At 40.7% G+C, this 576,716-nt stretch overlaps 2 protein-coding genes across 4 annotated transcripts; both read right to left on the reverse strand.

The window, feature by feature from the left end:
* Positions 1 to 17,689: 17,689 nt before the first annotated feature.
* Positions 17,690 to 36,129, reverse strand: LOC122465646. Of its 2 annotated transcripts, none has more exons than XM_043545785.1 (5): positions 35,688 to 36,129; positions 32,674 to 32,772; positions 27,924 to 28,053; positions 25,508 to 25,607; positions 17,690 to 18,376 (listed from the first exon to the last, which is right to left on the reverse strand). In XM_043545785.1, the coding sequence occupies exons 1-5, from the start codon at positions 35,886 to 35,888 to the stop codon at positions 18,247 to 18,249; spliced, it is 660 nt and encodes a 219-aa protein (XP_043401720.1). In that variant the 5' UTR covers positions 35,889 to 36,129; the 3' UTR covers positions 17,690 to 18,246. The 2 variants fall into 2 exon arrangements, with proteins under 2 accessions (XP_043401720.1, XP_043401721.1); XM_043545786.1 differs by lacking the exon at positions 17,690 to 18,376 and adding an exon at positions 19,569 to 20,067 and having other exon boundaries at positions 35,688 to 36,125.
* A 35,124-nt stretch (positions 36,130 to 71,253) lies between these two features.
* INPP4B (inositol polyphosphate-4-phosphatase type II B) lies at positions 71,254 to 363,408 on the reverse strand. Of its 2 annotated transcripts, XM_043545736.1 has the most exons (26): positions 363,292 to 363,408; positions 361,947 to 362,050; positions 354,483 to 354,707; positions 353,326 to 353,370; positions 346,215 to 346,313; positions 327,519 to 327,637; positions 325,303 to 325,419; positions 267,343 to 267,393; positions 261,018 to 261,097; positions 244,310 to 244,421; positions 241,933 to 242,005; positions 234,830 to 234,977; positions 219,569 to 219,699; positions 211,779 to 211,883; positions 202,793 to 202,901; positions 189,430 to 189,607; positions 174,677 to 174,889; positions 168,597 to 168,744; positions 150,875 to 151,047; positions 150,151 to 150,274; positions 147,052 to 147,169; positions 141,712 to 141,852; positions 125,593 to 125,690; positions 118,052 to 118,164; positions 108,861 to 109,015; positions 71,254 to 77,109 (listed from the first exon to the last, which is right to left on the reverse strand). In XM_043545736.1, exons 2-26 carry the CDS (start codon positions 361,957 to 361,959, stop codon positions 76,977 to 76,979), a joined length of 3,021 nt encoding a protein of 1,006 aa, XP_043401671.1. In that variant the 5' UTR covers positions 361,960 to 362,050; positions 363,292 to 363,408; the 3' UTR covers positions 71,254 to 76,976. The 2 variants fall into 2 exon arrangements, with proteins under 2 accessions (XP_043401671.1, XP_043401672.1); XM_043545737.1 differs by lacking the exons at positions 71,254 to 77,109; positions 346,215 to 346,313; positions 353,326 to 353,370; ... (1 more) ...; positions 361,947 to 362,050; positions 363,292 to 363,408 and adding an exon at positions 77,133 to 78,552 and having other exon boundaries at positions 327,519 to 327,780.
* Positions 363,409 to 576,716: the final 213,308 nt, after the last annotated feature.

Genomic DNA, 576,716 nt, shown 5'->3' on the forward strand with positions numbered 1-576,716 from the left:
TGGGGCATAATAAAGCAAAAACTTCCCCGCCACACCCGCAACTGGGCGTCCAGTGACAGTGGCAGTGCCCAGGGAGGCAGAGCCTCCTCTCACCTATTATACCGGCCACCCACGCGTCTGTGGCTCAAAGCCCGGATACCAGCAGCATGCTCACAATGGCTTCACCCTGGCTTCCAGCAGCCTGTTTACTCCTTGCATAGTGACATCAACACCCTCCCAGTCCCGAGTGCTCCCCAAAAGTCTCCCTCTGCAGTGGCCAGCCCCTCTGACTATAGCACTCACAAAACCTTATAAAGTTCGCTGTTCCCTTAAAGAGACAGTACACAGCATCAGCCTCTTAGTTTGGTTGAGGATTTTACTCTTCAGTTTGAAACATTGCACGGAGATGGCTGTGTTATAAAGCAAGATTAAGGTTATTATCAGTGAACAGATATTTAAGTGGTATCAAGCAGAAATCATTTGGATAGAAATGGTTACAAACAAAACAAAAAAATAAAAATACATTTTAATACTAATGTCTAACTTAAACTAGAGTCCTTTCTTAAAGCAGGTGTCTCACCTATATTCAATTTTCCAAAGTTCAAATTTCCTGGAGCTACCAGGAGTGGTAAGTGGCCATCCATCCCCAGGCTCATTTGCCTGAAGGTTTTGTCTACTTTGCACAGAAATGTAATCTCATTGTCTCTCCTTGCTCTACTTACACTGGAGACACATTCAAACAGGCAGAACCATATTCCTTTGTCTAAGACGGGATGACTTAAGCCCTGGCTGCCAAAGAGCTTTTAAGAACCTATTTCCAGCACATATTTATAAGTCTTATAATACCATACACGCAGCACACAGTAAAACTGATGACCAGCACATTACCAGTTCACCTGATACCTTACATTGACACCGTCTCACAACAGTGAGTTGAGGTACACCAAGCTGATCAGGCCAACTAAGATTCACTGCTAGATACCACAGAGTGCCCTCTGGCCTTGGAGTGTTCTTAGGGTCACAGTGTTACTGCAACAAAAAAGAATTTATAATAAAACTTCCACAACAATTGTTTCTAATCAACTCTCTTGCTGGTGGTATATGAAGAAACCAAAGAGTAAATGAGTGATGGAACCTAAATAACCCTTCCACCTATAGAGTTGGTCCCGCCAGGACCCACTAGATGTGTAGGTTTAAGGAGGAAGTTTCTACCTAATATGATGTAAATATGATTATGGTGTAACAAGGTTCACTCACTACTATGGTGCCATCTTGTGGCTGGGTCTGGGGATTAGCTCTTGCCCAATTTGGCATCCCCTTCTGTCAGTCACTCCATCACAGTGGTCGTCTCTCCTCCCATACTTCACAGCACCCCCCTCTTCATGACTCAGCCCTCTGGCTAGGTCACTATGTAGTCTTCCCCTCCTGGGGTATCAAAGTCCCTCTGGAGCAACTGTCTATACACCATCCCAGGCAGCCCTCTGTGCCAATTTCCAGCCTGTGCCACTTCCCAATGTCTGGTAGTGGAACCCAGGCCCACCTGCTACTCCAGGGTCCAGACCAGGGACTCTATCATCAGCAGCTAAGGGCTACACAGTCTAAACCCTGGCTGCTCTTGCCCTGGGTTTTTTCCTACTCTGCTTTCCACAAGCTTTCTTCCTCACAACTCTCTGGGTAAACCCCTTCTGTCAGGTATAGGATCCCAGTGTTTTTGCTCCACAGTGGGTTTCCTCCTACCCACCTCTCTGTGCCCAGAGAGCAAATGTAGACTCTTTCACTGTAGCCCCATTTCTGGTGAAAACTTCCTGGCTTTATACTACTTCTCCCCCCAGCTAGGCTTCATCAGCAATTAACCTTTATCAGGTCCTGGCTGTCCCCAAGGAACTGCCTATAAGGTGATCTGACCTCTTTTGAGTCACCTTAACCCCTTCAGTGCTGATGTTGGATGAACATCCCATCACATACGGTAGCACCACTGTATTATAATATCTCAAAGGATTTTAGACAGTAGAAAAGCTAACTCTTCCATTATTACCAAGCCACTTTTGTGTCCTGGACCATTTTAAAGAAAGTCTCTCTTCAAATAATTGGGACCCAGGAACATATTTTGTATACCTAGCCACAATGAATAACACATCTGCAAGGAAAATGTCTGACGTCGCTTCAAACATATGTTCTGTCAACACTGTTACTGTGAAACCAGCATACTCTAGGAGATACTGGAGACATAACCCTGCAATTTATTATACTTTAAGAGGTGCAAAAATCTATTTAGGAAAAATATTTGTGCTTCTTATTTTCTTTCTGCAATGTTCTTGATTTAATGTAGTTTGCAGAGTTTCAGGTCAAGTTATTTACTCTTGAAACCCGAGTTTATAATGGAAATACTTGAGATACCTTTAAGTGTAATTCTACAAATAATGATTTTTTTAACCTTGCAACAATTATGTAGTTATTGATTTCCCCTTCCAAAGGGAACAGCTATTGAAGAAAACATGAAGAGACTTTGCACTGAAATAGTTTGTGTCTTTCCTATGCTTTAGGATGACAGCAATTGTGGGTACTGTGCAGACATCATTGTAAATTCAGTTTAATCACTAGGGATATGAGTATTTGATTTATACCCCCCAAAATATTTATCTATTTTGTCCTGCTTCCCAAGAAGAATAATTGGAATCTTCCACTTTTATGGTCTAAAAAAGAATCAGGATAAAACCAATTCGAAATGCCACACTGGTAATTAGCTGAAGAAAGTTGTGTCTACATTAGGTACATCCAAAAAGAGCAAGCACTTTGCTTAAAAATATTCATTATAAACTAGAAAAACCATAAAGAATGTTTAATATAACCCACCATTCCTGAATTGGGTTTCAAGAATTGTTCAAACAATATCTGGTATGTGCTTCTGGCAATATTTATCCATACAGTTATGCAAGCTAGTTCATGTCTTAGAAAAAACAGTGCTGAAATAGGATTTTAAAGAGGTTTATAATCTTAGTTTAAAGATATTTATGATGGAAACAAACTTTTCTTTACTTGAGTTACCTTATATTTTTATTCAAATGAGGTGAAAATAGAAAAGTTGATGGTTTCTCTTATTTAAAACTGGTATGTTTTCCAAATTATTCCTAATGACTCAAGAATCCAGCTTCCTTTGTTACTAGTGTTGTCTAACACTAGTTGAAACTTTCTTAGATAATACTGTTTGCTGGTGTCAACTACAGAAAAAATGTATACTGAAGTGTTTTTTGCTTTATTCTCTTTCCTTCCTACCCATTAGCCCTTTATTATCAACCCCTCTACCACCAAAAACAACTGAAATCCTAGGAAAAGCCCCAAAACCCTAGCATGAGATTCATGTTAAAAAAATGATGAGAAAAAACTATCTAATCTGTCAAGTTTCAGAGTGGTAGCCATGTTAGTCTGTATCAGCAAAAAAAATGAAGAGTACTTGTGGCACCTTAGAGACTAACAAATTTATTTGGGCATAAGCTTTCGTGGGCTAAAACCCACTTCATCAGATGCATGCAGTGGAAAATACAGTAGGAAGATACATATACACAGAGAACATGAAAAAATGGGTGTTGCCATACCAACTGTAACAAGACCAATTAATTAAGGTGGGCTATTATCAGCAGGAGAAAAAAAACCTTTTGCAGTGATAATCAGGATGGCCCATTATAAATAGTTGAGAAGAAGGTGTGAGTAACAGTACAGGGAAAAAATTAGCATGGGGAAATAGTTTTACTTTGTGTAATGACCCATCCACTCCCAGTCTTTATTCAAGCCTAATTTAATGGTGTCCAGTTTGCAAATTAATTCCAATTCTGTAGTTTCTCGTTGGAGTCTGTGATTCACAGTATATTAATCACACTTCCTTCATGCACCCAATGTGGATCAGATGGCTATAATTTAATCTTATATCAGGACACCCTTGCATTCTTGATATCACTTTTAATCCCCATCCCTTATAATATTCTTTCTTTCGGCATTTTCTATAATTCTTTCTATCATTCCAGTTTTTAAGCCTTTAAAGAGGTGTTTCCATACTAAAATGATTCTGTAAAGTTACATGGTGAGGGCTAGACTGTGTCTTTGTAGGCACTGTATGAGTATGTTGTTTGACAGAATTATATTTTAGTTTACATAGCAGAGGAGATACAGACCAATGATGTGACAATTGTTCTGGGTTGAAAAGCAGAACTTACAGAACTCTGCAGTTCTCTGTTTTTTGCACTGATCACCCAATTGCACCTGGTGGGTACAGCAGAAATTAGGGCAGCATTTGGCAGACTTGATGTGCTGCTTTTCTTTCTATGTAGATACTTATTGAGCTTTATGAAAGCAAAAGAATACAAATAATTGTTTATTGAAGCTACAAGAAGCACTGATAAATACTGCTGAGCAGAGAGTTGTATCTCAGTGCAAGACAGACCACCAGGATGTTCCCAGTCTAGGAACCCATAGAGCAGAGGTGGAAGCTCCCCACGCCAAGTTCCTCTGAAGGCAGGTGGTGGGGAGAGAGCAGCAAGGACTGCAAAGGGACCAAGGAGGCCTTAGATCTTTTCAGTAACACAGGCACCCTCTGACTGGCTATTTTTTCCCATCCAGCCGTAGTCTGTCCATCCCTTCTCTGCCACCACACACACCCTGTCTATTTTTGTGGAGTTGGCAAACATCATCTGATTGTCTAATTCTTTTCTTCCTCTCCTCTTCCTCTCTCCATTACTGCTTCCCTCCACCACACACACTGACCCTGTTTCAGTTTCAGTGAAGTAGGTAGGGTGAAGAAAGGCAGGTATGGTCAATAACGGTGTAACATACTGGTTTAAGCACCTAGACAGAGTGATAGGGTAAGCAGGAAGTATAGTGGGGGAATGTACCTTTGACATTTGCTTATATACTGTCTTCTCTTTTCTATTTAGATTGTAATGTCTGATTCAGATTGCCTGAGGTCTAACAGAGTGGGGAACCAGTGTTGGCGGGCCCATGCTGAGGCTATTAATAAAATCCAGGCATGGTCTTGCTTGATCTTTAATAGCCCTCTGTGTAGGAGTGGGATTGGGGGAAAAACATATTAAAGTTGTCCCATCCAGGGTAGCAGGAAAGTGTCAGTGATAGGACCCGGACTGCAGCTTTGAAGGGAGCAGAATTGGTGACACTTTCTGTTGTACTTGTTCACAGACAGGTCTATTTGGAGAATCCCCCAATGTTGGAAAATGCCTCTGGCTACAGCTGGGTGAAGAAACCAGTCATGGTGACTTGGAAAAGACCTGCTCAGCCAACTCATTCTGTGCTCTCGGAAGGTAAGAGGCCTCAAGGTTGATTGAATGGGCTATACAAAATTCCCGTAGGTGAATTGCTTCCTGACAAAGGAGGGAAGAGAGAGCTCCTCCTTGCCTATTCAGATAAAACATAGCTACCGTGTTGTCTGTAAGAACAAAAACTTCTGTCCCCAATATGAAGCAGCAATGTCTGGCAGGCAAGATGAACCACTCTGAGTTCTCTGACATTGATATGATGAGAGAGCCCCACCCGAGACCAAAGGCCCTTAATTCTGAGGGGCCGCAGGGTGAGTTCCCCACCCTAGAACTGATATGTCTGAGACCAGAGTCACTGATGGTTGAGGACAGATGAAGGGAATTCCCACATAAATGTTGAGAGGATCCAATCACCAATACAGAGAGATAAAAACCTCTGAAGCTACCATGAGTACAGTGTCCAGATGGAGACGGCCTGATGAGTACACTGAGGCCAGCCATGTCTGGAGGGGTCTGAGCTGTAGTCCAGTGTGTTGTTCCAAATAAGGCCACGAGGACAGGTTTCGGGCTGTTGTGATTGGATGACCCTTGAGGGAATGGATTGAGAGGAATTGTAATTCTGTGAATTGCAATGCCCTGGCCTGGGTAGAGTCCAACACTGCTCTGATAAACTCTATCCTTTGTACCAGACAAAGGGCAAACTTGTCTGCATTTATTAGAAGGCCTAGACCCTTGAACATCAACTGGATGAGCCAAACACTGGACACCACCTGAACCCTGGACCGTCCCTCGACTAGCCAGTAGTTCAGATAAGGGTAGAACTGTACCCCTATTCTCCTCAGGAATGCTGCCACATGTTGTGAACACCTGAAGAGTTGCAGACAGGCTGAACAGGAGCACCATGAACTGGTAGTGTGAATGGTTTACTACGAACATGAGGGACCTTCTGTGCCATCATTATATTAATACATAGAAATAGGTGTCTCTTAAAGAGATGATGGTGTATCAATCTCCAGGATCAAGAGAGGGAATAATGGATGCCAGGTGACCATGCAGAACTTTATTTTTTTGAGATATTTGTTGAGTTGGCACAGGTGTAGAATAGCCTTAAACCTCCCTTCGCCTTTCGAATTAGGAAATAACAGGAGTAGAAACCCTTCCTCCTTAATTTCTGCAGTACCTCTTCTATGGCTCTCACCTGAAGGAGGGATTGAACCTCCTGGTGCAGAAGTTTTTCATGAGAGGAGTCCCTGAAGAGGGATGGGGAGGGAGGGTGGAATGGAGGGGTAGAAATGAGCTGAGGATGTATCCCACTTCTGCAGCACTCAATACTCAACAGTCCCTCATGATATGGGACCACTCCCTGAGGAATTGGGAAAGGTGGTTTGCAACTAAAGGAAAAATGGGGTCTGGCATCATGGGGACTGGTACGGCGTCCTCAAGCATTCCATCAAAATGCCTATTTAGAAACCGCTGGATGTCTGGGTGGGGCAGGCATTAATGCAGAGGTAAAAGGCAGAGTATCTACGCCTATCACCCTCATTTCTTTTTCCCAGCAGGTCCTGATGGGTAGCTGGGGCAGAGTACCGGATGGGTTGTTGAGGCCTGTAGTGATTCCTGGAAAGGGCCGTGGTGTTCAACCCAAGGGACTTTAGTGTTGCCCTTGAGTCCTTTAGCCCATGAAGTTCACATCCGTCTCCACTGAAGAGAACAAGGATCCCTCAAAGGGCAGATCCTGAATAATCTGTTGGACTTCCTGAGGGAGCCCAGAGGACTGTAACCAGGAATTCCTATGCCTGTCACTGCAAAAGCGATGGACCTGGCAGCTGAATCAGCCACATCCAGAGCAGCCTGTAAAGAGGCCCTCACCACTGATTTTGCCCTTGTGCAGTAGCGAGAAGAACTCCTGCCTAGCCTCTTGTGGCAGCAAGTCTTTGAATTTTTGCATGGAGTCCCGCAAATTGAAATCATACTTTCCCAGTAGTGCCTGCTGGTTTGCAATCCTGAGTTGTAACCCCCCAGAAAAGTAAACTTTCCAATGAAACTGGTCTAGGGTTTTGGTGGGTTTTTTTGAGTCCTTTGGTTTCGGAGCTGAGCCCTCTTGTCCCTGCCTTTCTCTCTCATTGGCAGCAGACACTATAAGGCACCCTGGGTGGGATGGGTGTACAGGAACTAATAACCTTGGGTGGGTACGTACTATTTTCATTCAGCCCTTTTTGAAGTGGGATGAAGGGATACAGCGGTCTTCCACAAACTTAACTGGGTCCATAATGATGAGGCCATTATGGACCTGCAGTAGCTAGAATATCTACCAGGCTGTGGGAGGACTCTTTTGCTACCTCCATCTGAATGCCCAGATTTAAGGCTACCCCCTTTAACAACTCTTGATGAGCCTTATAGTCATCTGGGGGAGGCGACATGCACCCTCCTGATACTGCCTTGTACAGGGAAGAGGAAGATGATGTCACTACTGGCTGTGGGTGCTCTTCTTCCCATTCTTCATCTGCAGGATCCTGTTGAGCTGGCTGTTGGGGCCCAATACTGGGTTTGGTACCAGAGTGCACAATGGGTACTGCGTCGTGAGAAGGTGGCACATGCCTTTCTGAGGCCACCAAATAGGAGCATCTAGAATATGTCCTGGAAACTAGGGGAAATCCCCATGGATTCCAAAAGGGCCACTGTACCCACACAGGTCCCCAGTTTCCTCCTGGCCAACCACTCAATGGTACTCCTGTGACCGGATCCATGGAAGAGTGAAAATGTCTGGAGGAGTAGCAAGAGCGGCTCCGAGGGTAGAAAGAGTAGGACCCAACCTCCAACTTGCAAGAGGACGAGTTTTCTTCTGCTGACCACAGGGGTGCCATTCCTGACAGTGCCAGCAATCAATGCCAAGGTGGCAAGGCAAGTATCACAAGTTTTCCCTTTGACAGTGCCAAAGGATGGACCGTCCTGGGTATGTGAGGCTGGCATGGTAACAAGCATTATAACAATCCAGCCAGTTCCTCCATACCTGCTGGCACCGATAATGGTGACTCTTGTGGTGCTGGTGATACTGGTACCCGACAATGAGAGGAGATCCCTGACAGCCGCAAATGCCTCTGGTGTAGTTAAGATAGTATAAGTATGGTGCAGTGCCACCAATGTGGAAGCCTCTTCTGGCTCCAGACTCATCAGTACCTACATAGGTGCCAGAGTAAATGCTGCCGGTTTCTGTGGTACCGAGGCAGAGGACTGCCTGGGTTTATATTGCACTCTACTCTGATCCCCATGCCTGGCAGATCTTGGTTGCCGGGAATCATCCCCGTTCAACAGCCTGTTTCTTATGCTTTTTTCTAGGCACTGGGGATGGTGATCAGGCTGGGACTCTGATACGATAGGAGGAGCATTCCTTACCGACACCATGGCACTTGGAGCCGTGTCTGACTGGCCTGGCCCAGATGGAGGTCTCAGTGCCACTTGCATGAGCAGAAATTTTAGCCTGGCCTCCCCATCTGTCTTCATGCAAGGCTTAAAGTCCTTGCAGAAGCCCCCAAATGAGCTTCCCCAGACACTTCAAGCAACTTGAGTGTGGGTCACTCAGGGGCATAGCAGGAGATGTAGGGCTTGAAGCCTGGTGACTGAGGCATCCCTTGGCACTGGAGATCAGACAAAAAACTGATAAATACCAAAAACTAACTATTTAACTAATAACTACACTAAAACTAAATATCTACAATATATAGAGAAAAGTGCACAGAGAACTTGGGAATGCAAGAAAAGCAGCTCCAGTGACTATCATGGGCAGTAAGAAGGGACTGAGGGGGCACAGGGTGAGCTGGGCACCACTTTATACTGGTGCTAGCAGAGCATGGCAGTAGAGGGAGCTTGAGCCATCCCAATGGGTAGCACTGAGGGAAAAATTTCTGGCAACTGTGTGCGGGGAGCACACGCACCAAGAGAGGAATGCACATGTGCAATCACTCAAAGAAGAACCTTTATACCACATCTCATGTGTTCTCTATAGCTCACTTATATTACAGAAAAACTATTTTGTGAATGTTTTAGAGAGTTTTTTCACATTTTTATTGAGACACTAGGCCAGTTTTACAGGGCTCAGAGGGAGAGAAAAAAATTAATTAAAAACCATTCACAACTGATCTCAACTATCTTTTCTATATGGAAAAATGTCATAGGTTTCTGACATCCACATGAATGCTAGATCCTCTGCAGCTGCCTTGAGGTCTGTGTGGCTGCCCTCTGGATCTTGGAATACCTGTGTGTTAGGAGAGTCATGTTCACCACTTACCCTACCCAATGGCAAATGCCGCAATTCTTCCCCAAAGTGTTAGTCTGGAGGAAAGTCTGCACACTGAATCCCAGACCTTCTGCAGGGAGGCGTTCTGATACCATTGTGATAAGCATGGCATACGTAATTAGACACAGATTTGCCAGGGGAGAGCACAATTTGGCCACTATTGTAAGCTGTAGATATAGAATCATTAGCAGCACACATCTGAACTCAAAAGCATGCTGGCTGCAGAGATCCCTGATCATATTTCATGGCACATAAATGACCTTTTTATTCATTATCCCAGCCCCAACATGCACTACTCAATATACTCTGTACACTAAATACATTTAGGAGTTGATCAGGATTAAAAATTGGCTGAGACAAAACTAAACTTTTCAAATTAAGTAACCAAGACGAAAATACCAATTAAGCAACATCCCAGTTCCATCAAAGACATAAGTATTCACATAAATAGCAACTTTGAAAAAATATTTGAACTAAATTAAGATACAGTTTTTTATAAAAATGGTTTACAATAATACAATGAGATCATTGGACAAAGCTACTTTATCCTTAATAAGCAATGTTTTAATACTTTATCCTTTGAAAATGACACTGGTCCTGAAATCCACAACCTATTTACAAATATTGTTGGATCATATTAAAGAAGTTCTGTATTAAAATCACAAATGAATTTGATTCCCCATAGTTTAAATTCCAGGGTATTACTAATGAAGAGGTCTCTTGGTTTTTGGTACTGTTTCTCTCCCTCTATGTGTGAAACTTGCAAGCTGCTAATTGCGTTAGTACATTCTAAGACAGAGTCTGTTCTCAAAACAATTCACAGAGAGAGAGAGACTCAAAGCAATACTCTAACAAGAGAAACAGCACCCAGAGACTCCCCGCCCTTTTGTTGTATTAACAATTGTGATTAAAATAGAGATAGAGGATGTATGTGGATGGATGCTTGGTGTGGGTAATAACTGAATGATCAGGGAGGTGCCAGCCTAAGAATCCAGTGTCCATCGGCTGAAGAAGGCGTCAAGTGGAAATAACTAGAGGACCCCCGGAGGGCAGACTGGAATCCACCCAACAGCCTCAAGAATGGGAGAACCAAAGAACAAGATAACATCTAGCAGCACGGAGCCGTCAGGAATGTGCCATCTGCTGATTGATTCAGCAACAGCATGATGAAGCAATTGCCATAGACTGGCATAGGAAGAAATTTCTATAAAAATGGACTCTAGAAAGTGAGAACTTTGGGGTCTGATTCTGCAAACCAACTCCCAGGAGCATATCGATGAGAATCTGACAAGGCCCTGCTCCCTCCTCATGTCCAGGCCACCTGGCCAGTGGCTTGGCATGAGCAACTCCAAGGCTGGTAACTATGATAACAACCTTGCAGAACCTGTGTGTGTGTGTTTGTATGAATGAATGTGTGAATAAATATGAGATTGAATGAAATGTTATAGCTATAACTAACTGCTTACTATGATTCTTTTTGTATTCACAATAAATGTGGTATTTTGCCTTTTTCCCTTTTAATAAGATCCTGCTGGTTTTTATTTTATTGGTATAACAATATATCTCAGATGACCTTCTTTAAGATGCTAGACTCAGTGATATCCCCATTCATCTGAATCAAATTACACTGCCAGAATTAATTTGTAGACACTACAACTAGTTTAGCAAACAGAGCAGTTGCCCTTCTGGGTCTCAAGTGCCTAGGATTATGCAGCCCAGTGAAGTTTATGTTAATATAGCTAGAGAATAGAACTTTCACCCCTGTGCTAATGAACAAACATGCGCAGACGATTCTGACTGAGAAAGCCATTATATAATGGAGAAAGGAGGCAACTAGACTATGCCCCTGAGTATCCCATGTGAAGACCAATGGACTGAATTTATTTAACACTACAGATGGCCAGAAGTGGCGGTATTCAGAGCTGGAACCAGGTTCGATTTAGGCCAGGGTTTCCTTAATATCTAATGCTAGAATTCTGCTTTAAGTTTTGAAGCCAAATCTAGTTTGAGGTTTTGGTTCAGATTCAACAACAGTTAATGGAAAATGGTAGGAATCATACAAGGTCAGCTGTCTTTTTGAGATTTCTGCCACCCTAGGCAAGATTTTGGCACTTTCAAACTAGATCTGGATAGAAGATTTCTTCCAGATTTGGGTTTGAGTTTTTGCCCATATCTATTTAATATTTTACGACAAAAGAAAACTTCCTGGTCACCAGTCTAGGTGCAGCCAGCAGCTCAAATAGTAATCCAGTGTAATAGTTAAAAAAACAAAAAAAACAAAGAAAGAAAGAAAGAAAGAAAGTTATCATTGTTAAAACATTTGTTGGAAGACAATGTTCCAGATCATAATCTTGTGTACACTGCAAAAATTCCAGGGAAACTTCAGTTAAGTCAATGGAGATAAGCCAGTTAGACTAATATAAATCAGATCAAAGTCTAGCCCAGTGAACTGAGATTATCTCCTATTGTAAGTGTACTATCAAGTGAATTCAAGCTTACTGACAAACACTGCTTCCAATATATGTTGTGTTTGAAACAGAAATGGAATTACTTTTTTCCACAGTGCTTTTATTATCAAATATTCATTGACCAGTAAGATTTTGTAAAACGCGTTGAAGATAAAAAGTGCTATACAAACTGCCCAAGAGAAAATACTAGGGAGAAGAAGATGCATATGTTGAGTGTAATGTTGAAGGAACACTTCACTGGAACCTAATAAACTACAGAAAGGACTAAAGAAGAGTTCATTCGTTTGAAAATATGCTAATGCCAGCAATCGATTAAGTTATCAGACAAAGTATTGATTGTTAGGTAGTTACATAACCTGTGGTAGATTTCTGAGGAGTCAGATATGTTAAGGATTAATTTTGAGTCCCACCTCAAATGTTACGGGGTTTGGTTTTGATGTAACACTAACTATTCTCTTTATAGTATCCAGGTTTGCTTAATTGCCCATGTTGGTAGCTAAATACTAATGAGAAACCACTCAACATTCAAGAAGGCCTTTGATTGCATCTGAGAATAATCTAGTATGCTATTAAGTAGAGAATTTCTCACTTATTCTTACATTTAAAATGTTATATTTTATCAAAATATTAATCCAGGTGTGACTATTAAAATATAAAACTCTTCATATCAGGTATTAGTGACCATCAAGCAGATGTCCTGGTTGCTTAGAATGCACAGGAGACAATATAATATCCATTAGAATCCTTTAAAATCATTCCTTGAGATTGATAGCATATAATCTTAGCATAATGCTTTAATCAGGCTGAATGCCGAGAACAAATGAGATAGAGTTCTGCTTCCTGGGTATTCTAGAAATAGATGTAGACTTTACAGAAAAGCCATAGCTAACTCAGCAATTTCCTGTCTTGCTCCTAGAGAGTTGTTCCTTCAACTTAATCCCTACAGAAGCAAACTATGGTGCCATCCACTGTCAGCTTCCAATGTTGCAAAGCAACAATTAAATGAAACAGTTGTTTATGCTACCACTACTACCTGCTTTTAAATGAAGAGGAGTGATATTAAGTTGCTATGTTTAGTTATAAGAATAAACCCTTCTAATTAATGTACATGCTGAGGAAAACAAGGTTCTTGATAACAGAGCACAGGGTTAAATGCTGTAAGATCTCTTTGCTGCAGTAATACAGATCAGTGGCTGTGTATGAAGATAGATTCACCCTACAGTTTAATAATAAAAATATTTTTTCATTTCTGAAGACGGCATGAGATGTGCATGTTCTTACATCTTAAGGCCCCGATCCTGCAAAGATTTATGTGTACACTTAAATTTGAGCACACAGGTAGTCCCAATGACTTCAGTGGGATTGCTCACATGCTTAAAGGGAAGAACATTTTACAGGGTCTGGGTCTAACTTCATGAGCTTTATAGCTGACAGTGACACTAACATTGTATACACAGCTGGAGATCCATTAAAATGAATATACGGCTGTTATCACTGTGACAATTACCAGTGATGAAAAGATCTGTTTCCAGGAGGTGAATAGTTGCAGATTAGTTACTTTATCAAGGCCATATACACTCCCAATTACATGACTCATACAACAGTAAATTACTGGAATTGAATTACAGGATGCAATTCCAATGACATTGATTGGCTGTTTGTTATTAAGAGGTCATCTGCCTGTATGATGAATGCAGGTGGTAAAACCTGAGCCTGATGACAACTGGCAAATACAAGTACAAACTATCTGAAATGAAAAAAGACTTTCAAACTTTGCATACACTGAATGTGGATTTCATTAAGATTCTATAATACTTTCCATTTGTATAGCGCCTTTCATTTTGGGGGATTTCAAAGTATTCTATGAAAGTTGGCATTACTTCCCCATATTTACAGAGGAGGGAAAATAAGGGAGAGAGAGACTCACGCAAGGTCACAAAGCAAGTACATGGCAGAAACAGAACTCCTTTTTCCCTGTCTTGTGAGCTAACCAATCAAAATTTTTCTTCCCTTATATGTTAGTATTAAGGAAAGTGAATATGAATTGTAATAGCATGGCTGGAGAAGTGCTCCCCTGGTGGATCTTCCAGGCACCCTGACATGATCACAGATCTCTCTGGGGGTGGGGGGTGTGTGGAAGAAGTCTCTGTCTCCATTGTCTCTTCAGGTCTTATCTCCTTTGGGGGACTAGGGGGAGAGTTAGAGGTCATAGTCCCAAAATCTTTTAAAACAAAAAGCAAACTCAATATTGGGTCACCCATCAGTCTTCCCATGAGGAGTAACTATCCTTTCTTTCAGACTTGGTTTCCAAACCATCTATTACTTTTGTGTCACCCACTCCTTGGGGATTTAACTGCTCCTAACCACTGGCTGCTCTTCCCAACTCTGCAGGCCAAGCTCCCTTCAGGCAGAGAAGCAGAGCTGCACCCTCCTTCCTGGACAGTCAGTCCTGAACTGAGATAGGCTCTATTCTTTTGTTCCCCTTCCAGGCTTTGCATTAGCTGTAGGTATAGTGGGGATGGGGCTATCTGGGCCCATGAGCTCTCCTTAGTCCCTTCTCTGCTGGTGTTGAACCTCTCTGCCCTATCAATCATATATAACATAAATAATAAACATTATTATGTGAGGAGATTGACAGTAAGGAAATACACAAAATCGCTCCTCTGGGACATCTAATACTATAAAGAGTTTGCTAATCTGGAGATTTTACTGAAATGGAATTCAGAAAAAAGAAAATGGCATAGTGCTTGAAAGTTAATAGATATATGCTTTACCCCACTTTTCAAGCTGTTTATTCACACTCAAAGCTCTGCAATTCAAGTCTCATGATCGCTGCCTCCTCCCCATTGCTTTTTTTATTAGGTAAAGGAGATTTCCATATGTTTTCATATGAAGGAAAAAAAACCAGGGTCAAGTCCCCTCTTATCCATTGAATAGTAGACTAGCTGCATTTTTTAGAGGTTTTCTTTATGTTGTTAAAGGATTACAACAACTAAACTATCAAGTTACATTTTTATGGAACTTACTTTACAAGAAAATTATGTATTATTAATGTCCCACTCTGAAAATGTGTAAATATAAATATATGGATTCAGATATCCAAAATGAACAGTCAGAATTGTGATTCTCTTGAGCCGTCCAATTCAATAATGACATCTCTTAGATGCACTTTCCTTACTAAATCCAGTTCTGTCTATTCCAGTGAGAATCAATCAATTGTCTCAAAGTACCTACAATTTACACTGAAAATAGAATGATTGCCTGTGGCCAATCCATGACACTTTGCAAAACACTTTGCATGATGCAGCATTAGTTGGGCCACAAGGCTTACCTAAAATCATGAACAAACAGCTGTGAACACAGAAATTACCTATTTGAATGCCTCATTGAACTCCCAAATATCAGGGTGATGAGATGAGGCTCCTGAGGAACTTAACAACCCTCTGATTCAGAGACAAGACTGAGCCATTGTCATAATTCAAAGGAATGACTGCTGCATGCTAGGAGACAGATTCTGGCTCTTGCTGCCGCTTGAAGAAATTCCCCCCCGTTAATCTTTGAGGGATACTATAGATGTTTTGGGGATCACTCCTGAGAAAGTATAGGGTAGATCATTTCTGTTTCGCTCTGAAAAGGTTCAGATTGTCTCTTCATTTGTAAACTGATGGGGTTTATAACTGATGTAGTATGCTTATAAAGTGTGGTTTTAAATCTGTACAGCTCATATGCCAAATTCACCTCTGAGGTTAATGGAGATCCACCAGAGATGAATTTGGTTCAGTGTGTTGTAATGAGGTTTCACTTTTGTTTGTAAGGAATCGCTTGAGAAACACACAAATCAAACCACACTCCATACATCTTCAGCATTCTGAATTCAAGCTCTGCTGTGAAAATGCATTCTGTTTAAGATACTTGCATTGTCTAAGTGCCTCACACTCATAGGCTGCTCTGTAACTGTTGAAATGAGTCTGTGACTGAACCCAACAAAGATGGCAACAATCGGTTCTGTATTTCTTAAACAGCAGATATGGAAAGAAGCCACAGGTCTAGAATCAAGAGTCACTGAAGCTTGATAAGAACAGAAGACTAGGTAGAGAATTGAAAAGAGAACAGAAAATGACTGTTCATTTGCATTTTAAATACATTCTTGAAAACAAAGATGTATCAGTGGCTCTGGAAATGGCTGAGCACAGTGACTGGTACATGAATTATGGATTCTTCAGCATACACGTTGAGATGATAAATAGGAAAGAAGAAGCAAAGAAAATTCTATATATTTCTGGCAAAACCATATCATTATTGCAGCTAAAGTATGATATTGCCATTACAAAACTATTTAATATTCAGTTGCTTCCTCAAAGAAAGGGAGAGAGAGAAAAATCAAAGTATCCTCTCCACATTACCCAAAACATTCCAGCTAAAATACTTTGATAATCTCCTTCTCTTGACATTGTCGCCATGCCCCACCCAAACCCACACCCCTTGAGTCGCCTCACTTATTTCCAATCTCTTTGTGTTGGACTCATAATGGAATGCTAGCATTATATTTATGAGCGCTCTGTCCCTTTAAGGCCATGCCATGAATTTTTAAGGATCTCGTGCTCTGTTGAAGAGGTTAAAGGGGAAGCTAGGTGTGGTCCCAGGGGAGTTTGGTGTGCACTGGTGAGACTGAGCAGGAGTGGGGCTTATTCTGCTCTTATTTCATCCTTCACCCTGTCCAGCTCCTTTGCAATCCTCTTCATCATCTTGGAGGATAGGTCCATCAAAGGCTGTTAGCCAGGATGGGCAGCGAATGGTTGACGGGGGATGGATCACTTCATGATTACCTGTTTTGTTCATTCCCTCTGAAGCACCTGTCATTGACCACTATTGGAAGACAGGATGCTGGGCTAGATGGACCACTCGTATGGCTATTTTTATCTTCCTAAATTGGAGAATTGGAGGGGAATCTTGGGGACTCTGGGGAATACTTAAAGAGAATTTAAGCCCTGTGTGCTCATATTAATTCTGGGCAAGTAGTGTGTTGGACTGTAATTTCTCCATGAGCCGCATTTTAACTGTAAAATCACATGCTGTGGTTTGGCCAGACCTGAAACAGGCAGAAAGAAACCTAGTTGCAGCAAGCCACTGGAGATCCCCTGTAATATGGATTTTTCTGTGTGCTATTTCTACTTCTTCTGATACTTTTATGGAGCACAATATAGGGGGAACCCCAAAAGTTTTAAAAGATCCACCATTCTCTATGTGACTTTACTGTATTTATTGATGGATTTGGCTTAATTCTCATTGCTTTCCTCAGACTGCTCTTTGATTTGAGTCCTACTCCATTTCCTCAATAGCTGCCCATTGAAATCTCTAGTCTCTGAGTACTCTTTGAAATACCCTTTTGAAGTGTTCATTACTTCAAATTTAGTCCAGTTTATTTTATTATTTGAGCTCTTACTGAATTTTCCTATTAATTGTAATATTTCAGGGATTATATCATACTTTGTGACAATACAAATTGAACTACACCGTCATCATATAGCATTTTCTTATATTCTTTATCTAATTGTCATTCTTTTGACATTGCAATATTCCCCCTCCCCTGCCACCATGGTACCGGTACAGACCATATTGCCGAGTTAAGTAATATGAGACATAACAGACAGACTTTGATGAGTCCTTTTATTTACCGAGAATGCTTGTGATGGAAAGTCATTAGTAAATACCAAAACACATACAGTATTTTAGAAAAAACTAATCTAACCACGTGGAGCCTTAACCAAAACAGAATTCACCTAAACATAAAATTCTGCATCACCGAAATTCCTTTTCTGTATCAAAAGGGTAATGTTAACACTTGGCTTTGCTTTTGGTGATTGGTATTGATAGTGGTTAAACATTCTTATCTGTTACTAAAATATCTGTTTGGAAGGGATTAGCAGAGGGAGAATATATTCTTTGTGAATAGTTATTAAAAGCTATAAGATGATAATGAATGCAACTTTCAGTAACTCTCTCTTCTCAGCTACAGTATATCTGAAATCAAACATTTCTTTGTAACTTTACATTCATGTATAATGTTTTGTTAACATATTATTCTTCAAGGCATTATACTGAATTAACAAGTCACTGGGTCAAAGTCTATTCCTATTTATATTGGTATAAATCCAAACTCTGGTGCAACAGAACGAAATGTGGCCTCTTTGTTCAAGAGTGAAAGAATAAAACAGCTCTGTGTCTGAAGAGTTCCTGTTCCATTTTACAGCATTCCAGGTAAGTCTGTCAATGTTTTCAGAGTGGATGAGGCAGCTGTTGTTGTCTGGCTGAGATTGCCACTCTTATATATAGGATTCCTTATGAGTTCCAATTCTGCAAGAGTGTCTTCAGATCTAGAAGATAATTTTTCAAGGACTGTAATTGGGTTTTATGATCCCTAGACATTTATTGTTAAAGTGCTTCAGGCTCTCAGCATATGGAGATTCTTTGCTTTGCTGTTAGTATTGCCAGCTTGCAGAAATCTGTCTTAATAAAAATCTAGTGTGACATATTCCCTAATACGTAGGCAGGATATTTTGGGGCATGGAGTAATTATTATTTAAATTATTTCAGAAATGTTTTAAAATTTGTCCTAGACACTGTTGGTTTGAGGGCACTCCTGGAAAACATGCATCTGTGTTCCCATGTGCATTTTACGCTTTGACAGTGGTGGGATGTGATTTGTACATGCAGCTAGTTTTCAGGAGATACATTTGTCGAACCAGATCCCCTGAAGCTGAAATGGGGAGGTTTACATTAATTCTCCCTGTGCCAGTGAGGCCCTGGCACGCTAAGGTAGATTCACAATGAAGGAGGGCAGGCGGCAGCATGATTTCCATGGGGGAGGACATCTCTAAATCCCACTGGTAGAGATTACCAAGGGGATAAGATGAGTCAGCACTTTCTTTTCTGTCATAGCCTTGGCTGCTTCCTCACCGGTGCCACCCTTTTTCTGAACAGCCCTTGTCTCCTAAGGGCTCTCGCTGATGTCCAGGCTGAAGGCAGTTTGCGGTAGCTTTCCATTGACGCAGACTTTCTAACACCAGAGTCTTGGACCAGAGTTTACACTGTAATACAAATCTAGCCAACTACAGATAGCACATTTTAAAGAAAGAGGAGTATTACAGAGCATCTGTCTCCTGTCAGTGCAGGATTGTTCCCCAGAGAATATTCTCCAGTGCTTGTCCATTACTGTTTTTATATCACCACAGGCACTGACTTATTTTTCCCAGTGGGTACTCCACCCCAAGGCCCTGCCCCCACTCCGCACCTTCCCCCGAGGCCCTGTCTTTGCTCCACCCTCTCCCCTGAGGCCCTGCCCTCATTCCACCTCTTCCCGCATCCACTCCACCCCTCCCCTAAGTTCCCTTGCCCTCCCGCTGCTTGCTGCTCTCCACCCTCCCCAAGTGCCTCCTGCCAGCTGCCAAACATAAGCACTGCAACTATTAGAGCCATGTGGGTATTTAAAAAACCCTCAGAGTTCACTTAAGAATGACACTCATAGATTTCATAAAATATAAAGGAACTTTATTCATGTTTGGGCAGAAATAAGTTGAAGACCGCCTGTATGTTAGAGTGTGAGGGGGGTTCAATTAGCATCACACCAAACAGTATTAAACATCAGAAAGACAGATAAGTATAATAGTCCAAGAATAAAAGTGTATATAATCCTTGGGTGCCATGGTCATCTGATTAGCCACCATAACTCCCACATCTTTTTCAGTTTTCTAAGTTTTGCAGAATAAAATGATGGTCACAAACATACCCAGCTTACAGAGTTGTTGGGGTTTTGTTAACAGCATTGAAACTTGTCCTCGAAATCAGTCTACAGTAGTACAGTGTGGAAAGATTCCAGTGCAGTATCCATTAAATTCTAGCTATCTTTAGATCTTGCTGCTTTTCAGATTTGATTCCTCATTGTCACTGTGCCATGCATTACAAGCATAGTCCTGGGGTCTGGAAATGTAACACCTTTTTTGTAGGGCATTCTTACCACAGTTAAATTGTATAAACTCTTCAGGGGTAAGAATCTCTGTAAAGCAAGCTGAAAAATAAGTTTCTATTTTCTTTGGTTTCCACTTGCTCATGAGCTAAAATAATTCATACATTTTGTATTTTGGTTTTGTATTTTGCAGTGATTCCACACTGTTCAGCAGAGCTTGATTTTGCTTCCAAATTTCATCAGAAATGACACTGTACCCCCAAACTGAACCTTTTAAACATCCCCTCAGTGTGCAAGTCATTTTGTTTCCCCTCTACCCCTTCAAAATGCTCTTTGCCGTGTCAAACCTCTTATTGAATGCATCTAACTCCTTGTTCCCACTGTTTAAAAAATTGTCTGAGTAGCTGCTGAAGCAAACGCTCAGCTATTGCGACTGTCACTAAGGAATGAGAGTGACTAGTCACCTTCCTATCTCCTTATGTCCAGAGGAACATAGCTCAAAATATTTCCTTTTCTAGTTTTGCCAGTTCATTTGCTGGGTAAGTCCATTAACAGAGAAGCTCCTCTTATGAGGGGGTTAATTCAGGAGACTTTGCATTTTGATACTTAAGTTTCCCAAAAGACCTTCTGTCCTCCTGATTCATGCATGAGCGCCCCCCCCCCCCCCCCACACACACACCTTCCTACCTTTGCAAACACTTTGGGCATGAAATCACAAGGTAACGGTCTCTACTCTGACCAAATAGGTGGTTTTGGAAAGGAGAAAATGTTGTTTTGATAAAGAAGGCTCTTAACAAATGAAAATCATGAGTTAAATAGGACTCTAATTGGGAGGCCAAGCAAATTCTTGATATCCAGCACTGAATACAGCATGTCACTGTAGGGGAAAAAGACAGATACCATTCTTTTTTGTCAGAATGAAAACATAATTAACAGTGATGCCTATATAGCACTTTGAATATCTACAATGATGTGTGCTATGGATTTATAAGGTTAACTGCGAAAAACATATGATATGCGTAGTGTTACAGCACTATGGTTCATGGTCAGATAATGAACCGGGGCGTCATGACAGCCCGAATACTAATCCCAGTTTTTCTACTAATGGCTGGGTGTCCTGGTCAATTTACTTTGTTTTTATCTCAGCTTCTCATTGTATAATCTAGGTATAAGAAGTATTTAGCTGCCTCACAGGTATATGAAGAAGACTAATTAAACACAGGAGTGTTTTAAAGGTCATAATAATTTATAATGGCATTCTAATTTATTATTTTTGACCATTGGTTTTGCTTCACAATTATTCAGTCAATCTTACTTCAAATGTTTCTGCCTCCAGTCTTCTGTAATTACTTACCAATCTTTAGTAGTAATAGTGTTACTGAGTTGGCACCTGATCCTTAACACACATAGGAGTAATTTTACTTAGCAAGGTAGGTCCATTGTTAAACCATTACTTTCCTCTATTTTTAATTTCCTGTAGAACGGTACTAAAATGTTACCCTGCCATGTTGTATATCAATACTTTAGACTTCTCAGAGGTCTGAAATTTGACTTTTATCTGTGGACCTACTTAGCACAAGAAAGGAGAGGGCTTCCAGTAGTTGCTGTTCCCTGGTTTAGATTTTGGCTGGGCCACTGATAGTTATAAAGTTTAGTTTCTGATATTGTGAACCATGGTAAAACTGATTATAAGAAGGAAATATGTTGGAATCATAATCAAAGTGTTATGTATGTCCTATGTTATTTATTATTTGTACTATGTATTATTATTTGTATTTATTATTTGTATTATTTAAATTTGTATTATATATGTATTTGTATATGTATTTATTATTTGTATTATTTGTATGGTAGTGCCTAGGAGTCAATTAAAAATAGGAATCCATTGTGCTAGGTAGGGTCAGAGTCATCCCTTGGGTATGGCGAATCGGAGCGACCGCTCCGGGCCCCGCACTTCAGTGTGCATCTGTCGTGCAGGGCCAGGCGTCGACTTTTCAAAGTGCCGGGAGATGCTCGACCCCCAGCTCTGTCCCAGGCCCTCCCCCAACTCCACCCCTTCCCCCAAGTCCCCACCCTGCCCCACCTCTTCCTGCCCCTGCTCCACCCATGCCCCGCCAAGGTCCACCCCCTCCCACGAGCACGCGGTGTCCCTGCTCCTCCCCGCTCCCTCCCAGACTCCCTGAATGCTGTGAAACAGCTGTTTGCTGTGGGTGGGAGGTACAGGGAGGGAGAGGGGGAAGGTGCTGATCCGCAGGGCCGCTGGTGGTCAGGAAGCGCCGGGAGCGGGGGGGGGGCTGGGTGGGAGCTGATGGGGGGGCTGCTGGTGAGTGCTCAGCACCCACCATTTTTTCTCCATGGGTGCTCCAGCAGTGGCCCATACAGGCTGATTTGTCCTGGGCCCCACACCCTCCTAGGGATTAATGATAAGTCATGAGTAATTAGTATTGAGTAATGTATTAATATAGGACAGCTGTATTCATCACATTTTAATTGGTGAACAAATATTTTAGAAAGACCATATGAAAGAAGGGACATTTGGTAACCCAACAAAGAATAATTGCCAAGTTTCAGTCTGCACAAGAAATTCTGTTCTCCTCACAGAACAATTACTGTACCTTTCAGTTTCCACTCAGTGGTAAATACCTGGAAGCTGTGCTTAAAGTGACTTGTCTACCACCCATCATTTACATTTCATGTTTTCCATGTTCACTAGACTAGAAGAGACCCATTATGCACAAATTCACTAGCTCATTTTACACTTCCCTGTCCAAAAAGAGACAGAATCAGGCCAGATAAATATTGCTGGGCCCATCAACCGATTTATGCTTGTAGAAAGACATTATTTTCAATCACTCCGGCTTTTTGGGAACGGCAAAGGCAACACTTTACCTCCACTGGCGTTAGCACCAGAAAAAACATTTGTTCTTTGGAGTGTATAATGTGAAAAGGTAAGGTATTCCCTACCAGGCGAATGTAATCCATGTCAGATAGGGGAAGTGAACTGACACTGAAACTGTCCCTCACACCGATTCTCTCTAATTAGGTTGTGTTTGAGGACCACAACTAACAATGATTTATCTGTTTGTTTTAATTTGTGAGAAAAACAGTCCTCATGAAAGTGTGCACATGGTTCTGCCAGTGCCCCTCCTTTCTGACCTTTGAATAATTCAGCCCCAGACCTGTCCTGAGTCAGAGATTCAAATACTATGAGATGGCTAAACTAGAATACAGTATATAGGACATTTTTCAGATTTTATGATACCATATGTTACTCTCTATTTTAAAAGAATTAATTATATTTCAGTGCACAGGAGTATTCCTGGAAAGTTTCACAATGGGGAACTCTGAGCAGTATGTGACTCCACATGTGGTGAAAACAGAGCCTTTTAAACTCAGGTAAACGATACCCCAGGGTTTCTTGTGCTTGAATGCTTGTGTGTGTGTGTGTGTGTGTGTGTGTGTGTGTGTGTGAGTGAATTATATAAACTCTTTGTCAATGCACATCTTCACTTGTATTCACTTGAGCCAGAACTGATTACACTAGCACTTAGTGGTATAAGTCTCAGAAATGTTGAATGAGACATTTACTTTAGTAATACAGCAATCACACGGACTATACTGGGACTATGTTTAGTGATAAATGATGCAAACAGCAAAATATCCCTATGTTCTAATGAAAACAATTTCTGATGGTTTTTTTTTTAAGTTTACAAAATAGGGGCAAATACTCAGTGTGCAATGTATGATGGTTAATTTCTCTATTTCCCTTAGTGTTAATCAGCCATGTGGCCTGTGACAGATATCTCCAATAGCTGGTGATGGGACACTAGATGGGAAGGACTCTAAGTTACTACAGAGGGGCTTGTCCACATGCGCACTGTCTAACTGATCACCATATTTGGGGTCAGGAAGGAATTTTCCCCCAGGGAAAATTGGCAGAGAGCATGGGGCATTTTCACCTTTCTCTGCAGCATGGGGCACGGGTCACTTGCAGGTTATACCATTGTAAATGGTGGATTCTCTGTAATGAGAAGTCTTTAAATCATGATTTGAGGACTTTAGTAACTCAGCCAGGGATTAGGGGTCTCTTACAGGAGTGGGTAGGTGAGGTTAATGTGCAGGAGGTCAAAGTAGAAGATCATGATGGTCCCTTCTGACCTTAAAGTCTATGAATCTATGAGATATTTCAACCACATGCAGTATCTTTGGGACCCTCTGGTATTAAGTGTATAAATGGTTTATGTATTACAGCAGGCAGGATTGTTTGTAGCTCTGGGGGAGAGGGGGTTGCCACAGCTCTGACAGAAACTAAAAACATTAGATGAATCACTTTAGGTTGTAAACACCTCCAGAGGTACCATCCCCTGGGGACACGTACAGATATTGGTTCAAACTAGATTTTTTAGAGACCAACAAATAACTTTTTATGTGAAAAAGCCGAGTTTAAACAGACTCAGTGCCTTCTTTCTGATCCAGGAAATGGATGAGACCTTCTGTTCAAAGTCCCCAACCCTTGTGGAAGGGTTGGAAAGATGTTGGCCTACAAGGACCCCAAAAACCTACAGGTGACCTCTGGAAAGCTTTTAGCATGTGCATAGGAACTTTTATTGTTGTTATATGTTTTCTCTGTAATGCTTTTACCTTAAGAAAAAAATGTGCTGGCTTAGAAAGAGCTATATGATAAAAGGTAACTGCTGGCAATCCATAGCCCGCAGAGAGAAAGCAAAGCACAAGCTTGCTGGGGATATCAGGGTAGTGCAGAGGGACTGCAAGCCTAAGCCCCCGGTCTGAAGGGAGTGAGAAAGGAGAGTCTCCGTCCCAAGAAAAGTGACGTCTGGAAAGCCGAAAACCTTAAGTGGGTTCACTCAAGAGACCATGGAAGAGGATCAAAGGTGCGGTTAACCTTGGCCTATACATGGCCTATATATCAACACCGAAACAGAATAATGCTAATTTCCAATGACAATAAGATCTTTTACTGAAAAAAGATTTCAGATGGACAAAGAGTGAAATCCTGGCTCCATTGAAACCAACAGAAGTTTTGCCTTTGACTTCAATGGGGCCAGGATTTCACCCTGACTCTTTAAATATATTATTCAGTCTTCAACCTAAAACACTGAATCCCCCTCTCCTGCCCCCTCCACCACATCCTCTCATGCAGCCCACAATTACTTCATTTCAATCTTATCCTCTAAAGAATTTTCTCTGGGTGGTGATACCCTTGCCCCATCTCTATTATTCCTCCTCACGCTTCCTCTTATGGTAGATTTCCTTAGAATTGAATTGGGTTTGAACCAATTGAAAATTTACTTTAAACACCTAATTTAACAGAAGATGATATTCTTTGGATAGACTTTAAATAGAAATCTATGGCAGGGATACAATTCTCTGTTAAATTTCTTTGTCAGCTGGTCTAAACCAAAGACTGGTCCTGAGTCCTCCCCTAACCTTTCATCCCCCTGACCTTCCCTCACAAGATTTTCTTCTACACATATCTGTGGCTGTGGTCCTCTTCCTCTGGCTGGGCATGTAAATGTCTTACCTTACTTCTCTTGAGCAGTACTTAAAGAGGTGGAGATGGGCAGAGCCATCAAGGAGGGCAGGAAGGCACAGAATGATGGGTGACTTCAGATTGGATGGACCTGAGAATGGAGAAAAGAAAAATGATTCTGGGGGTGGATGAACATTTTTCTTAGTGGAAAAGAGCCAGTTCCCGTGGAGTTTTAGTGAGGTGGGAAATTAGTGAGGCCAAGAATGAATGTGTGTGTGTTTGTATAAAATTAATTTTTCTGATGTGCAAAGTGTTCTCATTTAAAACCCCTGTCAGAGATTTAGTACACTCATTTTGCACCTTACTTACCCTTTTCTCTGTCTTTCACATTTTTTCCTATAGTTAATTTCCTTTCCTCCAACTCTAACCTCCTTTGATTAAACCAAATCCAACTTTGAGTCAAACAAATTATGTTTTGTCCCCAGTCCAGCAACCTGATCTACCCACGCAGAGTCCCTCTGAAGTCACTGGTGTTCTGCAAGAGTGCAGGGGCCTGCTTGCAAGGATTAAATTGCAGGATCTGGACTTCAGACCATAAAGTTTGAATACTTGCTAGAATTAAACTTTGGAAATGATCCCTACTTCAGTTCAGTTATGTCTCATAAGCAGTAATGGCTAGTGGAGAGGTTTGGGGGGAGGGGAGAAAACAATAGACAAACAAACAACCCTGCTTCTAATATCACTAAGACACACAGTGAGATCAGCTGACACAAATTTTGCTAGAAGTCCACCTTCCTTGTTTTTCTGCTTTCTTTTAGGACAAGGAGAATGAGGAAGGCTGCTTAAAATCACAAATTAGAGGCTAAAATGTAAACGATTTAAAGAAGAAAACAATACTTTGAGTAGTATAGGAAAACTCTACAGGGAGCTGTGCTGGAAATTCCACCCTTTAATATAAACAGGGAAAAATTATGATGAATATAAATGATTGCTTTACCATCAGGATAAACAGCTGCAAGAACAGATAAAATAACTTGCAAATTTTCAAAGGATAAAACCTAGAAAAAAATTCCAGCTGCAGCAGGCAGGCACACTCTTGAAGAATGGGCTTGTACTTCAACTCCCAGTGCTTTAGTCACAGTCTGAGAGGGCTAGGGAGAGGCAGCCTCAGTTCCAGCAGCAGCTGCTGCTCTCTACTTTAGTTAATTCTAGAAATGTGACTCATGATGCAAACTATTGCAATTATTTACGTTAGACACATTTCATGTGCATGTGCATCTCTCTGACTGATGCTTTTTAAAAATCATAGAATCATAGAAGATTAGGGTTAGAAGAGACCTCAGGAGGTCCTCTAGTCCAATCCCCTGCTCAAAGCAGGACCAACACCAATTAAATCATCCCAGCCAGGGCTTTGTCAAGCCTGACCTTAAGAACCTCCAAGGATGGAGATTCTACCACCTCCATAGATAACCCATTCCAGTGCTTCACCACCCTCCTAGTGAAATAGTTTTTTCTAATATCCAACCTAGACCTCCTCCACTGCAACTTGAGACCATTGCTCCTTGTTCTATCTGCCACCACTGAGAACAGCCTAGCTCCATCCTCTTTGGAGCCCCCCTTCAGATAGTTGAAGGCTGCTATCAAATCCCGACCCCACCCTCCACACACACACACACTCTTCTCTTCTGCAAACTAAATAAGCCCAGTTCCCTCAGTTTCACCTCATAAGTCATGTGCCCTAGACCCCTAATCATTTTCATTGCCCTCCACTGAACTCTCTACAATTTGTCCACATCCTTTCTGTAGTGGGGGGCCCAAAACTGGACACAATACTCCAGATGTGGCCTCACCAGTGCCGAATAGAGGGGAATAATCACTTCCCTCGATCTGCTGGCAACGCTCCTACTAATGCAGCCCAATATGCTGTTACATTGGCATTTATTATCAAAATGTCTTTCCTTTATCATGTGTGGTTTTGGAAATCAATTATTACAAGGATGAGTTTTAAAAATAAAATCACATAAATAAGCTTCCCCCCAAATTCTTTTTTTTTTCAAAATTCTTATTTTGAAAATTAAAAACAAACAATTTTGACTAAAATATTTCACAGAAAGAATTGTGAAAAAAATCATAAAATGAAATGAGACTGCCACAGGGTCCACTCGCTGCTAGGATTGTAAATCCAAGCTGAAACTAAAGCTCACTCAGTATTTGCTGTTCATTTTATTGAAATGAAATCAGAAGTAAGTAGAGATCCTCTATGCTGAATGGGAAAGGGAGCATTCTGTACCAACTGATAGTTTTGGTATTATGATCTCTTTTCAAATCTACAAATTGGTATTGTTGCATGTTTGAATTCAATCACACTTTGAGATTGTCAAATAACAGGATCAAATGGAATTATTTAATCAAAGATTAGCAATCAGAGATTAGTACAGCACTATACAGAAAAAAATAGATACGATACCTTTGGTGTGAAGCAAAGTACTGGCCTCTGTGTTGCTCTTCTTTGCAACTGGTGGGATGCTGGCAGTGCGCAGTCCCCACCTGCTTTCCAAAACCTCTGTCCTTTTATGGGGTATGAGACGAAGAACCCACTTTTTGGAAGGAAAAAATACTTTTCCGTGATTAATTTCACCTTGAGTTATGGTTTAACATTTTTGTATTACCTCATTACTTATGGAATTTCCTTTATCACATCTTTCGGTTACATGACGAATAAGTCAGAGGGAATTCTAATCTGGTCATTATTACTGATAGCCGGGACAACCGGCAGTTGCCACTGAGTTAAAAACATCATTTAATGGATTTCCCATTTTATCATTTCAGAAAACATCTGCAATATCAATTTTTCATCAATCATCCACTCCTGCTTATATTTCTGTAGTTTGGGGAGGTCTCTTTCATGGACATCTGTTTTCCCACAGTCATGGAAGTGCCAGCCATAATGAAATATAGTCCCGTACTCAACCATATGAAATTCCTAAATATAGGTCACTCACAGGTTATAAACCAAGAATCTAGCCTTACTATTCAAACATGCTCTTTGCTAATGTCATAAAGATTTTGGGAGAATAGTTAATATTGAATGAATTTAATATACAAAGAGGAAAAGAGAATTAAAAGGGTTAATATTTACTAACAGGAACTTACCATAAATTTGCATGAGTATATTTATTACAATGTATTTGGACCATTTCTAGGACTCATCTATTAGGTATGCGGCACTTCTTTGCCAGCCATCCTTAGAAACAGAGTGGATATCAGCCCTCTGTAGGCTCAAAGGACCATGATGCCCTGGTAAACACAGACTGGTGTAAAATGGTACTTACTACTTTTTAGTCCCACTGGCCACAACTGAATTTTTTTAACTGTCTTTTCTAGTATTAATTTTTGCTCATAAACATATTGTAAGAAAGACTCACAATGAGACATTCAGTCAAATTTTGGGTTCAGATTAATGGTTTAAATGGGGATGGTCTTAATTTTTGAACCATTCAAACTCCAGTTTATTTATCTTATAAAGTAATTCAAACATATACAGCCAGATCTTAGCTGTGGCTATGCTAGTCTACGCTTCCTCTTGTGTAGGGAGAATGGTGGGGGTGTTCTGGAAGTAGGAGGGTAGTGCATTCTGATTACTGGCTTGTATAAGTGTCCCCAGAGAAGCCAGAATAAATGACCAGACTTGAGGTTGCTCTAAATTATGCCAAGGCAGCCATGGAAATGAAGATAGAACAAACAAGCCTTACAGACAACTTCCCTCCCTTCCTAACCTGCTTTCTTGCCTGCTCTGAGCAGACCTCTCGTGGCACTGATTATCTGGTACATAATCTCTATTAGTAGGCTTTTTAAACTATGGGCCAGATCTCATAGAGAAGTCAATAGAGCCACACTGATTTTCACCAGCTGAGAATCAGTCCCAATATCTTGTAAAACAAATTCTGCCCATCCTTTCCAATTACAAATAAGTAGGGTGACCATATTTCCCATTGCTGAATACGGGACACCCGGTAAAATTACTCGTATTCAAGAGAGGTCAATGGCAATCAATCAGAACTATGCAGTACAAACGTTTAAATTAACACTAAGTTAATTGAGCCCCTGTTAAAAAGAAATACTGCGTAGTTGGATTCTTTTTATTTACCTTCTTATCTTTAAGGCTTTAGGATTCACATGGGAAGAGGTGACACACGCACTCCCATACACCACTCTCACATGGGGGTGGGGGGTGATTGACCAACCCAACCCTCCTTGCCCAGCGCTCTCTGCTCTCCATTCCTGGCTGGGCCCCCAAGATGGACCAGCCTCTCCTGGTAACTGGCGCCACACCTTCCCAAGGCAATACGTGGGGCGGGGCACACAAGGTCACCCCCCCCACCCAGATTTAGGCCAGGGTTCACACCAGAATGTGGCCAGCAGCAGCCATTGGCACTGTACAGGAGGGAAGGGACAGGAGCTGCTTCCAGATGCAGGGGAGGGAAGGGGGTGGATGGGGACAGGACAAGGGATGACCTGGCCCGTATCTTTGCAGAGCTCAGCTCTCCCCGCCACCCACCTCCTCTGTGGCTGGAAGCAGCTTGTCCCTTCCTGCCTGCACAATGTCGAAAGGCAGCTAACACCTCCAGGCTGCAGCTGGCCACCGACATAAACCAGCCACCTCCTGTCCTCTGGCTACAGCATGGGCAGGAATGGGTTAAACCCTAAGGATGCATTGTGCATCAGGGCCCAGGGAACCTGACTGCAGGGGCTTCAGCAAACTGGGCCAGAGAGGTGGCTCAGCAGGGCAGGGTGCCTAGGGGACGGAGCAGCCCCACGCTCCCTGGGGACAGGACCCAGGGTGGGGGGTGGGTGGGTGAAGCGGATGCTAATCCCCTGCCTGGGCGGCTGCTGTGAAGCCTGCAGGGTCTGGGCATGAACAGGCTGGAAATCGCTCTCCCCTCTCGAGCTTAGCTGAGGGGCAAAGAGGCTTCCCCATGCCAGCGCTGTGCAGGGCTTTGGTATGTGCAGGACTCGGCTCCTCCTGGCCAGCGCCCCGGGCCGGAGGGTCTTGGGCTTTCCCAGGGTGCCGACCCAGCCCGAGACAGTGGGGGAAGGAAGGAGCCTGCTGACCAGACTGTTGGTGAGCTGAGCGCTCTGACCAGGGGCTGGTTTTCCACACAGCACTGGGAGCAGGACGTGCTCCGCCGGGGGGGGGGGGGGGGCAGGGGGAGGTGGAGAAGCAGTGGGGCTGGGCAGGAGGGCAAAGCAGGGAGAGGACAGCGAGAGAGGGAGCACATAAAGAGCTGATGGGTGGGCAGCAGAGGCAACATGTAACTGGCTGCTGCCTGGCACTTGTTCGCATTCACCAGCCACTGCAGCTCGCAGCCAATCCTGGCCGGAAATGGGATGGGGAGCAGGTCCCTGCTGGCCAAGAGCCGGCATGCAGCGGTGGCTGTGCTGGTGGACCAGCAGGGGGAGCGGCCGGCCCCGCATGCTAGGGCTTTGCCCTGCCACCAGTTTGCACACACACCCCCATTGTCGGCCACTAGACCTCCCCACTCACTGCTGGTGAGCAGACGGATGGAGACAGGGATCCAGCCAGCAGCAGGATCCACCAGTACTGATGTTGGGGGGGGGGGAGGGGGTGGGAGAGGAGGGACAGAAAATATGGGACAATTTGCCCGTTTTTAAGAAAAAGTCAGGACACATGCAGGAGAGCTTAAATATGGGACTGTCCCTTTAAAAACGGGATGTCTGGTCACCCTACAATAAGTTATTTGTCAATCCAAATTAGTTATACCTCTCTCAGTGTTATTTGTTGGTATTAGATATTTCCATAGTAACTGATACATGTTTGCTGAGGGTTTTTGCTTCTTGTTTAACAGAATCCTTCCGAATAGGAAAACAACTATTCCCTCAAAGGAGATCAGAAAGCATTAGATATGAGGGTCAGAAGTTCATGAGTAAGTGCATTGATTTTATTTTTAAGAGAACACTTCTACTGTCTTTTAGAAAATTAATGCATTAGGAGGGAAAAATAAACATCTGAATAACAAATACTTTTTCTTTGCTGATTCACACAAAAGCTGATCCACTCAAAAACAGAAGTTAAGTTCGCTATATGGTCTACTGTACATGACAGTTATCTACTACGATTTGTACTTCTACAGTATGTTATGATGAAGACTGTTTAATCACAGCAGTTTTTTGGGTTGTCATGGTGAAAAGGGGTAATAGCAATGAAAATATAGAGTTGTGGTGTTTGTTTTTTTTTAAAGTCCAATGTTTCAGGGATTGTATATCCCAAATAATTTTCACATACCAACTCAGTGCAAATAGTGTAACTTAAATGCTGCAAGAAGTAACCTTTACCTCCAAAAATCTACCAAATTTTTTCTTCGTATGCATTCCCAGTGCATCTCATCTTCCTTGTGTCTTTCTTCTAATTGTAAAGTCTTACAGAAATGTGTGCCTTCCAAATAGCAAATTGTATTTTCAGAGCTTAATAATAATAGAATTGTGATAACAAGTGAATAGATCTGAACGTGGTAGATGTGGCCTTGGTAAACCTGATTTAACTCTTTCTAAAGGACTTTATTTCTTTAACTTTTAGAGCAGGGTGAACCTTAATACCCCTAGAGGAATTACAGTTTTCACTGGGGGCTCACTGTTCTGGTCCCCTAATGGTGTGCCTCAGCAATCGCTTCAAATTACCCTCTAACGTAGACCTGGGTCTGATTGAACACCTTAAGAGAAACTGGTTCTTTAACCACACACATGCATTCAAAAATCTTTCAAAACTGAGAAAAAGATACATTTTAAAAATGTAATGTGAAAATCTCAGAAGCCATGACACTTGTGAAAGCTGCAACAAAAAAAGACTGTTTTGATTATATTTGTTTCAAGTATGTGACTGTTGGTTCAGAAAGTTCTATTAACTCACTGGAGGGAGCAGCTGCTTAACCTATTAGCAAGGATTTCATTAAACATTTAAAAAAAAAACCCACTATAATAAGTGTAACACTGGATTCATCTGTCTTGCCAGCAGTTGCTGTTCTGGCCAGGAAACAATGAGAGACTAGAAATTAATACTGTTTTTCCCTTGTCCTGCTTAGCTGCTGGAAGCTATGTCTGAGTATTGCGACTGACATAGACAGCTGACATTAGCTACCATAGATCTGAGAAGCTCATCTGACAATGATAATGAACAGGAAAAGTACTTCAAGATTGCTTACCCCCCTGCCGGTTTCATTTTTCTTGCTCAGGATTACTTTCATGCTTTTCCATCTGTTCCCCAACCTGTTCTGTCTTGCACAAAAATAGTAGTCAAGGGCCTAAAACAAAACATAAATGAAATCCTGCCCCTGTTAAACACCACTGCAATTCAAGACACATTGCCTTCCTGTTATCAGTGCCCATTTCAGCTAACTGAGCCCCTCAGTTTTGCAACAGAGACTCCATAGTTAAGCTTGCACTGAAATTTGCACATAAAGCAGGGGTTATATATATCTGTTGCATATGAATCATATTTGTGTCCTCCCCAAATTTGCAGAACATACTTTGAGTACAGAATGAATTTTCTGAAAAACTTCAACTGAATCTGGAGCACCCATTTTGAAATAACCCCAAACATGTTTGGTTTAGTTTTTGATGATGCTATCCATACTTCAGATTCCCTTGGAAAATAGCTTCCTGATTTTTGAGATCTGAAAATGCTACTTTTTCAGGTATTATTTAATTTGCCCTTGTAGTGATGAATGTTTCTATCCACATCATGATCAAAAACATTTAAACAATTGATATGTCTAATCAAATAGATTTTAGAGCATCCCAGCTTTCACTTACACAGAAAAATAATTTATAGCCCTCATGGTGGTAAAGACTACCTTGATCTGAGTATGAACTAATGCAGTGTTGTTTTCCTACATGTGAAAATAACCTGAGATATAGAATCATAGAACTGGAAGGGACCTTGAGAGGTCATCTAGTCCAGTCCCCACCTGCATTCATGGCAGGACTAAGTATTATCTAGACCATTCCTGACAAGTGTTTGTCTGACCTGCTCTCAAAAATCTCCAATGATGGAGATTCCACAGCCTTCCTAGGCAATTTATTCCAGTGCTTAACCATCCTGACATACCCCATTCGTCTGAATTTTTACTGATTATGTATTTTTAAACAGAAATCTAAACACCATGGATGAAATCCTGACTCCATCAAAATCAATGCCCAAACTCCCATTGCTTTCAATTAGGCTAGGATTTCCCCCCAAACTCCTATTTCATTCTTTCTCTTGGGTTAAATTAAATTTCCTCTGGATGTTAATATTGTGTTTAGGTGAAATGGACTATGTCAAACTGAATATGATACCCCAGATATATCTGAAAATTAACAATCTGGAGAGAGACATTGCAACAAGTGAAGGATATTGTGAAACTGGCAGGAAAGCCTGATCCCCAAAGGAATGCGGAAATACACATTCAATATTATGATTAGTTAAAAAACAAGGAAACAATCTAGTGAGGTAACCACTCAAACATTTTGCAAGAGGGTTATTAATGACAATTCAACGTTTAATGCTCAGTCATTTCAACAATTTCCTTCTTATCAGTTCCCAAAGATTCGTCAAACTTAACTTTAGCCATGTTACTTTTGCCTTATGTTAAAAATGCCATCCCTGTGCCCCAGCATACACTTCTGGATCCCTCACTGAGAATAAAAATGTATTAAAAACCATTGGACAAGGTAATAATAGTTTCATTAGATATCAATGGCCTTGCTACCAGCCTCAATTTTGTGAAAAGATTATTGGCACCATGACACTGATTAGAAAAATCTCAGTAGGAATTACGTGCAAATAAATTGCACGTAGAGTTGGCACTGATAATGTTAAGGAAAACAAAGTGGTTTATTTTTTATTTTTCAGTCCTTTTATTTACAAATACAAGGATGAAGTAATTGAGTGTACTCATAAATATGATACCATAAGCCCCATTATTCAAATTTCATCAATCAATCCTCAGAAAGAGTTAATACACAATAGGTGAATGTAAATCTATTGTCAGGTTTTGTTATATGTGAAATTCTCTTCTTTTTGGATGGATTCAGCTCCTGATTTAATCTGTCAAACAATTTTCAATTTAAAATTCCAACTGGAATAGCCACATACACATTTCTGGCATGTAGCGATCAATGTAGCTAATAGAGCATTACTTGATGATCTATAAGGAAAGCCTATATAGTCCTACACTCACTACTGCATGCTTTGCGTTGTCAGTGTCAGCTCCTATAAAGGAATCTTACTATTAGACACTTCACATGGAGTTAGCATTTTGTAGAGACCAGGATATAGGCTCATGGACAACCTCCAGTCAGGGGGGCTGGAACAATTTGTATAGTGGGGATGCTGGGAGCCATTGAACCAAACTGTAAATCCCGTATACGATGGAAATCACTTCAAGCCAGGGGGCGCGGCAGCACCTCCAACACCTATGCCTCCACAATGATTTTTTATGCACCATTGTCAGCTAGTGCTAGAATCCCTGGCTTACTGCATAGTGACCTGTTGCCACCAACAGAGAAAAACAACACAGGGTGGGACCTAATCTCTTTTGAGATTCAGAGATGCTTAAAATCATAAGGGAACAGCAAAGCATCCATGACAGTAACACAAAATGAAAATAAAATCTTCAGTGAACCTTCTCTTTTCACTTTTTGACAGGGACACAACTTGAAGGGAATGCTAGTGTAGGCTATTCTCTTCCAGAGAAATTATTTGTGTGACATTCCTTTTCCGGTTGTCAGCTTCCCGTGCGTCAGATTTAGTCCTGCACATAGTGCTGTAGCATAGAGAAAACACAGACTGCACGTTGTTACCTGTGATAGGGAAAGCCTTGCTAACTTTAATGTCCCTTTGAAAGAGCCGTCACCAAATTTGGTGAAAATTTCTAAACTATTTAGCAGTCCCATTGACAAGGTGTTTACGTTAAAACATGCCCTTTTGTATGTATCCGCTGAACTCCCAACTTCTTACAGGGAAAAAAATTATTTAAAGAAAAAAAACCTGAACATTTTAAGCTGGACACTTATTTCCTTTCCTTTTATTGAATCTAAGTAGGACCCATTTTTGTTATAGCCTAGATATTATTCCTGATTCTGTGAGGCTGCATATCAGTGCTTGTGACATCACTAATGAAATTGTGCAAGGAAAAGAGGCTGGTTATTAAATGGGAATATTTTATTCACAAACCAAAGTCCCAGTCTTGCAATCTGATTTATGCAGGTAGACCTTAACACCAACACGGAATCCATTTGACATCAATGGGACTTCATACAGATGCAAGGGCTTGTTCATGTAGATTTGATAGCAGAAGGGATTCCCTGTGATAGAATGAAAAAAAAACAACCCAAACAACTTATTCCTGGGATTAAAACGCTGCTTGGTTTGCATCTTTGAATGAAAAAAATCTGGAAAATATTGTATTTAACCCTAATGAATAATAAAAGTTGAAATGAACTATTATTTATATTAGTAGAAATAGGATTCTATCTTTTGAATTGCTTTTTTTCTTTTAAATTAAGAGCTAAACCTTTTTTAAAATGAAAAATCCATGGATTTAACTGAATTCTTCTTTAGACTATACACTGTAGTTTGGTATGACTATTTCACTGAACTGAGGGTGAAAATAATGTTATTAAATTAGCGATAATCTACTTTGTCTGGGAAACATAGGACACCATAGTCCAGAAATGAAAGCAACTGGTACATGCCAGAGATAATTGCAATAGACTGTTCCAGTTTTCTTTATGTAATTAGTCATTTTGGAGCCTACATCAACATTTAAGTAGTATACACACACACTACGTCTTCAGTAATATATTTAGTTTTCATTGTAATTAGAAAAAAATAGCCCAGCCCACATAAACTTTAGAAGATTGGACCCTGGATATAATCAAATGTCTGAAGCACAAGTTGAAAGATCCTTCTGCCACTCTATCCCATTCCCAGGAGAACAGATTAGGAAGCAGAAGTTGAACACTTGTACACTAAATATGAAATGAAATAACATTGATATAGCTTGAAAACTGTCCTCATTGGTTTTTGAAACCCTGCATGGATTTGATTCAGGCTACCTTCCGAATCTTGTTCCTTTCAATTCTGCTTCCCACTCCTTCTGTTGGATACCACTGGCTGCTCCTGTTTCACTTACTACAATTTTACATAGTTGGAACAAGAACCTTCCCCTCTGCAGCTTCCGCCATCTGAACGGCTTTCCTAGATCAGTTCAGCTCAGTGGCCATTTTTTGTATCTCTGAAAACATATTTCTTTCATTTCCCACACCTTCATTTCCTTTTGTCTGTCATTATTCATGAGTATAGTAGAACCACAGAGTTATGAACACCAGAGTTACGAACTAACCAGTCAGCCACCTCATTTGGAACTGGAAGTACACAATCAGGCAGCAGCAGAGACCAAAAAAAAAAAAAAAAGCAAATACAGTTCACTACTGTGTTAAACGTAAACTACTAACAAAAATAAAGGGAAAACAGCATTTTTCTTCTGCATAGTAAAGTTTGCAAGCTGTATTAAGTAAATGTTCAGTCGTAAACTTTTGAAAGAACAACCGTAACATTTTGTTCAGAGTTACGAACAACCTCTAGTCCCAAGGCATTCGTAACTCGGAGGCTCTACTATAATTAATTCCACGGGGTGAAATCCCAGCCTCACTGAAGTCAACAGGAGTTTTGCCATTGACTTCAGTGGAGTCAAGATTTCACCCTGTAATCCTTATATAACAGTGTGTATTATTTTCGTATAGGTTTCAGAGTAGCAGTCGTGTTAGTCTGTATTCACAAAAGAAAAGGAGTACTTGTGGCACCTTAGAGACTAACAAATTTATTTGTTAGTCTCTAAGGTGCCACAAGTACTCCTTTTCTTTTTGTATATTGCATGAGACACCTCCATGTTTTGGAGAGGAGAATAAAGCAAAGAGTTTTGGATATCTACTTACCAAATATTAGTCCTAATCGTGATTAAATGTTTCCTAATAAGTCACCGAGGGAGAAAAAGGTGAAAAATTATTAATCTGACTGGAATTCTGTGAAGTATCTGAGAAGCTGAAATCCAGGGTCAGGCAGCTGTCTTCTAGAACAGGTTGGCTGATATTTTGTCACCCACATTACTAGACATCTCTATTGCACAAGTGTAATTTGTCAAGTCATGTGTGAAAAGCCAAAGAAGTCTGAGCACTTAAAAATTGGACAGTAACAGACAGCAAATCCCAGCGATGATTGAACCTGGTGATATTCTAAACAAAAAGGGCTCTCAGCTGTGCTTGTAGCTGTTTCCATCACAGACACTGTAGGCTTCAGAGCGACGTTGAGTTATTGTGTAAGCTGGTTGAGTTTTTGTGAGGATGGTTGTGTTGATTTGTGTGTAGGATGTGTCACGCTGTCTCGAGTGGCTCACAACTGTGAGTGCCAATCTCAGGTCAGACTGTCAGAAAACAGGGCAGAGACCCCAAACAGGGGGTGTACTCTATAGTTAGATTTCACCAAGTCAGTAATAAATGTTCACTCCTGGATCACTATACCGATCTTACCATGGAGTCACAGACAGTCCCCTTGGGCACTCCAGCCTATCTTGCCACCCAGACAAGATGAATTTAGTGATAATGGTCACATAAACCAAAAATCACATCAAATCAGGTTACTCCCAATCCCAAAGGTTCAGTCACTTACCCAAATCAATTGGTATTCAGGATCTCACATCAAAGACAATACTGGCAGACAGTTCTCTAGTAAACTAACTAAAGATTTATTAGCTAAGAAACAGAAATGAGAGTTATTGAGGGGTTAAAGGAGGTACAATACATTAGCAGGTGAGTCAAAAGCTGGTAAATCCAAAATAATAGCAGAGATGTAGTAATCTGCCAGTTTCCCAAAAGTCTTTTCAGGGCTACCTAGCATAACTCTGGGGATCTCTGGGGATAACTGTCTGTGTCCAATGTCACTTCTCAGCACAACCCTTGCTGCTGGGTTACTGGGATGGCTTTTGGAGTCCCTCTCTTCCACTGAGGAATCTCTCCCCACCAAAGCCCACCAAGTCTCCCTCTGTGGGGAACTGCTGGGGGTTGGGATACCAAGCTGAGCTCCCTTCAGACTCTTCTGGTTCCCTCCTCAGAGCTCTCCTAACCCTTGTTCAGTTAGCCCTGCTCTCCAGGCCAGTCTAGCCAGGCCTTCCGTCTGACGCCCTATGATGGCCCCGCCCCATGCCCAGATCTCCCTTTCTTGAGATCCATTCTCCAACTGTCAGTTGGATCATCCCTAGAGGCTCCACCCCCTCTGGCGATGTCACTGCTAGTGACATCACCAGCCTCAGCAGTTCCTTCACAGTGGTGACTGTGGGTATTTGGGTTAAGTATATGCTGGTTGGGTTGTTGTGTGGGTGGTAACTGTGGCGGTTGGGCCAAGTAATCAATTTCATTGATCTGATCAATCTCACTCATACACCCGATAAAACTGTTGCATACAAATTAGTTGCAGAGTAAGGGTGGTGATTAGTTGGAGTTCTCACAGTGGTGTAGGACTCTTGGCATGGCATAGATATATGTTGTGCTCTTGCGTGGGTGTAATTCATAAAATGAAAAGAGCTAAGAACTTAAAAATTGAATGGTAACAGACCTTGTGTCCCAGTGATGATTGAACCTGGTGATATTCTAAATGAAAGAACTCTCAACCATGCTTGTAGCTGTTTCCATCACTTCCCACTGGCTCAGACATTCTCGGTTTCAGACTGACCCAGACACAGTGACAATCCTGGAATCTTGTTATAGCACATTTACATCTTTAGCTCACAGAACCACAGTTTCCCTTCTCTTCCAAACAACAAAGACTGGAGGTTTTGTCTCTCTCTCAGCTCAACATATTGTAAACACAGACTTCTTAAAAACCCTAGTGAAAATAGGTGCTAAGAGATTTGAAAAGTAATCGGTCTATTAAGCCATTATAACCAAACTGGATTAATCTCTTCCAAGACGATACATGATAACATTCTCAGAGCAATTAATAAAATTGATTTTTGAAATCAATCAGATAATCCCAATGTCCATCACAGAGCTTGCTGTAGGAAAAGAAGAATGGATAAAGTTCATACGTGTGGTTTTACTTAAAATGAGCCTGGGGAGTGAATTTGTAAACTGGATTCAAACAATGTTGAAATACTCATAATCAATGAATAGGAGAAAGGGATTTTATCAAAATCTTTCTCCTTTTCGTTTGCTTCAACCCCTAAGGCTGTTGCTACTCAAACGCTTAATTTTTATGTTGTGATCAAAAGCAGTGCCTTGTAGGCCCACCACAGTATTCTGCACCTCTTGCTTCCAGATGATGTGTTGTTATATAGCAGGGATATTAACTGATACCTGCTTTTGTTAGCTACTGTTAATGGCTTTGGATTTAATCATAGAAAGAAGCAGCTTTGTTTCTCTAGCACATAGCAGTGTGTCAGTGTTTAAAACCTCTTTCCCCTTATTTATTAATCTCCTTGAATGATTTGTGGTAGAACCAAACCTGAAGTAGCATTGCTCCCTTGGAAACATCTCACAGACATTTCTGACCTAAAAGGCTGTGTCCCAGTGGTTCCAGGCCTCTATTTCCACCATGGCTAATAATGAGACTTTTAAAAGCTGTTCTTTCTCCAGAATTGCAAGATGTAATTTTACTTTTGTGTACACCAATTTATATTTAAATATTCACACACAAGACTTCGTTAACTTTCCTCTGTCCTGTACCTCAGCTTACCTCTCTGCTGGGGTACAGACCAAAGTTTCGCCTTTCCCGGATATACACATACACACAGATATTTATATTCCACAGAGTGAACTCTCAGAGAACAAAAGCGACAGCAAACCTCTAAAGAAAAATATTTACTAAATCTCTCTCTCTAACTGCGTAACAGTTTACTTATAACCCACGAAACAATGGTGAATATTGTCAACAACGACTTTTTAAAGATAACCCTTGGGGGTTTTCCCGCAAGTTACTACCATGAGTTCAAATGCAAATACAATTATCCACATACACATGCATACACTTCCCTAGGCCTTTTCTCTGGGATGATTTACCCTTCTCGTGAGGGCACGGCTACACTAGAGTTTCCAGCAGCTCAGCTGCACTGATGCAGCAGCACCACTGTAAGCTCTCTGACGTAGCCGCTCTAAGCCAAGAGGAGAGAGCTCTCCCATCAGCTTAACTATTCCAGGCCCCACAAGCAGCAGTAGCTATGTTGGCGGAAGACACTCTCTCACCCACATAGCGCTGTCCACACCAGTGCTTATGTCCATGTAACTTGTGTCACACAGGGAGGTGTTTTATTCACACCCCTGAGCGGCATTAGTTATGCCGATATAAGCTGTAATGTGGACATAGCCTCAGTCTCTGTGGAATGGTTTCCAAACCCTCTGTAGGGCAAGCCAGCCCCTTAAAGTTGGGAAACAAATGTTAGTTCCGCAGTCCCATTCAAACTCCCCTGGAGTCTTTGCAGCATCAGTTTGCAGCAAATTTTAGTGCACCCCTCCTTCTCTAGTGGGACAAGGCGACCTGCAGTCTGTTCCACTGCTGAGTTCTTCAGTCTGGCTCCCACTCCTTTTATTTATACACTCCTCCCCATCCCCCTGAGTTCCCATTGATTTTTCTCTGAGACAGTGGCTCGGGTGTTTCCTGACTGGCTGCTTGCCCACAATGGAAATTACCTAAGTAGTTTCAAACAGCTAATGAGCATGCCTAGTACCGACCATCCCAATTTCTGGAGGATTCTGGCCCATTTAGCAGAGTCATCACCCTGGTTCCAGGAAGTCTGCAGGCACACAAAGTACTCCAAAATGAAACAAATAAAATGATTTATCTTCACCGGTTTCTTCACTTATTTACCCTGCTAAATACACACTCCAAGCATGTGGCTTATACTTACACTTTACAAATAGAAAACAGGCTGGAATCTATCTACCATAGGTACTTACAAGACCACCATCACCGTAACATCTGTGCATTGATGGATTTATATTCACAACACACCTGTGAGGTAGGGAAGTATTATTATCATTCCCATTTTACAGATGGGAACTCAGGCACAGAGAAGCTAAATGATTTGTACAGGGTCACACAAGAAGTTTATGGTAGAGGAGGGAATTGAACCTGGGTCTCCCAAGTCCTAGGCTAACACCATCACCACTGGAAAAAGCAATGGCGTGGTGGTGGAAGGGGGCAACAGCAATGGAAGCACTGATTAATTGGACAATAGACAGTTAAGTGATTCCCAAGTTCGGCAAGAACTATGACCTGAGAAGGTATGTTAATGAGTGAAGGCTCTCCTCTGCAGACTTCAGGAAGCCTTTCTAAGGTAGGAGACAAGCTGTGGGAGCAGGTGTTTCCTAATAGCTCAGCTAGTGCAGCACTAAATCACTTACCTGAGTGAACTGTGAAACAGTCCTTTTGTCAACAGAATGCGTTCTCCATCAGATTGCCATAGGTGACTATTCTGCAAAAATACGTTGTACAACCCATATTTGATGCCAAATCAATTTTAAGCCAAGATATTTGTGGTAAAAAGACATTGTGACAAATCAACTTGACAAAATATTATTAAATGATAAACATTGTAGTGTAAATAGATGTGGTTGTGACTAATAGTGTTCACACAACAACAGACATAAAAAGGTTTTTCCACCTTCCTCCTGGCCAATGAGGTTTCCGCCAAGGCAATGCCCGGAGTAGCTGCCCTGATTTTCAACCCAGGATCAGATCAACAGATTCTGGTGCACAGGATTATGCAGCAAAGTAATGCAGCTGTCACTGTCCCTCCTGAAGTGGTTGTACTTCACATTTTTATAACACTTTATATATTGAAAGCAATATAAAGGAAATAACTAGTTAATCCTCAAACCACGCCTCTAAGTATTATCTTCCTTTTAGAGAGGGGGAAACTGACACAGAAAGATGTAGTGATTTGCACAGAGGCAGAGCCAGGATTAGAATTGGAGATCACCTGACTGCCTGTGCTTGTTCCTATAAACCACACTTTCATAGTTACACTGAACTTCCCTAGGGAGACAGGGTGGCTTTGTAAAATTGGGTCTATCTGCATAGCTGAATCAGCCCAGGGTCAAATTCTGTCAACTGTTTAATCTTCCGGTACAACACTCCCTATCAGCTCCAGTTCACATATGAGCTGTTTCTTAGGAGGGAGATACAGATAGTCCCAGCAGCATGGAATCTGTTAAATAAATAGAAAAAAAATAAAATTCAGGCCATTTTGAATGGCTCAGTTCCCCAAACAAGAAAAAATTGTAAAAAAAATAAAATAAAATAATCATCCAAATTAGAGATTAAAAGGGAGGAGTGTTTATAAAGTGATTGTGAACCTCAGTTTTGCAGAGATAAACTGAACAGGCTGTTGTCACTGCAATCAGTTATGTTTTAAAGCACAGGATACACGTTATATTGTATCTTTTAATTCCATTTCACAGCCAAATCTTAGTTTCTCAGTGAGGAAGAAACGTAGCATTAATCAGTCTATTTATTTTTTTCAATCAAATTTTAGACAACCTTTATTGCCTCCCTCCCCCCTTCAAACTTTGAAACAGCTTCCTACCCTCGGAAAAATTGCATAGGCTTTGTAGTAGTCAGCCTGAAGTTTCCAAAGTCCCTAGAACTAATTCTCTTCTGACTTACACCTATTTTACATCAGTGCAACTCTATTCACATCAGGTCTTGTGGGTTCATCTGATTTTAAACTTTCATTGTTGTTAATATTCATAGCTGAGAACTTTAAAACTAGTGTTTCTTCAAATGTGACCTTTTAAAAAATAGATCTTACAGAGACTTAAAAATCAAGCCGAAGCATGAAGACTCTCTCGATTTCATATATGGTCCATGTGTAATATATGCTATTTATTTGTCAGATAATCTATCAGATGTCCACATTGTAGGTCATGTATATAATTGACAGAGCTAAGGTTCAACTTTTAAGTCTGCATTTCCTAACTGTTGTGTGTTTTGAGCTCTGAACCTCAGTGTTGCAGTAATATTATTATTTTACACGTTTTTGAATTTGGTGCTATTTTTACGTTCCATTATTTTCTGTTATGCCTGTGGTTTGTATTCAACTCCTTATAATGAAAATTGACTATGCTACACTACTGTACAGTGTACAGAGATTCTTTTCTGGTGAATTCCTGGTTGCCGTGAAACAATTCAGAGGGGGATCATTTCCTGTGTCAGCAAAAGAAAACTTTTCCCCTGGCTTGGATGTGAAACATTAGAAACCCATAACAGATGCGACACTGCAGTGACTAAGCTCATACACACGCATTTTTTATCATGTCTTTTGTTTTTATGATGCAAGTATGAATTTTTTTCTGGATTAGTAATTGGAGGATGAAACAGATGTTGAAGGTTTAATTTAAAGTGATGTGTGCATTATAATGTGCAGTATGTTGCCTGGTGATATTTGACTAGCTCTAATAGGTTGTGAAGGGCATTTGCCCCACTGGCGTGCCATGAAAGAATTGTACTTTCCTAAGTGATTTCTGTATTGGGGCAGACCTTATAACAGGTTTTCAATATGCTTTTGGACTCTCTGAACACAGAGCATACACTCTTGAAGGCTGTTCATTAGTCTGAAATCTGTGGATTCTAATGTGCAAGGTACAAGCTACAATCCTATAAGAACCAAAGAAAACACTCTTCTATTTTGAGTGGACTGAGCGTAGAGAAACGCTCTTGGGTATATATGAATTCTCAGCACTAAAAGTCATAACTAGTATTGCCAATGCCAAGTCAGAAAAAATCATGAGTTAGGCCTCCAAAATCATGAGATTGGCTTAAAGATCATGTGATTTTAAAATTACTACTTCTGGGGTTCTTTTTAATACGCCTTCTGTTTATGGACGTTTAAGGTACATGTTTCAAGGTCTTCTTTGCGGCTAGAAACTTACTGTTCTCAATGAAAGCTGAGTGTCTTGTAGTCACATGACTCTAGGAACTGGGGCTTGAAGAAAAACAGCAATTATCACAAGACTTGTGATGAAAATGTGAGAACTGGCAGCACTGCAGAAACCACTGGAAAGAGATGGAGCTGGGGCCAAACTCATGCTCTTCATGGAAACAAAGAGTCTTAAGCATAGCAGAAACTGAAGCACTGACACCACTGCGGTGCTCTCTGACCCCTGTGTATGAAGGGTTCTGAAGTCTCAAACTCCTTATCCCTTGGTCTGGGTACCTGTTCCCTGTTTTAGGTCATGTTAAGGCTTGATTTAAAGTAGTTGGCTTGTAATTCCTGGCCTTTTCTTGTTTTTTCTTAAACTTCAAAAGAAAACCAAAGTAGCATAGTTCCAAGCTGTTGTTCAGTTTACAAAAGTTTCAGTCTCTTCCATGCCAATTTCCTGCTGAACCATTACTAAGTTGTAGAGCTGATAGCAGCCTCCCCAAAAGATTGAACTGTTGAAACTCCACCAGCAGCAATATGTCTGCCTTGGACAGTCTTGTACGCTGTTTTTGGTACATTGGGGACAACCTTTCCCCTCTCCCAGTGGCAGCTTCAACTTGAGGGCATTAAAAAAAATATTGGCACTTACTTCAGCTCCATGGCAGTGGAGCTCTTCACTTCAACATTTCTCTCTTGACATGGCTTCTAGGTTTGTGCCTAATCTGGAAGAAGAGTCCTATAATCTTTATTTGACTATTTCTCTTTAGACCCAATGGCTTTAAGTGTTGTTACACCTAGTCAGTCTCCAGGAGTGTAAACCTATGCTGTCAATACTTAAAAGGGGGGGGGGGAAAGGATACTTAAGGTACCATATAGAATAACAGATTCTTGAAAAAGAGCTGTGTATAAGCTCAAAAGCTCATCTCTCCCACCAACAGAAGTTGCTCCAACCAAAGATATTACCTCATTCACCTTCTCTCTCTAGTATAGAAGCATAGAAGATTAGGGTTGGAAGAGACCTCAGGAGGTCATCTAGTCCAATACCCTGCTCAAAGCAGGACCAACCCCAACTAAATCATTCCAGCCAGGGCTTTGTCAAGCTGGGCCTTAAAAACCTCTATGGATGGAGATTCCACCACCTCCCTAGGTAACCCATTTCAGTGCTTCACCACCCTCCTAGTGAAATAGTTTTTCCTAATATCCAATCTAGACCTCCCCCACTGAAACTTGAGACCATTGCTCCTTGTTCTGTCATCTGCCACCAGTAAGAACAGCCTAGCTCCATCCTCTTTGGAACCCCCCTTCAGGTAGTTGAAGGCTGCTATCAAATCTCCTCTCACTCTTCTCTTCTGCAGACTAAATAAGCCCAGTTCCCTCAGCCTCTTGTCATAAGTCATGTGCCCAAGCCCCCTAATCATTTTTGTTGCCCTCCACTTGGCTCTCTCCAATTTGTCCACATCCTTTCTGTAGAGGGGGGCCCAAAACTGGACGCAATACTCCAGATATGACCTCAGTAGTGCCCAATAGAGGGGAATAATAACTTCCCTTTATCTGCTGCCAATACTCCTGCTAATACAGCCCAATATGCCATTGGCCTTCTTGGCAACAAGGGCACACTGTTGACTAATATACAGCTTCTCATCCACTGTAATCCTCAGGTCCTTTTTTGCAGAACTGCCACTTAGCCAGTCAGTCCCCAGCCTGTAGCAGTGCATGGGATTCTTCCATCCTAAGTGCAGGACTCTGCACTTGTCCTTGTTGAACCTCATCACATTTCTTTTGGCCCAATCCTCCAATTTGTCTTGATCACTTTGGACCTATTCCTGCCCTCCAGTGTATCTACCTCTCCCCCCAGCTTAGTGACATCCGTGAACTTGCAGAGGGTGCAATCCATCCCCTCATCCAGATCATTAATGAAGATGTTGAACAAAACCGGCCCCAGGACCAATCCCTGAGGCACTCTGCTTGATACCTGCTTTCACCTAGACATCGAGCCATAGATTCCTGTCAATTGTCCCCATCCTTTGGAGATTTTGACTTGGTTTCCAAGTAAATGGAAAGAAACTAGGCTGAGGTCAGGGCCAAAACTCTCTATATAAACTTTGGAAACTAAATGTTTGGTTATGATGGACAACAGCTTTCCACAGGGCTCCAGCTTTCAGAGCCAAGAGAGTATATGTTTCTCAGAATGTGTATCGTGTTCTCAATCTACCTGAAGAATCACAGTTGACTGTACTTTCAAAACTTGTCAATTCAGTTCCACATTGTTTTCTTCTGTGGTTAAACACCAAGGTATAAGCCAGTGTCTCTCAACCTTTCCAGACTACTATATCCCTTTCAGGAGTCTGATTTGTCTTGCATACCCCCAAGTTTCACCTCACTTAAAAATACTTGCTTACAAAATCAGAGATAAAAATACAAAAGTGTCTCAGTACACTATTACTGAAAAATTGCTTACTTTCTCATTTTACCATATCATTATGAAATAAATCACTTGGAATGTAAATATTGTACTTACATTTCAGTGTATAGCATATAGAGCACTATAACCAAGTCATTGTCTGTATTAAATGTTAGTTTGTACTCACTTTGCTAGTGATTTTTATGTAGCCTGTTATCAAACTAGGCAAATATCTAGATGAGTTGATGTACCGCTGGTTGAGAACACTGGTATAGGTAGTAGAAAGAAAAGTCACTCCCAGTTTTGGATGTTCTTGACTTATGGGAGGCCAGGGATCTACTTAGAACCTGATCTTGTAACTCACATTGCTCATATATAGTGAATTGTACAATCAGGATCTTAGTTTCTTTGGGGCAGGAACTCCTTCTTCAATATGCATCTTTTAAAGTGCCAAGTACCATGGGGCTTGCAGTGCTTGATTGGGGTCTCTAGATGCTACTGCAATAAAAATAAACAACCACCACCCACAAATAGAAGTGATATTTTCCCTTTGGGTTCACACTGTGCTTTTATCATGTCTATATACTGGTGTTTAAGAGTAAAGGGTGAGCACAACACCCAGAGCAAAACATTCGGCACATGACTCATCTTGTAGTTGTCATAGGCAAAGATTCCAGTTTACCCTTCACCAACTTCTTTTAAAATTACTCACTTTGGAGCCAGTAACTGCTTTGGCATGGTTACAAAATAGAAATGGTGGTTTTTAAAGTCATTTTATAATACTTATTTTGTGGTCATTTTCGAGCATACTGTGCTTATCTGGATCCAACAGATATTTAGATCAGTAGCTGACTGTTATGTAGCCAGAATGACATTCATACTGCTCTAGGGGTTTCATAAGGCTAGAGCATTGTGCATTTTCAAAGCCTCTAGGTCTAGCTCTGGGAATTTTGGTTTGACTTTATATATAATGAAACAACAAATTATATACTTGAAATGAAAATTAAGCACTATAAATAAGAATAGAGTAATGGAAAAATCCTACCCTAAAGCAAAACAGTAGCTGATACAGACTACTTGGGAAGCAGGGAAACAAAGTGGAATAAAAGGACCCAGAGATAACATTGACAGTACAAAACATCAAACCTCAGCAGCTTCGCTGCCTAAAGACAGCAGTTGCTAAAATGAATAACTGTCACTTTTGTCGGGTGACTTCCCAAAGAACACATTAGCATCTCAGAATACCAGCTCTGACTTCCAGTCTCCTTCCTTTTCTTGTCTTCTTTGCCCCCCTCCACCCCCCCCCCATTCTAGCTAGGGAATTATTACACAGCTCAATCATCAGCCAGAGTGGGGAGGTTGGAAAAAAAACTAGACAGTTCAAGAGTATACCAGGAAGCATCCCTCAGACCTCTCAACTTTTTCTTTGTTCTTGGAGAAATTTTTTATATTTAAAATTAATTATATGTTGGGAGGGAAGTTTGCCTTTTGTTTGAAGGTAATGAATGCACAGCAGTAAAAGTACACAGTGGCTCTCCCTCTATCAACACAGAACAGTGACTTCTCATTGGAAGGTTCTGTCTGCTTAGAATTCTTCACCTACTTTTTCCTGTCTCCACCTGCTCTCATGTTGAACATGAAAAATCTTTGGTTGCCCAGGACAGCCACATAGAGCACCATCAAGTACTCATCCAGTTCAGCTCTTGAATTGTGCCAGAATGTTCTGGAACACAGTTCTGGCACTTTTGGGGGGAGCTGGAACAACATCTTGTGGTACTTCTGGCACTTGCATTTTTTCACTTCTCAAGTGCTGCACTCATCCCCTGGTGTGGTTACTCAATGAAAATCAGTATTTAATGACTTACACATTATTTCTGCTGGGTCAAATCCTGAAGTCCTTACTCAGTTTTTACTTGGCCCTTACACAAAGGACCTGTCCTCACACAAATTTGCACTGTTAAATTTGTAAAGTTAAACGAGGGCAAATCCTTGCATGGAAACTCTTATTTAGACTGACAGTGCAATTTAGCTTAAACCTGTTCTTTATCAACTTAAGCTAAACTGAAATAAGCCTGGTTTAAAGTGAAATGAGTGTTCCCACAGGTTTTTGTGGTTTAAAATCATACCTTTCGTTAAACGATGCAAACCTGCATTTAGACAAGCCCTAACACTCACTGACTTCAATCAAAGTTTGGCTAAGTATCAGCTGAGTAAAATCTGAGTCAGACTTCAAGATGTTCAGGATTTTTACAATTTGAGAGTGAATTTAGCACTTGGTGAACTGAAGGACTAACAGTGTTACTCGAGGGTGGATTAAAACTAACTGGGCCCAGGTCCATCAACATCTTAACCCTTTTCTGCTTCTCCAAATGGGGGCTCCTTCAGTCTGTCTCCTGCTCAGAAATCTTACTTTTCCTACAGTTTATTCTGGTCCTCAGTTAGTCAAGTGGTCTGTGTCAACCTAGCAGGTTGGTGCATGAGCCCCTACCACTGGCTTTCTGCACCAAAATGTGGAGCACGCTGAATGGAAGACAGGCTGCTGGCCACCTGCTGCCTGAAATGGGTTGTCTGACACTTGTATATGCCAGTATCAAATGGTGAGTAGGGATATATATTGAGGAACATGAATCATTTACTTTCTGACCACACATAGAGCTGGTCAAATAGTGCAAATAAATCTTTTAATATTATTTATTGCTGAAAAACTGACAGGGGAAACTCATGGATTATTTTGTTAATGAACATTGATCAACCAGTTCTAGTTCGCAGGGAGTATAAAGACAGTTAATACTGTCACGAGCAGCAGTAGCCTACATGGTATCATTTTGGGGGGGGGGCATCATTTATTCCACTTTTTGAAGGAAACATGGAGCATAGAGTATATGTTGCCAGACTCTGCCCCCACCCAAAAAACCACACATCTTTTTCAGCACAGACCCTCCCTTCTGCACACTTTGTGCACTGGACCCAGCGGGGGCTGAGGGGCAGCCCAGAATGTGACCATGTTGTTGTATTTCTTCTCCAAATAGCATTCCAGGTCATTTCTCACTATTAGGGGAGTGAGTGACTATGCCAGGAGTGCTCCTTAACAGAGAGAAACATATAGGCCTTACTGACTGAAGTATCACATATTGTTCCCTCAGAGTGAGAACCTGTTTTATTTTACTCAGGAAGTTCACATGCTAGTTATGAACAATTAAAATCAGCCCCAGCTGCAAAATTCAGATCCACCTCTTACATTTTGAAATCCACCCTCTCCCCAGAGTTTGGTTTGATTCAGGTCCAGGGATTTGGATCAGGTCCATCCCTAAAAAAATTAAACTGCACTGAAATATGAAGCCCAATAGATAGGAAATACAGTCTTCAGTGGCTTAAGATAGAAATGATGAATGAACTGTGCTAATTAAACCCTAACTGACAAGTGCAAATCAGGTTAATTAAAAAGAAACTTAGACACATCCCATTTTCTAATTCAAATATAAATGAATGGAGATGACAAATTTGATCTCTGTCTATTCACTGGGTTAATTAAAAGTCAGGCATTCAGTGCATTACTAACAAGAAACTTTTGATTCCTACAAAGGTTGTTGGGCATACAGAATTTTAACAAAAAAGACGACACTGTAAATTGAAAGAGAATGTCTGAACTCTATTAAGTTCAAAGGTTCTGTTGATCGGAAATGTTAAAAACCCAATGTGCATTAACATTTATGTGAAACAAGCTCATACTCTTTGCCTAAGGAACTTTGGCCAAACAATCAAGCTTTTTAATAGAAAGTACAGAATATTTCTATCAGTCTTTCTTCTGGGACTTTTCAGATTGACTTTGATGCAGGGCTAATGCAAAATTGCCGGCCTTTTCTCCTACCACTACACAGCGGCCTTTGCTGGAATGTCGCCAGCCTTGCATCTGTCTGTTGTCAGTCTCTTGTCTAAGAAGTCATCAGTATTGGATGCAAAAGGGCTGACCAGATTTGCGTCCAATTATCAAGTTAATCATGTTGGCATGATTTAAATACATTATCTCATTATGTCTTATCTTCCTAGCAATCCATTTTTTAACGACAAACTGACACATCCCTTAATGTGGTACGTGATCTCTTACTAACGGGTCTGTATGTCAGCAAAAATGTCAGGCAGACATCTTATGTTTGGAAGCTCATACAGCTCTCTGTTCAGCAAAAATTCAGATATAACTATTTCTTAGTCTGCTTTACAGAGACAGTTCAGTACACACGGACCCAACAGAAACAGAGATTTTACTAGAATACCTCTGCTGTCCTACTTCTTGCTCTCGCCTTCTCCTCCTACCTGCATGAAATAATCCAGATCCCCTGGATTATTAAACTCAATTTATGCAGCCAGGTCTTTTGCACCAACCTTTCCTCTATCACGGCCATATCTACTGTTGACACTTAAACAGTGCCAAAGCAGTGTACCTGAACAGTGTGGGAAAGGAAAGCAGATTTTGAAGTTGAAAGACAGATAAACTGTGCTATTGCATGAATGTCCTGGGAAATTATTAATTGCATCAAATAAATACTGCCCAATGTATCAGATAAATGGGCCAAAATACATTTCTAGTACTACTCCACATACTTGATATATCACTAGGGTGTCAACATTCCAGGGGACAAATGCAGCAATGAAGGAATAAAGAAGACACACGGAAAGTGGAAACGTATATGATATGTTCACAAGCTCCCAATGTGAGGGGAAAAAATGGCACCTGTGAACTTAAAATTTCATCAAATGAGCTACTCTACCAGACTGTGAACTATAGTGGAGGATGATAGAAATCTCTGTTCTGGAAATTGTACAAAATGTGTGTTGTTTTATTCACAAAGTTGAGCTTATTAAGCAATAATTCCTCTTATATTTCAGTCATTGCTTTGCTTGTCAATTTGGTTGTAATTTAAAACATTCTACAGTTCAGAATAGAGTTGCTCCCTTGAAGCCATATCCCTTCATTTAAAGGAAGGTTACTGTGTACTATAAAACTTGTTTTAATTCCTACCACTAAGTACAAAAGAAGAATAAATACAACTTAGTTAAATGTTGTAAATATGATAAAGAGTAATTAACAACCCACTGTCATGACGGCAGCTTCTGAAACTTAAGATGCTGAGTAGTGGTTGAGAGAATTAGAGTCTGTTTGACTGCATAGGAAAAAGGGGATTTTCAAAAAAATTGTAAATTCAAAGTCATCCTGCAAAATATGCAAACTACACAGAAATATGAAGCTTATCTGACACCAAGTAATTTTTAAAAAGCATTTAAAATTAATTATAAATGTAATCACTGTAAGGTTATGTTTTCTGTTTTTTTGTTTTTTTTTTTAGTTACTCTCTCTTACAACTGCTTTTTGAAGGTAGACAAAGTGCTTGGATCTGAGCTTTCTCAAAGCTGGGGGAAAGAATTGGATTTAGATTTCATGTTCAGCTCCCATCTATGGCGGAAAGTCCTGATGGGTCCTGCATTCTCTCAGCTCTACTTCATATCATCAGACTGCAGGAATACAGTGCTACATCACTACTACGGCAAAAGCCATTCAATATTGCTCCTATAGAGAATACAACAGGATAACAGGGATAGTGCTTTCTAAAAACTGTTCTGAAATTCATTTTCAATACATTTTAGGATTTGTAGCAGTGACAACTGCTGTTAAGAATGAGTTCTCGTTTCCATTTTTACTCCTCTTCTGGACTTGGGTGCATGTGTACCCCCCCTGGAATATAGATAGGGATCATACACCTCCAAGAACCTCCTGTTACAATAAGTAACCTCCATTTTTAAAATCGAGATTGGATGTCTTTGTCAAAGATATTCTCTAGGAATTATGTTGGGGAGTTTCTATGGCCTGGGTTATTCAGGAGGGCAGGCTTAATGATCACAATGGTCCCTTCTGGCCTTGGAATCTATATAATCTATGAAATCTATACTTAGGACATAGAAAAGAATCAACTACATACATAGTTACGTATCCGCAGCTTTCGTTTGAAAGAAGTATGTGCACCTAAAAGTAGTCTTATTAGCCTTGTTTTAGTTCACATTGTTTGCATTTGTCATGTTGTTTTTCTGCTTTGCCTGACTGTCCCACTCTTGTGAGAAGGAAGCGAAGACTTGTGAATTTCAGTACCCCATCTGCCTATGCCTGCAAAGAGGTGTGCGAGTGCAATGTAGAAAGTGTTGTGATCTCTCCATGAGCTAGATAATTTATAGCCCTCAGTACTTGAAGGAATGAGATATTATGACGAGGGGCTGTCAAGCGATTAAAAAAAATTAATCGTGATTAATTGTGCAATTAATTGCGCTGTTAAACAATAGAATACAATTTATTTTAAATATTTTTGGATGTTTACTACATTTTCAAATATATTAATTTCAATTACAACACAGATTACAAAGTGTACAGTGTTCACTTTATATTTATTTTTATTACAAATATTTGCACTGTAAAAAACAAAAAAATTGTATTTTTCATTCACCTCATACAAGGACTGTAGTGCAATCTCTTTATCATGAAAGTTGAACTTACAAATGTAGAATTATGTACAAAAAAATGCATTCAAAAATAAAACAATGTAAAACTTTAGAGCCTACAAGTCCACGCAGTACTACTTCTTGGTCAGCCAATCACTCAGACAAACAAGATTGGTTACAATTTGCAGGAGATAATGCTGCCTGCTTCTTGTTTACAATGTCACCTAAAAGTGAGAACAGGCATTAGCATGGCACTGTTGTAGCTGGCTTTGCAAGATATTTACATGCCAAATGCACTAAAGATTCATATGTCCCTTGATGCTTCAACCACCATTACAGAGGACATGCTTCCATGCTGATGATGGGTTCTGCTTGATAATGATTCAAAGCAGTGCGGACTGATGCATGCTCATTTTCATCATCTCAGTCAGATGCCACCAGCAGAAGGTTCATTTTCTTTTTTGGTGGTTTGGGTTATGTAGTTTCCGCATCAGAGTGTTGCTCTTTTAAGACTTCTAAAAACATGCTCCACAACTCGTCCCTCTCAGATTTTGGACAGCATTCAGATTCTTAAACCTTGGGTTGAGTGCTGTAGCTATTTTTAGAAATCTCACATCAGTAGCTTCTTTGAGTTTTGTCAAATCTGCTGTGAAAGTGTTCTTAAAACAAGCATGTGCTGGGTCATCATCCGAGACTGCTATAACATGAAATATATGCAGAATGTGGGTAAATCAGAGCAGGAGACATACAATTCTCCCCCCAAGGAGTACAGTCACAAATTTAATTGACACATTATTTTTTTAACGAGCATCATCAGCAAGGAAGCATGTCCTCTCGAATGGTGGCTGAAGCATGGAAGGGGCATACAAACGTTTAGCATATCTGGTATGTAAATACCTTGCTATGCTGGCTACAAAAGTGCCATGAGAACGTCTCACTTTCAGGTGACATTATAAATAAGAATCAGGCAGTAGTATCTCCTGTCAATGTAAACAAAACTTGTTTGTCTTAGCGATTGGCAGAATAAGAAGTAGGACTGAGTGGACTTGTAGGCTCTAAAGTTTTACATCGTTTTGTTTTTGAGTGCAGTTATGTAACCAAAAAAATTCTGCATTTGTAAGTTACACTTTCACGATAAAGAGATTGCACTACAGTACTAGTATGAGGTGAATTGCAAAATACTATTTCTTTTATTATTTTTGCAGTGCAAATATTTGTAATGAAAAATAATAATATAAAGTGAGCACTGTGCACTTTGTATTCTGTGTTGTAACTGAAATCAATACTGAAAATGTAGAAAAACATCCAAAAATATTGAATACATTTCAATTGGTATTCTATTGTTAGAAGTGCGATTACTTGTGATCAAAAAATTAATCATGATTAATTTTTTTTTAGTTAATCGTGAGTTAACTGTGATTAATTGACAACCCTAATTATGACTTATGCTCTTCACTACAGGCTTTACTCCAAGCAGGCAGTTGGGAACACCTCAGAGCAGAAGAACTTGGAACTGGAAGTTGGAACCACTTGGATCAATTTTGGGTCACCAGAATAGCGAAGTGCACACTATGAGTAAGGGATGCAAAAATGAGATGGAAAAGTGCTCTCAATGCCTGCCCTTACAAGCCTTAGCACACAGTTTAACCCTTAGTTAAATTAAAATTTACACTATTTTTACTATCGTACACTTGTGTGCAGTCATAGGTTTCTTTGTAGGCAAGCTGCTCAGCAGAGACACACCTCACCCAGACCTGTAGGATTATGGAGTCAGTCTCTACTGACCCAAGGGGACCATATAAAGAACTGGGGTAAAATCCTGACTCCACTGAAGTAAATGGCAAAACTCCCATTCAGTGCGGCCCAGTTTTTAAAATATAGGGATGTGCTTTTGGGGGTGGGGAGACTGGATGGAAGTGTGCAAAGAGGACAAAAATATCTGGAAAAAAATTACAAACCTTTCTAATACTCTTTAAAAAAATCAGCTGAGAGGGAGGGGCCACAGGTGAATAGTACTATACTGATCTGTCGGTTATAATTATGCCCACTCCTGCTTTGACACAGGATAAACGTGAAGCAAAGCACTGTCAGCCAGTCCCTCTATGTTCTGAAATATCAGTATGTAACTTTCATGAGGCTAGATAGCTTGGACAGTTTTAAAAATACACCAGGCAAGTTTTTCACATCTCTAATGAGGACTTCAGATAGAGCTACGCGGTCTTTATGAAGGCTTGAAGTAGAGGAGAATGCCAGGAGAGGCAAAGTAATTAGGTCCTTGGTGTGAAATTAGCTGCTAGACTATAGGCACGGAAGAAAATGAAAATGCAAGTTCTAGAGAAAATTAATTGCCTCTCATAAGCCACTGATCTGGGCATAAACTATACGTCATTAGGTGATAGGAAAGCTATAGTGAGTGGGAGCAAAACATATAATGCTGATAAGCACTAATAACAGGTCATCTATTATATATGAAACTTAAAACAGGACAATCACTACCAAAAATATAACCACGATAATAATGCGCTGTAGGGAAATATAAAATCTCCTAGCACTATCAACTGACTTTATGTGCCAATTTTGTGCTTGAGGCTCCTGTGTATATATATTTTAAGAATATCAACAAGCTTTTGGCCAGCTGTTTGCTTTGACAAACCAGGCTCTCTATGCTCGCTACAGGATTTTCTATTTTTCTGCACCACCGCACATGTTGAACTATGATGGAGTTCGATAAGTGACCGTCTTGACAGTCTTTTGATTTCTAAGAGCTGTGAGCAAAGAAATGTGGGAGGGAGCCCCTTTGGACACAAAACAGCTCAACTACTGTGCTATTCGGGAATTGCCCTACACAGCTGGGGAAGACAGGATGTTCTAACAGGACTCGTGCACCTCCAATTGTATGGCCTCGAGTATCCAGTATAACAGTTATTCTGTGTGCAGCCTGTTGAGCTCAGAGAACAGAAAAATGTTGATTATCATGTTTGCTATGCTAAGCGTATAGTATAATAAAAAAAGACAGGCAAAGCCTATTAGGTCATCCAGTGCACCTATGTCTATGATAAGGATATCAGACTCTGGGCCAGATCTTGGCACTACAGGTCCTTTGTACCAGTTTGGCAGCACAAAGGGGCCTTAATGTTAATTTAGTCAGCCAGCTGAGGATTCTCTTGGCATGGGGAATCCCAGGATTGCACAAAGCCCACGCTACTGGGACGCGTTGGGTGAGGCTGGAGTGTTGCTACATTCTGTGTGATCCTTGGTTGGCATACAGGGGCCACTGCTGCCAGCACAATTTCAAGCAGTCTCAGAACTGCACTAAGTTTGCCCGGGGTCAATTAGACCCCAGCTGGCTACCACAAAGGTGGTTGAGAGGTGGTTACTCCTCTCCTCATAAATTCCTCAGCCACGGTCTTCTATCTGCTTGTAGCCTAAATTAAGACAAGACTTCTCTACTCAGGCAGAATCAGCCAAAGATTTACAGCCATCTCAAGAAAGAAAGAAAATATGTAGAGCTATTTCTGGGAAAAATCCCAAGGATCAAAAGGTGAAAGAAGTTCCAGAAGATCCAAGCACTTAGGGATTGCTGAAAGGGCTTAAATCCAGACTGTCATGCTGTCATTCTCTCCTCAAACCAGGGGCTAGCTTTTTAGCAGGTCTCACGGTCTAGGACTCGGAAATCTTAACTCCACAAGGCGGCCCAAGGCTCTGATGGCAACTGCTGCCTAACCTCAGTGAAGTATTCACTTCTGCATGGTGATGACTTACCTCCTCTAAATATCAAAAATCAATAGTTAGCACAAGTGAGTTTCAATTCACTGTTGTATGTACTGTAATCCAAAACTCGATCCCAAGCTCTGGTAAAACTTCAGTTAATTGCATTGGAATGAGAATTTGGTTCTGTGTACTAGTCTCACAGTATGTGTCATACTGGTAGAGCTGGGTCATATACTGATTTAATATACTGCATAGGTGAGAGAAAAGGCACTGCTACATAGAGTTGAGCATTTTTTAATATTGATGCCTGAATAAGCATTTTATGTAGGTTTTACATTTGATTTGTCAGCTATGTATTCCCCTGAGGCATAGATCAAGCAAAAATGAAGGAATATGCGTAATGGTGTTCAAAATCCAAATTCCCTGTCAGGCATTGTTAACTCTGTAGCCTACCTTACAGAGAGTTGAGATCTGAGGACCACTGGTGCTATGAGAGCGAGAGGTAGCTGGTTTAATTAACGGAATAGAATAAAGAGCATTTTGGTTTTGTTGGAGGGGTTATATGAAAGGTTAGCAATAAAATAATATTTTAACCTATTGTGTTTGCTGAAAAATGATGCTACCTTTCTGAAGTCTAGATCAAAATTGTAACAGTCAGTAGCAGAAGAAACTACCCAACAGCCTGAGCCAGAAATCTTTGTGTAACCCCAAACTTCCTGGCAGTATCGGTTAGCAAGGAATGCAGGATCCCAAACTCAGTTCTATTACAACCTGGTTTATCCAATTACCACTTGTAATATGAACACGGTTGTGAGTATCCTTCTGGCTTTAGGGAACTCCAGAAAATGGAACCTAGTGAAGAAATAGACAAATAAATGTATATATTTTAAACACCAGTTAATGTTTAAAAATGGCTTCTTCTTCCAGTTTCCAAATATAGTGCTGTAGGTCTTGCATTCCCAGTATAATTATATTGGTTATAACTTTAGGAACTCTAGGTAAGATAGAAATATTTTCCATTTTTACTCTGATTCAGCAAGAAAATCCATTGGGTCTGGAACAATGAGCTGACAAGCCCTGCTGCTAAAGCCAGCAAAACTTGTTAGCTGCATGGGCTGAATTTTTAAAGTTCATTGAACTTACATATTGTGCTGCTGAAATCTGTAGAGCTTCTAAGCTGTACTGGCTAAATAGTTTGCAATTTTTTTTTTTTAGTCCATAAAAGGGTAGAAAAAAAGAGAAATTAAAAGGCACAAATTTAGCTTTAATCTATTGCCGAGGTTCCAAAATCAAGGATGAAAAGTCAGAAAATTCCTAAAGTTAAGATTTTTCCTGCAATGCAAACTTGACCACATTGCACATACTGGGCTGGGGAAGATTAATCTCAGACGGTGCAGAGAGGTAGTTCCTGCTTGCCGAATTGGCATGTCCTCTGCCAGCATGTCCTTCTGGATAGCACTGGCCCCTTGCAGTTGACTTTAGCGCAAAATAAGAGGCCTGGTTACAGCCCCTTTTAAGAGCTTGGCCCTAAAAGGAAGCTGCTGTGCGGTCTTGTTTGTTGTATGTTATTAATACATCTCCCAACACATATAGGCTGTGCAATGAGGCAATGTTAATGCTATGAGAGTGCCTTGCCTGTGGGGTTTTTCTGACTACTGAGTGTTTGAGTTTGCAGCCTTAATGTTGTGTTAGTGTAATAGATGATGAGTTCAGTGCTCATGCTGGTGATGCCTGGAGCTGAAGTTCTCTTTGGGATGACAGTGCTGCTTTGCCCTACTAGTTCATGTTCCCCTCTGGCCAATGCATAAAAGTAGTATTGATGAGCTACTGAAAAGGAGACATGCATTGTTGTCTTCACTTGAGGGAAGGTTACCACAATGTGGAGCAGGGAAAGGGTGAGAAAGAGACTAATGAAGTAAAAGGAGGATCCTGGAAGACAATACAAACTCACCACTAATATATACAGTGTACCTTCCTGGAAGCGGATTCAGTAGAGTGCTTATTTAATGGGAGTCAAACACTTAGTGGGTGATGGCCTTTCAGAGGAAGACTGTGATCTAGACACCAATAAGACAATCAGAACATTTTATTTTCCCTTCTGGGTATTTGATTAACTGTCTGAGTTAAGCACTAATTTGACTATCTGGAATATGCTAGTACTTTAAGTGTGAATAAAGTTACTCCTTGCCTGGATATGCTTTTGATGTTGGAACTTTTCATGAGACACTGACCTGATTGGCAATTAAAATACTTCTGGAACAATGATTTTCCTTTACTTTGCAGCTCAGCAGGCATTGAATCCAATGAGCTCTGCTCTGCTTAGCATTTGTAAAGATTGAACTCAGGGCTGCCTTTATTAGTGACTAAAGTTGAAATGTAATCTGGAAGGGCACTGGAAACACATAATTTTTAATCCTGAGATGCTTAACATTCCTTCAAGAGCATCGGTTTTGTTTTGTCTGGTTGTTAAAACGTACATTTAAAGAACTTGTTTGGTTTTAAGAGGTTAAATTACAGTGTGTGTGTGTTCATTAAGGGCTGGGTTTTCAGAAATGCTGAGGGCTGGGATTTCAGAAATGCTGAGCACCCCCAATTCTAACTGAAATCAGAGGGAACTGCAAGAGCTCAACCATTCCAAAAAATCAGATCCCAAGTATTTTTCCTCTTCCAAACCAAATGGAAGCCATTTTGAAAGCTGATGGAGGAATCCAGGTATGTAGGACACTCTAGGCAGCCAAGCTGTATTAAGATGTTCAGAGTCCATCATTTTTTCCTTCATTTGGAATTCAGACAAATAGTTGCGGTTGGTGTCAAGATGAATCCTTTTGCCAACACTCATCTATTCCATCATTTCAGTGATTCCAATACTCTATGATTCTAGACGGCTTCCTCAAAGCTGTAGAAGCATGACCCAGAGGTTAGAGGTGAGAAATTAAGTTTCTGGTATTCAAGCCTCTCTTCATTGGGCCCTAATCTCAAATTCTGGATGTTTATTTTTGTGTGACTGCTCATTTTCTCTCTTCAAGTGACGGCCTTGCATACTCTGTCACTGTCTTACTGAATCATAATGCTTCTACATGTTTGACTGGCCATCATACATACTGTGCTGTTCACAGAACTTAAAAAAAAACTGCTTTTTAGCCTTCAGTATGCATTACAACTTGGCATATGCTCCGATACTGGTCTAACATACTGGGCAACAAGTGGACCCTGTGAGAATACAGATCTTATATAGAATTGAAAGTCATATATTTTAAATGAATTTTCTCTTGAGAGACTTTAAAGTAATTTCCTTCTATCATGATGAAAAAATTCAGGAAGACAAGCTGTTTAACCTACAGCCCAGTTTCAGTATTACTGTAAATTGTCATTTGCAAGAGAAGTGAGGGCATCAAATTTATTTGTATTACATTTTTTTGTTGCTGGATGAATGATTGGATGAGTGACTGGTTTTGTTGCTAGGGTTATTTAATTTAATTTATTTATTTATTCCTGATCAATTATTTGTACAGGATTTTTGGTATTGAACTTTCTGTAACCTGGTGACATAATGTCTGGATGAAAGGTCTTATGATGACGAGACTATGCCTGCTTTCTTAAAAATGGTTTTATGTCTGGATTTTTGACTATTTTTTTTGGAGGGGGGAAGTGGACTTTCAGTCTGCTGTATGTAAAGCCCCTAATACTTTTAAAATTCCTGGTTTAAATGAGACTTTTATAGAACTGATGGTAGCTAAGGTTGACCTAATTCAAACCTGATTGGACCAAGCTGCATGGATTCAAGGTAGACCTTGCATCTGATTCGTCCAAAAATCTCAGAGGGAGGTGCTGCAAGGATGAATAAGTTTGCAATCAGGAGAAAGGCTGAGAAGCTTTACCTTTTGGGTCAACAAGCCATCTCAGGGAAGACTGGGGTTTATACCCAATGGACAGCCACCTTCTTAGAATCCTCTTTAGAACTTATAAGGACTAACTGTGTAACTAATTTGATGCTTTAACTCGCTTTATGATTTAAACTCCAATCCAGTGTTGGTTAATTTGGTTCTGATTTGATAGTTCTACAGCTTTATTTTTAGTTTAATATTAGTAATAATAGGTTAGCTTTGGTAATATGTTTTCTTGATTGTATTTTTGTTTACGAGTTTTAATACAATTTGTAAGATGACACTGAGTCACCTTTATTTCAACAGGAAACAGGAGTCCAGAACCTTTGAAGACCTGGGTAGATATCAGCAAATCAACTTAAAACCTAAGCAGCACATTTTCGTCCCTGGCAATGCACACAGTTAATCATTGGTCCTCACAATATCCAGCTTTAAAACCAGACATGTAACTGCAGAAGATGAGGCATTACCTCTTCCAGGGTATGGACACAGTGTGAGTCACAAAACATCAAGCGTATTTTTTTCTTCTGAGTCACTGGATACATGTTCAATATTAAGAAATTTGTCACACGTGCTCATATCTGTAATAATATTAATTGGCGGAACAGAGGAAACACACTAATTTTTTCCCCCTTCCATTATTTGAAACTCCCATTTGCAATCTTCATCATCGCTGTGGTAATTTTATTATAATCAGAAATCTGAACATCTTTGTAAAACAGCAAAATGGATGAGCAAGCTGTGAACTGTCTTCAAATGAAACAATGAGATACAGAACCAGAGTAAAAAAAATAATTAATTTTACATAAATTGTCCAATGAAATCCAAAAATGACTGTTCGACGTAGATAGCAATCTCAGGGGTATAGTGAGAATGGATTTGATTTGATATCATTTACCATATCTCCTTGCAATAAGCGCCTTGGAAGATGGTGTTATTTCTGTTGTTGTAGACTGCATCTTGGCCTCAAGAATATGCCATCAGTATTCTGGTATCTTGCTGTAGCACTAGTAGAGGTAGTGGTAGGGATAGAGGTGTGAATGTGTATTCTCACAAACACTCAATGTACACACCCAGATATGCATAATAAGTATATATTACTATACAATATTTTGATTGAGTGGTTCTTCTACTCTTTTGCTTTGTATCTTCTCTAGTCTGGAGGATGAACATTGTAAGCCAATAAAAAATGCAGCATATTAAGCAAAGCAAAAGAACACCAACATACAATCTAGACTTCTCAGGCTCCTTTCTTGTGATAGGGTTTACAATAAGAAAACAGAGTTCCACAAATATGACTCCCTAGTTGCCAAATTGGAAAATGCAACAAACATAACAGACTTGGGTCGGTCTCAATACTTGTCCACCTTGCGTGCTGAACTAGCAGTTGTACTTCATTGCTATTGGTCTTCATTTTGGCTTTTCAGTAATATATTACATGAGTAGAAGATATGATGACACATTTTCTTGTCATACAAAGTCCTGAACTGAGTTGTGCACCATGGTAAAAAATGATTGAGCAGATTGCTGAAGTGGAAAAAAGGCTGCATCTGTTTGCAGGAAGGCTGAGGCTGCTATTACATAACTATATTTCCTCTACTAGTTTTTAAGACCCGAGTATATTAATCCAAGTGCCAACACTCAGAATACTTAATGATTTCCTGTTAACTTTCTTAACTGTTCTTTTTTCCCTAATTGCTTTGAAATGAAATCAGAAGAAATCGGGCTTCACCCAAACAAGAGACTTGCTGTGGAATGCATTGACCTGTGACCTTTTTACATAAATGAAAATAATAATGTTTCCATAAAAAGACCATCCACAATAAAAATTCATCTGGAGAGAAGAAAGGAGTGATCTTCACTGTGCTAATAATTAATCATTACTTGATAAAAACTTCACTGCGTTTAGATTGTGCCTGACCACTGTATGAGTGAACAGTGTGTGTGTACATCCATGTGTTTGTCATTGCTTGGGTGTGTAAGGCATGTGTGTTGGTGTTTTGAAGAAATGGCACAATAAGATGGAGAGTTTACTCACCTTGTGCAGGCTCTGGAGTTCTTCAAAATGTGTCCCCCTGAGGGTGCTCCAGGAGGTGCACATGATCCCCTGCATCGTCAATCAGAGATTTTTGTTAGCAGTGCCTGTTCTGCCCATGCATGCTCGCTACACATCCTCATGCCCTTTACCAAGGCTTATATAGAGGCTGCATGGATGAACTGCTCTCAGTTCCTTCACGACTGCCCACAGAGGCAACTCTGAAGCAGAGGGGAGAAGACCAGGAAGTGGAATACCCACAGGGACAAGCCTCTTGAAAAACTCCAGTTACTGCACAAGGTAAGTAACCTCTGCATCTTCTTTGGGTAGTGTCCCTGTGGGTGTGCCATTTTAAGTGACTCCCAGCAACAATCCTTTAAGGAGGTGGGAGTTTTGGAACAGAGCCCATCACTGAAGAAAGAACTGCATTGTCTACTGCCACAGCTGATCTTGCAGTGTGAATTAGGGCATAGTGGTCACAAAATGTGTGCATCAAGGACTGAATATCTTTGAGTAGAGCTAGATCATAGACTGTAGTAGTGTGTGCAGTCCCTCTTGGGGAGGTGTAAGCTCAACAAAACCATAACAGGCAATATTACATCCAGAGATCCACTTAGCAAATCTCTGAGTGCCGATGGGCACTCCTTTATTTAAATCTGAAATAGGAACAAAGAGTCTAGAAGTTTTCATGAAAAGTCTAGTCCTGTCCAAGTAAAAGGCTTACACTCTCCTAATATCTAGTGTATGAAAAGCAGACTCTTGTGCAGATTGATGTGGCTTAGGGAAAAAAAGAAAGGCTAATAGTTTGGTTGATGTGAAATTCAGAGGATACCTTAGGTAAGAACTTTGGATGACGTGGTAAAGATAGGTTTCAGAGTAACAGCTGTGTTAGTCTGTATTTGCAAAAAGAAAAGGAGGACTATTACCAGCAGGAGAGTGGGGTGGGAGGAGGTATTGTTTCATGGTGTCTGTGTATATAATGTCTTCTGCAATTTCCACAGTATGCATCCGATGAAGTGAGCTGTAGCTCACGAAAGCTCATGCTCAAATAAATTGGTTAGTCTCTAAGGTGCCACAAGTCCTCCTTTTCTTTTTGTAGTAAAGATACCTTCTCCTTGGAGGACCAAGTAAAGGGAGGGTCTGCCATTAGAGCCCCCATCTCTCCAATCTTTTGAGCAGAAGTGACGGCTGTCAAAAAGAGTGTCTTCCGAGACAGATGTAGCAGTGAACAATATAGCTAATGGCTCACAAGTTGCTTCATGAGTTGGTTAAGAACCAGATTAAGATCACCAAGTGGTGTAGGGGCTCTCATCTGCAGAAAAATATTGATAAGCCTTTTTAGGAATGTCGCTGTGAGAAACTTCCTACTGGCACAGGAAAACTGTTATTGATGCTAAATGAAGCTTGATGGAACTCATAGGCCTAAATTTTTCAATTCTAACAGGTAATCCAAAATAGAGAGAAGAGATGCCTGGACAGGAGAAAGATGGCATTGGTTACACCAAAGGTTATATCTTCTCCATTTCTGAAGGTAAGTACATCTAGTAGATTCCTTTCTGCTATTTAACAGTATTTTTCTACTTCCAATGAGCATGTGGTCTCTAGTCCTGAGAACATTGAGGAACCAACCTTGTAGCCTCAGGAAGTTCAGACTGGGGTGCAGTGTCTGACTCACCTCCTGAGAAAACAGCTGAAGTTTGATTGGGAGCTGCCATGGAGGTCGAGAGGTGAGTTTGATGAGATAAGGAAACCAAACTTGTCTTGGCTTGGTCCTCACTGCTCTTGAGAAGGACCTTTAAGAGCAAGGAGTTGGAGAATAGGCATAGAAAAGACCCTTTCCCCATGTTATGAGGAAAATATCTCCTAGAGATTGGGGATTGAGTTCCACTCTGAAACAGAATTTCCTGCACTTTGTGTTTGCTGCTGTGGCAAAAAGGTCAATCTCTGGAAATACCCAAGCTAGGAATATTTTGTTGAGGACTCAAGAGTCCAACTCTCATTAGTAATTTAGGTAGAAGTGTCTGCTCAGGTCATCTGCAAAGGTGTTTTATATACCCAGGAGATAAGAAGCCAAGACAACTATCCAATTGGCTATCCACCAGTTCCAAAGCTTTATCACTTCAGTGCAGTGAGGAGGAATGTGTTCTACCCTGACGATTGTAACAATACATGAACCTATATTGTCTGTCATGATCTTGATGGACTTGTGTTTGAATAAGGGAAGAAAGAACAAGTAAGCATTTCTGACCACCATTAATTCCAACAGACTGATGTGCAAGTTCTGTTCCTGTTGTCACAATTTGCCTTGGACTGTGTGAGGACACAAATATGCACCCCATCCCAAGAAGGAAGTATCCAATGTTAATATGATATAGGGGGATTCAGGCTGCACGGGATTCCTGCATAAACTTTGGATGGCTTCATCTACCAAGTGAGTGACTGTAGGATCTGACTGGGTACAGACATCTACTTGTTGAGACTATTTGTTGGGTACATAAACAGTCCTGAGCCATCCATGAAGACACCGAAGATGCAACATGGCCTTCTGTGTCACAAAAACACAAGCTGCCGTATGCCACAGCAATTGCAGATACGTCCTTGCTGGAACTTGAGGGTGCGGCTGCACTCTTTGTATAAGGTTTTTTAGAGCAAGGAACCTGTGGTGACTGAAACAAGTTCTACCTGTTACTGAATCCAGAAGAGCTCCTATAAAGAGAATACATGGTGTAGAGGTCAAGGTCGATTTCCCAAGATTTATTGGCAAGTCTGGACTTCAGAATAGTGAAATAGTTGTTTGAACTGTCAACCATACCTCCTGATATGACCAGCGCTTGAGGAGCCAGTTGCTGAAGTAGGGAAAGATAGTTATTCCTACATGACGGAGGGAGGCAGTTATGACCAGCATGATTTTTGAGAACAACCTTGGGGTGGATGACAGGCCAAAGGGTAGGAGCTGGTACTGGCAATGATTGTGATTGAAAGTGAAACACAGAAATCCTTTGTGAGAAGGATGAATTGCTATGTGGAAGTAAAAAGAAAAGGAGGACTTGTGGCACCTTAGAGACTAACACATTTATTGAGCATAAGCTTTCGTGAGCTACAGCTCACTTCATCGGATGCATTCACATCTTTCAAGTTGAGGATTGCAAACCAGTCCCCTAATTCCAGGGAGGGAATGGTAGCTGCTAAGGACACCATCCTGAATTTCCATGGTTTCAGTGGTTTGAGGGCTTTATGCTGCCCTTTTGTCCCTTTTCACACCTTAATGTACCTTAAGTGCTGACTTGAAAACCCAAATGTAGAACTGGGTTCTGCAAATGGGGCACACACATGGGAAAATTTCTTCATATGGCAACCTCTCAATGTAGTACCAAAAACTGTGTTTTTTTCAATTTAAAAATCCACTCAGAAATGTATATTGCTACATGATCAGTCATGGAAAGGTTTCTCTAGCTTATAAACACTATTCCCAGAAATGTACAGCATTTGTACACTACATACTTAGGACAGTAACTGAACAAAGAATCCATAATCAGGGAAGTACTACCTTCAGGGCACTAATCATACTAATGGGCAAACAATAAGCATTTGTGTCACTGTAATTATAAGAAAAAATAAGTTGACTCAGTGAACAGTACTTCTTCCCCTATCAAAATCTGTCACTTCATAAGATGCTGTTTCTCCAGCCCCCTAATGGCCATGACAGTTTAGAGATATACTTTTGAGTGTGGAAATTAGTGGGAGCTTTTTGCAATGCTGGTTTTGAGAAAGTCAGTATCAAATGTGTGGTTTTCTTTGTATTTCCCTCTTAACAGCACAGGTCAGAGTTTTGTTAGCTCTGAAACTTTCTTTTGCTTATTTGTTTTTGAAGTTAAATAAACAGACAGGCAAGTCAGTGCCTTATTACTGCTAGAAGTTGTAATATTTTCTTTTTAATGATGTCCAAACAAATTAACTGTTAAAAATTAACTGCAGGGTAGCACAGTAGGAAGTGGAATTTAGCAAGCTGAAGATCAAAAGGAAGTAAGTGCCAGAGCTCTGGCCTAGATGCCAGTAAAAACTGATTGGACTTAGAAAGTTTAATGAAAAAGGGAGTTGTACTGTGTGTGAGATGGACCCCCGTTGATTTTTTAAAAAATATGGGAGCACATATTTCCCGCTGATGTCCATTCACTATGCCCATGAATACATAAATATAAATTGAGTGTTTCACTTTTCTTTTTTAAACCAACACTTATCTGCAATTTATAGTCAAGCATGCTAGCTGGAGTTACACACACAAAAATTGCTAGCAACTGCTATTTTTCACTCACCTGAAATGTTCACTCTTACCTTTTTTTCTCCACCGAGAAGAAAAAATGCCTTGAAAATTTTGTTGCAATAACTTCCAGTCTCAACAAAGTTTGGAAGCGGCTTTTAGGAACCCGATAACTCACCCCATATCTCTGTATATTTGTCAGATCTTTCTCCTATATGCTTTTTTGAAAAATCCCAGCTGTTAAATGCATTGGTGAATTGTTATTTACTGGTATTTCGTCAGGAGACTCTTGACTCTTCCCAAGGTATTGACAATTACCTTCCATTTTATCAAAAGTTCCCAAGAGGTGGCATAATACATTTATCTAAATATACAGAACAGCTTTTCTCTGTGCTACAGCTTTCAGACAAGCTGTTCCTTAGTTGGTCTTCTTTAAATGTTATACTGATTTGTTGTTTGGATTCCAAATACATCAAGGAGCAGTGTGTGCAATATTTTTTCTTATGGTGTCTAATAACTTGACCTGTACTATTTCCTATCCTTTTAATTGTTATACAAGTCCCTTCCCTTTCTGTCAAATATCAATTTAAAGAGATGGTGCTGACCATCCTTCTGTAAAATCACTCGTTCTCTGTGTGTTTGTATATGTAGCTGCTAGAGTGTTTCACGGTGATTAATGCAATCCAAAGTTTACGGTGTCAAAGCAGCTCAGGTAAAGGCAACCTCCTGCCGTCTCTGTCCCAAATCACTCAGATATCTCTTCACTCTCAGAGCCTATTTTATGATTATATCATTAGTGTATCTGTTCAGCTGCCTCAATGCTGCATTGTAATCTGTGTTTTATATCTCCCTGTTACTCCCCAAAAGACTGAAGTGTCATACATGTGATTGGTCAATAAAATAGGCTGAGATTTTCAAGGGAACCTAAGGGAATTAGGTACTTAACTGCCATTATAGAATGTTATGAGAGCTTGGCACTTTAGCTCCCTTTGGAAGTCCCAGCATAAACAAGTGTAAGCACACCTTTTGGGATTCTTGAGCCTTGCTTGATAGATATAATACAGTAACATTAAAACACTCCAGAGCAGTCACTAGAATCCAGCTGGGTGGTTTCTCGCCAGATACACGTTATACATCAATGTAAATCTGGCCTCTGTCACAAGACACAGATTCGTTTGATACAGTTCAGTCTTCGGAATAGAGCCCATGTCAGGTTACCTGACATGTTAGCATCCTTTTGACAGACATCATCACTTATCAACATCGCCTAAAGTTATGGTCTTGTTCTGGAAAATGTTAAGAGCCTTATTATAGTAATCTGTTGAACTTGGACCTCTCTGACCTCTCCCTTAACTCCGAACATCAGAACAGTATTAAACAGAGTGAACTCACATCCAAATTGAAAATTAGGAAAATTTAAGATTACATGACTCATCTAGTCCAGGTGATGAACCTGTAAAGCAGGGGCTTCAGTGACAGGTAGCTGCTGAGGGCCACATTCTATCCTTACACCATAATGGCTTCAATAGTACAACTGATGGCAGAATTCGGCCCTTAGTTGATACTGGTAAAAATTTCAAAGGTGCCTAAGTCCCACTGAAAGTCAATGGCTCCTAAGTAATTTTAGGTGCTTTTGAAAATTTTACCCTACACCTTCCTTTTAAAGTTACAACTCATGACAAAAGTCACTCACTCAAGGCAAATATTTTCTTGTGTGTGCAAATTCATTGTACATTAAAGTACACTATAATCCATTTATTATTATTTGTATTGCAGTAGTGCCTAGGGAACCCAATCATGGCTCAGGGCTCCATTAAACAAAAACAGAACAAAAAGATGTTTGATTTCACATTTTCGAAGCAAAGTCAGATAATGTGGATACTTTCTGACTCCTCTATAAAAGCCTGATCCTGCTGTTAAGGGTCACATTAAATTATCATTCTCCTGTGAGTAATGACATCAGGATCAGCCCTTAAACTTTTTTTTCCATTTTGAAACATTTTAAGCTTTTGATTGAACAAAAATCTCTAATGTGCAATACAATTTAAAGGGCAAATTCTTCTCTGCCAGTCAGGGCATATGTGTGAAATTTGTTTTAATTTTTATCCAGGTCAGCTATGTAAATTGCATTACCATGCAAATTACAATGACCACAAATTAGTCAGACAGGAAGAAAGTGCAAGTAGAAATCCCCAAGGACTGTGTTGAGAGAAAGCATTGGCAGGATGGATCACTAATGAAGGGGAAGGATATAACTGAAAATACTCACGTGAAGACAAAATACTCCTACACATTCTTACACAAGCATTGACCATCCAAAATCAACAGTATAAAATGGATGTCAAACAAGTTTCATTATTCACGTTGTATTTCAATCCTTAATTTTTGTAGCTAGCCTTGCCCCATCAATCCCCCTGTCCCCATATGGTAGCTTTAATACTGCCAAGAGCTAACAATTCTATAAAATATATAACTGCACTATCTTGGCTAGCCCTTAAACACCATTTCTTATCCTGATTTCCTTAGGGACAAGTTGTGTGTGCAAGGGCCAAAGGGCCCTCTTGTAGCAGAATCAGTGTGCAAGGGATTGGGCAGGGTTTGGAGAGCCCACACAGAAATCAATGGGTCTGCACACTTGTGTAATGTAAGCAGAATGTGGTGATTTAGCAAGGATATTGTGCACCAAGAGATACAACCTGTTCCCCTTACTCATGTTAATAGTCTCACTGAAGTCAATGGAACTACTTACACGAGTAGGACTACTCATGTGAGCAATCTGAGCAGGACAGAACCACAGATAAGGCTCAATAAGTTTCCTATTGAAAAGAGTGGCAAAACTCCCATTGACTTTACTGGGAGCAGGCCCATATTGTCTTCAATTAATGCATAACATTCCCAACAATATCAATGGGGATGCCACTACAGACTGGGTGCAGCTTTTGGTTCAAACAACTCAAATCACTTGTACTTTTACTTATATGCATTCAAAAAGAATTTACAAAAGAGAAGTGGCAAGAACAAACACACTTTAATTTTGTACTATCTTATTACAGCCTTTTAGAAAGATGAATTGTGCTCCCTTTTCTATATTTGTTACATTCTTTGTCATGAGAAACAACACATCATAATCTCAGTGGATGATAAAGTCTGTGCTGTGGCAAAGTAACATGAAAAATAAAGATACTCATGTTTATTAGTACTGCACAGAATTCCTAGACTTAACAACTGTTTTATAACGTATTACCCTAACAACCACTGTAAGTTTCTGACACTTTCAAAAGGCAGCTAAGAAACTTGCAGATAATGAATATCTCACTGGATTTTCCAGCGTATAGAAACTAAAAGCATTGCTAGCACAATGTATAAAGAAAATGGTTTTACTGGGAAACTAATCATACTATTTAGGAATGTGGAAGGCAATTTTTGTTAGCAGATAAAGCAACCACTTAATATCCTGTAATCAAACAGGATAAAACAAGATTTCCTATTACTTTTTAGCCAGCTAGAAGGACTTACCTTTCACTGTGAAAACAAACCACATAGCTTCAGTAATGGAGGAAGCAAATTAAGTATTAACTAAAGCAAACTTTATTTATTTCCTTGGATCTAGAGTCCAACAGGAGGCACTGAACCGATGGAGCTAAAATACCAATCACAGCACAGGTACTCAATTGCTTGAATTTTTGAGGTTCCTTATTGTGAAAGGAAGTTTGTTCCATGTCTATCTCATAGAATAATTCCCCCACAGGTCAGCAGTGATATAGATCTTTTTATTAATTATTATTAGCAGATACAAAATCTACCTTATTCTTGGGTGAAAACTGTGGATAGGTAAGAAATATTAATCCATCATCATTGGTGTTATTACTACTATATCCTGGACATCCTTGGATGCTACATGCTCTCTCGGAGCCTGATCTTGGAAAGTACTCAGCACTCTCAGCCCCCATTGACACATATGGGAGCTAAAACCCTCTTAGGAGGCATTCAACGCCTTACAGAATCTGTTACATTTATGAAAATGAAAAATGAAAATCAAACACAAAAAAGTCAAACATAAAAAATAAAAGTCACATTTATTTAAATAAAAATATACACACAGTGTACAATGGATATGGCTTACATACAGCAACCAAACAAAAATGGTAGTTCCTGAAGTACAAAGATAGAAGGAGCTGGGGCAGCCTACCTGTGCTTCAGTTTCTCTGAATAAATACACATTGTGGGCTAAAGCCTGTTAGTCTTGCTCGTACAAGTAGTCACACTGACTAAAGAGAGCAGGATTTGGCCATTACAGTTACACAGAAATAGCTACACAAAAGGAAAACAAGTACCACAGTGACCCTATGATTGTACAATTGACTTTCACAAAAATTTGAACGTCAGGCTCCTCTTCATCTAATTTTAAAGCACACAAGGTAAAACTATATGCATGCAAATTGGGAAAAGTACAAACACCACCACCCGGATGCTAATTCTCTCTCATGCTAAGGGAAGGCAATCTGAGCTGCACTGTCGCCCCCCACCCCACCCCCCACTGCATTACCTTGCCCTTGTCCCCATTCTTCCCTCCCTGCCCTCACACACTTCTGGTGTTTTGTGTGTGCTCTCTTTGGAATTTGGGTATGTGATTTCACAAACAGGGGTTTTTTAAGGTCCTGATTCTCAAGCTTGTGTGGGTGAATGCAATTTTTCAGTCTTGGATTTTTGGTAATATACTATAGCTTCCTTTTAATTTGCTACATTACTTATTCAGAAGATTGTGTTTGGCGAAAGGGAAAAATAAAGGAAGGTATTTTAGAATTTATGACCGTTTTAGAGCATATGCTGCATCGTCTAGGAACACAAAGCAAATAACAGTTGATGCATTAATCAGTGGTTCTCAAACGTTTGCATTAGTGACCCCTTTCGCACAGAAAGCCTCTGAATGTATCCTCCCTTCTGAATTAAAAACACTTCTTTATATTTAATGCTATTATAAATGCTGGAGGTGAAGCAGGTTTGGGGGTGGAGGCTGACAGCTCATGGCCCCCATGTAATAACTTCGTGACCTCCTGAGGGGTCACAACCCCCTGTTTGAGAATCTCTGTTATATGATTAAAGAAAAACAGAATACTAATCAATACTCTAGGCTACTGAAAAACCATTTCTCTTATATATGAAGAAGCAATTTTGCGATGATTTTTAAAATATTTGCTCTTCTAGATCCATTTGATTTTTCCCTTTTAAACAATAATAAATTATTTAAAGCTTCTTTTTTCTGCAATTGGAAACATCTGCTCGAACGCACAGCTCTTTTTAAAAACTACCAAGTAACAAAAGGCAAGATGCAATACATATCTGATGGCAAAGCCAATACCACATGCTCTCTCTTTACGGCAAGAAAGCATCAATATAGAAACTAATGGGTTTAAGTTCACAGCAGAGTCACCTGATGTGAAATAATTCTAAAATTGCCTCAGCCAAGTAACTTTTTTATATTGAATTTTTTCAGTGTAATCTTTAACAATTACACCGTATGATGTTAAATACGTTTACCACTTTGAAAGAACTGATCACAGAATTTCTCAAACCATCTCTTAAAACTGAAAATAAAAATCAACTTATTTCCTGAAGTATAAGAAGAGTCATACTATATGCCGACAAATGTAAACACATGATGTTCTGCACTTCTTCGCAGCCAGGCACCTAAAACATCAGTGGTGATTTAGAATATTGCCAGCCAGGCTTTAATTTGCTTAAAATAACAATTTTGATTTGGATTGATTTGTATGGATTTAAAGAGGGCCCAATATATATATAATATATATATATTATTGTTTCCTGCTTACAATTGAAGCCAAAAATCTGGACATTAAAATTCATAGTGCAAAGAACTTTTACTGATGCTCCTTTTGTTGGCGTCAGCCTGCTCTTTAGACTGCTGGTTCATTACAGTACATGTATTGCTAATGTTTCATCAACATACACAGCATCATAGAGACATAATGAGATAATGGAATTAGAAATGTTCTCTACGCTCTAATCATTTCATAAAAGCTAAACTATAAACAATAAATATTAAAAGTATGTTCTTACCAAACTCCCTGAAAGAAGATCGCAGAAGAAAAAACCTGCCTGTATGACAATATGTCAGTCCTACGCATATATTGAAGAATAGAAGTTTTACAGATATCACTGAGAAAATATTATATTAAGGTTGCATTTAGCTTTTCCCTTTTCTTACAGTTTAAACTGGTTTGCTACTTCCATGCTAACCTATGGTACAAAAATTACATAAGTAAATAACAGTGCGCTATGCAAACATTCAACGTGGGTAGCACTTTTGCTCAAGTTTCACTGAGTCAAATCCTGTTGATCTTATTCAAGCAAGGACTGTACTCCCAGTGACTTCAGCGGGACTATTCACATGAGTAAGGCAAGCAGAATTTGGCCTTAAATGCCAGATACACATTAAACATGGCTGTTTTCTATCCCTTGAAAGACTGGCTCTCAAAATAGAAGCTTTCATTCCTTACAAAAGTTTTTACAGTGCAAAGTCTGAACATTGTAGTGACTCTGCCATTAAGATAAGTCAGTTCTCTTCAATAATACATTAGCAAATGGTACAGTTTGCTCATGAAAATCAATTTGCTCAGAATTACTCCTCCAATATGCATTCGGAGCCCTCTGTTAACCCTTCAAGTGGTGTGCAGGGCTTTGGAAAGACCCTCCGTTCTGGGTTGGTATGTTATAGTTGGTAACAGCAGCAAAGGATATTTGCATTCATAAAAATCCAGGTTGAAGAATATTTAGTTTTGCATCCATGATTAGCTGACAACTCAGTTTTGGAGACAGATCCTCAGCTTTTGTAAATTGTCATAGGTCCATTGCACTCAATGAGCCTGTAACAATTCACACCAGGTCAGGATCTACCCTGTGGAATCTAAGTCAGAGGAAATATTTCAACAGAAAAGGGGTTTTCAGCACTGAAGTAGCAATGTGAATGCTGATATACTTGAAGTTGTGCCAGCATGTTTTCTGTGGGTCTTTGAATCTGTAAATATTTGTTCCAATCAAAAACTTGGCATCCAAAGCTTCTGCTTTGCCTAAAAAAACCAACATTTTTTAAAGACCCAAACACCACTGTGCCCAGTTCTGTTTCACTGTGGACTATTGCGTGGTTTTTAAAAAAATATTTGGGGAAGCAAACTGGTAACAATTTAAAAATAACAATTGTGGGTGATTTTCAAGGTTAAAAAGTATGTAAAAATGATGTTTATTACAGCAATTTAAGCCCTTGTTTGCACATGACTCATATAGCTTCACTGTTTAAAATTACGTAATTAAACACAATATGATCATGGTGCAGTAGTAATTCAGAGCCCAAATGTTTTTAAAAGGTCACAACATTATGATTTAAAATCTAGAGACAAAGATCTTGAAACATTCCTTTCCCTTTCTATCGAATTTATTATGGATTAAAGTCAGTGGGGTTTTATGTAAATTACTCTAAAACCTATAGAATTTAACAGAGAATGATACCCCTGCCATAGAAATTTGCAGATTGGTTTAAAAATACTATAAAAAGTTTATATTTTCTCGGAAGTTCTATAGGATTATTTTACAGAGAAATGCAGGCTCAAGCCCCTAATGTATATATTCAGTAACTTTTTTTTAAAACTGTAAACATGACCAAAAGAATGTTGAGATCACAGCAAATGTGGCAGCTAGACTGACAGGATAGATTGTAACATTCCTAGGAAGACTTTGGTTCAATAAATACGAATTAAGACTTTTTATGAGTCCGTTCTATAATGGTTAAAAATCCATATAAAAATACAGATTTATAAATTAGAATGCAATGGCTAACTCCATTAGTAAATTATATAGTATGGAAAGGAATGCAAGACCTTCAGTTCACATCTGTCTGATTTTATCTCCGTAGTGTATTTATGGAAGATGCTGTGACAACTGCAAAAGGCTCGTTGTGGTCTATTGGGTATTTAATATATAATAAAAGAAAAATCTAAATACATATCCAATGATCAAACAAGACAGTGCCAAAGAAGTCATATGTATGAGTAAATCATAAAAGTACCAAAATATTATTTAAATGTCAGTGTTACCTGCTTTGAACAAGCTGTTCTAAATTCATCAAGTACATTTATGGCATGGATGAAATCCTGGCCGCACTGAAGTCAATGGGAGTTGGGGCCAGGATTTCACCCCATATGTTTAATAATTATTCAGAGACCTCATCTTTCAAACATTTAGGAATACGTGTAAATTTTACGAACATGGCTGCTCATTTTCCTCATTACATGTGCATGTGTGCAGGATTACAGTCTTAAATATATATTTTATTAGTACAAATACAGATTTACACAACAGATCCCAATGGATTGAAAGGAGTATTTTACAATTCATTATGCCCCAGTACTTCTGTGACTCCTATACTACAGGGGCTGCAGATGTTAATCTCTCCGTCTTGGCCAAATTCTGAATTTGGTAATTACACTTTGCCTACGGTATCTTAAATTTCCTATGTCATTTTATTGGATAAAATTCTTATCTTCCTGCCCTAAATATTTTATCTCCAAAGTGAAGGTGCGATACAAATGTCAGTCATCACTGAGTGATTTTTTGTTTTGTTTTGTTTTTGGTTGGGGGGGAATATAATTAACTGATGTGATTAAAAACCCTGTGATGTCTAGAAGATAAATTTAGGAGTGACAAAAGCTGGCAACGGCACTAAAATTCAGTTAAGGCTGAAGAGTAGCCTTTGCCTACATATTGCATTACACATGTGACAGAAAATCAGCTAACTAGCCACAGTGTAGCAGATTAAGGAGTATTTACCCTCATTATTATGCTTGTGTTGGGCTTTGTGCTGTATAAAAATTTAGCAAAACTGTACATGTAAGTAATTCCATCCTAAAGAGCTACGTTGCCTCTGATACATAGGAATCACATCACCCAGCACTAAAATGAAGCACAGGAACGCCCAGTAAAGTCTAAGGGGCAAATGTGGGTCACTTTACTCACCTCAGTAACCCCTCTGACTCCACTGAGATGAACACATACATAAAATGAGTAGGATTTGACTCTAGCACAGAATGCCAAGAATAATACATCCAACCGGAACTGCAGAGAGGCAGAATGCAATTACCAAATTACAAACTGCAATTATATTATGTAATTACCAAACTTCAAATTACAAGCTGCAATTACCAAACTTCTATAGAGAAGCAGAATGTAATTACCAAATTTAAATATGGCCAACAGACCGAGATTAACGCGCCTTGGAAAGAATGCCATGGGGGTCTTTGACCACAGGGGACCTGGATCTCTGTTTTATGCCTGATGCAGAAGACATCACTTCCAGCAGGATGGTGCCACTTCACACAGTACTCAGGAATAGCACCAGTACAGACTCAGAGTGCCCCCTATGGAATCACTAACATCAATTCCTGCAGCAATCTGCATTTTCCTTTTTGGTCTTCCATGAAGCTACTTGAGACGCCCAATTCTACTACTTTATGAAATCTGGTTAAATTACAGCCTAGCATCGAGGTCTGTGTATACTTGGTTTTGAGAACACTCAAGCATTAATCAGACAATAACTGAGGTTTTCTTTCATAGTAACGGACTACAGTTATTTTAATTTAAAATAGATCCACTGATAGCTGACCAAGATAACTCCTGGTTTTGTTACACACTCCCAATTCATGACACACAAACAGCAATGTTTATATTATCTAATTAGGATAGATGTGTGTTTCTTATTACATTATAAACTTAGGTATCAGCTTTTCCATATGTCCCCTCTGGTGGTCTGTAGTACTTTGGGAAAGCCATCAGCTGTATCATGTTGAATGCATACTTTCTGCATTTGATATTCTTCAGTACATTCTCTATGCGGCATCCTTCTCTGGTGAAAGGGGAAAAAGTACAACTTCATGAAACACGGAATAAATAAATATGTTTTATTTCTTCATTGCAGAGTTTCAGCAACAGTTGAAGTAAAAATAACAAAAGATTCAACTCTACATTTTTGTTTTTCCACAAGTGATGATACATCTTACAAAATTAAATCCAAGGCCAGCCCCAATACAGTTATTGCCCTCAGAAATAGATGATGAGAATTTTATATTTGCCCTTAAGGTTTAATCAATGTTTAGTAAAAATTTTTAAATAATTTATTTAATGATACATTTCCATGCTAACTTTAGAAATATATCTGCCTTTTAAATCCTTTCACAATATTCCTTCATACTCTTTACTGTACATGTTAAAGTCCACATGTAGCCCTAAATATGCAGCTTCTAGGAGTAAGGCATTTTATTAAGTCTGGCCCTATAGATTTGTAAAGGAAATTTTACTATCTAGTTTATTTCAATATGTTTAGCTTTGCAATGAAAAAAAAAGAGAAAATGGCTTTCCAAACAGCCTAACCCAACTCTCTTCTTAACAAAGGAAGGATGCTTGTTCACATACAGTACAAAAGTCACAAGTGCCAAAGTGGGGCATCAAGACACAAACAAGACTTTGTTAAAAAGAATATAAAAGTGTCTTGAAAGCAAAAGCAACCAAAGCAACAGTTACAAACAGGTTAATTTAATTACAAAACAGAACTCATTCTACCTCCATATAGTTACTTGACAGAAAAGGGTTAGTTGAAGCAATGTAGTAACATAACCTATTTGTTAAACAAAACAGAAGATTCCATCAGCGAATAAACAACAATGAAAGCAGCACAATGAAAATTAATCCAACAAACCGCCCCATCCATTATTCTTGGCTCAGGGTTAGTTTGTATTATGCAAAATCACTTTTGACCTTTTAAACTGATAGACTGAATAGGAGTTTGGAAACGGGGGGGGTGGGGTTCAAGCTTTCAGGATCCTGTAATTTGTCTGATATAGAGACACTAATATATATACATATATATGATCTTTCTTTGAGCTAGTTGAAGAGGGAAAACTTTACCATGAACAAAAAGAGGAAATTAACTGACTTAATGCATAGTATACTTCTTAGATATCAGAAAAAATAAATGAAAACACTATACAGTTTAGACACTTGTATCCTATAGACAAATCCTGTGAGTCTGAAAATGTAGAAATATTACAGCATAATTCTTTTATTTTTAAGTTAGTTTGTTGCTGTTTGTAGAAAAGAAAGGAACACAAGTGAAGTTTATTGATATTTGGCTAATAGTAAAGCAAGACTTAAGATAAGCCACACAACCAGCAAGTGTGAGCTGACAAGCAGCAAGGCGACAGGATAGAAGTGACGAGAAGTTGGCTTGTTATCAGTTAGACAGCCTGTCTCAGGATCATCCGACTCATTCAGTGCTCCCTGGGTTTGTCTGCTGTTAAACAGGGGAAGTTAGGAACAAATAGAATAGCATTTAAATAGCAAAGAAAGCCAATACTTAGGTATTCTGACAACAAAGAGACACTAAACATGTCCAGTTGATGTAGCAGATTTATGCTAAATAATTCCAAACATTTTACTCTGTTCTGCACTCAAATGGGAAGCACAGTGAACTAGCTAACTAGCTGTCTATTATTTTTTAAAAGCTTTAACAGTGTGTTTAAGTGGCATTCACAGGTTAGAGGCTCTTAATAACAAAAATGAAATGAGCTGGACTGTGACTAAGACAAACACAAGAACTGATATGTAGTGAAATAAATGAATAAATGCATGGCTTAGGAAAGGAAAACAAGAACACTGTGGTGTCTCTGTGGTGCTTACATTTTTTTAGTCCACTCCAGCTTCACTATCTGCTTCTTGTACACGGGATCTTTTTGAAACAATTCAATTTTTTTTGGTGTGTTTTTGGCTCTTTAAAAAATAATTGGAACAAATTTAACCTTTTTTTGAACAAACTCAGCAGCACTGTTAACTCAACCTTATAAGCTAAATAAATGTTTCATTCAAAGGTCAAGGGCATTGTACCTTGTTCAGACAAATCAACTGTGGGTTAATCTGTACTACAGTGAGGTTCTTCTGAGTCTTTAAAAGTTGTGTTGTCTCTGTATTAGAGCAGTAAGGATACCATCAAATGACTTTTAAACTTTTCAGTTGTAAACTTGGTAGCTATTCCAGATATCATCTATGTAAGTGGAATATGCAATATGGACACTTTAGCTAAACCCTTCAACCCCATTAAAGTTATATTTGCATGTGCTCAGGACTCCCGGTAAGGGCTTTCCCTTGGGCAGGGATAACTGGTACAGTTAAAAATGAAATTAGCTCTTTTGCTATCACCAGAGAGTACAATTATTCTACCGCAGTTTCAAGGGAAATGAACGGATGGTCAAGAAAAGCCAGATGTGTCAGATTGCACTGGAGCATTTTTCTGACACACCTACCACTGGTATGTCGTTTATCATGAAAGAAGATACTGAAAAGAAAATACAGGACCATTATGGCACTACCCTGAGTGGGGTGAAAAGACTGCAGCTGTTGTACCACCCCTTAGAAAAATACAGCATGCACTGCCTTTTGCAGTTGGCTTGTGCAGGGGGATAGCAGAACCAAGTCCCTGTTTCCTTATTGCCTTATTAGAGAGAGACAAGGTGGGTCAGGTAATATCTTAGCTGGTCCAATACAAGATATTACTTCACCCACCTTGTCTCTCTGATACCCTGGGACAACACAGCTACAACTATAGTGCATCAAACAATTATTAGCGAGACTAATACTCCCAAAGGTGTTAGGCCCAGCACTAAAGGGAGGCAAAGATTGAAATTATGGCTGGGTACCACAAAGGGGCTAGCCAAAATTTGTCACAAAATAATTATGTTTGAAAAATCCAAAGAAATAATTAAATGCTCCATTTCCCCTTCCCTTTCAACTCTTTCCTTTACAGCAATGGGTAAAAAGGATTCCCAAAACTATTCTAAACAGCAAAAGGTAAAGGCCCGAACTCCCGATGACTTTAATGAGAGCAGGACAAGGCCCTTAATGCTATTAATCATTTCAGTATGAAATGCCCTAAATTATCTTCTTCCCTTGGTCTCGTGCTTTCAAGTGCCTATGAGTCTAAATTTATACAGAAACTATTAAGAAATTAAGCTGACACAGTAAATTATGCTGATTTAGGCTGTGCTGTGACTTAGATTTATTAGAGAATTCTACATCTGTCCAACCTGATGTCAATCTCTCTGTTTTCAGGATGGTAATTTCAATATCTCTCAATTGTGCAGGTCACAATGCATTTTGCTTTGCTTTAACATACTCTACATTCTTTTGGCGCATGCTGCCTTTTCATTTCTCTTCCCTTCGCAAAATCTCCATGGGAACCCCACAAACCTTCCTTGGCTCTCTCCTATCTCTGGGTGACTTCATCTGCTGGTGACCTGATGGTTTCAATTACCATCTTCGTGCTAGTGAATCACAGACCTACATTCTTACTTCTGACCAATGTCTCTCCATCCAAACTTACATCTCAGCCAGTCTCCTGGATATCTCACCACCATCTTCATAACTGGCTCTACTTTTCAATCTCAGCAGAAAGGCTAAAGACAGAGACTAGATGATGTTTTCCCTTGGAAATGGTCCAACCGGAACAGAGCTGAAATACACTGGTGGGTCAGTTTGCACTGCCTGCACTTTAGTTGTTCTATAGTAGAAGAACTTCATTCTCAATGGCAGCCAAACACCTCCTGCAGTAAAAGTACCACATTATTGTAATTTATTTTAAGTGGGTGTGGGTGAAGTGATTTGCATGTTATAATTCCAGAAATGTGACTCCTTTATTTATTTAGTATATTCTGCTCTGTTTTTTGCTCTGTGCCTCAGTGGTTGTGTTCTGTTCTTTCATCGAGGTCTGTATAGCTCCCATTAGCATGAATAGGATTTATGAGGGTGCATCAACAGGAATATATATAAAAGCCATTTGTTCTGTTGCTTAAAAGATATAGTGTCCCACTGTACATTTGTTCTTTGATATACTGAAAAGCACGATCAGTGGTTAATCTCTTCATATCAGGAGTCACTTCTCGCCCCAGTATCCACTATGAACTGCTGATGCTCTGGAACTTCTACTCCAAGAATTAGTGGTATCTCATAAATCTGCTCATCAGAAGATACATTTTCAAAGCTGAGGGCAGGAGGATAGTGCCCAAATACAGTATCAGATAAGTTGGCACCATACCAAGAGTATCAAAACACACCTTTAACTTAAAAAAATTTATCACAGGCAGCTATTTTCTCAGACAGATGCTATGGAGGTGATGTCAACACTACAGCTTATGTTGGCATAACTTACGTTGCTCAGCGCTGTGAATAAACCACCTCCCCATGGGACATAAGCGCTAGTGTGGACAGTGCTATGTCAGTGGGAGAGCTTCTCCCGCCAACATAGCTATTGCTTCTCGCAGGGGCTGGAGTCGTTAAGCTGATGGGAGAACTCTCTCCTATTGGCTTAGAGCAGCTACATAGAGAGCTTTCGGCGGTGGTGCTGCCACTGTAAACTCTCTAGGCCATGTCTATATGTACAGCGCTGCAGTGTGTCTGGTGAAGATGCTCTGTGCCAGCAGGAGAGAGGTCTCCTGTCGGCATAAAAGAAAAGAACTTCTGTGAACGGCAGAAGCTATGTCAGCGGGAAAAGCTCCCCTGCCAGCATAGCGCTGTGCACATGAGCACTTATGCAAATGCAGTTTATGTCGCTCGGGGAGCAGTGGGATATTCACATTCCTGAGCAACATAAGTTTTGTGGACATAGACTGTAGTGTAGACATAGCCCTACTGTAGCTGTGTCCTAAGGCTGTTTTAATGAAGTTGCCAGAAGAGATTGTCATTATATGGGAAGAATTCTCTAATGCAAATCTCTGAGTTGCTTTAATTTCATAGCAGAAAGTAACTGGGCAGACTGGAGAATCCAGCTCTAGATAATTAAAGATGCAATTTTAAACACTTAGTTTGTAGTTACCAGTCTGCTCTTGCATCACCAACTCCCAAGGAGAAGAGTATTACTCTCTACAATTGTCTTTCACAAACACACTGAAACCTAGAAAAGTTCCTCTGAGATGGAGTTGTGAACTTCAATGTACACTGACTGAAACACAATTCTTGAATGTATCTCTTGAATTTCACTGCCAGAAATGGAAATGATCAAACGGTCCCATTTTGGCCCTAGCTTACAGGAGAGAATTGTTTTGAGGTTTCAAATCTAAAATTTCTCCCTAACCCTTGATTCTCACTATGTCATCCGCACAACCACCCATGCTGTCTCAGAGCACTTCTGAATACATGCCAAAGAGCAGAGCAGAGGGTTTTAAAAAGCACAAATAAGATTTATTTCATAGCTGAGTCGAGATGCAATGTTATTTTTTAAGATGAAGAAGATGATGCTCATTAATCAAAGACACCTGGGGCTGCGAATACCTCTTCAACCCTTTAATTCTCTTTTATATGATTTTATTTCAGGTTGTTTTACTTGAGACTTACCACACTGAGGAGCCATCAAGCCATCCAATGGAGTTCTAAATCTAAAATCTATGCCTTATTCCCAATCGGAATTTCCAGCTTAATCTTCCAGCCATTGAATCACCTTTCTCGGCTCGCCTGAAGAGCCCATTATTTAATATTTGTTCCCAAGGTAAGTACTTACAGACTGTAATCAAGTCACCCCTTAATCTTCTCTTTGTTAAGATAAATGGATTGAACTCCTTGAATTAATCACTATTAGGCATGCTTTCTAATCCTTTAATCATTCTTGTGGCTCTTCTCTGAACCCTCTCCAATTTATCATCTTTCCTGAAGTGTGTACGCCAGAACTGGACACAGTATTCCTGCAGTGGGTCACATCAGTGACAAATACAAAGGTAAAATAACCTTTCTACTCCTACTTGAGGTTTCCTTGGCAACAATCAGGATCGAGACACCCCAAGGGGAGAACAGGGGATTGAACCCCAAAGAATAAACAATCAACTGTATACAACGTTACTGTGCTATACAATACATTGAGTAAGGTCTATTGTGAAAGATTGTAGTGTTCTAAACTTGATAATCATTATGACCTATGTATGCAGGCTATGGTTATGTATTTATGTATTTGTGAACTGGGCTCAGAAACTTTGTCTCCACGCACATCAGGACAGGGAGCAATCAGACAGGGAGGAGCACCTCCCAAGCCGAGTGTTTATATGCAACCAGCTCCAAGTAATGACCCATTGTCCAGCCAGGAAAAGACCAGGATGGGCCATTAGAGTTAAAGGAAAGACATGGAGACATTCCAAATGTGGAATCAAGAGGGAGTTCCACACACTGAATAAACCTGAGTCTCCATGTACAGGGGTATGGGGGAGGAGAAAAAAGCCTTTTAAAAGCAGGATTTTGACTGAAGTTTTTCATCCAGAAATTTAGAGGCAGGAAGCAGTCAGTGAAATGATGCATCCCCACTATAATTAGGGGAGAAACTGTTCAAAAGCAATAGTTACCTTGTATTAGAAAAGGGATTTTATCCAATATGGAAATATAAAGCCTGAAGTTGCATCTTTATGTTTATTTGCTGGGTAACTTGTATATGTTTGCTCTCCCTTAATCTGTGTTTTTTCTATTAAATGAACCCAAACAGATTGCTATTGTGCAAACTGTGTGGAGCGTGGGGGCCAAAGTAAGCTGGTATCTGGGGGACTGGTTTCACATTTTTGGGGGTGATGAACCAGAAGGGAAAAGTCCAAGTGTCTGACAGTTAAGAACTCAGGGAGGATGGATTTGTGGAGACTTGGGACAGGAAGGGCTGTTGGTGTCACCTTGCAACGGGTAACTAGGCTGGTGGAAGCCAGGGTGCTTGTGGGCAGGCTACTGAGTAGCACAGCATTAAGGCGCCCCGAGCTTATGGGGCACACACTCCTTATTGTTCTGGGTGATCCTCAAAATGTCACACCCCTGCTTATGCATCCACGGATCACATTAGCCCTTTTGGCCATAGTGCACACTAGGAACTCATGTTCAGCTGATTATCCACCATGACCCCCAAGTCTTTTTAAGAGTCACTGCTTTCCAGGATAGAGCCCCACATCATGGAAGTATGGCCTGTATTGGGGGTGGGCAGTAATTTTCGCAGGTGGGCCACTCCACGAATTTTGATAAGTCGTCATGGGGCCACACATTTCTACTACATTAATGGAAGGGGTGTGGAGTCTGGGAGGGAGTTTGGGTGCAGGAGGGTGCTCCGGGCTGGTGCAGTGTTGGAGTGCAGAAGAGTTGAGGGGTCTGGGAGGGAGTTTGGGTGCAGGAGGTTGGGGTGTGAGGTGCAGGCTCTGGCCGGGAGGTGCTTACCACAGGTGGCTCCCAGCCAGCGGTGCAGCAGGGCTCAGGCAGGTTGCTTGCCTGCGTGCATGCTGTGGCCCAATGCCACTCCCAGAAGTGGCTGCGGCCAGCTGCTGCTGGCACATCTCTGCGTGCCCCTTGCGGGGAAGGGGGCAGCAGGTTTCTGTGCACTGCCCGCACTTGCAAGCACCGCCCCTGCAGTTCCCGTTGGCCGGTTTCCAGCCAATGGGAGCTGTGAGGATGGTGCTGGGGGTGGGGGCAGTGCCCGGAGCCTCCTTCCCCCCGCCAGGGGCGCACAGAGACATACTAGCAGCAGCCAGACACTTCTGGGAGCGGTGTGGGACCACGGCAGGCAGGCAGCCTGCCTGAGTGCTCCGCGAGACTTCTAGCGGCCCGGACGCGGTGATCGCAAGGGGGCAAACGAGACCCGACAGAAATGTTAGACCGTATTGAAATGTTAGACCTGTGGGCCGTATGTTGCCTGATCTAGACCCAAGCAATGATCATTTGGTGGGGCTGGAATGGAGAATCTTTTAAGGGGTTAGTGAGTTTAATCAGTGATTCGGAGACAGTTTCCATTCCACAGATTGCCAGTGTACAGTCTAATCCATGTGTCAGAGTGCAGCACCAGGCACTCTTTCCTGCTCTCTCTCCTGCCTTATCTATCCTCCTGTTTTTCCTGTTCTTTTCTGTACTCCAGCCTCCTCTGTTTCCCATCTCCCTTCTTGTTTTCTCCTCTTTAGTCTTCTCTTTTTCTGTCATAAACCTATCTTATTTTTAACTGATACTGCCTACTGCTCTCCACCCGGCTTTCCCGCTTCCTTTTCCAGGTTAAGTGCTGCTTGTCCACTCAGCTGACTGAACTGAAATGTCAAGATGTGGTACTCATAGCGAGATATTCAAATCTTGGAAATTTCAGAAAAGGCCTGATCAAACAACATTCATGCACCATAAATGCCCATCAGTGCAATGAGGGTTTGGAATGTGGGATCAGGCCCAAAGAAGACACCCCTGTTTTTGAAGTGCTGTTTGATCACAGTGAAAGAGTGGCAGTTCTGTTGAAGTGGCAGGGCTGCAGACTTAAAATGCATTTAAATATGAACAAACCCTAACCTTCACGCTGTCATTAAAACACAGTACTGCTGTTGTGATGGGATAGGCCAAGAATGGGAACATTGATAGATGAAGCACACCATTCTGGCAGTATTTAATAACTGGAGAGGGACAACTGAAATGAGTTCCATTTACACAATCAGATAAAGCAAAACCATATTGTTTTCTGTGATTACACTGATAAGCTTGGGCTCCTTGGAAAGAATGCCACTGTCTAACAAAATGCAATTTACTGCAATGGTTTATGTATAGCTCTCTGAAATTACATAAATGTTTTACATAAAGAACAATGGCGCTGACTGCAGCAGTCCAGCTTTCCCACCAAGATTTGTCAACACACCTTGGCTGGGAATTTCAAAGGAGACTAAAGGAATTAGGTATCCAACTTCCACTGGCAATCAGTGAAACTGGATGCCTAACTCCCATTTATGCCTTTGAAAATCTCCTCCTGCAATCCTTTTCTTCAACACCCCTGCTATTCTCACCTTGCCAGTCTCCTACATCATGCACTATGATTGCCAATAGTGTCTGTATTCTGTGGTTTTTTCAGGATCCCCCCTGGGGATTAGGAGAAAACCTATAAACTCATTCCTGCTTGAAACCTGGGGAAAATTTGCACCCAAATATTCAAAAACTAAGTGACCTATGCTGTTTATATATTTGCTACTGTGTGATGACTAGAGCTTGGTGGGAAGTTATTTTCCCACTCAACAAATATTTTCACTGTTTCAAAAATGCTCCATTCTGCATTGGGATGAGCCTGAAACCTTTTGAAAAAAAGCATAGACCCATGCCAGAATAGGTGGGGCACTGACCTGGGATGTAGGAAACCCAGGTTTAAAGTCCATGCTTTGGCTGATTCAAATCACCCCAGGTGAGTGCTTTGACCACTAGGCTATTCTGGAAGGGTCTCCTCTCACCAGAAACTTGATCAAGAAATCTTTCTCAATTTAATTTTCCTTGAAACTGACACTTTCCCACAAAAAGTTTGACAAACTGTCATTTTCTGATGAAAAAATTGCCTTACCAACTCTAGTGAAGAAATAGCACCAAACCACTATTTATTCTCCCTACCTAATAGTTGAAACAATTTAAATTATAGCTTGGTAAAGACAAAAATAAATTATTCCTGAGCTAAGGATCTCTTAGTATTTTTTTAACAAAATAAGAAATTCTAATATACACTGAACTACTGTAAGAGCAGCTAGAAGAGCAACTTAAATACTTACATGGAGGACATGAACAATACAGATCTAGAAAATTACCAAAACAAAACTTCATGGGTGAAATCCCATCCCTGCTGAAGTCAGTGTGAGTTTTTTCATTGACTTCAACAGGTTATGCATTTCATTCCCGGTGTCTGAAGTAGAACATCTGCTAGATTTTTAACAACATATACTAATTATAAATATTAAATAATCCAAGGAAAATGGCAACTCTTTAAGATTTACTCTTTGCTACTTTCTTGGCCCCACAGAAGTCAACAAGAGTTTTGCCACTGACTTCAACAGAGTCAGGATTTCACCCTAGCTCCTCTGTAATAGCACTGTGGAAAGGCCTTAACCACGACCATTACACCAGCGGCTGGACTTTGTGGAGCCACGTATTCTATCTGAACGCTTAGCTATAGCAACAGTGTAAGACCTGTTCCAAAACCATAAAGCTAATTTATATTTCCTATGGTATTATACAGCCTACAGTGCTGTTCCAAGAGCAGATGACTGTCCATTTTATAATCCCCTTGTTTCTATCTCTGTACTAGAATCAATACCAAGACCAGTGAATCCTTTTCTATACATTGTGTTTTGTGTGTGTGTATCCCATGGACAACTTGGTTGTAGGGGCATCATTTTCATGATATTTCACTGGGCAGTTTTATCCCAGGGGCACGTCTCCTTTCCGGGACTCCTAAAATATTTTAGCAATATATGTAAGTCATACTCGACTGTGATTTGCTATTATTTACCAATGTGGTTGTTTACATTTAAAAATATCAATCTGAAAATGCTGTATAGGCAGGGAAGTAGCATGACCCTGTAGCTAAAGCCATGGAGCTAGGAAATGGGGGTTCTAATCCTAGTTTTGCAAATGTGGGCAAATCACCTAATTCCTCAGTTTTCCCATCTGTAGAATGGGGATAACTATTATCATTACTTGCCAGTCTCCTTGTTTTCACTGAAAAAATTACTCTGGCAGGGGTATGAAGATTCTCATGGAGAGTTAGGATTTCAGCTGTGCCTGGTTTGAGGTTTTATTACAAAATCTGAAATTCAGCTCAGCCTGTGGCCAATTTGGGAGCAAACTTGTTCTGATTTATGCTTTTGGGTGGAAGCTATGAAAATTTCTGGTTTCCCAGTGACCCCAAATCAGGTTCAATTCTTGGATATGCTCCCAAAATGAGAAAAGAACCTACAAAATTGGGATAATATTTTCCTTTCTTAATCGGATGAGAATTAGTTAGCTGGTTGGCCAAATTCACACCTCATGCAATTCCTGTCACTGCAATGAAGTTTTAGCAGGGATGTATTTGGCCCACTGTTCGTACAATGCATTGAAAATCCATAAAGCCATATGTAAATGCTAAATACATATTATTATTGTTACACTCTCACGATATGCTATGCATCCGATGAAGTGAGCTGTAGCTCACGAAAGCTCATGCTCAAATAAACTGGTTAGTCTCTAAGGTGCCACAAGTACTCCTTTTCTTTTTACGAATACAGACTAACACGGCTGTTACTCTGAAACAACTCTTTTTAATGCATTTGTAATGAGGTCTCACAGGCTTTGTGCTGATCATGAAAATTCTTTAAAAATAATTCCAGCCTCAAAGGTGTTTTTTAAGAGGGGCTTGTTGTTGTTTAGGAGGGTTAAGAAATGTGGAACATCATGCATTTTATAGCATCAGGCAGTCCCTGTCAACATTTTATTACAAAAACCGGGGACAAACCTCATAAAAATTAAGACAGAGAAATAAAATAAGGCAAAGTGTCATTAAAGAAGGGGAAAAGACTCCTGAACAATTAAATGGCTGTGAATTGTGCTTCAAAACTGCTATTACTTTCTGAATCTTTAAATCTCAGACCTAACTGAAGGATGACACACAATCAAGGACAGAGAGAACTTCTGATGCAAAAACTGGGCTTCTTGAGCAGTGAATCCACAGTACATTTGTAATTCAGCTCCTTTTAAATTAAACTGCTTAATGGTTTTTCATGGTTTTTAATAGAATATTGAGGCATACACAAGCAGAGAATTATAAACTGATATTATCTTGTCTCCTAAAAAACTTCAGTATAGATAGTTGACCATCAGCTCTTGTTTTGGTTGAAACAAATGCAGGGATTAAGTATTAACTCTTCACCTGCCAAAGCACAATAATATACTCAGTCTTAATAATGCCTTTCAGATACTTTTGAATTCAGGGATCCTGGTATCCAGGTGTTAGAAAGCTATCAGAAATCTGAAAATTGTAATTTAGGTTTCTTAAGTCTGAATCTGCAATTCAAGGTATACAAAACCAGGTATGTGACACTTAATGACATTGTTTTATATAAACAGTTTACAGGGCTGATAAAACATTTTTGAAGAGTGAGTCATGAAGGCAGAAACCATCCCATAAAGTTACCAACTATTTCAGTCTCAGAATGTAAATAATGCTCAAGTTATTTTTGACCAGCACATTGACATTACTTTCTTTTTAAATGTTATAAACTTCAGTATTTTGAATGTTGAGAACTGATCTTATCTGGTAGCAGTCTTTCTGTCAGCCTTAGCACCAAAGTTAGTGCACAAGTATGTTTATATAAGTGGAAAAAACGAACACACACTTACTTGATAACAGAACCAAACCTCTAAGCACTTCTGCACTATCTTCCTTCCTACCTACCCCACTCAACGACAACTGATAGGGTTGACTTGTTAGGGATTGAGATTCTCATAAGCTAAAAGTGTTTTTATTTGTCCTATCCTCTGTTAATATTCAGATAATGATTTTAAGGAACAGCATGTTTTATGGGAAATGAGAAGAATTGGTGTGCCTGTCTCCTTCTACTTATCTGTTACTAAGGAGGACAGTTGCCTGTACAAACATTGGGAGCTGATGCCAGTGTTCAGAAGGAAGAAAGTGTTTCTCCAAATAGCAACCAGAGTGTTTAAAAAGCTTCTGAACTTTTTATCAAGGTGTTTGCATGACTCATTTCTCATTTTTCCTGTCTATGGTCACCATCGTCCTTGCTCACATTTGTGGTCCCTTTGCCAGCTCTCAGGATGGTACACAGAATTTCAATGGGATTCCGCTGAGCAGGTTTCAAAAGAGGTTCCTCTCCCTCCCTCCACCTTCCTACTTCTCTACACTACAAAGTTAAGATTAGCTTAGTCAAAAGCATACAGTCCATCACATCATGAGCTCAAATAATGTGTGCTAACAGAAAAAAAGGTGGAACGCTATACTTTTGTTCTTCTGCAGCTCTCACAAGGTTATAAAGGAACAGCTGTAGCAACTGCAGATTTAAGACCCAGTGGCCAGCATCTTTTCTACATTCTTGTGTTTGCCAAAGACTTTGGAAACATTTGGAGTAAAGAAAGAAGCACAATATAACATTAAATTATCAAGTACTATATCCCACATTCACCTTATTGTGGATGATATTGCACTTTGGGGCTCTGCAAGATATGTCAGAATTCAGAACCCTCTCTGTTACCTGCTGCTGGTCAATAAGCTATGAAAACGTATATCCATCTGTTCTAGTCTGAGCGGATCACTTTTTCTTGTCTCCTTGTTTAATGCTCAGTTTTTGTGGGTATCATGGCACTAAAGCCTTCTCTTGGTATCAGTACACATTATGCACAGTTGGTCTTTTGCACTGTTTATGTATTATTAGATTAATTGTATCCTTTTAACTCCCCCACAACATGGGCAAAGCAAATGCCTAAATTAGACTAATACAATATTCTTGGCACAAATACATGGGTAAAGTGACTGTGCTAATTAAAACAAAGTTGGTGGCGTATGTTTGTAGTCCAACTATTCTGCTTGCCAGATAGCTACCTAAATTAATGTAGAAGGGACTTTTTTTGTGCTCGAAATGAAAAAATGACACTTTCCCAGGTACGTTCACATTAATGAAGTCTGCAATATACAATTAAAAAAACCCTAAAATAACAGCTAGGATAGACAGATTCTCAGCTGGTGTTAATTAGGGTAGCTCCATTGACTTCAATGGAACTACGCTCACTTGTACCAGCTGCGAATCTGGCTCCCTGTTTTTGAATTTAATAAAACAGAAGTATTAACTATGAAATAGGAAGCTACCAACTTGGAAGTAAGATAACAATTACCTACCACAAACTGTTTTCCTAAATAATAAAATTTATTTTCATTCATATGATTGGCTGTACTTTCTGTCTCCACTGTGAGACTGGATTTCCTACTAGGAAATATCAGGAAAATTGTATCTCTTATTAAGCGACCATTGTGTCTGTCACTTACAGAAATACTAAAAGAACGAGAAGTCTTCTTAAGAACTGAAAAGGGGGACTGAAAACTCTATATATACACACGTAATAATGCCTTGAGTATCCAGTGGATAATGCCTTGAGTATCTAAAAGACTTTAACTCAGAATTTTCAGCATTCAAGGTATCGCCTATAATACATTAAAGTTATATAAAAATTTTAGTATTGCAAATACTGAAGTAGCATGTGTTTATCTCAGGAAAGGCTGTCAAAGTTTTAAAATTACCCACTCTATAAATATACACATATACGGAGAATGTATAATTTGCAATAGCTATCTCAACAAGGGGGCCTTTTAAGTATGCATACTTATACTGTGGTAACCATTAAATGTGACCTTTACCCCTATGTAGAACACTGTGGTCTAGGTATTTTTCCACAGAAAGAAGAGGAAGCAACTGGAGCAACTGTTTTTGTTGACAAGGGAATAAATAAGTTTCTGTGATCTTAAGTTTACCAAAATATTGTGAGATTTCAGCGAGGGGCTCTCATCAAAATAAATCTTCATACAAGATTTTGAAGAAATAAAGAGAGTGAATTCTAAATAAGGAAAATAAGTTGGCTTTTTTTATTATATGCTTCAATTAAGGCAATCTAATATCTGCCCCTTTACAATAGCGGGTAAGTGGGAGGTAACGTGTACACCACTAATTTCATCACTAAGATATTAGAGGCAGTTAAGACCTATTAGATCATCCTCTTACCAATGCAAAATATAATTCCCAGGTAGCAAAAATCAACTTAGCAGATACTACATGAGCTTGACAAAAGGCTGAGAAATCTCCTTTTGGATTGCACATGACAAAGAGCCAAAGCTCCTGGACCGTACTTATTAGTGGTTTATGCTAGCATAAATTCAGCCAGAGGTCCCCAGCGGCACGACAGCTGCAGGGGAGCAGTTTGCAGCAATACGAAGTGTCACAATCAGGCAGAGGGCCAGAACAGGCCAGCTCATTGGACAAAAAGGAGACAGACAGAATCCCCATCTACTCTGGACAGGAGGGTCTCTCCTCCCAGGCACCACTGTTCTTCACAAGATGGGCTTTCCTTTAAGGAGCACAGCATTGCTGGCACGGGGCAGCATAATTTACAAGCTCTTGTCTACAGAATGTGCATTTGATTATTTGTGTGTGTCTATTATTCAAATCATACATTTCTGCCAATTACTGGAGCACATGTTTCATCTTACCTTCTTGATCTGTTATTACCTCATCAGAATTAAGCTGCAGCACTCTACTTGCCCCAGCCAAGCAAGCATTAAAAATCCTTTCTAGCACAATAAATATTGTAAAACAGGCTAGGTAACAGCACAGCCTTCCAAGCTTGCTTAACTAATGAATCACCAGCATATATTTTAAAAGAGCTAATTTGATCCCTCTCTGCAATAAAAACTAAAGGGGAAAAGAAGAATTAAGGAGCAAGCAATAGTCAGTTAAACCTGTGATCTGGACTGCTTTAATATGGTACAGTACATTAAACCTTGCAACAAGACTCAATGCCTTTCTACTTCTCTTTTGGCATTCCATGCCCAGCAAAGTGTATAGCGAGCTTAAAGTTTTTATTTTTGCCATAAATGATCATTTGACGCTGCTTCTCCACCATAGTATGCATTTCATTTAATAAACTTTATAATAAAAAACTACTAAAAACATTTCTCCATTCAAGGATTACAATACAGAGGAGCTTAATTTAGTTCCATTAGTTTTAGCATCTGTGTTTTAAGCAGTAGACAGCTTCAAAAGTAGGTACTGAGGTGACAATGAGCTTCAGTCATGTATTAATGTAGAAAACAAATTGGACACTTAATACATTTCATACTACAACAATAACAGGCTGGCAGTGTTTGCATACAACACTCCACCATGTTAGAAGGTGTTCAACCTGCTTGGAAAAGGTCAACTGAGTTCTGATAACTGGACATAAGCGAGGTAGCAGTGGTTATCTGATGAGAGGACAAGGGTGTGGGCTTGACTCGTGAGCAGTCCTTAGGGAAGAATCCTAGGAGGAGCCAAGCTTGGGAAGAAGGTTTGATTTGATTTTTTAAGCTCATTGGTTAATAATGCCAAACCAAAAGAAAGGCAATTAGTTTTAATTAAACAAATTATATGGACTGTGTTTGTAAAGCAGGTTGGGACAGACTTGGTTCAGTTGGCTGGTTGGCCCAGGTTCCAGTGTGAGTTAGAGCATTACATGCTAGTGTATTCCTGTTCCAATGACCTCCCTAATTTGAAATAATCCTTTGTCACACTAAAGAATGTAACAAGAGGCCAAATTTTCAAACAATGGTACCTAAACTGACCAACAAAATCTGCATGTTCAAACAGGTAATTTCACCTGAGGAACTGGTAAAGCTACTAGCAGCAAGAGAGAGTGGTGACTCCTCTTTTAGTGAGATCTTAAATCTCTCCAAGTAAGACATGTAAAACAAGTAGCTATCACAGTTGTAGGTGCTTAATAAATGTTGTAATAATAAAGATACACCATCATGTTGGCATCCTTGTACAAGCTGCACATTCAATTTTACTCCTGGGGGAATTCTGCACCACTGCGTGTACAGAATTCATGCCCCCCCCAATTTCTTTGCTTTCTGACAGGGAAGCTGCAAGAGTGGTCATGCACCCTCTCTAGCTGTGCAGGTACATCGTTTCAGGAACCTGAAGCAGTTGGCAGAGAGGTAAATCACTTCAGGGCTGGTGACACCCTAGCCGGTGGCTCCTATCCTGCACGGAGATCAGCTGCTAGTTCTGGCTGAGCTGGAGGTGGGAGAGGACGGGGCTTCCTCTTCCCCAGCAAGGAGCAGATGGGGCTGGGTCAGACCCACCCCCAGAAACCTCCCACCGGCTGCAGGAAGCTCAGCATCCTCCCCTGCTTCCTGCCCCTATCGCTCCTCAGCCATGGAGGGAGGGGTCACTGTACAAGGAGCTCCTCCCCCGTGCATCTGGGCCTCCCATACACGGACCCCCCCGCCAAACCTCACCCTGTATACCCAGACACATACCCCCAGCCCTCCATACCTGAACCCCACCCCACTGAACCTCAACTCCTGCATCTGGAGCCTCCCTGCCTCCAGACCCCACCTCTGTGCTCTCTGCACTCAAACCCCCACCATGATGAGCCCCACCCCCCTGCACCACCCTGAGGCCCCTCATCCAGACCCTCACCCCACTGACCCCCAACTAGCTGCACCCAGATGCCTACCCCCCAAAACCCCCTCCCACAGCACCCAGACCCCCCCGCTGAGACCCCCCACACCCAGACCCCCCTGCTGAGCCCCAACCACCTTCACCTGGAAGCCCCTGTAGAGTCCCATTGCCCCTGCACCTAGAATACCCCCAACGAGTCTCTGTGCATCCAGATCCCCCCACATCTAGGTCCCGCACTGAGCTCCCTGCACCCATATGGTTCCACACAGAACCCGCTCACCCCACACCCGGATTCCCCCCATACTGAGCCCCTTCACATTTGGATCCTGCCTGGTTGAGCCTGCTTGCCCCACACCTGGCACAGAGGAGCAGGGCCTCAGGGTATTTCTGGGGCAGGCCCAGCCCTTGTGCTGTGTCATGGTCAGGTGCAGCCTCACCACTGAGTCCATGTCAGGGGGCGTGGGGGCTGCAGGGTGATCTCCCACCTTCATGAAGTCAGTGGCCTGTGCTCCCACTGCCATGCTGGAGCCCCTGCATTTATTTATTGACAAATAAAACTTGCAGAATTTTAAAATATTGTGTGCAGGATTTTTAATATTTTTAATGCAGACATTTAATTTTTTGGTGCAGAACTCCCTCAGGAGTAATATTCAAATACATGTTCTTCACATACTGCTGCTTGTATGTGCAAATGTACACATTTTATGGGTTAAAACTTAGCCAGCTATTTTTGAAAGTTCATAATATCATATAATAAAACAGGGAAACCAATAAATTAATTTATCTTTTTTAGTAGCTGAAATGAAGACATTTTCTTTGGATTAGATGTTTATTTCTATGTGGATCTGTGACAATACTGCAGGAACCAAAATATTTAGGAGATTGAACCTTAACGTACACCCACCTTGCCTCATGCATATGCCACCATAACTGTGATTAATTCCTGATGCAACCTGAAAAATCCCTTTGGTAATTTTTTAATCTAATATGGCTGCACCTACAGCCACCAAGAAACAATAGTACTCTTGCTTAGCGCAGTATCCTCTCCACCATAGTATTGTACTGCCGTGTCAACATCAGGTCATATTCTAGTGAAGGGCTTGACGAAGCAATATAATTTTCACTCTGAGACAAGAATAATACCAACCAAGCTGCAATGACAATACAAGAGAATTTCTCACAGAGTGCAGCAACAGAGGGAAGTAGGACAAAAGCTAATTCACTGAATGTACAAAGTTAAGATAAATGCCCTCCCACTAGTAAGAGACCTCAGGCAGCAGCTCCAAGGGCCATTAATAATTGCTCTGGTCAGTGGATAGTTGCTATGAATTGATAACATTTTTTGTGGGGAAAATAAGCTATTTTAAAAATAAATAGTGGAGTCTCACACATACTAACTGATTTTTCAAGATGTTATGATGTAACTTCTGCCTGTGGCATACTGTGTTAATCTGTAAAACAGACGTGTCATTTTATATTTGAAAAAATTCTTACAAATTTGCTGAGTTATTCTAAGAGCAAATTCCTACAGAGAAAAAAAGTACAGTGAGTCCCTTCCTCCCCAGGGCAGCAACAAGGCAGGATTCCAAACTAACACCCTAGATAGCATTACATTGAAGGACTGGCTGACCATCCTCGCCAGTCTACCATACTCCACCATCTATTCAATGCACAGGAGGTAAGAGGGCTTAAACTGTGCAGCCATCATCCGATGATTCCAAATAGTATAATCAAAGGATTATGTGTACGTAAAATACTGCAGGTCAGTAAGAAGCTGGGCCTTTCCAAGGCATCTGTTGAGCATTCAAGGACAGCAGCAATTCCTTCCCACCCTCTGGAGATAGAGCAGATAGGAAGGACGGTCATATAATTAAGGCATAGAACTTTGATTCAGGAGATCTAGATTCAGTTCCTGGCTCAGCCACAGACTTTCTGTGTGATTATGAGTAAATCACACACTCTCAATTCTCCACTTTTTGTCTTGTCTATTTCTATCATAAGCTCTGGAGATAAGGAATGTTCTTACTGTGTGTTTTATAGTGTTTACCAGAATGGGGCCCAAATCCTGGCTGACGTCTCCTAGTGCTACACTAAAACAAATAATAAATAATAATGAATTGAAAGACACTTAGCATATCTCCCTGGCTAAGGGAAGTATAAGACATTGCAATTGCTAGTTGGATGGGAAGCTGGAGAATAAAGTGCAAAATACTGAAGATGAAAGATTAGGAAACCTCCAGTCTCCTCCAGAATGGACACCATGGTAGGAAAAATGTGCACAGCGGGTTACAGATTTTAGACTATAAGAGCTTCAATCCGGTTATGATGCCTTATTTTTATGTTCACAAAGCATCTAGCACCCTGCGGGTGGTACCAGAAAGAAACATCAAATTTCTTCAAAGGTACAAAGGGTAATTACAAGCCCAATTCCCACAGAAAGTCTCCACTGATGCTTTCTGAAAATGTCCCCCAACAACAACATATCACAATATAAAGGAATGCAATGAGCACATAATGCAGTATTATAATTATAAAGTCTTTTAATTTTTTTTAAATGATCATGAAAATAACCATGTTCTATAAACCAAAATATATCTAATCAGCCTGTTCTAATATTCTAGAATGATTAACAATCAATTCATACATTATTTAGACAGAGATGAAATTATCTCTGTTAATTGCTTGCAGTTTTCAACTCATTGTGGCACTATGTTGGTTATTACAAAAACAACCAACAATATTATTTATGCTTTTGATAAGCAACAAGAAGTTCAGTCGTTATTATTGATTTTTCCAAAGCACTCAATGTGATGGGCCATTTTATTAAATGGACTTGAAAAAAATAACGTTAGCTCTGACTCTTTGGGTGGGTACCAGAGCTGAAATAAACAGTGATAAACAGGGTGATTTTTATTTGTCAGATAAAGTCTATTACTAAAGAAGTCCCACAAGAGTCTATTTTAGGTTCCCTCATTCTCTTAACAGCAACAATATAGTACAGGCACCTGCAAGCTCCTCAGTTCATCTTTCTATTGATGATACTATTTTGTATTCTGTAGGTAGGCCATTATCGGCAGTTCTGAATGAGCTACCAGAGGATTTTAATACAATTCAGTCAACGTTTTTGGATCGTTGCAAATGTGATTTTTGAAAAATACAATAAATAATAATAAAAGATCAGCATCTGGCCTAATTGTACTTCATTAGGATAGCTCACATGAGTACTTGTCTACACTTACAGTGGTGCAGCTAAATCAGTGCAGCTGTGCTGCTGTAACCCTTACGCCAACGGGAGAGTTTCTCCTGTGACCATAGGTACTCCACTTCCCGAGAGGTGGTAGCTATGCTGATGGGAGAAGCCCTTCCGTTAACATAGCACTCTCTACACTGGGGGGTTAGATTGGTCTAACTACATTGCTCAAGGGTGTGGATTTTCCACACCCTTGAGTGACACAGTTATACCGACGTAAGTTTGTAGTTTAGTCCAGGGCTCAGTAAGGCAAGCCTGGCTTGGTGTTCCTGCATTATATCCAAGTTATTGATCTCTGTAATACTTAAGGAGGGGAGGAAGATGCCTTTTATAGAGGAAAAAAGAGGAAAACTGCAGATTAGGATGGTTTTAATAACCACTGATCATACAGTAAGTACTGGACAAGAAGAAACCATTTAAACTGATACACTGAAAGATTTAGCCAAATGATTTGGCAATGAATTTTTGGAGGATTTCAAACTTCTCACTGTAATTTCCTTATCACCTCATACTTCCTGGGGTACAGGATATAATATAAAATTTACATTATTAAAAGGATAGGCTCCCAAACTTATTTCCTGAGCCCTTCCAGGTGGTTCAGAAAGCTGGGCAGCAGTGTACTGCTGTTGGCTCTGCTTCCTTGCATGCAGCCACAGCCAAGATGTCTGCAAGCAGGATGGCTACCATGAGTGGATACTGCAGCCTAACAGGCATTGCGTCTGCCATCCAAGTGCCATGAGCAGCAAGAGACTGCTACCACAGGGAGCAATCAGGAACCACTGAGGAACCCACTGCTTCTGATGGGAGGCAAGAGCTGCTGCCAGAGCCACCACTGCCACTCTGGTGGGAGTGCACTCAGGAGACACTAGCCAGGGACCCACAGCTTCTGGAGCTGCCAGAAAGGGAGCTGTTGCTGCTGAAGGAATCACCAAGAGTCATAACAGACAATCATGATCAAGCCATTGAATGAGATAGCGGTGAGTAACCCAGCAAAGGAGGTATTTCAGGGGAGGAAGGGGTGGGAGAAGTCAGAATTGGGACACTGCATGGAGGGATTGGAGTGGGAGCCAGAATGGGGAAGACTGAAGTAAGGACCCTGCATGGGGAAGAAGGCTGGAGCAGGAAGGTCCTAGACAGGTAGAGCAAGAAGATTGTTCGACTGGAGGCCCTGCATGGACAAGAAGAGGCTAGAGTAGGAACACTGGATGGACAATAAATTGAGTTAGAAAAATAGGGCAAGATTAAGGAAGCATGAAATGAAAGGAAAAAAGAAAGCTTACAAAGTTTTCCCAAGCTCTAGGCTGCCCACGTGCAGCCAAAGAGTGTTCATAGAACCATAGAAGATTAGGATTGGAAGACACCTCAAAAGGTCATCTAGTCCAAACCCCTGCCCAAAGCAGGAGCAACCCCAACTTCCACATCATGGAAGTTGGGGTTCCATCAAGGAAGTTACATCATGACATTGCATCACCACACAGTAAACATTCCACCCTGATGGAGACTCAGACTTCGAGATCAGAAGGGACCATCATGATTACCTAGTCTGACATTCTGCACATTGCAGGCTACAGAACCTCGCCCACCTACTCCTCTAATAGACTCATAACCTCTGGCTGAGTTACTGAAGTCCTCATAGTTTAAAGACTTCTAGTTACAGAGAATCCACCATTTACACTAGTTTAAATCTGTAAGTGAGCCATTCCCCTGCTGCAGAAGAATGCAAAAAACCCTCAGGGTCTCTGCCAATCTCACCCAGGGAAAAATTCCTTCTCAACCTCAAATAAAAGAACATTAGAATGGCTATACTGGGTCAGACCAATGGCCACAGCAAACAGAGGTTAGGAACCCCCAAAGCATGGAGTTGCATTCCTGACTATCCTAGCTAATAGCCATTGATGGACCTATTTGCAGGTGTCCAGAACTACAGGAAGAAATTTACTAGGCACTCCTGCCCATGCAAAAATAATATAGTTGAAAATAACATAGTATTTGAAGGTAGATAATTTCATGCAGAGAATGAAATCATGATATTTTAAACTGGGCAATCGCTACTACAAATGTTTCCAGTAACAGTAAATCTGCACCTGCAGATTCCAGCCTTGTTTTGTTTCTTGCTTTCTATCTGAATTTTCTGATGGACAGTGCTGCTGCTGCTAAGAATGTTAGTTTGCTTTGCCTCATACTGTATACATTTAGCTTTAGATCAGGGCCTTATCCTATAGAATAAACATGCCGTGCAGTGCACCTCAGAAACAGTACCTCACAGTGCTTAATAACAGTAAACACAAAATGAAGAAAAAACCGATGCTACTGTGCACTTAAGAGTAAGATATACCACTTCCTAATTTTGAGTGAGAGTGCTCTATCAAAGAAATGCTGAATAAATGATGGAACTAGAATCCGCTCCTTTCTAATGATTCTAAGGAGCTGAGCTACAATATATGAATGAGGCAGTCGATGAAGTGTTGCAGTGGTGATGAACAGGATCTTAAAGTCGACACTACTGGAAGTTAAGTAAAGATTGTAGGAGAGGGGTAATATGCTGATGAACTCTGAAGTGATTACTGCCTATAGTTTATGTACAACTAAGTGTGATAAAGAACATTTATATTAGAAGGGCTTTTAAAAAGTGCAAATACAGTAAGCACTTTCCAACACTCTCCAATTAATCAGTATTCTGTATTTAAATTAACTGTACCATAAGTGATGAATCTTTTCAGATCCTGAACTCATGCACAGTATGGCATGAGAAGGCAAATTCATTTGGCAGGCATCCACACTGGAAACTGAATGATCATAGTGTTCACCTTGCAAGCAATTAATTATGTACCTTACCCATAGCACGCACTGAGTATTTTAGAAATTCACTGAGAGGGAAACTGTAGTTCAATTCCCTGTTCTCTCATTTGGATCAAAATATAGCAACACTGATATCTACCAGCAAGTTGCTGGATATTAATGTGCTAGATGAAACATCATTTATCATGTCAGTACCTCTGCGGGAGAGTAAAAAATCACAGCAGACAAAAATTACACATGTCAGTGGAACTTTGACTGGCAACAGCATGGCTCTTCTTTAGGGTAGCGTATCATATAACCTGACTAGTCAAGCGGCAAGAATCCCCTTTAGCTAGATGGCCAGAGGAAACCTAAGTCCTTTCTTGTAGCCACATGGCTAAGAATGCAGATGACAGTGGCCAAGTAGAATTTTGTAGTGGAGTGTGATGGGGTGTGTACCCCACACAGGACCTCATTGTGTTAATGTGGGCCTGAGGGTAAGAATAAATTATCAGTTTTCAAAGTAGAGAGAGGTAAATAGCAGGGTGCCCACACGATCTGTACTGAGACTGTTCAACATAATCATAAATGATGTGGAAAAAGGAGTAAAGAATGAGGTGGCAAAGCTTGCAGATGACTCAAAATTACTCAAGATAGTTAAGTCCAAAGGTGACTGTGAAGAGTTACAAAGGGACCTTACTAAATTGGGTGAATGGGAACAAAACGGCAGAAGAAATTAAGTGCTGATAAATGTAAAGTACTGCACACTGGAAACACAATCCCAATTATATGTACAAAATAGTGGGGGGTTTAAAGTAGCTGTTACCACTCAGGAAAGAGATCACTGTGACTAGTTCTCTGAAAACATCTGCTCAATGTGGAGCAGTAGTCAAAAAAAGCGATCAGAATGTAAGGAACCACTAGGAAAGTGATAGAAAATATGACAGAAAATATCTTAATGGCACTAAGGAACGCCCACCCCTTGAATACTGCACACAATTCTGGTCGTCCCATCTCAGAAAAGATATAGTAGAATTGGGAAAAGTACAGAGAAGGGGATGGAACAGCTTCCATATGAGGAGAGATTACAAAGACTGGGACTGTTCAGTTTAGTAAAGAGACGACTGAGGGGGGATACGATCAAGGTCTATAAAATCAGGACAGGTGTGGAAACAGTGAATAAGGGAAGTGTTATTTACCTCTTCACATAACACAACAACCAGGGGTCACCCAAAGGAATTAAGAGGCAGTAAATTTAAAACAAAGATAAGGAAGTACGACTTCACACAACTCACAATCAGCCTGTAGAACTCATTGCCAAAGGACGTTGTGAAGGTCAAAAGTATAACTGGATTAAAACAAATAATTTGATAAGTTAATGGAGGATATGTCCATCAATGGCTATTAGCCCAGGTGGTCAGGGATGCAACTCTATGCTCTGGGTGTCCCTAAACCTCTGACTGCCAGAAGCTGGGCCTGGATGACAGGGGATGGATCACTTAATAACTGCCCTGTTCTGTTCATTGTCTCTAAAGCATCTGGCACCAGTCACTGCTGGAAGACAGGATACTGGGCTAGGTGGACCATTGGTCTGAACCAGTATGGCCATTCTTATGTTCTTATGATATGGTCTTTAATTATACCATCACATACTATTTGTTCCACATTTTTCCCCTGACTTCTTTTTTCCCTCTCATGTGGGGGAAAATAGATTTTTGCCCCAGATCTAGATTTAAAAAATCACTTTTGTCCTTCACATCTTCTAGCACACTATTGCCTGTGCTGGAAACTCCCATCCTGAACTGGTTCACTACATCTCAACCATTTACTTATTCAAACCATTCCTTTAGATGAATTCTTTCCAAAAGATCTATAAAATCCTCGTCCTCCATACTGAGTATAAACAAAGATATTTAAAAAATCCAAATAAAAGTAATGAAAGCTAACAAGATGTACGCTACTCAGGTCAATCACACAGCTCTTCATTACACCCCATTCCCCTGTTTCATAGGCTTTCCTCTTGTCTGAAAGGCACCATGCACATAGCTGCTGCTACAGAAATAATAACTTCTTGTTTAAAAATAAAGTAGATGTCTATCACAATTAATACACAAAAATGGTCATTGCTGTTGCTAAATATTGAGGTCCCTTTTAGCACACGAATGGGACTAATGTTCACTTCTCTCTCCTCCTAACATTCCCCCTCTCAGATGACAAAAACGTTATGATTCTAGAGAATACCCAGATTACAGGCTCTTCCAGTAGGTTTAGTATACATTTATAAGCCTTGAACTAGGACTCTTAATAGAAGTGAGTGGGAGGTTTCACTGGTCTGCGCAGAGAGAGGAATACCAGAGTACAACTGCTTCCTCTTTGTGCAGTCAGCCATCAATAGCACAGTGCAACGGTTGCCAACAAGCTGAGAACAGGCAGGTCCAGAATTGTGAGATGATGGTAGGGCCAAAAAGTAGCTGCACAGTTCCAGTCCTAGGTGACAAATTCCAAGCCCAGAAGGGGCCATTGTGACCTTCCAGCTGGCCTTCCTGACAAAACAGCCCATAGAACTTTGCCAAAAAAATACCTAGAACATATACCAATACCTAGAACATATCTGACAATTACATTGCGAGACCTATCAGCCAGACAGCTTTTAATCCATTTAATGCACGCAAGGTTAATTTATATCCTTTTCATTTTTTAATCAGTTGTGTTATATGAAATCAAATATCTTACAGAAGTTGAAGTGTATGCCATCAACATTATTACCTTTAACAACCAAACTACTAATCTCATCAAAACTAGATATCAAGTTAGTTTGACAGGATCTATTTTTCATACATCCATGTTGATTGGCATTAATTATATTACCCTCATTCAATTCTTTATTAATAAAGTTCCATATCAGCTGCTCCATTATCTTCCCTGGGATTGATGTCAGACTGACAGGCCTATAATTATCATGGTCACCCTGTTTACCCTTTCTATATATCAATATAATATTAGCTTTCTTCCAGTCTCCTGGAACTTCCCCAGTGTTCCAAGACTTATAGGAAATGAACAGTAATGGTCCAGCGAGCTCTTTAGCCAACGCTTTTAAAACTTGGGTGCAAAAAATATGGACTTACTGACTAAAAATGTGTAACTTTATTAGCTCCTATTTAACTTCCTTCTGATGTACTAGTGAAATGGAAAATATGACCTTCATCATATGATATGACTACATCTGTTCTTCCCCGCCCATTCAGAACAGAAATATGTATTGAATACTTTTGCTTCTTCTTACTTATTATTGATAATTTTACTATTCATCTAGTGATGGACTAATATCAACGTTAAGATTCTTTTTCTTCCTAACATACCTAAACTCCTTATTAGCTCTGCTGGCCATAGATTTCTCTGTGTGTCTCTGTGCTTTCTTTAACAATTTTCTACAATTCCTAGCTTCTGATTTTTAAAATGTTATATATAGAACAGAAGAAAGGGAAAGCTGATAGTAAAGGAAAGTAACGGGATGAAAAAGGGAAATATGTATAATTTTATAGCTGCCTTTACTTCCCTTCTAAACCAGGTCAGTTTTCTAACCAATACAGCCTTCTTCCACAATTGTGGGACTGTGACTTTTTGGAAATTGAGTACAGTTTTGCTAAACAATTCCCAATGATCTTTCATGCTTTTCTATTAAATTCTTCCTCCCAGCTCTTCTGGCTCAATTGTTTTCTGCTTTGTGAAATGGGCTCTTTTAAAGTACCAAGTATATATATACATATATATATATATCTACCTACCTACCTACCTATATATATATACATATATACACACACACACACACACATATAAAACTGATCTGGACTTAATTTGTTTTCACATTATAGATGTGATCAAGTCATAATCACTTGTATGTAAGCTACCACTGATTTTTAGTTCTGTGATCAGTACCTCTTTCCTGTCAATATTTGCTTCTGCTTCTGAGTCTACATGGCAATCACAATGCTGTCCGGTCATGGGCTACCTTTGTAGGTCCAGGGTCCCTCTCAGTCTGGACCTATGGATCCTGCTTTAACCCATCGCTGTATTGAGGTTATAGGAAAGAGATATTGCAACTGTCTTTTCCTCTACTAAACATAAGGAGTCTTATCCCAGAACTCAAACATTTTTAATGAATTTATTTTGCCAGTGATCTCTGTGCAATGATGCTCTTCAAGAGCTCTCTGAAAAGGGCCATTTGCTTCACAACTGGGCCATAAAACACCCATACCTTGCTAGTCAGACCATTCACTGTGTGTTTCAATCAGCTTTTTGAAGACAGACAATTTATCTGAAATATCCTCAGTTGGTGTGTCAAGTGAAAACAACAAGTCCTTCATTGAATCAAATGTGTTCACTGGCTCAAACATCTGACAGGTACTGCTGCCTGTTAAGAATGATGATGGGGTTGACAGCCCCAAGGCTTTACTGAAGTGAGTGGATTTATCATATTGATATTTTATTTCTAAGCTTTACTGAAGACATTCTGAAAGTAAAGGATTCTCTGGTTATTTACTATTCAAGACTTTCAAAATGTATATGGACCAACTCACTGAAAAGCAACTTTTAATAGGCCAGAAGGAAAATGCAGTTCTGAAAAACTGCTTCCAACATCTGCGGCTTTCCAGGGTCCAGCTCCATCCAAGGAAAATGAACAGAATCATATGAGAGGTACCTGCAATTAATTATGTTACATCTGTTTGTCCCTTTAACTCTATACCACAAAGAGAGAATTCAAGATGGCAGGAGACCTCCATCCACTGGAGAATGGGAAATAAGAAAATCAGATTACATCATTTGAAAAAAGGTAATTGAGAAGTCAGAAGTGTGATTTCAGTAATATGTAAAATGAGACCACTTGATGCACAGGGAATAATATACTAGTTGTATTTGCCCCACCGTATGTATACACCTTTCACTAAGATCAATAGGAATCACATGCACAAATCAAGGGTAGAATATCACATATACTATAGTATTTATTAAACACACAGACACTCCTATTTCTATTTTCATTTCAATTGCAACAATTTAATGGCCTGAGATACACCAAGACAACAAAACGCTGCATTGGGTATTCATAGTGCAAAAGTCTGAATTCCTGTAGTCAATCTTTCATAAATTAAAAGGACAGTCAGTAAACCAATCTTTAAAGCACTACGTTTTACAAGTCCTAAATATCTGGTGTATCAGTTCAAGTCTCTTATTTTTCTTACTAATCCATAGTATAAAAACTATTTGCAGAACAACGTCTCACAGCGTAAACAAAAAACTAAACTATAATTTAAATGTGAGAGGTAGCCCTTGATGGATGCTAGATTGTGCTTAGCCCTGCAAGGAGATGGAGTGGGCAAAAGTGTTAATGGAGTCTAGTATTACCATAAAACTTTCCAAAGGAGCAAAGCAAGGATGGGGCAGTGGACATGTCCCTCCTCTCTATAATAGCAATCGCAGCCATGCCAGTATAGGCATGCGAGAAGGTAGCATTAAAGCCACCAAATTTTCTTGTGATTTTAGTACCTCTAAATCAGAGTTTCTGATAAAGGCTGTTCCCAAATCTCAATTTAGTTTTACAAATCAAATGCTTTCACCCCATTATATATCTCCTACTGTTAACTCTTAAAAGTAGCCTTTCAAAGTTCAATCCAGCCTGTTAGTGTTTTTATGTCAAGATCTGTTTTTTCTTGTCTACGGTTTCTTTTCAAAGACTTTACAAGTGTCTCATGGCAATCATCGCAAAAAAAGCCAGACTGACATGGAGCTTAACAAAGTGATCTACTGAGGATTCATCAGAGTAAAATTGCCCGAACTGTATAAATTAAGAAATGCACTGACGACGTGCCTCTCTCTCCCCATAAAACAAAACGTTATCTTCAGATGCAGAAACCATTTTGAAAGCTTCTGCATCTAGAGAATAAAGCATTCAGAAATGCACAGCATAACCTTTTACAACAACATCTTACAGTACTAATCACATAGAAAGGATAAATACATTTGTGTCACACTACTGTCAAGCCCATTAACCTTATTTAGCCAAACCTCAAAAGCATAGCTGCCAAGTCCCCTCAAATGAATAAGTGAGCTTTTGTTAGAAGGCCATTAGATTCCTCCATGGGGAAAACTGTGGGTTTGCTCTCCTTTCTATATTTACATCATTATAAATAAAAGCAAAATTCCCCTCAGCATTTCAAAATGATCTTCTATTAATAGTGGAACATATTCAATTCTCATTTACACAAATGTAAACCCAGTAAAACTCAGTTGGTTCCGCTGAATGGAGAGGGAGTATTGGCTCTTGGTTTTACATGCAACTCTTCTATATACCAGTGTGCAATGGTATCTGCCTTTTTATTATATTTCAAACTGAAAATTAATATTTAATGTTGAAAGAAACTATGGTGGATGCATGACAGCACGATCATCTGAGATGATCAAAGCTAGAACATTCAGCACTAGATGCACAAAGATGCAACTGCACAACCTATCACCTGAGCTAAAGGAATAACTCCATTAGCTAACAATAAGCAGTAGGCTGTTATAGTCTCTGGTGCCAGTCACTAAAGGGACACATGATCACACACACTAAGCCAATGCATTACACTATCATTCTATATAGTCTTCTGCATTGATGTGCCATTTGTTCAACATGCTTCCATTTTTTATTATTGTTTAGTAGTGTTCTTTCCTAATGTCCAGATCAATGGAAGCACTTAAGAAAATGAACTTCAAGCATGCATTTAAAGTTAGGGATAGGGATGCTTTCCTGAATTGGGGCCTACACTTTAACTGTGCCTCTTACTATATTAATATTATATTTTTATTAATTGCCCAGTACTCTCAATGTTCTCCAGGTCTATTTGAATTTTCTGCTATTATCTAACTCCAATTTTAGTACCATCTGCACATTTTATTGATGCATTACTCATTTAATTTTCCAGCTCAATTATAATGACATTAGACACTACTAGTTCCAATATAAGGAGAGTTTAGTCTGCAGAAACCTACAGTACTTCTGTACTAACAAGTTAGTTTGTACAATATACAAGGTCCTATTTAGAAAGTTTCTAATTGCTGAATTTTTCCATTCCCTGTTTGAGTCTTAATCTTCATAAGAATTTATTTTATATAGTTGAGATCCTTATGTCCAGCCATTTATAGTAGCTTTCAAACACTCACATTTATTGATAGCTTACAAAAGAAAAACAGGACAGTTGAAATACTAACAGAAAGAGTGTTTAATGTAAAAAACTCAGGAATTGCTCGTTAGTGGTAAAACATGACGGTATGAAAGATAGCGCATGCAAGTGTCACCCACCAGCTGAAACTCTACAATGGTCAACGGATTTAGGAAAGCTAATGATATATATGAAATGGTACGTTAGTACACCATCACAGTAAATGAGCAACTTGCAAGTGGGCTATGCTTCTGAATCCTCGCAGTGCTCTGCTGAATCATCCTTTCTAGCAATTAACTTGTTTCTTTTTAAATAACAGGTGTCCCTATTAAGGATATATTGCAAAAGCACTCCTAGTGCTTTTGCAATATATCCTTAATAAATTTAGATTTAACTACTTCTGAAATTAATCCATAAACACAATTTCTAGCATCAGGATATGAAATATATCTGTTTGGATCATTACTCTACTAAACTAAAACTTCAAAAAAACATTTAACTTAGGTATGAGTTGTACAAACCCAATTTAAACAAATTAGGAAAGAAATTCTAATCATATGTTGCACTGGAGTTGAGGACATACAATTTATTACCTCCTAGGAGGCTGCCCTGAAATTTATGGTCTTGCAGGGATTTTTGTTAAATATTCTTTAAACAGCTTAGATGCAAAATGTTAGTATTTACAAATCCTTTGTACACTATTCAGTATTCATAAAAAATAATTAACTATGAAATATTAGTTCTTCTCGGACTAATAGATAACACAATGTAGGAGCCAGATTCATTTTATGATCTAAACTTATTTACTTGAAATTCTTTCCTGTGACTAACATGCAGATATTCAAAATCCTATCACATCTCCTAATTACACATTCTTAATTACTTCTGTCTTAATGGTTGCATAGCTATACTTAACAATGCAATGTAAAGTTGTTTTTTTAAAAAAAAGATGATTTAATTAAATATAACCATCAGTCCAAACTTCCTTGGTCATTCTTTTTATTTTGGATAACATGAGCTAATGAGAACTACTCACTATAACAAATGTTTAATTCTGATTTAGTAATATTTTTCCAGCTCCATTTTATTTAAATGTTTTAATAAGAATTTAACAGCTTGAAAGTTTTTAAGAGAGTAAATATATTTTTCTTTTTTATAGGGTACAGGCATATTGCTAAAATTGTGTGTCTTATGAAAGCCTATGAAAAAGCATTAAAAATGAACTGCTAATTAACTAGATCCAAATCCTGGATTCCTTATTCCTCAATAAGGCAAGTTTTGGCCTGTAACACATTCACTACTGGCTAGTACTAAGGCGATATAGTACATGCATGTGTTTGAAACACAAGTAGCAGAAACACAAACAAACCAAAAACTAAAACCAGATATATACCTTCTCATACAATCCAGCGCCCGGATAAAGAAGTCCTTGTGCAGTTGATGTTCATCCCTCAAGATTGAGCACTGTTCTAGTGTCACTGACATGGATGTCCTGTCTTTGGCACTTTTGCAACAGGTGAAACGGATTCCATTTAGCTTGCGGCAAATCTATAAAACAGACAAATCAAATGATTACTGTTGTGCATCCTATCCACTGTAAAGGATAGCATAAAATGAACTCACATATTTTACAGTTATAGAGAATTTACATCGAGGCTTAACTTTCTCTTTTTTTTTTTTTTTTTTTTGGTTAAAACTAACCCAACTCAAATGGAATTCAATCATTATGCTTCTGCCATGTGATCCTAAGTAGTTTAGTCAATGATCATCAGACAAACTGGAAAAGGAGCCAATAAAGAAAACTATTTTTTCTTTTAATGTCACATGTACTACTGTAATTAATGTTCACCTACACTGCCAAATACCAAATTAACATTAGAAGTATTTCAGGTAAGCTTCATTTCTAAGAATGAAATTCACTCTGGCCTGGAGGACACACGCAAGGTCCTCTGCACCATTTAACCTCCAGGGTGGGGTTGCACCAAGGAGGCTGTTAGAATTGACCCACAGGCCACGTCCAGAAAGATATATCATGTTAGAAAATGTATTAACAAACATGTTTTAACTAACATGATGTTAAATATGATTTTTTTCTTTGTGTAGGCAGGGACAAGTCATGTTTAAAAATGTGTTAGCTGGTCACGATTAATCCTAGGGTCCTTCCTAAGGTTAACCATGACTCACTAACGTGCTTTTATAAACATGACTGTTGCCGTCTACACTAAGAAGAAAATCGTGTTTAACATGATAGTTAAAACTTGTTAATGAACACAATGTCTAAAGATGTATTTTCCCAATGCAGACAAGGCCACAGAGGATTTTTTATACCCAGTGTATGTTGTGGAAGGTGCTCGTGCCAGACCTTCACAGGATGGTACAGATATTGGCAATGGGGCCCTGAGGAGGGACCATGGAATCCATGTTTATTAGACATGTCTGTGTAAACAGTACAGGAGAGGTTGCAGCCTCTATTTTAGCCAATTTCATCCAAATTACATATCTTAAAAACCAAATCTTAAAGCCCTTCATTAGCACAGCAGGTCTATAAATATCTGCCATCTTGGGAAAAATGAGGCAGCTATCTAATAGATTTTAGCAGGGCAAGGTTTGCTCTCAGGCACTGCGCTGGAAAGCGATTGCAGCTGGTGAGTGTTTGAGATCACTGAGCATTTTTGAAATATTCAAGGCTACAATAATAAGTACATAACTCCAGCACATTTGATGCAACAATCCTCTGGCTTTGTGCCTTCAGCCATTTGAAGTGTGTATTAATAGCCTCAGAAAACACAATTTGGAGTGTCTTATGATTCCTTTTTTATTGTATATTTCATTTTTAAGTCTTGTTTTCCGTTTGATTGCTATTAACTGTAATGTATATAGTACCATTAGTTGTGCACCACTTTTTACAACTGGTTATGTATCAGACAAGGGAAAGGATCCCTGTGCAGAGTTGCTAAATACAGGTGAAAGACCTGAGAGGATACAATTAGAATACAAATATTTTTGTGAAGGGCAGCACAGACTGACTTGGAGGTCACAGAAGCACCATTTAATACTCTCAGGTTTATTTTTTGAAGTAAAATTAGAAATTAAATGTGGCCCAACAATCAGGGGTGCTGCTACTAAAAGTGACACTGACCAGGCTGCACTGTGTATTCCTGACCCTTCCGTTATCAATTACTTGCATCGGTGCCCTGGGCTGTCTCAGTTTTTGTTTAAAAATTTTCTGTAGGATTATTAACGAGATCCTGATTAAGCTTTTTAAATTAAAATATGAAACTGAAAAGAGGCCATGATTTGACAGAACAGATGTCGAAGGATGAGAGATTTGAAATAGAACAGGGATAGGGAAAGGGTTAAGAAATATTCAATAGCTAAAAAACCACCATGCCCTACAAAATGTATATTGTCCTTACTCTTAAGTATGAATAATAGTAGTCATTTAAATGACTATAATTACGAATTACCAACCTGTGGAATCTGAGACACTACAGTATTTCTTTATATTCAGAAGAGGAAGTGATTGTAGTGAAACGGATTTCCATTATTGGTAAAAGTTAAAAGGAAAAAAGGCTTTTACTGTCTTTTCCCACTCTCTGTGATGTCCACCTATTTCATTTATAGTTCAGGTGTATGAATGCTTAATATTTTAATGAAGTGATATGGTGAGGAGATACCTGATACCTAGGATTTTGATCCTGCAAACGCTTAGAGTAAGGCAGCTTTTACTCATGAGTAATGGTTTTCAGGATTCTGACCCCGTATTGAAACCATACTTACAAAGCCATTCGTAGTTTTCAACCTTCAAACTGTCCAAGGTGTACACAATGAAAATATGTGAAAAAGACTGAAATATGGAACATGTTTCTTGTCATGACAAAAATTTATCCTGGTTTCTAATTCTAACACCTGTTTAAGGATGATTTCTCCCTTTGTGAATTAAGAAAATCAATTTTTAAAAACAGAAAACCAGAGGGAAAATTCCATCATGTGAAAATCATAGAATATCAGGGTTGGAAAGGACCTCAGGAGGTCATCTAGTCCAACCGCCTGCTCAAAGCAGGACCAATCCCCAACTAAATCATCCCAGCCAGGGCTTTGTCAAGCCTGACTTTAAAAACCTCTAAGGAAGGAGATTCTACCACCTCCCTAGGTAACCCGTTCCAGTGCTTCACCACCCTCCTAGTGAAAAAGTTTTTCCTCATATCCAACCTAAACCTCCCCCACTGCAACTTGAGATCAGTACTCCTTATTCTGTCATCTGCTACCACTGAGAACAGTCTAGATCAGTGTTTCCCAAACTTGGGATGCCGCTTGTTCAGGGAAAGCCCTTGGCGGGCCGGCCTGTTTGTTTGCCTGCTGTGTCTGCAGGTTCGGCAGATCGCAGCTTCCACTGGCTGCGGTTCGCCGCTCCAGGCCAATGGGGGCTGCGGGAAGCGGTGGCCGGTACATCCCTCGGCCCGTGCCACTTCCCGCAGCCCCCATTGGCCTGGAGCGGCGAACCGCAGCCAGTGGGAGCCGCGATCGGCCAAAACTGCGGACGCGGAAGGTAAACAAACCAGCCTGGCCCACCAGGGGCTTTCCCTGAACAAGCAGAGTCTCTTTGGTAGTTGAAAGCAGCTATCAAATCCCCCCCTTATTCTTCTCTTCTGCAGACTAAATAATTCCAGTTCCCTCAGCCTCCCTTCATAAGTCATGTGCTCCAGCCCCCTAATCATTTTTGTTGCCCTCTGCTGGACTTTTTCCAATTTTTCCACATTCTTCTTGTAGCGTGGGGCCCAAAACTGGACACAGTACTTCAGATGAAGCCTCACCAATGCTGAATAGAGGGGAACGATCATGTCCCTCGATCTGCTAGCAATGCTCCTACCTATACAGCCCAAAATGCTGGTCTCCCAACATTATCAGTACCAAAGGATCATCAATAGAATTTGAACCTTTGACCTTCAAATACAGAGCTCTACCACCTGGACTAAGTGAGCAACTATTAACCGCTAAGTGGACCAGCCACTATGAGAGGATATGATCCATACACTCTGGGTAACACAACTGTTTACTACTAGACAGCAGTTGAAGGAGAATCTATCTTACCCTACTGTAGCGTTTCATATTATCACCCATTACTGTAGTATCTGAGCATGTTCTACCTAAAATCAATAGTGAATTCCATAATGGCTTTCTGGCTTTCTTCCCTTTTGGGGTTAAAACCTCTGCTTTTTGCAGGAGGGTGGGTTAGGTTGTATGATTTATTTTTATTAGGCTGTCAAGTGATTACAAAAATTAATCTCAATTAATCGTGCTGTTAAACAATAAAAAAATACCATTTATTTAAATATTTTGGATGATTTTCTACATTTTCAAATATATTGATTTCAGTTACAACACAGAATACAAAGTGCACAGCTCTCACTTTATATTTATTTTTATTACAAATATTTGCACTGTGAAAAGCTAAAGAAATAGTATTTTTCAATTCACCTAATACAAGTACTGTAGTGAAATCTCTTTATCATGAAAGTTGAACTTACAACTGTAGAATTATGTACAAAAAAACCTGCATTCAAAAATAAAACAATGACACAAGATATCACTGAATCCAAGATCTTAACAGGATACTAAAAGGGATTAGACATTTCTATGTATAATGAGAATACCCAAGGTTATATTAGGATAAGAGATAAAATCTCCCACACTTCAGGGCCTACGCCAATTGCTAAATGGAGTTAGGAAGAAAATTCCACTATAAGCAGGTTATTTCATAATTGTGCATTATGGGGGTTCTTGCACTTTCCTCTGAAGCATCTGGATTTAGCCAATGTTGGAAAAAGGATACTGCAGTAGACGGACCTCTAGTCTTATCCATTGTAATTATTTCTGTGTTCACAGAGCATAGAGCATAGTCTGGCTTCATGGGAGACACAACATCTGCCAACATTTGCCATGCAATGGTATCAGAGATAACCAGTTTCTCTCTGCCCCCAATATTTAAAATAAGAAATGTCTGTGGTAACAGTTGGCAAGTGTAGACTTTAAATGTACATTAAATGTAGTCCCATTATAATGAGCAATAATATATTTATTGCAATAATCTCATAAATCCTTTACAGCAAGAAATTGTGACTTCCCAGTACAAAGATGCTAACATACTATGGTATCAACATCAAGAGCTCCAGACTTGTCAATTCCAGGGGGGTAATTTGAAATAGGGAAGTATAAGGGCTATACATTTGAGTGAAGGGCAAACTTTTAAGTGGTTGTAAAGCAGCAAAACACTTTTTTCCTCCTTGAAAATATTTTAAAGATTCACTAAATGGATGACAAAAGAAACCTCTGGAGACATGAAGTGAAAATAAATCCTGTCCTGCTCTTGGTAGATTATTTTAGAGTCCCATGCTGATTTATCTTTTACTTCTTCTGAGAGTCATATTGCATGATAATTGCAGAATTCCTATTGGAAAAGGGCTTACCTTTTTACACACAGTGGATTTACGTTGTAATACATGTTGTTACATTTAGTACCTTACTACAAAATAGCATTAGCAATATATAAAACGGCAACAACTTCATTACTAAAAAGAGTCTTTGTGTGTCATTGGAATCTTGTTCCCACTGTTAATGAAAGATCAAATGGCTTTGCCCTGTATAGTTTGTGTATTTGCAAATGTACAGAAAGGGCTTGCGTTTAGACTACTGTGTGTGCTAAAGGCCAGATTTTCTCCTGGTGTAAACTTCCATAGCTCCATTGAAATCCATGACACTGTGCCTGTTTACACAGGCAGAGAATTTGGTTCAAACCTTTAGATTGCCAAGTTATAAATTACACCCCTTTGGATACCAATACTAAGCACCTCTGATTTCAAAAATCTACACAGTGTGAGGTAAAATCCTGACTTGTGTTTCGCAGCCTGCAAGAGGACCCTCTTGACAGCAACCTTGGAGATATACTCCATGGCCACCCAACCATGCACTTTCCCTCAGAGATGTGTTATGTATCAGGAAATTATGTTGGTGGTAGGGCTGTTCTTCTCCTTGATAGTCATACATGGTGGTCTCTCCCTAAATGAGAGAGAGTTGGAGAGGTAGAAGGGGGATTGAGCAACCCCCAACCTACATAGCTGGCTGACAGCTATAAAAGTGAGCTATCATTTGGGAAAGAGGGGGCCTTTTAAAACACTCCACCCTCTCCCCAACAGGCAATTGAAGGTAGAGAGAATACTGCGGACTTTTAGTCCCTTAGGCCTGTTTTTTCAAGGAGGATCTTTCTGAGATCCCTGCTTTATGAGGCCCCTCTCTCTTGTATACAGATTGCTATTCAGGAATTTACTATGTAGAAGCCCTTCAGTCCCGCCACAGGGGAGATGGAGCAGAATCTCTTCCCTCCGCAGGCTCTACTGATAGCAACGTAAGAGACCTGACACCAGTAACAGCTAGAATAGAGAGGAAATAGTTTGGACCATTGGGTATTAAACAGAGGGGAGCAGCAGTAAGAAGGTATCTTTAGAGTAAGAAAAGGCTTCTCCCTGATTTAATTCCCCAAACACTGGGCAAAGTTTGGCGGGGATATCACCTGGAAGGAAGAAAATTGGAGACATCACACCAGTATTTGGTTATTTCAGCATGAGGCAGGGAGTATATTCAGTACCGAGGAAGTCTGAGGAGGCTCAGTAAGGTTGAGGAGCAGGCTCAGTGCAGACAGAATGTTTGCTTTTTTTTTTTAAAGCACCAAGCCTGTATCAAACCCTATGGAGCATAACGTGAACTGCAAATAGTGATTTTAGATAGCTTGTAACTCTTTGAAACCTGAACAGATTTTCAGTAGCAAAGGACTCCAGGACCCGGTCTGACCTCAGGACAATCTCCCTTCCAAATTTCATGTCCCTGCTGCAAGAGCTCTTCAAAAAATATGGGTGTTTTATTTATTTATGAATTTGTTTTAATCATTAGAGGGTTTTTTTTGTTTGAATTACTTTTATGCTTTGTATTTCCTTAGTTTGTATTTCTTCAAATACCATATCTAGTTGTTTCATGTTCTATCATTGTTTCATGTTCTCTGTGTATATAAAATATCCCCACTGTATTTTCCACTGCGTGCATCCGATGAAGTGAGCTGTAGCTCACGAAAGCTTATGCTCAAATAAATTTGTTAGTCTCTAAGGTGCCACAAGTCCTCCTTTTCTTTTCGCGGATACAGACTAACACGGCTGCTACTCTGAAACATATCTAGTTGATTGGTGTTTTAATCACTGCAGTTGGAATGCCTAACTGCCATGGTGACAGAAGCTACGGGAATGACATATGTGTAATTTACGTAAAGGTGATTTGTAGAGTGCCTATAGCAGTAGCAGCTAGATATTCATTTACAAATTAAAGTACCTTCATTATATAAAACTATGAACAATAGATTTTGCGTATAGAAATATTCAACTAGAGCTAAAGCAAGTAATTATGTTTTGCAACAGGCCCCGAGGCTTGTTAGACTAAAGAATAAAAGTAGGATACTTATGAATAATTGCAGTTTGGTATGCGACAATAATAGATTTATTTTAAATTTGGAAAAAAGATTCACTGTAAAAACAGTAACTGGATACTGAAGGGAATATCTTACATGATTTAACATCCCTACGGGCATGTATTAGTAGGGACCCTATTAGACAGGACCCTGATACTGTAATAAATAGCACTTGGACGGGCCCCTGTGTTTACGTGCTTTACTGATTTCAACAGGGCTCTGCACAGGTTCAATAATCTGCTCAGGCAGAGCCAAGTGAAGGATTGGTGCCCACAAGTACATAGCCTATGGTGTCTTATTAAGTCCCATAAACTGTTCTTTGTAAGTTTCACGAGAAGCAGCTGTCTCAGATGTATACTACTTCTACATGGAAAGCTGCAGGGAACTCTGATAGCTCTCTTGCAGTGCGGGAGGTTGAACTTAGACCACTTTTTTTTTTGAACCGTGACCTGTGGAGGAGCCCTTACTAATGATGATACAACCATAATAATGTAGAGCTGGAAGGGACCTCGAAAGATCATCAAGTCCAGGACCCTGTGCCGAGATAGGTCCAAGTAAACCTACACCATTCCTGACAGGTGTTCGTCCAATCTGTTCTTAAAAACCTCCAATAATGGGGATTCTACAACTTCCATTAGAAGCTTACTCCAGAATTTAACCACACTTATAGTTCGAAAATTTTTCCTACTATCTAACCTAAATATCCCTTGCTGCAGATTAAGCCCATTACTTCTTGTCCTACCTTCAGTGAACATGGAGAAAAATTGATCACCTTCCTCTTTATAACAGCCCTTAATATATCTGAAGACTTATCAGGTCCCCCCTCCATCTTCTTTTCTCAAGACTAAACAAATCCAGCTTTTTTAACCTTTCCTCAAAGGTGAGGTTTTCTAAACATTTTATCATGTTTTATTCTCCCAGTAGTCAATCTGAGTCCACATCAGTGCTGAGGAGAGCATGACAATTGCCTCCTATGTTTTACCTATGACACTCCTGTTAATACACCCCAGAAAGATAAGCCTTTTTCATCATATTGTTGACTCATTCAATTTGTGATTCACTATAACCCCAGATCCTTTCAGAAGGACTACCACCTAGCCAGTTACTTTGTAGTTGTTCATTTGAACTCGTCTTTATTGAATTTCATCTTGTTGATTTCAGACCAATTCTCTAATTTGTCAAGGTCATTTTGAATTCTAATCCTGTTCTCCAAAGTGCTTGCAACCCCTCCCAGCGTGGTGTCATCTGCAAATTTTATGAGCATACTCTCCATTATTCAAGTCATTAATGAAAATATTGAATAGTACTGGATGCACAACAGATCCTTGTGCGACCCCACTGGATATGTCCTGCCAGTTTGATAACGAACCTTTGATAACTACTTTTTGAGTAAGTTTTGCGCCCACCTTATAATAATTTTATCTAGACCACATTTCCTAGTTTGCTTATGAGAATGTCACGTGAGACTGTCAAACCCCTTGCTAAAATCAAGATATATGAAGTCTACTGCTTCCCTTCTATCCACTAGACCAGTAATCCCTGTCAAACAAGGAAATTAGATTTCGCATGGTTTGTTTTTGACAAATACATGCTGGCTATTCCTTATAACCCAATTATCCTCTAGATACTTACAAACTGATTATTTAATAATTTGTTCCAGTATCTTTCCAGGTATCTATAATTCCTGGGTCCAATTTGTTCCCCTTTTTAAAGATAGGTACTATGATTGTCCTCCTCCAGTCCTCTGGAACTTCACCCTTCCTCCATGAGTTCTCTGTACCATGAATCTGTGATGATCTAGATGATCTACAGCATGAAAAATGTTAAGAATCAAGAAGCAGAGGATTCAGGTATTGGGAGGGGAGATGGATCCATGAGAGGGTCACTTTTTTACAATAGCTCAGCAGATGAAAATGATAGAAAACCACTGGTCTAGAAATATGTAGGTACTTCTATGACCCAAATCACTGTATTTTCTGAGTGCGTCCTTAAAAATTCCCTTGCAGCCCTCATATCAGCAAGTAATGGAAAATTAGTACACCATATATGAAAGTAATTGGAACAAAGCAGCTTACCGTTGCAGCCACCCACATGATTTCTACATTCTTTCTTTTTTTGGCCTGGATATTTTGGTGGAGATTTTCTAGTAATCCCTTTAGGTCATTCTGTTCTTGAAAATGTGGTAGCCCTGAAAAGAAATAAACAGTCAGTGACAATGGTTATGCTGACTTAAAGATTTCCTCACTAAAGAAAAGCTCCAACATTTAGAGTCTCATTTTGGATTCATGAGGATTTTGATAGAAAGTAGCAACTAACTATTTAATGAATAAGAAAAAAATATTTTCCCTGTAAACAGAAGGCTTTACTTTATATAGGTCATATTCTGAGAGCTGCTGAAAGTCCTCAACTTCCATCTTATCAACAACTCAGCACCTTGCAGGATTTGGCCTAGTTCTAGATTCTAGTTGTCAGTTTAAAATAGAACACAGAAAGGCTCTGGAAGTGAATGGAGAACTGTCTGAGAGGGTCTGGTTGTGTATTCCTTGCGCATCCAGATTTCCCACTGAAGACAAGTCAATGGGAAATATAAGTCACTAAGCAATCCAGGACTTGGTACTTGAATTTATTCTAGGGCTTCAAGGGCACAGACATAGCACATTACTTTTTTGATGTTACCTCTTTCCAAATTAGTACTGAAAATTATTAGACACAAGTTCTGTCAGTTTTTCTGGATTACTTCCTCTTACAGACGTGAACTAAAAGTGATTTATCAACTGTTAACATTTAAAAAAACATAACAATATCTTAGACCCATAGGAAGTGGTATGAAAACAATTCTATCCGGGTGCCTTTCTTTCCTTCAAGTTGACAAACTGAGTAATTTTGCCTCAGTAAAACCAGGCAGGGGGATCCTCCCACTACTAAAACCAAATCCTTCTGAAATAGAGAGATCCAAGATTTATTTCCAAATCAGACAGTCAAAACTAAAAAGAATATTACAATGCAGATCAGATAGCCATTCCCCTAACCTGATCATAGGCAGAATGACAACTGTTTGATTTACAAACTTTTATTTTCTATCTCGAATGAAGGTGATAGTTTCTCTCACTCATGATATGTAGTTGAGAAGTAATTTTAAAAATACACAAAAAGAAATATGTTAAAAAGCTCTCTGAATTGCCTGATCCACATGCAATATTGCCGTGCAAAAAGAACACAGAAGAAATAATACAGAACACTTTAAAAACTGGCTTTGTAATTCATTTTTGTAATTGTGTTATTGAAGATTATCTTACCTGCCTATATAAATATATATTATCTTATGTGCACATTGTGTCTACTTTTTAAAAAACACACAGCATACATACAGTGAATATGCAGAAAAGAGTTTCTAGATATTTTGAAGCTTTATCACACTACCATTAAGAAAATATATAAGTGCATCATAATATGGTCTTTCCCCAGTACATCCTAGCAAATCCTTAATTTGGGGCAGACACGCATTTTACCATGGGTAAATATTCTTTTAATGAACTGTATTGCTAAAATAACTCATGCCTTGGCTGGATGTGAAAGACTGTTCAAATCCTTAAATCATATAACAGTATTAAACTGTCAAATTATTTTTGTGGATTATAAAGAAATATGTCCTACAATTACTGTATCCTATCAAAGGGGTTGTACTTTGGAGAATGCATGCTCTGCAGATGTGATATGACACCAAAGCAGAAGTTCTTGATTTTCATGTGGTTCCAGAATGCTTTGCATGCAGCTCTCTTCTCAGGCTGGAGACGATCATCCCCAGCTTCCTGACATGGGTGTGGCTGTTGCCCAAATATCAAAATGGCAATTTAAAACAACAGAGGCATGGATTAATCTACATTTATGCTAGTAGCCTCTTAGGGTGAGTCCTAAACAATCATTCTTACCATATATTGTTACCTTTGTGTATGTTTTATTAAATTTACTTTTCAATAAGCATGCTACATTTTCATACTCTTCATATGTTCAGTTCTTCTGGGATATTGTAAAAGTGGTACTGTATTTTGGATGAATCGGGAGGATTATACAGAACTTTATTTGTATGCATTTTCAGTAGGAAACTATCCCAAAACACTTCACTATTATGTATGGTTTAATAGGAGTAGAGAGTCAAAGGGAATGAGAAATGAAGATGAATGGGCAAGTGAAAACTGTTTTCATCTGTGGTTTGAAAGAAGATGGAAAGTCAATGAAGCAAGAGGTATAGAATGGCGGCACCAGATGGCAAAAACTACGGAGGAATAAGTTTGCTAACCAAAGGTGGTGAGAAAGTAGAGAGGCACACAGAGGAGGCCAGATGAGCAGAGAGAGTGGGGACGAGAGAGACTAATAATGTGTGCTACAGTAGCTGCACAGAAAAGAAGTTTTAAAAAGAAGTTTGAAAGGAATCCAGAAATGAAAGGGCCGTCAGCTTGGTAAAAATGTCTATCTCCAGTTACGAATTCCATTTGGTTTTAAGAATGTTGCAACTGTCATTGTAAATTAGACTATCCACTTTGTAGCAGGGACTTGGCACACAGGAAGAAAACTCAGCCCGGAAAGGTCTGACAAATCAAGGGACAATCAGTACAGAATGGATCTCACCTGCTTGAACAATAGGCTCCTGCCAGCAGGGACTCTGCCTTTGAATGGGCTCTCTCTTCACAGAAATCTGTTTCAGGGAAAAGACCCTGGAGAGTGTGCCTGAGTGACCCAGTGGTAGGAACAGTGATCAGTCACAACTCAGCCCCATGATGATTAGCAGCAGGTGGGATTCAGCGCTCAGATCCTCTCACAGCAGAGTGCTATCTCTTCAGAGAGCAGGACTGGGCCAGGCTGTGACCGTGTAATGTGGATCTTTGTACAACATGTTTAAAATGGTGGAGTCTGAAGAGCTGGGATTTGGAGAGGCCACCGGGAAAACCAATAGTGAAGACAAGAGGAGAATTAGTAGTATAACAGACTGGGACTCAAATCAATGGCATACCTGGGCAATTTTGCAGAGGTGGAGATGGGCAGATCTACACATGAATGATGTGTAGAAGAATAGATAATGGTCAATGGTAAGCTCCACTTAGTCAAGAGAGGGATGTCTGTCTGTAAAACATTTAACTGAAGGCAGTTGAAATGAAGCTGAAAATTTACTTTGGGCTTATCTTCACGGTGAACTGCATCACAGCAAGCCAGGATGTGAATCTACAGTGCACCAGCTTGCGATGCAGTAACTCACCATGTGAACACTGCTACAGTACAGCAAAATCCCTGGAGTGCAGCTGAGCACTTACCCCTTAAAGCGTACTAAGCTAAAGCTCACAAAGTGTGCAGTAAAAGTGCTCATACAGGGAGTAACTGCAGTGTAGTTAGTGCGCTGTAAATTCAGACCTTATCTTGCTGAGCACTAACTTCCCTGTATAGACAAGCCTCAAGTCAAGAGAGCAGAGAGGGTGAATGGAGATGAACTATTAAAGATGTTGAATGATATATATACAGTTGAGTAACAGCATTATGGTAAACATAGTTAAAAGGTGGAGAGAAAATAACAAAGGGAAGAAAGTAAATAAAAAAGACAAGAAGAACAAGAACAAAACACTTTGAATCTCCATAGAACAAGGGCCCTTGGCTCGCCAGAAATGGAGAAACTGCAATAAGACAAGTACAAGTACATCAGCAGAAATGTGCAGTGAGGCTAGATAAGCATAGTTCTTGAAGGGAACCAGAGATGCCTGCATAGATTTGGAGGTAGTCCAGGAAGATGGAGTGGCACAGTGTGAATGACTACAATAAGATCAAGGAGACTGAAAAGACAGCAGCAACAGTAAAAATGAGGTGAAAGGAGGAAGACATATGGGAGAACAGTTACAAATTATTACCAGAATGAATCCCAGAATGAAACAGATCACAGTAGCATTTTATAAAAAAAACAGATAAAGTAGAAGTAGATTTGGGGAGATTGTTGACATGGGTAAAGGAGGAAAAAGTTGTTGACGGTGATAGGATATGTATGGAAGACAGGAATCAGGGGAGTAATGGTTGGTGTGAGATAACCAGTGGTGAGCTGGAGTCGGTTTGCACCGGTTCGCTGGAACCGGTTGTTAAATTTAGAAGCCCTTTTAGAACCGGTTGTCCCGAGAGGGCTTCTAAACTTAACAACCGGCCAAAAGTGACGCCATAGGCGTCAACTCCATGGGTGCTCTGGGGCTGAAGCACCCACGGGGAAAATTTGGTGGGTGGAGAGCACCCACCGGCAGCTCACCGCCTGGCCCCAGCTCACCTCACATCTGCTCCATCTCCTCCCCTGAACACACCACCCCGCTCTGCTTCTCTGCCCCCCCGCTCCGTTTCCCACGAATCAGCTGTTCACGTGGGAAGCCTGGGAGGGCTGAGAAGCAAGCGGTGGCTTCGTGCTCAGGCCCAGGGAGGCGGAGTGGAGGTGATCTGGGGCAGGGGGACGCGAGGAGGGCCACCCGCGGCGCAGCAGGTAACCCGGGGGGTGCACAGGGGAACCGCTCCCCGCCCCAGCTCACCTCCACCTCCCTGGGCCTGAGCACCAAGCGCCGCCTGCTTCTCAGCCATCCCAGGCTTCCCGCGCAAATAGCTGATTTGCAGGAAGCCAGGGTGTGTGTGTGGGGGGTGGGCGGAGAAGCAGAGCGGGGCAGCGCGTTCAGGGGAGGAGGCGGAGGTGAGCTGGGGCCGGGCACAGGGCGAGGCGGAAAGCTGTTGGTGGGTGCTCTCCACCAAATTTTCCCCATGAGTGCTCCAGCCCTGGAGCACCCCCAGAGTCGGTGCCTAAGGCACCACTTTTGATGTGATCAGCTAGGGGAGCGTCGGCTCCCCCTGCTCCCCACCTAGTTATGCTACCCTGCCCCTAGGAGCCAGAGGGACCTGCCGGATGCTTCCTGGGAGCTGCCCCAAGTAAGCACCGCTGGGACTCCCCATCTCGCTCCCTGGCAGGTCCCTCTGGCTCTTAGGGGCGGGGCAGGCCCACAAGACCCTCCTGCCTGGTTCTGGGGGCAGTCAGGGGACAGGGGAGGGAGGTGGATGGGGCAGGGGCCCCGGGGGGGTGGGGGGTTCAAGGAACGCGGAGGGTTGTATGAGGCAGGAGTCCCGGAGGGCGGGGGCGGAGTCCCGGGGGGCAGAGGCGGGCCACGACCCCCTCGTGGGGTGAGGAGGGAACCGGTTGTTAAGATTTTGGCGGCTCATCACTGGAGATAATCACTGCACATTATGCACATCACAGGGTACTTATAATACTTCAAGAGCTCCAATCTTTAATAAGTAATGTAAGATGAAATATATATATATATATATATTTTTTTAAACAAATTCTGGAAGGAAAAACTTTCCAGAACATAACTCTCTGTTGTGGAGATTAATAAGTGTAAGACCAGAAAACAGCGAAAAAGAATGAAGATTTTCCATCCCTTTTAAATTACTAACATGGCGTATAAATAACCACTTCAGGGTCAGCCTCAAAGGTGGGTACCCAGGTGATGAAAACTAGGGGTTGCCATTTGCATGAAAAAAATTTTTTTTAGTTAGTTAGGTCCAAGGGGGGTAGTAGGTGATCTGTTTTAGCAATGTGCATGTGTTTTTTCAGAAAAAAAGATGTTTTCAAAGAGAGAGAGTTGTAAAAACATGGTTTTGGTACCATTTACTATATCCTTTCATGGAAAGGCAGAACATTTTAGTACTGACAACTGTACAGGCTTAGAGAGGAAAACAACAAAAAATAACTATTTAGATTATAAGCTTCTTGGTGACTGACTCTTAGGATTACCTATTTACCACATTGGTCTGCAATTTATCACATGAATATCACCACCACAGGTGTGGTATAAATATACATATTCATAATCGTATATATATATACAGAAGCTGCTTTTGTTCAGTGGTAATCAAATGAAATAGAAGTATTCTACATTATGTCATACATTCAGTGCGCGGACAAATATTATAAAGCAACAATATGAATTAATTCTGTGTCCAGAAAGAATAATAAACTCTCAAAATCCCACCATCTTTCCTACAGAGCTGACACCTACCATCATCTCACCCCGATACTCACCCAGCCCCCTAGAAAAAAGCCAGAGAACACTTCAGCCTTGCAGATTGACTTGAAGGTCAACAGAATAAAATTGACTAACCAAGGCAGAAAGCAAATTCCACTATTCGATGACTCTTCATTGAAATCCCCTTGCCTTCAGCCCGTGGCAGTGAAACCAACTGCCTCTGACAATCCCAAATGCAGTAATAGGCAATTTTGGAGGTAACTGGGACCCAACTCATTTTATGCCCTATATGTTAAAAATAACACCTTAAATAACTCCGGGACACAAAATAAAAGCAAATCACAGAATAAAGGTGTTATATGCTTCCTGCAAGAAATATTTATTAGCCCAGAGGCTGCTGTAGTCTGCAGCAGAAATTTATGAGAAATAGACACATGATAACAATAATACACACTTATACTTTTCATCTATAGATCTCAAAGCCCTTTACAAAGGCGCATAAACATGGCCACCCACATTTTACAGATGGAAAAAGTGAGACACAGAGATGGTAAGTGACCTGACCAAGCTCGAGATGACAAAAAGTACGGATTATCATGATAAGGTCTGCATCACAAAGAAAAAGCCAGACATAAATGACAGATCCTAAACCAAGCCCTGATCCTTGTAACCCAGATCACACTAGATGAGTCAGATGAAATAGAAACATATTTTAGGATTATACATAGACAAGAAAGAAGAGAGACAAATTATTGAGGATGGTGCAAGTGTGTGAAAGTAATGTTTTGAAATTGAGCAAAGAAAAATGTAGGGTGAATATCACTAAAAACCCACCATACTCCTAATGGTGAGATCTTTAGATTGTGGAATAATTTCCCAAAGATGTGGTGGAAGCCCCATTGCTGAAGTTATTTAAAAATAGATACATTAGACAAAGCACTTGAGAACATAACCCAGCCTTGGCAGGACTAGATGACCTAATGGGTCTTTTCAGTGTTTTGAGTTCAGCAATTAAAGTAATAAAACAGTATTCCATCTACATATAGGGGCTAATCCAATATCCACTGAAGTCCATGAAAATCTTTCTGTTGACTTAATTGGACATTACAATGGGACCCATTGATAGGCTCTATATCTGCAATTCACTCCTTAGTTTTGTACATCGTTACGTATTCGGAAATGAATAAAAAGTTGAGTGAATGACTGGAGCTAATTGACTCAAACTTCTGAGAGGTATTTGAGCACGAATACCATAGGTGTCTAGTTACCTCTACTTATGTTACTATAAACGTTATGTTAATAAATATGCAAAACATGATATTTACCCCATTGTTACTGTTTCACCTTTCTACTACGGCCTGGATCTGGCAACTTGTGCCATGCAGATGGACCCCTATTGACTTCAGTGGTGCCCCATGTAGTCACAGGGGTCCACCTACTTGGAATAAATGCAGGATTGAGGTCTAAACGTAAAGAAGCTGCATATTAACACTTTTAAAGTTTCAGCATTACAAGCTGCCGTGGTCTATCACCTGTAACTCTTGTTAAAATCAGTTTGAATGCTACATTATTAATTTTATACTTACAATCAGGAGGCATTTTTTCAGTAAACAACTTGTAATATTCTTTAAGAAGTTCAAAATTTTCCTGGTTAACACTTTCTTGCAAAGTGGTATCTCCAAACCTAAAACAGCAAAGGACAGTGCTGGAAATAAAAATAAAACAAATTCTATAAACAACATCCCTCCCCCCCGCACTCTACCCCCTTCTCTAAAACCAAGAAACAAAACACATACCTAACTCAGCCGCAGCTATGGCTTCCTTATGTAAATAGAGAACTGTTTTTTCCCCTATTTGTTTTAATAGATTTATACAACAGAAAATAACTAACCTCAAATACACATTATACCATTAACAAATACTAGTTCAAACCACCCCTGAACACAAGCTAACAGCGAAAAACACAAGCTAACAGACAAAAATCCCTACTTTCATCTCATGACTATTCATTAAGTCCCAAATCCTGCTTCCCTGTAGACAGCCAGAGTAAATGCGCTTTGTGCCAGGATTTGCTGTGGAAGACTGAATGCCAGCGTGCCTTTCTACAGACACCACCAACTTTTGCATCTCATTCACTTTTCATGCTAATAATGCCTTTGCTTCAGCTGAAGTCAGCAGCTGAAATTGATCTCAGGCAAGACAGAGGTGATGTCAGCAGGAAAACATTTTGAACACCTAGCCACCACCACAGCAGCACCCTGTACTGAGGTCGTCTGCTGCAAATAATCAAGGTTCATATCCTTGGGTCCTTCTGGACTCCTCTCCTTGCTCCTGAACAGTCAGACTCAGCTTTCAGGGATTCCTTCTTGCATCAGCAACTAGCCAGTAAGCTATGTCCTTTGCGGTTAGATAGTGGCCTAACCACTGTGACCCACACCTTTGTGACCTCCAGGCCGGATTACTGCAACTGCGTTTAGGTGAAGCTGAAGTGCACACACTTTAAAAAAAGAAAAGGAGTACTTGTGGCACCTTAGAGACTAACCAATTTATTTGAACATAAGCTTTCGTGAGCTACATCTCACTTCATCGGATGCATACTGTGGAAACTGCAGAAGACATTATATACACAGAGACCATGAAACAATGCCTCCTCCCACCCCACTCTCCTGCTGGTAATAGCTTATCTAAAGTGATCACTCTCCTTACAATGTGTATGATAATCAAGTTGGGCCATTTCCAGCACAAATCCAGGTTTTCTCACCCCCCCCCCCACACACAAACTCACTCTCCTGCTGGTAATAGCTCATCCAAAGTGACCACTCTCCCTACAATGTGCATGATAATCAAGGTGGGCCATTTCCAGCACAAATCCAGGTTTTCTCACCACCACCCCCACACAAACTCACTCTCCTGCTGGTAATAGCTCATCCAAACTGACCACTCTCCTTACAATGTGTATGATAATCAAGGTGGGCCATTTCCAGCATAAATACAAGTTTAACCAGAACGTCTGGGGGGGGGGGGTAGGAAAAACCAAGGGGAAATAGGCTACCTTGCATAATGACTTAGCCACTCCCAGTCTCTATTTAAGCCTAAATTAATAGTATCCAATTTGTAAATGAATTCCAATTCAGCAGTTTCTCGCTGGAGTCTGGATTTGAAGTTTTTTTGTTGTAAGATAGCGACCTTCATGTCTGTAATTGCGTGACCAGAGAGATTGAAGTGTTTTCCGACTGGTTTATGGATGTTATAATTCTTGACATCTGATTTGTGTCCATTTATTCTTTTACGTAGAGACTGTCCAGTTTGACCAATGTACATGGCAGAGAGGCATTGCTGGCACATGATGGCATATATCACATTGGTGGACGTGCAGGTGAACGAGCCTCTGATAGTGTGGCTGATGTTATTAGGCCCTGTGATGGTGTCCCCTGAATAGATATGTGGGCACGGTTGACAACGGGCTTTGTTGCAAGGATAGGTTCCTGGGTTAGCGGTTCTGTTGTGTGGTATGTGGTTGTTGGTGAGTATTTGCTTCAGGTTGGGGGGCTGTCTGTAGGCAAGGACTGGCCTGTCTCCCAAGATTTGTGAAAGTGTTGGGTCATCCTTCAGGATAGGTTGTAGATCCTTAATAATGCGTTGGAGGGGTTTTAGTTGGGGGCTGAAGGTGACGGCTAGTGGCGTTCTGTTATTTTCTTTGTTAGGCCTGTCCTGTAGTAGGTGACTTCTGGGAACTCTTCTGGCTCTATCAATCTGTTTCTTCACTTCCGCAGGTGGGTACTGTAGTTGTAAGAATGCTTGATAGAGATCTTGTAGGTGTCTGTCTCTGTCTGAGGGGTTGGAGCAAATGCGGTTGTATCGCAGAGCTTGGCTGTAGATGATGGATCGTGTGGTGTGGTCAGGGTGAAAGCTGGAGGCATGTAGGTACGAATAGCGGTCAGTAGGTTTCCGGTATAGGGTGGTGTTTATGTGACCATTGTTTATTAGCACTGTAGTGTCCAGGAAGTGGATCTTTTGTGTGGACTGGACCAGGCTGAGGTTGATGGTGGGATGGAAATTGTTGAAATCATGGTGGAATTCCTCAAGGGCTTCTTTTCCATGGGTCCAGATTATGAAGATGTCATCAATATAGTGCAAGTAGAGTAGGGGCGTTAGGGGACGAGAGCTGAGGAAGCGGTGTTCTAAATCAGCCATAAAAATGTCGGCATACTGTGGGGCCATGCGGTACCCATAGCAGTGCCGCTGATCTGAAGGTATACATTGTCCCCAAATGTAAAATAGTTATGGGTAAGGACAAAGTCACAAAGTTCAGCCACCAGGTCAGCCGTGACATTAATCGTGGATAGTGTTCTTGACGGCTTGTAGTCCATCTTTGTGTGGAATGTTGGTGTAGAGGGCTTCTACATTCATAATGGCCAGGATGGTGTTATCAGGAAGATCACCGATGGATTGTAGTTTCCTCAGGAAGTCAGTGGTGTCTCGAAGGTAGCTGGGAGTGCTGGTAGCGTAGGGCCTGAGGAGGGAGTCTACATAGCCAGACAATCCTGCTGTCAGGGTGCCAATGCCTGAGGTGATGGGGTGCCCAGGATTTCCAGGTTTATGGATCTTGGATAGTAGATAGAATATCCCAGGTCAGGGTTCCAGGGGTGTGTCTGTGCGGATTTGATCTTGTGCTTTTTCAGGAAGTTTCTTGAGCAAATGCTGTAGTTGCTTTTGGTAACTCTCAGTGGGATCATAGGGTAATGGCTTGTAGAAAGTGGTGTTGGAGAGCTGCCGAGCAGCCTCTTGTTCATATTCCGACCTATTCATGATGACAACAGCACCTCCTTTGTCAGCCTTTTTGATTATGATGTCAGAGTTGTTTCTGAGGCTGTGGATAGCATTGTGTTCCACACGGCTGAGGTTATGGGGCAAGTGATGCTGCTTTTCCACAATTTCAGCCCCTGCACGTCGGCGGAAGCACTCTATGTAGAAGTCCAGTCTGCTGTTTCGACCTTCAGGAGGAGTCCACCTAGAATCCTTCTTTTTGTAATGTTGGTAGGGAGGCCTCTGTGGATAAGTATGTTGTTCAGAGGTATTTTGGAAATATTCCTTGAGTCGGAGACGTCGAAAATAGGATTCTAGGTCACCACAGAACTGTATCATGTTCGTGGGGGTGGAGGGGCAGAAGGAGAGGCCCCGAGATAGGACAGCTGCTTCTGCTGGGCTGAGAGTATAGTTGGATAGGTTAACAATATTGCTGGGTGGGTTGAGGGAACCATTGCTGTGGCCCCTTGTAGCATGTAGTAGTTTAGAAAGTTTAGTGTCCTTTTTAAAAAGGCTTTAAAAAGGCTTCAGTTGTTCCACTATGCTGCAGCTCACTTTTTCAGCAACAGAGGTTGCTGGGAATGTATCACCCAAATGCTCACTAGTCTGACTCCTCACAGGACACCCAGTCAAATTCAGGATGTCTGTGCTCATCTCTAAGGCTCTCCATGGCATTGGTGCAAGCTCCCTAAGAGAATTCTCTCTAAGACTATGATTTTCCATGACAATTAGATTTCACAGAAGATACTGTCCACACCTTTAGCGTGAAATGCTGAGAATGAAGAGTGTTCTTGGCAGCGGGCTCAAAACTATGGAACACTCTTTTGGAGAGCTGAGACTAGCTTCAGAGGTTACTGCCTCCAGAGTGACATGTAACTTTACTTCTTCAAGTCCAGCTTTCCCATAAACACCAAAGCAAAACGGAAAAGACAACAGAAGAACAAAGGGAGGGGCAATGAGAGCAGGAATGACATGGAGAGGGGAGAGAGAGAGGGAGATGAAGAAGTGGAAGAAAAGGAAGAAAAAATTCTAGTGATCCACCAGGAAGGAGAAAGGAAATCAGAAGGTCTTTACTGTGTTGTGATAGTCTGCAGAAGGTGTCCAAGTATTGTGGTGATAAGTGTGGTACAAAGATCCTGTTACGAGAGACCTGGATTTGACATAACCCACAGGTATCTTGTGCTTAGCCACCATAAGCTGGAAGTGAGGACACCACGTAGTGAGAAAGAATTTGGCCTTGCTTAGGCAGACAAAAACATCTGCACAGCCTCAGTGTTACTAACAAGGATAGCTGATCTTAGTCTGGGTGCCTGTGTCTCTATGTTTCTTGCTAGAGTTGCTTTACTGATAAGTAGAAATTATGAGTTCATTGCTGTTGCTAGGGAAACAGTCAGCCAATTATAACTTATTTGGAGATATGCTTTTGTCATAAATATAAAGCGAAGGGTAATCACCTTTAAAATCCCTCCTGGCCAGAGGAAAAATCCTTTCACCTGTAAAGGGTTAAGAAGCTAAAGGTAACCTCGCTGGCACCTGACCAAAATGACCAATGAGGAGACAAGATACTTTCAAAAGCTGGGAGGAGGGAGAAAAACAAAGGGTCTTTGTCTGTCTGTGTGATGCTTTTGCCAGGGACAGAACAGGTATGGAGTCTTAGAATTTAGTAAGTAATCTAGCTAGATATGTGTTAGATTATGATTTCTTTAAATGGCTGAGAAAATAGCTGTGCTGCATAGAATGACTATTCCTGTCTGTGTGTCTTTTTTGTTACTTAAGGTTTTGCCTATAGGGCTTCTCTGTGTTTTGAATCTAATTACCCTGTAAGGTATTTACCATCCTGATTTTACAGAGGTGATTCTTTTTTACTGTTTCTTCTATTAAAGTGTTTCTTTTCAAGAACTGAATGCTTTTTTCATTGTTCTAAGATCCAAGGGTTTGGGTCTGTGGTCACCTATGCAAATTGGTAAGGATTTTTACCAAACCTTCCCCAGGAAGTGGGGTGCAAGGGTTGGGAGGATTTTGGGGGGAAAGACGTTTCCAAACGACGCTTTCCTAATAAAAATAAACCCAGATAAAGTTTGGTGGTGCCAGTGGAAGTCCAAGGGCAAAGGGTAAAATAGTTTGTACCTTGGAGAAGTTTTAACCTAAGCTGGTAAAAGTGAGCTTAGGAGGTTTTCATGCAGGTCCCCACATCTGTACCCTAGAGTTCAGAGTGGGGAAGGAACCTTGACAGCTTTGTTTTTAATTACTTATAAAAAAGAAGATTAGTTAGAAAGTGTACTTTGGAGAAGTGTGGATTTTCTATGAGCAAGAAGACACTGACAATCTCCACAGCAGCTAGGAGGAAGGCAAGTTTTTGGAAAGCGCAGGGGACAATTTCCTGGTGCAAGTGCTAGACGAGCCAACTAGGGGGGGAGCTTTTCTTGACCTGCTGCTCACAAACAGGGAAGAATTAGTGGGGGAAGCAAAAGTGGATGGGAATCTGGGAGGCAGTGACCATGAGTTGGTTGAGTTCAGGATCCTGACACAGGGAAGAAAGGTAAGCAGCAGGATATGGACCCTGGACTTCAGAAAAGCAGACTTCGACTCCCTCAGGGAGCGGATGGGTAGGATCCCCTGGGGGACTAACATGAAGGGGAAAGGAGTCCAGGAGAGCTGGCTGTATTTCAAGGAATCCCTGTTGAGGTTACAGGGACAAACCATCCCGATGAGTCGAAAGAATAGTAAATATGGCAGGCGACCAGCTTGGCTTAACGGTGAAATCCTAGCGGATCTTAAACATAAAAAAGAAGCTTACAAGAAGTGGAAGGTTGGACATATGACCAGGGAAGAGTATAAAAATATTGCTCGGGCATGTAGGAATGAAATCAGGAGGGCCAAATCGCACCTGGAGCTGCAGCTAGCAAGAGATGTCAAGAGTAACAAGAAGGGTTTCTTCAGGTATGTTGGCAACAAGAAGAAAGCCAAGGAAAGTGTGGGCCCCTTACTGAATGAGGGAGGCAACCTAGTGACAGAGGATGTGGAAAAAGCTAATGTGCTCAATGCTTTTTTTGCCTCTGTCTTCACTAACAAGGACAGCTCCCAGACTGCTGCGCTGGGCATCGCAACATGGGGAGTAGATGGCCAGCCCTCTGTGGAGAAAGAGGTGGTTAGGGACTATTTAGAAAAGCTGGACGTGCACAAGTCCATGGGGCCGGACGAGTTGCATCCGAGAGTGCTAAAGGAATTGGCGGATGTGATTGCAGAGCCATTGGCCATTATCTCTGAAAACTCGTGGCGAACGGGGGAAGTCCCAGATGACTGGAAAAAGGCTAATGTAGTGCCAATCTTTAAAAAAGGGAAGAAGGAGGATCCTGGGAACTACAGGCCAGTCAGCCTCACCTCAGTCCCCGGAAAAATCATGGAGCAGGTCCTCAAGGAATCAATCCTGAAGCACTTACACGAGAGGAAAGTGATCAGGAACAGTCAGATGGATTCACCAAGGGTAGGTCATGCCTGACTAATCTAATCGCCTTCTATGATGAGATTACTGGTTCTGTGGATGAAGGGAAAGCAGTGGATGTATTGTTTCTAGACTTTAGCAAAGCTTTTGACACGGTCTCCCACAGTATTCTTGTCAGCAAGTTAAAGAAGTATGGGCTGGATGAATGCACTATAAGGTGGGTAGAAAGTTGGCTAGATTGTCGGGCTCAACGGGTAGTGATCAATGGCTCCATGTCTAGTTGGCAGCCGGTGTCAAGTGGAGTGCCCCAGGGGTCGGTCCTGGGGCCGGTTTTGTTCAATATCTTCATAAATGATCTGGAGGATGGTGTGGATTGCACTCTCAGCAAATTTGCGGATGATACTAAACTGGGAGGAGTGGTAGATACGCTGGAGGGCAGGGATAGGATACAGAGGGACCTAGACAAATTGGAGGATTGGGCCAAAAGAAACCTGATGAGGTTCAATAAGGATAAGTGCAGGGTCCTGCACTTAGGACGGAAGAACCCAATGCACAGCTACAGACTAGGGACCGAATGGCTAGGCAGCAGTTCTGCAGAAAAGGACCTAGGGGTTACAGTGGACGAGAAGCTGGACATGAGTCAGCAGTGTGCCCTTGTTGCCAAGAAGGCCAATGGCATTTTGGGATGTATAAGTAGGGGCATAGCAAGCAGATCGAGGGACGTGATCGTTCCCCTCTATTCGACATTGGTGAGGCCTCATCTGGAGTACTGTGTCCAGTTTTGGGCCCCACACTACAAGAAGGATGTGGAAAAATTGGAGAGAGTCCAGCGAAGGGCAACAAAAATGATTAGGGGTCTGGAACACATGACTTATGAGGAGAGGCTGACGGAACTGGGATTGTTTAGTCTGCAGAAGAGAAGAATGAGGCTGGATTTGATAGCTGCTTTCAACTACCTGAGAGGTGGTTCCAAAGAGGATGGTTCTAGACTATTCTCAGTGGTAGAAGAGGACAGGACAAGGAGTAATGGTCTCAAGTTGCAGTGGGGGAGGTTTAGGTTGGATATTAGGAAAAAACTTTTTCACTAGGAGGGTGGTGAAACACTGGAATGCGTTACCTAGGGAGATGGTAGAATCTCCTTCCTTGGAAGTTTTTAAGGTCAGGCTTGACAAAGCCCTGGCTGGGATGATTTAATTGGGGATTGGTCCTGCTTTGAGCAGGGGGTTGGACTAGATGACCTCCTGAGGTCCCTTCCAACCCTGATATTCTATGATTCTAAGGCTGGCCACTGGAAACCTGCTGCTGTCACTTGACACCACCTCAGATTTCGGGTAACTATATTTTGGGTAACTAGATTATTGCTAATTTTGAAGTGTTCTTTGTATTCAATAAAAACATGGATTATTGGGTGAAAGCACTCTTGTGTAAAACAATCATTTCTCAGATGGAGGTGCTGTTTCCCCCCACTGATTTCTCTCCTGACACTGCCTGGAAAACAGAGACTAGTTACCATCGCTTTGGGTTCAGATAACCCCAGGTAACCATCCAGATAAGTAAATAACGCAAAGAACATAGTTGTTCTACAGCCACTATTGCATCCACTGGCTGCAGTATCTTCAGCCACTACTGTGCCCTATTTAATCTATTTATCATATAAATATTTCTGAAGTGTCCATCACCACAATATCTAGGTGCTGTGAAAGGGGGGGGGGGTGTATCTTACATGGGCAGTTTGGCTAGCTTAGCAACATTGTCATGGATAAATTACTATGCCATCACCCTTCCTCTGCACCTTTGCACTGTCCACATCTGTCCCAGTTGAACTGTACTATGGAAGGTGCGTGTGTGCATGCGCACGCACATGCAGAATTTGGGGCTCAATTCTTTAGCTGTTGTGTGATACAGAGTGTTGTACATAACTCCTAAATGTAATGCTGTATTTTAACATTCTGTCATGATTTCTGTATGTTATATGCATAATTTCTTATAATGCAAACAAAGTAGATATTAACTATATCTGCTCTTCTGTTGAAGATTGCCTATCTTTTCCCCAGTGTTTCAGTGTTACTCTTAAATCAAATATATTCCCAGCTATGGCTCACCGAAACTGGAGATGTTCAGTTCTATTGAAATAACATAACATTAATCATCAAAAGATTATTTCTATTGTTATTAATGTTTCCTAGTATGATGATTATTTCTCCCTCCCCCAAATACTTATAGATAACTTTTTACTGAAAAACACATTCAGTGTTTCCATTCTTAATTTCATCTCTCTAGTACAAACATGAATCTCTAAAATTCAAGGGAGTCCAGTGAAGTCAGATAATATTGTAACTCAAAGTTTTATGTTTATACCTGAAATGGCAGAATAGTTATTTCTCCATAGATTAATCCAATTTGATTTGCTTGACAGACATGTTTTCTTATTTTTTCATTTTTATGGTATGATTTTCTTTTGTATGTGTGTACAGAAAAGAGCAGTATATTGATCACTGTGGAGAACAGCACCATCCTCCATGTCACTCAGGCCCATAATCTGGGCATCATCTTCAACTCAGCTCTCTCTCTAAATCCTCACATCCAGGCTATATCTAAATCTTGCTGATTCTTTCTAACATCTCTAAAATCCGGCCTTTCATATCCATCCACATAGCTAAAACTCTCTTCCACGCTCTCATCTCACATCTCAATTACTGCAATACCCTTGTCTCTGGCCTTGTCAAATACAATCTTGCCCTGCTCATATCCATTCCGAATGCTGGTGCAAACATAATTTTCTGAGCCTGTCACTTTGACCATGTCACCTCTTTCTTTGCCTCCCTCCACTTGCTTCCCTTTCTCTACTGCATCAAACATAAGCTACTTGTCTTCACTTTTAAGGCTATTCTCAGCCTATTCCCACCCTACGTATTATCTCTCACTCACTACTGAGATGTCAACTTCTGCCTCTGATTGGCCCATGCCAGCCTCCATCCCCAACTGGTTAAACTTCTCAAACAAGTCCCTTCATGCCTTCTCCCACGTTACCCCTCACATTTGGGAGGCTGCTCCCCATAAACATCCACAATGCTACCTCATTATTCTCCCTCTAATCCTTAAAACTCTCCTTTGCCTTGATGCCTACACAAAACTTGACAAAGATTAGGCCACTGATATCTCATTGTTTCCTTGTACTCCCCATCTATTCACCCATCTGTTGTCTTTTGCCTTATACAGTAACTCCTCACTGAAAGTCGTCCCGGTTAACATTGTTTTGTTGTTCTGTTGCTGATCTATTAGGGAACAAGCTCATTTAAAGTTCATAGAATCATAGACTTTAAGGTCAGAAGGGACTATTAGGATCGTCTAGTCTGACCTCCTGCACAACACAGGCCACGGAATCTCACCCACCAACTCCTGTAATAAACCCCTAACTTATGTCTGAGCTATTGAAGTCCTCAAATTGTGGTTTATAGACTTCAAGGTACAGAGAATCCTCCAGCAAGTGACCCGTGCCCCACGCTGCAGAGGTAGGCGAAAAACCCCCAGGCCCTCTGCCGATCTGCCCTGGGGGAAAATTCCTTCCTGACTCCAAAAAAGGTTATCAGCTAAACCCTGAGCACGTGGGCAAGACTCACCAGCCAGACACCCAGGAAAGAATTCTCTGGAGTAACTCAGATCCCACCCCATCTAACATCCCATCACAGGCCATTGGGCATATCTACCGCTAATAATCAAAGATCAATTAATTGCCAAAATTAGGCTATCCTATCATATCATCCCTTCCATAAACTTATCAAGATTAGTCTTGAAGCCAGATATGTCTTTTGCCCCCACTGCTTCCCTTGGAAGACTGTTCCAGAACTTCACTCCTCTGATGGTTAGAAACCTTTGTCTAATTTCGAGCCTACGCTTGTTGATGGCCAGTTTATATCCATTTGTTCTTGTGTCCACATTGGTACTGAGCTTAATTCTTCTTAATTCTTCTCCCTCCATGGTATTTATCCCTCTGATATATTTATAGATAGCAATCATATCTCCTCTCAGCCTTCTTTTAGTTAGGCTAAATAAGCCAAGCTCATTGAGTCTCCTTTCATAAGACAGGTTTTCCATTCCTCGGATCATCCTAGTAGCCCTTCTTTGTACCTGTTCCAGTTTGAATTCATCCTTCTTAAACATGGAAGACCAGAACTACACACAATATTCCAGATGAGGTCTCACCAGTGCCTTGTATAGTGGTACTAACACCTCCTTATCTCTACTGGAAATACCTCACCTGATGCATCCCAAGACCGCATTAGCTTTTTTCACGGCCATATCACATTAGCGGCTCATAGTCATCCTGTGACTAACCAATACTGTGAGGTCCTTTTCCTCTTCTGTTACTTCCAAGTAGTGCATCCCCAGTTTATAACAAAAATTCTTGTTATTAATCCCTAAATGCATGACCTTGCACTTTTCACTATTAAATTTCATTCTATTACTATTACTCCAGTTTACAAGGTCATCCAGATCTTCCTGTATGATATCCCGGTCCTTCTCTGTATTGGCAATTCCTCCCAGCTTTGTGTCAGCGGCAATCTTTATTAGCACATTCCCGCTTTTTGTGCCAAGGTCAGTAATAAAAAGATTAAATAAGATTGGTCCCAAAACTGATCCCTGAGGAACTCCACTGGTAACCTCCCTCCAGTCTGACAGTTCACCTATCAGTGTGACCCGCTGTAGTCTCCCCTTTAACAAGTTCCTTATTCACCTTTCAATTTTTATATTGACCCCCATCTTTTCCAATTTAGCTAACAATTCTCCATGTGGAACCGTATCAAATGCCTTACTGAAATTGAGGTAAATTAGATCCACTGCGTTCCCTTTGTCTAAAAAATCTGTTACCTTCTCAAAGAAGGAGATCAGGTTGATTTGACATGATCTACCTTTTGTAAAGCCATGTTGTATTTTGCCCCAATTACCTTGCATACTACAGATGTCAAACTAACAGGCCGGTAGTTACCTGGATCGCTTTTTTTTACCCTTCTTAAAAATACGAACTATGTTAGCAATTCTCCAGTCATACGGTACAACCCCTGAGTTTACAGATTGATTAAAAATTCTTGCTAATGGGCTTGCAATTTCATGTGCCAGTTCCTTTAATATTCTTGGATGAAGATTATCCAGGCCCCCTGATTTAGTCCCATTAAACTGTTCGAATCTGGCTTCTACCTCGGATGTGGAAATATCTACCTCCATATCCTCATTCCCATTTATTGTCCTACCATTATCCTAAGCTCCTCATTAGCCTCATTAAAGACTGAGGCAAAGTATTTGTTTAGATATTGGGCCATGTCTAGATTATCCTTAACCTCCACTCCATCCTCAGTGTTAAGTGGTCCCACTTCTTCTTTCTTCGTTTTCTTCTTATTTAGATGGCTATAGAACCTTTTACTATTGCTTTTAATTCCCTTTGCAAGGTCCAACTCTACTTGGCTTTTGGCCTTTCTCACTTTATCCCTACATGTTCTGACCTCAGTAAGGTAGCTTTCCTTGCTAATCCCTCCCATCTTCCACTCCTTTTAGGGTTTCTGCTTTTTCTTAATCACCACTCTGAGATGCTTGCTCATCCAGCTTGGCCTACTACTCCTGCCTATGAATTTTTTCCCCTTTCTTGAATGCAGGCTTCTGATAGTTTCTGCAACTTTGACTTGAAGTAATTCCAGGACTCTTCCGCCTTTAGATCCACAAGTTTTTCAGTCCAATCCACTTCCCTAACTAATTGCCTTAATTTTTTAAAGTTAGCCTTTTTGAAATCAAAAACCCTAGTCACAGATCTATTTTTGTTTATCCTTCCATTTAGTTTGAACTGAATTAGCTCATGATCACTCGAACCAAGGTTGTCCCCTACAATCATTTGTTCTATGAGGTCCTCACTGCTCACCAAAACCAAATCTAAAATGGCATCCTCTCTTGTCGGTTCAGCAACTACTTGGTGAAGGAATCCATCAGCTATTGTATCCAGGAAAATCCGAGCCCTATTATTATTACAAGCACTTGTCCTCCAGTCTATATCTGGGAAGTTAAAGTCTCCCATGATCACACAATTCCCATTAGTATTTACTTCTTTAAAAACATGAAAGAGGTCTCTAACCATATCCAGATCGGATCCTGGCGGTCTATAGCACACCCCAACCACTATCCCAAGGGAGGCTCTAGTAGCTTTCTTCCCCAATGTGATTTTTGCCCAGACGGACTCTGTCTTATCCATTCCATCACTTATTTCTTTACAGTCTACCTCATCATTGATATACAATGCTACTCCACCACCTTTGCCTTTATTTCTGTCTTTCCTAAACAGCACATACCCTTCAATACCCGTACTCCACTCATGACTACTATTCCACCATGTTTCTGTTATCCCTATAATATCTGGTTTCACTTCCTGCACCAGTAGCTCTAGTTCCTCCATTTTGTTACCTTGGCTCCTTGCATTAGTGTACAAACATCTTAATTTTTGCCATTTGGCTTCACTCACATTCTTTACCCGATTGGGCACAGACATTCTACCACCAATATTACCTATTAGATTGGTATGTACACTGCCCTTCCGCCTTATATCAATTCTCCTACCCACGGCTGTATCCCTTCTTACTTCGTTTTCTTCCCTCTCAAAGAGAACAACTGGCGTGGAGATTACCTGGACATCTCCCAACCATCTCCCCAGAATTCCTAGTTTAAAGCTCTCTTGATCCGTTGTGCCATCCTCCATCCTAGAAGTCTATTTCCTTCCTTACTCAGGTGAAGTCCATCCCGAGAGAACAGTCCTCTGTCCATGAATGCTTCCCAGTGGCCATACATCCCAAAGCCCTCCTTATAGCACCACTGCCTGAGCAATGCTCCCTTATAACGTTGTTTGGCAGCTGTCTGCTTTGTCCACAGCTTGCAGGATTCTCTGGAAGAGCAGCCCCTCCTTGTGGGGATTAGAACCGGGGGGGGGGGGGACAGGCAGCAGCCCACCCCCGCATCAGCTCCCCTAAATTCCCTCTAAGGGATGTGGCTCAGCAGCTGCCCAGCAGCAGTTCAGCTGTCTCTCCCCCCACTGCCCTGCTGCTCCTGCCCTGCCCTCTGCCTTGGAGCTGCTCCCGGGAGCTTCCTGCTTGCTGGGGCAGGGGAGAGAGGTGCTACAAAGCGGAGGAGGGGGACAGGGCTCAGGTTCAGAAAGAAGGGAGCTTGCTGGAAGCTGTTGCTTCCTGTCTGAACAGGCTGATCTGCTTAAAAGGGTAACATACCTGAAGTGGGGTCAGCGTACTTAAAGGGGCAATGTATGTCTCTCTCTCACTAATGCACGCACCCCCCAGCACCTGTGCAACTGTGCATGTGCTGTTAGGAGGAGGGAGTGGTGCGCTCCAGCTGGATAGCGTGCGCTCATCATCATGTTCAGTTTTTACAGGAAAGTGTTTGCAGCTACTGCCCTACATCTATTATGTTTCCTCCCTCCTGCCTCAGTCCATGCTGCCCTGTAGAGTGTGAGGCTACATTAACAACAGCGTATTAACCCTTGAGGGCTCAGCTGAGTTCTAGCAAGACATTCCCTGGGAAATATTCCACCACCTCACTCCACCACCTCAACCAAGCACCTCAACAATCATTCATTGCTGTGTGAAATATTAAACTGTTTGTTTAAAATTGTTTAAAACTTATACTGTATATGTATATAATGTCTTTTGTCTGGCGAAAAAAATTTCCCTGGAACCTAACCCCCGCCCCCATCTACATTAATTCTTATGGGGAAACTGAATTCGCTTAACATCATTTCACATAAAGTCGCATTTTTCAGGAACATAACTACAATGTTAAGTAAGGAGTTACTGTACTTAAAGTATGTCTTCACATAGAGCTGGGGGTCTAAATTCCAGCTTGAATAGAGACTGCCATCTCGGCTGAGCATGGACTCGGGGCAGCTAGCCCCTCCTGCTGCTGAGGTTACACTTTATTTTTAGCATGCCAGCTCAATCAAAGCTAGCGCAGGTATGTCTCCTTGAGCTGGAAAATAGACCTCCAGCTCCAAGTGCAGACATAACCTTAGATTGTGAACTCTTTGGGGCAAGCCCCATCTTTTGTTTTGTGTTTGTACAGCACATGGGAGTCCTGGTCCATGACTAGAGCACTACACACAATAATACAAATAATAAATACAAATAATATGTTTTGTCTAATTGTACAGTGCACCTAGTAATACTAGCAGTGTGTAACTCTGGAGGTTCTTCCTTGTAGTCACGTATTTTATTTAACATTACCCAGAGCTGTCCTTCACCTAGGAAGCAGGTGAATAGTTTGGTGAATCTTTGACAGGAACTGTACGATAGGATGACTAGCTTGATATATAGAACTGTCTTGAGGCTATAGCTAGGCATTCTGGGTGTGCAGGCACATTTATACATTAAAAGTTTAAGAAAATATAACCCCATCATTCCTGCCATTATAAGGCTATTAATAATATAACCCATTATTACTTTATTATCCATTACCTCTACTCATGAGCCCCATACTATCAATTTTAAAAATGTGAGGAAAGTATGCATCTCCCAATGCCTATTACCTGCCCAACATTTCAGCTTCACATGCTATGATAACAAATTAAGTAGTTTTAGGATTTTCCAAGAAATGTTTCAAAGGGCCAAAATCTGTTCTTTGAGAACACAGTGCTTCTGTCAGTGTGAACTACAGCTGAGTGTGTATTAAAGAACAAATCAGGCTTTAACTGTAGGAAATAGATTAATATAAAAAGAAAAGGAGGACTTGTGGCACCTTAGAGACTAACCAATTTATTTGAGCATGAGCTTTCGTGAGCTACAGCTCACTTCATCGGATGCATGCTGTGGAAATCGCACAAGACATTTTATACACAGACACCATGAAACAATGCCTCCTCCCACCCCACTCTCCTGCTGGTAATAGCTTATCTAAAGTGATCATCAAGTTGGGCCATTTCCAGCACAAATCCAGGTGGCCCAACTTGATGATCACTTTAGATAAGCTATTACCAGCAGGAGAGTGGGGTGGGAGGAGGCATTGTTTCATGGTGTCTGTGTATAAAATGTCTTGTGCGATTTCCACAGCATGCATCCGATGAAGTGAGCTGTAGCTCACGAAAGCTCATGCTCAAATAAATTGGTTAGTCTCTAAGGTGCCACAAGTCCTCCTTTTCTTTTTGCGAATACAGACTAACATGGCTGTTACTCTGAAACCTAGATTAATATACTTATTACATATCTTTTCCTGACTTTTTGCACTGTTTGTTTTAGTTCATCCCATCTGATTATTTCCCTAATGTGATTTATGTTTTTAATATGTACCAAAACAATCTGAGTTGGCCCAAGGGCAAGTAATAAGCAAGATTCCTATGTAATCCTGTGAGAGACCATCTGGACTAGCACAACATCCAGAAGCAGAAACTGAAACATGTTTCTTTCTAAAGGTGCTGCCTTACCTCTCTGCAAGTGTTTGCTGTTCATTGATTCCAACATTAAAGAGGACTGGGTACACATGCAGCTGCTTTCCTTCTTTGATCTCTTGTGGCAGCAACTCAAACATCTTTGCTGGAAGCTTGACCTCTATTACATAATGTTCACTAGGAAAATAAAAGGAAGTATAAGAGATGAGAATATCTAGCTGTTCAGTCTAAACTATCACCCTCCTAGGTCCCACAGCAAAGGATGTTTACACTTAGAAATCAATGTTTTTCCCCCTCCTGTTAATTGTGTCAAACCTTCATTTAAAATCTTTTTTATTTATTTTTGTTTTGAAACCAAAGCAAATCTATATGGAAATAGGATCAGTAATATAATTATAAACTAGGTCTAGATAATGACTTCTTCACTGAAGTGGAAAAAAAGGATTAAAAAGTGAGGACAGTAGAAAAATTAAGGAAGAGCCTTTTGTCTCATTATCACTTGCTATAGAAATATTAATGAAGGCACTTCAAATTTTAAAATGCCATATGCTGAGCTACACCACCATTTCTGTTTGGTTTGCACAAGAATTGACCTGAAGTACCCTCTAATACAAGTGCATAATTTCTTGTACCCAGTGAAAACCCTGGGTGAAATCCTGGCCCCACTGCAGTCAATGGTAAAATTTGCATTGAGTTCAGTGGGCCAGGACTTCACTCCTTGGATAGAAAGCATCCTCTGAAGCAAAAGTGGCACTATGAAAATACAGTTTAAAAGTACAGGATGGCTCATTACACAAATATGAATTCTGGTGTTTTAGAAGTGATATGATGTGACAGTTTGTGTGTTATATCTGTGTCCCCCGTCTGATTTTGTGAAAACCATGTTTCAGCCTCTATTTTTAATATAACCTTGATTGTGTCTTTTCTTGTATACTGTATCAATCATGTTGGATTGCATCATCATCAGATTGAAGTGGGGCTTGTGTCTAGGTCTCTAACCCTGAATGACAATGATAACAAATGTGCCTCTCCCCTCCAAGAACAATGGGTTCGATAAACAGAGGGACTAAGCTAAAGGAAGCTGGTTCTCCCAGTTTCTCTCCAGAGGGCTGGGACTTTAATTACCCAATGAAAGCTGTCAAGCCAGCCAGAGAGGACTGAACCCAAACATTGACAGGAAGCAGAGGGGGTGTCAAGAGGAAGAAGGCAAGGAGGGATTTACCCACCTTACACAGGGACAGGACCTAAGGACTCACAGAAGGGGTTAGTATAGACTCAGCGGGGAGAGCATACACGGTTTTTGCATAGGTCTTATATCCCTGTACTGATTTAAGAGTAATGTGTGGGTGGTGTTTAAGAAGTTCTTTTGTAAAGTCTCTGTGTTCCTTACGTGTCATGTGGTCCCAGAAGAGTTAAACTATAATCTGGCATGCCCACATGGGTGGAGCTCTGGCGAGAGTGTGCATAAGCTATGGGGGAAACTTGGAAGGGGTCTTGGAAGTCTGGGCAGCTGGACCATGGTGCCCCACCATCCAATGGGCTGTCAGATAGGAAATCTGCAACCTGGGCGTGTGTCTGAGAGGCTAGAGCTAGAGACACTGCCCAGACCTGGCTTGCTTGGAAGCATGCAGGATCCGAAGATTGGGTCCAATAAAGCAGATTGGTGACTACGCACAGGCAAGGACTCAGCCAGGGGTGTGACACATGCCCCCTGGCTCAGTTAGCACTAGCGCAAATCTGGTATTGTTAAGCAGCAAATGCTCTATAAAGTAGGAACTCTCATGGGCAGTACCATTAGTTACTAACTGAGTTACTACAGAGAATTCTTTCCTGGGTATCTGGCTGGTGAATCTTGCCCATATGCTCAGGGTTCAGCTGATCTCCATATTTGGGGTCGGGAAGGAATTTTCCTCCAGGGCAGATTGGAAGAGGCCCTGAAGGTTTTTCACCTTCCTCTGTAGCATGGGGCACAGGTCACTTGTTGGAGGATTCTTTGATCCTTGAAGTCTTTAAACCATGATCTGAGGACTTCAGTAGCTCAGACATAGGTGAGAGGTTTATCGCAGGAGTGGGTGGGTGAGATTCTGTGGCCTGCGTTGTGCAGGAGGTCAGACTAGATGATCATAATAGTCCCTTCTGACCTTAATATCTATGAATCTATTAGCTGTGGGCTAGTTATGCGAGTCTCAAAGCAAAAAAGTATCTATGCCCCAGATAAGACTAATTTATGTTTTCTGTATTTAATTCCCAAGTTTAAAGCAGTACAGAGTTTATGAAGTTTCTGCTTGTACAGAAAACTCTCTTCAGGTGACCTCTGCATAATGCCACTCATTCCAGGCCTATGGGTTGGAGTTCCTAATTGATGAATCTTGACTGTCAAATGCTATTGTACTACTAATATGGTATGCTTGCATGAGATTGAAAAGAAATGTTGATTTGGTCTAATTTTAAAAATATGTTCTGCTAAACATCAAGTCCAGAGGACCATCATAATCACTGCATTTCACATCCAAGAATCACTATGTCTTTTGGCTATAAAAAAATCATTGTAAGATGTCGCCTTTGGATATGACAAACTGAAACAGTGGTGTTTACATGTGGTGTTTTTTGTTTTTGTTTTTTGTATGCTTGGGACAGTGTATTCTCCACAGTGGTACCATCTTGTGTGACTTTTTCAATTTCTATTAAATTGCACAATGACAAAAGCTGCCTTTCAAATTATTTTGAGAAATACTACTGAGCTGGGATAATAGGATATCTTCACGGCCCAAGAGCAACACTGAAGTCAGGCAAGAAGACAACAATCATTGTAATCCAAAGCACTCATTTGAGACTAATTTACTATAGCTTTACCGGTTTGGTTTAAATAAGGTATAGTAATAAAACAAAATCTTTCTTTGCTATGTAATTTACTTTTTCCTTTATGGCTGGATTCAATGTAGACAGGCTTAGTGGATTTGATTTGGGTTATACAACTACATTTCCCAGTGAGTGGAAGGCTTAGCATAAAAATTAAAGGACAATTTTGGCAAGAGAACAAGTGTGTATAAACTGGTCATGAATAAATTTAGCTTTGAAATTAGGTTTCTAACCATCAGAGGAATGAGGTTCTGGAACAGCCTTTCAGAGGTTGTTTGCCCCTACTATTCCTAACTAGTTTAAAGATAGAGCTCCATAAACTAATGTACGGCATTATGTGCGGGGTTGCCTGTGATAGCAGGTGACTAGATTTAATGACCCAGGAGGTCACTTCCAGTCCTGTGTTCCTAAAAATCATTACAAAATTTTAGCATTTAATACAGTCTCTTGCAACAAAAAAACTAGGTTGTTCAAGAGAACAACAATAAATCACAACAGCACATTTAGGTATTAATGATTTAAATTTGGGGATTATCTATTTAATTTTACTAGTCTTGCACCTTAACCATGCAGCGATTACAAAAAAAACTAGTTGAAAGTTTTTATAATAAACTACCCTCTCATGCCTCAAATTTCATGTATATAATAAAAAAAAATTACCAAGGAATTTTTAAAAATACCACTTTTTTTTTTTAACTACTTTTGCTTATAACAACCCTTTAAGCATGTGAAACTGAACACTGTTTCCTGAAAGATGTTTTGGGGCTGCAGCACACATTGGATCTGTGATGTTTGGATTGACTTGTTTTCACACATAAAACTGAGTACCTAAGCATCTCCCTGCAAAGCAAATTACCAGATAATACTCTGACTTTGCAAGCTTTATAACAAAAAGAGGTAAATGAATTTTCTGTCTAGCAGCTCTGCATTGTCCCTGTAAGTTTCATTTTAGAGACCTCTATTATATAAGACTAACCAAAAAAAGGATAAAAGTTAGTCAGAAAATATTTTTTTTACAGTCATCAAAAAATTGTTAGATTTTGACCCTACTTTTGCTCTTTACATTTAACCTCCTATGCCTCTGATCAATACTGTGTCATCACATCTCTAACAGGAATGGGGCTCAGCAGAGGTAAAGCTTCCTTTTAATAAACTGATACCACCCATGTCATTCAGTGATTCACTCACCAGTAAGTGTAGTATAGTAATGATAGCCAGTAAGTCCTCTTCCTGACAGCTGTCTCTTCTATCCATCCATAATGCCACAGGCATCTTAAAGCCCATGTCTATTTCAAAACCTGGACCTCCTAGCATGACAGTTCAATCAGCAGCAGTAATGGTACCAAGCCAGTAACAGTGGCTGTTGGATTTTTCAAGACTTTTGATGGGAACGTTTACAAAGGACATATTTCTTCTGTTCAGGGTCTACTTTATATACCATAATTTTTCTTAATTATTCCTGATGTTTTCCCATCATGCTCTGACCTTCCTGGCTATTTATTTCAATCCCTTCTCAGAAAATGCACAGTATGAGAATGAATTGTCAGGAATAATAAAGAAAAATAGCAGTGAATGCCCACTCCTTCCCCCAACCGCGGCAATGCATCTTTTCTAAAAAGTTGCTGCTTTTAGCTGAATTTAATTTACTGTCATCTTAAGAATTATAGCACTCTTAAGGAAATCATTCCTGCACAAGTAACAACATTTGAAGTTTTAGACTAGGCTAACAACAAAGAAAAAAAGTTCATCACAGGCAAACTATCCTTTTCAATCCCTGTATGTCACAGACACTATTTCTGTATTTAATTTATGTACTAAATTTAAGTACTACTTCTTTGAGAAGCAAAGCGCACTAGTATTTAAAGCACAGGTAGGGATTAAAAATATCTGTTTTTACAACCAGCTCTGCCCCAAATGTCCTGTATGATCTTAGGCAAATCATGTAGGTTCAATTTTTCAGAATTTTGGGTCATCTTAATTTTGGGTTCCCAGTTGAGAGATGCTTCAGGTCAGATCTTCAGAGATGCAGCGCCACATCGCCACAGAAGTGAATGGAAATGGAGTGCTCAGCTCCCCTGAAGACAAGGCCTCCAGTGTTTCAAACTGGGCCCCTGTGTTGAGACAACCAAACTTAGATGCCACTTTTGAAAATTTTGGCCCTGACCTCTCTGTGCTTCAATTTCCGTGTATATAAAAATGGATAACACCAAGTACACAACTCACAGGGACACTGTGAGAATTAATATGTATTAACATTTGTAACTTTGAGATCCTCAGCTGAAAATACAAAGAAATTACACTAGAAAGTACAAAGCATTATTACCTTTTATAGGCTCTTTAGGACATTACTACCTTTACAGGCCCTCTATTCACTCTTCAGATAAGTTACATTTATAGCATTTCCCACATAAGGGAACACAGGAAAAAGAAAAACATTGAGTTTCCACTTGATTTTACTGGCACAAGTGAAAGCTACACGTCTCTGGGCTTGTGCTTCAAGAAATGGACAACACTTACCGCCTTCCAGTTATTACAGGCAAGAAGTCATTGGATTTGGCTTCAATTATTTTAAACATTACTTTCTGTAAATCTGAAATGCCCACAGCCATATCTTCTAGCATCCCAATTTCCTCACCTGTACAGAAAAATTACAAAAGATGTTAACAGATGCAGACATGACTGGCTAGCTAGTGTCTATTCCTGAAAAGGTGCTAGTATGATAATAAGTGTAATACATTTCAAAGCGGAGTGACTAAAGTTACTCTACTAAATTCACATTTAAGGCATCTAAATAAAAATAGTAGAGACCTTTCTGCCCCCTCTGACCTTACTAGTATTTGTGAGTGTTGGGTACTTTTGAAAATCAGGTCATTACATTCAAGGGACACAACTTTACGGCAGACAGGTTTCAAAATTTTGCCCATATTGACAAGCCCTTTAAAAACTTTTCTGCTCTTGGAGGGCAAAGATTTTGAGTATTATAATGGGTGCACCTCTGACAAACTTGACCCAGAGAGCCCCTTATACTGAGGTAGTTTTGTAGTGCGGGACAGACAGTAAAACTTGATTTTGGGAATGGCAAAGGGCTGCATTGATACCAACTGTCCCTACTTAAGTGGGATAGTTGCTATTTTCAGAAAAAACAACTCGGCCTGACTGAAAAAAATCCATCCTCTTCAGTGCACTTCAAAGTGTGTTGCAATTTTTCTCTCCATATGTCCCACTTAATAGCTATCAATGTTGGCATCTGTGATTCAGAAACCTCTTGGTGCCAAATGGCAGAGGGCCCGGGGTATGTAGGGTTACAGGGTTCACCTAAAGGGGTCATGTAAGGTCTCTACTGAAAGTCTGTGTCACCGTGGTCATCATAATCATTAGGAAATGTATATGCAGATAATATATAAAAAGACATGTGTGTGTGTATAAATATGGGAAATTATGTTCTTAAGACCTTGTAGTTAAAGGGAAGTCACTCAAAGGTACAATGCCTGGAGAAAAACTTCTCCATACAGGAGATGGGAGACACTCATCTCCCTAGCTAACTACTGAGTACTGAGTGTCTTGTGGTAAGGTCTTGCTAATGAAGACCCTGCAAGGACTTCAAAAGAAAATCATCAGGAAGAGGTAAACAGTGGGGTATGAGGGGGGAAGGGATTATCCTATTTTCAGTTGAAAATCAAAGGTATGGTCTGGTTATCTAGTGGTGAAAAAAGATGCTCTGGCATCCTTCACCAAGGAAATAAACTGACAGTGGGTTTGTTTCATGAAAAAGGGATCTCAGTCAGGCTTGGCTGAAATCACTGGGAAGAACTTTGGGTGAGATAAACTTCTTTATACAGGAGAACAACCTATTAGTTAAGTTTAGGCCACACAAAGCACATTACGATTTTGTTTCGTATGTAATCCTTTGTTTCTAACATTTCTGTTTGCTATCAAATGAATCTGCTATCCTTTGTTAAATAAACCTGTACCTGCTTTCTCTATAAATAAATCTAAGTACTGTGTGTTAAGCAAAGCTGTGTTCTAAGGTGAACTAGTAAGCTGTGGTGTACTCTGTCACAGCATCTATGAAGCCGTTGGGAATTTAAATAGTTTAGCGCTATCTTCACATCACAAAGACTGACATGTAATTTCCAGAAATACTGACTGGCTGTAGATTATAGATTTAGTAGGTACACCTCTACCCCGATATAACGCGACCCGATATAACACGAATTTGGATATAACGCGGTAACGCAGTGCTCCAGGGGGGCGGGGCTGTGCGCTCCGGTGGATCAAAGCAAGTTCGATATAACGCAGCTTCACCTATAACACGGTAAGATTTTTTGGTTGCCGAGGACAGCGTTATATTGGGGTAGAGGTGTATTTAAATTGGGTAGCTGGGTTATTTGTATAAACCAATTATTTGGGTCTGGCTAAACACTTGTGCTAGTATAGTTTACAGTACTAATATAGTTTACAGATTTGTGTCCATTTATTCTTTTACGTAGAGACTGTCCGGTTTGGCCAACGTACATGGCAGAGGGGCATTGCTGGCACATGATGGCATATATCACATTGGTAGATGTGCAGGTGAACGAGTCCCTGATGGCATGGCTAATGTGATTAGGTCCTATGATGGTGTCACTTGAAAAAATATGTGGACAGAGTTGGCATCAGGCTTTGCTGCAAGGATAGGTTCCTGGGTTAGTGTTTTTGTTGTGTGGTGTGTGGTTGCTGGAGAGTATTTGCTTCAGGTTGGGGGGCTGTCTGTAAGGGAGGACTGGTCTGTCTCCCACGATCTGTGAGAGTGAGGGATCATTTTTCAGAATAGGTTGTAGATCTCTGATGAATAAATGGACACAAATCTGACATCAGGAATCATAACATTCAAAAACCAGTAGAAGAACACTTCAACCTCTCTGGCCACTCAGTAAAAGATTTAAGGGTGGCAATTCTGCAACAGAAAAGCTTCAAAAACAGACTCCAATGAGAAATTGCTGAGCTTGAATTAATATGCAAACTAGATACCATTAACTTGGGTTTGAATAGAGACTGGGAGTGGCTGGGTCATTACACATATTGAATCTATTTCCACATGTTAAGTATCCTCACACCTTCTTGTCAACTGTCTAAATGGGCCATCTTGATTATCACTACAAAAGTTTTTTTCTCCTGCTGATAATAGCTTATTTTAATTAATTAGCCTCTTACAGTTTGTATGGCAAATTCCACCTTCTCTGTATGTATATATATATCTTCTTACTATATGTTCCATTCAGTGCATCTGATGAAGTGGCCTGTAGCCCACGAAAGCTTATGCCCAAATAAATTTGTTAGTCTCTAAGGTGCCACAAGTACTCCTGGGTTTTTTTTGTGGATACAGACTAACACGGCTGCTACTCTGAAACCTGAAAAAAATAGATTACTATAATTTATTATGCTGAATTGACATACAGTACTATATCAATGGCTTTAACTGTGCTATTGTATGGAAGCCTGCTGTTTTGTATTAGGGTTAATATTTGTTGATTCAATAAGCCAAATTACTGAATGAAAGATAAAATAAGAACCTACTGGATGAACTTCTTGGTTTGTAAAAAATACTAAGCAATGTTGTTGCAGGGCAATACTTACTATAAGTGCTGAGAAGTCCTTCATATTGAACAATTAACCCAACAATATGAAGCTGCTGTAGGAAGCCTTGATCATGTAAACTTGTGTGCAGTTTGATTATAAACCCACAGACCAATCCAGCAAGCTAAAAAACCAACAACAACAAAAACAGATTAATTAGTGTAATCTAAGAGTTTCATATCTATGTTTGCTATTTTTCTACAGGATACAGGTTGTACTTTGGTGACTGAGGAACAAGATGGAAATACCTGTTTGGTGAATATTTATCATCTCAATTGTATATTATGGTATTTTGTAGGGTAACATATACATAAAATATATGGATCTCATTCTGACCTTAAATTGGTTTTACACCCATGAAACTTCATTGACTTCAAGTTGGGTTATTTCTGATTTACACTGCTGTAACTGAGATCAGAAAGATGCCCTTAAGTCTATTAATATTTAAGGCTGAGGTTTTCAAAGGAGCCTAGGTAATTAGGCACCCAACTCCTATTTAAATTCAATGACATTTATTCATTTAAGTCCTTTGAAAACCCAACCTAAATCAATTAATTGTTCATCATAGTACAGAACATTAAATTGAATGAATTAACACAAATGAAGAAGTTGTGTTCCGTTAAAAGAAATGGCGAATACCTGCATGTATGCCATGATTAATTACAATCATGTAAATAATAAACAGTAATCACAAAAGAAAAACAGTGACTCAAGAAGCACCTACTGCTTGACTAAAGACGATGTCTCTTCTTAGGGTCAGCATCAAATGCTGTGGCAAGCCACATGCAAGTTCCTGAAGTAGAACAAAAGTCATTGATTGCTTTGCCCTTGTCACCACCTCTCCCATGCAGTCCTTGAGTGTAATTACGAGGGGATAAAGCTTCTCATACCAGTCACCTGGAACAATAAAGAACATGAAGACTAGTTATACTGTAGACAAATCTATAGATAAAAGCTTCTTCTCAGGGGACAGAGAAGTTGGCAGTGGCTGTGTAGATCCTCCAGTCCTTCCAACCCCATTTTAACCATTATGTTAGAGCAGGCTCCATGGAATGGTTATATTGGGAAAAAGATTAATCTCTCTTCCTTCCCCTTGTATACCTCCCCTGTGTCTAACCTACATACTCAGGGTGGGAGCTGGGACTAGATTTGACCCAAAGCAAATACTCCTGTATAAATCTAACTGCCATATTTACTTGTGTTCTTATTTCCATAGTACTATAGTTATTCATAGCTCTGTACAAAACATGTGGGAAGGCATGGGGCTAGATGTGTAAATTGTTATAGCTCACTTTAAGTTCATGGAACTATGACTGAAAAAACTTAAATATAGCACCAATCTATAAAAAGGGATATAAAGACAATCTGGAGAATTACAGACCAGTCAGTTTAACTTCAGTACCTGGAAAGATAATGGAGCAAATAATTAAGCAATCAATTTTCAAACACCTAGAAAATAATAAAGTGATAAGTAACAGTCAGCATGGATTTGTCAATAACAAATCATGTCAAACCAACCTAATAGCTTTCTTTGACAGGGTAACACGCCTTGTGGCTAGAGGGGAAGAGGTAGATGCGGTATATCTTGACTTGAGAAAGGCTTTTGATACTGTCTCAGATGACCTTCTCATAAACAAACTAGGGAAATACAACCTATGTGGAGATACTATAAAGTGGGTGCATAACTGGTTGGAAAACTGTTCCCAGAGAGTAGTTATCAATGATTCACAGTCAAGCTGGAAGGGTATATGGAAAGGGGACCCGCAGGAATCAGTTCTGGGTCTGGTTCTGTTCAATATCTTCATCAATAATTTAGATAATGGCATAGAGAGTACACTTATAAAGTTTGCAGACAGTACTAAGCTGGGAGGGATTGCAAGTGCATTGGAGGATAGGATTAAAATTCAAAATTATCTGGACAAACTGTGGAAATGGTCTGAAGTAAATAGGATGAAATTCAGTAAGGACAAATGCAAAGTACTCAGTTTAGGAAGAAACGATCAGTGGCACACATACAAAATGGGAAATGACTGCCCTCGAAGGAATACTGTGGAAAAGGATCTGGGGGTCATAGTGGATTACAAGCTAAATATGAATCAACAATGTAACACTGTTGCAAAAAAAAGTGAATATCATCCTGGGATGTATTAGCAGGAGTGTTGTAAGAAAGACACGGGAAGTCATTCTTCTGCTTTACTCCACACTGATTAGGCCTAATCTGGAGTATTATGTCCAGTTCTGGGTGCCACATTTCAGGAAAGATGTGGACAAATTGGAGCGAGTCCAGAGAAGAGCGACAAAAATGATTAAAGGTCTAGGAAACATGACCTATGAGGGAAGATTGAAAAAATTAGGTTTGTTTAGTCTGGAGAAGAGAAGACATGATAACAGTTTTCAAAAACATAAAAGGCTGTTACAAGGAGGAGGGAGAAAAATTGTTCTCCCTTAACCTCTGAGGAAAGGACAAGAAGCAATGGGCATAAATTGCAGTAAGGAAGGTTTAGGTCGGACATTAAGAAAAGAATCTTAACTGTCAGGGTGGTTAATCACTGGAATAAATTGCCCAGGGCGGTTATAGAATCTCCATCATTGGAGATTTTTAAGAGTAGGTTAGACAAACACCGTCAGGGATGGTTTAGATAACACTTAGTCCTGCCATGAGTGCAGGGGACTGAACTAGATGACCTCTTAAGGTCCCTTCCAGTCCTACGATTCTAGGATTCCTAACGATTCCTGAGCTGCTCATTCGTACCCTTAGGGAACTCTCCAGGTGGTCCAATAAACACTGGGATTGTCTTTTGACAATTCACACCAGCTGAGAATGTGCTCCTCATTCCTGCACTGAAGAGTTTATAATCCAAGTTATACAGAGCTGAACAAATACAGTTTAGTTGTGAGAGTGGGAGCTGCCCACATCTGACAGGAGATCAGCCTTGGAAGGCAAGGAAAAGAAGCAGCTGGGTGCAGTATTAGCATTAGTCATTCTTCTCTATCTTTTTTGAACTTCTCTCTATTTCTTTGTTTTGGATATTTAAGGATAATAAAATGACTTTTGGAATTATCTGAAGGACAGATGTTGGTGATGAAAATAACTATGTATCACAAATATTCTGAAATATATTATGATGTGTTATTAAAATGCATATTAAAAATAAATGATTTTCAAATAATGAAATACTTTTAAAAATGGAACGCTTGAGTGAAATAAAAAGGAATACAATGAACATATCTAGTGATGGATGAAAACTGGAATCATTTATCCAAACTGGGCCCATCACTACTCCACATTTGGACTTTGCAGGTTTTAATAAAATTTGATCTGCATCCAAACCACCCAGGGTTTGCCTAATCTCTAATATATCACACCAAGATTCACCCTCGTCAGGAATCTGTCCCATTTTCACCACCTTACCTTAAGAATTCAGATGTGTAGAAAACACCAAGATTATACAGCGTGTGACAGACTGAATAATGTACAGCAAGCCACCATATTTGCTGTGGATCGGTGTTATTAAGGATCACAGACTTAATGAAAATATGTTCCATTTAAATATTTAAATTAAGTTGGAGATAATGGCAAATTGTTTCAAGTAACATTCCAAGCCAGACCAGTGAAGGACTAATTAACACTGGAAAGGCACTTCAGGCAAGGGAAGACAGAGTTGTCCTGTGGGGAAGTTAATTTAGACTTTGATTTGAAAAGATATACACAGGAACTAAATTCTGACCAAAGTGTATGTTACAAGTAGGGAACTCTGAAGGATAAAATAACCTTTTGAAATGCTAGGTTGCAGGAGGTAGGAAATAATTATGAGGCCAGGGCAGTCATCTAGTGATCTGGATTTCTTGATAAACTGAGCCCATTCAAACAAAATGTGTTTTAATAAAACCAAATGAAAAGTTATACATCTGAGAAAAAGGAATGCAGGTCATACCTATTGAGCTTGTGACTGTATCCTGGAAAGCAGTGACTCTGAAAAGGATTTAAGGGTCACAGTGGACTAGGAACTGAACATGAGCACCCAGGGCAGTGCTGTGGCAAAAAGTCCAGTGTGATCGCTGGAGATATATACAGAGGAGTAGTTAGTAGGAGTAGGGAGGTGATTATATCTCTGCATATGACATTGGTGAGATGGAGACTGAAATGCTGTGTACAGTTCTGATGTCCACATTTTTACAAGGATGTTGAGAAATTGGAGAGGGTGCAGAGAAGACCCACAAAAATGATTGAAGGTCTAGAGAAAATGCCTTACAATGAGAGATTTAAAGAGCACAATCTGTTTAGCTTATCAAAAAGATTGAAAAGTGACTTGATTAGTGTGTAAGTACCTTCACAGGGAGAAAATACCAAGCGCTAACAAACTCAGCAATCCAATGGAGAAGGTCATAACAACTGACAGCTAGAATTCAGACTAGAAATTAAGCGTAGATTTAAACTATGATGGTAATTAACTATTGGAACAAACTGCTAAGGTAAGTAGTGATGGATTCCCCATCTCCAGATGTCTTCAAATCAAGACTGGATGCCTTTCTAGTTCAAACAGGAATAACTTAGGGGAAAGCTCTATGGTCTGTTTTATGCAGGAGGTCAGACTAGATTATCACAGTTGTCCCTTCTGGCCTTACATTCTATAACTCTATGAAGATATGATTTAGCCAAACGCTACATAAGTTATTGGGCTCAATACAGGGGTAACTGAAAGAAATGTAAAGACAAACAGTAAGTCATGCTAGATGATCTGGTCCCTTCTGGCCTTAAACTCTATGAATCTATGAAATAAAACTCAGAGTGGTAGCTGTGTTAGTCTATATCAGCAAAAAGAAGGAGGAGAACTTGTGGCACCTTAGAGACTAACAAATTTATTTGGGCATAAGCTTTTGTGGGCTACAGCCCACTTCATTAGCCCACGAAAGCTTATGCACAAATAAATTTGTTAGTCTCTAAGGTGCCACAAGTACTCCTCATTCTTTTTGCTGAAATAAAACTGTTTGCCCAGGAAAGCAAACACAATAATGAATGAGACTGGAACACACAGCACATACTGTGCCAGAGAAGTCATTCTGTATGTGATAAGAACTGAGTTTATTGTCATAGTATTAATATGAAGGATGCTTGAATGCCTGATATGATAATAAGCAAGGTCACACCTGGCCAGATTAAAGTAGCCTCAAAAGTATAATGGACATTCATCCTATTTCAAGAGATAAAAGATTGGTAATGTCTACACTGCAGCTGGGAGTGAGCCTGTCAACTTGGGCAGACAGACTCGCACTAGTGGGGCTTGAGCTAGCACACTAAAAATAGCAGCGTGGGCATTCTGGCTTGGGCTGGAGCTCAGGCTCTGAAGCCTAGAGGGTTGGGTGGGCTTGAGAGCCTGAGCCGCGACATCCACATTGTTATTTTTAGTGCTCTAGTTCAGTTCTGTCCATCTCCGCTGGGAGACTCACTTTCAGCTGTAGTGTAGACATACCCCAAGACAGTGGTTTTAAAACTTTTTTTCTGGGGACCCAGTGGAAGAAAATTGTTCATGCCCGTGACCCAACGGAGCTGGGGATGAGGGGCTTGGGGTGCAGGAGGGGGTTCCGGGTTTGGGGGAGCTCAGGCCTGGGGCAGGAGACTGGGGCTCGGGCAGTTCCTGGTCAGCGATGCAGTGGGGTCCTAAAGCAGGCTTCCTGCCTGTCCTGGCACTGCAGACAGCGCTGTGCCCCAGAAGCAGCCAGGAGCAGGTCCGGCTCCTAGGCAGAGGTACGCAAGCGGCTCTGCGCAGCTCTCGCCTTCAGGCACCACCCCCCACAGCTCCCATTGGCCGGTTCCCAGCCACTGGGAGTGTGGAGCCAGTGCTTGGGGCAGTGGTAGCTCGTGGATCCCCATGGCGCCCCTGCCTAGGAGCTGGACCTGCTGCTGGCTGCTTCCGGGGCAAGCACGGTCTCAGAACAGGTAGGAACTAGCCTACCTTAGCTGGGCTGTAGCTAGGGACTGTAGGCCTCTATCATCTGTGTTCAACGTACAGTAAGTAAAGAAAGGATATTACTTAATAGCATACTTTTCATCTCTTTACTTAATGAAAGGTCCCAAATACACTCTGCAAATACATACACATAGAAGAACCCTAATTTTGTGAATAATCCCAATACCTTCAGAAGTGTGAGTTTATATAATCAGATTTGCCCTGATTATAGCATAGAGTTGGCTCAGCAGAAAAGGAGAGGAGGGGCGAAGTCTTCCAGGGAGCTTCAGTCTTGCAAAACTCATAAATGCTGCAGGACTGACACTTGGCTCCTAGGGAGCTCACAAGCATCACACAACTGTATCTCCCACAAGCCTTAGGGACGTCACAAGAGTGGATCTTAACTCAGTGCAGCCCTATGGAAAATAACTACACTCCAGTCAACACAGACTTTTCAGCTGAAGAGACTTCAGACATGCACACGACATTTAACTTACCACCAAAACAAAGTCACTTCTGAGATTGACAGCAACAGTTGTTCAAGAGTACACAGCAACCTATACCCAACTGAAATTTCATTGTGAATAGACAGAATTCTAATTATTCAAACTGAACTTTATGCTGGACAACAGAATAAAACTCCTCACTCTTGTTAATGTTGGGAGTACTTTACGTTAATACCTACATCACTATACTAATTAATAAAGTACTTTTTAAGATCTAAAAGCATGGATTCTCCTCAATTATCAGAAGTGCTTAAAACCTTGGTTTTATATCTCATACAAAAGATGGCACCACACTCATGAATGTCATGATAATCATTGGAGATTCAGTAATTGGAACCTCTCTCTAGATCTAGTAATGAACCAAAACCACTTCTTGCAGCACGCACCTGGGCAGTCTCTGGACATCTCCCTACAACTGTGTTTGTCATGTCATCGCCCACACAGTGATGAAAACAGGACATGCCTGATTAATTAACTTGATCTCTGAGAGTTGACCTTGTATATTGAATAAACAAGGGATTCATAGGATCATTTTCTTTTTTTTTAAATCAAAAATTCTCACACTGAATATCTAAAAATGTCTCAATTCCTGTTGAATTTTTAAGTTCCACAAACACTATGAAATGCCAGCAAAATTACCCATCAAAATATTTATATCACTTACAATATACATCTGTTTAGTTATTTTTTAAAAAGCAGTTTTCCAAAATCTCTAGGCTCACTACATTTAGCCTGATGATCTAGGAGAAACACATTCAGTTTTGGACAATACTAGAATGTTATTCTAGAATATAAACAGAATTGCTTTTTTCCTGCAGGGTACAAGATAAAATTATTCAAACTGAACTAAATTACTTGTGCCAATCATCTGATTGATTGTTTACACTGAACTTTTTGTTCATTCACTCAACACAGAATATGTTTAATGTCCAGTAGGTGGAGCTAGAAAATAAGTCTGAAACAGGATTGCATTATCACTTATCATTCCCCATTATAAAATTAGAATAGCCCTTTACGTTTAGAAACTAGAGAATTTACCCATTGAAGAATAAAGTCTCATATTTATTTTTAGTTTTTTTAAAAACAAAGATTCGTTCTTGAATAAGTACCAGACTGCCTGGCCTGGAGACACCAAAGGTAACAGCAGTACAAGCGTCCCCCTTATGCCCTGTTAATATGCCTCTAAGGGCAGTCTCCATGATCATTCAACCCTTGGCATCTCTTAAAAACACCAAAAAAGGATGCCAGTTATGATGGTGGATTTTCAAGTGCAGAAATTTTTCACTAGAAACTGAACTGAGTTCACCAGCTAATTCCATATAGATTTCTGAACAGCCATCAGAAACAATTTTGGTAGCCACTGCATTGGGCCTGATTTGAATCAAGAGGTGAAAAACTCCGTATCCTATTACCAGTCTCAGGAGCCTTCCAGTCTCACGTACAACCGTATTTTAGTAGGATTTATATACACAGTTCATATCAATTTTAGCACAAGTTGTGCTTGTCAATACCCAGTGGACCAAGCTGTGTCACACACACACACCTCTGAGTGTAAACTGTACACGACCACAAGATATTAATCTCATTTATATTCTCAATTTTCAATCCAAACACACACACAAGGGCTAAAAGTGAAAGGTGAATTCAGCTTTTTAGCTCTAAATAGTACGTTAAGACCATTCACTCAGAAACAACTAGATATTTTTATTTTCAGTGTTTGTGTGCACTGGTAATGGCAGTACCTGGTAATGGCAGTTGCAGTCAGTGCTGTTGCTCCTTCAACCTCTGCTTTCACTTCATACTTTTTACGATACTTAAAAAGCGTTATTTTGGTTAGCTAACTGCTTAACAAGCTGAGGAAGTTGAGGGTAACTTGCCAGAAATTTAACCATTTTAAAAACTGACAAAGCTATGCTCAAATAATATTTTTAAATTCACCTATGAATTTTGTGCTTTTGCACAATGAGCTCTTTACTGCTGTTAGGCTGCTTTTGGGAACCAAGGTCTATATGATTTATATGAACACCCCTCCCGCCCCCACACTATACTTTGGAGTTTATTACAGAGTTCAGCACACTTGGCTAGAGTATAACTGTCTCATATCTGAGAGCATGTCTACGTTGCAATAAAACACATGTGGCTGGGCTGTGTCAACTGCCTTGGGCTCCTGGGGGCTCAGACTATGGGGCTATAACATTGCAGTGTAGATGTTCGGACTCCCTCAGCGCTCTCATGGGGCCCCAGAGTCCAGGCTGAGTCTGAGCATCTACACTTCAATTTTATAGCCCAGTGAGCCCGAGTCAGCGGACACAGGCCAGCAGCAGGTGTTTTATTGCAGGGTACACACACCCTGAGGGGCTTTACGGGAGTACTTTATGAAGAGAAAACACTTTTGTTTGAGAGCATGAGCCAGATTCAGCCTTACGTTCTGATGTCTTATGTAGTCATAAGTTAGGGTATTGGGAGAAGCCGTGAGAAGAATGCAGTGGTGGAAGGTCCCCACAGCTTCCCCTCTGTCACAGAGGCTGCAGTCAGACAGCACATTTTCAAACTGCGTGCTGCTGTCCTGGAGGGGGCATGGCCTGGAAAGCCAGAAGGCAGTCTTGACTGAGAACACCTCCGAGTCAGTCTGCAGCAGAGCAGTGTGGCTACTGTGGAATCCTGATTACAACTTAAAGCTGCACTTTCCTAGTGGAATTCCTAAGGGAACGAAGTGGTGGAAACTACCGCTTCCCAGACCAGTTGTGCGTACTAAGCACAAATACTGACCCTTCAGACTAATACAAGGAAGATATTCACAGCAAAAGTAAAGGCTTGATAGAAGTCAGGCACCTAGGGCCATGTAAAAAAAACAAAAACATGTCCACGATTGCGGGCCAAATTTGTTTGCGCAATTACCATGACTGTATGTGCAAATGGTCTGTCTGGCATTCAGCTGGGAATTTCTGCATCCCAATACCCAAGTTGCATGTGCACAGTGGTAATTTCTCATAGAAATTAGGCACACTACATCTGGATATATGCTTTTGGGTATGGTCATAGATTCGTGACCTTTTCAAAATCAGGCCCGCTGTGTGCACAGACTGACTGAGCCCTTTAATAAGAACTGAAATATACTAGCAGTGAGCTAGCAAAACCCCACACTTCTCTCTTACTTTTCCCAGCAACATACTTAGTGGATTCAGATGCGGCTAATGCTATCTTTGCTGTCAAAGACCATATACTCCTTTCTGTAAAGGGAGTGAAAATGCTACAGACTTCTGTGGCTTTCAACTGCCTCAAAATTAAAATGGTATGAAATTAAAAACCAGGAGAGTTGAATGACAACAGAAAGCAGAAGGAAGTGGGAGCTATGATAAAGAAAAGGTAACTGGGCTGTACACTATGAGTAATTTCACTATATGCTCTATCTAATCTCTTTCACTTTTATTTACATGAACTATGTAAATAAACGTCTCGGAGACAGGATATGAAATAGGTCAAAGGACATAATGAAGGAACAAAAAGTGCTGTCTTAATATCCAAAATTAAACAGGTTAGATATCATCCAGTGTCTCAAGGGAAGAAGCAGAAAAAACATGCTTCACATGCTACCAAATAATGAACCCTCTTCGACCAAAGTTTATTATGAACATGATACAAATAATTATTCTCAGGTAAACGTCTTAAAAAGAGAGTTCAGAAATCTTATTTATCATGGTTCAAATATTTTACATATTAGTACTATAAAATTACAGTTAATTTCTTCCTCTTTCCAATGAGGACTTTGAGCTAGGTTTAACTCAAAGACAGTACCTAAGCCCTTTGGAAAGGGGCCATGTCTTATCACATATTTGTGCAGCATTTAGCACAATGGGACCCAAATCCTGAGAAAGCCTCTGTGTATTACTGCAGTAAATATAATAAAATAATAACAGCTTCACCTCTTTGCTGTATGGAAAGCAGAAACTGCTGTAATGTTTATTTTAACTGCACAACTTTGATGCTGAAGTGGAACAATTTACAGTTTATGGAGATTGCTATTCTACTGCCAAAAACCTAAAATTTCCCATATAATCACAGTGATTAACAATGGATGCTGAAACCATCTGACAAAACACAAATATGAGTGTGCCCTCAGAAATCAGAAGCCATACAGAAAATAAATGAAGAAGGCTGATAACCAGAGATAGGAGGCGAGTCAAATCTAAAACACACAATAGAAAAGGGGGGTGAGTGGGGGGGGGGAGAAGGAATGAGAAAGACTAAAATAATGGATATGAGAGAGGAGTATATAAGGGCTGTGGAAATAGAAGAATAAAGGGGTTGCACAGGAAGACTACAGAAAAGGAGAGACAGGGAAGAGAAGACACACAGAAAAAGGAGAAACACAAGAGAAAAGTTTATGGAAATTTCCAAGCTCCTGCTCCTGAAAGTAGATGGTATCTGATGCTTGCAGAAAATACATTTTCACTGGGGAACTTTTATGCAGAAAACTATTTCCTTCAGGAAGAAAACTAAAAAGGGAACATGGCATGGTTTCAAACCCCCACCAGTTACTCTGTCACAGAGAAAGACACTGGTTCAGGTGCAGAAGCACCTGGTTCCCTAGAGCACATAATTACAAAAGTGCTCCAATCTAGAGCTGTGGGATCCCTCTCAATTTCAGTGATCTATCCTATCAGTCTGTCCACCTACAAACAGTAAGATCTACATAGGATGAATGTAGAATCCTGTGCTTGCATGAGAGCAAGCTACTGCATGGTACAGAGTGGTAACACTGAAATCCTTAAAAAAGGACTTTCACAGTTTGAGTACTATGAAATAAATGGGAAAATAAGAATTTAGTGTTATCAAGTAATTTTCCCTAGCAAAACACTGAAGCTTAAGAAACAATGTTCTCCCTTAAAATCCATCTTCTCTTTCTGCTTTATCCTGCAGTGAAATTATAATCCTGTGCTGATGACACCATAGTCTGTTACCTTGGAAACTGATATCTCAAATTCAGCCTTAAGAATATACTCAACAGTCAGACTGTAAGAAAAGATAGATTAAGGAGGGCATAAATCCTTGTTTGAAGGTAAGTATCTAGGAGAGGGAAAAAAACCAAAAGGCAAATGTATTCACATTTTAAAATTTAGGAAATTTCATACAATGGATATGTTATGCACCCTAAAATTCAGGAAATATATACTCAGAGGGTGCAAAGAAAGTGAAACCCTACCTTTTCACCCTTTGGGTATGTATTATGATGCAGTCCTTAATTACTGGAACACATCCTATTGCTCAGATAATCCAGTATATTATCATAATATTTTCTACAACCTTAGATACACAGGGGTAGAAGCCTGTAAGATTTTTTCCATTTTTAATACTTACACTAATGTTATGTCATAATAATCAAATATATCTTCATTGACTGTCCTTTTATATGATCAGTTCTCTTATCTATAAAGTACATATTTTAATAATCTGGTTATCACTTCACGTGGTATATAAATTTTCCTTTCCAGCGACAGCACAGCTTTTCTTATAGGGTCAATTTCAGGACTGAGCTAGTCGACTAGGAAGCTAACTGAGTTAACTGGGGACCTATGAATGCTGGTATTTTTACATTATTACTCAGTTTTGTTATGCTTAAGTTGTGGTACAACATGTAAGTAACATTCATTGAGAAATGTTCATATAAATGACTTTCATGGACTTTGTCTTGTATACACAAAATATACAGCACTCCAAGATATAAATGTATATTTATGGCTGTAAAATATCATGGTATTATGCTGGATTTCTTGAGAAATAGTATGACATCATGTAATGTAACCAAAGACTACACATACCCTAGGGAGCAGAATTAAAATTCAGTTTATCACCTTGACTGTGGCATTTCCTGACTTCTGCGTACATAACCATACATCTTTAATCTTCCACCTCACACTCAAAACAGAGAGAGAGAAAAAATCAGCTTTAGGCAGAGATCAGGCATGGAAAATTTTGGCCTCAAAAGGCAAAAGTTTCAGAACATTATCAGGAACTGAAAACAGGAAGGTATACTGGAGTCTATTACGCAACCTGAACTACACCAATTCTGTTCTCCAATACCTGAAAGCTTTCCACACTGTGGAGATAACTTTTTAAAGTAAGTTCTACAATAGGAAGCAACTTTCAAAACATTTCAGTTTCTAGGTCTACCCTCCCCAGCTCCATTTTAAGCCATCAAAATTTACTGCAGAAATGAAGCCACGCCTCCTGAAAAATAAAATATAACAAAATAAAGAACCTACAGTTTACAACAAAACAGATGTTGAAGAAATCAAAAAAAGGTCTTTAAAAGGCCACAATTCTGTTCTCACTGAAGTCAATTCATATGAACTTCACTGGGAGCATGGTCAGACCCTTAGTAAACATCTGAGAAGAAATAAGGGCAGAATTTAAAAAAAAAGAAGAATTTGCTTCATTGTCATAATTACTACAAGGTTTGTTTATTCGTGGCCTGTTTTTCAACTCTGGAAAAGATTTTATGAGCGGAACAAATTATGTCTCCTGTAATTTCCTCAGATTTAAAAAAAGTACTGTTGCTTAGCGTAGGACAATATCTTCATTTTGCTTGGGGAACATTTATCACATTTCTTAAATTCCTTTCAAGCTAAACATTTTTGGGGGAAGGTAATTCAAAGTAGTTTTGAATGTGAGAGATAAAGACTCTGATCAACTTTTCACATGTCTTTGTAAATTACGAGCCTGAATGTAAGCAAAGAGCACCTTTTGTCCCTTTGTTATAGCTAAAGGTACAATGTCACAGAAGAGACTAGTCAAATGCCTTTCAATCAGAGAGCACCACAGGGAAAATGTTCATGAGGCTTGAAAGAGCAAGGGAAAAATGGACTTTTAAAACTTATACTTCTCTAATTTCTTATTTTTGTGGACAGAGGACTTCCAAAACACATACACAAAGTTCTAAGTTTCTTTCAGTTAAGGTAAACAAAATTAAAGTAATGTAAAATCTTGCTCTACAGCCAAAATGATCCATGCCATGTGGAAAACAGATAGAGAACTGTACATATGTAACACACAGGTAGCATAACAGAGGCCTCATTTGCAAAACCAATCCAACATTCATTATTAAGAAATCTACTATTACTTCATGATGTTGAAGAAAACTAGTAAGAGTTAATTATCATCACAGGGGAGAGGGGAGAGAAAGAGGAACAGTTTGCCACAAGAACATCTAAGATTCAGTTTTGCTGTCTTTCTCAGACCCAGGACTGTTGAGTTTCCCCTCCTGAAGACAGTTTCAAACTGAAGACTATTTCTAGCTGATCTGTGAGATTTTGTACCTCACTCCAACGTACAAGGAACATTGTTCCGAATCCACATACTGTGCCCACACCCCACTCCCATAAATTATTACTGGAGAATAGACCAAAAAAGAATAGACCAAAGACTAAAAAATAGACCAAAAAATTGCCACCCATTCTCCTGACCTTGCAGCTGAGGTAGATTCTCACCTGCTATAGAGAGAAACTCACAGAAGCAAATGTAACAGGTAAGAAAATTTCCATCTCTTTACTGTAAAAAGTGACATACTTGAGAGTGACACATTTGATGCAGAAACTATGGATGCCAGTCTTGGCACAAATCTCTGGTATTGGTAAATAAGTTGGCCTTCCAGCAGAGCCAGCCCACAACATTTTGGCACCTGAGGTGGGGAGCTCAAATGACACCCCCATGCCCCCTCGCTTGGGCAAAAACTTTGAAAGGTCTCAATTCTGCCTTCTTCCTGTTCTACTCCTGTCATGGTACTGCTCTGCTACCTACCCCAATAAAGGAGAACTAACAACTTAAAATGCCTTGTTCAAAAATTTTAAGTAACACTTAACTTTCAAACACCTGAACAGCAAATGTAACTTTTCTTGTCTGCATAGTAAACACTGATATTTTTATCTGTTTGAATAATAAAAGTGGTGCTTTCTGTGCTTTCTTGGTTGCAAAAATTCGAACTGCTTCCTGCTGAAGGTACACAGTCTGGGTCAGCTCATGCTCTATTGAGATGGTTTCAAGGCCGACCAGCCTCTCCTGTGTCATTGTGGACCGTAGATGTGTTTTTATTAATTTCAGCTTGGAGAAGCTGCGTTCTCCACTGGCAACTGTTACAGGAAGCGTTGGAAGTATGCGCAGAGCAACAAAAGCATTTGGAAATATTCCAGAACAGCCTTTGGAGTTGATCCTGCTGAAATGCATCTTGAAAGGGCTTTCAGTTCATCACCTAAATCACTCGCATCAATATGGCGCATGTCATCACATGTCAACACTGTCTCTAGTGCCCTGCATTGCTGTGTAGGTCTTCTTCAGGTATAGTGAGGAGTTTTGGAATATCATACAACTTCCCAAATATACTGCTGTGTTCCTTGAGCTCCATGAAATGTTCTTCAGCTGACAGTATTGCACAATCTAGCACCTGGTTAAAGAATTCAACTTTGAATTGTTGTTTGGGGTCTCTTATGGGATTATCCTGTGCCTCGTAATAAAAATGTCTTCTTCGGTGACTCTTGTATTCTTGAATGGGTGGGAAAATAGGTTCAGTGTGAAGTTCTTCTGCCAACTTCTGTGCACACTTCAGAACGCTTTAAAATCCCTTAGCTGACCAGTAAGACTGTAGGTATGACTTTGCTTTGTCCAGTTGTTCCATTGCTCCAGATATATCAAGGTCAACACCTTGGAGTCTCTTGCTTACAACATTTATTTCAAACAGTATGTCATGCCACAACATTAAGTCACACAGAAATTTGAAGTTATGTATGTTTGTGGTGATTCCATTTCCCTCTGCCACTGTTCTCCCATGAACAGTTCCTGTCATAGCATTATCCTCCATAATGGCAACTATGGCATCATCTATCTTCCCAATTTGGTGTTTGATAGGCTTTATCGCCTCCACTCAACTTTCCTATCGTGTGGCACTCAGTGGTTTCAGTGTCAGAGAGGATGTTTCCAGATGTTGCTTCAAAACCTGCCATCGATGAGTTGATGCAGAGAAAAATACATAGATGCTTTGAATTACATTAAAAAATTCAGCAGCCTCACTAGAAGCTGATGCTGCATCACTGACCGCCAAGTTCAATGAATGAGACAAAAAAAGCTCTAGGGTTTAACTCTCGGATCCGTGTCTGCACTCCTCTTTTCTTTCCTCTCATGTTGGCACCATTACCGTAGCCCTGACCTCTCATGTCAGCTATTGCAATTCCCGTATCTTCCAGCTTTTTAAGAAGCACATTTGTCATACTAGTTCCTGTAGTATCATCAATGTCAATAAATTCTAGAAAATGGTCTCTGACAGTCACCATTGCAGGGACATTTTCACTAGGTTCTGTTGTTGTTACAAAATGCACCATTAAAGCCATTTGTTCCGTATGGCTGATATCAGGTGTGCAGTCCAGAATAACAGACTTCAGATCTTGCTGACTTCAGATCTGCCACAATCTTCCATTCGACTTTAGTTGCCAGTATCTGTACGATCTCATTTTGAATTGTTTTTCCAAGGTAGTGGCGTGTGTACATTTCTTGGGTGGTGACTCTTCTTAGATGCTCCTGGAGTACAGCATCAAACCCAGCCATCAGCTCCACAATTTTAAGGAAGTTTCCATTGTTTGGCACATACAGCTGATCTGAAGTGCCACACAGTGCTAGGTTTTGGGTAGCAAGCATTCTCACAACGGCAATGAGCCTTTTCAGAACATTTTGCCAGTGAAGAGACTCAGATGCAATCTTCTCTTGATGCTGATCATCTATGGTGGCCTTTAACCTTAGTCTCATCTCAAGCTCTTTCCACCTATGGAATGGTCTCTGGTGATTTGCTGCCTTCTCATGGCATGCCAGATTTCTAGCCAGATTTTTCCAGTCCTTTGTTCCTGTAGAACCCAATGTGGGTGGAACATTAGATTGGAAGAGTTTGCAACAAAAACGGTATGCCGCATTCTGGGGTTTTTGAGTACATAAGCCATGGCCTCTGCACTTTGTCACCATTGGGGATTTCACGCCAGTAATGTGTTGGATAGAAACTTCTATTTTCATTGCCTTTGGGGAACATGAAGTTTTTCACTTGCTGTGGCCCATGCAGTACAAGGAAGTCCCTCAGGCTACTGCTCAAGTAGGTCCACAATCCTGGATCATCTAGACTTAAGGAACTAAACTCAGCAGCAGCAGTTTCTTGCGCCTCGACCACACTCTTCTCTGATCTACACTTTTCTTCAGGAATGTGCATGGTTACATCCATTTGAGATCGAGATATGGATGCTGCAGTAGCTGCCAGGTCACCTGCCCTCTAACTGGGAAGATCAGGCATCTCCTCACCACTCACATCCTCACTGGGGCCGGAAGGCTCACCATGAACATTTGTATCTATGTATCTCAGGAGAGCTCCTTCCTGCTTAGATAGAAAAGCTTCCTTTGCTTTCTTTCTTTCTCTGAATGCTGCCCCAGAAGGGCGTTTTCTTCTTTCACTCATGACTGCTGTTCTGTGCCAGCTATAGTGGCTCTCAACACTCAATTGAAGGGGACAAATAAGCAGGCTGGTAGTAGGGCCTGAGTGAGGGAAGATATCAGTGTCTTAAGGGCCTAACTGGCTCCTACTACTTCAGTTGACTGCCTGTTCTTCTCAAGTGGGTTCAGGGAAGCAGCAAGAAACAGAAAGCTCCCTGAGAAGCTGGTGTTAATCAGTTAATCAGGCTCCTGGGGATGCTAGAGAGGTACAAAGAGGCTCCTCCTCCTCTCTCTCCCTGCAGCTCCTGCTGCTTTCTGTTATTCCCTCTCACCTTTTCTCCTGCCTGCCTGTTGTCTCTTGTGCCCTCCTTTCTCCGGCACAGCACTCCACCATCTCTGTGCATCTAGAGCAGAGAGAATACATGTGCACCAGCAGCAGACACAATTTTCTACACTCTGGGTCCTAGTGGCACCCCTTCAGAGTCTGGCACCTGAGCTGGCCGCCACAGTTCGCCTCATGGTAAGGCCAGCCCTTCCTTCCAGCTGCATTAAAATTAGGGCTACAGCTAAAATCCTAGCATCAGTACACAAATGGAATGGAATAATAGCTTTAACTAATTAAATGACCAAATCTTATAAAATTTCTAATAATTTAAATATCGTTGATCTAAAACCAAGTCATGAAAATGTGGGAAACACACAAAGAAGTAATTACAGGATAAAATAAAACACGGAGCCCAAATCATGCACTCTCCCACTAAATAAAAGGAAGAGTAGATTTTCTAGCAGCTTGCAGCACAGAATTTGGTTCTGCTTCCAAGACCCTTTCCTTCGGTCTTGGAATACCATACACCTTCAAAGAGGCACTTTTACGTTCATTGCACATACACAACACAAGATTCTCATCTCGGATTTATACAGCAGATCTTGACTTTAATATTTCACTCTCTCTGCAAATGAAAACAATTAGAAATCCAGGCATGTAGGAAGAGCAGAATAATGGAGCCAAGAATCACCATGTGGATCTGAGAGAATTTTCTCCACAGCATTTTGTTAAATCATCCTCTACCTAATACCTAGCTCTGCAGAAACTGCTGCATTCACAAAAGAGAAGCAACTTTATCTTTAAAAAAAGATTTGATTTTGGAACCAGCAAAGGATTTACGAGCAAAAGACATTTTGAAAGTGTGCGTTAAAATTTCCTTAAGGGTTAATGTATGCTCTTGAGTCTTTCTCTGAATGGTATTTTCAAGAAAAACCTAAAATAGATTAAATTATGTCAGAGACTTCAAAAGAAAACACTGTTCTTTCAAGGAGGCTTTTATGGAGCACAAAAACTTGAGCAGTGCAAGCAGTTCTTGAGTGCACAACTGAGATGCAATTTGATAAACAGCTTTCTGTCATTCAAGGCCAGGAATGTGCAAAACCATACTATCAACACTTTCATCAGAAACATTATTCACTCTTTCTATCTCATTTTTATTGTGACTTTTTCATTTTATTTACCCAGTCAATCATAAAAAAATAGGTTTCTTACCACTTGTATGAGATACCATGCAAGCTGCAGATGAAGGGTCATTTTCACTTTCCTTAATGCCACTGCTGCTGTCTTCTTTTTCAAGCAGTCTGTCCACCATTGCAATAATGCAGTTTAAACTCTTCCCCACATTGGTCCACACCCTATCCTGAAAAGAGCATCAGTATCACTACACATTATTGAAAGAAGCATAGCGAGAGATGTATTAGTAGACCACTAGCTTCTTAATACTGTCTACAGTAGAATTACTGAAGTGTAAAGACAGATTAAGTGTCTACCAATTATGTAACTTAACATCTTTACACAGCATATCATCATTTCAAGAAAATTTTTTCCACTGTCCGTGTTTCTTTGGTGTAAATAATTGAATTGGGAACTGATTTTTTTAAGGCACTGAAAACAATACATTTGTTATTCACTTCACACTGTCCAAAACCAAGGGCTAAAATCTCCTAAATATGCCCACATTGCATGTGCAGTTGCACGCAAAGTTGTCCACTATAGGTTCAATCCTGTGAGGTTCTGAGCATCCTCGCATCCGATTAACTGACTGCGATGGGAGGTGAGGGTGTTCATTAACTTGCAGGATCGGCTCTTTGTTTGCAACACCATGGTTTGCACGTGCAGCTTTTTACTGCCCATTTACTGAACCCTCCATTTGCTAAAATGAGTCCTATGCTGAATAAGCAAACGTAAAAATGAGAGATGGTACACCAATATTAGCAGCCTGCCTATATGCCACATTCAGCATCTAATGCAATTTCATTTTGTACATCATCTTCCATACAAACTGCAACCCATGACACTTTACAGAGTTAACCAGACATAACAAAAACATAATAGAGGGGGAGTGAAATCAAGAGGTATAAGCACAGATGAAAAGATAAGGTCAAGTCATTTGGAATGAGACAGACTAGAATCACTGTGCTGGAGAGCTACAGGAAGGCTCCTGCAGGTGTCAGGAGCTGCAGAAGAGAAGGCTCTTAGATCCACACTAGTGGGATTGTGTGGAAGGACAGAAAAGAGGCCAGAGCCAGATAAGGAGACAGAAATTGTGAGACAAGTCTAGTGATAGAGCTTGGAATGACTCCATTCACACTTTAAAATTAAAATGAGTCATTTGAACTGAAATAAATGGACAGCTAATGGAATTGTTTGAGGAGAAAAAGGGTGAGTGATGCGATCATTCTTCTATATATGTGTGATGTGGTGCCCAGAAGTGTACTGCATGTTTCTGTGGTGGGAGGCACGAGAAGGGAGTTTTACAAGACAAAGTGAAAGAAGAGGGTAAGCAGGAGGACTTAAGCAGAGACAATGAAAGCAACATCACATATGGGCAATGCTGTGGAGGTGCAGGATGGGAAGATTTAGACATGTGATGTGTGGGAGAAGGAGAATTTAGACTCAAAAACAATACTATGGTTACAGACAAATGTAAACAAATGGAAGCTGGATGGAGATAGAAGAGGCTGGATTTGTGCCAGAACTTCTACTGAGGCAAACGTCTTATTAATCTAATAACAATTCTGCATTGTGTATCACCATACTTTACAGCATATAATTCTGCTGTAGAATGTATCGCACTTTCAGAAGTTGCTACAGTATTTCAGTACTTATGTGTATAGTTCTTAATGGTTGGCAATTCCCTGGTTTTCCAGGGTCTTTTAATGAGACACTTACTATATAACAAAGAATTTGCTAGCCACTTCCAATCTGAACCCATGTTTGCCTTTTTTGCCAAGAGGGCTAAAGGCATTTTGGGCAGTATAAGTAGGAGTATTGCCAGCAGATTGAGGGACATGATCATTCCCCTCTATTCGACATTGGTGAGGCCTCGTCTGGAGTACTTGGGCCCCACACTACAAGAAGGATGTGGAAAAATTGGAAAGAGTCCAGCGAAGGGCAACAAAAATAATTAGGGGGTTGGAACACATGACTTATGAGGAGAGGCTGAGGGAACTGGGATTATGTAGTCTGCAGAAGAGAAGAATGAGGGGGGATTTGATAGCTGCTTTCAATTACCAGAAACGGGGTTCCAAAGAGGATGGATCTAGACTGTTCTCAGTGGTAGAAGATGACAGAATGAAGAGTAATGGTCTCAAGTTGCAGTGGGGGAGGTTTAGGTTGGATATTAGGAAAAACTTTTCACTAGGAGCGTGGTAAAGCACTGGAATGAGTTACCTATGGAGGTTGTGGAATCTCCTTCCTTGAGGTTTTTAAAGTCAGGCTTGACAAAGCCTTGGCTGGGATGATTTAGTTGGGGATTGGTCCTGCTATGAGCAGGGGGTTGGACTAGATGACCTCCCAAGGTCCCTTCCAACCCCGATAACCTATGATTCTATGAAATCTTAACCGATGTCCAATTAATCATAGATTGTATAACACATAGTGGGAAAGTTTACCTAATACTGTAAAATAATCCTGATTTATGTATAAGATTCTAAATTTAGAGATATGCAGAACATGAAGTAGATTTGTGATAAGTGAAGTATAGTACATGTGTTTAGTACTAGTACTGCATGTATTATATAGCATCCATTACATGTACATGAAAGTGGTGGCAGCTAAAAAGGAACACAAACGCTTCACTGAGAGATATGATTTCAAAGGAAACCAATGACACATTTGAATATGAGTTACATATAGGTTAATCAGTCAGTATAATCAGCTGTTAGTGCTTGTAACATAAAATCTGTTAATGTGATAAATCTGTTGTCATTATGATATAATGAGGTTTTATATTAATCATGAACACGTGCAGGTATATATATTTATATTGTTTTTTTACAAAACACACACCTACACTTTATTATTATAATAGCCCAGAGCCATCACCCTGTACCCCCTCCTGAACACCCAACACTGCCCCAGCCTGGAGCCCCCTCCTGCACCCAAACTCCCTCCCAGAGCTTGCACCCTTCGCCCCCTCCTGCACCCCAACCCCCTACCCTAGGCTCAGCCCAGAGCTCCCTTCCACACTCCAAACCCCTCAGCCCCATCCCAGAGCCTGCACCCCCTCCCGAACCGCAACCTCCTGCCCCAGCCCGGTGAAAGTGAGTGAGGGTGAAGGACAGCCAGCGACAGAGAAAGGGGGGGATGAAGTGAGCGGGGTGGGACTTCGGGGAAGGGGTGGGGTAGATCCTGGGTTGCACTTAAATTCAAAAAGTGATCTTGTGTATAAAAAGGTTGGAGACCACTGGGAAATAGGCTATTGAGGGTGGGAGAATATTTCACACAGGAATTACAGTATATTCAAATATTGCACAGCAGTATTAGCATACTGGTTAAAATACTATCAAAAATAAAATGATTATATACAAAATACTGATTACTTTCCACTGTCAACAGTCAATTGCATAATTTTTGGTATATTAATTTCTTTTATAAATATTTTGATATCTAATCTTCTAAAACTGCTGTTTTAACAGGGAAAAAAGTCAGCTTGTTCTAGCCATTGTATTTTTTTATTATTACTATACAAATAGCATTGTAACACCAACCATGTTAACTAGTCAGTCAGAAATGTAGAGCAGAAACACTTCCAAGTGGCAGTCTGCCCACCCACTCTTGCATTATGCATGACATGACATTTTTTTCCCCTCCCTGGAGGGAGGTTCTGGGATAGCAGAAGCAGCTGGCAAGCAGAGAAGGAAGTAACTATCCAGAGGCAATCTGTTAACTATCAGGTTAAATATTTTTCCTTAAGCAGTAATGCTTTGGTACTACCTAAGCATAGTGCTTATAATTACACCAGTATAAATAGCTCAATCAATACTGCTCTCAACCGTCTGGCATTAATGTTTGTATTTGACATCCAAACAGAAAGGTGTATTATAGCACTGCTTCTCAGGGCCCTGATCCTGCAACAGGATCAGCACAGCAAGATCCCTGCTTCACTACAGAACCCCAGTGGATCCACCAATTTGGATCCAGTTGCAGAAACAGAACCTGCATTAAGTTGATTAGAAATGTATACTCAAAAAGGCAAAGAAAAACCTCTTACCAGATATAAATAATCAACAAAGAACAGAAATACAAAAAGCTATTTTTCAAAGGGGTTTAGTTTGTACATTAACTTTTAGCCTAATGGCGTATGCGTCTCAAGGAATATAGGCAGTTTCATAAGTTACTAGAAATCTGCATTTGCATTCTTTTTAAATATAATTTTTTTGTACGACACACAGATTAGTTAAGAATAAGAATAATTCGGTTTCTCAGATATCCTTGCCTACTCAATGTGAAGAACAGAATATCAAAATAGAAAGTTGGAAACTACTCCTTATAAAGAAATTTTTTTTTGCCTTTTTTTAAAGTTGGGCCTAGAACTCATGATTCCAGATGCTCGTAAAAATAAATCATCAGTATTGTAAAAAAAATTAAAAAATTAATCCGTTATTTAAAGTAGCAAGACCTGGGTCAATTTTGTAGGACATCATTATTTTAGATTTCAGACGAACTAAACTTAGAATCCCAGCTGCAAGAAGCTTCTGGTTGCTTTGATATAGTGAAAGAAAAGCAGTATGTATCTTCACCAACACAAAGCTGAAGAATACTGCACATGGCAGAGAGAGTCACAGAAAGCACAATATTCCTTTGAGGTTTAATTGTTTTCTAATTTCCAAACAAATATTCAAAGAAATGTTATTGCATAACTAAATTGCAGATTAGACTAAGCATTTTTTTTTACACTTTCCAAGCACTTGCTCAGAGGTTTCTATTTCCACCATGTTGACAAGAGTTCAGTAATTAAAACTAAGATAATATATGCCATCAGCTTTCCATTAAAACAGAGAATGGAAAGCTAATGAGAGGATAATTTAGGCCCTGATCTCACAAAATACTTAAGCACGTGCTTAACTTTAAGAATGCAAGAAATCCTGTTTACTTTAATGGGAATACTTACATATTTCAAATTTAGCATGTGCTTCAGTGCTTCACTGGGCTGGGGATTTAGACAACTGTTAGGACACTGTAACTCATGTTATAAAGAAATAAAATAAAGCTTCAACAAGCAAATAAAACCAAGGTAGCATCTATGTAACTTCAAATGAATTAAAATGAACGAAGATTCAACTTGTACAAAATTATTAATCTTTTCAATGTCGTCAACATTCATGATTTTATCGCAAGTCTTGCAATATTATTTGTTCTCCTTAAAGCTCCAGCTCCCAGAGTCGTTATTACATGAAAATTTCAGCTTTCATTTAAAATAAAAAGCACAATTTTTGTCTTTTCTTTATCCGAAAAATATTCTTCTTTCCATATTCATGGTATAAGCAGAACTTTAGTTCAGGTATGAAGATACTGTAACTCACACAAGCAAAGATTAATTATTAATTATTGAAAGCAAAGATTAATATGTTGGAGTACTTGCATCCATGATACCACAGCGATGAATCGAAGAAACTGATGGGAAATAGAATGGAGGATGTGGGAGGAAGGTGTTGAGGGAGAAGATCAATCATAAAAGCATCCACTGAAATAATGGATTCACAAAATCTCAGCTGTATAAATTGTACAAATCATTGAAAGATCTGCCAAGAATGTTGATGTTTAAAAACCATGTTTGAGTCTTTTATGGCATTTCAGATATCCTCTAAGAACAGACTCAGAGAAAACAGTTCCCCTTCACTGATCGTTAGTTTATGCATTTTTAAACTGTTTATGTTCACTCTTGGCAAAAATTGCACTTTGATTTCATACTCCTTTTTTGTCTCCTTTATATCTACTTAAATGACAAAAAGGATTGAGGTAAACAAACAGCATGGCTTTTTCCCATCTGGTCATGAAGATGTTCGCGTCCAACATTGTTATATGCACAAACTAAGCAGTCACAAACAAGCAAATTATTCATCAGAAAATTCTTTCAAGTTACTTTTGACTTCATTAAAAAAGTATTCTTGGCATTCAAATGAATCAAAAAAATTGAATCTATGCATCTGTAAAATACAGTTGTATTTAAAGTTTTTAAATTCTCTTTTTCTAACAAGAGGAGACATGGAGATTAAGACTTGTGTTTGTCTACACTTAGCTGTGGATTTTTTGACAGAGTTTCAAGCAAGAACTTTGAGGCTACTTACCCACTCTTCTTCATCATATTCTGAATGGTGAGGTATAGAGTTCTGCCGTTTGATCTGAGATGGATGGTTCTGACCCTGTGGATCACCACATTCTTCCATACTGGTTCTGGGCACAGTTGGCTTCTTGAGGACACAACCTGGACGGGCTGTGTATAGAGCTAAAAGGGCACTTCTGACCAGCTGATCCTTGAAGGCATGCACAAATAACTCTGTCTAGAAAGAAATTAATGGGTGGTTAGACCTAAGTGTATAATGGTATAATGTATATGTAATTATTAAAATACATATTTTTGTTTAAGTAGAGTGAAAATTAATTGCTAAACAGTCCGAGACACAGAAAGGAACTTATGCCAAACATTGGGGAACAATGTCAAGTTCTGGAACATTGCCAGTCTCTGAAATTCCACTCTTCTAAAAGTTAATGCAAAGGTACAGTATCTGTTATAAAGACCATCTGTCTATACAGTCCTGTTTTATTGTAGTTCCAAATCCTCTCTGTAGAGACAGGTTTCTATGGAGATAACTGAACAGTATCAATCTGCTGCTCTTTTTAAGTATGACCCAACAAATGTCAAAAGAAAATATGATTAATTTCAGAATTTTCTTTCCAAAAAAGAAAAATAAATAAATAAATACAAGTAGAGTATAGCACAAGGAAGGCAATGCTTACAAGTGGGATTGAAGTATATGCACAAAGCATGAGCTTAGATAAGTGCTGGAATAAGTCATAGGCACTATAGGCTCATGCCTAGGGACCCAGCTTTTGGAGTTAGTTGTGCGATGGTGTCAGAATCTCAGCTTTCTTTAAAAAAAAAAAAAAAGCCTATCCCTTATTGTTGCAAAGACAAGTCTGAAAATGTGACTCAAGCATAACCAATGACGTGACATCTGCAGAGAAACCAGAACAATAGCTTTAGAATTACATAATGTCCATTCACCTAAGTGGGGTGTTAACTCAAATCCACAGCTCTGGAAGTCTTTCCCAATACTATCCCACCAGAAGACTCTGAGATGCAGGAGGATATGAGAGCAACAGGCCTGGCCTACTCACCCAAGCAGATATACTCCAGTTGCTGGCAGTACTGAGAGGCCTGCTGCCTGCCTTTTTGGGGAGAAGAGGGACCTTGACGCTCCTGAGGAAAAAGAGCCCTGGATGCCATTCCTAGAGTGATAACTGTGACTCAGAGGCCCATTTGTTGTTGACTACTCTGTGACAGAGGCTCATCAGGCCTAACATACTCACTACATCCAACACACTGTCGTCATAATCTGTATCTAAAAGGTGTCATTAAAATATCATTGGAAAACTAACAACTCACTAGTTATTATTATTCTTGCATTATGTAGGTAGAGGGTGTGTACAAAGTGTTACAAATATGTGCTAGAATTATGTTCTTAAAATGTGTTTGGCAAGCAGCGTAAAAGTCCATTCTGCCCTAAACAAAGGACTGCTCATTTGGTTGTCTGGCAGAGACAATGAAGGTCTGTTTACATATAAGATAAACAAATTGGTGGTGGTGGTGGTTGGGGGGAGACAGTATGGTGTCTATACCCCAACAACAGAGAGAAACCATTTGGCCTATAAAGTGCGGGGTCTGAACCTCAAATGATAAGTAACTGAATCAACTGATTGTATACAATATTATTGTATAGCAAATGTGTATTGAGTAAGGTCCTTTCTGTAAGCTAATGATCCACTGGTGATTAATATCATTGTAAAATCTATGTATTAACACTATATGAGGAAATATGGATAGTGCATGATATTATGCTTTAGAGTCTGTGACAAACACAGGGAGAAACAGGTTTTCCTCAGACAGAAGGGAAGGGACCTATCAACTTGTCTCCAATGAAATTAAACAAGGTGTGATCAAAAGCAAGGGAAGCCCCATTTACATATGAATCAGCGGGGGGATAGGAAGTCCACAAGAAGAGAAGAACAGCATGAGATCATCCTGAGTCTGAGGACAAAACAGTGAATTTGGGAAGCTAATATAAGGAGAGAAAAGAAGCCATTTTGGCATCCATCACTGGACAGACAGAAGAGGTCAGAGCTCTTGCAAGCTGAGAAAGATGGGTCTGTCATCTCAGTGGGTTGAAGTCTCTGGGAACAAAAGATTGGTAAGAAATTTTTTAAGTCTTAGCCATTACAAAGCATATTTTTACTTTTGTTTGTAACCCTTTCTAACTTCATTTCTTTTACTTGGTATCACTTAATCTATGTACTTTTGTTAATAAGCTTGTTTTACTTTTACAATAAACCAACTTAGTGCTGGGCTTGAAGGGAAGGGTGTGTTTACCCCAGTTAAGTTAATAAGCTGTAAAGGACCAAACAAACCTTATTATTTCTCTGAAATGTTCCAGAAGAGGGCTGGACACTTGAGGGCAGATGGATTTCGGGAAATTCAGGACTGGGAGGTGTTGGAGTCACCCCTGCATACACTAACTGTTGATAGTGAATAGAGGGGGGCTGTTCTTTTGTAGGCAGACTGCTGGGGTCTGAGCAGAGCGCTGAACCAGGGCTGCACAGCACACAGTCACTCAGGATACTTCATGCTTGCCTGCTGGCTGTTGGTATCCAGGCTGTGAGCCACAGCAGCAGAGCAGTTAAAACACCCAGGGTTACAGGGCAGGTGGTGACACAACCCCTTACTTGTTCTGGATCGCATCCCAGAACATGACAGTAACACTGCCCCATCCTGCTGCCACTGAATATGGGACGTGAGTAAGCCTTCTCCCCACCACCATGTCAAAGGGGTGGGGGGGGGGGGATGAAGCTACAGTGAGGAAGCAGGGCTCAAGGAGTGGAGCTATGGGGTGCCTTATGTTATGGTACTGCTTTGCCTTAAATCTAGCCCTGAAATATATTATCCTGTTAAGCTTTCTGTTAGGAATGTCATGGAAGGCCATAATTTTCTACAAACTATGCCAATACGTAGAATGAAATACATCTCTGACTTGCACGATTTATACAGAACCATCCAGTTTCTGTTCAATTCTTGCTCAGCTAAAGCTCCAATTGTCTTAGGTTGGAGTAATGTCAAACAAGGTCTGAATCAGAAATGAACAACAAGAAATAATGAATTAATAATGACTTCAGCATTTGGCCCAAAGCTTCTATAGCCACTGCATGGAATTTCAGGGTGCAAATATGGGGGGTAGATCTTCTATTTCCCCGCTCCATGCATGGAGGAGTTTTCTGCACATAGGCCTCTTCCCTTTCATGCAGAGGAGTGACTCAGCTATTTTTCAGCACTGTCTTCCCAACATCTGAACATACTGGAACATTCTCTGCATGGTTCATGAGCTATGCTGGGAGAAGGGTGGAGATAGAGCAGACCAAATGTAGTAAAACAACTCTTTTCCTCTCTGGTACCCCAGCCTTTAGTAGAAAAGATGATACATCTAACACAGGGGTGGGCAAACTTCTTGGCCTGAGGGCCGCATCTGGGTATGGAAATTGTATGGTGGGCCATGAATACCCAGTGGGGGAGGGGGATTCTATGGGGTGTAGCATGTGGGGGGCTCTACAGGGGCAGTACCAGGGACTCCTAGGAGCCCTGCTGGCAGTGACACCTAGGTGGCCATATCAGGCACTGCCACGGGCGAAGGCACCCTATCTGGGACAGGTTCAGCCCCTGGGTGGTTTCAAGGCTTTTGAGGGTGGGGCAATAGGACACTGGGAGGGGATTGAGCGTACTGCCATGGGGGCGGGCGGGGGGGGGGAGGGGGCTGCCACGGAGGGGCAGGGTTCTGATCCCGGAAACAGCACGGTGAAGTCATGCCTGTGCAGTGTGGCTCTGCATGCCGGAAGATGGTGCTCATCAAGGGAATTGTGAGTCAGGGGCTGGTGAGCGCCAGGCGGACAGAGCAGAGCAAGCTCCTGACCCTGCTCACTGTGGGAGCTCGAGGACCGGATAAAAATGTCTGATGGGCTGGAAGTGGCCCACGGGCTGTAGTTTGTCCACCCCTGATCTAATACCTTTTCCATATAGGAGCCTATATCATCTTTTTCCTTGGAATATCAAGATCTACTAGGGCCAGAGCCAGTGCAGTGGCACAAAGTCTTTTCACACAGAGGGGCTTGGCCTCCCGTGGATCCTGAGAGATCGGCTAATTTGAGGGAGGGCCCCCCGTACTTTTCCATGAGAAACAGAGTCATGCAGGGAAAAGCATCCCTGTCCAAAAGCCACCTCATGATTTATAACACCCAAGGTGTTGATCTGGCTCCTGCAAAATACTCTGTAAATAAGTGTCTTGTTTTAACATTGTTTCCTAGTAAGATAGTCAATAACCTTCCCACTAAAAACAGTGGTGTATGCTGCAGGTTATGTTATCCATGGTAAAGTTCCTCCTTAATACATATGGCCTTTACTGTCTGATTGGAATGCTGTAAACTGTCACTTTCAAAGTCATCCTCAGGTCACAACCAGGTAGCTGGCCCCGATGATTAAAGGTTTGTTAGCTATGAGAACTGTACATATAGCATGGAGGAGGGTAATTAAATGGTCCATTCCTTTCTCTTTCATTGCTATGGGAGATCATGACTATATAAAAGCAGCATGACTATTAATCTCCGGTATGGTGTTTTTTCTCAAGTGTGATATGTACATCTCACAAGGAGATGGGCTCCAAGGAAGCTAATATAAAATAGCATTGGACCTGCTCTACTGTACTTTTAAGAAGCAGCTGTGACCCTCATATTCAAAAACCATTAAAATACAGACATACAGAGGGGAGCTTACACCAAGTTCCCCTTGTGACAGTGTGCAGATAGCCCATGGAGCTAGGCTTTGCTGAAAGGAGGACGTGAAACCCCCGTACATCTCAATTCCTAAACCATCCTCAGTGTAACCAAAATACAACACATTCTTGTGCCTGGGACCCACAGGATTTGCTCCTTATCATTGCTCCTTGTCTCATCCTAGGTTTGTCTCACCACGTTCTAGAACTTTGCAGTAACTCAAATAGCCTCCAGCAACTCTCTCTTCCCTCCAGAAAAGTATGTTCCATACCAGTGAAGTCCATTCCAAGTCTCCATATTCAAGTGTGAAATAAATATGTTAATTTAGAACAATGTCAGGCCTCTTAAAAATACAATACAACATAATTCAGCTAATTGGCTGACCACAGCGTATAAAAAGGTTTACGTAATGGGAGCTACATGGGCATATTATATTTAAGGTAGAAGAGAAGGTTATCTGATCCACTGACATATGTCCAGTAAAATCTGACTTACGGGATTGTCAAACTTTTCAATGGATATATGGATTTTTTGTTATAAAAGGCTGAAGAATCCTCAACTATGTTGCCCATAATATGAAACTTTTTTTATCTGAATGAGTTGAGTAAAAGTAATTTCAGTAATTCAAGGCTTCGAATAAGCAGGATATTTTTCAATGCAACTGACACGTCACGTGGATCAGGACCTCAATTACTAGATGTTTTGTTTTTGGATAATCTAAGTTTGGAAAAATGAAGATTGATTAAACTTCATATATATAGATAAACCCCAAGAGCTGTTTCCCAGATACAATGCAGATGATTTAAATGCATGATCACTGCTAATTGCCAAATTTCTCTGGTGCTGTAGGCTGTTCCTGTGTTCTTACTTATGCCCTGATTGAAAGCACACTGAAGTCATTGGAAAGCCTCCTACTGGACATGTCTACATCACAAACTTTGGTCGACGCAAGTTACATTGGCAAAAAGCTGTTGCAATTAGTATATCACTCATGAGCGTTCATGCTTGGCTCCATTTGTAAGCATTGCTCGTACTCACCAGGAGCATTTGTATTGATGCACAGTGCAGTATACCATGGATAGGTAACCCAGTGTGCAACCAGCTACAGTCCAGAACACTGTCTTTTGAGATGTTTTGGCAATGCATGATGGGGTCGAAATGAGTCATGCAGGGGTGACTGGAAGCAAGGCGTCAACTTTTCAGTGTACAACTGTCTCCATCCTATAATGTCATCTATATCCCATAATTATCACACCTTTTTCAAAATCCCACAAACCTGCATGGCCCTCCTCACTGTTTGCCATCTCTGGCAGAAGCTTGGAGCCTGCACAGCTCTCCACTACTGCCATAAGCATTGCAAGCACAGGATGCATGATCCTCTGGTATTTGCAGATCTGCAAGAACTGAATCAGTGGGGAACATGACGATTTTTTGGAGGACAGATTGCTGCGGGTCATAGTGAGAACCAGTTGAAGGTTGTTGGTGTGTTCGTGGAGCTGGAGCATGTGAAGTGCCACTTCTGGGCCAGAGAAACAAGTACCGACTAGTAGGATCACATCGTAATGCAGGCTTAGGATGATGAGCAGAACTTTCAGATGTACAAGGCCCCATTCTGTGTGCTGAGCTTGCCCCAGCCCTCCAGCACAGAGATACCAAAATGAGAGCTGTACTGACAGTGAAGAAGCAATTGTCGATTGCACCACGGAAACTTGCAACGCCAGATTGCTTCCCGTCAGTGGGAAATCACTTTAGAGTTGGAAAATGCACCGTGGGGACTGGTGTCATGCAAGTGTGCAGGACCATTAATCGCCTCCTGTTAGGCAGGACTGTAACTCTTGGCAGTGTGCAGAACATAATGGATGGATTTGCAGCAATGAGATTCCTGAACTGCAGTGGAGCAATAGGCGGCACACATATCCCTATTTTGCCACCAGATCACCTTGCCCCAGAGTACCTCAACTGAAAGGCTACTTTTCTATCATTATGCAAGCATTGGTGGATCACCGGGAATGTTTCACTGACATCAAAGTGGGCTGATCCCGGAAGGCGCATGACACTCACATCTTAAGAATGCAGGACTTTTCAGAAAGCTGCAACCAGGGACTTTCTTTCCTGACTAGCAGATTACCATTGGGAATGTTGAAATGCCAATAGTGATCCTGGGAGACTCAGTCTACCCCTTGCTCATGAAACCATACACTGGCCACCTTGATAGCACCAGGCAGATTCAGCTACCGGCTCAGCAGATGAATGTGGTTTTGGTAGATTGAAGGGACACTGGTCGTGTTTACTCACAAGATTGGATCTCAGTGAGAAAAATATCCCAATGATTATAGCTGCCTGCTGTGTCCTGCATAATATCTGTGAAATATGTCCAGATGCATCTCCCTCTCCTTTTCCTGATGGGACTTTCTCCTCTTCACTCTTTCCTTCTCCAGGCTGTCTGCAATGATCACCCTCCAGGCCCTGTTCTCACAGTCTGATGCAGCACTGACTTGCAGGGTCTAATTGAAAATGTCATCCTGAGTCCTCTTCCTTCTCTTCCTTATCTGGCTCAGGCGTTCTACAGGTCTGGCGGGGGAATCCCTCAGGGCTGCCATAGCAGCAGCTGCAAATAAAACACACAGAGATGTCATAGTCAGGACAGTCACAATGGAAAGTGAAACTTAAGATTCAGAACTCCCCACCCTTGCTCCCCTAAAGTTTTAAAACAAGACCAGCTCATTGGCACGTCTGCTTGGAAGTGCCTGTGCATGGTGCCACTCACAGCACCAGCCATGGTGAGTATGGCCCACCAGGGTGAGGGAAATGAGGAAGGAATTGCTCATTTGCATGTAACTATGAGTATATGGCAATGGCACTGGATACCGGCATCATTTTCCACAGGTGCTGGTGATTTTAGCTGATATATCACTCCTGAGGGTAACAAATGCACAAAGAGCACAGCTGCTGCTGGTGTCCTGAAGCCGCCCGGACCCCTGTGCTCCTAGCCTGCGTACTGCAATGGTGCCTTCCAAAGTTGTTGCTAACTAGTGTGGGAAAGTGCCCTACCGCCATCCCTAGAAACCTCCAGGAGAGGATTGCAGAGTACCTCCACGAAAGTTTCATCGATATCTCTCAGAAGGATTCAAGGGACATCCCTGTGTACACAAACTAAGTGCTCTGCATGCCCTCCCATCCCGCCACCTTACTCTCCAGTGGAATAAAAAGTAGATAACTCTACCTCTCTTTGTTATACTACCTCTTCTAGTACCAGTAAATTAATGAAAAGGCAATCACTGAGTCCTGCTAAGTTGGGGAACCCACCACTCTAATAGGAAATACATTTACACACTTACCCAAGGATCCGTCCCCCAGCATCAGGCTTGTCGGTGTTCGACTGCCAGGACTGACTGGACTTTGGTGGTCTCACACAGGTCCTGGCCCATGGCATAGCTGGAATCCACCAGTCGCATGTCCCCCATCCTCCTTGTCCTTGGTATTTATGACAGGGGCCTGTGGTTTGGGCTTCTTGCTGATATTGACAGTGGTCTGCAGGGTGGTGGTGGGGTCTCTGCCAAGTATGGCATGCAGCTCTTTGTAAAAGTGGCAGGTCTGCAGCTAGGCAGCAGATTGACTGTTGATTTCTCTGGTCTTCTGGTATGTCTGCTGCAGTTACTTTGCTTTCACACAGCAGTGCTGCCTCTCCCTATCATACCCCTTCTTCTGTATCCACTGTGCACTCTGCTTGTAGATGTCTGTATTGCTGTGGCCGGTCCATAGCCGTGCTTGCACAGCCTCTCTTCCCACAGGCCCAAGAGAGCCAATATCTCCTTTCCACTTCAAGTTGGAGCGCATCTGGAGTGTGTAGCTGGCATGGCCAGCTGGGCAGTTGCACACAACAATAGAGAGCTGCCAGGTGTACTTTCCAATCAGGAAAAGGGTTTTACAGCTATTTGCTGACAGCAGAGGACTGTGGAGATTCAGGACTCCTGGGTTCAATTCCAGGTTCTGGAGGGGAGTGTGCTCTACTCTCACGATTTTATCATAAAACTTGAAATATGTGGTGTTTTTCTTAAAGCCCCTGCTGCTGGCATTAGGAACTTTTGAACCCTCATGGTTACAGAGAAACAGCTTGAAAACATAAAGCAAATGCACCCTAAAGGCTCAGAAACCAGAAGATAAATAAAAAGAACCCCAAATCTATTGTTAATTATTAATTATTATTATTTAAAAAAACTCAAGATTTTTATGCCAATCATGATTTTTCAGGTGTAACTCATGGTTGTGGGATTTTTTGTTTTTGTTTGCTTAGTTGGTTTTTTTTAACATTTGGGGTTGGCAATGCTGCTTCTGGCATTTGAGTCAGGCCTATTCCTCCTTCTCTTCCTTGCTGCCTGGACTCAAGCAGCGGGAGGGTATTGAAGACACAGGAGAGAGAAATTGTCCCTGTTCTCAGTGACTGCATCTGGTACAAGTGCAGAGAAAGTCCCACTCAGCCCCTGCAGCCACGGTATGGAGCGTGTTCAGTCCAGAGAGAATCTTTGGAAAATATTGTTGCCAAAGTCTAACAAAGTTTTACTGAGCATGCGTAAACTGAGATTATTCAGAGTTTCTAACCTGGGAAAATTTGGGCAGTATTTGACAGGGATGATGAATGGTACATCCCTGACACCAGGGCAACCCATCCCACGCCAAATTTAAGGACCCTGCCTGTAGCATTGAGGTTCTAGAACTTCTCTACTAAACTGCTGTAATAATTTTTAACACAGTCACAACAATGTATTTTTCCCAAATCTCCATCTCTGAATGGCTGAATCATTTTCGCTGAAGCTTTCTCAAAAAATTCAGCCTGAGGAGGACCCCTGGCATGGAAAATTTCAGCCCAGTTAAAACTTGGGAAAGTTATGAGTAACTGAAAAACAGGGTCTTGTAATGGAAAGTTTTGAACAACCTTAATTATAGGCAGCACTCTGCCTATAATATATATTTGGCTACCTATCCAGAAATCTGTAGTCCAGCAGACAGAGCACTGGATTAGCACTTCCCCTGGCCTGCTGGGTGACCTTGTGCAAGTCACTTTACCTCTCTGTGCCTCATTTTCCCAATTGGGAAAATTATATCTCCTTTGTATAGTGCTTTGAGGTCTACTGCTGAAAAGTACTACATAGGATCTAGGCATTATTATTAAATTGTTTAATTGAGGTGTAAATGTTTTTACAAAAAATAAACTGAAGAAACAAACTGGCATGGAAATGAGATGAGAGGTTCCATTTTTCCTCATAGAGGCTCAAAACTGCTTCTGTAATTAAACTTTGTTCAAGGGTTCCATTGGATTAACTACAGCAATGGTCCACTCAGAACATTTTCTTATGTGCAGCTAAAGTCACAGAACATCACTATTTATAAATTTGTGCTAATCCCTGCAAGACCAGTATGCACAAAGAAATGCAAACTTTGCAAATGCTTTTAGATACCAGACTAATGAATAATTCTGAGGCACAAAGAAAAATAGGCATAGCTGGAAAATACATTCAGCAAGCTCCAAGCAAGCTGCAAATGCTGATATATTTGTGGACAGACAAGGGCTTCTTTAATTAACACAAATGTTAATGAATGAATGCAAATAAAAAAAATATCAAAGAATCACTGCAGCAAATTGTGAATGATGTATGAATGGTAAAACCCTTCCCAATGCACAGAGAGAAAAAACAAACAGCACTCTGCAATCACTGCTGTGATGGGCTTTTTGCTGTAATTTTTGCCCGAGATGCACCCAATAAAGCTCTCTATGCCTAAAACAAAACCCAAATAAAAAGATTTACTTGCATTTATTGCAATATTTTCCCCATATTATTTTCCTTTTTCTCTGTCTCAGATACACTTATTTCTAGCTTTCTGCTAGCTAACATCTTTTAAAACATCATTTCTATATACACAGACTCACCCCAAGGTTTAAAGTGGACAGGGTCCTGCAGGGTTGTAATCCCAGTCCACCCAGAATGACCTCTGAGGTGGGCTGGCTGGTGGTAAAAGGGGTTATGACAGAACTGAGTCTGAAGCAGAGCTCTCTGACTGCTAAAAAGGGAGCATAGTGTCAACCTTCCTCATCCCAGGCTATTTTTACATTTTATGCTCTTTTCGAGACACGATGCTAATAGAAATAATGTCATATATGGGATGTATGGAGGTACATGCACCGGGAATGGGTTTCAGGTTAGAAATAAGTTGTATGGATTTCTTTTGGTTTGTCTTCCAATTTTAACTTTTAGGCATAGTAATACCACTATTTGCCACTCGAGGATCAGCACCACACCACTCCTAACTCCATGTCTATCTCCAGCTAGCCTTTAAGCAGGCTGATTAAGTTGTTAAATTAGACAATATCAGTCTGGATATCCACTCTGCTTCTGCTGCCTAGTATTAAAACCAATTTTTCTGCCACCCTCAAATGAAGCACTAATATTACATATTTTAATTAATGGCTCAAGCAGTGAACTTTTGTTACAAAATAAAGCAATCCCACTATTGGGCAGATCCCTGAACTCTGACCTATTCAAAAGAATTTCAAATTAGAAATAATTTAAATAATTTATGTAAAAGTGTATTAAAATATGCATTTGGTACACATGAAATTAAGGGACTAGTAGCATTTGCTAGAATAAAGAAAAGTACAGATTCATTATAAATGTTTCACCATGAAACTCTGTCAATGCACCTCAAACATGACAAGAAACATTCTCTTCGTTCTTGGTCGCAGTGCTGCCAACTGTATGGAAAGTTGCTAGGATGCTATAGTGACACTTGGGTTAGAGTATTAGCTTTTCAGTTCTGGGAACCTGAGTTCATACGCTAACTAGTGGTTTAATCCTAGTCCTTAAAGTCCATACACACAACTAACCCACCACCTAATCTATCTTTTATGAAGTTTCTAAAATATCCTGGGTGTGACCCAAGAACCCCATAGTGCCAACAGCAATGGAGGTCAAGCAATATCTTGATTCTGTTACGTACATTGTGGTTCACCAAAGAATGTCATATGAGGTCTTAATGGAAAACCAGGGGTCACAATGGTCATCAATATCTTTGTGAAAGGTATGTATAGGTATTATGTAAGCAGTCATGTATATATACTGACATTATTTTTTTAAAGTCTGTATCAAGATATTAGTCACTAGCAGAGGTGAGGAACGGGTTTTCTTCCAGACAGGAGATAAGAAATGTACAGCTCTCTGCTGGAATGTAAATTAAGCATTGTATGCACAGTGGATGCCCATTTACATATGAAGTCAGATGTTAAAGATGTGACATCAACAAGAAAGCAGTAGACACACAAAAAAAAAACAACAAGCCACAGGTGGTTATCCTGTCCCTGAGGACAGACCGTGAACTTTGGAGATATATGTAGGCAGGGAAACAGACACCTCTTCATCCTGTACCTACAAAATAAATGGACAGCCCGCTTACATTCATCAGAAGGGGATCTCAGCCAACCTTGGCTGAAAATGCTCTAAAAGACTTTGGGTGAGATAAAGCTTCTTTAGACAGGAGGTTAACCTGTTAGCTAAATTTAGTCTCTAGAAAGTGTGTTATAATTTTGTTTTATATGTAACCATTTGTTTCTAATATCCTTACTCATGATTGCTTGAATCTTTGATAATAACTTATTGTTTTCATTATAAACATACCTCAGTGTTGTGATATTAAACCAAAGTGCTGATCCTGAACTGAATCTCACAAGCTGGTGTGTTTTGTTCCTTTCAGAACAGCAGGCCTACTAGTTCTATGAGGAGCCAGTGTCAGTGGCTGAATAACCAAGAGAAATGCTTCAAAGGGACTGAGGGACTGGGGTGCACCTACTGTTAAACTTCAATGCAAAGTATGTGCTGGCACACCCCAGAGCAAAGGGCTTGAGTGACTGACAGGCTGGTGGTATTCAGGAGCTGCCACCCAGCCAAACACAATCAAGATTCCCTCATACTAGAGGTTGCGGTTACAAGGTGACTCTCAGCCCTGGATACCCAGAGAACCATCACACTGGGTTGTCTTTTCTGAAGGGATTTTCTTCCCAGCTCCTAAAATAGGGTGCCCTCCCAGTGCAACATTATTTATACAACTGTCCTCGGCTTCATTTCCCAGGGCTTCTCAATAAGGCAAAGAATTACAGGAGGTAGGAGGAAGAAGAGAGAACCTGGTTAGGACTGCAACTGTAGTTCCTAAGTAGTAAGGTGCTGAAATCTGCATCACAAAGTTCTTTTTATATTTTATCCCAGTACAACTTTCCTCCCCCTTCTTTGAATACTCCCATATCACAGCAGCTCTGCTCTTGCCAGGGGATCTTGACATGGCTCCCTCCAGAGTCCCATCAATATTATTGCTGAATAGTCATCAGTAATTGCTACTGAGCAAAATGAGGTTCCTCCCTTTTTTCAGGCCAAATTCTGCTTTCAGTTACTTCACTCAAATCCACCAGAACTGTATTGTTCTCAGTGGAGTTATTGTGGATTTGCACAACTGTAACTGAGAGCAACATTCAACTCCCCTTCTTCACCGAATGTGTACTTCCTATGCACTGCTTCCTTGTTGACTTCGCATCTCTTTGTTAACATCTGACTTCATAGGTAAATGGGCATGCATTGTGCTTACAATGCCCTCTTCACAGAACGAGACTGAGATCAATATTCAAATTTGAATCTCCCACATTGAAAGATGTATTGTTAGTGTATTCCTGCTCAACAGATCATAATGTTGCTCCAACAGTTGGAGACAACGTGAAATGATTACTCGCAGTGCCGTAAAGTCAGAGAGAGATCACATTACAGAGGGTATAGTCTACAAGGCAGTGGTCACAGTAATAATACTGGCAGAGGGCCGAGCTTCTCCCCAGCTTCTAAAGACTTGCCACCATGCCAGTCTCCTTTAAGAAGGTTTATTCTCTTAAAACAGGCAACTGAAAATACAGAAAAACAGTCTTTGAACTCACTCCTTTTCTCTCAGGCTTCAGGGCCACCCCACCCAGGATCCTGTGCAGTTTCCTTGCTCTAGCCAACTCTGTGCCCTTCTTGGAGCAGTAGCGCCAGGACTGCATTCCTCAACACCTGGCCTCTTGCTCCAGGGACCCACCAAAGGAGTTAGTCCACTCCACCATGACTTCCCTTCCCCAGGCACAGCCTGTCCCAATACTCCTTTCCACCTCCCATTTCCTGTCCACTGCATGCCCAGGTGTAGCACCGCCCTCTTTAATTGGCTGGATTTAGCTGACCTACTTTGACATAGAGGAGCTAGGCCTACTTCTACGCACAGGGACCAGTCACCCTGTGACAAATACTTAGTATTTGCATAGCATGTTATATTTTCAAAGTACTCTACAGACATGAATTAACTAACCCTACAATGACCCCATGCAGTTGCTGAGTAACTATTATCCCTATTTTTGAGTTAGGGAAACTAAGGCAGGAAAGTGAAGTGACATGCTCAAAGCCACTAAGTTAGTCAGTGTAAAAGCAGGATTAGACTCTAAGATCTCTTGACTTCCATTCCTGTTCTCATTCCTCCAGACCGCACTGCCTTCCATGGTCATCGTCATGCTATTGGTCCAGAACTGACTCACAAGAATGGCCTCCACTATAAGTGGTAGGTTCAGTAAGTAGTCAGAAGTTTCATGGAATGGGAACAAATAATAGCTTATCATCCCTCAAAATTCAAGACACTTTATCTTTGGTAAATTCCCAGTGTATGGCCACTAGAGGAAAGTAAAGACGTGAAATAAAAATTATACTTTCAAATAAAACCAACTCTTGCTCTATAAACTGCATTATTTCCAACATGGAAAGCCTAAAGAAATGCTCAATAATAATGCAAATGGAAATATGACTAGTGTATTCTTTTCCTATGGCAACATTTTGAAGCTGATTTTTACACAGCATATTTAACATTTCCTGATGCTCTGAAAGTCAATTTATGCAGAAAAAGACAGCAGCTAGGCATTTGCTTATTCCATTTTCCATTGCAGTAAAGATTTGTATCTTACTTTTTCTGAAAGCATCTTTAAAGAATTCTTCAAGCTGTCTGGAGAATGCTGGCTTGCAGAATTAAGCAGCAGGTCTGCATGGCTTGATACGAGGGGCTGTAGATGATTGATGTTGCTGAGAACTTCTTTTGCCTTGGCTGTGTTTTCAGGTGAATAGTAAATACACTGGTATCCAGTACTGTAATAACAAATGTGGAGACAGTTATAGGATGTCATAAATCGTTTCCACTGTAAATAGCCAGACGGTTAACTGTGCACAAGATACAAGTTCTCTCTATTTCTATCACAAGAATGGTAGGTATTTTAAGCTTTACTATACATCTTTATTGACACTATTTAAATCTGTCTTCCTGATAGGCTAAAAAGCCGTCCCTGCTGGAACAAGGACAGGAGACTATTCATCGATGAACCTCCAGATAGTGTTATTTAAACTAATTATTCCCATGGTGCTCTGAAGGATGATTATGCCAAGCGAGGGGTGGGGGAAAAGAAAATCCTGGAATTTTTATTTTTTAATTGTGGAGAAAAAAAGGTTTATATTACCATTAATGGCATGTTCAGAGATCCACACTGGTTGGGTAATAAGAACAAGCATTAGGCTCCCTAGATTTTCATCTTAACTCCTCTGGTAGGTTATTACCTATCTAGTGAAGTTCTCCAAAATGTGTCATTAACGCTTAATTGATCAAGGGCTCATAATAGGTTTTGAGCAGCAGCAGAGATCTGCCCACAAAATGATAAGGACAGGAGTTCTTTCCAGTGAAAATGGTCACATGTCTAATTTCACTAGACAAGTGAAGGCATAGAACCAGGGGAGAAAAGACTAAGGAAAAGGGAGGAAATTAATTGTTGCTAAAACACTCAAATGCCCCACCACAAACTCATTGATTTCCTTTTTCATTGTTTACAGACTAGGTGTATTGATGCCTTGAGTCTCCTGCTGAAATTGTATTCCATTTCCTTTCCTAACCAAGCACCATCCTCTTTCATTTCTTTATTGCCTCTTTCAGTCCTTCCAGAATTTCATGTCTTTATCATTTTAGCAATGTACATGTCTATTAGTTCTCTCCCCTACTTCCCCTTTGGTCTGTTGCCTCTTTCCCCTCACCCTCTTGTACAAGATCCTTCCTTTGCCACTCAGAACTGTGCTTGAAAGTAAAGCTACCCAAAATCTTTGGTAAGTTTCACACTGCAGCCTAACTTAACAAAAAGGGACAGAACGCAGCAGCTAGGTTCTCTACACTCTGCTCTGCTCCTTTGGGCTCTGTAGCAGAGTTCATTTCACTTTGCTATCCACTCAGCAGAGAGCACACTAGACAGTTGTGGCAAGAGCTAGAGAGTTTCAGGATGACAAGGACAGGGGAAAGCTTTGATTCAGGGTGGTTCTAGTAGACTGTAGCTGAACTGCACAGCAAGGTGAGAACTGTAAATATGTGAATAATTATCCACAAACAGATGCTATTTGAATTCACACAATATTTAACCCTCCTTCATGTAACTGGAACTACCAGTGTCCCAAGTGTGCAGGCTCTTGGTATGTTACTGATAACAAAACAGTGTGTACTCTATCTCCCTGGCTGCCACTGTTCATCCTTCTTCTGTATCTTCTCCTGTCTCTCTCTCTCTCTCTCTCTCTCTCTATGTAGCCTTTATTTCTTCCTTCATTTCACTGAACAGGATTTGAACCGTGATCCTCCTGTTTGTTTTTCTGACTCTTATTGCTTTCTCTCATTTCAATTTTCTCTCAGTCCTCTCTTTTTATTACTTTCCCTGTTAGTGCATCTTCTACTGCCTCTATTTCTTGCTGGTTTTCTCTCACTGTAGCCCTGATACAGCAAAGCACTTAAGCACATGTTTATGTCCCATTTAAATCATCCAGATTTAAGTATGCGTAAGTACTTTGCTGAATTGCAACTTGAAATACTGCTGTAATCTGTTCTTCATTTTCTATCTTCCACTGCTGCTTCCCCTCTCAGGTGTCTTCAGTGCAGAGTTAGCCAGGATGATTAGCACCTGGGTTAGCCTAGCCCAACCGTGAACAGCCACTCCACTGAGCCATACCCAAATTACTGTGTCCTTACTGGTGTTGCACTCAACCATGTGTGTGACTCACTAGGACTTTTGGAGGCACATCCCATGATTCTTTGTGCTGCAGTAGGCTGAGCTATTCTATGATTCTCTCTTACTTAATTGTGGGAAAACTGGTCTGTCCTTCTGGGCAAACAGCGGGAATTTTGGGAAGGCACTGGAGGTCGATCAGTTTGATTTGCCATACTTTGAAAGAAACCAAACAGCCAAAACTCTTTAGGCTTTCAGAATTTTAAGGTTAACTCTCAGTGACCATAAGAAGCTTTTGGTAAAATTTCAAAGAAATTCAGCAGTTAGTTTTCAGATTCAAAACAATTAAAATTACTCCTTTTGGAGATTTTTGAAGTTTCTAATTTTGTCTCCATATCTGATGAAAAGCCTTCTGTACTTCAAGATTCACCAGAGAAGTCATTTCCATAATTACCTTGTGCCCAGGATATTTTTCAGAATCCAATTTTCATATACAAATTTCACAAATAGTATTACAGAAAAACTATGCATGAGGCCCTGTCAATAAAGCTGCCGAAGAAACTTTTAAATGACAGGCACTTCAGTACAAAAGCTGAATGCAGGATGTTACAACTGAGACTAAACTTGTGCACCGGGGAAAGGAAATGTTGTGCATGTGAAATCAGATGCAATGTAAAAATATACCCTTGACATGTAAAGTATATAATTAGTGATGTATATATTGAAAGAGAGTATAATTATGTCTTCTGGGTTAGAGTAAAACTGTTTATTGGAATGTATAACATAACTTTCACATCATAGTATTGCTGATAATCAATTATATGCAGATTACCTTACGTGAACATTTCAATTTTAAGATTTTTTCTAATGGCAATGCAGTTGTGGCACAATTTGAACAAAGGTTATATTAATGATTTCAGCACTCTTAACTCTAAGTTAACATAGCTTGTTTGGCAAGAAGTACTGGAATATGCTAAATGTCTAGTTCTTAATGGCACTCCATGTAACTCCAACTCTACTCCTGCTGTTAATTGACTAATTTTTGTAATTGAGTGAAATTGCCACCATCTGCAAGGGGGTTAAAATCTTTTAATAATGAACATTTGACCCAGTGTTTCCCACAGTAATAATTGCTGATGTTAAAATCCAGAATTGATAAGGTGTATATTGCATGAAAAACATCCCTCACAAAATAAACGTGAACAAATACATATATGCATATATCACTCTGCCTACCTAGCCAGTGGATTAGTGTTTAAACATCACTTATAGTTTCATGGATACAATTTCTAAAATGAAAAGTTATGAGGAAAATTAAATTGATAAAAGTATGGCAAACTTATTGCATCTAGGAAATAAATCTGAATCTTCAAAAAACAACTAGATAAATTCATGGAGGATAGGTCCCTCAATGGCTATTAGCCAGGAGGGGGCAAGGAGAGTGTCCCTAGCCTATGTTTGCCAGAGGCTGGGAATGAGTGACAGGGAATGGATCACTTGATGATTACCTGTTCATTCTCTCTGGGGCACCTGGCATTGGCCACTGTCGGACTACAGGATACTGGGTTCGATGGTCAGACCCAGTATGGCCATTCTTATGTTCTTAATCCACTCATCTGGGATTTTCAATCAGACTTTTGGGAGTTGTGTACCCAGCTTCCCCAGTGAATTTCACAGGGAGCTGTGCAACTAAGTTCCTTAGGCCATTTTTAAAAACCCCAGTCCAGAATACTAAATCAAACTGAAGAAGAGCTCTCTGTAATCTCAAAAGCTTGTCTCTCTCACCAACCGAAGTTGGTCCAACAAAAGATACTACCTCCCTCACCTTCTCTCTCTAATATCCTGGGACCAACACAGCTATACCACTTCATAAATTAAAAAAAGGAAAATTCTATGTTATAGCTAATCTATCTGGATTTATGAAGTCATCATCATCATAGGCCATGATCCTCAGATACAGCCAAGGCCAGATTTTGTGGCTTGGAGATGGTAGGGTGCATAGCTTGCCTTTGTGTACCCTTCCATCCCAGTCCCCATCATCACTCAGGCCAGCTTGCTGGCTGTTCTAAGTGTCCTCAGCTGTCAATGGGCCTAATTGTGGCAGCCAATCATCAGCTAAGTGTAGGACCATTCTGGGTATACTCCCTTTCCCCAGCATTATGTAGCCACCTCAGTTGGGCTGCAGGGATAGTGGCACAGGAACTGCTTTGGTGGCTCTACATGACCATGGTTCTGCCTGTTGGGGAGATCCTCTCTCGTCCAGGTAATTCCACTTTAGGATTGCTGTGTGTTGGCTGAATGGTGCAAAATGCCCTAACACAGCGGAGAATCTGGTCCACAGTAACTAAGCACAGTTCTCAGGAGAAAAATATTGTGCTTCTATCTCAACCCAAAGCAGAGAGCTAAAGTGTGCCATTTTGGTAAAGTCCTTTATTGGAAAAGTGTGGAACTGCACTACTTTTAGGGGAAGCGTGCATGCTACACCTGTGTTTATAATGAATCAGTGATCTCGCCTCTCCCTGCCCGCTCTTTGTGCTGGCGCAGAAGAGAGGAAAGAGCCATAGCTTCACCTCCTCCATGCCACTCTCCTATCCCTTTGAGGGAATATGAACCGATAGGTCTGCCAAAGGCAGCAGTCCCTGTGCTCTCCCAAGCATAGAGGCTTTAACCATTCGTGGACCTTGTGTGGGAGTGTTATCCCTTGTTTGATACACACACCTGTAGAAGTGCCTGTGACAATCTGGCCCATAGAATCTAGTAAACATAAAAATATTTTGATAAGATTTTTACATACCAAATTAATGATTTGGCAAGCTGCTGAGGTTTTCTGGTAAAATTTCCAGCGAATCTGATGCACTAATTTTATAGTCACTGCAAAAATGTTCATCTCTCTGACTCAAGCACATAAACAAAGAGAGGGAAAGTGAACAAAGAGTAATGTCTCCCTGAAAAGTGCTATGTGTGACAGGTTGTGATTTCCCTTTGAAAATAAAGGCTACAATTAGATCAAACACAAGTCATTATTATTTCAACATGACTGGGAGTTTCTGTGAAACATTACCATTTCAGACTCCTTAGAGAGTGGAAATGGGTTGAAGGTTATGAGACACAGGTAATAGGAACCCTGAAGATTTTTGTTTTAATTACCCTGGTAATGAGTACATTATTGAAGAAACTCACCTCGATCAAAGATATGGACCCTGTTTAATAAAAAGGGTTCTGTTTAGATAATTTAAACCCATATCAAATAATTATAGCTCTTTTAAAAATCAGTTCAATGCTTTTTCAGCTTCAAGTTTATTTTAGTGAAGACTAGAAATATTTCAAGGTCCTTCTTAAAAGCTGTCAGAAAAAACCCCCTCCAAACAAATCGGAGAACCTAATGTAGCTTCTGGGGCACCTCCATTTTCCTTGATGGTTAGTACTGGAGCATTAAAAGTCTTATAATTACAAGCCTATGTGTTTTGGCTGAAGCACACAGCACCAAATTAGCTTTTAAATAAGACGAAAAAAAGTCCTTGGTGTATCTTGAAAATGATTTATGAACATTTAAAGCACTGAAGCATTACATCAATATCATGTATAGCACATCTAACTTCATGTTCCTGAACAATTTGATTCTAAAAATAATAGTTTACTCTGCCACCTAGCTTGGTGGAAAGACAGGTCTTTCCATTTACTGGAAGAGGAAGCAGCATGTATTAGCAGAACAACAGAAGATTGAGCAGAACAATTGATTTTCTTTCTCCTTCTGCTAGATACTACAGTTGCTTAAAAAAACAAACCCTGCACATAAAACATTTAAAATAAATAAATATACTATCTAGAGATTATTAATACAGCACGGCTGCCCACCCTATAGAAAGTAAAAAGATCCCTCCCCGAGTCAAGAATCATATGAAACTTCTGTATGTCTTACTTTTTAAGGTCTTGGAGACATCACAGCAAAACACTTCTATCATTAATACAGTAGATTTTGGAGTTAGTGCTTATTTGTCCATCTGGATTAAAAATTACTTCATAACAATTTTTCTAACTGGTGCTGAGATATTTACCATCTGTGCTGATCAGAGGTCATTCGGTTATGAGGGTTCGAGTGGATGTAAATCATATGTCTGATGTTTCTAGTGATAGGAGCTTTTTAAATGCCACTCAGTTTCAGGTAAAGGGATTTATAGATTGTTGAAATGCCAGCTTGAGCCAGTTAGAAGCTGACTAACTTGTCTTGGCATCAAATACCCACAAAAATCTTGCTTTCTCCTTACAAGATGAATTTTTGTTTTTTATTGTGTAAGTTCTTTATTTAGAAAATTCATTGTTTTAAGTATCTGGATGTACTGATCATTTGGTTATAATGATCACATAAGAGCTACAAAAATATATATATAACAGGACTCCACAGTACCTCTGATTCCCTCCTCATGGTGAAAATGAATTCCATGTGTTTCCAAGTTCCTTTAATCAGTCTTCCAAATGATATAGAACTATATATTTTTTTTGCCTTGATAAACTGTCTTGCAATGAATTTTATATTCCATTTGATTTGACAATTAAAAATGCAATTATGCCTCACAGACTGTAGTAGATGGAGCATAACCTTGATATCAGTTAACTCTACCTCTCGCCATTTCTACTGCAGGGGTGGATTTGAATCAAAGTCAAGACACCCAGTCGAAGTTTTGCATAATTGTTAGTACGCTGATATTGTTGGATATTTCAGCACGCTGTATTAATAATCAAATAGGGGTCAAAAACATACTAGGTACTCGTGTTGTATGCAGTGACAGTGTTGCCTAGAAGGTGACAGGGACCCTTCCCAGGGTGGCTTGGGAGGTAATCTTTTCCACGCCTCTTTCAGTCTTCAGCACAGTTAGCCTAGAGGAAACAGTTGCTATATCTGCATTTTTATCTGTTCACTTTCCATTCTGCCTGATATCGCCAGGTGTCACTTTTTCCCTCAACCAAGGCTTCAAAAAGGTGCTCCCTTTGTAAAACAGAAAATTTTAAGCTGCCCGTGGAAATGCTAAGTGTCATCACAGCATCTTCATGCAGTAAATAAACATGCAGACAAAATAAAGTCGTCTTCGCGACAGTAAAAGAATTTTATTCCTAGTAAGAATCAAAGGTTCTTTTAAATGTTTCCCTTTGCTTTCAAATGTTGCCTATCTAAAGTGTTTTTTTGCCTTGAATATTAAGATATGGGAGATTATTTTAGGACCATTTCATCGCTTCCCAGGGAAAAACCTGCAGGGGACCAAAGAAGGAGAAGGACAAAAATCAGTGAATGTCCCCTGGCAGAGTTTTCCCTGTACTATTTCTTCAAGTAGGTGCAGCTGGGGAGCTGCGGATTTTGGAGGCTTTGCCCCTTCCCAGTTGGGGACCCATGGGCAAAGGGCCTCTTTCATGTGGGGGAAGGAATTGTCCTTTCAGGGTTGGCTGCTGGTTCATTGCACCTTCATCCCGTCTAGCACCTGGGATCTACCGGAAGCCATACTGACAGTCTCTGTTACCTTGCAGCAGCTCACTAGCAAAAGGCAGTCAAAGCTCAAATCTGTATTACCTCACAGAGATATCTTGGCACATATCAAGGAACTGGCGCCACGGAGAGCAGCACATTCCCTGCTCCATCCTCTAAAGTCTACAGAAGCCCTGAGCCTACAGAGAGAACTGTGGGATCTGGCCCTTTGCAGTAAGAGAGTATGAAAGTAAGAGGTGGCTGCCAGTCCCCTTGCCGTTCTCAGTCTTTTGACACACACCTTACTATCAATTTCCAACTCCAAATACAAGCATGGAAGTTGCAAGAGGAGGCTCTCTTGAAAGGGCCAGGCACAATTACAGTCCTTGCGCTCTCTTGAGTACAGGCACTGCTCCCTCCCATCACCCAACCCAGGGGCACAAGACACCCCACAGAGGGTCCAGAGAGTGGAGAATGTGGGTCCATGGCTCCACTGACTCCTACTTCCCTACTACACCAGCCAAGCATGGAGTGGGAAGCACAGTGTCCCTTTCTAAGGGATGGTGCAGTATGTACCACTCTGGGAGCTCCAAGAGGGATCATGCATCTTCTTTACAGGGCACTTTTCCCTGAATCCTGAACAAACAGGATGTAAACCCTAGGTGCTAACCACTTATGGTCACTGATGATGTTATAGGGTTTTCCCACAAAAATGAGGCTGTTAGCCCCGCTATCCCACCCACTTCCAATTTGAGTAATTACTTTCTGCCTCCCTAAATTCACTCCACAATTTCAGGTGGATATATTGTTAATTTCCTGTCCTATATATTTGTGCAGTGCTATTGTGCATTGTTTAAAAGCTGCCGCATTCCCCCACAACGCTGGATAGAGTGCATCTAATTGATGGGTGATGAGGATCTTATAATTTGTATGCTCAGCCAACTTTTTGAAGGGTTTTAGGATCCATTTGGATGAAGGGTGTCATATTAATGTACATAGAAGTTATGGGGAGAGAAAAATAAATGAGAAAAACCCATTTCTGGGCTTCATCAATTCCATCCCAGATGGACTGAGGAGAAAATACAAAATATTTTCCCTGTGATTTTGCCCTTCAGCCACTTTGATCCGCTGAGAATAACTACTTCATGTCACCCTGCTCAGAACTGCATAGTGGGGTGCCAGTGAAGGGAAGGAGCAGGAGCGTTGCTGACCAGGGCCCTAGAGAGAGGAGAGAAGATGAATCGCTGCTGCAGCTCCCTTCCCTCAGGCCTGCAAGGGGAAAAAGCAGACTTTCCTGCCTAAGATCCCTGAAGGCAATTATTTTTTTGGAGCTTGTACTAGGGTAAAGGCACAATGAAAGGGGGGAAAGAGTGGAGGAAATGAGAAGTGTTTGTGAGGCTTAATAGGTGTTTGGAAAGAACAGATAGAAAAAGAAGAAGAAAGCATGGGAGTAGAGAAGAGAGACCAAAAAGGGGAATTGCTTTGAGATGCTTCTCAATGAAAGGTTTCAGAGTAGCAGCTGTGTAAGCCATCAGAAACAGTATCTCCGATAATGTCATGGCAAACCTGGTGGCTGACCTTTGTGACTTTGTCCTCACCCACAACTATTTCACATTTGGGGACAATATATACCTTCAAATCAGCAGCACTGCTACGGGTACCCGCATGGCCCCACAGTATGCCAACATTTTTATGGCTGACTTAGAACAACGCTTCCTAAGCTCTCGTCCCTAACATCCCTACTCTATTTGCGCTACATTGATGACATCTTCATCATCTGGATGCATGGAAAAGAAGCCCTTGAGAAATTCCACCATGATTTCAACAATTTCCATCCCACCATCAAACTCAGCCTAGACCAATCCACACAAGTGGTCCATTTCCTGGACACGACTGTGCTAATAAGCGATGGTCACATAACCACCACCCTATACCGGAAACCTACCGACCGCTATACTTACCTACATGCCTCCAGCTTCCATCCAGGACACACCAAACGATCCATTGTCTACAGCCAAGCTCTAAGATACAACCGCATTCGCTTCAATCCCTCAGACAGAGACAAACACCTACAAGATCTCTATCAAGCACTCTTAAAATGACAATACCCACCTGCTGAAGTGAAAAAACAGATTGACAGAGCCAGAAGAGTATCCAGAAGTCACCTACTACAGGACAGGCCCAACAAAGAAAATAACAGAACGCCACTAGCTGTCATCTTCAGCCCCCAACTAAAACTTCTCCAGCGCATCATCAAAGATCTACAATCTGTCCTGAAAAATGATCCCTCACTCTCACAGATCTTGGGAGACAGATCAGTCCTCACTTACAGACAGCCCCCCCAACCTGAAGCAAATACTCTCCAGCAACCACACACCGCATAACAAAAATACTAACCCAGGAACCTATCCTTGCAACAAAGCCCGATGCCAACTCTGTCCACATATTTATTCAAATGACACCCTCATAGGACCTAATCACATTAGCCACACCATCAGGAGCTCATTCACCTGCACATCTACCAATGTGATATATGCCATCATGTGCCAGCGATGTCCCTCTGCCATGTACATTGGCCAAACCGGACTCTACACAAAAGAATAAATGGACACAAATCTGACATCAGGAATCATAACATTCAAAAACCAGTAGGAGAAACCTTCAACCTCTCTGGTCACTCAGTAACAGACTTAAAGGTGGCAATTTTGCAACAGAAAAGCTTCAAAAACAGACTCCAACGAGAAACTGCTGAGCTTGAATTAATATGCAAACTAGATACCATTAACTTGGGTTTGAATAGAGACTGGGAGTGGCTGGGTCATTACACATATTGAATCTATCTCTCCATGTTAAGTACCCTCACACCTTCTTGTCAACTGTCTAAATGAGCCATCTTGATTATCACTACAAAAGTTTTTTTCTCCTGCTGATAATAGCTCATCTTAATTAATTAGCCTCTTACTCCACTTTTCATGTTCTCTGTATGTATATATATATATATCTCTTCTTACTATATGTTCCATTCTATGCATCCAATGAAGTGAGCTGTAGCCCACGAAAGCTTATGCTCAAATAAATGTGTTAGTCTCTAAGGTGCCACAAGTACTCCTGTTCTTTTCTCAATGAAAGTATCAATACAAATGCAAGTAATTCTAATGGGAAGTAATTTGAATAATTAAACTCAATTTATGAAATACACTAGCAAATGCAACGTACATACATTTTAAATTATTATTCAATCATTTACATATGTAAAAAAATTCAGTGTACTTGTTAAATAAATCAGACACAGAGAGCACTAAACATAACTGTCAATATCTGTCCCCACTCTCTATGGGACCCTGAAACTACTCTGAAGGTGAGCTAGTAAACTACTCCTGAAGCAAAGAGCGTCGTGTAATGGAAACTTCAATGTTGGAATAGTTTCTCGTATATTTCAACTAGCTTCAAGAAGCTATATTTCAACAAGGTCAAGCATGTGTAAAATAAATGTTAAAATTTAAACTCTTTGTAAGATGTGATTCTGATAGCTAAGGGCATACTGTGCATCTCAGGAACTTCCCACCATCCTCCTTAGCTTTGAAATCAGATGCAGGCGCAACACATGCACTGGGAAAAATAGGAGGGGGTGGTAAGAGGGAGAGTGTGGCAGCCCAGAGCAAATGTACTGGGCAAAGTCACATTCCTGTCAAACCAGCCATGATTCGGAAGGCAGAATCCTACTTGGGGAGGAGATATCTTCTTTAACAATGGCCAGAAAGAAAAACATCACTTATACTTCACTGTCTTTTGCCTTCACTACCACAAGGAAAAGCTTTCCCCGAAACATATTTATGTTAAAGGCCAAATTTTCAAAAGTGGACTTTAAAAATAGCATGCACTTTCATCTGTACATGTAATATCCACATTTGCACACTGGCATGTGAATGCACATAAGGGAAAGCAAAGGATTTGGATGGTCAAGAACTGGGCACTATTCCTGAATTTGACACACACTTTTGGTAAGACTTTGGTTAAAATTTTCAAACATGGCAGACTAAGTTAGGCAGCTAAATAACTGGCTGTTATCAAAGGTGCTCAGCACTAACCGTTCTTACTGAAATTAACATATGTAGGTAACTGTCTCCTTAGGTAACTTTAGGCTTCCAAGTTTGAAAACACTGGCCTTAATGTCTCTGTGCTTTAGTTTTTCTACCCATAAAACATGGATGAAAATACAAACAGATGTTGAAAGGGTTAATGCATTAATCTGTGTAAAGTCCTTTGAGACCCTCTGATAGAAGGCAGTATAATAGTGCAAAGTATTGTTTGCACACACAAGTTTTCACACAAACACAGGTTTTGCACACTTTTGCAAGTGTGCAAAAAGCACAAATTTTGAAGGCCTTTTTTGAAGAATTGCCTTATAAAATGTCATTATATGATTATTTGTTTTGTATTTGTGAATGCAAATTTCATTTGCCCCCCAACTCTTGGGAGAGAAGGGGGTCAGCCTTCTGTATGGATAGCCATTCACCAGCAACAGAACATGAAATTGCTCTCAGCACCAAGTCCACTTCATGAAAATCTCTAAAACTGAATGATATTTACATTGCATTTTCAAGCTTTCTTGTCTGTAAACAGTCCAGGGAAATTTTATCCTTAAAATTTTTATATCTATGCAACTTAAAATAGTAAAGAAATAATAGTTTTTGAAGTGTCAGATATGTTTGAGCTAGCCATTTTCTAGCACTACCCCTTGGTGCTGCTTTAGAACATTATGAACTAGCAGCTCCGTCATTCACTTGCCTTCAGAGCTAAATATATTGCATTTCATTTTGCTCCCTTAGCATCAGAGAGGTAGGTGTGAAGTTCCTGCTGACAGCTAAAAATGCATTCTGTACTGATGGACGACTAGAGAAAATACAAGCTGTGTGCATTGAGGGGTTAATGCAAAACCTTTTCTAAGTGACACTGAAATAAATAGTTTATCTGTATCATCTCCTGTTTTATTCTTTGTGATACTGTTAATAATAATAAACTTTGCTGAGCATTGGATTGAAGAGGTAATTTCTCTTCTACGGAGAATCATGGGGATCTAGAGTAATGAGCTTGCCAGTGGGAGTCAGTATGTTGAGTTCTAATCAAAGTGCCACTTATTGACTGTATAGGCTTGGCCTAGTCATTGGAGGCCTGAATTTCAAAAGCACAGAGAACTAACAACTAAAGTTGAATTCAGGGGGAGTTGCAATTGCTCAGAATTTCAGAAGGGCCCCAGTTCCACACAGCACATGCTTAGTCAACAAAATATTTAAATGTAATGTTGAATGTGCATAAGTGCTTTTGCAGAACTGGGGCTATAATAAAGCTTTTTTCCCCTCCCTCTGAATCTGCTTCCCATTTTGCAGAATGGGAATAATAATATTTTCTTACCTACTTCACAGGGGACTTGTGAAGATTATTTAACATTTCGATAGTGTTCTGAAAAATGGAAAGTGCTATCTATAGACATGATACATGTAACTATTAAAAGAAACTACATTGAAATGTAGCTACAATTACTCTCCACTTAGCACAAAGCACGTTCTTAGCTACATGTTTCCAATCTTAAATATTCCTTAGGCTCCCTGGAATAGAGAAAGAAAACATTATAAGATCTTTAATGTTGAGTCCAGAGTTAAAAAATAAATCTTGCCATAAATAAAATATCCCAAACAAATTTAAAGAAATCTATTGGAGAGGGGAAGATTAATGAACTGTTTCATGAAAGATGCCTTAACTAGTCCAAACAGACTATCTATTATGCATTTAATAAATAAGACTGTTTTATTATTTGATTAGCAGATCATCATTATTTATGGAAGTACTTACTTTCGCCTTTCTGCCTCAAATTTACTCAACAGTTTCCGAAGACCACCATTCTTAAATCCCTGAAAGTGTGCTGCAGGGGCTCCCACTGTGATGACATCATACAGAGCATCTGTAAAAGGAATAGACAAGTACTGAGATTTGCACACGCATACACATGTGCAGGGCATGGCTGCACTGCTGAATCCACTCTACAGGAGATGGAGGGACGGATTCTGAAAGGCAAAGAGAGCTAATCAATCTTTCCACAAAGCCACGTGCACACCTAACCAACTTAAAATTTTACCTGATTTATTGCTACCTTAATGATATGCCACAGTGTAGAACAATATGTCCTAGCTCTGTAGTTTACTAAGGTACAATTCAAATTGGCCTTTTGTGTATTTCACTTTATAGTGTCTTAGGTCGCTTAATTTGCAGTCAAGTTGAAATCCATAGATATTATAGCCAGAAGGATCATTATAATCAACTAGTTTGACTTCTCTCAGAAGACAGGGCACAGAATTTCACCCAGTGATTCCTGCATCAAGCCCATGACTTCTAGCTGAGCTAAAGTATATCCTTTAGAAAGACATCTAATCTTGATTTAAGGACTTCAAGTGACAGAGAATCCATCACATTCCTAGGTAAATTGCTCCAATGGCTAATCACCCTCACCATTTAAAATCTGCACCTTATTTCTAATTTGAATTTACTTAGCTTCAGCTTCCAGTCATTGGACTTTGGTAGGGGTATACCTTCCGCTTGCTAGATTAGAGAGCCTTCTCCTATCAAAAATCTTTTCATACAGGTACTTACAGACTGTAAGCATGTCATTCATTGCCATTTAATATTTTAAAATGAAAAGTTCTATGTATTTGCTTTCTTTTAAACTCTTGTGGAGTCCACAGGGATTTCTTCTCTGTCTTATGGGAAAAGGTGAAAACTTTTAAAACAGCCCCTTTCCTTGCGTACCAGCAGTGAACTGCAGGCACAATTATCTGCTGGCACAAACTGTAACAGACAGAAATCTGATTTCACCTTCATGTTAGAAATCTAACTGCTGTTGTTTACACATGCATTTAATAATGGCTGTAATTTTGTGCCCCCAGTTGACTATAGGTGTGAAAACTGAGGCCTTTTGTGCCTTTTAAAAAATCTGTCCCAAAGGAATCATAAGAGGATCTTTCTCCAGCTAAGACTAGTTGTATCCATTGATGGAGCCTGACATTTAAATTGAAATGGAATCCTCTCAGTCTCGAAAGCTATCTGTTTTTAAATATATTCAGTTTATGGCTCCAAAGCATGTCTTTTTTTTTTTTTTTTTTGCATTCTGATGACAAATGTCCCTATAAGCAAGAACACTGCATAAATGGACTGTATTTTATTTGTGGAGCTGAATTTCAAAGAAGATGCATTCAAACTGATTTTATACTGATGCGTGCTTGCTCTTCAGAACTCATTTAAAGCAGAAGTGAAATAATTTCATTAGCTTCCGGTGAGCTCCAGGATTTCTAAGTAGTCCATTCATTGCAGGCCCACCATAGTTTTATCTGTAACATATAATCTTGGGTTATTAGAGTTCTACTACTACACATGACAGTAAAATCCAGATCCTCAAAGGTCTCTAGGTGCGTAACTCCCACTGATTTCTATGGGAGTTAGTCACCTATATCTCTTTGAGGACCTGGAGCCAAGTTCTTATATTTCTTAGAACAATGGTGACTCAAACAGAATAGGATGAAACTGTGAGGTTAACTAGATAATGGCATCTGAATTTTTTTTATAGATAACTCATGAAGTATGTAAAAGGGAAGCATTCAAAAGTCAAACCCCAGTGGTTTTGCTTTATTTTATATTGAAATCAAGTCAACACCCATGGTGGTCACTAATGAGAGCGCACAACACTTTGTTTTACCATAAACCGTTTTGTAAATTCTCACCACAGTTATTTCAGAGTAAGTTGTGATAAAGGGTGGTAAGTCATCAAATAGTCTCTTGTGTATACCCCAAAACTGGTGAAGCATGGGGATATTTGAAAATACATCTTAAAATTATTATTTCTGAATGTGAGGGAAGGGAATGCAAAGGAGTAGGAAATAAAGAATGTTTTATTTAAATCCCATTACTTTCATAAAGCTATTTACACTTACAAAATATCCATCCATCTGAAAACTTATAACATTAAAACACTAACACCAAGTACAAATTAAGACCTTAATATCATCAAAAGAAAACTCCTCCTCAAGCAGAAATACAAAATGTTACACTCAATCACTTACTGTCAAGCCCAAACTTGGAATAAAAAGATGTTTTACAATCCGCGTGAAAGGTCAGCAAACAAGCTTTATAAGATCAGTTCCAGAGCTCAGGGCCTCCTCTCCCAAATCTAGTCCAACTACAGCAACTGCATCAGCAGTTCTCAACTGTTAGGATAATATGTAAATTCACGTATTGCTTCACAGAGTACAGTCAATACTTCATATTACAATCAGAAGAAAACTGGAAGCCTATTTGAATATACTTGCAGTCTCAGCTGGTTGAAATTTAAAAATAAAGTTCATGAAAAAAATGGAAACTTCCAAGTTGTTTTCATTTTTCAAGGTTCTAAATAGACCCACATAGTTTATTTTTTCATGAACATTATTGAAAACACTGACTAATGTTTTTGTTTCCCCAAAACAGATGTTGGTAAACAATGCTGATAATATCTTCCATACAAATTTCAATTAAAATATAACAAATTTTGCATAACAAAAAAAAATTAGAAAAGACAACTGTTTACAAACTTTTTCAATTCCAGGGGCCATTTTTCTACAAATCAATTAAGTGAGCAACTGCTTTTTGAAATACTGGAAACTTTCAGCTGGTTTTCTTGTAACGCTTACTGCAGTAGTGCAGCCTAGAGATCACAAAAAACATCAGTGTCTACAACATCTGTTCCACATCCAAAAAGAAAGGTCCCAATCTCATTGCCAAACTTAGAAAAAAAACACTCCTGACCATTACTGTGACCAGAACATCGCTTAGGGTTGGGGGAGACACTAAAGCAGCTAGTTACTAGAATCTGTGAATGAATACAAAGACACTATAAAGAAAATGCACAGCAATTCATTAGTGCAAGCCTTGATTCTCAGGAATGTGCATATTCCTGAACTGGGATAAAGGCTAACATCTTCCTCTTCATCTCTTTCGAAGGGAAAATATATTAAAATGTGGTGGCTCTATTTCATATGATTGATTTCCTGTGAATGCATGATACAGGTATTGGTGCCCTTTGGTGTATCCTGTTTTCCATTTCTGTGTTCCCAATGCTGTTGCTGGGTTACAGCACTGATAGGAAAGTAAATAAAAGCTGTGGCAACAGATAGACGCAACTCCTGCAGCATCATAATAAGAACAAAATATAGTGTTTACAAATAAATAACGTTGACAAAGAATGAAATATTTTCTGGCTTCAGTGTTTGTTTGTTAAATTGGAAATTTTAACATATATGTATAGTATATTAAATGGGAGTATTCATTAAAGGTCTAAACCAAAGTCCAGTGAAATCCAGCCCTAAATCATTATAAACGAGCACACACACGTCACATGGAAAGCTACATTTTCAGACATGAGTGATTAAATTGCATCTGTAATAATTGTGTATAAATAGGCATTTGGGGTGAAATTCGCCCCATAAAGGTAATCAGAACAAGACCTATGCAGCACTAAAATCCCACAAGCACTATTTTGAGTGTTTAAGTGTGACTTTAGTAATGCACAGGTTCTCTGCACAGGAGTGAGTTTTCACCTTTTGTTGCATGAAGATTAGATAATTGTGCAAATAAGCCACTCAAATGCCCAATAAACATACGCAAACATGGAGTATTTTAGTCGCTCATATTTGAAAATGTGGCTCTAAGAGTTTGCAAGGAGAGCTCATTTGTTATGTTGATATATACAATTTAAAAGTATGGTATAAAGTCACCAATTTTGCACAAATTTGCATTTGTAAGTGCCATCAAACATTCCTCCCACATAATCTCCAACCTCTCAAGAACTGACTTTGGGCATCTTAGGATGAAATACTAATAGATGGAATTAAAACCCGTCTTGTATCACAATATTAAAGAAGTCTGACAGTTTCAGGGTTAATGACAGATTTATGACTCATCAGCTTGTTTAATCACTATCTCTATTAATGTTTACATGCTAATTTTTTTCTGCAAACCTCTTAAGAACATCCTGGATGCCCTCTGAAACATGATAAGTGAAGCATAAGATGAGGAAAGATATACTGGAAGTCAAAGTGCAATTTAGCACAAAAAGATTAGCAGGTACTACATATTGCTCAGAGCATATATTTGACGCAAGCCATAAGTCTTTAGTGCTTGTCAAATAAAACCTGTTTCAATAAACATCATGCACTTTGACAGCTGAATATGATATATGTTCAGGAGGTATTATGCTTTTGCTAATCATTGTCCTGGGCCTGGCTGGGTACTTTGGAAAGTGCATGGTTCTGATTGTCCTGACATTTTATTGACTGCTTGGTAAATGTTTTATTTGCCCTCAAAGTCTTTTTTTTTTAAATCGGTAAGTAAAATAAATCCTGAGCTGCAATGTAACTCCATTGTGAAACTTTGGCACAGGAAAAAAGTGAGAAAGCACATAGATCTTCCTAGCTGGGGATTCCCTTATTGTCTTTTATAAGGCTCCTTTACATCACTCTGGCAGTGTAGGGGCCTTAAAATTTTCACAGGTTTTATGCTCTTGGGGGAATTGACTGAGAATGGGAACAGTTAACTAACAATAGGAACATTAACAATGTTACTACGTAGGCAGGCTGCTACATTTGTGTCTCAGACAATGAGATCAGGCAGGCGGCTACATTTCTGCCTCTAGCCTGCCATGTGCGTAATAAAAAGCCTTACCCTTCCATGCCAGCAAGCTGCAGTAGCAAGCAAGAGGGACAGAGTCATTCTTTCTCTCTCTCGTAGGCAAGTATGTACGACCAGCCCCCCCTCCCCCACCCGCCCGCAAGGTGATCAACCACATAGGTATGCATACCCAGCCCACCTCCCCCATCTCTGAGGCTGCTCCAGGCACGCTGGAACAGACGTGCTGCCTGGGCTGCCGGGGAAGAGGCGCATATCTCCTGGTAGATTTTTTTTTGCATTTTTCTGTGTGTGGGGGGCACAGAGAAATGCTGGCCATATGAATTCTGCCCCATCTCCGCAGTCAGCAGTGTCTCTCAGCCAGTGAGGTAAAACACAAGGGGTTATTAGTCGTTGGGAACACAGCATAGAACAGATCTTGTTAGCAGAGAAATTAGGAATATTCATCAAAGTCCATCTTGGGGGGATCCAGAACCCAGGGTTCCCCAGAACCCAGGGCTCCCCTCCCACCCCCAAGTCTCAACCAGGAGACTGACCAGCTTCCAGCAGTCCAGCCTCAGTCACGCCTAGCTGCCCTCCTCCTTCCTGTGTCTCTTTCCCAGGCAAACAGGTCACCTGGCCTCCACCTCTGACTTGGTCCTTGAACACCTCCGGCTGATTCTTGCAGATGATGGGCCCCGGCCATCAGTTGCCAGGATACAGAGTTGGCCATTGTCTGTGCCCAGGCAGCCATATGGCAGTCACATCTGCCCTCTAGGGGCCTCTGCAAGTATCACACACCTTTGTCCCACCGCCTAGATACTTGAGTAACACATAGGGGAAACTGAGGCACACACATATTATTCAGAGAAAACATTAACAACATTCCCACTTCGTCACACACTGTCAATGAAGCTAGAGTAATGAGACACAGCCTAAAAAGAAGCAAGGGAAAGAAAAGAGCCCAGAGAACATCTCACATCACATTGGAAATTAACACAAATTATCATAATCAGAGAAACCAACTCTTATTTAAAATCCCATCATCTCAGCCCTATATCCTGACTCTACCAAGCATCAATCTTTAACAAATCCCTTCATAACATACTATCTCAGCAAATCACTTCCCAATGCAAAAATGATCACACACATTTTCTGTAAAATAAGTCCCAAAACTAGTTCAATAATTAGTATGGAAACCCCATATAATACCAAACAACTCATTGGTAGTTCAAGGAAAACTCACAACAAAAATAAAAGTCCTACATCTGAAATCCTTGTTCACCGTAATTCCACAAACACTATCAAAGATTCCATTGTTTCGGAAGCTTGTCCCTTTAACTCAAATCTACCCTGCAGGACCTGATTTTTAGAGGGGCTAAGCATCCGCAACTCCCATTGACTTCAACTGTAGCTATGGGTGTTCAGCATTTCTAAAAATAAGACCCCGACTATCACTAATTATTAATCTCAGAAACAGACCCTTAATAAAACAGAATCCTTCCAATTTCTCTAAAGGAACTTAGTAGCAACTGCTTAATTTCTCAAAGCCTGTATTCAATGCCAGAAACTCACAGCTTCACCGTAGGTCACACTAAGTCGATAGCTGGCACTTAGTAAAGCCTTAAGACATTTCAGTGGAATTAGTTCTACATCCTTCATAAAGTTTTAACATTGGGCCAAATTCTGACATCTACTCAGGCAAAATACTTATTAACTTCAAAGGGCATTTTGTCTGAGTATGGCCTTCAGGATTTGGCAGATAATTTTGATGGAGAATAAAAGAAAAAACTGGCTGGCCACCTAGCTTCTTTTATTGTAATAACTTTCTCAGTTACTCAGCATACAAAAGATACTCTACAGAGGGTAAACAGTGCTCGTTCTCTCCGCAAACATCTCGTACAAGGATCACTACTGCTTAAATATCATTCTGCAAGCTTAAAAGAATGGACTCTAACCCCAAGGGCCCACAAACACTAGAGCAAAATGGAAAGTGAAACCGTTTACTGCCTCTGGAGCAGCAGGTATTTTTTCAGACTGAACTTTGAAGCTTCATTTTGGTTTTATAATAACAGTTGGTCATGTGATAAGCCTTCTGGATGAAACCATTCCCTGCAATCCTATTCCGTGCAAACTCATAAGGAACACATAGGACTTCACACAACTCATTGGCCTTGTTTAGAATTTTGCTTTTTCCATATTGTTGCCTGATCTTTTGATTGTTCATTGATTAGGTTATTGGCTTAGTTTGCCCAGTTAGGACTCTGAAATTTGGTAGGTTCTTGTCTCAAGATCAGGCCCACTATTTTCAGAATTACTCAAGGAGCCCTATGGGGCACAGCCATGACAGCAACACTCACACTCAGGGAAGACCTTGTGTAACTGTAAAAGTGTTATGATTACAATGATTAGTCCAATAAATAAAACAATGCAAACAAGTAAAGCGATTTAATGTAAAACTGTCAGAGCAACCGGCACCATTACCAGGTATATACTCACTCACTCTATCCTTGGGGAGAGCTCTAAAGGTTGAGGCAGATCCTTGTCTAACTCTGGCATGCAGATGACGAACTTAAACAGCTGTACCTGAGCTGAGACCAGATGTTTTATAGGCCTTGATAGTCTTCCTCATGCATATGTATGCATAGCTCTTCCCTCCTTTAACATATCTTAACTTCCTCACCCTCATAATACTGGGGTGCCCTTATCCTATAGGTTAGTATATTAATTAAGCAAAACGTATTAACATATACATCAGTTGGATTACTATGGTAATATTGCTTAGCTAATATTCCCCTCCAAAAATACTCAGATAGATAACTGCGAGAAGGCAGTTTGTACCAATCAGCAGTTTGCAACACTTGTGATTATGACAAAACAATGAATAAAGTCTTGTGACTTATCGTTACTGTTAGTTTACTTAAATATGCTAACTCTTTGAGCAATTACTCCTACCCAGGCTATAAGGCCTTACACTTATGCTAACTGCTTAAGCTATTCTTAGCTAGGCCTATAGGTCTCTTGCATTCTATCAATTCCACTCCTTTATCTTATAATTACTGCTATAATTATTACATGGCTACAATACTGGGTTCTAACAAACCACAACCATAAACCAAAATTCAAAGGGCACTAAATTACATACACTGAGACAGTTGCAAAAGTTAATTTAAACTAGAGCTGAACACCACACCATTTATTAAATGAATTCAATCCTTTTTCTTGTTCATTAACGCAACAACAACATACCCGTAATTGTTAGAAATTTGTACACTGTCTGAAATTGTTTATTGAATATTTTATGCAAACAAATTACAGCCTGTGGATTACTTGTTAATAGTTTGCTGCAAGTATTCCTTTGAATATTCAATATCCATAGCCGAATGCTTGAACTGTGTGACTGGTTACCCCAGGTACATGGTATTGTTTCTGTTCCCTGATCAGCTGACCTAAACTTCATAAACTATTTCTGCTTATGTTTTATGATTATATAAATCTCAGCTAAGGTTTAAGAATTCATTTTCCACAAACATTTTAACAAACAAATCTTTCCTTGGATGAATGTTGATCAAAAGCAAACAAAACTATTGCAAACAGAGCTTAAACAAGATTCTCTCTGGAAGTCACTATAATTTTTGTGAATAATTTTTCTCTCTAATCTCCCAGCCCTAAAATCAATGTGAATTCATGCCAGCCAGTTGCACACAAATCTACTGAAAAGCCTACTGTAATGAAAAGGAGTTAATGAAAAGGAAACTGAGCCATTTAACTACTTCCCTATCATACCACTTCATGGACCATGTTGACCAAGTTTAAACAGCATGTGCCAAATCTTGGTTCCACTGAAGTCAAAGCAAAAATCTCCCAATTACCTCAAAGTGACCAAGATTTGGCATTATATGAAAAAAGTGTTTTAGTACTATTGAAAATATAGTGCCTAACCTGAAGAGACACCTGTCTAAGCACCATTCTTCTTTGTCAAGTTACAGTGGTTTACTATCGAAGAAATTGCAGATTTTTGAACAGCACCACTATGAGTTAAAATGCATGGAGTTTATAAAGGGTTAAAAAGGAATACAAACTTTCTGATTATATATAAACCACATTGTAGTGTGACACAACTAGAACATTTCTCTGGAATATACTTTACCTTTCAACCGAGGACTGTGCACATGCATTCTTTGCAGATGGAGATTTATTGGAACAAATTCTAGTGTCTTTTCTCCTTTACTACAACTTGATTTGAAAGAAGATCCTAGAAAACAAAAGTTTAAAGAATCATTATCTCAAGCACCCAGCAGATGTTTTGTCTTTTTTTTAAAATGTTAGGACAATACTTGTACGTTAGTGGCATTCTTTAATTTACTTTCAATGTGTAATCGTGTATTAAGAAAAGAATGGTTTGCTAACTGCGTCTCAGCATGTATCTATATTCCAGTTAACAAAACAGCTTTTAATGCACAGAACAATCTAATTTGCTGAGAGACATTGTTCCTGCTTCCTAGAATTAGTCCACAGCATGCTGGAAATGATGCCACAGTTAACATATATTGAGTTTATATTGTGCTAAAAATACAGGGGCATAGAGATATGACACGACATATTTCCACTAGCAAGTGAGAACTTTCGATTTTTTTTTAAAGCAAAACAAATGTACTGACTAGAATATTATTTCCTGAAAGTGCAAACAAAAAACTTTGAATTGTTCACATTTCAGTAGAAGTCATTATAAATACGCCCTCTTTCTAAAATGACAACGTAATAATAAACTACTCACAATGTGCTGAAAAGATTTGACTATACACTTTATAATCATCACATCTAAAGTATGAGATTATGAGTAACTAAGTAAAGTTATTTTGAATGTTTAAAGGAACACTGTCAATACTGGCAGGCCAAAAAGCTAATTTACCAGCTGATTTTTGATGGTATATATACATGATGTAGTAGCTTGTAATTTGCCCTTTCTATGTCTGTCTGTTCTTATGATTAAGCACTGTATTGAAAATTATCATTATCTGTAGTGCTTGCAGAGAAATGCTATTCTGGCTTTGTTTTTCTAAGACCACACAGGAGTGTGGGCATTTTCATTTGCATTCAAAGTCATTTTGGGGGAAAAGAGATTCAGGAATTGTAGCAAAATTACATTTGTAATTTTAAAAGGTACCATAAGTAATATTTTGTGTTTGATAATCTTGAAAGTGTTCCTTTAATCCTACATTTTCCTCTAAACAATGAAAATGAAGTAATGAATAAACCAGCTTTGTATATATAGGACCACAGAGACTTCTGACCCTTATTTTTTTTACATGTTAATATCAAGCATCACACTCCTTTTCTTATTTCTCCCTCCCCCTCCTCCAATAAAGAAGAAAACCCAGGACAGGTTAAAATATGCATTTAATTTTATTCTGCATTATCATCTTATTTTACTGAAAAAGTCTAGGGACACATTTCTGAAAACAGCACGTGGAAAGATGAATCCCTTTGTGGGAGAGAAGAGTGCAATGTAGTCCATAGGGAAAATACTGAGGAAGAAAAAATTGTGATAAGAACAAATTAAAACAAATAATGGGTGGTGAGATTGTATACAGGAACCAATAAATACTTTGTTCTACAGAAACATATTAATATGTGACAAGAAAACATGAGAACTTAATTGACAATTTGTAAAAATGAAAGGAGGAAAGCTTATTATAAAACCAACACTTGGTTTACAGTGAAGAAAATGCCTGTACCGATTTGATTGTCAAGGGGATTGGGACACACACTAATGTTGTCAGTGGAAGACAGGAAAACAACGTGACTGACAATGTAGCTATAAATCAGCAGCACAGGCAGAAAGGTTTCCTCCTGATTCTGAGATGTCAAAGATTTGGTATTTTCACACTTTATCAATGAAAAACAGTTGGTGGTAATTCCGGCATACTGTACATGTCTAGCAATTATCATGGAAGAAATACCAAGAACTTTACAGGTTTCAGTTTTCAGACAAGGCTGTAAAGATTCAATTTGACAGCAATCAATGTCTCAAAGGAGGTGCTTAGCACCTCACAGTATCTGGCTGTAAGATATCAAAGAGTACTTTTGCATAAATAATTGATATGATGTAGAATGAAATGGAATTTTTTGGGGGGAGTGTGAAACAGAATGAAACAATGAAATGTGTGAAGATATATGTTAAAAAGAGATAAGGAGATAGTCAGTAAATCCAGAGGAAGGGTTACTCACAGAGCAGAACGTTAAGTGTGTGTATAAGTTTCTGAAGGATTGGGACCCAACTACACAACAGAGAATAGTGAAAGTATATTGTTATATGGGACACCTAACTTCACAGATAAATTAGATAAATCTTATCCCCTGAGTTATTACATTACACATAATGACATCTGTGATTTGGGTCAAAAGAAACTGTTTAGTATGTAAGTGCTGAGAAAACTTGCAATGTTTCTTGAAGAGATTTAAAAAACCTCTATCAATAAAGATGTACCTTTATGATAATGAAATTACAGTTTCAAAGAATAAAAAGTATATCTCAGGATGCATACAGGTGGTATGATGCTGTATTGTATTACTGAAGAAACAGTATGTGATGACAAGGAGGACCTGTGGCACCTTAGAGACTAACAAATTTATTTGAGCATAAGCTTTCATGAGCTACCGCTCACTTCATCAGATGCATTCAGTGGAAAATACAGTGGGGAGATTTATATACACAGAGACAATGAAACAATGGGTGTTACCATACACACTGTAAGGAAAGTGATCAGGTAAGGTGAGCTATTACCAGCAGGAGAGCAGGAGGGAAAAAACCTTTTATAGTGATAATCAAGGTGGGCCATTTCCAGCAGTTGACAAGAATGTCTGAGGAACAGCGGAGGGGGAAAGGGGGATATAAACACGGGGAAATAGTTTTACTTTGTGTAATGACCCATCCACTCCTAGTCTTTATTCAAGCCTAAGTTAATTGTATCCAGTTTGCAAATTAATTCCAATTCAGCAGTCTCTCGTTGGAGTCTATTTTTGAAGTCTTTTTGTTGAAGAATTGCCACTTTTAGGTCTATAATCGAGTGACCAAAGAGATTGAAGTGATCTCCGACTGGTTTTTGAATGTTATAATTCTTGACATCTGATTTGTGTCCATTTATTCTTTTACATAGAGACTGTCTGGTTTGGCCAAGGTACATGGCAGAGGGGCACTGCTGGCACATGATGGCATATATCACACTGGTAGATGTGCAGGTGAACGAGCCTCTGATAGTGTGGCTGATATGATTAGGCCCTATGATGGTGTCCCCTGAATAGATATGTGGACACAGTTGGCAACGGGCTTTGTTGCAAGGATAGGTTCCTGCGTTAGTGGTTCTGTTGCGTGGTGTGTGGTTGCTGGTGAGTATTTGCTTCAGGTTGGGGGGCTGTCTGTAAACAGGGACTGGCCTGTCTCCCAAGATCTGTAAGAGTGATGGGTCGTCCTTCAGGATAGGTTGTAGATCCTTGATGATGTGTTGGAGAGGTTTTAGTTGGGGGCTGAAGGTGATGGCTAATGGCGTTCTGTTATTTTCTTTGTTGGGCCTGTCCTGGAGTAGGTAACTTCTGGGTACTCTTCTGGCTCTGCCAGTCTGTTTCTTCACTTCAGCAGGTGGGTATTGTAGTTGTAAGAACGCTTGATAGAGATCTTGTAGGTGTTTGTCTCTGTCTGAGGGGTTGGAGCAAATGCGGTTGTATCGTAGAGCTTGGCTGTAGACGATGGATCATGTGATGTGGTCTGGATGAAAGCTGGAGGCATGTAGGTAGGCATAGCGGTCGGTAGGTTTCCCGTATAGGGTGGTGTTTATGTGACCATCGCTTATTAGCACCGTAGTGTCCAGGCAGTGGATCTCTTGTGTGGACTGGTCCAGGCTGAGGTTGATGGTGGGATGGAAATTGTTGAAATCATGGTGGAGTTCCTCAAGGGCTTCTTTAAAATGCGTCCAGATGATGAAGATGTCATCAATGTAGCGCAAGCAGAGTAGGGGAATTAGGGGACAAGAGCTGAGGAAGTGTTGATCTAAGTTAGCCATAAAAATGTTGGCATACTGCGGGGCCATGGCAGTGCCCATGATTTGAAGGTATATATTGTTCCCAAATGTGAAATAGTTATGGGTGAGGACAAAGTCACAAAGTTCAGCCACCAGGTTTGCCATGACATTATTGGGGATACTGTTCCTGACAGCTTGTAGTCCATCTTTGTGTGGAATGTTGGTGTAGAGGGCTTCTACATCCACAGTGGCTGGGATGTAATTAAAGGCTGCATCATATACTCAAGGGGTCAATGTCAAGGGGTGAGTTCCTCACCCTCATTCTAGCCACTTTACACCGTATAATAGGGCTGGAGAATCACAAACGGGACCTAAAAGCTCTATATCTGGGTAGAGGAGGATTCCCTTGGGATAGGAACTATAGACAGCTGCCTCTTCAGGGGCACCTTGCAAGCACTGGCACAGGGGTGTGCCAGTAGATTCCAGGCAGGCCTGCAGCCCAGGAAACTGTCAGAACTCAGACAGCCCTGGGGGCCTAAGTTACACCAGGGGCCTCTCCAGTCCCTAGACAAGCCCAGGATCAGAGAGGCACAAAGGTGGCTTAAAGCCACCTTAGCACTCCCCCACCCCCAGGCTGAAGTTCTGTGCTATGCCTCTAAAGGGTATGTCTTGACTGCAGAATTTATTTGGACTGTGCCCCTAAGCCCCCTCCTCTTCACATACCCAAGGCACTTGAGTTAAGTGGTACTTCCAAATGGGGCTAGCTAACATGGCTAAACATCTGGGTTAAAGCCCTGGTTCCTCTTTCACACAGATTGGTAATCCAACCACTTTGCAGTGAGGATGCACGCTAAATCACTTGAATGCATGATAGTCCTCTATTGTAGCCTTCCCACAGTTCCCCATGTGGGCCAGACAAGTTCCTTTAAAATTCCCTGGGACAGAAACATAGAGTGGTTCACCTTACTGCAGCACATATGAACCATGGGAGATGCCCCCAGAAGTCCCAGTGACACACGCTGGGGAGTGCAGCACGAGTGAGGACACAGTAACTAGGGTACGGCTCTGCAGTATGGCTGCTCAAACTCAGGCTAGGCTAACCTGCAAATCACCCAGGCTAACTCCAAAGTGGAGACATACCCTTAGAGGCACAATACTGAATCTCAGCAAAGGCTTCATGGGCAAGCATTCCCTGACTTTTGGAGCCATAAGTGGGCAACACATACATCTAAACATACATTTTTGGAGCTTGATCCCGCACTGCTCTCAGAGAGTAGAATGCAGGTGTGGGGTCTCGGTGTGAAATATTAAATATTTATGACTTATGCAGTGCGCAAAAGTGTGCAAGGACTTTCAGAGCAAATACACAGGTATGATCCCTAACCTGACAAGTTTATAATATAATTTTACATGTAACTCAGTAAGTGAAAATAAAAAAATAACAAGGAAGATGAGGTGAAGAAATGCAAAGGTCACAGCAAAACATTATACAGTTACTTGACTATGGTATGTAAGTTTTAAGGAGGGATTTGAGTGTTAGCCTTCTACTTATTATCTGTTCATATTTTATTTACCATCTTCATATTATTAGTTTTCTTTTGGTATCTTTGTTGCGTATGCTTCTTTTGTTCTCATAAATAACCTTAGACTCTATGATCTGTTTCTGTAATCTCAGAACACAGTTAAAACAGATTAATAAGCTTCATCAATGTGCTCAAAGAAAGTTGGCGTCTTACCAGTTTTTCAAGATTTATGTTTAATATACTATATTGTCTTTTTTTATCTTGAAAGGTTATTCGAACGTTTTCTTAGAAGTGCTGGTTTTTTTATTGACTTCATAAAAATTCTGTGTTTGTTGCTTTGTGTATGATGATATATGGGACACCTTCAAAATATAATACATTAACAAAATATTTCAAAAACTCTGTCTCGGTTCAAAGAAAGGAACATAGGAATTGCCATAATGGATCAGACCAGTGGTTCATCTATTGCAGTATCCTGCCTACAGTAATGGCCAGTACAAAATACTTCAGAGGATGGCAGATGAACCCTTTGTCTAATGCAACCTCTTAACCATATACTTGCAGACAAGTGACTCTCTGATGTTTATATAGCATCTAGTCCAATGGAAAGCTATTCTGAACAGATCTTCTTTGGGGGTGGGAGTGTAAGAATGAGTGTGTGAGAGAGAGAGTGTAAAAAGAAAAGGAGTACTTGTGGCACCTTAGAGACTAACAAATTTATTTGAGCAAAAGCTTTCGTGTGTGTGTGTGTGTGTGTGTGTGTGTGTGTGTGTGTGTGTGTCAGGGCCATCCCTACCCATACACAAACTATGCAGCTGCATAGGGCACCAGGAAATTTGGGGCACCAAATGGGACCAAATTTCCTGGTGCCCCACGCAGCTGCATGCTGCTTTAGCGGCCAGCCCAATCCCCCGGACAGCTGAGCCAGCCGCTCGTGGGCTGTGCACAGCAGGTCCCAGGAAAGCTGCCCCCGCCCCTGCCCCACCCCTTCCCCTCGGCCCCATCCCTGCTCTGCCTCCGCCCTGCCTCTTCCCACCTCTGCTCTGCCCCAGCCCTACCCCCACTCCCCCCCAAACCCTGTCCCCTGAGCTATGCATCCCAGGGGACTGCAGCAGGGGCCGGGGTCGGGCCCGCCCTGCACTCACTGGGCGGCTGGAAGTAGAGCGACCCAGACCCAGCCCGTTCCACTCCGCCGGCTCCCAGCTGTGCCACCGGTGAGCCCTTCCCACCTTCCCCCAAGCCTGGGAGCCGGGGGAGCACAGCGGAAAAGGCTGGGGCCGGGTCGTTCCACTTCCCACCTACCCATGAGTGCGGGGGCAGGCCCGACCCCTGCTGCCTTCCTGCATTGGCTGCTCCTGCCTCCCAAAGCCCTTGGGCGCAGCCCCCCACCCTGTGGAAGCCTGGGATGCCCACTCCTCCCCCGGAAGCCTGGGGCCGCCCCCGCCCCCCTCTTCCCCGCAGGGGGGCTGCATAGCACACCGCAATCTCTAGGGACGGCCCTGGTGTGTGTGTAGGTAAATGAAATCCACCCTCAGGTGTTATAGTATGCTCAGTATTGAACGGGAAGAAGGAAGAATGATAAAAGTGATTTTTTCAACGATTAATATTTTGGAGAAGAAAGACTTGTCTCTGAAATATTTTACACAAGGTGGCAATTATGGCATAATTACTTGTGTCCAGTTCAGCATACAGATGGAGATTACTCTGCTGTGGATTGTTTGAGGTAAACATTCACTTTAAAACTGTGATTACTCCATTTTTCTCAGGTTTCAGAGTAGCAGCCGTGTTAGTCTGTATTCGCAAAAAGAAAAGGAGTACTTGTGGCATCTTAGAGACTAACCACTTTATTTGAGCATAAGCTTTCGTGAGCTACAGCTTATGCACAAATAAATGGGTTAGTCTCTAAGGTGCCACTGAAGGAGTTAATTATTATGCATTAATTGCTCAGCTCTTGTTTGGTGTGTGTCTTGCTGGTGGAGAAACTAGCCAACTTCCCATGCATATAGTGCACAGTAAATTTGTCACAGATGTTATACTGGGTTTGCAGGCACATGGACAAACTCCCCTCTTTATGCATTGCAGTCTATAGGCAGAGTGGTGCATAGTATATTTACAGAGCCAGCACCAAGGCAATTATCGTTTGCACTTCACACCAGCACATAATACCTCTTGTATGGCAAAAGTAGAGTTGCAAATAGCTGCACTTTTGGACCCCGGTGGTAATTTACAGCAAAGGTCTGATGATAGGTTGCCAGTCCTACAAGTTCAATCTCTCCTCTTTCCCCACCAACTACTCCCATTGTGAATTGTGTTTAATTCTCTTTTAATACACTCGAGTGAAATGTCCATTATACAAGATACTCATTACCTTTGATGGAGGATAGAAACTATTTCCATACCTGTATGTTTCCCGAGATCTGCAAGAGTGTCCTGGTACATGTTGAGCATCTGTTCAGAGTGTGCAATAACATTTTTACGCATATTGTCCCAATGTGGAGCAAGGTCCCCAAGCTCTTTTAGGTCCTGATTCCTGCATCAAAAGGAAAAAAAGATGGCATGAGCCCAAATACAGTATGTTAAGTAGGGCTGTGAAGCGATTAAAAAAAATAATCGCGATTAATCGCACTGTTAATAATATAATCCCATTTATTTAAATATTTTTAAATGTTTTCTACATTTTCAAATATTTTTATTTCAATTACAACACAGAATACAAAGTGTACAGTGCTCACTTTATATTTATTTTTTATTACAAGTATTTGCACTGTAAAAAAACAAACGAAATAGTATTTTTCAAGTCACCTAATACAAGTACTGTAGTGCAATCTCTTTATCATGAATGTTGAACTTACAAATGTAGAATTATGTACAAAAAAACCTGCATTCAAAAATAAAACAGTGTAAAATTTTAGAGCCCTCAAGTCCACTCAGTCCTACAGGCGCTCGCATGGAACTGTTGTAGCGGCTTTGCAAGATATTTGTGTGTCAGAAGCGCTAAAGATTCATATGTCCCTTCATGGTTCAACCACCATTCCAAGGGACATGCTTCCATTCTCCGACAATGTCCAATATCAGCTGCTTCAGGAAGAAGCCCTGCAGTAGGCTGTTAGGAGGACACTTTGAGGTGTCCTCTTAACCCTCAGTAATGAGAGATTGGCTCATGCTCTGAAGCTGAAGAGTTTATATCACTTCCAAAGTGCTTGACTTTTGGTACTGATTATTATTTATGTAAATATACTCCCCGTAAATGTCAATTTTTTTTTTTGCATCCTGGTAAACACTTGGCCTCTGATATGTTGTGACGATGGGTTCCATAGGCTAATTATTTTTGTATGAAAGAATATTTCCTTTTACAGGGTTTGGATTTACCACCTTTCAGTTGCATAGGATGTCCCCTTGTTCTTGGATTATCATTGTCCCATTCATTATTGTGTGTACTTTTTATCATATCTCCTCACATTTATCTCTTCTATAATCCCAATCTTTTCAAGTTCTCTTCATATGAGAGTTTTTCCTTGCCCCAATCCTTCTCATCTCCAGTCTTTGTCTCTATTTCTACTATAATCTTTTTTAAGATGGAGTGATCAAACCAGAGCACAGTATTCCAGATGAGGGTGTGCCACTGACTTCTAAAAGAGCATAATATTTTCCATTTTATTCTTATGCATCCTAATATTTGGTTTGGTGTTTTTAACGATCACTGAGCATTGTATGGAGGTCTTCATTGAGCTCCCCACAATGATAGCCGGGGTGAAAGTCTGTCCTGACTGAAGTCAGGGTTATGTTCGACGTTGACTTTATTGAGGTTAAAATTTCATCCTAGGCTTTTTCATGACTTGATCCAGTTAATTGTAATGTGTATGAATAGTTCAAAATATTCCCTTCAGATGTCATTATTTTGTATGGTCAGTGCTGAATACGTTTCCTCTAGAGAACTTTAGGCTTCTAAGCAATTCTCCCTTTGTCATAGCCATGGGAATAAGAAAGTGACTTTTGCTATTATTATGGTCATTACAGTGGTAGCACACTCTAGACACTATACAAATAGCAAATACATTCATAATAAAGGATATTCTCCATAACTATTTCAGCTACCTTTACTAGTCCCCTAAAACCTTGCACCCACACTAGTAATCATGCATGCATATTTGAAAGTTAAAATTCAGAGTATTAGTCTGGACATGACTTTTGAGCCATGTGGAACAGGGATGATCAGAGTTTACCTAACCAAGAGCCAAACTGGAAACTTGTCACAAGAGCAAGGGCTACATACTGTTTTACACTGTGGATCAGATTGCAGTCACTCTAATGCAGTCATATTCATGGATTGCACTATTAAAATGAGCATAGCCATGTGATTCTTATAAAACTCTGAAAAGTACACTTTAGCCACCTTTGGTGCAGGAGTTCAGAAGGAGAAATGGAGATGTTTGTATGTAGGCACAAAGACGACAGTTCCAAACTAACTTGCATGTAAAGGTGAGGGGCCACTTGAAAAGTCTGCACCTTCTGTCAGGGTGGAAAGGCAGGAAAACCTGCAGTTGAGTTGGAGTCTTGTACACCAGTAACTCTCTCAGGCAATGGTGTCAGCACACCAGTGGCCTAGCCTTTGTTCGGGGTTTTTTTTTTTTTAAGGCATCACAGTGAGGGAGAATTTTGAAGGAAGATTCTGAGGTAGCTTTGTGGATGTTTACAAGGAGCTCCTCCAAGAGTAAGGGACAGTATGGGAGAAAGCACAAAAGTGGTTGTTTTGAAAATTTAACAAGTGGGCAATGGAAAATGGCATCATGGGCCTATCAGAGGCAGGAGTTATCATCTGGACAGTGAACGGGAGATGATAGGGTGCAGCTAGGCAGTGAAGGGCCATGAAAGTGAAGACAAGTATTTTATATTTGCTGTGATTAAGAAGGGGGAGCCAGTAGAGCGATGTGAACAAAGGGGTAACAGTCAAAGAAATGGACTAGAAGAATAATCTTTGCAGGAGCATTCTGCATGGATGTGAGCCGGGCAAGACTGCATTTGTCAGAACTAGAGAGAAGGATGTTGCTGTAACTGAGACATGACGATCAGAGCCTCGATGGGAATTTTAGCTGTGTGGATAGATATGAAAGGTCTTATCTTAGACCTGGTCTACACTACCCCTGCTGGTTGATCTAAGCTACGCAATTTGAGTTACATTAGTAGCATAACTCAAGTCGACATAGCTTAGATCTATTTACCGTGGGATCCACACTACGCTATGTTGACGGGAGATGCTCTCCTGCCAACATTGCTTCTGCCTCTCATTGAGATGGAGTACAGAAATCAACGGGAGAGCACTCTCCCATCGATTAAGCATGTCTTCACTAGACCCGCTAAATTGATGCCGCTGCATCGATTGCAGCAGTGTCAATTTAGCTCCGTGGTGAAGATAAGTCCTTAGAGATGTTATCCAGAAAGGATAAGAGAGGTTTGGATGTAGCCTGGATGTGAGGACCTAGAGAGAGCTCAAAGTCAAAGATGATGCCCAACTTATGGGCCTGAGTGTCAGAAGGATGGTGGTGATGCCCACAGTGATTGAGAAAGGATATGAGGACGATGACTTGGGTGGAAGGGAAGAGTAAGAGCTCTGTTTTAGCCGTGCAGAGCCTGAGTTGATCCAACTACTCTGTAGAGCAGATTCTCACTGTTGTAAATTGGTGTAGCTCTATTGACTTTATTGGAGCTACAGCAGTTTACACCACTTGAGAATCTGAACTAATAACTCCACTAGTCATTCTATAAAAAGGGTTTACTGATGCCGTTTGCCTCTCTCTCATAGTGTTATTTGGCTTAACTAATATTTGTAACATGATTTGGGACCTTCAGATAAAATATGCTATGGAAGGATAAAGTTCTATTATTAAAGGAATAGAAAGACATTTTTAAAGATCGAATGCTACAAATCTTAGCTTATTCTTCTTTGGTTATAAACCATAGTACTTACAGTCAGTGTCTCTCTCACGTTCTCTCTTTTGTTACTTGAGTCTATTGTCTTGCACCCTCATATGTATTTCTCAGCTAATAATGATAAAGGTGATATTTACAGGTATTTTACCTTCATGAACTATTAGTGATGAGGTTTACAATCCAAATAGACTAGATATAACAAACAGTATTTTCAACCATAACTCAAAAAGAGAATTGTAATGACTTACCGTCATTGAGCTAGATGGTAGGAGTACAGATGAGAAAAGTTGTAATAAAATCCTAAACATCCAAATACTACTTACTTTATTTTGTGGGTTTTTTTATTGCTTTCGTTTATGGTTAAGGGAAGGAATACTGGCAAAAGCCACTAATATTTAATACTTCCATGCTAAACTCTAGATGTGCATCAGGCTTCAGATTTAATTTGATAAGATATCATGAGTCCTGTAGGCCCTATTAGGGGACTTTTTTGCCTTGTACTTATATTCCTCAAAGTTCATTGTCTGTACTTAGACACATTATAAACATCCATGACTTGTTTTTCCTATGTGCTGCTTCCCTGCTGACTTCACATCTCACCAATAATTCCGTATGCAAATACTCATCCTTTGTATTAGCTTACAACCGTAATTTACATCTGAGAGAGAGAGGAGAATAAACATATCTTGTCTGACAGAAAATTTTTTTTTTTATTTCTGTTGGTGACTCATACCTTGATACAGAATGTATTTTTAGTATATATACTTAACTCCTTACACAGTTCCTCTACATACATTTCACAATGATATTACTAACCAGCATGACTCTGGTTTTCATTTAAGACCTCGCACGACATTCTTTGGTGAACTAGAATGTACAGACCAGAATCAGGAGATTCCTGTAACCAGCCGCCTTCCAGCTGGCATTCAGAGGCTCTCAGATCATGTTCAACTATCCACTCATCACAGTCATTTTAGGGTCCCTGCAGTCAGACATGAGTTACAGCAGTTTTGAAACAGATCTTACTTGCAATAGCAACTGAATAAACCTTCAGGCAACTCTAGCATTGGGGAAGGGGTACGAGAGGAGAAAAGAAAGGTGGTGGAGTTGAGTCAGACCCAAGGATTGGACCCATAACCTTTAACAAAATGTAGGTTTTGTAAAATAAAGAAGTTCTTCATAACTTCTCAAGCTAAATCCTATAGCCCTTATTTAGAAAAAAAGTTAAAAAAAAACAAAACAAAACAAGGATTTGGCCCAACATTAATAGACATGTTTATTTTAAGTGCAGTTGAAAACAGCTTTTTTTTTTAATTTTTATTTTTTTTAAATGCTGACAACCAAAGCACTGCAGTGTTCTGTCAATATATGTGACCCAGCAAGTGAAACTGGCTAGAACCTGACCAGTGTAGTTTCACCATTCAGGTTGAGTAAAAAAGTAAATAGTATAATTAGATAAATGTAAATGAGATAATTTATCTTCATTTTCAAGATCTAAGATGTGATAGGTAACACTCGTAATGAAATTATTTTTTAAAAAGGAACCCAATCCTACTTCCACTGACATCAATGTGAGTTTTGCTGTTGACTTCAGATTTATACCTGTATAAATTTAGACACTTTAAATCAAATATAAAAAAATAATTATAGCAAGAAATTAGTTATTTTTAAAAAAGTGTTATGAATCAATGGCAAGTGGTCAATGTTCTCTGGGGGCTGCTAAAACCATTCTGATGTTTTGTTTTGTTTGTTTCTTTTTAAGTATTTCCACTTCAGAAAAAAAAAAGTGGTTCCCTGGGAGCCCTCATTGAATTAGTCTCTCCACTTCTAAGGACTGTACAGTAGCAATTCACATAAGGCATTGGTGGGGAGTGAGCAAAACTGTTTCAGCAAATCAAGCAAGTTTTCTTCTGAACAACTCAATCTAGTGCAGAGCCAAGATCTTTAACTTTCTGTGCTATTGAAAGTCGTGCATTTCTTCTGTTGAGCAGTGTCCCCAAAAGTAAAACATTAATGATAACTGTGGGATAAACTCAAGTGGCAGGAGGGGAAAAACTACCAAAACCCCAATACACTGTAGCTATGCTTGTTTGTGTAGGATCGTAAAATGATCTTAACTTCATTCAAGTCAGCCCTCAAAAGAACATACAGGAAAACAGATAATTTGCCAAAGGATTTCCTTTTGGATTTTTAGTGACATGTATGGTTTCCGCAAACTGCTGTTTTGACCTAGTGAATGTAGCTGCATGGCTGAAGATTAAGCAGTAGAGGAATGCATCCTGATTCAACAGTTGATATCTGTGGGGGAAAAGGGGAAGGATGGTTGTCAGTTAAGCTGTTTGGTTTTTGAACATGCATTATGTGTGTATGAATACATGTATATTTTTTTCAGAATGTAGTTATGATAATAGTTGGGCTGACACCACTGGAAACTAAAGTACTTGCTATTTCCTGATCTTTGTCCATTACTTTGGCAGTTAACATATTTTCACAAAGTACTGCTAGCTGCCAGTGAGCTCCTCCTCACCTGTATTAAGGGAGAGAGAATAGCTCAGTTCTCATCTTGATGTATTTATGCCAGATGAACACTTAACAAAAACACCAAAGTAAGCAGCGCCCTTATTCACACAGCTGGTATTAGTGTTCTTTATTAAGCGTGCATTAGCAACTGGACTGAAACCAGCTCATTCCACATAGACTATGAAATGGAAATGACTTTTGTTATCTAGTAATCATTAAATACCTAATTGAAATACTATATAAAGAATAGGTTAGTAGTTTATAAACATTAAATATTAAAAATTTCTAAATTAGGCCTTTTTCTTAAAATTAGGGCAGTCGATTAATCGCGATTAACTCAAAAAAATTAATCGTGATTAATCGCACTGTTAAACAATAGAATACAGACTGAAATGTACAGTATTAAATTTTTGGAATGTTTTTCTACATTTTCAAATATATTGATTTCTGTAAAACACAGACTACAAAGTGTACAGTGCTCACTTTATGGTATTATTTTTATTACAAATATTTGCACTATAAAAATGATAAACAAAACAAATAGTATTTTTAATTCACCTCATACAAGTACTACAGCGCAATCTCTTTATTGTAAAAGTGTAACTTACAAATGTAGATTTTTTTTGTTACATAACTGCACTCAAAACAAAACAATGTAAAACTTTAGAGCCTACAAGTCCACTCAGTCCTACTTCTTGTTCAGCCAATCGCTAGGACAAATAAGTTTGTTTACATTTACTGGAGATAATGCTGTCATCTTCTTATTTACAATGTCACCAGAAAATGAGAACAGGCATTTGCATGGCACTTTTGCAAGGTATTTACATGCCAGATATGCTAAATATTTGTATGCCCCTTCATGCTTCGGCCACCATTCCAGAGGACATGCTTCCATGCTGATGATACTCGTTAAAAAAATAATGCATTAAATAAAGTTGTGACTGAACTCCTTGGGGAAGGAGTGAATGTCTCCTGTTCTGTTTTACCCACATTTTGCCATATAGTTCATGTTATAGCAGTCTCGAATGATGACCCAGCACATGTTGTTCATTTTAAGAACACTTTCACTGCAGATTTGACAAAATGCAAAGAAGGTACCAATGTGAGATTTCTAAAGATAGCCACAGCACTCGACCCAAGGTTTAAGAATCTGAAGTGCCTTCCAAAATCTGAGAGGGACGAGGTGTGGAGCATGCTTTCAGAATCTTAAAAGAGCAGCACTCCGATGCAGAAACTACAGAACCCGAACCACCAAAAAAGAAAATCAACCTTTTGCTGGTGCCATCTGACTCATGATGATGAAAATGAACATGCGTTGGTCCGCACTGCTTTGGATTATTATCGAGCAGAATACATCAACAAGTGTTGCAGTGACACCTCTGATTGCAGTGTAGACATACCCTCTGTTACAAGTAGTGTTGGAAGGATTAGATTTTTTATCAGTAAATATTGGTAATATCAATTTCATCATACTCAAACCAATGAAAAAAATATCTCCATCAATAATAATCAAAATTCACAGACAGGCAAAGTAAGGAATATGCTGTTTGAGAACCTATTACAGTTTGACCTAAGGAATTTACTTTGTACCTTTTGACATGTGATGGTGATAATTTGTGCTTTAAAGGTTATAAAGCTTTAACTTTTTTAATCTTAATGCTTAGTATCATTACATAATTATTGTCTGCCTCTGCAGAATTTCCTGCAACTGTGAACATTTAAATCAATAACAAATTTTAAAAAAATGTTTAAACAAACATCATTATCCATCAAAATTATAAAATATAAAAATTCAATTCCACCAAGCTTAATTATATGGAAAAATCAGAGTTCCCCTACCACATTGTTTCTAGATCACATATATCATCTTTTATGGATAGGTGCATATACCTTTTTCTTTTAGTGTTAGAAAATGAGTAACATTCTATAATTGGATAGTAGATGTCAGTGGGAACTGGATGTATATATCCAAGGATAGAATTTGACCCTTATTTTCTTTACATTAATAGCTGCAAAAAGTGCACATAGAGAGGAACATATGCCCCTCCTGGTGTAAAATTCTGTGTATTAAAGTGAAATACATCACTGTATCTTGCATTTAAAAAGTGTTCTATTAGAGATCTTTGAGTTCCCCCGTTTTCAGACTTCTCCAATGGTGACTCGCATTCAATCTCTGCTACTTCAACAATTAAAACAGGGAACTCTGCTTCTCTATCCTCTTCTCAGAAATCCTCCACGAATCAACATGCTTTGAAGGGAAACTACGTATTTCTTTCGCCCACCCTATTTTCTCTCTCTAGATTGGCAGCAAAGAATGTGTTTAGCATTTCATGCCCTCCTGTATTGCTGTATAGTAAAAGTAAGCTTATCTGCAGATAACACTATCATACAACAAATCACAGCATTAGAGACCATTTTAATGCACTGTAACTTTTTTTTGCAGCAAATATGTGCTGCTTTCTGGTGTGATTTTTTTTAAGGCAGCTCTGAAAATTCCTCCTTGCTTTTTTACAGCATTAACCTTTGCTCCAAAGCTAATTATGAGCAAGAGGACAAAGAGCTACATAATTGTGGTAAAATTAGTATCTTGTGTCCTTTAGACTCTAGTAAAAGGGGTTGTCTAAAGACCAGAGGTGCTATTCATTGAAAGCAATCAGTTTAATTTACACAGGACTATTTTTATTCTCTTCTGCCATTTCTCAATAGATAGGTAGAAGACAGGGTTTTCTCCAACCCACTGTTTATCAGAAAAGACATGCATATACATGTGCACTAACATCTTTTCAATGACTGCACATTTTGATGCTTTAAAAAATGGACAGAGAAAGTCATTGTCATTATGTTATAGAATTACCTAGAATAAGGTTTTTAAAAGTCCTTAAGTGGGCACACACAGAAATCATGCACAGTACTAAAAAATCATGAAAAATGTCCTCAATGCAGCCTTTTCATTCTACGCCTTCCACTGTGGCTTCAATCTCTTCTGTTCTGAGTGCAATGGCTCAAGTCCCACAGTCTAAATCATCACATGCCAAATTCAAGAACATTAATACCAATTCCCAAAAGATTGAAGAGATGCTTAGGATCTCCAAAAAACAAAAACAAAAAAGAAGAAGAAAAAGACAAATTATCAGTTTCTCTATCACACTTGAATATTAAAAAGGGAACATAGAAAAATACATGGTTTCAGAACAGGGTCTGAACTTCACCAGTATTCTGTGACATTCGAAGAAAGAATTAAGATAACAGAGAAATGGATTATGAAATATTTATTTTATTGGCTACTATACACATTTGTACAAGAAAAGTGTACTGAAGGTAGAAGAGAACAGATGTGCCTAATGCAGAAGGACAGCCTGATTGTGCTATCTTTGTACACTGGAAAGAGGGCTCAAGAAAAGTTCAGCACTTCATTCTTGTAATTTGCTTATGGACTGTGACCATAAACACTAAGGGCCAAATTTATCCCTGGCATAAGTGGGTGCAACTCCCTTTCAGTCAAGGTTAAATTTGGTTCCCAGGGATTAACAGAGATCCTAGTGGTAAACTTGTGAAACGTATGCTGAAAAAAGCTTCTATTGTAGTATCCTCATTCTCTCGCCATTCTGATTTACTACCAGCACAAGCTATGTTTCACTTTTGCAGAATTGTACCGTGTACCTGCTGAAATCTTTTGCAGAATTTACCATACTTAACTGAACTTATCTGCAATCAAGTTTGAAAAAACTTATTTGCTTTTTTTACAGGAAAAATGGACATAAGCAGAAACAAACATCAATTTCCTTCATACCCTAGCCAAAATCTGCCAAAAAACACCACCACAAAGCAGAACAAACACACACCACAAACTGGAAACCCACCATAAAACCATACAAAAAATATGAAACTGAAGTCATTTCCTGGTGTACAACACAGAAACACATTCTTAATAATCATCACCACAGAGCTTCAAACAGGAAAGCAGATGATCAGGGATGAATCCCCTAAAGTTATTAAAAAAAAAAATAAAAGGTCTCTGTTGGCAGGGCCTGTTGAACCCTCCTTGCTGAGTGACTTGAGTAGAATCATCCTCCAACCTCAGAACCGGACTGGACTTCAGAGCGATAGCAAAGATCTGACCTTAAGCCCCTGAGAGCAACTCCCTTCCCCTCCAGATTTAAGGTACCTGAAGCCCCATAAAGGGATTAACACTTGAGGGAGGGGAGGATAAGTTAAGTGAAAGGTTAGGTTGAAGTGGGAAGATCTAGGTTAAGAGATAACAGTTAAAGTGAAGCCAGTTTTGAAGAAAATATTATTTAAAATTTTCAGAAGTCCCCACATATTTTGACTGGTTTGATGTGAGCAGCAATGACGGCAAAACATTCTACCAATGATTTTGCCACCAGTGCTTTTGATGTCAATATCAATCTAAAGTTTTCATTTTTTTCAAAGTAATTTTCTAGGCGCTTTCCTTTTAGAGAAATACTTCAAAACATAAACCACTGTTATGGCTGAAAGTTTGTCCGGGTGATTTACCCTAGAAATCAGTTATTCATCCATTTACAGTGTGGCCACGCCCCCCAGCTGCTATCCCACCACCATCATAGATAGGGCCTTACCAAATTCAGGGCCCTACCAAATTCAGGGCCATTTTGGTCAATTTCACTGTCATAGGATTTTAAAAAATAGTAAATTTCATGGTTTCAGATATTTAAATCTGAAATTTCACAGTATTGTTAACCGTGGGGTTCCCAACCAAAATGCGGTAGTGGGGGGTTCACTATTGTAGGGGGCTCTCGGTATTGCCACCCTTACTTCTGTGCTGCTGCTTTCAGAGCTGAGCAGCCAGAGGGCAGCTGCTGGCCAGGCACCCAGCTCCGAAGGCAGCACCACCGCCAGCAGCAGTGCAGAAGTAAGGATGCAATACCAAACCGTGCCATGCCACACTCACTTCTGCGCTGTTGCTGGCAACAGTGCTGACTTCAGAGCTGGACTCCCAGCCAGCAGCTGCAGAGCTTCCTGCAGTCAGGGGAGAGTCCTGCAGATGGTGGATGTGACCGGGCCTTGGGAGTGGCCCATGCAAAGGAAGGGGAAGTCTTGTCCCTCCCCAGCCTGTCCAGGACTAACAGCTGGAGCCTGGTGCTTGGGAGCCAAAGGGGCCTTGAACTGGCTGTGTGTGTGTGGAGGGGAGTGGTGGCCAGGGCACCTCACTGACCACAGGGCCCCGGGCAGTTGCTCACTCGCCCACCTGTAAGGCCAGCCCGAAAGGGACACCCCCTCCCATACCATGCCATCTCACTTCTACGCTGCTGTTGGCAGTGCCACTGCTTTCAAAGCTGGGCTCCTGGCCAGCAGCTGCCACTCTCTGGCCACTCAACTCTGTGAACTCTGGTTTCCCCTTCAACAGCCAGATTTCACAGGGGAGATTAGATTTCATGGTCTGTGATGCATTTTTCACAGTCATGAATTTGGTAGGGCCCTAATCATGGAAGCCAGTGGCTGCCAGTATTCCTCCCCCAGGTTGCCGCTCTTTTTGCCCCCCATTCTGCCAAAGCATAGTGAATTTTACACACACACACACACACACACACACACACACACACACACTTTCTACTAAGTTTCAACAGCTACCCTAATAACAACACTGAAACTGTCAGTACCTGCCCCAGCCCCGGAGCAACTGCAACTTCTGTAAATTTGTCACTGGGAAGCTGATGAACAGGAGAGGGAAGCAGAGGCATGGATATCTCCTATATGTGCTTCTGGGGAGATGTGCCACTCAGAGAGAAGACTGGGGCAGCAGATTTCTTCTACCTCTACGCTCCTGGGTCCAGCAGGTGTGGACTAGAATTCTTCTTCTTCCGAGGAAGGCTGATGAAATTTATTTATTCAGCTTTGGCAGGCACACAGATGCCATGCTGATGGGCGCCAGATAAGACAGACATACTTCTATTATTTACTCTTCCAATGTCACTTTCTTATTTTAATAAGAGTACTAAATTATAGTTAAAATGTAAACACCTGTTATTTTATGTTGTTACAGCCTCACCCAAGAAGCTCATTATTACAATACAATACTTCCTACTTCTGTAATGGTTTGGTAATGTTAATGCACAAGAAACAATATAGGTGAAATAATCCCTTACTATTTTGACCAATGAAAATTAGGAAAGCAATTGAACTGTACAGCCAGAGTAACTTGATTTCAACACTTTATGTAAAAAACAAAAAACCAAACCAAACCCAGAACACTTGTATTCCCAAACAGGGACAGGCTATCCATTTTATAAATGCATAAACAATATTAAAGAGTAGAATCAAATACTATAATAATTCATCTAAGCTTTATATCACACCCTCATCATTGTATCTGAAGAAAATCATAGAAATGTTGGACTGAAAGGGATATCTAGTTCAATTCTCTGCCTAGATATTGTCTAACCTCTTCTTAAAAACCTTCAATGATGAGATTCCACAACCTCCCTGGTAACGTGTTCCAGTGCTTAACTACCCTTACAGTAAGGAAGTTTGTTCTCATGTATAACCTAAATCACCCTTGCTGCATTTTAAGCCCTTTATTTCTTGTCCTATTCTCAGTGGCTAGGGAGAACAATGTATCACCCTCCTCTTTATAACAACCTTTTACTAACTGAAGACTTATGTCCCCCTTAAGTCTTCTCTTTGCCAAACTAAACAAACAATTTTTTCAATCTTTCCTCATACGTCATGTCTTCTAGACCTTTCATTATTTTTGTTTCTCTCCCTCTGGACTTTCCCCAATTTCTCCTCATCTTTCCTGAAGTGTGGTGCCCAGAATTGGACACAGTACACCAGCTGAGGCCTTATGACTGCTGAGTAGACTGCTGCTAATACAGCCCAGAATGTTGTTTGCTTTTTTTGCAATGGTGTTACATTGTTGACTCTCATTTAGTTTGTGATCCACTATAACCCCCAGATCCTCTTCTGCAGTATCCCTCCTAGGCAATCATTTACCATTTTGTATGTGTGCAACTGATTATTCCTTCCAAAGTGTAGTACGTTGCATTTGCCCTTATTGAATTTCATCCTGTTTATTTGAGACCATTTCTCCAGTTTGTCAAGATCGGTTTGACTTCTAGGACAGGAATGCTGTCCTCCAAAATGTTTGCAACCCCTCCTAGCTTGGTATTGTCCAAAAACTTTATAAATGTATACACTAAGTCATTATCCAAAGCATTTGTGAAGATATTGAATAGAACTGGACCAAGGATAGATCCCTGCAGGACCCCACTCAATATCCTCTTCCAGCTTGACTATTGATAACCACTGTCTGAGTTGGCTTTTCCAGCCAGTTGTGCATCCACCTTATAGTAGGTTCATCTAGGCTATATTTCTCTAGTTTGTTTATGAGATGATCATGTGAGATAATATCAAAAGCTTTCCTAAAGTCAAGATATATCACATCTATTGCTTCCCTCCCTATTTACAAGACTTGTTACCATGTCAAAGGAGGATACTAGGCTGGTCTGACATGATTTGTTCTTGACAAATCCACCGTATCACTTAATTTTCTTCTACCTACTGATTATTTGTTCCATTGTTTTTCTGGGTATCAAAGTTAAGATGACTTGTCTATAATTCCCTGGTTGTCCTCATTCGTCTTTTTTATAGATGGGTACTATATTTGACCTTTTCCAGTCCTCTAGGATCTCTCCTGTCTTCCCCAAGTTCTCAACGATAATTGCTAAAGGCTCAGAGATCTCTTCAGCCAGTTCCTTAAGTATTCTATGGTCCTATCCACTTGAAAACCCGTCTAAGTAATGCTTGTTCTTTTCCCTTTTTTAGCCTCAGATCCTATCCCAGTTACACTCATGTTTCACTATATTAATCATCCAATCACTACTAACCTTTCTGGTGAAAACTGAAACAAAAAAGACATTTAACACTTTGTTCATTGCTGTATTTTCCATTATTGTCTTTGCCACCTTATTGTGTAATGGGTTGATCCTGTCCTTGGTCTTCCTCTTGCTTCTCTTGTATTTATAAAATGTTCTTCATGTCCTTAGGTAGTCTAATCTAATTTTTTGCCTTGACCTTTCTCATTTGTCCATACAAGCTTGTGTTGTTTTATTTATGTTCATAATTTGACCTAGTTTCCACTTTTTCTATGACTCTTTTTTTGAGTTTCAGGTTTGTTGAAGATCTCCTGATTAAGCCAGGGTGAATACCTTTAGTATGACTAAGGGCTGGATCCACCACTGCTGACAACAAGAGGAGTTTTGCCATTGACTTCAAGAGGTATTGTAGGATGATTCTGGCCCTCACATGCTGCTCCAGTAGCACATAGGGGGTGCAGTGGAGTTCCAAAAGACCATGGTGAAAATTCTTCCACTGCAGGAGCTGCATAGAACCTATGTATGTAGCCCGAGATCCCCCCACCTTGGAAGCCCCACTGAAGTCATGCTAGGGAGCGACGAGGATGGATTGTGGCTATGGTGTTGTTACTTAGCATCTATGGAAATTCTGTGCAGCAGTGCAGCCCATGGGCATCCACGGGCAGGCAGCTGTCTCAGCCCTGACAGCAGCCAAGAATCTGGGTGCCACAAAAGTGGATTAATGCCACCTTTGGCTCCTGCCCACCTTTCCCTGCATTGTGTTTTCTGTTATGCTCCTGGGAGGTCCTTTTTGATTAGATAGGTACATTAATATAAGAAGATTGTACAAAGCACCACATTTGAAACCTGGCACACTTTTAACTAACAAATATAAATTAATTATAGGAAAGTGATGTATATATTCGCTACTCCTACACTTAATTCCAACTGCGTTGCATCTTATTGCTTGTGTTGTAGTAATCTGCACCACTGATGCTGCTAGGCATAAAGCCAAGCTCTCTAAGGAGCAGTTCACACCATGTCATGTGTTATTGTGATTATAAAATGTTAATTATTCAAAATATTTGTATTATTAATCAGATGTTGATTCTCAGAAGATCAGAGCCATGACTGTATTTGGCACAATTCACTGCTCAGAAATTTATAGTCACTAGCCTCTTACAATTTCTGTGAAACGAATTGTGTTGATTACTGTCATAGCTATGAATTATCAGCCAATGAGATCATCATATTTCCTTACTCATTTCATAAAATATTTTAGTTTACCTTCACCAATAATCATGTATATTACCTCAACTAAGAAATAATGCCTAAGAAAAGATATTAACAGTCTTTATTTTGTAATTTTGTTACCCTTACCTTCTCATATCCTCCTTTATGTGCAGATTGATCAATTCCTTGGGAACATGGAAAGAAAGAGTGCTCTCAGACATCTGTTCTCGGATATGCAGCCACTTGTTGTCAGAAGTGGGAAATCTATATAACTTACAGATTGGGTTTTTTAACACTGTAGAAAAGAAGAAATGATGGCACTGCTTAATTGTGGCTATATGTTTCTTTCAGAAGCGACTACAATGGTTTAGTCCACAAAGGTAAAGTTATTTCTCTGTCCTCCTGTATTTCCAAACTTAAGTCCAAAGATAAATGTATTATTCATTAAAAGCATAGCACTGAAGGCTGCACTACTCACTGCAGTAGATAATTAAATTCTACCTAGTACAGTAGGTATCTGGTACATTTATCATTACCGCTGCAGTAAGAATGCAAGCTCAAGCTCTCTAGCACATATTCATGGGACAAAAGTAAAAGAGCAACTTAACTGATGTGAAATCTCATGCTAAGAGCTGGTAACATTATCTGTAACCATGTGCAAGGTGTGTTATTGAACTCTCAGGCTTCCATACAGTTGAAACCATATAGGGCAGATGCAGCATATCCCAAAATGATTTAGATATTATGGTATATCCTTCCCTAGATACACATACACAAAGGTCATTAACACAAACAGGTGTTGCATATGCATTTTAAGAGGAAAATATGCCTCCCTGATATGTCACTGCAGTCTAGCACCCTGCAGAACTGTATGTAACAATCTGGGCTCAATCCTGCAAGGCGCTGAGCACTCTGTCCCTAATCCAGAAAAGGTATTACTCTTGTGCTTAAATTCTTTGTCATGGAGTGCCAAGGTCTCAGCACCTTGCACGTTTAAGCCTAAGAACAGCTTGTTTTTTCTCTCAGATCTGCTGCACAGTCATATTTTCATCAAAATTGCACAATGATGCTCTGTAATGAGCCTGTGCAATTCCTGTGCTCTTCTTATCTCTGCCCTTGAGCCCTTTTCCTGTGCTCTACTGATTCTCCAGAAGAAGTACACAGGGGAAACCTAGAAAAGATACCTTTTCTTTTACTTCCTAGATAAGCTTACTGGGAGATAAATGTTTGTCATTAAAACACACACACACACACATCAGCTGCTTTTTAATTCAGAATGACTTTAGACTGCAATCTGAACCCTCCAACAATATCTCTCCATCAAGTTACTAATCTTTTCACATTACTGGTAAAAGCTGCCTTGGACCAGCCTCTCATCGATCCTGACACTCACTATTGTATAATTCAAAGAAATGCATTACCTGTGATCACTTTGAAGAAACTGTTGCTCTTAAAAGCACATCAACAAGTGGAACTTTCAACCTACATTACAACTCACTACTGTGAGAAGCGCTCTCTCCCATCATTGCCTATGTACACTGATTCGTGCAACATGAATAACACAGCTATAATTAACAAAGGCCAAACCATCAATGATTCACAAATGCACTTTAAAAAAAATCAGACTTGTTATGAAAATTAAAAAAAAAAACACTCCAGAAAAGGACTGAGATAAAAACAATAAAACTAGAGGATTTACATAAACGAGATGATTACTGGTAGGCAAAGTTACAACTCACTTCATAAAGAACCAATATTGCACATGCTCATTTTTAAACAGCTCTTGTTTATTTCCAGGAACTGTCCTTTTTCTCTGGTTTTGAAGAAATTTCATGAAACTACTCTTCTTCCATGTAAAACTTAAGACCTCCAAGGTATCAACCTCTTTTTTATTAATAAGAAATTTACTTCTAAACTAAATTATTTAATATTAACAAAGAATAATTTTTAAAAGCAAACATAATAATTCTTAATGATGTTTAGCACAGATGAACAGCAGCATTTTTTGTCTACAGATCTCAAAGTACCTATACAAAAGTGATCAGGCATTATTGTTTTCATTTTACAGTTGAAGGAAACTGAGACATGGAGGTTAAATGACTTGTCCAAGGTCACAAAGTATTTTTTTTCTAGTGCCTTATCCACTGTGATAGACGCCTGGGATTCAGAAGGATATATTCAAAATATCACTTGGTTCAAACACAATGAAACATTTCCTATTTTTTCTCTTTTGTTGTGACTTTAAGTTCATGAAAGATGTTTTATTGACAGCACTGAAGTCCTGTCTTAATCCATAGAACTGGCACTGCACAGCAGTGTAAGATATCCCAATGTTCCTTAACCAAGACATGGAGTGACAAGCTTCAGACTTGAAAGGATAGTTCATATGTGTGGCTGATTCTGTTTTTTGCCAATGAGCAGAAAGCTGCCAACATGTGTGTCAACTCTAGTGCTTACTGTAATGTAGGAATCTGTTCACTATGAGTACATTTCAGATGCTAAACTAGACATGAAAAGCTCTATACCATATTTAGCTTTATGGGGCATCCCATCCCTGTGTAACTTTTTGAATATTTGAAACATTTTCAAGAAAGAACCTGTAAATTTGCACTCACAACATGTAATAACTCACATTTGCCTGTGCAAACACAATGCACACTTAACTGCTATATCTGTGCATACAAATACTGTTTGTGTTTGCGAACACAGGAATCTGTATGTGCAATAATGCCAAAAAACTTTATAAAAGGGCCACCTTGAAAATTTGGCTCTAGAGTTTTTCTTTTTGCATTTAACCAGAGTATAGGCAACACAAAAACTAGTGAACAATTGTTGCTGTTGTATTGTCATCCTAGCAGTGTCTCCAGTGCTGACAAATGGCCAAAACTGCTATCCGCAAGCAGGGCCATACTTCCCCATATGCAAAGCACGCAGTTGCGTAGGGCACCAGGAAATTTGGGTCACCTGTTGCTCCAACCCCTGGTCCGGCTCTTCCGCAGGCCCCCCACCCCTGCTCTGTCCCAGCCCCGTCCCTTTCCCACCCCCACTCCCCTGAAGATTGCAGCCATGCCCGACCTGCACTCACCGCATGGTAAGTGGAGTGACCTGGGCCCAGCCTGCTCTGCTCCCCTGGCTCCCAGCCGTGCCGCCGGCGAGTGCTGGGTGGCGGTTACCCCTCCCCCCAAGCCTGGGAGCTAGGGAAACAGAGTAGGCTGGGGCCAGGTCACTCCACTTCCCACAGGAAGTGGCCAGCCCCCATCCCCCATGGAGGCCTGGGCCAGCCCCTGCCACTCCTCCCCGTGGAGGCCTGGGGCCCCATACCCCCCCCCCCATGGGGGGGCTGCATAGGGCACCAAAAACAGGGACGGCCCTGTCCGCAAGCTCAAGAGAAGCATTTCAATTGAAAACTCTGGATCATATCTTGCAAACCTTTGCTCAATACAGGAGTCAAGTAGTCTTATTTGCAGCTTTGTCAACTCTTGTGATTTCCTTGAGAATTTTCAGATATTTGGAATTTTTCTTAAAGCCCCAGCTCTTGGAGTCAGGTGATTATGTAACAATCTTGCTTTTTTTTTTTTTTTTTGGTTGCTTTGTTTTTTTAAGTTTCTAGACCTCATGGTTAGGGAGAAAAGCTTAGAAAACTTTAAAGGCTGAAAGCCAGAAGACAAATTAAAAAGCACCCCAAATTTATTATTGTTTAAATCTCATTATTTTTAAGACAGTCTCATGATTTTGAGGGGGTGTGCCTCATGACTTTTGAACGTTTGGCCTTGGCAGCAATGCATTTAGCTTTTCTAACATATGGAGTAAAGGCTTGCCCAATCCAAAACTCCCTACATTTATAAAACTGTGAAATTTATGTAAAGAGAGACTTGCTTATGTACGAACTTTCAAAACATTTCACTAAGCAAAATGGAAAAAGTTCTCTTTTCAAAGTGCATCTACATGTGGAAGCCAGGAAATCACTGCTATGTATTTAACAACCTGCATTTTCCGACATTCTCACTGTAAATGTAAAGACCTCAGTATTTTCTGTTCCTTGGAAATCATTTACTTCTCCACATGCTATTCTTCACCCCTCACTTCAAATAAAACTTAAAAAACAAAAAGTGAACATTATTTCTTGTTTGAACTTCTGTTCACTGTCTAATGAAGGTCAAAGCAAACTACTGTCATGTTGTAAATTCTAATACTGTTGCTATTTATGGATTTTTCCCTCTAGAATAAAAGCAAGTATACATATTATTTCAGAAAAAATAACTTCAGTTTTGTTCATTTTTATTAGATTTCAGTTACTTTTCTCCTCTTTCACACCTTTACTTGAAAAACGTGGGAGAAAATTATTTTAATTTCCAGTATTATAAATGGATAAGTGAATTTCTAATAGTATAAATGAAGTCTTCAGGTAAAAATGGAATAATGATGAGGCTCTATGAGATATGACATTTATTCACATCACTCAATAAGTGCTTCACAGCTCACTTGAGGTCTGTGAGTTTCATGTATTAAGATCCAGTCTTGAGATGAATGCCAATGTCCTACTATGCCTACTACTACTTTTTTAAGTTTCATAGTTTCCCTGGCATCATAAACAACTCAAGCCAGAGTCTCAAAAATTGATACTGTAATACACATATATAAGTACACACACAGTATATTACTCCTGGGGGAATTTCGTGCCACTGTGCAATGCAGAACTTGCGCAGAATTAATGTTCTGCACAGAATTTCATATTTTTCCCCGCAGAATTGGAGCTGCAGAGCTGCTGGTGTCCATTACGGGTCACTAGACTCTGCAGAACCCAGCTCTCCAGCTCAAAGTGAGCAGAGCGCCCAGCCCAGCAGGGATGGAGGCTCTGCAGCTCTGGCTGCCTGGCTTGATCCTCATGAGCCCAGGGACAGGACAGGGCCTGGGAGACCCAGCTCTGGCAAAGGGTGAGGAAGGGCAGGGCCACACCGCTTCCCCTGGTGGGACAGTAAAGAAGCTGAGGGGAGTAAATGTGCTGAGGGGAGGGAGGCTGCAGGTGTCTGGGACGGGGTGGGGGGGGGAGGTTCCCCACAGCTGGGCTCTGGGGGGAGAGGAGTGAGGGTGTCTGGGCTCTGGGAGTGCCCCACGGCTGGGCTGTGGGAAGAGAGGGGGTGAGTGTCTGGGTTCTGGGGGGGCACACGTAGCCCCCTCCAGCACCTCCCAGCTGGAACTGGGTTGTCGTAGGGGTTTCTTTAACTCTGTACTCCTGGGGGAATCTTTTTTGTTGTTGTCTGTATTGTTGACATACATTTTGAAATAAATTTCCAAAGTAACTGAAACTGGAGTGTTATTTTGACAAATAAAATATGTGGAATTTAAAAATATTGTGCACAGAATTTTTAATTTTTGTGGTGCAGAATTCCCCAAGGAGTAAGTATATACAGTGTAGTATACACACACCAGAAAGAGAGACACTGTTATACACATTTACACATACAGAAAGAGAGGGAAAGCGTGAGGTATATAGAGAACATACATATGGGGAGAGAGACAGAGAGAGATTCATATAAACCCAGATTTGCCGAGGTGATATCTATGTAATAAATTATAGAGCCATGTGATAAACTAATTTATCATGCATCTCTGATTCATAGGTAAAGTTCAGGTCACGTTACGAATCTCTCCCAACCCCTAATCTCCCCCAAGTAGCTTCAATTAAAAAAAAAAAATAAAAAAATTAAAATCAAGCAACCAGAAAAATATTTTCCATTTTCCCCCAATATGTGGGTTTTTCCGCCTCCCCCTCAAAACAAAACAAAACAAAAAAAAACCACCAGAGGCCCAGGATGGGCAAGACTCCTTACTGGATCTGTAACAGGTTTTTTATACATAAAAATGTCAGTTTTAAAATCCTATATCTCAGAGTCATGCAGAACTAAAAATAGCAGCTTTACAGGGTTACAGAGAGGCTTCCCATAATGGTTTCAAATATAAGAAGAAATATATTGTGATATTTTAAATATAAGGAAAAGTTATTTCAAGTCATTTTTAGAGGTTTCTATGATGCCCTCTGAGACCTGAGCACTTGGACTCATGGTAAATAAGGCTTTACAGGTTTTTAAAAAACATATTTCTATCTGTAATGTATGTGGTGCAAAAAGAATACATGCTGGTGTGGTGTGTTTTGGGTGACCTGCATAGCTTTTTCTGTGGCTTTGTTACTGCTGAGGGATGTAAACTCCTACATTCAGGCTGATAACACTTTTAGAGCACTCCACTGCATCATGTAATCTCTCTTGGTATAATGAGAGAGAGAGCGAAATGGGCTGAGCATATAGACACTTCAAACCAAAGTCTGAAGTGAGCTCCGGAGCAGTTTCTGAACTCAAAATGCCCTGCCAGCAGCCCCTTCCTTTTAAAATCACAGAACTTTCAAGACAATCTCAGATAACATTGTATAAACAGTGGGAGAGGCGTACTCAGGAGTCAAATAATGTGTGTGCAACTATAACTACTTTATAGTCATTAACACAACACCATACGTTGCAAAAAATGGTGGGCCTCATCCAATGCTCACTGAAGTCAGTTGATGAAGTGAGCTGAAGCTCACGAAAGCTTATGCACAAATAAATTTGTTAGTCTCTAAGGTGCCACAAGTCCTCCTTTTCTTTTTGCGGATACAGACTAACACGGCTGATACTCTGAAACCTGAAGTCAACTGGAGTCTTTCCACTGACTTCAATAGGCATTGGATTGGGCTCCAAATGTGAGAGTAATTCAGCAGAGAACCACTAAGTCTTACTTTTCAGGGCCAGTTTCTGCAAATCCTTCCTCACGCAAGTAGTCAACTGGACTCTACTCCAGTGAGTGAAGAAAGCTTCCAGGAGCAGGGGTTTCAGGAAAACACTTTAAATCTCTAGTAGTTCTGAAACTCTTAAAAACTGGTATTGTTGTATAGCAGCACTTTGTCTTGGAATCAAATAGAAATCTACTCAAAATGCATTACAATATATACATAAAAGAATTAAAAACATCTTGTTGTTTGAACTGCTAAAATGCCCTTTGAACATCTTTTGTAGTTTGCTTTTATTAAACATTCATTGGCTGGTGCTTATATAGATGCAAATGTTAAACTTCAAATGAACATTAAATGGGGCACAACATTTTAAAAGTGCTCTGTTCAAAATCCTTGTATGCATGAGACTTCGGTGGTTTACCCTAAGTTCTCGCACTAAAAAAGATAACCTAATTATTTAAAGAATTGTTGATGTTATAACACATACCTGCATTTAATAGAGGTACGCTGTCTTTACCACTTATGCCTTCAGGTGCTGTACATTCACACACCAATGCACACTACAAAAGAAAAGATGTCACACTTTGAAAGGAAACATAACCACAAATGGAATTTTTCAGAAGTTGCTGCAAAGAAACAGCTAAAACAGCTAAATGTGAATGGCTTTGGGCAAAATATTTGTGATAAGCTATATTTCCAAACCTACCTGTTTTGTACAGCAATTTTATTTTTAATTACTAATTTTCTTTTTCCCTCTACAACTCAGTTGTAATATTTAATAATAGGTCGTAACACTGGAGTCTCTGTACAGAAGACAGCAAAACATGAAGGATTGTCCCAAAATGCTGTAGACAGAACTTTCCAACAAGACAATAGCAGAGTATAAAACAATTTTTGACAAGTTATATAATTTCAAAGGAATTTCTTTCACGGGCTGCTCTCAAAATCACAGCAGGCAGGCAGCATTATTTAGTACAAAAGCTATTTTAAATGAGGGTTGGGGGGAAAGGGTGGGAATTTTTTTTTTTACTGTCCTCTTTCCTCACTTGATGATTTCATCTCTTAGCACTACTTACTTTTACATAATCTTCTAAACCATTTTTAATGGTTCCTCTTCTGGCTTCACACTCATGTATAATTCTGAGCTCTAATGTTTTAAGAAAGCTGTATTTTTAAATATTGTCAACTGTTTTTTTTTCCCTTTCAAAGGCAGCACACCAACTTCTGTTGTGTTCTTGTATTTCTTTTAGGTCTAAATCCTAAACAACATACAGACAGACAAAGCATATAGCTATGCTTTGCATCATTCTGTTTAGTGCAGAATAAGATAGAAGGAATCTTTCCTTCATGTTTTGGAAAGGCTGACAAAGTACTTTTTAGCTTCTACTGCAACAGTAAGGCAGCCATAACCTCTGGTGGCTGCTGCCATGCCCCCTTTCCACAGGGAGGTGTGAGAGAGGGAAAACAGATTTATATAGCAGCAGATATTCTGCTCTCATCTCTGCCTCTTCCATAGCCTTCTCAGCCTTGGCCCTACCTGCCCCCCCATGCTCTCTAGTGCAAGGGGAACCCCTATGAATCAAAGCTCTGTACCATGCAAGGAATTCTGTCCTTCTGCACAGCAGAACCACATGGGTTACACTGGCAGGAGACGGTCTGCAGCCAAGGAATCAGTGATTAGTATAATAAATTCTTGTTCAAGGTGACTTTTAGTATTTCCCCCCTCTATTTTGGGCTGACCTTGCACTTAGTAAAATGTTCAGGGCTTACTAGCATCAGGACAGAAATCTCTACTAATACTAGTAATTCCTCACCCTGCTCTGAATTCTGAATGGTATTAACAGCCAGATCCTCGAGTAAACATCTGGTCACAGGAGAGTTGTGAGTGTACCGTGAAAGGGTTTGTAAGCAAAGGGGAGACGTTGCCCTTTGGAGGTGGTCTGTTTTGTACCAATCAACTTCCCAGATCTGGGGTTGGCTACCAGTTTCCTTCTGCCTGAATGTGCAGACTTTCAGCATGCTGAATAGTATACCCAGTTCAAAACTAATTGGTTGGGGGTATTTCAATATACTGATGAGGAAGTAGTGTGACTTCCTCAAAAGTTGTCTCTGGAATTGCACTCTCACCTGTTTGCGCACACAAACACGAAACTGGGTAACTGTGTCTCACTTAATTTACACATGAAAATACCCATTTACACACATTAACAAATGCATTCAAAGACCACTGAAACTATGGCTGTAACAAGTTTGCTGTGTTCTTCTGTCAACCCACCCCATCAACAAGTATTGGAACACAGCAGGGAGATTTAATTAATTAATTCTTGCAGACTCACTATGGTAGCTATAGCTCATTAACTGCCTCTACTAAATAACAGGGCTTGGGCACGAGGGGAGTGGTCCTCTCACAGGAGAGGAACCTAGATTGGAGGGCTGAGCTGCATCAAGAGAGGAATAGCCTGGGAAGGCAGCTTGGCTTATAATTCATCTTATGTATTTTGTGCTTATTAATAAAGCCAAACCCAAGTTCTGACCTTTCACAACATTAGTGCCTCATACTACATTCTGACAGCTCTCAAGTAGTGGTTAATTATGGTTGATTGAGATTTAAATGAATACCTTTGTTCTAAGAAAACAGAGGGGGAAAGTTTGAGAATAGAGTATCACTTGGCACAGCTCTATGCAAATGTATTTTGAATACAGAGAGCTGAGCAAACATATTGTACTTCATTCCAGCGCTGATTTCTCATTTAGCTTTTTTGAATAATGAGAACTTAAACCCCAGTGTGGTATTAGTAATATAGGCATCTGGCACCACTGATCATTCTAATTTAATTTGTTCAATGAGCTGACTGATTTCATACCTTTTGTCCCTGCACATCTGTTATGATGTGGTCTACTTCCCCCTCCTCTATCTCCCCCATCTTCACAAGGCTGACGTCTATGGTACCAACTGTCTTTCCACCATCAGGAGTCCTGAAACCAAAAATAATTAAAATTAAAAAGTTTATTCTTCAGCAGCCTTTCGTCACTTCAATACAAATATTTATGTCAGTACACATTTGCTCTTCCATTCATTTTGTAGCCGCTTTCATATGTATTAAAGTCATTTTCTACTACCATAAAGTAAATGGTAACAATAGGACAGGAATATATTTGTCCAACACTGCTTATAACAAGGAGAACTTTGACTATATTAGTTAAAACTCTAGATGGGCAAGTGCTCCCTAAAAGAAGATGGAACTCTTCCACAAATACTATGAATGTTCTAAATATTCTTCTGACTACACTTAAAAAGCTACAGCAGTTCTGCACGCCACCATAGCACTTTAGTAGCTTTAAAGATGCTACTTTCTTATGACTAGTGTAATTAATCCACCTCCACAAGAAGCAGTAGCTATGTCAATGGGAGAAGATCTCCCATTGACATAACGCTGTCTACACCAGGGATTAGGTCAGTATAACTACATTGCTCGGGGGCATGGATTTTTCTGCAGTTATGTCAATGTGAGTTTGTAATGCAGACCTGGCCTAGGGTACTACTAAGAAAACTCCATTACACACTGTGCCAATGCCCCATTTTATAATCTGCCAATTTACTGCACACATCAATTACTTTGGTTTATAACACTATCTGTCAGGAAAGGATATACAATGTGTATCACTAAACCTGCTGCTAAACCAAAATAGTGAAACAAGTTTGAACACTTTCTGGCACTCCTCTCTATAGCTAACTAAGGACCAATACCATTCCTCAGCTACTGGGAAGATATTTCTAATCTACCACACAAATAAGCAGGGAAGAAACATTCCTGTATTCCTGAGTTTGTTGTCAATGAGTCAAAGATATAAAGTTCAAATTTGGATCTCTTTATTTATGGTGGGATAAACGTTATCTGTAGCATGTAAGGTGCAGGGTGTCTCCTCAACTCCCACTGACTGCAAAACAGGACTAGGAGAGGGAGGTTTGGGGGATTATGAATGGTGAGAAGAACAGAGGACGGAGCTGGGTTTTAAGGAGAGGAAAGGAACTTGGAGGATGAAAAGTGGAAGACTATTCCAGGTGTAGGAGGCAGCATGATAAGAGGCATAAAATTGCAAGCAGTTAAAAGAGAGACGGGGAGTTCCATAGTCAGATGAGCAGATTCGGAAGAGTAGAGGGAATGAGGGACGGAAACGACTGCAGAGATGTATTTGAAGGCAATATGAAGGCTACGATTTAGTCAGGGGTATTTTTAGTAAAAGTCATGGACAGATCATGGACGATAAACAAAATTCATGACCCGTGACCTTTCCATGACTTTTACTAGAAATACCCCTGACTAAATCTTGGGGCAGCTGCCGCTGCTGTGGTGGTGGTATCGGGGTGGGAGAGGGGCCCCAGGGAGCTGCTGCAGGGAGTGGGGGTGGTGTGCTAGTGGCACCAGCTGCCAAGAGCCACCAGACCAGCAGCCGTTCTGGCCAACCCGGGGACTGATGCCCGTGCAGTCCCCAGGGCCGGCTGCCCGGGAACCACTCGAGCAGCAGCCAGTGTGGCTGGCCCCAAGCCACTCCAGCAGCGGCCAGGGGGCCACCTGAGCAGCTTCCCCCTGAGCCAGCTGCTTGGAAGCCCTGGGGTCAGCCAAACTGGCCGCTGCAGAAGTCTCAAAAAGTCACGGAATCTGTGACTTCCGCAACCTCCATGACAGACATGGAGCTCTATGACCATACAAATGAAAATGAGGAGCTTGAATCCGTTATGGTATGATAAGAAACAGGAAGGCACTGGAGAAAGGGCTATATGGTTGGCATGTTAGGAGCGAATAACTTTCAGAAGCTGAGTAATGTTAAGAAACATAGTTTCACTTTTTTATTTAATTTATTTATTTATAAAGTATACCGTATTCTTGGGAGAATACTCAGAGAAAACACTGCGCCTCCTCCTCATCAACATCAACCTTTTTATGGTTCCTTACAAAACCTATTTAACCAGTCCAAACATAGGAAGTAGGAAATAAGTATTATTTTTGACATTTTACTGGGGAAACAGACAGGGAGATTAAGTGACTTCCCCAAGGTAATATGGGCCCTGATCCTGCAATGAGAACCCTATGAGCTTTTCCTTGCACCTGTGCAGAGCCTCACTGACTTCAGTGGGACTTTGTGCTGTTCTCACATGTGTTCTTAATTTTACACACTATGAAGAGTCACAAAATAAGTCAATGGGCCTACTCAGAGTGTGGAAAGTTAAGCACACGTGTAGGTCTTTGCATGATCATGGCCGTGTTCACCATAGTTATTTGGGATATTTTCCTGTTCCAACAATACATTCTTAAAATGTAGTGACCTCTGTGGTTTAAGATAAATGTTTACTTAGTGGTACTAGCCACTGTTCTCTAAAATTGAAGACATTTAAATGTATGTACTCTGACAATACAGAAATACAATTTTTTCTTACATAAGCTTTGTAAAATTTTATATAAAGCTTTTGTGTGTTATGTATGTGGGGTTTTGTTTGCTACAAACCAAGTGCACCAAGCAATAATAAAAAACAACACACAAACACACACACAAACAACCCTACATTAAGTGACCAATAAACATGCAACGGGGTGGAAATTAGTAGTAAAGAATCAGGATTTCAGGTTGCCTTGGGTATTTATCAACAATACATAAACAATTTTAAAATTTATGAAAAATAATTTGCTAGTGTCCTTTTAAAAAACAAAACAAAAGGTAACGCTAGTTTAATGGATTCATGGCAGTTCACTCTGTCCTTTGAATGACTACAGACTACAGCTTTGACCTAATTTTTCATCTCTTTTCTCTTTCTTGTGTCACAATTGGCACAGGTAGACCAAGCTCCAGTACTAAATAGATAAATCAATCTATGAGGAGAAAGAGGGTATGCAATACAAACTGCTGTAGCCAGGTCAAACATACCCTTTAAAACTTATGTATCATGTCAGGTGCAACTGGTAAAAGACTATAAAGAATGAGGAGTACTTGTGGCACCTTAGAGACTAACACATTTATTTGAGCATAAGCTTTTATGGGTTAAAACCCACTTCATCAGATGCATGCGGTTGAAAATATAGTAGGAAGATATATATATACACAGAGAACATGAAAAAATGGGTGTTGCCATACAGACTATAATGAAAGTGATCAATTAAGGTGAGCTATTATCAGCAGGAGAAAAAAACCTTCTGTAGTGATAATTAGGATGGCCCATTTCCAACAGTTGACAAGAAGGTCTGAATAACAGTGGAGGGGGGGAGGATAAGCATGGGGAAATAGTTTTACTTTGTGTAATGACCCATCCACTCCCAGTCTTTATTCAAGCCTAATCACCCGTTTTTTCATTTGTCTGTGTGTGTGTATATATATCTTCCTACTGTATTTTCCACTGCATGCATCCGATGAAGTGGGTTTTAGCCCATGAAAGCTTATGCTCAGATAAATTTGTTAGTCTCTAAGGTGCCACAAGTACTCCTGCCATAAACCGCTTACAATCCAAATGACAGAAACATAGAAGATGAGATGCACCAGAAACCTACAGGAATAATCTGAGTTTCATGCATGCACGCACACATGCAAACACTTCTCTAAAGAGAGTGAAGGTCTAGCAAACCAGAATGGGGAATGCATTCCATGCTTATGGGAAAAAGGCACAGAAACGGGAATGGAAGAAGGAGATGAACAAGACTTAGAGACTGACAATCCTGGCTAAGTGGAGGGGACATAAAGGCAAGTTGTATGAGATGAGATCAGAGATGGACACTTGCCTTGAACATAGGTAACAAGAAGTTTAAAATCCATGTTGGGGAGCATGGGATGTGAGTGGAGGCAGAGGACAAAGTGGTCTGATCAAAGGGCAAAAAAGATAAGTTTAGTGTCTGCCTTTGGATGGACAAGTGAAATGATAGATGTGTCAGGGACTCCAGAGATGAGGGGGAAAAAAGGGGGGGTGGGAAATCAAGATGGGAAATAATCAGCGCATGGATGAGTGTTTTCACTTTGGGGGCAGAAAGGAAAGATTTGGATACGTCTTTAATGTTTCCTGTTTGGTGACATAACTCAAGAAGAGTTATTCTTATGGGCCTGGTTAGACTAGGATTTAAAGACATGATGTCAGCATGTGCTAACTAACACTTGTAAAAGTCTAGTGGAGACAAGGAGAAAGAAACCAGCTCAGAATGTGCTAAAGGTCTTGTCTACATCAGACTCTTACCATGTAACACATGCTAACATCACACTATTAAATTCTGGTCTTGACAAAATCTTGGTATTGTGGCCTAGCTAAAACCAGGATGTAGTATAGATCTCACAAGAACTGCTGGACATCTGAGAGATATTTGGAAGTTGGGCTATGTAAGAAACAAGGGTATATATTGATAAGCATCTGCACTTCTGTATACTTATTCAAATTGAAACACAGAACTTACATGTAATCTCTGTAACCCCCTCGTAGCGGGGTGGTTACCCCACTCCGGCCCTGAAGGGCTTAAAATAGCACGGGGAAAAAGCCCACGGAAAAAGCTGGGCTGATTGGGAAAGGAGCCACAGCTATAGCCAGTGCAATCAGGGCCCAGCTGGCCCTTATAACGGGGCAGAGGGCCAGAAGCAGAGACACACTCTCTCTGCCTTTAGAGGGAGAAGGGCCTGGCGGCTGCGTAGCGTACCTGGGTACCTAGGGCTGGGCAGGGCAGGGGGAAGGCCAGAGGAGCTGGGGAGCTCCAGCCTGGAAACCCCCCAGGCTGCAGGCCTAGTGTAAGGCCAAAAAGGGTAGTGAGGTTGCAGGGGGCAGCCCATGGGTAGGCAGAGGCAGCAGGTCCAAACCCCCCTTGCCGGTGATGAGTGGCACTTACATTGAAGTCTGCCCCAGGGAATGGGGGCTAGTTGATGACTGGCAGTGGCCAAAGACTGAGGCGAGGTGGGGATAGAGGGTGGGGGGGTCCCCCAGGGAAGGGAGACCCAGATCTGTGGGGGTACTGCAGGTGGCAGCACCCCAGCGTGAAAGGGGACACCAGGGTCCAGGAGGGACTCGGCCCAGTAGCAAGTGGGACACCAGCCTGCAGAGGGCGCTCCGGAAGCTGGAAGAACTAATTCCCTGGATGACCAGCAGGAGGCGCCGCACCAGTGAGTTGCCGCCCGGTTACACCCCTGGTAAAAAAAGTGATAATTTTACAGACAACCACCATAACACAGAATGATAAATAACCAAGGATTTTCAGAAATGACTAGTGATTTGGGTTGCCTCAGTTTTAGGGTGTCCAGATTGAGACACCTTAAGGGGGCCTTATTTTCAGAAAGTGCTGAGTATCCATCCTCTGATATTCAGGCCCTTTTAAGCTGTGTTATATCGAGCACCCAAGGTATGCAAAAGCAATGGTCAACTTTCAATATCGTGAGCAACTAAATAACTTGCATGTGTACTGTGCCTGTCATGTTGTAGAATGAAACTTTACAAAATGAGGGTCCAAAAAAGAATAGACATAAAGAATCCCTTCACGTCTAGCTCCCTCTAGGATGAAAAATGTTAACTATATAACAGCACACAGCAGTCCTAAACAAGGAGACAGAAACAGAAGTAAAACAAAAAGCTGTATCCGTGTGTGTGTGTGTGTGTGTATGTATATAGATAGATATATTTAAAAAAAAAAGAAAAGAAAAAGCAGCAATTTTAATAGGCTATATGTGATTACCTGACTTTAAATTTTGCAAAGACCGCATTAACACCCCAATTCTTGTGTAAGTTATGGTGAGATCTTTGTCTCTTCTAACAGGTAATGCCTAACAGCGTTCCTTACCACAAGGCTGGGGCTTGTCTTCAACTGCTCATTCACAAAGAAGTGTCACTTTGGACTTGTCTAAGAGAGGTTGCTGTTTTAATGATACCAGTATGGTTAAGCAGCAAAACCAGTTTGGGAAGCCAAATAAGCTATACTGATTTAAAAAAAAATAACCCACATTCCAAACCAATATAGCTATACTGGTATAATTTTTCTCGTGCAAACCAGACCTTAATGAGAACCAGCACCACTTCCCTCTGAGTGGTGCAGAGGCCTTTAGCTATAGAAATATTCACAAAAAAACGTGAAAATATCAGAATGTGTGCTCTATTTTGTGATATTGTCAGACTTTTCACTCAAATATTCTGGAGCAAAGCATTCTGAAAGCTTCAACATTCACTTAGGATGAAGGTCACTGAACTTGTGAATTCTGTGATTCATCAGCTGCAGATATCCAGATAGACCCAGTGCTGGGCTACACTATGAAGTCAGGTCAGCTTAACTACATTGCTCAGGGCTGCGAAAATTTCAACCCCCGGTGCATTGATTGGCCCAGCGTTGATCCCCGGTAAGTGTCGACATACCCTAATTCTCTGCTCATGCCACCCTTGGCTCGATAGTAAGTCAGAGTGCCAGCTAGCGATAACCAGAACACAGTGTGCTATTGTGGCAGGATGGGGCAGCAGGGAAACCAGCTATGCTGACTGTACACCTGCTAGGGAGTTTCTCCTCATTTGTGCTGTCAGGGCAGTGAATTTGTCCCCATAACTTTTGGAGTTGGATTTTAAATTACATTTTGGTCCCGAAAACTATATCTCACCTAGGGCACTACAGAGTGCTAGACAGGCCAAAAAAATGTAGCAAGACTTTTGAAATTACATCAGCATATAACCACAGTAGAATAGAGAAAATGAGGCCCCCAATACAATGAATATGTTCAGATTCCCTGAATAACGTGTATTTCCCCATACATACTGCTTTCATTTGTGCTCTTCATAAAGTACTATAAACCTGAGTTAACCACAGTGTCCCTTTTTAATCTGAAGGAATACATCTATCATTGCTAGCAGACATGGTGTTGCCTATTTAACTATTGAGTGCTCTCCAAGAGATCTTTGAGGATTATTTGAAAACAAGTCAAATAAGGTTTTAAAACAATTGCTCTTCTGTGCTTTTAATGTAACACAGTATGATGGTGTTATATACATAGGAGATGCCAACCAAGAAAAGTATATTTTACTATCTCTTGAAGGATTGAAAACTTCAATCCATTTTGCTCCTCTACAGCTTTATTGATTAATAAATATTTTGAATATGAAAACTCAGAACTGATGATTGGTTCCCATGGCCGTAACTTCACTAATAAAAATGGCTTATGAACACAAAGCAAAAGAGAAGCAGACTGTGTATTTGCATAGCCTTGTAAATGAGAAATGAGCGATTGCCTGAAAAGGAAAATGTCTGACTTTCAGTTGTTCCAATCTCAAGGCAAGTAGTGCAGACTAATACATAGTTCAACACAAATTCTTTTCCCATCAAAATAATGCATTTTGAAAGACAGGAGCTCATTTTCTTATGACAAATGTATTAATTATTGTCATTATGAACATTGTCGTCTTTGTTTGACATGGGCTTTGTGCTTCATATGACAATCAGCTTTCTGTTTTCAAACTGTTCCACTGATAAATAAAATGTTAAAATAGAGGATAAACGAATGACACTTTTTAGAGTTAAATGTATTCACTCCTGTCACTGCTTCACTATAAGGTTATGTTTTGTTTTGTTTTTTATCAAAACAAGTTATTCTTAGCTCTTCTGGAGTCCTGCCTAGTGTTTAAAGGCAAGCTGCTGTCCATCTGCCTCCTGTGGCCGATCATGACAAGAAGCAGCCAGGAAATAATTTCAGAACGCAGACTAAGTAAAACTTAGCTAGTTGAGCACAGACTCAAATTGCTCATGAAAGGGCAACAATAGTTCAAATACATTGCTTTCTGTACTAATTACTAGTTCCAGAAGTTACACACACAAATTCCTTTTCTTTCATTAAATATGTTAAATGTTGCTCAGATTCAATGCTTTCTTCATCCTCTAGCCCCCTGAACCCCAGCCTTTCAATTTCACTTCATATGTCAGAAAATAGCTGTTTTATCTCCTCTTTGGGAAATTTTTTTTTGCCTTTGTCCTGGTTGAATGTCAAGGGAAAAAATATAACCCAGAAGGACAAAGCAACATTGAAATCCAAGAACATCAATAAACGAATTAACATTTAACTACACCGTAAACCCAACTGCTACCATACAACCATCAGCAGAGCTTCCTGGGGAGCATGACAAGGTATCAATACTATGACTAGACTATCCTGGAAAATCTGAAGTCTGTGTACTGTTCCCACTAGTAGAGGAGAACGCAACATTATGGTTACATCTACACTACAGCTGGGATCGAAGCTCTGAGACTGATTTACCGGTGGTCAATTTAGTGGGTCTAGTGAAGACCCACCAAATCGACAGCAGATTGCTCTCCAGTCGACCCCTACTCTACCCCCGACGAGAAGAGTAAGGTAAGTCGATGAGAGAGTTTCTCCCGTCAACCCCCTGCGGTGTAGACCTCACAGTAACTGGACCTAAGGTATGTCGACTCCAGCTACGATACTGACGTAGCCGGAGTTGCACAGCGTAGCTCGACTTACATTTAAATAGGGAATAGCAGAACACTCAGACACCTTCTGGTTAGGAATCAGGTTGTACATCCAATCCAACAAAGATATAGGTTGTGCTGCACTGGTCCATCAAAAGATTGATACTGGTGTAAACTGACCCCTTAAACAGGCACAAAGGGAAGCAGCACTATAAGCCATTGCAGACATGGTTCAGAAAGGCATAACGTACCCTTCCATCAGCCCTTGGGCCTCATCCAAACTTCGGGTTAAGACAAAGGAAGGCCGTACCAGATTCTGTGTGGACTATCGAAAATTAAATGAAGTCACTTTAAAGGATTCTTATCGATTAATATGAATAGATGATACTCTGAACTCTGTAACTAGCTCAATCTGGCTTTCCAGATTAAAAGCGAATATCAGCAAGTAGAAGTATGTCCAAAAGACAGGGGAAAAAAACTGCTTTCACAGCAGGACAAGGTTTGTGGGAATTTAAAGTGATAGATTTTTGGCTTGTGCAATGCACCAGCCATATGTGAAAGGCTAATGGAGACATGGCATACCACCTTCATCTTATCCGTTATAGCTAGATGATATCTTGGTGCATGCTAAAAGATTTGAGCAGGAACTAAAATATTTATATAAATAGTCTGTGATAAACTGAAGGTGGTCAATTTGCAACAGAACCCAAAGAAATGTGAGTTGTTCCAAAACGTAGTAGTCTGCCTTGGGCACACAATAAGTGAGGAAGAAATTTCCGCTACCAATAAGAAAATTGAGGGTGTACTAAGCTGGCCAACTCCCCTGACATTTATAGGCTGGCCATATATCCAGTTTTAAACTGGACAGTCCTGCTTTTCGAATGTTTGTTCCCCAACTCATACTGAGACAAAATCGGATGTGGGGCAGTGTGCTCTTCAAAATGGCACCCCCTCATGACAGTGCTTATAAGGCCACACCCAGGGGCCTTGGATCACGCCAGCAGGAACAGGTCCACACTCTTCCTGGAAGTACCAGAATATCTGGTACTCTGGGAATGTGAGAGTGGCCTACTTACTGATTTGCAGAATTTTACAGGACTCTGCTCCTATTATAGAGGTTCATTTGTGGATTTATCTATATTGAAAAATCACTGCAAGTTGGGTGAGAAGGCAAAACCATTTCAGTGGTCAGCAGAAAGTAATGTAGCATTTTCAGCGTTAAAAATGCTCTGCTGACTGCTCTTGTATTGTCCTATCCATGTTTCAAAACTCCATTCATATTGGACACAGATGCTAGTGCTTGGGGACAGTATTAACACATGAACACAAAGAACTTGAGAGGGTGGTAGCTTATTAAACTTTTACTGTAAATTCTCCCAAGAGAAATGATTGCACCATCTGAAAAGAACTCCTAGCAGTAGTTAAATCTATAGAACAGTTTCATCACTACTTGTATGTGGGGGAAGATTACGATCAGGACAGACCATGCTTTCCCACAATGGTTCTTCAGATTCAGAAATCCAGAGGGCCAGCTTGCCAGGTGGATGGAGAAGTGGCAGTACTATGATTTCCCAGTCACAGATAGGTCTGGCCATAAGTGTGGTAATGCTTTTCCAGATGGTCTTGTTGGGAAGCTATTTGCAAACAATGCCCCAAGCAGCAGAGCAAGGAATTCATTACTAAAAGGGATGGGTGTGTCTCTCTCTTCCTCTAATTTACAGAGGTGCCCATGTTCATGGTTCATCCACTGGAAGAATGGGAATGGGGACGAGGCATGGACCTCAGAGCAACTAAAAACTTCACAATGAGAGGATCTTGATATCTAGATGACTATCTAGACTCTGTAGAAATCTTACAATACAAAATTGAAAGAGTTTACATCCTTGCAAGGGAAAATCTGAGGACACTCTCTGACAAAATGAAAAGGCTATATGATGTAAGGTCGTATAGGGAAACTTTTAAAATAGGGGACCTGGTCTGGATCCACAAGTCTAGAAGGAAGAAGGGAGGAACTCTCAACTAGATAAACCTTGGGAGGGACCCTATAGAGCAGGGGTGGCCAACCTGTGGCTCCGGAGCCACATGCGGCTCTTCAGAAGTTAATATGCGGCTCCTTGTATCGGCACCGACTCTGGGGCTGGAGCTACAGGCAGCAACTTTCCAATGTGCCGGGGGGGGAGCGGGGGGCTCCATGCTCAACCCCTGGCTCTGCCCCAGGCCCTGCCCCCACTCCACCCCTTCCTGCCCCCTCCCCCGAGCCTGCCGTGCCCTCATTTCTTCCTCTCCCCCCCAAGCCTCCTGCATGCCACGAAACAGCTGATCGGGACGTGCAGGGAGGGAGGGAAGGGGAGCTGCTGACTGGCGGAGCTGCTGGTGGGCAGGAGGCGCTGGGAGCCGGCGTTGGGGCGGGGGAGCTGATGGGGGGCTGCTGACATATCACTGTGGCTCTTCGGCAATGTACATTGGTAAGTTCTGGCTCCTTCTCAGGCTCAGGTTGGCCACCCTGGCTATAGAGTACTGACCCAAATAAATGAAGTTGTGTATAGGGTTTAGCTGGGTCCCAGGACTAAACCCAAAGTTATCCATAAGAATCGTCTGAAAGGGTATCAGGGGGACAGAATTTTAGCTTGGCTGCACCCTGAATCTGAGAATATGGAAGTCGAGGATGGAAAAGTTGTTACAGAAGTTAATTCCCAAGTAGGAAAGAATGGTCAGGATGTACCTCAGCCAACAAATTCCACAGAAACAACAGGCATTCTTTGGGGGGGCTGATTGTAAGAAAATCCAGGTCGAAAAAAAGACACAGATTTAGGTAGGAATAAAATTCTTGTGAGTTGGTGATATGAAAACAGGAAGACACTGTTCAAATGTAAATAGTTAACCTTGTATCATTTTAAATTTCTTTTCTTTCTGTTTGGGATGGATTGTTGGGTGTCACTGTTTTGGGCTTCATTGGGATGACGGGTAAAGCTGAGATGGTGGCTGGTGTTATAAATTGGATGAAACCTTGTTGTGGGATTGAGGTTGATAGGTGGAAACTCACCTTTCGATTAACACAGCTGTAAGCATAAACTCTACCCCTGACAAAAGTAGTGTGTGAACCTGCCCTGGAGCTTCGCTGAGTGTTGTTTTGGGTGCTGCAGCTGTGGGGGAAGGCAGAACATAGACAGTGAAGGTATGTCTACGCTACAAATGCTACAGCAGCACAGCTATGGCATGCAGCTGGGCCACTATCGCACCGTAGTATAGATGCTCCCTGTATTGACAGAAGGGTTTTTCCCATCAAAGTTGTTAATCTGCTTCTCAGAGACAGTAGCTAGGTCTACAGAAGAATTCTTCCTCAACATACACAAGTCCACACTGGGGGTTAGTTTGACCTCACTATGGTGCTCAGGGCATTAAATTTTTTGCAGCTTCGAAAGATGCAGCTAGGTCAATCTAATTTTTAAACGCGGACACGAGAGAGAGAGAGAGAGAGAGAGAGAGAGACTGCACATGAACACGTGCAAGAAAGAGCAGCTGAAAGCATGTCTGACCTTGGCAGAAACCTGTGGAGAGGTTCCTGAGTCAGGGGTGCAGGCTGCCAAGAGTGCTCTGGTGCTGTTTCTTGCTATTTGATTCTTTTTACATTCAGAGAGACAGGACTGAATGTACATTCGTTGTAAATAAACAAATCTGCAAAAAAATACATGACTACCACCAATTTTTACTCCCTACTGAACATCCACAGGGCCCCAAACTTTGACTATCCGCTTGGGTCAAAAGGGGCAACATAGTAAAGAGGAAAGATCACTGTATTATTAAAAATCTACATGACAAATATACCTACCCTCTATCCTTGAATAGAAGTTCAGATGATATTGAAATGCTTAGAACATTGAGAAACAAGTACAGGACAAAATGAATTGCTGAAATTTAAGTACAACCTTATGTTCATAAAGTAGTACAGTACAGTATAGACCACAGGGAGACACTTTCACATATATTTTCTTCAGGAAAAGGTAAATCTATAAAGACTGGTATGTCTATCCTGAATCTTTGTGAATTCCCTTGTTTTTGTAAGGTTAGTTCCCCTTGTCATAGAGTTCTGATGTGGGGGTGGTCTTCAGAGGTACCTTCAGGACTCAAATTAGAGCAGTATATACCAGCACCTCTCCCGGGCTGCCTTCTTGTTTTCTAGAATCTCAAATGTTGGTTTTTTTTTTAAAAAAAGTACATTTCTAGCTGTTACATTTGCACAGAAACACTCACTTCTGGTTTTGAAGGTTAACTGATGCGGTGATGTCTGCCTGAATTTCCAGACCGCCTGAAATGATAGCTCTGAGAGGCATGAACTGCCCCAGGTGTCACTATGGGACACTAACTCAGATGCTACTGTAAGTGTGAAACTTGTTAAATATTTTATTGCCCATGTCAGAAAGGAGGGGAAGGATCACACTATGAAATTCTGCACAATCTACTCTGACTGACATCGTGTTTTGTCACCACAATTAACTAGGCCTGGAAGAGTATCACCTCTTATTCTCTTCTCCAGTGAAGACGAAACCAAGCTCAAGGGTGCCACCCATGCCCCACAGAGGGGAAGCCAAACCTGAGGAGTTCAGTGGAGCTCAGACAGCATGTATGATCCTGTGTGGAATATCCATACAATCTACGGAGAGCAGCATCACAGATGGATAGAGCTTAATTTTGTGGGGAGAGATTAGAAGAGCACCATTATTTTTTGTTCTCTTTTACCCCCATGTAGCTCAGTGGAAATCACACTACAATAACGAAGTACAGATGTGACAAAGGATGGCACATCTTCCTATCTCACCTAGTGACGTCACATACACATTGAACAGGAGGGGTAACGGAGCACAAGCCTGTGGCAATATTCATAATGAGAGTAATACACTTGAAATGAAAGGATCTTCCAGAGAATGGGGAATGCCATCATCATTGCAGACTGGCTGATGAAGGGATTTATATTTCAGGTTAGAATTACCATAAAGCCTAAAGGCCCCAACCTTACTGTGCATGTGCATGGTACGTGCCGCACAAACACATACTAGGAGAGAGTCCCTGTCTTGAAGTGCTTACAATCTAAAACTAATGAACTAAACCAGTCTAAATTACTTGAAGCAGCCATCAGTGCTCCTAACTCAGGTTTGCTGACAACAGCACAGGAGTGGGTGAATCTGCATCTCCAGTGAACATATATTGCCAAATTGATATTCAGAAATATCTAGCCTGCTGAAGATGACTTTTTTTAATATATTTGGCAAATTTATTATTTATTCATCAAACCTTGTTATTTGGCACATCACCACCACCCACTGACAATTTTTTAGATGAGCCATAATTTAGCCCTTTGGAATTTTCAGAATGGAAACTATGCTCCAAAATCTCTAAAAGGTTAAATTCCTTCAGAAGAGACAGGTTTTGCACCTTGCCAAAACCAAAGCAATACCTCAAATTGACCTGTTCAGGCAGGTTTTGATAATTATATATAGACACACACATTCCCCTAAAACACTCATTTGGTGGACAGTCTAGAAAATATCAGTCTTTAAACATTAAGGGCTGTAACAAAGAAAACAAAAATGAAAACCCAAAATGAAAGGACAGATTAAAAACCCTATTGGTGTCTCAAAAGAAAGTTCCTTGGCTTGTATCCTTAGTCACTGCCAAGAAGAAAGGAGGGGAAAGGGCAGAGAAAGAGTACACCTTTGGTGAAGAACTGAATGTTATCAGAAACCTAAATCACTGAGGGTATGTCAATGCTGCAATAAAAGACATGCACCATCGAGTATCAGGGCCTGGGTCAACTGACTTGGGCTCATGGGACTCAAGCTGTGGGGCTAAAAATAGCAGCGTAGAGGCTTGGGCTTGGGGTGGTGCCTGGGATCTGAAACCCCGAGGAGGGGGAAGCCCTGAGACCCTCCCCATTCGCAGGGTTTCAGAACCCAGGCTCCAGCCCAAGCTCAAACGTCTACACTGTTAGCGTCAGCCGCACAACCTGACCTACTCGCAAGCCCAAGTCAATTGACCTGCGCTCAGACTCAGCATCACAGATTTTTTTTTTGCAGCAGAGACATATCCTGACCCTCCCTCAACCTCAACACCCCTGTCTTTTACCACGACCACCCCCACAAAAAAACCTCCCACCCGTAGAACTACAGAGGAACAAGGCAACTCTTTCAAAATCCATCGTTACATGGTTTAGTTTGTGTTTTTCCTGAGCAAGAAAATGCTAAAATGTCAGTAAAAAGAAAGTATGGGCCAGATTATATGATGAGACCAATATCTACCTGGTATCACAGAGACCTAGTTTCAGCTCCCTGATTCTCCGCTTTGCTTTGTCCCAGACCTAGCATAGGTTACAGCAGCCCTGGGGCTACTCTAACTTACACCAGTTTGCAAAGGTCCTCCCAAGCAACTGTACATCAGCTAGAAATAGATGGAGCACAGTTTGCCTGGCAATGCCCTCAACAGGCCTGTCCCTCATCCCTGACACTTCCCCTGCAACAGCGATGCTGCAGGAAGGGGATTGCCAAGAAGCCAGATTTTACTGCCACTGAGGAGGAATGGGCAGTATTGTCTCCTTCTGCACTGCCTGGTGACATAATGAGAGAAGAGTAATTCTGTGAATCTGGCCCACAGCCATACTCAAGAAACAATTCAACATTCATAAGTTTTTTTGAAAATGTCTTTTAAATTTCAACCCACTAACAATTTAGTGTTCTGGAGTTCAACTGGAATTGTTTCAAACAGCTGTCTTTTACTATTAGATGTACAAAAAATGTATGAGACAAAAACAAAACTTGACAAAAAGCAAACCTACAAAGGTCCAATTCAGACCCAGTACCCTCTGGGAACCCAGTAAGGCTAATGCTGTAAACTAATATTTTGTTATATTGTGATTTTATGCAATATGAGAATGAAAATCAACACACTCTGTCAATACATCATGGTCTCTAAATCAAATAGTATATACCTCCCCATCTGCCCCCATGTCTACATGCAACTCCCATTACTTTTAATAGGGAGTTGCATCTACATAAAAGTTGCATGTACATAATAGGGAGTGCAGGTACATAAAAACCAGACTTATGCCCTCTCCAAAAAGGGTGTTGAAGGCCCTTGGCACAATGAAACCACTGCTGTTCTGATGAATGCATTTGAGTTTGGGCTATCTGCACCAAGACAGGGTGTGCAGCCCACGTGCCACCAAATCTAGTTCTATGTGGACTTCTGGTGCATCTATACGCAGCATCTCCTAGGAGAACAGGAAGAGGAGGAAGGGATATATAATATAACAAGAGCCTGATATGTACAAATGTTGAGCACCTTAAATTCCAGATGAAGTCAATAGTAGCTGTGGGTGTTCAACATCTCTGAAAATCAAGTCCTAAGGGCCTGATCCAAAGCCTTTAAAGTAAATAGGAGTTTTTCTATTGGCTTCAAACCGATATAGATTATGCCCTGAAAAATTTGCCTAAGGTCATAAACATAAGTCTGTGTCAGAGCTGGAAATTGAACTCTCCTGATTCCCAGCCCATTGTTTTAAACACAAACCCATCCATTCCATCCTTTCTTCCTGTTAACACAGGGCCACATCTAAAACACTGGGCCTCATTCTCCACAGCCTTGTACCTTGTGTAGTCATATACATTTGTGCAGAGCTCTGCATTGCAATTCTGATTTGGTAGCGTTTCATACCTACTTTACACAGATGTAAGTGATTACAGAAGGTGCAAGGCAGTGGTGAATCAGGCCCAGTGTACTTAAACATGCCAAATATTCAAATCCTGGTCACTTCATGATAGTAACATTTAGATTCTACAAAAATATAATCTACTAATTAAGTGAGAATAAGATTTATATTCCCTGTTGTAGCAATCTTTGAAAGGACTTTTCCAAATATAACTGCTCTGCAATTTTTCTGTAGGGGATCATATCAAAGAGCGAGTAACCTTTCCTAACCTGACACATGGGAAGCTCTGACTTAAATAATTGGTATTTCTCTTTAGCTTTGTGCATAGTAGAAACAGAGGCACTTGAGGTTAACATCTAATATACCTGAAGTAATTCTGAGTTTCAAACACAGCCAAGCCGCAATCATTAAATGTCACGGGTTATTAGTCTGAAATGGTTTACAACAGACAAAAAGACCTACCTCAGGGTAAGGGTCAACTGTTGTTCCTTTGACTTCACCAAGTCTCCTACTTTAAAAGTAGTCAAGCCCAGAAAGTTTCGCTACAAAACACAGGGGAAAAGAGAGAGAAAGGAGGACATCATCATTAATTTCTGAAGTTTTAATCATTTCATTTTCAGCCCCATGCCTGCAAATCTGTCTTTTGTAGCAAGAGAGAAATTTTAAATTGGAACCCACTAGCTTGATGTATTATCCCGTAGAATACTTTCATACATCAGTGACACCATTATCAATAATTTGTAAAGCTCAGATTTTACAGACAGGAACCCATCTTTTTCATTAAAAACAATCAGTCTGACAATCTGACAAATAGCGGGCTGTAAAATGTACACTCGCAGGAAAAGTTTCATTTACTTTGAAGGTTTTTTTTCCTATTCAAGTGATTTCTGTATCACAGCAAATGTTAAATCTTCAGTGTTTTACCAATGTTGTTCTTGCTACAGTAATTCCTCAAACCCTTAGGCATTATCTTCTTTGAACTCGAGATATTAATGTATTTGCTTGCTGGAGTTATTTTTATGTTGGGCTCAATACAAGTTATTAATAGAAATGCTGTATTTTCTGAGTATATAGCAATGTTTGTAAGCATGTTTCCTTGGGTATTTCCAACCGAGGGTGGACCAATTTTATTCCAGTACAAATAAAGAGAAATATACTCATCCAGCTACATTTTCTAAATTTCTGTTGACCTACTATGCTATATGTTGTCTTTCTACCAGTGTCAGCCTTTTGCATCCTCAAGGAAATTATGCAAACTTTTTTGTTTTTCTCAAGAGAACTTTTTACCCTCTCTCAATACCTCTGCTGCTCAGCACTAAAACTTCACTTTACCAGTTGTACAAGAGTTCTTCTTACTCTAGGGACAACGAGCATGGAAAGAAAATAACCTAAAACTTTCTTCTATGAAGATTTTTTTTGAAAAATATACTGCAACTCACTGGAAGTTGATGTGAAGAAATTACAGATATTTTCATTAAGTCACATCAAGTATGCAAACATCATCAACAAATAAGCAGGGTTTTTGCATCATAATTTTATTTTTTATTCCTTTTGTGAGGCTAACAAAAATGAAAGGTCTAACAGCAAATGCAATGTGCTTGCAGATGACAAAATCCAGGTATAGGTCTCGAGCACACTCACATGCTCTCAGGGTCAGCCCAGACCATATGGAGGTAGCACATTCAATCCTTGGAAAATGGAGAGCAACATGTGTTTCAGCTGAGCTGCTCAGCAGCAGTATGACACCATCTGGCAAGAGTTGTATCCTGCCTTCCTTTGGTAAGGCCAGTCTGAATCAGGGCCTTGGAATTTTCGAATGTGGGCTCCAAAGTTTAGTACTCAGACAGGCTTTTAGGCACATAAAATGCATAGCTGGGAACCTATATGCCAATTTAAATGCCCAGATGTAGAGCCCTACAATTGGCTTCCGAATTTAAAAGCTGGGTCCTCAGCATGGCCAAGCTGAAAGCCTCCTGCAGGCTTATGTTGATGTCCATGTTATGATTCAGTTTCCATCCCTGGCTGCACAGTTAGGCAGGAAGGGAACGAAGATGGTATAAAACATACAAGCCGAGAGAAAGAGAAAAGGTGCCAAAGAGGCAAGCTGTGGGGAGGGGTGGACCAAAAGGAGGAAGTAAAGAAGAGGAAGACTGGAGACATGAGACAGACACAGAGTGGGTAAAATAGTATGATTATGTAATTAAAGACTGTGCTGTGTCTTCACTGCCAAAAAGGTGCGTTTTTAAGTGAGATAGCTAACTCGACCCACCTATCTCACTGTAAAATCCTAGCAGAGACAAGAGAGAGGTAGTTTTTACTTCAGTGAAACTAGTTGAGGTTAACACTATACCTCCCACAATGCCTTGTTTCTGCTAAGATTTTACAGCAAGACAGCAAACATATTCGCTATCTCACTGTAAAAACACACCTTTTGGCACAGAAGACACAGCCTGTATCATAATGTGTACACATAAGGGAGAACAATTAAGGTTGCTCATACAACCTTAATTCTGGCATTTCCTAACTTTTGAGTCCTTGACTTCGCAATCTTAACATTCCTTTGCATTTTTAATATGCAATTTGGATGGTAAACTTTGTGTTCTTGTAGAGTGCCAATTACAACAGGGCTTTGATCTCAGTTGGGGCCTCTAGGTGCTACTGCAATACAAATTAATAGTGGTAATTCCTTATATGAATGGAATGGGGAGAAACAAACATTTTGCCCATTTGTGGTGGCCCCTCACAAGCCAAGGTCCTACAGCGCGGCAAGGTCTCATAGCCTCTGCAATTAGCCTTGTGTCATCAGATGTTTGGCTGTGTGTGTGTGTGTTTTTTGTGTGCTGTCCCAGCTCTGTGCAGATAGTTGGCACAGCAGACCTCAATTAAACTGCCCAATGACCACAAGATCTGTTAAGGTACAAAGGCGCCTGGCCAGGTTTGTCGTTGAAGAAGCATGGTAATAGCACCTGCCAGACTCTACGAGGATACTAAGACATGTATGCCCATGACAATGGATGCAGCTCAGTGAATGGCGGGATTTTCCATTCCTCCCTAGGTTGGCCAAAGGGTTAAAGCAAGGTATCCCAACATCTATAGACTGAGACAAAATCTGGGATAAACAACTTGTGTAACACCTTACATGTTTCATGATGTTTGTTACCTCCCCTTGTACTTTCCTTCTGATGTTTCAGACAAAACATTCCTATTCACCACCTGTCTTTGTACTTTTACTCCTGATGTTTCAGACAAAATATCACTATTCATCATTTTTGTCAAACCGTTTTATTTATGCTAGGATGGGGTGTTCTTGTGCTGGCCTGCTGGAAAGTGTTTACATATTCAGTGTGTTGCAACAATGCTAGCAATAGTTCATGTACCGGTCACTGACTTGCAGGCAATCAGCTGCTTTTGACAGGACCTGACTGCTGCTCATAGCATAACTCACAGACTTTTGTTCAGGCCTCAGGGTTTGAACCAGGCCCATGCTTCAGGCTCTCTCTTTCTACTACACCTGGGTTCTCAGATCTCACAGGACACTGCTTAATACAATATAATTGTCCAGATTCCAAAACATTTTTTTCTGTTTCATCTTCTTAAATTCATTTAAAAATACCTTCAAAATAATAATAAAAAAATGTTGTATGGCCCAGTGATCCGATGGAAATGGGTTACCTGGCCTTGCAATGGGCCTAGAATCTGAAAGGGTGCCTTGTGGCTAGCTATGGCACCGACTGGTGGTTAGGTCAGCATACCTACGTCACTCAGAAATGTGGATTTTTCACACCCATGACCAACGTAGCTATGTTGACCAGGCCTTGGACTCCTTTTTTTTGTGCTTTACCCAACTTTACCCTGGGCCCTGAATTGCCATGGCAATTTACAAACTAATCCAACTTTGCGTGTGTGGTTTAGAGAGGTTTGAAAATTGAGCTTTAAACAACCTTAATTATAGAATAGCTAGGGCTCCTTCATAATTTTGCTAGTGCTGGTGAGACATTTGTGATAATAAATTATAAGAGACTTGTGTTGAATTGTTTGATTAATAAACTTAATCCACTTACCTAGCCAAAGAAAAAAGGAAGAAAGAAAAACATGTCTGCAATGGCCCCATGAAAGGCTGAAATACAGTTTGCTCACTGAGATTTAACTCTGCTGCCATATTGTACATTTTTCAAATGCATCCTGTTGGAACTATGCCCGGAATGATCCCTGGCAGTTCAAGGAGGAGAATTAGCACCTCAGAATAAAAATCAACTTAAAATCTTTCCCATCCATAGTCTGCTGTCTGCCCCAGCTCTTGTTTTGCCATCAGTCAGAAACGGGCATGTTTTATACATGTTTTGACTCCAGGCAGTAAGAGCAGAAAGTAGCCAAATCAGGCACTACTGCACTTGGGGGAAGGGGGTAAAATGGTGTTCAGCCAGAGCTACCCCTCCCTCCAGCACGCCACTGGACCCAGAATTGTGCAGAGAAGACAGCTGCCACTATGGGATCACTGGGACTCAAGCATTGACTCTCTTCCCCCCAGCTATGCGGCCTTGGGCGCAGAGAGGAGCCAGACAGAGACTCCAGCAGGAGGGAGCAGAAACTGCCAAAGCTGAGTTCTTTGGAGAACGTTCAATAGTTTTGACTAGAGATTCTCTGTCTTGCGCTGATTGGCTGTTTGCTCCAACCCTCTCCCTCCCTCACAGTCTCTTCATCTCAGCTTCACTCACACTGGCCACTCTTACTCTCCTTTCCGCTGCCTTGTCCTCCTCACTCCCTTTCCCTTTCTTTCTATTTAGCTTATCCACACGCTAAGTAAACTCACCCCCTCAAACGTATCATGCAACTAAAATGACATTTGGTGCTATCACATTGTTCACTCTGCTTGTGCGTTATACCTATCCTCTCTCCCTACTGTGTCTGTCTTGTCTAATTATATTGTAAGCTCTTAGGGGCAGGAACCATCTACTACTCTTGATTTGTACAGAGCCTAGCACAACGGGGCCCCATTTTTGGTTGCCTATTAGACACTACTGTAATAAACATGATTAATTTATACTAGAAGTGGGTATGGTCACATGATGGAAGATCAGACAAAAAGAAAAGGGTAGCCACTCCCCCCCCCCCCCCCGCAACTTCTGAATTCCAGTGCTGGATAGAGCAGGAAACAAACCAGAACCAACATAATTTGCTACCATGGATTTATTATTATATACACACATCACCATCACAGATGAATTTGGTACTGTATATGTCCCAATCTAAATTGTTTGCAAGGTTTTTTGATTTAAGGATTTTGATTTAGTGCCAATTCCCCACTCCTAATTCTATATTTCTTCTCTGTGGCTGGGAAAAGGGAGCGTCTATGTGCCCGTGCATGCTGCCAAAATGCAAGAGTGATTCTGGATACTTTAGAATGCAATCTGGGAAATCACTGGGTTATTATTAAACCTTAACAGAGATGTGTGGCAGGGTGGACTAGGTCCGGAAGCCCCCTGTGGGAGGCCTCATGGTCCTGCATCACCCTGCCCCAGAACAGATCAGAGAGAAATCCAACAGACAGCCTAGAGTGGCTACAAAGGAGCAGCCAATCCGGGGCCAGAAGGGCCCTATATAAGACAAGCAGCAGAGCAAAGAAGTTCAGTTTCTGTGTGGAGCTTGATGAGGGAGGACTGGGGGCCTAGCTGGCTGGTTTAACAGCAGGGCTGCAGATAGCTCAGTGCAGAGAGCTCACCAGATACAACTGAGCCCAGCGGATGCTGCCAAAGACCAGGTGCCTGGCTGGACAGAATAGTAACAGAGCTGTCTAAAGGTCAGTGTGGGCAGGCTGAGCCCGGGGGACTGAGCATAAAACCTGGCCGGACCAGATGAGAGTACCGAGATGGGCCCTGCTTGTCTGGTACCAGACTGAGCCCAGGGAGGGCTGCTTAAAAGGACCCCCGTTGAGGGTACCAAGATGGGCTCCAGCTAGGTGTCTGAAAAAGGCAGCGCCTCTGGGAAGAAGCCTAAGAACTACAGCCCCATACCAGGGCAGTAATAAGAACTCAGGACTCTATACCAGAAGTGAGGGGACAGCACGTGTGGCTTGGCCAGAGGGCTGAGCTGCCAAAGACCAGGCAAGAGAACCAGCAGCTGTGGGGTGCTCAGAAGAAGCAGGTGCCTCCCTGATGTAAGACCAAAAAAGAAAAAGCAGGCTCACACCTGAGAGAAAGGAGGCCATCCATGAGAGGGGGGTACTGCCTCTCCCTCCCATGAAAAGACTGTTTGCAGGCACTATTGGACAGAGAAAAGGGGGCACGCTTGAGAGGTAGGTGCTGACGCCGTTACAGGATGCCATTTCTCCTCAAGCCTGTGGAATTTCAATTTTATCGGATATACACATTGCTAGCCCTAACCCAGGAGGAACACTCTCTTCCTCCCCCAAAATTAGGTCAGTACCACAATGGGCTCTTTAAATATTATGTCACTTCTTATTCAGACACCAAATACAGCTGCTATGGCAGTGCTGATTGACCTTATTCCTGAAACCCAAAGACCATGCTGGTTAAGGGAGTGTGAGCACAAGCTCTGTATCTAACCCAGACTGCTTGCAAGGCACTAGCAGAGACTCTAGAAAACTGGACTGGCCTCCGGATAAAAATCCTCCTTAAGGAAAAAGCCTGAAGTTTAGAGTCAAGAAGTAAATGCACTAGAATCCATCAATCTCTGAGTGTATTACTCCTGTCATGATCCTCTATTAATTTAATCCAACTTCTAATGCAAAGTACATTTATAAGCTCCCTAGCTAACAAAAATCACTTACCCCAACATCTGTTCTTGACTCCTTGTGTTCAGACAGGACACGGATGCGGACCTGGGAAAAACAAATCAGTTGTGGGTTTGGTATTTCTTGAAATGGAAATCAGAGAGAGACTTGCTTCTGGATTTATTTCCATTGCTTTCTACCCTTTTTTTTTTTTTTTTTTTGGGGGGGGGGCAGGTACTGGGGGACTGGTGCCAATCCGGTCAGTTTCTAAACACTAATTTTCTTTTAATAATTTACCACTTCAATTTTTTTGGCATCCTGCTAAAGTCCTATTTCTGAGAAACTCATTTATCATTCGGAAACTTCCTGATTCTCCGCAGCAGAGAGGACTATACTCAACTGCTCCTTTCATAACTTCAGACCTTTACCGAAATGACTGTTAGGTTATAAAATACCTCACAGCCTCTTTACCTAGAGTGATTCTCAGGAACCAACATTCTTCAGACAGTAGAACGACTTATGGATATAACAGGGTGGATTATATTGCAGTTTCTCCTACAAAAGTCCACGCTTTTATGCATACACACTTATAAACACTTCACCCACGTATGTATGTATCCTGGGAGTTTTCTACACCCTAACTTGGACTTGTTTAACTAAGGGTATTTTTTTAAACCAGTTTAGTTAAACCAGTACAAGTCTGTGTGTAGATACTCTTACTTCAGTTTAAAAGTAGCTTATTTGATTGTTCCAAAGTGGGTAAAGACTTGAATAGACATTGGGCCTGAGAGAGAGTGAGAGAGAAAATGACTTTGTAGTCCAGTGTTTAAGGCACCCAGGCAGAAGGTGGGAGACCCAGGGTCCAGTTCCCTCCTCTAATCATTATTTCATTGTTCACAATTGAACAACTTTAACAGGAGAGACTGAGGGAGTCTCACATCAGAATATCCCATAGTTCAATGGTTAGAGCACTCTCCTGAGAAGCGGGAGATCACTGTTCAAATCTCTTTCTCCCCTCTCCCCCGGTACAGAGGAGGGAATGGAACCTGGCGAGTGCTCTAACCACTGGGCTCATAGTTACTGCGTAATGTGGGCACCAGCAACACTACCTCCTTCTGCTGCGAGATTCTGAATGAGACATGATCTGGTAGGTGGCCTCTGAGCATACCTACTGGATCAGGCAACTCAGGCAGACAAATATCTATCTTCCCCCTCAGGCAGACGAATATCTATCTATCTTTCATGAATTGCTCTGGGGCTTAGGCAAGAGGTAGGCATCCAGATGCCTAGAGGAAGGCAACAGAGCGCAGATGCAGAAACGTAGGCACGGAGAAAATTTTGACCATGAAAAATTAGGCATCAAGTGAGTTTAAGTGCCTACGGAGTTCACAGTGGAGCCAAAACTGGGACTTAGGTGCCTAACTCTGGGGTTTAGATGCCTTAGTATTTTTGTGATACCCTGTACTTGTCTCCTTTCCACAAGCCCTTCAAGGTCATCTGTGTACCTAGGCATTCATGGAAGGCACAGTCCCTGCACTCCTTCTAAGAGTAAGGCCTCAAGTTGTCCCTGGCCTTTTACAGGATGCAGCTTCCTTGTATGCATGACTACCCTTCATTTCCCCAGCAAAGACCAAGGAAAATCTGGCCTAATATTCATTTTAATAATCTGTTTTCTAAACACTGATAATTGTAGGTATTTTTAGTATGTATATAATTTTCTTATGCGGAACCTTAGAATGAAGTTGAAACTCTGTACAGTCTTTCTAAACATTTCTTATGTTGGCATTTGTCATAAAACAGAACCCACTCATCCTTTAACACCCCCCCACACACCCCTCCCCCACACATCTGTTAGTTTAAATATGAGATGAGAGTTAAGGAGCTCTTTCATAGAATCATAGAATATTAGGGTTGGAAGGGACCTCAGGAGGTCATCTAGTTCAACCCCCTGCTCAAAGCAGGACCAATCCCCAATTAAATCATTCCAGCCAGGGCTTTGTCAAGCCTGACCTTAAAAACTTCTAAGGAAGGAGATTTTACCACCTCCCTAGGTAACGCATTCCAGTGTTTCACCACCCTCCTAGTGAAAAAGTTTTTCCTAATATCCAACCTAAACTTCCCCCACTGCAACTTGAGACCATTACTCCTTGTCCTGTCATCTTCTACCACACTGAGAATAGTCTAGAACCATCCTCTTTGGAACCAACTCTCAAGTAGTTGAAAGCAGCTATCAAATCCCCCCTCATTCTTCTCTTCTGCAGACTAAACAATCCCAGCTCCCTCAGCCTCTCCTCATAAGTCATGTGTTCCAGACCCCTAATCATTTTTGTTGCCCTTCGCTGGACTCTCTCCAATTTATCCACATCCTTCTTGTGGTGCGGGGCCCAAAACTGGACACAGTACTCCAGATGAGGCCTCACCAATGTCGAATAGAGGGGAACGATCACGTCCCTCGATCTGCTGGCTATGCCCCTACTTATACATCCCAAAATGCCATTGGCCTTCTTGGCAACAAGGGCACACTGTTGACTCATATCCAGCTTCTCGTCCACTGTCACCCCTAGGTCCTTTTCCGCAGAACTGCTGCGAAAGAACCTTTCTTTAAAGGTACCCAGAGTTTGGAGTGAGGAAACATTTCTCTTCTCAGGCAGTTGCTGTGCTATGATTTTCACAGTAAGAAGAATATTTCTTTCACAAAAGCCTGGAGACAGCAAGGAAATGTTACATTTCACCCACTGAAGGACCAATCATCTGGTCCACATTAAAAATGTATGGGAATCCTCATTTGGCTATTATTAGATATTCCTGTGTATTCCTCCAGTTAAACTGGCAGGTCAGAGGAATATTGCTTTTATGCAGACCACTTATTCCTACTTTTCACATAAAGTTAATATTTAAAATTTAGAGTAGTTATAAACACATGTTTTACAAGTGAAAATAGGTAATGGAGTGGCTACAGTTAGTATGCATTTTTAACAAAATAAATCTGTGAAAGCTGATAACTAAAAAGTAACATCTGGCCCAGAGTTGCAGTGATGTAATCCCCTTTTCTTATTAAAATGATTATAAACTATTTTTTATATAATATGAGCAAACAATTTGTTTAAGAACTACTGTACAAACTATCTGTACTTCAGTGATTTCTATGGAGCTGTTTGCATCCAGACTCCTATTCAGCAAAACTTTCAAGTCATGTTTAATTTTAAGCATATGCGTGAGTCCTGTTAAAACTGAAGTCCAACTGATTTGTTGAACTGAAGTCCTTGGGCACCGATGAAAAAACTAACTAGATGGTAAATTCTGCAGAATACTGAGTGTCCTCTACTTTCACAGAAGTCAATACAAATGGAGAGGTCTCACACCTCACAGGAGGTACTCAGAACTTTGCAAGACTCGTCCCGTACTCTATTGTATATTGCCCCAATTTTGGAGAGCAAGCATTCTTCTGCATAGAGAATCTTTCTTGAATCAGGACCTATATGAGGCAGGGATGGAGGAAATGTATAAAACAGCAAACCTAGAGTGCAGATTTCTGTGTGGTAAAAATATCCACATTAATATACAAATTAATTAATTAATTAATCAATCAATCAAATGAGGGAAACAATGTCTGTTAAGATGAAGAACTGCAAAAGAACAACTTTAATTTAAATAACCACTGAGGGATTAGTTAGAAAAATTATTTACAAACGTTGTCACTTTGAGTTGCTTTCTGATTCAGCCATATTCACACACCTTTTTCTGACCACTTTAGAGTCAATTTTTATGCAAACAAATTTTTGTTAGGATTAATGCCAGAGAACAGCTGCCTTTTGTGTAAGTGGCTGTAGTAATAAGATTACATGTGAAAACAGGTATTTATTAGGGCTGCTCAAAAATTTTTTTAAACTGTTCTTCAATGAAAAACAGTTTTCAGCTGAATGAATTTTACTGTGAAAAGTTTTTTTCTGTGGAAATTTTCAGTTTTTTGTCAAACTGGACACCCAAAAACTGAAATATTTTGATTCAGATATTCCACAATGCCACATGGGAGTCATAGTTGGGTTGCCTACCGTACCAATGCCCCTGTCTGGGCTGTGCTCCCCACCTAGATATCATCTCCCATGAGACTCCCATGATGCACTGCCTCCCCTTGAGAAGAGGGCAGACCAGGACGCCTCAGAGATGTAGTCCAACCAGGAGGCCAGACTACTGAGAAAAATGGGAGTATGAGGCATCTTAATTACAGCTTCGATGAGACACCGTAAAGGCATTTTTCAGTTCAACGATTCTGGGTTTTGGTCGAAGTATTGTGTGATTTGTTTGATTTTTTCTTCATCAAAAAGTCAAAATGTTCCACCAAAAACAGGACCCATTTTCCAACCTGCTCTTTTATTTATGGCTTGTGCTGGAATGGCTCAAACTCTTCTTTTTTTTTTCCTTTTTTTTTTTTAAATGAAGTTTTGGACAACAGGAAATAGAAATAACAACATGTGACCTATTAAACTTCACAAACAACAACAGTAAATAGCAAAGAAACAGTCAAAACAAAATGGTGATTTTCAAACAACTCACAGGCTGAAATATATTTACATAAAGTGTTCAGAAAATAATTATAAATAACTAACACATTCGTCAAAGTCTCTGGATAATATACAAAAGGAAGAAAAGGTAATTCATCAGATAAACTGTTCACTATGAATAGTTCACCCAGCTCTAGACCGAAGTCATGATGAAAAATGAAACACAGAATTAAAAAGAATTTTGAAAAGCAAATAATCTCTCAGTACATTTTGTAACTAAACAAACTACTGCTACTTTTTGGCATCTCGTTATAAATAGGAAATCCTCAGCTTCACAAGGGGATAATTAGGGCAATTCTAACCCATTTTCCACAACTAAAGATAAACTTGAATCTCAGATACACAATACACTATCAGAGGGTGTTTTCTTTCCCCTAAGTTGCTCTATGCTTTTGAGAGTAAAATCTGACCCATCAAGGAGTTTGTTTGCTCTGGTCTGGAACAAGATGAAGCAAACCTTAACAAATTACTTTCTTACGCTCAGAGACAATATGTTTTTTGAAGACAGCAGAAAAGGTAAACATGCAGCGCAGTTCTCTGACTTGTACTTGCCCAATAGATGAACAGAAGGCATTGCAACTATCACTATTACAAATTAGAAAAACCAGGCGGGTGAGGTAATATCTTTTATTAGATAAGGCTCATCCTGGGACCAACTTGGCTACAACAACACTGCAAACTAGTACAAATATTCATTAGAAATTTTAATCTCTTTACCACACATTCACAGCACAAAGAATCATTATTAACATTAGAACACAATCCATTTTTAGTGCACGTACCACCAAATTATCTAAGTGCCAAATTTCTCCATGCATAAAAAGTTACATTGAGTTTCAGCTATCCTTCTTGTAGTCCTTTACCAAAATGTAAAAGACAGTATTGTATTATTAAACAGGGCATCTATTTTGGTCATTCATGGCAGACTACTTCACATCTACACTATGTTGGAGATCAGTTGACTGAGCCATTATCATTACCAACACCTCCTCAGTGCTATAAAATAATTAGCATAATTAAAAACGAAGACACTTTTTATTCTTACACCTTTTAACATGTCATAGGCAATTAATTCAAAGTGGAAGTGAAAGAGCATTTCTTTTCTTTTTTGAATATTTCATGCCTGACCTAAGTTCAAGCCTCTCTTCATGTCAGTTTATAACTGAAGGCTTGGTTTGTATATAATATATTTCTCTCTTATGATGATGATTTAAAGTTATATTAACAGGCTAGATTCAGCTCTGTTACATCAGTGTAAATCTTGAGTAACTCCACTGGCTTCTGAAGTGGCTCATAGTACTTATTACTCTGAATTGCACATGTATTATACAGTTCATACCTTCAATTAAGTGCTCCAGCCATCTCATAGTAAGCAGATTTTTGCCACATGTAGTTATTATGAGAATACATCACGAGGCGAGACAAAGTAAGATTGACCACTGTAGTACTCCTTGGTCAGGTGATCTACGGTCCTGGCTATGCTAGCCTTTTCCAGGAAGTATTCCACTGATGGTAGCAATGGTCAAAGTCCTAGTGCAGATAAGGCAGTCATGTTCATTGACAGTTCTACTCCCATTTTATCTGGACCTGCTCTGAGAAAGCACCTTTTCTGTGCAGGCACCCTTTCTGCACAAGTAATTGCCTCTACTGACATTTTGTCTGGGGAGCACGGGCACTGAACACAGAGCCAGCAGCACTAGCCTCTACAGAAGGTGCAGGTGGGGGTACGACCATAATCATGCCACCCTAACCACTGCAGAACTTGCCAGTGATGGAGGGGAGTGCAAGCTGCACTCTCCTTAGGGTGTCAGAGCTGATGCTTCAGCAGAGTCAACCAGAATCCCACTTCAAGTTCTTGCTGCAGTGCAGGAACTCTACATACCCCTTTCCTCAGTCTAGCTACATCTCTAAAACACCATGCAAGCCAATTGTGGCATATAAATAAGTAATACTACTGCTGTCATGAATAGAACAAAATGTAATTACCATAATAAATGGGGTAGAAAGAGTAAGATTGCTGGAGGGTGTAGAGTTGGCTCAGGTATCAAACGCCAAGAAATCTTCACTTGTACATGGAAGGGGTCTGGCATTAATAAAGGTGAATGGTCAAGTGCCATAAACATCAGTATTAGAGATGTTAGCTCTTATGACCAGGAAGAGATGCAACATGGTGGAGAAGTTTGGTGACAACACAAAAATGGAAGAGGTGGTCAGCAACACTATGTTTCGTGTTGGTCAGTTTTGTAAGACTTTAGTATTCCTGGTTCAAGGTTGCTAACTGAAATCCAAGTCTTGAAACTATAGATAATGATATCACACTTTTTTAGAAAAACAAAAAAGGACTATTCTGGAGATACTGGTTTTCCCGAAAATTATGGTAAGATTTTGGAGGTTGTAACTTACTGCATGACTGCTGGCAGTGCCTGGCACAACTGAAAGTTTTCAGATTTTTACATTAATTATGCAGCATTTGCCAGCTCCTTAACTTTTACAGAATAGGCCTCCTTCTCCTATGTTTTGTAGATTTATTTTTAAAAGAAGGTATTTATGAAACAACGAACAACTACAGATCCAACGGTATTTCCTCTTTAGTTAGAAGATTAACCCTTTACTAGACAGTTTAAATGACATAACTTCAGGCAGCAAAGACATACATTGTATTTAAACAGTCTTTGTCACACAATTGTTTATAGAACAGGAGACATGGTTCTAATATCAAATTTAATACCGGACAAATGGGAAACAAGAAAACAGAATTTAAAGGATTTCCACCCTACCACAGTGCCCTGGCACAAGGTGGAATATGTGCCCGCTCTTGTTTGGATTGGGTTACATCAAGGGCTACAATTTCAAAAAAAGATAAATTTATGTACCTGAAGTGCCCAAATGAAAGGACAAGCATACCTGCATACAGCTGAACACTTTTACTAGGTGGTGTTTAAAGCTCAGGTTGTAGCTCCCCTTATGGAGTAGGGGTAGCGTAAGCAACTTTCCTCCCTACTTGTGCCCACCATCCCCATCCACTGCATTAGCCTGCTAAATCGTGGACAGAATTGCTCCTCCCCTAAGGAGCAATTTCCAAGAGAGGATGGGGTGAGCGAAGAGGACAGGGAATTTAAAGAGGTGTCATAGAGTGCTCTTCTCCCCAGCTCTCATGCAACTGAAGAGTCTCTGGAGACATTCCACTTCTCCGAGGCAGAATGCCTCCCAATGCTCCCCCAAGGACAGTGTGTGTCTGCACCACTCCCAGATCCAGCGCAGTGGCTAAAGAGTGCAAAGACTATGAAAAACACTGGGAGATTTCCCTGAGTGAGGACTGAGGTCAGCAGGATTTGGACCAATAGTATGTGGAACTTGATGTATAAATAAAGGAGAGGACAAAAGTAAATTGGCAGTCATGGATAAAGGGTCTTCTGTATGTCAGACAAATACATTTTCAACAGTTAGGGTGGCAAACTGCACTCCGATGCTTACAAAACTAATTCCATGCTTCCTCAATTATAAAGCAACATCCTTTCTGTAATGATTTGCTTATCTTTTCCCATAAATAAAAAAATGATAGATTTGAGTGTAAACATATTTAGAAATTGTTTCCCCCCATTTTGTTTTTATTAGTCTTAAATTAAGAAGTCAGCCATAACACCTCCCCCAAATCCATACAACAATATAAAATAACAAATGAAGAGACCAAAAATAAAATTTCAGGGACTAGGAAAATCATACCTTTTACACAGTTATAACACCATCACTGTATCTGTGTCTGATTCTCTGTCACACAGCTATTCATATGACAGATAACTTACTCTTGAAGACAGAGCCCAAGTTCAATCTATATCTCACCGTCAAAGTAAATATGAAAAGGCTGCCAAATCTGTCTGTGTAAATCCAAATAATTTAATGTGTGTTCAGTATATGTAATGAAAAAAATGAAAGAAGGGGAAAGGCCTATTTATTTAACTTGCTAATAAAGTACACAGTATGAGCAATATGTTCATTTTTTAACTACTTGAAAGAACAATTTTTCCAGCGATAAAGATCTGACAAACTATAATTAATATATGGGAGGGAATAAAAGTAATTTGAAGAAAAATGGTCTTTATAAATTAAAGATAATTAACAATTGAGCCTCAGCATTATTAAAAATAGATGTTCACCTACTGCTATTCATTAATTTCTTCTTTACAGAGACTCAGAGTACAGATCCTCTGTGGGTGTAAATGGCTGTCACTTTGTTAACTTCAGTGGAGGTGGAAAGGTCACACATTGTTGGCCCTAGCAAAACTACAACAAAATACAGGTCCACACTGTAATAGCTTCCCCACAACTTCCTTTGCACAGTGGAAACACCTTCATTGGGTTCTGGGAGCAGGTGCAGGCAAAGGAAGACCTTGCCATGTGACTTCAATGCACGTATCAGACACCCATAAAAGAAAATAGCTACCAGAGGTAGATCAATCACTGGGGGCCTGAGACACTGGCCTAGTCAGAAAAATGAAAAGTGAAAGTAAAGTAAAGGCACCATTCACAGCTGTTAATTTAACTGCATGGTAGTAAAGGCACCATTCACCGCTGTTAACTTAACTGCATGGTAGTATTTCCATCTCTTGGAAAAAGAATCCAAAAGGAGACAGATGCTCAAATGCCCCACAAACTGCTTAGTGCATTTTATAATGAAGGGCTCTGTGGTGCTCAGTGATCGCATAGTGCTTAATGTGCTTACAAGAGCTATGCTGTATTCTGAGTCCGGTTCCAATTGGCTGCACATAACAAGAGTTTCACAGCATCCTGCCCAGACTCTGTCTGGGAAGATCGGCCCCTAAAGGCATAGCTACGAATACCACAAGCTCCAAGGCAGCAGCAGCATCATAACTTCATGGAAGGTGCCCACAGTTCAGTGAACAGCCTGGCTTGATGTACTCTTTTGAGGGTCTTTAATTACTAAGCACAGAAGACCTTAAAGCAAGTGACTGTGACCCAACTAAAATTTTGACCTGCAGCAGCCACTGGCAATCACACAAGAACTCTCAGACCACACATATATATCCCCACAAAAATGAAGTGACATTGAACATAGTGAATCATCCAGAGTTCATCACAGTGATAAGCAACAATTGATACCGTCAACACTGATCTTAGGTAGCTACATCATTAACTGAAATGTACATGCTTCTGTTTCACTTAGCAGTTGGTTGCCAGTCACAAGTTTTTATGGCTCAGGAAAGCACTAACTTCAATTTTTTTTGTCCTTATATTGCCTGATTTTCTAAGAGTAGCAAAATATGTGAATGGTTTTCCACCTGTCTCCAGTTACTGTTGAACAAAATGCAGGCAGGTTAAAATACTGCACAAACAATTAGATATTCTACACACCACCTCAATTTCTAAATTGTACATAGTATAGCACCATGCCTCGTAGGTTTTGTATTCATGAGAAAGTAGTATTTTGTCTTATGTTGCTAATTTTCTTCACACAAATGTATGACCCATAATGCAAATTAGAATAAGGGATAAGTAAGTTAATGAGCAAGAGGATGCTGTAAGACAAAATTCTGAGTACAAAACCTTCTTCCTGAATTGTTTAAAATTTGATGAATGGTGCACTATTACTCAGGGCATCTCACAAGCTGCTGAAATGAGTTAGCTCAAGTTTCTTATTCCTAAATGTAATAAGCATTTCAACGGCACTTTTGAAAAAATAAAATCTGTTTCTCTGTGTGTGTTCCATTTTGCATGTCAAAGCCCATAGCTATTTGTTTAAAATACATTCAAATTCTAGCCTCAGAAATCTTACTACAAATCAAAGCATCCTAACACCCTAATGAAATGCAAGCTACAAGCAAGATAGGCACTTTATACCTGTGTTAACTGTATGTATTCCCAACATTCCTAGTTCTTGAAAGCATACACCAACATTCAATTAAACAATTCAAATAAATTATACAAATACAATTCAAACATTAAACACAAAAACATTCTTCCTTCCCTAAGCAACCCAAGACCTTTCAATATTTTATATATGGTTTCCTGGCTTGGGGGAGCACTTGAAAGCTAGAATCTTAAAATTCTAAATTCTTTGCATCTGGAACAGTCCTATTCCTGCTATACACATTCTATCTAATCTTCCTTTAAAAGTTGGTATTCTTGCTTTGTGGGTGCCTAGAGAGTCAGACTATAGAAGGACTCCTAACTTCAGAAGCACAGTGAGTTAGCTTAATTATGTAATAAAGCAACGGGGCTGTCCAGTTCTCACTCCCTGAGATGGAAGAAGCAAAGAGAACTGCCAATACAATTTCCCAGTCAAAAAGCTAAATGTTTTTGGATTTCCTTTATTTAAAGTGAATTGCACTGCAAGCTTTTTACAGTAATTCTGTGCCAATACACCTGAACTCTGCTATGGATGAGCCACCTGTAGAGCTGTGTCTACACTAAGGAATTTCAGCAAGAGAATTCCACCAGTTAGTACCTGTTCAGCTGTACCACTGAGAGCCCTTGTATAGAAGGGACTCTGGCTGCTTAAAATGGCTCTACCATCACATCAGTTAATCTGATCAGTGTTTGTAGGCAGTGTCCAACACAAAGGTTAATGTGTTTCCAATGGAAAGCATGTTCTAAAGATAAGAGACATGCTGTATCTTTGCTTCATCTTAGAATATAAAGTACAGTATATGAACATTTTCTATCAAATGACCCCAAGCAAAAAAAAAAAAAACAGAACAAGTCTGCTGGTCAGAAAACAAGAAAAGTAATAACCAAAAAATGCCACTTATACTATACATCTCCTTTTGTTTGGGAGCCCAAATTAGAATCAGAAAAAAAAATTATTTGGGGATTTTATTCACCTATACAAGTCAGAATGCTCTGCAAGATCAAGACACGAGTTCAGTCTAATTGGAAAGAAACTCCATGCTACGTGTACACATATGCACATATTTTACTTCTATGTCTAAATCTAGTAGCACAGTCTCAAATATGTGAGTTGCCAGATTATGATAGTTTTTGTTCCGTTTTAAAACATAGAGAAGCTTATAAAAGTTACCCTTTTGCATTTGCTTTTTAAAGCAGAAGCTCAGCAGTCATCAGATGCAGAGGAGCTCAGACAGGTGGGAAAGGAGAAAAAGCACAAGGGTAATCACCTGGAATGTGCTTAATTTCTTTACATTTAAGATGATGTTGGGAGACAGGGAAAGCATCTGAAAACCTTATAAAAGTGGTTTATTACTTTTATCTTAAATACTGCTGACAGAGGGCTAATTTCTGACTGCCCCCTCCTCAGGAAAAACTTAGACTGACTTCCTGGGACTTAAACTGATAGAATATTAGCTACTGTATAGCATTGCTAGGTAGTTATCCTAAAATTAATATAATAATAAACCTAAGAGCTTGATCCCACAAAAAGACCTGCAAGCCAGGAAAGGTCACAGGTCTCAGCACTGCAGGAAGTCTTAAGCTATTCAACACAAATTGAAGCCTGCCCAAGGAACTCCTCCTCCCCAAAATAACAGCTCCTCATCTGCAAGCAGCAGAGCTTCCTAGGAGGCAGAAAACATACATATCAGATCTCCAACACCCACAGTCCTTACTTCCATCAAAATCCCAGGCACCCCCACACAAACACCAGTTCGGTAAGGGGAAGTTAATGGACAACTCTAATTGGCAGAAACTTTTGTATAGGTTCACAGATAGGAGGCAGCAGCAGTGCTAGAGGCATAGTCGCAGAAAGTCAGGGGAAGATTTTTTTTGTTTGTTTTATTTATTTTTTAAAGAAAACCCTTTCATTTTGGGAAGGGCTGCTGATTGTTGGTGGGTTGTGTTGTTTAAAGGGGCCCAATTCTCCTCCAGTTGGAACTCAGAGAAAACAATTCCCTCTGGATCATCATGGTGATGACGGAGATATAAGGTTAGACATACAGACAGATGTGGGGGTACATTTTAAAGTTTCTCATGATTTCTTGCTTTCTTTTCCTTAATATACGTGTTCATGTCTGTCAGAGAGCCCACTTAGGCCAAGCCCACAGTGATACCTCCTCAGATAATGGTCCTTCCAATATGACAGAAATAGAGCTGCCAGGCAACCCAGCACTGCTTAGGATCATGGTCCCTTTCGCCTTCTTTTGCAATTCACTGATATTCAGCCATTTCACATGCTTTTTAGGACAGCGGGGAATTTTCTCCCTGGAGTTCCTGCATCCTGTATCTAGGAGTTCGAAGTATATAGAAATCTCGTTGGGCCAGAGACACACAGTTTTGTGGAAGGAAGTATTACTTGACCATAGGAAGGGGGCAAGTTCCTTATCAGAATGAGGATTAACCTTCCTGAACATGCAGGCTGGGATGCTTCCAGAGCTTCGGTGTGCCAGCATCTGAGGAAGGGAAGGCATTTCTGTTGATGTAGGCCCTATCAGTATAATGTAAAATAAAACCACATCCAATGTTTAATAAAGTGGTTTCAAAGTCAATGCTGGTCAAAGGCTCCCTTAGGTGTTGTGCAGGACTCTTATATTGCTAGGGACACGTAATAGAATAAAAACAGACAGGTGCTCAGCTATTATTTGTAGTTCACAAAAACAAGAGGGGTTCACTGAGCAAAAAGAGGAAAGAAATTACATTTACTAACAAATTGCTAAATTACTAACGAAAACGGTCTCTGTGCACATCACGAAAAGTCAGACTTTACTCACATTAAGCACCACCACTGAAGTCCATAGAACTATATGCTAGGGTAAAGGCTGCAGCATCAGACCCAAACACCACAAAGCTCACCAGCATACTATAGATCCCGGTCACAAGATGATGTGGCAAGACCAAAGTGATCACCATAATATTACCAATAGCTTTTTACAAACTTGAACATTTCTGAAGGAGAAAGTGTTTTGGAGCAATAAAGATTTGGACAAACCCCAAACAAGGCAGCTTTTGTTCATGCTGCACCCTAAAAGTTTAAAATATATATGTGTGCGTGTGTGTATATATACATACACCACCAAGAAATGTGCACTACAGTCACACTATGAAGAGTTTTGTGTTAATATGTAAAAACTAACCACTGGTAACATGAATCTATTCTCTCCTTTGAGAATCTATTTTATGTCCTTAGGTTAAAAAACAAACAAAAAAAACAACCAACCTTAAAACCTTCATACTTGAAATTAGGCACCTAAATGGATACATATAGGTATCCAAATAACAGGCCTGATTTTCAGAAGTACTGAACACCACAAGCTTCCATTGAGTGCAACCCTCCTTCTGTACAAGTTGCCATTCTGTAGTGAGATAAGAAACTTTAAAAAAAAAGTCACAGCTGACATCAAAAGGGGTTCTGGAGTAATGGAGGCTCCCTGGTAACTCAGATAGAAGGCCAGAGTCTGAACCTGGACCTAACAGCTGATCCCCCTCCATGTGTTACTGGCACATAGTGTACCTCACTATGTTTAATCCCTGTTTGTTACCTATCCCTCTACTTAGTTACCTGAATTTTCCTCTCCTAATACCAATCTCTCACCACCACATAGGTTACAAAATTCCATTCAGGGTCTAAAGCAGAACTATACGTCTGTACATGGGCAGCCGCTATTATGTGGACTCACATTATTGGTACAGCAAGCTGAGTGAACTGCTGTATGTGGGAATTCTAAAAAAACCTGATGTGTCTCTCTTTTCCCCACTGCTCATTATAAAGTAATAACAAGGAACCCAACATATGGTACCACTGTTTTTTTGTTTTTTTAGTATCAGAGAAGTTGTTATTTGTAAACATTTGTATACTGAGTATTAATTATCTCGATCTCAAAAACATTTCATAGAATAATGGGATTTCCTTATTTGAGAATTTGAGTCACTGGAGCATATATTTTCATAGTGAAGTGAAGCTCTTTACTTTTTCTATATTGTCAACTTTCTTTTTAAGCTTAGCTGTGTTATGCAACATGAGAGTGCTTTTACATATGCAATATTAAGTTCTTGCAGAGCCCCTGGTTAAAAATGAATAAATTATGAGCATTCTACTTTGAGGCTGACAAGTAGGATCAGGAGGGGGATAGTCATGGCTGACAGTAGTAAGCAATTACTTTATATTCTCATTCTCATCGTTCACAAAATCTGAATATAGTATTATGTTAACATTTTGTTTCAGAATCCACATTTTTCTCATGCAAATGTTTGAGATGCAGATTAAGTGTCAAATACTTAAAAATATTTAGCTGTGCTTTTTCTAATTTCACAATTGTATTTATTAATTTAATTCCTATACCCTTCAGCAGTAATTTTTGGTTTGGCTCAAGACACTTCAGGTCCAGATTTCGGTGAAATACATTATAATTGAATTCCCCAAATAATTAAGAAGCATCTCTTGGCAAGTAGTTTAGGTTTTAAATTTGACTGAACTTACATTTGTTGGAATTGAAAGGTAGACATCTCCTTGCTTCTACCTTGTGAAATGAGACTTAGAAATGCAGTCACTGAGAAATTAAGGAAAAAATAAACCCTGTTTATGCATGACCCTGAAATATTATACTTGTTCAGCTACTCCACCTAGCCATATAAATGATGGGGTGTCTGAAGGAGTGTCATTATGGGTACTCCAATTTATTAACAACAATAATTATGAGATTGAGAAAGTACAATGTGAAACCCTGCTGCTGCTTTTCCTCTCCTATCTCTCCTTCCCCTTCAAATTCTGCTCTCCCTCTCTGCTGACTAATAGAAATTTTTGCTAACACATCCTTCATTCCCTCCAGCAGCGCTTTGCTACTTGCACTAAGAAGAGAATGCTCTCTCACTCACTCAGTGCTTCCTCCACCACAGACAGGAAGTGCTGAGTGATAGAGATTTCATTCAGCTTCACACATACAAACTGACCCCAGGGATGGGAACCAAGAACTTCAGCACCCACCCACCGACCCCCCCCAACCTCCCCCTCTCCACTGTTTCAATACCATTGAACAAAAAGTGAGATTCTGAGTAGGAAATACTGCTCGTACGTATTCTTAGCTGGCTTTATTCTAACAACACTGCTCATGCTGTTTAAAAGCTGCTAAATAGCAATTCTGTAGGGGAGAATATACCTGTGAAGCCCATATTTTGTTTAGGACCTGGACTAGCCCTCATGTAGATCTTTGCTCAAGCTGCATTGCGGACTGCATTTCCATCTGGATCTCACATTATTTTCAGCCATATAGAAAGGCACATGAAAAACTTGCATTTCAGATTCACCAGAAGTTCACCATAAAATGTTGATTCATGAATGGCAAAAATAGCAAAAAAGTGCATTTGAACTATATTCCATTAGGTATTATAGTTTTGAGGATAAAGGCTTAGTTTTGGCTTGGAGTCTAATTCAAGGAGAGTGAAAAGTGTGGGATGAAAAGGCAAATCAAAGGAACAGATTCATTTCATTTTCATGCCACAGGAAATACTGGATTTGAGGTATTTATTATGGCAATGTCAAGACATAGCAACATTCTGGGAGGGAGTTTTGCCTGGAAATTTGTGAGATGCTATTTAATAAATAGTTTGAATGAAAATTAATCGCTATCAGTTGAGGAGCGGACATCATGTACTACACTAGATTGTATGTGATCCCTGTTTGCTGACAATGTTGCTGGCAATTCTTCTCAGAAATTCATTTTTTTTTAATTTCCACAACTTGATCATCAGCCTATATGTAGAGGAGAATACATCAGAAACAGTGGGAGCAACTGGTGTATTCCTATTTAATGGAAAATAATGATAATGAATTACATTTAAACAACATCATCCAACTCACTCAACAAACATTACAAAATGATTATAAACTCTGTGGGCACAGTAGTCATTAAGTCTGTTGCTGAAAAGCCGCCATCTTACAGGTGAAAGGTGGCGGCTTTTAAATACCTCACTGCACCAATGCACAACCTTTTTGAACAAAGCGAATATCCTTTATCTAGTTGAAATCATGGGTGAACTTCAGGAGAGACTAATTACTCCACTCAATTTATCAAGAATATCAGGGCTAACACTCCTACTTTTCTAATAAATGCCATGTGATCTGCAATGCCAACATGAAAAACAGTCTCTCTCACAGCACAGTGGTTCCACAACCTAACTCAGGCACATCAGTACAGAACTGGTGCAGAAGATGCTTTACCAACTCCTGGATTATTAACATTGCTTCCGATAACATATAAAATTTTATTGGAGGTCTCACATCCAAAAAATAGGGAGACAACTGAAAAACCTTGTATGACCTCTCTTTCTCATGGTGAAGCGAACCTGAGACAAGACATTTGTTTAGACAAACACCAAGAGAATTAATCATATAAGTACTATCGCAGTCCCAAAAGAAATAAACTACTTTCTGTCAGCATCTGAAGATTTGGAAGGTGACCACCAGACATCCTTCACAAGTCGTATGTACATCAAAGATAACACAACAATGTAACTAGAGCTGTCAATATCAGAGAGATTTGGATCAGCTCTCCATAATATTGATACTTTTCTCATCTAAAGTGAAAATGGGAAAAATTAGACAAAGAGGAAGTTGACAATGAAAAAGAAAGAACAAGTTCCATGTAAGATTGAAGGAAGTGGGAAACACGGAAAGCCAATAACCGGTTTCAAATCCAAATTTGATTAAAAAACAATAGTTATTTCTAAATATAAAGTTATATGTATTAAAAAATTCTAAAAAAGTGTTTTCACTCTGGCAGGTTGGGTCACAGAGACTCCCTTGGGACTGCCATCTGATGTGCTGAGACTACTTCTGAGCCCATTTTCCCTGGCAACTTGGGACTTCAGTACCCTGCCTTGTTGAGGCAGACACACTAGCCTGCTGCAAACACAGACCCAGGTCTGAACCATGTCCCCCAAAAGCTGCAGACTTAACAGAAAACGGCTTTGAAAGTGCAACTGTCTCTAGCACCCAGACACCCAGTTCCCAATGGGGTCCAAACCCCAAATAAATCTGTTTTACTCTGTATAAAGCTTATACAGAGTAAACTCATAAATTGTTCATCTTCTATAATACTGATGGAGAGATATGCACAGCTATTTGCTCCCTCGGGTATTAATTACTTGCTCTGGGTTAATTAATAAGTAAAAAGTGATTTTATTAAGCATAAAAAGTAGGATGTAAGTGGTTCCAAGTAATAACAGACAGAACGAAGTAAACTACCAAGCAAGATAAAACAAAAACACGCAAGACTAAGCCTAATACAGTAGGAAACTAAATGCAGGTAAATCTCACACTCAGAGATGTTCCAATAAGCTTCTTTCACAGACTAGACTCCTTTCTAGTCTGGGCCCAATCCCTTCCCTGGTACAGTCCTTGTTACAACTCAGGTGGTAGCTAGGATATTTCTCATGACTGCTGCCCCTCTGTTCTGTTCCACCCCTTATATAGCTTTGGCACAAGGCGGGAATCTCGTGTCTCTTTGGGACCCCACCCCTCCTTCTAAATGGAAAAACACCAGGTTTAAGATGGATTCCACTACCAGGTGACATGGTCACATGTCCTGTGAGACCCCAGCCTCCATTCTTCCCAGCCTGACTCACAAGAAGGCTTGCAAGTAAACAGAGCCACCTACGGTCAATTGTCCTGGTTAATGGGAGCCATCAAGATTCCAAACCACCATTAATGGCCCACACTTTGCATAATTACAATAGGACCTCAGAGTTTCATATTTCTAGTTTCAGATACAAGAATGATACATACATACAAATAGGATGACCACACTCAGTAGATTATAAGCTTTGTAATGATACCTTACAAGAGACCTTTTTCATGAAGCATATTCCAGTTACATTATATTCACACTCATTAGCATATTTTCATAAAATCATATGGAGTGCAACGTCACACACTCCCTTTTATGATTCTTATAGTTCAAAAACATATTTTGTAAATGTTAGATCAAACAGGCAATTAATCCAATATGTAAGCTTATTCTAAAACAAGGTACTAAGTTATTAATTATCGTGCACTGTTTATTTAAAATAAAATGCTTTACAATAATTAAAGAGTTTTAAAGTGTCACATAGCATAATAAAAGATTGAAATATTTAGTGCATTTGCCATAATAATACCAACTGTATGTACAATCAATCATGCAGACGTAATTAAAACTTTACAAGAATTATGATTACTAATATAAATATACCACTGAATGATGTATTTTGTGCTGAACTAATAGCATTTATAATGCTATAAATGGAATTCCACAACCAATTATTATAAAAACACAAAGCTATTAACCAAACAGAAATATTTAAAATTAATATTAAAGTTGGAGTTTCATACCAGGACAAACTTCCAAAAAACATCCAGACTTAAATATAAATTTCACATTTTCTCTAAGCTGTCTTATACTGTTTTCCAGTTCCAAAGCTAATTAAGTTTAAAAAAGGGGCTGTTCGCTCATAAACCCATCTGGCAGGTAAAGTCACAGGGCCAGATTCACCCTTGTGTTTCATATTTTACAATCTTTTTTATATTCGCGATGCTGGCAGACCAGGTGCCAGCGCATGCCAAGGGCCAGGACCACACTGAACACTGACAAATGTATAGTTGGAAACCAGTCTGGTTTACCTGTGGGCTAGTATATCAGTAATATTTATTTTAATTCTAAGAATGTCTTTCGTGTTTAGACTTTATGGAATGCTTGCAGGATGTTGTATGTATTAATCCTACTTATAATATCTGTATCCCACCGTATAAAGTCAGATTGAGTGTTTGCATTGCAAACCTCTGTAATTCTGTAACTCACCAAAACAGGAAAAGCAGCATTACTTAAGGTTAAGTGCTTGTCCTGAACAAAAGACTGTAAGCATGTTGACTGCATTCCTAACTCCCTCCAGAATGGGAAACCTGCCCATGAACTCATCCCATCATCTTGGCATCTGGGGTGAGGGAATAAAAAAAATCCCTGATAAGGAGAAACTTGGATTCTTAAATATAAGCAAGAGATCCCCATGCTGCTTGGCATGGGTCAGCTCTAAAAAACATACAGAGCTGCTTATTATAGAAGCTTTTATTGCCTTTTTACATTTAAAACTAACTCTTGTGTGTGTGTCTGTTTGCTGTTTTAAGCTTGGAAACATTTAATCTTGTAAACATTTTTTTCTAAAATCTGATTTCTTTCCTTATTTAATAAATCTTTAGTTAGTTTATGACAGGATTGCTACAGGCGTTGTCTTTGGTTTGAGATCTGAGTACAATTGACCTGGGGTAGATGACTGGTCCTTTGGGACCAAAGGTGCTGGAACTAGGGGTGCTGCAGGTGCTGTCACAGCCCCTGGCTTGATGGTTTCCATTATATCCAGGGCTTACAGTTTGGTTCAATGTCTCTCAGCACCCCCACTATACAAATAGTTCCCGCACCTTTGTTTGGGCCTGGGAGTAATCTGAATCTTTTGTGATTTCTGGTGAAAAGTGACCACCTGTCACATAGTCCCTTTTGCCTGGGTGGCAAGACCGACTGGAATGCTCAAGGGGGACTGTCTATGACCTCATGGTAAGACTGTTATAGTGCTTTAGGAGTTCACACTTGTCAATTGGGTTGGTGAAATCTAATTATAGAATATGCAGCCAGTGTGGGGCTTTTCCCTGCTTTTTGACAATCTGCCCTGAGGCTGGCACACATGGTCGTGATCCACTCCAGATAGTGTGACAATACTCTTAGCCAAATCCTGAAGGCCTTGGTCAATCGTGACTTAAGCAAAACTCTTATTAGAGAAAAGCTTGATTTTGATCCTTCAGTGCTACCAGCTCACAGCCCAGCTGAAGTACTGCAGCTCAGAATAGCTCTACCCCAAGGGCACATTAACCAGGTCCTGACAGACTAATGCGTCCCTCCGAAGTGACTGCAGAGATGATTTAGGGCCCACCCAACCTAGAGCTTGAAGACAGAATTTGTGAGGTGGATCCTTAGCTGGTGTAAACTGCCATGGCTTTACTGAAGTCAAGAGAGCTATGATAATTTACATGAGCCGAGAAGCTCCCTCAGAGACTCTGCTCCCTAATGCCCAAAATGGCAACAAGTTGATGCACAGATGTCAGAAGAAGTACGACCTCCACCCCCTTGACATCTTGGAGGAAGGGCTGGGTTTTCCCAATGAATGGCAGCTGTGGGGACTCTGAGGTGGCCAAGTGGACTCTAGCTTAACAGAACTAACTGAGAGCTCCAAAATGGAATTACCCACCAGAGAGAACAGAGCCACTTGGGTAGAATGAATGAATAATAAAGGTGTGTGCGTGGAAAGCCAGGAGGGTGGTTGGGGTGTGTTAAAAAAAGCAGGTCAGTACAGTCCCCTGCAAATGCCCATCCCTACTAACGCACAGTAGGCTAATTGGCTTGGGCCCTTCCCCCCCCCCCCCCCAACTCTTTTGGTAGCTTCGTGGTCCCAGCCACAGAGAAGCTGAGGAGCGTCTTCATCATTTCTTCTATGCTAGCCTGACCATCCTCAGAATTGATCAGGATAGTGCAAGTTCCCCTACACATGGGCAAGGGACCTTAATGCCCTTTACATACAAGAGGATGAGGATTTGGTTCAATGGCTTCAACGTGTACGTGTGTGTGTGTGTATAAAAATACACATGTGAATATAATTAAACACATATATAATTAAATACAGAATTATTCACATTTACAGGATAAACAAGCTTAAATCACAGTCGGTATGTGTGATTAGTTTAGTATTACCAGTCAAGATAGTTTGAAATACTACTCTAATATTGTTGGAAATTAGTCTAGTATTGTTTGGAATATTTACATCTGAGCTTTATTTATTATTCTCAGTCTGATTTCAGATCACTTTAATTACCAATAAAAAACAAGTACCAACAGCAAATAGGTTACTACCTTGTATGGATTGCTTTAAAAACTGTGATAGTGGCTTCATTCCAACAGTTCTATAAACTATTTTTATAACTGAATGCTACATTAAAAGATCTGGATAAAATATGTTATTACTGTGGAACAGCACTGCAAAAAGCTATTCACCCTGTAAAAGTTTCAGACCAATATTGACTTAATTACCTTTTTTAAAAAAGGTAAGAGTTCATTTGCATTTGTATGGCCAAGGTATAATTAATCCCTTGAATATATATGTGAGGGACTCCCAAACATACTTTAAGTAAAATAATGCTACAGATTAAATAAAATATTAAACTAGTCCAACATCTTATTCAGCAATTTTTGGATAACTAATGTACAGCCTTCCCCCATTTTAACTGAACTTTACTGTCAAAATGTATTAGTAATCTGACAGTATAAGGGTTAACATAGCTAAAACAACCCGTTTGCTATTATCACTCCAGGTTTTTATTCATATCATACTGTTTGGTTTGCCTTTTTCAAAAACCATCAATAGAAATGTTGAAGCTCATTATTTCAGTTGCTGTGACAGGTATAAAAATTTAGGAGAAGAAGAAAACACCATTTTCTTTACTTTATAAGAAGCTACAGTAGTTGTCTCCAGGGACTGCTATAACTTCAATTGTAAACTGAGTTTAACATCCTGAAGGTTGCATAGATTTGTGTTCAAGAATTCTTCAGCCATATCATTACTTTCCAGTGAATTTTGTGTTCACAACAGGTTCCAGACTAACATCCTTGTAGACTGAAATCCTTGATCCATAGACAGGTACAGTGGACAATGGCAGCGAAAGCAACTTGCAGTGCCCCACTCCATTGTTCCTTAACCCTCATATGGAAGGGCTACGTCTTAGGTGAGAGGGTTGTTCACTTTCTTTGACATTCAGTACCTGAGCTTTCCAGTCAAGCTGGTAATTAGTGTTAATTGCAGTGTTGGAGAAGGACACCTGTGCTTTAGGAACTGGGACCAATACCAACAACCCTTCTCACATAGGCCACTAAACAACCAATTGATTGAAAACAACTTTTGGTCAGTATCGACATGGGCTAGGCTCAACTACTGGACTCTGCAAAGTTTAGGAAGCCTTGCTGTCAGGGAACCGGGAATAAATTGGATGATGGTAATGGGGAACTCACAGGAGGTTCCAGGAGTATATGGAGGAGCTTGGCAAAGAGAGAGGTGAAGTGAGCTGCGAGTCTTTCTAAAGTGACTGTAGGAAATTAAATACTTTTCCTTAGTGACCCTCTAACACAAGCCTAAGGGCAAACACACAATATTTTTTTAAAAAGTCAAATGGCCACAGTCTATATTTTTGGACAGATTCTCTGTTTTGTTCAGCTCAGGCAGTGCAAAGAGTGGAAACCAACCACAAGTCCTCTGCTGGCAATATCCCCAACATGAGGGAAACTTCAGCAGGCACAAGCTGGCAAAAAGAGAGCTCCTATGCTACTTCACAACAACCCCTGGTGCTGGGTGCACATCTGGGGGCAGGAGGGAGGGAGACTGGTTAGAGCATTGTCCTCTAGCTATCTCTAATTGGTATATGGTCTTTTTGGAAAACTTCTCTGCCACGCTTTGCCTTGGGTGGGTCTGGGATGGACAATCGGAGAATTTCTCTTAATTTTCCCCAGGGTGACTGTGTGCAGGAGAGCAGTCACTCCTCTAGGCTCAGGCACAGCTATTCAAGCTCCTGTCTTGCTCTCCCTGCCTGCTCCACAGCTTGGCAGGAGAAGCAGGCAATGTAGCAGCCATAGTTACGCTATTCTCCCTTCCTTGTTACGGTGTAAACAAGGTCTGAATGAGGTCTCCCCTGACAGCTAGTGATGAGCGGGGGAGAAAAGGCTTCAGGATCACACTGTATTTACACGAACACACCTACTCTGCCTAGGTATCCAGCAGACAGAACTGTGTTGCCAAAGTGATCAATTTTGGTTGGTGTTGGGTTACAAATCACATTAGCATTGAATGCAGGGGTAATGAAATGTTGTTACCTTTATTGTACAGTAAAGGGCAGCAGAACTGTGCCTAGCCTGTCCTGATTGAGGGGTACACCCTCAACTGAACTGAACTTGCTAAGCAGGGGGTTCAGATGCCAGAGCCCAGTGGAGAGGAGAGAGGCTGGGGACAGGTGTTTCTGCCTGGTTGTGTGTGGGCTCTGCCTAAGAGTCATGGGCACCATTTGACCTGCCCCTCTCCACTGTTTAAAGACAGAGCTGATTAGGCTCAATTGAAAGTCTTTTGTTTCGTTAACTGATCACTAGAGCTGAAATCACTAATATTCAGGTCTAAGTGCTAAGCCTTAGTGCTGCAGACAGCGCTTCTGCAGAAGAGACTGCCCAGCTTGCATTTGCAGTGAAGTTCCCCTACTGAGAGCTGAAATCACTGAGAGCTGGCTGGAACCTCAAGAGACTGACTCGCAGTCCACTGCCTCATCATCCCACTCCCAGTCTAATGGGTAAATTCATAATGACCCACATTTTTCTGTGGGAGAACACTGAGGGAAGCAGCATTGAGGGAGCCACTGGCACCTTAGAGACTAACACATTTAAGGTGCCACAAGTACTCCTCATTCTTTTTGCTGATACCACGGCTACCTCTCTGAAACTGGCAAAACAGTGGCCCAGGACAGTCTGGGAACTCATGTGGAGGCACAAGGTCTCCTCACTGACAGCCCTGTGCTTCTACAGACCTGCTTCCCTCCCGCCCACCGCCCTCCACCCCGCACCCTGCACAGATCTCAGGGGTTCCACCATTGGTTTTTATTGGCAAGCTCCCTGCTACATCCATAGGAGGACAGACAGAGCTCTCTTGACTAAAGCCAGTATTTCAGAAGAGTAAGAAGGTAGCTACACAAGCACAAATTTGATAAACTTTCTGCCTATTTATGGGAGTGACCCACTCATAGGATGAAGTGACAAATACTTTAAATCTAATGGTCTTTTACATATTAATATATCAAAGTCTTCTCTATTCCACCTTCTTTTGGGTCAGGTCAGTCACATCTCTGATTGAGCTTTGACAATCCGTGCATTTCTCCCTATAACCAATTTTAATCCCAAGAGAGAGACCCTCATGACTCTGCATCACTGTCACTATTTTTTTTTTAACCTTTCAGGAACTAAATACCTATGCCACTGGTTCTAGGATTTTCTTTGCCATTGCCTTGAGAATTCTTGGGTATTGGCAGAGTGGTCTCAATATTCTTTCATTTTTGTCACTATCGTGACTGTAGCGGGGCGGGTCACCCCGCTCCGGCTCAGAAGGGGTTAAAAGCCAGCCCTTGGAGAGGGCTGAGGCTGAGAGACAAGGCTAGGCTGATTGGGGAAGCAGCCACAGCTGGGGTCACGCCCCAATCAGGCCACAGCTAGCCCTATAAAAGGTCTGTGAGCCAGGAGCTGAGTCACTCTCTCTCTAGCTCTTTAGAGAGAAGGACTGGCTGCCTGGGAGAAAAGGGTACCTGGAGTGGAGCAGGGCTGGGGGAAGGCCAGAGGAGCTGGGGAGCTCCAACCTGGAAAATCCCCAGGCTGCAGGCCTTGCTAAAGGCCAGGAAAGGTACTGGGGCTACAGAGATGTAGCCTGGGAATAGGCGGAGGCAGTTGGTCCAACTCCCCTTGCCAATGATGAGTGGTTTACAGACTGAAGTCTGCCCCAGTGAGCGGGGGCTAGATGGTGACTTGCAGTAGCCACTGAGGCAAGGAGGGGATAGAGGGTTGGGGGTTCCCCTGGGAGGGGAGACCCAGAGTGTGGGGGCACTTCCGGGGGCAGCACCCCAAGGTAAAGAGGCACCAGGGTCTGGGAGGGACATGGGGGCCAGCGGCAGGCAAGACATCGGCCTGCAGAGGGCGCTCTAGGCTGGAAGAGCTAATTCCCAAGACTACCAGGAGGAGGTGCCGCACCAATGAATTGTCGCTTCACTACAGTGACCCTTCCATCTCTTATTTCAGTAGTCAGTCATGCTTTGCCATATAAGTTCAGGAATTGCCAGTCTCCATCATTTGCCTGCCCTAACATCTTTCTCTCACTAAATCATACCCACACACACAGAGATAATGACATTCATCTTCTTCTTAAGAGAATCAATGCAACTTTAGACAGTATCCAAAACCAGGCCCTGTTTTTATTCAGAATTCAAAAATGTCAACCACAAATGAACCAACTCCCCAGAGTTTCTTCTGCTAGTGGAGAGAATGATTTTGCTCTTCTCAATTGCCAGACCAACGTACAGAATGGCAAGACTCTGCAGAGAGAAGCTGATATTTACATCTCAGCCTTGCTAGTACCAATGAGGCTCACAAACAGATGTTATTTTTTCAGTGTTTATACACTCCTGTGAACAGAGAGCTTTCCTGGCTGGTCTGCCAAATTTCTACCACACTAGACTGTTTGCTAGTTAGTTTAAAACTGCATCCTGTAGGAAAGTTATTTCTTTCACATCTCCTGATATATGCAGTATGACTTGAACCTCAGTTCATAGGACACTAGATAAACAGTCAATGACAGAGGTTTTAGACAACCTTACTAGACCGTTTGATTTGATAGAATGTTAGCGTGTATAGGAGACATTTATTGCAGAAGTTGGAGAAAGCAACTAAGAGAGGTTGTTCTAGATTTGGTTCTGGCAAATAGGTAGGAACGGGTTGAGAATCTGAAGGCAGCTTAGGTGAAAGGGATTATGAAATGATAGAGTTCATGATTCTTAGAAATGGTAAGAAGGAAAACAGCAGATGTAGAGCTCTAGTGTAAACTTGTCCTTAAAGAGTAGTTATCAATAGTTCACAGTCAAACTGGAAGGGCGTATTGAGCGTGGTCCTGCAAGGAACTGTCCTGGGTCTGGTTATATTCAATATATTCATAAATTAGTTGGATAATGGCTTAGAGAGCTAAGCCATGGCTAAGATCCAAATGATCTTAAAGCAGAGAAATGGTCTGAAATAAATAGGATGAAATTCAATAAGGACAAATGCAAAGTACTACACTTTGGAAGGAATAATCAATTGCAGAAATACAAAATGGGAAATGACTGCCCAGGAAGGAGTACTGCAGAAAAGAATGGGGGGAGGGGGCAATAGCAGATCACAAATTAAATATAGGTTAACAATGTAATGCTGTCCCCAAAAATGTGAAGATTATTCTCAGATGCATCATCAGGAGTGTTGTAAGCAAGCCACAAGAAGTAATTCTTCCACCCTACTCAGCACTGATAAGGCCTTAATTGGAATACCATGTCCAGTTCTGGGCACTGCACTTTGAGAAAGATGTGGACAAACTGGAGAAAGTCCAGAGAAGAGCGACAAAAATGATTAAAGGTCTAGAAAACAGGACCTACAGGGGCAGTTTGAAAAAAACTGTCTGGAGAGGGGGGCAAACTAGTCTTCACAAGTAAAAGCTTGTTATAAAAAGGAGAGTGATAAATTGTTCTCCTTAACCATGGAGGATAGGACAAAAAGTAATGGGCTTAAATTGTGGCAAGAGAGATTTAGGTTAGACATTAGGAAAAACTTCTTCACTGTAAGGTAGTTAAGCATTGGAACAAGTTATCTACAGAGATTGTTGAATCTCCATCATTGGAGGATTTTAAGAACAGATAGACAAACATCTCACGAGGATTGTCTAGATAATACTTATTTCTGTCTCAGTGCAAGGGACTGGACTAGATGACCTAGCGAGGTCCCTTCCAGTCCTTTATTTCTATGATTTCATCCCTGACATTTTGGTATAAGTGGTTGCATAATTTCCTAGAGAACTATTATAACTAATATGGAGGATATAAAATGCATTAATTCCTTTTACATTATAACTAAATAAGATTATATATATATATATATATATATATATATATATATACACACACACACACACCTACCTATTAATAACTAATACATTTTAAAAAAAGATTTTAGCCATTCACCTTTGAGGCTGATAAAATTTAGCCATTCTATTTGTGAATGTGGCAGGTACTACAGTTAAAAAAAGGAAGAAATATTAAGCAAGCACATCTGACTGTAACGTATAATGGCAAATTTTTGGTTTTTGTTGCATTGCTTCTTCGCTTTCACAGACTATCCCAGTGACCTTTAGCCACAGACTGTCAAGTTACCTTTTACTTCAGCTTTAATTAAATATAAGAACTAATAAGTTTATATTTTATTAAGTCCAGCTCTTCCTGCTGTTATTTGAAGAACATCGACACCACTAACATGACCACAGGTCACCTATTAAACCCCTCGAATTTTTGGCTAGATTTCAGGTCTTTTTATAGTCATGCATTTCAGTTTACAAGTGCCCAGACTCAAGAGACTGACTGCCAGTACTATTACTACTGACACTACTAGATAAAGTAAGTTTCTGAGGGAAATGGTTCTGAAGTCATAAGCCTGGCAGATTCTTTTCCCCCGTTAAGAACTGCTCTTTAAAAATTACACTGAATTATTCATGTTTTTAACCTTTCTGCAATCTGCAGTGTTACAGATGCTAAGATATCTCAAGAGCATACATATCGTTCTTGTTTTATTTAATGAAAGTAATAAAGACAGTGTCATCTCAGTAATCTCTTCTTTCCAAGAATTGCAGTCCACAGCCTGACAATCATTTCACCTTCAAAACCTATGACTTTAAAGATAAGCAACTGTACATAATGCATGCCATCTAGCATCCCATTCTCATTGATCTTTGTTTAGTGTGTTTCCAACAGTTGCCTGTGTATAAAATACCAAAACCTGCTTCTAACTACACAGCATAAATCCCCCCAGGAAATAAAACTTTCTTTTGCTTCTTTCTGTCTTACCTTCCTGCATCCTCCCTTGATAATGAAAGGCACCAGCACATTCTTTACTAGCCCTGTGTCTTTGGTAACCTATGAATCATCCAACAAAGTAAGTAATTCCTCTCATGTACACAAAATAGGTAAAGGCAGTCCAGTAGCACACAGCCAGTAAGAAAGGGTCTAAACCAGACACACAAAGGCTAAGCTCTGTTACACTTGTAGTAAATTCTCAGAGAATAGACACAGCTCTCTATGTATTATTTTTCTAGGTAAAAGTAGAAACTAAATTAGCCAATATATGGTAATCTATTTCTTATCATGTTTGATATCCAGCATCTATATACCGTGTTCACTCCATAAACGAACATATGTTTTCCACTCATACAGAATGACATTTTCCATTTTTAACTAAAAGTTTTGTGTACTGTATATGTACAATGTAAAAGTTGAAACTGATAAAAGTTTGCAGAACAGGCCTTTTATTTCACACAATCTCTCTTAATATTAGCTACAGCATATGATGAAACACACACAGAATATAAGCAATATTAAATTGATGACCAAATGACAATGTACACTTAAACTGCTTGTTATGCACACATAAATGCTATAATATTCTGAATGCTATAGAGAAAAAAAAATCTATATTCTTGGAAACCCTATGCACCAATATCTGATTACTAATTGTTCTATAAGCCAACACTGACTTCCCTGCTTTTCTAATGACAAGGAATGTGTTCTATTCTCCTGCGTGTATAGAAAACATTTTCTCACAGATTGCTTTGTGCTCTGGTAAATTACAGGAATTCCTGAACTATACATCTGGAGGTCCTGACAGCCATGCCTAGTGACTGCAAGATTTAAATTTTTTTTCCCAGATGTTTGTGTATTAAAGAGAGCCATAATAATGTAAAAAGAAAGTGAAAACAGAGACTGCAGCAAATATTGGGGAAAAAGTAAAAATACTACAGAAATGGTTGCATATAGTATAGACAGTATGCAACAGTGATATTCAAATTAATCACCACTATTGCATAACCCAAGGACAGCTCAAGTCTTGTTTCTCCTCTCCGCATCAAGAGCAATTACTAGTACAGATTCCCAGCACTAATATATCTAACTTCCCTGGAATGAAGGGTTAAAAAAATCCAGCAGTTACACCAGTTACTCTCTCGGTAAAGATTTTAGTTCTCTGCCAATAGAGGATGAACTCTGATGATAATAATAAAATAAATAATAATAATAATTAATAATAAAATCTTACCTCTGCTATTCTTATTACTATGTGCTATTGTACTGGAATACCCGGGAATGAGACAGACACTTTAGGATTCAAGTTATTTGGATTAACTGGTGAGAAACTTTTTTTAAATTATAGCACTCTTGGTTCCCTCTGGTCATTGGGGTGGGCAGAGACAAGAGTCCTCAGTACTGTAGGGGTTGGGTGCTTTGCTAGAGAAATTAAAATAGCCATTACAGCACTCATCATAGGTCACTGTGGCCTGGCAGTCTCCCTCTGGCAGTGGCATATACCCGATGTTTCACAGAGAAGTGAAAAAAACGTCGAGACACCTACAAAAAGTTATATTTTCAGCAAAGTAATTCAGTTCCAATCCTCACAATCAACATATGTCTTAAAGTAGGAAGACAGACACACCTTGTAACTTTTTCATCTAATTAGTGCACTTTAACTTAAAAGTTAGTTTTGGACTAGTTATCGTTATACCAAAAGAAAAGCATGTAAAATTAATCTAGCAAACGATAGTAAAGCTATGCTTGTCCCATCAACCTGCAAAATGCACAACTAGAGCTGCACAAATAATTGATTTTTCAGTTTGCTGGCAGTTTTGAAAAATTAGGGGGAAAAAAATCAGTTCAGGTTGAACTGAACCCTAATTTTTCTTTTAATATTAAGCAAATCAAAAAAGTCAGAAAAAATGGTTTCAGATCAAACAAAATGTTTCACTGAAGTGGGTGACTACCCTAACCCGACGAGGCTGTAAGGTCATTCTCATTCTCTCTGATGAACAGTTTCAATAGGATGGATTGGGAGAGACCTGCCCCAGAATAACCTATTGCTTGGTGATTAGGACCACTCATCTGCAAGAGGGGAGACCTGGGCTCAAGTACCTGCGGGGGTGCCGCCATCACCTCTCCGTCCGTGACTAGTGCCTACAACCCCTTGTAAATCCAGCCAAAAAATCTAAACGTTTCATTTTGATAATATCAGCGCTGATGATGTCTGAAATGTTTTCTTTTTCCGAAGCCAAACCAATTAACCAAAATGTAACAAATTCAAAAATAACGAGGAGTCCTTGTGGCACTTTAGAAACTAACAAATTTATTTGGGCATAAGCTTTCGTGGGCTAAAACCCATTTCATCAGATGCATGGAGTGGAACATACAGTAGGGAGGTATAAATACACAGCATATGAAAAGATAGGAGTTGCCTTAACAAGTGGGGGGTCAGTGCTAATGAGACAATTCAATTTAAGTTGGAAGTAGGCAATTCTCAACAGTTGGCAAGAAGGAGTGGAAATCACTTTTGTAGTGTTAATGAGGCCAGTGTAAACAAGGTGTCCCATTTGAAACAGTTGACAAGAAGGTGTGAGTATTTAGTAAGGGGAAATTAGTTTTTGTAAAAACAACGAGGAGTACTTGTGGCACCTTAGAGACTAACAAATTGATTTAGTTTCTGTAGTGACCCATCCACTCCTAGAAGTAGAAGTCACCTAGTACAAGACAGGCCCAACAAAGAAAGTACAGAACGCCACTAGCCGTCACCTACAGCCCCCAACTAAAACCTCTCCAGCGCATCATCAAGGATCTACAACCTATCCTGAAGGAGGATCCCTCGGTCTCACAGACCTTGGGAAACAGGCCAGCCCTCACTTACAGACAGCCCCGCAACCTGAAGCAAATACTCACCAGCAACTACACACCACACAACAAAAACACTAACCCAGGAACCAAACCCTGCAACAAACCCTGGTGCCAACTATGTCCGCATATCTATTCAAGGGACACCATCATAGGACCTAACCACATCAGCCACACCATCAGGGGCTCATTCACCTGCACATCTACCAACATGATATATGCCATCTTATGCCAGCAATACCCCTCTGCCATGTATACTGGCCAAACCGGACAGTCTCTACGCAAAAGAATAAATGGACACAAATCTGACATCAGGAATTGTAAGTCTCTAAAGTGCCACAAGGACTCCTTGTTGTTTTTGCTGATACAGACTAACATGGCTACCACTCTGAAATTCAAAAATGTTTCAGTCAATTCAAATCTACATTTTTCTGGTGGTGGGGATGGGGAATTTCAGCTTAAAATATTCACCCAGCTATATGCACAACTAACAAACCACAAAAGGTGTAGCACATGATGCGTCAACATCATGTTGAAAGGTTTATTGTTGAAATAAATGGCTCTAAATTTTTGTTTTAAAACTGCTACTGACATTTAATAAAAATGCCCATTTTATATTAAACTACCTCAATTTTCTTGCAATAGGTATTTTTTTGGAAGAGAGAAGGGATGTGTTCCATTAGCGGATTTCAAAGGGCTTTGAAAAAGGATGCAAATAATAAACTTGTGAAATAATTAAGTATTTTTATTCTCATTTTATGTGTAGCTCAGTGGCAACAGGGGGTGTTCAGGATCTCTGAAAATTAGGCTTTGGGGTCTAAGGCCCTGATCTTGTGAAGATTCATGCAAATACTTCATTTTATGCACTGCAAGTAGTCCGACTGAGGTTAAAGTAGCTGCTTCTGAAAATTTTGTACTAAATGCTTATGATAACACAAGAAGCCTGTAGCTGAATCATGAATAGAGACCCAGATCTCCTGGTTCCTAGTCTCATGGTCTTAATCACAAGACCATCCTTTCTTCCAACACACACTATTTTTTTGTATTCCTAACCATTGTTTTAATAAAATGTCTGCAGAGTCCAAGACCTAATCAAAGCTGTCCAAAGAGAAAGTCTTAGAGCCTTAACTAAATAAAGTCATAGAGCTGGGCAAAGATGCAGAGAAATCTGAAATATAACTTCCCCACTGTCTCAAATCCAACATACTGTATCTGTGCAATTGGCTTCCTGAGTGAATTAAGATAATATGGTCATTAAAAGAAGTCTGACTTGCACAGACCTATGGACATACACTTGTTATAAAATAAGAACCTGGATTTTCAAATAAGTTTAATTTAAGACAGGTTAATTATTTTTGTTACTCTGATAGTTATATTTGATTAATCACATTTTTTTCCAGCATCTCAGATGACTCTAGTCTACTAAAATAATTGGTGATTCAGCTTTTTTTAAAAGAAGCCACTATTTTTAGCTTACTTTGAAGAATTGTTATCATGAATCTCTGCAAAGTAATTATTACAATTTACAGAGTACTTTACAAAAGTTTTTGCTTAACCAGGCTTTGAGCATAATTGTTTTTCAGCAGGGGGGTCAGGTGTGTGTGTGGAGAGGTGATTCTCTTGTTATTTTGCACTTGTAATCCAAAACCTGTGGAATCTTGATGCCTAGCATTGCCAACCCTCCAGGATTGTCCTGGAGTCTCCAGGAATTATGGATTAATCTTTCATTAAAGTTTATGTCGTGTGATGAAACCTCCAGGAATACATCCAACCAAAACTGCAACCTATTGAGGCCTGATCCAACACCAATTAAGTCAATGGGACTCTTTCTAATTACTTCAGTAAATGCTGGATCAAAGCCATGGTGCTCAGGTAAAGAAAATACAAAACTATTGGTCTAAAAAATAAATAAATGCTTTACATTTCATTGACTGCAATGCATTCCAAACCTACATATATATCACACATTTGTGAAGCTCCTCTACAGTAGATTAATAGTAAAATGCCATCTCAATTGACACAAAATTAATATCAAGGACCATTGGCCTGTATTTTCACCCTTAACTTTGAACAATGTAGTTTTGTAAGCTCAGCTTGTAACACTGTTACCAACATTATGTGAGAGGGCAGGTTCCTTTGTTTTAATAAATATTGGAGGAGAGAGGGAACGATCCACTTTGTGTACCCAGAGTGGGAAGAGAATGTAAGAGTCCATTGTTTTGTATTTACAAAGAGCTTTCTTCATCTTTAAATGTAACTGACCCTTTACTTCTTTTAAATTAATTCAAAAATACAAAAAAATTAAAGATCAAGTTGAAGAGTCACCTGTCCTACAGTGCTCAAAATGCATGGAGGAAAAGATCATCATAACAGGAATCCAAGAGGAAGATAGCTATGCTTGCAAGGCAAACACACTTGTGCTCTTTTTAAAAAAATAAGGTTATTTAGTGGGTAGAGGGAGGAATGGGCATATAGCTGGTTAGATCCCTGGTGGCATGTGCACATTTCTATAGAAATTGAGAAGTTCTAGAAGTTATGAGAGAGAATATCCACAGTCTGCGATCATCATCACTATTGGCCAAGAACTAGCTGTCAAGCATTATCCTCCTCATGTGCAAAAAGCATGATACGTCTTGAAATCACCTGGAAAACTGTGGCCACTACAACCAGTAAACTGACAGAGTTAGGGGGCATGGATCCAGGTTGCACTCCGCATCGGAACCAAGCCCAGGCTGGGGAAGCTAACCATCAGAGGAGCTAACCAACAGCCTTCCAAGGGAAGCAGTGGGGGCAAAAGACATATCTGGCTTCAAGACAAAGCTTGATAAGTTTATGGAGGAGATGATATGATGGGTTAGCCTAATTTTGGCAATTAATTGATCTTTGACTACTAGTGGTAGATATGCCCAATGGCCTGTGATGGGATGTTAGATGGGGTGGTATCCTAGTTACTACAGAGAATTCTTTCCTGGGTGTTTGGCTGGGGAATCTTGCCCACATGCTCAGGGTTTAGCTGATCACCGTATTTGGAGTCAGGAAGGAATTTTCCCCCAGGGCAGATTGGCAGAGGCCCTGGGGGTTTTTCGCCTTCCTCTGCAGCGTGGGGCACGGGTCACTTGCTGGAAGATTCTCTGCACCTTGAAGTCTTTAAACCACGATTTGAGGACTTCAATAGCTCAGACATAAGTTAGGGGTTTGTTACAGGAGTTGGTGGGTGAGATTCCATGGCCTGCATTGTGTAGGAGGTCAAACTAGACGATCATAATGGTCCTTTCTGACCTTAAAGTCTATGATTCTAATGATCCAACCAGTCGACCAAATTCAGTGATGAATACTGGTCATGTGCCACCTGAGGCACGTTAAGCATACGCTAAGAAGAAGAACTGACAGGGTAAAGACCTGGACCCATTGAAGTCAATGGGAGTTTTGCAAATGACTTCAATGCAGCCAGAATTTCACCCACAACGTTGCATAGGTTTAACTAAAATCAGTTTAAAAATATAGCTGGTAGGGAATTTTTTGATAAAAATTTTTTTCATTGAAAAATACCAATTTGTCCGAACTGAAATGGTTCACAAAACAGATTCAGATTCAATTGATCTCCTGACTTGAAGCAACATTGAAAAAGAATTCAAAATCATCAAAACATTTCAACATTTTTCAATGAAAATTCTGGTTTTCCAATTTAAAACAACTTTTTGTTCAGAAATTTAAGCTAAGTAGTTGAAAAGGGTAAAAAAAGGTTTAAATCAAAATGAAATGATTCAAAATTATGGAGAAACAGTCAAGTACATGAAAGGCTGAAGGGAGAAAAAGTGTTGTTCTTCGCCTCTGAGGATAGGACAAGAAGCAATGGGCTTAAATTGCAGCAAAGGAGGTTTAGGTTGGACATTAGGAAAAAGTTCCTAACTGTCAGAGTGGTTAATCACTGGAATAAATTGCCTGGGGAGGTTGTGGAATCTTCATCATTGGAGATTTTTAAGAGAAGTTTGGACAAACACCTGTCAGGGATGGTCTAGATAATACTTAGTCCTGCCTTGAGTGCAAGGGACTGGACTAGATGACCTCTCGAGGTCCCTTCCAGTCCTATGATTCAATTGACTCCAACTGATTTTTTTTCTCCAGTGTTTGATTCAACAATATTTTCAAGATTTCAACTTTTTATCCCAATTCCAGACAGGAAATTTTTTTTTTTAACTCTCGACAGTATTTGAGGGATGACTGTTTCCTGCCCAGCTCTGTCTGAAACTCCTGTGTGGCCAAAACCCATAAATCAATGTATACTTGATTTATATTGATTTATCTTAAGTCAATTCCTTACCCAATTAAGCAAAATTGATATAAAACAAGTTTAAATAAAATTAAGAGGGTCACCATAGGGGTTTGCAGTGGTTTAAAAAAATCATTTTTCAAACACAACTTTAAATTGGTATCATTGTGTGTTTAGACAAGGCAAATGTTATTTTCTCACAAGGCCAGCTCCAATTCAATTTTGCTAACAACGTGCAAAAGTGTGTAAAACTTAAAATAAAAAATAAAGCTTGAAAGACAGAGACATGAAGAGATGCTAAATGTCATTGATTAGCTGCCCGCCACCTAAGCCATCTGCTGCTATTTGGTACATGCAGAGATGTTGACAGCCAAGCTATTATAAAGTTACAGTAGAAATCATTTTGTAAATAAGAGTGATATACAGGAGAGAGAAACATAGGCTATGCTGCACATCTCAAAAACTTCTGAATAATGTATTTACCTTGAAAAAAGCTGTCACTTGAGAAGTTAGGGCGCAGCTAAATTAAACAAACAAACCAGCCAAACCTGCATGTCAGGATTCTGGGCTAAAAAAGCCCATCCCCTGACTACAAAAGTGCCTAAAAGCTGATCTTTAAAGCTTCTAAAACATTCAGTGGCACAAAATCTGTATTCAGGCCCTTAACCAACAAATCATTTGGACTGAATTTCAAGATTCCCATTTTATCAGCCCCTTGTCTAGACCTCTATACCAAAATGCTCTCACGCTCCCAGTAGCTAGACTGCTCATGGGGTACTCAGCTGCCAGCAGTTAGCAAGAAGAAACTTGCAGTGGTCAGTCTAGTGAGCACCTTATTGACACAAATTAGTCTGGGGTCTTCCTAAAACTTGAATGATCTGTGGTTATGTATTTCCCAGACTCCAAAGACCCAGTTCTGGGTGGCTGCAGCAATACTACCAACCTATTGAGAGTCAAGCCCCCAAAATCAGGAGATATTTTTAAAAACTGCATGATTTTATAAACAAATAAATTATAGCTTCTTTCAATTTGATTTCTGGTTGATTTTCAAATTTTTCTTCACAATCATGAGGGCTGGCAACTTTTCATAAACAAATTAAAGCCAAGGGTTTTAAGGAAAAATATCAAATACTGCAAGACTAATAATAATGACAGCTGGCAAAACCTAGAATGGACCTTGAATAATATCTTCAAGAATGATCTTGATTGTTCATAAAAAACTTTCATCCCTAATGATTATTTTACATTTTCAAGGAAAAGAATTATCAATTTACCACTTGGTTCTCCTCTCATATAATTGTAAATTGGGCATAAATCCTTTGATTTGAGTGGAATTACTCCCAATTTACTTAAGAGAGTTAGGAGTAGAATCAGGCCCAAAGTTTCTTTACAGAGCTGCTGAAAAATACCTGAAGCACCAGAATGGAACGAGTAAGAGGTCGATGCTAATTGTTGGTAGAAAGTAGTTGGGTTTGCATGGGGTAAAACAAGGCACCTTGAGAATTCTGTAGCACTGTAAATAGCACTATTTCTGAAGAAAACAAGTCACCTAGACTGGTCTCTGTTTTTCCTTTGCCCATTGATTTACCTGAATCCACAACTTATGGTTTCCATGCTACACTATATTTATGTGATAGTCACTATTAAGTACTTCAGCCTTCTTCTTGTCATCTATTATTTGTTCCCCTTCCATGTTAAGTAACACTTTTCTTTGCCACAGTCTCACTTTTTATGTACTTTTCTTGTTCTTTTCTACATCCTTTGCCTGTAGCACCTCATGTAGTGCTTTTACCTGTCTAACATTCCCTTCCTTGTCATTATTAGCCCTCTATATTCACCTTCTTCACTTCTCTTAGAGCCTGAGTTAAGGGTGACAACACATACTTTAGGCAAACACATGCTATGCTTTAATCAAAGGAAGTTATTGGGCTCTATATGGGGGGTAAATGGATGAATTTCATGGCCTCTGATGTACAGAAGGTCAGACTAGATGACCTAATGGTGCCTTCCTGTCTTAGACTCTCTGAACCTCAGAATAGTAGACCTCAGTATTTCTATACAGAGCCTTCGAACCTATCAACTTCGATCTTCAACACTTGAGGTAACTAAACATTTATTTTTCTTAACAGTGAATTGTTAGCAGTGGTGTCCTGGTCCAACTCAGGTAATTATATTCCACCTTGCAATGGGGGCCCTCACCTCTTGAGCACCTCCAAGTGCCTGGGTGTCGTACCACAGTCCTTATCTCACCACAGTGTTCCCTGCTGACTGCTGGCTGACCTTGATGGGTCTTCAGTGGCTTGGGCCTCTGGCCAAGTCACTAAGTCCAAATGAATCCCTTCTGAGGTAATAAAGAGTCCAATAAATCTTCAGCCCTGGTTCTGGGCCCTTTAAATTCAGTCCTTTGTTCAGGGTCTCATATAAGCCCTGTCCTCATCTTGGGGCTTATGCCACTGTGGCCAATGGAGGAACCCAGGCCTGTCCACTATTCCAGGTTCCAAGCCAGGGACTCTATAAAACAGCAGCCATGCCCTGCTCGAATTCAATTTGTTGCTGCTTCTTCCCTTGGCCTCTTCCTATCTGGCCTCCTTTTTGCTTCATCCTTAGCTCAGGGCTAAGGTTTGTAAGTCCTCTCTCTCCCTGTAAACCCAGCTTAATCAAATGCAGCCAGAAACAAACTCTGGCTATCCCTCAAGCTCCTTTGGCCAGAGCAGAGCACCCTTCCTTGCCCCTCAGGTCCCAGCCAGGAACTGACCTGCTAAGGCCCGGCAGCTTCTTTTATCTGAGCCTGCTGGGCTCTGATTGGCTGCTTCCATGAGGCCTCTTTAGGCAGGCTTTGATGTCCCACCTTTGCTGCTCCTTTCCTGCCACTTCGTTGTTCCTGGGCAGGATGTAGTAGGACCACAGAGCTTTCTGGAGCTGCAAAGGTCAGGTACACTCCATCGCTTACCTAAATTCTTCTTGCAGTTTCAACTGGATATGATTTTCTTCTTTATTTCATGCCTAAACTGTTGTGCAATGTTGCCATATGCTCTTAAAATGCATTTCACCCTAGCAGTAATGGATCATATTTATCCTTCCCTCACTAACTGTCAGTCTATTCATCACTCTGCATCACAGCAGGTGGGAGAAAATGTCTAATGCATTGGAGGAAGCCAGGAGGAGATCACAGCAGCTGCTGACATTCTTTATTTGCAACTCTGCTCATAGCTCCCGTACCTCCCAAGCCTATGTCAGATCCAATAGTAAGGGACCAAATTAGAGACAATACGTCAAATTTTATTCTAGCATAACTCTATTGCCAATGATTGAGCATACTGTGGACATAAATGCAATATAGAGTGAAATCCTGCATGACACCAACTGTATGGTTAATAAGGAATAATTAATACTCTGTTTTCTCTATGGGCTGCATTTTTTCTGTTCTTTCTGGCACTAGGCCTGCTTCCAGAGGTAACGCTCTGACTAGCTAATTAATTGTTTTCCTCTCTAAAGACAGACTTGTTGATTAGCTAATTGAACCTTGGGTAGGGATCCTTCCTCTTTTTCAGATCTTTGATTTTTAAAATAATCTCCAATATTTTTTTAAGCAAAGTAGCAAAGTTAATTTCACATATCTCAAGAAACTAATTGTGCGCACTTCCCGGGCTACAACAAAAGCCCAATGAAGTATGGTTTCCCCTGAAACTTCCTCTCTGCAGGGAACTGGAGACCACAAAGTGAAGGCATCTTTCTCACAAAGCTAGCTGCATAAACTACTGTCGTATATTTGATTGAGGAAGCTCTAGAACAGTGCTTCTCAAGCTATCTGATGTGGGGGACCGGCAATTTTTTTCTTCCAATGTGCGCGCAGACCGGCAGCTGATGGCTCGCGGACTGGCACTGGTGCGCGGACCACCACTTTGAGTAGCACTGCTCTAGATGACTAGTAACTAACTTGCAGTTTCTCTTTTACAGCAGTATTATTATTGTAAGGAGTGCATACCTCAACCCTGTATTTTGTTGATTTACCAACAAATGTTGAAACATTAACTAAATATTTGGGAGTAATTGCTAATTCTTTATGAAGGTTTCTCTAGAATTTATTCTCAAACTCTGCATTCCAAAGTTGTAGGGTTTTGTACCAATAATGCTTGCCCTGTTCAACTTAGTTCCAGAATTTTAGCCTAATTATGAACACCCTTCCAAGAGGAGAAAGCTTATATACCTATATCGCCTATCAATATCAAAGACTTTTACAGCAAAAGACTGGCACAAACCAATTTATATTCTGTAGAAAAGAAATTCTTGGCGTACTCAGATAAAAATGCGTAAAAATCAATATCTGGATATTACAGGATGATAAATTCATTGAAAGAGAGGTAGTTTTTGGACTGAATTTATCTCCCATGGAAATTAATCCAACAGATTTCAGAAAGAAAGAAGTTGGTCCAATAAAAGATATTACCTCATCTACCTTGTCTCTCTAATATCCTGGGACTGACACGACTAAAACTACACAACATACAAGTTCACATAATGACACCGATCACCTGCAAGATTTTGTCTTAAAACATATACACCACACATGTTCAGCCATTCCAGGTCAAATTGTGCCCAACCTTGTGCAGGAAAGAAGGGAAGCGTACAACGACCTATCCCCCACACTTACGTGGACTGCAGTGACAACTGTATTCTTTTCACTCTAGGGAATTTCAGGACCACACTTTGCCAGTGGGCCCCTGAAGGAAGGTTGATAGACAGTGGCAGGGCCATGACCCTGTTCCATCCTCACTGGACCATGGAACGGGCTGTCTGAACCACAGTGAGCAGATAGCACCAATCTTTAGGATGGTGCAGTCCATGCAGACTCAATGTGCAATGAGATGCTTGGTGACGTGCCATGCTACCTTCTGCTCAAGCGACTTCCAAATACCACAGTTTGGCCCTACGATCTAAGAACATGTATGAACTATGCTTTCATGCTTGTAAATATGTAATGAGCACTACTACATACCATATTACTATCATGATAAAGGAGGGATGAGTCAGAGGTCAATATTATCTTCCCTACACTGTATTCTTCATTTTCTCCTTACAATTTTTTCTCCCTACCAAAATTATTTAAATGGAAAGGTAAAAGAATAAAAGGAACTAAAAATGACTGGATATTTATTTTTCAAATTTTAAAAAATATCTAACATTACTCCAAAAGAGAGAGAGAGATTGTCATCTCCACAATCAGATATTTATCCATCAAAATCCCTGTGCACTGGTAAAAGAATTTAGCTTTAATTCTCCAACATTCAGCCTGGAGCCAGTTTTTATGCCCAAGTTATAAAATCCTGGCAATGAGAGTGTATCAAGGAAATGTTGACAGAAGCTTAACTTTAGAAAGTCTGCTCTCATTGCTTTAACAAACACTTCATTAATTTTTAATTTCCTTTATCCAGTGCTCCTATACAACAAAAATTTAGGAGCAAAAGATTACATAATTTACAAAGAGACTGTCACTTGGATTCAGCAATGGACATAAATGAAAACATATTTCATACATCATTTAAAAACATTTTAACATTAATAAAAAGTTTGTCAATAAGTAGAAATTAGAGTGCTGATATGAGCCAACAGACCTGCGTTGATCTTTGCCTTAATCCTTTTATTTATTAAAATGCTCTGGATATAAATACACTTCCTTTGCTAAATATTTATTATTGCTTCACCTGTCTCAAAATGAGAATGGCTAGTATGTTGAAAAGTGCATTGAAAGGTTGTCCAGATTCACTGAACCTCCTATCAGTGGCCCTGTATGCTCTGTTGAGTTTAATTTAAACACCAATAAACAAATAAATATAAATATCCAGCACAAAAAGTATATCAATAGTATGAAGGGGTAATTGGGTATATAGTTCTACACTATATAATAACAATGGAACCTTACCATTCTTGTACTGAATTGTTAATTACACAACAACTTAGTAATACAATTGCCAAGTTGGACCAGAAGAATTCCATACTGAACTTCTCTACCACTGAGAAGACATGACAGTGAGTTACAATATACATGAAGAACACAGAAATGTGAATATAATCTCAAAAGGACAGAGTACAAACACAGATACCCAACAATAAATACCATTTTATCACACTCAGATATATATTGCAGACAATAGCAATGTGAGGGAAACTCCATACTTACATTAGTGACCTTCTGGAATATAGGAATGGTCTAGTGTCAGCTGAAATATTATTGTGACACACTTATGGCAACACTATTGACAACAAGAAAAGGAGTACTTGTGGCACCTTAGAGACTAACCGATTTATCTGAGCATAAGCTTTCGTGAGCTACAGCTCACTTCATCGGATGCATACTGTGGAAAGTGTAGAAGATCTTTTTATACACACAAAGCATGAAAAAATACCTCCCCCCACCCCACGCTCCCGCTGGCAATAGCCCATCTAAAGTGATCACTCTCCTTACAATGTGTATGATAATCAAGTTGGGCCATTTCCAGCACAAATCCAGGTTTTCTGCCCCCCCCCCACAAACCCACTCTCCTGTTGGTAATAGCTTATCTAAAGTGACCACTCTCCTTACAATGTGTATGAATACTGCACTTTCCACAGTATGCATCCGGATGAAGTGAGCTGTAGCTCATGAAAGCTTATGCTCAAATAAATTGGTTAGTCTCTAAGGTGCCACAAGTACTCCTTTTCTTTTTGCGAATACAGACTAACACGGCTGCTACTCTGAAACTATTGACAACTGTAGCTCTCCCTATGCGATTGGACAGGCTAACTATTAACCCAAGAGATCCAAACTTCAATCCCCATACAAAGGTTTTCCTGGCTGACCAATGAATCTTCTAATTTTGCAGGGTTGTTGAGCCCAATTACATTAAAAACAGGTTTTTGTCCTGGTTTCAAAAGCCATCAGCCAGGTGGCTGAACTCTCTCAGCAAAAACGCCTCCATACAGTATCTTAAAAGACCTTGAGACTTGCTGCCTCTGTGCTGGGACCAGCATCTAGACATTCTGTACCCCACAAGAGCAGTCAGACTGGGAGCCCAGCACACAGGCCCTTAAGCCCAGATTCTTGAAGGTATTAGAGTGCTGGTGATATTGGCATCTACAATGATCAATAGCTGCTGTTATGGTAAATCCAATCTGATTCAATATTTTAATGATTTTCTAATGTTTCCTGAATTGTGGATACAGCAGCTCTAGGGAGCCAAAAAACAAATACAAAAACATGTACCTATTTTTGCATTTACTTGAGTATTCAGCAGTTTCCATGAAGTTGGTCCTCTCTTTTTTAAAAGCAAATTTCTATTCACTTTCAATTAAGGATAAATTGCTGACTCACTGTCCAGCTACTTTTCTAAGTACTAGATACAAATTATATTTTTTAAATTGACATTCTCTGAATGTTCTTATATTCACCATACACAGCCTTTCACTTAAATAGGGTAAACACATGTCCCATTTTGGCTGGGACAGTCCCTTTTTTTAAGCCCTATCCTGGCTATCCCAACTTTTTTGGCAAAAGTGGGCATTTGTCCTGTTTGCTCTTGCCGACTTGATCTGTTGACAACAGCATCCGGGACAAATGCCAACCTTTGTCAAAAAAAGTGGGGTGCGGTGTGGAGGAATGTGCAGTGGGGTGAATGGTGATGCCAGCACCTTGCGGGGGGTGGGAGACAGGGTTCCAGAGATTCCAGCCTAGCAAGGGGGGCAGGGTTCCAGCAACCCCAGTCATGTGGGGGGGGGGGGGGGGGGGGGGGGGGGGCTCAGACCAGCCCCGAGCTATGTCCCATTTTCTCTTTGGGAAACCTACACATAAAGAACTTTTCAGAGTTAAGCTATACATAGATTCACAATTCTTCCCTTGTAGAAATGCCACCAACTCTTGGAGAAAATACAGCTACTGCTAGAGTACAGGAAAACTTATCACTTTCTGTTGTAATGCCATTTTGAAGAATGCTAAATATATTTATAACTGCCAGAAGCATTGCATTCAGCAGAATATAATTGCTCAGTTTAGAATTTGGTCACACCTTCAAAGCGATCAGGACCTCAGCTTTACATTTTACCTGGAACATAAATAACTCATAGAATTTATTTGGCGTTTGAATTAGACATAAAAACATTCTCCTGAGCGCTTACTCTGATGTAAAGTGCCAGCAGGTCCAAGAGACAGATCGTCAGCTAGTAGATCAGGATAGCACCACTGAAGCCAAGACATAAACCAAAGGAGAAAGTCAACAGAGCTACGCCAATTTACATAGGCTAAGGATTTGCCCATCAGGCCCCATGGCATTTTACTTAAGAATAAAAGCATTTATCCCAATGTTTTAGCCAAATTCTTAACTGACTGCCTATATTCTGTCAGACAAAAATTCCCCCTGTCTCTTCAACAAGGTATTTCTTCAGTTTGTACCTTACACCGCTGTGCATTTTTGCTGTGTGTCCATCAAACAATTGCTGCACTTACCACCAGGAGTGGCAGCATTTTAGTGCCAACTGAGCAATTCCTATATACAATATGTAGGACCAAGTGCGCTGTCAGTGTAAACCGGTGCACCTGCATTGCCTTCAAGGGAGTTGTGCCAATTTACACCAACAGGAGATTGTCTCAGAGTTTGCAAAGTGCTTTAGCATATATGTTGATAATAGCACTGTACACAGGTGTAATGTACTGAGGACGATACAGGCATGCAAACAGGCTATTTCCCATAGAGCACCTGCACACTGATTTAGTAGTCAAACTTACCATCCTCCTGAGGTCTGCTTTGTTGTTAACTTATATAAAAATAATACATAAAATTTCATCTCAATTTTCTTCTAAGTTTAGCTTGTTCCTAGGGTTTCTACTTTAAGGCCCCTCTAGTCCTGCCCTCAGAAAGGCATTCTGGGCCTGATTCTTTATTGCCTTACACTTTGTGTAGTCATTTGTGCAAAAGCTTGTGAAAAATGGGTACAAAGAACTTACCACTGATGTGAGTGAGTGGAGATTCCTGATTTGTGGAACTTTACATCTACTTTGCACAGTGTAAATAACAACACAAGGTGCAAGGCAGTAGAGAATAACAGTCATAATTCAACTGGCCTTCAGATCACCAAAACTTAATTATGTCCTCCAGCCTCAGTAAGAACTATGCACTGCTCCCATGCTTATATTAAATTTCTAAAGACATTTTATGAATCATTAACCCTTCAGACATACAGGACAGTAGTGTATTGTGTGCCTCAGTTTGTCCCTCAATAAAATAGGAAAAAATTATGAGGGTTATTTTATTAATACATACTGATAAAGCCTTTCAAGATCCTCAGATGAAAAGGCATTACAGAAACGCAAAATATTAACATTACTGCTCTGAGGCAGCTGCGGCAGAGGAGCTCCTCATGTAGCTTTACCCACAAAAAGGGACTCCACGAGTGGCCACACATGCTACATGTGCAAACATGCTTAGGGCGTATTTCCAGGAGTTCAGTGACATTCCATCCATTGTATCTGTTATCAAAACTCCAGGGATGTTTTATTTCTTAAATTTTAAAGGAGATTTTGTTTCCCAAACATTTTATGGAAGGCATGCAAAGGGCCTAAGTAAATATAATAAGCACCAAATGTTGCTCTTCCACTCAAGCAACTAGTCCCAATGAATTTAATAGTATTTGCTTAAGCAGAGTGAGTAAGATTTGCCTTTCAACTTTAACACAGGCTAATCTGAGGGAACTATCAACCTCAAAATCCATTTAAAAATAATATGGAAAGCGACTAAACCAGACTATTCCTTGCACAATTAAATGGGGGCATTAGAGCAACAATGTTCCACTGTTAATATCTCAGATAACTGTCAGAAAACTTAGGGCATTTCTATTAGGACCTAGCAATAGAACTGGAATCTTGCTGCTACTAGAGAGTATCAAGGCATCTGTCAACATCAGAGTACAGACTGAAATCAACTGAGAGTCTAAATGAAGACAGGGAGAAATTATACACAAAAATATAGTTGTGTTTATGTATGTCTGGGGAGATGATTAATGATAATAAAATGTCTATATATAGCTAATGACCTGAGAAAATTCAGCAAAATAAAAACAGTGGCAGTCTTAGCTTTTAGAAAACCCAGCAAGTTTTAGATTACAATCTTTACACTAAGAGTTAAAAGTATGAACCTTCACACAATTTGTACAGGATTACACTTGAAACTACATGGAACATTTATTTCAGATGTGAGGATTCACCAATTAAATGCAATATGCATTCACTATTTTAATCGTTTCCTACAGCAACTCAGTACAATGCATGTGCACAGCAAATGCAGCAAGGTTCACTGATACATAGTACCACACACTTAACTGTATATCATACATTTATTTACTGAATATTTTTTTATTTTAAAAGTTATCCTTAAAACATTTGATAATGGATGTCTTCTCCATATTAATGTTAACAAAAGCAATCCATTTTTTCCAGTTACTCAGTGTGATTTCTCTGACCTTGCTTCCTGATTATACAAATTATACAATATTATTACATTACATTCAACAGTAATAAAAAATGTCATTCCTCTCCTCCCTCCCCCAAATGAGAGATAACTTTACATTTTTGGTGAAATATTAAAGGCTAAATGGCTCTAATAAAATGTTATAGGCAGGCTTTCATAGTTCCTCGGACTCATTAATTAGGAATGTGCACCAGACAAGATATAAATCACATGAATGAGCAACCACAAATAAAGTGCAGTACAATTACCTGAAATTACTACACTGGTGTTAGATGGGCAAAATGTAATTCATCATTGTATGGATAGCTAAGTATTATTTGTTTAGAGTGTCACAGGCAAGAAAAGAAATTATTTGCACAATTCAGCACATTGTGCATATCAATAATATTGGTATATCCCTGTCTGCTTTCTGCAAGGAAAACAGAAACACACGGCAAATTGTGCAGAACATTAGCAATCACCATAATAATCCCAGGTTCAGTGTTTTGTATAGAATGATATTGAGTTTGTTTTTTTCTGGCACCTTCACACTTAAAGTATCCCGCAAGGCTTTATACAAAGTATTGAATTCAACCTTGGTAGTGCAGTAACTATGGGAGCAAATGGAGTTCCACAACAGCTAACACAGCCTCGGGCAGTGGGTGGGTCTACAGAAGGTATAATCATTAATCCACTCTGGATTAATACAGAAATTTAAGAGAAAAGACCTGTCTTGTTCATTTTATCTGAGCTGTATCACTCCAGTTCTTGATGCTTCTCTTTGTACCTCTACTTCTGCACTCAAGCTAGAACTGCCTGTTTTACTGTAAATTCAAGGCAAAATATCTGATCTGATAAGACTCGTGGGTTCTAATCCCTGTTCTGACAATGACTTCTTCAGTTGCCTTAGATAAGTCATTTATTTTGTCTGCCATCTATTCATAGAGGTGTTGGGATTTATAACACACACTGAAGATATAAGGGCCTATACAAGTGCTAAGTATACTGTTATTCTCACTACCATTAACTGGAGAGGCAGCAGAGGATTGCAGGACTGGGAAGTAGGAGACCTGGGTCCTATTTCCAACAGCCTTGCTACATGACCTGGGCAAGTGAGTTAGGACCTGATTTTCAAAGCAGACCTCAATTTTTGTAGGCTCATATTTCTGTACACTATGAATTGTTAGCAGAAAGCATCAATATATTGTTAATTTATGGAATAATGCATTGTAGATGAAAAGCTGCTTTCAAAAATGTATTTATTTTGCTTTATAAAAGGCATTCAATCTATCCTCTGTGCATTAGTACAGTTTTAGTTAAGAAAGCACATACAAAGCATACAGATTGAACTGAAATTGATAATTAAATCCTCCATCTTTCCAACGCATCTCTAAACATCTCATTAACTCACTCCCTTTGCTAACACCTGAAAAATAATTAAATGTTACAACATTGTCTGAATGTCAACAATCTCTGTATCTGTGTTAGCGATCAGAGAAGCTAGTTCCAAACTAAGGACTCATTCCAGAAAATACAGTGCCACCAGCACCTTCCTATTTGAGCAATGAAAGCTGTTAGCTCAAGCTAGTTCATCATTTAGCAGTAAGACATTCCCTGGGAAATATCCCACCTTCTTCCACCCTCTGACTTCACCACCTCAACCAAGCTTCACAATCATCATTGCTGTGTACAGTATTAAATTGTTTGTTTAAAACTTATAGTGTGTGTGTGTGTGTGTATATATATATATATATATAAATAAAAGACTATTATATTTTATATAAAATATAATATAGTCTTTTGTCTGGTGAAAAAAATTTCCCTGGAACCTAACCCCCCCATTTACATTAATTCCCATTTACATTAATTACATTAATTAATCCACTTCCTGGACATTAATTCTTATGGGGAAATTGGATTTGCTTAACATCATTTCGCTTAAAGTCGCATTTTTCAGGAACATAACCACAACATTTAGCGAGGAGTTACTGTATAGCCAAAACACAGAGCAATGTAGGCAGCTGCACGTAACTGGATCCCATGAGGTGCATGAAATACAAGAGAAATACAGCCCTAACAGGATATAATGCCACAGGTCAAGCCAACTCAATATGCTACAGGTTCCTTTTTTTTTTTTTAAACCTCCTTTCTGCAGAAGGCACTTGCTCACTAGAACTGCCAGTTTCCCCTTGCTTGCTAGATTTTGGGCTAACTACACCTCTGCGGTCATGCTGCATGGTCTTGCTCCATTGAGGTCAATACAAGTTTTGCCTTTCAACAGGAACGGTCTCAAATACATGTTTTATGGTGAAACAGTTAGTCTTCTGCAATAAAAAAAAAAGTCTGTAGCTCTCCAAAAGCACAGCTAAAATGTTTTGCCTGATGTTTTGCACTAATGCAGTTTATTGACCCAACAGGGATATTACAATAAACACTACAGTAGAACTTTGATTTTACAAACACCAATCTTTTGAATGACCAGTTATTCAAACCATTTTTCCTGGTGGTGGGGATGGAGGGGGACATACAAGTGAGTCTGCAGATCGGACCCCAAAATTTAAGTGTAATTCAGTACATTACAGAAATACATATCAACAGATAAATAGCATCATAAAAATCCTTGTATATGCCTACTATGAGATCCCTATGGAAAACTAGGAGTGTGATGAACCAAAGTCAGTAGAAAAAGCACAAGTCCCAAGGCACAATAAAACAAATGCCAAAAAAGACTAAATATAAACACACTTATGCAATGCATAATGAACTAGTATAATTTCATTCTGTTTGGAGGATTCCTTCAAACTCAGAAGGGATGAAATGTTGATGTTTTGTTTTGTTTCCTCTGTTCAAACAGAATAAAATATGCTAATACCTGAGTAAAGTAAATTTTATTTAGCATTTTTTGGCATTTCAAGTTTCATGTGGCCCGGGAGATTGCTGGGGGTTGAGGAATTCCTCTCTAAATCAGACATTTATTCATGACAACTTTCCTCTAGTAACTTTAACATTTAACCACCTTTTGTGTATTTTGGACTCCTTATATCACCTGAAATGAATTCAGCACAAGCATCTGGTTGTACCAATGGTTATCTGAATAAAAAAATCCACTGTAGGGAAATATTTGTCCCCCTCAGATCAACTATACGCTTCTGCACTTTGGAGTTAGGGATTGCTTTAATAAATATGTCGTCTTTCTCTGCTCAGGTTCAAAAAGGGTATAATTAAATACAGTTTAATAGGGATTCTCATGGACCAGGAAAGACAAGGATATCAGCAACATTTAGCCTATTCCCAGCAAAAAAAAAAACTTCCTCAAGATAGAAGTGTGATTATAAATACATATTTGTCATTTGAGAATGTTAATAGATATTTAAATATTGACTTTTCACTGTGTATCCCCTATACAGATAAAGATACACATGCCACCTCTTTTATATTTAAATTATAAGCCATTTGATCCCAACTATCCCACATTTTATTCACTGAACTATGTATCACTTCCTAGTCACCGTGCATGTGCCACCTGAAAATAGAGCCTACTCCAGTACATGAAATATATGTACAGCTAACATTACATACATCTCACCCGCAATTTTCCTATGTATTTGGGGGATATAATACAGAAATTGGTAGAATACAGTGGGTTGGACTGAGAGCTACTCTTATTATCAACATTGAGCTGTTAATAGCTAGGGTTAATAGCTAGCTTTACGTATATTAACATAAAATATTGTTTTGATCATTCTAATGTTGTAAAATCACCAAAGGTAAATTATCCAGAGCACCTGATTAACTTAGGAGCCCTAAGTCCCACTGACTTTCAGTCAGGCTTAGACTCCTAAGCACTTATCTACATGGGGGAAAAAAAACATGGAATAACTAGTGCGAAATAGGTAGTGCTGATTAGTTATTCTGCATTAGATCCCCAAGTGGATACTCTTACTCTGCACTACGAGTGCGACTTTGGAAGTGGATTAATCTAAACGGCACAAAGGCATGCTCAGGGCTTGTCTAGGTGAATACTTAGTGCACAGCAAGCTGCAGTGTAAATCTACAGCATTCCAGCATGCCGCACACCAAATGTCCAAGTGGAACCTGCTGTTATGCACTAAATGTTCCCTTGTGTTCTTTAATTTGCTCCACTTTGAAACAGGAGTAAGTCAGTATGCACTAGGGAACATTTAGTGTGCACCATCAGGGTCCGCATGGACACTAAGTGCACTGTAGATTTACACCCCACCTTGCCACACACTAACAGTTTGTCTAGACAAGCCCTTAATAAGAGTGTCCGCATGGGAAACTGATGTTGAATAGTTATTGAACTTTAAATTCTGACCCCTACGTATTTTACACTAACTTCCTCGGGACTTACATGTAGTCAAGTCCTCAGACACTTTTGAAAGTGAGAGTTAGGCTCCTAAGTCACTTAAGATAATATTTTCAAAATTACCTAAGTATTTACATCAGATAGATGCTATAAAAACTGAAATAAATGCATATATATTAGACTCTGCATACAGGCCATAGACATGTTCTTCTTTGCACCTACCACTGCTTTATGGTCATCACCGCAGCGTGCTTGTGTCTTACCCTCCACAAACAGTTCATAAAACATCACACTAAAAAGTGAAAGTTTTTTTCACTTCTGGCTTCCAGGATCCATTCTATTCATAGTCAGAAAACAAAACAAAAAGATCAGCTCCATAATCAGAGCAAGCTTAGAGGATTTCAGCCAAGAGCGGTTTACTGGATGCTTCTTCTCAGGAAGAGAAAACCCTATATTATACCACAATTATCATTTGCTGGCTTGAATTTTTAACAACTATTCACCCAGCTTTACAGTACTGGTATACAATTTCAGATGCAAATGTATCTGTGGTTATAAAAAATGTAATTATTTCTGAGAGACACATAGTGGGGGAAAGAACTGCATACTAGTTTATTTTAATTTACTCTGTTTTCTACCTTAAGAAATTTATAATCCAATACTTTAGAAGACAACTAGCCTACATGTTCAAAATGGTCCCAGCTTCTTACTTTTACAAGAAAAAAGCAACAGCTGAATTCCAGACTGTTCCAGCCATTCAAAATATGATTGTCTTTATCCTTTCAAAGTTTGTGTCTAAAAATAATTTATATTAGATTGTAAATTTTTGGCTGTTCTAACTGAAGAGCTGAGTTCTGAATATATAAATTCTATTTTTGCCTCTATATTTTGTGGATTGATGCCCTTTTGTAAAAGCAGGAGATGTTTGAGAAGATAAATACAAAAACAACATTTGACCTTTCACGGTGCTAAAGAATTCAGATCATAAATCTCAAAGTAATGGAACAAAATATTTAGTAGGAAAATTGTTAAAATTATTTCCTTTAGTCTAGAATTGGTTTTTGGGGGGAAAATGGAAATACCCTTTTGAAGAATAAAAGATAACACATGATGCTAGAACAAAAAGTAGCATTTAACTGGATACCTGCCATTGCTTTTTTCTGGTTTCACACACATGCTTTGGCTGTGAATACAGAAGGTACTAGCAACACATTTTCTCTGTAAACAAGAGGCCATTTTTGAAAGAGAAGTTGTATGTCTTAACTCCTCAGGGACCTGTTGCGATTTGACAAATATACAAAATATCAAGAATGAACTGGACGCGATCCAAGGCCTGGACCCTTCAAAGGAGCTGAGGGCCACAACGATCACTGGGAATTTGAAGCATTCAGCATATCAACAAGGGAGCTCAGCAACTTGAAGGACTGAACTCCAGGTAATTACACTCCCATCAAAAGAGTTCAAAAGACAAAAATAGAATTTTCTTTAGGAAAAACCATTTTTTAACCCTTTTCTCCTTTCACCAATGGATGTTGTCCCTCATTATCACTGCCCGTGGCCTGGGCCCATTTGGGGCCTGATCCAAAGTTCACTGAAGTCAATAGAAATACTCTGATCCAAACCCATTGACATCAGGTCATTGGCCAACATGTAAATATGGTTCTGATTTTAGCTATAATCACTACAGATTGAAACACTTAATTATGAAGACATCAATAATGATTTCCTCATGCGTCAGCTCCTTCTGGTTACTTTTTACATTTCTAGCCAATTTCTATAAGATTTTCCTATAATTTACTCAGGAACAAGTGTAAGGTATCAGCAATTCATGATGCCGTTTTTAATTAGTACGCATATCAATCTCCCAAATGTCTGCAATGTCTAGACCTGTTTGAACAGAGCTGCGTAGAACTGGGTCAAATCCAAACAAGATCCAGGAGAGAGTGTTACACTCTTTTGGGAGCCTCGGCGTGAGATTTATCTGCCTTAGTCTTTTACAGATAGTTAAGATGAAGCTGTTTAAAAAAACTAATATTCTTCTTTAAAAGAACACAAACTTTTGTGCCCATCAGCTTCAATACTTCTTGCAGTTTAAAAAAAAAATTATTCTGTGAATGTGATGTTCACAAAAGTGAGGAACAAACAGGAATTGCTAGAGGCAGGCATAGTTCAGGCAGGTGATGTGCAAGCTTTCACATACATCTCTGCTAATGCATTTCAAATCCTGATCTGCAGCATCTCTGGTATTCCAGCCTTGGGCCTCTTTAGCAGAGACAGCAAATTGTGCCCAAGTGTGTGGTGGTTTTGTGATATAGATCAAAGCCCACTAGGGAACATGGAACACTATCAGTTTGGATTTGGCTCCAAAACTGACTTATCTTAAAATGCCTCTTATACCATAGAAGTTCTTCATTTCCAATTACCCCAATGCCATTCATTATTAAAAGGGATATTTGCAATGGCAAGAAAATAAAAAAGCTGATACTGCCCTTTTAAAACATGCATTACAATCAGAAACATATTTTTCCCGGTTTCCATTTAAGTTGTTTAACAATTTGATTTATTTTTATTTGTTGCTGTTAATAATAAATAGAGATGTTGAGATAAAAGAAATGAGAAACCAAAGGCAGGTGGAATGTGCTATGTCCTATTTGCCTTGTATGCCTCCTGTTTCTTATTGCTCTAGGAATGCAACCTTAGGATGGCTGTTTCTATTTCAGAAGCCCCTCATTAATTCCAGTTGTTGAGTCTATCCAAAAAGGGTTATTTCAGCATGCCAGCATTTAATTTCTGCACAAAAATCATAGGTTCACTTAGATTTAATCCCAGAATACACAAAGTTCCTCCTTTTAAGTTTTACATCGATTTTATACTTCCAAATGTTTTTTTAAAAATGAGAAGAGTGTGACCTCACCACATATACATTTTATAAATAAATGAATATGGGACTTGGAAACAAGGCTACATAAATATTGACAACTGTGGGCTAGAATATTCTATTCCTCCCGTTCTCTGGGCCTGGAACTCTCCACAAAAATTCCTTGCAGAGATTCCCAGAGCATCCTGTTGAATGATCAGAGTAAACACCATTGGATCTCCTCCATTGCGGGTAGATCCTTTGGATCCCGAGAAGGCCAAGCCTAGTATACATGTGTACACTGGCTTCCAATGAGCCCCCAGAAGTATGGCTCCAGTTCAGACATGCTGTCAGGGTCTACCTGTTGAATTGCAGTCCCCAAGTTCCTTGACTTTGTATTACTTTTTCCAGGTAACTTCTGCAGTACCAGAGATGGGATGAGAGGCATCCTTTCCAGCCTCAGACCTCCTTCTCTCTATCTCCTCCTGCACACAGACCTCTGCAGAGGCCGGAGACTGGAGCACCATGCTGAAGAAGCTCCTGAGCCTCCCATTCATGGGGAGAAGTTCAGATCCATGTGTTGAAGGTCCCTCCCCATGCAGGTCAGGAGGATATCGCCTGGCCCCATAACATGTCATACTTATTCTCCATAACATTCTTCCTTCCAAGTCTCTTGTAGCATTTTAAAAACAAGGTAAGTAGATGTGATTTTACCCATTGCACAGATGGGAAGTTTGAGGAAATGAAATCACACCAGTGAAGCAAGTCAGCAGCAGAGCTAGGAACAGAAGAACCCCCTTATAAAAACGATATACAGTATTTTACAGTAATTGCCTAAAACAGTGCACTCACACTGTAGTAAGCGGTAGTGTTTGGGACAATAACTACAGAATCAATGCAGTATTTTTAATTTTGATACGAGTAGGAGTCCTGACTCTTAGTCTAATAACTAGACATGCTCTCTTCCCAGCTGTAATTTACATTAATCTGTTTCACACCTTCTATTTTCTGCAGCTCTGCTGCGCATATATGATAGTATTATCTGACTAGTGCTATACAGTATTTCTGAAAAGAATGAATCCCTTTCAGCATTAAAATTTGCTAGACCAACTTGTGCAAACATGGGCATGCTATCCTGAAATCCATTTAAAAACCTTTGCTAAAGTTAAGAATTGTATGCCTATATTAAAAGGGAAACCCCAGCATTTAAAACACTGCATATTATGCCTTTCTAGTACTATGATCTATAGAACAGCTGGAATCCAAACATTAAGACAAAACTCAATGATCAAATCTTAAAGGCAGTCTGACTTAAGTCAGTGAAACATAAATAAACTGGCTTATGGCAATATGGAAAGAAAATCTTTGTGATGTGGAAACATATGTCACTGTACATTTTTCAGAATGTGGCAGCAGCCAGTGCCTTGTATGCATGGCTTCGCTTGTTAAATTTAAAATTACAGCTTTTGAATTTCAGAGTTAACCTGAACACATTGAATTAACTTCTTTATTCCAGCTACATCTTCAAAGTAAAGTAGAAATAGCCTTATTTTTATTGAGATTTCCATTTGTATGAAAACCTTCATTAACAAAACATTCTTCCTAACCTACGCCTTTTAAATAATAAATGTTCTGTTTCATTATATTAAAAAGTTATGATTATAGAAAATGTCACACAGCCAAGATGCAATTGTGGCCAACATAATAGACAGATGCACAAAAAAAATGTGAAAAAGTGTGGCTAGAACTCCCAGCGCGTCAAGTACAATAAATGTGGTACCAGCTGCACAGTACTTAAATATAATTAAATTGCACTTGTTATATATATGCAAGTTAAATGGCAGGCCAGAGAGAAGTTAACTGTCTGCTTTCTGATTCAGGAATACAGACTTTGCAGAGATAATCTCAGATCTTTTTGAGTCAACTGTTCAAAAAGGGCAACTATAACAGCACGCTCCCAGGGCCAAAACATTCTGATATTCTCACTATGGGTGTACCCTCTGTCTTCAGTGTGACTACTTATGTGAACAAAATTTGACCAACAGTTTTTGAATTATGCTAGGAACCCAGTAGGTTTGAAAATGAGAGTCAACATCCATTGATAGAATGGGGGGTTGGGCAAAATAAATGAAAATTCTTCCATACATTTAGCTCTGACAGTTAAATCCCAACACTCAACAAACTTTAATACATGCCAAATTTATCTTATTTTAACTATTTCAGCCTCAACTGAAGTAAAGGAGAAACAATAAAAAAATAACTAAGATGGTGGAGGATAGCAGCTTTGGTTTTTGTTCTTCCAAATCAACTTTGTTCATTGATGGATGCAAACATGATCACCTCTGCTTTGTGCCAGTACAGACAAATCACTAATTTTTTTTCTAGCTTATTTACCAGCATGTATGTATGTTTCCAGTCATTCTGGGACCTTAAGATACATTGTGGGTGGTCCACACTGTGAGGATTCAGATATGATACATCTCACAACTTACTTAATTTTTGTAACGTTGAACCCCAGTTGTAATAATGTACGTTACAACTGCTACAAATATTCGTAACATATAAAGTTTTTAAAATAGCAATTTAGTAGGAATGAAATGTGGTTCTACAGGAATGTCATATGGTCTATGGAATTTAAGAAAGAGAAAGAATTTCTCTGAACTATCCTGTAGAATTCCACAGCACAGAGAAGTCCTGAATTCTATGGCCTCATTTTAAAAAACATGGACAAGTTATCAAGTGATGTTAATTATACGGGCTAGATTGTGCACTCTGCCCTGCATAAGGGGTAGCATATAGGTGTGTCACCCAAGGAGCAGTGCAGGGAAAGCACTGTGCCTTAGGGCTATCCCCTTGCTCATATCATACTGCCCATTCCAGCAGCAGATTACTACTACCCACCATATTGACTCAGCCGCTCTGTCTAGTGCGCTGATGATGAGGAGGCATAGTCAAGGCTTTACCACCCAATCCGCATCCCTCCCTGTCCACGTCTCACCCACGTCTTCAGAGAGGATGACTGGGAAATAGCAGGAACACCATTTATTCCCCTTTATGCAGTGCTTAATCTGCAATGAAAGAGGAGCCGGAGCTCAAGCTATTTTTTTTTTTTAACATAACTTGCATCACAAGCCCAGATTTCTGTGCCCAATCTGTAAAAAAAACCCTGTAACTGTTTTTATGTTAAATTAATACTTCAATTTTATCAATCATTATATCGGTTGAATATCTTTAATATATTAGAAATAACTTTAGAACACAAGAACGGCCATACTGGGACAGACCAAAGGTCCATATAGCCCAGTATCCTGTCTTCCAACAGGGGCCAACACCAGGTGCTTCAGAGGGAGTGAACAGAACAGGTAATCATAGAATCATAGAATATCAGGGTTGGAAGGGACCTCAGAAGGTCATCTAGTCCAACCCCCTGCTCGAAGCAGGACCAAGTCCCAGTTAAATCATCCCAGCCAGGGCTTTGTCAAGCCTGACCTTAAAAACCTCTAAGGAAGGAGATTCTACCACCTCCCTAGGTAACGCATTCCAGTGTTTCACCACCCTCTTAGTGAAAAAGTTTTTCCTAATATCCAATCTAAACCTCCCCCACTGCAACTTGAGACCATTACTCCTCGTTCTGTCATCTGCTACCACTGAGAACAGTCTAGAGCCATCCTCTTTGGAACCCCCTTTCAGGTAGTTGAAAGCAGCTATCAAATCCCCCCTCATTCTTCTCTTCTGTAGACTAAACAATCCCAGCTCCCTCAGCCTCTCCTCATAAGTCATGTGTTCTAGACCCCTAATCATTTTTGTTGCCCTTCGCTGGACTCTCTCCAATTTATCCACATCCTTCTTGTAGTGATCCATCCCCTGTTGTCCATTCCAAGCTTCTGGCAAACAGAGGCTAGGGACACCATCCCTGCCCATCCTGGCTAATAGCCATTGATGGACCTATCCTTCATACACTTATCTAGTTCTTTTTTGAACCCTGTTATCCCTGAACCTTGATCCAGGAAATCTATACAGACACAAAAAATTCCAAACTCCATTCTTAAAATACATCCCACGTTCAAAAGAAAACAGATCTCTAGGGGCCAAAACTCTTCCCAGATATATTGTTGGCTCTCCACTGGCCTAACTGAATTTACATATATACAAAGAACAAACATCACTCCCTTTCTTTTTAAGGAAACACCTATGCAAATGAGTACTTCATTCATGTGAGTAACTCCTGTGGCATCATCAGGACATAGTTAAGTTGCATTTTTATTTTCTACCTGAGGACTCTAGATAATGAGCTTGGGTACTGTTGTTACTATACATCAGCTTGTACAACCCTTACTCATATTAGTGATTAATTACTCACATAAGCAGTTCCACTGATTTCAATAGTCTATTCATGCAAGTAACTGCTCACTGCATTAGAGCTTCTCAATCTGGTACTATAGGGTTTAAATTTTGATTTTCCTGTGTCATACAGTATGTCTTGTACCCTTCACTATTGATCACAATGGTAGTGCTGAGGGAGATACAGATATCGATATGCAAAACATTTAACCAAAATGCGATTAACCATTACCTTTCTTAAACCTCAAATAACAGGCTTTAATATTGTTTTACATGACTCATATTACTTGATCAGTAACATATTTCTGGAAAGATTATTTACAGTCTTATCTCAATCTATTCCATATGTTCTCTGCCAGCAATAAAAAAGGCATATAATAGTAACCTTTTCTTCCCCAGAAATACCTACACAATTTCATAGAACAAGTTAAATAACAGTACATGGTCCATCTGAAGGGGGGGGGGGGGGGGGGGGGAAGAGGAACATTCCTGTCAATAATTTCTCTCCACTTTTCTAACCATCATGAAAAATATTTAAGTATATTTTTAGAAATAAAGCAAAAGCAACTCTGAGTAATCAATATATATAGTCTTCAGTTTCCAAAGTTACTAAAAGGGGAGGGGGCGAGAGAGGAAGCAAACATTATGAGAAAAAGTCTGACTAATATTTATGAAAGAAAAGGAGCTAGATACTTACCGTGTCCTGAGATTTATCTTTGACATCATAGACTGTTAGTTTTATTTTAGTCTCCTCATAGATAGGATATTCCGGTGGGAATGTCACACCAGTCAAAAACAGTGGGTCTCTTGTTCCCTGTATTGCACAAGTAAACAGCTCAGATTCAGTAAGGTAGCAGCTGTGTACTGTGAAGTATGTAATTATAGACGAGTGTGCAGAAACTATGGAGTTCTAAAGAAATATATCTGCTACAGTAAAGAGAAACCTGAACTGCCAAATGCTACCAAAGTCAGCAACACAAAACTTAATGGCATAAAAACTTAATCATACTGAAAAGAGGTTCTTCTGAGATACGCAAGAGTCTAGCAAATGATGACAAATGCCCTCAAGTGGCCCTGTCACCATACATCAGTACTCTTATTAATGTTCAGTGATAAACAATTCATTTTAAAGTAAGACGTTTTATAAAAGCGTTTCCTTGAGGCTAACAGTTACTACTGTGGACATAGACATAATTTGTGCAAACAACTGAAGATGTTGGTTGATTAAATCACCAAAAGAAAGGTCTCACAATAATATCAACACAATTTTTTAAAAATTGATCAGCTTAAGTATCATGCTGACAATTAACTCAATTTCTTAACCAATGATTACCTTCTAATGTTAAAAATGTAAGCACTGATTTTTGCACGCTCAACTCCAAACTTACCTCAGACTGACTTATAAAATAACTCTATACCTATATAAGTAGACCTTCTGTTGCTAAATATCTGGTTCAAAATATCTAGTACAAAATTTGCAATCCCCTAAACATTATTTTTACGCTACAGACTTTGGATATTACATTATCTTCTTTTAAAAAATAATACAACAGTGGTGTGTGATGGAATCCAGAAAACTGGTAGTTTTCTGATTAGCTCTAACAATTTCAAATAGCGCTACACTGGCAATTATAGTAAGTTCTAAGATATGAAAACTTTGAAACATACCATATGAAGCCATTGTTGTCATTTCTTTGGCATAAACATATATAGAAAGTTTTTTATTAAAACCAACTTTAAATGTATTTTAAAAATTATTGTAAAGATATCTTTAAATTTCCTAATAATTGAGAGGAAGTTTTTAGCATAACTCACATAACGTTTGTCTGGTGTACCTTCCATTTTTAACGAAATCCACCAACTACTAAAAAGGAAGTGTCCTAACCACAGACACCCAGAGCGTGAATATGACAAATTCAGAGCTCTGTTCAGAATCTGGGTCATACTCATAATAGAAAATGAGTCTACTTCTGTCTGAATCATTTATTCCACCTACAACAGTACATCAAGCTAGACAGTCTGCACTGAACCATTCTGATCTGTTGCAGGCTATTTGAGTGATGCAGTTTCAGGATGGCTGACGGTTCAAATCATGACAACTGAATTAGCAGTCAGCTGGAATCAGAAGATCACACAAAGTGCTTATGAAATGTTCCTATGGCTTAGATTTATCAAACAGCTCACTTTATCTGTTAAAGTAATTTTGAATTTGTATTTGGGGGAACACTTTCCTGCTTTTAATAACCTTCTCCAATATTTTGTACATGAAAAGTTAAGTTTATGCTACATAGTTTCACTTATGTAATTATCATAGTAAATAAAAACTTTACTGTTTATGAAAATGAAATTTCAGGGGGAAAATACAAGGGCTAGCAAAGCAACCATGCAACTTTTGCTACAAAACGTAAAGCAGGTTATTAAATCTATACATACCTCTCCTTTTCTGATCAAAAAACAAATAAACACTTTTAAAACCTCCAAAAATGTCAAGTTTCCAATTGAGGGGAGAATAAAACAAAAATGAAAAGATAACACACTATATAATGTGTAGTACTTTCTTCTGTGATTAAAATGTTTGCACTCATATTTTAGCTTATTTTTACATAGCTTTGTTTCTTAAAGAGAGTAAATATTCTCTAGCTCATTCTAAAGCTATGTCTGAAGAGCCAGACTATTCTTTATGTCTCCTGTTAGAAAAATAGACCTTTCATGAACAGGCAAGTTCATTTCCGACTGTTTATCCTGGTTACATGCCAAGAACTGCAGAACGTTCTCAGGTATGCTTTGCTAATAGCTACAGTGAAGCTTGCCTACTAAAGACCATGCACTAACTTGTTTCAGCTGTTCATTTACTTTCTAAGGAAATAATATGAAATTTAGTAATGAATGGTAATGTAATAAAAGAAAGCTCACCTCCACAATTTCAGTGCTTGAATATCTCGTCAAAGTCTGTTCTGCTGGATGTACTACTGAGATCTGTACAAATGTATTCAGCTTCCGATCACGGGCAGTAGCCACTAGATCCTTGCAGGCTGGAAATGGCACAGGAGAAAAAAAAAATCTCTAAAAACAAATCAGAGAAAACTCTGACATGGGACAAAGCAGACTAAACTATAGCTCTGGATTAAATCTCTGAAAGACTTGAGCTGATTTAGCAGAGGAAGTCCCTTGGAAATAGTTTACAGAAATAGGAAGTCACATGCTGCAGAGCTGAACTGAGATTTCATTTCTACTAACCACATTTGCAGCTCCTGCAGGACTTCCCTGCCGGAGGCTCATCAGCTCTTTTATACGAACACATGCGCACGCACAGGCACACTCTGTGACACTGGATAACTTCAAAGTTAAAAAATCAGCTTATTTGCCATGAAATCTCTCTCAGGCAGCCTTACTTGGTCATCTTTTGTCTGACAAACTTTATGGTATTTCACTGTTTCTGGAAAATTCTAAACCAATTAAAATTTGTCATTGATTACACTGGTTTAGATGTTCTAACACCACATTATCAGTTTCTTGATTAGTATTAATCACAGGGTAAAAATCTACATTTTTAAAAGCACCAACAAAAATCAACTGTTCTGTCAGCGACTGACAGATATAAATGGGAAGACTAATTGCACTCTGGCTATAACACATCATTATTAAAACTCATTTTACTGGATAAATATGGAGGAATTCAGTTTTTAATTAATAATGAGCTTTCAGTCTGGGCTGAAAAATACGCAGTTAGTGCTTCACATAGCCATGCAAGTGAGTGAGTTTACTTTCCAGACCCAGTCTCTCATGTCTTCTAACAGAAAGAGCAGAAAGGGCTGCAAAAGCAGTGCCCCTCACTTCCTTCAGCGGTGAGGAGCAGGAGCACAGCTGAGCTGCTCTGCAGTAACCAGCGTTGCCACTGGGGACATGAATTGGCTCCAGAGCTGAATGGAACCCATCCAGCTCTCTTCAGTTACAAAAAGTTCCTACAATGTGGGGTGTAATGGGATTTATAGATTTTTCAGTCCCCACAGCGGTACCCTAGAAACCCTGCCAAGCCAGGCAGAAGTTAATTCCAACCAAAGGTTCGGGCTGATCTCAGGGAGTTACTGCCAGCTCGGAACTCATTTAAATGCCTCTGACCTTCAGGCTCAGCACCTTAAAGATGAGCTGGGTTACTCAAAGAGCAGGCAAACAAGCTAGCTACCTGGCTCTGATAAGGAGGCAAGATGGGGAGTTCTGAAGAAACAAACACATACCTAATTTGGTTTGTATTTTTTTGCTGTGTGTTTGGAGTTTATTGTGTTTGGAATGCCTTATAGACAACATAAAAGGAAAGCAGCCAGAAACTTTCATCATTTTTGTATTATGGTTAAATCAGAACCTGGAAATAATAAAACATAAGCCCCAGACAGTATTTTGAGGTTTCTTTTTAAATCTGGATTGCCAGTGAAATCTATTGCTAGACACTCTAACACTGGTCCTACCACATCTTAGTACTGAAAGTAAGAATATGGACAACCTCTCTACATGAAGACCACCTCATGAAATGGATGATGTAATGGCAACAAAGCCAAAGAGCTCCTCAGCAGCAATTTCTGGAGCCACTGCTTTAAAAGATCCCCAACTCACTGACATGTCTATAACTACCAGCACCACCCTATCTGATTTGGAGGCCTACTTCATTATGTTTGAAAGAGTGATTATCGCATCCCAGTGGGCCAGATAGACACAGCCTACCTGAATTGCACCCTTCTTGAAGGATGACGTAAAGCAGTTTACAAGGCCCTGAACAACAAGGAGTATGAGTAGCTGAATTTGGCAATGCAAATTCCAGTCACAATTATTCCTCGCAAGGTCCTGATCTCAAGCCATCACCCAACCCCTACAGGGCAAGTCTATCCTGTGATACCAGACTGTGAATAGCTCAGGGAATCTACTGTTCTAGGAAAATACCTGTACATCCTTGCAGGGAATGTGCAAGACTGGGTCATCAGCATAAGCTGGCACTGTGTCAGAAGCATTCCAGGCAATGAACAACATGCTTTGACTTGAACTTACAAGTCACTTCAACCCAGATACCAATCCTGAAAGGAGGGTCCAGTCCCCTGGAAATATGATGAGCCATCAGAGATGATGGGGGAAAAAACCACTAGGCTATCAGAGGAGACAGGTGAAAACAGACAGATACTCAGAGCGATTTCCGAGTCCTACCAGGGAACCTTCCACTGGCCAATTACAAAAGTAACTGTTAGATTACAGAGACCAAAGAGATCCATTTGACTAACTGTTTTAGTTGTGGGATTGTATGGAATAGTGGACAGAGGCTTTTGTGAGCTGATCAGTTGGGCAGGGGGAAAAGAAAAGGATAACATCAAGTCTATGTAGACCCAGTGAAGATTTGGTAGTCTCAGAAGTAACTCATGTCTGAGTTAGACTCTGGCTGTGCCCAAAACACCAACCTGGTATAGATCCTGTGCAGATCACCTGTGTCCATGTAGTCTTATCTCTACGAGCATCCTGATCAAAGCAGTGAAGGTTGGGATTGAGATTGCTAGCAAGGTACCTTGGATCATCATTAGGATGGTTTCAAACACTGATGAGGCTGAACCAGATGATAGCAAGGCTGGGAAATAGTGATTGAAGATTTGAGGTAACATTTTCAAAAGTGCCTAAGTCTCACTGTAAGTTAGTGGATTTGGGGCTCTTAAGTACCTAAGTCACGTGAAAATGGGATGTAGACCCCTAAGTCACTTAGGCACGGTTGAAAATTTTACACTTGACAAGACTCCCTCAAAATTTACGACACCCATTCTTGATCCCAGAAAAGTCAGAGAGGAAAGTAGGCAGTTTTATTTTCAGGTCAGTTTGTGAAATCCCCCAAGAATGCTGAAACTAGCCATGGTGTTATATCTTTACCAAACCTCACCTCAGAACTCTTGTCAGGATCTTATGATCTGATGTAGTAACTACATGAAAAAGAGGTCTATCCACAGCTAACTATAATGGGTCCATCACCTGGAAGTCCCAAATTTTGCAATTTCCCCACTTCGAAACAAAGGCATTTGCTCTGTTAGGTAGAGTCAGACTGCAGACAAGCTAGTATACCACCAGCTCTCAGCACCAACAGATATCCAACCAGAGACCTTCCATAGCTCATGCGCTGTCTTGTTCAGACTACTTAGAAAGAGACAACACATAGTAACATGCACAAGCCAAATCTTATTGTCTTGGGGTTCACAAGACAATCAGTTTCTGCGCCTCCTGTTCAGAATGCCAACATGTGGCAGCAAAAGGAAATTTCGGGATTCCCCTAGTGCCCTTTGAGCACATAGAGATAAACATTATTAGACTCTTAGGGGACACCAATTCACCCCAGTGGTGGTCAGTTACACCATTCGCTATCCTAAGGCCATACCACTGAGGTGAGCGCCTGCCCAGATCATTGCCAAAGAACTCTATAGAGGACTTCTCTTAAGATCTGCTATCCCATGAAGATCTCACTGACGGCACTAACCTATGCTTTGTCTAATACTAGAAGCCTGGGATCTCATTCAGATGTATCACTTTGAACCTTAGCATATCACCCAATCACCCACACAAATGGTCTGGTTAAAAAAACAAACAAACAAACAAACAAACAACACCTCTCGGAAGGCATGTTGTGAAACTTTGTGGAGTCAAAACAAGAGACTGGGAACAGCTGACTTCATCCTGTTTACAACATGGAAAATTCCACAGATGTCCACTGCTTTCCTGCCCTTAGAATTGTTGTATTGGCTCTATCCCTGGGAAATCCAATATCTTGTTGGCTGCTCTCTCTAAGATTCTTTAACATTCTTTTGATATACAAAAATACAGTATGGTTCAGGAAACTAACATTCTACTGCATAGAATGCAAATGTTTGCATAAATGCAGCCATTTAATAGAACTGAAATATTCTATAGAAAATAGTTTGTATAAAACAACCCTGACATGTCCTGTAGGAGTGTATTCTTAACCAGATGTGTAACATACAACGTGGGAAGGGGTAGACAAGATGAACATAGTTCCCCCTTATCCTTGATGCCCAAGGCCAGCCACACATGCACACACACAGGCAGAGGTTTAGATTACTTTTCAACACTACCCTATACTTAATTCTGGAAATGACGGAAAACTTAGTGAACTGAGAAGCAGCAGCCTGGAATTGCATGCCAAAAGTATATGAATCTATTCATTGTGACCATTGACTCATCATTCAAAAGCCTGAGTCATTCATCCCCACAATGGCCTCATTTCTGCTAAGTCCACCCATGCACAATGAAAGCTTAATGAAGAAGGTTGATTAGGAATTAAAAAAAAAAAAAACCACCTAAAACATATACAGAGAAAATGGTCTGATACATATTAAGCCAAGAAAAAATGCATATACGCTATGTGTAAAAGATACCCAGGGATGTTCAAAGTGACTGATGTGAAGGGGGCAGGGGGTGATGAATGGCTGAAAAGAGGCATTGCTCTAAAATATGATTATGTCTATACATTTTACAAAATATTGTGGTCCATATATGAAACTGGTTTACAGTACAAACTGTCATCAAACACACATTTCACTGATTTTATTCTTCAACATTTAAACTTCATTTTCAAAGAAATAAAAATACAGAGGGAGTACATAAAATGTTGTTTTGTTTCCATGACTAACAATTTCTATTCCACTAACACTGTAAAATTATCCTTCCACAATATGCAGTATAAACTAAACAAACAAAAGAAATGCTTTTCTTTGTCAATCAATTCTCTGGTATTCTGCTGGTGTGCTCCAAGTAGTAGCACTATTCCGCATTGTCTCTTTCAAGATGCATGTATACTTCTAGATTACCATGCGTTAGACTCTTGAGCTCTGTCATCACTCAATATTATACTGCTCACTATACTGCACTAACATATTGTTCTGCGTGTGAGTGCTTAGAAAACAAAGAGGCAGGATATTTAAATCAAAGCTGTTAATAAAGTCTCATCATAACAATAGATAAATGGATAAACCCTCACATTTCCCCCATACAACGCAAGGTTGTGGGCACACAAGGCATTCCTTACTTCCCTTGCTGTCCTGGCCCCAGTGATCAGAGGGGCATTTTTGGGCTGCCTGTACCAGGCCTGTAAAACCAACATTTTCTTCAACCCACTCCTAGTGAAAGATCTCCCCTTTTTCCTCCCACATGTTGTGCAATGCATAGCCTACCCACACTGGCATCCAAATGGGCTACTACACAACACAATTGTGCCTTCAGTTGGCCAAATGTACATCCCTCCATCATCCAGCAACTGCTCGGCAGGCTAAATGCTCTCACACCAGAGGAGGGCTTTCTGAGTCAGGACAGCAGAAGATAGGCTGGGTCTCCTAAAATATCAGTGGGCACAGAAACCCCATTGATATCTGTGTTGTCTGGAGGAAATAAATTCTCTTTTGTTCAAACAGATAAATGCCAAGCCTTCTAAGCACCTGGCATCATGCAATTGCTAGTGTGTCCCATGTTGGTGTCCATGAACCTCCTGCCATGGCTGGGACAAAGGCTTGAATAATGAGCAAGTAGTACCCTTCTGGTATCTCCCTGGGGGAGGAGCAGACACGTCTACCACCTGTGGGTAAACCACAGCAATAATTGCCTCACAAGCCTCCATCACCACATCACCAAGTGTTTGCTTGCCAATACCGAACTGGTTAGCCAAGATCCGGTAGCAGTCAGGGGTAGCCAGCTTCCAGATGGTAATAGCAACCAGTTTCTGGATTGGTATATCCTCCCACAGCTGCATGTCCTCGTACTGAAGGGTCAGGGAAAGCTCCTCATACCGCTTCATGGAGGTGGCCTTCCTCATGAGGCAGTTCTGGAGCTATTGCTGGCCATCCCAGTTCTGCATGATGATGTAGTCCCACTACTCTTCACTTGGCCTTATTCCAGATCTACTAGTCAGCTGTCTCCACTCTGCCATGTCTGCATGTGGCTGGTATGATCTCCTCACCAAGGAGGGTGACAAACGACTGCCAAAATGCCTTATACCATGTGTCATGCCCTCTCTCTGCTGCCAGTTGTGGAAACAGGCATTGCACTAACAGTGCTAACAGCTGGAACAGGTCACTTTCCTGGGCTGGATCAATGCCTTGATACCAGCTGAAATTGAGGACATGGACAGAAGTGCGGAATAGGAAGAACCAGAAGTGCTTTACTTATGGTGTTGGTGGGCTAAGTACCGCTCTGCACAGGGGCCTGGGAAGGACAGACATGTTTCACAGTGTTTTCTGGGAGAACAATTCACAGAACAACGCAGCTTAGTGCAGCACTAAGAACCCTGGGATATGCCACCGGGACTCCTAGCCTGGGTTAATGCAGTGCCAGTGTGGACGCAGCTTCATGAGTATGACTTGACAGTGTAGATGTTCACAGCTGCGCTTCGCTTGACCTGGGTAAACTCTGCAGTGAAGACATACCCTGTGCAGCTGGACCATCCACCCAATCAGATACACTTTTTTCTCTTTGAGTAACAGGCACCATACAGCTGCCCCATCCCTCTGGGGGGAAGTAAGTGTGTGAGAGTGCACGCGCGCACGTGTGTGTGAGAGAGAGAGAGAGAATACAGACATACATGGCTTCTTCCTGCCAGTCACAACTGGATACTACAGTAACCTAGTTCAGCAGAAATGCATAGTATATAAAACAGCTACCATTTTAAAGGGTGATGCCTGTAGTTAGCAGTGGGAGCACGGCCCCCATCTATAGTTCATGTAAAAAAGTAGCAGAAAGTGCGGTTGTATCAGTTTGGCTCGGGGACATTAAGAGCAATCCTTGTGATTTGTGCAATGGAGAAACAATGTTTTAAACTATGATCACCTTAAGTAGTAAGCTGGTATGTTAATCAGAAAGTCACCATCATTCATAGAACTTTGGAACTAATATAAACCTTACAATCTTAAGAAACAGTTAAGTATCACTGTAGAGTCTAACATTAAAGCCAGGCAAGCATATGCCAGAAAACAAAGGCTGCTTTGGAGAAATGCTATAAATTTGTGGTGAAGGGAAGGGGGGAATGAGCGTGAGAGAGATGTGATGCCTGCTGTTTCCATACACTTTTACATGGGAAAAGAACAAAGTCAGTTCAAATTACCATTCTCAATACCACAAAATTTTTATCCCAGAACACACACTGCTCACTTTGGTTGGCATTTGCAATACTTCAGAAAATTATATTTTGTAACGTCTTTTCATCTGTTATGGGCAATAGTGGGTGCCTAAAACTTTATCAGATCACAAACTATTCCATTTCCAAAGGCTAGATTTCTGCTATCTGAAAAAATACCATGAATAAAAGGGCAAGACCATAATCTAACATTGCAGCTGTCACCAACAGCCATGGAGGCCCCTGCCTACATTGTAGCTCAGCAGTAGGCACCACGTGTGTAAGGAGGAGGCAGGTCTTCCCTAGCTCAGGAATTAACACAGACATATTTAGTATTGTGACTTGCCAAGTGCTACACTACCTCTTACTGTTGCCTGCTGCTGCTGCTACATTGGAATCTTGGGTTGAGCAGTGTGCCACACAGTTCAATCTTGGAAGCCATGCTTATTTATGGTGCCAAGCTGTGTTAGTAGCAAGGGAATATCTGGGGTCCAGTGACTGAGGCACCCCTCTCTGGTCATTGTGTTCCAGCTGCAATGCTGCATGCACAGTGACTTGCTCCAGCTGTCCAGCCAGTGCAGTTTACAACTGGGGTGCTGCACCATCTAGTACATGCTGGTGCTGCATGTTCTGCTGCTTTTTGTTTTTTGTTTTGTTTTTGGGAGAGGAGATGTCATTTATAAGACCAGACCCTTCTGGCATGGATCTCTGCCTCTATTTGCATATTGCATCTGGCTCTGTCATTGGCCTGCTGTTCAGCCTCTGCAGTACTGAGCACAATGCGCAATTCCTTCCGTGCACAGTGTGTACACAAGTCTACTTCCTACCTGCAGGTGTGCCGCTTATCCTCTTATGCTCTCTAACATGCTGATGTAAGCTAGGCCATAATTTTGCTCAAAATAAGGCTGTCACTTCAAACTGTAAAATGGAGAATATGGCGCACTAGATAAATGCTCTAAATTCAGTCCACTTAGAAAACTACTGGTGTGTGTTTATGCTAATCGCTTTAGTAGAGCCATATGTTCTGTAAACAAAATAAAATAAACAAAACAATAATTTCATTCTTATAAAGAAAATATCTCCACACTCCTGTTGGGCACCTGAAGAGAACGTGTGTATCAGCATGAGGAAATCTATAATGGCCTAGATCATGACTTAAATAGCGATAGTAAAGCAGAACTTAAGTGGTAGGTTTAGATTTTTTTAATTATCTTCACTTCCTGTCCCTACACTGTAAAGTGGCTGGCATCACTAATAATGACACTCCTGTTCTGCCCTGGAGGGGATTCATTTCACTGGGAACAACAACTGGGAGAGGAGAAGGATTATGTAAAGTGATTACAGGCTTATGAAATCACTGTATACATTAACATAAAAATGGATTTACACACAAATATTCCAAAGTTGTAACTGATTTGGCACATGTTGATACTTTAGTGCAGAAGTAATTTTTTTTCCCTCAAGGGCCAAATTTCTTGGTTAAGGTAAACTCAAGGTCCACATTTCAGAGAAAATACTTTTAAAAAATAGCAATAATGATAATAAGTTAAAAAAAGATTTCAAGATCCATTCAAAAGCATCTGGCAGTCTGGATTTGGCCTGCAGTCCACCTATTGACTGCCCCAGCTTTAGTGATCTCATAATATAGCAGTTGTTTTCAACATGCGGTCTGCAGTTCCCTAGGGGTCCACAAACTATGTCTAAGATTTCCAAAGGAATCCACAACCCTCATTTGAAATTTTTTAGGGGTCCACAAATGAAAAAATGTTGAAAACCACTCTACTAGAGTAAGAGAACGCAGAAGTTAAGGTATCATTGCCCCTTCACTTGTTTTTAATATATCTCCAGCAATCATCACAGGATTACTGTAGTGAAGGCCCAATCTCACAAGAATGCTGTTCACAGATTTGCCATTGCATTGAAAACAGAGTGATTGCAGGATCTAGTGTTAAATGAGAAGGAGAGAAAAAGCAGATAGGACACTCATAGTAAACTTTCACCTTTTACTTCATTGCTTTTTATACCACAGGCTTCTGTGGTCATTTATTTTAGGTTCTCCAAATATAAAGTATTCTACTGGTTCTTAAAGGCACAATCATTTAGTCTGAAAGCAAGAACTGAAAGGAGGTTGACCACCACTGCCAAAAGAGGAAATAAACTGTATATTAAAATAAGAGCTCCAACTGATTTCCAGGCTGGAAACTTTTTAGCTGGGTGCACTGTCCACAATATCCAACTTTGGAAGAATAGCATCATTCTTCTGCATAAACGCTTATATTCTGGTAGCAATCAACTAAGGAGGTGGTATTTCATTTCACTATGAATGCACAATACATTATAACAACATAAGCACTGTTGAAAGAAGTTCTGAGGAAGCCACTAGTCTGAATTTCTTGGATGGAAAGAAAATTATTTCTTGAGAGCAATTCTCTAATAAGGAAAGAAATAGTTTATACGAAGTTCTTCTCTTCCCTCGTCCCCATGTCTGTGTCATCACACACACATACCATCATCATATATTTTAGGTTTGCCAAAGAAAGTAAATTCTTTCCCAAAATAAAGCAACCAGAAATAAACAATACATAACCTAAGTAGTATATTAAATTATTCTCCTTTGGAAGGCACAGGCACCTTTCTTCAGGAAGATGAGATGTTCTATTTGATATCTTTTAGATTGTGAGCTCTTCAGCATAGGGACTGTACGTTTGTACAGCACCTCACACAGTGGGCTCAGACCTGGTTGGCCTATAGGTGCTACTACAATATAGATGTTGTTAAAAATTACAACAATAGTATTACAAAGGTGACTACAATGAGGAAGTCATGCACCTAAGAGCTAATCACAATTAAGATTTCTCTTTAGCAGCTTCCTAATAAATATTTTGGCAATGACGTTGCAGATTGCTGTATACTCTTACAGACCTCTGTGTACCCTGTATGTAGCAACTGTAGCAAGTGTCAGAGAGGGGACAAAGATGTGATGATTCATAGATATTAAGGTCAGAAGGGACCATTATGATCATCTAGTCTGACCTCCTGCACAACGCAGGCCACAGAATCTCACCCACCCACTCCTGAGAAAAACCACTCACCTATGTCTGAGCTATTGAAATCCTCAAATCATGGTTTAAAGACTTCAAGGAGCAGAGAATCCTCCAGCACGTGACCCGTGCCCCATGCTACAGATGAAGGCAAAAAACCTCCAGTGCCTCTTCCAATCTGCCCTGCAGGAAAATTCCTTCCCTACCCCAGATATGGCAATCAGCTAAACCCTGATGAGATGCTGGTAATATATTAAAATAGCATCTAAAAATGAAAAGGCAGACCAACACTGGACCAACTAAATTATTATAACAAATGCTGATATTCGAGCATATACCCAAAAACCCTTTAAGATCAATCTTACTGAATAGATTCATGTTTCTTTTCTTATAAGCTTTAATTTACACAAATCAGAGCTTGACAAAGGGTAAACCAACTGACTCAGTTTTGATCAGTTCCACAAACAATACTTGAAAGATTTTTCAAGATAAATTAATGGGGGAAAACTTTAACATTACAGTTAGCCTCCTCTCCACTCCTCTCCTTTGTGTGTGAAGTAATCAGAAAAGGTCAGATTACTTTCAAAGAGGGTATTATTATTATTTATTTAATATCTATTTATTATTTGTACTGAAGTGACACCCTCAGGCCCCCAATCAGGATTAGGGACCAGCTGTGTTAGGAGCCATGAAAACATCAAAGATAAATGAGTTGTAGATCTAAAAACAAGACCAAGTGTAGATGCCGAAACCAAGGTGTGAGGAAAGTAAAATATCAGTGCTGCCACTATGTCAGAGCTCACTCCTTTGCTAAAAGAGCTCTTTGACATGCCTAAAGCAGGGTAGAATGGAGAACACCTCCAGGTCAGAGAAAATTAGAGAAAGATATACTTTTAATCAAGAGAGAAAATGGAATTCTGCAATCCAGGTCAATCACTTTTAGCCATTTGATAATTACATTTCCTAACCAGCACACACTTGATAGGAAACTGCTGAGTAATCTGCATGCAGATGATGGTTAAAGGAGAAGAGAGCCCACCTGGAACACTTATCAGAGAGATGGGTGTTCTGGATCAACAGCTAAATGAGCGATTGAAGTAAGAGCTGCTGTTAGAGATTAAGCCATTTTGGATATTAAAAAAAATAGAAATGTAATAGCCCAGGAGCTGCAAAAGGTAACGAAGTTTAATCTCGTCATTAGGAGAAAGAGGGGATCAGATTATGAGGGGGAAGGGAAAGACTGTGCGTCATTAACACCAACAAACTACAGAGATCCCAGAAAGGTAAAATAAAGAGTTTTAGGAAAGGTGCAATCAAAGAGTGGTGGGGTAAGAGCTCTAGCGGATCCACTCATTTTACTGGAACGGTTTTTGTGCAACACCAGTAATTCACTCTGCAGGACCCATATTCCAAACATCCTTAAGAAGTGAGCTATATCCCCTATCCTCTTTAACTGAGGGAGTACCTCTCAAATGACAGAACTCTCTGGCTACAGACCAGCCAGAGGATTAAGCAAGAACCAACACCTATTGCATGACAAATGGCATACTGGTGGCGCCCTGCTGATAGCTCTAGCAAAACTGTGTAAAGGTAATTTTGAAATAACCCTGTTTAAAATAGTTTATATTCTTGAACTTTCAGGACCTTCTAGGTCAACAATCTGTTCATCTCCTCAAAACTAATGAAGCTGTCAGAAAGGGTACTAAATTGTCATCTCATTTTAAACATGACATTTTAAAACTGATCAAAAAGAGAGAGACACTAATCACCTTTCACAGACCAAAAGACACTGAGCTTTAATGTGACACATAAACAACATAGTTTGATGCTGGTAACCTTCGTGGAATGTCATTTCCAGCTGAAGTCCCTTAAAAGGTCAAAGAAAACACAGTTCATGCTGGAATACTGACCATGCTTAAAATTGCTTCATTACTATAGTGTTTGTTATCATATGTAACTAAACAATGGCCCTTTTTCTTTTCAAAAGAAATCACTGAAATAATATTTAATTGACCTGAACTCACTAGAACAATAAAATTAATTAGCTAAGGATAAAAAAAGTCTTTCATTTATTTCCTTGTACAGGGATTTACTTCCAGGTTTTGAGATAGTTTACCTATGATGCATCTCCTCCTAATGAAGTTAATAGCAAAGGATGTATTGATCTGAATGGGTGTGAATTCAGACCTCCACGTAGCCAACATTGCTAATATGTTACTGTAGAGATCTCATATTCTAGTGCTTGAAGGCTTTGAAAACAATTCTGCTGCAACCTCTGACAACTAAAATAGTTAGTTACGTGTATGTGAAGCTCCAAGACCCACCATTATACTAGAAATTTCAAAATAGTGCCTTCTGATAACGCCAAGCGGGTTTACTTTTTAAAGCAAGCTCTGTCTAAGCATCTCAGATGAGACCACTGCATATTTCCGCCCGACCATTAGGTCACACTTGGAGCAATCAGGAAGAGCAAATGGTTTCTAACCAGTGGATAGATAAACCTGACTACAAAAGCATAGCCTGCCGTCTTAGAAACAATGTTAGCTGGGATTTTGTAATCATCTGAAAATTCCAAATCTTCCAGGCCCTGAAGGGGAACCTCACTTTTCAGATCAGAGCTCACAATGCAGGACTCACATTTCAAATCCAACATAAGTACATATTTAACCAAAGTGGTGAAAAGAAAAAATCTAAATAATGGAAGGCTAAAGTCATCTTCCCCCTTTTGATTTGACTTTTATGCCCATATACAAAGATTTCAAGTCAGTCTTTTGAGAAGTATCTTAATGCACTATTGCAATCCGTTCAGTAGGCATATTTAGAGATGTATGTTAACAGTTACATTTGACAGGAAAATCTTCAGTTAACAAGGTACACTGCTGTTAACTCCAAATAAATAATCACAATCTATCATGCCACAGCTTACTTTAAAATGGTTTCATTAATATATTACTGACTCATCAAAACCTAATGATTCCGTGGGTCAACATCATACTGTGCACTCACTGCAAGAACCATGACCCAAAATATTACTATGATCTGAAAATAACTCAGTTACTTTAAAATTTTCTCCCCAAACAAGCTGCAACCACTTAAGTTGAAGCTAATGGCAGTTACCATGTTAACTGAAGTTTCATGTGTCTATTTATCTGGGAGTGTGAAAGTGGCAATTTGAATTTCATACTGTTGAGTAGTTATGCAGTTTGAAATCTGCTTCCTGTAAATGTTGAAATTAAAATTCTTTTTGTAAGGATTCACAATAATAAATCTTATTTGCTAGAATATATGTAGAAAATAAATACAAAAAAGAAACAAGCACATGTGGCACCATGGCACTCCAATATTCACCACTGTCATGTAATTAGGATATGTTTTGTACAAAGTATGCCTTGTGAGGTATCATTCTAAAAGTCTTGATCTGCTAGGCAGTAATATCTTGTTGAATTGTACATACTATCGTCATATGTGAAGTTATGACGTTTGGTTATGTGTGTGTTACTGAAACATGTGAGGTTGAAAACACCCACAAGCAGCCTTTCAGGTACAACAGTAAAAAGGCCAAACAATGTTAATGGCTTACTGAGGAAATGCACACAAGCACAAGGATTACCCCAGGAACTGTGTACAACAGAAACCTCTCTGAGATAGCACAACACAATGGGAACTGTTTAACCCAGGTCACAGAAAAGAGCTTTCCAGCAAGTGGGAAGATGATATAAAAAGGGGACAATGACATCATGAGGGGACCTTACTCTCCCGACAAGAAGACACCTGGAAAACCTGAGGAACGAAGAACTGAACTGTGGGAAGTGATGGTCCCAAGCGAGAGGGATTTTTAGCCTGTGTATGAAAACCTTGGAAAGTCAAGATCGTTTGTGCCTTAAGAATCTGGCAGCCTGTTTATCACTCAGGGTGGGAATTTGCTAATTCATATCTTACCTATCTAGAGTGTTAAACTCAGTTTGTGGTTTTGTTATTTACAAAGGTAATCTCCTGTTTGCTATCACTTAAACTCTCTCTTTTGTAGTAATAAACTTGTTTTGTTTGGTCTAAAACCAGTGTGTGTGGAAATAACAACTTGGGGCAGAAGGCTGTTGCATATCTCTCTCTCCACAGTGAGGGAAGGGGCAAATTTTAATGGGCTTACACTGTACACTTCTCTAGGCAGTGCAACACGGTATAATTTTGGGTTTACACTCTAAAGGGTGGTGTGTAGTTGAGTATTGGGCAGTCCCTTAGCTGAGTCTTCCCATGCAGAGCTGATCTCAGCATCTGTGTGTCCAGCTGCAAGTGGGCGTGTCCCTTCCTGTATGTGTGCTGGTTAAGTGCAGTCTGAAGCCTGAGGGAGGGCTTGGCTGGCTTGCTTTATCAATACAGTGTAAAGGGAGCCCAGGTTGGTGGGTCAGGCGGGCTCAGTGGTACCTGGTACACCAGTTCCAAGTCGCACCCTGGTGGAACCCCATCATAGCACACACAAAACCATGTCAGTCAGAAATTCTCAAAAGGAATTCTCAGAATTTATTTCCTATTTGTTCAGCTCTACTCCAGCCTACGGAAGCCTAACTTGTTCATACTACTTCAACTGGCAAATTAAATCAACACATTCTGACATCCTTTAGAGAGAGACATTAAAAATATCTGAATGCATTCACTCAGAGTGAGAATGGAATTCCCTAATACTCCTACACTCATAGATGTCTTAGTCTCAGAAAGCTGTGAAAACTATTGCTCTCAGACCCTCCGATTTCTCAAAGCACTTTAAAAACTGTAATAGCTTAGTAGTACTGAATCCCCTGTCCAGCCAGCCATCCCCTGTCCATTCCAGCCAATTGAACCACCATTTTAACGTTGCATTCAGCTATATGGTAACACATTTTTAAAACAGTTACATTTGTAACAATTATGCGGCTTGAGAGACCCCAGAATTACTGGAACATGGCAGCAGCTGCCCTATTAATAATGTATGAGACAAAGCATCTGAAAGCCTATTAGGTAAAAACATCCTGCAAATAGCAGAGTCCAGGAGACTCTGAGATGCCAAATAGCACATTGTGATGAGAGGCCCTCACTGGCCTGAAAGACCATCATTAACTAATGAGGGGAAAGATGTAACAGGTATAGCGTGCTGGAAAGAGTAGAAAGTCAAAGGCAGCAGGAACTGAGGGAAGTGCTGAAAGAAGTTTGAGCATCTTCGTCTACCTGTTTCCCTCAACTGCCCACCTGAAGAGGAGGCATTGTAAATATCCCTGTGGCAGGGAGAGAAAGATCTTCTTTTGGCTTCCTGCATGGCTTACGCCCGGCTGCTCTGCAGCTTCAAAATACTATACATTTCTTCTGTCTAGTGAGAACAGCCAGGACTGCAGGGGCATGAGCCAGCAGCAAAGGAGAAAACTGTAAGAGATTTCAGTCAACTGTGCCACAGAAACCAGAATACTTCAACTCTAAAGCAGTCTTAGTGTAACTATAACTGCTTTTTAAATATTCAAACAAAACCAGCTTGATATTGTAGTACTACTAACTCTAGTGTATTGTGATTCAGAAAGTGGAGCTTTCAGGGTTTTAAAGGCCAGCAGCAGTGGGACTTAGCAATGGGTTTCCAGTTCTTATAGCTGTAGGATGAGAGTAGGCAGAAAAACTGCTCCCCCTGCAGATATTTATCAGGAGAATGATGAAGGTGGGAGTAGGCTTGCCTTGCCCCTGATTCCGAAAAGGTGGGCCAACCAGTCACTTCCTGAAGTGTCTGGGTGGTAGCCAAAAAAGAATATTGGGGGAAAGGAAAGGTTGGCAGGGTAAAGAAGTGCCAGCCCTCCCATCCAAAAGATCGTTGAAGGTAGGAGGTTTTGAAGCTTCCTGTGAATAGTGTGGGAGTAGCTCATGCCGGTTTGGCTGGCTTCTACTTCTTTCACATGTATGAGGGTCAGGAGTACTGATAAGGATCTTTATATTCTTCTAATGGAGAAGAGCCCGGGGGCCATCTTAAGAGAGCATGCTTAAAACTGCTTACAGGAGTGTGTGTGTAAGATAAAAGTTGGTAGAGTACAGAGTTAGGAAATGGGGATCACAAGAGAGGGAGGGGGGAGGAGGATTCAAAATTTAGGGTAGGTAGGAAAAGAAAGAGGAAAGGAAAAAAAGCTGGGTGAAGTGGAAGAGGAATACAACAAACGTAAGAGGAACTGAGTAAATATATAAAAAATGTTAATTAACAGAAAGGGTACATGCAAAATAATTTAATGAATAACCAAATTTTAAAAGATTATTTTGAAAATGTGCTTTGGGGACAGAAATCTGCATAGATCTAGCTCTGTGTATCTGTCATGTCCCTCACCTAACTGTTTTTCGTTTGATTAAGCTGAACAAAATTATACACCCTGGTTCTTTCCAATTATTGTTCTGAGGTTGCACCTATGGCAGGGTGTCTGGAGTTACTTCTGATTTATATTCATGGACGTGCAATCAGAATTATCAGAACGGTTATCATTTTCACAACTTAAAGTGGCTGTTTCATACCTGAACTGAGCCCACTGGCTGTGTTCTTACATATTATTTTTTATACCAAGCATTAACTTTGAATTTTTATATTTAGCTGAAATAATCATCTTAAACCTACATATATTCATACTGTAGAATCACAAAAATTTTACCCAAAGTGACTTAAGAGCCTAAGCCTCATTTCCAAATGAATGGAAATCTCTTAGGCACTTAAGAGATTACGGGTAAAATTTTCAAAACTGCCGTACACAGCAAGCAGAAACCCATGGCAGCAAGTCTCAGAGCTTGGGTTTACAGACATGGGCTCACACCTCAGCACTAAAGCTACGTAGACATTGTGGCACAGGCTGGAGCTTGGGCTCAGAAGCCAGGGGACGGAGGTGGCCTGAGTCACAATATCTTACAGCTATTTTTATCGCTGTAGCACCAGCTGAAGTCTGTAGATCCAGACTCAGACTCAAAGCTGCGGGTTTCTGTTTACGGTATAGATGTACCCTAAGGGTCAGATTTATACAGGTATTTAGGCACCGATGGATGCAGATAGGCAACTAGTGGAATTTTAAAAATATGCATCTAAGCATGAAATCAGTAGGAGTTAGGCACCTAACCTGCTATTAGGCACTTTTGAAAATTCCACTAGACACCTATCTGCATCTCTAGGTACCTAAATACGTTTGTAAAGCTATCCCTAAGTAACTTAGGTGATTAAATCCCATTGACTTTTAAAAATATTTAGGCTCCTAAGTGCCTAAACCATTTTTGAAAATGGGACTTGAGTGCTTCTGAAAATTTTACTTAACATTTATATTTAAGGATTATGGGGAACATGTAAAGCAGCAAAAAAAAATACATAAAAGAAAGAGAAGCTGGTTTTACTGGAAAAGTGTAACAATTCTTTTTTGTACAAGACAAAAAAGAAAAGCTCTTTCCCACCCTCCTCCGCACTTTTCCGTTTACGTGAAGTGGAAGCAATCCATCATCTGCAACCAGAAATCCAACATTTGCACAGTTCTGTCAGCATTTATTCCTATTATCTGCTGCATCACTCCAGAACAATGATGATAAACCCCCATCTCTTAAAATGGTTAAATCCCAGCAGAGCCCTTGCAACTGTTATAGTTTTTCAAGTTCAGATATCCACAAACTTGTCTCTGAACAGATTATCTTTAGCTATTCAAAATGTATCTTTATGTATGAATTTATTCCAAAACATGTAAGCAAATCTATGTAGTAAAGACTTTATGCTACTGGGTTTAGGATAAAAGTTTTCCTCATTCACAGCTCTGTTTTATACACATTTGTATTTACAAAGCTGTCACATACTGTATGCCTGGACTGCACAAATTAGTTCAGGGGGAAATTATTCATAAAAGAAGCAACAGCTTTTGGCAAAGCAGTGGAAAACAGGTTGAGTTTATAGCACAAATGGAAGATAAGTGCTTCAAAACAGTCTGCTCTTGCTTCTGCTACTGCTGTTGCCCAAAAAGGCAGCTGCCCTCTCAGATCCTCTGCTGTTGGTACCAGTCTATCTGTCATTTCTCTCTTTCCCTTCTCTCTTTCCCGCACACAGGTTCACCACATGCTATGACCCACTGCAGAGCACATGAGCATTCTTGTGCTCAATAAGAAGCCTGTGTTGACAAACACCAATTACACAGAAAGGTGCGGTGTGGGATTTTTGTCTCTATAACCTACATGGAATCTGAATTTACACAAATTATAACAATGCAATGAACAGAGCACCAAGGTAGTTCCCATTTTCCAAATATCTTTAAGTAAAACAGACATCATACAAGGTGAAGACATTTTCTGTGAGCAGCTCTATCAACAATTAGACATGCTTACTGAGATGAAAGCTAATTAGCTAAAAAGGAACAAGCAGGAGTAGTGCTACATTGGATAGAAGATGGGATGTCGACAAAGGAACAATTCTTTCTTACTTACATTTCAAATCTGTTCCTGGAGGTGATGTTTCAGCACCTCCAATACTCCAGACTAGGACTCTTGGGTAAGTTTTTCTTACCACAAGTGACAGGCAGAAGCCTTAATCAGACAGAATGAAAAAGAACAAACAGGGCATCTAGGCTGATGTAGTTAGGAGAGTGCAGGAGACGCACAAGAGGTGGGGTGGGGCAATTTGTAAAGAAGTGAGATGTGTAGGCCAGAGAAGTGTTATGCAGAGCCTTAAAGATGAAAGCAAAATATGTAAAAGCCAATTCATTGATACAACTCCAACTGCTCACACAACTCCAGTGATGGATGACAACTAATTTGTAGCATTGGAGTGGTGCAAAGCAGTCAAAATATCTGGTGTGGTCCAGCTGATTTTAACCATGCCATAGATGGAGAGCAAGCATAATAATCCTCTACTCTGGGACAGTATGTGGCATACGAAATTCAGGAAGACTGATTTCCTTTTGCAGAAATTTAGGAGGAAGGAGGTGTAGAGCTTAACTGTGTTTATAACGGGAAACAAGCTTTGACCTTAGCTATGGAGAGGCTAACATTACTCAAGAAAAATCTCTTATCCACCCACCCCATATGCCTCAACTCATTCTATTACAAAAAAAAAGGCTGCTGGAGAAGAGAGAATGCCCTGAAGGTCAGCAAGAGTGGGGTATGCTCCGAAGCTAATGACCTTTTTTTTTGTTTTAATAGAAAATGTCCTATCATTAGTCTCTTACTTTTAATCCAGGTGGGTGTTAGCTCAGGCACCTCTGCTCATCACAAATGTAACAACACATGGGGGGGAGAGGTGACTTCCCAAGTAGCTACAGCTAAAAACATTTAGGACTTTTTAAATCAAAATCAACCTCTTTACAAAAGATATAGGTTGGGTTTAGGGTTTCCTACACATTCTACACAGGCTTCTCTGTTCTCAGACAGGTTTACCAGAGCAGTTGGCTACTAAGCGTCTCAAAAGAACATGTAGTTCCAAGATCTCCCACTCTAAGGTTCAGAGAAGGGTTGCCAGCCTTCTAATTGCTGGTAACCAGACAACCAAGGCCTTGCCTCCTCCCTGTCTCTTCTCCCAAGGCCTCCCCGTGCCCCCCCCCCCCCCCCCCCGCGCACCACCTCTTCCTCCAAGGCCCTGCCCCTATTGCTCACTCCCCTCCCCCTGTCGCTCGCTGGATTGTCTCAAGGTGCTTGCCTGTAGGTAGGAGATGGCCCCAGCTGAGCAGAGGCTGGCATGGGTTAATGACTCAGCATCTCCCCCAACTGCCTGGTAACAGGACTTTTGGTTCAGGTGCCATTTAGGATTGCCAGGTCCCTTTTTCGACCAGACTTCTCCAGTCAAAAACCGGGCACCCGGCAACCCTAAATGGCACCCAGACGCAGAAGCAAAAACCCAGACAGGAAACAACCCTAGTTCAGAGTCCTGAGACCAATAGAGCCAAATGCATCCAGCAGTAGTGGGTTAGCATAGCTCTCTGATAAATAAATGTTTTTTGCCAGGGCCCACTTCACCTTTTGTTTTCATTGATCTGCTTTGGACTAATTAACACTTATGTGACAAGAGCTGCTGCCTAAAGAACTACAGATGGTGCATCGGAGTTAAAGAAAACATTTAATCAGACTACTTGAGCAGTGTAACATTTGGGTTTGGAATGCAGTGTTAAAATCAGCTTCATGACCTTCTACAATTAAGCACTATCACAATATTATTCAGGGAGAAATGTTATGACAGAAAGAACGAAACCTTTTACTTGTACAGGTAGACAGCTCCACTTTCAAACCCCTCTGGGGGAAAAAAATACAAGTGCCCTATAGATTTCAATTTCATCTTTAACCCACTGAATACCACACTCCCTCTGAATCCTGTGAAAGATTCTATTCCATTAGATTTTTACATCAGTGACTACACCTATACCATTATTATTATGCTGGAAATAAGCTAAAGCTACACAAGAAACAAATATTAAACAGTCCTTCAAAACTCACTCCTCAGAAACATTTCAGGACATATTGCAAAATTTCAGGGATGTCCTATAAATTGAATACTGTCCCAAAGTTATTCTCTTATGTGACAGCATAAAATCTATACAAAGCTGACGCAATCCTTACCAACTATCTATCTGGATTCTTATACCACATCAATCATTGTGATATCTAAGCACCATCACCATGGTACCTAATGGTCTGCTATGGCAGGAACATATAAAATGCATTTCCACTGGCCATTGCAGGATGGATAAATAATATGTCCAAATTAGAGTTTGTTAATTCCTTCTAAGTTTTTATACCATGCTCATTGCAGTAGTATTTGAGCACTTTATTAACTAACTGTCTTGTCTGCTTTTCTTATCCACTTCCTCCTCTGCTTTGTTCCTTCCTTCCTTGTTGTGTTTTCTCTTTTGCTCTAAAAGTAAATGCCAACAGCACTAGATAGTCAAACTTCTAAAGACTGCAGTGGGGATCCCCAAAATCACCAATTCCTTCGACCACACATCTTAGTAATTCAATGAAATTTTAACACTGGAAAGAATTAGTAAGAGCTCACGTTTTAAAAAAAGCAATTGAAAAGGAAACTCTAGAAGAGGCCAATCCCTATTAGGCCTGATCCAGTGTTTATTGATGTCCATGGAAAGATTCTCACTGAATTCAAGGGGTATTGGATCAGTCACATACATATTTCCTCCCTTCCTGCTCTTCCTTTGCTCTGTCCTTGTCCTCCCCCCTCCACTCAGTTCTCTGCACTGAATTTCATGTGCTTCTTCTTGCATTGCTTATAGGACTTCAGAAAACAGGATTTTATTACATTTCATTCCAATGCCAGCAAATAGAACAGAGCAACATGACTAGGAAAGCCAAACCACAAAGTGAGTTTGAAAAGTAAAGACTCAAGAGACCTACACTGCAAAAAAATGGACATATCGGAAACGATGTTCAAGAACCTAAAGACCAGAGACACTTATTTAATGGAAGCTCTGATAAACTGCAGATCCCAAAATAACGAACATGAGAGAATCATGCAATCTTAATGCAATATTCGATTTATTTGTGTTAGGCTATTATAAATCACAGTCAAAGTCAATCACTCCCAAATGTTCTGAATTGTGAAGGGTTTTAGCCTCATGACTCCAATTAATAACAGTTTTAGCAGGGCTAAGACACTTAGTGGAAATCTTTGAAAATTTAAAGTGATTGTTTAACCCTGATCAATATAACTACGTTTACATTATGTTTAATTTACAGTCTGCAACCCTTTGCTGCTGGACAGGAGTGCAATGCTTGTGCAGCACTGATGTTCAGTGTCACTATTTTAAAGGGCAGTGAGCCACTGGAACTCTTAGGGGCACAAGCCAAGTACCTGGAAAAGCCCTGGATGTGTATTAGGCAATACTCAAATAGCATAAAACAGATATTTTATATTTTTATATTTTAATTGCAAGTGACAATCATTTGTGAAAGTTATTTACTGTACAACTCACCACTAATGACAGAAGACCTGCAAAGTTGCCCCTAAATGATAGTAACTGTACCATTTATTTACATTTGCCCCTAAATGATAGTAACAATATCATTTATTTACATTTTAGAATTTTAAAAAGTGTATTTATTAACAAATATAAACTAACCTACTCATACACAATCTATAATACTTATAAATTTTCTTTAGAGTTTAGATCCTAGGTGACTGATATCTTACATATAAAATAGATTCGATTAGTTTCGGCCCAAACTAACAAATTTTACAGTTATGATCTGTTGGAGTTTCTCTTCTAGATTCAAGTGCCAAATTCAGAGACAAGTCTAAGCAAGTCTATGAAAGTTTACAGGGACTTAAGTGGATATAACATAATTTCTTCCAGTTTCCTCATTATGTTGATTACATCAACTTACGCTCCCTTAGAGTTAATGAGTTACACTTCTTTAGAGTCACAGGGCTAAACTGGGAAGTAATGTACACATTAGACCCCTTATACTAATAGACTCATTACACTAACTTAGACTTCCTTAGACATTGATAGTGGGTATAAGTAGCTCAAAGAGAGTCAGTCTAACTGAGCATGAGGGAATCTAATCTGGAGTGTGTGTGTGGGGGGGGGGCGGGGGGTTAACTTAAATAACTAAAACAAAAAAATCAGTTGTCAATAAAGACCCAATCCTGAAAGAGTCTTTGTGTTGTCAACTCTCATTGGCTAGGTAAGATCATCCTAAACAACACAGGGCTTTGCACTTTTGTGTGCCATTGTTGGTTGAGCAGCAGCAGTTAACTAATAAAATTTATTCCTAGAGCTGCAGTGATATAATTCATAATGCTGCTAAATGAACCAGGAAATCTCAGTCACCATTAGAAACCACATAGCGGAGCTCTGCTCAACGTGGAACCCAAAGGAGGGGTGTCAGCGACGATGGGTCTTAAACGCTGGTTCCCAGGGCTCTTTAGAGGCCAGCATGTTCCAACCTGCAACCCCGGGGACCTGCTAACTGTTGTCAGAAGGAGCTGAACTGAGACAGAGGACCCCAGTCCCGAGAGCTGACTGGCAGAACACTGGGGGTCCTGATTGGTCCACAGCTCTTATTTAAATCCAGCACAGGAACAGGAAGTTGTCCATGCAATGGGATCCAGCTTGCTCTGGACTGTGTGCCTTGTGCTTCCTGCTTCCACTCCCCTGGCTTGACTTCCTGGTATCCCAACCAGGCCTGAGTCAGGTTCCTGACCTGTGGTTCTGCTCTCAAGTTGTCTCCTGCTTCTGATCTCCTGGTAACCTGACCCAGCCTGCCTCCTCACACTTGACTCTCAGTTTGCCCTCTTGCCAGTCTCTGATTCTGACCTCTTGGTATCTGACACAGCCTGACTTGCAACTCCTGCTTTGACCACTAGGTCAGATCACCCACGTTCTGGTGGTGACAAGAGACAGAAAAAATAGGTTTTACACTACTTTTATGCCTCCACCCACTGATCCTCAAGCCAGATGGGGGACAATTCACCTTCTGTAGCAACGCCTGCTCTAATCTGCACCCACCTCCAATAGCTACCCAAGAGTTGTTCTGGGACGTGGGTATCACTGGAGCACAGCAATACTCTGGCCATGCCTCATTTTCCATTGTCATGTCCCCTATAATATGAGCTGCGAGGCTGAATAGCACAGGGAAATCTCCAACCATTCTTTATTATCATCATAATCATGTTATCAGTTATGGTTGCGCCAAAGGGCCAAACAAGAAAACAGTTTCATTTTCCTAGGCACTGTATAAACATCAAGAAAAAAACAGTCCCTGCACTCAAGAGGTTAAAATCTAAATAGGCATAATTGGCCAATGACTGGTCTACATACAGTTTTTGTTCCACTTCAGCTATAACAGTTTAGAAACCAGGGTACTTGAAGCAATGCAATCCACCAGCATACCTGCATCCACACTAGGGAATCCTATCACTTTAACTGTACCAGTTTCAAAATTGCTATGGGTATAGCACTACAAAAAATGTATGTAAACAAGCCCAAAGGGTAGGGCAAAGGGACATCAGGTATAAGCAGAGTGAGCAGAACAACGGTCAGTACGCATCACGGCAGCACCACAATTTTCTCATTGTTGTTTTTTGTTATTTAAACCCTTTGGGTGGGGTTTACCAAGGAAGTGATGAACTCAACAGAAAGACAAAGGCAGAGAGCCGGGCAAGAGGGATCGGGCAGTGGAGGAGAGCGGGAGGGAAGGAAGGTGATGATCGTGGAGGACAAGTGGAGTGAGGCTCTATGCCACCAGAGGGTTTTTTTATGCAAGGGGAAATTATTAGTCATCTAAAGTGGGACAAGGTAGATTTAGCAGAACCGAGGATCTGGCAGTAGAAAAAACTGGTTTCCATTTTCTGCATAGGGTACTATATAAACCAGAAAGGAAAACGTATAATTAAAATACATGATAATATTATTTCATACATGTATATTTACTGTGATGGATCACATTGACTAGTATTTATCACTGTTCAGGTTTCCTCACTATATATCTACACTATGTCAAATGCATTTTGTCTGATTATATCAATAAAAAACTACAACAATAAGGTAGTTGATTAGTTTTAATTATTTCAGAAAATACTATATATTGTCTTTGGATTGCACAATTTCAAAGTTTTATTGTTATATCCTTGTGTCTTTCCTGTACACATCAGTATGGAGAAAAATGAAGGCCTAAAATTAGGAATTATTTAGATTCCAGAGATGTCGTATGTTCCAGTTACACTCAGTACACTGCATAACTATTTCTCTTAATCTTTTGAAAAACAACAATAAAAAGTGTCTTGCACAGATATAAAAGTGTCTTCCGCTTTCTAAATGACACTTTTGTTAATGCTACAAATATTGTGCAATTTTATGAAACCATGAGAAGATAGTTTTTTCTGTTTGTAATGATCTTCTATATGGGAAAATTGAGAAAGATAACGAAAAATATGAAAAAAAAGAGAGAAACTGAAGAGATTGAAAAATCTATCAGACTTCATAGTGGGAAATAATCTATTTTAAATGCCTTCTGCTAACAAACATCAAGTTAACAATGAGGAGACATGTTCAGCCAATTAGTCTGCTTGACCGACTGAACTCTCCTAACCATATTATATATATCTGAATAGAGTGGGTGGTGTGTACTAACAGAACACCTTCTGAAACAGACTGCTCCCCTGTAAATCACTAGAGTAAAGAGAAATATAGTAAAAAGACAGACTGATATTAACCTTTCCCCACAAAAGAATAGTTGTGCTTTTAGATAAATGTATGCATTATTCAAAAGGTACGGTATTATAGCCACATAAAATATAGAGCTGCCCATAGTTTAAACATAGGGATTTTCAATTCCTTAGCCCAGAATATGTAATGTTTTATAAAACATTATGGGCCAGATCATACAGCTGATATAAAATAAGTAGGTCTACTTAAGTCAATGGCACTACAGCAATTTACACCAGCTGAGAATCTAGCCCCAAATTTTCCAATATAGACACACAATATCTACTAAACAAGGGTGTCAATTTTTTAAAACTAGTATGTAATATTATAGACACAGAATATGCCCATACAGACCATTCTGTACAGAAATCAAAACTATGTCTTACCAAGGACAAACTCCAACTTTGACTCATTCGCAATCCTCTGGATACCTTTTAATATTAAAAAAAACAAGTTAGAAAATATGTAAATTCTAGTTTCATATACTGTAATCTTAACTTGCTTTACTTGTAATCAATATCTTATTACCATTGTTGGAGTCATCTACCATTTTTTTATGTTTTTAAACGAAATTATATTGTAGGAGAGACCTTTTCACAAAGTGCCAATATAGAAACAAAAACCCATACTTTGTCTTATTTACAAATGCAAATGTAAATGTAAGTTTGCAAATACAACACTGCCCAGTTGCCTAAATATCTCTGAAAAATATGGTATATAATTGTTCATTTTAAATGCATAAGCCATAACACTGTAAACTGCAACAAAAATATCCACATTTCCTCAAAGCATATAAATCAGGTTAATAAAAGTAGAACACTTTACCATATATTATTTTATCAAGAAACTACAGTACAGCAAAAATGCCCGTAAGTTTATATATAAAAGAAGGGAAATTAATTCTCTCTTTCTTATACGGAGTATGAGTATACTATAATCCCTTGTATTTTAGAAGTGTGCTTTAATATTGCACGTCATTTATTTTAAATGGCAACATGTTCCTAATTCATCAGGGTGTGAGAGGGACCATTAAGTTGCAAAGCTGACCAATGGGGATAATGAGGGAAACAGCTCAAGTAACCGTGCGTTGCTCAACCTCCACAGAAGGTAACTGGAAAATGGCTGCAATATTGATGCCTTCTGTTGCCACTTAGCATTACTAAAGAAAGGCTCAAACAGAAGGGGCTATGATCACATAAAGAGGAACCTGCATGGAAGTCAACAGAGAAGAAGTTTTTGGCTATGAAATGAAAAAGGGTATATAAAAGAATAAAAATCTTATAAAAAAATAAATAAAAATCGGAGTGTAGTTATCACACCCTTTGTTCCCCCCAGGAAGGTTATTTGCATAAATCTAAAACAGTAATAATGTTTAAATAAAATATTCATCAGTTTATTTCCTCTGGTACAGCAAACTGTTAGTCAACAATTTAAATTGTACTATAATTCCAACATGTCCATTGATTTGTGCAATTACAGAATTTGGGGCATTTTTAAAGTAGTATTTACTGCGTAACATGAAATAAAGAGTATACACGCTAACTTGTAAACTGAGGCTCCCTAAGGTTGTCTGCCTGTGTTGCAGGAAGAAAGTGCTGTGCTTCATCTGATGTTCTCTCCTCTTTGATTTCCATGATCAACCTCCGGAGCTTCTGAATTTTATTCTGCAAACTTTCTGAATTTGCTTCTCCAAGTGCCACAGGCCACGATTCACAGTCTGGTTTAGATGTAGCTTCACAGTGAAGATCTGATTCTCTGCTCTGAAACGCTGCATTCAGAAAATATTAAGACACTTTTTAGGAATGCAAATATTAAGGGATGGGTTGGAGATCATGGCAGGATTGATACTACGTAGAATACACTCTATTATACATTATTATTTCTGTCACAGTACCTCACACCTCTTGAATCAGACCCCTGTTGTTTCCCATTCAGTGAACCACTAAGTCCATGCTACACAGCAGTTCCCAAAGCAGTTAATGTACTGGAAAACTAGGTGACAGAATCATCAAATTGAAATGGGAAATCCTTTTTCAGTGTGGATTCTACTGCTCAGCAGTAGCTTTCAGGGCAGACAACTTAAACAAGAATTCCATTTAGCTGAGGAAGCAAACAGCTTTCTGACAAAGGGACTGGTGGGATTCACTAGGGTCAATGACAGGTTTCAGAGTAGCAGCCGTGTTAGTCTGTATCCGCAAAAATAAAAGGAGGACTTGGGGCACCTTAGAGACTAACAAAATAAATTTGTTAGTCTTTAAGGTGCCACAAGTCCTCCTTTTCTTTTTACTAGGGCGAATGTGTCCATTTCTTCTATTAGAACTGTACTTTACACTCAGCCTCTCACCCATTCTTGCCAGAGTATGTGGAGATAATTTAGGATGACACAGCTCCTCCATGAGGAGACAACAGGTTGTATGTGGGAACTTCCAACCTCATGACTATGCACAAGTCTGTTGCTGTTCTGCCTGAAAAAATTGTAAATTATTTAATGATCACACTTTTAGAAGAGGGAAGAAAAACTATTTAGGCTCCCAAGGAAATACAGGTAATAGCACGTGCCACTCATTTAATTAGAATTAGCAAAGAACAGAGGAGGCGGGTGGTGGTGGTCGGGGACTCCCTCAGGGGGACTGAGTCATCTATCTGCCACCCTGATCAGGAAAACCGAAAAGTCTGCTGCTTGCCAGGAGCTACGATTCACAATGTGACAGAGAGACTGTCGAGACTCAACAAGCTCTCGGATTGCTACCCCTTCCTACTTCTCCACTTGGGCACCAATGATACTGCCAAGAATTACCTTGATCACTGCAGACTACGTGGCTCTGGGAAGAAGGATAAAGGAGTCTGAGGCGCAAGTGGTGTTCTCGTCCATCCTCCCTGTGGAAGGAAAAGGCCTGGGTAGAGACCGTCGAATCGTGGAAGTCAATGAATGGCTACACAGGTGGTGTCTGAGAGAAGGCTTTGGATTCTTTGACCACGGGATGGTGTTCCAAGAAGAAGGATTGCTATGCAGAGACGGGCTCCACCTAACGAAGAGAGGGAAGAGTATCTTCGCAAGCAGGCTGGCTAACCTAGTAAGGAGGACTTTAAACTAGGTTTACCAGGGGAAGAAGACCAAAGCTCTGAGGTAAGTGGGGAAGTGGGATACCAGGAGGAAGCACGAGCAGGAGAGCACAAGAGGGGAGGGCTCCTGCCTCATACTGAGAAAGCAGGACAATCAGCAAGTTATCTTAAGTGCCTGTACACAAATGCAAGAAGCCTGGGAAACAACAGGGAGAACTGGAAGTCCTGGCACAGTCAAGGAATTATGATGTGATTGGAATAACAGAGACTTGGTGGGATAACTCACATGACTGGAGTACTGTCATGGATGGATATAAACTGTTCAGGAAGAACAGACAGGGCAGAAAAGGTGAGTGAGTTGCACTGTATGTAAGAGAGCAGTATAACTGCTCAGAGCTCCGTATGAAACTGCAGAAAAACCTGAGAGTCTCTGGATTAAGTTTAGAAGTGTGAGCAACAAGGGTGATGTAGTGATGGGAGTCTGCTATAGACCACCAGAACAGGGGGATGAGGTGGACAAGGCTTTCTTCCGGCAACTAACAGAAGTTACTAGATTGCAGGCTCTGGTTCTCATGGGAGACTTCAATCACCCTGATATCTGCTGGGAGAGCAATACAGCAGTGCACAGACAATCCAGGAAGTTTTTGGAAAGTGTAGGGGACAAATTCCTGGTGCAAGTGCTGGAGGAACCAACTGCGCAGAACTCTTCTTGACCTGCTGCTCACAAACCAGGAAGAATTAGTAGGGGAAGCAAAAGTGGATGGGAACCTGGGAGGCAGTGACCATGAGATGGTCAAGTTCAGGATTCTGACACAAGGAAGAAAGGAGAGTAGCAGAATACAGACCCTGGACTTCAGAAAAGCAGACTGACTCCCTCAGGGAACTGATGGGCAGGATCCCTTGGGAGAACAACATGAGGGGGAAAGGAGTCCAGGAGAGCTGGCTGTATTTTGAAGAATCCTTATTGAGGTTACAGGAACAAACCATCCCAATGTGTAGAAAGAATAGTAAATATGGCAGGCGACCAGCTTGGCTTAACAGCGAAATCCTTGCTGATCTTAAACACAAAAAAGCAGCTTACAAGAAGTGGAAGATTGGACAAATGAGCAGGGAGGACTACAAAAATATTGCTCAGGCATGCAGGAGTGAAATCAGGAAGGCCAAATCACACTTGGAGTTGCAGCTAGCAAGAGATGTTAAGAGTAACAAGAAGGGTTTCTTCAGGTATGTTAGCAACAGGAAGAAAGTCAAGGAAAGTGTGTGCTTCTTACTGAATGAAGGAGGCAACCTACTCACAGAGGATGTGGAAAAAGCTAATGTACTCAATACTTTTTTTTGCCTCTGTCTTCACGAACAAGGTCAGCTCCCAGACTACTACACTGGGCAGCACAGCATGGGGAGGAGGTGACCAGCCCTCTGTGGAGAAAGAAGTGGTTCGGGACTATTTAGAAAAGCTGGACGAGCACAAGTCCATGGGGCCGGATGCGCTGCATCCGAGAGTGCTAAAGGAGTTGGCGGATGTGATCGCAGAGCCATTGGCTATTATCTTTGAAAACTCATGGCGATGGGGGAGGTCCCGGATGACTGGAAAAAAGCTAATGTAGTGCCCATCTTTTAAAAAGGGAAGAAGGAGGATCCTGGGACTACAGGCCAGTCAGCCTCACCTCAGTCCCTGGAAAAATCATGGAGCAGGTCCTCAAGGAATCAATTCTGAAGCACGGAGAGGAGAAGAAAGTGATCAGGAACAGTCAGCATGGATTCAGCAAGGGCAAGTCATGCCTGACTAATCTAATTGCCTTCTATGATGAGATAACTGACTCTGTGGATGAGGAGAAAGCAGTGGACGTGTTATTCCTTGACTTTAGCAAAGCTTTTGATACGGTCTCCCACAGTATTCTTGCCAGCAAGTTAAAGAAGTATGGGCTGGATGAATGGACTATAAGGTAGATAGAAAGCTGGCTAGATCATCGCGCTCAACAGGTAGTGATCAATGGCTCCATGTCTAGTTGGCAGCCGGTATTAAGCGGAATGCCGCAAGAGTTGGTCCTGGGGCCGGTTTTGTTCAATATCTGCATTAATGATCTGGAGGATGGTGTGGACTGCACCCTCAGCAAGTTTGCAAATTATACTAAACTGGGAGGAGTGGTTGATACACTGGAGGGTAGGGATAGGATACAGAGGGCCCTAGACAAATTAGAGGATTGGGCCAAAAGAAATCTGATGAGGTTCAACAAGCACAAGTGCAAAGTCCTGCACTTAGGACGGAAGAATCCCATGCACCACTACAGACTAGGGACCGAATGGCTAGACAGCAGTTCTGCAGAAAAGAACCTAGGGATTACAGTGGACAAGAAGCTGAATATGAGTCAACAGTGTGCCCTTGTTGCCAAGAAGGCTAATGGCATTTTGGGCTGCATAAGTAGAAGCATTGCCAGCAGATCGAGGGATGTGATCGTTCCCCTCTATTCGACATTGGTGAGGCCACATCTGGAGTACTGTGTCCAGTTTTGGGCCCCACATTACAAGAAGGATGTGGAAAAATTGGAAAGCGTCCAGTGGAGGGCAACAAAAATGATTAGAGGACTGGAACGCATGACTTCTGAGGAGAGGCTGAGGGAACTGGAATTGTTTAGTCTGCAGAAGAGAAGAATGAGGGGGGATTTGATAGCTGCTTTCAACTACCTGAGAGGTGGTTCCAAAGAGGATGGTTCTAGACTATTCTCAGTGGTAGCAGATGACAGAACAAGGAGTAATGGTCTCAAGTTGCAGTGGGGGAGGTTTAGATTGGATATTAGGAAAAACTTTTTCACGAGGAGGGTGGTGAAGCACTGGAATGCGTTACCTAGGGAGGTGGTGGAATCTCCTTCCTTTGAGGTTTTTAAGGTCAGGCTTGAGAAAGCCCTGGCTGGGAGGATTTAGTTGGGGATTGGTCCTGCTTCGAGCAGGGGGTTGGACTAGATGACCTTCTGAGGTCCCTTCCAACCCTGATATTCTATGATTCTATGATCTAGGTGTTTAAAAAACTGACTATTTTAGAGTCACATGTAGAAAAGAGATGAAAGGGGTTAAGTCATTTGATTTAGGCAAATATTGGTAACACTGGTATAACAATGGACAAATTGTTACAAGTGGACAATATAGTTAGGGAAAACACAATTAATGTTCTAACAACAGGTCTATAGAGGCACAGAAATGATCATTAAGGCAGGTTGGATAGCCGAGATAGCCTTCTTGAGAAAAGGTTGCCAAAAAAACAAATACAACAAGTTTTATAACTAAAATGCAAACCTATTAAAATATACTTATTTTGAACATAAACAGGAACAGTGATTTTAGCATACAAGCATTCTGCTACCAGCCAGAAAGAAAACATCTGCTTTCAGAGGAAATGCATCTTTTGGGATTGGAACCACCCTACTTATACTTACCCCTTAACTCTGGCAGTCAGAATTGCTGTATGCTAAGCACTTAAGGCATACTGTATCATTGAATATACACGAACCTAATATGGACACCATGAAATGGATGCATGCGTTTGAAGGATGGGGAAGGAGGATGTTATTCAATGTAGTCTGGCCAGATATGAAGCAATTTTGAGGCCTCGAACTTCATTCCAAACTACATTTCACAAAGATTACGATTAACTTGTACCAAGGATTTTGCAATTCTAAAATCATTGACCATAACAACTGCATCTGTCAGATAAGCTTGGGTGCAATTATCAATTGTCATGACAGCCTACAAAGGTTCCATGTCAATGCAAATATGAAGACATTTTAGTTTGCAGATCAAACACTTGATAGACTATGTATTCTGTCGACTGCGTCAATGTATACAATGTATACATGCAAAAAATTCATATACAAAAAAAACACTAATTATACATGTACTGAAAACTATTTTCAAAAGAGAAAAAGTCATGGGTTCTCTTTTTCAATACCAAAAACTGAATAATTCACACTAGAGGCAAAAAAATAATTGAGTAGAGTTGTATTAATATAATAATCATTTCTAGTTTTTCTTTGCTCTTGTATCTCAAATTGCCAAGCAATTTTTCCCCCCAAATGTAAGTAGTAAAATACCTCTCAGCCTTATATCTTTAATGCCAAGTTTCAGTCCAGAGATCACATTTAGTTGAATTGAAACCTCCTGAAAATAAGGATTTATTGTGGAAAACAGTCAAATTTCGTTAAATCCATAGCGTGGTGCAAGTGGCAGGGTTATTATATTCACATTGAAATATATTCCACACAGAAAGTATACCATGTGTGGACAACAAAATACTTTATATTCTTCAACTAAAGAATAACTGTAGAAAACAGAAGTGGCAGAGCCACACTATATTAGGTACAATGCTGTTTACCCTAGCATCTTACAATACGGCACACACTTGGGATGAACTCCTGGACTCTACTGAAGTCAATGAAACTTTCGCCATTGATTTCAATGGAGCCAGGACTCACCCTTTGTGTGTTATAACTGTTTTAAAGTCATGCCATTATTTTCTTATCAGGGTCTATATACAAATATAAAGGGTTATGGTCCCTTCGGACTCCTGTAATTCAAACGAAGAATTCAAACAACCTGACAACAGAACTGCAGTCAAATAAAGGAGTGTCACAGAGAAAAGTGAAGATACCCCCTTAGGCACAGGGACAGCCTTCCTGCATCCCCTCTGTCTACAATATACCGGACTCTTTTGGTGCTGGCTATGTCTCCCTTCAAGTAAAAACAAGTTTATTGAAAAATCATTAGCCCCATCTCCTCAACCCCTGTTTAACAACAGGAGCTAGCACTTTCTTCTTGGTTCCTAAAGATTAAAAAGTGATACTGCAAAGTAGTTTAAAGCCCAGAATTGCATTTTCATTTTTAAATATGTATCTGAGATTAATCTTGACAATGTCCCTTTAGGTAGATATTTCTGCAAATTCCTACGTTGTGTGTGTTATCTGGATGATTTTTAACTTTATCAGTAAATTATATTCATGACGTGAAATAGGTAATCAGAATAAAGCATTGAAAGCTCCAGGATGTCCCTGGAATAGATACTGCCATTGAAAAGGCTGAAGTTCAACAATGCAAATTTTAAGCTTCCAAGAAAAGTTGCTGTTTTTTTTTTTAAATTCTTCGCTTCGTATTAATTGTCAATCCAATTTTTAAACAAAGCTTTATTACGCTAACCATACAGAAGTGACAGGAAGAATGGCAAACTGTGCCAAGCATTAGCCTGCTTTATTTCCATTAATGAGAGTTATGAATATAAATCCTTGTGCATCAATATAAAAAATTCCTTGGAGTATTTATTGGACAGCTATGTACAGAACACATGCTCAGTGTCTATACTGTCAAGTGATAGCTACTCTTTTCTAGAGCATATTTTAAAACAATTTTTTTAAAGTATTTGGCATAAAAAACATGAGTTCAAAACGTGTAAAGGTTTTTCTCTCTTTTCACACTTACTGGCAAAGAGTAATTCTGAATTTCTACCTCAGCAGTGGAAAATGGTTGGGAATATCAATGAGCCACTGTCATTCTAAAATATAAAGCACCATCACAGCTAACCACCATATGCTGTAACAAAAGTAGAATAGAAGCTTTGATACATAAATTATATCTGCAGGATATTTCTAATACAGACATCAGAAGCTCTTAATTCACAAAGCTGACTGAATTCTATATGCTGATGCATTTCAGGTTCAAATTAGCAGTGATGAAATCATCCCATGGTTACTGATGATGCTGTGTTAATCTTCCTTTGAAAGTTAAATTTTCAATCAAAGATAAAGAATTTAATTAAAAATTTTATCTTCTTTTTTTGGCAGGGAAGGCAATGCTGAGAATAAACATATATAAATTGTCATTATAATCTCCATTTAGATCCCTCATGAAGAGCGCCCGAAGATATTTGAAATGAATGTAACAGTACATAACTTAGTTTTCTCACATTGCTGAAGCATAACAATTTTCTTCTTTTAACACCAGCAGGTTCTCTCTCACACTGCACCATATCCTTTTCACACACATCATTAAATCAATACCACACCTATTCTGGAAACAAGGGAGACCAGAGAATTATTTATACAACACCGTGAATACCAATAATCAAAATACTGAACATAAATATTGCAAGATTCACAGAACATACTAAATATAGCCTTTTCACAAGAGTAGACTGCTCTTCTAGCTGGGAATAATACCCACTCCCACCAGAAACATCAGCCTACTCAGGAGGCAGTGTGGTTTAGAGAACAGAGACTAGAGTGTGACATCAGGAGATCTAGGTTCAATTCCCAGCTCTGCCTTTTGTCTGCTCGATGACTTTGAGCAGTCACTTCACTGCTTTGGGCCTCAGTTTCCCTTTCTGTAAAATGGGGTTAATGATACTGGCCTTCCTTGTAAAGCACTTTGAGGTCTATTGACTGAAAAGTGCTACATAAGTGCTAGGTGATATTATTACTCTAAAATGACAGGAACAAATACAAATGTATGTGATAGAAGAGCTGACACTCCCCAAAGCATCTTCCTTTTCTGACACATTCTGGCAGTCACCGGTATACCCAAACCGATTCCCACCTCTCCCAAATTTATCATACGACTTGAGACTACTGATAGTTCTGGGCACTCAATAAAAGTCAAAAGGCAACTGCCAGTGTTCAACACCTCAGGATTATGCCCACACTTGTCAGTACTATCGAGAATCATCATTATTTTTGTCCTTGGTGAATTCCCAACTATGATAGGTAAGGCCAGCAAACATTAGTAGGTCTTGTTCCCCACACTTGCATTACTCCAACCAAACTATGACAGTCATAAACATAACAACTATTGTCTCTTTCACTTTCAGCTCTAGAGCACTGAAAGTTTGCACTAATACTCAAACATTTTCTCACAAATTCCTGCTACTCTTGAATTAATACCACCTGCTGGTGGTAATCTTAATGGATATCATGCATGATGAAATCCTGACCCTATTGAAGTCTATGGGCAGGGATATCAGCCACAATATTTAATAGTAAGTGTGACATATATTACATTTCCCACTGTATATGGCCTTATTAGAGTTTGCATGTGATGGCAGTTTGCAGAGTGTCCCCTCTTCAGTGTGTAGTCATCTTGTCCCAATGTTTTACTGGATACCTAGCTAAATGTCAGATGAATTGCTTATCATTGTTCAACTCTGAATTATACCTACAAGAAATACTTCTTATTTATAATAATTTATTTGTAACACAAGAAATTCACTTTTTCATATCCAAGCATGCTTCAGGATATTTCAAGGTATCTTCTACCTCTAATCACATTTGTTTGTATGTATACTCCTTTCAGATGAGCATGCAAATATGTCCAGTTGGAAATTATTCTTGATAATTGTGCTTAGCAGAGCTATTTTTGCTGCATGTGTACCAGTAAAACTTCCGTTCTTATTTCCTTCTTCCCCTGGAAAAAACAGGAAAACATTTAGTATTCCTTTGCTAAATTTTATTCTATACTTCAAAAGGGATGTTGAAAAACTGGGAAGAACTTGCTAGAGCTACAAGCAAGATTCAAAGTCTGGGAAACATGCCCCATAGTGTGAAACTTCACAAACTCAATCTGTTTAGTTTATCGAAGGTGGTCACAGGCTACAAGTATCGATTTGGGAAACAGTTCCCTGATGGAAGGTAGTACTAACCTAGCAGAAAAAGAACGAATTCTTCAATCTCATTGGCAGCTGAAGCTAGATAAATTGAGACCACAGATATGGTGCAAATGTTTAACAGAGTGTAATTAACCACTGGAACAACTTACCTAGGGATGTAGGGCAATCTCCATCAGTTGAAGTCTCTAAATCAAGGCTGTCTCTCTCTCTAAAAAGCTCTGGTTTAACTAGAAGCAAAGGAACTAATGCAGAGCTTGCAGGGGGAGAAGTTTTGCCCTGTGTTAAACAGGAGGCTAGACTAAATGATTATAATGGTATCTTCTGGCCCTAAAATCTATCAATCTATGGAAATTTTCCTTCAGGGAGTGGAGAGCAGTTTCTATCTAACAAGCAGATGCAAACTATTCCTAGAGATTGCCCTTACAAGTAGTAAATATTGTCACCAAGTACCTTTCTTGTAAGCATTCATGACATTTGCTATGGCCAGTGGTAATCAACATTTTCAAAGGGAGAGTGGAGCACTCAGAATCATAGAAGATTAGGGTTAGAAGAGACCTCAGGATGTCATCTAGTCCAATCCCCTGCTCAAAGCAAGACCAACCCCAACTAAATCATCCCAGCCAGGGCTTTGTCAAGCCAGGACTTAAAAACTTCTAAGGATGGAGATTCCACCACCTCCCTAGGGAACCCATTCCAGTGCTTCCACACCCTCCTAGTGAAATAGTGTTTCCTAATATCCAACCTAGACCTCCCGCACTGCAACTTGAGACCATTGCTCCTTGTTCTGTCATCCGCCACCACTGAGAACAGCTGAGCTCCATCCTCTTTGGAATCCCTCTTCAGGTAGTTGAAGGCTTCTATCATATCCCCCCTCACTCTTCTCTTCTGCAGACTAAACAAGCCTAGTTCCCTGAGCCTCTCCTTTTAAGTCATGTGCACCAGGCCCCTGATCATTTCCATTGCCCGCCGTTGGAGTCTTTCCAATTTGTCCACATCCTTTCTGTAGAGGGGGGCCCAAAACTGGACACAGTACTCCAGATGTGGCCTCACCATTGCCGAATAGAGGGGAATAATCACTTCCCTCGATCTACTGGCAGTGCTCCAACTAATGCAGCCCAATATTCCGTTAGCCTTCTTGGCAACAAGGGCACACTACTGACTCATATCCAACTTCTCATCCACTGTAATCCCCAGGTCCTTTTCTGCAGAACTGCTGCTTAGCCAGTCAGTCCCCAGCCTGGAGCGGTGCATGGGATTCTTCCGTCCTACGTGCACTTGTCTTTGTTGAACCTCATCAGATTTCTTTTGGCCCAATCCTCCAATTTGTCTAGGTCCCTCTGAACCCTATCCCTACCCTCCAGCGTATCTACCTCTCCCCCCAGCTTAGTGTCATCTGAAAACTTGCTGAGGGTGTAATCCATCCCATCATCCAGATCATTAATGCAGATATTGAACAAAACCGGCCCCAGGACCGACCCCTGGGGTACTCCACTTCATACCAGCTGCCAACTAGACATGGAGCCATTGATCACTACCTGTTGAGCGCGATGATCTAGCCAGCTTTCTGTCTACCTTATAGTCCATTCATCCAGCCCATACTTCTTTAACTTGCTGGCAAGAATACTGTGGGAGACCGTATCAAAAGCTTTGCTAAAGTCAAGGAATAACACGTCCACTGCTTTCTCCTCATCCACAGAGTCAGTTATCTCATCACAGAAGGCAATCAGTTTGGTCAGGCATGACTTGCCCTTGCTGAATCCATGCTGACTGTTCCTAATCACCTTCCTCTCCTCCAAGTGCTTCAAAATGGTTTCCTTGAGGACCTGCTCCATAATTTTTCCAGGGACTGAGGTGAGACTGACTGGTCTGTAGTTCCCTGGGTTCTCCTTCTTCCCTTTTTTGAAGTTGAGCACTGTATTGAATCATGTCTCTTGAATCATGTCTCTTTATCTGGGTCTGCCATAATAGGCCAGGCAATAAAATGTGCCACAAAAATCAGACAAAGAAAAAACAACAAAAATGTTTTTAAAATATGTATCCTTGTACTATCCTACTATTATAAATAGCTTTTGGCAGCTACTTGCAGAAAAGACCAAATTATTCCATGCAAAAGGGAGATAGTAAGGCTGGCAGACAGGGAGGAACCCTGGATAAGTTAGCAGCGAGATGTCACAATCTGGTCCAGTACCACTTTGTGGATGGACAACAGTCTATTGCGGTTAGATCTAACTGCTGATTCCCAACTGCTTCTAAGCCTGTAGGTTGGGAAAGTGACTAGTTACTCTCTGGGTCCCTCAAATGAACTTCTATGTGCAGATCCCAGGCCAGACATCCTCCTCAGGCAATGTGACCTCGCAGTGCAGCCACTTAGATCCTGGAACCAGTGACTCAGCCCTCCTAAGTCCTCAGTTGCTTTGACACGCTCGCCACACAAGAGTCCACCTAGTTATGGGAGCACTCGTTTTCCCAGTTACACCATGCAAGGATCACTGGCAGAAAAGCAAGGGTACAGATGCTTAACAAAGGAATTTCTTAGCTGCAAACACTTTACTTTTAAAACAAAAAACAAAAAAGAGAGAGTTACCGGTCTATGGACAGCAACAAGCTCCTGAACACAAGCCCTCCTGTTGGGTATTATCATTATTCCTGAGAGTTCTGAGCTTGCTCCTAGTTCTTTGACTCATAAGCTTGGCTGATCTTCTTGCTTCTGGTATTGGTTAGCCTCCAATTGCTTAGTGAACCACTCCTTTTAAAACTGACTCCCTGTACCCTTTCCCCCCCATATGCTGCAAGCTGGGGGTAAGGATTTAGCTCCAGCCCCTAAGGCAGTTTCTGCGTAGAGTGTCATTTAATGGCCCGTTGTTTCAGTAACAAAGAGACATTCAATGTTGGTAGCCCTAGATTGCTCTGACAGCTTCTTAGACAGTCTGTCCACTAGGTGTCAAGTCTTCACTACAAAATGGATGCTTTACTCTACAACAAAGGTTACAATCACAAATGGGGTTCACAAAATGAAATATGATTGGCATTTTGATGGGCGCATCCCCAAACTGTCACACAAGGGATGAATACCCTCACTAGATAGAAGGGTTGGACTCATGTCACCTGGCAGTACAGTTCAAAGAAGGTTTTGTGGCCACAAGGTCAGGCTAGCAGCTTGCACAGAGCAACTCTGTGAAGGCAACAGCCTAAAGAGGAAAATTCCCTTCTCATCACGAGGTATGTGTATCTCAAGTGAATGCAGTCCCTGTAGTTCTGTGTGAATAGCACTCTTTGCTGCTAGCGGGGAACTACTGGCACTGTCACAGCACCTTTGCTGGGACAAGATTATTAGCATTCCCTAGGGAGATAGAGGCTAGAGCACGAGGGGAGGGATGAGCATATACAGAGCACTGTGTTGGCAGGTTCAATTCCCATATAAACTAGCGTTCTTAACTTTTTTTTTTAAGTAATTATTCAGGGCCAGAGGAGGTTTCTCTCTCTTTTCCGCAAAGATACAGGAGTAGGCAGGAGCTGGACACACCCAATGCCAATGCATGGGGAAGGACTGGGCACACCTCCATGATGCAGGACATAAGGAGATGGGGAAAATCAAGTTTCTCTGATGAGGGGAATAGGAAATTATGACCAGGAGAGAAGGGGGCCCAGCATCATTATCAAAGTCCTGGCATCAAAGGAGTTTTGTGCTAGAAGTATGAGGACCTACTAACACAGAACTACCATGGCTATAGTTATAGCCAATAAATATACAATTGGAAAAGTCAAGTAATTCAGAGAGTTACATTAATCCTCTAGCTCCTACTGTTAAAATAAGTGAAAACAAGTAGCCTAAGAGTCCTTTTTGACTGATTCCTTCACACATGGTGCATGATACACAGTTTAATTCCAATCCTGAAGAGCCAGAATTAAACAGATCTTCAGAAAAATAACCATAAAAGGACAGAAACCTTAATGAATCAGTTTTAAATTATTGACTTCTCAACTGCAACTGAACATTGAGAGTCATCTGAGAGAGCTATAGCAAAAAATAATCTGTTAATGTTTTTCTTGGAGTGGGTGGAAGGGAATTTGGTGCTTGTAAAAACCAGGGAACAATAGTAACAAGATTGCTAATATTAAATCGTAGATAGTGCCAGGAACTGAGCAGTCAAATGGTATTCAAGTTTCCTCCCATAGATTTGCTAATATTCCACCATCCCAACTTTCTACACTCCCGCCAAACCAGTTCTGTGCTTTTCCTGAGAAGTGACTATCACTCATGCCCAATTGTGCCAGATGCTTTGTGGGATACATGTTATAGACAGGTTTCAGAGTAGCAGCTGTGTTAGTCTGTATCTGCAAAAAGAAAAGGAGGCCTTGTGGTACCTTAGAAACTAACAAATTTATTTGAGCATAAGCTTTCATGAGCTACAGCTCATTTCATCGGATGCACTCAGTGGAAAATACAGACAGACATCCACCAAAGATCACAATAATCATTACACTTGTGACACAACATAGATTTAAAATTTTGAGTCGATACACCCCCAGATAAAAGGCTTGTGAACGAATTCCATTCCATCACCTGAGTTTCAGTACCCATCTTAAAATGGTTAGTGCTGTGGAAAAAATTGTTTGGTACTCACAAAAAATAAGAAATAATCCTAATGCATCGATCCAGTTAAGTACAGTCAACTTTCTTGCAGAACTCAGGGTCCATTAGAGCTAAATTAACACAGCAAATTGATATAAGGGGCTTTGAAACTTGGTTGTGATATCAGGCAAACTCCAAAACAAATAATTTCAAACACAATCATAGCTGATTGACAGCAATCCTGTAAGCCATTTCTACAGAAGGAAGGTTTATATTTTAGCATTTACAATAAAAAATGCTGTCCATATCAGATCCAAATGAAAAATCTTTACATTCAAACTCTTATTTAGATTTGCATGAAATAACTCATGTATATTTAGTTATTGTCCTTAACATCGATTCACTAAATAAATTAGCAGTACAGGGCAGAAGACAAAAGTGTAAAGGAAAAAACATACTACATGAAAAATGGTCGTGATTAAGCACAGATGATAGGGGGAGAGGGGAAATTGGAATGGCCGTGGACCAACTCTAGAACCATACCGTACATTATATTTAATGAACCAAAACATCAAACCCATATTTACTGTCAGAGGAGCTATACTACATATGACTTTTCATCTAATTTTAGAAAAAGCAACTGCAGCCTTTTGAGATACTCTTTTCAGTCAACAGAATAAAGGCAGGGGAGGTTTAGCTGTATGTTTCTTTATCAGACAACAGGATACATTCAGTCTAAATATTTAGCAATGTTTCAAGGATTTTTTAAATATTGATATAGTCACACAACGTGAATGTTAAATATGTTGTGTTGTGTTTTACTTACTGAGAACTACTGAAACATCCGTTTTATTTCTGAATTCCACAACACAGCCTCACTCCAGAATAACGTCAGAGACTTCAGAACTCTGTAAGGGACAAAGATGACAAAATGTTAGGATTTGCAACATTTGGGAAGTCCTTCTGTTAATATGTTCACAGCCAACATATCTGGCACATTGATGCAGCCTACAGCTACAAAAGAAACAAAGCCTAACAGTCTCTAGGCAAATGTATATGGCCATCCTTTAGTTACTGTTCTTAGTCATTCTGCTTCAGTTCAATGAACTAGAATGGGCAAAAATCACTAAAAAAGATCATACTAGAAAAAAAAGAAAAGAAAATGGAGTAGTCAGATTTCTCTTCTATGTGAATATAGCCAATATTTATGTGCCAACTAATTTGTAAACTGTCAGTTGATCCGTTTCCTTCCAACTTCTACCCCTAACTAATGCTATTTAATCACAACTTGTTAATCAGCTGAATAGATTGAAACTTGGAATTCGATTAAAACCAGTAAACTGTTCAAGTGAGCAGCATTTAGCAGCAACACAATACATGATCTTGCAATAGAAATCTCCATTTAACCTCCTTTTGTAAAGGATTTCTTTGAGATCACTTGAAACCTTAGATTCTAACACTATATTCCATAACATATAACTCATGTAATAGTAAGTGATTTAGACCATTGTAGGGCACAAAACTGAAGTTACTGGGGTCATGTTCTTTTTTACCAGCTGCCTCCTTATAAGGATACAGACATCCTCTTTCGGCTTAATAACGAGATTCATATTCAGAAAAGTACGGCTATTATCTCCCTCACATTTTATCTCCTCTTTTCTTGAAGTTCTTATCATCCATTCTTTATCCTCAACATCTGATAATATATAATCATTAGAGTACTGCTCTCTTATACATTTCCTTGTTACTATGATCCTGGCGTTTCACAGAGCCACTCCTCTCTTTCACTGAGCTTCAGAAGTGCATAAGTTAAATTTTCCATATATTCCAGTTACTTCTTTATCCAAGGAGATCCCAAGGACTGGAACATGCCTCATTTTCTGCTAGTTTTCCCCAAAACGACAACTTTTAATTCCACATATTCACTATTTTACGAGATAACCTTGTACAATGCTTTTATATCCGTTAACAGCTGATTCAAAACACAGGAGCTCTCTTTGCTGCTTCATTTTCTGGATTTATATTATGAGATTTGGCCTGTCAGGCTGATACTCAAACTGTCACTTCTTTTGCAGACAGATTCATATTTATCCTTAAACGTTCGGCCTGGTCCTGCATTTCTACACAAGATGAGCCTTTTTCCACATAACAGTGCCACTGACTTGCATGGAACTACATGCCTGAGTGAGGATTCTTTGTGGGAGAAAGGTTAGTAGAGTAAGGCCGAGTCTATACAATCTGCTTTTGAATGTAAGGCTTTAAACAGCTCCTGCCGACGTCCAGTAAATTCTTAGTCTGAAGAGGAACAAGATAGAAACTTTCATTAAGTCTTAAGAGGTACTTTTAGTGGAAGACAACTATTTAGACATCTTGGACTTTTTTTTTTAAATATAGCAAATGTGGTAGTCAATTTGACACCTTTTATGACAACACTAGAAAAAAAATGAAACCCACTAGATTTACTGTAGGTGATAGAACATTAGAATAAAGTGAACTTGATACAGATCTTTATTAAAAAATGTGACAGATAAATTAGCTCTCTCTTTTTGGGTCAAAATTCAAAATTAATGGATCAAGAGAATGCAGTTGGTGTGATATATCTATATACAGAAAGCATTCAGTACAGTGTATTGTTTGGAAAATTATTCCATTTGGCCTAGACAGGAGCCCTGTCACTTGGATTGAAAACCAGTTAATGGACTGTAAAAAATAAAATTAATAGCAATATATTGAGTGAGGGGAGTGCTACAGTAGGTGCTTCAGAAATTGTGTTAGGCATGTTTTTTTTTTTTAATTAATGAGGTGGAAGCCAGGGATAAACCAAATATTAATCAAATTCAGAGTTCTTGGAAGCCTCCTGTAAATCAAAGAAAAATGTAAAAGGATCTATGACTCAATCCAACTCTCACTGAGAGCAATGGGAAACTGTGAGAGCCAGCCTGGAAAAATGCACACTTACACATTTTTGAGGAAAGCAATAGAATAAACAAAGAGATTTAGTTAAAGAAACTAAGGGTATGGCTACACTGCAGCAAAAAAAAAAAAAAAAAAAACCACCACACCACAAAACACACCACACAGTGGCAGCAAGTCTCAGAGTCCCTGGTCAGCAGACTCTGGCTCCCATTCTGGTGCTAAAAATACCAATAGACATTCCTTCTTGGGCTGGAGTCTGGGCTCTGAGCTCCACTCCTTTTGCTAAGTTTTAGAGCCTGAGCAGAACATCTCTACTGCTGTTTTAAGTCCCGTAGCGTGAGCCCAGCAAGCTTGAGTTGGTGGATCCCTGTTCTAAGACTCTGCCATGAGTTTGTTTAGGTTTTTTTGTTTCTGTTTTTTTGTTGTTTTTTTTTGAAGTGTAGATATATCATTAGAGCTGTAATATTGATGTCTGATCCAACTATTTGGATTCTGATGTGGGCTGTGGACAATAGTCAACTTTTCCAGGCAATGCTCATTCCAGAAATGTGGAGGCAGATGCATTCTCAACAGATGCTATCACTTGGGAAGACACAAAACTGCAAGAGTTTTGTTTCACAAAATAGTGGAAGCGTGAGACAATTTAGAGGAAGACATATCTGTGAATAAGGGAAATCACTAGCTGTCAAAAATTGTGACCAGATTTCTGTGTCAAGAAGCATATAATTTGGCCTTTGAAGATTTGTATACACACTGCAAAATGCTCTGAGACGCTATTCATTCTTGAAATATGAAGAGACAAGTTTAGCATTTTGCAGCTCTAACCTATGGTATGAGCAAATGCTAGAGAGAAAGAAAAATTCAATTCAACCCAAAGACATATATACACAATTCCACAGGACTACTGCATGGAAAAGTAAACATTCTCAGAAACTAGAGAAGCTCTTGAAAAAGTAAAACTGTACAAGTTCAAATTTTTAAAGTAAAAAAAAATACAAAAATATATAACATAGTAATAAGTCTCTGGACAGAAAGTTAAAGGAAAACTAAATAAGAAAAAAGAAATCAAAAATAGAGACAGCACTTGGTGGTGGTGGTGCAGGGAGATGCCCTTGAGGCATTTCATACCCATCAGTAGTTGCGACCAAAACTAGAAAGGATGAGGACCTAGAACCTCGGCTTTGGGTCTCAACTACGTTGCACCTTGTGCAAACATTTACACTTGTGCAAAGTGGGTGTAAAATGCTATCACTTGTGTGAATAGATGAAGAATTCTGATTTGGTTGCTTTATACCCACAGAACACACGTGTAAATGACTGCACAAATTGCAAGTTACTGGAAAAAACTGGACCTTTGTTTACAGGCTGTACTAATCCTTTTAGCACTAATGATTTGATTAGTGGTGAAGGTAGACAAGCAGCTTGAGGTGAGATTTAAGCACAGGATGGCAACTGAAACCAACACTAATGTTAAAGGGAGAAAGGGCTTTCTGTCTACTGAAAAAGATTTTGCAGCAGATAAGAAAAAACAGTTCTACAACACAAAGTTTCAAGTTTATAAATCACATAAACCAAGCAGCTTTGGTTATGCTTTCTGCTTTCAGAAGTGTAACTGAACACTGAGATCTTTGTTTCAATTCCATTTCTAAAGCAGTTATTATTACTGAACATTTCTATTGCAGTACAACTTCTAGGCCTCAATCACACTGGGTCACCACTGTGCGGAGCACTGTACACGTTTACAGTAAATAAATAACAGTCCCCGAAAAGCTTTAGATTCATAGATTTTAAGGCCAGTAGGGATCATCATGACCTCCTGCACATTGCAGGTCACAGAACCTCATCCACCCACTCTTATAATAGACCCATAACCTTTGGCTGAATTACTTAAGCCCTCAAATCGTGATTTAAAGACTTCAAGTTACAGAGAATCCACCGTTTACGCTTGTTTACTGCTATGGTGATGACATATGATTAAACAATGGAGAAAAAACAATGAATCAGGACTCGTATTTGTGAGAAACATAACTAACTTTCATAAATACCATAGTAATTTGTTGATACTGCCCATTTTTTGTGACGGTTTTGCAGAGGTTTCTTTCTCCTCACTTACGTGTTAGGCTCCACAAGCTTAACATGGTTACTACTTAACCCATGAACTGCCCACGTAGGTGCCTGATTAATCCAGAATTAAGGCAGTGAGGAATCAGTCCCATATGTGCTTAGTGTCCCCCACATTATGGGTCTCTAATCCAAAATGGGCTTTTCAGTCTATTATTAACAGACATTATATAATAGTAACCATGATTAGACTAAGTAAGGAACACCTTTCTGACCCATTGTTCTTAATTGTGACTGTTACAAATACAAAATAAACATAACTCAACATTGCAATATACCTGAACATGACAAAATTCTGTAGAAGCAATTTCCGTTCTAACATGTTCTCTCAACAAATATGTTCTTTAAAAATTACATCACATGAATAATATAGGCTCCAGATTACATCTGTCACTGATGATAATGTAAGATTTATGCATCCTTAATCTATTTATATGGTAGGTTTATAAGCCCCAATTCCTCCAGGTACTTAAAAAAAATACATATGATGCCTCTGAGTGTTCAGTTTTACATTTCAACAGGACTAAGCTCAAATGCATTTAAAAACACACATTGCCCAACAACATCCTACCAGCTGAAAAATCTGTGGAGGTTCAAGCATGCAAGCTATTCCATCTAAGACTGGTTGCTTTTTATCCAACTTGGGTCCAGAAACATTTGGCTAGCATTCAGTTAACTGTGATCATTTTTTGCTTATCTTCCCCCCTACAAAATACCAATGGGAAACATGGAAAACTTGTAGATCTGACAATTCACTGGACTTGAGCCTACTCCCCGAACCCTAGATCTGCACAAAGTGGGACCCCTCCATATGGAAGCAGGGAACAGAAGTATCTCATGTCCCTTACCTTCTGGGGATCCATGAATTTGGAAAACCCCGGACTGAGGAATGGTGCACTATGCACACCATTCCTCCTTCCTCCTACCCCAACATCTCCCAGAGAATCCAATGAAAAGGTAATACAGCAGCTGGAGGCTGTATAATTTCCAGAGCAACTCTGTGCTGTGGAAACATCAAGCTGTATACCTTTTCAGTATCAGCTTATGGGGATGATTGGGGATAGATAACCCATCTTTAGAGGCAGCAGCCAGTGGGAGATGCCATATACTCATGCCCCCTCAGAGATAAGTCAGGTCAGAACCACAGAACCCTAGCTTCCAGTGGATCTGGGATGATCACATACTATGGGGGGAAAAAAACACTGATTGTTCCCATATTATGGAGGACAAATATTCCTCCTCTCCTCCCATTGCCATATCATTCACTTTGGGGAAATCCTACCCCCATAAGGCTCCATGTATCGTCTTCCTGCCCTGGGTGTCCACATATATGGACCAACAACAATCTAGCCCTTAATAAAACACATACACTGACCAAATTCTCTTCTTTGCTGTTGTCCATTTGTGCTGCTCTAGAAGCAATAAAGGGTCTAGAAAGTCAGCAGATCTCCCCAGCTGAGAATTCCCTTGGAAGACTGTAAAAATGGTGGAAGATCACCAAGAATCAGGCCTATTATATAGAAAAGGTATAATTTATTAGCCTAACTGGCAATCAGTAATAGTTCGTACCAGTATAATCAATATGAGCAACTTACCTTTTTTTGTTTCTAACTCAACTTTATGTATTTAAAAATGTCAATTGTACTGCTGGGCCCTACTTACTAAGATTCATGGCCTTGATATTTAGATTTGTATAGGAAAAGAAGTATACATCAATCAGGACTGAAGAGGTATGAAATAATTATACAACAAAAACTTCCCGTCAGTCAGGTTTGTTTTAAAAAGCAGCACAGGCTGAAAGTTCAGTTGGTGTATGGGATGAACTATAAACCCAGGAAACCAAGGTTCAAGATAATTCAAGCATTTTTTAGGAAAGTGAGGGCTGTAGCATTGTAAAAGTTCTATTCTCAGTCTCCTTGGAGATATTAATGAAATTTGCATCACTCTAACACCCTAGAAGCCGGCATGAAACAACATTGCCACCGCAAAGGAGTATGCTTGGCCTTCAAAGCTTCAAGATTAAGCATAGTGGATGATCCGAGAATACGCAGTTACTGTTTGTATACAGGTATATGGAGAGAGGAGGAGGAGAAAGGGAGGCAGGAAAAGAGTCTAGAGAGAAGGGAAGGCTGTATGGGTAGACACATACTTTTTCTGGCATTACCCTATGCCATCTTAGTTACCATAATAATAAGACGACTTATGCCCGGCCCTCAGATGCCCTGTTGGAAAACTGAAGACAAAGACAGAGCTTCAGGACCACCATTACTGCATGACTTCTGTAATTCAGATGAGATTCTCTATCTGGTACATAAAAAGAATGATCAATTTATTTACAAATGACAAAAATTGTAATTAAGAGACACATTATGCATGTCTGATAGAGACCAAGTTCCTTTATGAGTGTTGGAAGGGGCCCACAAGTATTATCTTGGTTTAATTACATAACCAGTTTGTTTGATGAGAGTTCTTTTATTTATGTTTTTATTTCTTTGTGCTTGATTGTGATTTCACACCAGGGTAACTCCATAGACTTCACTAGAGTTGCATATGATTTACGCCAGTTTAAATAAGATCAGAATCAGGCTTACAGAAGGTGTTGGCATCCAAAATGATACTATTTGTACCCTAATGTAACTACTCTGGAAACTGATCAGCGGTTCATTGTATCAACACAGATCCCATACAACCGGTTGGTCTTGTTCTACTTTATTATGTTGGAAGGAAGCAATCCTAAGAAGGGTAAATCCTGATGGTAGCTGAAAAGTCAGGCTTGCAGAGTCAGGAAATATTTTTAAAATGCTGTTTTGGAGACTGAATTAAATGATTTGTATGTCTGAATTATGATACTATTCTGGCAGCTGATGGGATTAACAAAATTGCGTATGCAGGTTAGGTGCCTAACTACCATGAAAGTCAATGAGAAGTAGGCATCTAAATCACTTAGCTGCTCCTGAAAATCCTAACAGGTGTCTATCTGCATCTTTAGGCACCTTTGCAAATCTGACCCAGAGATCACAATCCTTTCCAAACCATTCCCCCAGAAGCGAACTTCCAAAAAGAGGGATAGGACACCTTGTAGTGATGAAATTGCTGCTGCTCATCAGACTGTGTCTATAAATAGAAAAGTTCAGTCTACGGGGTTGTCAGGCTGGCCCCTTTCACAAGCACAAAATTTGCTTTAAAAAAAATCCTGTAAAAACTGGACTGAATCCATCCATTCAAAAATGAATATGCCTAAATGTTGTATCAACCAGGCAAGGTTCTAACAAGCTTCAACAGGACTTTATTTTCAAAGTGGAAACCTCTTTACCAAGCTGCTGCTGCACCCTCTGTAGCTTTCTCCCAGCCTCTCAACTCCTCACCCCTCCTTCCTGTTTCCTGTCCTTTCAGACTCCCAACAGCTGGTGCTCCCAAATCTAATAATTACAAGCAACATCTAAACACCACTCTAAAATAATAAAGAGCAAAACAGATTGTTCTGATTTTTAAAATGTTATGCAATCATTTGTTTGTACTATAAGAAAGCATGTAAATTGTTTCAGAGTAGCAGCCGTGTTAGTCTATATCCGCAAAAAGAACAGGAGTACTTGTGGTACCTTAGAGACTAACAAATTTATGAGAGCATAAACTTTCATGGGCTACAGCCCACTTCATCAGATGCATAGAATGGAACATATAGTAAGAAGATATATATATATACACACATATAGAGAAGGTGGAAGTTGCCATACAAACTGTAAAAATCTCTACCTAATCTTCTGTGAACAGCATTCAATGTATCAAAGACACATTTCACTCTTTAACAAACTGGTGGTCTTTAGTACCTTATATCCTTGTGTTAACCCATCCACACTTTGAGTTGGTATCCTGAGTATTTTACACCTTTTTGACCCAAACTATATGGCAAGGGAGAGTATCCTATCAGAGGATCTGATGAAGTGGTTTAATTAATCTAGAGGGGGAGTGAACTGCTAGTTTGCTACAATCTCCTTTACAGACTGTCAGCTCACTGAAGGATACTCAGTCATTTTATTCAGACAATGCCCTAACCACTATGATTAATCCATCACATAATGCCACCAGATACCAATATCATGCTGACAACATAATATTGGTCATCTACATCCATTTTAGAAGACATTGTTGAATTGCAATGTCACCGAAGAAATCTTGCAAAACAGACAAGTACCCTTTTATAGACTATTACCTTTAACAAATGTGAATATTTTGCATTAGTAATTCTCCTTTCATTTACAAAAAGCAGTAGTAATAAAAAATAATCTACAAACATCAAGTCTGTTAATTCATACCTCATATTTTCTCATTGTATTATACATAAGCATAATTAAAGGGAAAACTAAACTCGTTCTATATTTTACACGTAGTTTGAAAAGCCATCTCAAATTACAATACCTACCTACAGATAATTATATACAGTTCAAATGCAAATTAGTTCACTTTTAATTAGTTCTATTTTGGTGCGAGTCTCTAGTATCCTATCATAAAATATACCTTGAATAACATACTATTAAAACCATGGCTTATCTTAAGTCTCTTCCTCCACTTCTTGGATGTCATTTAAAAAAAAAAAAGGGTCTTATTTATTCCTGGCATAGTGCCTGACATATCACAGTTTCCTTCAGAGACTGATTTAAAAACCAAGAATTAAATATTAAAGTTATATTTTAAATAAAGTGTTAAGACCTTAATTACAGCTATTATGAGATTAAGCCATACTAGATAAGCGTAGGACGTTCATTACCTGAAAAATGTTGCTATGAGTCATTGTGCCTTTTGAATAGGACTGTCAAGCGATTAAAAAATTAATTGCGATTAATCGCACTGCTAAAGAATAATAGAATACCATTTATTTAAATATTTTTGGATGTTTTCTACACTTTCAAATATATTGATTTCAATTACAACACAGAATACAAAGTATACGTGCTCACTTTATATTATTTTTATTACAAATATATGCAAAGTAAAACACAAAAGAAATAGTATTTTTCAATTCACCTAATGCAAATAATGTAGTGCAATCTTTTTATCATGAAAGTTGAACTTACAAATGTGGAATTATGTACAAAAACTAACCGCACTCAAAAATAAAACAATGTAAAACTTTAGAGCCTACAGGTCCACTCAGCCCTACCTCTTGTTCAGCCAATCACTCAAACAAGTTTGTTTATATTTGCAGGAGACAATGCTGCCCACTTCTTGTTTACAATGTCACCTGAAAGTGAGAACTGGCGTTTTCATGGCACCGTTGTAGTAGCTGATGTCACAAGATATTTATGTGCCAGGTGCACTAAAGATTCATATGTCCCTTCATGCTTCAACCCGCATCTCAGAGGACATGCATCCATGCTGATGATGGGTTCTGCTCAATAATGATCCAAAGCAGTGTGGACCGACGCATGTTCATTTTCATCGTCTGAGTCAGATGCCACCAGCAGAAGGTTGATTTTCGTTTTTGGTGGTTTGGTTCTGTAGTTTCCACATCGCAGTATTGCTCTTTTAAGACTTCTGAAAGCATGCGCCACACCTCGTCCCTCTCAGATTTTGGAAGGCAAAACAGATTCTTAAACCTTGGGTCAAGTGCTGTGGCTATCTTTATAAATCTCACATTGGTACCTTCTTAACATTTGTAAAATCTGCAGTGAAAGTGTTCTTAAAATGAACATATGTTGGGTCGTCATCCGAGATTGCTATAACATGAAATATGTGGCAGAATGCGGGTACAACAGAACAGGAGGCATACAATTCTCCCCCAAGGAGTTCAGTCACAAATTTAATTAACACTTTTTTTGTTTTTTACATGTCGTCAGCATGGAAGCATGTCCTCTGGAATGATGGGTGAAGCATGAAGGGGCATACGAATGTTTAGCATATTTAGCACGTAAATACTTTGCAATGCTGGCTACAAAAGTGCCATGAAAATACCTGTTCTCACTTTCAGCTGACATTGTAAATAAGAAGTGGGCATTATGTCCCATAAATGTAAACAAACTTGTTTGTCTTAGCAATTGGCTGAACAAGAAGTAAGACTGAGTGGACTTTTAAGCTCTAAAGTTTTACATTGTTTTGTTTTTTGAGTGCAGTTATGTAACAAAAAAACCTACATCTGTAAGTTGCACTTTCACGATGAAGAGATTGCACTACAGTACTCATATGAGGTGAATTGTAAAATACTATTTCTTTTGTTTATCATTTTTACAGTGCAAATATTTGTAATAAAAATAATATAAAGTGAGTACTGTACTCTGTATTCTGTAACTGAAATCAACATATTTGAAAATGTAGAAAAATATCCAAAAATATTTAATACATTTCATTTGGTATTCTATTGTTTAACAGTGCAATTAATCGTGATTAATTTTTTTGAGTTAACCGTGTGAGTTAACTGCGATTAATCGACAGCCCTACTTTTGAACCAACACATATCATCTTTGGAGTCCTGGGGAGCAGGCTGCAAGGAATGCTTTTCACTCCGTCTGCAGCATTGCCAACTCTTGATATTTTATTGCAAGTTGTATGATATCTGGCTTTTTCCTTAAAGTCCCGGATGCTGGAGTCACATTATTTCATGACAGGTTTCAGAGCTGTAGCTCACAAAAGCTCATGCTCAAATAAATTGGTTAGTGTCTAAGGTGCCACAAGTCCTCCTTTTCTTTTGTATTATTTCATGAGACTCTCAGCTTTTCTTTTCTTTTTTTTCCCCTTTTTCTTTTTACCCATGTTTCCAGCTTTCCTGGGTGCAGAGAAAAGACTCAATCATAAAAGCCCCACAAATAGTGTTTTTTTTAATCCTCATGGTTTTAAGCCACTCTCTTTATTTGGGCGGGGAGGGAAGGGACACAGGACTTTTGAATGCTTGAGGTTTTCATAACTGCATCTGTTTAACAGATGATGATATAGCCAGGTTGGTCCCAGAAGAGACAAGGTGGGTGAGGTAAAGTCTTCTATTGGACCAATTTCTGTGGGTGAGAGAGACAAGCTTTTGAGTTCCGTGTAAGCCTACAGAAGTTGATCCAATAAACACATCCACCTTGTCTTTTTGTTTAACAGATGCAGCCAAAACTCTCACAGCACAACTAATCCAACACAGCCTGAATTTCCAATGATGGCTAAACCTACCCATTTTTTGAGGGGGAAAACCCCAAGGACAAAAATGGTAGAAACACCACTGGCCAATCCCTGGGGACAAACTCTCCCCAGAGTGCAGTATGCCTCACTGATGCAAGGAGGTGCATGTTTTTCAACAGGGTTTAATCAAGCCTATCATGGGGTGGGGAGAGGGGTGTTTTATTTCCCTTTAGGAAAACATATTATTGTTTTAACAAGACATTTGGAACAGATTAAGGTTTAACTGTTTCATTGGTACAATTGGCTGCAGAAGAAATGGTGATGTGTTTTCACATGCCTACATTCAGTTGCACACTATGAACACTAATGGGACACTATCTTGACATTTTACACTTCTAGAAGGTAACATTTACTACCAGCACATGTTCCTTTAAATATTATTCACTCCAGCTTTGAATAAACAAAACATGAGGCATTTATTGTGATTCCCCCAACTAAACTAAGCCTGACACGACATAGCTCACACTCCTACCACAGGTGAATGGCTAAATATCAACTATAGCAAGTCTCAGAGTAGCAGCCGTGTTAGGATTTGCCCCACCTGGGTGGAGTACGGGAACGGCCCCATCTCTGGGGGCTCCGGGACCTGCCTCTCCACTGGGGGCTCCGGGATCGGGACCGGCCCCGTCTCGGTGGCGTGCGGGAACGGGCCCCCCGGCGGGGTGGGGTGCGGGAACGCCCCCTGCGGGAAGGGGGCGTCCGCGAGCGTGACTTGGCGTCTCTCTTTGAGAGGGAGCGGGTTTTGGCGCTCTTCGCTGGAGTGCCAGATCGCTCACGCCGGGACGAGGGAGCAAGTCTGTAAACTGAATATTTAGCATTAGGAGCTTAATTGGGCCTGGATGGCTGAACAAAGTGGGATCTATCATTCAGCTCCCTGGAATTTCTCTAATGTGATAATGTTTGAACCCCACATCCAACCAATCACAAGATTTAAGGAAATGTTTTAGGCATTAGCGGCCAGAACCATATTGATTTTGGCAAAATTCAGACAAAAATGAAAGGGGGAGACCGGAGGGAGAGGGACAGAGCCCCTGGCATGAGTTAGGGAGTGAGGGGATTGCAGGGAGTCCCTGGAATAGAGGAGGATGGGAGGGTGGCATACAAGAAGCTTGTAGGGGGAATGGAGAATGCTGGGAGCCCCTAATATGTGCCATGCACTCAGGCTCTAGAAGGAACAAAATGTATGATTCTCTAGTAGGCACAGCCTGAGTTAGAGTAGTACTGAGTCATTGCTTCCAGAACTGCTTGGTGCACAAGGGAAGGGTACCTGCCACTACACACCTTAAGGGTGCAAAATGCACTCTCCTCCACAGCTGGCCATTGCTGCATGGTGTGGAGGGGAGAAGGGCCAGAGCCTTGATTATGACACTGACTCACTCCTTTTGGGGTGTGAACCCCATGCTATTTGTGGCCATTTTCCACACTGGGGAGCAAGGAGGTTCTACCTCTTCTCTTCCCACTTTAGGCTTGAAAACCTGTGCATAATTTCCCCAAGATTTTGAATTCCACCACAAGTTACTTTTAGGCAGGAAAGTGGTTCCATAGAAAAAAATAAGTGATCTTTCAAGTAGACAGCAAAACAAAGAACAACGGTCTGGACATAGAGAGCAAGGGAGTGGAGGTAAAGTAAAAGTCCAATGGCTGCATGATGAATTTTTTCAGGTAAATATTCTTCAGTGCAAAGCACTGTGATTTAATTAAAGATTAACCTATTCATCTCACTCATTTCCACTCATTCAGCAAAAGTTGTCTCTTATTGCTTCATTACATGTTCAACATTTTGAATGGTAATCACGTAGAGGGATTACATGTAACGAGTTTTTTTAAAAAATAATCACCACTTCTTTATGTTCAAGTGCATCCAAAATGTGTAACTTCAATGTCCCCAGAAATGCATCCTTTTATGAGAAATACACGTTATAGAAGTCAGAGTTTTGGACTAAGTAAGGCTTCAGGATTTGGTCCAAGATTCTTCTCTTTCTGCCAGCCATTGACAGCAATCTAATACAACAAACCAAAAATAAACCATCTAGAATTTTATGAGGATATAACATCATAAGTGGCTCCAGCTGTCAATAGTTTTTCAGATGAGTGACTTAGTGATTCCATATAATGTGTCACCAATGCACAATAAACATAAATCTTCTTTTTGAATAAACCAGGTGGTACCACCTTCATTTCTTTATATTAACAGACAGATGCCAAAAAAAGTCTCCTAGCTACATATTTATCATAACTTTTTTAAAGTCAGTTATTTTCCTTTACAATGCTTCTTGGTCACATACTTATCCCAATCACAAGACTGAATTATAATACTCAAACTGACCATATCCTAAATGTAGACAGATATAAGGCATTACTGCAGGCTCCATGTTATTAAAATCTTGTAATATAATCTGGTGGTTTAGATGACGTTATAACCTGCATGAGTATTACGATCTCATACACCCACCAGTAACTGACTATTGTAAGCAACACAGAGCTAGTAGCTGCTCTGTATGTATATAGAATTTTTATTTTTTACTACAGCACTTTGTAGTGTTTATAATATTTTTTCAAAAAACTATTATAGGTAATATTATGAGATCATTGTATTAGCTAAGTAGTCATTAATAGTGAGTTAATATCCCAGCTGTATCATATTACAACAGCTGGCTACTGAATGTAAGTTAACTAGCTGTCAAACTCCCCCAGCCTCTGCTTGCTACAATGCTACGGTAGTACTGTCTATTTCTTGAATATTATATTGAGTTTCCTCAAAATGGATCATGATAACATTATACATTCCTGTGTTTGAGACTCTAATTAACAGTACAAACAACAACATGCAAGATTTCTTTCTTTAAAGATCATCATCCTTACCGAAGCTCTAGTTTACATAAAAGATACACCGATAAAGGACTGTGGAAGGATAAAATACCACATTTTACATAATGAAACAGAGGAGAAGATACAGCTATACAAATTCACTACAGTGTCAAAGATTTGCTTTGTAAACTGTTTTAAGGTGCCTTAAAAGGGACACCATCAGCTTGAAATCAGACAATTTTTAAAAATGAGTTAAAAGTAGCTTAAGATACTACACATGCTTCTGACAATATCTGTGTTTTTATAAACACATTTTCCTATTCTTTATTTTTCTCCTATACTGCTATGTAAAATCCACAGAAACAGGGGAAACTGATTACACAGGGGAAACAATGAAATAACTGTGCATGAAGTGCTGTCGCATGCTCACAGTAAACAAATTGAAAAATACATAAAAGTATCGTTTTGCCACTCACCTCTTTCAGTTATAGTAATCTATGCAAAAAAATTCAAATTGACAGTGTCCCTTTAAGTATGAAAGGCTCTAAGGTAAACAGAATCAGTTACATAATCATCTACAATGTAGGCTTGAAACTGAAAGAATTCTGTTTTCAGGGATGATGTGGATTATTCATTTGCTTAAATGGTGTACATAGCCACTACTGACGAAGTACAAATTGTCATTCAAGTGCATTTTGAATATGAACATTTTGATTGTCCAAATACCAACAATGCAGCAAAAACAAAATATTAAAAATAAAATATATTAAAGTATTAAAAATGGAATATTTCAAGTAAAGGGCAGAACCAAATGAATTCCTCTTATTGTTCACACAAGTAGTGGGAAGATGCACAAAGTACCTTCATGGAAGTATGGCCTCTATTCTAATTATACGGAGTACTTGTGGCACCTTAGAGACTAACCAACTTATTTGAGCATAAGCTTTCGTGAGCTACAGCTCACGAAAGCTTATGCTCAGATAAATTGGTTAGTCTCTAAGGTGCCACAAGTACTCCTTTTCTTTTTGCGAATACAGACTAACACGGCTGCTACTCTGAAACCTATTCTAATTATGATTTTATGGACCATACACCCTTTTGTGCAACACACTGCGAGGATCAGCAGGAGCCTTTGCCCTCTTAATACTGTAACACTACTGTGTTTACATAACTATAGCCAAAGATATGTCAGTTTCAATGCTATACCTGTTTTTTCAGAGGTTTATAAATCAATCATAAAAATTCACTGAAGACAGAAACTTGACAAAGACAGAAACAGAAAGCCTCAGACAAAAACAATTTAAACAAAAACAAGTGCAAAAAGAAAATCATGTGGCCATTTTAAATTAGAAACTAAAACAGAATACATATGCAATATAACTGAAAATGGACCCAATCCCGGTCACTACAGTCATGGGAGTGGCCCCATAAACTTCAGCTGGGTTATTACTGTGATGCTGGCAGACCACGTCATGCTAGAGCAGGGGCGGACAATCTTTTTTGCCTGACATCCACCCTCCCCCCGTTCTTGCCCCCTGACGGCCCCCCCGGGACTCCTGACCCATCCAACCACCCCTGTTCCCTGTCCCCTGATGGCCCCCCCAGGACCCCTGCCCCATCCATCCCTCCCTGTCCCCTGACTGACCCCCATCCAACCCCTCCTCTCATTCCTGATTGCCTCCCCAGGACCCCTGTCCCATCCAACCACCCCTTCTCCCTGACTGCCCCCCGCCACCCCATCCAACCCCCCCTCCCCTTCCTGACTGCCCCCCACGGGACCTCTGCCCCATTCAACCCCTCTGTTCCCCGCCCTCTAACTGCCCCGACCCCTATCCACACCCTTGCCCCCTGACCATCACCCCAAACTCCCCTGCCCTCTATCCAACCCACCCTGCTCCCTGCCCCCTTACTAGGACAGGCAGCCACACTGCCCGGCTGGAGCCAGCCACGCCACCATGCAGCACAGAGCATCGGGTCAGGCTGCGGCTCTACAGCTACACTGCCTGGCAAGAGCTCACAGCGCTGCCGCCCGGACCATTGCACAAGCGGCGCAGTGAGCTGAGGCTGTGGGGGAGGGGGAACAGCAGGGGACGGGCCAGGGGCGAGCCTCCCGGGCCAGGAACTCAGGGGCCAGACAGGAGGGTCCTGTGGGCCGCATGTGGCCCGCAAGCCGTAGTTTGCTCACCTCTGTGCTAGAGTGTATTCTGATCAATTCACCTGTGTATTAGTATAGATCGAAATGAGTGTAAATGTGAGTGTATTCAGGTGTGTCAACTTCATGAAAACTAGTGGAATGTTCCTGGAATTGTTTTAACTTATCTGTTCCTGTTATAACGTAATAGCAAACATTTATGTTGTGTATACCCCTATAACAAAGAAATCTTTTGAAGTGCCAATGAAGGACTTTAACAGAAAATGCTAATTTCAAAGCAAGTGGTGATTGTGTGTGATGATGGAGGTCAAAGATTCTAAGTGCATTTCTCACTCACTGTCCTCAAAGGAAAAAACCACATGGGTAGAGACACTGTCAGCTTGATTCTGTCAGAAGATGATATAAGAATGGATTAAAAGAAAGATCCTTCATCTCTGAACTGTTTGGACTCTTAGAGGGCAGTGTACCAGATGCAAAGCAGAGATCCCTGAAGAGACAATCTGCATACCCTGAAAGACTTTTGGGAAACTGGCAGTCTATAGCATCATTGCCACCATTTGGAGTTACAAACTGCGATTCACCTGTACATATATTTTACTTGCTTTAGCCTCTCAATAACTCTCATTTCCTTTTCTTAGCTAATAAACCTTTAGTTAGTTTACTATAGAATTGGCAGCCAGTTTTGCCTTTGGTGTAAGATCTGGAGTATCAGCTGATCTGGGGTAAGTGACTGGTCTCTTGGGACTGGGAGAAACCTGATGTGGAGTGATTTTTTATTTAACTGACCTTTTATCACAAAGTTCAATTTACCTGGATGGCAAGATAGACTGGAGTGTCTAAGGGGACTGTCCGTGACTCCATGGTAAGACTGGTACAGTGATCAATGAGTTCACATTTGTTACTGGCTTGGTGAAATTAATAATAGAACATGCCACCAGTTTGGAGTTTCTGCCCTTCTTTTCTGATATTCTGCCCTGAGGTATGTACTCACAGTAGTGAGACACACCAGACAGTACAACAATTACCATGAGTAAGGGCACCAGGATTTTCCCTTGCAATTACAGTGGGCAATTCATACATGAATATCATTGAATCCGTTTGGGTAATATTTTGGGAGGAAATGGGGGAATCATTTAAAATTCTCCAGATGCACATCTTTAAAAAGATAGCTACTAATCATATGCACTAGCTTTTTTTCCCCTTGAGAGTTGTGAAGATTTTACTTTACTTATCAATACATTTCAAATATTGCCTCTAATTAGCCCAATAAACTCCAACAACTTTTCATCAGGAGGCAAAATGAGACAAGTTATGGTAAGAGGATCTTCAACTTAAAACCTTCCTTGTTTTATTTCCTTCCTTGTCTCCCAACCTAAATCAAGGTTTCCCAACCTGGCAAACAATGAACAAAATGGGGACCACTACAGCCAGAACCAGGGGGCCCAGGGCTCATGGCCGGCCCACTTTTTAACAAAAGAAACATAAGCGCAGAATTCATGTTCCCCGCAGAAAAATAGGTTCTGCTGGGGAGGCACTGCAATTATACCTTTCGCCCACCAGGGGCTGCTGTGGCTTGACCCATCGCCGGAGCAGCCAGCCACAGAAAGGGCGAGGGCACTTTGGCTTTGCTCCCCCGTCCCAAAAGGTTCCAGTGCCTTTGGTGTGGACACACCAATGGAGGCTGGGAGTACTTGCCAGTCCCCTGCATTGCCACCCTTGCCTGCCTGTAATGGGGAGTGCGTACTGCACCTTTTGAAAGGAGATATAATGAACATTGTATATTGCGCCCCAATGTTGCCAGATAGCAAATGGTGCAATATTTAACTTTTTCTTAAAGCCCCATCTCTTGAAGTCAAGCAGTTATGAGAGAATCTCAGTTTTCATTTTTAAAATATCCTATGTTTCTAAGTTTCATGGTTGTTGAGAGAAGCTTGAAAACATAACCCAAGTTACCTATAAAGGCTCAAAAACCAGAAGGCAAAGAAAGAGTAATATTTATTATTTTTAAAATGTAAAATTTTAAGCAGATTCCTGGATTCTGGGGGGCCTGATGCATGATTTTTCTAAACTTGGGATTGGTAATATTCAATCCCTAACTCCTCCCCTCACTGCTCCCTCCCTGTGTCCATCCTGTGCAAGTAGAATACCTAAGTTTCACTATTTCATTTACTTACTTTCCCTTATCACCAATATGGTTCTTGTGCTTCAAGATACAAAATTAGCAATGCACACACACAAACACCCTCCACCACAAAAGAGATGTTTTGACCACCAACATAACGCATTCAACTACAGAATGGAATGCAGGAACTGTTTACCAATGCACAGCAACTATTAAAAAAAAAAGAGCTCTAGACAGAAGTCTAATTAAACTAGAGAGCAGGATTTAGTCCCATATAAATTCTTATTCATTAATAAAGTATTTATATTATCATAGAAATCTAGAGCTGGAAGGGACATTGGGAGGTCATCTAGTCCAGCCCCCCCATGCTGAGGCGGGACCAGGTAAATCTAGACCATCCCTGACAGTTGTTTGTCTAAGCTGTTCTTAAAAACCTCCTATGGCACAGATTCTACAACCTCCCTTAACTTTCCTTAGAGTTAGAAAGACCTTCCTAATATCAAACCTAAAACTTCCTTGCTGCAGATTAACTGTTACTCCTTGTCCTACCTTCGGTGGACATGGGGAACAACTGATCACCATCTTCCTTATAATAGCCTTTAACATACTCGAAGACTTATCAGGTCTCCCCTCAGTCTTCTTTTCCTGAAGTTACACATACCCAGGGTGTTTTTGTTTTGTTTTTTAAAACACCTTTCCTCACTGATCAGGTTTTTTAAATCTTTTATCATTTTTGTTGCTCTCCTCTGAACTCTCCAATTTGTTCACATCTTTCTTAATGTGTAGCACCAAGAACTGGACACAATATTCTAGCTGAGGCCTCAGCAGTGCCAAGTACAGCAGAACAATTACCTCCAGTATCTTACATATCAGAAGCCTGTTAATATACTGCAGAATGATATTAGCGTTTTTTGCAACTGCATCACATTGTTGCATTAATTTGTGATCCATTAGAATCCCCAGATCTTTTTTAGCAGTACTACTGCCTAGCCAATTATTCTGCATGTTGTAGTCATGCATTTGATTTTTCCTTTTTAAATGTAGCACTTTGCACTTGTCTTCAATGTATTTCATCTTCTTGATTTTAGACCAATTGTCCAATTTATCAAGGTTATTTTGAATTCTAATCCTGTCCTTCACAGTGCTTGCAACCCCTCCGACCTTGCTGTTACCTCCAAATTTTATAAGCATATTCTCCACTCCATTATCCAAGTCATTACTGAGAATATTGAATAGTACCAGACCCAGAACTGAGCCAAGGCCCCCAACTACATACATCTTCCCAGTTTGACACCAATCCACTGGTAATTACTCTTTGAGCACGGTTTTTCAACTAGTTGTACACCCATCTAACAGTAATTTGATCTAGACCACATTTTCTTCGTTTGCTTATGAGACTGTCAGGTGGGACTATGTCAAAAGCCTTACTAAATTCAAGATATATCACATCTACTGCTTCCCCCATCATCCACTAGGCCAATAACCCTGTCACAGAAAGAAATTAGGTTGGTTTGGCATGATTTGTTCTTGACAAATCTATGTTGGCTATTACTTATCATCCTATTACTCTCAAGGGGCTTACAACTGGTGATTTGATAATTTGTTCTGGTATTTTCCAGGTAACAAAGTTAGGCTGACTGGCCAATAATTCACCACGGTCCTCTGTTTCCTTTTTTAAAGAAAGGTACTATTTTGGAATGAAGTACTGAAATGCAATTAGAAACTAAACCAGAATACATATACAATAAATCTGTAAATGTTTTCAAGCCACACTTCTGAGGGCAGATTCTCTGAAATCCTCCAGGTTCCTTTTATTAAATGCTCCTTGTTACAGTAACCCTTTCTCTGTCTGAGGAGGGCTGGATATGACTCTAAGCCACAGGTCATTCCCTTATGTACTCCAGGGACCATGCTGCTGCCTCTTACTATGGGTTATCACTGTAACAAATTATTAGCAATTTTTTAATTTGCTACATCCCTCCATAACTAAAGCTGCTGGAGAGGACAAAAAGCAGGCAGAGAGAGAATATATTCTCCATTGATCTTGTCATGGAAGTTTTTTTTAACAACCAAAGCACAGATATTGGAGTGATGTATTATTGTTACACAGTGCATTCTTACCAACAAGTGCTTTCCTTGATCATTACAAGCTCATTGAAATGAAGCATAGCACATAGAAAGTGTATTTACTCTGACAGATTCTTTCCACAACAGTTTAAAAGCTATTAAGTAATATGGATGTTAGTTTTCTGCTATTATTAGACCAGCTACCTCAGCTCATTTATTTAATAATTTAGTGACCCAATATTTCATTTATTTAACCTTTTAAAATGTATATCTCTATTTACTTGCATAAAATAAAAACTGAAGAACATTAAAAATCCTGAGAAATTTTTTAAAAGATATGGCAGCCCAGATTCTCTGCTGAGCTGAATTTCCACTTAGCGCATCAGAGACAGGGGGCCCTCAGAGACTTGGTTGCAGTGCCTTGATTCTCTGGCCAATATTAGTACCTGCTATGGTCCCAGTGGAGTTCACAACAGCCGGGAGAAGGGGGGTTGTGGTAAACTGGTGGTAGTCTCCAAAACACAAGCCGTTAACGGGAGATTGTTGGAGTGCAAAATGCTCCAGCCAGGCCTCCTCTCCACCCTTCCCATGCCCCCTATATCTAGAGTTATGGGGAGGTAGCATAGAAATTGGCTAAATTGGCTCTATACTTGCTGGGATTTAACCTTCAACAGCTAGAGAGTTGTGGTCAGTTTCCATTCCTGTTGTACCTTTCAGAAAGAGTAGAGCAAATACAGTCGGTCAGAAAACCTAGCCCCTTTATTTTTTTAAAAAAAGGTAAGGTTGCTGTCTGCAACAAAGTACTTACCCAATTTTCAAAACCCAAGAACTAAGAAGGAAATGCATAGTAATGACATATCAAATCTTATCTTGTGAATGTTACCTTTTTGTAAAGAAGCATACCCAGCCAGGTTGGAATAGTTATCATAGCCCTGCATTCCCATCTTTGCTTACATGAAAAGGGTAGCATATACGTCACCTATTAAAAGGAGATATAATAGACACTGGATATTGCACACTTAGTGTTGCCAGTTCTCGTGATTTAATATTTTAATATCAAACAAAGCATTTACAAACTAAGCTTTTTGTTTTTGGAATCAAATTATGATCAATACTTGCTGGCTGGAAAAAAAGTCTACTGACAAAGAATTAAGATGGATATATTATATTTAAGGTCTGATTTTAATTTAAAATGTACAACCAAATCAAGTCCAGTTAATAACAGAGTTTTTATTATTGTGACATAATTTTTATTATTGTGACATAATTTTCAGTTTTCTGTTTTAGCAAAATAATTGTAATATGGTGCTTTCAACTAATCACTGAACAAGTGTGTTCATGATTCTCCCAACCCCTTTTTATTACACTTTTGTATTGCCTTTCCTAAACTATGTGCTCTGCCAAAAGAGGCATGTAACTTAATATTATATTGCACAAAATTGTTTGCAAGAGAAAGTACATTCATTCATTTTGCATACTGTGCTTGTATGTAAAAAGCCACAAAAAGGCCACACTGAACAGACAGCTAGATCATTAGTACATTTATTTCCAACAGACATACTTATAGTTTGTGGTGTCACAAATGACTGTTTCCAAGGAGTAAAACAGTTCTTATGGAAGGTTACCAAGCAGTACTTTTTATATGCCATAGACAAAATTAAGTGTCAGATTGCACAGTATGTGCTACCACATACTTTCTAAACTAAAACTGAGATAGCGTATGAAGTATTATTGAGAAAATAAATTAGTACTCCCATAAAACTAAAATCCTACATTTCAGGATGTGTTTCTTAATCAAAAATAAAATATTGAAGGGAGGGATCTTCTAAAAAATTCATTAGAACAACCATTTCTACAACTCAGAGTTGTCCTTGGTCTTCAGCCAGAATAATTAATCTTATTTGCAGTCTGGTTTTCTGAAGTAAAAACTTCAAAAGGTTTTGGACAGGTTCCCAAAGGATTATATATTAAAACAAAATCACACACACACAAAAAACCCCAAACCATGTCACACGTTGCTGCCTGCACATTTGTGAAGCTCTGGCTGGATAATTTCTCTTTTATAACTGCTAAATTGATGGTTTTACTCTGAAAATTACTACAACATGATTTAGAGTAGTCTATTCGGCTCTTGAGTAAAAAAAGTACTTATTTTTTTAATGAGAATTTTCTTTTTAAGATTCAGTCCTGTATGAAGGTAAGTTTTTGTGGGGATTCTTAAACAACAACAACAGGGACGAAAAGAAGAAAAAAATAGGAAACAGATAAAGAGTCAGGGAGATTAAGGCTAAAAACACACACAAAAATCAAGATACATATGCTTTGACTGAAAGAGGTGCTGGTCTTTAAATGTAAATTTGTCTTTTAAAGACAATTAGGTGTAACATTTGTTGTATTTGATCATCATTTATTTGGAACAGAGAAAAGTCAGGATTTCCCAATGTATTAACATATTTTGCATTACCGCCTTATAGAAAGAATTGCAGATTCCACGGGCTCAAGAAAGATGATTATGGTAATTTGTTTCTTTCTTTAATTTTTTTATATGTGGCAAAATGTTTTACCACTAAAAATAACAGGCAAAGATTAAAATATCTATCAATCTGAATTGTCTTCAGGCAACACAATATTACTCATATCACCAAAACTTGCTAACTAATCACAAAAGTTCAAATTGTAATTTCCTATCTGGATTACTGTAATAGAAAAGAAATAACATAGCATGGGAATTAGAAAATTATACAGATAAAATAAACTTCTGTTTTAAAAAAAACCTGACAAGCCCATCCCTGCCCTCAAGGAAACAGAAGCAACACACTAAGAAATCTGTAAAGCACAGAAGTGGAGAGTAGGAAATATACCAGATGACAAAAGAAGTTTGCTGACCTTACTGACTGACTAAAGCGTGACCTCAATGGAGCTAAATAGATTGGATGTTCGCGTTTACGTTCCGAAGTTAGATATATTTTGTGTACTAACCACAAAGCTGACTAGTAAAATAATCTTAACATAATTTATAGTGAATGCTTAAACATATGACAAACACACCAAATGATCTGACACATATCTCACTCTCAGTAGAAAGCCTAGTTCTGACACAAAACTGGAATGTTTAGGCCCCAAGCCTGAAAAGGATTACTTGCTTAACTTTGTAGACAACAAGTAGACCCGACAAAGCACACAAGCTGTCCTACGGATAAGTTTTTGCAGGTTTAGGAGCCAGTTTGCTAAGAAGATTGTATAATGGCTATTTGCTTCCACCTAATTCTAAAGAGTAGGACTGATCATTCAATTTGGTTAAAAAATTAGCTTCCCCCCCTTTGCGTCATTTTCTGGAATAGTCAAGCATCATATCTGCTTCCTAATATGAATGAAACAAGTAGAGCCAAATAGAAGTCAGCAGACAACTCCTGCAGTGTTTCCAGGACTGCATGGTTTCCGAGAATATGACTTTGAAATTAGGACCAATGTTTGTTTGGTCATTCCTATCAACCTCTGATAGCAACCAAACACACAGTTTTTGGAAACCAAGTGACTTCAAGGGGCTTCCAGACACACAGTAGGATCTACAAACAACAAAAACACCTTCCCTGGTTGGTTCAATGTTTTCTTATTTTGGAAAGTTTAAATCTGCCAGTCATAAGGTTGTTTGGTTGGTTGTTTTTTTATTGGACAGAGCTAGTGGACCCATATTTATATATTTCTCTACCTCTGAATGCTAAAGATGGTCACCAGAACCAGATAATGTAAATAAAACATTCCTTGAGCATGAAGCAGATGAAGAAGGCTAACACAAAGTTCAGCCTGCTAGAATTCCAACAGGATTTTGAGCACCTACCAATTTTGTGACCCAACAGAATGTCTTTTCTTGATAACATAACTAAAAGGTGAGCAACAGTGCAGTCATGATTGGATATTCTGGTCCCAAGCCAGAATATTTACTAGTTTGTCTTTCTTTGCCACTCAAACAGAATCAGTCAAAGATTGTCTAAAAAGAACCTATCAATACACTCATCTAAAATACTGAGAATGATGGCTCCACCCTTGAATGTAACCGTTTCTCAAATACTTAGTTTTACACTTAGAACTGGACAAAATTTTCAGAAGCAACCATTGTTCTTATGAGCCTCTGGTTTTGGGTCAGCTTGAGACACCCAAGTAAGATTAAGCAAGTCCAATAAACAATCATCCTTGATTAGTACCATACTAGCTGAGGAGGGCTTGGTATTTGGATCTACAATACTGAGATTTTTCTAGAGACAGTAAATTCAGCTTCCATGTAAAAAAGGACATGTCTCAATGCCCTATTATGCACTACAATGCAAGTCATCTTTCTTCATAGGTTTGGCTTGAGAGAGAAGAACGTTAAAGGAAATGGTGTATCCAAGCAAGAAGAAAGCACCTCAGAATACAGACAGTCTTCTCCTATTGGTGCATCTCTGTCAAACTACTGGCTAGCAAGTCATGTTTTCCCATCATTCTACATGTCTTCCAGTATGGGTTTGCTAAGACTAGGCTGTCTCTCCGTTTCCTGATCATTCAAGTTTCAGTTCTTTTTCAGGCACATTTGGGGACAATATATATCTTCAAGTCAGCGGCACTGCTATGGGTACCCGCATGGCCCCACAGTATGCCAACATTTTTATGGCGGACTTAGAATAACGCTTCCTTAGCTCTCATCCTCTAATGCCCCTACTCTACTTGCGCTACACTGATGACATCTTCATCATCTGGATGCATTTTAAAGAAGCCCTTGAGGAATTCCACCATGATTTCAACAATTTCCATCCCACCATCAACATCAGCCTAGACCAATCCACACAAGCGGTCCATTTCCTGGACACTACTGTGCTAATAAGCGATGGTCACATAAATACCACCCTATACCGGAAACCTACAGACTGCTATACTTACCTACATGCCTCCAGCTTCCATCCAGGACACACCACACGATCCATTGTCTACAGCCAAGCTCTAAGATACAACCGCATTCGCTCCAATCCCTCAGACAGAGACAAACACCTACAAGATCTCTATCAAGCACTCTTAAAATGACAATACCCACCTGCTGAAGTGAAAAAACAGATTGACAGAGCCAGAAGAGTATCCAGAAGTCACCTACTCCAGGACAGGCCCAACAAAGAAAATAACAGAATGCCACTAGCTGTCATCTTCAGCCCCCAACTAAAACTTCTCCAGCGCATCATCAAAGATCTACAATCTATCCTGAAAAATGATCCCTCACTCTCACAGATCTTGGGAGACAGATCAGTCCTCGCTTACAGACAGGCCCCCAACCCGAGGCAAATACCCTTCAGCAACCACACACTATGCAACAGAAACTCTAACCCAGGAACCTATCCTTGCAACAAAGCCAACTCTGTCCACATATTTATTCAAGTGACACCCTCATAGGACCTAATCACACTGGCCACTACATCAGGGGCTCGTTCACCTGCACATCTACCAATGTAATATATGCCATCATGTGCCAGCAATGCCCCTCTGCCATGTACATTGGCCAAACCAGACAATCTCTACACAAAAGAATAGACAGACACAAATCTGACATCAGGAATCATAACATTCAAAAACCAGTAGGAGAACACTTCAACTTCTCTGGTCACTCAGTAACAGACTTAAAGGTGGCAATTTTGCAACAGAAAAGCTTCAAAAACAGACTCCAAAGAGAAACTGCTGAGCTTGAATTAATATGCAAACTAGATACCATTAACTTGGGTTTGAATAGAGACTGGGAGTGGCTGGGTCATTACACATATTGAATCTATTTCCACATGTTAAGTATCCTCACACCTTCTTGTCAACTGTCTAAATGGGCCATCTTGATTATCACTACAAAAGTTTTTTTCTCCTGCTGATAATAGCTCATCTTAATTAATTAGCCTCTTACAATTGGTATGGCTACTTCCACCTTTTCATGTTCTCATATCTTCTTACTGTATGTTCCATTCTATGCATCCGATGAAGTGGGCTGTAGGCCACGAAAGCTTATGCTCAAGTAAATTTGTTAGTCTCTAAGGTGCCACAAGTACTCCTGTTCTTTTTTGCGGATACAGACTAACCTGGCTGCTACTCTGAAACCAATTTTTCAGGCAAAGTATCCGTTTAGTGTCCTATCTTTGCTTCCCTGGAAAATCTCTTCTCCATGGAGATGTAAGCCCGCAATCAAATTTCTCAGCCATTCTCCCACAGACATATAAAGCAGCCTTCGTGTATTGAAGAATCAGGCCTAAAATCTAAAACTTGCTGAGACAAAGATTGAGCTAACAAACATATATGCCAGAGAATGAATTACAATAGCTGGCTAAAGTTTCCTCCACATAGCAAGCCAAAGGGAAGAAGACTGAAGTGGAATGGAGAAAAATGGGTGGAGTCACAGTCCAAAGCTAAACTTCCTGATGACTGTCTTCCTGTCTGAATTACATATAGGAAGAGATATCCATTAGTCCACCCAGTGGAGTCAGAACCCAGAATTAAAAAAAAATCTCAAAAAATAAACTGCTTTGATGTGACTGTTTTAATTTTGATTCTCTCTAATAAAACATACACTAGCAAACTCATTCCATCTGAAATTAAATATAGTCGTTTCCATTGTGGTAGATTTAGGAAGGACAGGAAGTTCAGCTTTTTATACTGTACTTTCATGTGTTTATTTGAAGTATTTTAAGAGTTCACTGGCATCCCACAATGACTTTACTTCATGCTCATTGAGCAGACATATGCTACTATAACCTTTATCTTGCCCTTTTGCATTTCATTTTTCTTTAGTTACAGAAACTCAAAACTCTCTTTTTGTGACACTTGATTATTTCAAACCTTTGATCACAGATAATAGTAATTAACTTTCACAAAATTATTTCCAGAACAAAATTATAATATATCCTGTGGCTGTTATTAAAAGGAAGGACTATCATAAAATATTGGCTGAAATGTGATAAAAGTTTACGATCTTCTGGAAATGTCAATGCTTATTTTGTCACAACAGCCAGGAAACATTATTCAGAACTAAGTTCAGGCTTAATCTCATCTTTACTGTCTAGCAATTACATGTCTAAGTCTCAAAAATGTGAAAATATTCCTCAAATGTCTTATACTTTTAACATTAAAAGTCCTGATACAGACCTCAATCAGCAATTCAATACATTTAAGCATACCTTATACATCAAAAAAGAGAATTTCAGCCAGTCACAGCCCTGAAAAATCTAATATTTTCTCAGAAATGACAATGAAATTATTAGTAATCCTCTGGGCAATATTTTCAGAAATAGGTGAAGGGATCCGTGCACAATAAATATGGAGCTGCACACGCAATTACTTGTTTGCAAACGGGCGTGTGCGCAACGTTAGAACCTAATGTTACACATTTGACCTTTGTTTATTAAATCGCATCACATTTTTTTTTAACACATTGGCAAATCCTTCTGTAGCGGGGTGGCTACCCCGCTCCGAAAACAGAAGGGGTTAAAAGTGGCCCTGGAGAGGGCTGTGGCTGGCTGATTGGGGAAGCAGCCGCAGCTGGACCATGCCCCAATCAGGCCCCCAGCTGGCCTGTATAAAAAGGCTGTGAGCCAGAGGCTCAAGGAGTCTCTCTCCAGATTGGGAAAGAGCAGGGCCTGGCTGCCTGCCTGATAGGGTACTGAGGGCTGTGCAGTGCTGGGGAAGGAGCAGGCTGAGCGGGGGCACTCCAGGTTGGCAACTCCCCAGGCTGTAGGGCCTGTTCCAAGGCCCATAGAGGTACTGGGAGGCAGAGGAAGGCAACAAGTCCAAACCCCCTTGCCTATGATGAGTGGCCTTTACACTGCAGTCTGCCCCAGGGAGCGGGGGCTTGGTGATGACTGGCAGTAGCCCAGACTGAGGCAAGGTAGGGATAGTGGGTTGGGGGTTCCCCAGGAAGGGGAGACCCAGAGGCAGAGTGTGGGGGTACTGCCAGGGGGCAGAACCCCAGAGAAAGGGGCATCGGAGTCTGTGAGGGACATAGGGGCTAGAGCTGTGCAGATCACCAGCGTGCAGAGGGCGCTCCAGGCTGAAAAAGAGCTAGTTCCCAATGACCAGCAGGAGGCACCACAGGGGTGAGTCCGCTCCTTTACACCTTCAAACAGATTTTGATCAACAGTCCACCTGCAAATTGGAAAGACAGGGAGCAGAAACAGCAAACCCTGAAAACCTTTTTTAAAAGACTGAGACTTGTTGAATCTCCTTTTGTTTTGTCTGCTAGTAAGAAAAGTGTTGAAATATTCTCTCTCTCTCTCTCTCAGAAAAAAAGCCTTTTCAGCTATCAGACACCTCACCTTCTCTTTGACATTTAATCACCTGCAAAAGCCATTTACTGCCTCGCATACTATTCCGCTATGAATATCATCCCTTAAACTTTTAACATATTATTAGACACTCAGCACAGAATTGATCAAAACTCCATGACATAAAGGGCACCCAACAATCTAGATTGTAATAAAAATGGTAGCACATTAAAGAAATAGTACATGGTTAATCCTCAGTTACAATGGAAACCCTGTAAAAGTACTTATGACATTCAATTTAGTACCTAATGAGCTTATCACAATTAATATTATTACAATAAATATCAAATGAATAAATTGTGACGGGACCAACCTTCTGAAGCGTTATAGTAGAGAAGTGTTGCTGAATGAAAATACTGAACGCTCTGCCTCCAACTGTGCATGTGTATCTATGCAATATTTACGTTTATTCCTATGTAATGAACAACAGTAATGACACACACCGAAGTGTGGGGGGCAGGGAATTGAGAGTATATAGTGGAGTCTCAGCTGCCGCACTACATAAATAAAGCTGTGCTGAAGGATGTACCAGTTCCTCATTTGCTCCTCACAGAAGAGAACACAAGTAACTAATATAACTGGTTGCGACATACTAGCCTAAATAAATCTGGGACACTACTCAACTAGTATACTTGAAAGAACCTGGGATCTAGGGCAACATTCCTATGTGAGCATTTTTTCTTCTTTTGGCAGAGTAAGGGTGTTTCCTGTATCCATGGCCAGTTCGGACAATGCCGTGCAACCTGCAACCACAGTGGATTCTTGCTTACAGGGGTCCCACTGATGCTAGTGCTCATCCTCCACTAGCTCCACATGTTGATTACTAGGTACCTCATGCTGGTTGAGAACTCTGCGGGGAAAACAACAGAAACACCCTGTGAAATCAGGGCATCTCCCCCTTTAAGAGCCAATGCAGGTTCTCCCATCCTCCTATTTATGAGAAAACCTCCATCTATCAGCTCCCTAACTCTCCACAAACATGGCAGTTCTGGACACATTCTTTCCCATCTTCGGGGCCCGTGGGACTCAGTCACCTGTAGTCTCCATGGCACCATAGTTCAGGGGAAAAGAAAGGTGAAAGTCACACCCAATTTTGGGTCTTTCCAACGCGGCCCCCAATCCAATGATTTGACAGGGAGCACCAGATTTGTTTAAACCCTTACATAACCCAAACAAATATTTTATTCTTTAGTTCATCAAAACATTAACCAACAAGCATAGAGTTTGCACTGTTGGGACAACTTTTGGAAGAAATTGAGATAATTTATGCACACAGTTACAATTATCTATTTCTAAGAGCTCTTATGCCTGGTTCTTGTTACTATCATATATCAATTCATCTTGTAATAGACAAGAGGGCCCAAATCCTGAGGGGCACAGGAGTCCCTTGTATTAGTACAGAGGGAGTTTAGCACCATATTGATCAAAGCTGAGTAGAGTCTAGTCAACACAGTGAGAAGTGGCTGCTCAGCTGATCTGCTTCCAGAGAGGTAAGCAGGTCATGCAAATGAGCTCTTGAGTCCTGCCCTGTGGACTCGTCTTCCATGGATTCTCACTCTCCTCACCCCAACAGGGGCTGGCTGCAGATGACACCATAGTCCTGGAGCTGCAGTCACCTTCATGCCGTGACCTACATCAGGGGAAGGAATAGAGGAGAAAGAGGGGAAAAAGGAGGCGCAATCAGAAGACTCCAAAGCTAAGAACTTTTAGCATACCAGGAGCTTGGAGAAAGAGAGAAGGACATTTTGCTCAATATTAACTAATTTATACCATTTACATAGTTTAAACAGAAATGAAAAAGAACATCAAGCATGACCATGTGAAGCAACATGTGAACAGAGATTATCAAAGAATGTAGAATCAAAGAATGTGTAGAACAGAAGAGAGAAAATAAAATAAATTTTAAATGAATATTTAAATCTTAATATATTAATAAAGGAATCCTTTGTACAATAGTTAATTATACAGAGCAAAAACAAATGATGAAAAGTTCTGTTTTAACCTGTCATTACCTAAATTGATACGGCTAAGTATTCCCTAGTCTACAATCTCTCCAGTATTACTGAGACTATATTTAAGGTCAACAAACTAAAGGAGGAAACCTAAATTTAGAATTTTAAGTATCTTTTTTGAAGTTTGTAGCTATAATCAATCTAGTCTAAGGATTCCACTTGCTTGTCTTTTCTAAGAGAAAGAAAGTTCAACTGGACTAATTTCACCTATTATCTCTCACAACCACTGTCATTGATTCATATGATCACTCTTAGTTCACTCTTCTTCAGAGAACAACTATTGAGAGAATTGTCATGATCATACCCAATGTAATATTAAAGAGAGGTGCAGCTAATTTCAAATAATCTCTTGTACCAGTTTTAAATGACCTTCAGTGAGCAATTTCTTAAGACAAATCTGAAGTCTAACCCAAGTGAATGGTATGGAATATTAAACAGCAATATTATATTAAGCAATTTTTACTTTCTGTATGAAAAATTATTTTGATTTTCATGGCTATAAGCTCTTGTCCACTGTCTTTAATGAGTGTGGAGCTAATTTCCCTGTGAAACAATTAAAGAATAGGGAAAAAACCACTCAATTCTCTTGCAGAGCATCAATAAAACTAGAATTTTCACCACACTTCTGAAAGCAGAGAAGTTACTTTCAGATAAAATAAAATGTGTGCTCATAAAAAGCTCAGTTTTTTTTAATTATTCTGTACAGTGTAAATTCCCATAGTCCAAAATGAGCAACACTGACTGCAAAATGCAGAAGTGGCACTTTTATTTGTGGGAATTAAATTTTACAAATAAATTATTTTTCTACTAAGATATTTCACAAGCACCTCAAATGAAAATGAATGCCTATACAACAATTGCAAAGTATAGCTTGAGTTATAAAAGACTCAGTCCCTATTACATTGTCCCTATTACATTGTAAACAAACTAAGTTAAACTTTGTATTAAGTTTGTGTTACTGAAAACAAAAACAAAAAAGGAAAAAAAACAAAAAAAACTGATCGCCATATTTGGGGTTGGGAAGGAATTTTCCACCAGGGCAGATTGGAAGAGGCCCTGGAGGTTTTTCACCTTCCTCTGTAGCATGGGGCACGGGTCACTTGCTGGAGGATTGAAGTCTTTAAACCTTGAAGTCTTTAAACCACAATTTGAGGACTTCAATAGCTCAGACATAGGCGAGAGGTTTTTCGCAGGTGTGGGTGGGTGAGATTCTGTGGCCTGCGTTGTGCAGGAGGTCAGACTAGATGATCATAATGGTCCCTTCTGACCTTAGTATCTATGAATCTATAAAACAGAAGTTGTTTAAGTTGCATCCCACAGACCAAAGACACCAGAAAATATCAGTAAGCATCAAGAAAAGAAAAATATGATGGATAGAATTGTTTTGTTCGAACCAACATGTACAAGGTGAGAGGCAGCACCTCGCTACGTAGAGCGGTTGCACCTCAATATGTCAGGAGTGATGTGTAACATGTTTGTACCTGTGTACATCCCTGGGGCAGTGTCTTTGTCTGGCCTAGGGGGCAGTGGAGTGTCCTGCCACTGACTGAGCAGTGTCCATCGTCAGGGAGCACATATGTACTAGCAGAACTGTAGACATCTGATCTGGGGAGCTAAAGACTGTGTTTCATTTGACAATAAACCTGGCCAGATGCCTTCATACCTTATTGGAGTCTGTGGTCATTGGGGGTTCTCTTGAGGTCTGCTGTGTCAGCTATCTGTGCAGAGCCAGGGCAGCATACAGAGGGAACACACACACGCAGCCGACTGTTATCAACATTGGATAGAGCAGAGCACCACACCGGTGGCGTCTGACAACAGTTTTCATGTAATGAAGTTATATAAAACACCAAAATATTGTCACATAGTTATTCCTTTCAGGCATTACAATCCATTAAATGTTCAGGCAGATCTGATTCTCCAAGTTCTCTCTGCCCCAGAGTCCAATGAGCACACCTGGTGCACAGATGGTGTTAATAGATGGCTTGCAGGACTGGATCCTCAGGTCACAGGCTGAAAATACAAACCTACGCTTACACCTGTGATAGTTCTTATGCCATTTTACTTAATTATTCATAAAATTTAAAAAATATATTTTTAAACTATTTCTAATAATGTCAAGTATCAATATCTTAAGCAAACCTAATGTGCCTATTAGTCTTTATGTAGTTCTTTGACCATGTACACAACAAATTAAGTATTTTTATTGTATTCAGCTAATGCACACATCTCATTTTCCTATCCTCTTCTGTTTCCTTCTTGTTTACAACCTGCAGAACACAGAGACTACCTCCCATAGGAATACAATCTCCATTTATTCCAACACTACTGTATTCTAATGAACATCTAAGCCTTCAAGACTAAAGTGACTGGAGATGTGTGAAGACATACAACAACTAATCACTGCACCTTCAGTACACATAATGCAATTTGCATATTTATTCTTTTCTATATAGAAAACATTCATATGTTCAGGGTGGATAAAAATCAATAAAAAAAATTTAAAAAATCTGATTTTTTTTATTTAAATCAGATTTTTTTGATAAAATCCTAGCCAAAGATCGTTTTAATTAAGACACATTACAGCTCAAAGATATCTCATCATGGAATAGAGATTATAAATTCTAATTCTATAGTATGAGACAATATATTCACGTAATGTTTAAGAAAAGTTTTGTAAATGAGTTCCAATAGTTCATGGATTAGAAACCAAATCTTATGGGGTTCCAGGGGCTTCTGTATAGATTATTTAGGTTAATCTTTCAATCGACCCAGTAGGACTCAGTGCTCAGTCTAGATGATACCATCAGAGAGCTTAGTTTTGCAGTTCTCAAACTGTGGATTTGTCTCTCCAGAGATAACATGCTTGTTAACAGCAAAAAATGTTTTTAAATAAATAATAAATAGAGAAGTGAGAAATAACAGATCTCAACCCTATTGCCCTCTGCAAATTTGTGTACACAGAGTCAATCCCTTACCTCTCTCTAAAAGTGCAAAGTTTCAAAAAGTACAGTGAATAGAAATAAATGTTAGAAGGGAGGGACAGGCAGTAGAAACAAAAGCGAAACTGTTTGAGCAGCATATTCCAGAAGTCTTGAGGTCTTTCTGAGTGTAGCGTTCATTGATTTGAGATTGACCATACCATACCATTTTCTCACTAGAAGGGAAAACCTATAATGGCTGCAGGCTGTAAGAGAGATCCAGTTTGGGAATATTTTAATGAAGTTCCTCTACCTGTGGGTAAGACAGGCATGCGTGAAAAATGCAAACAGTGCAACAAAGAAATGCAAGGCCTGGTTTTCCAAATGAAACAACATCATGAGAAGTGTTTCTTCTCAGGAGGAAGCTGCATTGAAGATGATGAAAGGAACGTGCCTGAATATGTAGGATCTTCAGGTTGGTAAACTTCTTTATTTCAGGTTTCAGAGTAGCAGCTGTGTTAGTCTGTATTCGCAAAAAGAAAAGGAGTACTTGTGGCACCTTAGAGACTAACCAGTTTATTTGAGCATAAGCTTTTGTGAGCTACAGCTCACTTCATCGGATGCATTCAGTGGAAAATACAGTGGGGAGATTTATATATACACAGAGAACATGAAACAATGGGTGTTATCATACACACTGTAAGGAGAGTGATCACTTAAGACGAGCTAATACCAGCAGGAGAGCGGGGGAGGTGAGGAGGGGGAGGAAGAAAACCTTTTGTAGTAATAATCTAGGTGGGCCATTTCCAGCAGTTGACAAGAACGTCTGAGGAACAGGGAGAGGGGTGGGGGAAATAAACATGGGGAAATAGTTTTACTTTGTGTAATGACCCATCCACTCCCAGTCTCTATTCAAGCCTAAGTTAATTGTATCCAGTTTGCAAATTAATTCCAATTCAGCAGTCTCTCGTTGGAGTCTGTTTTTGAAGTCTTTTTGTTGTAATATTGCGACTTTTAGGTCTGTAATCGAGTGACCAGAGAGACTGAAGTGTTCTCCAACTGGTTTTTGAATGTTATAATTCTTGATGTCTGATTTGTGTCCATTTATTCTTTTACGTAGAGACTGTCCAGTTTCACCAATGTACATGGCAGAGGGGCATTGCTGGCACATGATGGCATATATCACATTGGTAGATGTGCAGGTGAACGAGCCTCTGATAGTGTGGCTGATGTGATTAGGCCCTCTGATGGTATCCCCTGAATAGATATGTGGACACAGTTGGCAACGGGCTTTGTTGCAAGGATAGGTTCCTGGGTTAGTGGTTCTGTTGTGTGGTATATGGTTGCTGGTGAGTAACAAAGAAAATAACAGAACGCCACTAGCTGCCACCTTCAGCCCCCAACTAAAACCTCTCCAACGCATCATCAAGGATCTACAACCTACCCTGAAGGACGACCCGTCACTCTCACAGATCTTGGGAGACAGGCCAGTCCTTGCTTACCGACAGCCCCCCAACCTGAAGCAAATACTCAACTATTTCCCCATGTTTATTCCCTCCCCCCCCCACCACCACTGTTCCTCAGACGTTCTTGTCAACTGCTGGAAATGGCCCACCTTGATTATCACTACAAAAGGTTTTCTTCCCCGCCCCTCCCCCGCTCTCCTGCTGGTAATAGCTCACCTTAAGTGATCACTCTCCTTACAGTGTGTATGGTAACACCCATTGTTTCATGTTCTCTGTGTATATAAATCTCCCCACTGTATTTTCCACTGAATGCATCCCATGAAGTGAGCTGTAGCTCACGAAAGCTTATGCTCAAATAAATTGGTTAGTCTTTAAGGTGCCACAACTACTCCTTTTCTTTATTTCATACTTCTTTCTTAAGGACTGCCTGTCTTCCTTCTGGACTATTCTTGAATTCTCATGTTTGAGCAAAAAATATAGTTGTTACTATGGTACTATCATTTTAGATGCAGTTGTGATAAAAAAAATAAATAGCTGAAATAGGCCAATCTTCCTTTTACAATTTCACCTTTAAAGTAGTACTGAGTGCCAGTGAATGCAATGAGTAATACTAAATGAACAATATGGTAGTAATAATTAAATAACTGCATTGACTTATTTTGTTTAGGAGAATCCATCCTCAACATACAGGATTCTGAAGACTATCCATCTTCAAGATCACCATCATTTTCTCTAGTTTCACAGTTATCTGCTAATGATAGTTTTTCAGTCACATCATGTATGTCACACAGCCACAGTATATCACCTGTAGCAAAAAGAAAAAAAATCTCCATCATCCAGAAACAACCACAAATAAATCTGTGATAAGAACCAGTAGATTACAAAAAGAGGTAATTGATGAAAAAATTGCACAGTTTGTTTATGCAACAAACTCTCCTTTCCGTATGATTGAGAACCCACACTTCATTAACATGATTCGGTCATTAAGACCAGGATACAGTCCACCCAACAGATCAGATGTTGCAGGAAATTGCTGGATAAAGTGTATGAAAGAGAAACTGAGCAGTGTGCAAAAGGTCTAGAGGGTAAAATTGTTAACCTGAGTCTTGATGGGTGGAGCAATGTGCACAATGATCCTGTTTTATGTGCTTGTGTGACAAGAGAAGAAGGGAATGTCTTCTTTACAGAAACAACTGATACATCGGGAAATGCACACGCAGCAGAATACTTACAAGAAGTAGCAGTAAAAGCTATAACAAACTGTGAAAAAAAATTCAAATGTCTATTACGCTGCTTGGCCTCAGACAATGCTGCAAATGTATCCAGGATGAGAACAAATTATTTAGCATAGAGTATCAAGCTAATAGCATTATGTCTGGCCCTTGCATGACTGTACATGGTGGAAGGTCCAAGAATTCTCCCCCATGTTTGCAATTTCCACATACCAGCCTGGCACAACTGCAGCTTTGGCCTGGTCTACACTACAGGCAGCTTATGTCGACCTAACTATATAAGTGTCTACACTAGAATGGTGCTTTCACCAGTGCAAGTTGCCCACTACATTGACCTAATAACTTTACCTCTGCAAGAGGCATAGCGCTTAGATCGATGTAATTAGGGCAACGTAGTGTCTGTGTAGACACTGTGTTACTGATATCACCTGGTGGCTGTCCGCCCCACTGGAAGCCCGGAGCCCCACCACCACCTTCCAATGAGGGATTGTGGTGGGGGGAAGACAGCCAGAGCCCGGCTGCCATCCAGGGTTCTCTCTCCCCCCACCCTCTGATCCCTCATCAGAAGATGGCAGTGGGGCTCCTGGCTGTCAGCCCTAGTGAGGGCCTCACAGCAGGAGCCCTTCCTACCCCCAGGGCTAACAGCCCAAAGCTGTGAGCTGGGCCTGAGGCTCAATTTCACAGCAGGGAGCCTACCAGGAGTGAGACTGACATTTTTGTCAATTTCATAGCTACTATTATTTCACATTTAGTCTCCAGTTCTGGCTGTCAGCCCCAGAGATGGGAGGCTCCAGCTGTGAGCCCCTGCATAGGATTGAGAGTTGTGGCTGTCTGCCCTAGGGCAGGAGTGGGCTCCAGCTGTGAGCCCCATGCAGGCTGACAGCTGGAGTGGGAGAGAAATGTGAAATAACAGCAGCCATGAAACTGACAAAACATCAATTTCACTGCTGGTAGGCTCCCAATGCCCCACTTCAGTCAGTGCAAGCACTCCTGATGAGGACGCATGCTACTGGCAGAACGAGGGTAGTGTGGACAGATGATTTAATTACTGCAGTGGCTGTAGGTTGACCTAACTTAAGACAATCTAATTTTGTAGTGTAGATAAACCCTTTGTGCAAGTGAAAACCACCCCAACAGGAACAGGGTTCCAGTCAAGGGACAGCCCTCCCCATACACCAGCCACAGAGCTGACTAGCTATGCAGATAGTACTCACTACTTTTCCTAAGAGGTGGCGCAGTATGTGTGCTTCCTCTCAGCGCTGAGGAACAGAAGCAGGCAGCATAGTTACTCTGTGATGCATGCAGAAAACCTCCCGGAGCTGTCCCTGGACAGAAGCAGCTCAACACTGCCCTCACTTAAGCCTGAGCCGTAATGACACAATCTGCTCCATAGTCTTTATGTACATTTCAAAGCATCAAATTAACAAAAATTACTTATTCACACAAGATAATTAGTTCATTGTTTCCTTTATTAGCTAGTATTCATTAACTATTCCAATCATATGGGATACTTATAATAAATGTTTAAAGCAAGTTGTAAATCTTCTTACCTTGCCCTTTCTGAAGGTAAGAAAAAGTTACTAGAAAAATTAGCTCACTAAAATAATACACAGTAGATTTTATAAAATGCCAGTTCCACAAAGTTAATCAAGATAACACACACTCAACATGCAAGATTAAGTCATCAGTTTAAAAATATGACAGCTGGAAGCTAGTGTTTTACATCCAAACTGTTTTAGGAGACCTTCTTATCATTGCTGACTAATTCTGGTAACAGACAGTTTGGACATATGCTGACAGATTTTGTGACAGGACGCATTACTTCATGACACTATTTGCAACGAAACAACTGTAACAGCGATGTACAACACTATAACATTACTACCAGACAACAGTGCCACTCTAAGGACTTGATTCACAATGGGGATGTAGGTGCCTAACTGCCTTTTCAGGAGGCAAAGTCCAACATTTAAGTAGCACTGGCATTCACAAACCCCCTACTCCGCCGCTGTCTAACCCTGTAGGCTCCTAAGTTTCAACCAATGAAGTTCCCAAGGCACCAAAATTTCAGTGGCTGGGCATGCACAAAGCCACCTAATTCCTGACTCCACCAAGCTGTTTGGTACCCTAACTCATGCCTAAACCCTTAACTAGGCACTCCCCCGCTATCTCACCTGCAGACCCCAATCCAAGAGACATGCTCTGAGTATGCCTAACCTGCACAAAAGATGGTAATAGTGGTGCCCCATTCCAGGTCTCTTACCTCTCAGGTGAGTGCCCTAATCACAAGACTATTGCATATTCTGGATCAAGTCTCTCTCTAGCTCTCACATTGAAACTGTTGCACTTTATATTAAATACTTAAATATTCCTTGGGCCAGACAGAGAGTGATAATAACTCTATAGCATAATGGTTAGGGCACTCACCTACATGTACAAACTTAAGCCAAAATTCAGGAAAGCACTTAAGCACTGTGCCTTCTAGCTGTATTTCCGCTCACTAAGATTCTATTCTATTTACCGTTTACCACTATTTGGTGCTAGTACTTTGCTGCATTATGAATCAGGGAGTGTGTGACCCTAAATGCCAACTGCAAGGGAGTTACAAGAATATCCTGATCCTTCTATGTACGTGCCAGTTCACCAAATATCATGTGAGGGCTTAAATGAAATCTAAAGTCACACTGGTTATTAATATAGTTGTGACATGTATGTACAGATACTATGTAAGGAGTTACATATGTATATTGATTGAAAATGTATTCCTAAAGTTTGTATCAAGGCAGAGTTGACAAACAGATGTTCTGCCAGACAAAAGATGTTTAATTCACCTGTCTCTCCATCAGCCGACAAATTAGGTATTGTAGGCCAACACAAAGGAAGTCTTATTTACATATCAAGTCAATGGGGGAGGGGGACGTGGTGTGAAGTCAATAGGGGGGCAGCACACCAGAGAATAAGGTACGGAAAATTATCCTGACTCTGGTTACAAACAATGAACTTTGGGGGATATAACGAACAGGAAAGAAAGATGCCCCATTACTCTGCACCTAAGAAGTAATCGGACAATGCGATGACATTCATGAAAACTGGATCTCAACCAGGTTTGGTTGAAATGCTGCAAAGGACATTTGGGGTGAGATAAATATCTTTAAGCAGAAGGTTAACCTGTTAAGTTTAGTCTCTAGAAATCATGTTATGATTTTATTTTCTCAGTAACACTTTTGTTCCCATTGCCTCCTCTCATTATTTCTTGAATCTTTGATAATAAACTTATTGTTTTTTACTCTAAATATATCTTGGTGCTGTGGTATTATACAAAGAGCTGATCCTGAGTTGAAACAAACATTGTGTGTTAGTTAAATTTGTTAGTCTCTAAGGTGCCACAAGTCCTCCTTTTCTTTTTGCAGATACAGACTAACACGGCTGCTACTCTGAAACCTGTGTGAACTCTGTTCCCTTGGGGACAGCAGACCTGGTATTCTGCGAGCGTTCAGTAGATAAGGAGCTGGGCACTACAGGGGAACACTTCAAGGGGGCTCAGGGACCGGGGTCCACTTATTGTTAACCAGCAAGGCAAAGTATGGGCTGACATAGCTCAGAGGAGAGTGGTTAGGAGGCTACCAGGCTGGTGATGTCAGGAAGGTGACCCACAGTTAAGCACAAGCAAGTCTCCTTCTTGCTAGAGGCAGGGAAATAACAAGGTGACTCCCAGTCCTGGGTAACCCAAGAACTTACGGCTTAAGTAATTTTTTGTATTTTTAACCATTTTGAAAATGTATAAATAAAATTAAGAAAATACACGTTGACTTATGATTTTTAGTTACATAGATGACATGCCTGTGGCACTTAAATACTGCATATATGAACCTCACACAATTAAGTTATTTTGATCTGTTAAGCCATAATGTTGCTGTGAGGCTATAAAGTATATTTGTTTTCTCTTTCTGTATCTCTTTCAAGCCCACACTTGAAACAAATCATGTAGCGGTCATTGAAAAAGCCCAAAATTCAGGTGATCTATTACTATGTTCCAAATGAGCACAGATCAGCAATTGGTGCTCCACTGAAGAGCAGTTACATGGTGATACTCATGGTGACACTCATTAAGGACTAAATACATCACCTCCAGTGTCCAGTGAGAGCTGATGGGCTAATCATTGGGAAATACCTGGGGTCAGGGCAAGGTCAAAGAAAACCCCTTCCTACCAGGGCAGGGTGAGACTACAGAGCTACCCCACAGACACTACTTTAGCCTAAAGTCTGGAGTAGGCTTATGTGGTCCTTGGTGCATTTTTCCTCTGAAGGAGGATTCACACCTGCCCTTTGCCCCATCCAAGCCCTGCTTCCACTCATCCCCTTGTGGCCACTTGGAACCACTGCCAGTTGGGGATAAATTCACAGACTTAGGTGTAGCAATGCCAAACCCTTAGGTGCCCAGCTGTGTAGTGGAATTCACAACCACGAGTTAGGTGCCTGTTCAAGTTACCAGATGCAGAACATAAGACTTTACCCCACACACACACAATGTACACAGAAATTATACTACAGATCATAATTGGTCTAAAAAAGTTATATTGTGGGTTTTTTTCAGTTTTTCTCTTTCTGTGCACGTGTAGTGGTATTGATGAAGTCTCTCATAAATGGTGCTGAACTATATTTAAACCTTAGAGATGACTAAGAATTAAAATGGTCAATGAAGGGAAAAGGTATATGTTCCAAGAAGATGGATAAAGTTCTGATAAACCTTCATCAGTCAACCTCATTTATGTAGGTCCAGGAACCCACTGGTTTGGAAGAGAGAATTTAGTTTGTGAACTCTTCAGGGAATGGACCACGTTTTCTTCTGAATTTGTAAAGTACCCAGCACAAAGGGATCCCAATCCTAACAAGAGGCTCTTTTCCAAATACAGAGCACCTTACCTCAGTCCACTACAATCTCTGTAGGATATTGCAGTCTAACATCCTGTGGGGACTGAGACATCTGCATTAGTCACCAATGCACAGCAAAACAGTGAGCAATGCCAACTTTGATAACAAGCTAAATTTTGTTAATCTTTCAATAAGCACTGGTTCTCACTGAGAACTAAATGCATTAGAAGTAGAAAATCAAGGGTAAGATTATCTTTAAGGCACAGCACAGAACTTGCAGCTCACGGGGCAGGGGGTGATTTTATGCCTCCTGAAGTGGGGCTCCTCTAGAGGCTGGAGAGGTACACAGGGACTTTAGGGAACCCTCGGGACCTGCCTAAAATTATGGCAGCCTTCCTAGGGCTGCCCTATGGGCCACAGCACTGCCCACAGTCTCCTCACTATTGTGATGCTGCCCTCAACAAAATCTCAACACACTGTGATGCTGCCCTATCCCAGACACAGCCCTGACTCAGCAAACACCCAACCTCAGCACTTAGTGTGGGAGTTGGGGAGAGACGAAGGTCCTCAGAAAGCACCCTGATGGGGTGTCTCACTTCCTGCACTGGGGATACCCTCCCGCACCTGGATACAGGGATTTTAGGGCCCCATTAAGCTGCTCCAGCCCTTTTACTGGGCATAATGGGATCATAGTGGAGATGAGGCCCTCACCCCAGAAACATGTAAAATTTTCACTACGCTAATATTCAAAAACAGCACAGCTGATCTGCTACAAATTTGAAAGGCAAAATTAGATTCTTTCCTGACATTTATACATAAGCACAGAAAGGACACTGGAGGGGAGGTATGTTTGAGGGAGGCAGAAGTGGGTCACAATTAACATTCAAAATGGAAGAGTCTTGCAACCTTAATTATGTAATCACTACCCAGTGACTCCAAAATAGAGTGATGTTAATATGACAGCAGGTTTTGCTATGCTTGCCAAGTCACATCAGAGTGCATAACAATTGCTACATATATAAAATCCAGTCTTTCACACACACAAAATCCTTCCAAATGTTTTGCATAACTAATCTGTGATCGCTATTTAAAAAGAAAAATCTTTCTTCCACCACACATCACTCTTATCCTTTATAATTTTTTCTTTTTGTATGTAAAACTTTCATAAAGAAAGAATCCCCAAAAAAATAAATTTCAGAGTCTGTATCCCTTCTGTTGTTTAATAACAGAGTACTGCCTAAAATAAAAAGACATTTTAATCATTTTTCACGGTTACTCTATCTTGTTGTAGCCCTTAAAAATGATCAAGTTCACAATAAAAAAGTTTCAAAACTGCAGCTATGACTGTGACAGAGATTGAGTATGATATATTAAATGTCTGCTTCAGGCAACAATTATATACAAAGCAAAAAATATTTTCACAATCCTGTTACACTATAAAACTTGTCAAAGTTTATTTGCATAAGAAAACATTTTAATATATTTACATCTACTGGGTGTTTTTGGCACCCATCACCATAGTATCTGAGCAGAACAACAATATATATGCGGTGTGCACATCACCAGCTGGTGTAAATCAGTACATCTCCATTTAAACCTAAGAATCTGGCACACAGAATTTACACGAAGTTAAAACTCTTGTACATTTCTTGAACTTTTAAAATTACAACAAGCCTTCTTACTGCCAATATAAAAGCAGAATGCCTGTTCTAATTGACCATAGTGAAGATGCCCCAAGAAAGGTGCATTATTCATTATTCTTAGGTACATCTTCTCAGCAGAATAGGTTAAATTCTCATTGTTCAAAATATCAGGAAGGGTAGAGATGGGTTTCAATCCTCCGCATTTCTTCTAAACCACTGTTTTCTTCCCAATGGACATACTATGTTTCAACTACAATTTCATGCATACTGTTATCAACAGAATAATTTATTTTAAGTAACTGGCACACCCACTCGTTTCCCTTCAGCAACTACGGAGAAATAATTCTATATAAAAATGTTATTCTTGCTTTCTATTGTTTACATTACTGTAACATCCCAAGTGATTATTTCCTTAGCAGATGCATCCAGTTAATGTGCTTCTTGCATAGCCACAAACATCACATGCCTCTTCAAGTGCCAAAAGCCCTCTCTTTCCTTTACCCACTGCCAAAACTCCAAATTCCTCTGACATCTATGATGCAATTATACGTCATTCGTACAAAGAAAAGGCAGCATACTGAATACTGAAAAAGTAGCTAAATTGTATTTAACAACAAGATAAATAAAATGGGCTGCTCTACTGACTGTATTATCCATTTCATATTTAAATATTTTAAAAACCTTCAATATAAAAGCGTAAAGCCATGGCACAACTCCCAGTCTGTTGCATTACAGTGCCATAAATCAAGAGACCCAGCTGCAGAATTTAGGTCCAGGTTGCCACAGAGCGCTAGGGCATTTAGGATACAGGGTTAACTCACTGAGATGACTGGGCCAGACGATCCCTAAGAGCTATAGTTTCAAGCTGTCTGTAGGCTCAGAAGACAACACACTGATTTACATTCACCTCACATTTTCATCATTCTCTCTCATCCATTAGAGCTAGAATATATTTTTCTACAAATTAAAGCTTAGATTCAGGAACTGAATTTTGCAGCCAGTGATGAGTGAAGGGTACATTCCTTAAATTGCACAGCCACAGAGCATATAGAGCCCTGAAGGTAAGGCAGACACAAAGCTGAAGTGAGAACTTTAATTCTCAATTTCCTTACTTTCTTGCTATTACAATTTCAATTTATCATTGTAAGAGCATAGGTATTTTTTAAATTTAGATATTATAGGGTTTTAAGGATTTACATTTTAAATACTATAATTATTAAGAATATTAATAAAGTATCCTATTAAAACAGGACCTCAATCAAGTCTCTGCCACTCTGTCAGCAGTTTTATCAAACTCTTGAGGGCTAGTAGAGTTTAAAAAAATAAAGCTGTACACTCGCAACAAATGTCTTGTTGTGCACATGACTGGAATAGCGACAACCTCGGTGTTCCAATCACAGCTGCCAGCAGTTACTAAAGTCCTATACATGCAATGCAGTCAGCGGCTTCCGTGGCATTTGAGGCTCTGCAAAAACACTTCTTAATCCTGATTGCTGTGAGATGTCATTGTATATCCAAAAAACATCTGCCTCACAGCTACTTGATCAGATATAAGCTTTCATTTTGGTGTAAAATGATGTGAGCTTGCAATCTGCTTTCAACTTCACCTGTTTTTCTTCAGGAAATAATTATGGTATTAGCATTATAAATTGCAAAAACATTTGCATAAAACAACAATTAACTTTAACAAAACAGACATGCTAGAGCTAAACTCAGTAATTCTGTGGATTCACTATGTTGCAGTGGATAAGACTAATCAAAATGTCCAAAAAATTCAGACACAACACGATTAAAGATATAGGTTGCAGAGGTCCCCTCAGTTCTATGACTCTTCTAAACCAAATATACTGGATTAAACTATTAAATCATAGATGGCAAAGCAGTATAACGTTGCTTTGAGAATTATAGACTTGAATCAGTAGACATATCTATGGTTTTCAATTGAAGCCCCAGAATATCAGAGATCCTGGATCCACAAATCATTTTTAAAATTTCTTTGTCCAGATGACATCTTATATAAAAAGCTCCCCTACAAGATAGAGCCTGCAATTACTTGATCATTCTAGGCAAAAAGACTGCCCCTAGGAATAAAAATCTTTAAAATTATTATAAAAGTCAGGATCCTTATTGAAAACTTTTATAAGGGGTTTTGAATGATGGAAGAGCATTCCAATCCAGATTCAGAAACGAGGGATGAATTAGTAACCTGACCACCGGTGTCAATTTGATGACTGTCGTCAGAAAATGTACCACCATATCCAGATGATGTCTTAAAAGAAAATGACAGACTGTACCTAACTGTAACAAACCTGGTTACAGTATTACACTTTAGTGAGCTGGCACTCAAACCTTAACCAAAATGGCTTGGAGAGAATTCAGGATGTCTTTGCTCCCTATAAGGACTCTTATCAGGTTGTAAAGCTGGGTTCCCAGATTCTAAATGAGACAAGTAGATGCCTTCTCTGAGCATGGAACTCCAGTCTCTACCTCACCAGAGTAATTAACTGACTAGAGGTATTCATTAGTTGCCATGTTTCCTTGCTTACCCATGAGGCTTACCCATGCTTACCCAGAGTGCTTAAAGGCCTCAGCCATGATGGGTCCTTCACAGTAGGTCTTATCGCACCGGAGTGGAAGCTCACAGGCTGCTGGTATCTTCTACTGCAGGTGTAGCTGTGGAAGCAGCTGCACCAAAGATGCTTTACCTTTGCCAACTAAGCGGTGATTGTGTAGAGGAAGTCTTCTTTATTTGCTGTCCCTACTGTATATTGTCTTAGTAGCCATGCCTCAGCATCCTAACCAGCCAACGTGCAATAAGATAGGGACAAAACATCCAGAATGAGTAATATTACATCAGCCTGCCAGATTTCATGGCCACGTAAGTACCTCTAGGAAGTCAGAGATGCCCCTGCCTAACAGGGTTCAACACAGACACACAGGTTTCACCCAGCCCGTCATGCCTCACCTCCTAACTTTTTCCCAGCCAACCCTCAAGGCATTCCCCAAATAGACAAGTTCCTTTACACTTCCTAAGGCCTCCTTACTTCTTCCAGCCAGACTCACATCTCAGCCTTGAAGGAACTCTGTGCAAGGCTTTCTGCTTCCACTGTTGCTGGGTGTAAGGATCCTTGGGATTAGAACCCGGCACAGCTGACTTTCCCACGTTGCCACTAGAAGGCCGTCCAGTGCCACATCCATGGAGCACTGTGGAGATTAGGCACCGCAAGAAGTACAGCCCAAAAGGGCCAGAGCGACAGTATCTTGCAGTCCCCTGATTGGCCCAGGGTTACTATTAAACCTCGGAGGGTGCCCGGGAAGTTGTTCAACTACCTTAAAGGGGGTTCCAAAGAGGATGGATCTAGACTGTTCTCAGTGGTAGCTGATGACAGAACAAGGAGTAATGGTCTCAAGTTGCAGTGGGGGAGGTTTATGTTGGATATTAGGAAAAACTTTTTCACTAGGAGGGTGGTGAAACACTGGACTGCGTTACCTAGGGAATCTCCTTCCTTAGATATTTTTAAGGTCAGGCTCGACAAAGCCCTGGTTGGGATGATTTAGTTGGGGATTGGTCCTGCTTTGAGCAGGGGGTTGGATTAGATGACCTCCTGAGGTCCCTTCCAACCCTGATATTCTATGATTTTAACCACGCAGACTTCCGTTTTGCTACGGCTCCATACCTGGTCTTGCTTTCTGATCTTCAATCTCCAAGCTCGGCCTGACTCTGACCCTGACTCTTGCCCATGGACGTCAGCTCTCACACCTCCTCTGAACCCTGCTCATCGACCACCACCTCGTGGCCCTTGACTCCTGGTTCCAGCCCAGCAGTAAGCACTAGGCCTGATTGCTTATGCTCCGCTCCCTTATATTGAGCTCTTCTCCTCCCTCTGCCTAAACCAGCATTTCTCCCTGCTCTGTAACTTTCAACAATGCTGCTGCCTAGAAGAAGTGCCTGCAGCACTACTTAGGGGGAAAGGGAATGGGAGCAACACTGGTCAGTGAGTTTGGCCAATCTGAGGAGCTGAAAACTAAGTGATAGATCTTCCAACAGGCTGGATATAGACACTGCAGAAAAACCATTAAATACAGAATCTATGCAGAAATTTGGAAGCTGCCTTTAAAAATAGCTAAAAACCCAGGGCACCGGGAAAATCTGGAATTTGAGAAGCATGTTGGTAAGTGTTCCACCTGCTGGAGTCAAAATGAACTGAGGACTCAGGGCCCAATCCAACTCCCACTGAAGTCAACAGAAAGATTTCCACTGGGCCTTCACAGAGCAATACGCTTAGACAGTTAGGAATCATCTTACCTACTTTGGGCTCCCTGCAAGGGATGACGTGAGTAATACAAGTGCTGGGCATTCTACACTGGCTCTATGTCCTCTGCTATATTACAATGTTTGTTGTTTTGCTAATAAAAGGTATAACATTACTAGTCAGAGAACACACAGACTGTCTTATGTGCCCCTCAGGGTCCTCAGTCTAATGACAACTTCACTGCTGTAGCTGATCTTGAGGCAGAACCCTAACATGGTAGATAGAATCAAAATCCCACGGCAGATTAGGCTACATCTCTCTCTACCATCTGGCAGAAAGGGACTATACCAGAAAATTTGAATGGGTAAAGGAGAACAACAAAATAAATACAGTATTTTGAAGGTACTGCACACTGCAATGATTCTAATCTATCGATTCACTATAGTTTCTTAACACTACTCAACTGCCTGATATTACTGAATATATTTGAAATGGGTGATGGCGTTGTGTGGTATAGAGATAGTCTGTGTAGTGTGTTACAGAAAAATATTGAACACTGTTTTAGGATGGTTTGAAGGAAATTTTTTTTCGTGTATTGGACTAATTTTTTTAACCCTCCACTTGTAAACTACCATGAATCCAATGGTACAAAGGGCTTAAGCTCAGGCCTTATGGTGCCTTTTGGACCACAAGAGCAGTGTAAAGGGGCCATCAGGCAATGCACATTTGATCCTTATTATCATTATGAGGACAGATTCACAAAAAGTGACATTTTTCATGTACAACTCTAGTAAGTTTATTAGTTGAGAGCACTAATTTGAGAAACAATGTCTTCTGTTAAACATATCTTAAGGCTTAATAAGATTAAGCTTTTATTCAGTTTCCAGCCACATCAAATCTTCTTTACAAAACAACTAAATCCACTCTCTCCATAAACTGGAATGCATTTCCAGAACCTGTGAATGCTTCTTCTCCATGAGGGTACAGAAGGCTATGGCTGCAGCATAACCACACTATGTCACTGCACAGGTTTGGGGAGTATGATCTCAGGAATTTAGGCAAAGAATGCAAACTCCTCAAACGCCAATCCGGCAAAGAGAAGGAGTAAGGCCACTAAGTGAATCTACTGGATAGTCCCCTGTCTCCGAATTCAGATGAAGCCTATGGAAAATGCAAGAGCTACCACAGTCCTCAGGCAAGATCTGTGGCCAGAGAGTGCTGAGGAGAAGACATCTTCCACCTAGCTCTGTGGGTCTCTCCAGGGCACAAGATTAGCCCCTAAAATTCAAAGTGTACAAACATGTATTCAATAGTACAAGTTCCATGAGACAAACTAAAACACTGCTTTTCTCTCTGAATGAAGGTAGTTTAGGTTTACAAATTGGACTTTACGAACTGTATTCATAACAGCCTTTGGAGCCAATAAACATTTCCCTGTTTCTACATGACCTCAGCCAATATTAAGCATATCCTGGCTGAAAAAAATGTTGACAGACAGAGGAAGTGAGACAAGTGAAGGAGGCGGAGCAATAGGAAAACACAACACATTTATAAAAAGAGATCAATATTCTGCTTAACTACTCAGAAAGACTTTTTATCTGGTATAAATCCAGAGCCTTCTCAAAAATATTTCCTATATTCCTTTGCAAAAAATATGGAGTCAACTAATCTGATTTCTGTCCCTCAGGCAGCTGAACGTTTCTCAATTGGTCATGGAAATTAGGTAAAGGAGATTATTGTCAAATGCTGTAATTCAAAGTTTCACAATTTAATCATGGAACCAAATCAGCTGCCAAAACACACCTTCCAGACAGACATGCAATAATAGGTCATGCTCCACTTAACAAATTAAGTCTTTCATGGAAGTTTAGCCAGTTCCACTTACTGTATTAATTTAAGAACTCCCTCCTCTAGACAAAAAGATGTAATCTGGTTTCCTGTGTAAAGAGACATAACTGGTTAAAATGATCAAGAGATATATAATTAACTAACAAAATAAGAAAAAGAAACATAAAAATTAGTAAGAAATCAACAGGCCAACCAAATTGTTTATTAGCCAACAATACAACTTTCCATGCCATCAAATGCAGCTCTGAACATAGCTCTTCTGTCGTTTGTGTAGCAGCCTGGTACAGTAGACAGAACCCAGTACTAGAAATAAGATTCTATACTCAGCTCTGTGACTGATGTCATGTATAACCCCTGAGCAAGTCACAACCTCAATAAATTCCATCGTAAAAATTGGGATAAGGATACTTATCCATCTTTGTAAACCACTTTCAAATGAAAAAGTGCAATGTAAGAGCTACATATTATTGTTATTATGGGTGCTGGGGAAGATTCCAGAAGCTGTTTACACTCAGGATCAACAAATGAATTGATTCACAGAGTGACACAGTATCTATCCTCATCTTGGAGAAGTGGTAAGGCAAACAACATTCTGGGAGTTAAAATAGTAGTATCTGGTCCCATAATGGATAGTATCTAGACAGACTTTTCAGTCTGGACCAGCTGCTCTGATGAAAGGCTAAATCCAACAATATAATTACAGATTGTATAGTAACACTTATCTTTTACCCAACCACTAACTTAGAAAATCCATTCATATTCAAGTCATATTCAAAGGATACATCATCTTATACAAGTGACAATACATATGCTGTACCTTTTTCTCCATCTTGACTTGCACAGAAAAAACACACTCCAGATACATAACTTCTGTATTTATAAAATGAGCTTAATTATTTAAGCCACTTAGCTACACATACACAGTAGGTGAATTGAATAACCAACCATTTTACTGATCAGTGTGAAATATCTCAGACTTTCTACTCTAAAAAACTGCCAATCTTATAAATGCCAACCTAATCAGCGTTTAGGAGAACAAGTGTAAGGCTGACATCACCAAAGAATAGGACACAGGAGACCTGAGCTCTACTCCTGGCTCTGCCACTTGCCTGCTGTGACACCTTTGCATGTCACTTCACCTGTCTGTGCCTCTATTACCGCAACTGTAAATATGGATAATATACTTACCTCCTTGGTAAAAGGCTTTGAGATCTACAGATGAATGGTGTTATAGAAGAAGTAGGTTAGACTTAAAATATATGCAAACCAATGTATTTTCTCAATCAGAGTTTCATAATTTATTTCTCCTGCACTTGCATATTTTTATATGGGCTACGATAAATTATAGACTCAGACCTTAAAATCAGAAAAGACCATCATGATCATCTCGTCTCATCTCCTGCACATCACAGGCCACAGAACTTACCCACAGACTCCTGTAATAGGCCCCAACCTCTGGCTGAGTTACTGAAGTCCTCAAATCTTGATGTAAAGACTTTCAGTTACAGAGAATCCACCATGTACTACTCCTGAGGGCATTCTGCCCCCAAAATAAATAAATTCTGAGCACAATATTTTAAAATTCTGCATATTTTATTTGTCAAATAAATGTGGAGGTTCCAGCATAGTATTGAGGAGTACAGGCCACTGGCTGCACAGAGGTGGGAGATCACTGTGCAGCTCCCCACCCCAGGACACGGACTCAGCAGTGAGGCTGCACCCAACCCTGACACAGTGCAAGGACTCAGCCTGCCCCAGAAACGCCCCAGGGCCCTGCCCCTCTGTGTGGGCAGGCAGGCTCAGCAAGGCAGGATCCAAGTGTGGAGAGGCTTAACGTGGGGGATCCAGGTGTGGGTTGAGAGGGTTCTGTGTGGAGCAATCCAGGTGCAGGGGGGATCTGGATGCACAATGGCTTGTTAGGGGTTCTGGGTGAAACAATAATGGGACTCTGCAGGGGGGTCCAGGCGAAAGTGGTTGGGTCTCAGTGTGTGGAGGCCTGGGTGTGCAGAGGACAGAGCTCAATGGGGGGGGGGTCTGGGTGTGGAGGGCTTAGTGTGGGGATCCAGATGTTATGGGAGTGGGGCTCAGGGGTGTGGAGATCCAGGTGCAACTGGTTGGGACTTGGCGGGGTGAGAATCTGGGTGGCTCATCGGGGTGGTTCAGGTGCAAGGGGAGTGGGGCTCATCACGGGGGTCTGAGTGCAGTGGGTGAGGCTCAGTGAGAGGGTCTGGGTTTGAGGGGGTCTGGATGGAGGGGGGTTGGGCAGATGGGGGAGCAGCTCTCTGTACAAGGATCCCTCCCCCTGAAGCTGAGGAACAATGGGTGCAGGAAGTGGGGGGGAGGGGGAGGGAAAGAGTTTGAAGAGCTTCCTGCAGCTGGAGGAGAAATCTGTGGTGAGTCTGACCTGGCCCCAGATGCCATGCAGGGGAAGAGGAAGTCCTGTCCTCCCTAGCCCAATTGTGTCTAGCAGCTGAGCCCGGCACAGGGTAGGAGCCACCAGCTGGGTCTTCCCCAGTCCTGCCTCCTGCCCCACAGTGATTCACCTCTCTGCCGGCTGCCCTTGGAAGCCGAAACATACTGCTGGGGAGGGTCACATGACCACTCTTTTGGCTTCCCTGTCAGAAAGTCATTTTTCTGTGGGGAAACAAAGAAATTTGCAGGGGGACATAAATTCTGCACACGAACAGTGGTACAGAATTCCCCCAGGAGTAAAAATTTGCTCTAGTTCAAACCAGCAAGTGACCTATGCCCCACACTATAGAGGAAGGTGAAAAAAACCCAAGTTCATACTGAACGTGAAAAACCTAGATGCAGACATAGAGGTCTGATTTAAATTTTATTATTCTTCCAGGGAGTAACATTTCTCTCATTTTAAACAGAAAATGCGTGCGCGCACACACACACACACGGGGGTCAGAATCTCATCTTGGATTCTTCTCTCAATTGCATCTGTGCAAATCCATTGTAAGCATTAAGCACTATTCAGTGACATGACCATGGTGCAAGTAAATTACCATTCTCTGGGACAGCAAGACCCTCTGCATCCAAGAGGATTTTAAGTACAAGGGACTACAGACAGTGTTACTACCACCACCATATTTTCTTTGCCAGTGAGTTCATGCTACTGAGGAAGTGTGGCTTTAAGCTGAAGCTTCAAGTTATAGCTGCGGTTCCACAGGAAAACATACCAGCAGAGGCTGAGTAGACGTAACTGAACTAGTTCAGCCACCGGGCCACACCCCCTGAGCAAGTCCTGCTCATTTTAATTTTGTTTACTCCGATGGCTTCCCCACAGCCTTCTCCTTTCCTGACCCCCATTCCCTTTACTGTAGAGGGGAGATTAAAGCAGCTGTGCACCCTACCCTTTCATATACATTTTCTGCCTGAGGAGCCCTGGGTTAGGGTTTGCTGCCAGGAAAAAACAACAATACACCAAGAGATAGATCTGGCCCACTGGAACCAAAATTTTGCCCTTGTGCTTTAAAGGCAAGTTTTATATTAAAAAAAAAAAAAAAAAAAAAAAAGAAAGGTTTATTATTGACATTCACATTGTGACTACCTCTTGAGGTGGGGAACCTTATGCAGGAGCCAGACACGGTTGGATACCCCTGTCTCCTGAGCAGTATAACACCTCTTTCCACCAAGAAAGTGATAGGTATGTGACCAGCAGTGTATTAATGTTACCGTTCAATGCTGTGTGTGTAGTTGACAATAGCATTTCTGTTTATTATGAATAATGCCTCTCCAGACTTCACCTTGAGAATTAACCGTCCAACAGCAGCTGAGCATCTGCGCAAGGTAAGAAAACGGCCAAGATGAACCAAGGAAGATATGTTCCATGTGGTGCTGCAGCAGTCAGAGGTAGAAAACACTGAACGCAAGAAGTGGAGGGAAAGAGAAAAGCAGGAAAGAGACGAGAAGGATTCTTACAACAGGGATGCCACAGAGAGGATGATTAAAGTTCTGAAGCTTCAAACCAACATGCTCCAGGACTCTCATGTATCAGGGGGTGTCCGTATTAGTCTGTATGCACAAAAACAACAAGGAGTCCGGTGACACCCCTTAAAGACTAACAGATTTATTTGAGCATAAGTTTTCATGGGTAAAAACCCCGCTTCTTCAAATGCTCCCGACTCTCGTAACACTCCAGACTGAGTAGATGCGTGCCCGCCCTCCTCTTCACAGCATTGTGAACTCTTTCCCATGCACTCGCCAAACTCCCCCTGTGCATTCCTTTCAGCCTTCTGGCACTTCACACTTTCCTCTACACTCCAATCCCACAGACAGCTTTTCAAATGAAAGCAGGACCTATACTCAGCTATGAAAAACAGCCCCTCGTATCTTCCCCCCCACCAATAGTGTGGGTCTGTCTGTCTGTCTCTGTGTGGTGTTGTGGTTTATTTGTTAATAAAAGCAATGTTTTTTTAATTATAAGCACTCTTTATTTGTTTACATGCAAGGTCTGATGCCTCATGGCACCTGCAAATCAACAGGCACTGTAATTGGTGCCTTATATTGAATCCTAGGCCTTAACAATCACAACTGCTTCCTAGCCTACCAAATGTAATTAACCACAGCAGTCCCAATCATAGCAATAAACATTACCGGTTTTCATCTTTGAAGTGTTGCCTCAAGGCATCCCTGATTCTTATTGTCCCATGTTGCACCCCTCTAATAGCCCTGCTATCTGGCTGCTCAAAATCAGCAGTCAGGCATTGTGCCTCAGCAGTCCACCCCTAAGTAAACCATTCGTCCTTCCCTTCACAAATATTACACAGCATACAACACGCGGCTATAACCATGGGTATATTTTCCTCATTCGGGTCAAATCTGCCATATAGGCACCCCCAGCACGCCTTTAATCGGCCAAACGCACATTCTGCACCTATTCAACATGTTGTTGAACTGCTCCTTACTGCTATCTAGGTTTCCTGTGTACGGCTTCATGAGCCATGGCATTAAGGAGTACACTGGGTCTCCCAGGATCACTCTGGGCATTTCAACTCCCCCTATGGCAATCATCTGGTCTGGAAAGAAAGTCCCTGCTTGCAGCTTTCTGTACAGGCCAGTGTTCCTAAAGATGTGTGTGTCATGCACTTTTTCGGGCAACCCCGTGTAAATGTCAGTGAAATGCCCCTGGTGATCCACAAGCACCTGCAAAACCACGGAGAAGTACTCCTTCCGATTGATGTACCTGGTTGCAAGGTTGGATACTGGAATATACAAGAATTGGAATATGCATGCCATCTATTGCCCCTCCACAATTTGGAAACCCATTTCTGCAAAGCCATCCACAACATCACGCACACTGCCAAGAATCACAGTCTTTTGCAGCAGGATATGATTAATGGCCTTGCACACTTGCATTAACGCAGCCCCAACCGTCTACTTCCCCACTCCAAACTGGATTGTGACTGAAGGGTAGCAATCTGGAGTCACCAGCTTCCACACTGCGATTGTCACACACTTCTCCACCAAGAAAGTAGCTCTCATTCAGGTGTCCTGCACCGCAGGGCTGGGGCAAGCTCAGCACACAGTTCCAAGAAGGTGGCTTTCCACATCCGAAAGTTCTGCAGCTACTGCTCAGCATCTCAGACTTGCATAACGATGTGATCCCAAACTCTATGCTAGTTTCCCAAGCCCAAAGGTGACATTCCACTGTGTTCAGCTCCTCCATGAATGCCAAAAGCAATCTAATGTTACTGCTTTCCATGTCGGACACCACGTCAGGCAACTGTGACTGCAGTTGCCTTTGTAACTTCAAGAATAACTCCACTGCAACTCGCTATGTGCTACTGAGAGCAAGCAGAGCAGTGGAGAGCAGTGCAGGATCCATTCCTGCAGATAGATGTGGCAGGGAAAGCAGAAAAGAAGGGAAGTTGAAAAATGCCGCAAACTGAAGACAGAAGCACATGGAATGCTGGGACCGAAAGCAGTGCATCACAGGGCACTGAGCGCAGACCCATGATGCGCCATGATCCCAGGCCCTTCCCACGAGACCTAGCGGCAGAAGGGTGAGAGCTGCACTGTGTGATAGCTACCCACAGTGTACTGCTCTCATTGGCAATGAGAGTGCCGCAAGTGTGAACACACTCTGCCGCCAATGGAAGATAATGTGAACACACAACAGCAGTTTTCTTTAAGCGCTTTTTTTTTTTTTATCAGCAACGAAGCTCTCAACGAAAAAACTCTGTTAGTGTAGACATACCCTTAAGCAAGCTTATTTATCCTGCCCTCCAATTGCTGGGGATAGAGTACATGCATCTCATCACAGGCAGAAAGAGGGCCAAGTAATTTTTGGACAGTATATATTGTATTTTTCTCTCTCTCCAAAATAGAGTAATCAATCAATCAAGAGAATATGGAATATTAGACATTTGCTGTAATGTCAAAATCACAGAAGTACCGATGTAGAGTGATGCTATTGTTACAAAATATTAAAATGGATAGGAGAAAATAAAGACACTGCTTAGATACTTCAGATTATATTTATAAACTGCTGAAGGTGTTATTATTTGATTGCAATTATTTCAAAACACAAATTTTGTACTGCTTGGGAATCAAACAGGATTGAAATGAATAGGAAATCCATTAAATAAATTGTAGATGATAATCCAGCGAATCACATGAACACATTTAATGGACAGAAGGCACAAATTACTATGATAATTATACAATTATTCAAACTTGGAAATCAGAAGAAATCCTAACCTTTCTCAAACCTTTAATATGTTAAATTATTAGATCTTCATTTTCGAAATACCAGATGAAATGGGCCATATGACATATTCAATATTTTATCTATCTGCAGAATCTGGGTCGCAGTGATATGTGAAAAATACAGATTATGCTCTATTGTATATTTGAGGCCTTTGCTTTGGCTAATGTATCAGATGATGCCTAAACTTTATACAAAAAAGGGAAGAAATTAGCTACTGAATTTGCTGATTTAAAAAAAGAAATCACTTAAGTCATGTTACAAAAATTACACACTTTATCTGGGTGAATTCCAGATGGGGGTTGGGGGAACCCACAGCGTTCTTTAATTTATTTCAATTTGACCTAACATAACTATCTGTCTAGAGGTAAAAGGTAACTCAGTTTACTATTTGCTCAATCCTAGCCCTTTAAAGAAAAAACAAACAGTCTTCCAATTTAATCACAGGTTTCAGAGTAGCAGCCATGTTAGTCTGTATTCGCAAAAAGAAAAAGAGTACTTGTGGCACCTTAGAGACTAACAAATTTAATCACAGTATCATTTAATATTTATTTCTGTGTCTAAAGATATGTTTTTTCCAGTGAAATCATAATTGGAAAAATACAGACCATTAAGATGAAATCTTTTTTTTCCTATACTGCAAACTATCAGACATTCAGATTTACCACTTGGCATTTATAATCAAATACAGAATAAAATATTTGTTCTGAAGCATTCATGACACACAACACATAGACACAGAAGAAAAAGACAGACAGAAGCACCCAGACACTATGAGGAACTAATAACTGGAAAATAAAAAAATAAAAGATTCAAGATCTGGATTATTATCTCTTGTTGCAGAGAATTTATGCAAGAATATTACCATTAGCACTACTAGAAATAGAGGATTATTCCAGTCAGTATGTCTTTATTATTATTTGTATATCCAATCTTAGAATTTCTGACATCTTAGCACCCCTTCCACATATTAGCACTTCCGCAGAGCCAGCATTATACTAACTGTACATTTTAAAAAGTCACTTATAAGAGCAGAAAACTATTAATACATACAGTGTATACATAGATTGCTGCCACCATCTAGGGCCCTTCCACATTTTTCTTAAAATTAAGAACTTTTTCCTAGATTCAAACAACTCTGTTAAGTATTTAAAAGCTGATAGAGAGAAACAAGCCTAAAATGCCTGAGTCCAAAATGGCTGCCTGGAGTACTCCCAGACACTCAAGAAACTTTCAAAGTTTTCGGCCTGATTCTCCATTCCATGAGTTGGACTATAGCATGACTCCACTGAGCTGAACAGAATAGATAATCTGCCCCTTTGTTTGTTTCAAAAAGTGTCTGAGCTCAAACAGGCACTCAAGAAACAAAGCTCTGAACGTTTCCAAAGCTGCTGCAAGGATTTACTCTAAATCCTCAGTTTAGACTAATTCCTCTTGAGAATGGAATACACATCTTATTTGAGGCTTTATATTTTATGCCTATGGAAATACTGGCAATAGACATTGCCTATTGGATCTATTTTTCAAATAAAATAAATCTTTTAGAGCTTAAAAAAAGTTACCATGTGGATTTATGCTTCAGAAAGAGGAATATAAAATCAATGCCTGCAATAAAGTGGTCCTTGTAAAATCCTGAAAAATACTACAGCATGTTCCAGAAGTCTACCACACTTTTTAAGTGATGGACTGGACCCACCAACACAGACTATTAGCCCCTAAATATATATTTATAAAACAGAATTATGGACCAAATTCATCTCTTGTGTATCTCCACTGAAACTATGCCAAGAATGAATTTGACACAATAGACTAAATTCTGCAATAACTTGAACTCTTTGAAGTCTTATCAGACTGATGGTACTGCATGGGGAGCCAGTCAGCACCTACTTGAACCATGTATTAGAGGGACAAGGAAAGAAAGAAAATTACAAAGCTGTTAGGGTCTTCTAGAGTTGTGGATGTTAAAGAGATTATTTTAAAATTACCCATTCCTTATAAACTGCCCCACCCTACATAATGGCTACTTTGCACCTAGGATAAATTAGAAAAACCTGCTGGAATAAGCTACTCTAAGCCTCTAAATAGGACTTAAGTGGTACATAGGCCTAGAGTTGAACTCCACAGGGTGAACTTCACTCAAGCAAGAGATAAGAGAAGCATGATGGGGGAAAAACAAACAAACAGAACTCTGAGGAAGCACTATAGCCCGCAGGAGGAATTAAATGGAATCTATGCGGTAGCTTTACGTTTCCCCACACACAATCTGGTTTCTCTCTGACCACAATGATGACCAGACCTTGCAGAATATGCATAAATACTATCTGATAGAGCCTTCCTTTCCTTCTCATAAGTCACCCTAATATCTAATTTTACCCACTTGGAAATAATGAACATCAATGCCTAATTATGCCTGTTTACCTGAGCTGCTGAAATCTAACTCTGTTCTAACACCAAAATAAAACATGAATTTCCTTCAGGTGTCATAGATTGAGGCAAAAAGAGGGAATTACAATAAAAGTGGTGTCAATGAAAAATCAAATTAATCTTTTCCGTAATATCTTTGCCTGTAGACTGTATATATGATCAGATTGTCGGGGGAAAACTACAGTATCAGTTCTTAAGCTAACAGACCTCTTGATTCTTCATGTCAATGCTGCTGCATTTTAAATACTACTTTAATGGATGAAAACTAAGTGATACCTCCTCCAGAAGTTAAAAGAGCGGTTCTGATAAGACTTACATAATTCAGATTCCCTTTGGCTACTTGCTTCAGTTTTAAGTAGAAAACTTCATTAAGAAATCTGGCAATACCTTTCCAACCAATGTAGATTATCTAATGCAGCCATCAAACTCAAAATGTTTGCAATAAAGTTTTAAGAATATTGAAACCAATCACTGTCTTAAGGTTCTAAGGGCTGATTTGCCTGTGCTTTGCCAGTGTAAATGGGCCTTAAGTGGGAATAATTTAATGTACAGGGCCTTAGCGTAAATGAGAATCATGCCCTATGTGTATAGCCAAAATAAAAAAGGCTGCCTGCATTGATATGCTTTAGAAATAGATTATTTTCAATTTAAGCTGAGCATCAATACAAAATTCTGAGCAGCCATAAATTAGCCTCCAGCTTTCAATCTCCAAGGTTAGTATGACCACTTGCATACGGTGGTCTACTGCAAGAGGTTTTTCTTAAAAATTAACGAAGAACTGGCTGATATTTCCAACCGATAAGATAGTTCTGGCCAACAAGCTAGCACTAGTTCTAAAATCACCAGGGCTTATTTCCTTCTGACTTTTTTTGTGCCACTCAGGCAAATAGCAGTAATGAAAGGAAGGCATATACTTCTAGGCCCAGATGAGTGAAAACATCTCTTATCAGGGAATATATTTGTCAAAGTCTGAAGAAAAATGTTAGGACCTTTTGACCTTCTTGGTTTTGCTGCAGACAAAAAAATATCCAGTCCTGATACATTCAATTTGAGAATTAAAAGGTCAGGATGCTCCAATGTTAGCTCCCACTCTCTCAATGCCAACTGCTGCCTACTGAGACAATGAAATCTGAGGTTCGGTTTCCATTGATATAAGTGCCAGGGCCAGATTTAGGGGCAGGCGACCCAGGTGACCACCTGAGGGGATGGGCTTGGGAGGGGCGCTGGGCTTGGGGTGCTGTTTTTGTTGTTAGCAACAAAAGGGAAAATAGAATGTTTGAAGTATTCTATATGTGGATTCATTTTTCACTAACCTCCTAGAATGTTCTGCATCTTTTTTTAGAATCTCATGGACTTTGAGAACTACATTTTCCTTGAACCTTCTCGAATGTTGTCAGCCATGCCCTCATGGGTATATAATGGGAGGCCATCACTAGCGAGTCAGTGAGATATGAGTATGAAATGAAGTGGGAGCCCAGCTGCAATATTGTGAAGAACCTTGTTTTATTGTGTAATTGTGAAAATGTACTTGTGTTTTAAGACTTGGAGTGTAAGCATGACTACTAAAGGACATATTTAATGAGATATCAGAGATATCTATTGAACCCCATCTATGCAACAATATAAAAGAAATACTGTTACTACTTTCGCCATGCTTAACTCGTAATGTTCGATGACTTTCTAAGACTGCTGAACATAGACTTTTGCTCTCACTAATACTGGCCAGTCTTTGGATCTACCTGACACTGTGCATGAGGGCAAAGGCGAGAAAAGTGATCTTTTGAACTAAAGGACTGGGGTTAACATTCTAAGGCTGTCACCTACTGTAACACTATTTAATACTGGTCCATCCAATGCTGGTGTACAGTTGAATTTCTTAACATTAGTCCATTTCAGTTATTCTCAAAATTAAAAAGTTACTATAAGTTTAGAGAAAAAATTTTTTTTTATGTATGGCATGAATAAATAAAGATTTACAAATGCTAGTGTGCAAATTTTATCTTCTTATATGACAGGGATAAATCATGCATGCAAATCATGCATCAAAGTCATGAAATGGGCTACAAATGCAATAAAAAATCAGGTCAGAGAGAAACCAGATTGTGTGTGGGGAAAAATTTAACAAATGGACGGTGGGGAGCATCAAAGACGCTCCTCGCCTGTGGTGCCATTTGGTCTAGGGCCGGCCCTGTAAGTTGCCTACACCATAATTACCATCTGTGCTGTCCAAAATCTGCCAACAAATTTCTCTTTGGGCTGCACCATTTCCATAATCAATTAGGAATGCTGTGACCTGATTCATTGGTACAAATTGTTATAGTTTTGTATATCAGCTAGAGTTTTAATAAAGAACAGTAATTTACCAGTAATTGTGATTCTTTTATCAGTTCAGCTCTGGGATGTATCTGCCTGCAGAGTAGCTTGGTTTGAACCTTCCAGAAAGCCTTATGAATAGTGCGGCTTCGTGCACCCCCATATTTCCACTCAAGCAATACAGCACAAGTCAGCAGTATGTGCAAAGGTTAAACATCATCAGCACAAAATATCCTGTTTTGGCATTTAAAAGATTAAGGCAATTTAAAGAATAGAGACAATATCTTATACTGTAACTTTGGACATACTCACCTTCCATCTCTTAGTTCGCAAGTTAAAATGCAGAGATAGCAAGAGCTGAACCAGAATCAGGTTTACCCAGGCTGCTGGGTGGGCTAGGGTGTGCCAGCAGGAGTTGCATTCCTGTCCCTACAGGGGATGGAGCACAGATCCCCTCTTCATCTCTCCGTTCCCCCCCGCAACATTCTCTAATGTGCTGTGTTTTGTCCACAAACCTTGTACATACTTTTTAGCACTCGTGGCAAATAGAACACATATTTCTGAAAGTGACCTGCCGGATGATTTTCAAGGATTGGTGAACAGTAAATTATACATTGGTATCAAAATGTTTATACTCTCATTGACTATGTGGTCACTTAAAGACATGGACACTTCAGTTATAATAATTGTACCACAGCCTCATCACTTATGATGCTCAATGCCAATCCAAGCTTATTTTATGAATTGCAAATCCCACTAAACCATATGATTTTAATCTGTTCCAAAAGACTCAATTATAAAAAGGTATTTTTAAGAGTACTGGTTGCATTGAGTGTGAGCTTTCCATTTTATCAACGGACTACAAGACAAGCGGTTAATCAGTGGTGCTTCATCAGCGCTGTATGCACATTGGACTTTGACAAATTTGCCATCATAACACAGTAGGGAAGAATCTGGGCAATCAATCCAAGTTATAACCATTTCAATATATATAAAATTGTGAGATCATACAATACTTTTTCCACGAGTGAACTCCTTCACAGCATCAATCCTCCTGTCTTTTAAAACAGTGCACAAAAGCATTAATTTTTAATATGTTCTATTTTTATTTTGAAGACATTAAGGATCCATCCCTGATGTATTTGTATAAGAATATGCCATGCAGCCCATTATAAAAAACAAAACAAAACTGAACCAATACACTTAGTATAGTTCCCCTTCATAATTTGCTTTTCTAAAAAAATTACCTTTTATTCCAGAGGAACACTTCCATGCATACATGAAAAAATTATATAATTATGTCTGGCAAATAAACACAATATAATATGTTTAGGACCTTTCATTAATGATGGTTTAAATTAGCTACCAACCAGCTGGCCTATCCCATCACATTTAACCAACAAATAATTAAATTACCTCATTACAGAAATGCTTAATTCACATAACTCATTCCGTGGTCATTTGATTTTAATCATCCATGTAATGGTCAAGAGTATCCAACATAAAGCCTCAATAAATGGCTGTAAGAAATATTGAAAAATTTGCTGTGTCACAAGCATTTCAATTTTAAAACCTAAATAAACATAATTGAAACAATACTGACTTTTTCTTCATTTAAAGATTAAAATGGTACACTTAAAGGGAATAAAATATATTTTTGAATATCTGTGGATAGTATATTACATGCTGAAAAAGAATTTGAAATACAACAGGACTATTTTAAAAAAGTTTCAGAAATACCTATCACTACAGTATATATTGTTTTTCAAAGGGCATTCAGGTATTCATTCATACTCAACAATAGCACTTAAGTCTTCATCGGATGCATGCATCCGATGAAGTGAGCTGTAGCTCACGAAAGCTTATGCTCAAATAAATTTGTTAGTCTCTAAGGTGCCGCAAGTACTCCTTTTCTTTTTGCGGATACAGACTAACACGGCTGCTACTCTGAAACTTAAGTCCTATTTCTCTTTAGGCCTGATGGAAATTGGGGACAGGCAAGCAGACTTCCAGAGTTACTGTGAAATTAATAGGTTATTGACTGATGATGTTTTTTGAATCAACAAGGTTGCCATATAACATTTCACTGTGAACTAGAGGTTACAGAGAAATAGGAGAGAGAGAAATTCCTTTTGTAACTCTTCCATTGTTTCTAATGATTTAATCTTGTACTTGATTACCTGATGAGAAATCAGATCTTAACAGCTGTCTTAGAACAGAGAATCGTGAAAACAGGTACAATTTGAGACAACTGTCCTGGAATTTTCCAACACCTCTGTTGGTTATTACAAGTAGAATCCAATCAGACCACTCAATCACATGCTTCAGGTAATCATGAATTCTGATAGAGCTGGCTGTGTGCAGCAGATGCTTCTTTAAAGATCGAAACAACAGTTAGCATTTAACATGGGAAAAAGTCATTGTTTTACAATTGTGCATAATTTAGAAATTGTAAAATCCTTTACAAATGAAGTCATGTTTATTTAAAACCTGCAGTTTTCACAGTTGCTTTTAGAACTTTTCCCCTCATTCAAATTGTTTTTATTCATATAGGAGAGACCAAAAAAATAAAGCAAATCAGGATTTTTTGGATAAATCACTTGCATAGTGAGGCCAAGTGGCCTCCCTCCAACTGGGAGAGTGAGGGACCATTACACTCCTCTTGGAGGGCGGAGCCTAGATCGCTCCACCTCCCTCACTGGAAGTACCGAGGCATGGCCGGGAGTATAAAAGGCAGGCCCTGCAGCAGAGCCAGGAGAGAGCCTGAGGAGAAGAAGGACGCTCCGCTGGTTCTGCCACATCCCAGAGGGGAACCTATGCCTGGCTGTTCCCGATCCCCAGATGCCAACAAGGACTGGCCCAGAGTGCCTGCCATCGTGTACCCCAAGGAACCGGAAGAGGCCTGGAGGCCACAGGTACCGAACCCCGGAGAGGCAGGAAGTGGCCTGGGGCAGCCACAGAGCAGCCGGCTGCAGAGCCAGGTGTGGCTCAGTCAGCGTGTTGCAGCTGGATCCCCACTGATGCAGGGGCAGCCAATCCTGCCCCTGCCGGGGCCCTGGGCTGGGACACAGTGGAGTAGGGTGGGTCCGCATCCCCCTGCTACCCCACCCCGGGGTGGCTGACTCCCTATCCTGCACAGGGAAGCTCTAGTCCTGAAGAAGGAGCCTCCCTTACCAGTTCCCTTATAGACTGTGTGTTTGCTGGCTGCCTGAGCCTCCTCAAGCCCAGGCCTGCAACTCTATAGACTCTGTTTAAGGGTTGGCAGCTTCAGCCACCCAAACCCAGGCTAAAGCCCGATGGTGACTATTGGTCATCCAGCCCTATCATGGGTTCCTGAGAGTCCTGCATACTCTGGTCACAGCCAGACAGGACCGTACTGAGTGGCCTCCCTCCCCACAGGAGAGCGAGGGACCATTACAACTTGTTATATGAAAACTAAACTGGTACTCACTTTCCGCATCATTTATCACAGACAGGATTACAGTGAAATGTTTTATTCTAATAAATTTAAAGATTAATAATAATTATAACTTAATAAGTAAATGTAATGGAACTAGATCAACAACAGAATGAAGCACAGGGTGCCCACCTACATATAAACCACACACTCACTCTATTTTCAGCATGGGTTGTCCTGGTTAGTCCTGATTCTCTCTCACTACATCATTTCGTTTTAATTTCCCGTTACAGTAAATGTCCCAACAGCCATAAATACTTCCACTAATCTAGGACTGTGCTGGGCCGTCATCAGCCCAATGAAATAGGCAGTGCATTGTTGTGCTGCCTATGAAGCACCTTGGGACGAGAAATTGTGAGTGAACGATTCAGTCTCCCTCATGGTTTCCCCCCTTCTTTGAGGGGGAATAAACTGCACCAATTCTAATGCAGTGCAGTGTATGTTCCCTGAAAAAGGAAATGCGGCTCTGCTTCTGGGCACATTGAGGGGCTGAGCTATGGCTATCTCTATTCCATATCCCCTCCCAGCCACCTGTTAGGTGGCAGTTCTATGAAGCCTGCTTCTTTTTCTGCACTGCTACCCAGGAGGAGCCACCATGGCAGCTGGGCCACAATCTACTCCCTATTGAACATACTGTTACATGGCAAATTCTAAAACATGGATTTCTAGAAAATAACTGTCCCAAACATACACTTATACTTCAGGTATATAGTCTAAACAGTGTGTTAGATTTAAAAAACAAACACTTTCTCGCTGGTTCCAAAAGTAAGACATTAATAATATGAGCTACAGCAGACACTTCAACATAGCACTATCAGCAAAATGTCCCATACATAAGAAGCCCATGCTCAGGGATTCAAACTAGTTTTGTAGCTCTCCCAAAATGAAACAGGAAATGTATTTAACCAAGGTTGTCCTAACAACCATCCTACATACAACAAACCCTGACATCAAGTTGGCATTATCCTATGGTTATCTAGGGTAAATTTGATATCTTGTTTAGAACAGTCTAAACTTGTGTTTGGATGGTGTTTAATGATTGAAAGGTCTCCAAACCAATGACTAGCTATCAGTCTGTATTTGAGATCTCTTGTATAGCAAACGAAATGGTTTACCAAACTGCAATTCTCTGCTTTAGATGTTGGGAGTAATATGTTGCACCCTGTAATATACAGATTATTATGAAGTGCTGTGGTTAACTTTTTGGCTCAAGTTTTTGAAGAAAGATTCTTTGTAAAAAAAATTAAGTGTGTTGCTATTCCATTTATTTTGATTTATAGCATTCATCACAATTTTATGTGTTGCAGAAAACCACATTATAAAATACAGACAATTTCAAAGGAGGGTGCCTACAGTTCAGTGCCTAAATCTGTGTTTAGGATCTTAGGAGCTGATTTAGCCACAAGCAGGCCTAATTCAGCACTTGTGTACCTATCATCAGGCAGCTGAATATGTATTTAGTCACTTAAGTTTGAAAATTGAGACCACAATTATCAATAAAAACCTAACACAAAAAAGTACGCGTTAAGGAAACTCTCCTCCCAAGTAACATCATATTTAGGCTACACTGATCTCTCATTACTGCTTCAGAAGAACAAGCACTATGTCTTTGGGGGAGGGGGGGGAGTCTACATCTAGCTCTCACAAATCTGTAAAAAGCTGACTATGTTTACCTGGACACAGCCCATCCTAATAGCAGATATGGATCCTGATCGAAAAGAGTTAAGTAAGACTACCAACTCTCAAAGGCAAGTAACTTGTTATTCCACACAACTAGGGAAGGAAATAGAGTGGAGGCTGAGTAATCCTAAGGTATGAACCATAGGAGAAGCCAAGACTCGGGAGAAGATTTGAGAGGAACTTTATCATCTTATTATTTCCTTGCTAATAAAGCCAAACACCAGGAAGGAGTGACTTTGGACTCTCTACAGTGTGTAGATTTTCTTTTAGAAAGGTATCTCCACATGCTACTTTGTAATTTTAAAGCTGTTGTATGTTCTGAGAGGCTTGAACAATTTAATCCTAAACTCAAGGCCCAGTAGACAGGCTTCAGAACAAGTATTAAAACCCCATTCAGGTATAGTTATTTAATTCCCCTAAGCTCCTATAACAAGCTGCCCCACCACCATTGCTTGGGATGCAACCAGAGACTGGTTTAAAAACCCTTTTGGCCTGATCCTGGAGCTTTGCCAATTACCTCAACAAGAGCAGGACTGGGTCCCTTCTCACCTCAAGGCCATCAGATATTTAGGGAAATGATACAACCTATGACCAAAAGACAAGGATATGTTACCAGTCAGAATAGTTTCACCACTTACAGCTACAATAAATAAATACAGCAAAATCTCAAAGGCAAAAAATGGAGTGATCAAAACTCCTTTTTTTCTGGGCTTGTTCTTTTAAACCTCCAGATAAAAGGGAGAGGGAAAAACAAAGCATTGTGTACAAAATGGTAGTTTTCTTTCAAATTAAAATATCCATGCAGACTCTCTGCAAGAAATTGATTACTTCTGGAACAAAACCTGTGCAATTCACAATTCTCTATTGTAATAAAGCAGTCTAGAGGAAAAACAGCTCTTTTTCCCAGGTCAGGAACAATTACTTGGAACAAGGATTGTTGCGACTTTCCCCATCCAGGAACCCTCCCCACACCGTTTTTTGCTGATTAAAAAACAGTGACAAAATGTGAACACACAGACACAAAAGTTATATTAAATGAACCACAAACATTTATTTGGCCCAGATTCTCAGCCATGCTTGGCTCTGCAGGGCACAAGGGTACTGCTTGCCAGTTCTAAATCGCCCCCTGCCCCTTCACAGATCAGCTATTTCTCCATCTAGTGGATGGAGTCTTCTCTAAAGCATAGCATGTTCTAGCCATGCTCCCTCTCCATTCTTGATACGCTGTCTATTCTAGGAAGCAGGAGGGCAGGGAATTCACTGAGGACCCTCCTTTTCAAATATATGTTCTGTTCATGCAAATACTTGAGTGATAATTTCAGAGAATGAAGAAAAAAATCCAGGAACAAAAAATGCACAACCACAAAATAAAATAATGGATTGAGCGTCTCTCCACCCTCCCAAGGGGAAAAAATCCAAGTTTTTCACAAACTTGCTTGAGACATTCTCAAATCGTTTTCATGAACACTGACACAGGTATTGTGTGCTGTAAACTCTCTTAGAATTCAAAGATCTATCAGGATATACTTCTGACGTGTTTACTTCTACCTATCCAAGTTACTTATATGGCCCCATCACTGTAGAATCTGAGTGCCTCACAATCTTCAATGTAAAAAGAGCAGGAGTACTTGTGGCGCCTTAGAGACTAACAAATTTATTAGAGCATAAGCTTTCATGGGCTACAGCCCACTTCATTGGATGCATAGAATGGAACATATGAAGTGGGCTGTAGCCCACGAAAGCTCATGCTCTAATAAATTTGTTAGTCTCTGAGGTGCCACAAGTACTCCTGTTCTTTTTGGCGATACAGACTAACAAGGCTGCTACTCTGAAATCTTCAATGTAGTTATCCTCACAACACCGCTGACCGGTAGGGTGTGCTATTATCCGCAGATTACAGATGGGAACTGAAGCACAGAAATGTCAAGTGACTTGCTAAAGATCACACAAGTCTGTGGCAAATGAAGGAATTGAATCAACATCTTTCAAGGCATAGGCTAGTGCCCGAACCAACTGAACCATCCTTCCTGGCTTCCTACCAGGTCAGCATAAATTTAACTCGTCCAGATCAAGGTGCTTAAGATCATGATACTTGTATTTAATAGTCTTGTATGCAAGTCTGACCAACTGTCTTACCTCAAGGTGAAAATGGAATGAAGACTGCCTTCCAGACTCAGCTTCCTTATCACTATTCCTGAAAGTCAGGAAAAAATAAGTGATCTTCCCACTGGTTTGGCATGCGGTTGAATTCCAGCTCTGGATCTGCTCAGCCAGTTGCACTCAAGTTGCAAAAAATGCACGGGAATAAATTTGTAAGTGTCCTCTCCGAAGTCCTTTAGTGGGAAATATGCTGTTTGGAAATGTTTATCAGCAAACTGAGGCAGAAGGCCATTTTTCATTTACAGCCTCTGGTCTGATGCAATGGTCAATCAGTGCACCTTAGATTGTTTAGTGCAAGTCAGATCAGGTCAACAGTTTGTCCTTGAAAGTAAGATATACAACACAAATTAAAACAATAACTCACTTTGTCTCAAAAAAATCAGGATAACTGTATATTCTAATCAGATAACCAAATTTGAGATCCACGTTATTCTTGAAAGTTGTTCATTCAAGTAGTGCACTCTATTTAATTTATATTCTCTTTCATACCTTGAGAATAGGAAAAACATACATAATACATATACAAAGTGGAAAATATTAATAGATTACTGCATATATCAGTCGCTTCACTGGAGCTTATCACAGAATTTAAGGCTACTGTGTGATTTGATTACATATGGAATTATTAATCATACACATCCACAAAACGAACATAATGGTCAGAGATGAGCCTTGTTGTACAATTCAACTGTCTTCAGCGGTGGGAGATGGGGAAAGGAATATTAACATAACCAAGGGCTTAGCTCACTGCAGAAGTTCTTCCATTGTACCAAATTCTAGCTTATTAAATAGAAAGGAACCAGCCCGGGATAACCAATTCATTCATTGGTAGTACAATCTATTATTTGATTACTATAAAGACATTTTCAGTTTTTTGGGATTTGACAGTGGTTCCCTAGCTACCAGGAAAGCCATCAGAAGCTGTCTAAATTTCTTCACTATAGCCTAGGTCCTTTATAGCATGGAAATGCTCCTGTGAATGAAGAGAGCCAAATCATGTGGAAAGTTAATTCCTAGTACTGGATGCATTGCTTAAAATATTTTTTCTTTAAGAAGCAATAATATTTTATTGCATCCCCAGTTAATCTGTAATTGCAAGTGCTGGCTTCTTTTTACGGATACATTCATTTTGTACTTGAAAACCCCACATCTGCACACATAATTATCCAACATGTTCAGAAGCATATAAGGAGCCCTGCTGAAAATTTGACCCATGGTGGGTTAAGGTTGACATAGGTTAATTTCAGCCTCCTGTTGGATATTTTGGAGGATGTTGATATTTTGAAGGTTAGAGAAAAACCATCGGAGAGAGGATAATGAAACACCTGATGTCTGTTTTGGCAATTTTTCCTTTCTAGCACCACCTGGTAGCTCTTAGAACTTCCCTTTATCCTAAAACAGACAATCCCCTGTGACATCAGATAAATCTTGGAAGGTGAAATTTAGCAGGTTTCAAAACAATATAGTTGTAAGTCCTTTTAGCTGTGGCATTTTTCCATTTTAACAGCCCACTGAATGTTATGGAAGGTGTCTCTATACACAGTAATTTCAGAATCCTTAAAAAAAAATAAACTGATGAAAGCATACATATGATTTACCCAGTAAGCTTCTCTGCATTCTCCTGATAAACCATAGAAGACATTAGACATCAACTGCAATGCATCTGAAGCTGGTAACTATTCTGATTTCCACAGGACAGTCCTATTCTGGAAAATAAACAGCCATATTCTATTCCACCCAATGTAATTCCAAAGTAAAAATTCCAATAGCTTCAAAAGAAGTTACAGGAGTTATTCTGGATTCACACCAGTATGACAGCTGAATTTGACATAAAGGCACCAATTGGTGGGGGGTGCAACTTCACTTTCAGGGCTCAGTTCTTCACCACAGCTGAGGGGTCACTGCAAGGAGATGGTAGTGACCCCCTGATCCTATGCTGCCCAGCTCCGGAGGAAGTTAGAGCAGCTTGGTCTCTAAGGGACCTTATGCCAATGGCAGATAGGCATAGCAGAGCTCTGCTCTGTCTCATTTCCTTCCCTTTTCCCCTCCTAGAACATTACCTCCCTTGCCCTATGCTAGAAGTATGGGGAAAGGCGGGGGGCAGGCTGGTGCAGGAACAAGCTCTATACTGCAGAAGAGAGTTCGTCTTTGCAAGGCACATTCTCTGCTGTACACACAGCCAGCATCTGTCCACTTTTGTCCCAAATAGATGGAGCAGACCAAAGAATCTGTCACAGTACTCCAATAAGTGATTTAAAATTGGACTAAATTCTGCGCTAATTTACAACTGTATTATCCAAACTGTCCCAAAAGCTTTAAATAATTTGTAAATTATTTATCTAAACTAGATGTTTAAAAGATCCACTTGAAGAATTCCTATTAAAATGCACACACCCAATATTCTGAAGCACAAAGTAGTTAGCCTTAGAGGCTTCAACTTTCATTTGACCACATTATTTTGGAGTTTCAGATGGTTTGAAGTACCGAGAAGAAGAAACAGGCACGATGAGTGCCAGGGCTAAAGCAATTAATTTTGCAGTATATTGTGATGGAAAACTGAGAAATGTTAAAAATCACTACTTCTGACCTCAATGGATTATAAATAATACATAAAAGTGTCTCCAAGAAGCCCTTAGCATCCTCTCTAGTACCCCCAGTACGACAGATTCCCATATTTTAAAAAGCCTTTAAAAAAATTCAACTACATACTACACTGTACAGAATATGTAAGAAATGTGTAAAGAAAATAAACTCTAAAACATTCATATTGAAATGCCAATAGGCTTAAACCATTTATAAATTGGCTCCTCTTTTTCTTTGCTCCAAATTTCAACAGTTTAGACTTTAAAATAAAATGCTGAAATATTAGCTAGCATAGGACATAATACCTGCTGGGCTAGTATGCATTTGACTTTCCCCAGGAGATTACATGCCGGATCCCAGTTCTGTCATTCAGGTTTGAAACAATAACTCAGGAAGTTATCTGCAATTTTTCACATCAGTATACACAAAGGAAACTAAAAACAATGTCATGCTTCTGCATTGTATATACAAAGGGATTATTTTAACATGAGGATGACTGTAAACAAATAATACATCATAAAATAATTCTGGAAATGTTGACACTTATTATGGGCATGTTTATACCACCTTCTCAGATGTCCCTCAATGCTTCCACAACAGGGTGCAGCAGATTTACTGCTTAATTTATTGTTCCTCTCAAACTCGCCATCCCACCACACACCCCAATTAAACAACCAATTTCCACTTAAAAAGGCAACATTCTGAAGTGTCATTTATTTTCTCAGACCAACTATTTATCACTTAAAATAAAACAATTTGTTGCTGAGTGCTTACAGAGCTCTGTGGACTGGCTGATATATGGAAAATAATTTTAAATCACTTACAAGCAAAGAAAAGGATACTGTCTCTAATGTAATCAGCATCCTTCTAGAGCATAAATTTACATGACAAACCTGCTATAAAGGAGCATGTATTCAAATAATCTCTTCAATGTAATTTAAAAATTAAAAGACTTGGGATCAAGTAAAGAAGTTGATTAAATTGAAACTAAAACTTCTAAATGGTTACCAAGGTTGCTCAGATACTTGGGACAAGTAATGCTAACTTTTCAATTTATATAATCCTGTCACCACAGTATACTTCCAGTAATCTGAACTATCCTAAAACAAAAAGATGAGACATAGGGCCAAATCCTCAGCTCTGCTGTGTGTCTATGCCATTCTGACAGTACAAAGGTGCCACAACGTTGGCTTAACTAGCTAACTGGAGATTTCCCACCGCAGACCATTGTTTCTTTAAGATTCCTGGCACTGTAAGGAACAAGAGGCATGGCTGGAGTACTTCTGCAGTCCAAAAGGCACAAATAACTGGTACAATCCCTTGGGCCTGTGAGCAGCTAGACACAACTTAGAGCAGCACTAAACTGAGCTAGGGGCTTGACTAACTCTGAATCAGGAAACCACAATGATGGCATAAGGTCATCTTTGCCTTTACTCTAACAGTCCTCTGCCAAATGCAGCTCACTCAGCCTGGAGAATCTAGCCCACCAATCAAAAAGTTCAATTCCATTTTTTCTGTTCTCTGGTACAAATTTCCATAGCAGAGATATAGACAAATGACAGGTTTTAGACAAATGATCGAAATAAAATTGGGTTATACTACCAACAGAATTAGAATGAAAAAGGACAAAACATACAGCGCACTGTATATTCTCCTAAATCCACGAGAATTTTATTCCCTGCAGTTACAGCAGCAGTGAATTTGGCCAATTATGTCAGATCTTCAGCTAGTGTAAACTGATGTAGCTCCACTAAACTGAGAATACAGGATGAGTCAAATTGATCTAGTTTGTCCCTACTGACTGCAATAGATACTCCTAAGGGAATTCTGCGCCACTGTGTGCGCACAGAATTCATGTCCCCTACAGATTTCTTTGTTTCCTTGCAGAAAATTACGAGTAAGCAAAGAGAAGCCACAAGAGCGGTCCTGCGCCCCTCCCCAACAGTGCAGGTGCCTCGTTTCCGGCACCCGGAGCAGACGATGGAGAGGTAAATCACCTTGCGAGGGTGGGGCTAGGGACGCCCATGGACGTAGTTTGAGAAAGAGGAGACAGGAATGCAGGAGCCCCATTAAGCAGGCCCACCAAACCCCCATCCCAACAAGCCCCCCTCCCTGCACCTGGAACCGCACCCCACTGAGCCCCAACCAGCTTCACATGGACCCCTACCCTACCAAGCCCCACTCCCCCAGCATCCAGACCCCCCCACACTGAGCCTCCCCCACATCCATACCCACTCCCCACCAAGCCCCAACCACCTTCCCCTGGGAGTCCCAATTGCCCCTGCACCCAGAACACCTCAACGAGCCCCTGTGCATCCAAATCCCACACTGAGCTGCCATGCCCCTGCTCCACCTCTTCCCCCAATGCCCTGCCCGCTTCCCTCAAGACCCCACCGCTTTCTCCAGCTCTTTACCCAAGGCCCCTTCCCCATCACTCACTGGATCATCTCCACCTCCTTCCCCCTCTGACCCAGCTGGGCTCCCTGATAGGAGCTGCTGCAGCCTGACAAGGAGCCTGTCTGCAGTTAGGAGGCAGCCTGAGCTAAGCAGGGCCTGCTGCAGGTTAATGACCTGCTGCCAGGTAACTGGACTTTTGGGGGCCAGCCAGTACATCTAACTGGACACTGCCAGGTCCCCTGGGAGTTCCAGTAGAAAACCGGGCACCTGTCAACTCTAAATGGCATTTGGACACAGAAGCTAAAAACCGAACAGGTGGCAATACTACCCTTGCACTGTGTCAAAGTCAGGTGCAGCCTCATCACAGAGTCCCTGTCCTGGGAAGGGTGGGAGCAGCAGCTGATCTCCATGCAGCCAGTGGCCTCTGCTTCCCACTGCTTTGCTGGAGCCTCCACAATTATTCATTGACAAATAAAATTTGCAGAATTTTAAAATATTGTGTGCAGAATTTTTATTCTTTTGGTGCAGAACTTTTAATTTTTTGGCACCCTCAGGAGTAAACAGAGGTACACCAAGGCTTATTTGCCCTGGTGAAACTTTTGCACTGTTGAGCTGGAGATTCTGATCCCAGGTCAGACACTGTTTGGTAGATCCTCGATTATATTATTATTGGTAATACCAAAACACAAGACAAGACAACAATATTAAAAATCAAAGTATCAAATGCTAGAAATATTTGCATTCAGATAGCAGTTCAAATAAAAACTAAAAGTGCATTTTAGTAAAAAAAAATATTAATTCTTACGTAATCACCATCTGACACAGCATCTGAAATTGAGGGGGAGTGCGGGAAATTCCATCTGCCATATGACATGTATATTTATCTATTTGCTTAAATTGTAGTTTGATGCACAATCACTGACACAGCATCTTCACACCAGAACAGTCAACAATAATTTTCTGCTATTTGTTTCCCTCCACTGTTTCCACCGTCTTATAGAAAAATGAAACAAAATGTAAGAAGTAGTTTGTGTAAATTAAATAAACTTCAGTAACAGCTGTTATTTCTTACTTCTTCCCTTCCTCCATTCTTCCTCTAAGCACTTTATTTAATTGAAATGCAACTTTTTTCCTTCTTTCACAGACGAGGGCATATCCTTCGTGTGTGTGTGCGTGCGCGCGCGCGTGTGCGTGTTCTCTCTCCATCTTATATATCATTTGCTTCCCTATAACACAACCTGTTCTATTTTCTCACCACCATCACCCTTCCTTTCTTGGTGTACAAAGATGGATGGATAGATAGATACCTATTATCATTCATAAGCTGCACACTAAAGAGCCAAAGGCTGGTTCATTTTGCTTTGCTTTCAATACCAAGCATATATCTCCATAACTTTCTAATAGTGTCAATTTTAAGGCAGCATAAGCACCTTCCACCCATGGCAAGTCTTTCTGCCTCGCCTCCTGCCATTTTTATCATGTAATACTGTTTGCACTTTAAATCAATCAATGGCCTTAAAGCAGCATAAGCAGTTTAAGCAGGCCTAAAACTACCAGACCATCTTTTTAATTGTGTAAGACATTCTTCAAGGCAGAGTCTCTCAAATTTCTCCATTCTGTGGGCAACCTCTCCTCTCACTCACAATCATGTAACACACATTACTAATGCAACTGTGTGGGAATTGCTCATGTGGAAAATTAATCTCAGGAATTTATTTAAAGATGTTTAGCTATATTATAAATAAAATTTCATCAATAAAAACAAGGAGTAGTTAGAACCACTGCCCAAGAATCACCAGCAAGTTCTCTGCACACTGTGATTTAATAACCACTCTACCAAGGCAACTGGGAATTTTCTGAGGGTAAAGTTAAACTACAAGATTCTATTTACCATAGGTCTTTGTACTTTTCCTTGCATTTGGGATTTCCCTAATAGAGGACCTCCCCTAGTTCACTGTGTTCTTTGCGTCAACTCAGGAATATTATTAACTATTATTATTTATGTATTTGCCTTGCAGAAGCCTGTTAAGGCCTCAAGGAGGTAAGGGCCCCACTGTGATTGGTACTGTTTAGACGTATAGTAAAAGACCAAAAAAGCTTACAATCTTAGTTTAAGACAACAGGTAGCAGGTGTCTGAAGTAAACAAACAGGGGCAAGGAAAAGGCAAGTTGGGTAACGGAAGTAGGAGCATATTTTCTCATACACACTCTTTGCATAATTTTTAGATATTGATGTTTGTTTATTTTTGTTAATGGAGACAAATAAGCAGCTCAGTGGCAGCAGTTTCAGATCGCTACCTGCTGAGCCACCCACGGTGACATTCTGCAGTGCTGGAGCCCCACAGGTTCGCTCTCTGAATTTCAACTGATTTTCTATTTAAGCTGATGTTCACTGCACTAAGGAGCATTCTTTGAATACGTCAATTCCTATAACAGATCATTCTACTACCATGATTCATCTTGGTGCATAGGTTGTTTATATTTTTAACTGATTTATTCTTGTGACAGGTATTTATGTGATAGGACTCCACTGTAACATGGCATTTCTAATGTTTTGTTCTGCTGCAAAGAAAATGTATTTACTCTGTGTGACAAGTTTATTTGTTTTAAAAGTGCTCAAATAGAAACAGCAAAAGCAAGTGAACTTGTATGCTATATCACACATATGGGCTGTGACGAGGAGCACAAAACAGTGTGAGCCCTGAAAAACAGGGCTAAGTGGATGTTTTAAATAAGTAGACACTATACTACAATATACTCTATACCAGGGGTGGGCAAACTTTTTGGCCCGAGGGCCACATCTGGGTATGGAAATTGTATGGCAGGCCATGAATGCTCATGAAATTGGGGGTTGGGGTGCGGGAGGCAGTGAGGGCTCCGGCTGGGGTGCAAGTTTGGGGGGGGGGGGGGAATGAAGAGTTCAGGGTGCAGGAGGGGGCTCCAGTCTGGGGCAAGGGCTTGAGGTGCAGGTGGAGGGGTGAGGGCTCTGACTGGGGGTATGGGCTCTGGGGTGCAGGAGGGTGGGACCGAGGGGTTCAGAGCGTGGGAGGGGTTTGGAGGGCAGCCAGTCGGAGCTGCAGGGATGGCACTTGGGGCAGGGGCAGTGTGCGGATCCCCCTGTCTGTCCCTACGCATAGGAGCCAGAGGGGCAACATGCTACTGCTTCCGGGAGCCACAGCATAGATGGAGCAGGGCAAGCCCCAGAACCCACTCCCCAGCAGGAGCTTGAGGGGCAGATTAAAACGTCTGAAGGGCCCGTAGTTTGCCCACCCCTGCTCTATACCATAAGATTTCAACTTCATGAACCAACTGCCATCTCAAGATTGAAAACCAGTATAATATACACATAGTATATTGCCACATGAAATCCAGGACTACCAGAGATGCCTAAGCCGATCCTTAGGGCTACACCACTATGTAGGCATTTTGTCTCTGCGCCAATGCTCAACCCTTCCCAACCTCAGAATACCCCAATCACTCAAATGTAATATATGGGAGTTGGAGTAATGAGGGATGACCTCAAGGGAAATAAGTCCTTTTCTCCCACACATCAAAAAGCAGAATATGGAGAGCAAATTCCTCCTGAACTAAATAGCATGTGAAGAGGCAGACTGGCCCAGTGTGGGCTGAAGAGAACTCTCAGCTGACAGCTCCAAAACTGAGTAAACTTATAATTATAGGGCAAGGAAGAGTCTACTAAAAAGAATCTGCCCAGGCGGGTAGACCTAAAATTAGATACACCATTTAATGTTCATTTTGTGGGTGTTTGTGTGAACATTTTCCTTATGATCTCTCCACCTCTTCTGTTCTTTTGAGCACACACAGTTCTGAAACATAACCATACAAACATATCGTAGACCTTTCAGTATTCTAACTGCTCACAGAAGCCAGGCAGGCAGATAGAATGAAGAGGCAGCACAATGTGCTTGATTGTGCCTATAACTGCAAAAACCATAGCATCCTGAGTTAGTGGTTGGTGGGTGTCATAAACATAAAGGGAAGGGTAACCACCTTTCTGTATACAGTGCTATAAAATCCCTCCTGGCCAGAGGCAAAGCCTTTTACCTGTAAAGGGTTAAGAAGCTAAGATAACCTTGCTGGCACCTGACCCAAAATGACCAATGAGGGGACAAGATACTTTCAAATCTGGAGTGGGGGGGGAACAAAGGGTTTGTCTGTGTGTGTGAGATGCTTTTGCTGGGAACAGATCAGGAATGCAGCCTTACAAGTCCTGTTAAGTTAGTAAGTAATCTAGCTAGAAATGCGTTAGATTTCCTTTTGTTTAATGGCTGGTAAAATAAGCTGTGCTGGATGGAATGTTTATTCCTGTTTTTGTGTCTTTTTGTAACTTAAGATTTTGCCTAGAGGGATTCTCTTTGTTTTGAAGCTGATTACCCTGTAAGGTATTCACCATCCTGATTTTACAGAGGTGATTCTCTTACCTTTTCTTTAATTAAAATTCTTCTTCTAAGAACCTGATTGATTTTTCATTATTCTTAAGATCCCAGGGTTTGGGTCGGTGTTCACCTGTACAAATTGGTGAGGATTCTTATCAAGCCTTCCCCAGGAAAGGTAGTGTAGGGCTTGTGGGGGATATTTTGGGGGATGACGTCTCCAAGTGGGCTCTTTCCCTATTCTTTGTTTAAAACGCTTGGTGGTGGCAGCATAGGGTTCAAGGACAAGGCAAAGTTTGTACCTTGTGGAAGTTTTTAACCCAAGCTGGTAAGAATCAGCTTAGGGGGTCTTTCATGCAGGTCCCCACATCTGTACCCTAGAGTTCAGAATGGGGAATGAATCTTGACAGTGGGATAAGCCAATGGAGTACTTGGCATTTTAACAATGCTGTGACCATCATTTTGAAAGAGCAGATAGCCTTCTTGATGGGAAAAAAACCTATTTTAAAATTATTTTAGAGTAGGATAATTTGAAACCTGTCAACTTTGCCAGTGTATCTTTAGAAAGAATAACTAATAATTTAAATCCATAGCTTGTGCATTGTATTTATTTAAATTAAAGGCTTTGATGTACAAGGAAGCTCGCTGTGAAATCACATTAATACATTCACTGCATATGCCCTCAAAATTATTTGCTGACAGCTACATTCTACAGGTAGGAAGAAACTCTGCTGTACTCTCAGTTGAAAGGTATCTCTTTAGCTCTGGATATCAATTAAACCAAGCTTTCTAAAATATTGTTTCTAAACTTAAAATCTGAAAACGGTAGAGGTGGTAAGGCAAGAGATGTGGTTGCTTGATTTACTGGAAAAATAATTATTTGGCTAATCACAGAATGTTTGGGTTAAAGACACCTTAGTTGCAGGTGATTAAAACTGAGTCCTATGATGCCCAGAGTATTTCCTGTGAAGTGCTGATTGGTCAGTGGGTGTTGAAGCAACTTGAATGTTCAGGCATTGTGGTATATTAATGGTAGTTTGTAAACAGACCCTAATGCAGCAGACTAAAGGAATGCAGCTAGACTTTTTATATATTCAGCCTCTTATTCAAATATTGTAACTTTCATTTTGTATAGTAAATAATAACTACTCAGTGGCAATGATTAATTTATCATTTTAGTTTCACATCTGGCTGTTTTGATTAATAACTAGTAATTATTATAATATATAGATGTAAAAGTCCATCAAGTTTAATGATTTTTTAATGCAACACAGGACATCGAACAGAGACATGCTAGAGATTATTTAAAAACCTACCCACCCATAATCCACCCACACAGCGTGGATCACTTGGAAAGGGACAGAAAAGAGACATCACCAGGAGAAGACAAAAAGGGAAAAGCAAAACCAGAGAAGGAAATTGGAGGGGTTGGAAGGGAGAGAGATCAAGGAACTGGAAAAGAGACGGAGAAGTGAAGTTTGAGAGAGAGAGGCAGAGAACTTGGAACTTGACACAGAAGGTCAGAAAGGAGAAGAAAGGGATCAGGAACAGGGAAGAGAGAGCAGGCGAAAAGGTAGGGAAGAGAATAAATCAGGACAAACAGAAAGCAAAATAAAAGAGAATAGATCTTGAAAAGGTAAGGCGAGCGAAAGAGAAAAAAAATGGATATATCATAGATGAGATACCATAACAATGGTGGAATGTGGATTGGTATCTAGGGAAACTGAGGATCAGCCAGAAAGTCCAACAACTGGGGCATGATGACTAAACTACCCTATGTACCCTAGAGGCAGTCCCTCTGTGCCTTGGTTGAGGTCTATCAGCAGGGCAGTGTGGAGAAGCCTGCCTTGTACATGTTCTGTAGGTAGAGATGTCAGTCTCTAGAGTGATTCTATATAGCACCCGTCACTACTAGATTCACGTGAAGACAGTTGAAGTAGAATGTAATAAAGTTATATAATAAGTAACTTCTACTACTATTATTAAAGCTCCTCCTCCCTGACATATTACTGAGCATTTCAGGCAGCTTCAGAATTTGCTCAATGTTCCATCCTTAAAATCAGGAAAAAATGTTATAACAAATGCTAGAAAATGTAAGATGTTCCAAGTGGGAGAACAGGAAGTAGAATAAATGAGAGAGAAACTGACCTTGCTCCAGTGCCTGGGTCTCAAATAGCTTCCTACCAAAACAGAATGAAAACATGAAAAGCTGGACAATTTGGTTCCCTCTAAAATTGGGGATAAAGGCTCCTATTTTTATAATACACACAGGGATTATATAGCCTAAAAACAATCACCTATGTGACATAAGTAATATAATTACTTGTTAAACTTTGTAACAGAAATAGTCTTCTGTAAGTTGTTAATTAAGAATTCTGAGGGCCAAATCTGGCACTCTCTATTCGGGTAAAAACTCCCATTGACATCAGTGGAGTTAAGTAACTCTCAGAGGCAATGGGAGTTCAGGGAGAAATGAAAGAGGGCTTAAAGAACTGACCATAAGGTGAGTATAGTTTGTTCTGATCAGTATTTAGTATATTTTAAAAAATTTAAAGCAAGGTTAATTAGTGAAGCTTCAAAGCTGATAGCAAAGGAGATAACCGGACTTCTTTAAAAAAAAAGAAAAATTAAAAATGTTTGTCTTCTACTTCCAATTGAATAATAAAAAGGAGCCACAGCAGAGTTGTATTTCAGATGATGATTAAAAAGAATAAAAAAGGCATATGCATGCACTTGTATCTAGACATTAAGAAACTATAAGAAATAAGCAAATGTGAGTTAACAATGATAACCAAATTATGGAGAGTACATCGAATGAGCAAAATTGAAACATAATGAGGTAATTGTCACAAGATTATTATCACTAATGAGTAAAAGCTGAAGACAAACAGCAAAAGGCAGGTGCAAATGTTTTTACAGAAGAGAAGGTACAACTCAAAAGTAAAGGAAATCATAAAATTCATAATATTTAGCAAATATGCAGCACTATACAACTTCAAAGCCCTGTACAATATAATACTGGAAAAATAATATATACAAATAGATCAAGAAATAATGAAGTGGAGAGAAAGTATGCTCAGCAATAAAACATGGTGGGAGAGTAAATCAATAATTCTAAAAATGGCTAAATTCTTGGATTGATTTTAAAATCAATCTATAGCAAGAAAAATAAAGGTAATATGAATGGAGAATAGTACTAATGAAGATTTCTATTGAGAAAAGCAGGTAAGGGACTATCTGATAAATCAAATGTACAAAAAACAGCAGCCAATCCAAATGACATGCATCTCAGAGTCTTACGGGTTTTACTTAGTGAACTTGTTGAACCACAAGCAATTATTTCTGAATACCCAAGTGTACACAGAGAAATAACAAAGAGATTAGAAATATGGGAAGATAAGTTTCACCATTAAAAAATACAAGCTAATATATTCGGGGATAAATAAGGAGAAACGGATTTCATGGCACAGAGATACTCGAAAGCAGTAATGTGAAAAGAGATCAAATGGTGATACGACACAGCAAATTAGAAATGTATTTGCAATATGGTATGTATGCTAAAATACTAATGCAATTTTGGGCTGCATACACTGAGGTTGATTTCAGTGATAGATTACATACTACAGTTAGTAGCTCTCCAATTTCATATCTGAATAGCATTTGGCCCTGGTTACTTATTACTGTTTAGTTTATCAATTTCTTCTAAAACCTCTTCTATTGACACATCAATTTGGGACAGTACTTCAGATTTGTTGCCCAAGAAGAACAGCGCTTATGTGGGTATCTCCCCCATATTCTCTGCAGTGAAGACTGATGCAAAGAATTCATTTATCTTCTCTGCAATGGCCGTGGCTTCCTTGAGTGCTCCTTTAACACCTAGGTCATCTGGTGGCTGCATTGCCTCTTGGGTAGGCTTCCTGCTTCTGATGCATTTAAAAAATTACATTAGCTTTTGCATTTTTAGCAAGTTGCTTCTCAAATGTTTCTTGGCCTGCCTTTTAATACCTTTATGTTTAACCTGCCACAGTTTGTTTGTGTGCTTCAGTTCCCCAACTGTAAAATGCCTCACAAGGGTGCTGTAAGGATAAACACTTAAAAGACTGTGATGTACTCAGATACTATGATAATGGAGGCCACAAGTACCTTTGATAGATATGATTAGCATACTGACCGACAGAAATAATAATCATATCACTGATACAAGGGGAAACCCTCTCTGTATGCATTATATTAAACTAAAGCCAGTCCTAGGGAGATACACACCGTCCAAAATGAAGAAGCTTGGGTATAGCATTACTAAAGGGTTTTCTTCCCTTTCTAAAAATTCTGTATGAAGACAGCAGTAGTGAGTACAACAGGAGCCTGTAAATTTGTAGAAGGGAAGAAGGGGGAGGATTACTGAAATTGACACCATCTAAGCAATTCTCAGATTTCCTCTGAAAATAAGCAAAACCAGCAGTGGATAAGACGGAATACTGTGTTCAGTCCTGGGCACCTCTGTACTAGAAAACTATTGATAAACTAGAGGGAACTCAAAAAAGCAGAATTCACTAGCTGTAGAAACTAATTTATGATGGAAGACTAAAACTACTAAACCCAATACCTTTAGAAGATTTATTTGTGGTGGAGAAATATGTTAACCATCTACCTGTAAGTGCTGGAAGAGTATAAATACCAAGTCAGGAACAGTTAAATCGATCCAAAGAATAAGAAAATCTAACCGAGCACAACAAAATTTAGCATGAGCAGCAAGGAGGCAAATCCCTAACATTGGAAACAGTTTGACTGTAGAATGGTTCCTGAGGGAAGAAGTGGCACCCTTCCGAGAGCATACTTTAGAAAAGTGGCCTTATCCTGGGGCTAGTTAAAATAACTTAATAGAGCTGTTGCACCCTTTGCCCAAGCAGTTAGCCAAAACCCAGTCTTGCAGACTGTTTCTGTTAGGAGACAGTGATGATGAAGTGAGGTATTTCTTTGATGCAGTCTTATTAGTTTACAAAAAAACGTACAGAGACCTGTTTCCTTGAACTCCGTGGGAATCAAACGTCAGGCAATTGTTTCTTTGCTCAAAGTTCCAAGCCTTTTTCCAGCCAGCTTTTAACCAAAGGCGCCCTGTCAACTTTTCTCAGGCTACGGAGACCACACCAGCATAGCTATGTTGGTGTAGATATGCTGTCATAGTGTAGACAGTGTATGCCAACAGAGAGGGTTTTTCTGTTGGTGTAGGAACACCACTACCTGAATAGCATATTTAAAACAATTTAACAAAAGTTAGCTACATCCATGGAAGCACTCTTCCGTCGACACAGCCACATCTACACTGGGGGTTAGGTCTGCATCGCTATATCAGCTATGCTGATCTAACTTAAGATCATTCCTTCATGGCTGCCTCGGAGGCTTCCTTGCTGCCTTTTCTGGTTGCTTCTGTGGGGTTTATCTTCTGTCTGTCTTTCATTCATGTTCGCACACATACACCACACACAAACTACTGAATTCAAGTAATCTCTTTTTCTCTTTCCCCTTCTCCTGAAAAAATCCTCAAAATTATCCTCTTTAAAGGGAGAGTTCAGAAAAGGTTCTTGGGACTGCATACTGCAACCTGCTTGGCTGCATGGTTCTAGCCCAATTAGCCGCTTGTTCTGCTCATTGTCTGTTTCCTTGGTCTTTCAGATGTGTAAGTTTTAGCTTTGTTTTAGTTTTATAGAGCTAAATAACCATTCTGCTGAATGCACAGATACTGTAACCTAATCCAGAGAACAAGTCCTCCCTTCTCCTTGTGTGCCCCCCACATTGCACGCAAAGAGGTTGTCATAAATATAAAGGGAAGGGTAACAACCTTTATGTATGCCACAAAATAAAATCCCTCTTGGTCAGAGGTACAGAATCCCCTTACCTGTAAGGGGTTAATCAGTTCAATTAACCTAGTTGGCACCTGACCAGAAGGACCAATGGGGAAAGAAGATACTTTCAAATCTGGGGTAGGTGGGGGGGAAGGCTTTGTTTTGGACTCTGTGTATGTTCTCTCGGAGACAAAGAAAGAGACCAAGCAATTAATCCAGCTCCTACTGAAATGATACATCTAATATTACAGAAATAGTAAGTAATAGCAAGGAATGTGTTAGATTATCGTTTGTTTTAGCTTGTGAATTTTCCCTGTGCTAAGAGGGAGGTTTATCCATGTTTTTTGTAACTTTGAAGTTTTGCGTGGGGGGGAATCCTCTGTGTTTTAAGTCTTATTACCCTGTAAAATTACCTTCCATCCTGATTTTACAGAGGTGCTTCTTTTACTTTTTTTTCTTTATAATAAAGTTCTGTTTTTTAAGAATCTGATTGGTTTTTGGTGTCCTAAAAACCCAAGGGTCTGGTCTGTGCTCACCTTGTTTACTACCTGGTTGGTAGATTATTCGAAAGCCTCACCAGGAAAGGGGGTGAAGGGGCTTGGAGGAATATTTTGGGGAAACAGGAACTCCAAGTGGCCCTTTTCCTGAATCTTTGTCTAACTCACTTGGTGGTGGCAGCAGTACTCATCCAAGGACAAGGAAGGATTTGTTCCTTGGGGAAGCTTTTCACATAAGCTGGTAGAAATAAGTTTAGGGGGTCTTTCATGCAGGTCTCCACATCTGTACCCTAGAGTTCAGAGTGGGGAGGGAACCCTGACAGAGGATGACCCAAACTAGCAACCACAAAGGCAGAAAACAACATGGATATGGCCCTTCACATAGTATTTACATCAGGCAGTGCTTGCCAGTGGGAAGAATAAAAATGCACATTTTTTTTAATTTTAGACCTTGTCTGCAAAGGGCCGCAGCTGTGTGCTGATTGGGCTGCAAGCAGTCTGCAGGCCACAGGTTTAGTGTCACTGCATTAAACCACAAACCTTCCTGGGTTATTCTTCTTGACTAAACTGAAGAATCCAATATTCATAGATTCATAGTCTTTATGGCCAAAATGGACCCTTGGAGCCGGAGTGGGAGCCGCGATCGGCCAAACCTGTGGACGCGGCAGGTAAACAAACCGGTCCAGCCAGCCAGGGGCTTTCCCTGAACAAGTGGAGGACTGGCTTTGAGAACCATTGATCTAGTCTGACCTCCTATATATCACAGGCTATTAAATTTCACTCAGTTACCCCTCTATTGAGCCCAATAACTGTGTTTGACTGAACATGTGTCTTCAAGTCAAGACTTGATGTCTTACTGGAAGAATTCAAGAAACGGAGAATCCAGCACCTCTCTTGCTAGTTCATTCCAATAGTTAATCATCCTGATGGTTAAAAATGCATGCCTTATTTCTAGTCTGAATTTGTCTCGCATTAGCTTCCAGCCAATTGGTTCTTGTTATGCCTTTTTCTGCTAGATTAAAGAGCCCTTTAGCACCTGGTATCTTCTGTCCATGAAGGTACTTACACACTAATCAAGTTACCACTCAATCTTCTTTTTGATAAACTAAACCGACTAATCTCTTAGTCTCTCATTGCAGCATTTTCTTCCACCCTTGATACGCCAAATAGAGTTTTGCCTGTTTGTTTATACAGCACATATAACCTTGGTACCATACAACACTATTATACATAAACATCAAAATTATCAATCATTAAAACTCACTTGGATGCCTGCCGCCCCTCACAGAAAATTTGCCTACTCAAAAAGCACTGAAAAATGACATTCAGACAAAAGCCTGGATGAATGGAGAAACCTCACACTATGATCAGAAACGTGTGAAATTCAAGTTTTGACACACTGTAGAAGGGAGCAAGTTCCAAAATGCAGGAGCCTTCAACTGACCATGTTCTGCTGCAAATCGTTGGAAGCCAAATTCCAGGCACTATAATACCAGACAGTCTTCAATTTTCCAGGCAAAAAAACATAATAAAACATAGTGGAAAGATTTCAAAACCGAAGATGTTCAGTCAAGTTTGTACTTTTTGAGGTTCACCCACCACAAATCAGAAGTAAAAACCACACAGAATGACCGTTAGGCTTCCTTTTGTGGTATTGTAGCCAGAATCATCTTACAGGTCTGTTCAGCATCCAATTCAGAATAACATCAGCACCAGAAATTCCAGGTTTCAAAATATGCATTTTGTGGATGGCTGCTTTCTCTTTTCATACTGTGCCCCCCCCCGCCACCATCCCAACAGTGACTGGTTCTGCCTGACACGATACCTTACTGGTCCTCCAATGGCAGAATCTATACAAGATCTTTTCCATCAGCAGGCCATGGAAATACAGCAGAGCTTCACAGTCTAGTCCAGAGAATATAGCTGAAATTGTCAATGCTGCCTAAGTGATTTGGATGCCCCGTTAAAATTAATGAGCAGTGGGTTTTCAAATCTCAGAGTGGGATTTTCCAAGCTGCCTATGAATGCCTCCCTCCAACAAAATACATTGTCCACAAGGGATGCATTCACACTGCCTAAACACCCTCCCACTGGAGTTGTAAATATCCCTCAGATGTTTCCAAATTATCCCAGACAAGGGAGTCACATGCCTAACTCTAGATACAAAATGTGTCTTTTTAAGTTATCAGTATTCATGTTAATTGGGTTTATTTTGATTAGCACTCTCTCTCATTTACCCTTGACGTATCTTCTAAATTCAGGGTATTAAAGTACATTGCATTTTATCTTCCTGTTCAATGTGTAATTCAGTCTTAATAAATATACTTGGCACATATTGTATTCTCGATTTTCTACTGCTCTATAATTTAGTTTTATCCTTGAAACAATAATCCCATTTACTTTATTTCAGCTGCTTTATGACATTTGAAAACAAATGTTTTAATGATGTGGAAAACTGTCCTTCACCCTCCTATCAATTTTGTACTCTTTAGACATTTTTCCGCAAGAGATTTAATGCAATTACTGTAGTTGGAGTATAGTATAAGCACATTTCATCCATTTTGGGGCACAAACATAACATGTATGCTACTGACCCTTGAACTTAAGGAAGAATTGCCCTGTCTCAAACAATTCCCACATTAAGTGTGCAATCCTGAATGCCCTAAGCACCGAAGACTTGCAAATTTCAGCTGGAGACTAGGGCCTAACCTGCATCCTAATCATAATTATTGTGACCTGCACTACTGAACAACAAATGAAAAATTATACAGATAGTAACACTAGAAATGCTGTTAATAACTATTTAGAGTATTTGTTTCTAAGTGCAGCTGTCAAGGTTCCTCCCCCACTCTGAACTCTAGGGTACAGATGTGGGGACCTGCATGAAAAACCTCCTAAGCTTATCTTTACCAGCTTAGGTCAAAACTTCCCCAAGGTACAAAATATTCCACCCTTTGTCCTTGGATTGGCCGCTACCACAACCAAACAAATACTGCTTACTGGGGAAGAGCTGTTTGGACACGTCTTTCCCCCCAAAATACTTCCCAAAACCTTGCACCCCACTTTCTGGACAAGGTTTGGTAAAAAGCCTCACCAATTTGCCTAGGTGACTACAGACCCAGACCCTTGGATCCTAAGAACAATGAACAATCCTCCCAACACTTGCACCCCCCACTTTCCTGGGAAATGTTGGATAAAAAGCCTCACCAATTTGCATAGGTGACCACAGACCCAAACCCTTGGATCTGAGAACAATGAAAAAGCATTCAGTTTTCTTACAAGAAGACTTTTAATAAAAATAGAAGTAATTAGAAATAAGAAATCCCCCCTGTAAAATCAGGATGGTAGATACCTTACAGGGTAATTAGATTCAAAACATAGAGAACCCCTCTAGGCAAAACCTTAAGTTACAAAAAAGATACACAGACAGAAATAGTTATTCTATTCAGCACAATTCTTTTCTCAGCCATTTAAAGAAATCATAATCTAACACGTACCTAGCTAGATTACTTACTAAAAGTTCTAAGACTCCATTCCTGGTCTATCCCCAGCAAAGACAGAATATAGACAGACACACAGACCCTCTGTTTCTCTCCCTCCTCCCAGCTTTTGAAAGTATCTTGTCTCCTCATTGGTCATTTTGGTCAGGTGCCAGCGAGGTTACCTTTAGCTTCTTAACCCTTTACAGGTGAGAGGAGCTTTCCCCGGGCCAGGAGGGATTTCAAAGGGGTTTACCCTTCCCTTTATTTTTATGACAGCAGCCAATGACTTTTCATTTATACAACACTTATAAACTTAAATAAAACTAATACATCCAATGAAGTGAGCTGTAGCTCACGAAAACTTATGCTCAAATAAATTTGTTAGTCTCTAAGGTGCCACAAGTACTCCTTTTCTTTTTACAATACAATAGGATATAATAAACTGTCATGTTTAATACCTACTCTTAAAATTAGAGGCAAGCATACACATTGTGTATAAGCAAGACACGGGAGAGGACTATCCACATCTGAACCAACAGGTCTCCTTTCTTCTGATTTAAGCACAGATGGACAATGACATCACAAGCTTTTGTCTGTTACACATCCTGGGAACGCCACATTCAGCATCAGGTGCCATAGCAGATAAAACTCAGGAGCTGTATTTACTGAACTTGCACCTCATTCAGAGCACTACATTTTGGTAAAATATTAGGAACACACGTTTTACCAATTTTTAAAAATTCAAAGAATGAAAATATTTTAACACTGACTGCTGGATAGAGATGCCTAACGTATGTCCTTAGAGAGCTCTGCTTTAATTTTCACTAAGCAAATACTTAACAGAACCACATTTTGAAAATGCAAAATTTGTTTAAAACAGAGGCTTTCAAACTGCGGTCTGTGAACCACCAGTGGTCCGTGAGCTCCATTCGGGTAGTCCATGTATAGTTCCCTCTAAGGTGCACATCTGGGCGGCCGCACACGAAAAATGAAGGGCCACCCACCTAATTAGTGGCGCCGTGTAGGCGTGGCTCCACTAATTAGGTGCCTTGACCCTGGAGAAGATGCACATGTAAGGTGAGGTGGTGGCCTTGAGGGGAATGGGGGTAGGTGGGCAGTGGGGTGAGAAGAGAGGGTAGGGGGAATTTGGGACGTGCAGGGCTGCAACGGCCAGAGAAAGAAGCAACTTTCCCCAGCTCCAGAGCTGTGGCTGCCAGGGAGAGACAGCCCTCCTTCCCAGCCCCAGCTTGAGAGCTGCGACAGTGGGAGAGAGAGGGCACATCCATCGCATTAGAAAGGTAAGACTGCTGATATTAAAATATGAGTTGTGTGCTTTTATTTGGAGAACAAAAAAGTTTAATTATTATTAAGGTTTTTTTATATCGCGCTTTTATCCAAAGCACTTTACAATAATTAGCTAAAAGTACAAACAACATCTGGAAAGATCATTAAGTGGTCCGCCGAGACCCTCAGCAATTTTCAAGTGGTCCGCAGAAAAAAAGCTTGAGAACCACTGGCTTAAACCACGTTAACTTTTAATTAGGGCATAAGACATGAGTTTGCATAATATAGCCTAAGGAAATCATGGGTATTTTGGAAATCTAAAAGAAAAATTTAATTTTCTCTTACATTGCTTATTTAAATTGTGAATGGTTTTTTCTTAAAAATCAGCCTTTGGTACAGAATCTCTTCTGACCTTGGTTGAAAGAATATTCAGTCACAATAGCATTTTTGTTCCTGCTCTCTCATCTTTAAACCCAGAGCCTTTCCAGTCTCTCCTTAGCCATTCTCAACCCTTTAATCAGGTTTTGGGAGAATCCCAATGCTGGTCCCAAAAAAGCTTTAGCAACCACCAGCATCAACGTTATTGTGTCTCATGCTCAGAACTCGATGAATTTTATGAAGATTTATTGGGTTTTTTGCTTGTTAATTTTTGGAACATGTATTGGGGTAGATACAAATTGTCCTCTGCCTGGAGTACTCAAGTTTAATTGAGTTTTGAATCTAGAAATGTAAAATACCCATTTTAAGGAACCAGATTACACCACATCAGCAATACTCTTTTTGGGGCTCTTATGGAAATTTCAGAAGGCTCTAATGTAATATGTAGATTCAGACAGGGCTATTACCATATGTCTACACTAGGAAAATGTGTTAGAAAACATTAACTAAAATGATGGTAGACACAACTTAACCCCTAGTGTGAACAAGAATAGTCATGACACAAAACATATTCGCTGGTTATGTTGGGGGGTCAGGACTCCAGGATCAATCACCATCAGCTAAAATGTTTAAAAATCACTGTCCTTGTCAATACTAATGGCTAAGTCATGTTTAATGCTCTGTTGGTTAACATGTTTTCTAATATGATGCATTTTCCCCAGTATAAGCATGCCCTCACTCTACATGGTTTCAGGTACAGTGAATACAGAGTTGAGACAACATGCAGAGACTGAACAAACAGAATGGTAAAACCAGGATCACTTTCCATCCTGCGAAACAGTCGGCAGTAGGAGTGGCTGGTAGAGGAGTATGAAGAAAAACAGAGAGGTGAGGTAAAAACCACCATTCACTCCCAACAACCTGTAGGGAGAAGGAAGGAGAGAGAGCTGGCAGGATGCTGAATGTAGTGACAAAGAATAACAAAAATCACCATAGGGAGATGTTCTGACAGCATACCACAGTAGACGTAGGATTTTATATTTGTATTAGAGGTTACGATTGACAGTTACAATAATATAGTATGTATTAAATGTATTAATGTATGATATAAGTTATAATGTTTACTATGGGGTCTTGTTTCCTATATGCATTACAAATTAGACCCTTTAGTTAAATGTACATTTCTTTGTTTTAAGGTTTAGTAAGTAAGAGACAGGATCTTGTCTTGTGTCTATGTTAATGAGATAGAGGAGGCATGTGGAAGGCCCAGGCCCCAGTGTGGACTGTTTTGGTCACAAGATTTAGTAAGGTTTAATTTACAATGTCTTTTGCGCAACATAAAACACTGCTGTTTGTATATCTTTGAAGGCCTCTGTAAAAGGCTGATTTTGTGTAAATGAGGAATGTATGCATCAGGAAAAGTTAAGGTGTGAAGGCCATTGTTATAGACAGATGGTCAAGGAAGGAGGAGCGAAGAGACTTAACAACGCCAGAGAACCATCAATGTGCATCCATGATGCAGGGAAGGCAGCTTGACGATCCTGAGGTGGAGGCTGGCACCCCTGAAGACAAGACAATTGATTAAATCAATCCAGGACAGAATGACCCACTGGGAGGTTTTTTGGAATGTTAACATCAAAAGAGAACACCAATTAAGGAGTAACCAGTCAAAAACTGACACAGCAAAATCCACAGACTTCAACGGAGAAAAAGGACTATAAGAACAGGGTGCTTTGCCATGGGACTTTGGGTTCGTCTTGCCACCAACTCCAGGAGCATCGGATCGTGACTGACAAAGCCCAGCTCCAGGGGTGAAAGTAAGTCGAGTGACTTACTGGTATGCTGGGGCCAGCTCTGGCCCCCAGAAGGGGCAGGGCTGAGGGGGTCAGAGCCAGCCCCAGCCCACCCTGTAAGGTAAGTGCCCCTCCCCTCCTTCTCCTCTTTCTCCCCTCCTCCCCCACCGGGGTAGCAGCAGCAGCAGAACGGGGCTCTGGGGGCTATTTAAAGGCCCCGGGGCTTCCCTGCTTCTACTGCCCTAGTCCTTTAATTAACCACCGGAACCCTGGGGAAGCAGAGGGGCTCCAGTGGCTATTTAAAGGACCGGGGTGGTAGAAGCAGGGGAGCCACAGGCCCTTTAAATAGCCTCCGGAGGCCCGCCACCGCTACCCCAGGGCTCCAGCAATGGGGCTCTGGAGGCAATTTAAAGGGCCTGGGGCTCCAGCCACTGCTGGGAGCCCCAGGCCCTTTAAATTGCCCCCTGGGGAAGCCGGGCTACCCCAGTACGGAGCACTGGCTCTTGGCGGTACGCCGTACCGGAGAGTACCGGCTTACTTTCACCTCTACTTTCGGCTCCCCTCTGCAATCAATCTGGCTGGCCACTAGATTGAACCAGACTCTGGACTAGTAACTAACATCGACTGGTGGGACTGTGTACAGGGTGTGTGTAGGGGTGGGAGAGGGGTGTGTGTGTGACTGAAAAGCATATGCTAACTGCTGTATTCTCAATAAATGCGGCATGTTGCCTTCTCCCCTATAAAAGATCTCATGTGCTTTGTATGGGCATAATACCGCAATCTTTATGTGTGGCAGCAGAGCACTGCATTGCCAGGGCATCACTGCAATTATTTTGTGTCGATCTGTGACATTATTCAATGACAATGGCTCTTCAGCTCATCTACACTGAGTAGCATCACAGTAAATAAAATATCCGTGAACACTGTCACAGTGAGCGCTATTAATCCAACCACGGTCATGATTAGAAAGTTAATGGATTTTACCTCTACAAAAAACTATTTTATTTGATTAGATACATGTGTCTAATCCCACTTTTAGCTTTTCTTCTAAATTTCCAACTGTAAATCTTTTCGGAGGTGTTACATCTGACAAGAATGCAAATCAATCACACTCCAATATTACTGCACTGAAATAAGTTTGATAGACATATCAAACTTTCTTACTCAGTTGTAATGGATTATCATGAGCTTAGTCTTAAACATCTCTGTGTACCATATATTCTTTTATTTAAAGAAGAGAACCCTGCCTCATAATTGGCTGAAAACACTCATACACATCAAGAAATAGCTACTGTTTACCTCTTCAGTAGCCTGGAACAACATTAAGACTCATAACATATGCTAATTTCTGCTTCATAACTGGCTCTTCAGGAGTGGAATTAATGTGTTTATCCCTTTATCATCTCCCATTAAGAGTTAAACATAAGAAAAAAAATCTGTTACACTTAAAAAGTGAATAGCCATAATTAAAATATCACTAGATATGTCTGATAAACACAAAATGTTCATGATAATACACATGTTCCAATACACCATAAAGTTTATTGTCCCTTGGAGAAGAAAGTCAACATTTACCTCTTAGATTAATGTACTTGATCTTCACTTCAACTAAAGTCAGTATCTGCTTTCTCTTTAGTCTATTGGGGTTTTGTTTTTTTTTATTATGGATGCACACACACGGTTGATTAACTTGCAGTATCAATTTTGATAAGAAACACCATCCCTTACACATCATACCTGCGCAGCTGGCCTCTCTGACTATGACTGTGAGCTCATTCAAACCCATGTCCAATGCCAATACTGAATTTCAGTTCTAAAAGGAAATGCACTCATAGAGGTGCTCCCCCTTCAGATGCAATGATAAACTCTTTTTTCTGCTCATTTCTGGTTGTAGCTCAAGAGATTATATTGCATATTGCAAAATTAACAAAGAATAAATAATACTCTGTGCTTCTATTAGAGATGTGCCAAAAGTGGAGCCATTTATCTGGAGCACACATCCCTCCCCAAAATTCAAGTGTTCACATAAAAATAAGATCTGGATCTGAAACACCTCTGATGTAGCTCATCTCTAATTTAGATGGCATCTTTCACCAGAGAATCCAGATGCAGAGGTGGTTAGATACCACTATGATGTGTGTGCTGTAAGAATTTAAATATAACATTAAGCTGCTAGTGATACAACATGCCTACAACCTGGAAGGAGAAGGCAGTTCCATGATTCTCCCCACCCTCCATAGTAGCCTATGGAGACAGAAGTTTCTTGAGACAATCTCCCCGAAAATTCCTCTTGGAGGAAAGCAGCTCCAGCCTCTTGGAAGAATGCAGCTCATTAACGCAGCTCCAGCCTCCACTTCATTCACACACACGACTATGGCTAAATGCCACCCCATAGCCTTGTGAATGTATTACACTGGTATTTTGGAAGGCTGGCATACAGTTAGAAAGCAGTTTGTTTTAATCTTATTCGGGGGGGAGGCATTAGTAATTCCCTAGTAGAGACAGCTGGAAAAATTCAGATGCAACATTGTTTCATCAGAATTTCCCAGTTTGGCAAAATCTGAACATTTCATGGAGACAAATTTTGACACGTTCCGATGAAACTCAAGGAAGGTTCCATCGGAAACTTGTCCATTTCCTGCCAGCTCCCCCACCTGGCCCCTTGACAGGCCTGGCAGCCAGGGCTTCAACTCCTTTTAAAATTTTTGCTTTTCATTGCCAATCAAAACAAAACCAAATTTCAAAATATCAAAATCCCCCACAGACTGGAATTACCTTTCTCTACACTACTTTATTCTATGGTCCCCTTTTAGTCTGAAGTGTTCATATATCTATTGGACTAGAAATTATTCCTGTTGGTGTGAGAACAGGATGCTTGCTTGTATTACTAATTATTTCATACAAGTGTACTACATGGGAGTAAACCTACCAAAAATTAACCATTTTAGGAATCTCAGAAAAAGTAGTCATAACACTGAAAAGCTGGGCATAAATTAACATAAGGGAATAAATCAAAAAGGGAACATTTGCGGAGTTTAATATATTTTAAACTGCTGCCAAAATGTGGGCATTTTTTCCACTGACATTATTCCCTGATACACACTTAAGTATGTCTTTTATAATTCTGAAAGGTGTAAAGGTCAGTGATATATCAGAATTAATGCTCCAGCTTCAGATATTCAATTTCCCTATTTTACAAGCCTTAGCAATATTATTTAATAAGCGAGAGCAGGCTTCTGCCAACACTGTCTCCTACTTGCATTAGAGAGGAAAATATATATTACTTTACAAGTAGAACATTCGAATATTTAAAATTTTAGAGCTCCTGTATGACTGCAGAGAAGGGGGGAAACCCAGCTATGTTTTAAAACAATCCTTCACTGGGGAGACATTTTTAGTGAATAATATTTCACTGACTATTCTAGGGCAGAAAAACATTTTTTAAACAATAAATATTTGGTGACTCACAATCCAACCCACGCACTGCCACCCACATCTAAAAGATTTGTTGGTTTGTGTTTTTAAAATTTTATGCTTCTGAATCACTCCAAATTTTACCAGAAAGCTATATTTCTAACAGTTATAAAAGTTTTAATATGCTTTAAAGTGGCGAGAAAGAGTTTACGTTTCCCACAGGTATGAGGAAGATATGGGAAAACAGAGTTAAAGAACTGAAGTTGAATACAACAACAGCTCCTATTCTATAAGAATGGTATTTTGATGCTTTGGAATTAATTCCAAGGCCAGTTTAGATTGTTCACTCTTTGGGATAGGGACAATCATGTACATACAGTGCCTGCATGTGTGTATGTGTATGAACGTACATATGTACATACACATACGTACAGTGCCTACCACCATCGTGCCCCCATATGTAACTGAGGCCTCTAGGAACTGCCAAAATATAAATGAATAGTAATGGCTGACAAAAAGTGAGGCAAAGCGAGGTAACAGCCACTCTACACAACACATACGTCTTTGAAACGTGGTATTTCTGGCGTAAAATGTCTTTCTAAAGCTGATACTACCGCTGACCATACTGACTTTCAGTTTGCCACTAGCTCTCCCATTCCATCCCACGCTATTCCCCTCAAAACAGGGGAACCACAAAGCTTTGAACCAGGGATCAGTTAGAGTTGATACCTCACCAAGTCAGCTTGGAACTGGCTAAGGAGAGACCAGGAGAGCAGATGGTCCTGACTTCTCAGGGATTGCTGACCACACCACCGAAGAAGACTCTGATCCCCACTGGTACCAGTTCTTCCCACACAGGGACTATACTGGTTTACTCACAAGTAGCACCACACCGTTTTAGGATTAAATTTTTTCGTTCTGTACAGAAGAGAATATTTGGCCTCATTGTCGTTCAAATACAAATTAAAAGACATTTTAATACAGAGAAAAATATCTTATCTCTACACCTTTTGCTCAAAATAAACTTCTACTAAAAGATTTGAGGGAGGGAGGGCAGGGGGTTGAATATAAACCAAAATATAAACATAAACATAAACAAACAACCGTAGTCCTGTCCCATCTCTGCTACTAGCTCTGGCTTCATCTCCCATTCAATTTTCCTGTCTTGTACAAAAAATTTAATCTTTTGAGGGTGTCACGGAGTCCCTGGGCGATACTCTGGAACTGCTCCCCATGAAGCCAGTCAGGACTCTGGGGCAGTCGCCTTTCTGTGAGCAGCCTGTCTTCAGGACACACAGCTCACACAGCTTCCACCTTCCTGGGTCTGACCTCGGAGCATTCAGCATCCTCTGCCCCTCCGTGCGCTTCCCCCAGCGAGTCCGCTCAGGCGGGGTCCTGGGGAAGCCAGAGGGTCCTGCACCCCAACTTCGCAGTCAGACTTGACTCTCAGCCAGCCAGTAAAACAGAGGTTTATTAGATGACAGGAACATGGTCTAAAACAGAGCTTGCAGGTGCAGAGAACAGGACTCCTCAGCTGGGTCCATTTTGGGGGGGGGGGGGGGGGCAGTGAGCCAGACAACCACGTCTGCACTTCACTCCATGTCCCAGCCAGCCCCAAACTGAAACTCCCTCCAGCCCCTCCTCCTCTGGGCTTTGTTCCTTTCCCGGGCCAGGAGGTCACCTGATTCCTTTGTTCTCCAACCCTTTAGCTCTCACCTTGCAGGGGGGAAGGCCAGGCCATCAGTTGCCAGGAAACAGGGTGTCGGCCATTCTCTGTGTCCAGACCCCTGTACACACCTGCCCTCTAGGGCTCTGCAATGATCATACACCCTTCTCCCACCCCCTAGATACTTAAGAACTGCATAGGGGAAACTGAGGCACCCCCACAATATTCGGAGGAAACATTAAGAACAGTCCCACTTCGTCACAGAGGGCTTTTAGAAGTGTAAGACTTACTTCCCAATTCCACAAAAAGCCTTGCTGGATATATTGCAGGGCAATATTGCAGGGCAAGCACCGAAAACTTTCCATTCAGCTTTCACCGTTACAACTTCTTCCCTACTTCCCTTTAATAACTTTGTGCTAAAATAAGGGTAGATATTTAGGAGTTTGCTCATACTCCATAACGTCATCCAACCTAAGGATCACATTTCCCTACTAAAAACGTTCACAGACTGCCAGGAGAGCGCATGATACTACAAGTTGGAAGTGCTTTTCTTAAAAAAGTAAAAACTTGAAGAAATCCAGGAATATCGAAGAAGAGAAGAGAAAATGTCAAGGAAGTGGTGGTGGTGAAATACAGACTCTTCAGTGTCAAGCAGTGAGGAACTATAAACAAGTCTCTCCAAACTGTAGTCTGAACTCCTAATGGTTTTCAAATGTACTTATAGTGATGAGCAGAGATGGGCTAAAAAGAAAACCACTGACCTCAGCACCACCCATAGAACATGAATGTTCAGATAAATGGGACCTGGATCCAAACGATCCCTGGTTGTGGGTTTACAAAAACAAGAGATCTGAAATCTGCAGGTTGATATAACTGGACAAGGGCCTCTTTCCGGCTCCTACACACTTTCTTGTCAGTTTTCAGAATCCAGAGGAAATAATGCTGATTATTGTCCACAGTGCTCCTGACCTTACCCTCATGTACACAGCATGAAGAGCCACTGACCTTTACTATCACGTAAATTGTTTGAAACTGGAAATAAATTATCCTGCTCTAAGGGAAAGTAGCAACAGCAAAGGGATGAATAAGGCATGAAAATTCACCAGGCTTGCTCCTGTGCTATCATTTTGTCAGGCAAAAATAATTTAACAAGCTATGGAAGGGCTATATTTCAACAGAAATTTGGAAGATTTAAGTTTGGTTGAGAGATAAGCATTCAACCTCAGCACTCCATGGGAAACAATCAAGTAAACCCTATAAATAAAGAAACCCTGAGATACTACTAGCCAGGATAACAGAAAAATCAAAATTGTGTTAACTGAAGTACATCTATGCAATATTAATATAGATCTAGGTACTTTTCACCACATGCTTTGAGAAAGCATTACTAAACTGCATGGGCCAAACTCAACAGTATTGCATAGAATTGAGTATTGAATACAGCTTCCTGATGAAATCTTATAATTATTCTGTACAACACTTTCAAAGGCATAATATTATATCCATCTACATCAACAATCAGTTGGCTTCTCAGTTTGGCAGCCATTGCCATATTCAGGCTAAAACCTAAAACAAAATTTGTGTGTTAAATCTTGGGGAGCTGTGTATTTTAAATTTTCATTTTATCTGAGGATTTTATTTCCTTGACTGCTACATTTAATTCCTCTTTATCATGAGGATTTGAATATTTCCCTTTTTTTTGTCAGCTCTGTTACTTCCACATCATATGATCATATCTATGGGGTTTTTAAATTATTATAGTTACTGGGTTACTTTGATATTACTTAAGCTTTTTTTTTCCCCCCCGAGGATTGAGCGAAGCCATTAACTGAGCTGCAGAACAAATAGGTTTTCTTTCTGGAACTGCTTGATCTGCTGTTTGTGGCTTTAAAAATTTGTGTGAAGGATTTTGTTGCTTTGTTTAAAAGATTAGTTCAAGGGAGAGGACAGCCTGAAACATCTCTCTCTACGTTTAAAATTGGTTAGATGTGATTTACTATAGTTATTTGTGTTGCACTTTTTCAGAATAATCCTTGTAACCTTTTGGATGCTTCTCTGCAGGGTTAGGGTTAACCAAAATCCTGTTTATTTAAGAAACAGAAGTAACACTCTGATGTGGTTTACAGACCCCAGTGACTAAGAGAATGAACGAGCAGGACATTTAAGAATGAGAGGCCCACAGAAGATGGTAACTCAGGAGACTTGGGGATGGCAAGCTCTCAGACCTTGGAGGGGGTAGACAAGGATGAGGACCCAGGGAAGGAACATCAGCCTCTGCAGCAGCACCCCCAACACAGCTAGCCAAACTTTCCCTAGGAAGGTTAAATGTCAGGAAGGACTAAGCAAGCCAGTGGAGTTGGACCTATTTTCTGACAGAGTTGACTCTGTGGAGAAGTGATCCGATTTTAAGCCAAGCCTATGAACAGCTCACCTGGGTTAATGAGGAGGTGGTGGAACTGCAGTTCCAGAAGCAGCAGCCACATTTTGAACTAGAAAGGGATAAAGTGTATAAGGAGGAGAAAGACCATTGAACCGGAGAAGTTAAGATGCAACTTCTCGTTGCGAAGAAATACCAGAAACAAATATTACAGTTGGTATACGTAATACCCTGTCACCTTGGTCAAGAGGAAATGCTCAAAAGGCTGATACCCTGATTTGACTGGTGAAGTGTCCACAAGGAAGTGCAGGAGTAGTGCACCTCCTGCCCAGAATGCCAGTGTATGAGTCAAAAGAAGGTTCCCCCATTGATACCCCTAGCCATAGCAGGGAGCCTGTTTGAAAGGACTGGCATGGACCTGATGAGCCCCTTATAAAAGAGCATGGCAGATTTCTAGCACATATTAGTTACCCTGGACTATGTCACATGGTACCCTGAGGAGATCCATTGCATACCACAAACTTGACAGCCCTTGCCCTGGACTTCAAAGTGTTCGCCTGGGTGGCGATCACTCAAGAAATAATTAATGATCAAGATACTAATCTTATGTCTCTGGTTATGAAAGTCCTGTTAAAAATAAAGACCTTAAGAATACTGCTGCACCATCCCCTATCCAAAGGATTGGTGAAAAAATTTAACAAAACTCTGAAAGTTTGCAGCCCTGGAACCTTGCAACTCATCAGTTGCTCCCGCCCCTCCTGTTTGTAGTCCACAAGGTCCCATAGACATGGACAAGGCTCCCCTGATTTGAGTTACTGTACAAGAGACTGCCAAGGGGAATACTAAACCTCCTTCAAGAAACATAGGAGGAGTGAATTTTCGTTGCAACTAACATGATATAGTACATGCTACAACTGAAAGAGAAATTAAAGAACTTGGATTAGTTTTCAAGGGAGAACCTAGTGAAGGAGCAGCAGAGGCAAGCAAAAGCCTACAACAACAAGGGAGCCCACGTCCAAGAGCTCCAACCAGGGGACTGGGTATTACTTCTATAATCTGCTTCAGAATCCAAGCTGTTTGCCAGATGGCAAGGCCTCTGTGAAGTAATCAGACAGATCAGTGCAGTAAATTGTGAGATTCTTCAGCCTGGCAAGAGAAAGGACACTAAAGTGTTTCATGTGAAATTGCTAAAGGCATTGGAGGATCAGGAAGGGCTCCCGGTAACACTGTTTCTCCCCAGAACCAGAACTTGGGCCACATGCCCCCATATTTCCCAGCTCTGATCAAGTGCCATTGTGGGAGGGCCTACGGACAGAACAAGAATGACAGATCCTAAAGCCTGCCCAGTCCTTCTCTAACGTAGTGCCAGGTCAGACTCACCTGGTGTTTCACCACACAGAGGCTGAGTCGGGGGAAAAAGGTGTGAGAATTTTTGACTATTGCTGAAATACATGTGGAAAACAGTGCACAGCAGGCCACTATGGACCTCAGGGTAGTTGAGAAGTCGCACAGCGAATGGTGGAGCCCCACCATGCTTGTGCCTAAGCAGGATAGGTCAACCAGATTTTTGCCACCTTTCAGAGGCTCATGGATAAAGTGCTACAACCTCATGACCAGTATGGAACCACACACATGGATGATATTGTTATCTGCAGAATACAATTTGGATTAATCACCTAAAACACGTCACTGTGGTTCTTCAGGCTCTCAAAAAGAGTGAGACTTACAGCCAACATGTTCAAGAGCTGCCTAGCAAACCAAGAGGTGACATACCTGGTGTACACAGTGGGGAGAAGGTGCCTACGTCGATTGGTGGGAAAGGTGCAAGACTCGGCAGAACGCCCCCAAGCCAACACAAAGTCAATTTCTACGGTTTGCAGAGCATTATATGTGGTTCATCCTTGAACTTCACCATAATTGCTGCCCTACTGACAGACCTGTTGAAGGATGCAGCCCCCCAACCAGGTCTGGTGGTCTCAAGATTGCACTAAGGTTTTCAGTATGTTAAAAGATCAACTGGCTTGAGAGCCAGTCTTGTTCTGCCCTGACTTTTCAAAGCTTTTTGCTTTGCAGACTGACACCTTTGACAGCAGAATGGGAGCAGTATTATCACAGGAGATGGAAGGAAAGTAATGCTTAATCCTTTACCTCAGCCAAAAATAGTTCCCTCGAGAAGTTTCATACTCAGTAATTGAGAAGGCGACCCTGGCACTGAAGTGGGCTACCAAGGTCCTCTGATTTTATTTATGGGCCAGTCATTCCATCTAGTGACAGACCATGCATCCCTCCAGTGGCTACATGCCAGGAAAGACCACAGCGCCTAAACTGTGCAATCATACCTCTCACTGCAGCCTTATTGGTTCGAGGTGGTGCACAGAGCAAGAAAAGATCACAAGAATGCAGACTTGTTCTCATGGAAAAGAGAAGACTTCTCAGCATAGACCGACCCATGACACCAGGCTTGAAGGAGAGGGTATGGTGAGGGGTTTCCAGACCCCACACAGGCACTTAGAATGTGAAGGAGCAACACTGAGCCAAGAAGGCCCCGCCTCTCAACAGCTGCAGAGCATGCTCCAGATATTCCACAGGGCAGCTCAAAAGAGGACTCTGACAGTCAAATGGGAGACAGAATGTGAACAAGAGGCTGTCTGAAGGAAGAAAGTCAGTTTGCAGCCTCTGGAGACAGTGCAATCCATGGTAGAAGGGTATATAGACTGTGGGAAGGGTGGATAAAAATAAATGATTTTTTAAAAAAAAATCAAAAAAATCTTATTCAAAACAGGATTTTTTTGATAAAATGCTTTTTGTGGAAAAAACCTAGCTAAAGATAGTTTTAATTAAGTATATTATAGCTCAAAGATATCTCATCATGGAATAGGGATTATAAATTCTAATTCTACAGTAAGTTTAAGAAGAGTTTTGTAAATGAGTTCCAATAGTTCATGGATTAGGGACCCATTCTTAGAGGGTTCCAGGGGCTTCTGTATAGATTTAAGTTAATCTTTCTATCTACCCAATGGGACTCAGTGCTCAGTCTAGAAGATACCATCAGAGATGCTCAGTTTTGCAGTTCTCAAACTGTGAATTTGTGTCTCCAGAGATAACATGCTTGTTAACAGCAAAAATATTTTAAGATAGACAGACAGACAGACAGACAGACCCCAACCCTACTGTCCCTCTGCAAATCTGTGTACACAGGGTCAATCCCTTACCTCGCTCTAAAAGTGCAAAGTTTCAAAAAGTTCAATGAATAGACTTAGAAGATTGTTGGGGGCGGATTAGATCTGGACAAGGAGAAGAAGTCTGGAGACAAATGTGAGAAGGGAGGGACAGGCAGTAGAAACAAAAGTGAAACTGTTTGAGCAGCATATTCCAGAAGTCTTGAGGTCTTTCCGAGTGTAGCCTTCATTGATTGGAGATCGACCATACCATTCTCTCAATAGAAGGGAAAACCTATAATTTCAGCAGGCCATAAGAGAGACCCAGTTTGGGAATATTTTAATGAAGTTCCTCTACTTGTAGGTAAGACAGACATGCGTGCAAAATGCAAACAGTGCAACAAAGAAATGCAAGGCCTGGTTTCCCGAATGAAACAACATCATGAGAAGTGTTCCTTCTCAGGAGGAAGCTGCACTGAAGATGATGAAAGGAACATGCCTGAACATGCAGGATCTTCAGGTTGGTAAACTTCTTTATTTCATACTTCTTTCTTAAGGACTGCCTGTCTTCCTTCTGGACTTCTCATATTGGAGCAAAAAATACAGTTGTAACTCTATGGTACTATCATTTTAGATGCAGTTGTGATCAAAAGTAAATAGCTGAAATAGGCAGATCTTCCTTTTACAATTTCACCTTTAAAGTAGTACTCAGTGTCAATGAATGCAATGAGCAATACTAAATGAGCAGTACGGTAAGAATAATTAAATAACTGCATTGATTTATTTTGTTTAGGAGAATCCATCCTCAACATACAGGATTCTGAAGACTATCCACCTTCAAGATCACCATCATTTTCTATCATTTCAGAGTTATCTGCCAACGACATTGTTTCAGTCACATAGCCACAGCATATCACCTGTAGCAAAAAGAAAAAAAAAATCTCCATCATCCAGAAACCACCATAGATACGTGATAAGAACCAGCAGATTACAAAAAGAGGTAATTGATGAAAAAATTGCACGGTTTGTTTATGCAACAAAAACTCTCCTTTCTGTATGATTGAGGACCCACACTTCATTAACATGGCTCAGTCATTAAGACCAGGATAGAGTCCACACAACAAAGCAGATCTCACAGGCAAGCTGCTGGATAAAGTGTATGAAAGAGAAACTGAGCAGTGTGCAAAAAGGTCTAGAGGGTAAAATTGTTAACCTGAGTCTTGATGGGTGGAGCAATGTCCACAATGATCCTGTTGTATGTGCTTGTGTGAAAACAGAAGAAGGGAATGTCTTCCTCACAGAAACAACTGATACACCAGAAAATGCACACACAGTAGAGCACTTACAAGAAGTAGCAGTAAAAGCTATAAAAAAAACTGTGGAAAAAAATTCAAATGTCTAGTACGCAGCTTGGTCACGGACAATGCTGCAAATGTATCCGAGATGAGAAGAAATTATTTAGAAGAGAGTCCCAAGCTAACAACATACGGTTGCAGTGCTCATTTGATGCATCTCCTAGCCAAAGACTTCCGTGTTCCAGAAATAAAGGCTAACGTTGAAATTGCAAAATACTTCCATAACCAGCACTTTGCAGCAGAAGCTCTGAAAAAAGTGGGAGGAACCAAGCTAACTCTCCCACAAGATGAGCGATGGAACTCAGTAGTGGACTGTTTTGAGCACTAGATCAAGAACTGGCCTATTCTGATGACAGTTTGTGAACAAAATCATGAAAAAGTAGATGGCACTGTCACAGCCAAAGTTCTCAACATTGGGCTTAAGAGACATGTTGAACACATGCTGAGTACCCTGAAGCCTATTTCTGTAGCCCTGAACAAAATGCAGGGAAATAGCGATTTTACTGTTGACGCTGTTGAAATTTGGAAGGAACTGAGTGAGATCTTAAAAAGAGAAATATGCAATGACAGAGTTAAATTACAAGCATTAAAAAAAAAAAAAAACAAATGGGACAAGCACTATCTCCATGTCATTTTCTTGCAAATATTCTCAATACTCGGTACCAGGGTCAAACCTTAACTGCTGAAGAAGAGGAGTTGGCTATGACATGGACATCCAGCAATCATCCCTCCATAATGCCAACTAAAATAAACTTCAGAGCTAAGGTTGAACCATTCAAGAAATATACGTTTGCTGATGATGTTTTAAAGAAAGTTTTTAATGCTTGTAATTTAACTCTGGTTATGGAAGTATTTTGCAATTTCAACAACGTTAGCCTTTATTTCTGGAACACGGAAGTCTTTGGCTAGGAGATGCATCAAATGAGCACTGCAACCGTATGTTGTTAGCTTGGGACTCTCTTCTAAATAATTTCTTCTCATCTCGGATACATTTGCAGCATTGTCCATGACCAAGCTGCGTACTAGACATTTGAATTTTTTTCCACAGTTTTTTTTTATAGATTTTAATGCTAATTCTTGTAAGTGCTCTGCTGTGTGTGCATTTTCTGGTGTATCAATTGTTACTGTAAGGAACACATTCCCTTCTTCTGTTTTCACACAAGCACATACAACAGGATCATTGTGGACATTGCTCCACCCATTAAGACTCAGGTTAACAATTTTACCCTCTAGACCTTTTTGCACACTGCTCAGTTTGTTTAGTATTAGCAAATTTATCATTCCAAAATGTATTCTCTTCCCCCTCAACACAAACCATCCAGGATGGTTTGGGCAATAATCTTTGGTCTTACGTCTTTTAACGTTTTCATTATTTCAGAATCAAAAGGCCAGAAAGGATTATTGTGATAATCTAGTCTGAACTCTGCACATTGCAGGCCAAAGAATCCTGCCCACCCACTCCTGTAATAGACCCACAACCTCTGGCTGAGTTACTGAAGTCCTCAAATCGTGATCTGAGACTTCAAGCTACAGAAAATCCACCATTTACACTAGTTTAAACCCACAAGTGACCCTTGTCCCATGCTGCAGACGAAGGCAAAACACCGCCAAGATCTCTGCCAATCTGACCTGGGAGAAAATTACTTCATGACCCCAAATATGGTAATTAGTCAGACCCTGAGCATGTCAGCAAGATCCACCAGCCAGAACACTGGGAAAGAATTCTCTGTAGTAATTCAGAGCCCCTACCCATCTAGTGCCATCTCTGGCCATTGGGGATATTTGATACTACCAGTCGCAGATGGGCCACATGCCATTGTAGGCAATCTCATCATACCATCCCCTTCATAAACTTATCAAGCTCAGCCTTGAAGCCAGTTAGCGTTGTTGCCCCCACTGCTCCCTTAGAAGGCTGTTCCAGAACTTCACTCTGAAACCACCTAATTTGAGCCTAAACTTGTTGATGGCCAGTTTATAGCCATTTGTTCTTGTGTCCACATTGGCACTTAACTTAAATATCTCCTCTGCCTCCGTGGTATTTATCCCCTGATGTATTTATAGAGAGCAATCATATCTCCCCTCAGCCTTCTTTTGGTTAGGCTAAACAAGTCAAGCTCCTTGTGTCTTCTCTCATAAGGTAGGGTTTCGATTCCTTTGATCAGCCTAATAGCCCTTCTCTGCACCTGTTCCAGTCTGAAGTTATCTTTCTTAAACATGGGAGACCAGAACTGCACACAGTATTCCAGAGCAGGTCTCACCAGTGCTTTGTATGATGGTACTAACACTTCCCTGTCTCTACTAGAAATACCTAACCTGATGCATCCTTGGATTGAATTAGCCTTTTTCACAGCTGCATCACATTGGTGGTTCACAGTCATCCTGTAATGAAACAAAAGTCCCAGGTCTTTCTCCTCCTCCATCACTTCTAACTGATACATCCCCAGCTTATAGCAAAAATTCTTCTTGTGAGTCCCTACATGCATGACCTTGCACTTAGCACTATTAAATTTCATCCCATTTCTATTACGCCAGTTTTCAAGGTCACCCAGATCTTCTTGTATGATATTCTGGTCCTCCTCTTTATTGACAATACCTCCCAACTGTGTGTCACCCACAAATTTTATTTGCACACTCCTACTTTTTGTGCTAAGATCCTGAATGAAAATTTTAAATAAGATTAGTCCCAAGACCGATTCCTGAAGAACTCTATTAGAAACTTCCCTCCAGCCTGACAGTTCACTTTTCAGCATGACCCGTTATATTCTCCCCTTTAACCCATTACTTATCCACCTTTCAATTCTCATACTAATCTCCATCATCTCTCATTTTACTAATAATTTCCCCATGTGGACCTGTATCAAACGCCTTACTGAAATCCAGGTAGATTAGATCTACTGCATTTCTTTTGTCTAAAAAATCAGTTATCTTCTCAAAGAAGGAGATCAGATTGGTCTGGCATGATCTACCTTTTGTAAAACCACATTGTATTTTATTCCAATTACCATTTACCTCTATGTCCTTAAGTAAATGTCTTTCAAAATTTGCTCTCACCATAGGTGGTTTTTGTGTGTCCAGATAAATATGAATTCTTATAACAATTATAATTTACAGAATATGGACAATTATTTTTTCATATGCAGCGTAACTGTTGGAAATGAGAAATGAGTGGGGTTTCAACTCCTTTCAATTAAGATGTTCACACCACAAAAGCCAGAACCTGTCTCTCTCTTGGAGCATCCTACTTGCTCGCAGCTTCTGATATACAAGTAGGCAATGCATTAGGTTGTCCTCATGATGCACTGTGTTACAGAGCGTCTGTGAAACCCCTCTTCTACATACCTGTTCTTTACTGCCAATAGAATAGTAAAAGTTGATGTGTTGGAATTGGGAAGGTGGGTGGATCAAACCAGAGATAGTGGAGTCAGCATGTAAGGCCAGTAGGGACCATTAGACCACCTAGTCTGACCTTTATATCACAGATCACCAACATCACCCAGCACCCGCACAGTAAACCCAACAACTGAAATTAGACCAAAGTAAATGAGTCCCACAGGAGGCTAGACTTATGTGCCACAGGCAGAGAATAGGAGGGACCGATGCGTACCAGTGCTTGAGGCCTCCCATTAAATTAGATATACACAGGTAACACTGGCAAGTGGCCTGAACCCACACACTTCAGAGGAAGGTTTAAAAAACCCCAAGGTCACTGCCAATCTGACCTGGGAGAAAATTCCTTCCCGACTCCACATATGGTGATCATGAGCATGTGACCAAGAACCAGCCAACCAACCACCTAACAGAGAGAATGCTCAGTGCCATCCCAAAGCCTCAGCCCACCTTGCCAAGTGTACCATCTCTAGCCATGGCCCTCACTGATGCTGCAGAAGAAGGATATTAAAAAAACCTCCCAGAATACACTGGGGGAGAAATCCTTGCCTGACCCCTGCCAGTGGCTGGCTGAAACCCTGAAGCATGAGCTTTAGGAACGTAAGACATAAACTGAACTGAGCCCCAAAGCTATCGAGCCCTACCCCCCACCATCACAAGCAACCCCATCATAGCACTGCACTCTAAATTTGTCCAGCTCTCTCTTAAAACTAATTAAGTTGTTTGCTCCCATAACTCCTATTGGGAGGCTGTTCCAGAACCTCATTCTTCTGATGGTTAGAAACCCTCTTCTAATTTCCAGCCTGAATTTGTTCATGGCCAGTTTATATCCATTTGTTCTTATGTCAACACTGACCTTTAACTTAAATAGCTCTTTCACCCTCCCCAGTATTTATCCCCCTAATGTATTTTTAGAGAGCAATCATTCCTCTCTCAGCCATCTTTTTGAGACACTAAACAAGACAAGTTCTTCCAGTCTCCTCTCATAAGATAGACTCTCCTTCCCCTAATCATCCTTCAAAAATCAGCCTGTATTATTGAATTTCATCCCATTTCTGTCACTTCAATCTACAAGGTCATCCAGATCTTCCTGTATAATACTACAGTCCTTCTCTGTATTGAGAACTGACAACTTTGTATAATCAGCACATTTCATTAGCACACTCCTACTTTTAGCGCCAAGGTGATTAATTAAAATATTGTGTAAGATTGGTCACAAGACCAATCCTTGAGGAACTCCACTAGTAACCTCTCTCCAGTCTAAGAATTCATCTTTCAGCAGAACTTGTTGTCTTCTCCTCGTTAGCCAAATCCTTATCCACCTTATAATGGCTTCTATACTGATCTCTATGCTAGATACCTAGCAGAGCGACTGTGAAACTAAGCCCCTGTACTAATCTTTTGTACAAAATATGCCTTGTGAGGTATCATTTGAAAATAACCCACTGATCATTAATATTCTTGTGTGATGTACGTATGTATGTATGTATGTATGTGATGTGTGTTAAGAGTTATGAATATAAGCTGGAATCATGACTGAAGTGTATGTAAACCAGGTATTGTCAGGGGAGTTGATAAACAGGACTATCCTAAACAAAGCAATATGTGTTTATTTCAATTTACATATAAGCAGTAAAATGGGGCCATCAAGACAGAAGGGGAGATGATGGCAGAAAACAGAACAATTTGCATTTCAGCAAACTCAAGTGGGGGAAGAAAGAATATGAAGCTTCCTCCACCACCAGACTCCAGGTTACCTCTCTCACACTTGAATAACTTTGAGACGTAATCCATTTCAAAGATTTACTGGTCTGTAAAGACAAAGGGCTGAACCTCAAGTGATAAGCAAATGAATCAACTGATTGTATACAATATCTATGTATTATAAAAGTGTATACAGTGAGGTCTTTTTCTGAAAGCTAATGATAACACTGGTGGTTAATATCATTGTGAAATGTTCTATTTATCCCCCTAAACTATATGTACACTTTATGAGGAAATATGGATACTTAATGATACTAAGTTTTAAAGTCTGTGGCCAAATAGGTTCCCTCCCTCCCATACAGGAAAGACAGCAGCTACCTACCTGTCTCCTATGTAAATTAAGTAAGGTGTTGTAGGGGCAAGGCTGCGGAAGATTAGCGAGGAGCTAAGTGGTGGACTGAGTATGTGACTGGATGTAAGCGGAGGATGCAGGCAGTTTCAATGAACTTTGTCCGACAGACCCTGCCAAAAGATATTGTAGCATAGCTCAGCATATTTTTGCCTGTAAATAAGTTAGTTTATGTAATAAGCATAAATCATACATATAAGAATGTAACCAGCTGTTGACCCCATGTAACCCCGAGATAAGTGCGGAGAATATAGCACCACAGAGGACTCCTCCCCGGCGGAGTCCTGCCTGGTCAGCTGTCCCGAACAGCCAGAGTCCCCTGCAGCCCCTCCGCGCGTCCTAGGGGCTCCCTGCACAGATTGGAGCGTAAATTCTTCCTTCCTTCCTTCAATAAAGCATAGTTTACTATTCTTAGGCCGGAGTGTCCTCCTTTCGCTGGTATCTCCCCCCTGCCCTGGCGGGAACAGGTGTAAACAGGAACAATGGAAGCCCTATTTACATGAAAACGAACAGGGAGATGGGAAGCTCACTGGAGTGTAAAAACATCATGAGATCATCCTGCGTCTTGAGACAAAGTTATGGAACTTTGGAAGATGTAAGCAAAGGCAAACGCCGTCGATTACTAGACAGATACAAGGGAACAAAACTCTTGTAAGAGGAGAAAGATGGGTCCTTCAACCAAGAGGCAGGATGGGTTGAAGTATCTGGAAAGTGAATATAGGTGAGAAAACATCATCTTGCTAGATTAAGTTTTAGACTTAAAGGTTCATGTTTCATTTTTATTTGCTTGTAAACCTTTCTAACTTCATTCCTTTTACTTGTCATCATTTACATTACGTCCTATTGTTAATAAATTTGTTTTATTTTACTGTAAGCCAGTTCAGTGCTGTGTTTAAGTGGAAGGGTGTATTTACTACAGTTAAGTTAATAAGATGTGATGTACTTTTGTGTCTTTAGAGAAACAAAGAAACTTCATTTCTCCGAACAGTCCAGAAGAGGGCTGGACTGCCTGGACATTACAGAACATAAACATACAATTTGGGGAAAACTCAGACTGAATGTTTTGGGCCACTTTGCTAATTGTACTCAAAGCTAGTGGAAGCCAGAGCTGGGCTGTAGACAGGCTACTGAGGTCAGAGCTGCTGAACCGGGGCTGTCTAGGACACAGACACTCAGAGTGCAGCCTGCATGCCTGTAGGCTGGTTGTGAACATCCCACTTTGACAGCTCAGCACCAAAACATTGTGAGCCACTCAGGGCAAGTGGTGACAGCCCCTCACTGGTCTAGATTGCACTCCAGAACATCACAGTGTTACCCCAACATTTTGGAGTCTAACAGTTATTTCTCCTCCAGACAAGCAGCCATTCCTCAGTTACCTTTCCCAGGGGTCAGCACTTAGGAGAATGTAATGTATTTGTACAGGTATACACTGTATAACCAGATACATAACATTTCACAATACACATCCAAAGGGTGTACCCTCTGGCCACATGAAAAATGTTGCTATACTTGTATCCACTGGGGTCCACAGGGAGGCATCTCCACCCAGACCAGTGGATCTAATTATCCAAGCAGCTATAAGGAGTCTCAATCTCAAGACTAAAGGGGTTTCCTGCTCAGCTTGCAAAGGCCAGGGAAACACTTTAGCTTTAAAAATCAATAAATCCCATTGCTAGTGGGAAACATTCTTGCCAATTTCCATGTTAGGTTCTTGTTTCATCCAACCCTACAGCTCAGGATTTTTTCATATTTTACTTCTGAGGTGCGGTTCTCTTGTGTACATACACACACACAAAACTGAAAATTAAACCTTCCAAAGTTAAAAGCAACAATGCAAAAATGCTTTAAGGAAGAAAAAACACTTTTGTGCATATCCAAACACTTACTGTCAGCTCCAAATTTGGAGAGGATGACTGGGGTAAAAAAGTAGGGGAGGGTACAACTTCCTGTGCCTGACAAACTTTACCACAGAGTATCAGGCTTTTTCCTTCTTCATCTTCTAGCTGCAGGAGTAGGATTCCCCAGTACAAAGCAGTAAACCCAAGGTGGTTGTTTTTGTTTTAAATGGGCAGGATTCCCGTTAGACTCCAAACAGCTTAGCATAAATTTCTCAGATCATCCTTTTTTGCATTTCCTCCCACAATACCTATGGGTAACAATTAAGATGAAAAAACCACAACAAACCACAGGGTCTTAACTGTGATGAGGAAGGACTCATTCAGATTTCTCCCCCCAAACTAAATCATTTTTTCTTTGAAGAACACTGCCTTTGCTTGTTTACGGGAGAAAGATCACAGAACTTTCTAGTGTCTTCCTATGCAGCGGCCGCAGGATGCTGCACAGGAAAAGAAAGTTAAACATACCAAGATAGATTTTAAGAATGAGTTTGGGCAATCAGGGAGAAATTCACCCCTGTGCAAAGGGCCAACATAAAACCACAACATATGATGTAAGAGGAACCAACATGGTGCATAGGCCTCACATTGCCCCCCTGTATGGGTGAATATCACCCTTCAAGGGGACATAAGCCTTCAGGAAAAAGAAAACAATAGCAAAGGGAGCTGAGTGGGGCAAAAGCTGTTATATAATACTACACAAAGCATAAAACTATTCTCCACTAGTCAACACATTTGAAGTGCATTTTATTTCCACCACCACCACCCCCAGCTAAAAACAAGCTATTTACTCATCACAAGGGAAAAAATCATTGTGAATATGAATTATGAAAAAACAAACCTTGGCCACAGAGATCGAGCATTTTCTCTGAGCACAGCAAAACCAGATGTTCTAGCATGCATGTCTCATAATTCATATTATTTTGTTTATTTATAATCTACCAGTATCCAGCAAACTTCAAATTAGAGTCCAATTCTTGTCTCATAAAGAACACATTCAAATTGTTAATATATGGTGAGCACGATGAAAATACTGAGACACCCCTCTCCTGTACAAACACAGCTGAATCTATCACAAGGTTGACCTGACAAAAGTCTCTTAATCACTGGAAAGCTGAATTTTTATAAAAGGAAGGAAGTCCTGTTTCTTATATATGGAAATCTTTCTGTAGCCAACTGATCACATTTCAGTTTTAACCCTGAAAAGCCCTGCAAGATGAGGCAGCCATCAGACTCTCACAAGGTCAGGTCCTAAGATAGAACTTAAATAGAAGTCTATTTTTCACTCTCCTGCATATCTGGAGGATAGCCATAAAATCAAAGATTATGTTGGCAGAAAGGTTCTCTCTGCTAATTTGTAAATGGTATTGTGTTCCCTGCTGCTTTGGGGGTGGTGGGAAGTTTTTGTAAACAAGTTGTTTGGTTTCTCTTCCCCTACCTTTATGATGACACCAACATGAATCTCTTATTAAAGCAACCCCTGCTAAAGAAGATAAAGAATGGAACAGCTGCAGATTCTTCATAATTATGCGTAAATCTGCTTGACAAACAGTACTGCTGCATCCCATAATCCCAGCACCAATGAAATCAAATTATCTGATGATGCTATGACAGGAGGACTCTTCGCTCAGGTGCTGTGCTGCAGTGATACCCACAACACACTTAGTGGAACTAGAATTAAATTCCATCTATTCTCTATAGAGTTGATACATTAACAGCAGCGAATTAAACCACAGCACTGCTAACTACAATTATTTTTTTATTGTATCTTATGCTGTCTCACAGGAATAACTTCTGAACTGTTCTTATACTGGCAGGGCTCTTTTTAAAAAAAAAAAAAAAAAGAGCAATACACAGCTATCAGTGTCTGATTCACTCTCCTTTGTGTTTCTTATCTAGTCCATTCTTCATAAGCATTTCTCTTCACATAATAGAGTGGTCACTGACAACAGTTGCAGACATATTTAGGTTAATAGAGTGTAAACATTCAAACAGTAAAGACCAAACCAAGAAAACCATAGGAAACAGAACAAACAGAGACCAGATGTGCATGATAAAAAAATTATTCTGGATGGAAGTCTTATAATGGATTGAAGCCCAAAAATTAAGGAGTGTACCATACATCTGACATTAAGTTTCATTTCTTTTAAAAAAGAAATAAGGCATATGTTGTCTCAACTGAAGATATGTTTTCACCCACTCTCTTATGCCTCCACTAGGGTAGGGGAAGGTAACTCTGATAGAAACTCAGCGCACTATGAATTGCTAATTATTGGAATTGTTCTGGATGATGGTTTAGTTTTTAAATAAATGTGTATTACCACCTAAATATAGTTAGGGCAAAATCCTGGCCTGTTCTGCACAGGGAGAAGAGAGAAGGTTTAAACGTGCTCTCTCAAACCGTGCATCCAAGTAGCAGGACAAAATTTCTCCCTAGAGATAGAGAGAGACAACTAGAAAGGAGAAGCAGCTACCGAAGCAGGTAGAATATGACTCAGAGGGAAACAGGATGGCCACCTGGTGGATGTCCAGCCCTCTTAGCTAGCTACTGAAAGTAGTGGGGGAGGAGGGGAATAAGAGAGCTAGTGCATACTAACCAAGAGAGCACAGGAATGAAGTCCCTGATAGCAAGTTACCTAATACTAGTCCAGCTTTGCAACTGCAGAATTGCCATAGCACCAGAAGAACAGCCTACTACTCTCTTGCTTCCCCTTTCCACATCATCCTGCTCACTAAAGGCCTGATCCAAAGCTAACTGTAGTCAACATGTGTCTTTGACTTCAATGAACTCTGGATCAGGCCTAACATAAAAGCAGAATTCATCCTTAGTGACTTACTTTCTAATAAAATCTCGTACTAGTTTAATTTTAGTTCACATCAGTATAACATGTCTTAATATTTTTCCTGTAATCTGTAATGAACTACAAGCTCTCAACTGAGGAGATTACCGCTGCCATCTAGTGGCAACCTCCATTATAAACCGGTTATTAAAGCCAAATAACCATACAGCAATGAACAGAGCTCACATATTCTAAAATGAGGCAGACAGCCCAGTGAAAAAATGGAGCACTGTCCACCTGACAGCAATCATTCCAGGAGGGATTTTGGTGGCCTTATCCATCCAAGTGACTGCACCAAAAATAATCTTTAAGGCAGTTACAGAAACCTCTCAATGAATAAACTTAGCAATAGCCACCTGGCAAACTATTCTTATGTACTCAGCTGCCAGAGCTACCCAGCGGAGACTAACTACTTTAACACAACTCATTACTTCATCACAAGATAGAATGTGATAACATTACGAGGACTCAAAACACTACAAAGAAAGGGCCATCCCATTTCAAAATCTGTCCCTTTAATCTAAATGTTCTCAGAATATTTTCTCTTGGAAGAAATATTCCAGTTAGGAACCAGCATGGTTAAAGTGCCAGTTTAGGATTAGGGTTTGCATTTTCTTGCTGCACTTTGTTTCCTCACAGGGTTTTCTGATTTGAAAACTGAAGTAAAGCAATTTCTAGAGCACACTCTTACAACTGTGGTCAGTGCTGGCAGTGTGATCATGTTTACATGGAGTTCCTCGCAAGTGTGTATAGCAGCATGAGAAAAAGCACAAAAGTGCTTATTTGAAAATTTAACAAGTGGGTGATGGATTCTGGCATCACTGGCTGATCAGAGGTGGGAGTCGACATTTCAACAGTGAATGAGGTAAGTAGGATGGGGATAAGTCATGAAGGGCCTTGGAAATGAGGACAAGTAGCTTACATTTGACATGACAGAAAAGGGGGAGCCAGATGAGAGAGGCAAAGAGACGGTGACACAGTCAAAGTGATAGGGTAGCAGAATAATCTTTGCAGCAATGGATATGAGCAAGGCAGGGCAAAGAAACAAGGTGATGAGAGTCTGGACAAGAGTTTTAACTGGAAGCCAAGGACACAGCCCAGAGGAACCCCCACAGAAAGTTGGAGTGTGGATGAGGAGGATCCTCTGAAGGACAAGCTGACAGAGTAATTAGAGATGCAGAAAGAGAACCAGGAGGGGACAGACTCACAGAACCCAAAAGGAGGGCAATATTTTTTAAGAAATGTTTATAGTTGACTGCATCAAAGGCAGCTGACAGGTCAAGGAAGATGAGGATGGAGTACTGGTTCAGAGCTTTGGGTAAGAAGAGAAGAGCTCATTAGAGACTTTGATTAGAGCAATTTTAATGGAGTACAAGAGATGAAAGCTGGATCGAAGAGGGTCTAGAATGGAACTGGAAAAGAGGAACTCCAGACCATGGCCGTTGACAGTGCATTCAATGAGCTTAGAGATAAAAGGGAAAGGGTGATGGGGCAGTAGTGGGAGAGACAAAGGGGTGGGGACCCAAGCATGAATTTTAAGATGGGAGAGATTAAGTATGTTTGTACTCTGAGGGAAAGAGCCTGATGACAGGGAGGGGATGAGAGTGGGTCCGAGGAAGATAGGATGGGATGGAACAGAGAGTTACTGACGCAAGTGGAGGAATTAAAGGAGAAGAGCAGCCAAGAAACTTCTGCACCCATGACAGGGGAGATGGAGGAGAGAGTTTCAGGAAGGGAAAGTGAGCCAAAGGGAGAGGGAAGGTCATGTCATATTTAGTCAATCTTCTCTTGGAAGAAACCAAATAAGATCCTGTACAGAGAAAGAAGTGGAGGAAAGGGAGAGGCAGGAGTCACGGATGGCAAAACACAGCTGGGATTGAGAGCACGGGATTCAATTAAGTTGGAGAGGCAGAGTTGAAACCTTTCACTCTGCAGCAAATATAGGCACAAATTATTCTCAAAACTTTATTGGTTGTAAAAAATTACAAGGGAGCCTGCAATAACAATCAGCATAGACACTTTGGCAATGCTGCACCGCTTCTCAGAAGTGAATGTTTGGAGTGGCCTCGCCATACCAGCACGATTTAGAATCCTGATAGCACTGAACAGGCAACGTTCTGCAGGGCTACAGAAGTATACAGTTCTGACTGAATGCCAGCTCGTTTTCAACACTGAGGAAACTGAGGACTGCAATTTTTTCACGTTGTGTCCCAACAGCTAAAAAGTATTTCATGCTTCCTGCATTATTTCTTGGTGGGCAGTCTGACAGCTTATTCTTTATTTTCTGTTTTTATTTTGTTCTGTAGACACAGTATGGGTTTTATTTAGGAATTGTTCGGTAGTGCTTTGAGTGGCAACTCTGGCGTCACAACAACTAGCATATGAGCTAAAAAGGATAGAGCACTTAGCATGAGACCATCGTACAAGCATTTGCCTAATCTTCATCTGATTGAGTATCACCAAGAACCAAGAGGAGTTTAGTGTTGTTGTTTTCATCCATATAGCTGATAGAGCAACGGAGAAACAGGCTTGGTATGCATCAATTTCTCTTAATTCTTCAAACAGCTTTAGCAGAACAGTTCCAGTCTCAATATTCTATTGGAAAAAGTCAGTGATGTGACAGTACATTTCCTGGCACATGTATACACTCACCTGCTATAGTCACTTAGATATTTCAACACATAAAAACCTGAGCTACATCTACTGACATCTTGTATTAACTGGCGACTGAGCAGGCTACCTACATGCTGGCTAGTAGTAATAATGTTTAATGCCAAAAGCTAGCTAAATAAAGCATGGTAATCATGAATGCAAAGTTACAAGAAGCGGGCAAAACAGCTGAGGCTATAAACATTGGTGGGATTAGAAATTTTTTTTTATAATGGTGCAACAGTATTGCCTGTCTCCCTTTTATTCTAGCTTCTACTTTCCCAGAACTTTCTGAAAAGCTTTACCAACTGCTGTATCTGTCTCTCTTCTGTGGACAACCTCACAGTGCAGGACTACGGAATTTGTATTAACACTCTTTCACTGATGACAAGAATAACTGTTGATGTGAAAAACTTTTGTAATGAATTTCTCCAATTTGATTCAAGAACACATGGCAGCCTAACCAACCTTGTAAATGTTGTATATCCAGTGCAGGCTCCTCTGTGCAAGAGCATTTTGTATTGTGGAATGCCCACTCCTGTGCTTCTGAAGTTTATAGCATAATTTTTCAAATTTTCTAGAATAATGAAGATTTCTGTGGTTCTATTTCAAATCAAATATGACTGGGGTTTGTTTTTTTTTTACTGACTTCTTATTTTATCTCTCATATTTCAGCACTTCTGACTCACATGTGAGTCACACATGTTAATATTTTATTAATAATGTGTAATGTTTTAAGACTACAAGTATTTCCCAAAAATCACTTTTTCATTTTCAAGATTTCAAGTTATTTCAAATTGTATCTTCCCCCGAAGAAAACCATTAAAATTACAGAAATAATTGTTGGAAACAGTCATATATAACAGTCAGAGGAAGGGTTTTTTTGTTGTTGTGTTGTTTTGTTGTTGTTGTTTTAAATAAACCAAACAACTATCTGAGAGAAGATATACAAAAGGAGAAGAGAAACATTTGGGAGCTGATTGAGGAACAATATAACACACAATACCTGGTTTAAAAATGGAGGCCCGATTCGGTAAAGTACTTAAGCACATGCTTAACTTTAAAATATGCAAGTAGTCTCATTGTGCTGAATAGGACAACTCACATGCTTAAAGTGAGGCATGTGCTTAAATACCTTGATAAACCAGGGCCAGAAAGCCTCGGTAGGCATTAACATCCCTTCTTTTAGCAGAAATTATTTGTTCTTATATTTTATGCCAATGCATAACCAATTCTTTACTAGACATTGTCTGACACATGCCATCATTTTATCCTGAAAGTTCTTATCTATGTGCTTAACTTTATGCATGTTACTAATTCCAACTTCAAAGGGGCAACTCAAACGTGTAAAGTTAAGTATTTGCATAAATGATGGCCAGATTGGGGCCTTAGTGTGGTCAGAACTGCTCAGGCCCAAGCACTTAAGCAAACACTGAGCATGCTCCTGGAAACTGAAATCACGGCTTAAAAATAATTTACAAAAACTATATCCTTAGCCAAAAGAGAGGCTTTTACTTCTAAATGATCCCCAATAGAGTTCATTGGCATACAATACAAAGACCTTTCACAATTCAGAAAAGAAAAGCTTCATCACCTTAATATGAATAATAAAATGTCACTATATAACCATATTAAAAATACTGAAACTAAATAATAAATTGCATATGAAAATAAAATATGTTGAAATGCTGAAAGGCATGTTTATTTTTGGCTTGAATGCATACAGGATTCATTGACAGTCTCCCATTTCAGAACACGCACCCACCACGCCATGAAAACCTAAATAACATTTTCACAGTTGCATCAGATATGCAAGTCACATCAGAACCATAAGAAATATGTCATTATTCTATTATTTCAACCTTGCACCAAGGCTGTGGTCATTGATTTATGAGTCAATCTGCAATTTTACTTTGATGTTTTTCTGTCAACTGTCAGTAACACATTAGACTTGTGATAAATACTATAGCAATGTAATTTATGTTAAGCTTTTACAAAGATTGCAAGAAGTCTTGGGATTATTGACAGCATGAGCATTTAGACTTGCTTATTTATCCTGTCTACAAACCCTCCTAGACTCAGCTACGCATTCAGTTTAAGGAAGGTAATTCATCACAGACCCAGTTTCAAAACAATACTTTCACCCCTTTTACTTAACACTCCCAGGCAATCGGTGCATCATAGCATTCTCATTCACCCTAGTACAGTTTAGTCTGTCATTGTTTCAGTATAAATCCCTTGTTTTCAGAGTGTTAGGAAACTACCACATAAATTCACTACAGCCTGAACTTGTCAATACTTTTAGCACTGAAAATAGCTTGGATTTAAAAACTGAGAACAGCAGTCCATGTAACTTAATTTCTTTTGGCATACTGTAACTTTTTAAAACATAAGAATATAATGTAAGAAGGTGTAAACATTGGCTAACACTGCTCCTAAGAGCATGCACATGCGTGTGCGCGCGCACACACCTGAAACATCTAAGCAACATAAATTTAATGTGCATGAATGTGGACAAATTTACCTAATATACCATAATGGTTCTTTCTGTTGGATCGTTAAATTCCAAACTAAGAAGGATTTACACAATAGACACTAATGACTTCTAAAAAAGTCATTACAGACTATCAATCACAAATCCACTTTTAAATAAATGCCTAAACACACATTTTAAAATAAATATGCATGTCAAAATACACATTTACTCAGTACAGCACAATGGGGTCCTTGGAACCATACTGTACAGCAAAAACGTAATTGTACTTAGAACTTACAGTCTTTCATCAAAGGATTGCTTAGAAATTTACAAATCTGGCCAAGTATTGGTATTACCATTTCAAATATGAAGAAACATGTGGCATAGGCTGAGGTGACTTTACTTAAATGGAATTATTCCAGAGTCATACATGGATAACCGAAAGCAATTTTTGGATGCAGGTGTGAGAAAGAAAGTGAAGAAAAATCAGTAGGGTGTGACAAAAATGACTTGGAGAAAAAGACGAGAGAGAGGTTTTAAAGTAGAGAAATCAGTTTAAATGAGGAAACGGTACACTATGATTTCTGGAAGAAAAGAAATGGAATGATTAAGGAAAAGAAAGGATAACAAAAAACAAGGGAGACTGGCCCCATTAAGGTCTGTGATCAGACATAAAAAAGACAATGCTCTGTTCCCAAATGGACTGCAAGCTATAACTCAAAGCTCTATTCTTACATCAATAAAAAGGATACTTACTTATTTATTCCTAGTAGCATTAAAGGGTATTTACCCAGTGGTAAATGTTTCCCTGGCTCACACCAGAATTATGAAGACAGGATTTCCCAGGGTGTAAAAGATTCACATTAATCTGTGGGATTTTCAAAAATGCCTATGAGAATTAGGAGCACATGTGTCATTGACTTTCAACAGCATTTGTGCTTCTAACTCATTTAGGCACTATTGAAAATCCCATCTGTTTTCTCCTCCCCAGAAAGACGACTGGCAGTGATAGGTTCACGAGCAGGAGGCTCATGCTGACAAACCTCCTGAGGCTCATTGGAGCTACTCCCCTGCATGGTGAGCCATAGAAGGTAAGTCAGATCAAGAGACATCAAAGAAGTGGAATGTGGGTTCATCAGCACAGATGACGTACAACTCTCTCACACACTCCATACTAATTTTTTTTTTAAAGATAGGAATTAGAGAGGAAACTAACAGCAATGCCCATAGTTAAACTTGCCTAACACCTACCATTAGAAGACCCAGTTTTCAGTAGCTCATAACATTCCCCAACTTTACCATTCATGCTAGAACTTTCCATGCCAAGTATCTGCCTCAAGTTGATGATTTTTTTTTCCTCTCACATTTAAGAAGAAAAAAAGTTCCTCCTTTTCTAAAAACAAGGTTAGGGAAAAATACATTGTAAGAATCTTTTTAATGTTGGCAACAATCATTTCACTAAGAAGCTCTAGCAACTCCAAGCTTTGGAGCAGGGGCTTGAAATTTTGCAAGGTGCCACCCTGGGGTTAGAGTTGCCTTTGGCTGTCCCTGTGAAAGTCCACCCAAATCTGGCCAATTTACAGGCCTCTAAAAATCCTTGTTTCATAGATGCAAAGAGTTTAAGGCTAGAAAGGGCCATTAGCTCATCTAGTCTGATCTCAGGCCATTAAATGACACAGGGCATTCAATTTTACCCAGTTGCCCCTGTATTGAGCCCAATAATTCTGTTTGGTTAAAAGCATATCTTCCACACAGGCATCCTGTCTTGATTTGAACACATTGAGGAGATGGAGAATCCACCACTTCCCTTGCTAGTTTGCTTCAACAGTTAATCACACTCACCGTTAAAAATGTGCACTATATTTCAAATTTGAATTTGTCTGGCATCAGCTTCCAACCATTGGTTCTTGCTCTGCCTTTAGCTGCTAGATTAAAGAGCCCTGTAAGGACCTTGGTATTTTCTCCCCTTTAAGGTACTTATACAATGTAATCAAGTCACCTCGTTCAGTATTCTTTCCAGAATACAGTCCCCATTCTGTAGGGCCTGCATTCCCAGATGTAGGACTTTGCATTTGGCTGTATTAAATGCATTTTGTTTGAATGGGCCCCATCATCATTCTTTGCTATTCTTCCAATCTTTGAGTTATCCACAAATAGCTAATTTTAATCACCAATGATTTTATATTTACTTCCAGATCACTGGTGAAAAAGGGTTGAATGTCAGGCCTAGCACTGATCCCTGCCCAGGGAGAGCCATTCAACAGCAAGGTGGCTTCCGTCCTCCTTCTTGCAGTCCTGGCTGAGCATCTCTGCTCTGCCCCACCAGGACCATAGACTTCTCTTTCACCTGCAGGGGTTAGGTGTAGGGAGCCCTATGCAGCCCAGCTGTCACAGGAGTGAGCCCATGATAGCAGGGCTGCAGAGGGTTCACTGACCTACAGCAGGGCCAGTGACACCTGATTCCTGCAGATGCAAAGGGAAGAGGCTGCACTCCTGCCCACCGTTACCAATCAGTATTCCCATGCCCCACACTCCAGTTTCAGTGTGTCAGCTGCAATTGACATCTATCCATTAAATTCAAATCCTGCCACGCTAGGCAAAATCTATGCCGATTTCACTGATCAGGAGTAGCGCAGTCACACAAAAAACTCACACCAATAAAACCTTTATGCCATGCTACATCACCTTGTCTGTATGCACAAACACACAAATCTATCATATTCATGCTCTTGTGTAGTGCTTCACAAGTATACTATATTGGCACATTACTATACTAACGTAAGCTGCTACATCATGTTGATATTCTTTCAAACAGAATACACAATCTATCAAACATCACTATCATTTCTATGCAGGCAGTGGCCCATACAGTACCAAGATATTCCAGGAACAGAATATAAAATACCTATAATTAATGACAGGTGATGTCAAGTTTCATTTTCATTGCCTCAATTCTTTAGGATTGCATGAAAGTTTTCAGCCAGCTACAAAACCATGTATATAATAGGCTAGGAAAGGAGCCACTCCACACTTATTGCCTGGTCTTTCCAGATACCAACCACTCTCAACTCCCATTAAAGTCATTCAGAAGTGAGGGCATTCAGTGCTTCTGAGATGCTTATTACGTGGCAGGGGTAATTTAGGGAGTCCTTCATTCTGGGAACATAACTATTCTTTACATTAAAAGCAACTGTTTGTGCACACAGAAGGGAGAAAGTAACCCCTAACTTCATAGCAAGTTCAGCTACAAACAAGCACTAATGATTGTTATAAGGGGCTGAAATCTTGTGCATTACCTGTGTATTGCATTTAAGGGTGAAATTCTAATTCCATTTACACCAATGAAGTCAATGGAGTTACTCTGGATTTACACCAGTATACAGTGAATGCAGAATCAGGCCCTAAATCATATGCAATGCAACTAAAATACTGTTGATGTCACTGGAGAATACCTTATGTTGTCACTGAGTTGTTGTTTTTAAAATTGCTCTAATAATAGTCAAATCTTCCTATCCCTAAAAACACAATGCCAATAACTATCGTGTAAAAAGGATTAGTCAAGTTCAGGAAGATTAGAATAAAATGTGAGGAAAATCAGTAAGAAAATGAATTACCTTGGTCTTATTTTTCATTAGAAATAGCAGATTTCCTTTCAGCCGACACCATCTCTCTCTTGGTTCTATGTGCAAAGAAGTAAGAGATTAATAAAAACAACCTTTTGTCTCCACACATTAAATGCTTCTTAAAGAATATGCATTAATAATAAAGGTCAGAAGAAAATCATTAACAAACAAAAAAAATCAGCTTTACTCAGCAGCTCCTATGTACAACATGCTGTTAAATGCCAGATAACTTCCCAGAAGGTTTCTTCTACCCTGCTGCTGAGCGAATTGGTGACTGCGGCATATACTCAACTGTGTTTTCTTTGCTTCTCTCCCTTTTCTCACACAAGAGCAGAGACTGAGACTTTAGTAGCAAACTGTTCAATGCTAAACTGCTCAGAAGCTAAAATGACAGATATTAGACACTGATATATTAGATCACCTTCCTTCAATGGAATAATGATTATAAAATAGAAAAGTGAGCTATTTAGATCAACTGCATCCACATTTATATGAGAAATGGGAATATCCACAGCAACACTACAGAAGATTTTTAAAAAAAAGTTTGGAAGGGCATAAGCCATGCTCTAATTGCTGCACGGTATGAAGAAACATTTCCTATGGGCAGATTCTTCCCTAGCTGCCCACTATGGAATTCTTCCACCTTTCCTGAAGCATCTGGTACTGACCACTGTTAGAGACAGGATATTGACAAGATAGATCACTCATCCACTCTAATATGTCCATTTCTTTGCTCTTGGTGTTATCATCATTGATGTCAATGAAGCTACATAGGCAAGTCTTGAAAAATCCACTTGGTAATGCACCACTAGAAAACGGGAAGCTTGCCCTTGCAAGCAATGGGACCTAGAGGATCAATTTCAGCACACCGTTTTCCCTTAAAGACATTAAATTTCTAGTATGTATGGATGTGAGGATATTCTACCGAAGTATAAGAACCTATACAGAAAAGAATGTGACCCAATCGCAGTGATACCAATCGCAGTATCCTCAGATACTCACAGCTTTCGAGAGAGACAAACAAGATTTCTGGTCAGTTTAAGTACAACTCTTCAGAACCCAGTGGACAGCAGTGAAGCAGACAAGAACCATATCCATTTTTATTGCTTCTGCTGCTAGGGAAAAGTTTTCAGCAGCAACAGAAAAGTCACTGGAGTTATTCATGGAGAGATAGAACCTTAAAAAAAAAAACCACTTCAGAATAGGGGATGGGTATAAAAATGTTAGACACCTTTCTCCAACTTGCAGCAGGAGGTTCTGGAACTGAGGGCAAAAGAGAAGAGGAGAGCATCTTCTTCCTACCAGTAGCCAGTATGGGATGGAATAGGGTTCCTGCAAATGTATCAAGCCAGGGTCTGATACAACAGATAATACCTATGAGCAGAATTCAGGGACAGCACTCTGGTAAAAATCCTAGCACCCTCCAAGAGCTGGGGATAGATGCTGTATTATTTCTCACCAGCAACAATACCCAGAAAGCTTGTTGGGGAGCCCCATTCCTCAAACCATGGCAATTAGATTCAGCTCCCTGGCTAGTAAGTATCTGGAACACTTTTAAAGATTAAAGATTAATTTGACCCAATGAGCTTACCCAACTATTCAGGGAGCAAGACCAGACAATCAAAGATGGGGATTAGTATGAGAATTGAAAGGTGCATAAAGAACTGGTTAAAGGGGAGACTACAACGGGTTACACTGAGAGGTGAACTGTCAGGCTGGAGGGAAGTTACTAATAGAGTTCCTCAGGGATCAGTCTTGGGACCAATCTTATTTAAGATTTTTATTCAGGACCTTGGCACAAAAAGTAGGTGTGCGCTAATAAAATTTGTGGGTGACACAAAGTTGGGAGGTATTGCCAGTACGGAAGAGGACCAGAATATCATACAAGAAGATCTGGATGACCTTGTAAATTGGAGTAATAGAAATGGGATGAAATTTAATAGTGCTAAGTGCCAGGTCATTCACTTAGGTACTCACAAAAAGAATTTTTGCAATAAGATGGAGACACATCAGTTGGAAACAACAAAGGAGTAGAAAGACCAGGGGAGTATTGTTTCATCACAGGATGACTGCGAACCACCAGTGTGATGCAGCTGTGAAAAAGGCTAATGCAATCCTAAGATGCATCAGGCTAGCTATTTCCAGTACAGATACGGAAGTGTTAGTACTGTGACAGGTTGGGTCACAGAGACCCCCTTGGGACTGTCACCGGATGTGCTGAGACTAGTTCTGAGCCCGTTTTCCTGGGCAGCTTGGGACTTCAGAACCCCACCTTGTTGAGCCAGACATGCCAGTCTGCTCCCACACAGACCCAGGCTCTGAACCACATCCCCCACAAACTGCAGACTTAACTGAAAACGGCTTAGAAAGTGCTCCTGTCTCCAGCACCCAGACACCCAGTTCCCAAGGGGTCCAAACCCCAAATAAATCCATTTTACTCTGTATAAAGCTTATACAGGGTAAACTCATAAATTGTCCACCCTCTAGAACACTGACAGAGAGACATGCACATCTGTTTTCTCCCCCAGGAATTAATTACTTACTCTGATTCAATAACAAGCAAAAAGTGATTTTATTAAATATAAAAAGTAGGATTTAAGTGGTTCCAAGTAATAACAGACAGAACAAAATAAATTACCAAGCAAAATGAAACAAAAACACGCAAGTCTAATCCTAATACAGTGGGAAACTAAATGCAAATAAATCTCACCCTCAAAGATGTTCCAATAAGCTTCTTTCACAGACTACAGAGTAACAGCCGTGATAGTCTGTATTTGCAAAAAGAAAAAGGAGTACTTGTGGCACCTTAGAGACTAACCAATTTATTTGAGCATAAGCTTTTGTGAGCTACAGCTCACTTCATCGGATGCATACTGTGGAAAGTTTAGACGATCTTATTATATACACACAAAGCATGAAAAAATACCTCCTCCCACCCCACCCTCCTGCTGGTAATAGCTTATCTAAAGTGATCACTCTCCTTACAATGTGTATGATAATCAAGTTGGGCCATTTCCAGCACAAATCCAGGGTTTAACAAGAACGTCTGAGGGAGAGGGGGGAGGGTAGGAAAAAACAAGGAAAAAACAAGGGGAAATAGGCTTGAATAGAGACTGGGAGTGGCTTAGTCATTATGCAAGGTAGCCTAAGTTAATTGTATCCAATTTGCAAATGAATTCCAATTCAGCAGTTTCTCGCTGGAGTCTGGATTTGAAGGTTTTTTTTGTTGTAAAATAGCGACTTTCATGTCTGTAATCGCATGACCAGAGAGATTGAAGTGTTCTCTGACTGGTTTATGAATGTTATAATTCTTGACATCTGATTTGTGTCCATTTACTCTTTTACGTAGAGACTGTCCAGTTTGACTAATGTACATGGCAGAGGGGCATTGCTGGCACATGATGGCATATATCACATTGGTGGACATGCAGGTGAACGAGCCTCTGATAGTGTGGCTGATGTTATTAGGCCCTGTGATGGTGTCCCCTGAATAGATATGTGGGCACAGTTGGCAACGGGCTTTGTTGCAAGGATAGGTTCCTGGGTTAGTGGTTCTGTTGTGTGGTATGTGGTTGCTGGTGAGTATTTGCTTCAGGTTGGGGGGCTGTCTGTAGGCAAGGACTGGCCTGTCTCCCAAGATGTGTGAGAGCGTTGGGTCATCCTTCAGGATAGGTTGTAGATCCTTAATAATGCGTTGGAGGGGTTTTAGTTGGGGGCTGAAGGTGACGGCTAGTGGCGTTCTGTTATTTTCTTTGTTAGGCCTGTCCTGTAGTAGGTGACTTCTGGGAACTCTTCTGGCTCTATCAATCTGTTTCTTCACTTCCGCAGGTGAGTATTGTAGTTGTAAGAATGCTTGATAGAGATCTTGTAGGTGTCTGTCTCTGTCTGAGGGGTTGGAGCAATTGTGGTTGTATCACAGAGCTTGGCAGTAGACGATGGATCATGTGGTGTGGTCAGGGTGAAAGCTGGAGGCATGTAGGTAGATATTCTATCTACTACCCAAGATCCATAAACCTGGAAATCCTGGGCGCCCCATCATCTCAGGCATTGGCACCCTGACAGCAGGATTGTCTGGCTATGTAGACTCCCTCCTCAGGCCCTACGCTACCAGCACTCCCAGCTACCTTCGAGACACCACTGACTTCCTGAGGAAACTACAATCCATCGGTGATCTTCCTGATAACACCATCCTTGCCAGTATGGATGTAGAAGCTCTCTACACCAACATTCCACACAAAGATGGACTACAAGCCATCAAGAACACTATCCCCAATAATGTCACGGCTAACCTGGTGGCTGAACTTTGTGACTTTGTCCTTACCCATAACTATTTTACATTTGGGGACAATGTATACCTTCAGATCAGCGGCACTGCTATGGGTACCCGCATGGCCCCACAGTATGCCAACATTTTTATGGCTGATTTAGAACAACGCTTCCTCAGCTCTCGTCCCCTAACGCCCCTACTCTACTTGCGCTATATTGATGACATTTTCATCATCTGGACCCATGGAAAAGAAGCCCTTGAGGAATTCCACCATGATTTCAACAATTTCCATCCCATCATCAACCTCAGCCTGGTCCAGTCCACACAAGAGATCCACTTCCTGGACACTACAGTGCTAATAAACGATGGTCACATAAACACCACCCTATACCGGAAACCTACTGACCGCTATTCCTACCTACATGCCTCCAGCTTTCACCCTGACCACACCACACCACACGATCCATCGTCTACAGCCAAGCTCTGCGATACAACCGCATTTGCTCCAACCCCTCAGACAGAGACAAACACCTACAAGATCTCTATCAAGCATTCTTACAACTACAATACCCACCTGCGGAAGTGAAGAAACAGATTGATAGAGCCAGAAGAGTTCCCAGAAGTCACCTACTACAGGACAGGCCTAACAAAGAAAATAACAGAACGCCACTAGCCGTCACCTTCAGCCCCCAACTAAAACCCCTCCAACGCATTATTAAGGATCTACAACCTATCCTGAAGGATGACCCAACGCTCTCACAAATCTTGGGAGAAAGGCCAGTCCTTGCCTACAGACAGCCCCCCAACCTGAAGCAAATACTCACCAGCAACCACATACCACACAACAGAACCACTAACCCAGGAACCTATCCTTGAAACAAAGCCCGTTGCCAACTGTGCCCACATATCTATTCAGGGGACACCATCACAGGGCCTAATAATATCAGCCACACTATCAGAGGCTCATTCACCTGCACGTCCACCAATGTGATATATGCCATCATGTGCCAGCAATGCCCCTCTGCCATGTACGTTGGTCAAACTGGACAGTCTCTACGTAAAAGAGTAAATGGACACAAATCAGATGTCAAGAATTATAACATTCATAAACCAGTCAGAGAACACTTCAATCTCTCTGGTCACGCGATTACAGACATGAAAGTCACTATTTTACAACAAAAAAACTTCAAATCCAGACTCCAGCGAGAAACTGCTGAATTGGAATTCATTTGCAAATTGGATACAATTAACTTAGGCTTGAATAGAGACTGGGAGTGGCTTAGTCATTATGCAAGGTAGCCTATTTCCCCTTGTTTTTTCCTACCCTCCCCCCGCCCCCAGACATTCTAGTTAAACCCTGGATTTGTGCTGGAAATTGCCCACCTTGTTTATCATACACAATGTAACGAGAGTAGTCACTTTGGATAAGCTATTACCAGCAGGAGAGTGAGTGTGTGGGGGGGGCGGGGGAGGGTGAGAAAACCTGGATTTGTGCTGGAAATGGCCCAACTTGATTATCATACACATTGTAAGGAGAGTGATCACTTTAGATAAGCTATTACCAGCAGGAGAGTGGGGTGGGAGGAGGTATTTTTTCATGCTTTGTGTGTATATAATAAGATCTTCTAAACTTTCCACAGTATGCATCCGATGAAGTGAGCTGTAGCTCACGAAAGCTTATGCTCAAATAAATTGGTTAGTCTCTAAGGTGCCACAAGTACTCCTTTTCTTTTCACAGACTAGACTCCTTTCTAGTCTGGGCCCAATCCTTTCCCCAGTACAGTTCTTGTTAGAGCTCAGGTGATAGCTAGGGGATTTCTCATGACTGCAGCCTCCTTTGTTCTGTTCCACACCTTTATATAGTTTTGGTACATGGCAGGAATCTTTTGTCTCTCTGGGTCCCAACCCCTCCTTCTAAATGGAAAAGCACCAGGTTTAAGATGGATTCCAGTCCCAGGTGACATGGTCACATGTCCTGTGAGACCCCAAGCCTTCATTCTTCCGGGTCTCACTCACAGGAAGGCTTGCAAGTAAACAGAGCCATCTACAGTCAATTGTCCTGGTTGATGGGAGCCATCAAGATTCCAAACCACCATAAATGGCCCACACTTTGCATAATTACAAGAGGACCTCAGAATTATATTTCATATTTCTAGTTTCAGATACAAGAAAGATACATTTCTATAAACTGGATGACCACCCTCAGTAGATATTAAGCTTTGTAATATTTTACAAGAGACCTTTTTCATGAAGCATATTCCAGTTACATTATATTCACACTCATTAGCGTATTTTCATAAAATCATATGGAGTGCAACATCACAAGCACCATCATACAAGGCACTAGTGAGGCCTCCTCTGGAATACTGTGTGCAATTCTGGTCCCCCCACGTTTAAGAAAGTTATCTTTAGTCTGGAACAGGTGCAGAGTAGGGCTATTAGGCTGATCAAAGGAATCGAAATCCATCTTATGAGAGGAGACTCAAGGAGCTTGGCTTGTTTAGCCTAACCAAAAAAAGTCTGAGGGGAGATATGATTGCTCTCTATAAATACATCAGAAGTATAAATACCAGGGAGGGAGAGGAGTTACATACATTAAGTGCCAATGTGGACACAAGAACAAATGGCTATCAACTGGCCATTAACAAGTTTAGGCTTGAAATTTAGATGGTTTCTAACCATCAGAGGAGTAAAGTTCTGGAATAGCCTTCCAAGGGAGCAGTGAGGGCAAAAAACCTAACTGGCTTAAGGGCTGAGCCTGATACATTTATGGAGGGGATGGTATGATGAGATTGCCTGCGACAGCACATAGCCAATCTGCGACTGCTAGCAGCCAATATCCCCAATGGCTGGTGATGGGATACTAGATGGGGAGAGCTCTAGTTCAGAGGTGTGCAAACTATGGCCCGCAGACCACATCTGGCCTGCAGGACCCTCCTGCCTGGCCCCTGAGCTCCTGGCCTGGGAGGCTAGCCCCTGGCCCCTCCCCTGCTGTTCCCCCTCCCCCACAGCCTCAGCTCACTGCGCTGCCGGTGCAATGCTCCGGGCGGCAGGGCAGCGAGCTCCTGCCGGGCAGCACAGCTGCAGAACCGTGGCCTGACCCGGTGCTTTGTGCTGCACAGTGGCATAGGTGGCTCCAGCTGGGCGGCACGGCTTCCTGTCCTGGTGCTCTGGGCAGCGTGGCTGTAGCGCCGCCAGCCAGCGGTGCTCCAGGCAGCACGGTAAGGGGGTAGGGAGCGGGGGAAGGTTGGATAGAGGGCAGGGGAGTTTGACGTGGTGGTAAGGGGGCAGGGGTGTGGATAGGGGTTGGGGCGTGGATAGGGGTTGGGGCAGTTAGAGGGCAGTTGAATGGATGGAAGCAGGGGTTCCACGGGAGCAGTCAGGAAAGAGAGGGGGAGTTGGATGGAGTGGCGGGAGGCAGTCAGGGTCAGGGAGAAGGGGTGGCTGGATGGGGCAGGGGTCTGGTGGGGCAGTCAGAAATGAGAGGAGGGGTTGGATGGGGCAGGAGTCCCGGGGAGGCCGTCAGCGGGCAAGAATCAGGGGGGAATCAGATAGGGGGCAGGGGCTGGGCCACGCCTGGCTGTTTGGGGAGGCACAGCCTCCCCTAACCAGCCCTCCATACAATTTCGGAAACCCGATATGGCCCTCATGCCAAAAAAGTTTGCCCGCCCCTGCTCTAGTTACTACAGAGAATTCTTTCCCACATGTCTGGCTGGTGGGTCTTGCCCCACATGCTCAGGGTACAACCCATCACCATATTTGGGATTGGGGAGGAATTTTGCCCCAGGTCAGATTGGCAGAGACCCTGAGTGTTTTTTGCCTTCCTTTGCAGCATGGGGCACGGGTCATTTGAAGGTTTAAAGTAATGCAAATGGCAGATTCTTTGTAACTTGAAGTCTTTAAATCATGATTAGTGGACTTCAGTAACTCACCAGAAGCTATGGGTCCATTACAGGAGCAGTGGGTGAGGTATTTGTGGCCTGCAACATGCAGGAGGTTGGACTAGATGACAATGATGTTCCCTTCTGGCCTTAAAATCTATAATCTAACCCATAGGCTCTCTCAAACAATCACAAGTTGAGATCCTATAGGCCAAGTAAAAATAAAGCCTATTCTCTGTTGCTGAAATTATTATATTAGGGATGATTTTACAGCTAACCAGGAGTGATTTCCTAACACAGTCCAGGGAACAAATATTTATTCAAGCTCACTGGAAATTGAACGACATATTAAGTATATTACCATAAAAGCCAGGAGACACCTGTGCAGGAGATGGGAACCAAGCTATGAAAGTTGGATAAAGCAGGAAATGATTGGGTTTTTTTGTGAGAAACCAGAAATCGAAAAATTGCAGCTACTACTGACTGATGACTAGCAGTCAGTACAATGCAAATCAACATGTTGCACAGATCATTGCAATCCTAAATTCCATTTCTTGGAATAGTACAGAATGGAGGCCACGTATACAGTAATGCTGGATTTTATAGGAATGACTACACTGTTCACAAAAAGAAAAGGAATACTTGTGGCACCTTAGAGACTAACAAATTTATTTGAGCATAAGGTCAACATAGACACAAAAATTTTAGGTGAAAGAAGGCATGTATTTTTATTTATAGCGTCAGTGTGCATGTACCTCAGTACATAGCCCCTAAATCTGAATAAATCTAACAGCTTGCTTTATGTTTTTCTCAGCACCATTTTACAGACATCTTGAAATACAAGCACATCATGAGTAACATCCACTTGACAACAAGTCAGATTATTTTTAAGGTCCCCAACAGTTATTTCAGGTTGTTGTTTTTTTATTTTCCTGTTCTGGACAGTTGGAAAGGAAGGGTTGCACAATACCTTCTACTGTGTTCCATGTAAAATATATATTGAGGACACCTCGCTATCCAACCTATTTAAAAAACCATAAAACGAGGATAATAAACTACTCTTTCCCGAATGTACATTAATCTAGTTAGCAGCCAGAGGACTATTAATTTCATCTCTGTTTGCATATGCCAGTGAGATCCTAATCCACAGCTAAAGCATAAAAGCAATTATTTAGAAAAGTGTTTAGCACCACTCAAGCATCAATGAAAAAAACAGAAAACACTAACAAATATGTAATTACTGACACTGTAAGTGGACAGTAGCAGCAAAACGTGCCTCAGCAACAAATAATTTTCACTACAAATTGATACCTATTCATTTTCCATCCTTGACCACTCTGCAGATCTTCAGTTTTTCTTCCTTGTCAAAACAAGCTGATGGCCTTTTGGCCAGTGAAGCCAGATCTTTGGTATTGAACCTCATTAGATAGTCAGTGAAGAGGAGAAGGAAGAGTAAGATATGGAGGAGGAGGATAATGATGCTATTGAGTTTTTTGAAGGTAAGTAAGATCTAAATAGCAGACAAGGTCAATTGAAATATTAAAAAAGATGCTGCAATGTATCGTGATTTCATACAGAATTTCTTGTGCATTCCATGCATTGTACAGTCATTCAAAATATGAAAGATATGATTGATGGACAAACCAAGGTTAAAATAGGTACCACTGTCAAATCTGATTAAAAGAAAAAAAGCATTTTAGCTTTTCCCTGTTTTTACTAGTTAATGCAGGATCAAGTAAAATGTATTTTATACAGTACTTTCTGCACACACAGTTTTAACAACGTAACTAGTAACATGCATATGCCATGCTCACCTGTAGAATGAAGGCAACAAAAGAGCTAGAGTACACAAGTACACATTCATGTAGAAAAAATACACAATCTTTTCATCTCTCAAATTGGAATTATAACTCAACAAAATATACCAAATATGTGACAGGGAGTCCACCCACTTAAGCGTAATGGTGCCTAGTGGTCATTCCACCCCATCAAGTAAGCGGCCCTTTAAGATTTTGAAAGGTCCAATATACATACACAATGACCTAGGAGGTAATGAGAAAGAGGAAGTGGTGCCAGGACTAGGTGGTGCTTGGGAGGAAATCCTGTCACTTTGTCTTGTAAGGGACAGGAGCCTTGCAGAGTGGGCAGGGAAAGGCTCCCCTCTTAACCAGCCAAATGGTGATAAGCTGGGAGAAGGCGATCAGCATAAATGCTGCCGGCCACAGAGCAGGGCAGACACCAGCAGAAAGCGGCTGCCTGCTGGATCCTCTGAGCCTGAAGATTAACTGGGGGGAAAGGACCAGCTGAGGGAGAAGCCTGGCTAAGGTCCTACAGTGGCTAACTTACAACCCAGCTCCAAGAAGGAGAGCTTGGGATTCCTGCTTTGAGGAAGTGACCATTAAACATAAGTGCAGCTCCAGGAAAGGAGCCTCGGGGCGGGGCGTTTCCTGAACCAGGACTCAAAAGCTGTATCTACACAGCACACCACTTGTGTCAAGTGTGTAGGGGTCCGCATAGCTACACACTGCAGTGAAATGCAGGCTGCCTCAACACTACACTGTGTGGCTACACGTCAGTGGAAGGCTCTGGCAGAGGGGGGGCAGTGGGGAAAGTCAAAGCACTGGGAGCTGCCAAGTCGTTCCCCGCTGTTTCCCCACTGCCAAAGCTTTTCCCCACTGTTAGGCTCTGGCAGCTCAAAGACTCCTTCTCCAGCACAAAGAAAGATGCCAGCAGCAGGGAAAGGTGATGGCAAGGAAAGGCTCTAGCAGCAGGGAGAGAGCTGTGAAACATCACACTGCAAAAAATACTAGTGTAGACAGAGAGGCACAGCTTGAGTGAGTAGAGGACCCTGTAGGGTACACAGCCACAGCATTCAGGCATGTCTTATCTATTCACCTAAGCAGTACATCACCATCTATGCTGCTATTTATAGCCATGCTATAGGGGCATGCAGTGTACATACTCTACACCTCCTGAAAGAAGTGTGCAGTGTAGACTTACTTTTATATCGCCCCAGAGCGGGCTGACCTGTGGCAAGTAAAAAAAAGAGTTATAATTTGTAGAAAGTCTTAATCAGATCCCATGAAGGGGGTGCATGTTTTGAACCAACCTAACTGGATAATGACTGATAGACCAGTCAGGGGTACTGGGTGCAATGCAGCATACAAGGGTGAGTGTTGGAGGGAGGCATCCCATGACACTAAGTATCAGTAGGCTGGGAAGGATTCAGTTTTTATTTGTAAATATTGGTAAAAGCAGATTTAACCAAATACACACAAACTGATGAACAAATATTTTTCATTATTAATAACTGAAATGTACAGATAGGCAAAGTAAGAAAAATGCTGCTTGAGAATTAATTTGTTTGATTTAAGGATATTTGCTTTGATATTTTGACATGTAACGCTGACAATTGGTATTTTAACCGTTAGAGTCATAGAGTTAAATGCCAGAAGGAACCAGATCATCTAGTCTGATTTCCTGTATATATCAGCCCATCAACCCCACACAGCATCCACATACTAAACCCAACAACATTTATAAAGCTTTAACTTTTTGAATCTCAACATGTACCATTGTTAATTGTCTGACTCGCATAACTTCCTGCAAATGTGAAAACAAAAACAAACAAAAAATCAAGCATTTTTAAACTTTATTCAAACCCAGTCTTCTGCAAGTGAAAATTTAAATCAATAAAAATCAAAAATTCTTAAGAATAACAAATTATGTTTTAAAAAAAATCAAATTCTGCAAAGCCTAAGGGTAAGCAATTTAAATCATTTTTAAATGCGCAAAAGTGTCTCTTTGAAACTCCCTTTGAAAAATGGCGAAGTTTCTGAGCTATTGTTCTTGAGCACTTCTTGCAGTGTTTTCAGAAAAATATTAAGTACTAAGGAGGGCTATCAGGTGATTAAAAAATTAATCGCGATTAATCGCACTGTTAAACAGAAATAGAATAACATTTATTTAAGTATTTTTGGATGTTTTCTACATTTTCAAATATACTATTTCAATTACAACACAGAATACAAAGCATACTGTGCTCACTTTATATTTATTTTGATTACAGATATTTGTGCTGTAAAACAAAACAAAGAGTATTATTCAATTCACCTCACAGAAGTACTGTAGTGCAGTCTCTATCATGAAAGTTGAACTTACACATGTAGAATTACGTACAAAAAAACCAGCATTCAAAAAATAAAATAATGTAAAACTTTAGGCCCTACTTCTTGTTCAGCCAGTTGCTCAGACAAACAAGTTTGTTTACATTTGCAGGAGATAATGCCGCCTGCTTCTTGCTTACAATGTCACCTGAAAGTGAGAACAGGCATTCATTCGCATGGCACTGTAGTAGCCAGCATCGCAAGATATTTGTGTGTCAGATGCACTAAAAATTCACATGTCCCTTCATGCTTCAACCACCATTCCAGAGGACATGCATCCATGCTGACGACAGGTTCTGCTAGCTAGATAATAATCCAAAGCAGTGCAGACCAAAATATGTTCACTTTCATCATCTGAGTCAAATGCCACCAGCAGAAGGTTGATTTTTTTTTTTTTTGGGTGGTTCGAGGTCTGTAGTTTCCGCATCAGAGTGTTGCTCTTTTAAAAGACTTCTGAAAGCATGTTCCACACCTCATCCATCTCAGACTTTGGAAGGCACTTCAGATTCTTAAACCTTGGGTTGAGTGCTGTAGCTATCTTTAGAAATCTCACACTGGTACCTTCTTTGCGTTTTGTCAAATCTGCAGTGAAAGTATTTTTAAAATGAACAACATGCGGAGTCATCATCCGAGACTGCTATAACATGAAATACATGGCAGAATGCAGGTAAAACAGAGCAGTAGACATACTATTCTGCCCCAAGAAGTTCAGTCAAAATTTAATTAACGCGTTGTTGTTTTTTTAAACGAGTGTCATCAGCATGGAAGCATGTCTTTTGGAATAGTGGCCGAAGCATAAAGGGGCATATGAATGTTTAGCATAGCTGGCATGTAAATACCTTGTTATGCCGGCTATAAAAGTGCCACATGAACGCCTATTCTCAATTTCAGGTGACATTATAAATAAGAAGCCAGCAGCATTATCTCCTGTAAACGTAAACAAACTTTTTTGTCTGAGCGATTAGCTGAATAAGAAGTAGGACTGAGTGGACTTGTAGGCTCTAAAGTATTACATTGTTTCGTTTTTGAGTGCAGTCATGTAACCAAAAAAAAAAAATCTACATTTGTAAATTGCACTTTCACAATAAAGAGATTGCACTACAGAGCTTGTATGAGGTGAACTGAAAAATACTATTTATCATTTTTACAGTGCAAATATTTGTAATCAAAAATAATATGTGAGCACTATACACTTTGTATTCTGTGTTGTAATAGAAATCAATATATTTGAAAATGTAGAAAAGCATCCAAAAATATTTAATAAATTTAAATTGGTATTCTACTGTTTAACAGTGCGATTAATCGTGATTAATTTTTTTTAATCGCAATTAATTTTTTTGAGTTAATCACATGAGTTAACTGCAATTAATCGACAGCCCTAGTCCTAATCCTAGTCCTAATAAATGGAAACAAATTTTTAGTCTGAATTATATATTTTGAACTACTTTAATTCCATATCTTTTTTTAAAAAATAGTGGGAGAGGGCGCTATGATGGAGGCTACACATGCCATTCATGCTGGGTATAATCTGCATAAGATGTAACTTTAATTGTAATTGTTATGAGACAGTCACAACAGAAAGAGGGGTGTGAAAAGTCACAGAAATAAAGTTTTCAACATTTCAATCCTCAAAACAACTTTTTCCCCCCCACACACAAACTCTTCCCCCCCTCCCCCAAATTCAAGCAATAAAAGCATACAACAGCTAAAATCTTACCATTCAACAAAGAAAGATTTTTCTTTGTAACAGATCTTGATATTGCCCATATACATCCAGGGAAGTTAATCGCAGATGGGTTTTAGTGCTTCTATCTGTTCAAAAGGCCATACGGTGACTTCTCTGCACAGTTCTGCCACTAATCACAAGCCTCCACAATCTGCTCTTTTCTTCAACAAAACAGCAGTGGCATCTTCTTCTACAGAAAAGCTACTACTACCAACAACTCCAGATCAAGATCCACTCAAGCTGTTGTGCCCAAGGACAAGAAATGTTCTATTTTGTACTTTCCTCCGTTCCTTTTATTCCCAATTTCTCCTGTTTGTACCAACTCTTTATCATCAGATTTCTTCAATCCATGCTTTTTGCATTTTTTCTGTTCTCCTACTTCCCAAACCACAACCTACTCCCATTGGACCATGAATGGGATGCAGACTCTGTACAGGAGTAGTACTTTGTGTATTTTGAAATGTGTACCAGTCACGAACCTGGTATTCAAAATAAGAATCAATGTAATATTTTATTTTTCCCAGTAATGTTCTACATTTTCATTGATTATTGTAAAATTGCAGAAATGTTAGTTTGTCTTCTGCTATACAAGTTCCTAACTCTGCAAACACACATTTGAGAAACTTTACATAAGTAATCCCCTAGATATACCTAGGATTAAATGTTTTTCATACAGTCGTGCCATTTCTTTTCCTGTATTTCAAAAGCAATGTTCTTTTTACCCTTATCACAGCAGCACTCCTTATCCATTCCTATCCTTTCAATCTAATCCATTTCCCCAGTCCTTACCTCATCTCATAATTTTGTTAATCACCATACATTCCTCATATAGGCCCTGATCTTGCACTTTACAACAAACAACCATGCCCACATGGAACCCCACTGACTTCAACGTGCAAGTGCAGCAGTTTGTCCACATATTGTACATTGAAGGACTGGTACTGCAGAGAGATTTGTGCGGTAGTGACTGTCACACAGCATAGACAGAAGGAGGCATTAAGCCCTAAAATAGTCCAACAGTACAGAGTTAAGTGCTGAAGAAATCTATAGGCCCAATCCAGAAGAAAATATTCAGATACTTTCTGGGCTGCACAGCTTACTTGGCCCATAGCATATGCCTACAAGGGGAGTTTTGGTATGCTAAGATGTTTTCCAAGTGGCTTAGTATGCTAAGCAGGATTTGCTGCTGGTTTTGTTTTATCGTTACAGACTGTATTTTGGGGGCAGACTTTTTTTTTTTAAAACACCAGAGAAAAATAAAAATAGAAACTCTGCAGCAGGATCCTGTGTTGCAACCATGAAAGGATCACATAACTGAGCTCCCTGCCTGTTTGCTTTGCAGCTCTTCAAATCAAGGCCAGGTCCTTCCCAAACACCCTCACTGGGATCACACAGCAGGTGAGGAAGTGGCAGTTTAAATCGCCTCTACATAGCTTGAGCCAGCTCTCATCTTTCTCAGGGCACATTTTTAAAGATATACTTGTGACTGTTTTGGGAATTTCTCTGAGAGAGTTAATATGCAGTGTTGTGTAGCCATGTCAGTCCCAGATTAGAGACAGTGGGTGAGGGCAATATTTTTTTATTGGACCAACTTCTGTTGGTAAGAGATACAAGCTTTTGAGCTTACACAGACCTGAAGAAGAGCGCTCTGTGGCTCAAAAACTTGTTTCCCTCACCAACAGAAGTTGGTTCAATAAAAAATATTACCTTACCCACCTTGCCTCTCTACATGAACTTATGAATTCATGGATTTTATGATTGTATCTTTACTGAGGCCATGTCTACACTAGCAAGCTTACAGTGGCACAGCTGTACTGATACAGCTGTACCGCTCTAAGATCGCTTGTATGGTTGCTTTATACCAATGGGAGAGAGCTCTCCCATCAACATAATAAAACCACATAAATGAACAGCAGTACCTATGTTGGTGGGACAGCATCTCCTGCCAACATAGTACTATGCACACAAGAGTTTAGGCTGGAAAAACGTACGTTGCTTGGGGGATAAGGGGGGATGGGTAATTTTTTTCCACACCCCTGAGCAACATAAGTTTTGCCGACATAAGTGCTAGTATAGACATGGCCGGATGTCTTTCACTGTATATTGTCACTTGAGATTGCATCATCCCTTTCTTTTACCACAAGAAGTGTCTGGCACCTGGGTGTCTGCCCCAAATAGGAGAGTCATTATAGACCATCAACAGTTGAATAACCTTCTCCTAGTAGGACAATGGGCACTAGCAGCCAAAGACTATTGACTTGTTAATAACTCTTATCCATTGTAAGGAACACATAGAATATTGTTGGCCCCAACATATAGAGGACTGGAGAACGGAAAAACCCCAGAGGAAGGCCAGGAAGAGACAAGGTGTTCGAAACTGTTGTTAACAAGAGGCTCTTCGGCAAGAGAAGACTGAGCAGAAGGAGAAGGGGCACAGAAGGATCTTGGACCTTTAAACAGGTACTGACTGGGATCCAAAGTGCTCTTAGGAGTGGTGACAAAACACAGTGATGTTGCATGCAGGTATTTGTTAGTTTTCCATACATCTGTGCATCTCTTGTGCTTATTCTATCAGTAAAGTGGGACTGGTTGAGAAGTGCCTCTGCAAAGTCTGTACATCCCTTGTTTCAATGGTCACAAGGCCCATGAAGATTTAAAGAGTAAACTGGAGTGCCCATTCAGGTGGAGATCTAGAGAGCAAGTGTGCTTAAGCTATGGATGAGACATGCGGGAAAAGGAAGATGTTACTTAAGTTAAGTGCCAATGTGGACACAAGAACAATGGCTATCCACTGGCCATCAACAAGTTTAGGCTCAAAATTAGGCAAAGGTTTCTAACCATTCGAGAAGTGAAGTTCTGGAATAGCCTTCCAAGGGCAGCAGTGGGGGAAAAAAACTAAATGACTTCAAGACTGAGCTTGATAAGTTTATGGAGGGGCTGGTATGATGAGATTGCCTACAATTGCACATGGCCCATTGGCAACTGCCAGCAGCAAAAATCCCCAACTGCTGGTCATAGGACACTAGATGGGGAGGAGCCTGAGTTACTACAGACAATCTCTCTCAGGTATCTGCCCAGCAGGTCTTGCCCAAATGCTCAGGGTCAAACTGACCACCGTATTTGGTATCAGGAAGGAATTTTCCCTCAGGTCAGACTGACAGAGACCCTGGGGTTTTTCGCCTTCCTCTGCAGCAAATGTAAATGGTGAATTCTCTATAACTTAAAATCTTTAAATCATGATTTGAGGACTTCAGTAACTCGGACAGAGGTTACGGGTCTATTACGGGAGTGGGTGGTTGAGGTTCTGTCGCCTGCAATGCGCAGGAGGTCAAATTAGATTATCACAATGGCCCCTTCTGACCTTAAAGTATACAAGTCAGCAATGGTCTGGGGCAGCTGGCCTGGAGGGTCCCACATCCCAAAACAGGAGTACTAGACAGACGGTCTGTTCCCCAGGAGTATTCCAGAGAGGCCAGACTAAGACACTAATCTGGAAGCATCTCAGACCCAGTAGGATTAAAAGCACGAGAGCCAATGTTTCGGTATAATATAGAAGCCTGGTGACAGTCCACGGGGGGAGCTCAGACAGGGCTGTAACACTAAAAAAAATAAAAATTAAAAAAAAAAATCCTTATAGAAGATTACATTTCCTATTGCTGTATTGTTTCTTCTACTGGGACAGGGAGGGAGAATTTTTGGCTTCATGATTTCCCCTCTCCTCTTCTCCACACTTCAGAATGGATACACCAATCAGGGGGACTGCTTATAGCCCAGTAACTCCTTTAAAATTCTGCCCTGGTTGACTAAAATTAAGTCAGCTCAGGAAGAATGCATCTTCCATAGTACAGGGTCAGTGGTGAGGGGAGACAGCAGGGACAATAAAAATGATTTTTTTTTAAATCTGATTTTTTTGATAAAATGCTTTTTGAGGAAAAAACCTATCTAAAGATAGTTTTAATGAACATACATTATAGCTCAATGATATCTCATCATGGAATAGGGATTATAAATTCTAATTCTATAGTATGAGACAATATATTCATGTAATGTTTAAGAAAAGTTTTAAATGAGTTCCATTAGTTCATGGATTAGGGACCCAATCTTATGGAGTTCCAGGGGCTTCTGTATAGATTATTTAGGTTAATCTTTCTATCTACCCAAATGAGTCTTCCTGACTAGTGATTTAAATCAAATCCACCCTGGGAGACAGACACTATGGGTACCCCCATGGCCCCACAGTATGCCAACATTTTTATGGCTGACTTAAAACAATGCTTCCTCAGCTCTCGTCCCCTAATGCCCCTACTCTACTTATGCTACATTGATGACATCATCATCTGGACCCATGGAAAAGAAGCCCTTGAGGAATTCCACCATGATTTCAACAATTTCCAACCCACCATCAACCTCTGCCTTGACCAGTCCACACAAGAGATCCACTTCCTGGACGCTACAGTGCTAATAAGCGATGGCCACATAAACACCACCCTATACGGGAAACCTACTGACCTCTATACTTACCTACATGCCTCCAGCTTTCATCCAGACCACATCACACAATCCATTGTCTACAGCCAAACTCTAAGATACAACTGCATTTGCGCCAATCCCTCAGACAGAGACAAACACCTACAAAATCTCTATCAAGCATTCTTAAACCTACAATACCCACCTGCTGAAGTGAAGAAACAGATTGACAGAGCCAGAAGAATACCCAGAAGTCACCTACTCCAAGACAGGCCCAACAAAGAAAGTAACAGAATGCCACTAGCCATGACCTTCAGCCCTCAACTAAAACCTCTGCAGTGCATCATCAAGGATCTACAACCAGTCCTGAAGGACAATCCCTCACTCTCACAGATCTGGAGACAGGCCACTCCTTGCTTACAGACAGCCCCCGCAACCTGAAGCAAATACTCACCAGCAACCACACACCAAAAACATTAACCCGGGAACCTATCCTTGCAACAAAGCCCGTTGCCAACTCTGTCCACATATCTATTCAAGGGATACCATCATAGGACTTAATCATATCAGCCACACCATAAGAGGCTTGTTCACCTGCACCTCTACCAATGTGATATACGCCATCATGTGCCAACAATGCCCCTCTGCCATGTACATTGGCCAAACCGGACAATCTCTGCAGAGAAGAATAAATGGACACAAATCAGACATCAAGAATTGTAACATTCAAAAACCAGTCGGAGAACTTCAACCTCCCTAATCACTCAATTTCAGACTTCAAAGTCACAATTCTCCAACAAAAAAAAAAACTTCAAAAACAGACTCCAACGAGAAACTGTAGAACTGGAATTAATTTGCAAACTGCACATTAAATTAGGCTTGAATAGAGACTGGGAGTGGATGGGTCATTACACAAAGTAAAAACTATTTCCCCCTGCTATTTTTTTCCCGTACTGTTACTCACACCTTCTCGTCAACGGTTTGAAATGAGCCATCCTGATTATCACTACAAACATTTTTTTTTCTCTCCTGCTGATAATAGCCCACCTTAATTGACTGATCTCGTTACAGTTGGTATGGCAACACCCATTTTTTCATGTTCTCTGTGTATATATATCTTCCTGCTGTATTTTCCACTGCATGCCTCCGATGAAGTGGGTTTTAGCCCACAAAAGCTTATGCCCAGATAAATTTGTTAGTTTCTAAGGTGCCACAAGTTCTCCTCATTTTTTTTAATTAATCCCTTAACATTTTTCACCATCACTGCAATTATCATGGATATAGAAATCAGATTGGTCAGTTACTCCATAAGCGAGCAAAAAAAAGGTGAGCTGTCTTTCAGTACTGGATGCCAAATACCTCCACCAGAGAAGTAATTCCTTCAAAAAGGGAACAGTGTCCTCAGCTGCTAGCCCTTGGAAGCTTGTAGAAGTTTTCCTTTCCAGTTCATTCACTGTTTTATGTCTTACAATTGTTTTCTGTGGACATGCAATTGTTTAAATACATACACTGATTCAAATACAGTTGAATAAGAACTGTAAACTAAATACAGTTGAATAAGAACTGTAAACTATCAAAACTTAACTGCTAACAATGTAGATGCATGCACCACAATGTTAAATAGAACTGAAAGGGGACAGAGAAACAGGCATTTTTAGCAGCTAATAAGATATGAATGTAACTACCAAACCAAAAAATGTCTTGGATTAACCGAATTCAAAGGATCAGAAACCATGCCTCGATCCTGTTCATAAATTTACAATCAGCAATCAAAACTCACAGTAAAGGGAACCAATTTTAACTTACCAAAATAGTTTTAGGTCATCACCATTTAGCCCTCTCCAAACAGGACTCTACAAGACTCCCACATAAACTAACTACCCATCAAAATAATTTGCATCTGATCAGTGATTTATACTGCCATAAAAGAATCAGAATAACTAATGAACAAGTATTTTGTTAGATTAGGATGATTGCCAAGCAGTAATAGTTTAAAAGCAAGCATTCAAAGCAGTGGCTGCAGGGAGGTCAAGCAGTGCCACTATCAAACACTGCTACTGCCTTCATGGCGATTTGCATAGCTATATGCATAGCATTAAAGCAACACTTTGAACATTTCTCAAAGTTGAGTTTTTAAACACAACTGACTATTGAGGAAATTAGATCTTAATATCTTGCAGCTTTTACCTGTATTGCATTTAATTCCAAATATTTAGATAATATCCACATCACTGCAAATCTGTTTTGAGAATTTAAGTCTCCTAAACTATGCAGACTCCTAAGCCTCTAACAAGATAATAAAATTCATTGTTGTCATCCTAATTCACACTACTATTCTGGTAAAAATATTAGCTTTTTCATGAAACCCTTGGAGACCTTATCAAAATATAGTTGTACTTTCATTTACCTTCATTTCTTTTGCTCTGCTTTGAAAGGGTACAATACTTTCAGTTCACTTCATGCAGTATTTAAGAAGTTCTAAAAACGTAAGTCTTTTGGGCACATGGAGGAGGAAAATATCCTTCAAAAGGAAGAAAAGCCTCAGGTATTTCGAAATTGTATTTTCAAGAACTGTTCTATTAAAGCAAATATTGGTTTTATTGAAATGTGTTTCTCAAAAAAAAAAATATAGGACATACCTTTTTCCTAAATGAATTCAGCTCTGTAGTCAAAATATAGGAAATGGATAGTGAGGGCCTTATTATGACACTGATTACAAACCTGAATTCTATAAATAAAAGGGTCATATCTGATCTTCATCATACGGGTGTAAATCAGAAGTATTTCCATGAAGTAACTTCCAATTTACACTAGTGTAAGTAAGATCAGAATATGGCTCAAAATCAGGTAGATAATTAAAACTGCTTCTCTTTCCTCCATGGGATGCTGCAGAATTGAATTTTACATTTCTGATTCTTTATTAAACTGTAAAAACAATTAAAACTTATTCCTTTAGCAAGAAGCTTATTTGGAAGCCTCCATTACTCCTACAAGTCCAAATCACGAGAGATGGGCAATAACTAACAAACAGTTTGGGGGAAATGGTCCTATGTTTTGCATAAGTCCCAAAAAGTGAAAAAAATTCCATGCTGTAAGTGGTCTCTCTCCCTTCTTGCCCTGAAGATGGAGTGACTAGCATGGAGAAAAATAATCATGCCCTACATATGTGAGGATACTGCAGGGGCCCCCCCAAACACTCATGTGTTTATTCTTGTTCTCAATTAAAACAGGCCCAGACAGTCAGAAAACTGTTTGCACTCAGGATTTCCAACCAGTTACTTTACTAAATAAAAAAGATAAACAAGTTAATTAAAATATCACTTTTTTCTGTGGAACAAAATTTCTCTTTACAATGCATAGTGCATAATTAGTAGTAATAGTAATAGGTAGCTCAAATGGTAACTTAGCATTTTTAAATTAATATATGTGGGAGGGAAGTGATTTTGTTTATTTAAGGAAAGCTCTTGCTGCTTCCAGGTAGTTCCCCTTTATTTTTTCCCCTTCTACAAAAAGGGATGACACATACTGTTTACCAGCTATACCAAAAGAAGGTCAGGAGACATTTATAGACTCAAAGACTAAGGTCAGAAAGGACCATTGCTTAACTTAAACAACATCCTCCCCCCATTCCACTCCTTTAACAAACACCACCTCCATCCTTTACCAAGCCATATATCTGGTCACTGTATCCTTTCCCGATGGAGTACCTGCCTTGAACATACACCCCACACGTACACAAGGAGTTGCAACATCATAGCCTAAGTCCCTTCCCTACTCACCATAACAAAGCCCTCCCTGAACCCGCTGTGGGGAAGGCAAAAAAACCCCACTCCACCTAGGCCACTCTGGTGACAAGGGAAAAATTCCTTCCCAGCCCTGCTACAAAGGAGAGCCTAGCGCCATGCCCACAGCAAGTCCTGCCCAAACCTGGCATTTTGCCACCTCCAAGTGGCGAGTTGGAGTTCCTGCTCCATCTGTTCTGGGGGAAATAGGCTTCTCCAGCTGGGCTTACACCTTTTCAACTGACCAGCCCTTCCACTTCCTGGGGATGAATTGGCATCACCATGGTGACCCACTCCCCCTTTTGCAGCTGCCTCTGAGCCTCTTTCTTCCTCCCCCGTCAAGTTCTATTCCCTCTCCCCCCAGCAAGCCAGACAACATCCCCTCTTTCCCCTTCTTCCCCCCACTTTAAAGATGCAGTGAGGCCATTAGGGTAGCATATACTTTGTTTTAAATCTTTCCCCCTTTTATTGGATAAGTAAATACATCATGCTCTTCTCTAGATAGGATGTCTTTTACTAATGAGCTCCTGTTTCGGATGCAGCAACAGTGACCTGGACCTTTTGAAAAGAAGTCAAAGCAAACTCTAGGGCAATGTTGCCAACTCTCATGAATTTGTCATCAGTCTTATGATAATTGTTGTTTTCCTTAAAGCTCCAGCTCCTGGAGTCAAGTGGATGTGTCATGATTTCAGCCTTCATTCTTAAAAAAAAAGTAAGTTTCTAGCCTTTATGGCTGTGAATAAAAGTTCAAAATGTGACACAGACACACCCCAGTGCACCTTAAAGGCTCAAAAAAGCAGAAGGCAAATAAACACCAAATCCATTATTTTTACGTTGGCTTTAAAATTATGAGACTCTCTCATGATTTTTGAACATTTGGGGTTGACAACACTGCAACAGTTCTGAAGGAAAAATTGTGTGTGTGGAAAAAGTAATAGCAGAACAGAATATATTTTTGTGGTGATCAATTCCCCCATCCCTTAAATGTCATCCATAGTGCTCACCCACCAACAATATTGCTTTTCACAGCCCGGCTGTACCAAATCCAAGAAGTTACTGTAATACTACTAAAAATTGAGTTTTATTCCACTCAGCAAGATACATTCCTTTTTCCACAAAATATATTCTGGCGCTACCGTTTGACCGCACTCCTGTCCCTGTTGTTCATTAGTTGTCCCCCGTAATTAATTGGTTTCCTTAGGCTGGGGGGGGATCCTTTAGCAGTGGGCGGGCTTCGCCTGGATCCCAATAAGGCTACCGTATTTAGGTCTATATTTAGGTCACTACCGCCTGTCTCCTCCAATACTTATCTAAACACAAACAGGTACACTTAACATTCAAAATCACTGGCAACACTAATTTCACTGGCCATTTTTACTTTACACAACACATCATTGTGTTTAGGGACTGCAGCATATACTTCACAACATGCGAGATTTTTCATTATCTGAAGATGCCTGTATTCCCTGAACAAATTTTGAATTATTTAGCTTTTGATGGTTTGTTTCACTACCTTACAAGTACAGAGAGACTACTATCCCCTCTCAAAAGGGTCTACAAGCATAACAGAGGGGTATGTATTTTACACATGCACACACCTTTTGCATTACCCTAAAGGTCACCATATGGATATGTGAGTTGCTCTACCCCTATTATTCCTGAGTTTGTCGCACGTATTATAGCCCCTACTACCCTGGGTTTGAAGAATTGGGTATTAGTCCCAAACTCAGGTCTCTCCCAATGGTAGTGTGTTGCATTAATTGTTAGTTCCATCACAAAGTCTTGGGTACAGGGGGAAGGTATCTGATTTTAAATAGAAACTTAGCAAAATTTGGCAGTTTTATTGGAGTATTGAGCTGAGATTTTGGATTTACTCAAACCCATACTCAAAGGTTTAAACTCTGGATGGGGTAACTCTCAGAACTGCAACAAAAAAAAAGGCACAAAATCTCTTCAACTTGAAACAGTTGCGTTTCACACAGCTCTAAACTCAGCTGCTGTGTTTGCACTGGGATTGATGGGAAGCCTCACAATATTGTTTGTGCAAACTTCAGTTAAATCTGGGAAGGAGTTCCCTCCAAAAGGCACCCAAACTATTGCTGAAAGTATTCCTTCCAGGTGTCCTCTCAGACCTGGATAAGCCTAATGGGGATCCCAAACATGATCCTCCACTTTAAAACCCTATACTTAGGTGACCATCCTTGTAATGTAAGAGGACAGGACTGGCCTTCATTCAGAGCATCTCCATGCTGCTCCATAAACACATAAGAGTCACTAATGAGCAATAAGAGGCACTCACAAGTGAGCAAACTAATAACATTCCAAGCCTCCACAATCCACTGAGCTCAAGGAACAAGGACTAGGAATCCAACGTGATTCCCTCACTGAGCACTACAAATAGGTTACTAAACCTTCCTCACCAGCTTCTGACTTCAGAAGAAGGAAAAAAGAAAAATCTTTACATCAGATTCCTGGATGATATTTTACTTGGATAATTAAAACTCAGCCAAAGTACGTGAAAAAAAGATCCTTAGTCAGTACACTTATTAAATATACAACTGTTGAAAGTTCACAAATATCTGGATACCTATATTTCTAATTAAAAAGATAATATCACAGTTGAGAACACAACTGTTGAACCAATAAATCTGAAAATGGTGTTTCAATGCCATTATATTAAGGAAGAGTAATAAATTATTCTAACTGTACCTTGCAATAATGATACAATGTTAACAAGCAATGAAAGTCTCAATTTCAAAAATGAAGTTATGCCATCTTTGGGAGGGACCTACTTGGGGAAAAGGTGAACCAGAGCAAGCTGATATTAAAAATACAACAAAAATCAAGCATAAAGAAATATAAAATCACCTCAAAAAAGTTATTTTATATTTTAAACCAGCAGTTACTGCAAAATAGCCAACCCTATATTTCCATTTTACTTCAAGACCACTAAAACATTACCTGGCACTATAGAGCAAAGCATGAGATATAATCAAGGCGCTTTTTAAAAAGAAATTAATTGCTTTAAAAATATACAGCCTATATATTTTACTTCAAAAATAAGAAAAGGGCTAGCAGATCTTATCCTGATTCTTAGACTGTCAAGCACATACAGAGTGACAGGGGCAGGATTTAAGGGAGTATGAAAGGTGAGATCTCAACATTTACCCAGGCCAGGACATGAGGCTGTTACTCCAGACAACATTAGGGAATAAAGACCAGCATCTCTCCCTCCTCATGTGCCACTTGCCAAATGTGTTAGGCGTACTGGGTCAGCATTTTTGGCCTACCCAGCACCGCCCTGTGTACCAGGCTATTTGAACCTGCATGGAACCCCCTCCTGTGGTGTGCAGGGAGTATTGAGAGCTTCCTTGTGTGGCTGCTCCATACTGCCACTTTGCCATACACAGGGGACATACAAGGATTGGAGTACAATGGCAAACTTACTTTACCTGCACAGTGAACTCAAGCTTGCTGCTCTTCAACGATTACTCATCACAGACATTACTCTATACCGTATAAACTTTCATTAACTGCAAATAATGGAGAAATACCGGAAATGCTGGGAAATCCATTACAATAACTACGTTGGTAATAAATATGGAACGTAAATGCTAGCTAGATTTCTGCTTACAATACTTCAGTTTGTAATGGATGGGTTCCTGTTCTGCTTAGTCACTATAATAAGCAGGAGCCAATTATTTTGCAGGCTTTTTGTGCTTTTTACTGGTCCCTCCCATGAACTACTGCTAGATGAGCTCAATAAAACACATACAAACATATTAATTATTCCCAAACAAAAGGTAGATTCAGATGGAGTCTAGTCTGAGAATACGTATCAGTAAGGCTAAGATTGTGTCATGGTTATTTTTAGTAAAAGTCACAGACGGGTCACAAGCAATAAACAAAAATTCACGGAATCCGTGACCCGTCTGTGACTTTTGCTGCTGCGGCTCCATGGTTTCTCGCGCCACCGTGGTGACTGGGAGCTGTGAGGTCCCCCTCTGCCTGTGGCAGCTAGAAGCTGCGGGGGGGGGGGGGGGGGCAATCCATCCACAGCCGCTGGGAGCTGCAGGATCACCAGATTTCCCAAAGAGAAAATAGGGCACCCCCAGCCACGCGCCTAAGGCATCCTCCTTCCCCCCCACTCCCCTCCACACGAGTGTGTCACTTATCTCTGAAACCCTGTCACTTGTGCCACCTGTTGCTGGAACCCTGCCAAGGCCCCGCTGGCTGCCAGCTCCAGAGTCCCGCAGCCTCTGAGGCTGAAGCAGAGAATGTCACAGAGGTCTCTGGAAGTCATGGATTCCGTGACTTCCATGACCTTGTGACATAAACGTAGCCTTACATATCAGAAATTTTGGGCAAAACACATTACAGGGACATTGTAAGTAAGTATTATTAACCCAGAAAATTCAAAGATAAAAGTTAAACCGAAAAGAAATCCAAACATGTTGAAGTATGGAAACGCACAGTTAGGGAACCCAAAAATCTTTAACACTCCCCTGTAGTTAACGTCATGTGGGACATGTCTATCAAATTATTACTATTTTGGAGTATGTATTAAAGAGGAGTCTGATCTTGCTTAGGGACAGCCTGTTATGGTGCATTCCACACAGCTGAAAGAGATGTTTGACATCTCATTGAAGGACTATCACTGAGCTCTATCTGGGGCTATTAACTTTGGAGGATTCCTAACTACTGGCCCATTCTCAAGGAAAAACTGACCTTCTATTCAGGGGCCCAAATGGGGGCAGGACAAGCCTCACTGTGGAGACTGGAACTTCCCAAGTGGCACAGCAACAAAAGTCTACTTAAGCGCAGCATCCTACTCTGTGTAGGAAAGTGGGTTGATCTTGCCAAGAAAGGCAAGAGGGCAGGAGGAACTGCACCTAGCTTGGGACGCTAACAAACCTTGGACATACGGCAGGGGTGAGATCAGACCAGGGGACAGTGCATCTCAGGACTTCTGTTGATTTCGAATACTTATAACTCGAGTGTTTTAAGAGTAAAGTTTCTGTGGTTCAAAAATTCTTCTGCCAGGCCTGTGTTCCTTGCTTTCCTGTCACATTGTCCCTGAAGGGGTTAAAACTAGAAGCCTAGTGAGCCCACCAACTAGGTAGAGATTTAGGGGAGTATGTTTAAGGTTGCTATGGCACTAGCTGAGTAAAAGTAGTATTTAAAAAAACATGACTTTCCTTTGCTACTAGCAAAACAAAGATTTTTTTCAATTACTTTTTACCATTTACTGTTTATTTGCTCTTTTGCACTTCACCAGTGTCCACAGACTAGTAATTTTCTAGTTCTCATGCACTAGCAAAATACAGACAAGTTGAGAAGATTTAAATCCAAACAAAAGGTTCCCATTTGTCTTAATTTAATAAAAATATTTCCATTAAATTTTGTAAATAAACGAACACACACGTTAGGACTAGATTACCTCAAGATATATCAGCTACTCTTGTCTCTCTCTGTACGGTTTCGTGCTAGCTCAGTAGGAGAACTTCGTTCCTGCTTTGCCATTTGAAATGCCTTTTGTCACTGAACATCCCACGTGTCCAGGCATCTTTGATTTCCAAGAAATTTTGTACCATCAGCAAAATTGGGGAGAAGTTTCCTACATAGTACACCATTCCCATAAGCCTACAAGCTTCAGCACCTCCAACAGGGCTTTATTTTACCTGGATCAGCTTCTGTTCCTGGAAACTAATGTCAAAATCTGACTTGTTACACTACAAACTGTTAATTGTGAGTACCAACCCTGATTCCTGAAATCCCTTCACCACAGCATGTAACTTAATACCTAGCTCTTTGCTACTGGATTCATACTCTAGATTATCAGCATGACAAATGGTGCCTTCCAATCCAGTAACCAGTTGGGAAATTCTCTTTTGGAACTGGTCAGATGCTGACAGTCTGCCAAAAAGACAACTGATGGTAACAATATCTGCCAAAACATGCAATGAAGGTAGCAAGACATACCTACTGTGTGTGTCCAGGTAACTTGGCCAGCTTCAGAACACGATGTAATAAAAAAATACTTGATTTGATTTGGGCTTTGTAAAAGATGCTTTGTTAACAAGAAGCAACATTCTGTTGTCTCTGATCTGCAATAGATTTTTTTAAATTGACATAAGGCATTCCAGTACCTCTCTGATAGGCATCAATATATATTTCTGAACAATTAAGTAATGCAGTCTGCTACCTGGCTTATATGCTCCAGCAGGGAGATGGTGCAGAATGCAGTGCATGAGCACAATGCTATGAGCTCTCTTCCTGCCTCCTTCTCTCCTCCCCTGCAACTCCCAAGCACTGCATCTCTGGGCCAATCCTTCTTCTGAGTCTCTAAGATTGCAAATCCAGCTCCCAACATCAATACTTCACCAAACCTCCAAGCACTAGCGCTCTGTCAAAAATATTCTCACTTGATTTCAACAACAGTCCAAATGAGTCCTTTATGCACACAGAACCACACAATTTCAAATGGCACACTCAGTGATACACGTCTTTCCTCTCATATGAGTTAAATCCCTTTAAGCAAACAGGTTTCATTGGTCTAAAATGGGTGTAACTGAGAGGAGAATTAGTGCCCTGATTTGCTCATCACCTTTGGCAGGCATGACTGTATGAATAAAAACTCGTTCACTCTGGGTGCATAGTCAGATGGCCTGCTCACATTAGGTCTCTATTGTTCGCAGTGAACAGTTTGTGGGGGTTTTTTTGTTTTGTTTTTTTTTTTAATTAAATGATAATCTTTTAGAGAGGGGAAAACATCAGGGAAGGGATTAGAAGGACTCAATTAAACCTTCGGTGGTTTTAAAAGTATGTTAATTTTTGAGCCTGTCAATTTTGACAGAGCCCATTTTAAAGGCTCTAAATCCTATAAAACATTTTTCTCTTGAAATGAAATGACGAGTTTAAAGCAATTCTTCTAAGTAGTATTTTAATGGTATTTCAATTTAATTGGATTTAAACCTCAATGGAAAGCCACAGATCTTAAACAAGTTGTTGCTTATAAAGCACACAAAGACAATACAAAGGTCAGACTAACTCCAAGAGTTGCACTAGACAGATAGCAACAATGGACTGAACTGATGAGTAAACACTGAAAAACACAAGGTAATTAACTCAAATGTACAAGCTTAACTCAAACCACATTAATTTGACACTCTTTACAGATGTGTGCACACTGGAGAGGTCTATACAGCGTTATTTGCATGTGATAGTAGCATTGAGGTTGTATATATGAGTGTGGTGTTGAAGAATTTGGTGTGCGCTTTGTGATTGGCTTTATAGGTACATTTGTGTATCAACTTTAAAAAGTGAATGTGGTAGAGGAGTAGAGGGCATCTCCATTTCTCCCCTATATTCTTCCTAGAAGAACCCACACTTCCCCCTAAAGCCTCACTTCATCCATCAAGGCATCCCAGAGCCTCATTCAACACCCTCACACCTCTGCTCACCACGCTTGTGCCCTGCTATTGCTCCTCACCTCCATTTGGCTCCCCACAGTGCTGCTGCCTGGCACAGCAGTGAACAGAAGGAGCGACACCAAGCCCCACTTCAACCAGTTCTCCCCTGCACTCACTGTTTTTCTTCTGCCTCCTCACATCACCCCTTTCCTCCTGTTCCTTCCCAATACCCCTTCCTATATCATCTCAGAGCCCCGTCGGCCCCATAGCCTTGCCTTCCAGGGTGTGTGTCTCTCTCTCTCTCTGTCTGCAGAACAAAGCTGAGGACTCAACAAAGCAGGCTAGCAGCTTTGGAAAACAGAAGTAGCTGGCAGAACTTGACAGTTCTGTCAGCTTTTCCTTACAGAGATAAAATATGTTAGCACAAGTAAGGAAAATAACTTCTTTTTATATTTAAAGATAAAGAATTGCCTTTGTCTGTTATGGGAGGAGTATCTTTGTGCGAAGTTTGGAGCTTCTAGTGACTGATTATAGTTTTTTCCAAGCACCAGTGGTTAAATAATCTCTGGGGGGGCCGTTCTCTTCTAAAATTAGAAAATATTCAAATCATAAGTCTAGTAAATTCAACTGACCTATTAAAAGTTAGTGTGTTCAGTTGAGACCCCTTTCTACCATTAAAGAATAAGAGAAATTTTAGTCCTATCTTGTTGTGACAGGGTGCTGGGCTGGGACTCCTGAGCCAGCCCTCTATCATGCCAGCTCCAATTAAGGGAGATAAATTGGAGCTGGCTAGAGAAACCTGTGCCTGATTGGTGAAGGAGAAACAGCTGCCAGCCTAATTAGTGTGGGGCTGCATAAAAGCCTCAGAGGAAGGAAGCGAAGGGGGCAGACAGAATGGGGGAAGCCAGAGAGTGGAAGGAGAGGGGTAGCTCATCTGTCCTGGTTGCAGAGACTGAGAAGCCCTTAAGGCTGAAAACCATGAACTGTAGATAGTGAGAAGGTGGTGGGATTGCACACTGTAAATAAACTGCACTGGTGACTGCTGAGCCAGAAGGTCTCTGAGTGGGTTTTGGAGCAGAGCAGAGGCAGGAGCAAAAGGGGCCCTGCTATGCCCTGTTACACTTGTGCAAAACACAAACTTACTTAAGGAACCACAAGAGCACTTCCATAATGTAAGCCTGGCTTGACAAGAGTTGTTAAACATGTGGGAGGCCACATTTTTTGGAAGACAAGATTAGGGAGGTAAATAGATCAGCAGGCTGAAAACAGAACATTTTTGCTAAAATGGGTAAATTGGTCAGTGAGCTAAAGACAGAATGTCTAAACTACCTAAGATGAGAGGAGGGAACACCCACAAAGAACAAGACAACAATGTATAGGTCAGGAATGTAAAGACGAAATAAAGAGTAGGTCGAACATGGACAGTGTGTGGATGGAGCATGCTGTACAGGGACTGGTTGCTACAAAGTAACCACGCCAATCCCAAAATGTGCAATGCAATGTATAATAAAATGTTAACATACACAAAGGGAAGAAGGTTTCTGTGTAACTTTGGACATGTGATGAATTCTGCATCCACCCCCTACATTTCAGTCTGATCAACTCAGAATAGCGTTGCCAGATGCCAAATAAAGATACTTTAGCAACGAAGTCTGAGGTCAAACTGAGTTCTTGGGAAGCCAAGCGGAAAGAGATCTCAGAGGGAATCCCAACATGTAGTAACAAAGTTCTGAATTACTAAAATGTGGCTTGTCACTTTTCTTAAGTAATGATAAAGAAAATCATGACAAAGGGTGAAACCAGCAACCACGAATCAATGCGTCAGCAATTCCCCACATACAAAGTGAAGTCAAAACCAATTTACAATAGGAGACAATAGCTATTGCTGGCTCTCTCTGTTTACTAAAAGGGAATATGAAATGAGCACTCTCACAGAGAAGCAACGTGGGTACCAAAAAGGCAGAAATAAATACATTTTAGTTTCTTATAGCACAGGGGGAGGAAGGAGCAAACAAGCAAAAACTGCATACTTAAAGATACATCTGACAGCTTTCTAACAGACCTTTGTGCCATTTAAAATTATCTGAGATCATCCTGTTTTCAAGAGGTTTTGCTTCAGTTTCATAAAGTTACAACAAAATGCTAATTTTATAACTATAATTTATGAGATCATAAAATTGTATTCTATAAAAAGGAACAGCAAATCTTATTAGCATGTATTTTCTAAATATATTTGCTATTCATGTTTTATATGAGAAAGAACAAATGTTACTCACACATACTCAACAAGTAAATATGCATATTTTGTCCCCACTTTAAATGAACTTCCCATAATCTCAATTTAGTGTAAAATCCTGTGCTGTTAAAAGGAGAAATAAAATCACTCCTTGGAATTTTCTTCTTACACTATTTATTGAGATATTACCACAGATAAAACAGACAAATACAGCAGTCTTCAGAGTATAATTGCTGATATTATACCATTATGAGAAACATGAAAGAAAAAATGAAGGCAGAAATTTTCACAGCACAGATTTGGCTTCAATAACAACTCGCCTAATTCTGAGAGGTGCTGAGGTCCACTACCATTAAATTCAATGCGAGTTCTCAGCATCTCTCAGGATCAACCCCCATATTCCTGAAGGAAAGCAAAGCAATGGATGGGAAAGGCACACATCTTTATAATCAATAAATCCAAAACTATACTACTAGAGGTCTGATCTACTCCTTCAGTTGGGTTCCAATTATACCAAGACTCCCAAATGGGGTTAGCCCCAAGCCTGCAACACCTCAGTCATTTTTCCACTGTAGTGTTATAATGGCTTATACCATTTCAGAGGATATCATCATCTATATCAGCTTAAACTGCAGCTATAAGTCACAGCCCTCAGAAGTTAGCAATGAGGAGCTGCACCATGCCAGCAGGTGCTCCTGAAGGCATAAGAGGGAACTCAGCTCCATGATACATCTTTTGAAAAGAGCATAACATGAACTCTCTACCGGAGGGGAGCACGACCATGGCCTTACCTCCATTAAGGACACTGGTGATATTGTAGGCACTAGCCTAACCCAGTTCTTGTGCTCCTAAGCAAGAACACAAGGGGAGAAAAGGAAGGAAAGTTTATTGCACCCTCAACCCTTCCCCCCTTCTTCCTTACACAACTATGAAAGTTTAGGCACAGTATATCCTACAGGGTTCATTTTGGATTTTGATACAAAAACATGCATCACTTGTGTGTAGTGTAAAAATCAGATACATGTCCAGAAAAAACAAAATGTAGTTTAACCCTTACTAAAATGAAGTGGTTAATGAAGCAAAAATTATACTACATTACATCTCAATTTCAATAATTAGAATTTTATTTAATAATTACTTGCCAACAAGTGATGTACAGCACCCAATTTGTTCCCTGATTTATGAATTATATGCTCAAATGCACCATTGCTCTTATTCCCAACTTCTGTCTTGATGGCATCCTTTATTTAAATACACTTGGCCATCTCACGCATTGGTTATATTTCTGTTCTGAGAAGAAGTGAAATACCATGCATACACAATTTTTATTGACTTGACTTTTTCAGTTTTCAGTTTCATTTTACTAGTCCCCAGTGGATTTTTGTTTTGTTTAGAACTCTGTGTTTGCTACATCAGGATTCTGATTAAGAGAAATTTAAAATCCTGCATATATTCAGCAAAATATTAAAATGACAAAATATGCATTAAAAAAGTTGTGCAGTAATGTTCCATCCTGCACATTATACTAAGTCAACCCCTGCCATCACAAAAGTTTTAAAAGCAGACAGACATTGCATCTTAATGTACTCAGATATGGGTGGCACTTTTGACTGCCATATACCTACATCAATGTAAAATATATATGAATGGAATGACAGCCAAGTTAAGGATGAACTCTAAAATACATACAGGATTGTATAAGTTTAGAAGGCTATCTAAAATATGTGATCAAGTGGTTGACGCAGCAGACCAGCAGCAAGGACTTCCGTGGGCTACTCTCAGAATCCCATTCCTCAACTGGATTTCTGCATGATACTGTGTGATGTAATAACAGATCCTGCCTGGAACTGGGCAGGTATCTCTCATGATAAGAAAGATTCCAGTGGGGGCATGGTTCCTCATCAAAAAAATTTGCAGAAACCTAGGATCTCTCAGTGAAGAAGATTAAATTAGAGAGTATGTACTGAAATCTTTGAGAGCAGAACAAAAACCCAAGCCTTGATTCAGAGTTGCCCAGAGCAAAAGGCCCATACAGCTCCCTGGGAATTCCCTGGCACCAAAAGTGGCAAATGGCTAACACACCAGCCCATGCACCGTATCCCCTGGATGTAGTCTGCTAGCCAGTGAGCATGTCTAGCCAAGCTAGCCAACACAGACTATATTGAATAGGAAGGGCTAGATATCAGCAGGTAGGAGTACACCATATTCCTTCTCAGAGATGCTCAGGAATGTGTCCTTATCTCTGGTCGGAATAGCAGAAGATGCATAGGACACTGTGCTGCTTCTTGCCATTGACCAAAGCAGGATTTGGCATTTAATATGGCCTGAAAACTTCATTAACAAAAGTTGTGCATCATAATTTTAAGTTCTTAAAGAAAATGTTAACTAAAATCAGATCTACCATAGGATAGGATCCTTGCAGCACCCTATCAGACATTTGCCCCTCCTCACCCTCAGCTCAACACATTGTAATTTAGCATTACTTCTGGTGGGTGGGAGGAGGTTTAAACCAGTTTTCAGTCTAGATGTAAATGCTTAGTGGCAATTTTGTGAATTTATTAATTCATTTGATTTTATGGACTCTGTATGCTTATCCCCTTACAGATGTCTTTCACTATAGACTGTCAGGTTAAATTGCATAATCTGTCTCATGTTAAACTGAGGCAGTCCAGTGCCCAGGTGTCTGTCCCTGAATGGAAGAATCATTAAGCATTACAGACTACAGGCCAAAGACTACTGCTTTGCTAATGACTTTTAGCTGCTGTTAGAAACAGAGTATGTTGGCAACCACAGAAGACTGGAGCCAAGCCAATTAATTTCTTGTATAAGATTTTGTAGGACTTGTATTATCTTGATTTCAGTAAAACATCTACCACATTCAGTTCCCTTCACCTTTATAATTCTGACCAAAAAAGCAAATCAAGTTTATCTGGCATAGTTTATTCTAAAATTCTACTTATTACTCATTTTGTCATGCCCTAGATGTTAACAGATTTCTCTTAATATTTGTTCCATTATTATATGCAAAATGGAAGTTACTTATTAACTATTATTATAAATCATGTATCATTTGCAATACCTTAAGTAACCATCAGACAGCATTCTTCATGGCTGCAGAGAGACATGGGTTGGCAGGTTGTGGCCATCACAGAGAAGAGGACCAGGAGGTATTCCACACAGCTAACATTTTCCAATCAATCCCAGGTCCTCAATATGGGAGCTGTGGATGGCCTCTCTCAAGAACCAGCTGGTCTATGCTGGAATACCCTCCAAGACCTCTTTCCACTCAGCCATTCATGTCAAGGCAGGCCTCAACTACATCCACACCTGTGGATGGCAGCTTGGCCCAACATATAAAAATCAAGCTTGCCCACAAAGAATTCTTCAACCATCCAAGGAAGATAGACTAATGTTATTGGGGATTCAATACTCAGAAGAATCGAAAGAAGAATGTGAAAGGGATAGGAGGGCAACACAACTGTCTGCTGCCTTCCTAAAACCAAGACACAAGACAAAGCATCGCTATAAGATTGTATAGGCTTTTGAATTCAACAGGAAAGGATCCACTGGCCATGGTTCATATTGGCATGAACAACACTGCATCGTGGGATATCTCTCAGATAGCAGATGACTTCAGGGATACCAGAAGCTTGCTGAAGAAGAACATCTAACTGATCTTCTCCAAGATTCTTCCTGTTCCAGAAGCAAATGAAGACAGAAGACTCTGGAAGTGAACCACTGGCTATGTGTTGGAGGTGTTTTAGAAAAACATTGGTCCACCATCTATGGGGACAGGAGGCTGTGTAGTTTGGATGTCCTCCACCTCAGCAGAAGGGGAACCAACTTTCTTGGAGAGAAGCTGGCTACAGTAGTCAGGAGGATCTTAAAGTAACTACAAAAGGGGAGAGTAAAAAGAGGAAAGATATGAGCACTCAGCACAAAATTGAGATGTTGAGAACAAAATTAATCAAGGAACAGAAGGTCACAAGAGAAGAAATTCTTTAATTTCCTATATGCCAATGCTAAGAGCCTGTATAACAAACAATATGAATTGGAATTGCTCATTTATGAGCATAAATTTGATCTTGTTGTTATTACTGAAACCCCTGGTGATATGATTACCATGAAGGGAATGTTAAAAATCAATGGTTATAACCTATTTAGGAAGGACTGAGTGGGCAAAAGAGGGGGAGGGTGGAACTCTGCCAAATGGCATTACCTGTTTCCGAGTCACTGATAACTCAGACAAAAATTATGAGTAATGCTTATGGATCAATATCTAACAGAAAGCACAAGACAGGGTATAAGTTGGTGTCTACTACAGGCCACCAAATCACACTAGGGACCAGAGTGACCCACTCCTTACATACAAATCTATAATGCCTGGGTGGGTGGGCGGGGAGGAAGCTGCATGGTCGTGGGGGACTTAAATTTGAATGACATATACTGGAGGTCTTATGCTGCCAGTACCAGGACATCCTTGGAACGTCTAAATATTATAAATGACAATTTCCTAACTCAAAAAGCATTGCCTAAAACATGGGGTAATTCTATATTAGACCTCATCTTGACAGATAAAGAGGAACTGATCACAGAACTAAAAATTAATGGTATCTTAGGTACAAGTGATCATGACTTGTTCAATTTTGTAACGTGCAAACAGAATAAAGTCCAGACCAGTCATATAGTCTCTGCTTTCAAAGAGCCAATTTCACAAAGCTGAAAACAATTACAAATCATATCAGATGGGAGGAAGAGTTTAATCAGAAAAATGTGAATGATACTTGGGAATCTTTCAACATCTTTCTACTAGATGCACAAAAAGTCACAATACCATGACTGAGGAAGGTGGCCATACAGGGTAAAAACATTGATCAGATGGGAACTGAAGGCAGCTAAAAAAAAGTTTTAATATATTTTTATTTTGATAGATAGATAAGAAAGGGGAAGGTGACAGTAATTAATATAAATCAAAGGCTAGAAAATTGTAGAAAATTTATCAGGGAAGCTGTCATAAAAATAAAGGGAAGGGTAACCACCTTTCTATATACAGTGCTATAAGATCCCTCCTGGCCAAATGCAAAACCCTTTCACCTGTAAAGGGTTAAGAAGCTAAGATAACCTCTCTGGCATCTGACCAAAATGACCAATGAGGCAACAAGATCCTCCCAGCTTGGAAAGTGGGGGGAAACAAAAGGGTCTGTCTGTCTGTGTGATGCTTTTGCTGGGAACAGATCAGGAATGCAGTCTCAGAAACTGTATTAAGTTAGTATGTAATCTAGCTAGAAATGCGTTAGATTTCCTTTTGTTAAATAGCTGGTAAAATAAGCTGTGCTGAATGGAATGTATATTCCTGTTTTTGTGTCTTTTTGTAACCTAAGGTTTTGCCTAGAGGGATTCTCTATGTTTTGAATCTGATTACCCTGTAAGGTATTTACCATCCTGATTTTACAGAGGTGATTCTCTTACCTTTTCTTTAATTAAAATTCTTCTTTTAAGAACCTGATTGATTTTTCATTGTTCTTAAGATCCAAGGGTTTGGGTCTGTGTTCACCTGTACAAATTGATGAGGATTTTTATCAAGCCTTCTCCAGGAAAGGGGTGTAGGGCTTGGGGGGATATTTTGGGGGAAGACGTCTCCAAGTGGACTCTTTCCCTGTTGTCTGTTTAACACGCTTGGTGGTGGCAGCATAGGGTTCAAGGACAAGGCAAAGTTTGTACCTTGGGGAAGTTTTTAACTTAAGCTGGTAAGAAAAAGCTTAGGGGGGTCTTTCACGCAGGTCCCCACAGCTGTATCCTAGAGTTCAAAATGGGGAAGGAACCTTGAGAGAAGCAAAGGAACACAAGGAGAAATATACAGCTGCAGAGATAAGGAAAATAAGGAGTTTAAGTATATTACAAACAAAAAGAATACTAAAAATAGTGTTGCTCCTTTCCTAGACTGAAATGATAGAATTAATAATGATGCAAAAAAGGCAGAAGTGATCAATAAATATTTCTGCTCTTTATTTGGGAAGAAACAGATGATGTAGTCATATCATATAATAATACTCTTTCTAGTTCACTAGTCTCTCAGCAGGATGTTAAACAGCAGCTACTAAAGTTAGACATTTTTAAATCAGAAGCTCTGGATAACTTACACCAAGAGTTTTAAAAGAGATGGCTAAGGAGCTCCATGGACGATTAACGTTGATTTTTCAATAAGGCCTGGAACTCTGTGGAAGTTCCAGAAGACTGGAAGAAAGCTAATATTTTGCCAATATTTGAAAAAGGTAAATGGGATGACCCAGGTAATTATAGGCTTGTCAGTCTGACATTAATCCCAGGCAAGATAATGGAGCAGCTGATCTGGGACTCAACAATGAAGAACAAAAGGAGGGTAATACAATTCAACATGGGTTTATGAAAACAGAGCCTGTCAAACTAACTTGATTTTTCTTTTGATGATATTACAAGTTGTTGTTAAAGATAATAGTGCTGATGTAATATACTTCTGCAAGGCATTTCACATGGTACTGCATGACATTTTGATTAAAAATTAGAAAGATATACAATTCACATGCAGACATTCAATGATTTAAAAACTAGCTAACTGAAAGGTCTTAAAGTACCATGGTAAATGGGAATAATCATCAAATGGATGTGTTTCTAGTGGGACCTGCAGGGATAGTTCTTGGCCCTAAGTTATTTAACATTTTTTATTAGTGACCCAGAAGAAAACAAAATAACCACTGATAAAGATTGCAGATGACACAAAAACTGGGTGAATGGTAAATAATGAAGAAGACTGACACAGAGCAATCTGGATCGTTTAGTAAACTGGCCACAAGCAAACAATGTGTGTTTAGATATGGCTAAAGGTAAACATATATATCTAGGAACTGAGAACACAGGCCATACATGCAGGATGTGGGACTCTATCCTGGGAAGCAGTGACTGAGAATGATGTGGAGGTCCTGGTGGATAGTCAGCTCAACACGAACTGTGACACAGTGGCTAAAAGCGCTAATGCTATCCTTGGAGGCATAAACAGGGAGATCTCTAGCAGGAGTAGAGAGATTATTTCACCTCTGTATTTGACACTGGTACAACCATTTGCTGAAATACTGTGTCCAGTCCTGGCATTCACAACACAAGAAGGATGTTGATAAACCAGAGAGGGTTCAGAGAAAAGCCACAAGAATAAATGAAGGATTAGAAAATGCCTTCTGGTGATAGATTGAGCTCCTGTAGTAGTCTATTTAGCTTACCAAAGAGGACGTTAAGGGGTGACTGAACTACAGTCTATATAAGTACCTACATGCAGTGTTCCCTCTAATTTTTCCCACCCATGTGCGGAATGAATTTTGTTATGTGCACCAACGTGGAGGTGGTGTGTGACACATCTTCATATTGGTGCTCATAACAAAATTGATGTGGTGAGGGGTGGGGCCTGAGGAATTCTTGTGGAAGGGGGCTCAGGGCTGGGGTGTGAGGGCTCCGGCTGGCGATGCAGGCTCTGGGGTGGGGCCAGAGATGAGGTGCTCAAAGCTAGGACAGAGGGTTGGGGTGCAGGGGTTTGAACACTCCAGCTGGGGGTACAGGCCTTCGGATGGGGCCAGGAATGAGGGGCTCAGGGCTGGGGCAGAGGGTTGGGTGCAGGCTCTTGGGTGGGGCCAGGGATGAGGGCTTTGGGGTGCAGGAGGGTGCTCTGGGACTATGGCGGGGAGAGAGGACTCCCCTCAGTGCTCTCTCCCCTCAGCAGCACCCAGGCTATGAGGGAGAGGTGCCTGTCCCAGCCACGGGAGCTCTGGGGCTGGGGCTGCAGGATAGGCGCCCCTCCCCCAGCCACACAGGCCAGGGGAGGGCTGCCCCAGGCCATACCTGGGTCCGGGCCACTCTGTGCCACCTCGGCCACGCCTGGGCCCGATCCGGCTGTGGCTGGGTCCAGGCCGCTCCAGGACAGAGGGTGAGTTGGGGATGGGGGAGGGGAGCCCATCCCGCAGCAGGTTGGGGGCCAGGCACCCCTCCCCCAGCTGTGTCAGGTCCCCAGGCAGGTTCCCTAAGCCCCTGCACAGGGCTAAATAGGCTGCTGTGTGGCCACGCAGCTTACAGGGAACTTAGCCTACATGGGGAAAAAATATTTAATAATAAGCTCTTCAGTCAAGCAAGGAAGGTATAACACAATTCAATGGCTAGAAGCTGAAGCTAGAAAAATTCAGACTGAAAATAAGATGTAACTTTTTTAACAGTGATAGCAATTAACCATCAGAACAACATATCAAAGGCTATGGTAGATTCTCCATCACTGACAAATTTTAAATCAAGATTTAGGGTGACCAGATGTCCCAATTTTATAGGGACAGTCCCAATTTTGGGGTCTTTTTCTTATATAGGCTCCTATTCCCCACCCCATCCCGATTTTTCACACTTGCAGTCTGGTCACCCTATCAAGATTGGTTGTTTGTTTGTTTTTTTAAAGGTATGTTCTAGGAATTATATTGGCAAAGCTCTATGGACTGTGTTGCACAAGAGGTCAGACTAGATAATCACAATGGTTCCTGCTGACCTTGGAATCTATTAAAAGTTCTCTTAAAGTTACTGCTTTTATTATTTATTTCTAATATATAAATTATAAAACCATATCAAACAGGAAGATCTGCTATGAAATAACCAAACTGATAGGGAACTAGTGAGCTTCTAAAGTCAGAGACAGTTTTATTGGTTCCTCCTTAAAAATATACCAACACATTATTAGTGGAAACACAATTATTACTGTTTCTAACAAAACAGAGAAAAATACTAGGTCTATGACAAGAAATTTCTCTAATGTGCGTCAGATCACGCAATGAGTATGGTATCACGACTGCACCAAAATTAACACATGATGCTATTTTAGAAGTCTGACAAGAAAAAGTATTCGTGTTTTCACTAGCAATACAGAAATAAAATTTGTCACATATTTTATGTATATGGAAGAAAGTATAAACAATTCAGATAGACTGAAAGAAACAAAAAAGAGAAAAACTGAAACCTGAAGAATTAGATGATAGGGAGCAGAACTAAAAGTCAAGTAATTTATCTCAAAATAATTATCTGGTGGAGAACTTCCTTTGGATTCTTAAATCTAGTTTTTTAACTCAAATCTACAGTTTGGTCAGGCAGAACTTACACATAAAAGGCCATTGTTTAAATGAGACCTAAATAAAAACAAGCTATTGTGTTTCCTCCACTGCTGCAATTAAGAAACTATTTTCAGAGTGTACTCATCTCTTCAATGACGAGTGTGCACAAACATACATACATAACTTGTTAATTACAAGATCTGAGAGATTCTCTGAGGGGAAATAATGGTTAACAAATGGGAAAGATTGTATCATCATGCTTTTGTATATGGAGATATAAAAAAATTAAATCATACTTTTGATGTACTTGATAGTACTTTTTCATATCCTGGAGAAGAATGTGTCATGGGCCATTTACAATACTAAATCTTAGATGGCAGAACAATAATCTGCTCATAAAAGTGCTAGAGATCTAAAAGTAGTGACCCTTTGACATTCGGAAACAAACGTTTTCTCTTCAGCTCCTGAGCCTGAAAATAATTAATGGGGGCTTCAAAATTGACACTACACCCACATCATTTTATTGTAAGTGGAAGGAATTTCACTGCTTTCAACCTTCTTTACTGGTCCTAGCAGCAGCGAAAAAGGCAGCAAACAGTGCAGGAAACCATCAGTTGCTATAGTAAAACAAAGTAGCAAGAACAACTCTGCAAACATGACTCCCTCAGCTGGCTACAACACAAAGGTTAAGTAAATAAATGAGAGTCCAAGATATATTTATTTTTCTTTGTTACCGTGGATTACCAAATAGCACATAGCAAAAAAATTTGATTTCCTGCTACAATGTCGGAATCCTTAACTGTAGTGGCTGGGCTCCACCATAAATATCAATCACTCCCAGACTTCTGATTGATTGAGCTGTAGTCCTTTCTGCTGCAGATATGTATGGGACTCCACCTCCACAAGCGACTGCAGCTAGGTCAAGAGTAGCATTCTTCCATGAACCTAACTGCATCTACACTGCATAAACTACAATGCTCGGGGTGCGAATTTTTCACACCCCTGAGAGCCACAGCTTGTTAGCCTAACTTTTACATATCGTCCAGGCCTCGGTCTCCCATCTGGATTTCCCCTCCTCTGTACCAAACCCATGGTGTTTAACTCAGCATTGCCTGAGGAAAACCTCAAAAGGGATCAATACCTGTTTTGTCCTTTTAAGTACTGGGGAATGCTACTATCTGAAGTATATAGCCTCCTTTCCTATGTACATGCAAGGCAGCTCTTGATTAAATTAACGCTTGATAATCACATAAACAACACAATAATGGTCAAACAGAATCACATAACATTTCATAAAATAATCCAGGCATCTTCCATGTCCTTCACAGAGAACATGGGCAAGACAGTTCTATACTCCAGTAATCCTTGGCTGACGAAACAACCACCTGGGGCCTTAGGCAGCTGGGTATGAAGTACAGCAGTCCTGCAGATGATGTTCTTTACACCAGGTACAGTTCTGTGGCCTTAAAGCAACCTCACCCCGGTCCTGCACTCACCATATTTTGGGTAAATCAAACAATCTAGCCCGCCCATAGCCTTCAATTTAGCCATTCAGTGCACAGTACATTTGTGAAGCAAACACCTATGATACATTATGAACACCTATGTGATGCCTTACGAATGTGAACTGGTCACATCTGCTTACTCCCACATCTTCCATTTTAAGGGTCTGAGTTTAGACTGCACAGTTTGGGGCTTTAAAGACTCAGAGCTTTTGGACAAAAAAAATACTGGCTGAACTGACAGCTTCATTTTATTTATTTTCTTGAAAGAGTTGTAGAAGCATCGGATGTTTCCAAATGTTACTTCCTTCCAGACAGTGCCATTTTCATCCTTCATGAAATGGAAAATTACTTTATCAGTGATATTTTCTCTCCTGTTGATGAAGAACCATGTCTTCATGCAGTACTGTATCTGAAAGTATATAAGAAAGGAATGGCTAACCACAAGTCTTGGTAAGAGGAAAAAAAGTGCCCCAATTATTTATTTTGCTCATCCTCACATTCCACTACTATTACCAACTCAGTCAAGCTGGGTTGAACGGATAATGGAACTTCCAAGAGTAACGTATCAACCTGCTCGAGTTTACACTTCAAAGAAGCTGCTGCAACTATGGAGCTAGTGGTAACAAGGAACACAAGGACAATGGAGGACTGGTCAGAAGGATGGGTTTTTAAAGAGATTCTAATCAAAGCAAAGATTATCAGAAAATTTCTCCTAATAATGAAATTCAATACTCAACTCTTGCTGAAATGAGGTGCCAGGGAAAGATGCAATTTCATTTATTTTTCAAAAAGTATTTTACTTCAGAACCTGGGAGTTCAATAATCTTTTGCGTCAGCAGCAAAATTTTGGGAGCATATAAAAAAAATCAATTTTTTATGTGTTAACAGCAAAGACATCAAAAGGGCTCTCCCTGACACAATGAGGACAGCCAAAAAGCCTCAATTAGATTATGCATTATGCCAAGATGGACAGGGTTTTTTGTGACCATCTAAAAGTAGAAAATAGAGTGTTTGGTGATTCAGTAAGTGGCATGATGCCCTCTGAACAAATACACCAGAACTGTTAAGAGACAGTGTTTGATTATTAAAGATTGCTTGGCATTCTTCAACAGAATAAGGCATTAATTCTAGTGTCCTGGTCAAAATCCAATCTAATTACATGATGCCTGCCTAAAGTTTCCCATGCAGTTTCAGATGGATATGTTATTCTACACTTCCTGTCCTATGATACGTTCGCCTTCCTGTGTTCTGTGAAAAGGGCGAAAAAAAAATCAATGAGAGATGAATTTATGCCTATGGATATAGTTTTAATATCAATTTGTACAGTGCTTGGAGGCACTGAGTTGAAAGGTTCAAAACAGATTAGAGGTATTGGTCCTTAATCAGAGTTCTGCTGCAGCCCCTCAAAAGGAAGCTCATATACCAGTAAGGGGCTGTAAAGATGACAGCCCCTGGGCAATGCACCCAATAGCATAATGGCCCTTTGCCATCCCTGCCTCACAAGGATATGGCTGGAATCTGGTTTGAGGACAAGAAAGGATATATGGCCAGATCTCATTACACTCTGGACATTCTGGGCACCTCTAGGCACCTTGTCAAACCTAACGTAAATTAGAATAACCCCAGCCATGCCCAGAAAGAGACACTTTTGCCTCCTTCTCTCCTCAATTTCAGAACTGTGGTTCAGAATTGCAACCCAAGATTGGGACAATTATTTAGTTAACAGAAAAAGAGCCTTAACAAGACCATACACATCACGACTCTGTATAACCTTGCTGTCTATAGCAGCACTGAACCACCTTTTCACAAACAGCTTGTCATCAGCCTCCATAGATCAAACAAAGATGGAAAAAAGTAATTCTAGGACACTTCATTCTGTTAATTGGGGGTAAACAGAATTATTGGTGTTTATCCACTGTAAAACAAATCATTATTAGCACAAAATAAGACAACTGCTTTGGGCTTCATTCAGGAAGAATGTATTAACTGCTTTCTTTATAAGTTTATTCTGTATGACAACAGGCTAAATGAAAGACTAAACAGATTTAAGCAAATAGTCCACACACATTTAAATGTATGTCATAATACTGAAATGTTACCACACCAAAATGCCTGTCACCATGTGTCTTACGCATATAAAAAAATTAAAGGAACGCTTGCTTCGGGCCACATTCTGCAGCCTTTAATTGAGCAAAGCTCCCACAGACAGCTGCATTCTCTCCCATTTAATTTCATTTCCATGGATGATGAAGTGATTACTAGTTTTGACTGGTAGTTCTGCACATTGATTTAAAAAAAAAAAAAAAAGATAAACCATCGATCTGGGAACAAGCTTCTTAAATGAGATTGAATTACTACTGCCCCAAAATCCATAGGCTAGCATAGTCACAGATGGCAGGCCAAATCCTCTGCTGGTGTAAGTTTGGGTGCTCCACTGAAGTCAATAATTGATGTGCACTTCCTAAGGGTCTGGCCCAATACCCATAAAGGAGGGGTTTCCTCTATGTTGTTTTAGGTATCACAATAAAACACACAGTAGTTAGAAGACATTTTTTAAAAGTGGTACACTAGCATTCTTAAATGAAACACATAGATTAACATTCAGCTATTACAACTTCTGAAAAAAAAATCACAACACAAAGAGGTTGGCAAATACAGCACTAAGTCTTGGTTCATTCCCCACTGGCCCGGTGAGGTACAATTTTACACTTTCCTGAGCCAGCCTCAGAATTCATTTCCATGGTACTAGTTCCACTGCCTTCCCTGGATAGTTCTTCTAAGTTACGATTACAGGTGGCAATCAATCAGAGCCCCACCAGCAGCTGCCTGGCACATGCACATGAGTTCCAGCTCAGCACTGTACTTAAGCAGAAGCTTAATGTGAATAGTCCCACGGAAGTCAAATTAAATACATGCTTAATAAGTACTTTGCTGGATCTGGGCCATAGGACTGAGCCCCGACTCAAAATATCCACCAACCACCACAACTATATTCCCTCCCTCATTATTGCTTCAAACTGAGGGGTGGGCTGGCTCACTGCAAGGCCCCAGGTGAAGCAAGCATTGCATTTCTGCAACAACCCTCTTGACAGACGCAGTCCTGAATTATGCTTCTAAAAGTTGGAGTAATTACGGGCTGAATCTAGTCCCGCATAATAAACTGGATATTAAAAGTAATGCAAAATTAAATACTTAGTTAATAAAAAAAATATAGCATTCATTTATTTATTTATTTATATATACACACACACTAAATATATATAACACTTCTCTTCCAAAGTTCTCAAAGCAGTTTTTAGACAATAATTAAACCTCACAACACCCTCATGAGGTAGGTAACAAACACAAATTTAAATTCAAATTCAAATTATTTGAAACTGAGTAAGGTTTTGAATTCTTTCCACAGACTCTCCCAGTTGTTCTCCCTTTTAGGGGTGCTTGCCCTGATATTAATTGTACAATTTAACCCCATTCTGACTTTATTCTTTCTCGAGTCTCAATGAATCTTCAAATGGTTGGATAGTCATAGCTCCTTGGGAAGACAGAATAAGATACCATACTTCAAATGTACTGGTGATGCTAAGTAGGTAAGAAAAAGTACTGATAATAGTATGTCATTCATAATTTAACTATTCAACAGATGCTTGAATTTACACAACATTTCTATTTTGCAGTGCTCTAGTTGACAATGTTTTTGCTTGATATGTTTGTCTGATTTTTTTTTTGTTCCAGACTGTGATTCCCCCCAAACCCCACCCCCCACCATTCAACATAAAGGATGTGGATCCATTTGACAACACTGGTTAATGGTGCACTTTTCTGGCTCAGGAAACTGCACAGTTGCAGTTTTCAGAGAACAAGTTATTTTCTTCTTAAACAATGAACACAAAAATGTAATTCACAAAATCTCCAGTCGCTGACTTTTTGTACAGACGACAGCTTGGATCCAGATTAACAGACGTCTGGATACCAATGAAATGTTACACTAACCTGGGTTTTCAATATCTATAAAATATTTTCATCCATCTTTATCTATGTTTATCTGATAGATTTTAGATGTAGAAAGGTAGCAATCTGATCATTAAAAACATCCTGCAGCTGTTATAACAATTCACTCATGGGGAATTTTCACCGGTGCCTTCTGTTATCCAACAAATGCATTCTTAACACTGAAGCTGGTTGGGAAACTTCGAGAAAATTTTTATTTTTGGAGGTGGGGGTGTATGGTTGGGGGGGAGCAGGAGACTATGCCAATTCATCAAAACCAAAACATTTTGTGGGAACATACCAGTTTCAAAGAAACTTTCGTCAGGAAAGGTTTCTCAGGTTCACGATGGAGAAACCAATCCACACCAGAAGAGCAAATAGCCTGGTAGTCATCTGGGATGTTGGAAGACCCAACTTCAAGGCCCTGGTCTGACTCTGGAAGAGCAATGACTAGAGCAGATTGGAGAAAGGTGGTCAGGCCCTGCCCCTGAGGTGGGTCAGAAGGCCCCGGGAGGGGAAGGACGCCCTGCAGGTGGTGAGGGAGGAGATCAGGTCATGGCCCTTCAGGTTGGCAGGGCTGTAGAGTGAGCCTGCTCTGCACTCATCCTACAGTGGCAGTTCCTGTCCTGTGGGGCTGGGCCCAGCTCCCAGCATTGCGACCTGACGCTGCAACCCCATGTTCCACTCAGGTTTAGCCCAGCTTTTCCCTCCACCAGAGGGGTGGCCAAGCTAAATCTTAGGGGTGCTACAACCCAGTGCACAAGATTGCAACACCCAGAGTGTGAAGCTGGGCCCAGCAACAGAGGACAGGAGCCACCACAGCAAGGTGACGTTTTTTTTTGTTTTGTTACATGCTATTTTGCATTTTCAAAAAACATGGGGCTCTAGCTATAGTCAGCCAGTCTCTCTCACTGGCCCAATCAATATTTAATTATTTATACTTATTAGAACAGATTCAACAAGAGACTCTATAGCCTAGTAGTCAAGGCGCTCACATACGAGGTAAGAGACACAGGTTCAAGTCCCTGATCCAACTCAGGCAGAGCAGATGCTGGATTTTCCACATCCCAGGAGAGTGCTCTAACCACTAGGCCACTGGCTATTCTGGGGTGGTTGGTGTTGAATTGGAAAATTTTCATGGGACAGGAAAACCATTTCCTGCCCGACCCTATTAAACACACACCAAAAAGCAACAACAACACAGTCGTCTTAACTTGTGCCCTAATTGTAAAGCAAACATTCATATGTTCTAGGCTACTTTCTGTTCTTAAGTTTTAGGAGGTGTTAAACACACTTAAAATAGTGCTCCACATTTATAAAATTTTCCTCGACTTATTAGAAAGTAATCAAAAATCTAGTATTGGATCCTTATGCAAAAGCATCAGCGTAAGTTTCTATTTGAGTTAAAAAGGTTTTTTGTTTGTTTGTTTTTGTAGCTTACAGATTTTGTTTAAGGCACGTGGGACAGATTTTTGGGCAGAAACCCAGTGCCATAATTAGGCATTTTAGCACCCAGGGCGAGAAAGCATATTTGCGCCCCCTACCATTTTTTCTCCATCCCATTCTTCCGCCCCTGCAGCTTTGCATCCTGGGCAGCTACCCTGCTCATCTTGCCTTGGTTACAGCCCTGCAGAAAAGCATTTCAGCACAGTAAAAGTAAGGAACACTCAGCTCCCCCTCTTATCTCAGCTGATTTAGATAACCAAAAATACAGGCGAGGTTGTTATGACATAATGGAGCTTGGAACTATCTGGACGAGCTGTGTGCTGTACTTTTGCTCTTCTCCTTGACACTGATACTAAAATAAAAAAATAAAATAATCATAAATAAAGACTCTTGGTATGGCTTTCTCCTGACACCAAATTACCAAATCCAGACTAGCAACAAGCTTGGTCGAGGAAAACCATAGTAAAAGAAATGAGTGCTGAGTTTGAGATTTGTATTATATTGGTTGTTTTGTAACACTACATAGCAATAAAGAAACTGAAGCATTCCACTGCTTATTATCTGTCTTCTTGTTTCTTCTTTTTTATTATTTCATCAGTAGCAACTACATATATTGTATATATCCTAATTTAAGTTTTCTGATATCCTACAGAATTGGTAAATATTAAAGATGATAATTACTGGAAAAGCAGCCTGCCTGATCCAGAGACTAATGTCATAAATGTGTTGTGCTGATCTTCATCTGTCTAGATACTTACTCAGCCTTCATCATTGTTGTATCTGAGCACCTTGCAATCATTAATTGATTTTAACCTCCTGACCTCACAGAGGTTTTATGAAGCACTACCCTCATTTTACAGATGGGTAACTGAGGCACAGAATAGATTAAGTGACCTGCAGAATAAGGCTGTAGCAGAACAGAAACTCAATCCTACCATCCATCCAGTCTCCTCAGGGGAAAAAGTGTCATTAGATAAAAAAATCTGGCAGCATGCTCAAATTATGATTTGTAGGAGGTTTTGTTTAATCACCAAGAATTAGTTTGGGGTATATACAGAAAAATTAGATTTGGTAGTATCAGTACTTTAAACTGGATTTATCTAACTTACACACAAGTACAGAAATGTATTTCAAAAAATAATTAATACTTTTTAAATGTACTTAAAATACTACTTTTAGGGAGACTTTGGGATTGGAGAAGAGATTTTAAATATCTCATACTTAGAAAAGCTTTTGCTTTCAAAGGCTCTTCATAGTTGTCTTTGCAAATACTCCTTAATTAGTTTGGTGCAATGCTCTTTGCTGATAGTATTCTGGTTCCATATTATCCTGCATAGCACATCTTGTCCACCTGGTGTATTCCGCAATGAAGTCATAGTCCTAATGCTGATTTAGTGACATCACATCAATTCCACATGGCAACAGACTCAGGTCATATACAGGATCCGGCAGCGAATTCTTAATCAAGCAAAAGGAAACTAGGCAAGGGGTAGAAACTCTCATTTGAAAACATTCCTATTTCTTTTGCAAATGTACTTTTTCCTTGTTTTAGATCTCTCTTTAGAGAGCTGCTTTGATTTTTTTTAAATTAAACTAATAAATAAGAGGTTCAGTAGAACTTTATACAGTGCCAAATTCTGCCCTCAGTACACCCAACTTACATTTAAATCAATACAAACTGTTCATGAGTGTGTCTGAGGCCCAGACTTTGCTGGCAGCAGATGTCTGACCATTTTTATTTTCCAGGAAGGTGAAATGATGATAATTTTAAATATTTAGTCATTATCTCGTGAACATTCTCTCCCTTGCTTTTCTTGTCCTATGTCCAATCTTCTCTTTCCTGAAGAACATTTTGGAAAACGTTCTCCTCTCTCATTGTCTAAACAATCTCACTGGTCATTTCAAGCCTATTTGCTACTTTCCTGGTACTAGAACATTTGGTCAATGATCTTCCCATCTGTCCTGCTCTCCTCATCCTGCTGCTTCATATCACTATATTTGACACTATCAACCCTAACATGCTTTTAGATCATCTGGGCTCTCTGGCATCTCATCTAACCACTACAGTTTTGTAATGAACAACAGTCACTTCTGTGTCACGAGATCCTCTTCTGTTACATTACTCCCTAAAGCTTTTCCCTTCTCCTCCTTTTCTACAATTCTTTTCCACCATTCTTTCCCTTGGCCGTGTATTTTCAGAAGTCAATCTTGGGAATTATTTCTATGCCACAGATGTCAATCTTGGGAATTATTTCTATGCCACAGATGTCAAAAGATATAATCCCTGCCTCATTTCAACTCATTTTCCTCCTCTTCAGTTCCTGACTCTAGTTTTTTCCTGTGTATTTACAGGAAATTGTGGCAATTTCCTACTACAGGTGGTCCCCAGTATACATCTCCCCCTTATGTGTTGTTTTGCGTATCTGTCACTCATCAACAGGGGAATGTGTTCTGATTCACGCCAGTCCCGATCTGCCTATCTGTTGTCATCAGCCAGCACCCTCCCTCCCCTCCCCAGGTCCTCCTGCCTACCAAAATCAGCTGTTCTGAGGCATGCAGGAGGCTGGGGGGAAGGGGAGGAGTAGAGGACAGGGAGCACACGGAGGACGGGGCAAAACTTGGCAGGAAGAGGTCGGGCAGGGGTGGAAGGGGAGTGGGAAGAGGCAGGGTAGGGTGGGCATTTCTTTATCCATCGCCCTTTTCAAATACGCAACCCCAACATATACCAGGGACCCACTATACTAATTGGTGAGCATCTTCACCTCTCTCCCCCATCCACTCCAATCATTCCCGTCATGTCTGTTTATTCAACGTGGCTGCTATCTTTTTTCCTTCTGTATATTTCACCAATGTCTGCCAGCAGTGAGGTCTGAAACAGTGCTCTCGTCAGCCACTTCTTCAACCAATCCTTTGACATTCATACTTTTGGGTTCTCTCAACTATTTTAATACCATTTTATAATCCCCTAAATCCCAACTTTAATAATTCTGTTATGTCCAAAATAAAATGCTTCATCTCTTCAGTTGGGAGAAACAGATATTCACAATCCTCAGAAATCTTCACTAGCTTCCTGACCACTTCAGAATCCAGTTCAAAATCCCCCATCTTCTTCTTCAAGATCCTACATGGAATTTCCTCCATGAGCTCTGACCTTATTTTTCCCTATTTTCTAGCCTCATGATGGTTGGGAGACTGTTTTAAGATGATGGCACAAGAACAACAGACTTCCTGCACTGAATAAGATTACTGTCAGCCCCCAAACTCAAAACCTATCCATTCATCATCATAGCTTCCACTATCTGAACCTCCCACTTTTCCGGTGTTCCACAATTCCTTCAGAAACTTGGCATATATGCACTCTTTTTCATCTCTGTCCCACTACACATACAGTTGCAATCTACAGCAAGTATTGTAACCTATGTAGGTTTACTTGTATATGCTTTTACAGACTTTAAAAGTAAGTATTCTATACAATATAGACTAAGCCTAATCCTGCATGCCTCCCTGCTCCATCTGGCCATTTTTCCTGACTAATTCAATCTCATTGGACTTAAATGAACAGCAGATGCCCTCAGCTCCTTATCGGGTCAGGGCAGGGTACAGCTGTCTAGGCTCTCAAAGTATCTCCTTCCCATTCTCACTAAGGCCACCTCACCTTAAGATTCACCAATCCTCCTTCAAATCACTCCTTACCCTCCATTCAATTATCCACTCCCGCGCTCCCATACAAAACTCTCCAATATTTCTTCACTCCCACGGAGGATGCTCTTTCTCCAAGATGAACCTACTGGGGTAAAGTCACCCAACCCTTTAGAGCAGCTCCTAAGTTTTGTCTTTCCCCCTCCCAACTATCATAGAGGTTATACTATTTACATAAAGCCACCAGAATTTCTCCCAAATTCTGTATCTAAATATTCCTGGACCAGCTTTCAATTACTCCACTTCAAAGAACAGAACATTTTTCCCCTGGAAACCTTATTTTTAACTGAACTAATTAAACTCAAATGTATTGTATTTAGCGTGAAATATAAATTCTATTTCTGAATAAAAGACATAAAAAGTACTCTTTTCTCTACTTTATTTAGTGTCTTTAAAAAAATAAAGACTGGAAGAGCAGAATTCAAAGCAATCCTTGATTTGGGGATGTCACAGTTTATAGCTCTCCACAGAGCATAAAAAGCAGTCTCCATCATGCTATTGCACAGCCAAGCCAACAAACAGCAAGGGGTGGTAACAAACAGCTGAAAGTCTGCAACCAAGGAAGCAAGAGACACCAGCAAATTTGATATTTATGTCTTAAGCCAACCAGAAGAAAATAGACAAAGGTAGGGTTGCCAACCCTCCCAGATTGGCTGGGAGTCTACCAGAATCGGCATCGATCTTCAGGTAACTACTGAAAGCAATCTGGAAGATTTTAATAGGTACAGCACAATTAACGACGTTACATCATGTTGGGGGGAAAAAATCTCCCAGAATAGATTCAGTCAGAGTTGGCAACCCTAGACAAAGGGAATCCACTTGGGGAAGAAATCTTTATAAATTTCTTTAAACAATGATTTAGAAGTAGGGCTTGGTTTGTTTACGAAACAGAAAACAGGATATTAACAAGAACACATATTTAAGTGTGACGAAATCCAAACCCTTTCCAGTACAGGCTCTTGGGGCCCAGTTCACAGGTGCAATCTGGTCCCTTTATACTACTACTTAGACTATGCAATGCAGCTGGGTGCTGGCCACTGATAGCCAGCAAAGAATCCCCCTTGCAGAGGGGAACCCACAGTGACAAATCTAGGAGAGACAGGTCACACACCAGGGATCCCATGTGCCCCTACGTTAGCATATGGATATGCAACGGACAGGATAGAGGCAGTGCTCTACTACATTAATCTTCTGCTGGTGCCAGGGACAGACTGGCACATAATTTGGCAACTATAATCCGCTCCCTGATGCCTCTCACCACGTGCTCAGTTTTCCTCTGTGTGAGCTCTACTGAGCCCTTGTACTTTAGGGAATCCTAATAAATAAATCCTCTGAATCAGAATGATACAATAGCATAAGTGATGGGACCACCTATAAAGTTTAGATGTGAAAGATTTCCAAACTTTGGGAGTGTTTGGATACAGAGTTTCAGCGTGCGCTCATCTCTGGCAGACACAATACAGAGGACTGGAGAACCCCATCCCCCTCAGAGAGTGAGGCCCAAATCCTCAGATGTATTTAGGTGCCTAAATACCTTCGAGGAGCTGAGACTGAGTGCTCACTGATCTCTGAAATTCTGAATGGCTCCTGATAATTAGAGGCCATACACATAGCCTGCAGAAGTTACTATAAATGGCAGAGTATATTTGCTTACGTCAATGAATTACTGTACATAGTGCTGTTTCTAAAGGTTAATCAAACAAAAAACCTGTTAAGTATTACATATATCCAATTCTCAGTAGAGTTGGAGAATGTTAAATGACTACTACAGTGATGGCAGATTATTTATATGGCAGTTTGCCTGTGTGCTTCAGAGATCAAAGCCCCACTGTGCTAGGCACTATACACTGTGCCCCACCCCAGCCCCCCAAAATAAAAGACAGTCCTGCCCCCGAAAAGCTTACAGTCTAAGTATATGACCATAGACAATGGCCGGATGCATCAAACCAGATCTAAAAAGCACAAAGGAACAATGAAACAACTATGCACTAACACAAAAAGCAGGGGTCACAGCATGCCAGTTGTCTAATTATTGTCAGGTTTGTTTGTTTTTTTAGGCATAATGGCAGATGAGTGTTTTAATGAAGGAGTTGTAGGAGGAAAATAAGGTGGCTTTAAAGATATCTAAAAGGAACTCATTTAATGAATAGCGGACAGCATGGGAAAAGCATAAAGGTGCTTCAATGTTTAATGCTTACCAGTGAACTCCTTAAATTTACATTTCAATGCTTCAAACTTTTACATTTTAATGTAGCTTGTGAAGAGCTATAAGTGTCTAATGGATTTACATCCTTTGAATTACTGTTAATTTATAAAAGTGATATTAATATTTGAAAATGTTATCTCATGTTATATTAAAACAGAATTTTTATTTACTAGTGATATTAGGAAAGCAAGTACACGCAAGAATGTTCCAAGGAGGTGTGTTGTGGAAAACAAGTCACACCATCTGTTTGGTTCAAACAGTCTGAGGCCTTTTATTGAATACAAGCATGCAGGGAGAGGGAGACAGAGATGGTCACACGCAGGTGCCACCCTGGTCTCCAGTCTTATATAGGTCCAAATCCAAGCCACATGATACATTTCCTTATCAGTTGTTTTTTCTCCACTGCTCAAGCATTATTAATAAAGCCTTATAAGGAATAATGGAGAGACAGTTTCATAATTAGCACAGTGCTGACGCACCTTGTTATTATCAAGATCTGCGGTTTGCTATGGCAGCATTTTGACTCGAGACTTTTGCAGGGTGGAGGGTGCATATAATGGACAGCTAGGGACTTTTCCGGAGGCCCTTTGGTTCTTTTCTAGTTAGAGATTGGCCTAGTCCATTATTTGGGTCAAGTGCCACAGCCTAGCTTAAGCCTGGCAAATGCTTTTAGCTTAAGCCAAGTCTTACAGTATACAGGCCTGTAGGCCTCTAGTGTTACAGCTCTTGCATATGTTGCATTTAGTGCATAGACTGTGCTGCAGAATGGGAAGGAGTCAGCAATTTCCCCCACAGGTCTTTAAAGTAAAATGTGGAGTGTTTTTTAATTTAGGTCATAGCAATAAGATAAAATAGGTTTTAAAGTTCAGCATCTTTAGACAGACACCAGTATGTGAGTGAGCAGTCAAATTGACTGGCCTGCAGAAACACTCATTCTGGCTGTGCTCTTTGGCCGGTGCCAAACACAGTTGAGGTTGCATCAGTTGGGCAAGTGGGAGATGTGTGTGTGTGTCTGTCTTGCTCTTGTCACAGGTGTCTGGGTAGACTTTCTGCAGAATGGGCTGCTATGCCCTGGTCTATGCCACTAGAAAGTGGCACAACCTGGACCGAACCAAACCTGCTCTCTACTACCTTTTGCTTGAACTCAGATGAAGATGACGTAGCAGCAGCTCCAAAAGACAGGGATTTTAAAAGATTTTTGGTTGAATTTCTTCGGTTATGCTGAAAATTGCAGGATTCCAGGTTTAGGACTCATCCGCTGAAGCTATATTTAAAACGTGCTTTGGAATTCTAGGTGCTTTTCCTTCCCCATCCCTTCCATTCAGCTGAATAAGAGGTAGAGCTAAATTTCCTAATTAATTCTCTCCCCCCACCCCATCCCTTTTATCCTGTAATAACTGCCTTAATCTCTTTTACTTATTCTGAATGTTAGGAGCACAGATGGACAGCGAAGTCTGGCTCTGCAGCATTACCCCACCCAGCACCAACGGAAGTCTCTCTCCCTGAGCTCTACAGCGATCAGGATACTCAAGTGGGTACGGGTGGAGCTGGGAGAATGATCACTGAGTGATCCTGATTCTGGGCTGACACTGAACTCACTGATGCTTAGGAAGGGAGGGAGATGTTAACCATTTTGCATCCTCCAGATCCTGATTCCAGCCAGGTGCCGGGCCCAGGGCCGTCCCTAGCTATTCTGGGGCCCTACTCAGCTCCCCCACAGGGGGAAGGGGGGCGCCAGGCCTTCATGGGGGAGAGGAGGCTGACCCCCAGCCTCTGTGAGGGGGTCGGGGGAACCACGCCCCAGCACTCACTGGCAGTGCGGCTGGGGCCAGGCTGCTGCACTTCCCGCCGCCAGTGAGCACTGGCCCGGCCCTGCCGGAGTCCTCAGGGGACTAGGGGTGGGGGTGGGACGGAGCAGGGGCAGGAAGAGGCAGGGCTGGGGTGGAGCAAGTGTGGGGGCTTTGGGGAAGGGGTGGAGCTAGGGTGACCAGACGTCCCAATTTTATAGGGACATCCTCGATATTTGGGGCTATATCTTATATAGGTGCCTATTACCCCCCACCCCCGTCCCGATTTTTCACACTTGCTGTCTGGTCATCCTAGGCGGAGCTGGGGCAGAGCAGGAGTGGGAAGAGGCGGGGCTGGAGCAGCATGCAGCTGCGCAAGGCACCAGGAAACATGGTGCCCCAAATTTCCTAGTGCCCTAGGCAGCTGCATATTTTGCGTATGGGTAAGGACGGCCCTGGCCAGGTCAGACCCCAGTGTAAGCTAGAGTACCCCTTAAGACACTCTAACTTATGCTCAGTTGCCTATGATCCCAAGGCCTGTTCAGGCAGCCAAGACTAACCTAGGCATAGGACACTCCTGCCATGACCTCTTCCCCTAGATATGCATTCCTACATTGAGATAACTTCCAAGTAGACAGTAAAGATAGCGTTTGTCCTGCTTTTGTATTGCCAGATCACCGTACAACAGTAAAAAGCGGGGGCCAGCATCAAGGCCAGTACATACAGTGCATCAAGCTTTGAAAAATTTACCAGACTCCTACTAGTCCAGATGAAAGATACCTGTGACACCACATTTGTCCCCTGACTCAGAGCCATGCTGTAACAAGCTAGCAGCATTTGCCTTACATGCCCCCATCTTGATAATGGGGGTTGTCCCACATTAGTGGGATCTGCTAAGTCAATAAGGCAACCAGCTCATTATCCTTCCCAAATATAAGAGATGGGAGTTTCTGTCGGGATCAAGCAGATATAGGAAGCGTAGGCAGAATAGTATTGAGCTAAGACCAGTAGAAGCAGCCAAGCATGAGAAGATTTGAGCTCAGCTTATGCAATCTTGTCAATTTCTGCACTATTAAAAATCAAAACCTGTGAAAGGTGCAAATTTAAGTTCTAAATAGGGTTTGAGCTACTTCTGAGAGCAGAAAACTGCACCTGTGTGCGCACATGCTTGCTCTCTCGTTCATTCTTTTAATTTACTTTGGCATGTATTCACATTGGCACCTTCTCTCAGCTCAATTCTAGGTGAACAGGAGGCTCTCTGCTTCCCAGCCCCTCCTCCACAGCTAGGCCTAGTGTTCCTTGCTTCCCATTCCTGTCTAGTGAAGAAGCAGTGGCTCCAGGTTCTCTGCCATTTGGGTCCTCTCTTACGTACCATTAAAACAATAGCTTTCACTGAGATCTGAATCTGGCCCATAGACTTCAAATATGGCTAAGTATCATTATCTCCTCTCCCTTTTACAGATGGGGAAACAGAGAGAAGTTGAGTGATGCACTCACGGTCTTGCAATGAGCCAGCAACAGCACTGAGAACAGAACCCGCATCTGAGTGCTATCCTATCTATTCATTGGACCATGCTGCCTCCTCTATGCACTTTTTAGGAGTGACAGAATATGACCTCTGTTTAATTAAAATAGTTTAAATAAAAATTACTTTTAGCAGTAGATAAATGACCAGATTCGGACCTTAAGTTAAACCAGTGTAAATCCAGAGTGTCTCCACTGGTTTCAACAAACTTACTCCACTATAAACAGGGTAAGAATCTGGGCCCAGGCATATTAGGAGAGGAGATATATAAGCAGCATTGCTGATGGCACAACAAAGGCTCTGTTGAATTATTTAGTATAACAGAACTGGCAATTCATCTGGATTAAAAAGTGTTCTAAAAATGTAAATTGGAAACTAGAGTCATGACTACTAGTGTTGTCCCTTGTTGCCTTTAACCATAGCAGATAATGCATTTGTTTTAAATCAGTTTGAATTCCACATTAGAAAAACACTTCTGCTTTGAACAATAGTGGGAGATACTGCTCTTTTAGATCACAGAAATAGAATCCTGAAGCCTATCAACTGATCTTACAGAACCAAAACAGCTTCTGACAAAAAGAGTAAAGGATTTCCCCCAGGTCTGTGGTGGATGTTCATTATTATTTCAAACAGTCAAAAAAAAGCCTACACATACATGAATTAGAGTAGTTCAGGAGCAGCAAGTTATTAACTGTCTATACATTTATAAAAAAAGTGAACCACAAACCTGTGGTGAATTTCCATTTTATTTTTACCTGCACTATCTTGTTTTGATTAACTGAATGAGACAGAGGAGAAACAAAATAGATCGTAGCTTCAGGCGAGATGCCCAACTCTGTCAATCTATTATAATGTGCCAAAACTGATTAAGTTGGAGGTAATTTAATCAAGTTTAAAATGAGTAAGCATAATTTTGCTGTTTTCAAAACAGGCCAGTTCTGTATTCTTTTGTTTATATAAAACTTAATAAATATTCACGGATAGCTCTGACACACCTTATTCATTAGTGAGTCGTTCAATAAACTGAACCAGTGCTGGTTTAGGTATTTTAAATATTTATAATGAATGTATCTTCCTAGGCTAGTATAGAAACAATTTTTTTTCGTGTAAATACAAAAAAAAGTGTATAAATACAAAAAACTATTAGCATTTTGGTTGCAATGGGACATTCCTCCTTTAGCTCCAAACTCCCTTTAGGCATGATCCTCTTCTCATTCAAGCCATTGGCAAACTCCCATTAACTTCAATAAGAGTAGAAATAGACCCAATGTGTGCTGCAAAGATCAGTATACAGTTGTGCCAGTTCTTTTGCCCAAGAAAACCAAAGGCTGCCACTCAAGCAAGAGTACTGAAATAAGCTGCACACGCTACATAAATGGTGCAGAATGGTGATTTGTTAGCTCTATTTAAAGTTTAAGTCCAAACAACAATCAAGCAGCATTTAGTCTCCTACGCTGGCATGGAGAATTAAAGATTTATTTGCTGAAGATAATAGATTATCAAACATTAAGGCTGAATTTTCAAAAGACTGCATCAATGGTTCACCTGCAAGAGTGTCTACTCACCTATTGTGCCTTCAAAAAACCATTACATATGCGCAAGTATTTATTTGCAAGAGAAATATTTGTCTCTATAAAAATTTATTTTCTGCAAATGCATCCTTTGCATCATCTTGAGAATCTGGATATAAAAGTTATCAAGGATTACCAAAGTTTGAAGCTGTAAAATGTATTAGAGTACTAGCAGTAAAGTCAGGGAACCATGGCATTTTGATCACTAAACATTTCTACATGTATCTGTTTTCTTCCAATGGTGGTGCATTTTTTTTTTTTTTTTTTTTAATACTGTGGTTGAAAAATCCAGTTGCTTTCTACTTTAAAGAGAATTTTTTCAGTTAACAGATTTAGCATTTCATGTGCTCCGAAACATGTCCATTTCCCACCCCGCCCGCCCAATTGTCCAATGTTAAGTGAAAAGCACCACATATGTATATATTTGGACAGCCAGTGAAGAGTTAATCCCAATGTGTGAACAGTTTTGCTTCTTATAAATTCTAAAAGAAAATCTAAGTCAGAGAACTAAAATCCACAGAACCACAGGGTTCGATTAAGCTGCTATTACATACAAGTTTACTTGCAAATATACATAATATAATGCTGCTCAGAGATTGCGCATAGAACTCCTACAGTTAAGATCATCTACTCAGTCTTCCTTGCTTTTATGTTGTTAGACAGGACTAAGATTTCTAGGCCATTGCCCACTTGATGACACACACATTGACTTGTGGATTTCTAGTCAATTTGATTCCCTCACGTTCTGTAGTTATCTTGCTACTTATTTGTTTTTTAAATGGTTGTTTAAATTTAAATCCAGATGTATTACTAATGACAAAAAATTATCACCTTCATAGCACCCATTTGTGTGCTTCTAAAGTACATAATCATACCCCCCTCCCTCTAGTAGCCTCAGTCTTCAAGGCTGTACATACAGAATTCGCCCAAATTTTTCTCATGCACAATTCTCTCCAAACATTTCTTCATCCTAGTTGGCCTTCTCTTCCCTACCTATCGTGTCCAAACCTGTACACAGCATTGTGCTTATTTCATCTTCCTTTCAGATTATCCATGTAATCAGACATTGCAAGCACTTTAAGCCATATTAATAAGAATGTATTACCATCTCACAAACAATGAGCTTGATTTTCATTTACACTAAGCCCCCTTTACACCCACTTTAAGACTCTTTACACTTCCAGATTAGTGTGAAGGGGGCCTGTCAACACACAAAAGTTATACCACGTTAAGTATAAGAACGGCCATACTGGGTCAGACCAAAGGTCCATCCAGCCCAGTATCCTGTCTGCCGACAGTGGCCAATGCCAGGTGCCCCAGAGGAAGTGAACCTAACAGGTAATGATCAAGTGATCTCTCTCCTGCCATCCATCTCCACCCTCTGACAAATAAAGGCTAGGAGCCGTTCCTTACCCATCCTGGCTAATAGCCATTAATGCACTTAACCTCCATGAATTTATCTAGTTCTCTTTTAAACCCTGTTACAGTCCTAGCCTTCACAACCTCCTCAGGCAAGGAGTTCCACAGGTTGACTGTGTGCTGTGTGAAGAATGTCCTTTTATTTGTTTTAAACCTGCTGTCCATTAATTTCATTTGGTGGCCCCTAGTTCTTATATTATGAGAACAAGTAAATAACTTTTCCTTATTCACTTTCTCCACACCACTCAAGATTTTATATACCTCTATCATATCCCCCCTTAGTCTCTTCTTTTCCAAGCTGAAAAGTCCTCGCCTCTTTAATCTCTCCTCATATGGGACCCGTTCCAAACCCCTAATTATTTTATTTGTCCTTCTCTGAACCTTTTCTAATGCCAGTATCTCTTTTTTGAGATGAGGAGACCACATCTGTACGCAGTATTCAAGATGTACCATGGATTTATACAAGGGTAATAAGATATTCTCCATCTTATTCTCTCTCCCTTTTTTAATGATTCCTGACATCCTGTTCACTTTTTTGACTGCTGCTGCACACTGCGTGGATGTCTTCAGAGAACTATCCACGATGACTCTAAGATCTCTTTCCTGATTAGTTGTAGCTAAACTAGCCCCCACTATATACTATATTGTATGTATAGTTGGGGTTATATTTTCCAATGTGCATTACTTTACATTTATCCACATTAAATTTCATTTGCCATTTTGCTGCCCAATCTCTTAGTTTTGTGAGATCTTTTTGAAGTTCTTCACAGTCTCCTTTGGTCTTAACTATCTTGAGCAGTTTAGTATCGTCTGCAAACTTGGCCACCGCACTGTTTACCCCTTTCTCCAGATCATTTATGAATAAGTTGAATAGGATTGGTCCTAGGACTGACCCTTGGGGAACACCACTAGTTACCCTCTCCATTCTGAAAATTTATCATTTATTCCTACCCTTTGTTCCCTGTCTTTTAACCAGTTATCAATCCATGAAAGGATCTTCCCTCTTATCCCATGACAACTTAATTTACATATGAGCCTTTGGTGAAGGACCTGGTCAAAGGCTTTCTGGAAATCTAAATACACTGTGTCCACTGGCTCCCCCTTGTCCACATGTTTGTTGACCCCTTCAAAGAACTCTAATAGATTAGTAAGACATGATTTCCCTTTACAGAAACCATATGGACTGTTGCACAAGAATTTATGTTCTTTTATGTGTCTGACAATTTTATTCTTTACTATTGTTTCAACTAATTTGCCCGGTACTGATGTTAGAAGTACACGTACAAAGGTGCCTTAGCAGTACAGCTTATTTTCCTTCCATTATGGGAATAAACTACACTGGTATCTGCCACCTTTCTACCAGTATAACTGCATTACCAACACTTTAGTAGAACAATCACAACCCTAATAGAAATAGTTAAATGAGTACAAAAAGAGTTTGTGTATAAACCAGGCCTTACAGTGTAAATTAGAATCCGGCCCAATACATCTACTAAACATATTAGTCAGGTCTCATCTGATTATTGGTTTTAATTTTATTGACTGATAAAAATTCAAGTCTACAGTTTTAAAATAAATAATTACATTTTCAAAAGCACCTAAGTGACTTAGAAACCTAAGAGATAAGGTGGGTTGGCAAAATCTTTTATTGGACCAACTTGTTGAAAGAGACATGCTTTTGAGCTTACCCAGAGCTTTTCTTCTTGTTTCTCTAATATCCAGGCACCAACACAGCTACAACTACACTGCAAACAATTAGAAATCTAAGAGACTTTCAGACTTTTGAGCCTCATTGAAAATGAGGTGAAAGTCTCACTGAAAGTGAACAGGATTTAGACATTTAGATTAAGTCACTTCTGAAAATCTTAGGCTCCTAGGTTAGTTAGTTGCTTTTGAAAATGTTACCTATAGTTTCTAATGGATTTGTTACAGTTAAAATGACCTACGGCTTCTTAGTGTTGTATACTGCCATCTAGTGTAGAATGTATTTATGTTCCAAGTATCTGACAGATTTAGAACATGAAAATTCTATCTTTTTTAAAACAAAATGTTTTCATACAAATAGCAGTCAACATGTTTCTACATTGTTTGAAAAAGAGGGGAAAACAAGACTATATTCACCTGAACAAAATCATTCCAGTCTCAGAAATTTAAAACCAGAGGGCACCTACAAACATGAAAGTTGCAGAAGACCTGAATTGCATGTGCACAAGTAAAAATCCAACCTGGATTTTTTTATTCTATTTATTAAATATTCAGTATACGTTATTTATTATGAAGATTTTAATAGATATACCAATTGGAACGTTACAAGTTTAGCAGCTCTCCATGTTAAAACGCTATAAAATAACCACCAAAAACTATTGTTAGTGATTAAGAAGCATAGCTTTGATCTCCCTAATTTCTCTTTTTAGAGCTTATTTCAAATTTAAAGATTTCATTGTTTTATCCCAATTTGCTACCTCTACATTTGTACCATATTCCTTTTTTTAGTGTTCAATCACTGGAGCCTATCATCTTTGAATGATAACCCCTAACCCCTCTAAAACTGAAATACAAGCTGTTGTACACGTCTTAAAGAAAGCTTGCTCAATGATCAGTGTGAATGACAACTTTTCCCACACAGGGAATGTTCTTATCATTATCGCTACCAATTTGCACAACTAGGCTGTGTCATGTGACAATCCTACAGCAGCCTCACTAGTTGTCTGTCATGACAGTTCGTGACAAAGAAGTTCCATAAATAGTATATCTGAAATAATAATAATAATAAAATCAGTTTATCTTTACAAGGCAATCAAGTTACTTTGATTATAGACAAAAAGATTCTCTTTCCACACAATCCCCACTGTTTATAATTTCTATTTGACAATCTAAGACATTCCCTTGAACTGATACCTAAAAAGGATCACTAACTGTATTGGATTGCAATGATCATAAACATCAAGTGTCACAGTTCAATTTTGGAGGCCAGATGCTGTTCCCTTTTCCAATAGTGTATACTGGTCTGACTCCATTAAAATTAGTGGAGAATTATTCCATATTTACACCATTATAGTGGTGAAAATTTCACTCTCTGGGCCTGATTCCCCAATTCGAGATACTTTGTGTAGCCATTTACACATGTCCTAAGTGAGAATAAAAACACTACCAAACCAGAGTGAAAGTGCCTTTATGTCCACATTGCACAACACTAAAATTCTGATTTGTTAGTGTTTTACTTCTGTGCAAACTGAGTGTAAATAACTATACATGGTGCAAGCCAAAAATCAGGCCCTACATATTTATCCCCCTCCCCTGACTTAATGTGGATTGAGCTTTTCAAAGTCATTTTTATAAAGAAAACACACACCTTACCTATAAGCTTAGAACATGCTTTAGGTACCACTATACAGCTAGAACTGTTGTTTATAACCACAGAAAAGTTACATGAAACCCTAGCATAAGCTGTATACAATGAAAGCTTATTTATATGTAGCATAATCGGTATACAGTAAAATCTCATTTCCTACAAGAGTTTCTCCCTATTAATCATACTGTATCATATGACCACCTCTTACCACGACCAGAAAAACTGAAGTTAAGCAACTGTTATTAACAAATTCCACTACACTTGTCAAATTAGCATCTTCACTGTGACAGATTTACTGCAATGGCAGATACACACAGGAGCAATGGGATAAGAAGACTGGTGAAATTATGATAGTATGTACAAACATATAGGAACACTTTCTTTTTCAAGAGAAAAACCTGTTAAATTAGTTCTGCTCCCCATTCAGACAAGACATGAGATCATTTTACTATTTTGATTTCTTCACCTTTAAATATCTGCAGGATGCTTTCTAGATTCTATAGGATTCTCAGTGAGCACATCCACCTCTGTGCATGCATTATATAGGTCTAATAATATGGGAAATGCCTTAAAAGTATGATGTTTAAAGGGTAAAAATTATCCACCAAGGATACAAAATGATGTTTTTTAAGAAGTGTGACTGCACAACAGCATATGATCATGCAATACTGATTCAGCCGGTCACAGAAATGAACCTCATAAATTATATCATGCATTTAATATTATAGTATGCCAGTTATACAACTATAGTTAATGCTGTCTGTGAGTTCTCATTAAAAAAATCCTTTCCAGTGGTAAAAATATGTGAAACTTAGAAATGTCTATGGGCAATAGTCACTAGAGGGTAAGGGGGAAAAGGTTTAGTACTGAGACTGATTCATGAGGCCTATTTAAAATTTTAGGCTTGATTGTCTTTTCACTTTCACCTGTGTAAATCAGGATTAACTCAATTTAACAACGGAGTTACACCAGCGTAAGTGAGAGGACCTTCTGGACTTTTCTCTTTACATGTAAAGGCACATGTCTAACTAAATTTGGCTTATAAAGCAATTTTTGTAGAAACAGTTTTTATGAAAACTAAGACAAATAGAAGTAATTCTACTTTTAAAAAAAAATCTGTGCAACTAGTTGCATTGTATATGGGTATTTAACTTCTTGTTTGTGAATACATACCAATTTCTAGCTACTGTAGTTATAAAAGTTCAAGTGAAGTAACGGAACCCCCCCATCACTGGAATAATTTAAAACTGGACTGGACAAACCATTTGAGAATATACTAGCAGGAGAGGGACAAGAGAAGACTTATACAAGTTCTCCATCTCTAATTTATATGACAAAATAGTTTCTCATAACCTCTGCTCAACAGTCAGCTGAGAAGTGAAGTTCCCAAGTGCACTGAGTGGAGTTCACAGTTCTCTGCTCTCTCAATATTGCCATCTTGGATTTTGTGTCAGAACAAAATAAATTAAAATCTCTTATCAATGTGAAGATATTTCTGAGCTAAATTCTGACCAGACTTAAACACTGTACAACCTCCTCTAACACTGATAGGACTGCCTGGCTGACCAGGGCCAATTCCTGCTCACCTTACTCTTGTGACTAGTACCTTAATTTCAGTGGGACTGTTTGTGTGAATAAGGCAAGCACGATTTGGTCCTGCATAGGTAACTCCAAACAATACTATAAGGAATTGTGTGCATAAAATCCCATACAATTTCCTGAATTATAGGATAGAACACAAAGTCTCAAGTAGAACCTGTCGGATTTAAGACAAATCAGTAGGAGACATGAACTGCCCTTCCAAACAAACATTAACAACAATTTAAGATTTTTTATGCTTCTGTATTTCAGCCAACACTTCATTTTTAAAAAAAAATTGGCTACTAATTAATCTATAAAATGGATTAGTGTTTTGATATTAAAGTGATATTGCCAATATTTGTCATTTAGACTTAAGTACGTATCACATCAATTTTTGAAACAAGGACCTCAGAAACACAGATGTGGTGTGCACTATAAATATTAGCCTAGATTTTAATATGGTTTGTACCAACCTGATTTGCCAGCATAAATATTTTCCAGACAAGAAAGATGGAAGGATAAATACGTGTTAGATGAAAACATGATTTAATAAACTTTCATGAAAATGTTTTCAATTTCTTTAACTTTAAAGTCACTATACTTAAATTAATATTTAATATAAATCAGTAAGCTGAGAAGTTCATACATAACAAAGGTATCTTACATTCACATTATTTTATAATTTGTGCCTCAGTTTGTGGGAGGAGAAGCGGTATAAGGACTAAGTCTCACCATTATCTTCTCTTCCTGGCTGATACCATTGTAGGTCACAGCTGTCTTTAACTTACTTATATATAGTGTTTTAGCTTTTGATGTCTACTGCACCAGAACATATGCTAATTAACACCTAACTGTTTGTAACATGGAGCTGGGATCCTCTGTTACCCGTCTAAAAAAAATTAAACCACTAGGAGGAGGTCTCTATTCCCAACATAACCAGTTAGGTATCAAACTTTCAAATGTCAGGAACAAAATATTTTAAATCACTCATTTAAATCCACTAATCATGGCATTTTTTTTAATAACTGCCACAATTCAAAGGAGCACGTTTTGCAACTGCTGAAGAGATGGTAAGAAAAATGTGTAACCTGAAATTAGCTGATGAAATGCATCCGGTACCACAACAGAGATTAGAACGCTCAAAACCCGCATTAAAAGTGAGAGGAACCCCCCAGCGGCTTTTGCTAATAAGTTATACGTAGCAGCAGCATCCTGCAAACTAGGCTCATCCTCAGCACTAAATCGGTCTCCCTTTCCCCGGCAACCGCCTTGTTTGGTACCCAGCCGCAAATCTCCTCAGCAGCCGGGGACAGAAAGGAGAAGCACCCACCGATCGCCACCCATTCACCCCCTGGCTCTAGCCCCAACGGGGAGAGAAAGAAAGGGTGACAATAAAGAAGAGGGGGGCAGATCCCCCAGCATTAACCGCACCTCGTGAGTGGGCAAGAGCAGGCACGAGTGGGCAGAAAGGAGCAGCAACCTCCACCTAGGCGGGGGGAAGGGGAAGCGCAGCAGCTGCCCAGAGCCCCGTGCTTGCTCTCTCTGACCCAAGCAGTTGCAAGCCCCTAACTAAGGAACTCCCCAGAGCCGAGCCAGCGCCGGCTCTGGGGCTTTGGTGAGCGGGGGAAGGTGAAATGCCCAGCCCGGAAGGAAGGCTCTGCAAAGCTCCTGGCTGGGGCACCTTCCAGGCTCTGCTTGTCGGTTAGGACCGGAACACTGAGAAACTTGATTGGGGCGGGAGACGGAGGCTTCACCTGAAGTGCGCCCCTACAGCCCCTGCTTCCTTCCCTACGCAGCCAGAGACCCCGAGCCCCGGCCAGTCTGCGCGGTCATTACCTGGCTCGGAGCAGGGAGCCGGCCGCGCAGAGAGACTCGAGCCGCCTGTCACTCAGCAGCTGGGTAACCTGCTATTTATAGTCCGGAGCCTCTGGCCCAGACGGCGAGAGGAAGCCAGGAGCTGTGGCGCTGCTGGGCAGCGAGACCCGGCCACCCTCTGCCCGCAGCCGCGGCGAGAAGTTGCAGCGCCCGCCTTCCTCCGGGCGCGTCTGCTCCCAATGTCCGCGCAGCCCGTCGGCAGCGGCAGCGGCCCCGGAGTTCGCGCCCCTGGCGCCCGCCCGCCCGCGGGGAGGAGAGGAGCCGCGAGCTGCCGCCGCCGCCCCTGCCTGTCACTGCGCAAAGCAGCCCCGGCAAGCCGCGCTCACAGCGAGGTGACCTGCCGCGGCTGGAGGAGGGGAAAGCGAGCCGGGCGTGTGGGAGGGAGAAGCTGCCGCTTGCCACTCCCCTCCCGCCGTCCAGAGGAGCCGGGCGTCCGTTGCAGCCTCTCCTGGGGCCACAGCCCGGCAGCTCAGGCAGAGCTCCCCGAGCCCGCCCCGCCCAGCAGCCCTCGGGGCACTCCGCCGAGGGGCTGGACGCCAGGGCTCCTCCCCCCACACCTCTAGGAAAGGGTCAAGCCCTGACCTAGCCCCCAGCTCCCCCTCCTGTGGAGAGGCCGGGGCACAGCCAACCAAGTAGATGCACCCTCCTGGCCCAGGGGGAAGTATTAGTCACGCCTCCCCCGAGCTAAAAATGGGGCATTTTAGGAAAAACAACTCCATTAACTACACTGGACTGGAAAAGTATTTGGGGAGGGGATAGGGGTGTCAACACCTTGCTAATGGAGAAGGGATTTTACAAAGAAAACAGGCCTGATGACATACCTGCTGCCCCACATCTAGCATGAATACTTTGCCCGTCAGCATCTCGCAGGCCTGTCATAACATTATCCAATGCTCGGCAAAGATTAATATACTATTATGCTGGAAAGTGATAATGGCTGTCATCATGCACACCATCACCATGTGTGTTAGGCTAAATGGAATGACGAATTCAATGCCATTCATGTACTGGTAGCTGATGGCAAGAGGAAGCCACCCCCCACGGCAATGGGTTGCATGGCAAGGCCAATGAGAAGCTAAGCTATGTAGGAAAACCCCGCAGCCTGTCACTAGTTGCAAATACTGGGGTGAGGGGATTGATTGGCTGCACAGGAGTGTGAGAGAGAGCCCTCAGTCAGACAAAGAAGCAGTCGAGCACATGGCCATGAGAGGGAGATACAGATGCTGGTGGCACAGAACCCTCTGGAAAGGCAGGCCTGGAATTTGTGAGTAAGGAAACTGCCTCCTGTTTGTTTCTACTGTGTTTGGGGAAACAGGACCTTATGCGTATTCTTGGTAAACAAACACTATTACACCAAAGAAAGACAATACCTGATTTGTAGGCTGCTGGTGTGCCGAGAACACCGTTTGCCATGCAGACCAGTATTGTCTCCTTGTACTTTTCCACTGAAGTGTCAATATCCCATTGTCTGATCTTATACTCATGAGGGGGTGGGAAGGGAAGAGGAGAGAGACAGGGATCATCTTTTCTGTTTGTACAGGTCCTAGTCCATGGCTAGGTCTTCTGAGCACTACAATAATACAAATAATTAATTTCTCCTGCCAGAAATAACCTTGCAAGACCCCAAATATTGGCTAGCCATTTAGGCCAAAGAGGGCAACAGTGTTCAGTCCATTTTAACGATATAGTTGTCTCTTACTGTAACAGACAAGACAACTGAAAGAAGCTAGGGGAAGGAGGCTAATCTGTTTAAAATTCTTTTTACACATTTGACAGCAATTTGTCTATACTATATTTTCACATTAGTAGGACCCAAATGTTTCAAAGTGTTATTGGGATAATGGAACTACAGGTGCATAAATCACTGCAGGATTGGGGCCTTACTTAGGTGTGTGTAATCAGATGTGCACAAGCAGACTCCTGCGCCATCACAAAGTCCCACGGGAGATAGAGCTTTGCTGGATGTTTGGGATCCATTCAAGCAGAGCTGATTGCAGGATCAGGCCTTATTTTTCAGCATAGCAAAACCTACATTTATAGCCATCCATTGGAGAGCAGAAAAACCTGGTTATTTTTTAAAATGAATGGTTTTGAAAAAGTACATACTATTTAAAGAGTGTTTTGTCAAGAAGTAAGGCACCAGGAGGGGAGTCTGCTTTTTAGACTCCGCTATGTTGATGATCTATCATTTTGCATGGATAATGATGATCAGATCAGAAGTCCCCAAAGTGTGGGGCATACCTCCCTAGGGGAGCACAGCAGGTCTAGGCCAGCCCCTCTCCCCCAGCCCCACCCCAGCCACAGCTCCCAGCCTCGCACCTGGCTCCATCCCCAGCATGGCTCAGCACCCAGCTGGAGGCCCTGCTGCAGCGCTGCTACCACCCAGGGCCGAGGCTGGGGGAGGAGCTGAGCCACAGCTGGCTGCCAGCCCCCACACTGCATCCCAGTTGCAACTTCACTCCTGCCCCCAGCCTCAGTTCCCAGCCACAACCTCAGCTCCTTTACCCCTGTCTGCCTCCCCCAAGCCATGCCCCATTCTGGAGGAGGGGGAGGGACGGGACAGCTGTGCTAGAGGAACATGCACCCACTATAAATATTAGTACATAGATTTTTAAGTTCAGAAGGAACCATTGTGATCTAGTATGACCTCCTGCATACCACAGGACTTCATTCTATTATTTCTTGTTTCAAGTTCAACAGCACCCCATTCATAATTTCCTAGAATTCATGTCAACATGGAAACAAAACAAAGCAAAAATACATTTCAGAAAAATCCCAAGCCAACAAAAATAAGCTTTTTTTTTTTTATTATGGAGACAACACAAAGACTTATATTATAGCACCAAAACTTTCAGAGTTGGGAACCATATTTAGGCATCAAAATAAATAGCCTGATTTTCAGGGGTGTGGCATTCGCATTGAGTTCAATTGGAGGGGGGTGGAATGCTGAGCACCATTGAAAATAAGGTCATTTATTTAAGTGCCTTAATATGGATTTAGGTGGCTGGACCAAACACCTAAACCACCATGTCATGAGATCCACTCACCACAAGTGATGCCTCCTCCTGGCCACTCTGGGGATTAGCTCTTTCCAGGTCTTGAGGCCCTTTTCAACTGCTTGCTACACACACAGTTGCCACTGTCTCACTCTTTATGAATCAGCATGCTCCCTCTTCCTGAGCTTGTCCTCCAGCCAGGTCACAGGGCATATTTCCCCCTTCAAGTGTTACTAAAGTATTTCCTTAGCCCCCAGCTTTCCCATTCACTGCTCCTATGGTGCCAATTCCCTAGTAACTGGTAGGGGAGCCCATGCCCATCCTCTACTTGGGGGTTTAGCTCAGGAACCCTCTCATCAGCAGCTACCATCTGTTCCATTGTGAACCTTACTATCTTTTCCCTGAGGCTTTCCAAACTTTCTAGCTCCTCTCTTTCTCTAGGTTTGGGAGCTACAGCACTCCCTCCTCTCAGAAAGTAACTGTAGACTACTTGTCTCTCTAGCCCCCCACAATACTACCCTTCTCCCAGGAAGGGATTTCTGTCTCCTTCCCCTTAGTCTTTATCAGCTCCCTGGCTTTATAGAAGCCCTGCCTGTTCCTACACAGGTGAGCTTCCCTTAATTAGGGCTTTCCTAACAGCCTTAATTCTCCCAGCTTGCAGCTTAATAAGTTAATTGCCCCCCTTGGCCTACATTAACCTTTTCAGGGTGAGTATGGGGAAACACACCCTATCACACAGCAAAACAAATCTCTGGGGAAGAATAAATGCTAAATAACAATAAGCTAGATTGGTACTGCTCTCTGCACAGAACTGTCACTGCAGAACAGCTCACTAAAACAGAATCAGACTGTTAATAAAACTGTAGATGAACAGGACCCTTGTGCATCAAGGGACCATCTTAACATGATTCATTCAATGCAAGTGTAACCCACACACTTCCTGGGTGTGGTGTTCTGTCCCATCTACTGGCCCCAAGACCACTTAGAGAGAGAGAGAGAGAAAATGAGTCTGCTCTAAAGCCTTAGCTAAGAGCCAGTTGGCTTTTAGCTCATGCGGTAGAGGCTCATGCACTAAGCTCCAGATGTCCCCAGTTTGAGCGGGGTCTGTCAGCCTTACACGAGGGTCTTGGATCAGTTGGTGATTACACACTACTCTTTATTATTGCACTCCAGTCCTTGTTGAGCCTCTCCATGGCGACCAAGCTGCAAACAGTAGGGAACTGACTACACCAACACAAGGGGTCCAGTACACTATTTTCATTCACCACCTTTCACCAGGAGCACATTCTTACCCACAACAATACTTGATTAGCAATGCTAAACAGTCCCTCCAGAGTTGACAAAATTTGCCCTAACTAGCTGATATTTTTGCTCAAACCCTCTGATTCTACAGAGGCTTTACCCTTTGACAAACTTTCCATCATAGTTTAATGCAGGTTAATTCATGTAGGCACCAAATACCCATTACTGGGTTATAAAAAGATTTTCCCTTTATCTCCTACCTATCATGCAGATCACATCCATACTCCCACTCCCTGACCTTCTTATACTGGTCACAGCAGGACTTTAAAAAAGAACCTGCTTTACTACACAGATGTGCAATCATTTTTGAAATCCATATGGAATGTTCTTACTCTGTGTGTTTCATTTCCCAATCTGATGCCATTCAAAAATAGCAGTCTTCCTTCTGTGCATCATGCTGCACTAATGTCTTAAGGTAAATGCTTAATCTAAAATCATCCATTCCCGATGTAGCTCTTACAAGGAGAGGAGGTGCTTTGCCAAGCACTGATACGTAACAGTTCCCTTTGCAAGGGACAGAGACAATAGCAGGCCCTGCACTCAGGGGAGCATGGGAGTGAGCTGCTTCCTTCATGTGCACCAGGGATATGCATTGTCCCAAGGGGGTTGGGAGGAGGTGGGACCCCAGGAGCAGGCTGAATAATCCTAAAAGATGTTGAAGATCTCAGGAAGGGATTGCACTTCCCCTGGGGCACACACCCTATTCAGATATGTGCCTTTCTGCGACAATCTAGCCCTTAATTAATGCTCTTAATGCAATTTGAAATCCCAGTTGAAAGGCTTTGTATCAGAGCAAAGTATTATTCATTATCATTGTTGTTACTGTATATTTTACAAATAATTTCAAATATACTTCTCAGATTAGATGCCTGAAATCACACTCAATTTTATCAGTGATGACCATCTCTCAGCTTCTCTTCTCTAGGACAAGATGGGCCCATTTCCCCCTCCGTCTGGCTGGGTTCTCTCCTTCCCTTTTTTTATTCTTGGGATCAGCAGGAGCGCAAGATTTGATCCTGAAACCTTCACTCTGCAATGAGTCCTTACTCATACATTTAATCCCATTGAACACATGAAGTTTGCAGGATCTGTCCCTAGCTCGTGCTATAGCTCAGCAGTTTAGAGTTTTGGAGCAGCACTGTATTTGTGTTGATTTGTCTGCAAACATTTTTATGTTTTACTGCTGTCATGACAAATAAAGGACAATTCTATGTTCTACCATATAGTCTGAAAGGTTTCAGAGTAACAGCCGTGTTAGTCTGTATTCGCAAAAAGAAAAGGAGTACTTGTGGCACCTTAGAGACTAACCAATTTATTTGAGCATAAGCTTTCGTGAGCTACAGCTCACTTCATCGGATGCATACTGTGGAAAGTGTAGAAGATCTTTTTATACACACAAAGCATGAAAAAATACCTCCCCCCACCCCACTCCAGGAGAGTGATCACTTTAGATAAGCTATTACCAGCAGGAGAGTGGGGTGGGGGGAGGTATTTTTTCATGCTTTGTGTGTATAAAAAGATCTTCTACACTTTCCACAGTATGCATCCGATGAAGTGAGCTGTAGCTCACGAAAGCTTATGCTCAAATAAATTGGTTAGTCTCTAAGGTGCCACAAGTACTTCTTTTCTTTTTGCATATAGTCTTTGTATCCTGAAGTAAAATCACATATGGCAGACTTCTGCTGGCTATATATACCACATGTAGTGAGAGATAAAGCATGTTTTCTTGCCGATTCTGAGACAGACATTACAGATGTGTAATATTGTTAAAGCTAGAATATATGGGTTTTGCACAGGAGGAATTTCCCTACAAATTAATTCCCAATAAAGATAATTTCTTCAGAATAAGCACTTGAATCAACTGCTGCAATACTGAATAGCCTAATCAATCAAATTATTATTTTTGTAAAGACTGTTTAATAGCAGACAATGTATGTCCAAGTCCAAAATTTATACCCCTTATGCCATGGTTTTTGCGCTTGTTTATATATTTTTATAATTGCTTTTTTATTTTTAAATAACATAGAAGTTGCTAAGTAGTTGTTAAGTTATACAATTATAAACTAAGTTGCTAAGTTATACCAATATAAAAATATGGGTTCTTGGAAAACTATTTTAGTAAGTGTCTACCTTTAGTGCTGAGCAGCTTTTGTAACCACTTCCTCTCCCCCCCGATAGTTCGTTACAGATAAGGACAAAGTGATGCCAACCACTTATAACATGTAAACCTTTCCATTGCTACAGTATTAAAGTTCTGAATTCAAACAAGAAAAAAAAATCAGGTTATATAAAATGCAAGTTGCTCATAGGAATGTTAACCAACCCACAGTGTGCAAATAGGGCCAGATTCTGTTTCCCTTTATATTGGGATAAATTCAGAGGAATCCCACTGACTTCAGTTGAATTATTCTGAACTAACCGTGGGTCTAACTGAGAACAGACTTGCACCAACTGTTATCAAGAGGTGTATTTAACAACCTACCAAATAATCACAGAGGAACGACCCTTGCACAGATCTCCTCCCTCTGAGCAGAAGTGGACACTCAGCCTCCCATATGCTACTGATCCCCACTTCTAGACTCTGCAGTGAGCTCTTGGATCCAGGGTCTGTTTTGTGGGAGGAGTTGGAGATAGGGTATGAGAGGGAGAGGCTACGGCTAAGGGCAGGGGGTGGCACATTATTGCCCTTCCATCCCCATGAATCGTAGGCAGCGCTCCCTCCCAGGGCTCCTATTGGCAGTGACAATCAGGAAGTATGTTGTCAGGAAGCTGTAGGATGTGAAAGGGAGTTGGGAACCTGAGCTGGTACAAAGGCACAAGAGCTTCTTATGGACACACCTGGCTGCACAGATCCCTGGAACTCTTCCATGATTGTAGGCCAGTCTAATGGCATATTATGTAGATCAGTGGTTCTCAACCAGGGGTACGCGTACCCCTGGGGGTACGCAGAGGTCTTCCAGAGGGTACATCAACTCATCTAGATATTTGCCCAGTTTTACAACAGGTTACATAAGAAGCATTAGCGAAGTCAGTACAAACTAAAATTTCATACAGATAATGACTTGGTTATACTGCTCTATATACTATACACTGAAATGTAAGTACAATATTTATATTTCAATCTATTTATTTTATATTATATGGTAAACAGGAGAAAGTAAGAAATTTTTCAGTAATAGTGTGCTGTGACACTTTTGTATTTTTATGTCTGATTTTGTATGTAAGTATTTTTTCAGTAAGGTGAAACTTGGGGTATGCAAGACAAATCAGACTCCTGAAAGGGGTACAGTGGTCTGGAAAGGTTGAGAGCCACTGACGTAGAGAGTACAGAGCGGGCAACCACTGTCTCCCAAGTGGGACAAGATTGAGGAATTGTTGTAAAGAGGCCCGTGGAACATAGTCTTCCCTTATAGTTGAGAATGATCTTGCCCAAAAATTAGGTACTGAGTTTGCATTTCCTGCCTTTCGTGTTTAAATATTTAGCCCTTGTAGGCCTATCATAGGAGGTTGCATTTAATTTATTTTAAAGAAAAATGGAACCAAAAAAAAAAAACACACAAAAGGGAGAGAAAATTTAAAGTGTGGATCTACAGAGTTGGGCATTCGTGTGTGAAAATTACAGTGGCTCCTTCTCCCCTGTGTGGGAATAACTTCTGTAGAAGTTGCCTTCAGATTCTTCTGGCTCACAGCAATCCCATCACTTAAATTGTAGATCCTTTGTAAGGACCTGCACATGTTTGTCCTTTGCTGCCTACCCAGAGTTGCATCTCCTCCTGCCCGCCCAGTATTTTCAGGAGCTCCCTCTACCACAGCTGCCCCAAGATCCTTCTGAAGATTCCACAGCATGAAGGGGAAACAGCAGAAGTTAATACAGCTTTGGTCTGTGTTCCCATTCAAATTAAGGGGCTGAAGTATCAGGTGGAACTCAGCCAGCTTCCCTCTCCCAAGTCCTCTAACCCTCCAGAGCCAATATCTGCAGAGTCCACATGGAGGGGCCTCCGGGGGTTGGGGGGGAAAGAGGAAAGCATATATAAAGGAAAAAGTTCCCCTTTCAAAGGCACAGGCTCCCCTCTGCAAGACCTGGGTAGGATCATTTTTGAAGCAGGAAATGGAAGTTTGAATGTACCAGGCTACCCGTGAAGTTGCACTGAAATGGGCAGGCCAGGCTAAAGCAAGGGACAAGGCACTAAGATTGGAATCATTAAGAGTGTCACAAGCTTAAGGAGAAAAAATGAATCTGGATGGGGAACTGGATGGGCCAGTGGATGGCTCTGTGTGTTCTTTTCAAATCTGACTCAAGCTGGCAGTAACAGAAAGTTTCTACATTATTGGGACATGTATGTGAAATGGGCGGGTGGTGTTCATCTAGTTCCTATTGGATAAATGTATGCACCACAAAACTGATACTAATTGGAACTCTTTATTTCAGACTCAATAGAAAGGCCAGGGGTTGAAGTGGCATATACTAGAGGTGGGCCTTTGAGAGCAGGATTATGGTACGTAGGGAGAGAAAGCTTGCATGGCCACTGCCTGCAAACAGAAGACTTGAATCTTCATGGCTGTCAATCCAGCACTTTTCATGAGTACTTTAATTTTTAAGAAAACCTCTTATTTCTATCCTTGTGGAGTGAATACACAGTAGTATACTTAGTTATTCTTGTATTAGTCTTGGAATGCAACATGTGTGAAGGGATCTGAAATGAGAGATACAGTACATAGTAACGACTTAGGAGAGCTAAGGGCAGATTTCATGAACTGAAGATCAAAATTGTTAATGCTTTTGTGTCAATTATCACTCAGCTGCACTCTCTCATTGTACACTGAAACTTTCTTAATGTAGCTGGCACTATTAAAATTAAAATGACCAAATTCAGCATTTGTGAGACGGATGTGGTAACAGAGATGATCAAACCAAACTCTGAATAAGTACCAAGAAGCCCAATAAGATCAGCTGATCTTTGAACTGTTGCAGTCCTTCACTTATCATTGACATTTATTACCTCAATAGCCACTGGCAATAGTAGCTTCACGTTCTTGCCAGATACTTTAACCCGCAATGGTCTGTTATCATTCCTCATGAAAAATAACCTAACAGCAGAAATGCACACAAAAGAGATGTCAGATCACACTAATGAACAAAATGCAGTGAAGAAATTTCCCATCTTATTGTGAACTAATAGCTTCCATTACATCATACTGTGTAATGTGTGTATGTGATTTTTTTTTAAATAATTGATTGTGTACAATTTATGTAAAGATGTGATGGAAAACAGGACAAGAAATGCCTGAATTTGGGAATTTCATAATACACGTATCATAACGCGTTGGTTTTGGCATGATTGTCATTAACTCCTCTCAGCACAGATGCATCTGTTACCCCTAAAAAAAAAAAAAAAAGTGTTTCTGGAGTAGTTGCTCCACATCACAATAGTAAACAAGTCTGCCAGCCAGGAATGTTTCTCAGATAAAGCAAAATGCCAATATATTATACTTCAAAGTGGTAACATATAGTATAAAGGATAAAATGTCAGGGAGCATTTCCAAAGAAAATGTTTCTCTAAAACTGGATCTTTATGTGAAGTATAGATGCTGACGAGAGAGGGAGAATCCAGTATGTTTTAATCTAAAGCACATGCAATTTCTAGGACTTAAGATCAAATAGTAACAGTATGAAAAGGATTTATTGCCTTACATAGTATCAAACATACAATCAAATGTTTAAGAATAAAATAAGGAAGTGTCTTTATTTGCTGATAGCACCCCCCCAACCCCCCAAAAATCCAAAACCCAACTAGAGTAGCGGTTTGAGGTCTCCACTCTGCAGGCTAGGATAAAGCCAGCTTGTTAAAATAGAGACAAAAAGGATAGAAAGAACTGAGACCTTCTGAATCTGTGACATACAAGCTTCTGCAGCTAATCTTTTCACCAGTCTTTGAAAGTAGGTTTGTATAGGGAACAAGTAAATTTGTCCTACTCCTTCTGTCCCTTACCATCCAACCACTTTCTATAGATACTAAAAAAAACCCTTTTTGATACTTTCATTTATGTGAGCATATACACCCCATCCCTCCCCTCCATGTTTTTCCTTTCCTTTCTTTTACATGGCTTGAGTGAAATACCTGCATATTTCCAAAAATCTGTGTATGTAAAGACATAAGTATTTTAAGCACTCATAACTGATCAGAAATATTAACTTTGATCATGGGGAAATACTCATTTTCATGGCCGTATTAGGTGGGAGCATAAAGTCTGAAGGCACTATTTACACTTTGTTTTGCAGACCCCGAAACCACAAAAATCTTGCCCTGGCTCCATGTTTCATTATTTCCATAACTCAGATCAAGTTTGTCAAAAGGTTCACTGTCATTCTTTAATCTTTGACATAAATGTGGGCCTGTTTGTGGCCTTGCATCAAAATCACACAGACCTGGTAGTTGGAATGTGAAATGAGATTATTATGTATGTCAGTTTCCACTGAATTTCAGTTTGTGCTTTTGAGTTTTGCAAACCTGAAATTCAGAGACGCTCAGGAGGGGATGCAAACCCAAACAGACAGCAACTGAGAGAAGGTGAACTGGGCCTGCTGCATTTAGTAGAGCTCTACCGAGAGGTGCATTTAGAATGCCATTTCCATTTTGTTTTCACTATATTCTTTCCGTTCCAGAAGTTGCACAGAAGAACATTTTAATTATATTCAGTTGTAACCAAGCTAATCATAATGTCACATGTTTGGATTAGAACCTAAGCAATCTCCAAGGAGGGATAACTACAGTTTCAGTTCAAGAACAGAGAGGGAGTAAGAATAGAGACTGAAGAAAATAAGGGCCTGATGCAATGGGAGCCTTTTACAGACTTCAATGGGCTTTTTCAGTCAACACCTATGAAGCTATTCTTCTCATTGCAACGAATCTTTCCCACCCTCATCACCTTCCCACATCAGATATCTCCCTAGGGTGACCATACTTCCCAAAGAGAAAATGGGACACTACATGGGGTTGGCCAGAGCCCTCCCATCCCCTGCTGAGAGGCTGGGGTCGCTGGAACTCTGCCTCTCCCCGACTCCCGCAAGTCTGGGGTCACTTGTCAGTGGAAACCTACTTCTCTCCCTCTCCCCCAACCCCCCCCCCCCCCCCCCAAGAGGCTGTTGACACTGGAACCCTGTTGTCACTGCCTGCCTCCCCCCCCTCCCCCGCCCACAAGCCCTGCCTCCCTTGAGTATGGGGTGGTATGTCGATGCATTGCCATGGGAGGAGCCTAGGAAGGAATTGTGTCTCTGAGAGTAACACTTTCTTTCCTATTTCCCCCTTGCTTTAGGGTGCAGTTTATGTCCCACCCCCCTTTGTTCCAGCTTAGTTCTGCTGAGTGGAATGTTGCATACTTGTACATTTCGGGGACACAGTCTCCCCACCCAACATGTTTGCGAGGTAGTAGTGCTCCTGCAGAACCTGTTCTCCCCTCTTGTTCTCACCCAAGCCCGAACTCCTGATCCACGTAAGCCTTGTGTGGCCTCCCAGGGCATGGGGCCTTATACCTCTTACTGCTCTGCAAGGCTCAGTAGGAACTACATTATAATCCAGTCCTGAATTGGCAGGTGCAGTTGGAGAAATCTAGTAACGTGTTAATAAAAAGCCTGATTAAGACCAACAAACCTACCAGAACTTCATAAGAAATGGTGCCTTCAGTCAAATCATGCCATGGTATAAGTAGCAAATGCCTGCTTACATGCATAAATGGGAATTTAATGTGTAATCTGTCATGCATAATAATGAAATTTTTACTCCAATGTTTTATGTATTAGAATAATTTTCTGATTAGGCTCTGCAGAACAAAAGCATTGCATGTTATTACACGCCATACTATGACAAAGATATTGACATAAGATCTCCATTTTTATGTTGCTAGGCTATTGCAGTTAAAGGTAAATTCTTGTTCTTCTTTTACAAAGATAAAAAATAAACAAACCAAACCAAACCAATAAAGCAGTACTGCATTCATTGGAGAACTAGGCAGCAATCAAACAGAGCTCATATTTTTCACGTAACAGACATCTTTTAAAGACATGCAGCAGAAAGTTGCTAAAAACCACAGAGGGATATAGCTTTTATGGTAGATACAAATCTACCTATTATCTCTATGATGGTGGTGTGACATATATATATGTTGTGACAAAGCTCCTCCTCTACCTTGGTGGGTCTTGCACTTATTGGCAGATTTGCTCGCCTTGGAGCTTCACAGCATCCCTCAGTTTGGCCATTTTTCTGAACCCACCGTCCAGGTCAACTCCTCCTGTGTCTGACCAGGAGTTGGGAGGTTTGGGGGGGAACCCAGGCCCACCCTTTACTCCGGGTTCCAGCCCAGGGCCCTGTGGAATGCAGCTGTCTAGAGTGCCTCCTGGAACAGCTGTGCAACAGCTACAACTCCCTGGGTTATTTCCCCATGGCCTCCTCCCCACACCTTCCTTATCCTCACCATAGGACCTTCCTCCTGGTGTCTGAGAATGCTTGTACTCTTCAGTCCTCCAACAGTCCACATTCTCACTCTCAGCTCCTAGTGCCTCTTGCTCCCAGTTCCTCACATGCACACCACAAACTGAAGTGAGCTCCTTTTTAAACCTAAGTGACCCAATTAGCCTGCCTTAATTGATTCTAACAGCTTCTTGATTGGCTTCAGGTGTTCTAATCAGCCTGTCTGTCTTAATTGTCTCCAGAAGGTTCCTGATTGTTCTAAAACTTTCCCTGTTACCTTATCCAGGGAAAAGGGACCTACTTAGCCTGCTCTCTTACTGCTACCCTCTGGCCTGGGCTTTTCTTGCTTTTTGCCCCTGCTTTTGGTTTCCCACACCCGACCGGGCCAGACGCTCTCCCCCTTTCTTTTCTTTTTGTTTTTTTTTTCTTTCTCTGCTGTTGCTAGAGTGCTGGCCGGCTGCCGGCCGGCTGTTAGGCCCCCCCCCCCATCCGCCCTTGGATGCTGCTGCCACTCCAGCTGAAACCCCTCCCCTGAGAGACGGGGGGCCTGCTAACCTGCTCCCCGGAGCGGGGGAGTGGAAGGACCCAGCCCCCAGACCCAGCCGCTTGCTGTTTGTCTGTGGACCTGTCTCCGGCTGAGAGAATTTCTTATCATCCGCTCCAGCATCCGTGGAATGTTTGCAGCTGCGACCCGGAACAGACAGAGAAAAAGCCGTCTACCAGAGGAACACCGCCCGGGGAATCTACAAATCGCAGTGGAGGGGGCCTAAGACTGAGTAACTTTCGAACTGTGCTCTCGTGTGGGGGGAGGCCTTGACTGTGTCTTAACTGTGTTTGTAGGGACACAGGGGGTGTGACACGGAGCTGCCCCCCGATCCATTTGTGTCCTCCCAACCCCCACGCTACCATCTTCACAACTGCCTCCTCCACCATCTTTGCTGGCTGTCTAACATCTGCCTCTGGACTTAGCTGCTCGCCCTGATTCCACCGCGTGGGCCAGAAGCACCAGCCAACCAAACAGGACTCTCTGGACAAGCGTACAGTGGTTCATGTGCCCCCCCCCCGAATTGTCCACCCCACAGCTTGTCCCTTTGTACCTGACCCCAACTCCTGTAAATCACCTGCCACCGCCCCCTCTGGGGCACCGGCGTGACCTCCATCGCTGCCATGCCCATCGCCTCCCCAGACTCTAGGGAAGCCCCCCCAGCCGGTGGGAAAGGCCAGGGCAAGAAGAAGGGGAAGGGCCCCACTAAAACCACCAGGCCCTCCATGGCAGGGGCCACCCCCACTGCTACAGCCCTGCCACTGACCACGGCATCCTCCCCCGCTGCCCCCTCCACCAGCTCTGCAGATGTCCCTCCCTCAGCCCCCAGGATGTATGCCCGGGCGGCGGCAGCCCCCTCCCGCCTGCCACCTCGTCATCTCTCCCGCCCACCGCCTCCGCCACCATCAATAGCGGCCGGGGCCCCTTTCCCACCATGACAAGGAAGCATGGAGTCCGATGCCTCCTGGTGCCCGCCTCGCCCCACGTGGAGACCTACGTGCGGGCATTGGCGAGGGTGGTGGGGCCCTTGGCCATTGTGGCGGCCTCCAAAATGTACGGGAAGGTCGTCTTCTTCTTAGCATCAGAGGCTGCCGCCCAGGAAGCGGTGGAGAGGGGCCTGGGGGTGGGGGGGGGTGTTTGTCCCCCTAGAGCCGCTAGAGGACCTGGGCGTCCGCCTGGTCCTGACCTCTGTCCCTCCTTTTCTCCCCAATGCTGCCCTGTTACCCGCCCTTTCCACCCTGGGGAAACCTGTTTCTGTCATCAGCCCTCTCCCGTTGGGCTGCAAGGACCCCACCCTCCGTCACATCTTTTCCCTCCGCCGGCAAGTGCAGCTTCTACTGCCGTCAGCGGCACGTGACGGAGAGGCGCTCAAGGGGTCCTTCCTAGTGCCCCACCAAGGGGCCCATTACCGGGTGTATTTCTCCACGGGAGAAGCCCGGTGCTACCTCTGCCGGGTGTCAGGGCTTGTCCGGAGGGACTGCCCCTTAGCCCGGCAAGGAGGGGCACCTGGGATAGAATCATCATAGAATCATAGAATATCAGGGTTGGAAGGGACCTCAGGAGGTCATCTAGTCCAACCCCCTGCTCAAAGCAGGACCAATCCCCAATCAAATCATCCCAGCCAGGGCTTTGTCAAGCCTGACCTTAAAAAACTTCCAAGGAAGGAGATTCTACCACCTCCCTAGGTAACGCATTCCAGTGTTTCACCACCCTCCTAGTGAAAAAGTCTTTCCTAATATCCAACCTAAACCTCCCCCACTGCAACTTGAGACCATTACTCCTTGTCCTGTCCTCTTCTACCACTGAGAATAGTCTAGAACCATCCTCTCTGGAACCACCTCTCAGGTAGTTGAAAGCAGCTATCAAATCCCCCCTCATTCTTCTCTTCTGCAGACTAAACAATCCCAGTTCCCTCAGCCTCTCCTCATAAGTCATGTGTTCCAGACCCCTAATCATTTTTGTTGCCCTTCGCTGGACTCTCTCCAATTTATCCACGTCCTTCTTGTAGTGTGGGGCCCAAAACTGGACACAGTACTCCAGATGAGGCCTCACCAATGTCGAATAGAGGGGAACGATCACGTCCCTCGATCTGCTGGCTATGCCCCTACTTATACATCCCAAAATGCCATTGGCCTTCTTGGCAACAAGGGCACACTGTTGACTCATATCCAGCTTCTCGTCCACTGTCACCCCTAGGTCCTTTTCCGCAGAACTGCTGCCTAACCATTCGGTCCCTAGTCTGTAGCTGTGCATTGGGTTCTTCCGTCCTAAGCGCAGGACCCTGCACTTATCCTTATTGAACCTCATCAGGTTTCTTTTGGCCCAATCCTCCAATTTGTCTAGGTCCCTCTGTATCCTATCCCTGCCCTCCAGCGTATCTACCACTCCTCCCAGTTTAGTATCATCCGCAAATTTGCTGAGAGTGCAATCCACACCATCCTCCAGATCATTTATGAAGATATTGAACAAAACCGGCCCCAGGACCGACCCCTGGGGCACTCCACTTGACACCGGCTGCCAACTAGACATGGAGCCGAGACCCGGCAGGACATCGGCCCCGTCATTGCCAACGCCCCTGGCCGCCCGATACCTGAACCCGCCCCCCCTCCTATTCGGACCACCACTTCTCCCACTCAGGCCCAAGGGGCACCTCCCCTACAACGCCCAGACAAGCGGGAGAGCCCCGCCCTCGATGCTGACAATCTGGCGGGGCCTATGGAGGAGGGTGTGGCAGAGATACCACCAAGCATGGGAGAGAGCCTGCCCCAGGGAGAATCTTCCCTCCCTTATGCCGCCCCACCATCCCCCCTCCCAAGCCCCTGAGCCATCGCCTTTACCCCCTGATACGACCCCTGCTAACCAGCCCCCAGATGATGCCATGGAGGACTGGGCCCTAGTCCAGGGGAAGCGAGGCAAGCGGAACGCTCGAGCAGCGCCTCATCTACCCGAGGCGGAGGCCCCCCGGAAGACCAGGAAGGGGGGCACCGATGCCAAACCTACCGCTTTACCCACAAGTGACATCCACCAGTGTCAGCCGGGAAAGACGTGGTAGCACCGGAAGGTAGTGTCTCCCCTCCACGGGAGACCCTCCCCTCCGAGACCCTCGAGGAAGCCCTTTCTGTCCTGACACTGCCCGAAGCCCCCGTGAACCCTGAGGCAACCGTCGTGGCGGGTGGCAGCGGGGAGAACCCCAGGGTGACGGAAAGTGTCCTCTCCTCCATGTTTGAGGAGGTCGAGGCCCTAGATCTGACCCCGGTCGCCCAGGGGGAGGACGACCTTTTGCCAGCAAACCTCGATTTGGGCAACCTCACTCCACCCCTCTTTTCCCCATGCTCCCTCCCCCTAACTGCTGCTTCTACTCCCACCTCCGAGGAGCCCCTGGACTCCTCCATCGACCCGGCCGCTGATGGCACCCCGCTGACGACCACCGAGCCTGCTCAGGTGACAGCCGGCGCCACGCAACCGGGACACAAGCCGCCAGGGGCACCCCCTGTTGGTGTGGAGCAATTGATTTCCTTCCCGGGCAGGGGCCCAACAGAAGATAATCCACCTCCTGATGCTGTAGCCACTAAATCCATCATGGAGCCCGCGCCCGGTATCGCAGAGAGCTCTCTCCCCACCCCCTTAACCCTCGAGCCTGATCGGGAGGCGCCACCATCCAGCTGCTTTCCTCCCGAAACCCAGAACCTCGCCTCTGCCCCTGCCCCTGCCCCTACCCCTATCCAGTCTACCTCCTACGATGTTATCGCCGCCCCCGGGGCTGTCTCCTTCCCTTTTCCAATCGATGACCCCCAGGGAGCGGCCTTTGCGTTCTCCTGCCCCGACCCATTAGGGGCTGCTATTTTCCCTCCACCGCCCCCTATCACCCCAGGGCTTGAGGCGGGCCTAGAAGCTCCAGCCCATCAGGCACCCCGTCGGGGGTCCACACCCTGCTTGCCCGTTTTAGTGGGCCACGGGGCTGCACCAAGGGCCCCGCCAGGGAACAACTGGGAAATCGTAACCCCACCCCCCCATGAGCTGCGAGGAGAGCTGCGGAAGTTTTTAGAGGATGTCCATGGCTCCCGCAACAAGGTACAGCTTGCTCTCCAGCGATGGGGTGATTTTTTTCAAATCCTCCGGGCCACAAGGGCCCTCATGGGGGAGGGTAAAGGGACGGGGAAGCAGGGTGGCCTACTGGCGGGTCTGCATCTTCTGTGACCAATTACTCACCTACGGGATGGGTCAAGGACTGTTGCGCAGCCCGCTGGGGGATGCGAGCGTCCCTGCCAGTGAGGATCCCCCCCGGCCCTCCCCATGATACCTCTCACCATCGCAACGTTGAACACCCGGGGTTGTAGGATGGCTCTCCACAGGTCCCAGGTGCTCTCCTTTCTTCAGGAGGGAGGGTACTCTGTGATTTTCCTGCAGGAGACCCATACGGATCCGACCTCCGAAGATAGTTGGCAGCTGGAGTGGGGGAACAGGGTCTACTTTAGCCATTCCACGATTCGGCAGGCTGGAGTGGCGACCCTGTTCTCCCCCGACCTACGGCCCAAGGTGCTAGGTGTCGCCAAGGCAATGCAGGGTTGCCTGCTGCATCTCCAGGTCTGTATAGAGGGGCTCAAGGTTAACCCTTGTTAACGTCTATGCCCCGACATCGGTCCCGGAGCGGCTGCAATTCTATCAGCAGGCGTCCACCTTCCTCGGCACCTTAGATTCTCACGAGTGCCTGGTCCTGGGAGCGAGTGCCTGGTCCTCAAGGAGCGAGACCACTCCCGGCCGCCGCGGACACACTCCGGGAGATAGTTGAACATCACTCCCTAGTGGACATCTGGCATGACCACCACCTGGATGACACTTCCACGTTCACCTTTGTCCGGGTGGAAGCCCATCTGTCGAGCCACTCCTGGTTGGACCGCATTTATCTATCACGCTTCCATCTCTCACAAGCCCACTCCTCCAGCATTCGGCTGGCCCCATTTTCTGACCATCACCTAGCCACCGTGACAGCCTCCCTCTGTGCGGAGAGGCCGGGGCCGGCCTATTGGCATTTTAACAACAACCTGTTGGAGGATGAGGGCTTCGAGACGTCCTTCTGGGAATTCTGGCTGGCCTGGCGAGGGCAGCGGTGTGCCTTTCCCTCAGCGCGGCGATGGTGGGATCTGGGGAAGGTGCGCGCCCGACTTTTCTGCCGCGACTACACCCGGGGCACCAGCCGACGGAGAAATGCGGCGATAGAGCAGTTGGAACGGGAGGTCTTAGAGCTGGAGAGGTGTCTGGCCGCCGGCCCCGAAGACCCGCTCCTCTGCGGAGCATGCCGGGAGAAGTGGGAGGAGCTCCGGGCCCTCGAGGACCATCGGGCCCGGGGCGCCTTTGTTCGATCCCGCATCCGCCTCCTTCGGGAGATGGATCGTGGCTCCCGCTTCTTCTGTGCCCTGGAGAAAACGAGGGGGGCCAAGAAACACGTCACCTGCCTCCTGGCAGAAGACGGCACCTCCCTCACGGAACCGGCGGAGATATACGGGAGGGCCCAAGCCTTCTACGCAAGTCTTTTCTCCCTGGATCCGACCGACCCTAGCGCTTGCAGAGTGCTTTGGGAGGAGCTCCCTACGGTCAGCGCGAGCGACCGAGACCGGCTAGAGTTGCTTCTCACTCTGGCCGAGTTCTCGGAAGCCCTCCGTCGTATGCCCACCAATAAGTCTCCAGGCATGGACGGGCTGACCATGGAGTTCTACCGCGTTTTGGGACGTCCTCGGCCCAGACCTAGTCACCGTCTGGGCCAAGTCTCTGCAGAGCGGGGTCCTCCCTCTCTCGTGCAGGCGAGCTGTGCTTGCCTTATTGCCGAAGAAGGGGGACCTCCGCGATTTACAAAATTAGCATCCCGTCTCGCTCCTCAGCACGGACTACAAAATCGTAGCGAAAGCAATCTCGCTGCGGCTAGGATGTGATCCACCCAGACCAGACCT

The sequence above is a fragment of the Chelonia mydas genome, chromosome 4 (assembly GCF_015237465.2).
Source record: "Chelonia mydas isolate rCheMyd1 chromosome 4, rCheMyd1.pri.v2, whole genome shotgun sequence".
NCBI classification, from domain to species: Eukaryota; Metazoa; Chordata; order Testudines; family Cheloniidae; genus Chelonia; species Chelonia mydas.

What these genes read in the sequence shown, in the direction of transcription:
- LOC122465646 (XM_043545785.1), bottom strand. Translation starts at nt 35,888, where the DNA reads ATGCAAACCAAGCAGCGTTTTAATCCCAGGAATAAGTTGTTTGGGTTG. An exon ending in ATTGCAAGACTGGGACTTTG is followed by an intron (nt 32,773 to 35,687) that starts GTTTGTGAATAA and finishes GTTTTGTTTTAG; the next exon opens with GCCCTTGACTACTATTTTTG. An exon ending in TACTGCTCAAGAGAAGTAAG is followed by an intron (nt 18,377 to 25,507) that starts GTAAGACATTTA and finishes ATTATCTTCTAG; the next exon opens with ATCTGAAGACACTCTTGCAG.
- INPP4B (XM_043545736.1), bottom strand. An exon ending in TCCAGGAACAGATTTGAAAT is followed by an intron (nt 327,638 to 346,214) that starts GTAAGTAAGAAA and finishes TGCCATTTCCAG; the next exon opens with CCTGCAAGGATCTAGTGGCT. An exon ending in ACATCGTCTTTAGTCAAGCA is followed by an intron (nt 150,275 to 150,874) that starts GTAGGTGCTTCT and finishes TTGGTTTTTTAG; the next exon opens with CTTGCTGGATTGGTCTGTGG.